The following is a 576,716-nucleotide window of genomic DNA, read 5'->3' on the forward strand; positions in this document are numbered from 1 at the left end:
AAACTATGCTGCTATTCACTAAAATGTTGTTAGATTCAAGGAAAAGCATGACATTAGAGAAAATGATGTGTTCCAGAAGTGTGCCGGGAATGCTGGTTAAAGAAACTGGTTACCTTGTTTTGGAATAGGCAGCATGTCACGGATGTTGGGAGAGATGGAGTAGGGAGATGCAGGGCAACACCGCAAGCAGATTTTAATTTACTCAAACTCGAAATGAAAAAGTCAAAACTCAATTGGCAAACAATAAGACTCCACACTTGCATAGCCGAAACAATGGCCTTATCCTCGCCTACGTCCGTCCTTAGCGGTTCCTAGGCGAAACTCCGGCAAACCTAGCCTGTGACTGCGCGCTAACAAGGAGCGTCCTTACAGCCTTTTGTCGTCACTTGTATATCCGATGTGTGTCAGCGCTTCATCGTGGTCGGTGCTCCTGCCGTCTCCGCAAGCTTTGCTGTCTTGGTGTGGGCCGGCCAGCTCGTCCATCTCGGATGTCGGTATCCCGAACTCTGTCGGTGACGTGGTTCTCCGGGCTCGCTGAACTCCGGGTTCCACCGCTACTTTTCCGAGTGCCGACGAGACGCCCCGGGGACTATCGTCCGTGCTTGTCTGCCTCTGAAGGGGAATCTAATTCCTGGAGTGCCCAGCACCGCCGTGAGCAGCTGCAGCAAGTCCAAGGAGCCTCGCTCGAACGTCGCCGAGATCGATGGCCACGCCCTCGATAGCCAGCGTCACGGACTTGGCCGCACCTCCATGGCTCCCGTCACCAGTGTGATGCTCACGCTCTAACCTTCTTGGCCCAGAACCACGTCGATAATCCCACCTCAGCACCACTTCTCTCCCGATCACAACTCGGGTCACGCGCCTCAAGGGCTCGTGCCGTTCGGACCGATCGGCGCACATCGTCCTCTTCTTTTGTTTTTGTGCCCCATGCATCTTACATATGACATGGGCCCCCTCTTCAGGAGTTTTTTCCAAGAAACGGCCTTCTGTCGGTCTTCATGGTGGCGAATTTGACTCTCCGCTGGGACTTGGGTGCTTTTTCTTGCGTCGTCACGGCCCACAACACGCCACCACAGTTACGCACATTTCACCACATGCGCAGATCACAACGTTTGCGAGTTCATTGTTCTCACCACTTTACATGTGTACACTTAATCGTCCGTGTTACACTCTTGACATTTCATCACTCCAATGCCCTACTCATGAGATCCGCACCACTACTACTATAGCTCACGCCGCCCTGCTTCTGTCCGCCATGGGAGATATGAAAACACTTCTTCGAACTTGTGAATCAACTCCCTTAACTTCTCTACTTGTATTGCCGCTAGGGCTTCGTTCAGCCTAACACTCTCTGTCCCATGATCTTCTTATCGATATAAGTGTGCACCTCCTCGTCGTCCTTCTTTTCGGCAATCACCATGCAAACTCTACTCCTCTCCTGGTTGTTCCCCTTTTCTATCTCCTTTCTTACACATCTATGATAACAGAGCGACCTGACTGAGTTGGCTATCTTGTGCGCATGTCTTCCGTGTTAAACCCGTCGCACGTGTGCCCATAAGCGATACATCGCGCTTACATAAACCCTTGTTTTTTGTGCAATAAAGGAATCTTGCAAAAGCTGCTGCTGCGTCCACATCGGTTGTTACACTGGCGACGACGCATGGTTGTGCCCATGCGGGGAGGGCGTTTCCAGCAAGATGGCCGTGGGCGACCGCATCGGCGAATTTCACTTAAATGGTAACCCTTCATGGGAGGATTACGTCGAGCGTATAGAGCTATGCTGCACTGCAAACAAGTTCAAAGAAGACGCCGACAAGAGGGCAGTATTGCTGAGCTGCTGTAGAGAGGATACATACTCCCTGATAGCTACCCTCGTCAAGCCTCTCCGACCACCGAACGCTGACTACCAGTCGATCGTAAAAGCCGTAAAGAACCCCATCAACCCGAAGCCATCCGAGCTATATTCAAGGTACATGTTCTCGAAGCGTGATCAGCACGACGCCGAATCTGTCGCAGACTACGTTACAGCTTTACGTAAGCTAGCCGAGTACTGCGGGTTCAACGACAACCAGCTTCCTCTTGACGTAATGCTAAGGGACCGGTTGGTTTTTGGAATCTCTGACAGTGAGATTCAGTAAGATTTGTAAATTTGTCGAGTGACAGGTCATTGAGGCGCCAAGATAATGTACGTACAAACAATTCAAAGCTCTCTTAAAATGTGGTGGAAGTTCTAGCCTGGAATGTCGGGAAGTCGGGAATTGCAAGCGTCAGCACGTTAAAACTGTATCGAAAAGGACTTGTTTATAGGACTATGGAGTAGTTGCAAAAATGAGAGCAAGACCTACGAAACCTGTGGATTTAGAGGAAACACTCTTCTGAGGGGAAGCAATATTGCAGATTACACGTTAAATGAGCTCTAAACGCTAAAATTCAGTCATAACATTGAAATTCAGAGTGTCTCCTTCGAGATAAACTGTCGAACGAAATGTTTCTGAGATTCAGTGATCTGGGTAGAAATGGCATACACTGCACATATGCGACGGTAACACTCAGCAGTGACACCACTACATAAGCAAAATCTTTTTGAAGCACCTTCTAGAGATTTTCTTTGTGTCTGTGTTATCCCACATTGGTCATTTCATGATTCAGGGAGCTGGCTTGGCTGGAACAGACTGATGCACCCGCAGGCAATTTAACTTGTTCGTAATGTTGCTTGAGTTCAGATTTGTCACCTGTAATTAGAAGGCAAAACAAGGTAATAAATACAAGTTACAGTAAAACTTCGTTATAACGAAAGCGGACATAGCTATTATTGGATGTAACAAAGTGAAATCCTCCATGAAATCTCCGTAGATATCCACGTTTTAAATCTTGTTTCAACGAAGTAAAAGTATCCTGCTAATAGATTTGCCGAACTTCATTTGTCTCCGAAATACAAACTTGATTTGTCTCCGAAACAAGAAATGCCTGACGTTTGCAGTGTCAATCGCATTTTGTGGAGTTCAGCACACATCCGGTGCCAAAACTTGGATATTTGCTTTGAATGCACCGTCGAACTGTTCCTTCTCACCGCTCCGCGTAGCTAAGCATAAGGAGAGGGTAATTATCTCCACAGCAATTTCTCCGACTGCGGCACCACGCAGGCTAGTGCAGTTTGCGTGGTCTCAGAGATTGTACCGGTGCAATCTGGGAGACCACCCCTCCCTGGGTTGCACGTCTGCTTGAACGCGAGAAACGTTGTTGGCGCCGCAGCGCGCAACCTGTTCAACCGCGTCGCCATTTCGTGATGCTAGAGACAAGCCAACTGAAAGCGGAAACGAAAGACCATCACATTGAAACAGAAGGTAGCAATCGTAAACGCAATCGTGTCAGACGCTAAGGCGTGTGTTGAGAAGGCCGAAACTTCTGCTGTTTTCTGTTGTGCGTCCGTGGCCATGTAGTGGTTCGACTGGTCGCAAGGCCGTCTTCTTTGCAAGTTAAAAATTGTACACATCATTACGCATGCATTACAGTGAAGGGCAGTAATGAATATAATGAATTTCAGCTCCCCTCAACGTCGTTATAGATATATTTGAGCGCATATGACTGATAAGAGCGACACTCATTTCTACGGAAGTGTTCTTTGCAAACAAACAGCACTAGGAATTTGATCAAGGCGTGTGGCGTATGCATACGGAATAATGCCATCACTGCGATTCAGCCTTTTGTGTAGTCTTATAGGAAGCACCCGAGATACTGACATTAAATCCAGATTCTTGGCAATAACGAAAGCTGTATCCAACGCCAGTATCGTGGTTAGAGGCTGCCACGTCCGCCACAAGTATGTCGCAAGCGACATTTTTGGTTTTTGCATCATGCACATGCTGCTTCAAGTGGTTTTTGAGAATGGATCTTTTGTTCAGGTAAACGTAGTGACAGTTCGCGCACGGCGTACCTATACCAGGCCGAAAAAAAATTTTACAGGATGTCCTTCACATGTGCCATTTCATGCTGAAACGTGCACGCAGCTACTACATAATACGCGTCATGTTGACTTTATATGCTTTCAGAGACCTCCATATCACGCGTACGAGCACTCTGCCATTAAGCTATGTGTGCCATAATAACGGGTTGTGCGTAGTTTAAGATGTCCTCGTGGGCCTAGTAGTGTCTGCGGGGTCTATTATTTGTTGGTGGTGCGTCAAACATTCATACTTCGTACTGGCGACGTTGCCTTGGTGGGAGAGTTGTTCGTTAACCGATGACGCGCACATTGCACGTTCAGCATGGCAACTGTATCATAGTGCACTCGGCAAACTGAAACTTCCTAGCTTGTTATCAGCTGCGTTGTTGTGTTGCATGTATCTCTGTGTGCTCGTAACGACGCGGACTTGTAGCTCGGTAATCTTACTAGCCTAACCACATTAGGACGAAAGCGAAATTGCTTCGTTGCATTGCACGCGACTATGCAGTGCTTTTTTGTGCCATTATGTTCCTCGCTTTACCGCTCCGGACGCGCAGTATTTTTTTCCGGGCGCGCTGTTTGACTGAGTGTGGTCGGTTGTAATTTGTTCGTGAGTGGTGGCGTACGTGGACTATCTTTCTCGAGAATAATAGCAATTGTGCGCGCCGGTACTCTACAACCATTTTTCATGCGCACGAATTGTGTCTGATCGATATTCATTTGAAATTATTGTTGACTGCTACAAAATCAGCTACAAATATCATGGCCATTCCCACCAATGCACATAGAAGACAGGTTAGTAACGTAATGGTTTGAAACAGTGATATTACTGGCCCATTGAGCATGTCCACATTTAGTTTCAATTTAATTGAGTGTGCTGTTACCGGCAAGGTAAATCTACCGCTAAGTAGGTGGAGCTTACCATTCCGGTAAGGGTGTCAGGAGAAAGTAAATACGTCATTGTGGCCTCGATAATTGCGGCCTTGATAACGCGTTGTGCGGCATCACACAACCCGTTTTTATGGCATCCAGATCTTAATGGTGGTGCTGTCAATGCGTGACCACGTAGTGGCAAGTGGTACTGGATTAGATTAGCTCAGTTACTCTTCAGCTCATTAATCTTTATGAATGGCAGATGTCACGACACTCATCGCATTAGGCGGCAGCGATGGCCACCTGGCGCCGACCACAACTATCTTCGCCGTGGCCTCAGAGATGGCGCGGCGCGGCTCATCCTTGAGAAGCTTTAACTGAAAGCAGCAGATTCGACTAATTGTAGTGGGAATCCCACCACTGCGTGTGTTGTCATTCTACATGGCATTTATTTACCTGAAGAATTTTTTAAAATATTGTTTGTGGAAGGTAGCACAATCCGAACCCTTGTACTGCAATACTCGTTGAGGCGGCATATTATTCTCGAAATGCCTAATTGAATCATTGACATAAGTACGCTAGTTAACTTTTTATCAATTACTTTACTGCTCATATATCGATCTACAAATTGTAGATAGTGAGTATGCGAGCCATATTGACTTGGAACAAATTCTGATGATGGCACTGGCTTCAAGATAGGCGCTGTCAAACTTGCGGTATCAATGCACTGTTTAACTTGATGTTTAAGGAAACGCTGTTTCATGCACTGAAGCACCAACTGCTTGGAGCGGCAATGCATTTCCTTGGTTACCATGACATTTGTCTCAAATTATCTGGAAAGATTTAGAGTTGTTCTACCGGCCACCGGCAATTCTTATAAATTATGTGCAACTGAAGATAAAACATCATGTATAACGCAACACATAATCCCTTTTGCAACTAAAATGTCACACCGGGTCAACATAAATACGTTGCCTGATGAAATGCAGACACTTGTAAATTACTCTTCGGTATGTTTATGGCACAAGAGTATTAAGAAACTACCTTTTCTGCCTTGCAGACAATTAGTTTTCCGATAAGAATGGCCTATTGTTATGGGAACATAACGCATTTTTTCTGTTTACCAGAGCTTCAGGTTGCTGATCCGACGCTACAAGCTACTTATATTGTTCAACACTTGATGCTACGTGTGAGTAGGCCTATATACCTCAATTTATTTATTATTTAGATACCTCACAGGAACATTGATTGAAGAAGCAATCACCATATGCCGCTCCACCATTGCGCTACCGTCTCAGCAAGTTACCAGCTGCTTTGCATGTATTACCTAAACAGCCATCATGCACCGACCAGACATGTGCCAGCGACCGTCGCGGCAAGGGTACAGAACGCTAAGGTTACTGTTTAAGCATGTTGGTAGGACATGAATGCAGCACTTTGCGCACAAGGCGAGGACAAAGAGGAAGCTGAGACACACGAGCGCAGACTTACAACAGTGGTTTATTTTGAAGAAAGTGACCACATACACAGCAGAATCTCTGACATATCACGTTTGTGCCACCCCCCCCCCCCCCGCAAAAAAAAATATTCCTATCTTTGTGCAAGAATGATAGCGCCCAGCTGGAAAGGGCGATAGACAGTTATGACACGTGCACAGGTGTGACCAAACCTGTCAATCACTTTCGCTTCGACGTTTTCTCGGTTTAACTGATTACGATTTTTGCTGACAATTGAGCATGCACACTATATACCCGTTTACACGTGGTCGTTTTTGTGGCGTCTGCCTGAAAAGGCATACAATTTCTACAGCGGACATCCAAAAACAGCCCTCTCATTTGTGTCCAACTAGGTTGGTCGAAGTACACGATGTCTTAATGACAGGCTACTGGAGAATCGCTACAATGGGACAGAAATGAGAAGGAGGCTTTTGGATGCGCACTGCAGAAACTGTAGGTCTAATCAGGCAAGCGCCACAAACACGGTCACGTTTAAAGCGGCATAAAGTGCATGCTCTATTGTCCGCAAAAATCGTAATCATTTAACCCGACAAATCATCGAAGCGGAATTGATTTACTGCTGCGGCGACTCCTGTGTCAAAACCGTCCGTTGCCCTTTCCAGCATTTCGCTATCCTTCTTGCGTAGATATAGGAATTTTGTGTAGGCGGCGCACACGTGATGTATGACACATTCTGCTATATATGTGATCACCTTCTTCAAAATAAAACACTGTTGTAAGTATGCGCATGTGTGCCTCAGCCACTTCTTTGTCATTGTCTTGTGCGCAAAGTGCTGCATTCAGGTATAGAACGATGCTCAGCGCTATGCTAAACGTTTGTAACAACCTTAAAATTCCAATTTCGGTCCACATCCCGCTAAGAGATTAGGAGGAAACCGCTATAAGAGAGTAGCGCTTCACCGGTGATCCCATGAAGCACTGATAAAATAAAAGGCAAACTAGAAACGGAGCCGCAATTATCAACAGCGTCGAAACGCGGAGCTTGCTTGGTGGGATTTCTTTAACCAGCGAAACCCACACGGGCACAAGGAAGGGCCGTACAAAGGGGCAGAGCTATACGTGCGTATGTGTGCACCTCTTCAAAATTCACCGATCAAAGAAATGCCCGTCCGTAAGATGATGCGGCATGTATCGCAATTTCTACCTGGCGACGACTGAACCGTACAGTATTGCAATGGTTAGGATCGTCACGTTGCAAGGCGTGTGACGCGAGGAAGATGGAGGAGACGTTGCATGATTAGGAAATACACGAAAATTATATTAGACGGCGTGTGCATACGAAGAATATCTTAAACTCGAACCACGCATGCAAGGTTGTTCTTAAACAGTAAAAAAAAATTAGTCTCACGACGTTGCGGTTGAAGTCTGGCCCAGGGTGAGACTCGTAGAGTCTTTGAGGTGGAACACTCGTCGGTATAGTGATGACCGGCGTGGAAATGCAGACGCAGCAGTATGGGGAGGAAAAGGTCGACGGTCCACAACTTCGTAGACGGCAACAGGTCGCACCGAGGTCTCGTGCAAGACGGCGGCGCAAGGCGCAAGGCGTTTCGATGACGGACGCCCAGTCTCCTGAACCTCGCGCGTAGATGCGGGTTCCGAGATGTCAGCAGGCCGATCTGAGGCCTCGTGAAATGCGACGACCCGAGGCGCTCTTCGTCTCGATGACGGACGCCCGCTCTCCTGAACCTCGCAGGTGCGCGTTTGAGGTTGCAGCAGGCAGCTCCGAGATCTCGTGCCGAGCAACGACCCGAAGCGTTCTCTGTCCCGAAGACGGACGCCCGGTCAAGTGAACCTCACACGTAAATGTAGGTTCAGCAGGGCCTGCGACCCTAGTCGTGCCAGCGTTCCAACAAGCTCCCTTGCGCGAGCCCCTTTTTCATTCGCTGGACGAGCCTCCCTTTTCTTTCTTTTCCTCTTGCTGAGGATAGCCGCACTGTCGTCTGCTCTTGCGTTCCTTACTTTGCGAGTACTACTTCACAATCACCCCCCACATAAGAAAGTTTTTTAGCTCAGAGAACTTGAGGGTATTTGATATACCTTGGTCCATCCAGCACCCACCGCATCACAAGAGCATTAACACTGTACCACAGTTCCGAGCACCGTACACTCAGTACCTATGAGTACACGTAAAAATAAGCACAATACTACAGTTCTGAGCACCGCACACTCGGCATAACGACCACATTTACTAGTCACAACACCATGATATAGGTTGAAAACAACACAATCCATAAAACTAAGCTGCCAGGAAATGTTGCTCGACATTAAAGTTACACCGGTTTGAAGTGCATGCTTTTAAAACACCATGTTTCTGCAGACACACTCTTCATGTGCTTGGAAGCCGGCTCACGTAATCTGCGCCTACAATCTCACTGCCTTTAATACACTCAACCGAGAAGCGACACTCTATAAGTATCAGCCTCCAACAAAAAACACGGCTGTTGACTAGGGCTTCTTGCTCAACTGTTGAATATGCAACTTCTCGTGGTTGTAGGCGGCGGCTTGCATATGACACCGGGTGCAGAATTCCTTCATGACGCTGCATAAGTATGGTGCTTATACTTGTTGATGATGCGTCGGCGTGGAGTACGAAAGGTTTGGAAAAATTTGGTGCTCTCAAAAAGGTGGTGTAGGCAGGAAGGTATTGAGTCCATAAAAGGCTTTCTGTTCACGTTCTGCGCAAATTACTTTAATAGGGCCTCGTTTCTTGGTCAGTTCAGTGAGCGGGTAAGACACCTCGGAATAATTGTGGACGAAGTCTCGATAATACCCCGTAGGTTCGAGAAACGGGCATACTTCATTTTTCGTCTTCGGACGCTTCGCAGCCTGTATTTTGTCTATTGTTTCGACCTGCGGTCGGATGATACCGTTTCCAACGAGGTGGTAGAGGAATTTCACTGATGTTTGACCAATTTCACTATTTGTTGGCCGAATTGCCAAGCTAGATTCTCTCACTCGTTGGAGAAATGACGGAAGTTTACCTACGTGTTCGTTCCACGTTTCAGTGGCAATGAGCACGCCATCAAAGTAGTAGTAAATATGTGGCATGTCTGCTACCACTTTTCACATGAGGCGGTTGAAAACAGCTGGGGCGGTTTTAATGCCAAACGTCATGAAGCGGAACTGATACAGGGCCTGATGCCGTAGCAAACGATGTCATTGGTTTCGACTCTTCATGCATGGGTACCTACCAGTAACCCTTACCAAAGTCAAACTGTAAAAAGTACTGTGCGTTCCCCAGTTGTCCAAATATAATATCCACCCGAGGCATAGGCTCGTTGTCGCTGACCAGTGCCTTGTTGAGTTGCCTGAATTCAATGCATAGACGTATTGTCCCGTCTTTTTTCTTCACGACAACTATAGATGACTGGTAGGCTGACTCAGATGGTTCTACGAATACTTGTCCTAGCATTTCCCTAATTGGTTTTTGTACCGCTTCTTGGGTAGCAAATGGTATTGATGCGGCTACATGTTTATGGGTGTATTCGTGGTGAGTTTCAGCTTACACTGGACGAGGTGTGTTTTGCCGTCAACATCGGTGAATACATTCTCGTAGATGCTCAGTAGACCCGTCTGACAAGCAACTGATGGTTCCGGTAATGGCGGTGATACAGGTGGTCGTTCCTCATAATGTTTAAGTAGATTTACGTGGAATAGCGTCGTCATTGCACCGAGGTCAATAACTTAATCGACGTCATTTCTCCCCTCAAGTACAGTGAACAGCCCTTTCCATGTAAGAACCAATTTGTTGTTGCCCGAACGGAGCAGTAGCAGAACCTCGTCTCCAACACCTAAATGACGTGGTCTGGTCTTCCGGTCGTTGTGCTTCTGTACAAGTTTTGCTTTCTGAAGCTCCTCCTTGGCTAAACAACAAGTGTCTTCAAGGCGCTTTCGTAGCTCAACTACATACCCGTATGAGGTTTTTGCATCAACATCAAGATAATCCCCTGTCCATAATTCTTTCAATATCGCCATGGGCCCTCGGACATAACGGCCATAGAAGTCAAAGAGTGCAAAACCCAGGCTTGACTGAGGAACTTCGCGAAAAGGAAAAAGCAATGGTGCCAAGTACTCCTCCCATTTCTTCGGGCTCTCTTGACACATTCCTCTTATCATTTGTTTAAGGGTGCCGTTGAACCCCTACATGAAGCCATTTGCCATCGGATATGGATATGGATATGGGTTGCTCCTTCATCAGGCGCGACGAGAATGATGTGCCTCTCCCTAATTATCTCATGTGGGACTCCTACACGAGAGAACATTTCCAGGAGCGCCTCAGCGACTTTTTCCGTTTCGATGCTTGGCAGTGGCACAGCATCAGGATACCGCGTTGCCGTATCCACCATGGTCAGAACGTACTTATTCCCTTTCTCTGACATCAGAGATAATGGTCTCACAATGTCAATGGTAACTCTCTTAAACGGGGGTGTCAATGACGGGAGCGTTTCGCAATGGTACTCGACCTATTAAATGTTTCGGAAAAGTCCTTTGGCACGTATCACGCGATTTCACAAATCGCGTGATGCCTGATTGGACTCGAGTAGAACTTTTCCCACACATGGTCTGTGGTTCACTTTATTCCTTCGGATTCCTTCGTGAGCCATTTTCATCACAAAATGACGAAGACTTCTGAGCACGACAAGCTGTTCCATTTGTTTCGTTGACCGCAGTGTGTACTTTGTGTAAAGAACTCCATCCTATACAAAGAATTGGACGTCGGCGAACCTAGTCTTTATCTCTTTGTCCACTGCGTCAAAGCATTTACGTAGAATGCCGTCATTCCTTTGCCTGGTTTTTGAGTCGATTGAGGTGATGTCTAGGGTGTTAATAGCTGGTACTGTAGCTGGTAACGTATGCGAAGTTATTCTTGTCTGTATGGTTGTCGCGGCCACGTCCGACTTGTCCTTGGCTTCTCTAGCAACCGATGATAAAGTGTCAGTAGAGATGGACTCATTGGTAGAACAGTTTCCACCTTCTGCTGTATATGATTAATCCGCAGCGTTCAATATATAACGATGTCCTTTCCATTCACTGTCAGGATTTGAGACATTCCGCACACTTTCACATTTCCCTGGACAATGTCATATAAGGTAATGTCCATACATAAGACCCGAGTCTTGCCTGTGAAGATTGGTGACGCGATCTGCACGTTTGCGGCCGCCGTGGCCGGGATTCAATCCCGCGACTTCGTGCTTAGCATCCCAATACCATAGCAGCCTGTAATCATAGACAAGAATACCGGATGTCCCATCATAAATTGCCTATGGCATATGGCCCTAAGTTACTCATTCTGCTGGATTAGCCGAAGAGGCGCACGGTACATACACTGAAAATTAAAATGGATAATTAAGTCAACAAAACTTCCATAATCACCTTTCCAACTAAATATTTTAGCGCTCTTATCGCAATACACGAACTGAAGCGAGTAACTTCACAAGGCACATACACTTCGAGCAAATTTTGGAGCTGGCAGCAGTTCTGAGATACGCCCTGTCACACTTCAGTAAAAATGCACTGTTCTTCAGCTTACCTTTTTAGGAAAACCTATTTTATATATGGAAGAATAATATTTTCCAGAACACCATTGCATTTCATCGCAAGAACTGGTAAGGTATATCTCTAAATTTAAGTCAGCCTCACAACTCGTTTAAAGTGGATATGACATTCAAAGTGAAAAAAAAAGAAGGAATAATTGGGTTTTACGTTCAAAAACCACTGTCAGATTATGAGGCAGGCCGTAGTGAGGCACTCCGGAAATTTTCACCACCTTGGGTTCTTTAACGTGTACCTAGATCTACGTACACGGGTGTTTTCGCCATCATCCAAATGTGGCCGCCGCGGTCCGGATTCGATTCCACAACGTTGTGCTTAGCAGCCCAACATCATAGCCCCTAAGCAACGACGGCGGGTAACATTTAAAGACACCGGCTAGAACCAGTAAATTGCGACATGTGCCGTAAGGTAATTAGTTTAAATGGTAAATAAAATTTTTAATTAGTAATATATTATTATGTATCGTGCAACTAATGTCCGCCATTGAGTACTTGAGCTCAAGAAGTAGAATTGTGCTACATACCACAAGTGATTAAAAAAATAGCAGGCCGTACATTACGCACAAGAGCTCGCACGTCGGCATGGCACGATTAACACCCATTTCGTCGGAAGAAGCCGCTGTACAGAATAGAAGCCCTGCAACTGATCTTACTACAAGCTCGCCTGGAAGACGCGGGATAAAATCCCGACCACGGCCGCCCATTTCTATGGGCGCGAAATGCAAAAAACGTCAGTGTGCTGTGCATTGGGTTCGCGTTAGAGAGTCCCAGGGTAAAAAATTCCCCCACTATCAAGTACCCTAAAATCATATGTTGATCCTGGCACGTAAAACCTCAGATTTTCATTAACTAAGAGTTCGCCTATAGTTTTGTTATCCTGAGCACGCAAGGTAGAGGAGATTTAGATTCATGACTTGGGGCCCTATAACGTAAAACTATTCCAATATGTTTCTATTCCAATCTCCTGACGTCAAATTTGCGTAACCACCGACGCAAGCACCGGGCGGTCACCCGCAGGGTTGTCTGAACAGACCAATCAAACGCTCTCCTCGTTCATAGGAGGTCACTTTTGTTTGCTTGAAAAGCGAATACCATTGCCTACACTGAGCGGCTTGTCGTATCTAATGGGCTGACAAGAGGCGAGGAGAACGCTCAAGTGGAGAGGTATTCACTAGGGCAGAGCCAGTGCACTGAAAATCGATAACCGGATGAAGAGGGTGGTGCCGGCGTCTGCGATTGGTCGGCTTTCCCTTACTTAGCTTGTGGTGGCTGGTCGAAAATCACGGCGGCATGCAACGGAAGCTTAAGAATGACGCTAAAACTAACCCTCAGCAAGGAATAGTTCGCAGAATCAGGTGGTAAACGTGCCGAAAGGGCTCAAAAACGTTGCACGGCCACGCAAGAAGTTTATTATACGCAAATACACCCATGCTCTCCGGCAGGTGCGAGTAGCCAGCGTATCAGCGATTGGCGGCAGCGATCTTTTATTCCTTTCAAAACAGGGCAGCCTGCGGCTATTCCGAAGAAAATTCAGTTTTGTTCGGCATAATAATGCATCTTTATCGCGTACACGTCACTTTGACGCGGTGAGTTTGTGCGGTTTTGTGACGTCTCGTTACAGGCAGGTGAATTGGGTGCAGCCCGAAAACGTTTTACCAATAGCCGAGGACTAATGGTGAAAAGGGGTCAAATCACAGATAACTGTTTTTCTTTTTTTTGCCAAATCATGCATCATCAGTGTGTACACATCATATCAGATAGGGAGGTATTGCAGTTTTCGTGACGTGGCGTGACAGACAGGTGAAGTGGGCGTGGTCGAAAAATGTTTTTGACCAATCGTGGAGGGCTGATAGCAGAATTGGAATAGCAAAGTTTGGAATAGTTTTACGTTATAGCGCCCTTGCTGTACGAACGTCGATGACAAATAACGTAGGCCAACCACAATTAGTGGCTCAAATGGGTGGCGCCAAAGAAAATCATGCGCAAAGTGGCGTGCTCTCATCGCCCTCCCGAGAATGCAGCAATGGGCAGCCAGCCACAACGATCGCAATATTTTAGTAATGCCGACCAGCAGAAGAACGATTCGAAACATCACTGTAGCTTGACCAAATGGCAAGTGCACAGTCAAAATAAAACAGCTGTCACAAGTCACTAGCACAACCTGAAACGAAACACTGCCGTAACAGCACTACTGCGAATAAGCGCGAACTCAAAGGCGAATTAGATTAGAGGCGGGAATGTTTTTGAACGGCACTACTGCGCCCCCCAGATATTGATGAATAATAAACGTGCCAAACAAATTATTTCGGCTTCGCGAGTTTGCCTGATCACGTAGGTGATACTAAAGGCGCGAATAGCGGGCCAGTGGAAGCGGAAACAACACACTTTTATGTCGTCAAATGACCGATACTGGTTGAATCCTTAAAGTTTCGGAATGAGTTCTGCACCCTCTGTGAAAACACTGTGGTGAATAATTAACTCTCCCTAATGGCCCTGTATATACAGGGTTACTAATTCTCCCGTACGAATTCCACGGACCATGGATGGCTGCAATTGATAATTAAAGTTTGTCTTAGCACTACATCTTGCCGACGTGTCAGGATCAGAGAAGAAGACATCAGAACACAGGAAACAGTCACTCCCAATGTGGAAAAAAAGCGCTCATGTATATGTGAAAAAATGTCTTAAGGTTAGATTGAACACCACAGCAAGCTCACAGTATACCTTTCGAGCGCGGCGCGCGAACGTGCCATATCCACGAAAAGAACATTCCGCCGTAACACTTATCACAATAAGACACTTTCATGTGGTACCCACTTTTTTTGTTGGTGAAACGCAGGCATCGACGAGGCTGGATCCTCTTTCCGAGTCAAAGAAGATACACAGGGTACTCCAAGGGTCAACAAGGGTCGTTGGTTAACGCGTCGAAACCCGAAAATAGAGAGCTTGCTGTGCGAGCGTTCTAAATTTAAACAAACAAAAGACGCCTACCAACACAGGCGCCGACCCGAACCAAGTGCCAACGGACTGCTGCAACCGGCTCCGCTTCTCGCGGGAAAGGTGGGGAAGGGTGAAAACATTGGAAGGGAAGGCTCGCAGAGAAAATTTACATGCAGAGCGAGGGCGAGCTAAAGCAACGCGCTCTCTCAAGGCTTTCAGTCACGTGATAGTTCGAGGCGTCGTGTTGCCTCCTGGGCATGAGGGAAAGTACAAAATTCCAAACTTATCCAGGTGTTGCCAGGTTTGGCTATATATAGCCAGTTTGGGCTACAGAAAAATTTTTGGCTTCGACTTGGGCGAGTTGGCTTTGTGGCTATATTTGGGCTACTGAAAATCTGCGGCTTGGCTTTGTTTGGGCTATAAGTGGCGTCCAAATCCACGCTCCAGAGGTGGCTCTCATTGAGTAAAAACAAATCTCGAAGGCCATGTTTCAGCTGGCTAAGCCGGCAGTGCAGCTGTGCGTGTATGCATGCGCGAAAATTCCACCTCCCCTCAATGCGCCGTTCACTGAGCCGATGGCTTGATCTTCGATGCACTTACAATTTGCTAGGTGCTTCACCGTGCTAACATTTGCGCCAGCAGCATCGTCTCATCTTATCCCGATCATCGGGCATCAGTATGAGCCTGGGAGTAGAGGTTGTTTCACAGTACACTCTACTAACGCCTAGCATCATCAAACTAACATCAAGACGGCTCAACCTGGAGCCAACATCCTCATTAGGTAACCAAACAGCTCTAGCCTAGACATTCCTTGCTCGACCAGACGTCGCGTGATCGAAACGCTTGCTTTAGCTTGAGACATACGTCCCCAGTTCGACCACTCTCGTTCAACAATCCGCCAATACAATGGCAACCTATGGTAAGACCATACATTCGAGTTCAAGGAAGGGGAATGTGGTGTGTACCCAGCAAGGTAGCACGAACAGTACGTTGTTGAATGTAATTCAGATTTCCTTTCCCGTTACTTTATTTTTGATTCTTATGTTACATTTGGAAAGCATGGTTTCTCCTTCATGTCGGTTTACACTGTCCTGTCGGCTGCTCAGCCAGCGCTGTCTGCAATTGCATGACAGTGTGTTGATTATGCAGCCAAATACAAAAGAAGAGTTAAGCTTTCTCATCAGAAAGTATGCTGCGGTTTCACAGCAGGATGCAAACAAGTATGTTATATTTGGATGGTGACTACAATGGGATGTCATTTTCAAATAAGAGAGATATGCTATTTGAAGTACAATTAAATGGAAAATCAAATCACCTCAGCACGGGGGACTACAGGATGAGAGCCCAACGTGAAAAGGAGGATTCGATTTCTGAGAACACGAAACATGAACATGAGAAAGTATGACCTATTTCATCTAAAGTTGCTGCTATTGGATATGATCAGGAAGTGTGCTGCTTCTTGTCTCCATTAGCCACATCCTACATTGCTGGTTTGACATTTTGTACTGAGTAGAATGAAAACAGACTGCTTCCATGATATTCGAATAAACATGGCGACCATCCAAAGTGTTGCTTTTGTTCACACCCTCATACACAATGATTACTTCTTAACACAAGACCTCAGTGTGCTGTGCTCACTTGTTAGAATTAACGCTGCTACACTACTGGAAACGGCCAGGCAGGCTTTACTGTACAATACTTATTTGACTGACATGTTGTCCAGCTACACTACATAAAGTATGACCAAAGTTTCGCGGCTAATTGTGTAGGAAGGCACGAGGATTTGATCGGGAAGCTGCAAACATGATTATAATGGTCTGATGATAGCCACCTTAAGGCAAATATTAATTTAAAGAAAGTCTGAGTTGTAGCAGCATCGATTTCAAGGAGCCGTGATAAGTTCTAGTTAAAGACGATTTTTTTTAAAAGCTTTCCTTGTTATGTTAGGCCATGCAGAACACAACTAGTCCACCATTATAAAATACAGAGGACAATAGGGAGGGGACCCTGTTCGGAACTCTCACAAATTTTATCGTGAGAAATAGGTTCAATGATAGCCTTTACGAAAATGCCGTGCAATCACTAAATCAAATTATTTAGCTCATTCGTATGACGAGCCCCTATTTCATAATTTAGTACTCCTGCATTGATCACTGTACTTCTTTTTGCCATTCCATGCCAAATATCACTGATTGGCCTCTTTCACAATCAGCTGTAAATTTTGGGCGGCTTATTCTTTCAAGCACAGCGTACCATACTCTGTTCGATAGTCTGGAATCTTTGTACCAAGCAACTGTTGAAACGTCTCATTCTATTTTTACAGTTCGATATGGGGAAAAATCAGATTTATTAAATAAACATTTATTTCTTTTGCTAATTTTATTGTGTTTGGGCATCTAGAATATTAGTGACTGGCATGTTTACAATTAGGAGTGATTTATTTAAAAATACAGGTTTCTACTTGTACGAGAGATGTATTTTTTACAAGGAAGGTAATATAAACATTTCATTATACTTACATTTAGTGTTTGTAATAAGTGTTTCTATCTTCCAACGTGTCTATATTGTATTTTTTCTTTCAGTAAATTGCAACTGCTCTCGTATGGGCCTGCTGGCCTCGGAGGCAGTGTGGACTCCTTGCATTTTTGCGAGAATGATGGCATGGCAGCAAAATGTTTGCAATGAGGAGTTCAATGATCAGCGAAAAGAAAAGTTGAAGTGCGACGACAGGTTCATTCGCCACTGGACTAGGTGTGCACATGGTTTCGTCAAATTAGCCACGGAGGAACGAAAAAGATACGAGGGAACATTACGTCACGCTGCCAGCCTTGGCAAGTCAACGTTCCGTGAAGAAACAGTGGTGGCTCAACACATCAATTCTTGCGTCGAGATCACGGAGGAAATTCGAGATTTGACAAGACGCTTATTTTGATTTTTGTTAGTTTTTATTTGGTAGTCGCTCGGCCGGCAGCTGCTAGACGCTCAGATGGAGGCCTCCATGGCTCCTCAGCTGCTCTGCCTATGTCTGGACACATTTCTGTCTGGATGCTCATTCCGCTTGGGTCGTTTCCTGCAGGGCATGTGTTCCACACTTTGGACGAGTTGTGAAAAGTTCACAATCCAACTTCAGCGCATTTAGACTACAGGTATACTTCGGCCGAAGTAAGCACACTACTGTGAGCGATGAAAATCTATATCTATTCGTCACATTTTTGACCGAGGCCTTGTCCATGTGTACTTTGCCTAGTTATGCCAGCTTTATTGATATGCGTTGTCGGTGGATCAGGGGCAACTTACGCATGAAGGTTTCCATGCGTGCGATCGATCGCATTGCGGGAGCGGAGTCATTGTTGCAGGCCAAACGCAGTAGAGCCTATTGCCTCACATAACGCTCAAACGCAAGAAACGCAAGAAACGGCGTGTTTCATTTGCTACGTACGTCCTGTGCAATTTTCTTTGGAAGCGCGGTGCGTTGTCAATTTACCTATTCCCAAGAAAAGCCCCGGCAACTGCAAAAAGCGCTTGTTCCAGCTTTGGGAGTTTGATACCCTATACGGTCGGCTCATTCGGTATCCGCTATGTTCCGAAGCAATGAGTCTGCTTCGAACACTGCGTACTACAAACACGAACAAGTGGCAGGTGATCGGATGCATTGGATCTTAGTACCAAAGATTATGGTGTTTTACGTGGCAGAACCACGAACTCATTATGAGGCACGCCCTATTGGAGGACGCCGGAATAATTTGCGCTACGAGTAGTTTCTTAACTTGCACCTAAATGTAAGTACATGGGTGCTTTCTCATTTCGCCCTAGTCTAAATTCGGCCTCCGTAGTCGGATTTCAATCTCGCGATATCGTGCTTAGGAGCTCAACACCATAGCCACTAAACGACCACAGCGACTGAAAAATGAGTATGAGCAAATGAAAGAGAATGGTGCACTCCAACTCTTAAACTAAACTTTGCTTTATCCCTCGCACGAGAACTGACTAGTTTACAAAACAGTTTTAGCCTCCCTTTATAAGTGAAGGATGTGCGTACTTAGCTTCTGAAATGACAAAAGACATTACTGTGCAATTTACTGCAACACTAACCGCAGCACATCCACTAACCACAGACTTACCCCAAAAACAGTCAGCAGTGCAGCACCACCGCGCCCCTTTCGGAGAGGCCTGCAACATTTTCCGTCATCTTCAACATGCTTGAGAGGCTTTCTTTTCTCTCTGATGCGGCTCGCCGAATGGACCCACATAGCGCAACACCGTGATTCGATGCCACAATCCAGCAACTTGATCGCGGCATAAAGTGTAGGTGCCGCGGTGGTAGCCATGGACGCTATAACGTAAAACTATTCCAATATGTTTTTATTCCAATCTCCTGACGTCAAATTTGCGTAACCACCGACCCTAGCATGGGGCGGTCACCCGCAGGGTTGTCTGAACAGACCAATAAAACGCTCTGCTCTTTCATAGGAGGTTACTTTCGCCTGCTTGAAAAACAAATAACATTGCCTGCACGGAGCGGTTTGTTTTATCTAATTGGCTGACAAGTGGCGAGGAGCACGCTCTAGTGGAGAGGGATTCGATGGGGCCGAGCCACTTGGAGTTCAGTGATTTATTTCATCGGCTCGCTGGTCACGTGGCAGCTTTGCGTGGCCTTTAATTGCTGTGAGGGCCTTTTGTTTATGGCGTAACCGCTGCGAGGTAGTTGCCGCGGGACATCGTCGCCGCGCTGTGTTTCCACTTCTGGAGAGGCCCTAGTCTGAGCTATTGTCGTTTCTGTCACAGGAGTTATTCTTCCTTGGAGAGGAGGACTTCCTTCGACAGTAGTCATGAAGTTTCCTGTCGGTGGCTGATGGACGTGTATGGATAATTTTCGGCCAGCGAATACAGGATCATTTTTGTATATATACACCTTATACCATTATTACGAATTTATGTAAAGTGTCTCTGTCAGTTCAGCATTTACATGACGATTGTTTACACTGTATATTCAACATTAATCTATATAGGCGGCAATTATTGTATGTGTAACTATGCCTTTTTGTGGGTCTATGTGGTCATATATTACCTAGTGAGGGCAGCATGTTGAAAACGTGCCGCGTGTACAGTGCTTCGTATTTTGTATATTTGATCGTCCTGGTGGAATTGTGCCGGGAATGTGACTCATTGTTTCTATCATCTCTTGTTGAAATAAGCTTTTCTTAAACACAGTGCTCTGTCTTTCAACGAGCAGTATTTGAGTGGAATGATCTGAACGCTGCATAACCAAACAAAATGAATTAGACAAATTTCAGTACATCTTGGAACGATAAGGTATTTTTCTTGTTTCCCTTGATATTTCTATTGCTTTTCTTGCCGAGAATGGTGTCTTATAATACAAATGACCTCGTCATCATCCTATCATCATCATCAGCCTATTTTATGTCCACTACAAGACGAACGCTTCTCTCTGCTATTTCTTTACCCCTGTCCTGCGCCAACCAATTCCAACTACCGCCTACGATTTACCTAATTTCCTCACCCCACCTAGTCTTGTGCCGTCATCGACTCCATTTCTCTTTTCATGGTACCCATTATGTAACCCTACTGGTCCATCTAACCTGCGCATTGCATGACCTGCTCAGCTTCATTTTTTTTCTCTTAAAGCGATTTAGAATGTCGGCTATCTTCTTTTGCTTTCTGATCGAAACCACTATCTTCTTGTCTCTAGACATTGCTCCTAAAATTATTCGTTTTATCGCACTCTGCGCGGTCTTTAACTTGTTTTAGAGCTTCTTTGTCATCTCTTATATGTTTCAGTATATGCATGTATGTGTATGTATGTGATGAGATGGGCGAAGGCGGTGTGACGGACGGCTGTGCGCCTGCTAAAGTAGCCAGAAAGAAAAGAGCTGCAAAAAAGGTTGAGGAATAAATAACGGGAAAATGATACGTCCACACAGTCGTAGCTAATTGCTATAAACGAAACCTACACTGGTTTCTCGAAAGAAAAGTCTTGCAGTTGAAGAAAAATTAGCCCGAGTCCAGGAATGAAAGCAGGCACCACCGCCTTTCTGCGCAGCCGCTCTACCATCTGAGCTAACGAGGCGGCTTGCAGATGCCAAGGCCAAGTCGAACTTGTCAACAACTTGAAGCAAAGGCAAAGTGACGCAACAGTTCGGTAGAAATGCGCGAGGTGGCGAGCAGTAATTAGTGATGGCGAAATGACATGTTCACCCAATCGTAGCTAATTGCTACAAAGGAAACCCGTGCTGATTTCTCCAAAGATAAGCGTCGCGGTTCAGGAAAAATACACCTTGGTTCGGTACTTTTTCTTCAACTGTGAAAATTTACTTCCCGCGAACAAGTATGGGTTTTCTTTCTAGCAATTAACTGCGATTGAGTGGATGCATCATTTTATATTTACTGATTACTTAACCCCACCTTGGGCATTTTCGCCGGCCTATTGCGGCATTCCTGCCTTTGTATCGAGGTTTGATAAGTCAGACTTCGCCTTGCCATGCAAGCCGCCTGGTCAGCTCAGATGCTACAGCGGCTGCCTCGGAAAGGTGGGGGTCGCGGGTTCGGGCACCGGACCAGGGTGAGTTTTTATTGAACTACAAGGCTTCCTTTCGAGGAATCTCTATAGGCTTCGTTTGTAGCGATTAGCTAGGATTGGTATGACGTGTTGGTATGAGTATCCTTTACCGTTTATTAATTACTTCTCTCCACCGTGTGGTTTTCCGCACAACTTTTACGCCAAGGTTCAGGAATCCTGCACGAGTATGACCCGGGAGCATCGTTTAACACGCACCGTGACCAAGCACTCCCGAGGCGTTAGGAGGACGACGCGGTTATCGAACTCGCAGCGTCGGCTCGAAGGCGACTGGAAGATGGCAACTCTAGAGAAGGGCAAGCACGTTCCCCCAACCCTAGCGGTGCTGCTACCACACGGCAGTCAATGTGATCAGTAAATGTTGCTGACTTTTGGCACCCGCCGGTGAGCACCAGGCTCCCGGAGTCCTTTCACTACCGTTATGGCGGCGTTTACTGCGCGCCTTGTGCGTGCACTCTGAATATCCGTGGATTAGGCACCATGCGCAAACAGTATCAGCTGAAACATTTGGCACGCTTATTTGGCCTTGATGATTATCGATTCAAGAAACAAAAACGGAGAGCTAGAGTCATATTGACAACCTGCTTGAATCCTTTAGAATCTATTATAATGGATATCAGCCATGTGTTTGGCACCTCCTCATGTGGTTGATACCTCCGCAAGATGTTGCCAACTCCTGAAAATTCAATCAGAATTATTCCAGAATATGTGTGCTGTCGTCGAGGAAGGTCTGGGAGCTGTAACTTTAAGAATGGTGAATGTGCTTTGCGTGTGGTGTGTGTTTTTGTCCCGAAGAACCCAAAGGCTCGCTACAGGTCGAAGGTACCTCTTGTTTCTCGGACTGTGGTAGATCAGTCATACTGCTTGGTGATTTCAATTGTGTTTGTCAAACTAGCATCTGTTCTGGTGAGTTATGTGCCAGTGATTCCAGTTCAGCGTGAGTAGCATGGTTGGCAAGCTTCAGATGATTGTTGTGGCCCACATCGCAATCGCTGGAAAACGCTGACACTTCACCAATTTCCAGGGTAGCAGCCAAATACGGATCAACCGAGCTTATGTTACCTTAGAACTGGCTCTACAATGTAAAAACGATGTTGTTAAACACGTGTTGTTTCGTGACCACAGTATGATTATTTTTGGGATAGGATAGAATATGTAATAGAAAACTGAATGGAAACTTTGGAAGTTTAATGCGAGTCTGCTAAAGGATGAGACGTTTCTCTGTAATATGAAGAGTGAAATGAAACGATAGGTTCATAAGCAGAAGCAAGCCAATCTTTATGAATCAGGACACATTAAAAAATATTAACATGAAAGCAGTAGAAACAAGTTGCTAGTTGAAGTTGTAATGCGCTTTGAAGAGAGATCCTTACGGTCTCATCTGGAAAATTTAGTTGAAGAAGAAACAAGTAACCCTAGGTTGTACATAAACGAAGTAAAAGAAACAAAAACAAAATTAGAAGCTATAGAGCTAGAAAACTGCAACGGTGAAATGATTCGTGCTAGGTATGAGAAACTTCTTGAGGGTGACACGCTGACAACACGTGCCCTCTCACACTGGAAGACGTATGCACGAGGCAACGAAGTAGTCGAGAGAGAATATGCCGGCAGTATGGCTCGTGAAGCTAGCCTTTCCACATTACTACAGAAATTTATTTTCATGCATGTCGAAATACCAAGGATCCAAACATTCGCAGAGATTCCTTAGTGGAAATATCACATTGAGACAGCGAACAAACCACCTCATTAGCAAAAGATATCGACGTCAAAGAAGTGGAGATGGCTATTGACGAACTTTATAAGCGAAGGTCCCCTGGTCTAGAAGGCTTAACGGCCACCTTCTTTAATGCTTTTATGTCGAAATTCCAACTGATCCTGCCGCGTGTATTCATTACGGCTTTCCAAGAGAGCGATTACTAACCTCGTTCGCACGAACACACACGGTGGCGATTCCGAAGTCCACTGACGAAGCTCAGCTATAGTCAGTGCAAGTTTACAGGCCAATAACGTTAGCAAATGTGACCTACAAGATACTTATGAAGATTTTAGTTTCTAGGTTGCAAGGTGCCGTTACATGTATATTAGGTCCACATCAGAATAGCGGTACGAAATGCAGGCATATCCTTACAAATATTTAGGTGGCAAGGAACATTCTGGAGTACTGTCGCACTCAATTAGAAAGTGCAGCGATGATGTAGGTGTATTTTTCGAAGGCCTTTGACAAGGTGCGTCGTGACATTCGTTTTAGAGTATTGCAGCATGTTAATTTTGGTTCTATGTTATGCGAAGGAGCTCCGATGGCGTCTTAAACCTTTACGAGAAGTCTGGTTATGAATAGAGAGCTTACACAGTGCATTTACATTCATTCTTCTGTAAGACAGGGATATCCTATTTCACCATTGTTGTTTGTGTTGCTTTAACTACCCCTATGTCGATAAATGTTTCACATTGATAAATTAGGAGGCTTTAGGCTGCTGTCCCGTAAAGTACGAGCTCTGGCCTACATATATAATGCTGCAATCGTATGTACCGAAAGGAAAAGCTTGACAGTGGCACTTTGAGTTCCGCAGAGTTTCAGTATCAAAACTGAAAGCCTGTTGAACAGGCATAAGTGTTTGAAATTATGGAATGGTGCATAATATCACTCGCCAAGGGACTTTCCGAAGAGGCAGTGGATAACAATATACAAAGGTGTCGTCATTACAGGGTGTATTTCATTACATAACGAGGGTCTTGAATCCGACAACATTGATGCCTTCAAGTACCACGTCTGGGTTAATTGACCAGCTGCCCTCACCTAAAAAATGATCACGTACTCATGGCGCCTGCGGCAGAAAGGATGTTCCACATCCGCCACCAACGTTTGTGAGTGGTGGCGCTGGCTGACACTTCCAGAGTTAGTTCTAGTAGTAACGCATATATACGTCGGAAAGTGGATGGGAAGACGAAGCCGCGGTAGCTCAATTGGCAGAGCATTCCACTCGTAACTCGGGATTGAATGACGGATTTTCGGGGGCGTTCAGTGCATGAACGTAACCAGCACATCCAGCAGATGTCCCGTAGTAGTGACAGGGACTAAGGGCGCGAAACTGTGAGTGACCAAATTTGCGTTTTATTGGACAAAGTTTTGCCCTCAAAAACAGGCTACACTCAAAGACGTAGCTGCGAACAGAGTCGCCCGACGTCGAAAATGTGATCAGTGGGTCAATGGCGTCGGCTTCCATAGATAAATCATGGAAGCTAGGTTCCAGAGCAATTTCCGGTGCCCACGTGTCTTCCAGAATGTATTACACAATTCGTGTCGTGCAAGCATGCAACCAGACTATACAAAATTCGGTGACGAGAGACAGCGGATAGAATCAACGTGACGTTCGAGAAATTTCCGAACGTGGAGGCGCGTGCTGCGCTGAGCGATAATATTTGTTAGACGGTAAAAAGCAACCACCCGAGAAAGTTAAACCAGTGCACGTTTGAATGCAGATAAATTACTCTGGCAAAATTAGGAAGCAATGTGCTGAAATGAAACATCACACAGGCACACTTCCAGTGAAAACACGGCGTGAAAGACTAAATATGACTAGGTAGCATGTTTTTATTGACAATTGGGACTCTGCCTTCTATTGTAATGTCCTTTAAAGCACATCAGAAGGACCTTCCAATTGATGCGCATGGCATGATATTTCTCCTTATTCAAGGAAATAGCGTTCCTTATGAGCTATTTACACATCACGGTCCTTCTAGGCTTTGGAGGTCATGTAGAGATGCCCAAAATGCTGATCACCAAGCACCATCAGTTAACGATAATTTTGTTGAGAATGTCACGAAACTCAGAGATGTGCTGAAACACAAAGAAGCTAAAGTTAAAGTGCTTCAAATATTGGATGCCTTTACACAGTTCAAAGTGTATAAATGTATATATGGCAATAACGAAAGAATGTGTCCGTGGCGTAATGGTTTCAATATCGTGCTTCTGTATTAGCTGTCCTGTGTTCGTATATTGCCGTGCGACAATTATAGTAAGGTTCAATTATGTATTACGCACTACATTATTGAAAATTACGAACTAACAAAGTCGTTGAATCATTTCAAGCCAAAATAATCGTACTTTGGGCAAATCCATGCAGTTCCTATAATTTCCATGCTGGCTGAGCCATCCCGATTGCAGACTCCCGTAGGCACTAGCGCCACAGTTCCTTCTTGTAAATATTGTACAAAACTATGGTTATAACGCGTTAGCCTAGACCTAAAGGGTTGTAGATCTGGGGGAAGCACATCAAGAGGCATCTTTTCTAGCAAAGAAACCAGAGGCTTGTGGTCGGTTACGAGGATAGCTTGAATTCTCTTGATGTTTTCGTCTAATCATTGACCAGCCCACGTCAAGGCTAACTCCTCCTTTTCCATTCGCGTGCAGCGCTGCTCAGTTTTCGTGAGCAATAGCGAAGCACGGGTCATCTCTCGGCATTACGATTTATTTGCAAAAGGACAGCCCCAAACGCAAAATATGTCAAATCTGTTGAAAGAACCATTGAAAGTGCAGGGTCATACATTGCCATACATACATTTAGCAGAGCAAACTAGGACCTTCGGGCCCTTAAAGCCGGTGTACTGCGCAAGGCCCCAGACCCAGCGAGTTTCATTTGTCAACAGCGCCATAAGAGGGCGTTACATGTGCTAAATGTGGCAAAAACTGTCCAAGAGGTTGGGCTATGCCCAGAACAATGCGTAGCTATGTGACGTTACCTGGAGGTGTAGTTCGTTTTGGCATCTATCACTGAAGGGTCAGGTCCTACGTCGTCTTTACTCAGGAGATGACATCAAAAGTAGGTTTCGTTTACACCGAAAACACACTTTGGTTTGTTTAATTGTGAAGTTGTGGATTATTCTAGCTAGAATATTTGTCAACCACAAGTCATTCTGCTCTTAAGTGTAACCAAACTCAAGGACGTCGTCCATAAGGTTTGCTACACCAGGACGGCTCTGGAATGTTCCGGTAATGCGTTTTACAGCCACGCTGTCTATGGCTAGGATTGGAAAAGAAACGTGTCCAAGATGTTGACAAAAACAAATCATGTGGGCCGATCCTGATGCTAGTGCAATATGGGTAAAAAATAAAGCTAACCTAAAGGCACTGGATACCGCTGCCTAGGGTAGGCTCCAGACAGGCACCTACACGAACCTACCCATATTACATCGCATACGCCCCACAACTTGCACGGACGAATGCCTGTGGTGCAGGGCCACACTAACCCTACACCACATTAAGTGGAAGTGCATGCTAGACAACATAACACACGACGACACGAACACCTCGAGGGAGCAATGGGAGGCACTACTGTCAAGCTCGGCCCTCGACGACCAGCTCAAGCTAATACAGAGAGCTCGGAAAATGGCAAGAGCCAGCGGAGCCCTGGACTTGGGGCCCCGTCCATTAGCGATTCTTCTGCTAATTCTTGTGATAAGTCTATCTATCTATCTATCTATCTATCTATCTATCTATCTATCTATCTATCTATCTATCTATCTATCTATCTATCTATCTATCTATCTATCTATCTATCTGTCTGTCTGTCTGTCTGTCTGTCTGTCTGTCTGTCTGTCTGTCTGTCTGTCTGTCTGTCTGTCTCTCTGTCTGTCTCTCTGTCTGTCTCTCTGTCTGTCTGTCTGTCTGTCTGTCTCTCTGTCTGTCTGTCTGTCTGTCTGTCTGTCTGTCTGTCTGTCTACGGGTCCAAGATCCACAGACCATACCCGGGTAGGCTCACTAGTATATGACGATGCGTGTCGAAACATTATTGCGTAATAAGTAAAAAAAATCAAATAAATGTAAATAATGAAATCAAAAATAAACATAAATAACGCTGTTGCCCAAACTCCAGTCTATGACGATGCGTGTTGAAACGTCAGTGCATATGTGTAAAGGAAAGAAAAATGAGAACCATAAAAAAATTAAAAAATAACACATGAATAGAAATAAATAAAATAGAAAAATAGAAAATGCAAAAGAACAAAAACGACGAAACAAGGAACTCAATTATGTTTTTGTGCCTTTATTCAACCAATATAGCATAACCACCACATATGAGTTATTATAGCTATTGAGCAATTCAGCTTCGCTGGTCTTCCGTCTTCACATAGTTCCAGGGCTCTATACTTTTTGAAAAAGAATAATCAGGCGCTGATATATAGTTAAAAGGTAGCCTCGTAAAAGAATCGCAGGCAAATGGCGTTAATGTGGTTAACTCTTCCGAGTCCTTGGTGAGTGGAACATGATTAAAGCCTGAACTCGCTTCTAGTTTCAAGAACCACTTTGGGCCAGCTAATGAACCTAGCGCTTCGTCGACCGCAGGAAGCGACAGCCTTTCTCTCGAGACTCATTTCTTTAGCTGCGTCAAGTCAATGCCTACCCTGACGTCTTCTGTAGGTCTTACGAGAGCCGCAATACGGGTCCACCAGTCAGTTGGCCCTTCATCATAGCGAGTGACGCCTAATCTGTCCATTTTCTTTATTTTTTTTTTCACCCGGTCTCTCAATGAAATTAGCATCCAGCGTGGTGCACATCTATCCAAAGGAACGGCTGCCAGCTTAGTTTGATGCGATACGGGCTTGCATTGTGTCGAGGTTGCTGAAAGCTTTTGAGATGAAGGCCTCGTAATCAATTAGCTGACTTAAAGGCTCCGCGAACCTAATTAACCCTAATACTTTGAGACTTAGTGCACTTGGCGACAAATTTTCTCTTCTATTGAACTTCTAACTTGAATTGGCCCAAAACATTCAGATGAGCGCCGCTTGCATTAACCAGCACCTCGTCGGCACTCGTTAGTCTAGTGGGTAAATCTGGAAACGCTGGCGTTGCTACTGAAACGTGTCCATTTTACCAAAGACTGGTACGTCGCTAATTCTTACTTGAACAAATGCCTACTGCGGGCTGGGTGCATTGACATGTCCCAAGAAATATCGTCTGAGTCCGTGTGCACCGAAGAGCGTGTGCACCGTATAGGTGTCGCTGTTCAGCTCTCTTGAGGCACACCTTGCTGAAGTGCCCATTCGTACTGCAGCTGCCGCGCTTCTGAGCCTTCCCTGGGCAGTCAGCCTTCGAGTAGAAGTTTCCGCCAGAGAATTTGCAGCGTTCATCCCGACGTGCTGAACGTTGGCTTACAAAGACTTTCCATTATTGTTTGTTTCGACGCACTACGGCGTTAGCGCCAAACTCGCCGTATTCCGGGGAAGCATGGCTGGCGCCTTTTGATCCGTGAAGGTCTTTTTGCATCTGTACCGTTTCCTACGGCCGCGCTTTCGCTTGAGCTGCTGAAATAGTCAGCTTGATATCCAGTGGAGTGGAAGAAATTCGAAAAGCTCCTCGTCTCGTAGAACAACGAAGAAACAGCTCCTGACGAGGTGTTCCTGGGAGTCATCGAAGTCGCACCTGTCCGCCAGAACGTGTAGCGCTGTCATGAAGTGGTCGACGGATTCTGCGGGTGTTTTCTATCTCTTGTGGAAGTAAGCGTTTTCGTACACCAAGTTGCGCTCCGTTATAATGCACTGGTCGAACGCCGTTTTGAAGATGTTGCACTAATTCGCATCGTCGACCAATAGGTTAAATGCACAAAAAAAAATCATCAGCCCTTGCACTCTGTGCAGAAGGACGAGGAGCGAAGCTGTGGGGTGTTATACCTCAGTCCGTGCATCTATATATATATATAGGTATTATAATTATTATTATTATTATTATTATTATTATTATTATTAATATTATTGAAGTACACAGACAAGGAGCAAATCTTTTGGCTGTCGAGTTATTTACTCTAATTATTTTGTGAAGTAGTGTCGTGTGCAAGTACAAGTGCATTGGAGACGGGAATTCCACAATATTTACAACTTGACTGTGTAGTATGATTTGAAGGAAACTAGATAAAACTCGGCGTAATGGTAGAATCGTCTTAGCGGCCAATTTCAAGCTAGCGATGGCCCGTGCTAACGTTCCACGCTTCTTCCTGGTGCAGTTCCTCGGACTTTGGAGCTTGCAACTTCTGGAGCCTTCCAGCTTTCGTGCCCCATGCCCAGAATCTGTCGCCGGGTTAGGTCCAGGCGCAACACTTCCGGTCTACGGGCGCATTGCGGCGGAGCCAGTGGAGCCGTGCTGGGCTTCAAATCACCGACTCGCCAACAGCACATCGCGGTCCGCGCACTTTGTACACGGCCGCCGACTATATCTGCAAGCATCGTGGCATTCACTCAGTCATCTAAACACCGGAACCACCCCTGTGCATTCTGCGCATGCGTGGAATTTTGTTAGAAAGCTGCACCTGAGCAACGCGCCCTTCAGTGGGCCCGGCAGCAAGCTAGCGATGGCCCGTGCTAACGTTCCACGCTTCTTCCTGGTGCAGGTAACGAACTCCTATTGCCTTTACGCAAAACCTAGTAGCCACCGTGCACTTTTTGTGCTGCCGGGCCCACGGCGCTTTTGTTCCATTGTGTGTGATTGTGCGCATATGCTGTTAAAACTTCTCATGCTAGCTGGTGATATCGAATCTAACCCCGGCCCCGATAAAGAGATTCCTAATGGATTGAAAGAACTGCAATCTGGACAGACGGTAATGCTTGAACAGCTAAAGTCTATTGAAAAAAAACTAGTTGATCATGATAAAACGTTCAGGGAAATCAAAACACGGCTAGACAAAATTGAGACAGCCTGTGCTGGTATCGATGACATGCAAAGTGAATTAGGCAGACTACATGAGATAAGCACTGAAAATACGGCACAGATAGGTGTACTGTCTGCCCGGATAAACGATGCTGAAAATAGATCTAGAAGAAATAACCTTGTTTTTTACAGCATCGCCGATAAACCTAAAGAATCATGGTCTGATTCTGAGAAAATTATTATTGCACATTGTTCACAATATTTAGATGTACAAATAGAACCGCGTGATATTGAACGTGCACATCGCATTGGGTCTTTCCAAACTGGAAAGTGCAGGCCTATAATTGTGAGGTTCACTCACTTTAAAATCAAAAATCTTGTCCTTTCTTCGGCTCATAAGTTCAAAGGTACGTGCTATGCCGTTGCGCAAGATCTCGCCCCAAGCACGCGCCTTGCCCAGAAACGCCTCGTCGAGTTTGGAAGGGCCCGTAAACTGCGGTTCAAGTTGCGACATGAAGAGCTTATAGTAGGCGAAAAAACCTACTACTTCGACCACACTACTAACCAGGTCATTGAGGAACACCTTTAGCCATCATTGAGACCAAAATGTACACCGCAACCACAGAATAGTCAGCCTTTATCATTCCTGCTCGCTAACATTCGAAGTGTTGTTCCCAAGCGTGATGCACTGTGCAGTCTAATAGGCTCATCTTCTTGCGATGTCTTACTACTAACAGAAACATGGCTTAACACATCAATCGATGATACCGAAATTCTCCCTTACCTCTCGCATTTTGACATTTTTCGGAAAGATAGACCTGATAACTCACGCGGTGGGGGTGTATTAATCACCACTAAGCGTAACCTACATTGTTCACTTGTAAACCTCTCTTCACAACTGGAAATGATTTGGATTCGATGCACTGCTACACACCCGCACATTCTGATTGGTATTTGCTATCGGTCTCCTAGTACCGACAGTTCTTTCACGCCTTCACTTCATGAAGCCTTAAATGCGTTGACAAAAACATATCCTAACAGTCCTGTCCTTCTGTTTGGCGATTTTAATTTTCCAACTATTGATTGGTCCGATCCTGCCTCTACATTATCTTAAAGCAGCCCCGCTAGTGACTTCTTAAACACGTGTATAACATTCGGCTTAACGCGGCTCGTCACTGACTCAACACGCGTCACTGCTCACTCGTCCAACGTTTTAGATCTTGTATTAACGACTCACCCTGATAACTTTACCCCTGTCACCTTATTGCGCGGTTTGAGCGACCACCTGACAGTACATACTTCGTTTCGTTGCAACGTACTAAAGAAACAAAAAAATCGGAAAACACTTACACTCTATGATAAAGGGGACTATGTCAACATGAACCGAGAATTATCTGAGTACTTCGATACGTTCGTCGCTAACTTTCAACTAAATTCTCTCGAGTCGAACTGGCTGCTTTTCAAAGCAGAGATGCATCGCCTTATACGTTTTTACATCCCCACCATTACAATAACAGAAAAAACAACATCACCATGGTTTAATGTATCCCTCAAACGACTAAATAATAAGAAAAAACGGTTGTTTCGATCAGCCAAACGATCTAATTCTTCTTGCACATGGCAGAAGTATTACGCAGTCGAGAAAGAATATGACAAGTTAACCTCTCAAACTAAACACAAGTTTCTTTCTACCACTTTACCAGCTATGCTACAAACTTACCCGAAGCGATTTTAGAAAACTATTAATCCTAATCAGCGGAATGAGATATCACTTATCAATAACTCCGGGCTTCCGATCCCTGAGACTGAGGCTGCAGATCTTCTTAACATAACATTTAGTTCAGTTTTTACTAATGAATTACTTGATGGCTTGCCCGATCCACCATACTTCGCATATCCGCTCATGCAAAATATCACATTCGATCCCATCGGCATTGTCAAAGTAATTGAATCATTGAAGAACTCGTCATCTACAGCAGTAGACGGTATCAATGCCAAAGTTCTAAAAAATACTAAACATGTGTGTAGCCTGTTTTTATCACTCATATTCCAGGAATCACTTAACAGCGCTTCAATTCCACATGACTGGCAGGTGGGCAAGGTCATCCCAGTCTTCAAGAAAGGAAGCCGATCATCACCGAGTAACTACCGCCCTATTTCCATAACAAGTGTGTCTTCTAAAATAATGAACATATTTTATATTCGCACATTGCTAACTTCCTAACATCGGTCAATTTTTTTCACCCAAGTCAACACGGTTTCCGCAAAAATTATTCCTGTGACACTCAACTTGCTCTTTTCTTGCACGACTTACATTTAAACCTAGATCGTAACATCCCGACTGACACAATATTTTTAGATTTCGAAAAAGCATTCGATAAGGTCCCTCATGGTCGTCTCTTAATAAAGTTATCGCGTCTTAACATTCATCCTTGTGTTCTAAGCTGGATTCGAGGGTTTTTAACTAATCGTGAGCAATTCGTATGCGCTAACTCACAGTCTTCAACCTTAACACCCGTGCTTTCAGGCATACCTCAATGTACCGTACTTGGTCCTCTCCTTTTCTTAATATACATGAATGACCTACCTTGTAATATTTCTTCTCATATCCGACTCTTCGCTGATGATTGTGTGGTTTACCGAGCAGTTACTAACCCCAGCGACCATTTGGCGTTACAAAATGACCTATCGCGCATACAAAACTAGTGTACCACTTGGCTCATGTCTTTAAATGTAGCTAAAACCGTGTTAATGTCTATTCATCGTCGTCGTAATTACGATATCCCTAATTATAGCATCAATAACACGCAGATTGCAACAACGGATTCATTCAAATATCTTGGTGTGTACATCTCGCGTGACTTAACTTGGACCTGTCATGTTAACCACATAATAAACTCTGCTAATCGTACTCTAGGTTATCTACGCCGTAACCTTTACCTCGCTCCTCCCTCTATTAAACAACTTGCTTTTCTAACCTTTGTGCGGCCCAAGCTTGAGTATGCCGAAGCTATTTTTGACCCCCACCACAATAACCTTATTAAAGCCCTCGAGTCGGTTCAGAATCGCGCGACACGATTTATCCTGTCAACTTATTCATACAATTCAAGTATCTCCGCACTAAAAGCCCAAATAAACCTACCCTCTCTAGCCTCACGCCGTAGAATAGCCCGTCTTAAGCTTTTTCATAAATTCTTTCATTCCTTGCATTTTGACATTTATCCCCCACAAGCCCATACCGTTACTTTTCAGCAATCATTTTTTCTGCGCACAACACGAGACTGGAATGGCCTGCCTGCCGAAGTTGCCACTATCATCGACCCACTTGCATTCAAGCGACTCATCGAAAATATCCCTTTGTAATTTGTAGTACCTATCTTTGTCACTAACTCCCCACTCCCTCATGTAATGTCTCAACAGAGACCTTTGAGGAAATGAATAAATAAATAAATAAATAAATAAATAAATAAATAAATAAATTTGTTTTTTATGACACCTTCAACAGATGGAGGGCTACAGACCATTTACGAGGAACTGGAGACGAATTTTTTTTTGTGTCGACACGACGTGTAAACAGACGGACATCAACCACAGCCGGCTGTATGCAGCTTGTGGACCCATCGCGTAGAGCAAGGCAGGCACTTGTGCCTCCTCCAAGCGATCGTTCAGGCCCGATACGTAGCGATGCTCATCGAATGCATGGATTCACGACCAAGTCTCCGACATGTTGTAGAAATCAAGCTGCAGGGGCTGTTGAAGGCCGTGCATTGTAGAATTCATGGCGCTTCCTGTTTCGCGATGTTTGTTTTCCGTGTGGACGTGTGTGGATAGCTAAATTTCTGACATTTTTTTGTGTCGCCGCCTGCTATGGCAACCCAGCGAGCCAGGTCTGGGCGATGAAAGATTACGCAGGTCATGCCCCGTTCCCGAAGGCACGCAAGAACGACCCTGACGTTTATTCGCAGACGTATGTATAAGCCCCGTGACGTCATGGCCCCGCGGCTTCCGTAGGCACCAATACAAAAGGAGCAATAGCGCAAACTGGAGCTCATGCGCCATTACAGAGCGCATGCACTCCTAGTCACGGAATTGGTACTCATGAGCTCGGGGTCCGGGGCCCGAGCCTCCTACGGAGTTTTCACGGGGGAAGGGAGCTCTGCCGAAGCCCCTCACCTTAAACCTTATAAACCAGACTTTCGAGTCACCTTTACCTGATCACTTAAAATTTTATTGCGGCTAAATGCTTACTGCATCCCTGTTGGCGTGGATATACGTGCACGTCTGTTAATTTGTTTTCGCTTTATTATTGCTAAAAACAATTATCTGAACACTCTAGGAGCTTTTCTGCCGTCGGAGTTGCCGTCGCCGTCGGCGTGAGGTTCCCTGTAAAGTCCAACACAATGAAATGGTCGCCTCGCGAGGGGGCCGTTTTTCTCCGTCGGCTGCTGCTTACGGCACGGCCATGCGGACGCCATATCTTGAACGCGATCTGCGACGTGGCGAAAATGCGCGCCCACACGGGCCTCATCTTCAAAGCGATCTGCGCTGTTTGCAGAGTTCACGTAGTGCCAGTGGTTTCGCATGCTCTGCGTTTCGACGTTTTGTTCGCGTTGAAGCGACAAATGCAGGAAGGTCAATTGGCTCGCTGCTGTTGACGCGCCCATTCACTCCAGCGTTTTGACAGCTTGTTTACCAGGTCATCGGGTGAGATGTGTTTATGTTTACTTGTGCGCCCGTGACACCATGCATGTCAAGTTACTCATTGAATGCCTATGTTTACAAATTTTTACGGCCAATAATACTACTATCCCTACTTAGTATAGCTCTCCACTAATTCGCAATCGCAGTCGATGCTTCGCCTTTCCGGCGAAACTGCAATTTATTGTGAGAGTCAAAGGCTAAGTACTTGCAATGTAATTACACCATTACCTGGCGACACTTCTTCCATACATGTCTTATCAGTCTAACTGCATCACACGCCATAATGTGACAATGTGCGAAGAAAATAAGCAACTCATCATGCGTTCTCACGCGCGTCATTTCCACGCGGGTGGACTAAAATGAACCTGGTTGCGCATCAACCACTGTTCTAATGCTACAAGACAAACATCATTAAGCGTGCCTTCTGCGACGCCTCGTTCGTTCACATGCCTTGCACGGTAAACAGAGTTTTGTCCCTTGCACATGGCTGTATAAGCAATCATGCCTGCAACAATTGCGTGACTGCAGCTGTCGCCGTGCGCCGAGAAAGCGTTGCGACACAGCGGCCGCAAATGACCACTCACGCACGATGGCCGATTTGTGTGCCCTTAGTCTTTCCTTAAGTAAGTGTGATACCCATGGCAGTACCTAAAAGCGCGGAGCACAATATGCAACCTGCATGTACAAGTAATTGCGTCACTTACCCGCCTGACGTCTCCAGACGTCCGTGAAAACGTTTGTACGCGTTTTGGCTTTAACGAGTTTAGTTTTACAACTTGTACCCATGCTTCCTCTGCGCCCGTTCCGGTGCGCTACTTATCCATGTGACTCACGACATGTGTGTTCAGCTGCCCCTATTCCCTGTAACTTCACACATGACAATGTGTGACACACTGCACTAAGAAATACTTCAAACGAAATCTTCACAACACTACGCATCTTTGTTGCATTCACTATAGCGCGTTTACCATGAAATAACGCCGAATATTAGGCCCTACGCACAGTCTCACGCATAATTAATGCCAAGAATCGAAAATCGGCCTTCGTGGTTTGCCACGCCGGAACGTTTCAGGCGGCGGTTAATAGCGGCTTACATGTACCACTCCAACCTTCTGCCTTCAATTTTCCCTTTAAAGAAACTGCACCGCCACGGAACTTATCAAGGTATTACACATTCATCTTTGCAAATTAGATAACCAGCCACGCACCGAAGGTGTCGCAAACAAACGTTCAAAATCGCCCTTCCGGCTGCCTCGCTGACCTTCCAAGAGCCGCCACAGTGCGTTCCGTGGATGAACCACCTTTCATGGCAGCGCCACCGCATCTTCCTCGTCGTCGGTGAAGGTCGTCTATGCAGACACCGCCCGCCTACGCTGGCATTTGACCACTCGTACTTTCCCCTCAACCACACACGTGCAGGTCATAAATACAAGGCTTCTCCAGTTGAGTGTCATCTGTGCGGTTTAACCGAGCTCAGATTGGTCCACCTTGACTGATCAAGGAAGGCACCACTGTAGGTTAAAAGAGGCGTACAACTCCTGCGGTGGCGATAGAGTATCCGCCTCGCTTGCAAGAGGGCCGTGGTTCGAATCCCGGTGTCGCGCAATTTTCCACCGAAAAAAAAAACAATGTGTTGAGAAAATTGCATAAACAGGCCTGGAGTGCGGCCTGATCCCGGTGACCAGAACCGGTAACGCACTCCCTCACCAGAGCAGGATTGGCCGCCGTGGTGCAGTACTTGGCCACAACCTCCTATATGAATACAACAATCAAACCCCGGCCCACAGTCCCCAGCAGCCGCGAAGCAACTGACCACGACGGCGGTCAGATCTGTGACGCAGCAAAGGGTGCTAAGAATCCCTGGCTCCGAACAGGCCGCCATTGGAATATGAACCTGGCAACGTTTAACGTTATCTAGTGAGGCGAGTCTAGCAGTGTTATTGGAGGAATTAGAGGGTAGTAAATGGGATATAATAGGGCTCAGTAAGGTTAGGAGGACACATGAAGCATATAGAGTGCTAAAAAGGGGGCACGTACTGTGCTAGCGGGGCTTAGCGGAGAGACGAGAACTAGGAGTCGGATTCCTGAATAATAAGGATATACAGGAATTCTATAGCATTAACGAGAGGGTGGCAGGTCTTGTTGTGAAACTTATTAGGAGGTACAAATTGAAGGTAGTACAGGTCTACGCCCCTTCATCCAGCCATGATGACCAGGAAGTCGAAAGCTTTTATGAAGACGTGGAATCGGCGATGTGTAAAGTCAAAACAAAATACACTATACTGATTGGCGACTTCAATGCCAAGGTAGGCGAGAAGCAGGCTGGAGACAAGCCAGTGGGGGAATATGGCATAGGCTCTAGGAATCATGGTGTAGATGAGACATATGTAAATATACTGAAAAATATCTATAGCGGCTCCACAGCCACCGTAGTCTTCCATAAAGAAAGCAACAAAATCCCAATAAAGAAGGGCGTCAGACAGGGAGATACGACCTCGCCAATGCTATTCACAGCGTGTTTACAGGAGGTATTCAGAGACCTGGACTGGGAAGAATTGGGGATGAAAGTTGATCCGGAATACCTTAGCAACTTGCGATTCGCTGATGATGTTAGCTTGCTTAGTAACTCAGGAGACCAATTGCAATGCATGCTCACTGACCTGGAGAGGCAAAGCACAAGGGTGGGTCTGAAAATTAATCTGCAGAAAACTAAAGTAATGTTTAACAGTCTCGGAAGAGAACAGCAGTTTACGATAGGTAACGAGGCACTGGAAGGGGTAAGGGAATACATCTACTTGGGGCAGGTAGTGACCACGGATCCGGATCATGAGACTGAAATAACCAGAAGAATAAGAATTGGCTAGTGTGCATTCGGCAGGCATTCTCAAATCAAGAACAGCAGGTTGCCACTATCCCTCAAGAGAACAGTGTATAACAGCTGTGTCATACCAGTACTCACGTATGGGGCAGAAACTTGGAGGCCTACGACAAGGGTTCTGCTTAAATTCAGGACGACGCAACGAGCTATGGAAAGAATGATGGGAGTAACGTTAAGGGGTAAGAAAAGAACAGATTGGGTGAGGGCACAAACGCGGGTAAATGACATCTTAGTTGAAATCAAGAAAATGAAATGGGCATGGGCAGGACATGTAATGAGGAGGGAACATAACCGATGGTCATTAAGGATTACGGACTGGATTCCAAGGGAAGGGAAGCGTAGCAGGGGGCGGCAGAAAGTTAGGTGGGCGGATGGCATTAAGAAGTTTGCACGCACAATATGGCCCAATTAGTAAATGACCGGGGTAGTTGGAGAAGTATGGGAGAGGCCTTTGCCCTGCAGTGGGCATAACCAGGCTGATGATGATGATGATGATGCTGCTGATGATGATGGTGAGTGCCCCCAGCGGTAGCTGCTGAGTGGCCGGTATTTATAGAGCGTAGGAGCCCATCCCTCACATGCTGCTTCACACTGTCATGACCCCGCGTGTCCTCAGGATAGCGACCGAACTCCAAAGAAAGGCTAGCCGCGCTGAAGCAAGGTGTGCTCGCATACGTAGACAGACGCAGAGCTGAAGGTGCTCGAGCGACGCATGCTGTAGCTTAGCTCAGGAGGCGCCAAGGCGCAGCTTTTGGGAACACGAGGGCATATTGTCTAAGGCATAAAATATGTCGACGTCGCAAGCGCGCGACAAGTCAGGAATCGAGTACTGGTTTTTAGAGCGTTTTAGTCTGAAATTTAGCTAAAGATATCAAACCAATTGAAACCAATTATAAATAAAGTAGATAAAGATGGTATTAAGCATGCACAAACTACTCCATTTCATTTTTTTGCGGTAACCACGAAAGAAAAATGAACAAATGTCTGTATCCGACAGTTTGATAATACGCTGTCAAGATGGTACAGTTTGGGAGTATGAAGCGGACGCACATCGAGCTCACCATGAGGATGCCGCAGTGCGGTAACTCGAGGCCAAGCGGAGCCGACAACGCCGTCTAGACGTTGCAGTTCGAGAGTACGAAGTGGACGATCAACGTGCTCGCCCTGAGTTTACCACAATGTGGCAACGCGAGGGCGAGGTGACAACGCCGTCAAAACCCTTCAGTTCAGAAGTGCTAAGCGGATGCGCATCGTGCTCGCTGTGAGTATGCCGCTCAGCAGGAACGCCAAACCAACGAGAGGCGACAACGCCTTCAAGAATCTGCAGTTCAGGAGGACGAGATGGACGCACATCGTGCTCAACGTGAAGATGCCGAAGTGTGGGCACGCGAGCCCGACGATAGGCGGGAACGCCATAAGACCCTGCAGTTCGGGATCACGAAGCGGACCCAGATCGCTTTTTCTGTGAGGATGCCGTAGTGCAGGAACGCGAAACCGTGTAGAGGCGCAACGCCCTCAGGACGCTGCAGTTTGGGAGTACTAAGGGGACGCACATCTTGGTCGCCGTGTGGATGCCGCAGTGTGATAACGCGAGGCCGAGTAGAGGGGGGAACGCCTCAAGACCCTGCAGTTCCGCAGTACGAAGCGGACCCTCATCATGTTTGCCGTGATCATGCCGCAGTTCGGGAACGCGCGGCCGAGTAGAGGCGGAAACGCCGTCAACACGCTGCAGTTAGGGAGCACGAAGCGTACGCACATGATGCTTGCCGTGAGAACGCCGCCGTGCGGGAATGAGAGGCCCATGCGAGGCGAGATCGCCGTCAAGAACCAGCAGTTCGGGAGTACAAAGGAGACGCACATCGTGCTCGCCGTGAGGATGCCGCAGTGCAGGAACGGAAGGCCGAGTCGAGGCCCCAACACCGTCAAGACGCAGCAGTTTCGGAGTACGAATCGGACGCACATAATGCTTGCCGTGATAACGCCGCCGTGCGGGAATGCGAGGCCGCGGCGAGGCGAGAACGCCGTCAAGATCCTGCAGTTCGGGAGCACGAATCCGACGCGCATTGTGCACGCCGTAAGGTTGCCGCAGAACTGAAACGCGAGGCACGGTAGAGGGGACAACGCCGTCAAGACGCTGCAGTTTGGGACTACCAAGGGGATGCACATCGTGCTCGCCCTGCGGATGCCGCAGTGCTAACACCAGAGGAAGAAGAGAGGTGACAACGCCGTCAGGAGCCTGCAGTTGGAAGTACGAAGCGGACGCACACGATGCTCGCCGTGAGGACACCGCAGTGCGAGAATGCGAGACCGAGGCGGAGACGAGAACGCCGTGAAGGTCCTGCAGTTCGGCAGAACGAAGCGGATGCACATGGTGCACGCCGTGAGGATGCCGCAGTGCGGGAACGCGAGGCTGGGTAGAGGGGACAACGCCGTCAAGCAACACCCTCTCAATATTCTTGAGGCCTCTCCTGACCCTAATTTCCACACGCGCTCTGTCACACCATGTGTCCGGCTGTTCGACCGGCATGACCATTCCCGCAAGAGACAGAACAAACTCCAATGCCCACGGCGTCCCTGTTCCCGCGTTCACCACGAACACGCGTGGAGCGCCCGCAGTGAACTTAAGCGCAGCCGGTGTCTCATCCTGTGTCTAGTTCAGTTGGCTCGCTAGCATAGTCAGCGGCGTCAGCCAGTCGCTGCCACCTCTTCGCCGTGCAACGGTGCTAGTTCAATACAAGTTCATGTCATTGTAGACCAGTGTTTCATTGTGTTGACTTGTGTTTACTTAAAGACCACCTCTGTAGCAGCAGCAGCAGTTGCATTCTCAAGCACGCAACTAAGCGAACTTCCTTGGCTTCACAGGCTAGCTGCATCGGCTGTCCCTTGGATAGCTGCGGTGACTGCCTGGCTGGTCATCCTTGCATCGTACACGTGCCTGCGCGGCGCTGACTACCCTGCTGATCTCGGCGCGCACTCCGCTGAAACCACCCCCAAGCTGCACTCTACGCAGTCCGGATTCCTGCCATAAAAGACGTCCCGACGAGAGCATCACTGTTGTAGCAGCAGCAGTTGCATTCTCAAGCACGCAACTAAGCAAACTTCCTTGGTTTCACAGGTCGGTTGCTTTTATCACTCTCGATATTTTTTTTAGAATTTCTCAAGTCCTGCAACTGCTGCTGCTACAGTTGTTACTGCTATTGTTTTTCTCTGCTTCCGTACTCACATTGTGTTCACTATTTAGCCATCCTCGTAATGCCGACAAATGCTGAACTTTGTAAGCGAATGGACGAGCTAGAAGCTATATTCAAACATCGGTTGAATGAATTAGTCGACCGGCTTGTTATTAGCATACAAACTAAGCTTCAGGACACAGGATTAGACATTGGTGCGATGAGAACTGAAGTTGGTCGCATGGATGACAGCCTAAAGCTTCTAAACGAAGTAGTCGAGTCAACCCGATCTCAACAGCTTGAGTTATCTGCGGCAAACCGCGTTCTGAAAGCAGAAAACGAGGCCCTTCAAAGGAAAGTAGCTGACATTGAGCAATACTCAAGATTAAATAACTTAAAAATAAAGGGGGTACCCTGTACCCAGGGAGAGGATTGTACCGCAATCCTGACTACTATCGCCGACAAAATCAACTGCCCAGTCTCAGTCACAGATGTCGACACAGTTCATCGCGTACCAGCAAAGTCTGGCCAAAAGAATATAATCGTGCGGTTTTGCTCTCGATCAAAAAAAACTGAATTCATGAAGAAGGCGCGAAAGGCCCGACTGAATACCCGAAATATAGGGTTTTCAGGAGAGCACTCGCAGGCGATATTCATCAATGAGCATCTATCGCCAGACAATAAGCGTTTGTTCTCCAGGACGCTTGCCTTAAAGAAGGAAAAAGGTTGCCAGTTCATCTGGACAGAAAACTGTCAAATCAAAGTGCGGAAGTCTCCCGATAGTCGGGTATTTCGCATCGCTTCTGATTCTGACCTATCTATCATTACCTAACTTTGCATAAGCCTCCCAACTTTCAATTTTTAAATTCTCTCCAATGGCTATCTACTTTTTACCTGAAGAACTTGAGGCTTATTTTTCATCGCACTGCCGTTCACTAATCCATTTCAATGCGCGAAGTCTGCAAAAAAACATGGATAGCATCACAAATTTTTTATCATCTACCCGTCATAATTTTTCTGTTATCTGCGTTAGTGAAACCTGGCTCTCCGCTGCCCACAATAACTTGTATTGCTTTCCTTCGTACTCAGCCGAATACTGCCACCGTGATAACAGTAATCATGGTGGTGCTGCTATTTTTGTGTCCTCAGAGTTGCGTTTTCACAGGCGATCGGACTTGACACTCAACGTGGCGAACTGTGAATCTGTCTGGGTCGAATTTGATGATACATTCTTTTCACAAGATAAGAAAAACCTAATAGTTGGCTGCATCTATCGTTCACCCTCATCATCTGGAAGCGCGTTTTGCTTAGCCCTAGGTAATTTGCTACATAATTTAACATTCGAACAGAAAAATGGCATTATCATGGGCGATATTAATATTAACCTTTTAGATACATCCAATACACTACTTAATGACTACGTTAGCTGTCTCAATGGGTTCGGATATGAAAACCTAATTACTCTTCCGAGTCGTTGTCCCACGGAAAAACAGGGCACGCTTATCGACCACATCGTATCCAATCTTCTTAGTAACCCTGATTGTGGCGTTGTCGAAGCTTCAATAACTGATCATTACCCAACATTCGTGCGCTTAACTTCTACTGCTCGCATTACCGATGCAAGCTTCACCAGAAAGAAGTTTAATTCGTCAATTTTTATTGAATTAATTGCCGCTTCAGACTGGTCCCCAGTATTGGTATGTGATAACCCTGAAACTGCCTATAATACATTCTCACAAATAATTTCTAAAGCTATTTCAGATTCCACGGTACTAATGAATTGCAAAAAAAACGTTTTCAGCTCCTCGTAACCCATGGTTATCCACCAGTTTGCTAAATTGCTTAAGGAAAAAAGATAACCTTTACAGAAAAACAAAGAAACAGCCATTTAACACAGCACTTCACGAAAGGTATAACAAATATTCTAACTTACTAGGAAAACTGCTCAAACAGGCTAAAACGGCGTATTATGAAAATGAAATTAAGTCTGCAGGTAATGATGTCAGAAAGCAATGGAAAGTATTAAACACTTTTTTAGGTCGGTCGAATCATAATTCCGAAATAACTATGATACAATCGGGGGATCTTCTCTTTGATACTCCCTCGGATATTGCAAACTCCTTCATTAATTCCTTCTGTGCAGATAACGAAGAGTGCGAAGATTCATTGACCGAGACTTACCCCCGTGTGCCCCATAGCTTTTCCCTTCATCCCGCAACACCCGAAGACATAGTCACAGTCATTTCAGGTCTAAAAAATACAGGACCTGGTCTCGATAACTTCAGCCCATCTCTCATAAAAACGATAGCTTACCTAATATCTGAAATATTCTGTCACATAGTGAACCTTATCTTTAAAACAGGAATCTATCCAAGTTCTTTGAAGAAAGCCAAAATAATCCCTGTTTTCAAGAAGGGAGATAAGCGTCTAACATCTAACTACCGCCCTATAGCAATACTTTCATTCTACAGTAAAATTATCGAAAGACTAATCGTAACACGCTTATCAAGCTATTTATCAAAATTTTGCATCCTATCACCAAATCAATTTGGGTTTCGGGAAGGTTACTCAACTGATTTGGCATAATATTTCTAACAGACAAGATTCGGCAGGCAATTGACACTGGAAATTACGCTGGTGCATTATTTATTGACCTCTCTAAAGCATTCGATTCACTTGTTCATAACATCCTTTTTGCTAAATTAGACTCTATTGGTATAACTGGCCCGGCACTGCAATTACTACGTAACTATTTGAAAGATAGAGAATACACTGTATCAATCTCTAGCACTTACTCGCACCCTAAAACAACTAACATTGGTGTACCACAAGGATCTATATTACGACCTCTCTTGTTTTTAATATACATTAATGACCTCCCAAAGTACCTAAAGTCCTCTGACTGTATCCTTTACGCTGACGACACTACCATCTTCTCCTCAGACAAAAGTATTGATTCATTGATGCGTAAGCTTAACCACGACGCGGCAAATATTGTAACCTGGTGCCAACAAAATAAACTACACATTAATACTGCCAAATCTAACTTCGTCATCTGCTCAGCTAAACAAAAGCATATCTCAGTGTATCCATCGCTAACCTTTGCCTCCAGTGTACTTTATCCTACTGATAGTGCACTGTTTCTTGGCGTCATATTAGATAAACACCTAAAATTTGACGAGCATGTTTTATCCTTAACAAAGAAGGCAGCATATGGAATTATAATATTAATTAAAGTTCGCAATTTCTTTAATATGAAGACACTCATCTCCCTCTACTACGCTTTTATTCACACGCATATTAACTATTGCATATGATCATGGGGAAACACGTATTCGACACATTTATCTCCACTACAGCATACCCAAAATCAAGCAATTCGCATCATTACACGTAGCAGCTACACATCGGAAGCCTCTCCATTGCTCAGATCTAACGGCATTTTATCGTTACAGAAACTAAATAAATACTCACTTGGAATACTTGTTTATAAATCTGTCAACGGAAAGCTCCCGTTCCCTATAATTACTACCAGCCAGTATCCATATTCCACGTCTACCCGTTTCGCTTCTACCAACAGCTATTTACTACCAAAACCAAGAACTAATTATGGTAAATTTACTACTAATATTTCAGCCACATTACTTTGGAACTCATTACCGTGTCATATTAAGATATTCTCTCATTTTTACACATTCAAATCAAACCTTCGTAAATTTTTGCACTCAATATAACAATTTCATCGTTATCATTATATTAATAAGTGTTTTGTGTCGTTAAATATTTTACAGCGTAAGCTAGTGACTAACTTAATATGGTGTCTTTGGTGTTTGCATATAGCTGCGTTGTATTTATATATCCTACTCATTTGTAATGGGAGGTCCCTTGTACAGTCTGTTGACTATGGGACCTCCCTCTGTATGTATGTATAATCCCCATTTGTAACCTGATTATTATGCAAGTAAAGAACACACTTGAACGTCTAGATTATGTTTTCCGTGTGGCTGTTTCTTGTGTGGCGTGCACACGTGCACTATCGTAGGAATGGGAATTTCACCCGGAGTTCATCGCTGAATGCCTGCCTTGCTGCGGCGAGTGTAACTTCGTGAAATGTGGGCCGGTGCTGTGTTCGCGGGTGCCGTGGAAACTATGACAATGGCCCAAAAGTGCGTGTTTACTGCTTTCCAAGAGACGAAGCATGCAAGAAAGCATGGCTGCGAGCCACTCCACGAAAGGATTTCACACCTACAGCACTTTCGAAGGTAAGGCACTCAAGCTTGGCTTCAGGGAATTTTTTAGTCATGAGCTGTTGCTATTGTTACGGGCTGTGACTCCAAGAACGTAGGCAGTGACAGCATTTTAAACAAAGTATTGTTTGGACAGCAGACATTTATTTCCCCGGATGAGCACTAGACCGTGCGTACATCTGTACACGAATAATAACATCTTTACGGACGCTCCAACGAACTTTATTCTCACATTATAGTTCGTATACCTTGATTGTCGTAATTAGTAAAAATTGTGCCTGTTCTGCGTGGTACAACTTTCGCCTACTTGCGTGGCAAATGTGGAAGACTCCCACACTCTCAAGATTATTTTTACTTAGCGTTTTAAGCAATAGACCGGTATGACGAATGGCCTTGCCTCATTTCATTTTCTCACGCAGGTATGTGAAATGTACTGCCATGCAGATGACTTCATCATGAAGCTGTCTCATCAAGATGGATAGCAGGAACAATAGAGATGAAGCGTGATAAACTGCAGTTCAAGAAGGATGTTGTGCCTTCTCTGTTCCCAAACTGTCCAAAATACTTTTCCTCAATGCCAGCATGCAGTGAATCATCAGACACCAAAAAAAGCAAGAAGGGAAAAAGCTGTACTGCCGCAGGGTATGAGAAAATCCCTTGAATCTAATGAACGTGAACAGAAAATAAACAAAATTTCATCATACGAGGAAGTGAAAGCTAAGCTGTCTGGAATTTGCAACACAGCATTTTGGATTGTTTCTGTCGATAAACAGTGCGTTAGGCTCCATTTCATTGAGAACGATCCTTCACCTAATGTGAAATGCACCTTGATAGTTCTCTCATATCTATCACTTTTCCTTTTCCTGTACGGAGTGAAGCTTCAGTCGCCTCCTCGGGGCAGGACTGTGAGAATTCAAGTATGTAACACCTCCAGTCTGTCCTTGTTGCTAGTGGAGGTCAAGAAAAACTGCCATGATAAAGCTGGAGTGATAATATAGTCGAAGGAAACTGAAGTATTGCACTTAGTTCACTTCTTGCAGACGTCATTGAGGACAGGAATAAGCCGAAAGAACACTGTGTTGAAATTTCTGGGTGAGCAGATAGAACTTCTTGCGAAGCAGCATGTGTATAGTCTAGAACTATTGGTATTTGCAGCTATTATGAATTCAATTTCTCCTCATGCCTATCACTTCTCAAGAACTGCATCAAGAATGATCTTGCCCCATCTATCCCTGCTCCGGCGTGTTTGCTCAAATTACAAATCTGACCCACTTTTAGAGTTAAACCAAACGCCCTACCTTTCCTACACCCAAGAGCGAGTAAAGTCAATGCAAGACCATGAAAAGACCATCACCCTGATCATTGATGAGGTCGACATAAAACCCTACTTCGACTACAAAGGGGGCACAATAGTAGGGTCATCGGTTCATTCCACAGAACCCGCCGCAGCAACACATGTGCTCATGGTACAGTCGCTCCTTTCTGCAAATAAGGACGTCATTCACATACTACCTGTGAGCAAAATGAGCGCAGAAATTTTGCATGAGCGTGCCAAGAACATAATCCTAAATGTTGAGAAGATGGGCCTTCAAGTTATCGCTGTAGTAATAGACAGCAATGCTCTGAACCGCAAAGTGATATCCTTATTTGCTGCAAGCCTTAAAGTGAGCACTGTCTATCCCCATCCAGCAGACAAAGCTACGTTGTAGATCCTGTGCTTCTGTTGAGGTGCGTCCGGAACAATTGGATCAACCAGAAAAATCCCGGAACAAGTCTCTATTTCCCTGAAATGGACTTTAGTGGAACCATGCCTGAAGGGCCTCCTCGCATGAAAGCTGCTTTTTTTTTTCAGCTGTGCGGCAGCTTTATTCTGCAGAGAAATAATCGATTGTCAAGGCTGGCTACAGATTGAACGCAACAGCCGTGAATCTAACCTCTTTGGAGCGGCAAATTGTTAAACTCTTCCTGGCTGTCATGAATGAGTTCGTGTCAAATGAACTTAGAACACATGGTTCCGCGTTCAACATTGCTCAAGCTGAGTCGACCACTATTTTGATTGCATTATCCTCACATGGTGGCGAATAGTCAATGTTAAAAAGCCTTGCAAAGGCCAGAGGCTTAGGGACAGCATGGGATGTCCTGTAAGGTCTGTTGACGACACACAGTTAATTTTCCTGAGCGCAGTTGTCGACTGGCTGGACGCTTAGACACGAATTGGCGCCAGCAGTGGCTCGCTGACGAAAGAGATGCACAGTGGTTTGCGAGTGACGCGCTATTACCTGGTTTAACTCTCGCGGTGCTGCTAGGAGGAACTTCACTTTAAGTACGTCTTGCTGGGGAAGTTTCAGACGGACGCGCTAGAAGACCGCTTCGGCCGTTACGGCCAACTAGCAGGAGCACAGTACCACATTTCGAAGCGTCAACTCTACGAATGTGAGAAAAAGCTTCGCCTTCAAAAACTATTGATTTTTCCATGATAAGAAACAGAGTGTGAAGGCGTCAGTGAAGATCTTGTGGGATGTAACTTTTCCCTGGCCATCAGTGACGACGATATTGCAGATGCCCATTCCTATATGGTTGCCATTGTTTACATTGCAGAATACGCTGCTCATGCTGCTTTAAAGAAGCTTTCTTCTTCCATTTCCTTCAGCACACTGGTTATTGAATACTGTGAGATTGAAGCGGGAAACACAGCCATGATAGGTAACCTATCAAGAGGAGGGCTGCAATTTCCGCAGCCATGCACAGTGCACATGGTACTGACGACTAAATTAGTTGCAGAGAAATTGTCTTTTGGAGCCAAGGCGAAAGATTTTCTATCCTGTGGTAATCAGCGTGGTTTTTGTGAGTTCACAGACGATTTTTCTCCTGGAAGAACCAGACATTGAAACATGCGAGAATGGTCATACTGTACAAATTATCTTCCGTTTGGTAGTTCGCGTTGCAACCAACGTAGCTTTAAGCAGCTTTTGCAAAGCAAGAAATGAGACGATACAAGACAACGCGCAGCAGAAGGCGGCAGCCCAGATAAAGCAACGCTGAAGAAAAAGTTAACGCAATAAAAGTGGATGCAAGTTCCTTCTAACGCAATAAAAACGCTTTTTCGAACACTTCACTGCCGGCGTCTCATGGTTTCTTAATAGAGTGGTTGGAATAGCTGCACGATCCCTAACTTGTGCCGCAAAGGCTGTTTCTATGGCGTGCTGTAATAGCATTTGCCCCCATTAACACGTATGGTTGAACTCTGACAGCTCAACGTTACTGTGAGTGCAGACCATTACATCTGAATAAAAAAATGTTAACAGCGAAGCAGAAAACTTTTTACAAAATTCCAGAATGCGCAATATAATATCGTCGCAGAGCGTGTGAAAATGTTGAGATTAATAAGGGAAAAAGCTTGATTAGGACCTCCATGCGGGAATATCTTTCAGTATATAAGGTGTCCTGTAATTTTTTTATTTTTTTTATTTATTTTGTACTGCCAGCCTGTTTTAGAGGCCCTAGGCGGGAGTGGGATACACATAAAAGGTTTAACAACCTAATAACATGTGAAACACAAGAAAGTAAATGAAAAAAAAAAAGGTGGAAAAAAGCAAAGCGTCATCTCGTTACAATGCAAAAAAAAAAGAAACAATAAAAAAGGAAGGACGAAAGGAAGGAAGATATCAAAGAATTATGCAATTCAGCACATGTGTGCACAATGGCTTATGCACACAAAAATAAGAGTGCCCTTCACATGATTTAATCTATATCACATAGTATGTGGAATAAGATAGATATTGTGGGAAACGTTTCATGTAGATTTATGAGAGCGTGCACAAAGGATGATAAGGTTGAGCCTTGAAGAAAATTTTTATACAGGGCGTTCCAGTCATGGATGGTTCGGGGGAAAAACGACTGCTTAAATAAAGTGGTATGGTGTGAATACTCGTCTAACCTGAATGCATGTGATGAACGCGTTGGGCACCGGCTATAAGGTGTAATATACAATTTTTTATCTAGTTTTACATGCTCCCGATGAATTAACTATAACATTTTGAGCCTCTCTCGATATCGCCTCACCTCTAGGGTTTCCAGGCTCGCCTCCTGTAAAAGAGCCCTAACTGATGTATGACGGTGGTAGGTATAAAAAATACGCTGACTGATTCCGCTGTATCATTTCAATAATATTTATGTTTGCTTGGGTGTAAGGGTCCCAGACAGGAGTAGCGTACTCTAACAATGGTCTGATGAAAGTCTCGTATGCTAATAATGTTATATTACTTGTAGATTTAGCCAAGGTCCTCCTCAGGTACCCGAGCTTCTTCGCGGCTTTTTTTTAATGTGAGCTACATGGCTATTCCACCTAAGGTGCGGCGTATTTATAAAACCAAGGTATTTATATTCTGTAACAGAGAATACATTATGGTCACTAATGCTGCATACAAAGGGTAACGGCTTCTTTGGCGTGTAACGATCCTCGATATTGTTTTCCTTAGGTTGATACTGGTTTCTTAGGTTTTTCTCACTTGCCACTCTAAGCACCATGTCGCTGTTGCTGATAAAGATGAATTTAGGATCGTCTGATCAGGCTGGCTGTGAATTTCATGATAAAATACGCATTCATCTGAAAACAGCCGAACTTTGACTGGTGTATTATTCACGATATCATTCATAAAAACTAGAAAGAACAGAGGACCCAATACTGATCCCTGTGAGATTCCACATTGCTCATCGGATAAGTCTGATTTCACATCATCAACAACGACTGTCTGTCGCCTGCACGTGAGATAAGCCTCAATGCAGTGCAGTGGTTGATCGTTTTTGAGAATAGGTTTAACTTCGATAAAAATTTTTGCTGGAAAACACAGTCGAATGCTTTCTCGAAATCTAAGAATACCACGTCTATTAGGCTTTGGCCGTCTAGTGCTGCCGTGATTTCATGAACTGTTTCTAATAGTTGTGTTACGGTGGATTTAGCACGACGGAAGCCGTGTTGTCGCGCGTCGCAGAGGCCATTATTTGCAACGAAGAGTGAGACGTGCTTAAATAATATGTGTTCTATCAGTTTTCATGAAGTGCAAAGTAGGGATATAGGACGGTAAGAGCAGAGCAATGAATGGTCGTCTGATTTAGGGATGGGAATTATTTTTGTATGTTTCCAATCACGTGGGAGTTCTGCAGACGAAAGTGATTTATTATAAATAACGCAAAGATATTTGGCACACCATTCGGCGTATCTCACCAAAAAAGCATTAGGTATTTCGTCGACGCCTGGCGATTTCTTTATATCAAGGTCAAGAAGAAAGGACAGTACACCTGCGTCGTTTACGCTGAGATCACCGATGGGTAGAATATAATTTAAAGCAGCTATGTGCGGTGTCTTTCCATCATCGTTCGTAAACACAGAGCAAAAGTACTTGTTCAGTGCATTTGCAATTGCATGTGCATTTGCGATTCCAGTTTGTTTGTCAGTATGAAACCATCTACAAAAATATCGGACACGTGGGTTTTTTTCGGCGATAAGTACCGCAAGAACTGATCCGGGGATGACAGAAGAAAGTTTTTTAAAACAACATTGATAATAGCCTTTAGCTTTCGAAACACCAGTTTTAAGCTGTAAACGCTGGTTGGTTAGCTTCTCGAGGTTGGCCTTTGAGGGTCGGGCTGTATGTTGCTTTCTTATTTGCTTTAGTTTTCATCCAAGTCGTACGAGGTCTCTTGTCATCCAGGGATTCGTTTCACATACAACATACCGCTTTTTGGGCACAAAAGTGTCGATACAGTTGTGAAGAAGCTTTTCGATGAAACACCATAAATTGTCAACTGACACAGCGTGAGATTCTGAAGCAGACGCAAATTCAGAAAATTTATTGTCTAAGGCATCAAATATGTCGACATCGCAAGCGCGCGAGAAGTCAGGAATCGAGTACTGGCTTTCAGAGGGTTTTAATCTGAAATTTAGCAGTAAATATGAAACCAATTGAAATCAACTATAATTACTAATTATTGTAAATATTCTAATGATTATACCTAATGAAACCAATTATAAATAAAGAAGATAAAAACAGTATTAGGCGTGCACAAACTACTCCATTTCATTTTTTTGCGGTAACTACAAAAGAAAAATGAAGAAATCACTGTATCAGACAGTTTGGAACTTCTTGGCAGCTAAATGCGGCAGCACTCAAACTGCACTGCAAACGAGCGCAGCGCTTTGAAATAGCGAAGCGCAGTGCCGGCACGGTCTCTTGGCGTGGCGTCATGGAACCGGTGGAGAGACCTTGACAAATATTGAGAGGGCGTTGCGCGAAGACGCTACAGTTTGGAGTACAAAGCAAAGACACATGGTGAACGCCGTGAGGATACCGCAGTGCGGGAACGCGAGGCCGAGTAGATCTGACAACACCGTCAAAAACTTGAAGGACGCTTAAGCTTAGCCTTCAAGAGTGGAACGCGATAGCGTTATCGTACCCCGTTCGCATCGCCCACTCATTCGCTCGGCTTGCTGTTGAGTCACACAAAGACGAAACGCGCGCCTGAGCAAGCGAAATGAACCAAAGATCTCAGTGACTCGGAGGGAGAAACGATCTACGCGAGCCAAGCGTCGTGATCGGCACGGACAGCCGGGCCGCGACGCGCCATGAAGGCGGACGCGATCATGGGCCTGTCGCCTCGATGGGATCGTCTTCTATAGCCCCGTTTACATGAATGCGACAGTGGCACATCGCATTTCCAAGCGCACTTGGGAAATGCGATACGACGGCGTTTACATGTAGAGCATTAACTCTCGCGCGAACGTAGCGCCACATGGTGTCGTATAAGGGAAGTGCAGCCGATTTCCGGTGTAACTGGTTTCCGGTAGTGGACCGAGTGCCCGTTGGTAGCTGAGTGCCGAGAAATAGACAGTTTAAGTTTAGCGTACGCCACTTATTGCGTATGCTATACGCTATAGTGTAGCGTAGGCTAAACAGCGCACGTTTTTTACTATTTTTTGTTGGCCAGCGAGATCTTCGGATCTCAGAGGCCATATGTCGTCATTGCGGCTATTTCCCGACCCCAGCGATAGGTAGCGCTGGCATCTCGAACGTTTCTTTCGTTAGACTTCGACTCGTTCGAAACGAGAAGCTATCTCGAAAACACCGCAAGGTTATAAATAATACTCTGTCGTCGAAGTGGCCTGAGATTAAGCGAAAGCCGTTTACACAATCATTTGCTGCGAACGACGTGAATTTTACAAAAGCAACGCCAAATTCAATTCGAAGCGTGCAGCCGGGACCACAGCCATGTTGGTGGCTAATTCCTTCCCATAACTCCTAATGCGACGATCCTGCGTTTACATGCTCCACGAGAGTCGACTCGCGCCCGTAAATCTACCCTCGCCTGGCGCATTAATGCGATGCGCCTTCCTAGCGCATTACTGCTGTTTACATGAATGTGATGCGCTAGAAATGCGACGCCATGCGACACTGTTGCATTCATGTAAACGCGTCTTACCTTGCTTGGCAGCACCACGCAGACACACGACTCTTCGTCAGCAGCACAGCACACATCGCAGGGGACGCTTTCCCACCAGATGCGCTAAGGCGCAGCGATCGCGTCAGAGGCGTCCCGCTTCGAACGCTGCACCTAGGAATCGCGCGGTGAGCGGAAAGAGGAGCCGCGTCGCCTAAACACGATGGTACGAGTGACGCACGTTGGAAGTTGGAAGAGGAGAGAGCGAGCAAACTTATTAAACGCAAGGGTATATGTACTCAAACGGGCTCCTAGATCGCCAATAGACTTCGGCCTCGCACGGCCTCTGCGTCGAGCGCCGGCCATCGCCCCTGGATGATGCTGACGTCTGCTGCCTGAAACCTACTCTCCCTTTCCCCCTCTATCCTCTCATCTTTCATTCCCCGCCCCCATCCCCATTACGCTGCGCCGTGCTCCCATATGAGCTGCAGAATTGAGCGTATTTTCCCTCTCCCACATCATGAAGAAGGTATTGGGGCATCCTCGCACCGGTTCCCGCAAGGCCCCAATGCGCACAAACGAGAAGCAGAGAAGCGGGCGAATGGCGCGCCACCTGTATGGGCTGCACCGTACATTGCGAGGAGGGGTCTTCTGTGTTTGCCGCAAGATGGCTCTGCGTGTGCGCCAAGCGCAGAAGAAATGCTGCGGAAACGTACTTCACTAGGCGTTTAATTGCGACTTCTGTAATTTATATGCTCTTAATTACCGATATACACCGCAACATAACTTTCTACGGCACGTTTCTATGGCAACACCGCATTCACTAGAGGCGCTTTTGTCACACTTTGAACCATCGAACTCATGGCTGAGTGGTAGCGTCATTGTCTCACACTCCAGAGACTCTGGTTCAATTCCCACCCAGCCCATCTTGCAAATTGTTTTTATTTATGAATTGCATCGCGCCATTTTTCGCTCACGGCCAACTCTGCCGACACCGACGACACCGGCTTTTCTACAACACGAGCGTGTGTGTGATTATAAGGGTGAAGGGAAGAGAGAAGTGCAGTGCCGTAACTGTCTCTCAAAGGAGGACACCTCAACAGCACTGCACAGGGTAGGGGAAGTGGGAAGGAAAAGATTAAGAGAGAATGAAAGAGAGCGGAGAAAAAAAAGAAGAAGAAAAAAAAAGGCAAGAGGGTTGAAAAAGAACAAGCAATGCGGGGCTTATAGCCGCGCTCTCAGTTGAGTTTCGACAAAAAAGTCGAGAAGGGCAGCAAACGCTCTCTTGGCGATGGAGGCGTGGGCTGCGGGAAATAGTAGTTCTGTCTCCGTGTTGCAGGGTAGACCCACACGACGATAGGATGTACAGAGCGCGGTGCGCTCAGCGTCGAACGATGGGCATCGCAGCAGGAGATGTGCGAGAGTCTCATCCTCGCCGCATTCCGCACATGCGGGGCTGCCAGTTCCGCGCAGTCTGTGCGCTCGGGCGGCGGTGTTGTAGCAGCCGACGCGGAGACGGAGAAGAAAGGAGCGGTCCCAGCGGGAGAGGCCGGCGCGGGGGAGGAGGCGAGGGGGTGTCCCCGCCGCAACACGTAAAGCCCCTCAATTTTCCAAAAGTAGCGCCATTCTTAGATCTTTCCGCCACCCCGCTCACCCTGGCGCGTCCTCCTCCACGCTTCCTGTCGCCCCAGCCTCCTCCGCTCCCCCATTGGCCAATCTGTGTCACGTGAAAGCAAGCGCCGCGCTTTTATATGTTTTTTTCTTTCCAGCGCGGAGAAGGCGCCGCGCTTTTGTATATTTTTTATTTCCAGCGCGCGCCGACCTCCATTGTTGGGCCTGCGCGACGAAAGTACGGCAGGCGGACTGACGGAGTGCGTTAGCGTAATAGAATGTGCAGGGCCGAGAACTTAATTGCGATGCCATGCTGCTGCGCCTTCGGTTGCCTCAACAGACACAGCGAGGGCAAAAAGCTTTTTGCTTTGCCGTCCGGCGGGCGCAACGCAAAAAGTGTGGATTCGCTGGATCGGGTGGGCTGACTTCGAGCAAGTGGCAAAGAACGCACGGCTTAGTGAAGTAAGGGACACGGCTACTCACAACCTCTTATATTGAGCCTAGTTCACGCCTTCCGCTTCGAAAAAGTGTGTGTTCATGCTCTGCATGGTTTTTAGCGCGTTGTTTGACTTTTTTTTCGAATGTGCTCTCTTTGTTTCATGTAGTTTCGTCTGGCGGTGAGATGCACGCATCTGCAGCTGGCCTGTGACATAAAGCGACTTTATTCAGGGTGTGTCTTGAGCTCCACCAGAAGTTAGCACATTATCGACGCTTTTGCAAGGCTCACTATGACTTACGATGCAGTCTTTTAGCTTTGAATGTACGCCCGCATGTATTGATTTGGTTTGTGGTGATAAACGTTTTTAACGTTCCGAAGCGACTAAAGCTAGGATGGAGGTCGTAGTGGATGGCTCCCGATAACATTATCTAGCTCGCCTGGGGATGTTTTACGTGCACTTTGATCGTAGAGTCGTACGTCGGCCGGTAAATTCCTCGTTGGCGTTTCATAATACTCGCGCGCTAGCGCTGCTTCAGAAGTTGGCGTCTCGGCGCGATTGTATTTCTTCAATAAATTTTATTTACTAGTTGTAACAACTTGTCATCATTTCGTATTATTGACGGCGCCTCCAGGGCACCAAAGCTAGAACCAGGGCTGGATGGGGCTCGCCGAAGCCTGTGCATGCCAAGGGGGTATAAGATCGCGGACAGTCAATTTTGTATGCGAACACTCCCTGCGACGCCTGCATTAGCGTAATGTTACGTGCTCTTCAGAGGCCTCCGTTAGCCATTACATGTGCCCGCCTGGAGCAGTACTTGTAAAAAAAAAAAAAAAACAATATATCGTCACGATTACCAAAGCACCCCGCAATGAAAAAAACGGCCCTGTTGACAGGCATTGCTGACCGCACACAGCCGGAATCTCTCACGCGCCGACCAAACAAAAGTGTCCTGCAGGCACATGAATGAACCTACGAATCCACGTACACGTACTTTCACGCTCTCAACACCTGAAACTTTGGTAATTACGCGCGTGTTTGAGTACACTGCGTGCTTGCGTTGTGTTTCAGCAACACGAACTCTCAACGTCGCCCGCTTTACGCCTTATATTCGCCTTGAATTATGGTCATTTTCTCTATTTCTTCCGCAATTCCAATACGAAATTCTAAAGGCCAGTTACCGACTGACGAAGAAAGATCTCGATTGAAAAAACTGCTCCGCAAGGCTCGAACGAACTTTTCTGCGGATTTCCTCCCGTAGCGTGTTAGCCGTTGTCTGCTACGGCAGGCCCACCACTGGCGGCGCCACCATCGAGGCCGCGCCGAGCGGAGGAGGAGGGAAGCGAATGGCGCTACTTTGGGAGATTGAGGGGTTTTAGCAACACGTCGGTCAGGGTGATGCGCGCGGAGGGTGCGCGTGATAGTCGTCCTGGCCACGTCGAAGCGGGAGACAGAGGTGGCGAGAGGGAAGCGAGCTGCGAGAGCTTCCTTCGCGAGGGCGTCAGCTGCTTCATTTCCGGGCAGGCCAATGTGCGCGGGGACCCACTGCAAAACCAACAACACGAGCTCCTTAACGCTATCGCGTTAGAACGCTGCTGTTTGGGAGTACGAAGCGGACGCACATGGTGAAAGCCGTGAGGATGCCGCAGTGCAGGAACGCCATGCCGTGTAGAGGTGACAACGCCGTCAAGGCGCTCCAGTTTCGGAGTGCGAAGCTCGCACGCACATTGTGCTCGCCGTTCTGATGCCGCAGCGCTGGAATGCGAGACCTAGAAAAGGCCGGAACGCCGTAATTTTCCTGCAGTTCGGGAGTATGAAGCGAACGCACGTTGTGCACGCCGTAAGGTTGCTGCACAGCGGGAGCGCGCAAGGCCGTAAATAGGTGACAACGCCGTCAAGACGCTGCAGTTTAGGAGTATTAAGGGGACGGCCGCTTGTGTAACTATCCTTGAAAATGTCTACAGAGATTCCACAGGTACGTTAACTCTACAGAACAAAAGTAGGAACATACCTATAAAGAAATGAGACGCAATCTCTCCGATGTTATTTACTGCATGCTTGGAAGAAGGGTTCAAGCTATTAAACCGGGAACGTTCATGGAAGTGGGATCAACGGCGAATAGCTCAGCCGGTATAGGGATAGCCGGTATTCTAACTAACATTAGAAGAAAAAGATGGAGATTGGCAGGTCATGTAAAGCGTGGGTTACATAACCGGTGGACCATTAGGGTTACGGGATGAGTGCCAAGAAAAGGGAAGTGCAGTCGAGGACGGCAGAAGACTTGGTGGGTGGTCAAATTAAGAAATTCGCAGGCCCTAATTGGAATCGGTTGGCGCCGTACAGAGGTTATCGAGATTCCAGGGAGAGGCCTTCGTCCTGGAGTGAACATAAGATAGGCTGATAATGACGATGGTGAAAGAATAACTTGAAAAGAGAAATTGCTAGGCCACTTGAAGTAATGCGGCGTTGCCTTTATGAAGGGTTGTTTTAAAGGATACGTGAACATAAGGTAAAGACAAGAAGCTATATCGAGACAATTCTTTCAGATGTCTCCTTTCAATTATTACGAAACTAGAAGCATACTCTATGCCCTGTTATATTCTTGCATCCGTCTCACGCTTTCTACTCAAAATTGTCATCAAATGGCTTTGATGACGCTGCCTTCCTGATCCACAGTTATCGTGTAGCAATGGGGACATATAACCTTTGAGTCAGTTGAACAAGCGTGTTTATATTAATATCGAAATGCTTGTTAGAATAAACAACGTGGCTAATTCACCGCACACATAACCATGCTTCCTTCCACAATTCCTGTGCACATTTATACAATAGTTCAGTACATTCATTGAGCTGCAGATTTCTCACTGCAGTGAGAAGTCATTGCGTGCTGAGGACAAGCGAGGACCACACATATGTTACCTGAAATCACGTCATTTTTCCATTCCTTGACATGTGGGCAGAGCGATAATGGAGGAAAACGCTGAACTGTTTCAGTGCTGATGCTGTTGAATTCTTAATTTCCAAGTTCCCGAATGAGTACTCTGTCAGCTTTTTCCTACAAATCTCACTAAAATTGTCACAGTCTGTAATGTGGGAAGAACAGCACACTTATGGTGGCCTTCAGGACTACGAAGAAGAGTTTAGTTTTTTTCGCTGCTTTACGCTTGTTGGCTCCGCCATTAAAAACCATCTGTGAATAGCCGTATGCTTCTTCCTTCCCATAACATAATTGGTGGAGTTGCTGGATAATCACTTGCGCAAGACGGAGCACCGCAGCGGACGTAACCCGGCCGCCATGTCATTCGAAGGAGAGTCTTCAACCACGGCCCCCTCGTCGCCACCGATGGTCATACTGGCCCAGCCTCGCGACCCTGGCATGTTATTCGGGATTGACAACGTTGACGCCGATGACTGGTGGCAGAATTACAAACGGGTCAGCGCACGCAACAGGTGCAATAACACGCTAATGCTGGCAAATATAACATTCTACCGAAAGAAAACAGCGCAGGGTCTGATTCGAGACACGCAAAGAAAAGATTACAAGTTGGGACCAGTGCTACCAAAATTTAGAGATTCGTTTGGGAAGCCCGTCGGCCGGCAACGTGCTGCTAAGGACCTTGGGCCCCGGGACCCGTGCACACACGTCCACTGAATCTTACGTAGCGTACATACAGGACGTCCTCGCTCTTTGCCGCAAGGTGCATAAGAATATGGCAGATGCAAAGTCAGCCACGTGTTAAAAGGCAACGCAGACGATGCGTTTAACCTGCTTATTTGCAAGAATATAACAACAGTCAATGAGATCATTAACGAATGTCGCCACTTTGAAGATACGAATAGCCACCGCATAGTTCAACATTTTAAGCGTCAACCCAATACCGCAGCTTCATCGACGTGCGAAGACATTCGTGTACCGTGGGAGCCCACCTCCTCCGAGAATGTCGTACCGATCGTCCGGCGAGATATCGAAGCAGCGTCTCCTACCAGGCCACATACGGAGTGCTTTGACGATTCTCGGCCGCTTGGCTCTCTCATGCAGTCCGTCATTCGCCAAGAACTTTCTAAGTTTGGTCTTCCATTCATCTGCTCCGCCAACCATCATGACTTTGCTTCGTCTGCTGCCTCTTCGCCTGTTCACCGGAGTCAATATGGCCCATATACGAGCTATTGCAACCCGGCCGAATGGCACTCACATGACGATAGGCCTATCTGATTTTATTGTAGACGTGTGGACCGCATGCCTCGCCACGGCCGAAGTTCCTGGCCAGCCCACTTTCGAACAAGTTTTCCCGCCTACCGCCACCCCCCATTAGATTCTCGCTTACCTGCACTCTCCAGCGAGGTTGAAGACGCACCTGACTACGCTCTGGCCACTGCTACTAGTCGCTAGCCATCACCAGACAGTCACCGTTCCCGGTCGCACCAGCTGTGTCGCTCCCCATCCCCAGCTTAGCGTCGCAGCTTTCTCACAAAAAACTAACTAGGGCAGCTCCTGGAAGTCACGTTGGTCTAGTATCCCGGCCTTAAATTCCTCTGCTGACCCTGCCTAGTGACCGGAACCTTCTGCACGTGGACGTCAGTGGTTTCCCTGTGACTGCACTGACTGACATTGCAGCGCAAATTTCCATCATGGGTGCGGACCGTCGAACGCGCTTGAAGAAAGTACTTACTCCTGCTCCGACTCGACTTCTCCAGGTTACCGACGGCGGAACTCCGGCTGTGGTTGGAATGTGTATGGCACGTGTGAGTGTCGCCGGCCACCACACGTTCATCTTGTTTAGTGTGCTAGAGCGTTTGCCCTCACGATGTGATCCTCGCACTCGACTTTCACCCATTCTGTTCTCATAGACTGTTCAACCGGTGTTGTACAACTTGACCTATCCCTTCCGGATGACCTCTCCGCTTAAGCTCCAATTCAGCTCCGTTCTACAGATTTTAATCACCTCCCGTATCTACCAGCAACATGCATCACTGTTGCAGCCTTCCCACCTGTGCCGGACGGAGACTACGTTCTTAGTCTCGTAACTTCAGTCCTGCTTGCTCACAATGTCTCATTCCCGCACACAATCGTTTATGTAGCGGACAATCATACATGTCTTTCCATCATAAATTTCGGACAGTGGCCACAACTACTTCCTCTAGGCATGTCTCTTGCCACGTTGTGACCACTCTATCTGTGACCCCTCTATCTGTTCTGCCGTCTTCGACCAGTGCCGATTCTGCGCCTTCTGCATCTGCCGCGCCCGACGAATTTACAGAGATGATTGCACCGGACCTCTCAACCCAACAAGCCGCAGAGTTCCGTGGCCTCCTTGAGCCGTACTCCGTCATTTTTGACCCGAGCGACCACCCTTTGAATCAAACTACGGTCGTACAGAATCGTAGAGATACCAGCGATGCCGCACCTGTTCGCCAATGCCCATACCGGGTGCCGACCTCTGAGTGACAAGTCATCCAGAGCGAGGTTGAAAAAATGCTTGCGAAAGGGAATGTTGAAAACTTTTCCAGCTTCCCCTGTTGTTTTCGTCAATTATAAGGATCACAGTTGACGATTGTACGTTGACTATCGCTATCTAAGCACGATCACCAAGAAATATGCATATCTACTTCCCCGCATTGACAATGCTCTGGATTGTGTTCCCGGTGCCACTTATTTTTCATGAATAGGCCTTCGCTCTGGATACTCGCAAATAGTCGCGGAGGAAGTGGACCGTGAAAAGACTGCATTCGTCACACCAGACGGCCTATATCGATTCAGGGTGACGCCTTCTGGCTTGTGCAATGCCAGGCGACCTTCGAACGGATAATGGGCATGCTCTTGCGCGGCTTGAATTTATCCATCTCTTTGTGCTACAGGGATGACATCATCGTATTTTCTTCCACTTTTGCGACCCATCTAGGAAGACTTTCATGTGTCCGTTCTCGCAGCTCAACTCGTCCAAGTGCAACATCGGTCGCCGCCAAATGACCGTGCTCGGACATCTCGTCGATTCGTCAGACATTCACCCCGATCCCGCTAATGTTGATGCTGTGCAGAGTTTCCCCGTACCAACTTGTGCCAAAGATGTTCGAAGCTTTCTTGGCCTTTGCGCTTACTTCCACAAGCTTGTGGAAAATTTTGCCCATGTTGCCCCTCCCGTGACTGCCCTCCTCAAGGAAGACATTCCTTTAAGCAGGCGCTGGGAACAAGCGTCTGCTTTCTCGCACCTCATCACACTGCTCACCGCGCCTCCCGTTCTCGCCTATTTTGACGCCTTCGCTCCGCAGAAATCCGCACTGACGCCAGTGGCTACGGCATCGGCGCAATTTTAGCTCAACGCCAATATGGGCACAACCGCGTTGTCGCCTACGCCAGCCCAGCCTCTCCAGCCGAGCGCAATTACTCGATTACCGAGTGCGAGTGCTTCGTCCTCATTTGGTCGGTGGGCAAGTTCCGACCCTACATATAAGGTCGACCATTTACATGTACAACTGATCAACACGCCCTTTGTTGGCTTTCTTCCCTCAAGCATCCCAGCGGACGCGTCGGTCGCTAGGCAAGACGGCTGCAGAAATACACATACACTGTGGTCTACAAGTAGGGCCGTCTACGTCGGGACGGCGACAGCCTGTCTCGTCATCCTGTCGATGCACCGGACTGTTTAGTGGAAGTTGCACCGATCGGCGTTCCTTCGCTCTCCACCTTGAAATACATTTATTTATTTTAATTTATTTTAGTTATTGAGTACCTGCATCGCCTTAGAAGTCATTACAGCAGGGGGTACATACATATCTACATCAGTTGACACTCATTTCAACAAACAAAGCGCGGTAAAACGTTTCATTACATTGTATACCAACAATATTTGACGGGAGAGCATTCCACTCCCTCGTGGTCCTGTAAAAAAATTCATAACGCAAGGTGTCACCCTTAAAAGGAAATTCATGGAGTTTCAAGGCATGGTCTCTTCTACGGGAAATGTGCGATGGTAATCTAATATATTTGTTCCTGTCAATGCCTATTTTCGAATAGTAAACACTGTAAAAAAATTTTAGTCTGAGGCACTTTCTTCTATCCTTTAGATCTTGCCAATGAAGTCTGCGCTTGCCTTCGGTAATACTGAGGTTTTTGTCGTAATTACCAAGAACGAATCGAACCACCCTATTCTGAATTTTTTCAAGTAAATCGACTAACTGACACGTATAAGGATCCCAGCAGATACAAGCGTACTCAAGTACCGAACGTACGTGAGTGAAATACAGCTATTCTCTCAATTTACTAGGTAATTGGCCAAAATTTCGACGGAGGAAGCCCAACTTTCGTGCCGCCTTCTTTCTTGCCTCCTGCACATGCCTGTTCCCCCTTAAATCAGAGGTAAACCAAACTCCCAAGTATTTACATTCCGTAACCCTGCTTAGAGTAACGCTATTTAATTTGTACTCGTATGTCTTGTATGAATGTTTCCTTGTAAAGGTGATGTTTAAACATTTTGAAACGTTAAGGGACATTTCCCATTTCGCACACCAAGTTGAAAGTTTGTCTAAATCACTCTGAAGTGCATAAAAATCGGAATCACTATCAATAACCTTATATACTACGCAGTCGTCTGCAAACATCCTGAAAGATGACGTAATACCACTAGTGATATCATTTATATATAATAAAATAAGAGGGGCCCCAACACAGAGCTTTGGGGTACTCCAGAAGTCACTGCAGCAAGATCAGAGGAGATGCCATTGAGAACCACAGACTGTTGTCTATGTGAAAGATATTCAGATATCCATGCAATTACCTTTTTGTGCAACTTGTAGGCGTGTAATTTGCTAATAAGTAGGTAGTGAGCCACAACGTCAAATGCTTTACAAAAATCTAGAAAGATGCAATCAATTATCTGCCTTTTGTGTATTGCTTGAGCCAAATCGTGAGTGAATTCTACAAACTGCGTAGTACAAGAAAAACCCTGCCGAAATCCATGTTGGTTTGCATTTATTAGATTATTTTTAACTAGATGTGACATAATACAACTATATATAACGTGCTCCATTATTTTACATGTAATACTAGTCAAAGACACCGCTCTGTAGTTCTCAATGCAGTTGTTAGGCCCACTTTTGTGTACAGGCACAACATTTGCCAATTTCCAGTCGGTAGGTACGGCACCCATGTCGAAACATTTTTGGAAAAGACGGCGTAAATATATGGATAAAGATTCACAACAACTACGAAGCATTGCTGCTGCTATATCATCTGGTCCATTCGCCTTTCTGGGAGAAACATTTTCTAATAGCTTGCGTACACCTTCCAAAGAAAACAACTTCGGGCATTTCTTCATTGCATAGCGAAAAATTGAGACTTAGAACCCTAAACTGGCGATTACTAAACACTGAAGAAAAATAACTACCAAATGCGTCAACTTTGCGCTTGTCACCATCAAGTACCGTGCCTAAGTATTCAAGAGGAGGGACAGAATTGTCGTTGGATCCACTACGCCGAATATACTTCCAAAATTCTTTGGAATCGTCTACCAACCGTTCCCCAAGACGGGCAAAATAAGATTCCTTAGCCTATTTGGCTGAATTCTCAAAATCAAACTTTAGCCTCTTTAGTTTGGATAAGTTTTCCAGGGACCTGTGTTTTTTATACTTTAAGTATACCCTCCACACCCTGCGCAGCAAGATGGGCTGTTCCTGCCGAAACCACGGTTTATCTTTATCACGTTTAGATGAAAGCATCCGAGTTGGAAGGAACTTATCTCGAAGATAGAAGAGCTTTTTTTTAAAGCTTTCCCACAACTGTTCAACGCTCAAATCATCCGCTAATGTGTCAAACGTTGGGAAGTACGAATCTAACGACTGATTTATAGAACAGTAATCAGGCTTACTATACAAGAACACTTTTCTAGGCGGTTTTTACCCATTGGCACATTTGTAACACTAATGTCAGCAATAGGAATATTATGGTCGCTCAATCCTGGTAGTGCATGAACGTTTGATACAATAGCAGACCCATTGCGCAACAGCAAGTCCAAGACATGGCCAGTACCATCATCACGCGACGCACTGAGGACATATTGTTCAAATACATGAGTATCCATTAGATCAAAAAACGAGGAGTACAGACAACCACTAACATAATTCCTGAGAAGTGCAGATGACCAGTCAATTTCAAGTAGGTTAAAGTCCCCTCCGATCAAGACACGGTCATTTTTCAAACACTCCAAAAAGTAAGAAAGTTTGATGAACTGCTCATACGACGCGCTTGGTGGACGGTAGTAGGAGCCGATCACCATGCTTTTTCCATTTACTAGCCGAATCTTACAAAAAACTGCCTCGATATCAAGTAGTGGGCTTGCCACATGAACGCAATGTATTCTACTATTTACATTGCTACTGAACAAGGATGCGACGAATCATTAATTCTCGAATGGCTGCTCACTATCTGTATGACCCTCCCCTTCACATGTACGGGCTACAAAATGTCATCCTGTACCGCCGCAACATGCACCCCTACGGTTGCAGCTCCTAACCATCATTTCGTTTCATCTTCGACAGATTGTGCTCCAGCAACTTAGCGTCACTCAGACCTAGGAGTAAATTCGGTGACGGTTTTTCTGGCCCCATCTCAAGTACTCCATTCGCTGATATGCTGCCGCGCATGAGTCGTGTAAACGCCGGAAAGGCCAGCTGTGCATCCTGCTGGTCTGCTGTAGCCTTTGCATATATGGACCATCCCTTTTTTGGCGTTGGTCTTCTCAGACCATTGCTTATACAAAATGTCGGACATAGGTGCATTGTCTTCGCTACGGACTATATAACGCGCTATGTCATTACTAGAGCCCTACGTACCAGTTCGGCTACAGACGTCGCTGACATTTTGCTTCACGGCGTTATCTTACACCACGGTGCACGTCGTCAACCTCTCACCACTCCCGCAAGATACCTTCTTGTAAAAGTTATAGGCGACTTACTTCGACCATGTGCTACTAAACACAAGCTTACTAACGCTTACCATCCTCAAACTAACGGTCTTACCGAACGCCTGAACCGCACATCAACTTGCACGCTAGCAATGTATATTTCCTCCGATGGTTGCGACTGGAACACTGCTCTACCATTTGCCACGTTCGCTTATTATTCTTCGCGCCACGACACACAGGCTACTCACCCTTCTTTCTCCTGAGCCGACTTTGCCTTTCCATACTCTCATTTCGACCACAATCGACTCGCCGACAGAGTACACTCAGAATGTCATAGCCACAGCGACTCAAGCATGCCAGATTTCCTGCATTCGTCTTTCTGCTTAACAGACACGCAAGAAGTGCCGTTACGACCAGCCCCATCACGACGTGCAGTACGAAGCCGGTGCTCTTGTGTTAGTTTGGTGCGTGTTGGTCTTTCGGAGAAACTCCTCTCGTGACACTACGATGATTACCGCATCCTTTGCCAGGAGACCCCTGACACATATGAAGTGTCTCCACTGGATGCCCCCGTGCCCTCACTTCTCTGTGACATCATCCTCGTCAGCCGTCTCAAACCTTACCTTTCTCTGACCGGTGAGCCGCACCAATAAGGTGTTCTTTTACGACGGGGGTGATGTCACAGTATGCAATGTGGGAAGAAGAGGACGCTGAGAGTGGCCTTGGAGACGATGAAGAAGAGTTTTTTCGCTGCTCTAAGGCTTGTTGGCTCCGCCATTAGAAGACATCTGTGAATAGGCTTAGGCTTCTTCCTTCCCGCAACAATATCTTTTCACAAGCACGCAGGTGCCCATACGCAGGTGCCAAAATGAAGTTTTCAATCCGAGCACAGGGAGCTTGTGCTCATATGTAAAGCTGATGGCCAGAGGTGCAGGAAGGCGCTGACGTAACCGCGAGCAGAAAAACAAACGTCCGAACATGACCAAGGGGGCAGTGCTGCACGCATTGTAGTAGTTCTTTAAGCCAGAAAGGCACAAGCTGTTGGGAAGCCACGCCATTCGTTACTCTAAGGCGGGGCGTGTGTGGGGGGGTTTGTCACCGTTCAGAGCTTGAACATAACAATGAAACGTGGTTCGTTTTGATTTCTGTCGCTGTCACGCTGCATGATTGCCAACGTGGCAGAAGCCAGCATTCCGCGCATTGACACTCGTGTATGAGCCGGACGGGGCACACCAGCCGGCCAACCGAGGAGCGGCCAGCGAAAAAAAATATGAAGAGACAGGCAGCTGAAAAAAGGCCGGACGGCGAAAGAATAGAAGGTTGACGTCCTCACTCCTTCAGTTGTGCTTGTTATCTATTTTGTAGGCTGTCCACAGCCATGGAAAGACCTGGTACTGACTGTGGGCCTCACGTAAATGTGGCGGTGTTTGACACAGCCAATGAGAGGCAGTGTTTACGCTGTCTGTCTCACGTGCAACGCCAAGCCTTCCTATTGTCGTGAATGCGTCGTTCGTGCGAATAAAAAAAAATGTTTTCTTTCGCCATGCGCTACACGTTGTCGGGAGAAGATGCAATCCTTTCTGCATATGTGATAAATAAAAACAAGAACTAAATAAGCAAAAAGTTATTTCATCTGTGTTTCTTTTACCACAAAGTAGTAATGTGGCCTCTAAATTTAATATTTTTTCTGAATATCAAAACATTTACCTGTAAAGAGGAACTTAAGATTCATTCTGGAGTTTGGCTTGAAGAACCTTATTCCAGATCATAACATGCTTCAGACGAGCAAGAAGCTAGCGCAGCTGATTTCAGTGGTACGTGTAATAAAAATGCCGAGAAATATCCACTACCAAAAGTTAAACTTACAAAGAACGGAACTGACGCCCTTGCAGGCACCCGTGAGCTATCAAGACGGCTCACGCCTCATAAACTGTCGAGAATAAAGCGAACAAATTGCGGATTTATAAAAACGCTCCCTTCATGCTCGCCTGACATTGAGGCGAAAGCATCGCATCAGCCATGGGCGCTGCCCAAAAATGTAACAGTTGCGCAATTCTACAGTTTCGCTTTTTTCTTTAGCCAGAATTCATTGCAAAAAAAAAAAGGTATCTTAGTATTGCTGCATTTGGAAACTGTTTATGAAGTTCTGGGGTGGCAAACTTGGAATACTCGAATAGAAAAAATGTTTGGTTCTTTTGGCTAATCAGTTTATTACCCAAGTTTGCCTGTTTAGTTGCATGCCCCCTTGCACCCGTTCTCATAAACTACCTAAGCCATTGCATCATGAGATGGCAACAAACGAAGGCAACAAGGAAAACATAGGGGAAATCACTTGTACTTACTAATTGAAATAAACAAATGCAAAGAACTTGGATGAAAAACAACTTGCCGTAGGTGGGGAACAATCCCACGTCTTCGCATTACGCGTGCGATGCTCTAACCAACTGAGCCACCGCGGCGCGGTTTCCCCGTTCACTTTCTTGGGTATTTATGTGTTACTACAAGAACAAACCTTGGGAGTGTTAGCCAACACCGAAAATATCAAACCTTGGCGGCGGATCTGGAATATCCTTTCTGCTACAAGCCTCACGTGTACGTCATCGGTATTTCAGAGCATCACACGTGTAATGCGAAGACGTGGGATCTTTCCCCATCTCTGGCAAGTTTTTTATCTACATTCATTGCCTATAATTTATCATTTGAGTACACGTCATTCCCCCTATGCTTTTCCTGCCGCCTGTTTGCTGGTTTCTTATGATCTCATTAATAAAAAATCGGGCCCGTCGCTTAACCCACTTTTTACTCGTTCTTACGTAACGAGGATCGCGAATTCGGCAACATGGATGCATTCGGGTAGCATGTGCGGTTTTATTAAGCAGGTTCTTTCACCTAGAAAGGTCACGTACTTGTGACGCCTACGGCAGAAAGGGTGTTCCACATACGCCGCCGAGCTTTGCGAGTGGTGGCGCTGGCTAGCACTCCCCAAGGTTCTAGTAGTAAGTAAGTAAGTGGATGGGGCAACCTCGCCGCGGTAGTTCTTTTGCTTAGAGCATCGCACGCGAATAAGTGGGATTGTTCCCGATTTGCGGCAAGTAGTTTTTTTCATCTACTTTCGTTGCCATTACTTTATCATCTGTTTAACTCAGTTAGTACGTACAAGCACGCAACTTCCCCTAAGTTTTCCTTGGTGTCTCTGTTTGCTGGCTTCTCATGATATTATTAATAAAGATCGGTCCCCTCGGTTACCCCACTTCTACTTGTTTTAAGGCACTGTAGTAAGACCAATCCCAGTGGTATCGCTTATTTGTAGCAAGGTCCCCACGTTTATGCATTTTCGAAAACTTTTTTTAACGCCCTCATTATCCGGGAAGTGCATCCGATAGTCTGGCTAGAGGGCTGATTTAATTTCGAAAGCAACAGGCTCTATGTGTGGCTCTCACCAGATGTGATATTTGTTGAATTGCACCATGGAAAGAAAAACCATGGCTCTTGTCTGCCCGCCAGGGATACAGTCGAGGAGTTGCGAGGGCACGCGGACTACCATGTTGAAGCCATCCTTTTTTGTGTACTTCAGCACATCTTTTGCTTGGTTTACCAGGAAGCCGGTCTTCTTTATGTATTTGTAAGTGAGGTCATTAGCATGTAGACCCATCCAAATGTCTACTCTCTGACCTGCGGGAGAAAACACGAGCTCAATCTAGGTGGCGTTCAGAAACTATAAACGCGCCATGGTTACTTAGTGGCTATGGTGTTGGGCTTCTGAGCGCGATGTCGCGGCATCAGATCCGAGCCACAGCGGCTGCATTTCCATGAGGGCGACATAAGAAATTACCCGTGTACTTAGGTTTACGTGCACGTTAAAGAAAGCCAGGTGGTCCAAATTATTTTGGAGTTTCTCACTGTGGTGTTTCTCACTGTGTCCTGATCAGATCGTTGTCTTGGTATGCAAGACTCCATACTTAAATATATAAAGACTGCGGCATGAGAAAAGATCTATTCCATCCTTATTCTATGTAATTCGCCGGACGCAAAATTGCGTATGCAAGCAAGAAAGGACCCTGAAGTTTTTTTTTTTTTTTTTCTAACAGACCACTTAAGGACTGTCCTCTCTACCGGGAAGTCCCTTTCGTTTTTTGTTCCACGGTCCCCATATAGCAAGTTAATGTTAGACATAAACGCCTAATAAATGAACTATTTCATACCAGTGAAATTTTCACTACGTTTCTACATAAACGCCATCAAGAAAAAGTTTTCTACAAGACCCAGCTTCCTGTTGAAATGTTCCTTGCTGCTAATCGCAATGTAGACGCATGCGCGCTCAACGAGAGGTCGTCCGGAATCCTCTGACAAAATGTTGCTAGCGAGTGGATACTGTGTACAGAAACACAAAAGAGTAGCCACCAGGAAACAATATGGTGGAGTCTGGCCGCGCCTCTACGGTGCATATCAGCAGACGACGGCCGGAACGCAAGCGAGTAAACTGCGTGAATGTTCCTCCTACCGGTGTATTCTCATTTTTTTTTCTTTCTGGCCAGCCTGAAGAATTTTGTGTGTTCTACTTCAGATTGAACATGCTAAACATGTGTTAACTTTGGTCCGGCTTAATACTGTTTCCCTAATGTGCACAACGAGAAATAATGGCAATGAAAGTGGATGAAAAAGAAATTGCTGCAAGTGGGGAATGATCCCACGTCTGGCAAACAAATATACATGGGTGACCGATGACTGGCTGTTTTATAGTTTTGAAGATTTTCAATGGTGTTATTGGCCACATCGCGTTGTTCCTTTGGGCTTTGCGTCCGGCTTACCGAGATGGTAAGTTACCTTCCCTCTCTGAACAGCACAGAGACGGGAGATAACTAGGTCAAAAGTCACTATGGCATGGTCCATTCTCGGATAAGCTGAATGATATTGCAGGAGACGTTAAAACCATTAGGAGTATAGATACGAACACTGAAAGGTGGATTTTAGCAAGGCAAATGAAGTTTGCTAAAACAGTGAGGAAGTCTGCGCGACGAACACGAAGCTGCTGGGGGCACACCGGTTGGATCAAACTCGCCAAGCACGTTGGCACAGGCCCTTTGCAGCTGGTGACAAGAAGACTATAAAAAGCCGAAGACACCTAAGCACTTCGCCTTACTTGCGAGTGCGAAAGTGTTAATGTCAAATTGTACGGCGCTGGGCAGTCCTCTGAGCTGCGCACTAATACACTGTACCATAGCGGTACGCGCTGCCCGTGTCAACAAGCAGCAGCAGCCAGTGGTGCCAACGCCGCAAGCTACCGGCGTGGCCACGCCCACTGGACGCCGTGCCACGGCATTGCCCTCTAACCTCACGCAAGACGTGTCGCACGGCTGCTGCACCGTCGAGGCTCGCGCGTGCGGCGGCGTCGCAGCCAATGGGAATTTAGGCGCTGTTAAGCTGCCTCAGAAACGAGCTTTTTTACTCAACGTGGCATTTGACGCTTTCGCATCAAAGTAAGCTGAAAGCACCCTACACCACAACCTTCAAAGCAAAAGGAAATGCGCAGAAGATGCGCCCTTGAGCAAGAGCTTGGCGAGTATCTCACATGACAGGCAGCGCTTTCCCGGCGTGGGCGCACTGAATGCTACTTCCGTAGGAATGATGCGAAAGCTCATAGGAAAGAGTCATCACACACAAGAAACGTTAAGCAACAACTGAAGTGATAAATAGAAGTTAAGGAAGAACTTGCAGAATTCGTGATTCTCCTGCGCATGCCAGAGCGTCGGGGCCATTGAAATCTACAATAAGTGCGTAAGCAAGTCTGTTTCACTCAACAAACTTTCTAACAATCTTATTAACCGAACTTTCGATGCGCTGCAATAGCAGTAAAATTCTCTCAAACATCCAGTTTAAATCTATAAAAACAGCCACTCACTGCCAGTATGTCAAGAGGCGTTATTTATGGCTGCGCCGCTGATGAAACCCATGATAGCCTCAGGAAAGCCATTGATGTTGAAAGAGTAAAAATACTTTCAACGAAGGCGATGAGCAGAAAAAGTGCAGTGCTGATCACATTTGCTTTCGACACCGCTCCACTCGTCATTAGATACGGGGAGTATCTCAAGTGGGTGGTTGAGTACAAGGCAAAATTGGTTGCATATAGTAAATGTCATGGCATTGACGTCAGCAATACATGTACCCGGAACATGATGCTCGTTGGTCCGTGTGCGGTGGCACGCATACGGAAGAATAAGCACCACGTGTAGAAAATAATTACATACTGCACAGGATGTCAAAAAGGACATCAAATGATGTTGACTGTCTAGCTGGAATCCGATTTGTAGAGAAACAGAGGAAATAGCAATCGTTTGTAGTAAGAATAAAGATCGTCATGGAAATAACAACAACGGGGGAGGGCCTCTCCTGAACCTTTCTTCCGCCTACGAGCTAATAGTCTTGCGAAAAGGCTAATCACGATGAGACCCACAGGTCAGAGCAACACGACAGCATGGCTGGCGCAATTGAAGAAGGAGGAAGGAGATCAAGCATCAAACCTACAGATATATGAGACAATATGGAGCAGCAACTCAGTACAAAATTTTTGGAACGAGTACTGGATTCGTTTCCACTCTTTCAAAAGCCATGAGGGGTGTGAACATCGCCTACACGCTAATAAAGTTTCTTCTCGCCGAGCATAACTTATCGAACACAGAATCGCGAGCTCACGAATAGTAAAGTGTTTGTGGAAGTGCGAGTTTCCATGTTCCTTCATGCAGATCTAATTTGCGCACAAATGTACACAGCAAAATATTGTACATAGAACCAGGAAGTACTGGCTGTCAATCGACGAGGAGAAACCCCTAGTGATTGTTCCGTACACGTGCGCCCCACAATGAGTTGCCGCCGTAGAGGCAAAGACACTGCATTTTGTTGGGATTCGTGACCTATGAAGAATTTACCGTAACGACATGCTGGTTATTCTAGGCGACATTATTTCTGAGAATACTGCATATTGATATTTAAAAAAAGATCCCCGACGATTGCGATTCTCCCTAATGCGAAATTAGAGAGCCGCTCTATTCTTGCTTTCATTTTGCGATTATTGGCTGACGTGGACAATCTGTCTCGAGCCGTACGTTCCAAATGGAGCAAATTTTGGCGCGACTGCCTTGTTAATAGGGAGATCGCGAGAGGCAGCGTTGGCTGACGTGTGGGCGCAATTTACAGCAGCCGCTGTAGGCATACTTCTGCTCATGTAGCGCTTTTTGGGCAGACGCGTGCAGTAACTCGATGCGCGCACCCCGTGAACGGAGCGCAGAGCGAGAGCATCGAGGCACTCTAACGACGGGCGCTATTCTCGCGCAATCTCGTAGCCATCCCTGCCATAGTCCATCTTGCACGGCACTACGCCTTTCTTTACACGCTTTCCCGATACCCTCCTACTCCTTTTTCGCATCATGGTTGCTCTGTATCCTGCGCTATCCTCCAGCGCTCTCTTCGCTGTCTTCTTCTTTCATTGCACAGTGAGCTCGGCAGCAGGGTCTGGCAGCTTTATGAGCAGCGCTTTAAAACAGCAGCCAGAAGAAGTACGTTTGTGGGCGCGATGGGAGGTGACCGGTCTTGAGATTGTCGATGACTTCTGTTCTACCTGCAAGACACTTTGTACCAAACAAAATGATACCCGGGTGGACCACTTTTCGGTGGCACTGGGCCTAGTCAAAGAATGACGCTGTGGTGGCGACCTTATGAGGAGTGACCGCTAAGCAATATGGGTGTACATCACCTACAGATAGTCCCGTACAAGAACTTCTAGTTGGGGCTATCAAGTGGGATGAGTTCAGGCAGCGATTTCTTTTTTGACCTAATAAAGCGTATGCAAAGACAACAAAAATCAACGATTATTTCGTGCTTGTATATATATTTTATTTAGTTACCGGGGGTTCTATGCAGGATGCGCCGAGTTTCTCGTTCCCCCGAGTTTTACCCAAGTTTGCTTCGCGGCAGTCAGTGAACAGAGATCGCGTGGAAAGCGCAAAAGCTACAGGCAAAAAAATATGTAGCCGAAAAGCCGCGTATGACAACCTGAGCGCATTCTGCGCGGCACGCTGCTTCCACGTTTCAAGCGCAGAAGGCTGCACAACGAAACTCGCCAGCGCCGCGTATTGTTAGCAACGGATTATCGCAAGTCGTACCGTGACTGTCCCGCTGTCTGTCTACTCACTTGCCGTGAGCCGCTTGCCACGCCTTTCCCGGGCGCGTCAAGGGCGTGCCTCTTGTTTCGGGCACTATCTTTCTATCCTCCATGGAATGCGTACCCAGTACGTGCGGGGCATTCTTGCACCTACACTTTCACTCAAACGAACACGTTAAAATACAACAAATAAAGTAACAAACAGTTTTAATTCTTTAAGTATCTGATTTTCGTTTTGAGTGCTAGAAATGTTTGATGACAAACGGAGATCGAGCAAATTATTAAATTTTGCACTTTTTGCCGTGACTGGCGACAGTGAGGCGAAAGCTTAGAAGCGGATACATTGAAGAGGGTCGCACGCACGAGGGAGTGCATACGGTGAGAAGTCGCCTAGGGGCGCTGCAGTGCTATTCTCAATAAAGTCAGTCATCACCACTCTTTCTCTCTTAGGGGAATAAAAATGCAGTGCCGCTGAACGGCTGTTCATCGCGGGCGCTTCACTGGGCTACTAAGGCCCCCGCTTCACCAACTAAAAACGACACACTAGTCATAGAGACAGGAGAACCGCTGTCGCTGCGAAATGGCGGTACGTTGTTGTAGGGCATGGAGGAAGGAAACTGAGAAGAGGCCCTACCTCACGGAGGAAGGAAACTAAGGAGAGGCCCTACCCCATCCGCGCGCTAGGAGAAAAGTGTTGCGGAAATGACGTAGTAGGTTCTCATTTTTTTGCTGCTTTTTTATTTTTTCTGTTGTATGGCCACGCCTTTTGGGCCACAATGGCGCCGTTGTTATGGTTTTGAGCGCTCACACGTGTTGCTCTGGTAGGTTTCGGGCCGTGGCAAAGGCGCTGAGTGGGCGGGTTTGCGTTAGTCACCGTGTCTTGTTGCGCTGTGTTACCTGCACCGTGCTCTGCCAGATGTTGCGCGAGCGCGCGACACCACGCGCAGCGCGGCGTGGTTTCGCGAAAGATGTAAACAAGCGAGGAGGGTGGCCCAAAAGGCGGAGCATCGCCATGAGCAACGCCAAATTCCGGCTTCACTTTTGCTTCACAAAGAGTGACGTCAGGGCCTCTCCTTAGTTTCCTTCCTCCGTGGGGTAGGGCCTCTTCTCAGTTTCCTTCCTCCATGCCCAAGCAGAGCGCGTTCGAGGTTCATGCACACCTGCACAGCTGTGTACCTCACTACATGTGCTGATAGAGCGTTATGCCGAATATGTGCATTTTGCTGCCCTCGGCACCGTGCGCCTGCCAGCCGACGCTTCATCCTGGAAAATGGGAAAGAAGCGGCTGCTTTGATTAAGGAACGAATCCTCCCTACGGCAGGCGTATCTTATCTGTGCGCGCGAGAAGCGCAGGGAAGTGAAGGTTAGCGCATGCGCTGCAAGGGTCGGCAAGGCTCCAGAGAACGTTCGCCTCCGAACACATCAAACGGCTGTTCCATGTTCGCACGTCGGCCGGTTCTATAGGCGTACCCATCTGCACCTTGCGCAGGCTATCGCAATACTTTGGTTACGTGATGCTTCACTTACGGTGGTAAGAAGGCACCTCAGACCGCAGTCAATGAATTTAAACACGGAGTCAGAAATGACATTTTGACTCCACGCCGGCGCGCTTTCGTAGGGCGTGAGCGGCCACCCGAACTTTGTTCGATAAATCACGACGGTTTTTCAAGCGAGAATGTGTTTGTGCTCATAAACTCCAAATGGATCGCAAAGGGGTCGGTGTGTCGTACGTACGTGTCTCCAGTGCGTTCTTGCAGTGCAGTGAGAATACGTACATTTTTTTCGTATCGCCAGAGCTCGCAAGAGTGTCTGAGCGCCCCAGGAAGTCCAAGCAGAGAAAAGAAAGAAGTCAGCAATAAAGGTGACCTCTTTTTTTTTTTAAATTGCGCAAGAACTGGGCAGCGGCCGGTACCCACGGTTGATGAGAATAGCTCATTTGGCTAGCCTGATGAAGCATGTATATTTTCATAAAAGCCGGTAAAGGCAGCCGATTCGACCTCACGGCCTAATTCGCGAAGTTCATTACGAATTTCTTTCAACGTGACTTCAGCAACGGTAATGCACTGAGACATCGCGATTACATGATTTTATTTACTATCGCTGCGGAGCGCGCACGTCCGAGCTGCCCGGTTGCGCGCAGCTCGGTGTGGTTTCGCGGAAAACGTAAACACGAAAGGAGAGCTGGCCCGAGAGGCGGAGCAACGCTATGAGGAACGCGAACTTCCGGCTTCGCTTTAACTTCACAAAGACTGACGTCAGGGCCTCTCCTGAGTTTTTTTCCTCCGCGTTGTAGGGCCCGTAGTGACGCAGTTCAGTGAAAATGTACCAGTTTATCTTTCTTCGCGAAGCCTCTGCGATGCATTGCGAAGACGTGCCTGATTCCGAGCGACACAATTCATCTATTGTCATCGGTTTCCCAGTGAAGGTGCCGCTGAGCGCATGTAAGCAGTATTTGACTTTCTTGTGCACTCCAAGGTGCTTGCGGATTACCTCTGCGGGAGCCAGCACCGATCGCAGATGGATATCGTAACGAAACAGCAGCAATCGCATTTTGGCAGCTGATGGCCCTTATGCGTAGTTATGAAATCAGACTTCTAACGGAAGAACGTGTTGGAACTGTTGACTGCGCAGTGCTTGTGATGAAGAAATGCCATTGCACTGGGTCTAAAAAAGCGAGCGATTCTCGGACGCTGATCGTGTTTACGACGCTTGGGTTCCGATACATAGCCGATGACAGAGCAGCCATCTCAAATGACTGCTGCGATACGCACTCCTCAGCATCGTCGTTCGCCTCGGCGCATCGACGCCTTGCAAGCAGCTACAACGACGTGCCGATAATTATTTACTATGTGCTATGTCGCCACAATGCAGGCAATGAAACCGTGTTGTGGGGCCATCTCAGACCGAGAAGATATATGCATAAGCCAGCGACAGTCAACGCTTTGTTTTTGATAATCGTGCTCAGTACATCACCGATGACAGTGCGTTGTGCCTGTTTTATGTCCGCGGTCAAGATTGTTGATGCCTCTCAGCTCGACACCGCGTCGCTGTTGCCACAAAATAAGTTTGGCGTGGCCCAACCGTGGTGGGTGTGCGCACAAGAGTTACATGCCTCGCGCGGAGCGTGACCTCTGGTTTTGATTGACAGGCGAACTCGTGCTAGACTCGTATATCGCGAAACCCCCACCGAGTTCAACTCGGGAACATGGCGGCAACAGCAGCAGCCTGTGCCATTGCATCGAGCGGGAGCAAGCGTCAGTGTGACCGTCTGGACCCGCTCACGTACACGACCGACGTGGAGTTTCAGCTTAATCTTCGCCTGTCGAAGACATCAGTGCGCTGGCTGTGTGACGAGCTAGGCGAAGACTCTCGTCTGTGGAGAGAGCTTGGCGGGCTTCATTCGCGCACTGTCGAAGAGCAAGTCCTCTGCGCCCTCCGTTTCTACGGGACTGGGAGTTTTCAGGGAAGCGTCGGCGCCGAGCGTTACATTGGACGTCATAAAACTACTGTGAGCCACTGTGTCACAGATGTCTCTGACGCGCTTATCGATGCGGCAATGCGTAAGCGGTGGCTGGCTTTCCCGAAAACCGCAGCTGAGCGGGCATATATAAAAAGAACGGTTCCTACTTCGCGGGAACGTTACGAACGTAGTCTGGTTTGTCGACGGAACGTACGTAGGAACTAAGGCGCCTTCAATGTCAGCGTTACTTTGATTAGCATTGAAGCAATGTGTAGACATGCCATATTGCTCCTGAAAAAAAAAATATCTTCACGTTTCTGCAGCGTGCATTTGTCGCACTTGAGTGGTGTGTGCCAGAAATGTGCGGTGGCGTTCGATGTGCTCCCGCCCCAAGTGCTGCAATCACTGCGTGCCAGGAAGTAGATATGACGCGGCTGCTAACGCGCAGTTTTGCTTAGTGTTTCTTCGTTATCTTTGTGATTTACCTGCATATGCGATAGAAACCACAACGCGCGCTTCCATTATATCGCTTTGGTTTTTCTAATTTCGATTAGTGTGATGTTCACCTTCGTCAATGAGCGTCCTTTTACCGATGCTCTTGCTTGATAGGAAAAGCCTCTGAAATGCCTATTAGAAAAACCAGCGTCTCCCAGCGCCTTGCAATGTGAAACCAGCGCGTTTTCCTGGCACTGGATCGCACTGGGTACGCTGGCGCTCGCTGGGACTCACTCGAGACCAGTGAGAACGCTGAATATTTAAGAGCTGGGTCACACTGGAAGAGACGCTGGTTCCACTGCCATGACGCTGGGGTGCACTGGTTGGTGCCGTACAGGCGCTGGTTCGCACTGGAAACTGCGCTGGTTGTGTTTGTGCCGCGCTGGCTCCAGTACGCAAGGACGAGTGCTGCTGAATATTAAATGCTTTGTACAATTTCATCGCTTGATACTAGTCTCTTGTCTTGAATAGCGTTTTATCTTGTGGTCATAAAACTCTATTTCGTGTCGCAGCATGGAGTAAAAGTGCATGAGCTGCCTTGTTCATTCGTGCACATTTGACACTGAATATCACTTTCGGTTTTTGCATTTTCCCTATTCACAGGGCGGATAGCTAAATTCTTGAACGAAACCACGCAAACGCGGAGGACGCCGCGTTTTTTAGTAGTTCGCACGTAACTTATGACTGGGAGTTGTCGCTGTTGTCGCAGTGTTGTGGAGCGGGCATAGAATAAAGAACCAACTTTGAAATCCAGAAGTCGTTCAGACGCGCTCGAACGGACCCCGAGTTCGAAGCCTACCGCTGATTGATATTATCGCGCTGATAACAAAGCTGAGGCGACTCGTGCGCTTACCCTTTCCCTATTGTACTAAAAAGAGTTCTGAGGCTCAAATACACACATTTTAGCTTTCGCCAGCTACCCGCGCTGAGATCGGTCCCCACCGAAGATTATGTCTAGCGTATCCGCCGAGTCCGTCTGCACGCTATCAGCGCGTCTAGGTTCGGGAATCTAACAAGGATAGGAATCTAACAAGAAGTCTAACAAGGATAAATCACTCTATATTTCAGATTTCCCATCCGTGTTTTTTTTTAATAAACCATTTTTTCATGTCTACAGTACCAACACAAGAAGCGAGGAGCACCGGTGTGACGCCGCATAAACGCAGGTATATGGGCTGTCGCCGAAGGCTCCCAGCACTAGCCTGCGCTTCTCTGACGAAGATTTATGACTAGACAGACCTGTAGACCGAAAGGCATCACTGAACTAAGAAAACGTAGCATATCGCTCGCGTGAAGAGCAAGAAACGGCTATCGAAATCGACAACAGCCCATACAGCGTCCCGGATTGGTGGTTCATTTAGGACTTTTGTCGAAGTTAAACTACCAATCGCAAGAAATATCAATGTTATGGCGCTTCTGAGCACACCATTGAATACGGACAGCAACTTTTTCTTTGTGGTATAGGAGTGAGTTTTAGTTGCTGGGCGATAGCGCATCTAGCATGTCTGTGCCAGATGTCTCTTTGTGAAACTAAAACTGCTTCTCGATTTGGGCATGGTAAATTGTCTGCGTATATTCGTCAGCTGGCGTGGCGTAGCAATAATGAGCCGGGCTTGGGATCTGTAGGTGCGACGATGGAATCGTGGTCAGAGCATTTTTATTTTTACTTTTTCTTTTTTTTATTGCACTAGAACGCTCTGTCTTGCTTTCTGCATTGAAAAAAAATATATATACGGTGTCCAGGAACTGCGTATTTAACGCGCTAGAGCTGTTTTTCACACCAGTAGCCAGCTCCTCCCAGTACACCGCGCCTGCCCAGCGCCTCATGCATCCAGCGCGCGGCGCTGGGCCCATAATTCGGCGATGCACTGGATACTGGGTAGTGTTTATAGAGCGAAAATATACAGCCGTTCTTAGACAGGCCACACTTTAGCTTCTTCAATGTGCTATAAACGTTTCTTTAGGGAACTCAGTACATATGTCATATGATGGCACATTTTTGGAACGGGAATGGAGAGCCAGTCTACAGACAGGCCGCGTTAGAAGTTCTGAAAACGTTCTATAAACATTTTTCTATAGAATTTGGTACATAAGATGTCAATACGACCTCTATAGAACTTTTATGGAGGGTGCATGTAGAGCCATTCTATAGACAGGCCGCATTAGAAGTTCTGAAAACGTTCTATAAACATTCTTCTATAGAATGTTGGACATATGATGACAAAAGCCCTCTAAAGAACGCTTATAGAGGGTGAATGGAGAGTCAGTCTATCGACAAGCCGCATTAGAAGTGTTCAAAACTTTCTACAGACATTATCTTATAGGATGGTATACATACGATGACAATAAACCCTCCATAGACCACTTATAGAAGATGAATAGAGAGTCAGTCTATAAAAGAGCCGCAATAGAAATGTTAAATACTTTCTATAGACATTATTTTATAGAATTTAGTATATATGATATCAATACACCCTCTATGGAACATTTATAGAGGGCGAATGGAGAGCCATTCTATAGACAGATTGCGTTAGAAGTGGTAAATACATTTTATTAAAATCCCTTTATAGAAGTCAGTACACAGGACGTCAATACACCCGATATTGCAGATCTATTGCCTGTGAAATGACTTGTTTCTATAGACAGGTTTCTATAGACATCTTATAGAGATTCTATGCAGACGACTCTATAGATCGCGAGTTCCTATATAGTCCCTTTTGACTCCATATGACCTCCTTAGGACTTCTAAAGGAACTATAAACTGAAACGACGCTACTTCAGCGTCGTTTTCATCGCCTGGCACATACACGCCGTGGCCATATAGGATGTGGTATTTGCCCCTATTTGAAGAAAGGGATCGTCCCGATGCACTAACCTCCGAAGGCTGTGCACAGACGGTGCAATTTGGAGGTCATGAGGAAAAGTATGGCTTCATACAAAGCACTTGCACAACCTCGGGCAGATGCCACCGGCGTTTTGAGCAGGTATGGCTGTCGATGAAAACTTCATAATTCACATCGCTGATGCGGCGCAGAACTGTACACGGGCCGAAGTATCTTCGCAGGAGCTTCTCGGACAGCCCCCACCGACGAATCGGAGTCCAGACCCACACCTGGCCACCGACGTTTTATGTGACGGGTCTGTGCCTAAGATTGTGGTGTCGAGCATCCTATTCCTATTGTTCTCGGATTCGGAAACGCGCAAGCTGCATGGCTTCCTCTGTGCGTTGCGTAAACTCCTCGGCACCAGTCTCGTCATCACCGCACTCGTGTGGCAGCAATGCGTTCAGCATTGTTGTGACTTCCCGGTCGTAAGCGAGTTTGAAAGGCATCACGCGTGTTGCCTCTTGGCGAGCCGTGTTATAGGCAAATGTAACATGTGGTAAAATCTCGTCCCAGTTCTTGCGGTCAACGTCGATGTACATACTCATCGTCGATGTACATACTGTCAGCCCATTGGTATGGGGATGATAAGCCGTGGCCTTTCGGTGAGTGGTACCACTTTGTCGCAAAACGGTGTCCAGAAGCGCAGCCGTGAACGCAGATCATCTGTCTGTCATGACCACTGCGGGATCGCCATGCCATAGGACGACCGTTTAGATTAAAATCACGCTGCTTCGGCTGCTGTTCCACACTGGATACCACCTGTTTCGGCGTATCGAGTAAGATAATCTCTGACGACAATTATTCATCTATTTCCGGCAGTAGACAGTGGAAACGGACCTAAAAGGTCTATGCCAATTCATTCGAATGGCGCTTGCGGTATCTGAACAGGATGCAGCAGTCCAGCTGGCTTGTCGGGTAGGACTTGTTGTACTTCTCTGTCAGGGTGCCTTCCAAATGGCTCACTTTCTTGGGAAAGAGGTCAATTAAGTATAAAAAGATAAATGGATATCACAATTTCTGTGAAGTAACCTATGAATGCTAATCTCATAAAGAACTTGGGGTTCTTCATTGGTGAATTTACTTAGTATGCATAATGTTGAATTTTGGTCATGCGTAATCTATCGGCTGCACTATAAAACATCGAGGCATTGCACAATTCGTTACAGCCTGAGACGCGGATGTTGCGCCAAGCCAGTTGTGCCTATGCATTATTGGTAAAATGAAAATGCGTTGAGAATCTTAGTGTACTGGATTGCACAAAAAATACTTCAGTGTTTGCTCTGTTCACTGCTGATGCATGCGCCAGAGGTTCAGTGTATTTTTTTTTGGGGGGGGGAGCGTTGGATGGACAAACATATTTGGATGGACAAATATATTTTCGTCTCATAATGGGGCTTTAATTATTAAACAGTGGAACAATGCTGATCCAATGCTCTTCAGAACTCAGTGTGCGTGCAGATCTCATGAACCACCAATGCAAAATTACACATCGGGCGAAGTGCCAGTAAAAAGTGGGTCTTTAACCCACCATGATAAAAATTGCAGAGCGAATAGATCTCTTGTACAGCTTTAGAGCAATGATTACACAAAACGTGATATGCTCAATCGTGTAAGAGCTTGCCGCAATGCCAAAGTAGGATGAGCGACATTCAGTATATTTTGGCATTGAACATGTCTTGTAATTGCTATTTTTATTGTTTCCCTACGGCACTCCCTTTATTGAAACGTGGCACTGTCTTTCCAATAGTGTCACAATGATGATAGTAAAAGCAGCAGTAAGGCTAGTTAATGCTTGCCTCTTTGATTCCTGTGAATTAACTGGTAAAGAATATGGCAAGTGCATACACCTGTGCTAAAAAATTTAACGCTTTTGGATATTTTTGAGAGCTAATTTGTGTTTGGACATTTCAAAGATGTGCGCCATTGTGGCCTAATAACTAGAATATTGGTGAGGTTGAAGACTGGGTGTATTGGTATAGAAGCTTGAAGTTGAATTGCACAGCAATTCGATGGGACGCAAAGAAGAGAAATTCACACAGCAGAATGCTCTGCTGCGTGTGTTACTCTTCTTTGTGTACCATCGAATTTTCGCGCTATCCGACTTCATATAGAGCATTGTGCTTCTTTGGTGCAGGACTGAGGAAGTGTGTGCTATTCGACAACATGCCAGTGCCTTGCCGCACAATTATGGAAGCCTGAAGGTTTGCAAACAAAGCTTTGCTTTCAAATCCACCTGCTCATGGAATACAAGCACTGAATCAAAGAACCGTCCTACAGAAATAATGGTGAAAATAATGGCTTTTGAAAAGTGTAATTTGTATATTGACACTCTGGACATAATAAGTGCCATACCGGCCTCAAAATTGTACTGGACAGAGTAGTTTGTTTCCTAAGTGAAGCACAAGTTTCCATTACGTCCTGTGCAGATAACCAAGCTCTGTTTGTTTTGATGTGGTACACAACATTATTCACTGTAATCTGTTTTTGATTCTTGAGAAGTGCCAAACACCACCTCTTTTTCAAGGACGTCACGGGAATATTTGGTGAGACCTTTTTACAGTCCCTCATAATGGAAGTGTGGCCAGCCAGCTTTGCTTGAATGTCCTTATAGATTTCTGTTACTGGTCATTGTGTGTTATCAAGTTGCTAAAGTCTATGCAACCGGTGCAAGGCATTAGGTGATTCTGTAGTCGGACGCAAATTTAGGAGGCCGCAGAATTTACACTTCACAGGCAGGTGAACACAAGCCTGCACCAATGGGCACGCACTCATGACTGACGTCGGCCCGCGGGACGCACTAATACCCGCTCGTTGGAGAGGGTCTATTTCTTTAGATGCGGAGGCAATCGGACGCTGCGCTTCGGTCATCTGGGCGGGGTATCTCCTGTCTTCTGAAGTTGTATCCTACTGTACAGGATGCCGCTTTTCATACAACACAAAAGGATAAAGTGTGCAATTATTTGGCCTACGAAACGGATACATCACAAGTGAGCTATGCAAGGGCTTAAGCTGTGTGTAAGTTAGTACGTGCAAATATATGACATTGTTAAAGAATATGTGGTATCCAACATGCATGAAATGGCATGTTTGAATCGAGGAGTGTTGCATTCTTATGCACAGTCTATAGGTGATACCATTATTAGGCTCCTGCTGTTTCCTGTCTTTTCATTGTAAATTACACACACCGTTCATCTTGTGGCTAATCAAGACGCACTGTATTTTTCCACATAGAAAGAACAAACAGAACAATGACGTGTATGCTGCATTAGTGTATTTTTCGTTTACCTGGTACAAGAGTGGCACAGGTTGTCTTACATTTTTGCCCATCTTGAAGACACGAAGTGCGCGTTACATGTGTCCTAATATGCACAGCACATGTTTACTGCAATAATTTTACTTATGCTTTTGAAGAATAGACAAAATAATAAATTGAAAGCTCCGTTATAAGGTGTCTTCTGGGGGCTCGACTGGAGAGCAGTAAGCGCACCGATACTACCATGCAGTTGAGTGCCTCCAGCAGCAGAATGTCTTGCTGCAAAAAAAGAGTGGAATATTGGAATGAATCAACCGCATATAAACCATTATATACAAAGAAAAATGCTCGTTGCACTGTTGCCACTACGTGCCCTTAACTGTGGAAGCCTCTAATGTAGTATGCATAATAAAACAATGTGTTGGGACAACGTTGGTTTATTTTTGATAACTAGGGTTGTCTTTTTCAGAGCCAATTGTCATGTTGATTAGCGTGCCAGCAGCTGAGGTGTCCCCGCACCTTCACGAGTCTCTACTGTCAGCACAACAAACCTATTTTTGTTCACTGCAAAACAAATGCCTCTCCCTACAATCCCGTCTTATGCGAGCTCGTTGCATCCTGTGCCTACAAACATCATATGTTTGTCCCATGTCACGCATATGTAATCACCTGTTAGGAATTGGCATCAAGTGACTGAAGACGTGCATGGCCTGCCCGTCGATTCCATTTTTTTGTTAATCTCAACTAGCATATCAGTTGCCACTGTTTACTACTCCACTGTCTCCCTGCCTTAATGCTATCTCCAAGAATCTTTGTTACTTCCCTTTCTGCGCAGTCCTCGACTTCTCAAGTTTCTTTGTTAACCTCCAGCTTTATGTATAATATTGCATAACCGGTAGAATGCAATGATTCTAAACTTCTTTCAAGGATGTCAGTAACGTGGCGGTCGCGATTCGGTAATGCTTTCCATGTGCTGTTAAACCCAAGAAATTTTTGTATAAGTTTCCTGCTTTATATCAGTACCTGCTCTTGATGCTTCACCTGGATAAGATAGTCTTCCATAGATTCTGCGGGCTGAATGTCACTCATGAATTTCCGTCATCTTACCAAGTTAGTGAAGGTTACCTTTATCTTTTCCATATTTTCGTGGGCCCACGTGCATGTAAAAGCATGAACGCTCAATGGTTCTCAATGCTTTTTTTTTTAACTGCTGGACATTCAGTTGGTTACTACAAAAGTGACTTAATCCGTGCACTATTATTATGCTAAATATGAAACAGTAGGAATATACTTATCTGCAGTTTGTCGATGTCTCCTTCAATGTGTTGGTTGCGAGATCCACCGTCGGCACCACCTCCTTGTCGCATCATAGCTATATAGGCTGCCTTCCTTTTGCACACACTGTGTAATATATGTGACACCTGCAGTCACGCAGAGTGGAGGAACTCAGCACACTCATAGAAGCAGCAGCGGACAAGTTGTTTCTTCAGCATTACGCCGTTAACTGTAGGCGCGCGTTATGATATCTGTAAAATCGCCGAAGCTATTGGCAGTGTTACGGGGTACACGGAAAGATTGCTCACGGAGGAACAGAACTATCCAACAAATAGTGGTCATCTTCGAGCCTGATCACTACGTCGTGCACTGCAAGCTCGTTATACGAGTTTGTTTACACTGGGCCTCTTCGATGTGTAGCCGCCATGCTCGCCCGGTGAATGGATGTGATGACGCCACCACAGCGTTCCCTCGTGGTATAATGCGAAGCATACTAAATTAAAAATGAGTCTAATACACATTCAGTGTACATTTGTAATCTTTAAAACGCTTCTAAACCACGTAATGTAACTAATAATGTACTAAATGCATTTGTTTTATAAGTTGCTTGTGTATGTAATGTAGTCGGTTCAACGACAAACAAGTGAAAGAAGGAACGACCATGCACCGACGGTATGATCACGTGACCCCCAGTTTGTCGGCTGCCCAGAAGACAAAGACCAAGGAATGATAGCCACCCAGAGTGAATCTAGATAAACCAATAAAACTGGAGGCTTGTGGAAAGATAAACTGTGTCTCGGTATTATTTGTGCTTTCATCTTGCGGTGTCGCCAGAGCTACCGCAGATCCCGAGTTTCGCCAAACTCGGCGCATCCTGCATAGCACCCCAGTTTAGCATAGGTAGCGAGGCACTCGAAGTGTTAAGGTGTACATCTACTTAGGGGAGGTAGGGACATCAGGATCATGAGACTGAAATAATCAGTAGAATAAAAATGGGCTGGTGTGCGTTGGGCAGGCATCCTCACATCACGAACAGCAGGTTGCCATTATCCCTCAAGAGAAAAGTGTATAACAGCTGTGTCTTAACAGTGTTCACCTACGGGGCTCAAAGCTGCAGGCTTACGAAAAGGGTTCTACTTAAATTGAAGAAGACGCAACGAGCTATGCAAAGAAGAATGATGGGTGTAGTGTTAAGGGGATAAGAAGAGAGCAGATGGGGTGAGAGAACAAAGGCAAGGTTATGACATCTTAGTTGAAAGCAAGAAAAAGAAATGGGCATGGGCAGGGCATGTAATATGGAGGGAACATAACCGATAGTCATTAAGGGTTAGGGACTGGATTCCAAGAAAAGGGAAGAGTAGCAGGGGGCGGCAAAATGTTAGGTGGGCGGAAGAGATCAAGAAGTTTGTAGGGACTACATGGCCACAATTAGCAGTTGACCGCGGTAGTTGGAGAACTATATATGGGAGAGGCCTTTGCCCTGCAGTGGGCGTAGCCAGGCTGATGATGATAATGATAATGATCATGAAAGCAATTAATAATACAGTCATTAGTATCAACCGAGAAGTGTACCAAGCAGGTCGCGAAGACGATTTTGTTCATTTTAAGATACATTTTAAGGTTAATGCCGCGCATCGGCTGAACGTCGATTCGTGGCACGGGCAGTAATTTTTGATGGGGGGCCTCAGGCAGTAAGGAAGGAAGGTTAAGTGTTAAATTTAGCAACATATCAGCAAGATGCAAAATTAGACCACAAAAAGAAAAGAAGGCACGAAAAGAATAAGTATAGAGACGGTAAATGTGTTACGTAAACATACAGAGTGATCGCAAGTAGCAAATCTGGCTGCAATTTGAAGCGCAGCTAAGTGACGAAGCTATTATCATGTACGCTTTGACCGCAACGTATCTACGATATTTGGAGCAGTCAGATATTACTCAAAATTTTGTATGAGGGATGCGGCAGAATGCCTCTCTTATATATATCTATTCTACATACAAATACGTTAAGGGTATTTCAATAGTGATTGATTGAACATGCATAGAATGGAAACAAATGCAAACATAGCACGAATTTACACACTATGTGAACGGAACACAAACTGTGAAGTACACCACGTGGTGCCAGCATGACATAGGCCTAAGCAAGTATCACTATTTCTAATGAAACAACACCAATTCATATCTGGAGACCACCTACCCTGTGGTATAAAGGACTAGGCGCTCGGCCAATACTTCAACCCCTGGCTGCACCGGACAGGCTACATTACCTTTAGATATCTGAATTGCATATTGATGTCTCCTGAAGTGAAGTCCCATCTAGTCTAAGAACAGAAACTCGCCCTGAACAGCAAAAATACCAGCAATCTGTGCAAATTGTGGGTCGTCTCCCTTGGCCAATAATTACAAGCACATCTCCCACATGGCATGCCATATGCTGCATACTGTCACGAGTGGTGCAACCCACCCGTAATTAGAGATGAGCGTGCAGCAAGACATACACTCATTCAGGCATACTTGTGCCCTGCATAACTAAAAGTGACTAGCCAGGTAGCAGCAACATGTGCGAGCACGGATGACGATCGATCGAAACCGAGCATCACCTATGTGCGGCCAGTATTTAGAGGCTCTGAAGGAACGTGCGTAGAGCTGTCGTGAGAGATAGCGCGAGCTGGCCTGCTTGATATGATAGGCCCATCATATACGTAAGAAGCAATGGCGGTAGGTTTGCGCGAGTGCTTACACGCGTTAACACCCCTCATTAGAAATCCACCGGCACAGACGCAAAGCACTATAGGCACGTGGCATCCAAAAAAACAAATCGTCCCGGTGTTGGAAATAAACATTTGAGTAAATAAACAAACAGCACTGGAATTTGTGGAGAACAAAAAGTTTGTAAAAACAAAAATACTACGCAAGAAGTTTTCTAACGTGCGTAATGCGGCTTCATGAGCATACCATGCACAATTTCAGGCCGTGCTCGCCGTCACTGAGAATTCGGCCCATCAGGAATGAACTCAGAATTCAGTGCACCCACTCAGTGGACAATCATGGTGGGCAAAAATAACGTCGAAGTAGCTTCTTACTGAGGCTTCGTCGGCTAAATGGTGCCCATACCCAAACTTGCTCGCCGGGCCTCTATTCTTGGTGGCGGTGTCGAAGGTAGTAGTGCCGGCCGTCAATCGCTTGTTTTCCTACGGTTCAGACTCGAGAGAGCTGCCAGGCCTCTTTGGCGCACTGTTGAAACGTCACCTCGTCAGGGTAAGGGTCGCCTTCATTCACGCGTGGCAGCATGGCGTCGATTGTTGTTGTCACTTCCCGGCTGTAAACAGGGGCAAACGGTGTCAGCCCAGTTGTCTGCTGAATGACCTTGTTACAGGCGAAACTTCAATAAAGGAGTACTTCATCCCACGTTTTATATTCAACCGAAACGTACATTGACATCATGTCCGCCAGAGTTTTTTGGGCCGTTCTGTGAGACCATGACTTTGCGGATGGAATGCAGTAGCTCTGCGGTGAGTGGTTAGGCTGTACCGCAACATTGCATACAAAATTCTGTCCCCCTGTCAGTCTTAATGGCCTTTGGCGCACCATGATGCAGGATGATCTGAAAAATAAAAAAAATCTTGCGGCTTCCTCACCGGTGGCTCTTCAGAGTTCGCGCGCTTCTGCGTAGCGCATCAATTAATCGGTCACAGCAATAATTTTGTTCCCAGTGGTGGACGTCGGGAAATGCCCGAAAAAAGTCTAATCCAACTTGCTGGAATGGTCTTGTGGGAGCTGTTGCAGGAGCTAGGCAGGCTTCCTTGGGGGGAGTGTTGCGGCGTTGACACTGCGCACGAATGGACGTAGCGCTTGATTTCTTCGGCAATATGGGGCCAGTAATAACATTCTCGAATTCGCGCGAGTGTTCGTGCACAGCAAAGGTATCCGGATGTGCCATCATCATGAGACGCCATCAAAATTTCTGGACGTAACAATGATGACACATTAAGAAGGGAGGCCTTCTTCGTAGGATTGAAGTTCTTTTTGGCTAGAACACAATTTATCAAACAGACTGCGGACGCACTACGCTTCAATATTTGTGGGACGCTGTCATTTCCTCCTCCTAGGTACTCTATGAGGACACTCAGTTCAGGGTCCACCCGCTATTGCATGGTGAAATCGGAGGCGGTGACCACGGCCAGAAAAAGTTGGGTCGTCGTCTGTTACGACGATAGTTGCTCGACGGGGGGTCGGAACAGTCTGCGTCTGAATGCTTTCTTCCGTTTTTCTAAACTGCGGAGATGTCGAACTCCTGCAGCCACAAAATCCATCTTGCGAGGCGTCCGGATGGTTCCTTCAGGTTTTCTAGCCAGCAGAAAGTTTGGTGATCGGAAACAACAGTAAAAGATCACCCGTATACTTATGGGCGAAACTTTGATGTTGCCCACAGTACTGCCAGATATTCTTTTTTCCGTTGTGGAATAGTTTGACTGCCTTCGATAAAGAACGACTGGAACGACTGGAATGACCTGTTCTAGTCCGTTGTGTCCCTGAACTAGAACGACACCGGTGCCGACACTGCTGGCGTCCATGTGGATTTAAATTTCCGCGTTAACGTCAAAGTACGCCAAAATGGGCGGCAATTGGAGACGGCACTGGAGCTCTCGTGGTGCATGCCATACAATCGGGACGTCCTCTTTTGTAAGGTGTGTCAGAGGCTCTGCGGTCCGCGAGAAATCTTTGACGAAGCATCTGTAGTAGCCGCGAAGTCCGAGAAACCTTCTGACGCTTTTGACGGGGCTGTGGGAAATGTCGCATGCCAACTGTCTTCTCTGGGTCTTGTAAGACGCCTGTAGAGTTGACAACGTGGCACAAGAATTTAAGCTGTTCGTAGGCGAAACAACAGTCTTCAGGCGTATGCGTAAGTCCGGAAGACTTGATTGCACGCTGTACCACTTCTAGCCTGCTAAGGTGTTCCTCGAAGACAGAATCGAATACTATCACATCATCAAGATACACTAGACAAGAGTGCCGTTTCAGGCCAGCCAACATGGTGTCCATTAGTCCTTGTAAGTTTGTATGAGCAGTACAGAGCCCAAATGGCATGACGTTGAACTGGTATAAGCCATCTGGTATGATGAACGCAGTCTTCTCGCGATCCCTTTAGTCGACCTCTACCTGCCAGTTGGTGCTCTTTAAGTCCATGAACGAGAGGTATCTTGCACTGCAAAATTAGCCAAGGCGTCGTCAATTTGAGGGAGCGGGTAGACGTCCTGTCTCGTGACCTTGTTGAGTCGGCGGTAGTGGACACAAAATCTTAGGGTGTTGTCTCCTTTTTTCACGATCACGAGGGGGGAAGCCCACGTAGTTTGAGAGGGTTCGATGACGTCCTTGTGCAACATTTTTTGTGTATTTCTTGATTGTTTCGCGTTATTTCACGGACACGCGGTACTGTGACTGGTGAATAGGCCGTGCACATACATCGGGTATTATTCGATGCTTCGTAAGGGTCGTCTGGTGAATCTTCGAGAATGTAGCGAAGCATTCCTGGTATTTACGAAGCAGTTTCTGCAGCCGTTCTTGTCTCGCTTGAAGCAAAGCAGGTTATATTCCGTAATAAATGTCAGCAGGTCGAGGTGCAAGTTCGTTTTCGAGCACGAGTATGTTGCCTCTGGCGAAAATAGTGTCGAAGAGCACCATCGTTGTGCCTTTAGCGAGAAGACGATATTCCGAGCAGAAATTCGTTTATCAGTATATTGACTGTTCCTTCGTCCATGCGGATGATCCCTCTTGCTACAGACAAGCCCCGCTCAAAGAGCAAACTTGAGTAGGTGGAAATGAATCCCTCGATGCAGCTTCCGTTGTTGGTACCCACTGCGATCACAGTACTCGAACGGGAGGTTAACGTGATATCGTGCTTACGCGCACGTGAACGCCGAGATCCACCTGAGGAGCTTCATTTCTTGTCATCGAAAGAACTTTTGGATGCGACCGAGATGGTTGCTTTTCGCATGGGAGGGGGGGGGGGGGGCAATTGACACAATGTTGTGGGGCTCCCGCACAGCGGGACGGCGCGCGCAATGGTCGGCGCCATGAAAGACGATGAAGCGCGTGAGCTGCACGTTCTTCTCCTGGCCCGCAAATAAACAGAAGCCTATGTTTTGTAAGACTCCGTCTTCAATCTACGTTACAATATGCTCACCGAGAATCGCGAGTGAAGCAGACAACGCAGGACGTGCTTCATGCGCGATGGCGTTGTATGTTCAAACACTTATGGTCTGTGAGTGTTGCTTAATGACCGCGCTGTTCGCCGAAAGGAAGTCTACGCCCAGATGGGCGTCACGGGAGCACTGTTCTAAGACGATGAAAATGGTAGGGCAAGTGTGTCCTTGCACCACTACACGAGCCATAGAACTTCCCTTTGGTGGTACCACGTTACAACCTGCTGTTCATATCTGCGGGCCGCTCCGAGCAGTAAGAAATTTCCTTAGTTGAGTACCTAACCCTACGTTCACGACGGAGAAATCAGCACCGGTATCAACCAGTGCGAACAAATCCCGGTTGCCTATCTTCACTGCTAGGTCTATGGACTTTTTTCTGATATTGTACATAGGTTAGGGTGCGGTGCCGTGGCTTTGTCGGGATTTGCTACGGACGAATTGCTTGGTCTTGTCAGCGGCATGAATATTGTGCTTTCCCGTCGTTGACAAAATTTGTTGGCACGGTGCAGGCGTAGTTACACAAGAGGAATGTTCTTGCGGGGCAGGGTCTTCAGTGGTGCGACGAGCTGCAACCATGCTCCCCCGGTTGCCGTCCTCACTTTCTTAAGCTAGGGCTGGGGGACCTTTCCCGCGCTGCTCCCGCGTAGCTAGGGCAAGGGGAAAGAGAACGGTGGGACGATGGTGATGGTGACCTGTAGCGGCTTGTTTACAAATTATGCCTTTGTATGTAGTGTTCGATCTCAAGTGCCTTCTGTCGAGGTTGCGAACGTGGAACCCCGGTAGGAAATTCGCGGATGCCGAGGCTCGTATAGAAGCAGCGACGGTATACATGAAGGGCTCGCCGCAGTGGAAACAGAGGACGCTGGTCGGGAGTCTTCCTGACGTCGGACTTTCTCGGGGCTTCCTGTTCGACTATAGACGGGCGCGCATTTGGTCGCGAGCGTTGCAGTGGTGAGTACGTCGATCTGGTCGGCAGAACTGGGTTTTGCAGAGCGGAGGCATATGACATAACCTGAGGTGGTCGTGAGGCGCATCCCGGTGCTTCGTGCGGCTGAACTGGTTTTCCTGTTCCTAGCGGCTGCTGGACTTCTTGTGCGATAACTCGCGCATGCTGCGACTTGAAGACCGAACTAGGGAATATTTTACGATCTTCCTTTTGCATTACAACCCTCATTGTGTCTCGAAGGTGGCTCATGCTCATGGCATCGAATTCCGTGGGAGACTTGCCATGCACCAGAGCAGGGCGTCCGTATTGTTTTATTCGAACGTCGAGTGTTTATTCAAAGGCGCTGTCTCCAGTTAAAAATTCAACGACTATTTTTGGTGGGGTCCGCCTTAGTCCAGCGCAAAGCTCTTCCTTCAATCCTCTGATGAGAACACCAAGCTTCTTTTCTTCCGGCATTTATTGGTCTGGTCACATAAAACGATTCTTCATTTCTTCCGCCAAGACGGCCACGCTTTATTTAGGCAGCTGGAGAAGTGGTTGAAGTTGTCGTTGAGCTCTTTCCTTGTGAAGGACACTTGTAAATGTCAGGAGAAGGCTTCACTTGAAGTTTTGCCGTGTCCTTAGCTGGGACTCTTGGCTGATGAACGATGTACATGCAGACTCCTCCGGTGCGAAGTAAACATGCTGCTACTTCGAGTCCTCGTCCCACTTGTTGTAGCTCGCCACACGCTAGAATTGTTCGAGGCAGTCCTCAGGATCATAGCAGGGGGTTTCACGGTATGTCGGTGGCGCCCATGGCTGCTGCTACACGAAGGCTGTAGGAGTGGTGGGATCGGTCATTTTGGCTGTCGTGGCCTCTTCTGCTGGGTGTATCTTTTATAGTAGGGGGCCATACTCAGGGGCGAGCCCAAGATTCGGGCGGCTTCTTCTTTGGCTGTTCTCTTCCGGCTTATGCAGACTGCTGTCGCGAGTGCCCGAGCGAGTGCTGGACACACCTCGCACGAGTTGTCACGAGTGGTGCTACACATCCGGTAATTAAAGGAGACGAGCGTGCTGTAAGACGAACATTTATTGAGGCGAACTTGTGCCCCGCATAACCAAGAGCAACCAGCCCAGTAGCTGCAACATGTGCGAGCATGTACGGCAATCGACAAAATGCCGACCATCACCTATGTGTGGGCAGTATTTAAAGGATGCGAAGAACCGTGCCTAGAACTATCGTGAGAGATAGCACGAGTTGTCCTTCCTGATACGATGGGCCCATCGTATACGTACGAAGCTATCACGTTATGTTCGCGCGACTGCTTACACGCGTTAACGCCCCTCATTCGAAGTCCACCGGCACAGATGTGAAGTCCGAAAGCCACGTGGCAATAGTGACTGACTTCGCATGCCATACATTGCCTGTAGGCAGACGCTCCTCAATGCAGTATCTAAAAAAATGTTGCGCAGGTTTCAGGCCTGACATGGTGTGGCATTGGTTGAAAACAATCTCAGTAAATTCATAGCTTTGGGAAAGTTCGTGACGCTCTACATGTTATTTACACTTGTTTTTGAAGATTTTTGTCTTTGATGCCAGCTTCCAAAAGTACTGGTGCTCAGCACCGAACCTCATGCACCGCAGTTCCTTGAGTGGTACGAAAAGAGAGATCATATGTGGGTAGTGCACAAGGTAATGTAACTTTGAGCTTATGCGGGCATCTGCGTAGCCGGCAACGAATGAATGAAGAAATTCCAGAAGCTTCATCTCTATATAAACAAGAGATTCTGAGGGAAGCTCATCAGACTAAAGAAAATCTACAACTTATCTCAGTAATCTCCCAGTCTCCGTTTCCCTCTGTAATTTTAGAACCGAGGATCGGAGGCAAAAGTGGGAAGAGGCACCACTTCTGTGAAGCAGTCGCCTTTAGTGGGGCATTGTCGCGTACGATGGCTTCTGTGTATTGTTGTGGTATGTTTGTACGATCATTGCGGCCATAGTGGAATATTAAGCTTCGTGTAAGTCCGAGTATTCAAGAACGCTGCAGCAGCTCTTTGACTACAGGCTGCATGACAAATGGGAATGGACCTTCAAAAATGTCATGCATAATATCAGATGGAAGCAGCGATGTGACGTCAAACTTCGGAAGCCAGTCCATGGCTGGTTTACGCCGTACAGTTTTTTGTGCAGAAGTGAATTTACTTTAATGACCGAGAGGTGGCTTTCATAGAGCTGCTTTGCTCGTGTTTCACACAATCCTTCCCTCGTAAGAAATACAAGAATTCTCATTTGTGCCATGCAAAAGCGACAAACTGCACCTCGTGAAAAGGAGAATGTAAAGCCCCGAAGCTTGTTCATGGAAAGGTTATCTCACAGCATGCTAGGAGTAAAGTCCTAAAGCACACTTCACTTTTCCCTATTGAACCATTATGCCCCTTGATTTCAGCGCCTTCAGTTCATGAAGCAATCATCGAAAAACTGTCTCCGAGCCTTATTTCTCTATATCAGCATACTTCACAAGAATGCCAAGCTGCATAAATTTCAATTGAGAACGGTATTTTGGATGTACAGTCAGAACTGTATCGTACACAGCCAGGAGCTTGTGCACTCCTCTGGCAGAGCCGATTTGGTTAGCTTTTTACTCTTCATCCATGTACAGAAGAATGTGAAATATTTTAGAATTTGTGCCGGGGAGTACAGCGTTCAGCTGCTCTTTATAAGCTGAACCATCCCGAAAAAGTGCGATGTGCAGCACTGCCATCAACTTCAGTTCTCATTAGGTGTTCACAAACATGTTCACACTGTAGAAACTGACGCATGACACTGCCAACATAAATGTACTGATATCAGGTTCGGATACCACCTGCTTAGGCGCGCTGCTGTGCCTCTGTGTATGGAAAGTTGGCTTTCGCATTGCGGAATTTTCGGTACTGAGTCGAATCTCATCAAATAAGCCAAGAAAGTTGCAGTACATGAAATCTGTCAAACTTTCTGGCAAACGCAGCTACATTCAATGAGTACCGGTTTTATGTAGAGGGCAAAATGTAAGAGTGAGTCCACCAGAGATTGTACTTCCTGAAACAAGCTGTCATATAGTGAATATGGTATTTTTCGGCTCTCGAAAATTTTAAACATCATATTTGCCAGACTTGGCAGAACAGGTCCTACCTCACTTCCAGAGTGCTTAATTGGATAGACCCGAACTTCCCACAGTCGTGCTCCAAATGCGGTCACGCATGCTGCTCCTTCGACCACATGCTCTGGCTGTGCCCGTACAACGCGGGCTCCGACCTTCAATACAAGTTCCAGGGGGACGCCTTGCTGACGAGCTCGGATTTCACTAACCAACTACAGGCCGTTCAGAGGGCCCGCGACGTTGCGGAGACTCACCACCTCCTTGTCCAATCGTGGGTAGAGCCACCAACTTGATTTCGGAGCCTTCGGTTCCCCCCAATCACGTTCCTCTGGACACTCTAATAAAGTTCTTGTCACTGTCACTTGACAGTAAAGCCGTAACAAAGCAATGCAATGTTGGCGGATTCAACGGTTCTTGGTCAGAGGTCCCAGCTTGTGGAGGTGGCTCACTTTGCAAACCAGGGGAAGAGGGGCCGTCACAATTTGCGTCGAAGGGACGATCTAGATCACCTAAATCAGAGGCATCATTCATCATCATCATCATCATCATCATCAGCCTGGTTACGCCCACTGCAGGGCAAAGGCCTCTCCCATACTTCTCCAACAACCCCGGTCATGTACTAATTGCGGCCATGCCGTCCCTGCAAACTTCTTAATCTCATCCGCCCACCTAACTTTCTGCCGCCCCCTGCTACGCTTCCCTTCCCTTGGGATCCAGTCCGTAACCCTTAATGACCATCGGTTATCTTCCCTCCTCATTACATGTCCTGCCCATGCCCATTTCTTTTTCTTGATTTCAACTAAGATGTCATTAACTCGCGTTTGTTCCCTCACCCAATCTGCTCTTTTCTTATCCCTTAACGTTACACCTATCATTCTTCTTTCCATAGCTCGTTGCGTCGTCCTCAATTTGAGTAGAACCCTTTTCGTAAGCCTCGAGGTTTCTGCCCCGTAGGTGAGTACTGGTAAGACACAGCTATTATACACTTTTCTCTTGAGGGATAATGGCAACCTGCTGTTCATGATCTGAGAATGCCTGCCAAACGCACCCCAGCCCATTCTTATTCTTCTGATTATTTCCGTCTCATGATCCGGATCCGCCGTCACTACCTGCCCTAAGTAGATGTATTCCCTTACGACTTCCAGTGCCTCGCTGCCTATTGTAAATTGCTGTTCTCTTCCGAGACTGTTAAACATTACTTTAGTTTTCTGCAGATTAATTTTTAGACCCACTCTTCTGCTTTGCCTCTCCAGGTCAGTGAGCATGCATTGCAATTGGTCCCCTGAGTTACTAAGCAAGGCAATATCATCAGCGAATCGCAAGTTACTAAGGTATTCTCCATTAATTTTTATCCCCAATTCTTCCCAATCCAGGTCTCTGAATACCTCCTGTAAACACGCTGTGAATAGCATTGGAGAGATCGTATCTCCCTGCCTGACGCCTTTCTTTATTGGGATTTTGTTGCTTTCTTTATGGAGGACTACGGTGGCTGTGGAGCCGCTATAGATATTTTTCAGTATTTTTACATACGGCTCGTCTACACCCTGATTCCTTAATGACTCCATGACTGCTGAGGTTTCGACAGAATCAAACGCTTTCTCATAATCAATGAAAGCTATATATAAGGGTTGGTTATATTCCGCACATTTCTCTATCACCTGATTGATAGTGTGAATATGATCTATTGTTGAGTAGCCTTTACGGAATCCTGCCTGGTCCTTTGCTTGACAGAAGTCTAAGGTGTTCCTGATTCTATTTGCGATTACCTTAGTAAATATTTTGTAGGCAACGGACAGTAAGCTGATCGGTCTATAATTTTTCAAGTCTTTGGCGTCCCCTTTCTTATGGATTAGGATTATGTTAGCGTTCTTCCAAGATTCCGGTACGCTCGACGTCATGAGGCATTGCGTATACAGGGTGGCCAGTTTCTCTAGAACAATCTGCCCACCATCCTTCAACAAATCTGCTGTTACCTGATCCTCCCCAGCTGCCTTTCCCCTTTGCATTTCTCCCAAGGATTTCTTTACTTCTTCCTGCGTTACCTTTGGGACTTCGAATTCCTCTAGACTATTTTCTCTTCCATTATCGTCGTGGGTGCCACTGGTACTGTATAAATCTCTATAGAACTCCTCAGCCACTTGAACTATCTCATCCATATTAGTAATGATATTGCCGGCTTTGTCTCTTAACGCATACATCTGATTCTTGCCAATTCCTAGTTTCTTCTTCACTGTTTTTAGGCTTCCGCCGTTCCTGAGAGCATGTTCAATTCTATCCATATTATACTTCCTTATGTCAGCTGTCTTACGCTTGTTGATTAACTTCGAGAGTTCTGCCAGTTCTATTCTAGCTGTAGGGTTAGAGGCTTTCATACATTGGCGTTTCTTGAGCAGATCTTTCGTCGCCTGCGATAGTTTACTGGTATCCTGCCTAATCGAGTTACCACCGACTTCCATGGCATCATTGGCATCATTGGGATCACACAATTCTTCTGAAGCTTCCATTGCTGAATCACTGTCACATGTTGCAAGACTTTGCTGGTGTTGGCAGTAGAGGTGCATCCGAAAGCTTCCAACGATTTTAACGCCAATGCATTACGGAACCGGTGTCGCAGAAAATCCAGTGTCGGGCATCGTTTCGGCAAAAATATGCAAGCCGCACATACCCAGGCCTTCCATGTGACGTAAGGAATTGACTGAAGCAATAGAATTTTGAAGTTGAAATACGTGAAAGAATCGTAAACTACGACTTACACACAACATGCAGACATCATATCTCTGGTATTGTAATTTGAATACGCGGAAAAGCTCAGTGCTCTTCCACTCTGGGAAGAAGGATGGCCAGAGAAGCTGTGTATGTGGGCTCCTCAATGGCCAACAGCACCTCGCCCGTGGAACGGCCCAACATTACACTATCTTCCCGATCGGCCCTGCCGATCCGGAAGATCCATGGCGGAATTGCGATAGAAGACCCATGTCGGAATTGCCTGCAGCAATTCCGCCATGGGTGCGGGCCGGTATTGCACTATCTTTGGGATCAGCCCACGTAAGGGGAGTGCTTAACGTCTGCTTCACCTCCGCCGTGGGTCAAGCCGGTATCACGCTATCTTCGGGATCGGCCCACGTATGGGGAGTGCTTAACGTCTGTTTCACCTCCGCCGTGGGCCGAGCCGGTATTGCACTGTCTTCGGAATTGGCCCACGTATGGGTAATGCTTAACGCTTGCTTCACCTCGGCCGTGCGTCGGGCCAGTATTGCACTATCTTCGAGATCAGTCCACGTATGGGGAGTCCTAACACCTGCTTTACCTCCGCCGTGGATCGGGCCCGTATTGCACTATCTTCGGGATCAGCCCACGTATGGGGAATGCTTAACGCCTGCTTCACCTCAACCGCGGGTTGGGCCGGTATTGCACTATCTTCGATATCTGCCCGCGTATCGGGAGTGCTTAAAACCTGCTTTACCTTTGCTGTGGTTCAGCCTGGCTTTGCAATATCTCCGGGATCGGACCACGTGTGGGCAGTTTTTCGCTTACCATATTAAACCGAAAGTTTCCTTGGACGGTAGAGGTATACAGCTTCACTGTAAACTGTTATTCTGTTATGCGAAAACTCAAGCGAATCCATTTTGCAGCGTTTCTACAAGGCATAGACCGGAAGCGCCATCCACCATGTGCGCAATCCGGCGCGGAAATTTCTGAGTGCGTGGAGCGGCACGCCCGCTTCCTTGAAACTCTTCCAGTTGGCGCCAGCCTCTGCCGCATCGTGGCCTACGGAATCAGTTGCGTCTCCACCAGAAAGCCCGCATTCGTGCATAGCGTTCGCCTCGAGCGTTTCTCGGTAAATTTTATGGTTATGTGGGCTGCAGTATTCGGGAAGTGTGTGATGCAGTCAGCGGTCCTTGAATTCTATCGCATTGCTCTCTTAAAGGCGAAGCTTTAGGGTTCTCGAAATTGGTTTCAATGTCTTGGCAGCCTTCAATGCAGCAAGTTATCGTGGGCCTTACGAGTGCACTTCTCCTAGGTGCCAAATCACACCTTTGAATTTCTGTGCGAATCATGGGCATCGGGGCACCTAAAGTTGCAGGTGGAACTCAAGATTCAGTGAAGCTGATCAAGCATGCCGGAATAGAAGTGGACAGCCGGTTGCGTCTTCTGATAGTCATCACGACTGATTCGGACCGTAGTTTAAACTATTGTCAATAATACCTGCATGGGTACGAGTGAGCATTGTAAGCAAAAATAATAATAAATAGCTAGTGAAACTTGTTTCTTTAATAATATTTCGAACACATGTTTATTTATTTTTATTTAGTGTTCTAAGCAAAAAATATATATATAAAACACAGCCACATGCAGAGTGGCATTCACAACCCACCCTAGCCTGCGAAAGCATAGCCTCTGAGAATCATTTTAAACACAGCGCCAATCAAGTAATTGAAAGGAGCTTTCAATACACAAAAACACATCTCTCGCAGTGTTGTTTTTAGCTTCGTAGAGCTAATGCTCGTAGCATAGGGTCCTCAGTATATCGACGTGCGTGTTTGAAAAAAAATTCCCACTCACTGCTTCACTGTTGTTGCTCAAATGTTGCAGAACAATCGCATTTTGGCGTCTAATCTGTTTAGGATAACATTTTGCGCAAATAATTGCGTTGTGTGTACGAAAAAAAAATGCTAATGTGCCTGCGTTTATGGTGATACAAGCTGTTGCCGGCGACAGCGCCACCATAAACATATGATGTCGCCTGGCGCATCTGCATCAAACAAAGTCACAGGGCGGGTACTTGCCTTTTCTAGGAGCGGGCAACACGCAGCCGCCCTCCCTGAAACACTGCTTTCTGTAGCTGACGGCAAGCTGTGACAGAAGTTCATGCTTGCACCGTCGCTGCAGCAGATCGCATTCGAACGCCCGCAGGCAAATTTGATTTTTTTTTCTTAAAACAAGGCAATTAACTTCGCCAAGAGTTATAATTGTACCTGGACGTTTTAAAGAAATTACAGGGTGTCTGGACGAATACGACGAAGAGACGGGGGTGGAGAATAAAGAAGATGGCTGACACCACAGCCTAGCCCTACTGTGTATTATTACAAACTGGCGCAGCCGAATTTTTACCTGTGGATATTCAAGTCAGATGCGGATGAACTTCATCATTGGAGCAAATCAATGCGGTGGTATCCGAATCTTGGCTGCAACGCCTCATGATGTAGAGGAGCAAGTTCTTCCAGAAGCAGCGAGCACTAACGCATTTGTCTTCTACATAAGCGCTAGGGCGAAGCTCACTTACGATAATTTAGTTGCGAAAGAAAAAGTGAAGCTGCATATGAAACCTCAAAATAATGAGAAGTTTGTGCTGACTCCCATTAAAAACTGCGCGAAGCCTGCTACCGTTGCTTCGTCTGACAGTAGCATCAACCTGCCCACTAAGGTTCTTAAAATGCAACAAGAACAGAACAGACAGCAAAATGAATTAATGCGTTCGCTTGTAAACGTGACTTAAAAAGCAATGAACAGGCCTAGTCTCAAATTCGTGAAACCCGACATCTTTGATGGAGATTCCAGTAGTACCGAGTCCTGGCTAAAATTTTATGGATATTAATGCAATGAAACCTACTGACACACTGAAGATAAAGTGAAAAACATGCGACTGTTCCTATCAGGAATAGCCAAGACTTGGTACAAATTGCCTGTCAGCGCTAACAGCAACAAGCCTTGTACGGAGTCGAAGGAGAATTTGCTCCGTTCTTTTGGAGATAACAAGCCATTAGTATGGGATAAAGCTATCGCATTCAAGTACAGGTCTGGGTCTGCACTAAGCTATTTTTATGACAAAAGGAGGCTACTCCAGCTGGCTGACTCAGCCTTGCCCGTGACGTCTGTGTTTCCGCTTATCATTCATGGCTTGAGTCCGGACCTTCAGAAGCGAATACAAGTGAGAGGGCCCAAAACGCTTGAAGAACTTCTGCAGGGGATGCAAAACCTCTACCTACAACACTCGGGACCCCAGCGGCAGCCCATGATGCCTGGTGCGAGGTGCCCAACTGCCACACGAGCTGATGAAAGACGCCCACTTACAAGCTGAAAGTCTACCGCTTCCCCTGTGTCCTTTCTGACTGACCGGGAGGCTCAAGCCAACAAGAAGAGTCAGATGCTGTGTCAAAAAACTAAATAAAGATGGCGTCGGCTTCCGCCTGAAGACACCAAGAGAAGCTGTTTTTTTTTTTTTGTCGCATGCAAACCTCTTGCATATATCTGTTTTTTTTTTTTGATGGAAAGGAAATAAGCGCGTTAGTTGACAGTGGAGCAAGCATAACAATTATAAATGCCCGTATTGTTGAGACTGAGAATGTACAACAGGGACGGCCTGTAGAAGTACATGGATACGACATGAAGGCAAGATATTCATGATAAATAGAAATGTTTAACCATATCCGTTCTCGGCAGCAGTATTGCTACGCAGGCGCTAGTACTCGACGGAGTACCCTATGAAATATCCTTTTCACGTCCAGCTATCAGTGCAGTTCGCCTTAATATCTACTGGACTGGAGAAGCAACTACGGATGAAAAACGGCTCAATCTCAGGGTTTCTTCAACTTCTTCGAGAAGCCTGCGGCAACCATCGTCATGTTAAGATGTTAAGACACCCTCGCATCCACGTACACTATGAAAATTAACAATATATTTGGGCCATTTATGAAAATAAGGCGGGTATTTGTCAGATTTCATACAATTACACTGTTCTTAAAGAAACAAATTGTGATGGAAGTCACGATCATCAGAACAAATAGACACCATGCATGTAGGAGATGTTTATGATAAGACAACGGAAAGCAAGCTTGGCGTAAGTCGCACTAACACAGTGGATGTTGGATATAGCCACTTCTTTTAGAGAGGAACAGCTGTCAAAACTGAAAAACTGACACCTTAGTCTACGAATAAGCGAGTTTCGGTCTAACAAAACACCAAAACACAAGAGCTGTTCGATATGCTATTACAGTTGTTAGCACTTTGCATCTAGTTCATCGTTTCGCGTCTCATTACACGTCTCATTACCCCCCTCTTAAAAAGCATCGACCTGATGCCGCTAACAAACGAAATAAAGAAAAGCACTCGTTCCAAAGAAAGCAACAAAATAAGGAAGTTCGTCACCGTCCGTAACATGGTTTAAGGCGCACCACGTGGACCACTTCAGATCGTGCGCGGCGCCGCTGTGAATGCGAAATGCCGTCTGGCACGACCTCATAGTCGAGAGCACCAATACGTCGGATGACCTTGTAAGGTCCGAATAGCGTCGGAGTAGTTTCTCACTGAGTCCTCGTCGGCGTATCGGGGTCCATACTCAAACACGGTCACCGGGCTAGTACTCGATGAAGCGTCGTCGGAGGTTGTAGTGTCGGCTGTCCGTCCTCTGCTGGTTCTTGATCCGCAGGTGGGCGAGCTGTCGCGCTTCTTCGGCGCACTGGAGATAAGTAGCGACGCGAAGCTTTTCCTCGTCAGTGACGTGCGGCAGCATGGCGTCGAGCGTCGTCGTCGGGTTCCTGCCGTAAACCAGCTTAAATGGGGTGATCTGTGTTGTTTCTTGCACCGCCGCGTCGTAAGCCAAGGTTACATACGGCAGGACCACGTCCCCCGTTTTGTGCTCAACGTTGACGTACATCGCTAGCATGTCGGCGAGGGTCTTGTTCAGGCGCTCCGTGAGACCATTCGTTTGCGGATGGTAGGCAGTTGTGCTCCTGTGGCTTGTCTGGCTATATTGCAGAATGGCTTGGGTGAGCTCTGCTGTAAAAGCCGTTCTTCTGTCGGTGATGAGGACTTCTGGGGCACCATGTCGCAGCAGGATATTCTAGACGAAAAATTTCGCCACTTCGGCTGCGCTGCCTTTTGGTAGAGCTTTAGTTTCAGAGAAGCGGGTGAGATATTCCGTCGCCACAACGATCCACTTATTCCCGGATGTTGACGTCGGAAACGGCCCCAATAAATCCATCCCAATCTGCTCGAATGGTCGACGAGGAGGTTCGATCGGCTGTAGTAACCCTGCTGGCCTTGTCGGTGGTGTCTTGCGTCGTTGACAGTCTCGGCATGTCTTGACGTAAAGGGCGACGTCGGCGGTGAGACGCGGCCAGTAATACCTTTCCTGTATCCTCGACAGCGTCCGGGAGAATCCGAGGTGCCCAGCGGTTGGATCGTCGTGTAAGGCGCGCAGTACTTCTGGACGCAGCGCCGACGGAACAACAAGAAGGTAGTTGGCGCGGACTGGTGAGAAGTTCTTCTTCACGAGTAGGTTTTGAAGCGTGAACGAAGATATTCCACGCTTAAATGTTCTAGGGACAACGTCGGTGTGCCCTTCCAAATACTCGACTGGGGGTTTTAGCTCCGGGTCCCCTCGTTGTTGATCGGCGAAGTGTTCCGCGCTTATTATTCCAAGGAAGGCGTCGTCATCCTCGTCACCTTGCTGCGGCGGGTCAATGGGGGCGCGTACTAGGCAATCGGCATCTGAGTGTTTTCGTCCGGACTTGTATGTTACAGTGATGTCGTATTCTTGTAGTCTGAGGCTCTACCGTGCCAGGCGTCCTGAAGGGTCTTTATGTTAGCTAGCCAACACAACGCGTGATGGTCGCCGACCACTTTGAATGGCCTGCCATAGAGGTAAGGGCGAAATTTCGCTGTAGCCCAAACGATGCCGAGGCAATCCTTTTCGGTTGTAGAATAATTGCATTCCGCTTTTGACAACGAGCGGCTAGCGTAAGCTATCACGTGTTCATCTCCACCTTTTCTCTCGACTAGGACGGCACCGAGGCCTAGGCTACTGGCCTCAGTGTGGATTTCGGTATCGGCATGCTCATTGAAGTGCGCAAGTATGGGTGGCGACTGCATGCGTCGTTTGAGTTCTTGAAATGCGTCGCCCTGCGGCATTTCCCAGTGGAATGCGACGTCACATTTAGTTAGCTTTGTCAGCGGCTCAGCGATGCGTGAAAAGTCCTTGACAAATCGCCTGTAGTAGGCACACATGCCAAGAAATCTACGCACTTCCTTCTTGTCGATGGGCTGCGGGAACTTTGCAATGGCAGCTGTCTTCTGCGGGTCGGGGCGGACTCCAGACTTGCTGATGACGTCATCTAGGAACAGAAGCTCATCGTCAGCGAAGCGGCACTTTTCTGGCTTCAGAGTGAGCCCTGATGACTTCATGGCCTCTAGTACTGTTGCAAGCCGCCGAAGGTGATCGTCGAAACTTCCGGCGAAGACAACGTCATCATCCAAGTAAACGAGACAGGTCTGCCACTTCAATCCTGCTAAAACCGTGTCCATCACGCGCTCGAACGTGGCAGGCGCCGAGCACAGTCTAAATGGCATAACCTCGAACTCGTAGAGGCCGTCTGGGGTGATGAAGGCGGTCTTTTCGCGATCTCTTTCGTCGACTTCTATTTGCCAATAGCCAGACTTGAGGTCCATCGACGAGAAGTATTTAGCGGTGCAGAGCCGATCCAATGCGTCGTCTATCCGTGGTAGGGGGTATACGTCCTTCTTCGTGATCTTGTTCAGACGACGATAATCGACGCAGAAACGTAGGGTTCCGTCCTTTTTTTCACCTGGACAACAGGAGATGCCCACTGTCTTTTCGTCGGCTGGATGATGTCGTCGCGCAGCATTTCGTCGACTTGTTCGCTTATAGCTTCACGTTCTCGCAGCGAAACTCGGTAAGGACTTTGGCGAAGTCGTCGAGCGCACTCCTCGGTGATTATGCGATGCTTGGCGACTGGTGTTTGTCGAATCCTCGATAACGTCAAAAATCAGCCTTTGTATCGTCGGAGCAGACTTCTGAGCTGCTGTTGCTTAATCACGGGGAGACTTGGATTAATGTCGTAGTCGGGTTCGGGAACCATGGTCTTCGGGGTAGATGCGGCGGAATCCGAGAGGACAAACACGTTACTGGTTTCCAGAATTTCCTCGATGTACGCAATCGTCGTGCCCTTGTTGATGTGCTTGAACTCCCGGCTGAAGTGTGTTAGCAACACTTCAGTTTTCCCTCCATGCAGTCGAGCGATCCCGCTTGCGATGCAAATTTCACGGTCTAGCAGTAGACGATGGTAGCCTTCGATGACGCCTTCTACGTCAGCGGGTGTTTCGGTGCTGACCGAAATAACAACGCTGGAGCGAGGCGGGATGCTCACTTTATCTTCCGACAGCGTTATTGACCTTGACTTCAGGTTGATGATCGCGCTGTGTTGGTCCAGGAAGTCCATACCGAGAATGACGTCTCGTGAACACTGTTGGAGGATAACGAACGTGGCAGGGTAAGTCCGGTCATGAATGGTTATTCTTGCCGTGCAGATTCCAGTCGGCGTAATGAGGTGTCCTCCAGCGGTCCGGATTTGAGGGCCTTCCCATGCGGTCTTAACTTTCTTCAACTGGGCTGTGATATGTCCACTCATTACGGAGTAATCAGCCCCTGTGTCCACTAAGGCAGTAACTGCGCGGGCGTCAAGAAGCACGTCGAGGTCGGTGGTTCTTTGTTTGGCATTGCAGTTAGGCCTTGGCGTCGGATCACGGCTGCGTCGAGTTGAACTGAAGTTGCAACGCCGCGTCGTCAAGTCGTCTTTCGTCGGTGTAGTCTTGGCTTCCTGACTTCGTCGGGACGGCGGCGTGTCGTTATTATGTCGTCGAGATGGTCTCTTCGTCGTCTTCGTCGGCGGCGGAGGATCTTCGTCAGTTCGACGAACTGCAACCGCACCTCCATCGGTTGTTGCTTTTAGTTTTCCGAATATGGGCTCGCAGAGCAGCCCCGGGCTGGGCCGGTGTATGGTCGGCGCTGCGGCGACAGGTAGCGGCCTGGTGACGGCGAACGGGACGGTCGTCGAGGGCTCCACTGAGTGGCGACGTGGTAGTCGGCGATGTCACGAGGGCGTTCACCTTCTCGAGGGCGCGGTGCATTGACGGCGAACCCTCGCAATCTCAGGCCGCAGTATGGGCATCGGTGGTACACATGGCCGGCTTCGCCGCAGTGGTAGCAGAGCGGGCGGTGGTCGGAGGCTCGCCAAATATCCGTCTTCCTCGCGTAGCTGCGCTGCGCGACGGGTGGGCGTGCTGGCGGCTGCTGCGGTGGACGACGGAATTGCGGCGTTACAGGGCCCTGGCGCGGTCGCGGATGGGGGCCTTGACGGTGTGCGACGGCGGCGTAGGTCATCGCTCCTGGCTGGGGCTGCGGTAACTGACGTTGAACCTCAGGAACTCTAAGCGATCGCCGAAGCTCATCTTTCACGATGTCGGCGATCGAGGCCACTTGAGGTTGCGACGAAGGCAAGACCTTGCGCTGTTCTTCGCACACAATGGCCCTGATGGTCTCTTGAAGGTCGTCGGAACCCAGACCTTGGATGGCGTTCTGCAGCGTGAGCACGTGGCGGTTATATTGCCGGGTGCGCATTTCCAGAGTTTTCTCGATCGTCGATGCCTCTACAAAAAACTCAGCTACGGTCTTCGGCGGGTTACGAATGAGTCCGGCGAAAAGTTCTTGCTTGACGCCCCGCATCAGGAAGCGGACTTTTTTCTCCTCCGACATTTCCGTGTCGGCGTGCCGGAACAAACGGCTCATTTCTTCCGTAAAGATGGCAACGTTCTCGTTTGGTAGCTGCACTCGGGCGTCCAGCATAGCTTCGGCCCTTTCCTTGCGCATGACGCTTGTAAAGGTGCTCAGGAAGCCGCTACGGAACAGGTCCCACGTTGTCAAGGTCGACTCCCTGTTCTCGAACCACGTTCTGGCGGGGTCTTCTAAGGCGAAGTAGACATGCAGCAGCTTGTCGTCGGAGTCCCAGTTGAATGTCGCGATTTGTTCGTAGGTCTCCAGCCATGATTCCGGGTCTTCAGTCGCTGCTCCATGGAAGGTTGGTGGGTCCCGATGTTGTTGTAGGATAACGGGGGACGCTGGGGCAGCAATTGGGGTTGTCTTGACCACGATCTTCTTTGTCGTCTTAGGTAGAAGTCCTTGCTCTGGGAGCACATCCTAGCAGTCTGCGGCTAGCACGCTGGTCTTGGGCGATGTTGGTTCCACCAACACTTCCACCAAGCACTTCCACCAGATGTCACGTGGTAGTGACGGTGAAGAAAGCAGCAATACGGTGAACTACAAAACTAACTTTTATTGGGCGAACCTGTGCCCACAATAACAGGTTACACTTATAGCACAACGATAGCGGCGAACACGGTCGGCAATCGTCGGAAATCTGATCAGCGGGCCAAGCGCGTCGGCTTTTTACTGCAGTCGTCGAATGTTCCAGACTAATTGTTGGGACCCGCGTGCCTTCCACAAAGTTCTACGCCATTCGCGTCACGCGATGAAATCTGATAACACAAGGATCGGCGATAAGAGACAGCCGGATAGAAGCATCGATATCTTTCCAGAAACTTCGGATACATGCAGGTGCGTCCCACGCTGTGCGATAACATTTGTTAGGCGGCGAAACGTGGTCGCCCGATAGAGATAAGTACACGTGTCAATATGGCTCTCCAGCCGAGCAAGCGCAGGCGCCATAGTTCCAAGTCCAGGGACGCCGCAGAGTCAGCCTGCTGAGCGTGTGCAGTACGCTCGGCTAGGCAGGTGGCAGGATGAGGCCGTCTGCTTTTTTCCAAATGACGAAAGCATTTATTGTAATTCTTATTCTAAATTCTGTTCAAGTAAGATGGAGATTCAGCAGGAAGATAGAAACTTGAAGTCATCAACAGCGGTGTGAATATAAACAGCACTCAACTTTCCGAAATAATGCAACTAGATATTTTTCCGCATTCATATATGTCAGAGGCTGTTCTGTGCTATTTCACGATTGTGCCCAATTTAATTTCCCTGTCTTTATTTTTGAATATTTGGTCACTATGGTTTTCTTCCTCGCCTTTCAAGAGAATGTGTATCCATAAGGTGCTTTCATTTGCCATTTCCACTGATCTTACCCAGACACATCTTGATAGAAAGTTCATTTTTCTTATTTATTCACTGCTTTTTTTCCAAATGTCCAAAGAATTTACTGTAGTTCTTATTCTGATTTCTGGAAGACTATATGTAGTGGAATAAAGATTGCTCACATGTATAGATTGGTTTCTGTTTTGGTCAGTCCTACTCTTTGCAAAAACAAAAGCACACCTTTTCTTCCTGTATTTTACCGCTTAATCTTCCCTTGACCTACCATAAATACTAGCTTCTTCTCCCCCAATGAGGGTAGGGGCCAGTGAGCTATGCACACACAAACGTTGCTAAGGAGAACAGGTGTTGCCCCGATTACAAGTACCTTTGTGGAAATGTGGGCTACAGCAACATTCTAGGTTCCAGCAATGTTAATCTAACTTCATATTTTTACAACACATAAGTTATCGTTTTGTTGTGTTGTGTGATTATGCTTTTTTGCTGCCTTCCTTAGGATAGAAATTCACCAATACTATGATTCTCCTAGCAGCAGCTTGTTTATTCTTGCAAGACGTTTGGGGTCAAGAACAACTTTCACCGGCAAATAGTGCAAGACAAATTGCTGAACAAAATAAAGTTTCTTCTGTGATCCAGGAAACCTGACTGAAATTTTGGACGTATTTGTATATATGTTATACAGTTCATTCGTGTCACAAAGTGCCATGTGTTTTCTATATTTAGGTATGTAAATGTATCGGCACGACAATTTTCGTAATGACAACCTGCTGCTTCTACTATATGAGTTGCCTTCATGACATTGCCATAAGGATATGTATTATTCGAGAGACAAGTGTCCACGAAGGGCGAGCGTCGACGAAATTGCACACATGAGCTATCACCCACGCTATCCCTATTGAAAAAAAAATGTAAACGAGAATGCACGAGAAATTTGGAGGCTATTGTTGCTGCGTAGACTGCACGATTTCTCATGGACTGAACTAGTTCTCGTTCAATACACAATTTATCGTACTACAAGTGTGTTTGAGATTGCGTTCTTCCCAATGAACGAGATTCTCGTACACCATGAACCAGCTTGTTTGTACGAGCTGAGTGCATACAAGATGTACGAGTTGTACGATCTGCAAGAATATGAACCCTAATAATATTGGCACTTCCTTTAGTGAATTTACTATAATAATGCAAATACAACTCTTGTAAGAGATACTACATGCATGATCACCTGTGCTGACCTTACTGTAGTGTTGTCTTGCTGTAATGGTTTTTTCACAATTCTACGGCAAAAAGTAATTAGGAGGAAAAAATTTCAGATGAAGTAATGCCTTGTAGTTGTAAATAAAAGGGTATACTTTACGCAGGTCCCTTTCCACAGCCATTAAAGTTTTCATTAATAGGGAATTTTGGCAACGTCATGTCATACATATTACAAGCGTTGTTTTCGAACCTTCTAATGGTACTTCCATATACCCCGTCTACTGAAAGATGACCATTGGAATGTGTTGCTTGAGTGATAACTTGCAGGACATCCTGAGAAAGTAAATAAAAGCTAACAATTTCTTTTATTGCCTACATTCATACAGGTAATAATGTTCCAGCGTTCAGAACATATGAGAGACTGAACGAAGTTTATTAAAAATAAGTGGTTTCTCGCCATGCTTATGACTCTTAAAGGAACATGGATTACTGTGGTAGAATAACCTTTCTCATTAGCAGGCAACTGAAACAAGTGTTATCACAATAAGAACGGAAAGACAAACACGCTGTTTGATCAACAATAATTACTAGTATTGAAGCAACAGAAGTAACAAGCCTAAATGGAATTTAAGAAAGCAGCTCAAAATGATCGAGCGAACTATATTACTTGGAATCTACCCCTGTGCCAGCAAGATAAGAACCATGGTGGCGTAGTGGCTTTGACATTGCACTGCTAAGCCAAACGGCGCCGGAGAATCCCGGCCACAGCGCCAGTATTTCTATGGTGGCAAAATGCAAGAACATAACGTGCGTTCGGCGCATATTAAGGAACTACGAGTTTATTTAATTAATGTGCAGTCCCCCACTAAAGCGTCCCTTATAATCGTATTGTGGCTTTGGCAGATAAAACCCCAGAATTTAATTTACTTTGGCAAAAAGTAAATGCATAAGGACAAATGCTTATACAGAATCATCTCACAGCAGCTACATTAAAAAAATCCTACTTTCTTAAATATGAAATAGATAATTTGAGCAAAAATCTTCTTGTTCCAAAATTATTGCCATTAGTTTTATGGCCCATCCTGCATTAATTTCTCTTTGACTAAATTATATGTACACTACAGGTATTCACTCGGCGAGAGCCAGTCCTGCGTCGCAGAATCCAGACGAGCACCCTCCTTACTCCTCACTTGTTGAACCGTTTCCACAAGAGTGGCACACCACCACCTGTAAGTGGGTTCTGTTCCATGTGCACATGTCGTGCTGATCTAAACCACCTTTGTTGGGAGTGCCCCCTCTACATCCCACCAAGGCTTCGTACCCTGGCCACCATACAGCAGGGACGCTGGCCTTCTTCTCTCCGGACTTGGGCTTGCCCAGATACCACGTCTCCGGACCATGCCATCGAGCTCTGGCGAGCACTGCTGCTGTTCCTTCAGGACCCTGCAGCACCAGCCGTCGGCGATCGGCTCCGCGACAGCCACAAGCGTTATGCGATCCCCACTTAGCTGCCTCCAGGCCGTTCATTAATAAAACGGAGGCAGCCTTACCCTTCCCTTTTTGAAATAACACCCCTCCTCTTTCCACCGCAGCGTATTCGGCGCATTTTAATGTGGAATAAACGTGGTTTCATTCATTCATTCTAAAACTACAAAAATTGGTACCACTCCTTATAGTGCATGGTATTGTTTCAAGCGACAGCACAAGTTTGCTTTACGATTGGTAACCCACCCAGTAGATTTTCACACTTCTTGACATCACGGTTTCCTGGACAGGATCACTACTCACACTGCGCTCGCTTTCATCTGTTGTGGGCCACAAGACGATGCCGATGGAGACATTAACGTGAGTTTGTCATTGCTAATGCACCTTGTTTCATAATGATGAATTCAGGGTCAATGACACAAGTCAAACCAACAGAGCTCCTGTTCTAATAAGTTAAGTTCGTGGTCTTGCCTCAGAAAGAGCTTACTGTTGGCACGTTCTATGGTGCAGGTCACTCTCGTCAGGGTTCGGTCAAATGCCACAGTGTTGATTCCTTTGGCCAGAATGGCATTTGGAGGTTTAGTGGGCTTGAGCATGGCGTGCATAAAACACTTTTGTTCATTGAGAAAACATTTTCTGGTGCCCTTTCGGGCAGCAGCTTATAGGCTGCTCGCCCAAAGTGTACCCGAAGATGCGAATGATGCATACTGCGTTATTCACAGCAAAAGTCTTCTTTCTCTGAGAATTCCAAATTGACCATTTTAAAATGCATGCAAAGTACAGCATGGCTATGAGGTTACCACAAACTGCGGAAATTCACATCAGCCAAGTTCAGCAGTCAACACTATATTCAAGCCTCTAGAAGTTGTGCATATTAGCAAGTTCACAGAATAATAAGAAGGAGAAGGTGAGAGAGATGGTGCAGCTGTAAGAAAAGCAATAACACAGTTCGAGCTATGTCCCACATTACGTGCAGAAGGGCAAAGCATTCCCAGCTTTCGGTTACACTCTCACCTGCGACCACTGCACCAGGCTGACTGACATGTGTTACAAGAAGTTTCTGATACCCGGTTATTGCAACCTGCAATTCATGTCACATCAGAGATCAGCTTCAAGCTTGATGCCAAGCTGTACTTTAGGAGCATTATGAATTGGTCACATTAAAAGGTAATGTGTTGTACATGTTTGCGCCAAACCTGCCAGCCTGTGCACTATATATTTTGCAAAAATCCTAGACAGAAATTCTGTGTTGGAAACACAGCACGCGCTTTCCTAAAGCTTTCCCTCAGCACCCACATTTTTCTATGCAAAGATTATTAGCCTATCTATACCTTGACACGCAGAAGACAAGCAACACACTTGGAAGAGCAGGAAATGAGAATGTTTTCTTTAGATCTGTGAGTTTTTCTCAGTGCTTTTGTTTCTGCCAATTTTGCCTGCTTCAGGAATATATCTTAATAGTCATGCCTAAAGGAAGTGCCCCTCTGCTATTTTCATAAAGAATATTTGATTGCTAATAAATAAGAAAGCAGCACAAGTGCCATGACAATTTTTTACATGCAGTTTCACAATTCTATGCCACCCCTTCTCTGAAATGCTTTAAAACATCACAATAGAACTTCATTCTCATCATTTAATGGAAAATTACTAAAATTGTAGAATGAGTAAGAATTTGTAAATTGCATTAGAGATTCAGGAAAGTTGGCAGGCACAAATTACACGAACAGACCCTAGAACTCATAACTGGTAGGGTCCCTTGCTAAAGCAAGCAGATCCGAAGCGTTGTGGTGCTGTTCAGGCTGCATTAGCTCCGCAGGCTCCTATGTTGTGGAGAGATGCCTCCATCTCAGGAAACAGTGACCGCCCGAAACAAGAAGAAATGTTCATTTCATTGTAATCACTGCTGAAACTACAAACTTGTCATCTAACAACATCGGGTTAAACTGTGAAAAGCTCTAGTTCAGCCAGCTACATGAAGCGGCATCCGCTTGGACAAATTTCCTATTATTTCATCACAAACGGTCCTTGAACGTGTCAGACGAACAGAAACACACATAACACTAAACACAAGAAGTACAGGTTGCCTTGACGACAATATATAAGGAGAAAAATTTGATTACAAGCTAAAATCTTCTCACGAGCCAGACCAGTACCTCCTCTACACTTCAGTGCCCGGCAGACGAGTGCTACAACAATGGACCGCCGCTGCCGTCGCGAGTACAGCGCGCCCCCACCTGGCGCCGCCATCTAGACAGAGTTCCACAACTGGGTTGGACTGGCGAAGCCGGCCAGTGTTTCCCCTCCACCGTGGCTCAACGCGCGTTTCTATTTCTTTATTTACTAATTTCGCAGCTCAGAGGTATACACATAACATATATATGTAGTTTGTTTCTTATCGTACGATTTGCGAAATGAAAACAGTAACTATTGCTGTCACGCGACGCCGCCCTGCAGCGTACGTCCTCGCTTTCGGTTTGAAGGAAAAACCAGAAGACGCGTTTCTGGGGTAGCCCGCGCAGTAATGGTGTGTGCGAGAAATGACAGCAGCAGTTATTATTCGCGATTTTCTCAAAGCTTAAGGGGACATCCTTGAAAGGGGCTTTCTTGCGAAGGACCTATAGGCATCGTGCCTGTCAGTCACAAAGAAGGCGTAGTTCGAAAGGAGAGGTCGCAGGAACCGTACAGAAATCAGTTCCATGAGTTTCAGCCGGTGTGGCTCGCCCCTGCCGTGTATTTTAACAGTGTGAAGTCACAGAGAGCAGCAACTCCACCTTCTTCAAGACTAGTGACGGGTTTCTAAAGAGCACGAGTTTCCTTCAGTGCCTGTTGAGCAAAGGTCGGCAGGGTATCAAGGACAAATAGGAGCTGGTACGAAGGATACTGCAGGGCACCTCTACCTCGGCTGCGTGTGAATGTCAGGAGTGACTGATTTGTTGCTGGCTATGTGCAAAGAGCTACACAGTTTACGCAGTTCATTTGCTGTGTTATAACGCTAGCAATGTAGCCTCTAATGTACAGTGTCGCGGAAATTTGAAGGGAAAGAACGCGTAGAAACAGGAGCGTAGTGTTCAGTTGTTCTAGAACAGACATAGTCGTTCTTGAAATTTGCGACCGCGGCTGCACTTTTTATGCCGATGTGCCTGGAAACAGTGCAGTGGGCATTCCTGTAGGCTCGCTGTGAACAACGTTCAAAAGTGCATTTGAGGCAGCAATTTCTGTTTAAGCAGTTTCTGAAATCCTGAAAGGGCTGCACGAACATCCAACGTGTCGTTGCAAACGGAAGACATCCGCAATGTTCCAAAGAGAGATTCGACGGGGTCAATGTTAAATTTGTTTGTAAGCACGAATGAGAACGTTTCAACACTTTGTAGGTGCTTTATGAATCCCACAGTTGAATACCTTGTGATGACAAATGCTTCATCTGTTTCCTTGGTCAAAAACTCCGTCACATGACTACATCTCTTTTTCAACTCCTCCAAGTACGTCGTCATAGCAGCTTCAAGCCACTGGCGGGTCATCATAACCATCAACATAATTCCGCGCTTCTGTAAGCTTCTGGCGAAGGTGCTGTGTTGTGTTGCTTGTGTCATGAACAAACCAGCGGTAATGGTACTTTATGAATGTAATACTAGGGCCTGCGCTTGCAAATACGCTGCAATATGACCTGCTTGGTCTTACAGGTGCTCCAAAGCAGCCGTTACTGCAGGAGATAACACCTGCACGGCCCTTCCGGCGTTCATATTTTCAATATTGCTTGGATAGACATGCTTGCGACTGAGGTAGCGCAGTGGTCTTACTGGCATGTCTTTCTGAAGCTCGTAGACAGCTTTGAGATGCGAAGATATTTCTCCCTTTGGCCCAACGTCATCTGCCAAGAACTGGGAGCGCACATTTTTCACATGGCACGGATGAAAATTCGGAAAAAGGGGTTGCTCAGGGTCACATGGATGTTGGATCTGATACATCCGACAGCCATATCCCAGGAGCTTAAACGCATACACATTTACTTCGTGGTTGTCAATCACCAGCCTTGTGATGCGAAACCCACAAGTTTCTCCTTTCTTCATAATGAAGAGAACAAGCTCATGTAGTTAACCACCAGCCAGCGCTTTGGCAAAAAGTAGCCTACCGGGACTCTGTAAGACGTAGACAATCCATTGGTAACAAAACTGAAGAGCGTGTTTCCTAAAGCACTATCCTTATTGTCTCCCGAGCCAAGGTATGCGTGGCGAATAAAACAGTATTATTGCTTGTGGTACTGTTTTTTCACTTTCACCCGCCTCTCATCAAGAATGAGAGATCGCACCCCAGACTGGGGTGCCTGCAAATTCTGGAATTCTGTTTGGAGCCGTGTTTCCAACAGTTTTGTGAAGCCTGTCTCTCCCTTCTCTATACCCACATATGCAGATAGAGCGTTCCGGCAAGGCAATTTCAAGTGTTCCTATGCTCACAAACCCTATATGCTCATAAACCCTTGTTTACAAGTACCTGAGAACAACACAATGGCGACTTGTTTCCTCAGACCAAGTTAGTCTTTTCTTCAGGAAGTTTCCTATCAGGTCGAGCAGAAACAATGCAGCAGGTTGCTTCTCCCAGGCAGCCTTTCTTAATATAGCAAATGTCATCAGCAAGACTGTCCTCTTTGAGGTGATTCAGCTCCAGCCTAAATTTGAAGTTTCAAGGTTATTTGAAGTTTGAAATTGATTTGTCGTGCCTGCTTACAGGAATAGGAGCAGAGACTAAAAGCTACGTAGCCTGGCAAAAGGCCTCTGCTCCTATTAAACTTCGGCATATATGTGACAAAATATGGTACCTCAAATCATTTTGAGCAAATATATCTTTCACAGCAGAGAAAAAAGGTCTGTAAAGACAGAAAAAAAACAAAAGAAGTATTGCCTAAGTCTTACATATTCACACAACTAAGTTAACACAGACGTGTGCATAAGACGAAGAAAACAAATACATTTAAATCGCACAATGCGAAATGACAAAGTATGACAACAGAAAACATTTCGTTATTTAAGAAAACTCAATATCTTTACATGATGGACTTGGCCATGGTACTAGAATGCACGTGATCATAACGCATGAGACCATGTAAGCGATTTAGCAATGCCGGTACTTCGTATTCTATGTGTTGTTTACCATAGTTTGTCCTGAGTGTTGGTGTATTTTTGTTGTTGACGCACGTTTACATTGTACCCGCTGATGTACTCTAAAAACAACCAGGCTTCTTTTGCATAACGCTTTCTAAAACGTTGAAATAATATAGTTGCGTAGCTTTTCGCATTGAATATTTTCGAATGATGAAAGAACTTTTTTCTGCAAAATTATTAGCTTTTGATAATGAGTTCTTGTAGTTCTACCCCATACGAAAATACAGTATGTTTCTGTAGAAAAGAATAGAGCGTTATACAATTAATTTTGTAACGGTTTTCTAAAGATTTGGCTTAGCTTGTACAAGCATCGAACAGTTCTACTAAGTTCTATTGTTAGTTTTTCTACATGTGTGTTCCACGTTAAACCTTCAGTAAACCGAACTCCTAAGAACTTCTGGCTCTTGTGAACTCTTCGTCGAAGTTTCTGAATATGGATATTCAGGTCTCTTTCCTTCTACTGCCATTTTGTTTTTTCCACAATCAGCAAGCTTGTTGGCGCCCTGCTATCCACTTGGACGCTTTGATGACCTTGCGCCTTATTTCCACAGTACCGCCCGTCCCACTGGCCCGCCGGCTATATGCGCGGAGTGATAAGTCCACGGAAGCGTCTCCTTCATCAGCGAAAAATTCAAGATGGCAGCAAGATCTACGGGGACGCGACAGCGTGAGAAGCATCCGTATGTAGCACACCAGCAGCACGTGGTCACTTGTTTACACTGGCTAAGTTTCTTTCTTGTACAGCTTTTTCCGGCAGATGACGGGGGTAATCATCGAATCGGGCGGCACGGTACCTTTCCTGAGCCTTCGTCTTTTGCCTTCGAAAAAATCTTCCTTGAAGTGTCGGCTGCAAATCTTAGTGTAGCACGATGAGTCCTTTGGGGTCGATCCGTCCCGCCGGACTGCAGCAAGCCATTTTTGCCTCAACTCCAAGTCCGACGGCACCTCTTGAAACGATATTCCATCGGTCTCTTCTTCTCATCAGACTTGCACAGAGGCACACAATAGTATGCCATTTCAGCTCAAATTTGTTCATACAGAAAAAAGCGCACAGTGAGGACGCGCTCAAACAAAACAGCACACACGCGAATGCAACGCATAATAAAAAAGTGGAAGGATAACGCCAGCCACGGAACCTGGATGGATGTATGGATGGATGGATGGAAGCATGTTTTGAGCGTCCCCTTTGGAACGGCGTGGTGGGTGGCGCCACCAAGCTCTTGTTATTGTACTGCCTAATCTCCAACCTAGGTTCAATAAAAAGAACAAAAGATCCACGATTGATTCCTACAAGCAAGTTTTCTGACCCCCTATTGTGATCTTTGTTTTTGTATGTCTCCGCTTTTTGTCGTTTCCCTACTGTTCGTCCCCCAGTCTTCCAATCGCCTCTTACTGCACTCTATTTCGGACATGTTTAATTTCCCCCAGCTCTTGCTATAACCACGGGCGTCAATGAGGCCAGTGGTATCTAAATGGACTTCTGGGCAGATATCTTCACATTCTAGTAAAACATGCTCCGTCGTTTCCATAGCTTTACCGCAGCAAGCACGTGCTTCTTCCTTCATATATCTCGCTTTATAGGTGCCTGCTCTAGGGCATCCTGATCTCGCTTCGAAAAGTAATGAGCTTCCTTCTGAGTTATCATAAATTTCTTTATCATAGTTTCTTTGCTGATTTTGTTTCTTCCTCTGAAGTAGTTAATCATGGCAGGTTTCTTTTCCATTGCCGCCACCCATGAGATTATTTCAGCCTGTCTGACTTTCGGCTGTGCGTTCTCTGTTGTTATGTTGCTATGTTGCTCGCCCTACAGGCTGCGTACTTGCTGGTAAGCTTCCTAGTTCTTTTCTTCTACTGTGAATCAATATTTTTCCTGCACAAATACCTCAACACTCTTCCAGCCCATTTACGTTCTTCCATATTCCCAGTCGTTCTCCATAATCAATTTTACTGTGAGCTTCGCTCCCTTCCAAACTTGTCCAGCCCATATCACATGCACAGCTTCATTTGTAGTCTTTCCATGAGCGCCCAATGTGAGTCGTCCCACTGACCTTTGGTCGCCATCGAGTCCTGATTGTACCCTTTATTTCGAGAAAACAACCGCATTTCCAAAAGTAAGACCTGGAACCTTTACCTCTTTCCACATAGCCCGGAGCCCCTCATTTCCATTGCATTCCTATAGCGCTCTCTCATTCACTGTGGCTGCATTTCTCTTCCTCTTTACTGTTATTGGTTTTTCTCTCAGTTACGTATATCTGTTGCCTTCGTTTATCCATACACCAAGGTATTTATATTCCTTTATCTGACGTACTTACTGGCCCTGTATAGCCACTGTCTGTTCACTGTTTCACTGAAAACCATAACGCCTGATACTCTAACGCTAAATTTCAAACCTAATTACTCGCCTTCCTGTCCATAGGCGTTAGCCAGATGTTGAAATGACCTTGCTTGCTAGCTAGGAACACAATGTCATCCACAAAAAATAAAGCTGGAAGCTGCTGCTCTAGTACTGTACCCGCCGGTTTGTATGATAGATTAAACCAGATATTACTTTTTTCTAGCGCCCTCTCCATCTTCATCATGTTTTGTTTGCTTATTTCTTTATTGACACAACAGTGCTCAAGAGCGGTTTGTCTTGGGGCCAAGGCAAAAGGCGTACACTAAAAAGCCACCAGACAGCACCCGCAGCAGGCAACATGAGCGCAACATGCTTTCAAAAACACTGTAAAATATACAAAAATGCACGCACAAAATATCAATCACGATAAAGCAATATAAGGAAGAATGACAGAATTAGTCGTCAACACATTTATCATCAACATGACACATAACTCTTAAGGCCAATGGACTACAATTGCATTGAAGAGAAGAAAACAAATGTGCACCAAAATTACAACTGTTGGAGGAAATGGATTTTAGTTAGTTTTCTGATAGCAAGCTACGTGGGAGAATTCTTCGTTGTATCTAAAACGATGGATAATAATTCAGAAGGCTCGGAATTTGCCATTTTAATAATTGCGTACCGTATCTAGTTCTCTTTTTAACCTTTACGAGGTTTTTGTTTCTGAAATGGTATGGTGTCTCAATATTTGTATATGTATGAAAAAACAGCTCACAATTAGCTTTCAATTCGACAAAAATTCGTTCCAACAAAGCTGTTTATACAACACTTCTATATGAAGTATCCGGTTCTCGGCAAAGTATGGAGATGTGTGATCACGACTATATAAATATATATTATGAATGAATCGTATACTTTTCTTCTTTATTATGTATAGTCTTTCCAAATTATACCTTGATGTAACCCCCCAAATTAGTAGAAAATATTGCATACGGCAAAGTACTGCACTAAATAAACTTACCGTTTTCATCTTATGCGCAACAACGTCCAAAATGTATTTACCATTCCAGTTGATTTCGCAATGCTACCTTTTATAAAATCCACGTGACTTGTTCATCGAAGACATTCATGAAATAGTACCCCTAAAAACTTGTATTCTGAAATTTGCTCCAATAGACACGATTTAAACGTTATAGAGCCATAAAGGTTAACTGTTTTATTAACGGATGACGAGACAATGCATTTTATTTGTAGTCTTCTCATGAGCGCCCAATATGAGGCGTCCCACTGACCATATTAGTCAGTTCATAAACAGCAGTGTTGATAGAAGACACCCTTGCCTCAGTCCCTTGTTTACATCAACTTCATCCTCGCTCTTCACCACTTGCCATTCAACGAAAGCAGTATTTTCTAGGCAAATCTCTCTCAAAAGCTGTAGACAACCGTCGCTCAGCTTCCCTTTCCAGAACATCCCACATTCTGTTAGTCTACGTTGTCATACGCTCCTATAATGTCCAAAAAGGCTACATATAACCGCGTGCTTTCTACACTAAGTACAAGTAAGTTACCATCCAAACGCCTACCAATTTTGAATTCATTCTGAAGTTCTCCCGAAATGCCATTATTCTCCGCCCATGCTTGCAGCTCAGGACGGTATGGAATGAGCGCGTCGACGGTGTACGTAGGCTCGTGGTGACACAGGAGGAAGAACGGCAAAAAGAAAATCCCGTAGTGGCCTGGATTGCGGCGTTGTACTCGAACGTAACGAATGGAAGGATGCGGTCCCAGTGACCATGATGAGATGTCACGCACATCGAGAGCATATCACCAAGTGTGCGGTTAAATCGCCCTGTGAGCCCGTTATTCTGGGGATGGTATGCCGTCCTTGTAGGATGAATAATGTGGGAGCCAGAAAGCAAACTTTCGATGACTTTGGAGAGGAAGACGTGACCTCGATTGCTGAGGAGTTCTCGAGGCACGCCGTGTTGAAAGACGAAGCGATCTAGTACGAACGAGGCCATATCCCGTGCTGTAGCACTTGGTAAAGCTGGAGTTTCGGCGTAGCATGTCAAGTGGTCAGCACCAACTACGATCCACTGATTGCCGTTTGGTGTCATAGGAAGCGGGCCGTATAGGTCGATGCCGACGCAATCGAAGGGTGTGGCAGGGCACGAGAGCGGCTGCAAGGCCCCAGACGGGCGTAAAGGCGGCAATTTGCGGCATTGACATTCAAAACAGCATCAAACGAACTTTTGCACCAAATTGTACAAGCCGCGCAAGCAGTAGCGGTGGCGAATTCGTTCGTACGTCTTCAAAACTCCGGCGTGGCCACACTGCGGATCGTTGTGGAAAGAGGCACAGATTTGTGACCTTAAGCTGCGGGGGATCACCAGAAGCCACCGACGGCCTTCAGGAGCGTAATTGCGTCGGCAGAGCAGCTGGTCACGAATGGGGAAATTAACTCCTTGGCGTCGGAGAGTTCGGGATACAGGGATGGTCGATGATCCAGATAGATAGTCGAAAAGAGAAGCGATCTACGCGTCACGTAGTTGTACGATGGCAAAGGAATCTATGTCGAGAGATGACACGGAGTAAGCGGAAGTTGTTCCACAGGCCGAGTCTGGAGGTAAAGGTGAACGAGACAGGGCGTATGCGCTTAGTATGTGCGCCCGCTGCGGTATACGACACCAATATTGTACTCCTGGATGCGTAATGATCAATGGTCTAGGTGGCCAGTGGGATTGTTCAAGTTGGCGAGCCAACAAAGCGCCTGGTGATCTGTCACTCAGTTCAATGGGCGCCCGTTCAGGTATGATCGGAACTTGCCAAGTGCCCATGCTAAAGCCAAGCACTCTTTTTCGGTTACGCTGTAGTTGGCCTCAGGCGTCGTGAGCCTGCGACTCGCATAGGCGATTACGTATTCGGGGTAGCCGGCTTTTCGTTGGGCGAGGGTGGTGCCGAGATCGACCCCACTCGCGTCTGTATGTACCTCAGTTGCAGCTGATGGGTCGAGAAGGCGAAAAATAAGTGGGGAGGTGAGAAGACGATGCAGCCATGCAGAGGCCGAGTCACATGTAGGGGATCAGGAGGAGAGGGTGGCGTCACCGCGTAGAAGCTGAGTCAATCGTGCCATGATCGATGCGAAATTACGAAGAAAGTGCCGCAAATATCAGCATAGGCCCACAAAGCTTCGAAGTTCTTTAATGGTTTTAGGCTTCGGAGACTCAGCCACTGCTCAAAGTTTTGCAGGATCGGGTAGAACGCCGTGCTTGGACACAACGTGGTCTAAAATGGTGAGCTTGAGTTGGAGGCCAGCGTTCGTTAGACAGCTCAGCACATGTCTGAAGCAAAGCAGGTGAGTCGGAAAATCAAGTGAGAAAACCGCGACATGGTCGATGTAACACAGATATATAGACAACTTGAGGCCATGCAGCGTGTTGTCCATGAGTCGTTCAAGCGTGGCAGAGGCGTTACAACGCCTGAAAGGCATCATGGTAAATTCATATAAGCCATCAGGCGTAATGAATGTGTTTTTCTAGCGATCGGCCGCAGCCATCGGGACCTGCCAGTACCGTGAACGCAAGTCGAGGGACGAGAATTCTGCTCCCTGAAGACTGTCGAGGGCGTCTTTGATGCGCGGCAAAAGATAGACGTCTTTGCGCTTTACCTTATTTAACCTACGGTAGTCGACGCAAAAGCGAATAGACCCGTCCTTCTTGCGAACGAGAACGACAGGCGATGCCCAGGGACTGTGCGAAGGTTGAATAACGTCACGGCGCAGCATATCTTCGACTTGGGTGGTAATGACACGACGCTCTTCGGCCGAGACGCGGTAGGGTCGTTGACGTAACGGCTGATGTGAAACGGTGCCAATGTAGTGCTGCACTTCCGACGTGCGGCCGAAGTGAGGTTGTGAAACGTCGAATGAACTTCTAAAGTGGTGCAGGAGATCAAGAAGGTCGGCGCGTTCGGCAGGTGTGAGGGTATCGGCGATGGCATTCGAGAATGCATCCTTGGACGTCTCTTCAAGTGCGGAAATCGAAGACGACTGGCCGGAGTCGACATCAAAAGAGTCTCCGGGGACGTTAACCAAAGACGAAGAGTCGAGGAGTTCCACGATGCCAAGGCATTCACCAAAGAGCAATGTAATAGGCGCACAGAGGGGATTGCAGAAGTATATATTGCTACAGCCGCCAGCCATGTCAAGTGTTGCGAAGGGTAGTCGGAGAGATTTACGGCTCATGAAGACGTCGGCAGGTGTGAAGAGGACCGTTGAATCAGTGATGTCATCGCAAGAGACAGGTAAGAGGGCGAAGGAGCGTGGCAGAATGTATGTGTCCTCGCGCACGGTAAGTTTAGAAGGGCGATCACAATCTCCGCGCAATGGTGCGTCACAGAGTTAGGAAAGTTCAACTTCGGGACGTGCCCAGTCGATCACGGCTTTATGACGGGATAAGAAGCCCCATCCGAGGATGACATCATGCGAGCAGGTGGGAAGAACAATAGACTCGACGAGATAAACAATGCCGTGAGTAATTTTGCGTACAGGACAGGCTGCGCACGGAGTGCAGTGCTGCGCACTTGCCGTACCAAGCGACAGTCCAAAAAGTGGCATGGTCAGCTTGTGCAGTGAACGGCACAGTTTGGCAGCTATCACAGAAACGGCTGCGGCGGTATCCACAAGAGCGAATGCAGGAACACCTTCTACAAATGTTTGGACCAGGTTGGCAGTACAGGCGCGACGTCCTCGACAGTTCGATTGGGGCCCAGTACTTGCCTCTTGAACAGCAATGTTCAGTTTTCCTTGTCAAATGCTGCGGGTCGCTGACGCATTGGAGAAAGCAAGCGTCGGCGAGGGGATGGCGAGCGACGCGACGGAAACAATGGGAGGTCAGCATGAGCATACCGTTGGGGGGAAGGAGCGGGGTATTGGCGAAAGGGCTGGCTGCCGTACTGGGACGGTCGAGATGTGTCACCGAACGCTTGAGGGCGATGTGTCCGTTAGTGCAGCAAGAATGACAGGTGGGACGACTGTCGGGCATCCTCCAAGGATTAGCCCTCGGTGCGGTCCAACATGCAGCATGAGTTTCCGATTGCACCGGTTGGGACTGGGTCGAAAAAGACGCCTGCGGAGGCCTGCGTACTGCCTGCGCGTACGTAAGAGGTGCAGCCACAGGCAGGACTGGCTGCGCGTAGGTGAGAGGCGTGGCCAGAGGCTGTACTGCCAGCGCAGAGTTGAGATTCGCGGCTGCAGGCGGCTGAGGGTGTGCGGAAGGGCAAGTTGAGCGACCTCTTCAGAAATGAGTGTGCGGAGCGTACTTCCAAGACGGGACGTGGGCTCCTGTGTGAAGGGGACTAAAGAAAGTTGGCAGGCAACTTCCTCATGCATGAAGTCCTGGACCCGCTGAAAGGATGACGATGGGTTGTACATGATGTCAAGGCTCGCCAACGAGTCGTCGCTTCCAGGAGCACGCCGAGTCCAAGCACCTACACCAATTGGGAAGAGGTTTATTTCTAACTGCTTATCCAAACGCACAGTGACCGCGAACGGCGAGGCAGCCTGAAGCACTGTCCAAGAAGCACGATCAACAGCGCGAGCAAATCAACAAATCAAGATCGCGAGCCGAGCTGAGACGCGCGTTGGCGATGCGGCGGTGCCGCGAGACACGTCTTCTTCACACATCTTTCTCCCCCTTACCTTTATAAATTAAACTCGTTCTACTTTGTCACCCACTATCTGGTATTCGTCTATCTTTTAAAGTTTTTAGCGCTGCTTTCAACAGAGCTTCCTTACTTCTTGTTAATAGTTAATTTATCAGCCTAACGGGAAACTTCATCTAGCCATGTGGCTGTGCTTTTAGCAATTTTCTTTTTGGATTTCTTCCAGTTGAACTTTGTCAGCACCAGCTCCTTCTTCATCTCGCTCTCTTTCAAGCTCTGCTTTTAGTGAAATAGAACTTCGTCTTTGCCTTGGAAATATTCGCCTGTTGTATTTCAGATGCAATTTAATGCCGCTTCCCCTTCCATTTAGTTTCCATCTTCGTCTAGAATATGTTGTTGTACTGTTGTTGACTTCCTGCCTAATTATTTTATATTGTTCTAAATTATTCTAGGTGCGGCCTTCTCTGTCTCACTCATTTGTGACAACCAACGTTCACTTTCACCTTTTATCTTTGCTTGAACTTGTATTTGGATAATATACTTTTTCTGGCTACTGTATTCTGCGCCAACTGCGCCTTCTTGCTTGCCTGTGCATTCTGGATGTTTTCTGTCGTTCGGAAATCGCTTCTCTTACCTTCCTGTTCCGCCAGATTTTCGTTTCTTTTTTCATTTCCAACGTACATGTTCTTTCTATTTGCGGAATTCCGTCGTTATGACACTTAGATGCTCACTATATTCCCAAACTTGACCATTTGCCAAGCTCTTCCTCGAGTTCTTAGAGCGTTCAAATTCGGACTGACCATTTTGCACTGATTGTTCTCTCCCACTACTTATCACAGCTTCGAAATGATGCATTTAAGGTTACTCCCTACGTTATTGTACCCTACCTCGTCAATGACCATTTTTCTCAACTTACCCTGAATTTTACTCTCATGAGACGGTAATCAATGGTTGATTTCCGGTTTCTCAATTCTCACGTGATCTGCCCTTCAAACTTACTCATTTTATTCACGATAACGATGTTATGTTGCTCACAAAGATCTCGCATTGACTTCCCGTTGTTGTCGCTATAGCCTTCTAGATCCTTGATGCGAGCATTAACGTCACCTTATAGGATAATTTCGGCATGAGTCTAGAAACCCCTAATATCAGGACTTCTGCATTCCGGCAACTCTTGATTCTTCTGTGTGCAATTTTTTCACGTCCACAAATACGTTACACCCAGCCAAGCTTTCTTCCGCTCATTGTACCTGATAACCAAAGATGATCTCGACAATTTGACTTTACTGTCTTCCATTTGCTCCCTTATGGATCAGCATTCCGATTCTCCTCGCATTATTTCAGACTTAGTTCTGTTGCATCCTTCCGAAAATCATTCCCAATCACTGGCGGCTCTTCCTTTTCTCAAAGGTACGTTTCCATGGCTGCCTATACGCCTATTTGTTCTCTGTTTAACTGCTCCTCTATCTCTGCCAATTTTTCATTTCTTCAGCTGCCCAGCATGTTGATTTAGCCTATTGCCATGGCGAGCTCTCGTTCTTGGTTTTCTCCTTTTTGTCTGTTATTGACGGCGATGCTCTTCTGAGGTTCCCCTACGGGACCATATTCATTACTACCTACTCTGGCCTCCTGAGCGCCCGTGCGTCCCCTAAAAGAGTAACAGCGCGATCCGCGACCAAAAGTCGCCAGCCCACTTCTCGTCCGAGTCTGCAATTGAAGTGGATCCAGTCTCGTACAAAACCACCACACCTACCTACCCACTTACCTGTTTATTTTGAAATCGTTGAAACCTTTCTCTCGGCTCATTTTCCATATCGCGTCATTAGCAGCCATTACGGCTCTTTGTACGTGACTGTCACGTAGAGGCACCTTCGGCAACGTGCACACCACGATCTGCTCCTGAGGGCACAGCTCACGCAAGTCGTCCATCGCCTTCGCAAAGCGCTGTGCTAGCCCTGTCCGTTTCCTGTTTAGGACATCATTTAGCCCTCCTTCTATTATCCCAAAGTTGCTCCCGTGTGTATTTTCCGGGAGGTTTGCTTTTACTCGCTCCATGACAGAACCCAGCGTCCGCCCTTAAAAATGTCCCTACCGCCACTCTTTTATAGCCTTTCACCTTCTCTACACTTGCTTCTGAGCACCTAGCCAGGTTTGAGTTGCCTGTGATTATCGCCATTTCACTCTGTCCTATCTCTCCCTGGTATCATTTCAACTTTTTCGCGTGATTCGGACTTGACCGCAGTGCTCCTGCTTTTATGTGCCGCGGCCTCAAGGTAGGCGCCACTTTTTCTAGCTATCCCCTCCCCAAGTTGCATGCATTCCACGCACTTTGCTGACACTCGCTCTCCTGTTATGTCAGGGGACTGTGTTCATGACCATTCTCGTTCCCAATAGCGGCCCTGTTCAGCTTTTCCTCGGCTGCTTGAAGCCCCTTTCCACTTCTTTCCATGCATCGCGCTCCATGGTTAGCTGACTTTTCGAGCTCTTCGACATGTTTGACAAGCCCCTCGTGGAATGGCTGCATTTTCTTCAACCTAGCATCAACATCACAGTGTGTGCTGATTGACCTGATTCCCTCTACTTTCCCATCCGTCTCCTTCGCTGTCTTGAGGGATCCCCCGCACGCTGCACGCTTTACCGGCTTTCTTGCCATGTACTGCACAGCTTCTTTCTAATTAAAATACTTTAATAACATAACAGTATACAAACGCAGAGCACGTGCCTTTTAAAAAAAATTGCTACACACAGAACCTAAATCCTGAAAATGCTGCAAAGTGATTCTCAGCAATGTTTTAAAAGCACTCAATGCCGCACAGAATTGAAATATGGCACGTTTGCGTACGTGTTCAACCACATGGCCATGCTCTCACTTTTCTACCGAAGCAATATTTGCTACACCAAAACACACACAATACAGCCACTAATAGCTATTAGTCTTGCCACTTCCAAGCTACTATTTAAATGCTATAAAGACTTAACTTCCCAGCCGCTTGCACGTGCAAAAGCACGTGGCGCGAAAGTATGCTCTGGCTATCCTGCGCGACCAAACATACACGAAACACACCCGCGCACACGAAAATATAGAGAAAAAAAGAAAATTACTCAATTATCAAATAAAGGCGAGAATCAGCAAATCAAATACAGAAGGAAGCTCACAGTATGCACAAAAAAACATGATTTCGCGGCCGCCACAGAGCCCTGAAAAAACACGTCCATTCGCCACAAAATCTCACGCTATCTCGATACCCTGTGTGTGCAGCGCCTCCGCGCGACCCCCCAGCGGCAGTGGCAGTGCGATGGCTGTAGGAGAGGCAATGGTGAGACAGAGCAATCGGGCGCCGTCGCGTGTCGACTTTAGCTGTGAAAACAACACATCCACGTATGTCTAGAAATGTCTTTCTTACGTTCTACCGGCCAAAGGCCGGCAGCTACGCGATGCAATCCAGGCCGATTCGCAGAGCAAAAAGACGGCGCTGTATATCCAGCTCGAAAATATATATAGAAAAGAGAGAAAGAAGGAAAGAGGGATCATCGACGCATGCGCGCAGAGGCGCACGCGGCTCCGAATAGGTTTTCTGCAGCATTCCTTTCCCCTAGTAGCCGTGTTGCTCCACTGGTATTCTGGTTCTTGTGGACCGACGTAGGTCAGGAACAGGCCCTTCGGGAAGGTCTTTAGCCTCGTATCTCGGTGCCGCAAAGGTCGCCGGAGGCGATCCCTCGGGACTTGATATTTTTATGCTTCCGTCTGTGTCTGATGAACGTTTCCGGATCTGGTCGACATGGCGTAGAACGACACCGTCCTTGGTAGCCACAATGACTAAACGGGCACCACTCGTCGATTTTACTTTGCCTGGTGTCCACTTTTCTCCTATGCCGTAGTTGCGCACATAGACGGCATCTCCAGGGGCGAAGTACCAACTGGCGGAATCAGCCGCTGGATTCTTGGGCTTTTCACGGCTCCTGGGAGGAAGACACATATCTAGTCTTGTACGCAAACGGTAACCAAGAAGAAGTTCAGACTGTGAAAACCCTGAAGCCTGTCGCGAATTTCTGTAGTTACAAGGAATTCTAGCCAAAGCAGTCTCCAAATCCACACCAGGCATTCTTGTCAAGCCCTCCTTGATAGTTTTCACGGCCCGTTCGGCGATACCATTGCTTTGAGGGTGATAAGGCGGGGTGCGATTATGCTAGATTCCATTTTTCTGCACAAATACAGCAAACTCTGAACCGGTAAAGGGCTTACCGTTATCCGTAAATATGGTGCGGGGAACCCAAACCTGCTAAACAGCTTTCGCATGCAATCGGCAGTTGCATTAGCGGTTGCTCGAGATACGTGAATGGCTTCTATCCAATAGCTGTGTGCGTCGACAATTCTCCAACATCTTGTTTGCAATGGGCCCTGCGTAGTAGGCAATGGGCCCTGGGTGCAGGTGGCATGGGCAGAGCCTGCACGCAGCTTCGACAGCCTGAGAACATTCTGCAAATGTCTCGATCTAGACCTGGCCACCAAAATCTAGCCCTCGCCCTTGTTTTCATGGTAGACGCCCCCTGATGACACTCGTGCAGCATCTTCAACAGTTCCTCACGCGCCTCACTTGGTATCAGCACCTGATGGCCCCAGTACAACAGCCCCTTTTATACAGACAACTAGTCTCGCCTTTTCCAGAATTCCACCATTTCGCTGCAGTCATATTCTACGACGGAGGGCCACCCTTCAGTCACCTACCTGCATATCGTTTGCAAAACATCGTCAGCTGCTGCATGTGCTTGAATATCTTGGTGGGAAACCGCCCAGATGAGCTTGTACTGGTATGCCGCGAGCAAAAGCGCCCAGCGTTGAATTCGGACGGCAACCATGACAGAAGTTTGACGATCCTGTCTGAGAAGGCCCAACAAGGGGTGGTGGTTTGTTACAAGCGGGAACTCCCGTCCCAACAGGTAATCGCGGAACCGTGTCACGCCAAATACCAGGGCTAAAGCCTCGCGCTCAATTTGGGAGTATTTTCTCTCTACTGAGGTGAACGTTCGTGATCGGAAACCAATTGGCCTGTCTACACCATTTATTCGATTGAAACGGGCAGCACCGACACCGTACGGCGACGCGTCGCATTCCAACATCAACTCCAGCTGCGGATTAAAGTACGTTAGCACTGGGGCTGAACACAAAGCATCCTTGGTCTTCTGAAATGCCGCGTCTTCTTTTTCGTGTCGAACCCATTTTGCACCTTTTTCAAGAAGGCTGTACAAGGGTGCAAGTATAGTGGAAAGATTTGGCAAAAACTTATTGTAAAATGTAACCATTTCCACAAAGGATCGCAACTCAGCAACATTTCGCGGTGAAGGGGCTAGCCTGATTGCATCCACGCGCTTCTAGAGTGGGTGTAGCCCTTCAATATCGATACGATGGCCAGGATATATAAGTAATTGTTCACCAAACGTTCACTTGTCGGAACGAAGCTTGATACCGTTCTCACGGAAACGCTGTAGCACAGCTTGCAGGTTTACGTTTTCAGCATCGCTGCTCTCGGCTATTAGGACGTCCTTTAGATAAGCCTGGGTGCCTTTTAGTCCTTGCAGCACAGATTCAATTTTCCGTTGGAATATCGCTGTAGCTGACGCGATGCCAAACGGTAACTTGTAGCAAAAGAGCCCCTTTTGTGTGTCTATCACTGCTAGTTTCCGCGAGTCTTCATCTAGCTCGACCTGATTGCAAGCATCGCGAAGGTCTAAAATACTGAATTTTTTTTCTCCACACAGGTTTGCAAAACTATCGTCTACGACAGGCAAGGGGTACTGCTTAACATCGCACAAAGGGTTTAGTGTAACCTTGAATTCCCCGCAAATGCGCACTGTTCCGTCCTTCTTCAAAACTGGCACGATAAGCGTTGCCCATTCGGAATGAGGGACTGGAGATATTATACCACCTGAGACTAATATGTCAAGCTCCTTAGACACTTTATCACGTAGCGCAAAACGAATTTTCCATGCCTTGGGGTTTGCTCAGGCCTTGATGTGCAGTCGGGCTGGCGGGCCTTTCATGAGACCAGCGCCTTCAGTGAAAAGTTCGGAGCGTTGCTGGAGCAGCGTCGGCACGTCCTCCAAGGCTTGTTTTGGCACAGGAGCTGTCGAATACACGCTCAGCACCTGAATGCGATCGTCTGTTAATTTTTTCAGCAGGTCCCGACCGCATAGACTGGGGTCATTGCCGTCTAAAACTGTCAGGCTGCACTGCACTGTTGTACCTTCATAAGAAACTGGCATTGTCAGTGTACCCAGAAGCGGCAACTTTCCGAGATAGCATAAAAGCTGTACTTCCGCCTTTTGTAGCTGCGGCCAACGGTGAGAGTGCAATTTGTAAATGCTCTTGGGGATGACACAGACAGGGGAGCTCAGTATCGATGTCCATCATTATTTCAATACCATTCCACGCAAACGATTTCCTGATGGGCGGTATGAGAGAGCGCGTGGTGGTCAAGGACCATACTTGTGACGTGCTGCTATCACTCTCTTCGGTTTCCGTCTCCTGAGCAGTTACTGCTAGCATTTTGTTTTTTTTTTTCATTTGCCGCACACATTCTCGCTAAATGCCCTGGCCGTGCACACTTGTAACATTTGCGCTTGATTAGTCAACAAGGATTGGTCTTGTGACCACGTTTACCGCAGCATTTGCATTGTTGCACGCCTTGCGACTTCGCGAGCGATTCGTATTCACCAGAGAGCTTTAGCAATCTTGCTTGATCTTCGTCCGTAACAATACCTCGCGAACCGCGTTCAGCGCTCTCTGCGGCAAGGGCAAGCGCCTCGGCTTCTTCAAGATTCAGATCCTTCTTCGCTAGCAGCTGCTTCTGCACATTCTTGGATCTGACGCCGCACACAATAGGGTCCCTTATGATTCTGTCCAGCATAGTTCCAAAATTGCAGTTGTGTGCCATCTGCCGTATTGCCACTATGGCAGCGACGAAAGAACTTGAAACTTTGAAAAATTTCATTCGGTACCGGGTCGTAGTAGCTGTTTAACGTCTGCACAACTTTTTTGTAGGTCAGGGCGTTAGGCTTTCGCGGGGCTACCTTTCCGTTGGAAATTTCTATTGTCCTTGTTCGAAGCGCAGCTACCAGCAGGGCTCTTTACTTAGCATCGTCCTTCACAACATTCGCTTCGAAATAGGCTTCAACCTTGACTAGGTACGCCTGCCACTTATCGTTTTCGTCTTCAAATTCGGGTAGCCTGTGTGCCATGGTCGCTGGTGGGCTCCTTCTGCTTGGCTTCCTTGCTGCAGCAGAATCCTCGTCGCCACTTTTACGTTCTACCGGCCAAAGGCCGGCAGCTACGCGATGAAATCCAGGCCGATTCCCAGAGCAAAAAGACGCTTTATTTCCAGCTCGGAAATATATATAGAAAATAAAGGAGAGAAAGAAGGAAAAAGAGACCACCGACGCATGCACGGAGAGGCGCACGTGGCTCCGAATAGGTTATCTCCAGGAGCCTATATGATCTCTTGCTGAGAAATTGCGTACAAGAGCAGTGACATTCCCTGCTCGAATTTTTGTGCACGTTTAGACCAAGCGCTTCCCGGCACTAGCATACTTGATAATAGAAAGCAAATAAACAATAGGCGAAGCTACTGGCAACATCAATACGTCCCAGGGTCATTTTCGTGAAACTATTCGCTAATGTGCACTACGTCATGAACAACGAAAATTAGGAAATCCCATTTATTTATTTTTTTTTGCAGCTGTACTAATCATCTTCTGCGCCGCATGACAAGGCACGCTACACAAATGATAAGAATGCGCCGGGCGCCGGGCTTGCCTATTGAGGCGTACTCGGCAAACGCTCCTTCGTGTCAGGCATGCCGCATCGACGGCACCAACGGTCCTTCGGGCGTAAGCACGGTTGAATTGCGGATGAACTACCGCACGCGATAGTACAGCAGGCACAGCTTTTAACGCAATCTTCCGTGTACTGCGATCCGATGCGAGAGCGACAAGAGTACCAAAGTTTCCCATGAACCGGGAACAAAGAAAACGTGAATAGACCTAACTACGATGATCGACAACGCCGCACCGCACGAAACATACAGCGATCTAATAGCGTTCCACAGGCCTAGGGGCTTCGTGATCGTTAATGCACACAAACAAGGAGCACATTTTCTATGGGCACAACGTAAATATGATCAAACTCTGTTTATCACATCGGCCGCCCGGGCCGTCCCAACAACGTTTATAGATAATTTTTTCAATACCCGACTCCCCGCTTCGTCTAGCGCACCAAGCGGCCCGCTGCCGTTCCCGTCGCCGCAGCGCTGCCGTCGACGTGGGCGCCAAGCGTACGAGCGTCGTCTGCCATAACCTGGCACGGTTAGGGTTGTTCGTCGCGGCACTAGGCATATACACGGTGGTGCTCGCTGAATAAAGAAGCCATTATTTTTTCCTGCTGTTGTTTAGGCTTAAGTACAATGTTCTATAGACACCATAGCTGAAGGCGCACGTCCGAAGGAAGGGATGATTCTTGCGGATATTTTGCGAGCAGGTCAAAACGTGATTCCACTACTCGCTCATGTGCGAGTTCCCTTTGTCTTTACGGCCTGCGATGTTTCAGGTGGAAGGAAAAGCGTTTGGGTAACAAGCAAGCAACTGTGCACTTTGCGCATTTCCATGCACGCGCTCACTTCCGACGACCTCGCGGCTAATGCCACGAGACGCGTAACATGTGAATTGAGCATTTAACCATCTTTAAACTGCAGATAGTATACCTTGTAACAATTTCCCCGAACGGCGGGAAGAAATTTGCCGTTTCTAGGAGCTTTTATGCACCTGCTTGTGGAAACAGACATGAAGCACGTCGGCATGTTGTGCAATTCCGTAACATCCAGGGAAAACAAGGGGAATGCGGGAGATGGAAATTCAAGACGATGAGCAAAACGAGAACAAGGCGAGAGCAGGAGCCACCGTTTCGACAAGTGGACTTGCCTTGAAGAAGACAAGTACATGTGTCACAACGTTAGCGCCTGCTTTCAACTTGTTCTCGTTTTGCTCAATTCCGTAACATGACATAAAATGTGGCTCCATGGGCAAGGCTTATCTTTGGATAGCAAAAGCTTACATTGCCTCCGAACCAAAGTGCGCGCGCAATATCAACACTTGGTAACTCACACGTCGCAAGTAGTCCTGTCTGCGTAAGCGCAGAACTTCGACCGGACGCAAAATGCCTTGACCGCCAGTCACGTTCACGATGACAGTGACAAGGCACACACAGTGAGAAATTGAAACCGGCTAGAGCCCAAGAACAAGTGCAAGCACCGCAACCAGCGTGCACATGTCAGCAGAGCAGCGCTAGAACTTGGCACAAAGCTCGACCATAGTACTCTCACAGCCCCTAGAAACAAGTAGCGCTCAGATTGAAAGGAAGAGTTGCAAGGCTGAAAGAGTATTTATAAACCTTGGCCCGCAATGTAGCTCTCAAAGACTGACAACCAAAGAAGGCAAATGACGTTATTTCCTCATGATAGAGGTATGCTATGTTGCTCAGATCGGCGTCATCTGGTTCCGACAACCATGATCACATGGGTAGTAGCGGTGCTGTATTTCCCTGTTGTGCGAATTACTCGGCTTGTTTCAAAAACGTTACTGACATTGCTTTCAGCAGCGAGGACAGCAACCCGCGGAGTAGCCGTATCAACCTGTCAGGGCCGTAAAATCTGTTCCAAATGCGCAGCAAATCGTCGTTTGATTTGTGACTGCTAGAAGGTGTCCGTGTTTCTCAGCGGCGTAATCCACGATGGATATGGTTACGAGTGGTGTCATCTACACACTTTGTTCCTGCTTTTAGTGCACCTTTCTACGGATGTGCACTGCGCATGGGTGGTGCCGTTTGTGGATCGGGCAATACTGCCACGCCGGCTGGATTTCCTTTCTTGTAAAGCGGAGACCACACGTAGGCTTGCGGACGCGCACAATGTCCCGTCGGCGCGCGTAGTGCTTGCCGCGCCTCGCGAGGAATGGCGCCTTCTCTCCACAAAGACGGGCACCAGCGTGCTCACTTGGCTCACTCACAGACGCCTTGGCAGACAGCGCTTCGTACTTTATTATGGGCGGTATGTCAAAATGCTTCGATATCAAAGAAATATAACGTAATTGTTATATTTTTATAGCTGTTAGATCGGCACAAAAAAGGAAAGAAGCACTTTCTTGCATGATATAAATGTGCTTCACTGCGAGTTCAATATACGGCGCCTTAGCTGCGTAGCCAGGTGCGGCAACGCGAAGAAGCCCACCGTGCGATAACAGAGAGGAGCTGTTCCCCGAGGTCGCGCCGCGTTTCGACGTGTACGAGCAATGCCACACAATCTGCGCTTGCGTGGCGCGCGGACGCGAGCTTGCGCGCGTCTGCAAGCGTAGGTCTGGGCCGAAATCTTATAACGGTTCGGAATACGAATAGTTCGCTTCGCCACTTACGTCACTAAATGGGCCACGCCCAAGGTGGAGCTGGAAGAAGGGGAGGACGTGACCATTAGACGGGAAGGTGCCGCCTCTGAAGTGTGCGTCATCACATGACGAACTAATCGAGGAACTGCAGAATGTTTCTGCTTGCTCAATAAATGTGAGCTATCATTTAAATATTGTGGTAAATGTTTTCAGGTATTATCGCGCGTCGACATATTTTTTATTGCACATTTGGAAATATAATACTACCGTTTGTGAAACTGTTCGTCGCAAGGTGGCAATCCACGCGCTAAAAATCGTAACGACTCGATTCACAAAAAATAGCCACACCATCATCACTATCAGTCGCGCCAATTTTGAATATTTGTTGATACGGCCATTACCTTAAAGTTCCAAGATGCCTTCGCACTGAGATGTTGTCCTCGGGCCACACGTCTCTCACCGACAAAGGGAGCTGCTCGTCTCCTTCATGCAGGAGCACCCCTACTTGGTGAAGGCGTCGTGCATGCTGGGGCCTTCGCTTAGCGTGGCGCGGAGAAGCGAGCTATGGAACGAGCTGGCAGCTATGCTCGACATGGAAGGCCCGGCTGTTAAGACAGCGGCCCAGTGGTGGCAGTACTGGAAGAAAGAAACCTACAGTTCCCGTCACGACGCCGCTGTCTTATCAGCCGAGCAACATTAAGTACTGGAGTTCCGCTCATTGAGACGAAACACTGATATTATGCACTTCATGTGCGCGCTCATTGCAGGGGAACTGGTGGAGGGCGCGCAAGGGCTTCGCGGCCGCATTCTAGCATTGGTGGGCCGAAGTAGCGCGACCGGCGTGTGTGCGCCATTTTGCGTTCCACCAGAGCAGGTGAGAATCGAAACCCCAGCCTACGTATTGCCCTCGAGCAGGCAGGTTCGTGTTAAGCTAGGCGTCCATTGTTTTCGCGCCATTTGTAGCTTTTATAACTTCCGCCTGCGCCAATTCAATAAAATGAGCCACCGCGCCCGTTCGTGCGATATAACAGTCGATATTTTGGGGACAGCTTGTATTTTGAAATGTCTTTAACGCAGGCGCCGCATTCTACTATCGGTGTGCCGCGCGTAGCTCGCATGTCCGTCGGCACCAGACTTGGAACAAGTGGTGTCGCACGTAAGCAACATTTGCGCACTCTGGCTGCCCCCTTTGTTCATTCGCATTGCGCACTATAGATATGTTATCCCTTCCCTGTTGAATGCACTTAATGTGGCTCTAATGGCTCTTGTGGCCCTAATGCCACAAGAACATGCCGCCAACGACACCCCTAAAATCTTCCTAACCTCTCGCATCCGCAATAGGCTCCCAGGCCCGCTCCTTTCTTAAAAAATTAGTTTTTCTGTGTCTTGTGCTTTCTGCCTTTTTTTCTCTCTTGGTGTCGCCCTGGCTTCCCCCCCTTTTTCTTCCTTTTTTTTTCTGCCTCTTTTTTTTCTTTTCACTCCGCTCCCCCACTCTGCAGCTCTTGTCCCCTCGTCTTGGGAAAGAAGCTCACAGACGTCGGACGACAGCGCTCGTTTCCTCCGAAGTCTCTCTCTTTAAAACCAGCCGCCAGCGACAAAACCCGCACGTGACGTCACTGCACTAACCCTTTAAAACTACCATGCCCAGGATGACGAGGCCACCTTTGACGAAGATAGTTCCTCCTATCGAAACGTTGGCCAGCCTATCTGAGGCAGTTTATCCCTGTTTACAAACTTTATACCACTGTGTTATTATCACAGTTATTACTAGTCATTGCTCACGAAATGTAATTATTATTTTGCTCATGAATTATGCACCTTTGCACGTGAAGGTGAACTGCACAGTATGATGTCGCATAGTGGTACTTCCGTGGAATGCGCCTTGTGTGATCCTTAGTATCGAGCCACTTTTATTTTTCTTAGCTTGTAGGTGCAGCCAGTATCACCCAGCCACTATGCAGAAAAAGTAGGTGTGAAGGAAAACGACAGGAAAACCTTTTTGCATCTCGTGTGATCCCTTTATTAGTACTAAAAATGCGGTTAATATCTTTTCCTTCAACAGACATAACTGTTAAAATATAAGGCAGTCGTACAGCGTTTTGTGAAGTACACACTGCTATGCAAAGTAAGAATGGAAGAAGCATACTTGAAGAAAATATTGCACAGAAACCTTCAATGTGTGCTATTACTATGTATCAGTTATTGTTTACTGTTGATTAATAGTTGCTATTTTTTTCTAAACTGTGCTAATGCATTTATAAAGGAGTTGTGGATGCATGTCTTACATGGAGTTACCATTCATGCTGTTTTGACCAAAAAGCTTCTTTTACAAAAATGTGCAGTAAAACAGTGTCCCTTTTCCCTTCTATAGTGACTTCTGTCTACATTGCACACACCTAAGATATCTTACATATTGATGTAAAGCCCTGCATGCAGTGATGATCAGTCGAACTGTGAAGCATCATGCATGGCAGCATAAGTCACTCTGCCACAATGAATAGGTTGAGGCTGCTCCATTTTTATCTGGCATTAGCAAGCTCATAAGGAATCTGTTCAGCTTAAGCCAGGCTAGGCACAGGTGTGTAGGTGAGCTATGTGTTCAGGAGCAGGAATTTTGACAAATCAAATAGGACAAAGTGGTGGTAGATGTCTGCTTCTACACTGCATTGTTACCTGCGTTGCTAAATACATAAAATGTTCCTCTTTTACGATGATTTGTCTGGAGACGTTTTCTAAATAGTACATTGTTTGGTGCAGTAAATATCCATCCACAATTTCCTACGCTGCCAGGTTTTTCCTAATTGTGCTTGCTTTAAGTCAGCGTATTTGCCTAAAGGTTTTGTAGAGTGTTCTAGAAAGTGCCATTTCCATGTTCACAGCACCTACACGCCAGGCACAACGTCTCGTGTGATGGTCGAGGAGGTGATGGGTGAGGTCGTAGACAACTACGTGCAGTCGTGCAGTGCAGGTTTTTTTTTCTTTTATAGTTTCTGGTCGGCGGCCATTTTGCCCTTGACTGTTGTACGAATTCCCTTTCGCAAAGAACTTCTAAAGCATGGAGTTGTTTTTTATATTTTGTAAAGTCGAGCAACTCTACGATAAATTGACCTGTGTAGCGAAAGAATTAATCTGTCCTACTTCTATTGTGAGCTGTGTGTTGTGTGACTTTTACAACGAAGTGATCTGTATAATAAATTATTCTGGAGGCCCCAGACATTTTATTATAAACACGTTCGAGTGTAGTAAGTTCACCTAAGAAAACTGCTTTGTCTTAATATATGAAAAATTAGATGCACCTGGAGTATCCATATATTGGCTATCACAGTAAAATGAAGAGGCCATCGATGTTTTGCCAAAGTTTTTTTTCTAGAAGGCGTCTACTCGTGGGCATGCTGCCAATCTAATCCAGAAGAAATCTTGATTGGTTTTACAACAGAAAAACTGTCCTGATGGATGAACGCGATGCAAAGTGTTGCAATGCACATTTTTATTTCATGCCATGGAAGGCCATGACAATACCTCTCTCTACTATGAGAGCTCAATTATTTTGTATACTTTGTTGCTATCTGGCCACCTGGCCATCATTGATAGTCAGATGATGAAAAATTTCATATTTTTGGACTTCCAGAGTGTGTTCATTTTCATAGGTGAATTTACCTTGAAATGCTGCATCAAACAGTCATATTTCATGTGATATGAATTGTGATGTGATATGTTGACTTATGAATGTGATATATGTTGTTTCATGAACAGTGCATTATTTATGTTATGGGTACTTTGAATGTTTACTTATTCTTTGTAATTTGGTTCGATCTTAGCACCTGTTGGTTGCTCTAGTCATGTGATGAATATGTTTTTTGAAAGTTTGTTTTTAACTTCTTGTGTGAGCCTAATATTTATGGCTTAATTTAATATAAATTGTCACACACACCAATGTTACACGAATTCGTTACAGTCCTCATGATGTGTGGTTTTCTTATGAATGCGTATGTTGTTCACGTTATGGCTGCTCTAAAATTTCATTCATTTTTTTTGTTATGTGAGCAACTAGTGGTTGCTCCCACTCGGTTGATAAGTACATTTCTTCTTTACATTTCTTCCTCGTTTATGCGTTCACGAAGGTATATTAGGTGAGGACATTTTCTTTGTCAACCACGACCAGTGTGCCTATGGAATTACCATGACCCCTCATTTACAAGGCACTGCCATATCTTATAGTGGTGTAATGTGATCCCGTGAGCCTCTAATGTTTCACTGGAAATTAGTGCTATAGTTTGTTTTTGGTACCTAGCTAGCAACAGCTAATGAGCCACCACTTCATTCTGCCCATTGAAAACGTAGTTTCATAAGAGCTTTACGTCTTCAGAACCATGAAAATCATACTGCTTCTTAAAGAATTCCCAACATTTCAGGGAGTTTTCTCAAGTTTATAAAACACTCCACACAGGAACTGCCTGCTGGAAAGACAGATACTAGAGCATCAAATGCATCATGTCTTCAATATTTGGAAAGCGCCCATCCACTCACAGGGAATGTTTGTACGAAGCCTGAACACTCGGCTACCTACTGTCAAAATGTTCTGCTACAACGCAGTGCTGCACAACTGTTTTCATAGTTCAGCAACACGTCTGCACTTTTCGCAGCTGTTCCCCTTTGCCTGTATTATCTGGCTTGCACTGTTTCGTACGATCTATTGCGGCTGTGGTGAATCTTATTTGTTCGCTTTGAATAATTACCACATTTTCTTGCTTTCTCCAGTTTTGTTTTGTTTTGCTTCTGACCTAATCTTGTATGAGCCTGTAAAGGCTTATAGTATTGCTAAAAAAATCGCATTACTAAAGCGAATGGCACATTTTAACCAAACCTGTAGCACTCGTATTATCACAATCGTTTCAAAGCGTTTGTGATGTTCTAAATACAATTATAGCCTTTGGTATTGTCTTGACATGCACAAATGAGCACACAGTGTCAAAATGGATGTTAATTACATACTACTGAAGCAATTTCAAGCTGGAAGACATACAGCAATTACGCGCGATATACAAAAGAAGAAACGACAAGGTGTTGTGACATACTCATAAATGCAAACACATTCCTTGAAAGTTGCAATATGACACTGCAGATTGCTTTACTTAAACCAATAATGTCACATACGTTTACGCAGTTGTACTTCGGTACGTTACCTACTCAACCCATACACTGCCAAGTTATCTAGCCAAATGTCCATGTATACATTTAAAAAATTAAATTACGGGGTTTCATGTGCAAAAACCACTTTCTGATTATGAGGCATGCAGTAGTGGAGGGCTCCGGAAATTTCGGCCACCTAGGGTTCTTTAACGTGCACCTAAAGGTAAGTACACGAGTGTTATTGCATTTCGCCCCCATCGAAATACAGCCGCTGTGGCAGGGATTTGATCCCTCGACCTCATGCTCAGCAGCCCAACACCATAACCACTGAGCAACCGCGGCGGGTAAATATACATTTTAAAAGTGCTCTCTGGGACACCTCTTTACATGTATATTTTGTTGTTCACAGATACCCGAACATAAAAGCTCAAAAGAAAGAAGTTTTGAAATGCTTTGTAACATGAAATTACTTTGCAATGAAAGCATAACACACATTGAAATGAATGTACTTATCTAATTATGCATATTTTGCACCGCCTGTACAGCCATCTTACATATGTTTGTTGTACCACATTGTTGCCACTCTCATACCCACATTCGTACGAGAGAGCACAATATCTGATGGGCACCTGCACAAATCTCGCATTCTCATGTACACTCCTATTTACAGCATGCCTTTGTCAGTTGTTTAAGATATGCACTATTATTGCGAACATGTGAAGGATATCGTCATGAAGGACAAACGCTGTTATTCAACATTGAACATGCAAATGCAGCTGGAAGGTACGTGAATCAGGTGTTGGGTGTGGAGCATGTAAAATCTTTACAATGCAGACACAAAGCCCATTTCCATGGAGCACAGAGACTTGTGGTTTCTGTCACTGTATGCGCGTTGGTGAGTCAGTGCAAACGTCATACCTCGTTTTGGCCTTTGTCATTGGCAGCAACATGGCTGTAATGTATGTTCGCTTGCAGCGTTTTCGCTGTAATGTGGCTTTATGCAAGGCAATGCATTTACCCCAGCCAATTGTTCAACGTAAGCTGCTTGCTTGGAGCACAGTATAACATAGCAAAGCAAATGCACCTACAATAGTTGCTTTCTCCTGCACGTAGTGTACTACATCCATCCCTAGCGTTTACCATCTTAGTGTCCAAAATGCTTCATTGGACAAGACAGGCTAACGTCATTTCTACAGATGCCACTGCATTGCTACATCACTAACATATGAAATGACTGACATGACCTTTGAAAAGAAGCGCAATAGTTTTGCCTGTATTCACTGCAAAAGCAAACACGAACTTCTGTATACCTCATAAAGCACACATCTGTGAAGACTTTAAGCATTTCTATCCATATTGTGCAATTTCCTTTTACCGCACCATGATTGCCTGACAACAAAACAAACAAAATTTGTGGAAGAGCACAATTGGAGCCTTTGTAAATAAAGCACAGATCCACATACATAACACGGATGAATATTCACAAGAGGTATTTGCAGGCGAAATACATAGAACAACACAAGACTGGAACAAGGATAATATCGGTCCAAGTAATGTCTTTGCATCCTGGCACAAATCACTGTGGAATAGTACAAATGTTTCTGCGCGAATTACAGATCAACCACACATTAACGGTAAGGCCTCAGCGCATCACAATTGCTTGCTACTTGCAAGCACAAAAATATATAAAATAGGCAACTGTGCAGGCGCCTTACGCAGCACTGCACGTGAAATTTGATTGCACCTATGTACAGGTGTCACACATCCACAGAATGCTAGGCCGGGCTGCTGAGGTGCTGTGGGAGCTCTGCAGCACGAGTGCACTTGCCGGCTTCGCTTGTGCAGGAAGGAATAACTGCATGATGACTAAGGAAGCACCAGCTATCACTAAGTGCAGCTTTGCAATGCGCCATGTTTAATTTTTCTATCAACTCATTTCAATATCTTAGCCTCAATGGCTTTGGTTTTGTCATACTTTACTAGTGAGGTTGCCTCAGCTAGCTTGTTGTCGCCACTAAGTTGTGATGCACCAGCGAGCATACGTAGTACTTCACTGGACAGCAGTTGCTAAGAGGTAAGATGAAATGGTGTAAATGACATAGGGGTAGAATGCATAACAATTTCAAAGGGTACACAGCACTCCAATCACAGTCCACTATCAAATAAATGTTGCTTTCCTGTTTGAGCTTCCAAAGCCATGTACATAGGATGTAACTTTGCCACAAGTTATTCATGGCTGCGCTGCAAACTTGTTATTTGAAACTAAACATCACTTAACATTCATCATGCCCTTCTCTGTTTTTCATTTAATGCTAGCGTTTAAACCTGCAGTCATTGTCTGTATTGTACATTGTCCGCTTTATAAATGACAGTCTATTCGCTAAACATTATGCACTTGGGGCCATTATGATTTTAACAGTATCAGTAAAATTACTTAAATCCCTTTTTGCTGCATTGGTCCTGCCAAATTTGCTTTTCATTGTGTGCTTACTGGGCAAGAATGCTAATTGTTATAAAGGCCGCCAAAATATCAATACACCTTTTCAGGGTATAAATGATTCTGTAGTGCAAATCAGCCGTTATGACCACATGAAATCTACTAATGGAGACGTTCGCCGCGATGTGGTCCTTATGCATTTCTGGGGTAGTCTTGTTATCAACTAGGCAAAACTTAAAGGAGGGGCTGTTTTCACACTTGTTACAATGAATCAATTGAGCAAGACAGTTCACCTGGCAAGCACATGACAGGTGTGCTTCATGGAAGAGTATGTGTCTCCAGCTCCTAGTGGTGGCCACTTGATTGGTGCAGGCGCCGCCGTACCATTTCCAGGTAGGCAATGTGTGGTGCTTGTCGTCCTCTGAAAAGGTTTACCACAAGGTTTCGTTGTAGTCATCCTCTCAAGAGCAAGTCGTGTGGTGGTGGTGGCCGCCTTGCTTCCGGTGGCAACTCTTCACTCGTGCTCTGGTGGGGTTGCAGTACGACTTGTACAACATCGTCATCGTCATCATCATTAACAACAACACATGGCTCCCCTGCCTCCAACGGAATTTTATGCAGAGCTGCACAGGCTGCCACTATCACAGCTGCTTTCTCAGGGCTGTAGAGTAGGGTCCGGTACCCTTGAAGGCATCGAAACATGCTCTTGAGAAGTCCAATACACCTTTCTACAACATTCCGTATGGAGGCATGCGCCCTGTTGTACCGCCCCTCTGGTGTGTCTGTAGCTGGGTGTCCTGGGACAGGCGTTAGAATCCAGGGCTCCAGGGGATAGCCCGAGTCTGCTGCAAGATGAAAATGTGTCAGGTGCTAATGTCATTTACTACCAGAAACTAACTTCTTATAACAATACTGTGTGTGGGACAAATAGAGTCGTCGGGCACAAATGTTTTTACATCATGCCATGGTCATACCAAAAATATTTTATGTAGACTTTGCAGTGACAACACATCACTGGTGCTCCCTCCAAGACAGTTCATTTTCCAGTTTCTTTTTTAGAGAAGTAACTGTCCCAGTATGCTTAAATTATATTGTGAACCTATCATGTACACAGCTATTTGCAGCATGCATTGTATACACACTGACACAACCTGCCTCAAAACTTCAACTTACTTCAATGTGTCACTTGTGCCTGACAGGGGGCATAGGGAAAGGAGAAACAAACTGCACTTCCACGTGTACACTAAGTGTGCACACAATGTATATGATCTATGTGAGACATTGCATCTACCATGCAGTGTCTACCGGGAACGTAATATTCATTTTTGGAAACTCTAAAAACCACTGATACATGCATATGAGGAATGCATCCAACATGTGCTCTTAGGTCCTCACACACATGAAAGATGTCCGTTTTGTCTCCTACCTGACACCACGTACATACACTTCACTTTCTGAAACAAGATCAGCGCTGCAAGCCAAACGTTCTCTCTCAAGACGCCAGTACTACATTTACATGCTAGCATTACACATCCTACAAATATTTGATCTTGTTCAAAGAGAACGCCACTCAATTACCTTCAATTGAGTACTTTGTCACTGTGGCTTGGCCGGCAATAAGCTATATGATGTGCAAGCAAGAACTCTAAAGCTGTCGACATAAAGATTCCATACTGTCAAAGCAATGCAAGTCATCGTTGGCGGTGCTCATGTGAGTGTACAGCACAATAATATTGTCAAATAATGCTTTTAAATGGGCCTAAATAAAATGAAATGAAATGAAATAGGCTCGACCAGATTATCGGTCGGTACAGGCACCTGCGGGAAATACTCTGGCGGGACTTTTCGTTTGGGCGCCGCCTTCCCTCAATGCTGCGCACAGTTGATCGGCGGTGTAGAAAGCCCAAACTGTGAACGCTGCCAAGCGCCTCAGACAAGATCTATCTTGCGATTTTGTGCTCTATGCATCACAGCAGAAGACACTGGCAGGCCAACATTGTCTAAAAGTACTACTTTGTCCGCAATGTGTGATCATAGAGAAGCATCAATAGCTGCAAGGGCTGCTCTGGTCTGTTTGAAGATCGGTGGACTATACGCAAGGCGTTAAGAAAGCCCTGTGTTAGTGCATGTATGCACTCCTTCTTCCTGCAGTCATCATCTTTCATCACTCTTTTCTGTCCCCTTTCGTTTTTTTCCCTGTGCACAGCATCAGGCTAGAGCATGCTAGCTCAGGCCGACCTCTATGCCTTTCTAATGAATTACATATCTCTCTCATACACATGCAAGACAAGCCTGCAGGATTGACAACAGTTGCATGTTGCGTTGTTGTTGGTGTCCAAATATCTGATTCTCTAGATTGGCAGTACTCACCAAGCACGATTTCCCCAGGTGTCAGGACAGTTTCAAGGCGGCTGTGCAGTGGGGTGTGCCGCCAGACAAAGGAGTCGTGGCATGACCCCGCGAAACAGGGGTCGATGTCTAAGATCTTCATGTCGCCATCACACACATTCAGTGCCATATGTGAAGCAAAGTGGTGAAAAAGAAAGAACTCTGAGTAAGTATAGCAAATCACGGAAAACTACATGAATCTACCTGCGCCGCGATACTAACTGAAAAACCTAAGTGAAATAAATTGTTGCTGCAGTGCGTTATAATGTAACTTGCCCATCTAGAGTATGCAATCAGCAGCCTCAATCAAAGCTACTCACAACGGAAAAAAAGGAAAACTTGAACTTAACCTTGCCAAAACACAAACAACAGAAAACATACATTTTGAAACGTAGCGCACATCACGTGACGCGTTCAATAAAAATTGCACTGAGAACACAAATGGACACTGGCAAAAAACAGCACAGTTTTCTAGACTGCACACTGACATGTTGGTAGCTGTGTACATACATAAATAGCCGTGCTAGATGCCAAGGCAGGCCGGTTTGAGAAATTAAACGAGCAAGAAAAGGTAAATACAATGAGTACTTACGACCATGGTGTTGAGCGCATAGTACCCTTTCCGCCTCACGAAGCTCTGGGTCTCCCCTCGGTTGAGCCCTTTAGGTTGCTGGATCGCGATCAGTGTGCCATCCACGCAGGCGACAACACCCGGAATTCGCCCTCTGCTTGCGAACGTCGCCTTGGCACTGGCTTTGGCTGCCAAGGTCAGAGGAAAACTGACCGAGCCTTTCTGCTGACCAACGACAGTGACAGCAAGAGCTACTTCGTGAGTCATCTTGCTTACAGTGCACTGGGCCATTCCGATGAAAACTTCGGCACCCACACACTTCTGGAAGCTGCCGGTGGCAAGAAAACGGAGCGCACAGAGGACTTTCCTCTCTGTGGAGAAGCCACCAGATCGGTGGCACCCTACAGTCGCCTCCAGTTCGCCGCACAGCCATCGGACGGTTCGCTTCGGAAGACGATAGTGACGCCCAAACTCCTCTTCTGTGAGCTCTGAAAACGCGTCTCGCACCTCCAGTCATTGGCGGGACCGGGCGAGCAACCCGAGGCAAAGGACGAGAGGCGCCGCCATGTTTGACGTACCTTGGAGATAACCAACGCACGCGCGCGCACCACCCGCGAGTCCCCAAGGCGGCATGGCCGGCGCGCGCGGCCAGAGTCGCAAGCCAACAGCCAACCCACACTAACGAAGCCCAAAGCGGACTACCCTTTCGCCGGTTCCTACGACCGGTTCGCTTTGAAGATGATTGACAGATGCGTGACGTATTCATAAATTGCGGTACCGCCCCATTGCCTCTGACGACCTGTGACGTAACCAAAATTTTGACCAATCATTTGAGGCCAAAGGAACGGTTCTCCAACCGAATCGTTATAAGATTCGGCCTCTGGTCTGGGCTTAAGAACGTCCGCACAGCTTTTCGCGAGTGCTTTCGGAAACTGCTCGTGCTCTTTCTGTCTGTGCGCGCGCGTCTGACATGCTTCGTTATTGTACCAGCGCTTTGCAAACCTGTTTTTCATTTGCTGCACATGCGCGAATGCCAAGATGTGCTCCATGTTCGTAATTTCAAGACTTGGCTTCATTCTAGTGACACGGCCATTTTGATAGTTTCGAGGTCAGCTTTATATGCACGGCAAGGCATTTCCCTTGCGCTGTACCATCATTTGCACAATAGCTACTTTATTGTTTCTCTTTTAATTTCAAATTCAGTTTGTGTAGTATGTATGCGCATTCACCAAGTTGCTTCGCTAAGCACTTTTTTTGCCACTGCTGTGCAGCTATGAGGATGCTTGACTAGGTCAAGCTCTCTCAGGACGTTATGAAAGACTTACTGCAAATAATTTTTATAGCAGTAATTTGGCATTGATAGTATGAAATTGTTATTGATTCATGGTTATATAATTTATCTCTTATTTATTTGTGACAAATTGCAATGGATTTTGACTGCTCTTCTGCCTATTTATTCACTGACTTATTTACACTGCGTTTTGTGTTTCCGCTTTTCATTGTTTACATGAGGGCATGAATGGCCAATGTCCTGCCTGCCTGCTACGGTTCGACATAAACAATACTAAGATCATCTAAACATGGCTAATGAAAAGACACGGTATAATGAAAAGCGGATTTGAATTTGACAGTTTATTATTGACACGTTTAGCTGTTTGGAAAATATGCAGCTTCAACTTGCCCAATTACTACTTTGACATCTCTGATGCAAGTAATAATATTAGGATGTGACAAAGATCATGCACCTTCTGTGACTGATCAAACTGCATTCAATAAACTATTCAATAAACTCTGTTGCCAACTCGCCCTTGTTCGAAGTGTTTCCAATGCGCTATAATCACATTGCCAAGTTCTTTTATGATGCGCACAAACATGCGTATAGCACTTTATTGTGAAACTTTGAAGGTACCCTACTCATATGTTGCATTAAAATCTTATGCTCATATACTCTGAACAAGGGATTCTCCCACGATAGCTGTCGACAAGATCATTGTGCCATCCAGTGCTTATTGATTGGTCGAGGAATGCGTCATGCAAAGGTAGTAGTATCGCCGTAATATTATTCCGAGAATATGCCCCCAGGTGAAAATCATTGCATCAATAGCACCGACACCAGCATGAGATTCGAGAAGTTGAACTCGAGACCTCTTCCTTGCTTTGTGATTTATGCTGGTATACGTGTCTCAACAGTTCAATGCCATCATACAGCACACTGATAATGTTCTACAAGCAACTCATCATAAATCTTACTGTCATTAATGAGCTTTTGTACGCACTATGAATTAAGTTTCATACGTTGCACGCAGTTCATAGTCATCCTCAAAGAGCCATCTCACAGATATTATACATAATTTTGTTAGGTCCACGCAGCACATGGCACATATCTCATACATGCTCTACGCATTTTCATAGCACATCGCATCAATCTCACGCACTTCGTAACATCTGCGTAGCACATCATACAGATCTGGCACGTTTTGTACGAGATCTCGTTCAATATCCGTAGTATATCCTTCACTTTTTGTCAGATCTGTGCGATATGGATACGACTCGTTCATTTCTCGTAGAATTCCCATACGTATTTTTCAATAGGGCATCTGCCTTCAAGACCAGCGGAAGCAGAGGTCACTTATGCATATTCCGAACTCCGATGTTAGCCTTGCTGATCCCGTCAGCTAGCGCGCTAATATTATTAGGTCGACGCTTGCAAGTCCGGCGCACTTTTGTCCCCGATAGCAAATTTTGCAAACAGTGAGTGTGCTCTGTAAGACATAAGACGGTAAGCACCTGTATCTACAGCACCGTATAGTACAGATTCAGCATACAGTCATTCGTTTCTGAATACGGAAACACTTGTACTCCAGGGGTGAATCTCCGCATGTCTGCCATTGGCTGTTTTAATGCAGATGCTCTTTCGATGCTAGCGCCGAGGTCCCCTTCAGTTACGACCCTACCAGGCGGGAGATACTTTAGCAAAACGGTGGCGCATACAATTGGTTACGTTGTCATGGCAACAGGAACAGCAGCCACGCGGCGCTTATCCCTGGGAAGGGGTATACGTCCTTCTTCGTGATCTTGTTCAGTCCATGGTAATCGACACAGAAACGTAGGGTACCGTTCTTTTTCTTCACCAACACTAGACGAGATGCCCACGGGCTTTACGACCACTAGATGACGTCATCGCGCAGAATTTCGTCGACACGTTGCCTATTAGCTCAGTGAGGGCTCTGGCGTAGTGGTAGAGTGCACTTTTCGGTTATTATGCGATGCATTGCAAATTGTGTTTGTCGAATCCTCGATGACGTCCAAAAGCAGTCATTGCATCGTTGTAGGAGAGGTCTTAGCTGTGGCGGCTTACTCATGGGGTGGCATTAATTTATGTCAAAGTCTGGTTCGGGAAGCATGGTCGTCGGGCTAGATGAGGCAGAATGTGAGAGACAAACGCATTGCTGGTTTGCACAATTTCTTCGATGTACGCGATTGTCGTGTCTTTGTCGATGTGCTTGAATTCCTGGCTGAAGATGGTTAGTATCACTTCGGCTTTCCCTCAGTAGAATCGAGCGATCACTCTTTCGACGCAAATTTCTCGGTCGAGCAGTACACGTCGGTCGCCCTCGAGATACGCCGTCTACGTCAGCGGGCGTCTCGGTGCCGACAGAAATAACAATGCTGGAGTGAGGTGGCATGCTCACTTGGTCTTCCAGCGCAGTAAAGGCGTGGTGACTACGAGATCTCTCCGGCGGTATCGCTTGATCTTCGCACAGCGTTATCGACTTCGACTTCAGGTGGATGATTGCACCGTGTTGGTTCAGGAAGTCCATGCCGAGAATGACGCCTCGTGAAAACTTTTGGAGGACAACGAAGGTGGCACGGTATTTGCGGTCAATAACGGTATTTCTGGCCGTGCAGATTCCAGTTGGTGTTATCAGGTGTCCCCCAGCTGTCGTGATTTGAGGGCCTTCCCATATAGTTTTAACTTTGTTCAACTGAGCGGCAAGCGTTCTACTCATTACGGAGTAGTCGGCTCCTTTGTCCAACCAAGTGTGACTGCATGGCAATGGAGAAGCACATTGAGGTCGAAATAGGTCGTTCTTTGTCTTGTGATGCGGTTAGGTCTTGCTGTCTGGCCACGGCTGCGACGTGTTGACGTGTCGCTGGAATGGAGCTTCGACGGGTCTTCTTTTGCTTGCGTATTCTTTGCTTCTAGGCTTCACTCGGATGGCGGCATCTCCTTTACATATCGTCGAGAAAGGCTTTTCGGCGTCTTCGTCGGCGACGGAGGATCTTCGTCAGTTCGACTAACAGCAACCGCACCTCCATCGTTTGCTGGTTTTAGATTTGCGGGCTCGCAGACCGGCCCCGGGCCGGGCCAGTGTATGGTTGGCGCTGCGGCGTAAGGTGGAGGCCTGGTGACGGCCAACGGGACGATCGTCGAGGGCTTCACTGAGTGGCGGCGAGATAGTCGGCGATATCACGTGGCCGCTCCCCAAGCTGTGGACGCGGCGCGTTGAACGGGAACCCTAGCCGTCGCATCTCTCGATATGGGCATCGGCGGTAGTCGTGACCGGCGTCTCCGAAATCAAATTAAAGCGGACGGTGGCTGGTGGTGCGCCGAACGCCAGTCTTCCTTGGAGTGCTGCGCGGAGCGATGGGTTGGCGTGCTGGCAGCGGTGGTGGTGAACGACGGAACTGTAGCGTAATCGGGCCCTCCCACGGGTGCGGAGGGGGAGCGTGACGGCAGGCTATGGCGGCGTACGTTAGCGCTTCAGGCTGGGCATTTGACGATTGCGGCTGCCCTTCGGGAAGTTCTAGTAACCGCTCGATTTCTCGCACCACGGCAGCGATCAAGGCAACGTGAGGCTGGGATCTTGGGAACATGCTGTGAAGTTCCTCTCGAACGGCCGCTATGATGGTCTGGCGTAGTTCATCAGAGCTCAATGCCTTTACTTCGGCGTAATTTGCTGGGCTTGCGTGGCGGTTAAATAGCCGGTTCCGCATTTCCAGAGCTTTCGCGACGCTGGTGGCTTCGCGGAAAAACTCTTCGACAGTGTTCGGTAGATTTCGTATCATTCCGCCAAAAAGTTCTTGCTGGACACCACGCATAATTAGGCACAGCTTCTCCTGGGACATTTCGGGGTCGGCATGGCGGAACGGGCTGTGAAGATTGCTATGTTCTCGTCGCCTAATTGCACTCGGGCAGGTTTCCAGCATAGCCTCGGTCATTTCCTTGCGCACGACGCCCGTAAATGTGCGCAGGAAGCCGCTACGGAACCGGTCCGTTGTTACCAGGGTCGACTCCCGGTTCTCAAACCACCTTCTGACGGCGTCTTCTAAGGCGAAGTATACATGCTGCAGCTTGTCGTCAGAGTCCCAGTTGTTGAAAGTAACGATGCTTTCTTATGTTTCCAGTCAGTTTTCCAGGTCCTCAAACGATGATCCGGGGAAGGTCGGCGGCTGCCTGGGCTGTTGCAGAACGATGGGGGATGTTACGGCTGCGACTGGGGCTGTCTTCGCCACAATTTTTCTTGGCCGTTTATGCCCCGGGGGCAGCTGGTGTAGCCGGCGGCTTGCTCGATGGACCGGGACTGCGCTGGTGTCCTCTTTGTGGTCCGGGCTTAGATCACAGCTTTTCGGGGGCATCCGGAATATGAGCGAAAAGCACCTCTACCAAATGTCACGTGGTAGTGATGGTGAAGAAAGCAGCGAAACTGTGAGAAACGAAACTAGCGTTTTATTGGCCTAACGATTGCCTTAAAATATAGGCTAAACTCAAGGAACAATGACAGCAGCAAACACATTCGGCGATCGTCGAAAATATTGACACGTGTACTTGTTTGTCTTTATCGGGCGACACGTTTCACCACCCAACAAATGTTATCGCACAGCGGAGGACGCGCCTGCATGTATTGGAAGTTTCTGGAATGTTATCGATGCTTCCATCCGCTGTCTGTGACCGAACCTTGTGTAGTCTGATCGCATGTGTGCGCTACGCGAATAGTGTAGAACATTGTGGAAGGCGCGCAGGTCCCAGCGATTACTCTGGAACATTCGACGACTGATGTATAAAAGCCGACGCGCTTGACCCGCTGATCAGATTTAGCGATCGCCAACTGTGCTCACCGTTGTCACCGTTCTCTAAGTGTAGCCTGTTTTTGTGGGCACAGGTTCGCCCAATAAAAGTTAGTTTCGCCTTTCACAGTATTGATACTGTGTTGTTCATACGACACTCCACGTGACAATATGATCACCAGGTCAGGGGTGGTGGCTTTTATACCTCCCTCATCGTAGGTTCCAGAGTAATCACTGGGACCAGCGTGTCTTCCAGATTGTTCTACACCATTCGCATCGTCCGATGAAATAAGATTACGCAACGTTCGGTGACAACACACGTCGGAGAGAACCATCGATAACTGTCGAGAAAATTTCGATACATACAGGCGCGTCCTGCGCTGTGCGATAACATTTGTTAGGCGGTAAAACGCGGCCATCCGGTAAAGATGAAAAAGTACATGTGTCAATATATTACAGATTCACCATACAGAGCATTCCGTTTTGTAGATACGAAAGCACTCGCGTTTGTATAATGGTCTCTATTTTATGGCTGTCTGTTTTACGGAAACGACCTCCCTGTATTTACGTAAAAGTGCTCGGTTACCCATTACCAGCAGATTAGTTGCCAAACCAGGTGAATATTGTGCAGTATGCGATACGGCAGCGCTCAAGACAAAGAAAGCATATATCAACCGGTACTGCTAGTATCCTGCGTAGCGATTTCTCGTTGCGTTGTAGGTATAGTTCAACTATGATAGGACACTGGCCTCCGCTCCAACAGTTCACACCGAGTGGTTGACATATCTGTTGCAGCAGAAGTAACAGGCACCGATGACCAGGCTTCTTTCAAGAGTCGTAGGCAGTGTCGGCTGGCGCACACGCAAGCAAGGGCGCTATAACGTAAAACTATTTAAGACTTTTCTATTCTAATTCTGCAATCAGCCCAACGCGATTGGTCAAAAATTTTTTGGACCACCACCCGTCCCCTGTCTGTCACCCGACGTCACGAAAATCGCGATAGCTCCCGATCTGATATGATGTGTACACACTGAATATGCATAATCTGACTGAACAAAACAAATAGTTATTTCTGATTGTACGCCTTTTTCCCATTCGCCCTCTCCTATTGGCCAAAAGTTTTCGGGCTGCACCCACTCCACGTGCCTCTCACGCGACTTCACAAAACCGCAAAAGCTTACCGCACCAAAGTGCCGCGTACGCGTTAAAGATGCATTAATATGCCGAACAAATCTGAATTTTCTTCTGAATAGCCGCAGGCTGCCCCGTTCCAAAAGGAATAAAAGATGGCTGCCGCCAATCGCTCCGGCACTGGCTACCCGCCTTTGCCAGAGAGCATGAGTTTATTTGCGTATAATAAAACTTTTTTCGTGGCCGTGTAACGCTTTCGAGAAATTTCGGCACCTTTACAACCTCGTTCTGCCAACTCATCTTTGCTGAGGATCCGTTTTAGCGTAATTCTTAAGCTTCCGTACCATGCCGCCGCGATTGTCGATGAGCCACCGCAAGCTAAGTAAGAGAAAACGGACCCATCGCCGACGCCATCACCACTTTCTTCATCCAGTTATCAATATTCAGTGCAGTGGCTCGGCCGCATCGCGTCCACCTCCCCTTGAGCATGCCCCTCGCCTCTTGTGAGCCAATAAGATAGGACAAGCCACTCAGTACAGCCAATGTTATTCATTTTTCAAGCAAACGAAAGTGACCTCCTATGAACGAGGGGAGCATTTAATTGATTTGTTCACACAACCCTGCGGGTGAATGCCTGTTGCGTGCGTCAGCGGTTACGCAAATTTGACGTCAGGAGATTCGAATAAAAACATATTGGAATAGTTTCGCATTATAGCCCCAAGTCATCTACAACATTAGCGATGTCGCAAGGCGACATGGGGACTGCATCGCGTTCATTTGGTGCCTGCGAAATGATGCGCAGGGTCTGAAAACGGCTAACGGTTTCGCAAAGATGACTCGGGCATTCTTGCACCAAGCGTTACGCAAAGTCAGCGGCGTTGACAGGAGGCGCAGTTGTGACCTGCCATGTAAGTGCGAACAGTTTACTCGACATTCGGAATGGCTAGTGCTCTAAAAAATGGCGGCAGAACCATTATAACGAACACTGTCGACAGTACTGCGTTTAGCGTTGAATCATAAGAGTGACTAAACATACTGCAACCTTCAAAACGAGTTATCTATATGGCGTTTACTGCATCGGGATTTCTTTTTCGCGCTCCCAAGAATAGGCAGCGCTATCTATCGCGGCGTAACCTACGCGTTACCTTGGAAATGGAAGGTACGCCGGTGCGTCCGAACGCCGAGAAACGCGTGATGCTGGCAGCCTGGCTCCTCTCTCGCGTTTCTTGCTGGACACACTGCGCCTAATGGCCTACGAGAATGCTGAGAATGCTTTGCTAGCTTGCCTCCCAATAATTAACGCACGCTTAGTAATCCAAGTAGGCGACAGCGTCATTAAATAGTGGCGCGCACCATGTGCATTCTTGCGGAGCTCGCTAAAGCGTGTGCGAAGGCGCTGCCTCGCAATCCACGGCAGCAGGCCCCAGTCCTGGCCGGCCGCACCCAGGAGCACCCGGACGAGCAGACGCCACGCTAGCCCACACCACTTGGAAAGAAAAATCCACTTACTCGACAATAAAAGTTTTCTCTCTCTTTCTCTCTCTCGAACTACCGCTCGCGTTCGCAAATCACTTTGTCCTCTATGTCTTCTAGAGTTGGCTGCAATGCCGGAGTTCCGACGATGCTGGTGGCTCCGATGATGATGATGGCGGAGTTCCCATACTGCCCCTCTCTCTGCGAAGGCGATGATGGCGCTGGCCCACGGTGGCTTGCAGCGAAGGCACCACACTCCCGGCAGTAGGCAAACCTTGCAAACTGCTGTCCCGAAGGATCGGTGGAGCTGGCAACGTCTGAGTCACCTAGGTCTTCCATGACCCCCCAGATACTAAACATGGCTGGCTTCCCGGACGTACGTTTCGCGGACATGCGTTAGACCAGGTGATGGAACCTCCAAGCTGTCGTCTTGCAGAAACCGGCAGGCCATAAACCCCTAAACCACTCCAGGAGGAACACCTGGTGCAGTCTTCCTACGTTGTTCTTACGAGTGCACGCAGCATGTCGCCTAATGCAGCTGCCGCCCGCTAACGTCCTCTCCACCGCATGGCACCGCACCACGCCGTTAACAATAGGGGAAGATTGCTAGATAATCATGATCGTTGCTCGAACCATCCCGCTTACACTACCGTTAACTGATCTGACGCGCCCATGAGGTTCTAGTAGCTGCTGTTGAACTCCTCTTCAGAATCATCGTGATGGTCGTCTTCGCTTCCGCTGCCGTCGGCCGGCGGTGAGGAAGTACCGCCAGAGTCCGAGACTTCGCTCTCTTCGGGCTCGGACCAGAATGACCTGCTGCTCTTGTTCTTGGCTTCGTTACACGACGAGCGGCTTTTCCGAGCAGTTTTCTTGGATTTCTTGCTTCTGCGTGCGTTGGCGGCTCCCTTGCCGTCAAAGATCCAGTCATCGTTGGCCTCGAACGTCTGATTTGCTGGACTGGGCCGCGCCGCCGATTCTGGTGCCCGCGTGTTCTCCGTGCTTCAACTTCTGGCGTTGATACAATACTGCATTGGGTTGATGCAGGACCTGCACCGGCAGGTCCCATCTCCAATGGTGGCGCTGGGAGCTTCAGCAGCGCGTATGAGAGCCCTGCGCCCCCATGCCCCATGGTAAACCCGATGACGGCGACAGGGGGGGGGGGGGGGTGCCGGCGGAAACGCTCCTCATCGAACGCCAGAGCTCCAGCTCGCACCACCGAGATGATCATGCAACAGGCCAGACAGGCCCGTGGAACGGGCACCGTCCGCCTCCCCGCGATCATGGTCCGTCCCAGAACTCAGCCGGGGCCCCACGTTGGGCGCCAGTGTGGGAACGGTGCGGCCCCGCAATCAGCGGCAGCAGGCCCCAGTCCTGGCTGGCCACACCCAAAAGCATCCAGCCGAGCCTCAAACCACCTTGTCTTATCTTGTCTTGTGTCCTCAACAGGGGCGCGGACCCACTATGGGGGATTGGCCAAGAAGCAGGCGGTTTTCCATATGGTTAGAAGTAGAGAGAAACTAGATTTGAATAGTGGGGGGTGAGACGATAGGACTGTAATTTAGAAGCGCAATGAAAATATTGTTAAGAATTTTGGTAAAATAAGTTAACGTAAGCAAATGAAATAAGGGAAACTATGGATAATTTTAGAAATTCAGCAAGGTACTCTTTTTGTCTCTCGAATAAAATTGTAAACAGCAAGAAAAGCATCCCTGTGGCTGGATACCAGCGAAGTCGCCGCAGAAGAAAGAATGCTTGGCGAGCTTAGGGATAGGCCAAGTTTGGTAAATGAGTATTGTGATAGTGTTCTATGCCTTAGAAAGCCGCGGCACGAGAGAAAATATTGTTCGATAGTTTTAGGTGCACTGCAGAAAGAACATAGAGGGGACAATGCTAGACCAGACCTGTGTAAATAAATATTATAGCAGGTATAAGACATCTCAATTTTGTAAAATAAACTTCAAGTTACCTTGAAGGATACCAATTAATATTCCATGTCAAGCCAAGATGGTGGAATTCAGAAGACGGTGTTAGCATGGAGAGTTTTGAGATATAGCTAAATTTCTGTACCTAGCCGCGGTAACATAAGCTGATGTCGGCAAAACAGATATGATAGGGACGTTCAGGGATGCTAGTGTGAGTGAATCAGCCATTTCATTCAAGTGCAATCCATAATGTCCCGGTACCCAAAGCAAACATACTTTTCGTAAGTACGGAGGTACCATCGAACAAAATGTTCTTTGAATTGCTGAATTTAAAGATGCTGTTAGTGCTGTGCATACAGATAGCAAGTCAGTCACAATAACAGCCTTTTGGAGGGAGTTTGCGTAATGCTAATATAATCGCTAATAATTCTTCCTGAAGTATAGGTGTGAAGTCGGGAAGGCGAAGGGAGTAAGACCATTGAAGAGATTCAGAGAAGATCCCCACTTCTGCCTTCTCATTGCACACAGAAGCGTCAGTAGCTATGACATTGTCAGGGGTTAGCTGGTGTAGGCGGTCGTGTCGGATACTAATTAAATCTCGCCTTGGTAATAGTTCAGCATGATTTGAAAGAAGGTACTCGAACTCAATGTTGGCATATGTTAAGGCATCATTTGAATGGTAAACTTGGCCCATGGACACATCCAATTTTTCTAGTTGTGCTTGTACAAATATTATCTGAGGACTGTGGAATCTCGACCACGATACTTGAAAAAACTCAGAAGGTTCAGTGATAAAAGCATATTGCGTACGTCTTTTTTAAATAATCAAACTTAAAAAAAATGTCTGAACCGTAAGTATGCGGAATCTGCAATCTAGGGTGGGTACATGAGCTTCGTGATATAAAACAGCGTTGGCAACAAATCTAGGTAGCCCAAGGCATGACCGTAGAGCTTCTCTTTCTAAAAGCATTGGATGTTTATTTTTGTAGGTGGGGCCACCGGAAAATATTACGCAGCCGAGTTCTAATATGGGCCGAACATACATTATATAGATCATCAGTAAGGTATGCCTGCGTAGTCCGGAGCGACCGTGGTTGAGCCGGCGAAGCATAGCTACGGCTCGTCCTGCTTTTGTTTAAATATCTTCAATGTGACTGCACCAAGTGAGTTTGCCATCGTAAATACCAAGGTACTTGACTTCAACTTCAGGAATGATTTCCTGTTGGTATGGTAAAGATATGTGCACCTGTGCAGTTAAAGGGAATGCTAATACCGCACTTTTGCGAATATTTAACGACATACATAACCCCTATAGCCATGTCTCCAGCATTCCTAAGTAATTATGCAACCACTGTTGCAGTGAATGTATAATATTTGCGGGCGTAAAAATGCGATATCATCCGCGTAAACATAAACATGTACTTCCGGACAGAAAGGAATTGTGCTTAGCAAAATGTTAAATAATACAGCGGAAAGAACGGAACCCTGTCGTACACCTCTTGTCTGCTTGTTATTCGACGCCGAAATAACGCGTTGGTAACAATAAAACTCTCTATATATTCATACAGCCAAGCGGATATATATTTTGGGAAAGTCGTAGACTGAACTTTATCCAATAGAATACGATGTTCTACAGAGTCGTATGCGTTTGATACATCTAGCATCAGCAAACTGTTTACTCTCGTTTGCGGCGAGCAAGTTTAATGCGGCTCTTTAAATCTACATGGGCGCACCATATGGAGTGGCCGGGACGAAATCCAATCTGGCAAGGACTGACAGGGGTATCATCCTGCATAAAATTTGTTATACGGCCGCGAAAAATCTTTTCTTTAATTTGACGACATTAGAAGTAAGCGAAATTGGTCTTATGTTGTCTAAGTCATATCCAGATGATTTTTTTCTTTAATAGTAGAATAATTTAAGCTACTCTCCACTTTCTTGGAACCCATGCATTCTTGAGAGAGAAAATTATGTTTAGGTGGGCCTGAGGCGCATAATCAAATAAAACTTTTAGCATTCCTGTTGTAATACCATGTGGACCGAGGCTGACGCCGGTAACGAACTAATTATTCTTTCAATCTCTGTCGCTGTTACAGTTTCAAAGTCATCTCCCAACAGAGGGTTTTTTAGGCCTAACGGCAACTTATGTTTGAAACGTCGCGCAAGTCTTTGAACAATTTTCTCAAGTGATTCCGATATTTCTTTTGTTGATAGAACGACCGATCGACATTAACGGGCGCCGGAAAAACTTTACGAGATTGAAGAAATTTAAAAAGGGCCTTTTTATTGCAATACTTCGAAATGTATGTGTAGTGCTTCGAATCATAATCCTCCTTAGATTTTGAGACTTCGTATAAATGTAGTAGCTATATATGTACAATCAGCCCAATGAACTGGACTTTGGTTGTATAAAAGTTTTTTCCACGCAGCTTTTCAACGTTTAAGATCTCGCTCGCAGTCGAAATTCCAACACGGACAGCATGCTCCACCCTTAGAACATTGCACAACAAACTGAGGTTTTTTGATGACTGTTTTAAAATTGAACATGGGCTCATTGCTTTAATTTCCCTCTCCATTCCCTCCTGAGCGTGTAAAGCAGATTTTAACGCATTTTTTAAATTTTTCGTAATTAAGAAAATTGCGCACATCACTCTCTAAACTAGTTAACGGAGTAAGCCGTTCAAAAATTATGGGGAGGTGATCACTGTTAGTTCCGGAGTCTACAGTCTTTCAGGAGGTGACAGACATGCTCGAGGTAGCAAACGTAAGGTCAAGGGCAGATCGCGACTGACCCGGAAGGAAAGTATGTTCTCTCGAATTTAAGCAATAGACCTGATTCGTTAAGACCTAATCCCACAAGCATTTGCACAAGTGTCCATTCGGAAACACCACGATACATGATGAGAATTAAAATCTCCCACCATTAGGATGTTCCTCTGACTGCGAGAAATAGAGGTATCCAGATAGCGGGTATCTTGCACTACAGCGTGGAAGTACGTGTTAATTATAGAAAAAGGTGCGCAGCCAGGAAATATTATATCCAGCGCTAAGATTTCACAGTCTGGGGACATTATCTGCTATGTTATAGTAGCTCTATGGCAGATTTTTGATGAGACAAACAAAACTAAACAACCACCTCGGTATAAGCAATCCAATCGAAAACATCAGAAATTTTTGAGATAAAAAGTCTGACCAGCAACAAACCAAGTTTCCTGTAAAATAATAATATCTGGAGAATATTTAGAAATGAGATATAACAAATCGGTTGCAGTGGGAAGTATGGAACGACAGTTCCACTGAATTATTGTTAATGTTCCTATGGTGAATAAATCCGAGCAGTAGAGACTGCTTGGCCTAAACCCCTCTTTTAAGAAGATCTTCTTAGTCGGAATCTCTCTAAGGTATTTTTTTGCCTTGGAGTTGGTGGGAGAGCTAGGTTTTTTCCTCTGTCGGTGACCTTGTTCGTTTAAGAGATCGAGGGTCCACACCTACATCTTGATTTTCCATCCCATCTGTGTTGGAGAGCTAGATTTGGTCGACTTTCTGAGAAGTTGCTGGCTTTGATTAATCGTTATTTGTGAATGCCTGCTCGGTCGATATTTCAATTGGTGAACTCCGCAGCAGACCGGACACCGGATCCTCAATATTGGCTTTATTAGTTAGTTGAAGCCACGGAGTTAGTTGTGAGGACAGCACCTGAACAAAGGAGTCAGTGAGATTTCTCATAATGCGCTGCATTGGTTTCTCCAGCGCCTTTTCTACGGAAGCTGCCACAGCCTCAGAGATTGAGTTTTCCATACACAGCGTTTGACGGGCCGTTATACCAGCATACTGCTGAGTCCTGCTCCGAATTTCTCCAATGGTCTCACGACGAGAGCATCGACGTCTATCAGTTATTTCAAGGATTTGTACTTCTTTTGACCTTGGCGAGCAATTAGGCTTACCTTCGGGGTGGGGACCACTGCAAAGGCAGCAGGACTCATTTCGGGAAGAACAGTCATTTTAATGATGGCCTTATCCACAAATTCGGCATCGTGTGTTGGACCTGCAGCCTTTTATGGGGTGCCGGAATCACTAGCACTTAAGACACTGAAGGACACGAGGTCATAGAGGCTCAACTCGGTATATAAGTGGCCATGCCTTGATTTCCGATGGGCGGTTCTTTCCAGCAAAAGTAGCAATGGCTGTTCTTGTGGGTATGCGCTTATTATCAACGACACGGCTGCAACGATACACAGAAATCACGCCTGCCGCTGAAAACATTTCCAAAATTTCTGCCGGACATAGGCTTATGTCGACACCGCGGACTTGGCCTTTGGTACATGCAAGGTGATGATGAATGAAACTGCTCACCGGATGTGTTGCGAAAACAGCGCACTTCAGTAAATCTTGAACACAAGCCTGCTTTGACGAGCAGCAAAGAATGCCCCCTCGGCCAAACTGTCGAACCTCGGTGATTTGTTGAAAATTGGCCAAGGTCATCCGGAGTTCGGTTTGAATTGCTTTGGGATTCTTCACGCGAATCACTATGCTATCACTCGGAACTAAAGCCACATGTACGCTGCTCGTCCCACTGCGTAAGAAAAGCTCCACCGGTATATCAGCTGACCAGGAGGAAGCCTCCTGGCCTGGCGGTGAGAGTGACATGGCAAAGAAGCAGGAAATTACTCTGGAAAGTTAACAGATATTGAAACAAAAGGTAAAACACAATTACGTGAAAGACACACATTAAAAGAAAACCGCCAGCTACTTGAACAGAACCAGTGTTTGGGAGCTCAGGCGCCAGGCCCCGTTAGCGCGCTGCAGGTGCAGGTGGCTTAAGAACCACCTATCGCGCTGAGGAATCACTTTGTCCTCTATTTCTTCGACTGCTGGCTCCGATACCGGACTTATGATGATGCCGGTGGCACCGATGATGATGGTGGAGTTCCCATAGCCGTTAGCGTGAAAGTAATTTGTCGAAAAGCAGCACCTGAAAAGCTCAGCCTGCTAAAGCACCAAATCGTTTGACTAGCTTTGTTTCTCTCGAGAATTGGATCACTTTAAAGGATCTTTTTTTGTGATTTTGCAGCGGAAAAATCTCAGTGGCAGATACCAAGTTACCAAAGTTGGTGCCAGCGGCGTTCATTGAAGAGAGACAGACACCTGCTGGCCCATACCAGATAGCATAAATTGGCTTCAAATACGTTTATGGAAGGCTAGACCCGGTGGGAAACACATAGAAATCCAAGTTGGCGTCCAAGTGTTTCTTCAAACAGTGGTATCAACCTACTCCCGTGTCTAAGTGACCCATCATGCCGGCGTAACAGAGCCTAGGTGAGGACGCGCACATACGGACACATTGCTACACGCTTAGTGAGACAAGTGGGTTACGATGGCTGGATTCGAACCTAGCTATCTCAGCAAGGAAGCCCGATGTGCTACCCATTTGCGCACTGGCTACCAAGTGACCAAGGTAGGCGGGAAAAGAGTTATATAGAAATGTAAACACAGAAACATTTATAGCTATATAAATTCATAGCCCCCCAAAATGCATGAGGCACCCAAGAAAGGCAAACGCCTTAAGAATAGTTAACTTTGTGAATCTACTTCATGCAGTTTCGGGGTCCTATTTATGCTTGTATGTATGTTTTCATCCATTCATACATATAGGTTCGTATCTAACTTTTTTCCTGCCTACCTTGGTCACGAGGTAGTGCGTGGTCGGGTCTGGGTGGCGCATCAGGCTTCTGTGCTTTGTGTGACTTGAAACCCAATCATCAGAGCAATTTATGTCACTGAGCATTTGACAATGTCTACATATCTGCAGATCTACAACGAACCGCTTTCAAGCTTGAATGGCTAACTGTACTTGCGGGAATGGGTAGGTACTAGGAATCTAGAAGGTAGGTTCTAGGAATCTATTTGACGCCGGTGTGAAGCACTGGGCATCTGCTACTCGCTGTATGCTGGTCTCCATGAACCTCTTTGATAGCAGCTTGCATAACCCGGCATGCGCCAGTGTGTGCCGCTCTTCAATGAACGTCGTTGAGTCTAGCCGGGGTAACTAGGTACGTGGCACTTGAATTGCGATTATGCACTATGACGAAAAAGATTCATGAAATAAATCCACTAGCCAGCACAACCAAGACTGCGTCACAGGGGTTCCTCATGCACACCAGTCCGACGCGTTGGCAGGCTGCGCACAAATATACTGGGCATGTACTGATGAACACGCCTACACTTTAGCTAGCAGCACTACAAATGCACTGGGTATGTGCCGCTCTCTAATCAACCTCTCATCAAGATGGGTCACTCAGTGTCACACTACGTGTGCGGCAAGCGAGGAAACTGTGCTGAGCATTCGCATGCACATGCTCGCACGCCTTTCGTCTCAGAGACGACGCACAAACTTCTACGCAGTGCCGCTAGATGGCGCAGCGTGCCTAGAAAGGAGCGTGAGAGAGGAGCCCGGCTCCAGACATGACGCGTTTTCAGCATTCGCATACATGGCACGTCATGTGTTTCAGGGGTCTTCCACAGACTTCACAGCGGCAGGATACGTGGCGGTGAATGTTCGTAGTAAAGGCATTGCAGTGCACGCCTCATACAAAACTAGTTTCAATGGGAGCAGTAAGCCGCACTGCAATATTTATTCAATGCGAACGCATTACCTTCGACAATCATCCAGAGATGCATTCTGCGGTATTTTTTGCATTGTGTTCCTCGAGGGGTTTCGTCTCTTCCAGAAGTAGTCACGTATATTTTTCCGAATATTCGCCGCATACTTTTTTCTTGGGACCATACCCTTGTAGGTTTTGCTGTTCTGCTGAGTGTGCCACTAGGTTCTCTGCAGCAATTTGTCTCAATAACATATTTTACCATACGCATAAGTTTGTCCAAGGAATGGGGTGGAATTAGTTTTTTCTCACGATTTCCAACAGTGCTCTAACACAGGCTGAGTCCGAAAGATTTCGCTTTGCTGGCTGAAGTAGGCAACACTTTCTAAAAAGATAATAGGAATGGTTTCTGCTTAAAGTTTCTCGCCTTATCCCAGAGATCAAGCGCATTTTATTGAAAGCTAGTGTGAAGACTTTTTGGCATTCACACGAAGGTTAATTCTTTACGGTCTACAATGAGGAGGTAACGCCATTATCTGGCAGTGCCACTGTGGTATTTCGCATGTTGTGCATTTTCATCCACCAATGATTTCTCTCGCAAGCGCAGATGTAATTGCAGCCTTTATCCAGTCTACTGGAGCTGTCGTCACTTAGTTAGGGCAGTGCATGTGTTCTTTGGTAGAACAGGGTGAGAGACGATGCGTATGAAAATCTATCCATTAAAGCAAAAGCATTTGCAGCGATGTTGGTGTTGTGAAAAAGACCGTGCTTAACTAAGAACCTCAACTTCTTCAGATCCGTATTCAGCACTGCGGTGCTTTTAGCAAAGACTTCATCTAGTGTCGCCTTGGCCATTGACAGCTCATCTTACTTCTAGCAGAGACAGGGTTGTCGCCTCCTCTTGTGCTGATGTGGAGCCTTCTTCATCGAATCTATGCAAGTGGCGATAGGCCAGCTGTCTTGCTGCACCATGTCACCCACATTTGGTTCAGTACTTGACTCTGAAAAATCTAAAAATCTTAAAAAAGCAGTATGCATTCGGTATTTTATTGAGGCTACATTGTCGGTGTCTATCACTTTTCCTTCCTTGTATATTTTCTCTTCTAGACTCTTTCGCTGTCATCTTCATCACATCGGTTTGAGCTCGGTCTTGTACGTGGATTTCTGCATAGTATCGCTTGAGCGTCTCCTCCCAACTGTGTCGGCACAGGCGTGTCAAGAATATGAAACAAAATGTAAAAGAAGTAAAAGCAATGGAAACTGAGCTAAAGAAATAAATTCTGCTTTCGTGCTACTAAGTTGGAGTCATCCTTATCATTATGGGACATTGTAATCCGGAAGAGATACGAAAGAAATGTGAATACAGATCTTGGCCTCCATTTCCTCCACCAGATTTCCGTGTTGTGCTGGGCTTTAACAGCATCCTACTTTAGCTATTTTCTTGAAGTTGCGAAGTGAGTTTCGAAAAACATTTAAGTTAATTTTTTGCAGTAATGACGAACAGTCATGCCAAATGACGGAAAACAGTTTTAAGAGTGCCTTACCAGACCAAAAGGAATTGGCATTTCTCTTTCATGTCACTGTGAAACAGGCTCTCGTCCAGTATATATCGTTTTCTGTAGATGTCATATAAATTCTAAGCCAATAGAATCACTTGTGCTCACGTGGTGCGATCCATCCTTGTGCGGGATATACCTGTTTTAAACATTCTGGTTGGGGCATTTCTGCTTGAACTGAACGGTATTGCGAAGTTTGTTACCTCCGCTGTGGAGGCTCAGCGGCTATGTCACCAAAGAGCTCAACACGATGTCGTGGGTTCGATTCCCATTCGCAGCGGCAGCACTTCAATCAGCACGGAACAAAATAAGTGCTCTCTTAATATTTAAGGGCAAATCGAAGAATCCGTAGCGGCTGAAATAATCTGGAGCTACCCATCCACTATGAAGTATCTGATAATGTAGGAATCAGTATATATTACGCTACGATATTCACCTTAGCGTGCGCTTTCCTCGACCCCTTGTATGGGTGGAAGTTACAGCACAACTTTTTCAGCTGATCATAAGGAATTTATTACGCACCTTTTTCTCATACACCGGGAAAGTCACGACGACGGTTATGTATAATCGATATACAAAGGATTGCACACCCTTCAAAGGCTCATGACTTTGGTTTCGGTAAGAAACTAGCACTGTAACATCAAAAAGACCCTCTCCACCAAATATATTCCATATGCCGCTATAGATGCCATCACCTCTGATATCGTCGATTCCTGAAAAATACAAGAACATTGCTTGAAATGTATTTTTATTTTGTGCTCTGGGAAAGCCACATGTGACAAAGTTTGTGTTTTAATTGCACCATTTCCAGAAGAACCAAATCATGCTTCGACATATCAATGTTACCACTACAACAACGTGTTATAAGAAGGCAACAAACACTGACACCAAGGAGAACATAGGGGAAAAAACTTGTGCTTAATAAATGAAATAAAGAAATGATAAATTATTGGAAATTAACGCGGATGAAAAAACAACTTACCGCAGGTGGGAACCGAGCACACAACCTTCGCATTTCGCGTGCGATGCTCTACCAGTTGAGCTACCGCGGCACTGTTTCCCCATCCACTTTCTTGGGTATTTAGGTGTCCAAGTAGAACCCTGGGAGTGTTAGCTAGCGCCACCACTCACAAACCTAGGCGGCGGACGCGGAACGTGCTTTCTGCCGCAGGCGCCACGAGAACGTGATCTTTTTGGGTGAAGGCAACTGGTGAATAGACCCACACATGCTACCTGAAGGCATCAATGTTGCCGGATTCGAGACCCTCGTTATGTAATAAACTAGGAGAGGGGGTTAACCGAGGGCCCCGACTTTTATTAGTCGTATTACAAGAAGCCAACAAACACTGACACCAAGGACAACATAGGGGAAATTACTTGTGCTTAATAAATGAAATGAAGAAACGATAAATCAATGGAAATTAAAGTGGATGAAAAAACAAGTTGCAGCAGGGGGGAACCGAACCCACAATATTCGCATTTCGCGTGCGATGCTCTACCAATGCTCTAACAGCACAAGTAATTTCCACTATGTTGTCCTTGGTGTCAGTGTTTCTTGGCTTCTTATATTACGACTAATAAAAATCAGGACCCTTGGTTAACCCCCTCTCCTCGATCACTATAACAACGTGTGATTCAAGAATTCAAACATATGTTGAGTAAATTTCTCCCCATATCCCAAGTTACCCAAAGTTCCACTCTCATTTACTTTTATTTTGCATTTTCGTAGTGCCTCTGGTAAGACACCCACGCGCCTAGTACCCGTTATCGCTGGGAAAAGCCATTAGGCACGTCGCGTGATCAAAAATTAGAAAAACTATATGAATGCAGGTACAAACGAAGCAGTCAAATGACCCAATAGGGAATTTCTGTTAGATGCCAACGAAAACTGACACCATGGACCGCGTAGCTGAAATCAGTTGTAGTTCTGAACTAAATGAAAGAAAATCTTCAATAAATGAAAGTCAGAGTGGATGACAAACGTGCTACAGCTGGGATCCCATATGCAACCACTTCTTTTTTTTTTGTTATCCACATTAACATTTATATATTCATCATTTTGCTTAAGTTGAATAAACTACAAGTATTCTCACCTATGCTGTCCTTGCTGTCATTGCTTGTTGGCCTCCTAACGTGTGACTAATAAAAATCGGGCACCTTGGTTTTCTTTCTTGGTGTCCATCCAGAAATTACGGCATTAGCCCTACAGCCTTCTCTGCTACATTATGGTAACACACCAGTGCAACTCAATTGGCAGCTTTAAAAATCACTGTTGATTTAGCGGCCAATGTAGAAAATGCACTAGTATTTATGCATTGTGAGCGCAACACTTGTCTGACTTGCATCTTCATCATCTCTACATACGATCATCCGCTGTACATCTCTTCTGTCCATATCAACGGCTGCACAGCTTGATCCTCGCGGTAGAACGTGAGCTCGACTGGAATAAAGCGGTTCCTGACAATATATATATATATATATATATATATATATATATATATATATATATATATATATATATATATATATTGTTGCGATATTATCGAGCGATGCTCAAGAGAGCCGCCGCGAGAACGACGATGAAGTGGGTCTTTGCCCTTGGCGCGAGCGAATGTCGGCCTGGTGCTCTGGCTCCAGTTTAGTGTACATTAGTGTAAAAAGCCTGTAAATAGCCTCTTCCGTCTGTGTCTTTCTACACGTAACATTCTGGTGGAGGTCAGCGATCGCCGTCCAAACCACGGAACTCCGAAGTGGTCGGCACACCAAGGTTGTCACCATGCGTCCCGGTGACGAGCCCGCCTCTGCAACGGCTTCGCCTTGTCCGACTGCTCCAATCGTCACGGTTGCCCCACACCATGACCCAGGTGTGTTCTGTGGCCTGGAGGGACAGGATGACGACTGGATCAAGCTCTATGAACACGCCAGTACTAATAACAGGGGGGACCCAGCGATAATGCTCCCCAATGTCATCTTTTAGCTCGGCGGCACCCCACGCTTGTGGCACCAAACGCACGATGACGAAATAACAAGTTGGGACAGTTTCAAAGAAAAGCTTTGGGAACTGTTCGGCGACCCCATTGGGCGAAAGGCTGCCGCGAGAAAGGCTCTTGCGTCTCGTGTTCAGTCATCTGCATACTTGTACGTTTCCTACATCATCGACGTCTTGGCTCTATGCCGCAAAGCTGACGATAATATGTCCGAAGCACATAAAGTGGTAAATGTGCTAAAAGGCATCGCCGACGATGCTTTCAATTTGCTTCTTTTTGGCAACGTCTCGACTATCGACGCCATTATAAAAGAATGCCGTCGCCTTGAACAAGCTAAGATCCGCCGTATCTCACACCACATCGCGCGGCTACACAACACTGCTGCTACGTCGAAATGTGATTGTCGACCGCGTCAGACCGCCACCTGTGAGGACGTCATCCATATTGTTCGCCACGAACTCGAAGCCGCCTGTTCGCCAGCTTTCCCCACGACGCCTCCCGATCCGCCAGCAACCACGATTGCGATGATTCAGGCCGTCGTCAGACAGGAATTTCAGAACATGGGTCTGAACTCCGTGTGTTCCACGTCTCGACCCAGCGTTTCTCAGTTCTCTAGCGGCCCTCCTAGTCCCCGGCAGTCCTTTTCGGCCACATCTCGCCACAACCCGTCCGAATTGCGTACCCCTGATGACAGGCCGATCTGCTTTCACTGCTGTCACATCGGCCACGTCGCCCATCACTGCCGCAACGGATGGCCACCACCTCCTCGGACATACGCCGCCACTTATTCCCGCACCTTTGGACCTTCTGTTCCCTATGCCACCCGCCATGAACCCACTGCCGCTGATGTCCCTGCTTCGAACATTCGCTACAGCCGGTCGCCCTCACCTCGACGCCATCAGTCTTGTTCGCCCCTGCCCCGCCGCTTCTCTTCGCCGCCTATCGTCTCCCGGAACCGGCCGGAAAACTAGACATTGCAGCTTCTGGAGGTGAAGCTGCGTTGTCGACCCTACCCTCAAATCCTCTGCTCACGTTACCTACTAACCGAAACCTTCTTGATGTTGACGTTGACGGCTATCCTGTCACGGCATTCATCGATACAGGAGCACATCTTTCTATTATGAGTGCAGCTTTCCGGCCACGACTGAACAAGCTCCTCATCCCTGCGTCGGCACGCGTCGTCCGCCTTACGGATGGCGGTACTGTGCCTATCATCCGCATGTGTACGGCACGTGTCAGCATCGCCGGCCGCCACACTCCTGTCCTCTTCACCGTGATTGCTCATTGCCCCCATGACCTCATCCTCGGCCTCAATTTTCTCTCCGCGTATTCTGCTCTTATTGACTGCTCTTCCAGTACCCTTCGCCTTGAGTTGCCGATTCTCGCACAACCTTCTGACACACCCCAGTGCCGCCTACACCCAACCGGCTTTATTCGCCTGCCGCCAAAATCAATATCCTATATTGAACTCTTGCCTTCCCCACCAGTCCCTGATGGCGAGTACCTCATCACTCCTCTGCCCGACATTCCACTACAATATGACGTTACCGGGCCTCACAGTATACTTAATATTACTGCGAATCGCACTTTCATGCCTACCTTTAACTTTGGATTGGCAAAGCAAATTCTACCGCAAGGTATTTGCCTTGCCAACGTTGATTGTCTCAGCGACTATCACGTGGCAACCTTGTTGACCGATGCTTCTTGCGAGCTTATTAGGCCCATCGTGCCAGCCTCAGGTGCCGATCCCAACATAAAGAAAATTGTTGCGACGGACCTGTCCTCTGCGCAGGGTGAAGACCTTTGCCAAGTATTATCGTCCTACCCAGATATTTTCGACTTGGAGGATCGCCCTTTAGGCCGGACGCTCGCAGTCAAGCATCGGATTCTTACTGGCGATGCTACGCCTATTCACCGACAACCGTATTGAGCTTCTGCGTCGGAACGCCGAGTAATTCACAAAATGCTCGATAAAAACATCATTGAGCCTTCGAGTCCCTGGGCATCACCTGTGGTGTTGGTTAAGAGGAAGGACGGCACGTGGCGCTTCTATGTAGACTACCGTCATCTGAACAACATCAGTTAGAAGGATGTCTACCCGCTCCCACGTATAGACGACGCCCTTGACTGCCTGCAGGGTTTCAGCTATTTCTCGTCTATTGATCTTCGTTCGGGATACTGGCAGATTGCTGTTGACGATATGAACAGACAAAAAACCGTGTTCATCGCACCTGATAGCCGATACCAATTTAAAGTAATGCCGTTTGGATTATGCAACGCCCCTGCCACTTTTGAACGTATCATGGACTCCTTGCTCCAAGGTTTCAAATGGTCCACATGCCTCTGCCACCTCGACGACGTCATCGTCCTTCTCGCCAACGTTCGACACTCACCTTGAGCGTCTCATGACTGTACTTGATATCAGAAGAAGCCAACAAACACTGACACCAAGGACAACATAGGGGAAATTACTTGTGTTTCTAATAAATGAAATAAAGAAACGATAAATAAATGGAAATTAAGGTGGATGAAAAAAACTTGCCGCAGGTAGGAACCGAACCCACAACATTCGCATTTGATGACTTTCGAAATACTTGATGTATTTCGAAAGGCGAAGCTGCAACTTAATTCGTCCAAATGTCGTTTTGGCCACCGACAAATTACTCTTCTGGGCCATCTCGCTGACGCTTCCGGAGTACAGCCTGAGCCCGACAAAACTCGCGCTGTCCGAGAGTTTCCGGTTCCGTAGACAGCAGCAGACGTTCGAAGTTTTGTAGGGCTGTGCTTGTAGTTTCGTCGTTTTGTTCCAGATTTTGCAACAATTGCTAGGCCCCTGACAAATCTTTTGAAGGCCTATATATATATATATATATATATATATATATATTGTCACGTGGTCGTGACTTCAAAGAACACTGTAGCAATACTGTGAACGACAAAACTAACTTTTATTGTGCGAACCTGTGCCCACAAAGCAGGCTACACTTAAGCACAACGATAGCGGCGAACACGGTCGGCGATCGTCGAAAATCTGATCAGCGGGTCCAGCGCGTCAGCTTTTATACAGCAGTCATCAAATGTTCCAGACTAATAGTTCGGACCCGCGTGCCTTCCACAAAGTTCTACACCATTCGCGTCACGCGATGAAATCAGATAACACAAGGTTCGGCGACAACATACAGCGGATAGAAGCATCGATAACTTTCCAGAAACTTCGGATACATGCAGGCGCGTCCCGCGCTGTGTGATAGCGTTTGTTAGGCAGCAAAGCGTGGTCGCCCGATAAAGATAAGTACACGTGTCGATATCTTAAACCCCAATGATGTTCAATTGTATGAACTTACACCTGCAGTGATCTCCAATCGCGAGAAATTGGGTGCCATTGAAAACTCCAATTGGACTCAATGCTTTCTTTTATTCAGCCTTTTCGGCAACCCAATATCACTACACCGACACAGTACTGTTCGTGTAGCAGCTTACCTGCCATGTGGAGTACTTTGGCATTATAGTATATACCGGAGACACTCGTCACCGGTCCACCATGCTTCGTAAGATTTGCCGCCGTCAAAATTGGCAACGCTTGTTGGATTAATAAAGTCTCTTTACGGCACCGGGTAGACAAACCTCAGTTGTCGAGTCGACCTCTTACTGCACGCACCAGCCTTTTGTCGGGGAAAGTACACTACAAGAGAGTGACGAATGAATGAATACAGTGAATAGAAGCATCGATAACTTTCCAGAAACTTCGGGTACATGCAGGTGCGTCCCGCGCTGTGCGATAAGATTTGTTAGGCGGCGAAACGTAGTCGCCAGATAAATATAAGTGCACGTGTCAATATATATATATATATATATATATATATATATAAGCTCATCTGCGGCCTAGCTTTCAAACGTAAAGAACATCAGCGACGCTAGTACGTAAACACAACAAGTAAGTCATTTGAAAAGTTTCTACCGGTGCAGGCCTGCATCAGGGGTTACAAAAAATGGCACTTCGCCACCAATTGAAGACAGCATACCAAGTTCCTGATCGTTCGCACATACATCGAAAGAAAAGGAACAGTCTGGACAGTGAATTGGCTCTTTCTAGGTGCTTTGACAGATTTGCCGCAGCCTTTTTGGTAACGATGCAGGGTAAGAGGAAGGCTGAGTCCCATATATGTAGGGTAACGAAGCCAGTGAGGAAAAAAAGAAAGCAGGTAGACATTAGTCGTAGGAGGGCAAATTGGCGGAGAGTAGCAGTACAGAGGGTGCCGTTGACACGAGGTAGAGAGGGAGAAAACAGTCCCTGCGGAGCACCTGCGCGCGTGCCGCGGTTGTTGCGGGGGAGGGTTCTGACGTCGCACAATACACCCATACAAGGCAGGGCCCGTTCCGTCGACATTTGTGGCCCAGTTAAGGTGTGGGAAAAGATAAAACAAAGGCGCTCATATATATATATATATATATATATATATATATATATATATATATATATATATATATATATATATATATATATATATATATATTCATATTCAATATATAATAATAAATTCATATTTATATATATATATATATATATATATATATATATATATAAAGAGAGGGAGAATATAGTTCATGATGTTGGCTTGTAGCGCGAACTGAACACGGTCACAGAAAGGAGCAGACAGGACGAGTGCAAAGCGAGTGCGTTCCCGGACTTCAGTTTTAGGGAGCCATTTTGGGAGATTCCGAGCGGTGCAGTTTTCGAATGTTTACCGGAAGAACAGACACCTCACCAGCTCGTGCGGATTCCTAGATGGGTCAATAACTCACTCACGCTGACTACTTGAGCCGCAGGGTGGAGAACATTGAAGTTATTAATTTGCTGCAGCGTGGAAACAGCACTACTTGCTGTTTCCACGCGTCCGCGTGCGAACAGCAAGTAGTGGCCAAGGTATCAATTTTCCAGTAGAGCACATGCATCTGTGCTCCCAACTGTCACTGCATACCCTGGGGCCACTGGGACACCCCGGACTCTTAATTCCGCTACCATACGCTCCAAATTTGTGGATGAAAAATATTATCTCTGCTCGCGTGCTCGGGTGTTTTGGAAGCCAGCCTACGAGAACACGACGCTCACGCATTGAAATGAGTGATCTTGCAGTCGAACGTGGCTGGAGAAGGGTAAATTCGGGACACTTTTTACATGCGCGCCATGGTTATTGAACCACAGGCGTAAAGGACGCCCTCACCACTCTGCGCAAGTCAGAGAATACAATGGATGTGAGATTCAATGCCTCGATGCACCGGTCATTTCTACTTAGTACCGAAAATTCACAAAATGAACGATCCCGGCATGCCTGTCGTTCCAGTAATCGAACAGTGACTCAGGAAATATTGAGCTTCATTGACATTATCAATAAGGATATTCCATCTTCGTTCCTCTCCTCCATCGAAGTCACAAATCACTTCCGTCGGGAGGTATTAAACCTGACTCTACCGGTGGGCAGTTAGTTGGTCACTACGGATGTCGCACCTTTGTACACCAACATACCCCGCGCCGATGACATAGCTTCCACAGCTTCCGCCTACACTGGTTCGAGCAAACCTAGCCATCTTGAGTAACATTCAATTGAAAATAATTGAAAATATTGACTATAAGTCCAGGAGTGTTGTGAACCAAACTCGATGCAAGGTTCTAAGCAGGAATATGTCGGAAAAAGAACGACAACTTTTCGCCGGCAGTTCCGCCGCCACATGCATGTGAAACGACTCCCGAGGTTGCCCTTCTCCAGAAAATTTCGAGTGCCAGATCACTTCTTTGAGCACCTGAGTGTCGTACGCTTGCAGTGAAGTTTCCAGCACAGCCATGCACGCGACCAGAGCCATTTTTCTTTATCCTTAAGTTTGGCACCTACTGTAAAGAAACTTACAAAACTACGGGTCGGTTGAGGAGCTTCCGGGATGTACAGTGAGTAGAGAGCACGGATACTGTACTCTACTCTATAATTCAGACGCGGACGACCACTACCTCTTTCCTCCGCGTGTGACGTATCGGGCGAGCGGAAAAATATTAAATTCAATTTCCTCCACATTGCTACTGAAGTAGTCATTCTGAGTGACTAATCGCTTTCTCTAGGAGTACGCACGAGCTGACGTGGTGTCAGTTCTCGAGTAAACGCTCGAAAGGTGCCCCACACGGGGGCTCCTTAACTAGGCTCCCTAAGGCTTCACGTCCGAGGACAGACTCACTGTGGGAGCCCCGAGTAAATATTCCTTCCATACATTTTTTCCCGCACCTCAGCACCTTCTTTCCCGCAACGGGCTGTGTCTCGTATATCTATATTGCGGCACTCTGTTACTTTGCACAAGTCGCTGCTTTTCCGTCTCTCTTCCGGTGTCCTCCATTGTGCCACCTCCCGCCCTAGTCAACTTGCTTTCCAGGCCGTTAAAGGCGACACGCCCACTGCTGCAGCGCAGCGACCGTTTTCTCCCTCCCTGCCTAATGTCGTGGCAAAGCTAGCTGCCGCTGCTCTCCACCTCTCTGCCCTTCTCTAAATTATAGCTCCCTGCTTTTTTTTCTCTCTTTGGCCTTGATCTACATGCATGGTGATCCACCTTCCTCATGCCCTGCATTGTGGCCAATAAGGCTGGTTTAAGCCTGTCGAAATGCATAAGGGGCATCGATCACTGTCACCACTGTGTCTTTCGGTTTGATATACGGGACAACGACGGAGCATGCAGTCTCTTGCTTTCGCTATTAGTGCCGAATTTCCCTTTGTTTTTCAGGTGAAGCTTGTATTTCCTCATTCGTGCCGGTGTCGGTGTATGAAAACACTCAAACCGCGCGAAAATAAAAATAACTTGCCGGGCTGCGGATTCTAAGCACACACCTCAAAGTTGCGAGACCACCACGCTACCGATTCAGCTACTGTCGGTTCATGATACGCGCCCTTTTAAGCGGGGTTTTCTGTGCATGAGGAAGTAGACGCAGTGCAAGGCGCCAGCCAATCTCAGGCATCTCCTCCCTCTAGAAGAAGAAAGGGTACGATCGCTCGTTCACTCGCCTCATGCCCGCTGTTCCCTCTTACAAAAAATATTTGAAATGTTATTGAAATGTCATTCATCAATATCATAATGGCATTGAGGTACATTGTGTAAATTTGGAAGCATTATTGAGGAAGTTGCTAACAAGCGTTGGTAATTGGCCCACCACATTTTGTCGAAACATCATTTGGGCTGTTGTAAAGTGACTTGTCCTCCCTCGCCCTCGCTATTTCGTGTATATATGCTCCGAGACAGAAGCAATACACTTTCATGTTCGAACCTTCTAACTATGTGCTGTCCTATTCAGCAGAGACGTCACGTGATTGCTCATCATCAGCTACCGGAGTATTATGACCAGTGTGATAACTGGAAGGCCTACATCAGAAGGCGGAAGCTTATTTCAAAGCAGCTGGCGTCAGCAACTCGGAAAAGAAGGCTTGCTCATAGCAGCATTAAGTACGTACGCCGTGCAAGTGCTTTCAGGAGGATAGTTTGCACTGAAGAAGCCGAACTCGCTGACGTACGAGGATGCAGTAAACAATTTGGATGAGTGCTTCGACCCCCAGCATCATTAGATAATGGAGAGCCACCTGTTCTTCAATCGTGGCAACTTGGAAGGTAAGCTCAATCAACAGTTCATCGTTGAAGTTGCCTAATCGCAGATCACTGTAATTTCGGTAGCATGCTAGAGCGGATGCATCGCGCAAGATCGTCTGTGGAATGACGTCAAGCGCTCTGCAGAACCATCTAGTAGCGAAAACAGACATGACGTTGAGCGAACCCGAACCAATAGCCATATCAGCAGAAGTAGCTGAAAAAGATACAAAGTGACCTTGCACCCATGCTCAAGTTCAGCGCCCAACGAGCTTAGGCTGATGAACCGGTGTCAGAATGTGGGCGTTGCGGAAGTAAGAAACACAATAGAAACGCTTGCGGTTGGGCGAAAGCGAGGTGGTACCGCTGCGGTAGATACGGCCATCTGGCGAGGATGTGCCAAAGCGACGTGCCGAAAGTACGCCAGAAAGCACGTTCACAATGCAGGGAAGCAGACACTTTGCAGTAAGAGCGAATGTCCATGAGGAAAATGGAGACGATTCGCACATTTGGACTTTAACCGCACCCTCGAAAGGTCAGATATCACCAGCTATTCTTCGTACTTTCACATGGTGGGGCATTGACGTGCCTGTGATTGTGGACACCGGTTAACCCGTTTGTATTGTGCGCGATGGGGATAATGAGAAAAACCGTGAACAGTGGCGGCGATTAGAACAGTCATGCATCAAACTATCCTGTTATCTTGGAGAACTGTCAGTATTTGAGAAATTCAGTACGTCAGTGTCCTTCAAGGACAAGGAGGTCAAGAGTTCTTTGACCTTTTCTAAAAATATTCCTCAGGTATGCTGTGTTGTATAGACTTATCTTTGATGTCACGTTGATATGCCAGCTATGAGAGGACAAGGGCGAATTTAGATACATGCACTTCTGTATTGTAGGCCTGGGTCAGCTTGGGCTTGAAAGCATGCAAGTACGCAAGCAAGTTTTTCAATTGGCAAAGTCAATGGTCCTTCGCGAAATGAACAGTGCAGAACTGATGCAGAAAAAAACATTTTTTAGCTGAAGTGTTTATTCGTGGCCATACGTCTGTGTAACTGTAAGAATATTGCAATGTGCAAACTTCCTGCAGCCTAATGCCATATTAAAAATTAATACTGACAGATAAATCTGTGTGGCCCTCGAGTTAAACAAATTGCCCAAAAGAAAGAAACCGTAAAAATAAATACGTATATCAATAAATGTACAGACAGACCGACAAGACGGTAAATAAGAACATTCAAAAAACGTACCTGCTTTCTTTCTTAGGTATTACTCTAACCATGGCACGATTCGCTAGAGCGCGTAGCAGACACTGGAATACTGATATACAGGGTGGTTATTTAAGTTTTATGTAATTTTCTAAGACTGGCTGTTACAGCTAGCGTAATTCTAGATCGAGCTGGACTATACAGAAGGCCACACATTACTTGCATGAGAAATCAATACACGTTCGGCTAATTTTAAAAATTTATTTAACTTCCTAATTGTTGTTTTACTAACTACACCCAGTGATTTTGCAAGATATATGCTCTCAGAATGAATTTCCAGAATGACACTAGTGACAAGATACATGCCATCAATCTGCCCGTAAAAGTGCACTGTGGTACCACTTGCTTTTTTAAGCATAACGCGCTGTTCATTGAAGCACAAAACTTGAATGCCTATGCATTTCGTCTCGAGACTGGTATCGTCCTTCAAAAGGATTTCAAATGAATACGTCTTTCAAGCTCACTAGCTACAATTTGTACACTGCAATGTGTGCCGTAATGTTAAATGTGAATTGGTAACTTTGTGAGAATCAGTTTAATATGTTTCCATTTATTGTGCTAGAATGTCCGCCTCTGAATAATATAGGTCAAGTACAAGAATTATGCTACCTGGGTAGGCAATTAAAAAAAAACATGTAAAACTGATAAAAGGATCTCTGTAGAAACCTTATGTGTCGGTTGAATGGTGCGTGCCAATTTCATTAAACATTATCTATTGCTCGATTTTGGCAACTAGAACAAGTGATGTCACGGGAGAAGTTTACTGTTCTGCACTGCTTGTTGCGTGATCCAGTTGTGTTTTTGTCATGAGAACATTTCTGCGCAGGTCATTATATATTAAGCGACTTATTCATATTGATCACTTCAGTTCCTTATATCAATAAAACAGCACTTAGTGATCTGCTGAAAAATTAAAAAAATGACATGAGTTCCATTTCGATTTTGTTCAGTACCACAAAAATAACAAGAGAATTCACAAAATTGTGATTTCATGCATACATGAAAGCGACATCATTGCAATTATCGGAGACCTTTTGCTGCGCTTTAGGTCTGAGCCAACTTATACCTATTGTTGTTTGCTGATATATTTTAGAAAGCAAAATAGACTGTTTTGCGAAGTAATATGCTGTTGTTAGTGGGTCCCTTTGCAGTGGGTCCCACTGTAACAATAGCACAGATGCACTTGTAGGTGGGTCGTTCCATGGCTAATGTTTCTTTTCTGCACCGCAGATTTAGCTGAAAACATTCATACATGTTTATTGGAGTTCTAAACTTCTCCGCACTTTTATTTATTTTTGCCATAAATTTTGTAGCATATTGGCGAACTCTATTTTTCCTGCCCAGCTGAGCTAGAAGACGTGAATGAAAATTTTTTTGGAAGGCAATTTTTATGAATCGAGGCGTTAAAATGGCATGGACGGAAACATGGTGAAGTGGTGTGACTTCCAATGCAGCCATTTTCAAATACTTGAATACTTCGGGAGCTTTTCGCGCCCCCATGTGAGTAAAATTGCAATGTGGTAATCTTTTCGTAAAGCAGCAAAACTCAGAAGGCATAAATTAAATACAGAATGGTAGCCTAGGTGAATAGTATAGCAGGAAAATATTTGAAGCATTGAAGGTTCAGCCGATGGCCTGTAAAAAAACTGTAAAGTTCTAATCTTTTGCAAGAAGCTTCATATTCAAGGTAAAAAAGTAGCCTTGGTAATTGGCGTAAAAATATATATCATACATTATTTCCTATCAATTAGATAATATATTAGAGGTTATATTTTTAAATTATAAGTAGCGTTTTATTGCCAAGAGAGGCACGCTCTAACGCAACGAGGCTTGTGCTTAGTGTGGGCTGGACAAACCATATAGCCATTTTACTTAAACCTTCCATATGCGTTAAATTCCTTAGGGAGTCCTGAAGTGTTAAAGGATACGTTTCATGGAGCTTACAGAAAAAAGGTTTGCTTTATGTAACCAGTTAATTCAGAACGAGCACCGATATTGTTCATGCGAAGCACTTTAAAGGACATGTCGCACTGCATTGCAATGCTATATATCAACATGCAATGTGACATACAGGGAGCAGTACACTTAGTACCTTGGTCCATGTAACCCAATGAAGATGCATGTAGAAAACATCTTCTTAATTAAAACTGAAAACCTTCATGTGTATGAGTGAATTCTTGTGATGTTGCGAGTTACCACTGTTTGACAGCCTGAAAATGCTCACCTCGTAAAGTAATGTGTGCCGTGTTCCGTGTGATGTGGTTGGCGACCAGTTTTCGCTTTCATGTTAAAAAAAGTATGAGTGGAACCTAGGGTGGTTCACGTCGCTTCCCTTTGTATTAATTAAAAGGCAATCACAGCTTGGTGACTATACTTCATGGCTGATTATATTAACAGTATCCTTGCTAGACGTCAAGGCTTCAAATATTTCTGCTGTATGCGCAATCCACAAAGGAGCATGAGAAAAATAATTTATCGCATTTAAAAAACAATGCCTTTTCGTAACTAGTCACATGCATAGCATATAACAAAGGGCTATGTAATGACGGATGGCATATACTTTTGCGCCGGCAACCAAACCTATTTTTTTTTTACCTTCAGCACGACTGCTTTTCCGCAACATTCGAACTTTACCGTTATTTTGAGCGATCGACTGTACCGCCAAGATTTCAGACATTTTGCAGCAGTGACAATACAACCAGGCCATCATTCCGTGTTTATTATGTGCCTTTTGCATATCCCTGCGTTTGTAAAAAAAACATCAAACTGTCATTTCTGCAGTTGCAGCACTTCATTGTCTTGATATGAACACCATCTGTATATCTGCATCATACAATTCCCCTTTGAAAAGAAACGTTGATCAGTGCCTTCTAGCTTAGTCAGGAAATAACAATAAATTTTCCCAAAAATTGTAGAAAATCCTTGCGGAGAACGATAAATAGGAAGAAAAGGCGTGGAACTTCAACAGACACATTGAAATTTTTTCAAGTATATTCGTGATGGTAAATTAACACTGGTTGATTTGAATATAATGGCTTAGGTGTATGTACGAAACCAAAATTTTTCGAACCATTTTTTCATCTTACCTTCTTTTTGCATATCAAGCAAACTTGAAATGGTTTGCCCTAAATGAACTGTTATTTTCCAAACTGGATGGTTTGGCAAAAAATCACTGAAGATGTTAAAAAACATTAACTAAACAGAATTTTTTCTCGAACTATCAAAAATTTACATAAAAATCTGAAGAATGTCAATGCACCACACCTGCGTCCTGGTTTGAGCCATCCCACATTGACTATTCAGGTAACCAGCATAATTATCAAAATTAAATAAACATAAAAATGTCAAGGCATACAAAGGCACAACGTTTGTACACTCGTTGGAGCGACCGGAATCTGGATCTTCAGGAGAGTACTAAGACTACCATAAACACAAACTAATATAAAGATGTCGAGAGTTGCAAAAGCACAAGGCGTGTTTTAGTTTGAGCTGTCTAACTTAGGCTCTTGAAAGGGTTTCGGTCCTATGCAAGAAGCAAGGCCAGAGTGGTTTTTACATGGGGCACTTTGGTATCAGGAATTTGCAACATGTGATGCCTGTAAAGAAAACTAAAAGACAGAACAAGATTTAAATAGCCAATTCCGCATGAAAGAGTGTGGCATACCATGTGGCCTCGTTATAATGAAATTTATATGTGTATTTGCCTGCTTTATTCCAACTTTTCGCGGGTACAGCTTCACGGATGACAACTTAAATTTAATAAACATGTCACAGGACTTCGGTAAGTGTCTCGTGCAGCAAACGGAAAAGTGGAACAACAAACTGTAGCAAAAAAACTTTATGAATATCCTTCATGTCAACGATGTGACCTTTGCTTGCTCAGAAACAACATGGCGAAAAACTCTTAATGCCGTTCATAAAGAAACCTAAACTACTGAAAACATAAATTATTGCTTCTAACTTTCATATTAAAAATGCACAGCCCTTCACTTTGCCTTCCCATGGTCCAAATACAATATTGTCATTTTACTAGAATTGAGTATGACTCCATTTGAAGTTAGGTTTCACAAGATAACATGCAATTGGAGTGCACTTCGCGTATTTAGATGGCTTTCTTAGGACTCTCTACCTTAAAGAAAATACTGCCTAATGCGAAAGTCTTTTCAGCCTTAATGACTGGTATAATGAGGATTCTATGTAGTCATGAACTAAGTTGGTTACTCTTACAAGTGCAGTATATGTGACAAATACAAAGAAATGTTCAGGTATACAAGAGCCATACACCAGTGGACTGACTTCTTGAACCCTGCGAGGTTCACTGCCGTACATCTGTGGCTGCGTCGCAACATTTGAAAAAATTCGCCTTTTCAGAACAAAGCGTTGCCTTGAATAACACTGGAGGTGCTGCAACCATCTAGGACTTCTTGAAAAAATTTGTATTTTGCTGTTGCTCTTTTGTGGCTGTGATTGCAGTAGTTTGGGTGTGTTGCCACTTCACCTAGTTTACCATAAATCAAGTTTTTGTGGCTCTCATTACATAAAAAATATGCTATTTTACCCTACATAGAATAGTAAACCTTTAGGACTTTCGAACTGACTCTAACCAGATAAGTGAATTTATTATAGCCCATTCGAGCTCCTTCTTCAGGGGTTGTTCCAATTCTGTCGAAATGTTTAGCTTCAAATAGTAAAACAAGCGTAAAACTACAAATACAAAACGGTTTTCTCCCTTCTTACCCGTTCATTTCTCGAAAAGTCAGTCAGAAGAACTTGAATCTGCAATAAAATTATTAAGGATGTGCAAATACCGGTTTTCTAGACGGAACCGAATATTCTCAGTAGCAAATACGATATTGCATATCTTCTGAATAACGAACACCTGATATCACAATTATTGTGAAATGTTCACATCCAATTATTGGTATAGTTACAAAGCGTCTGTCATTGCATACTACATTGTGAAGGTATTTATAAAAAGCAGCACTGGAGCAGCATAAAAGGAGTTGTTCACATGCACAGGACTCTCCAGTAAGGTGAATGACTGCTGTACAGTCTCTAAAGTACAGCTACATAGGTGATGTAGCCTGCTCTACTACTTGTACGAGGTCTCAGATTTTATGTTTATAGAATTCTCTTGGAGGTGAAAATTTACCACATTTCATCTCAGATTTTATATTTTATTGGTGTTTTGAAATATTCGAAGAATAGTCTCATTTACAAATAATGACTGTTCGATTGAAAGACTGAATAGAATAGGAGAGTATTCAATTCGTTATTCGAAAGTTTAGAGAATTTGTACGCCCTTGAAAAATATATAACTCTTAAAACTGTTATAACTCTTATTCCCCCCAGATTCTGATCCTCAGAGGGTTAAAGAAGAGCAACTGGAAAGGCCATTCATTTTTTCGATAAATTTAAGCCCATAGGATACTTAGAAATAGTTGATAATAGCCCTGACAAAAGGCGAGTGAAGTAAAGAAGCAGGAGACACTTCTAAGAATTTCATAATGGGAGTTGTGGACATGTCCAATGGTCTGTAAGAAGGTTTTGAAAGTACTCGCCAAGGGCCTATTCAGCGCTGCTAAATTTAAGCATATGGGGAAAGTCCAAATAAATGTTTTTTTTTCATATCTTAGAATACGAAGTAATAAAGTGCATGTTAATAAAAGAGTTAGGTTCTTACAACTAATAAGCATTCACTGAACATATTATTGTTGACAGTGATGCTGGAAACTCTATCCCTGTTTCGTTGAAACAGCCAAAGAAAAATTCTACACAGCTCAGATTTCGTCTCCTGAAATGCTGCTGTCGCGCATCACATTGCCCTCCTTTAATATAGGAGCAACTTCAATTCAATTTGGTCTGCTAAAAACGGTGAAGCTTCTGTTTTGCATTAGGGAATAAGGAGAACAGCTTTATTCGCTGAAATTCGGTGGAAGTGCTGTTTCTCGAGCTGACCAGTAAGCATACTTAAGCATAGCTTCTCTGCAATTCGTTTATTAGAATGACACTTTCAGGCTGCTTAAACACGTCCTCAATGCCACTAGATTTGGAGCATGCTACACAGAACTATTCTTTGCAACTACAGCCAAGCAGCATTAAAAATGCGCAAATGCACCTCATTTCATCTGGTAGAGCCGCCAAAAACATCTGGCACTGAAGGCAGCTTTTGATTTTTCGAATTATATGAGTATAAAGGCATTAGGTATTTAAAATATGAACAGACATTCGAACTGGCAGGCTATTGTAGAACACAATTGCAGACATGGCCTACTGGAAAATAATTAGTTATACTAATGGCAAGTTGCTAGTTTTAGATACAAAATGTGAATATAAAGGTGGAGCGGGAAATGATGTATGCTACTTGACTATAACAGCGTCTATCCTGGCGGGGTCAAGAGCCTGTTTTTCCCCTTGATGTTATTTCCAAGGAGTAAATGGCCCTTGAGCTCCTCCTCTGTATAAAGTGAAGCAAGGGCCTTGCAAACCTTCCTGGTCCACCATGGCAGGCCATTTAGGCGCACGTTAAAGAAGCCCAGGTGGTCGAAATTTCCGGAGTCCTCCACTACGGCGTGCCTCATAATCAGAAAGTGGTTTTGGTATGTAAATCCCCATAATTTTTTTATGGCAGGCCATATTAAGCTGTGTGAGGATAACCTCCTCTATGCGCACTCCTCCAAGCGATGTGAACCTGCATGTTTAGGTAAATGTTAGCAAGGCATTTTTAAGTATGTTAAACATATTTACACAACAGCCCTACTGCATATAAATAAGAACACTGTCTGTTTCAGATTTAGATTGCTAAACTTACTTGACTTCTTACTAGCTTTTATGGTGCCTAGGTGCCACTTGCTTCAGAAAAAAAGAATTTATCCAGCATAAAGAAGAAAAATACTTGGTAAACCAATGTATCGAAAAGATCTAGTATTATTTAATGCGATTACCATTATTAGAATATTTCGTATTGTTGCGAGGAGGAAACAAGCACGAATGTTGTTTATGCAAGGCGAATGCTGAAGGCACCAGCTAACACAGGAACATGGCAGCCGAAGCGCCAAAGCAACACTTTTTCGTCACCGTCTCTTGGCTGCACGTCCTGTTCCGCATCGCGACACGATGCCTCCGGTGTTGGAGCGCCAACCCGGCGCAAAGGATCGGGGCCTAGAAAAGGTACGCATGTAGGGCTTTAAACAGGAGACATGAACAACATCGATTCTTCGATGGCCTGACGACGGGCCTCGCTCTTCGGGAGCAATCTCGTACGTTACATCCGAAAGCTGTCAGAGGATTCGGTAGGGACCTGAATATCGCGACAAATGTTTTTCCGATAGGCCTACACGACCAGATGGTGACCATAGGAGCACGAGGGAGCTAGGTAAACACTACACGCCCCTATGGCGCGTATCGTAAAGAGAAGCCTGGGAATCAATGAGGCGAGCGCGGCAAATATGACGGGCATGTGCTGCCATAGAAGCGCATCGCGGGCATAAGCGGTGTGCGAATGTGACTTGTTGAAGCACAGTATCCAAGGGCAAAACGGGATCACAGCCAAACAGTAGATAAAACCGTAACTTAGCGGGACGACCCGTACACGAAGGAAATCCGCGACATCAGTGGCACAATCTGTAGGTCCAGCTTCAGTATATCGAAGCGCGTGGCGTAATTCGTTGCAACGGCAAATCCATTTTTTGCTGTTAGTTGAGGAAGAGGAAGAGCCAAGTAGGTCGAGTCCCACGCGAAAGAAAGGTTGTGTGGAAATATGAATGGGTTCTCAAAGCCCAGCGGGAGCAATGCGAGTAGGTTTCCGGCTTTGGCACAGGTAGCAAGCAGTCACATACCGGCACACAGAGCAGTAGAGTTCGGTTCTGAAAAAACAGCGCCTGACTCGGTGGTTGCGTCGTGGAAGCACCGTGCGTTGAAAGTGCCCGGTGCGGCCAGGGGTAGGTAAGCACCATCAGGGCGCAAGTTGCGTTGGTACAGGACTCCATCGGAAATACAGAAGAGACGCAGAGAAGGATCAGGAGTTGGCGAGCTTAACCGCCCTAGGATGGTTCGCTGAAAAGCATCACGGCGCTCTTCATCGCCAATGTTAAAGAAGCCTGAGTAGTACATAGCGCTGGCGTTGGATTCGAGGTGCGTGGCTTCCGGACGGTCAACGGGGTAGCGGGACAAGCAGTCGGCGTCCTAATGTAAATGGCCGGATTTGCACACTACAGAGAAACTGTACTCGTGCAAGCTGAATGCCCAACGCTCAAGGCGCCCTGTAGAGTCCTTCAACGAGGAGCGCCACCAGAGCGCGTAGTGGGCGGTAACTACGCGGAAATGTCTAACTAGGTATGCGAGAAACTTCGCTATCCCCCAAACCCGCGCTAGGCACTCTCGCTCCGTGATAGAATAGTTGCGCTTGGCCGTGGACAGCAGAGGGCTTGACCAGGCCCTCTGCTGTCCACAAAACAACTTCACAAAACTTCACAAAACAGAGCCGACATGTTTTAAAAGAAGAAATATTCGGAAAGTTAAAATCACCTAGTAAAAACAAGGAAGCCAAAGGAAATCTGGTGTGTATTATGTTACGTTCGTTACGAAGGTCGTTAATAAACGAGCGTAGAGAACTAGGAGTACGATAGCACACGCCGAATATTATTTTCTGATGGTCGAGAGTAATTGATGCTAAGATAGTTTTCAAGACGCTATTAGTGTAGGTGCAAGATGACGGTATGTCTTTCGAAATAGTAAGGAGTACGCCGCCTCCCCGCTGATTAGTTCGGTCATTGCGATATACTGCGAAGCGGTGCGCGTTGTGAAAGAGTTCGTTATCGTGAATTTTAGTTTATAGTCAAGTTTCAGTAAGTGCGATCATATGCGCAGAACAGGTGTCGATTGCCGATGAAAGAGAAGTTTTGTTATTCAAGATACTTCTGATGTTAGTATACAGAATCATAACATCAGATGGTGATGAATGACCACTGTCCCTCTCGTGCCTCTAGAACGCCCCATGTGGAGAAGCATCTGATCCTTGGGGCGCGCGTTCGGATGGCTGCTAGATTTCATCGATTGTCTCGTTAGATGGATTGCAGATGAATCATTTGGCGCGTATGTAGAGCTTATTGTAGCGCAGGCGAAATTTGGGTGATCCCGGATGGCCGATTCGAAACTCGGTAAGCTTCCGTCTCGCAATTCGAGTGGCGGGCGAAAATTATTCGCTTACTGAAATTTTGTGTTCCTTGAAATTATTGCAGTGTCATAGGATTAACTCTTTTATTTCGTAGTTGGTAAACTTGGCAATGATGGGTCTGCATTTATTAGCGGAGAATATCCCTAAACGGTGAACATGCTGAAATGGGTCGTTTGGTAGTGAGTCAACAATCTCCGTTAGTGCATTGGTCAGTGTGCTTTCAGTTTGTTGCCAAGTTTCAGATGAATCTGTCAGCCCATGAAAAATCAAATTATCGCGGCATGACTTGTCCTCCATATCATCTAGGCACTTTTGTAAAAAGTTATTTTGTGAAGATAGGCATTTAATAGATTCTTGCATGCCTGCAAACTCATTGCTGAAGGTGTCAAGAACTTTTCCTTTGTCTTCTAGTTCATCCAAACGCTTCTCAACGTTAGTTATTTTTGTTTCGATGCTTTTCTGCCCAGCCTTAATGGATTTGATATCTGCGGTCGGCTCATGTTGTGCCTTTGAACTTTGCTATGAGCGGCAGTGAACGTCTTTGAGAAGTTGAAAAATTACGGTCATGTGCTCTGCAGGGTCTTCAGGGAGCGATTCAATTTCTGATAGGGATCCGGATGGAGTGGTGGGGCTGGGGTTCGTTTCTATGTCGCCGGAGCACCAGAGGAGGAAAGCCATAGAAAAGCGATCATACACAATTTCACACAGCACCCCTCGGGATGGGAACAGCAGCAAGCAGATATCAACGTCCTTTTTAGCGTACAAGAAAAACGTACACACCTGCATCGGAGCAAGCGGAAATCAGGACCCATGCTTCTTGCAATGTTCCCGTGCCCACTGAATCCGAGGACGGAGAGGCCACAGCTTAAATTCCTTGGGGGTGATGATGCAGGTGTCGATGGGGTTGAACGGACGAAGGCCGGCGATTTCATCGGGTGCGCAGGGATGAAATATATGTTGAAGGGGCCACAGTCAGGCAGTGGCCGTGGTAGCATCTGAGCTGATGGGCATCAGGGAGATAGCGATTCCAGTGTCAGCAAGAAGAAGAGCGTCAACGTAACCTGCATCGGAGCAAAGCGGAAATCAGAAGCCATGCTTCTTGCAATGTTCCCGTGCCCTCTGAATCCGAGGACGGAGAGGCCACAGCTTAAATTCCTTGCGGGAGATGATGCAGTTGTCGATGGGGTTGAATGGCCGAAGGCGAGCGATTCCATCGGGTGCGCAGGGACGAAAATTATGTTGAAGGGGCCACAGTCAGGCAGTGGCCGTGGTAGCATCTGAGCTGATGGGCATCAGATAGATGGCGATTCCGGTATCAGCCAGAAGAAGAGCGTCAGCGTAACCTGCAAGGGAGCAAAGCGGAAATCAGGAGCCATGCTTCTTGCAATGTTCCCGTGCCCACTCATATGCATTAAAAACAAAGTAGATATCAGAAGGAATGTCCAGCTGCCCGAAACCTGTAGCGCAGTGTGCTAGGGCAGAATAGGCCTAAAGAATGTTCAGCCCCAAAAGCTGGTCATGCGGACAGCGCTCTCACACAATAAATAGGACGGTGGTTTCATGACGGGCACTCTTAGTTCGTGCTGTACCCATGCCAACAATCGGTGGCGTACTGCCGTCGGTAACGCGTACTGTGCACGGTATGGCAGGGGTGAGGATCCTTCTGAGTCTTTTGCGTAGGGCGGTATTCATTACGGACATCTGCGCACCGGTGTCAGCGAGGGACTTGAATGGAACTCCATCTACCTCAACGTCTAATATACTTCCAAAGTTGGGCAATGTAGTCAGATGACTTGCAGGCCGGGTCGTTGAAGCAGCGTCACCTCCGGAAGCTGCGTCGACAATTTTTTTTCTGTAGCGGCAGGCCTGCGGCGAATGAGACCGACGACTTTGGGGCGATGATGACCGGCTGGTTCGCAAGGTCGTAGGTACGTTGTTGGTATTCGTAGATGAATAACGCACAGACAAACGTGGAGCACGTTGGTCTGGACAGTCGAACGGGAAGCTCCACCTGTGGGGCGATGACCAACGACTGTGGCAGCAATGAGAAATATGTTCAACACGCGAGGAATTGAATCAAATAGGCATAGCGTTCGGTGTTGTCCATTCGGCCGGGTTGCGACGGCGGCTTGGAACCGCTGGAAATTGGGAAGCACTGGTTGGGCGGGGCCGGTCCAGGCTCAGCGCGGCATCACGAATTCGGCAGAGAGAGGGGAAGCCTAAGTTTGCTATCTCTGCTATAAGCGATACAGACATGCGTTGTTTGGGCAATTCTGACTAAGAATGGTGAGAGACATGGCTTCGAGCTCGCGATGGATTACCCGCGTCAAATTTTCTTCTCGAGAAAGAGGAGGTCCACGTAGTTGTTTCTCACGCGAACATGTCGAAGCTGTATTTGGTAGCCTGTTGAACTACTGCGTAATGCGGCGACTGCTTATCAGCTCAAAATTGCGACACACTTCGATGATCGCGCCCACAAAGTCATAGTCCTTGCAGATAAGCAGGTTGAATGCATCATCTGCTATGCAATTCAGGATGTGGCCACTCTTGTCGGTCTCGCTCATGTCTTTGTCAGCTTTACGACAGAGCGCGAAGACATCAGGATTGTATGCCACGGAAGATTCTGTTGACATTTGAGGCCGGGTCAATAGCTCCTTCGCTGTCAGCTAATGGGCAAAGGGCTTTTCAAAGAGATCTAGAAGTTCCTGCTTGCAGACGTCCCAACTCGTTATGTAGTGTTAGTGGGTCTCGGATGTAGAATATCACATTTGCTTTCATTAGCGTTGGGTCCCACCAATTATTTTCGCTTACACGCTAATACCAGGAAATCATGTCTTCAACGTCCGTACATCGATGCCATTGAAGGTCCCTGGGTCTGGCGGCTAAGACAAGACGATGGAGGTGAGTGTCTACGGCCCCGGAGGTGGGGGGTCGGTCATTGTGGCGTTTGGCTGGTCATCATCGTGTCAGGGCTCACGCGGCGACCGCTGGGGAGCTACGTGTTGGTACCCCGCACGTCCACCAAACTGTTGCGAGGCAGAGATAGACACGCATGTTCTTTATGCAAGGCGAATGCTGAAGGCACTAGCTGACACTAGAACATGGCGGCCGGAGCGCCCCAGCAACAACACTTCTTCGTCATCGTCTTTTGCCGGCATGTCCTGTGCTGGATCGCGACAATATTTTCGGGTATTTGTCTCTATTTTCCCACCTCTTTGTGTCAGTAGGTAGTCCATGGTCTAATAGGTAGGGATCGGGCGGATATGTTGAGGGAAGCACGTTCACAATCAATCACCGCACCAGCTTGGGTGACTGGGTATGTCAGCCTCGGCATGTGACACTGTTCGATGAATCTCTTTCGAGCCATTTTGGGCAACTACTGCTGCTTCTGTTGGCAAGCAGCAGTAGGAGCTCGTAGAGGAACATGACTGTTCATGTTACAAAGATTACCGCTACCCATCAGGTTCGCTTGCTGTCCACCAGAAGTAATATGCGAGAATCTACTCTGCTGTATAATATGTACATAAGCCACACAGACAGCGTATCCCAACAGCCACCACATCAATTATTCCACTTGCAAAGCACAGGCTGCACAAGGTCACGGAGCGTACTCAGAAGTTGGTGGACAGCCAGTTCACTTCCATGTCAGGGACTTCGAAGAGACTCGGTCCTTTCCTCAAGGCCACCATCCTAAGAATGGTTCTCACATATTACCACTAATTAAAATATAAGGAGACACCTATCTGCTGTTTAGTAAGCATTATAGAGAATGCCTTGAGCATGAGGTTTTGCAGAGATTATGAACGCCATAGCTTGAAGCAGCACTAAAGAAAAAATAAGTGATTTTCATTCTGGGGTTTTATGTGCCACAGCGAGAATCTGACTTTGAGGCAGATAATAGTGGGAAACTCGGAACTAATAGTGGCCACCTAGGGTGGCACGGTACAAGGGTACTTTGCGCTTCACCTGCGTCAAAATACGTTTGCTTGATGCTATGACGTCGTGCGTAGCGGTGCTGTGTCAATGCCACTAAGCAACAAGGGGAAGAAAGCGCTACAGAGAAAAGTTTCGGACACATCTGTAAATGACCTCCCTAGAATTCAAGAGATTCACTCGTACCAACGAGACAACAGGCTGAGTAAAGTGTAAAAGGCACAAGAGGAAAGATTGGTGGCTGAACGCCCCTTTCTGAACGCCCCTTATATCAGCTATATACTCTGAAAAGGCACATTCTACGAATAATATGTTCACTTGTGACACTGCAATTTACTCCAACTTCCCGTGCAGTTCCACAGACTCTCAGCTGAGTGCTTAAAATCATCGTCTACTACTCAAGACACAGTGCACCAATTCCTCACTGAAGGAAATGGTTGCGGTTGCATTAGCAATGGCTTTTTTTATGCTCCCTGCAACACATGCTCATGCCAACACTGCATTCCATCATGGTTACGCTAGAGAATGAATGGCCAATAAATCCTCCTTTCGCGTTCCGTCTGTGGTGTCTCCCAGCCTATATTGAATCTGAGAACAGATCTGAGTATTAAAATGTGAAGCCGCGATGCGCTAAGAGCAGGACTAAATAAAAAGCTACATGGACCATTGGGCAGCCATAAATGGACGGATATAAATGACGTATTCAAAACTGTGGCGGCTTAGGGTGGCGTTAGGGCAAGGGATCCACCAAGCTCATCGACGGTGTCGTCAGGTGGCAGAAGATGAAGAAAAACAGTTTATTAGCTTGGTTACACGGCTCCAGTTACGGAAGCTCACTCTAGGCAGGAGCAAGTTAAACGTTCGATTCACATCAGGACCCTCTGTCCTGCTCGAAAAGTCTCCGCTTTTAATACCGTCATCTTCCCTAGGTGAGTGACTAAGGTATCTGATGTCTGTCCATCAGCAAATCCCGATCATCGACTCCCATTGCGATACCACGGCTATGATCGCAACACTCCGCAGCAACTCCACCTCCAAAGCCGGCCGGTTTGGAATATGTGGCGAGAAATCAAATTGCGAACGCAAGGTCTCCGTTATTGTTTGGTACCCTTGTATGGGGCCCCCCTTTTCATCCTTAGCTCAGGCTTCCAGGTTACGCTGGGTTGATGGCCTCTTCTCGGACCCGCCCAGAGTTGGTGTCCACGCTGGGTTGACGTCTGGATAGGTGCCGATGGATGGGCGGATCCAATCAACGCCGGGTGAATTAACGTCTGTCGGGTCAGTTTTGTCCTATTACCGCCTTTGTAGTGTTGAGGTGTAAGAAAACATTAAAGTGTGGCTGCTCTTGGCATAGACAGTGTAAGGTAGGCAAATAATTTATTTCTAATTCCCTTCCTTATTTGAAAAATTATTTCTTTAGTTAACTATTGTGGTCACATCTTAAATGGAGCTCCTTCATATTGCCACGTGGTGTTTTGAGCCAGCGTTGCATGCCCAGCAAAAACGGCGATTGAAGACGACGAAGTCAAAGATCTTGCGCCAGCTGGAGAACCGTCCTTCTTGTGTCTGACATTTTCGTGTCTGGCTATACTGCTGCTTCATCTTGCCTTAGCGCGTGACAAACTGGTGGAGGTGCTGGGTAATCTAATCTATGCACCAAACCCCTCCGGGCAGCAGGAGCTCCAGCCCCGTACCGGTGGTTACGCCTGTATACCGCGCCAGCAGATGGATTCGTGGACAAGCCCCTGAGTTCGGACTGCTCCCAGAGAAAATGGCAGCTCCGACCACGCCACCCGGCATGGAAGGCCCAACGACGATTCATTGTACGCTACTCAATCCGCGAACGCCGAATCCCTTCCACGGCGCCATACATGAGGACGTTGAAGTTTGGCTGGTGCACTATGAACGTGTTGCCGCGTTCAACAAGTGGGGATGACGCAGACAAACTGAAAAACCTATATTTCAGCCTTAACGATGGCGCACGTGTTTGGTATGAGAACCGTGCAGATGCCCTAACTTCATGGGCAGAATTCAAACGCCGGATTCTTGAGAGGTATGTGAGCCCTGACCACCGAGAGCGAGCTGAGCGTGATCTCCAGTCCCGTATACAAATGCCGAACGAGGGTGTCGCAATGTACATCGAGGACATGACGCGTCTCTTTCGATGAGCCGACCCCAGCATGTCGCAAGAAAAGAAGGTGCGGTACCTGATGCGCGGAGTGAAAGAGCAGCTGTTCGGCGGTCTCGTGCGCAGTCCTCCCAAGACTGTGTCAGAATTTCTTTCCGAGGCCATCACCATGGAGCAGACTCTTCGCCAGCGGATACCATCATACGAACGCCAAGTGAGCATTGCCTCACCTATGGACTCCTTCGGAGCTCTCGGGGGTCACGTAGATTTCTTTCGAGAGCTCATTCGTTCCGTGATCCGCGAAGAACTCCAGAAACTGTCGGTACCTTCACAGCCGACGCTCAGTTCCTTCTCCAGCGTTCTCCGTGACGAAGTCCAGCATGCGCTAAGAGAACCACCCTTCAACACAGAAGCTCGACCGCTAAGAAATGACAGCCCACCTCATAAATTTTGGCGCTATCTCAAATCTAGGGTTCCGAAGAAGAGTAACTTATTGCCAACAGAAGCCTTAACCAAGGCTACCCAATTTAATCAATTTTTCCAATCAGTTTTCACAGTAGACAATAACACTATCCCAGACAAGATCGCACAGAGAAGTGACATAGGTGAAGTACCATGTGAGCTAAATATAACGGAAGCGGGAATTCTTTCTTTATTACTTAATCTTGATATAAAAACTTCCAGCGGCCCAGATAACATTCCAAATACATTTCTCAGAAGGTACGCTGAATGGGTTTCCAAATACTTATTGCTAATTTTTACAAAATCATTGAAAACTTCTGAGGTTCCTCAAGAATGGAAAATTGCAAAAATTATTCCGATACATAAATCAGGTGACGCTACAAATCCCTCCAACTTCCGTCCTATTTCACTCACTTGTACAGCAGGGAAAATTTTTGAGCATTTAATATTAAAACACGTCGTAACTTTTGTTGAAAGTCATTCTCTAATTAACCCTAACCAACATGGATTTAGGAGTGGTTTGTCTACAACAACTCAATTAATAGAGACTATTCATGACCTAGCATTAACAATCGACAAGCAAGGCCAGGTAGACATAATTTTTCTAGACCTATCAAAAGCTTTTGATCGGGTATCGCATCCAAAACTAATCCACAAGCTGCAAGGAATTCTGGGACACGGTATTCTTACAAAATGGTTAAAAGAATATTTGTCAGGACGTCAACAATTCGTTCATTTCGAAGGCCAATCCTCAGACTACGTTGAAGTTTTATCCGGTGTGCCCCAGGGCACAGTTTTAGCTCCCATTCTCTTCCTTCTTTTTATTAACGACATCGCAAATGGCATTGACGCAACGGTACGCATGTTCGCAGATGACTGCATTATTTATAAACAAATACAGACCAAGAATGATCAGGTTGTTCTGAATGACGCACTTAAAAATATAACAAAATGGTGTCAAGACTGGCAGATGACTCTAAATGCAGAAAAAACTGTCTGCATGACAGTAACGAGAAAGAAAGAACCACTAACCTTTCCATACGAAATTCAACAAAGAGAACTAAATAGGGTAGAAGAATACAAGCATTTAGGTATAATTATTTCTTCTGATCTAAAATGGAACAAACACGTGTCATACGTGGCAACAAAATCTCTCTCAGCGCTTTTTTCCCTCAAACGGTCCCTCAGATATGCTTCACCCAACACCAAACTACTTGCGTACACGTCACTCATTCGCTCCGTTATAGAATACGGCGCCATATGCTGGTTTCCATACACTAAATGTGCCATAGCGAAGTTAGAGAACGTACAAAGAAAAGCACTAAGATTCATTTATAATAAATACCGTCGTCAAGATTCCCCAACTGAACTTCTACGCTTAGCCGGACTCCCAACAATTAGCGATCGTGCTAGATATCTCCGACTAAAATTCCTGTTTATTCTCCAGAGCAATGCCCTAAAAATAGACAAAAATAAGTTTTTAGTACACTCTAACACCAGAATTACAAGAACGAAACACAATAAACAATTATCTGAGTATAGGTTTCACAATGACACTTTCAGGTATTCATACTTCCCGCAAGCTATCAGAGAATGGAATATGTTACCACAAGAAGTTGTCGATTGTACAACCCTCGATTCTTTCTTGTCCAAGCTGTCTAACCATATCTTTGTTGCTACATGATGAAATGTGGTTTTTACATTATGTTCTATTATCACCATGAATGTGCATTGTCTATATCGCTGTACGTGAGTATGTATAAGCTTGTTTTCAAACCAAAGCCAAGGCCTCTTGTAAAGGATTATCATTGAACCCTGTGTGAATGATGTATTTTCCCTTTTATGAATGTACCCTTTCCTGCCAAAGCCTTCTTTAAGGCTAGCAGTATGTACCAAATAAATAAATATCATATTCGCAAGCCTTGAGGCAACCTGCCCCACCTCGCTCACCGCTTCGCGCCGCGCGCCCGGCCATGCTAGAGCCCGTCCAAGCTGCATCGTATTACCAGGACCACCGACAGGCCCCAAGGAAATCAGACGTATGGCGGGCACCTGATCACCGTCCCCTTTGCTTTCACTGTGGCGAAGCTCGGCATGTCTACCGACAGTGCTCCTACCGAGAGCTCGGACTACGCGGATTCTCAGCGAACTCACCGCGACCTAGGTTCGGCCAGCGTCCTCCTGAAATTGCAGAATACGTTGCACAGCTGTGCGGATCTCCATCAGCTCGACATCAGTCACGCTCCCCTTCGCCGCGGCGGTTTTCTCCGACTCGCCGTACGTATTCAAGCGTGGTGCAGAGTCGGTCGCCCAGCCCACGACAGGAAAACTAACCACAGCGACCTTTGGGGGCGAGGCCGCTCAGTCTGGACGTGCTCAAGGACCCCTACTAACGCGTACGCGGACCGACGATACATCGACGACGACAGTACCTGCTGATTACGGAATTTCTTTGGACATTCCTGCACTGCTTGACGGTCATGAATTGACTGCTTTAGTGGACACTGGAGCGGATTATTCTATAATCAGCGAAAATCTGGCCACCCTTCAGAAGAAAGTGACTACGCCTTGGAATCAAATGCCAGTTCGTACAGCTGGCGGGCACATCGTCACACCACTCGACATGTGCACGGCACGAATACAGATTCGCGGCTCTGCGTTTGTTGCCAGTTTGAGCATCCTCCCTCAGTGTTCTCGAGACGTAATCATCGGCATGGACTTTCTCAGGTAGCACGGAGCTGTCATCAACATTCGACAACGCCTCGTCACTTCCAACCCCGAGCGTCTCTTTGCGTCATCGATGACGCTGTCACGTTACCACAGTGTGCAAGTGTGGTGGTTCAAGTGGCATGTGACAGGCTCATACACGTTGAAGCGGTCGCAGAAAACAATCGCTCTCTCCTGCTTTCTCATGGTGTTTGCGTAGCAAGAAGCCTTGTCGATCTCCACGATGGCCACTGTGAGGTTCTTGTCACCAACTTCAGCTACGAACACCGGCACCTTTTCCCCGGTACTGTCATCGCCTACGCGGACCCGATCGCCGATGTCACTGAGTGTTTTGTTTCCGAGGAAATCGGCACTGCTGAAGCACATCTACACAACTTCGACATTAGTCCAACGCTTCCTGAAGAGAACAGACAACCCCTGCGCGAGCTGTTGCTTAAGTTCCACTCTTGCTTTGCACGGTCGTCGAAGATACGTCAAACATCGATTACGAAACACCGTATCATCACCTATGACGACGTGCCCCCCATACGGCAACAGCCTTATCGTGTTTCCCCGACCAAACGACATGCGATTCAAACGCACGTGAAGGAAGTGCTTCAAGACGGCGTAATCCAGCCTTCATGCAGTCCCTGATCACCGCCAGTCGTTCTTATTAAAAAGAAAGATGGCACGCTTCGATGTTGTGTTGACTCCCGGAAGCTAAACAACGTCACAAAGAAAGACGTGTACCCGTTGCCTCGTGTCGAAGATTCTCTGCACAGGCTGAGGCACGCGAAGAATTTCTCCTCTATCGATCTGAAAAGTGGCTACTGGCAAATTGAAGTAGATCTAAGACGTAACTTTGCATCCGCTCCGACCTCACTAAAGCTTACCATGTTCTAAACGCTCGTCCGTCCAAAATTAGAATATGCGTGTGCCATATGGGACCCTGCTCATTCCAATCTCATTAATTCACTTGAAAGCATTCAGAACCGTGCAGCGCGCTTTATCCTCTCTAATTATTCACGTCATTCTAGCGTAACATCCATGAAAAAGCATTAGATCTACCTGACCTTTCACTACGTCGCAAGCATTCTCGCCTTTGTCTTTTTCATAAAATATACTTCCTCAATCCTTTCCTGAAAGAAAATCTCTTCACCAGACCCAGTTACATCTCATCTCGCATCGATCATCAACACAAAGTTGAAGTGCCATCTTCCCGCACTAATTTATACCATTCTTCATTTTTGCCAAGAACCGCCACTGCATGGAACCGCCTTCCCGCCTCCTTAGTCACCATTTGTGACAGCACCAATTTCAAGCTTGCCGTTCAAAGTGCCTTATAGTTCCTTCATTATTTTTTTTTCTCGTTCTGCAAATAATGTACTCTACCACTCCTTTCTGTTGTGCCTGCCGGCCTTGAAAGTATGTACAATAAATAAATAAATAAATAAATAGATAAGCGTGAGCGCGAGAAAACTGCTTTCGTAACTCCGGACGTCCTTTACGAATTTAGTGTACTCCCTTTCGGCCTCTGTTCCGCTCCAGCCACATTCCAGCGAATGATGGATACCGTTCTCGCTGACCTCAAATTGAAAAGCTGCCTCGTCTATCTCGATGATGTCGTTGTCTTTTCGGATACTTTTGACGAGCACCTCAGAAGCCTTCGGAATGTACTCGAAGCCATTCGATCCGCTGACCTTACACTCAAGCCAGAGAAACGCCATTTCGGTTGCGAGGAACTGAAGTTCCTTGGTCACGTCGTAAGCGCGGAAGCTGTTTGGCCCAATCCCGAGAAGACTGCTGCTGTAGCAGCTTTTCCCGCTCCAACCGATAAGAAAAGTGTGCGACGATTTTTGGGCTTGTGTGCATATTATCGACGCTTCATTGAAAGATTTCGAAGATTCCAGATCCGCTATATTACCTTACGCGTGATGACACGCGATTCCTCTGGACTGATGAACAGACCGCCTTTGCGGAGCTACAACGTCAATTGTCTTCTCCTCCTGTGCTCGGTCATCTTGATGAGGATGCTGACAGAGAAGTATGCACTGACGCCAGCAATATCGGTCTCGGAGCTATCCTGGTGCAACGGCAAGACGTAACTGATCGAGTTATCGCCTACGTGAGCCGCACTCTATCACGCGCAGAGTCCAATTATTCCACCACACAGAAGAAGTGCCTCGTGGTTATTTGGGCTACCACAATGTTTAGGCCGTATCTCTAAGGGCGGCCATTTAAAGTTGTGACCGACCATCACGCTTTGTGCAGCTTGACTAACTTCCGAGACCCTTCTGGACGATTGGCCCGTTGGAGTCTGCGACTCCAGGAATTTAACATCACCATCGTATACAAGTCAGGCAGAAAAGATGAAGATGCTGACACGTTATCCCGAGCACCTGTTGAATCTCAACATTCTGACGAGGAAGACGACAGAGCCTTTCTGGGAGCCCTCAGCGGGCCGGATCTGCTCGCTAAAGAGCCATCGGACGCTGAGTTAAGACCAGTCATCGACCACTTAGAAGGTGGCATCGCTTCCATTTTTCGCCCTTTTTCGCAACGGTAGTCGTCATTTTGCCTACGAGGGGGCATCTTATACAAAAGAAACACACGTGCCGGTGACAAACCACATCTTCTGGTAGCACCTCAAGCCCTTCGCGGCGACATCCTATTAGCCTGCCACGACGAGCCGACATCTGGTCACTTGGGCTACTCAAGGACTCTGGACAGGGTACGGCAACTGTACTACTGGCCTAGACTGACTGCTTGCGTCAAACGCTGCGTGAAAGGATGCCAGGAATGCCAGCGCCGCAAGTCACTACCCTTCAAGTCTGCAGCCCTTCTACAACCCATCGACCCTCCGCGTACGCCGTTTGATGAAGTTGGAATTGACCTTCTTAGACCATTTCCCTTGTCTTCCTTCGGCAATAAGTGGATCATTGTCGCAACTGACTAGTTGACGCGTTACGCTGAGACGAAGGCACTACCACGCAGGACAGCATCTGAAGTTGCCCAGTTTTTTATGCATCACATTGTGCTTCGGCATGGCGCACCATCATTCATCATCAGTGACGGAGGGACGGCGAAGCTTCTGGACCACATCTTCAAGCTGAGTTACACGAGTCATCGAAAGGCCACTGCATACCACGCTTAGACTAACGGCTTGACAGAAAGACTACACAAAACACTGGCAGACATGATCGCTATGTACGTGGATGTGCAGCACAAAACGTGGGACGAAATCCTACCGTACTTAACGTTTGCGTACAACACTGCCACGCAGGAAACTACACGCTTCACGCCATTCCGCCTCGTTTATGGTCGACATGTCCAAACTATGCTAGACGCCATGATTCCATGTGAAGATACCGACCAGCTCGACCAGTTAGCTCCTGACGTCGAGAAGTACACTCAGCGCGCCGAGGAAGCGCGTCAACTGCCCGTGTGCACATAAGACAGCAGTAGTGTACAGATGCAATAAGGTACTATCTCCACCATCGATAAGTTACCTATAAACCTGGTGACCAAGTTTCGGTTTGGACACCCATTAGACGGCAAGGCGTCAGCGAGAAACTCCTCAGCAAGTACTTCGGACCATACACAGTACTAAGGCGTGTAAGCGTCGTGGACTATGAAGTCATTCCAGACGGAGACCTGTCATCGGCCAAGCGCTGTTTACCACGCCCAGAAACTGTACATGTCGTCCGCGTCAAGCCGTATTTTACACGGTGAAGTGTACTAGTGAAACAACTTATTTTTTTTGCTGTCGTCACGTCTTCCTCCAATGAACTGCGAAGCGTTTTTTTTTGTTCCTGACCACAGAACACATTTTTTCTTGTGCATTTCTGCATGTGTGCTAGCGCGTTTACCCTTTTGTTTTGTCTTACCTAATTTGTGTAGTTTCCATGTACGTTTTGTGCTTGAGCATGGAGTCGATGCTCCACTGGGAGGGGGAATAATGCCGCCTGGTGCTTTGAGCGAGCATTGCGTGCCCAGCAAAAAACGGCGATTGAAGACGACGAAGTCAGATCTTGCGCCAGCTGGAGAACCGTCCTTCTTGTGTCTGACATTTTCGTGTCTGGCTGCTGATACTGCTCCTTACTCTTGCCTTAGCGCGTGGCAATATAAAACTACAGTGTTGTATTTTTCAAGTCCCCATCTACCTGAAGCTACCGATGTTTTGCTTACTCTCAGAGAGTATTTCATACAACTGCTCCCCCGTCCTTCCATGCTTGGAAGCATTCTTCCAAGCTTGTGGCAACACCTCATTTAGTTCTCAAGGATGCGCTCCCCTTTGACCGTTCTCGTTATTTGCACGAATTCAAAGGAAACTAGCTTTTTGACATAACTAGTTACTCAATGGTCACCAGTAACTTTGCTAATTATTTACGTTTATGCTGTCGATAACGCATACATGCCACCTCAAAACGCAGTGAGACCACAAGCAAATATGCCCAGGCATCTTGTTCCTTTACTGATTTTAGGACTTTGTTAAATCAATCTGTTACTGAAGTGGCAAAAAGCGAAAATGTCGCGCGATAAGATCATTTTTAACGTTCTATCCCACTAAAGGACCTAGAGGGCCATGGAATCTGCCTTTCCTGTGAGTGCAAAGTGCGCCTATGCGAAGCCGTTTGCGCAAAGCACTCAATGGCGTTGAACGCAGAACTTGAAAAAATAAAGTGGAATGTGAACAAACTGGTAGAAAAAAAAACAGACGTGGTTGGGCAGGCGCGTAACTCGATGATTTCGCAGCATTCGGTGGCATCAGCCGTATTTCCTCTGACCTGTCCCATAGAATCGCATGTATACTCATGAATTTTTTTATTATTATCACGCCTTATCCTCCTATATGTTTGATCACGCGATCGTCGCCCGCACGGCTTGTCAGCGATCTTCCAGCAACATGGCGCATCTCGATCCTGAAGCGAACAGCGCAGCAGAATACATTTTCGCTGATCCCACCGCCACTTGCTGCTACAAGCCCGCTCACATGCCATGTACACCACGGCATTGGCGCAAACGAAATGTCTTCGGTTACAGTACAGTTTGGATGGTTTCATCTCGCATTCTTTTGCGCTCATTAATAAGGCTAACTGAATCGGTGCTTGACCACAGTACTAGAAATCGTGGAGTAGAACATTCCCAGTTTTAGCTAGCACCGCATAGTTGTTTTACGTCACCACAAGCGCATTGTGACGTTAAACAAAGACAAAAGTCTATGTTCGATACTGCAAATATAGTTCTGTGCAATCAATTCTCCCAACGGAACGATAGAACTAGGAATGAAGACTAGAAGAAAGGCGCACGGAAGACACACGTAGGCGCTGTACGCATTTTCGCGCTTTTGTCCTTGGCATCGCAATAGACGAAAAAGGGAAATTCGAAACACTCCATCACCTTTGATGTGGCTGAGCTGGAGGAGATCATGGTGATTTTCGAGACAAGCAGCCCATAAAAGCGAGCAACACACAGGAATATTCCAAAGAATTCACAGGGAAGCACACAAAGAGTGCATAAAACGCAGGTAGCTCCCATGCAACCCGCGCGCAAGAACTCCAGGAATGAGCCAAAGCGTCAAGAGCGCAAATGCGCCTTCATACAAGTAAGTACAGGCATACCAATAAACGCTTATATCAACATGAGTTGTAGTAGCTGTTAAACATTTTTGCAATATAATTTGACTCCTTAACAGTTGTGCGATTTGCAAGTGTATGAAAGTTTTCTGCTTGACTTCTTCGATGAACAACTCTCTTTATCGCAGTAATGCCGTGCACCGGCCGGAACTAACGGAGTCCGCGGGAAATGGTGCAAAATTGAAACTTTGCAAACGCCATGCCATGTGTGCGCGCATAGTGTTAATCGTTTGTATTATAAAAAATACGTAATGCATGCAGCAAACCCGTGAGCCGTACCATCCCGTACAAAAGCGACTGGTGATTTACCATTAATATATTGTTGGGCAATTTTTGAAACAACGGACTTCAACAATATTTCGAAAGTAAGCGAGTTCGCTCAACACTTGCACAACAACATTACGGTTGAGTGTTCTCAATAAATAATTTATTGGATAATTTGTGTTAACTTTTGCAGTTTTTTTTGTTGTGTAGCAGCTGAGTCCAACATATAATAATTAGGGCTCACATACGGAGACATCCCAAACATCTATTGCGAAGCGTTCCAGCCTCATTTTTGTCACTTTGCGGCAGGTAGGTTCTTCTTTTGCGTCGCCTTCATAAATAGAAAATAATATGTGAGCGATGCTGTGGCATCGAACGTAGACCGTCGAGTCAAGCCTGGTGTTCTAACCATTAGGCCACGAGCGCACGCATGCTACTCGGGTTCGAAAGCCGGTAAGCTCTGAAATGCTTGGCGCGTGCCACTTTCTCGTGCTGATGCTAAATCTGGCGTTTTGAAGCGCCTATCTCCGGGACGATCGCCCCACTTTCGTAGCTGTTTTCGCTAGGTAGAAACTGCAACGTTCCACTAGCTTCATGGCCGCCCAAGTTCATAACGATTTAACATTTCTTCGTCGGTTGCATGTGTCATCGTCTTTTTAACATAGACTACACTCTAAATATTTTAACACCCTTAAGGGTGTAAATGACTTGCCCCATGGGTGAAACTCTTTTTGGGTGTATTGCTACACCCAGAGCAGAGGGCTGTAGATTAACACCCCACAAAGGAAAAGGTGTTAATATGACGTCACCTTGCCTATGGGTGTAAAGCAAACAACACCCTTCCTATATGGGTGTAGCATGGACAACACCCTTCCAAAAGGGTGCTATCCCTGCATTTTAGCGTTCACTACAGCCATGTAGTTAATGGACAGACTGGCTGTTGCGAATGCTGCCTAGCCTTAGCTATGATAATACCTTGTTCAGTATGAGCCAGAATGTGTGAAGCGTCGTCCTATCGCGCTTCTGGTCTGTCATGTTGTAGCATATATAACGTGTGACCCTTTCAGGAAAAAAAAATTAAGTTTCAAGACCGCAGCAACGCACGCACCCTATGCTTTTCGTCATCTTCCTCTGCAGTGACATTACACTGCCGGCAGGATTCAGAGCGCAATAACAACGCACGCTACACTAAGGACACAGGATCTCCCGCACCTTGGTGCACCAGGACTTATCACTCCATGGAAACAGCACACAACCAAAAGCATGATGTTACATGCATTTCTGAAATAATTAAAACCTCGGCTTTTCTTGGTCAAAAATTTTCGCAGCAACACCAGCTTGACCAGGAGGGAAAGACACCACAGCTCGTTGTTGTAGCTCATATTCATGGAATAGACCGCAAGCAATTCATGGATTGGCGACGGTAACCAGTGCAGTACTACAGAAGCATACGTTTGCCTGTCAAGCAGTTTTTTGCCGTTTTAAGCACATATTTGATACCTCTATTCAACAAAGTTGTCATTTATCTTTACGAGATGCATCTACTAGTACCTTCACATATATAATGACCTAAAGGTAGCACTGAAAGCCAAAGAACAAAGTGAAACAAAGCGTTTCCACTTAGAATAATGTTTCATTATTTGCAAACAAAACTGCATGGGTAGCTGCGCGTGCTGTTTAATATATAAGCATGCACTAATTCAGAAAATTATGCATGCTCCAGTGACCTGCTTATACCCAATAATTTAGTTTATTTTTCACCATATGCTTGCACTGAATATCCCACAGGCATTGTAAGTTCAGCTACCACAATAGCAATCACCTAGTCTAAGGTTACCTAATTGAACAAAATAATCGTAAAATTTGTGACGAAATGTCAGAAGAAAATCATTTATTATTTCATTAAAGAGAAATGGTTACATAATAATGTTTCCACAATTTGAAAGTAAAAAGGAAGATAAGGAGTAAAACCATACCAACACAAAGACATAAGCACTGAATAATAGCACAGGCTTGTTCAATTAAATTTTAAGCAGAAAAGTTTTTTTAAATAACCTGACTACGAACTATCACATGTTTTCATACGAAAAGCACTGCATCTTATCATAAAGTACGAAAATAACCGGCCGCATAAGAAAGAACAAGTCTGAGTGTGTCTATGTGAACAAAAGGATAGAAAGTTGGGCGAGTTCGTACGGTAACATGATCTTGGATTGTAGCGCAAAGTGACACGGACACAGACTAGAAGCAGGCAGGACGAGCGCTAACTCTCAACTAAATTTTTATTGAAACGCAGTACATATATATGTGTGTTTGTAAAAAACCGCAGCGTAAGAACATGACAAGGTATGAAGACATCAGTTAAACATATCAGGAAGTAGGGAAGTCAAAAAGGAAACAACGAAAAGACTACTTCAGACGTGTTGTGAAGATACCGAAATTCGCATTTGAACAGAGACAAAGATGCATGGCTAACGCAAGTCTCCCCTAATTTTTTATGTGGAATGCGTCGATTATTTCCTGTGTGGTTTGGCATTTGTGTCTTGAAGCAATTTTTGTGTCTTCAATTAAAGGTTGACAACCGCAACTGAAAATATGTGACGCTAGATGTGAAGCATTAGGGTTGTCAAGTGAATGTTTGTGTTCTTTTAGTCTTATATTAATACACCTGCCGCTCTGTCCAATGTAAGTCTTCCCGCACTTGAGAGTAATCTGATAAGCCATACCAGTGTTTCAAGGCACAAAAGGGGACACGTGTCTAACGCCGCAATCATCTTTTCTTTTTTGCCACCCTGCTCAGGTTTCTTATTTATCATAGGGCACGATAGACAACTTGTGGGGGGCCGAGAATACTGTACGGACGTAATATTTATTGGCTACGTTCCGTAAACCAAGGGATAATCTATGTACATAGGGCACCACAGCTAACCTTCTTTCTTTTTTGTTGTTGTTTCTTAGCGGGGCTTTTTACCCATTTTAAAAGCTTTTCGCAGGTTAGTGATAATAAATGCACAGGATAACTAGCCTTCTCGAGCCTATCTAGTTGTTGTGAAAAACTGTCTCACATTGTGTAGACATGACTAGCTTACTCAGCTCTTAAGTCTGCCATTACCAAGTCCTGTGCACACAATATGAAACAAACTTTTTCACAACAAATACATACAGTTTTCATGCCCCCCCCCCCCCCCCCACAAGTTTTCTGTCATGTACCCTATTATAAATAGGAAACTTGAACAGGGTGGCAAAAAGAAAAGACTGCGGCGTTAGACACGTGTCCCCTTTTGTGCCTTGAAACATTGGTAGAGCTTATCAGATTACTCTCAAGTGCGGGAAGACTTACATTGCACAAAGCGGCAGGTGTATTAAATTAGACTAAAAGAACACAAACATTACCTTAACTCTAATGCTTCGTATCTAGCGTCACAATGTTTCAGTTGCGGTTGTAAACCTGTTTGAAGACAAAAATTCTTTCAAGACACAAATGCCAAACCACACGGAAAATAATGAGGCATTCCACATTAAAAGATTAGGAGAGACTCAGGTTAGCCATGCATCTTTGTCACTGTTAGAATACGAATTTCAGTATCTTCACAACACGTGTGTTAATCTGAAGTAGTCTTTTTGTTGTTTCCTTTCATGACTTCCCTACTTCCTGATATGTTTAACTGATGTCTTCATACCGTGTCATGTTCTTATGCTGCAGTTTTTTGCAATCACCTATATATATACATATGCTCTTGGTTTAAATAAAAATTTAGTTGTGAGTTAGCGCGCGTCCTGTCTGCTTCTAGTCTGTGTCCATGTCACTTCGTGCAACAATCCAAGAGCATATGTGAACAAAACATGGCTAGTAATAACTAGTGAGCACTGCACAAAAGTTGAACATGAAAACTAGTAATAGTAAAGACATATACTTCGCTCAGCTGAACTGCAAAATATTGCAAATATCACAAAGACAGCATAGAAACTGGGCAGGATAGAGCACTGACGGTTAGTTACAGTTGCAATATGCACACCAAATATAGACATAAAAAGTAAAAACTAAACTGCCGGAAATGGTCATGTCTCTCCATGAGACCACTGAGGAACAAAAGGTATACTTTATATAATTCCATCGCATAAATTACTGATCTAATTAAACTTTAGACACATGACCCCTTGTGTGTCACAAATACCCTGTTCTCATTACCTATGCATGATTACCAGCCTTGGTGAAAGAATGACTTGCACTAATGTTTCGAAGAAACACCGGTAAAAATGCTGCTTGTTCTCAACTTTCTGCTGTGACAGCACACTTGTGTGCGGTTGTGAACGCAGTTGCCTATAGGGCTCAAACAATGTTTTGGCTGCACAGGTACCGTCTATCCAACACCTGGTTCAAGATAACTTGCATCTCGGAGTGTGCAGCCACACTGGTGGCACAGCATTTTTTTTTCACCTTGCCAGTTGATAAAACCTCAACAGCTGCAATCACCTCCGACTACTCGTAAAGGTGCCATAAGGTCAGGCAGGAAACATACCACCTAGCAAAACTTTCAGAGTACATTGTGTGAGTTGAGGTGTGTAATTTGTGCTTTAGTTCGGCAGCATTACCACCGTCAGAACTACTCATTGCAGCTTCTAAATTTCAACCACATCAACAAAATAAGTTACGAGACACTTCCTTCAGTACGGTGGCAGATGCTCAGCTGCAGGCTTTCTAGAACCATGCATTATCTTCAGACAGTGCCAGTACGGCCCGTAGCACATCTTTCAAGCACTCCAGGCAAGTACACCGATCACATTGCACACAGAGCATCTGGTGTCCATTTACCTTTAGAGGCAAGGTAGCCCCTAGAACACGTTTTGTGACAGGCATGCTGGACAGTTTGTCCCCTGAAATTCAAGTGCCATTTGGTACTTCAGTGCCTGGAGTGTCCTTTACATCTAAATGAATATTGAATACATAGTAATAACATGAAGATAACAAAAAAAAGCCATCAACCATCAACTGTGTGGCAAATCTGGGTGCAAGCTATTCTCTTATTAAGTATACCTGTAGGCATTGCAACCACTGTGCTCCCAAGATGTTTGAGGCATTAGTCATTGCAGAGCTCTAAAGACATGGCAATCCTAGGATGATTATGTTCTTCAGGCTTTTTTTCCCCACTTTTCATCTTTTGAAACGTGTATACTGTAGTCATGAAAACGACAATGCTACAACTGGCGTGTGGTAAGTTTTGCGTCTTATTTCCAAGCAGCTCATTGAAACGAGCCACCATGACAAATTGGAATGCTGTTACCTCATCAGACATTCAAATTTCTTAAACACTAACAAAACCAGATAGGCATTACAGTGAGCATCACTTAAATACATTACACTGGTTTAAAGTTATAGCACTGCTTTGTGCCAGGTAAAAAAGTTAGAATCATCAAAATTGTTCAGATTCTATGGCCAACTGTGATAATTAAATAAAGCCATCATTAAGCTTTCTTAAAGGGGTTCAGAAGCTTTACAACGGGCAGTCTTGATGATGGACACGCTGATAGATGAGCAGCCATTCCACTGAGACGAGAATGTTGAGGGCTTCGCATGGAAGTCTGCGAGACACTGAAGAGTAATTCTTGGTCCACATGAAGGAGGTCGCTTGCATACACGTCGGGGCCACCAAACTGAATGCATGGCGTTACTGGAACTTTTTCTCCCTGCGTTGTTGTAAAGAAAGCATGGTTAAATTTAGACGATATTTAATATGCATAAAAAGAGGTGAGGCGTGCAGACAGGACACAAAAGTACAGAAGTGGACAACACGAACGCAAAAAACACGAAAAATTTCATGAAATTGTTTTATTGCATAAAATTTTTCTACTATGTGTCATTCATTATGAGGGTTCATAACCACAAAATATTTCATATATAAGCAGGTAGAATTACCAGCTTGGTCAGTTTGTACAAGCTCGTTTGAGGCAACAAATCGAGTTTCACAAAGACAACCTCACCATTCTTTATTGAAAAAGGAACACCTCAGATGACATGCATTCCTGTGGGTAGGAATTGCACAGTTCAAGAAAAACAAATTAAGACTGGCGCACCGATCCTGAAAAAAGAATAAGCACCTGCTACTGCAAAAAGCTGATTAACTGATAGGTTTTAATAGCACAAGGGCATCTTTGGCCAAAGAGCGCGAAATCTATACTGCAAAAGATAAACTTAGCGCATCTTTACAAAGCAAATATATAAAGATGACTGATGCCTCTCTGCACTACAGTTGCTTTGCTCTAGCATGAAGTCATTTTAATGCATGCACACTTACATACGCACGTGTAACACCTGCAGAATTAAACTTGGGCAGCAATGAAGTCGCAACCTTTAACCCTTGATCCCGAGCTGTACTAGTGACTGGAGGTGGTACCAATATCGCCAATGACGAGTCGCACTCTTTCTGCCCGATGTTATGCTTCTTTTATTGTCAAAGATGAATTACAGTATGCATTGAGGGAAATCTGCCCTCAAGAGCAGCTTTTATTTTTGTGTTATTTCTAACCAGAGACCAATGAAGTAATATATTTTTAGAATGAGAATGTCACCGAAAAAAATGAGGACATAAAAAACTTTGGAAGATCTCGTACATTTTTCCGGAATTAACTTGGCGGTTAACGGGTAAAGCGGCAATCGAGAAAATAGAACATGTTTGCTACCAGTGAATGCTAGAAAATATGTTGGCACTCGGTAGTTTTGTCCAACAATGCAAAAGGGATTCTTAATAACTAAAGAAATTAATGGAAAGGTATCATTAAGGCCATTTCGTGAATGTAATGCAGAATCACTCAACTTGTGTTACTATATGATCTCCACTCGATTAACCTGCACTTTCTGAACTAGTTCAGGAGGTGCTACATTTCACTACTCGTTCCACCAGTTCAACATGGCAGCAACTGCACGTTGTGATTTGTTTTACTTAGTGCAATATTTTGCACAGGGCGAGTCCACAGCATTCCCTGCAGTTGGTCAAAAGGTAGTGAATGTTTACGCAGCAGGTGGGGTGCCGCTTCTGCACGAGCGAGGTGCAGAAATCATAGAGTTTCATACAATAATTACTAGACGGAACTCTGACGCTACTGTCTACAAGAGATGAAACAAGAACGGTTGTACCAGCAAGGGAGTTACGGGGAGTACATGGATTTCCCTAAACTTCATCTGTTTGGCTTAAAACGGCTTTCTGACTTTGTAAACTAGCCATTTTCAATAATATACTGTGTAATAAATAAATAAACATCATTAAAATCGTCCGACGACAGGATTCGAACACAGGAACTCTAGAACAGAAGTCTGATATTGAAACCATTAGGCCGCAGAGGCTTGTAACGACAAGCGAGTGCAACGCCCTGATGAATTTATCGCGGGCATACCAGTGCCTTGAGACGGTTGGCGCATTTCGATTTGGTCACCTGGACAAGCTCAATCATTGCAATTATTAGCAATTATGCGTGTTGGCGGCATCTTCAGCACTTCGAAGAGTATAGACTGAGCTGAAATTCACGACAGTAAGATTGATATAGCGAATAATATACAAAGCCACAAGAACGTCTGAATTCACAAGCACGAAGATCAGACAAATCCATGTGCTTCCCATCATTCCCATGGTGGTACCACGGCAGCGCCTGAGTTCCCTCTAGTAATTACTGTAAGAAACTCTATGGCAGATATAAGCGAAGTGCCTGGCATTTTGTTTTGGAGTAATAAACTAACTTTTGCTCTCCCATAAATCTTACTGGTCATTAATTCCAAGTTTTAGTGCAGTCACATGTCTAGTAGGCAATTGTGGTATTTTGCATAAACATTGCAAAGCTAACTGTGATGAAAGTTCACTCTGGCAAATTGGTTATGATCGAGTAGCATAGACTACTGATGCAATGTCAGCAATCTCTGGAAGGCTAGTGAAGTAATTTTCTTATTAGCAGCATTTAAACAGCATTCGAGCATATGACACATGCACCTCAGATATGCAGATATTTCCTTGAGTCAGCAAGAAGCGATGCTTCATGTTCGACAAGGCTACTTCAACGAACGCAGTATTGGTGCTCTCTAAAAACAATGCCAATGCAGACGATCCAAATATTTTTCAGGGGCGACAGTTATGCCTGAAATCATGTTAGATTACAGTTTTTTTAAACACATTATCAGACCATGTTGGAAGTGCTTCTTAAAATCCTCCTATTTATTAGACTAGTCATATCTCTGTACAGAAAGGCTACTAATTAGGTCCCATGCTATATCATCATCTTAACAAAGACTTCACTTAGTAATACACATGCTGTGATAAGATTTCTTTGAGATGCTGTACAGGGTGAATTCATTATTTTTAAAATGAAGCTCCTGTTCTTCTAAACGAGAAGAAAGGGAACTGAGGGTCAAAATTTTTCATAATCACAGCTGGGAGATGCCAGAAAAGGCACGTGGAAACCTATTTGTAATTGTCTATTTAAATGTAGAAATGATAAAGGCAAATCAAAATGGTAAAAAAAACGACCAGCCATGGGTGAAGAAAAAACCTACAACCTTTGCATTAGGCATGCGATGCACTAACCACTGTGCTACCAAGGCAGCATTCAACCGTCCACAATGGCCCCTCAGATTGTCGACGCTCGAACGCGGCCGTAGTACCACAGTGGTTAGTATATCACATGCGTAATGTGAACATTATGGGTCTGTTCCCCACCCACAGGTGGATGTGCTTTCATCCACTTTCATTGCCCTTGAATTTATCATTTCCATACTTCATATAAAAACTTAAATCATGTTCCTGTATGCTTTCCTTGGCCTCATTATCTGCTGGCTTCTTCCAGTTCTGTTACTTCCAACACTTATACATATTCTCATCTGGTAAGTAAACAGCTTTTGTACGATGCAGGAATGCAATATAAAACATTATTGCAGGGCCGTGTTACGTAGAAAGCCTTATATTGCCCAGGCTAGGTGTGTTAATGTAAGTATGAAAAAAAAATTCCCACTCTAGACAGCAATGCTGTGTACTGCTGCGTAACAGGGTTTAAAGAAAACAACTTGTTCTGAAATACAGCCACCAAACAACGAGGAAATCTGAAAACTAGATGAAAATTTGTGCAGTTGCATTTTAAAAATTTAGCACAGCAACAGATGAAGACATAATGAAGGAAGCGCGAGGATGGTTTATGTTGGTAACACGAGGCAATACACTTGAAAGATGCATATGAGCTTACATGTGGAGAAATATTGTTTATGTAGCAGCTAAACTACGAACAGCCCTAGAACTCACTGATACAAGGTGTCAAGCATGTAAATCTCACCCTGCCCTTAAGTCAAAGAAACATGGCTTTCTCATGATTCGCTACACATGGCTGGCTCACACAACTTAGCCGCTTGCATATATGCCTTGTAAGTACCAGGTGGTCTGTGCGACTTGTGCAAGCTTTAAATATGTACAAGTGCCGCGTAGCTGGACAGAACCAAGGTAATGTCGTTTGTGTGATAACAAAGTGACGTGACTGAGTTGGCTATCTTGTGCGCATGTCTTCCGTGTTAATCCCGTCGCACGTGTGCCGATAAGCGATACTTCGCGCTTACATAAACCCTTGTTTTTTGTGCAATAAAGGAATATTGCAAAAGCTGCTGCTGCGTCCACATCGGTTATTACACTGGCGACGAGGCACGGTTGTGCCCATGCGGGGAGGGCGTTTCCAGCAAGATGGCCTTCAGCGTCCGTATCGGCGAATTTCACCCTAATGGTAACTCTTCCTGGGAGGATTACGTCGAGCGTATAGAGCTATGCTGCACTGCAAACAAGCTCAAGGAAGACGCCGACAAGAGGGCAGTATTGCTGAGCTGCTGTGGGGAGGATACATACTCCCTGATAGCTACCCTCGTCAAGCCTCTCCGACCACCGAACGCTGACTACCAGTCCATCGTAAATGCCGTGAAAAACCACATCAACCCGAAGCCATCCGAGTTATATTCAAGGTACGTGTTCTCGAAGCGAGATCAGCAAGACGCCGAATCTGTCGCAGACTATGTTACAGCTTTACGTAAGCTAGCCGAGAACTGCGGGTTCAACGACAACCAGCTTCCTCTTGACGTAATGCTAAGGGACCGGTTGGTTTTTGGAATCTCTGTCAGCACTGTGCAGCAACGTTTGTTGGCCGAGAAAGACTTAACCTTTAAGACTGCCTACGATCTAGCAGTGACGGCAGAGGCTGCTGCAAAACATCAAAGGGTTATGGGTGGCCTACGTCAGGACGTCCCAGATTTCACAGCTAAAGTAGACAGGCAAACCATGAAGTAGCATAAGAATGGGCAAGATGCCGAAACTTCAACCGAGCAGTTGAAACGGCAGTGTTTCCGGTGTTTCGGCAACCACGCTGCATACCGATGCAGGTTTAAAACCGCCGTATGCTTCAACTGTTCCGTGAAAGGGCACTTGGCCAAAGCGTGTCGCAAGAAACAAAGAGGTCAGGTTAACCACCAGTTAGAAGATATGCCAAACTCGGAGCAAACTGAGTATGATGACATGCTAAATATTAGTCAAGTGACTAGCGGTTGTCCCAAGTTTATGGTGGCCGTAAGTATAGGCGGTGAAATAGTGTCCGTGGAAGTCGACTCGGGAGCAGCTAGGTCGATTATCAGTGAAAACACGTTCAGCAAACTGAAAGTGGCAAGGCGCATAAAGCTTGAAGAATCGGACACCAAGCTCGTAACTTGGACTAAGGAAGGATTGGACGTCGTCGGAAAAGCCACGCGTCCGGTCAACATCAAGGAACAAGACTTCGAGCTGCCGATAGTCGTAAGAAACGAAGGTAGCATGCTTTTGGGTCGCGATTGGTTCAAGGTATTGAACATTAATGTCACTGGGCTTCACAGCATCGAACAAAACGCAGCAGCCCCTATCAAAAGGTTTCCGGATGTTTCTGACGAAACATTTCTAGGCGCTGCTCTGCCACCCCTACACATCGAGCTGAAGGAAGACGCCCGGCCCAAGTTTCTAAAATGCCGCAGCATTCCGTTCGCACTGAAGGATGACGTCATCACAGAACTGGAAAAACTGGCACGTCAAGGTGTTCTGCAACCGACGCAGTACTCAGAATGGGCCACCCCTGTGGTCATCGTCCGTAAAAAGGATTGGTCATTAAGTATATGCGGCGATTATCGAAGTACAGTAAAACAAGCGGTAAGGAACAACGTTTATCCTTTACCTACTAGCAAGGAACTTTTCACAAAGTTGGGGAAAGGCCGTATTTTTTCTAAAGCTGAATTGACGCAAGCGTACCAGCAACTTGCAGTTGATGATGCCACAGCAGAAGTGCTCACAATAAATACAGTAAAAGGCCTGCACAAAGTGCGACGTTTGCCGTTTGGTGTCTCGGTAGAAGCCGGATTATTTCAAAGAGCAATTGATACAGTGCTTGCAGGTCTATGCCAGGTGGCGGCATACCTCGACGACATCCTTGTGGCCAGCGAAACAGCAGAGGAGCACCATGAAATCCTCATGGAGGTTCTCAACCGACTGTCAAAAGCGGGACTGCGTATACAAGGCGCCAAGTGTCAGTTCTTGAAAGAGCCTGGAGTATTTGGGACACCGGATAGACGCCACCGGCATCTACCCGTCAAAGGCTAAAGTCGAGGAGATTCACAAAGCACCTGTACCAAAGAACAAGAAGGAGCTCCAAGCTTTTCTAGGTATGGTTAATTTCTACAATCGTTTCCTAAAGGGTCGGTCCGGAGTTGCAGAAGTGCTCTACCGCCTACTGGACAGCGACAGTACGTGGAACTGGGGTGAAGAGCAGCAACTAGCTTTCGAAAGACTAAAGACTTTGCTGACGTCCGAGTCACCTTTAGTGCATTTTAACCCTGATGCACCCTTAATTCTGTCTTGTGACGCATCACCCGTGGGTGTGGGAGCTGTATTAGCTCACCGGGATGCTCAAGGACGCGAGCAACCTGTTGCTTATGCGTCAAGAACACTCACTAAGGCAGAACGTAATTACGCCCAGATTGACCGCGAGGCTCTAGCTATTGTCTATGGCGTCCGTCAATTTCATCAGTACCTATGTGGGCGAGAATTCCGCCTCTTTACAGATCGTAAGCCCATACTCGGTATCTTTCAACGAGACAAGCAGATTCCCGTTGTTTTGTCACCGCGAATGTTGTGATGGTCTTTGTTGTTATCTGCTTACGAATACAAACTGGAGTATAGAAGGACGCAAGATCACGCAAACGCTGACTGTAAGCAGGCTACCGATACCCGGTGACAGGAGGGACATCGAGCCTCCTGGCGACGTGCTTTTGTTGGAAGCAGTGGAGTACCCTCCTGTGAGCGCAGCAGACGTCTAATCAGCCACTATGCGTGATCCTTGCCTGTCGCGGGTGAAGAAATGGGTTACAACTGGCTGGCCAGAACAAGGTGTGCCCCCAGAATATGCTGCCTATCAGGTGAGGCGCGGAGAGCTGTCTTTTCACCGTGACTGCCTTCTGTGGGGTAACAGGGTCATACTGCCGGAAGAGCTGAGAGAAAAAGTCCTCTCCATTCTGCATGCAACTCACCCTGGCATAACGGCCATGAAGGCTCTGGCAAGGTCATATGTGTGGTGGCCGAAGATCGATGCCCAGATTGAAGATTTCGTGCGTCATTGCAAACTCTGTCAAGATAACAGGCAAAGCGAACCTAAAACGCCTGTGCGTTTTTGGACGAAACCCGAAAGCCCGTGGAACAGAATTCACATAGATTTTGCAGGGCCGGTTAACGGCGTTTTCTTTCTTGTTGTCGTGGACGTGCTATCAAACTGGGCCGAGATCGAGATAATGCCATCGCTTCATTCCTCAGCTGTGATCGAAAAACTGCGAAGAATGTTTGCTTCATACGGATTGCCGGAGTTGGTTGTTTCTGATAACGGCACAGCCTTCTCGAGCAGCGAAATGCAATCTTTCTTGAAGAAAAATTGCGTGCGCTACATGTATACCGCTCCCTACCATCCCGCAAGCAACGGAAGGGCTGAACACATGGTTCCCGAGCTAAAGTGTGCGCTTCGAAAGCAGAGCCAGGGCACAGTGGCATGTAAAGTTTCTCGTTTTTTATTCAAGCAGCACTCCACGCCCCACTCGGAAATCGGAAGGACGCCAGCAGAACTCGTGCTGGGCAGGAGCTTCCGCTCTGTCTTGTCGAGTCTTCACCCTGGCGCAAAAGGCCCCGGATGTACGAAGCCGCCATCCTCGAGGTAGTTTCTGCAAGGTGACCCCGTGTATATGCGGAACTTTTCTCGTGGTCCGAAGTGGCTGGCCGCAGCGGATACTGCGTCGCTTGGGCCGCGTCATGTACAAAGTACAGACTTCTGATGGCTTAGTACACCGACGTCATCGCAACCACGTGCGGAGAGCATGGGATGCTATACCGATAGTCTCTCACGCTAACCCCAGCTTCAAACTTCCAGCGACTGAAAAAACAGTGCAGAGATCGCCTATCCTTCCAGCGACGCCAACTGCAGTGCAGAGATCGCCTAGTCCAGAAGATCCGCAAGCATGCCGTAGGTCTACTCGTGTACGTCACCCAGTGCTTCGTTATGGCATTGAATACTAGGTGGGAAGGGATGTGATAACAGAGCGACGTGACTGAGTTGGCTATCTTGTGCGCATGTCTTCCGTGTTAAACCCGTCGCACGTGTGCCGATAAGCGATACATCGCGCTTACATAAACCCTTGTTTTTTGTGCAATAAAGGAATCTTGCAAAAGCTGCTGCTGCGTCCACATCGGTTATTACAGTTTGCCATCGTTTTGAGCAAGTGAAACCAATTCTTGCATTTTTCCTAATTAGGGAATTAGTTAACAATTATCTTATATTCAAACTAAAAGTGTCAGTGCGAAAATTGTAGAGCATGCTGAAAAATTCCCAGTCCAGCTTTCTACTGCACAATAGGTGCAATAAATTTTTTTTTTCAAGCTTGAAAGACGCCTGTGAATACATGCAAGAAGTGCTGTGCAACTAACAACTCATGCACCTGAACACCATTTGGCTCCTAGAAAAAAAATCACTTTTTGAGAAGAATATTTTAGAAATTGAATAATTATTATTGACTATCTTTAAGGCGAAATGCGTGAAATAGTGTGACTGCCACCTCCATTTTCGGTGACATCAATTGACTCCCTTTTCATGCCCGAATCTAGCTATACATGGTGCGTGTTTTGAGCTGGTTTTGTAGTTTAGGCTGGTTTTGACTATTGAAGCTTTGCACCCTAATGATGGAGTCTACAGCCTAAAAAGGAATTGGTACATAAACGGTCACTAAGTACTCCATACTCCTTTAAGTTAGTGCAAAGTGCTTGTGAGCCAAGAAGTTGGTAATTCTAAGCAGTATTTCTCATTCTGACCTGGTGTTATATACAGCCCAGTTACTATGATGCCATGCTGCTCAGTCATGTTGGTCACAGCTTCAATCTAGGCCATGGCAGCTACGCTCCAATGGGGGTAAAATGCAATAACGCTTATGCACTTAGATTGAGGTGTACATTAAAGAAGGTCAGGTTCCCAAAACTTTAGGTTGACTTTGGAATGTAAAAGCCCTTAATTTAATTTTAAAATCTAAAGGTGCTTTATTAGGAGCAGGACATCGTCTTGAGCTCTTGCTACTGCCATGGTACGAAGAAGCTCCGAGTAAATAAAAACAATTTCTTAGACAATCTCCATCTCTTGCAAGCATTTACAAACACTTCTCTGCATGCAACTCTTTTGGTGTTATATTTAGTTCCGTATGCCAAGGTGGGTTAGGATGTTAGAACAACTTTCAAGCCTGTTTTTTTTTTTTACCGCTTTAAAGTTGTTCGTTATTTTGCATCTCTGTGTGTGCCGAATGCTCATTTCAGTGCATCAATTTCTTCAGAAAGCGCACTCTTTATTTATATGTGCATGCAAAAAGGGTTCAGATGAACTGCTTTCTGAAGATCTGTGTAACAAGCAAAAACAATTCTATGTAGGCTGCACAAAAAGAAAGGATTGTTTTGTAAATATGGTATTTAGTTCTTTAAAAAACGGCAGTTGTAAGTATTCTGTTCCAAAGTGAAAATTGCCCCTACCTGGCATTTTCCGATGTTGATGGTCCATTCGGGGGCACTCAACTGACAGGCTGCACTTTGGCCTGTCCAGTGTGCAGTCACCAGGCCCAAGGTCGATTGACATCCTCACCAAAAGTCGAGTCCGAACTCTAGAAAAGAAACATCTCATCATTTCGCTATCAGTTTTGTCATCTTGTGTGTTTCACACACGGCGGTCAGTGAAATATTCCGTCACTTGGGTACTAAAAAAAAGTCAAGCATTTTCTGGCAGCCAAGCTGAATACACAATAAATGGAGAATATTAAAGAGCAAATACAGTTGTCACATTAGATTGATCAAGTACAACATAAATGGAAATAAATCAGTGATACTGTGTCTGTTGGCTTTGAATGCAAGAAACGTAAAAAACAGGAACTTGCAGCCACGCCACTTTGAATTTCCCGCCTTTGCTACACCCCACAATAAGTTTGGCATCGTCCGGTACTCGGGGATAGCAATCGCTTAAAATTAAGATGAACGAGCGTCGGCATAAATTAACAGGATACTTAACCGGGCAATATTTGCGCATAAAACAACTCACGTAGCGAAGCCACTGTCAGATACCCAATGACGCATCTGCGGGCGGTGCGGTGTGGGCGAACAATTCAAAAAGGAATCCGAGTTTCACTTGTTTCACACCTACTAAGCTAAGATAGAACTTGAGTTTCCTGCTTAACTATACTGGATATTTACGCTCCGAATAAAACACTGGAAATTTTGTTACGTCACATTGCATACGTATGAAAGTGAGAAAATTGATTTTATTGTATTCTGCCCAGGGGGCATGTAGCAGCTACCACTCTCATGCAACAAAAGCATGAAAATGGTACTCGCGGCACGGAAAACAAACACATACAGCTCCACGTTACGCCTCTTGGAGTTAGAACTAAGCACGCTCAAGCCAGTTTTCGAGCCTTCATAACGCCAAGATAACAACCAAACATCGAGCGAAACAACTGTCTGCTCTCGAAAATTATTACAGCTTCCATTTACATACCTATCGCAGCCACAAGCAAAAGTCAATGGGCTAGCTGTCCACAAGCCGCAGGTTAGACTGACAGCAACATATTATGGTAACGAAAAACAATTTCCACGCTGACTTAGCAGCCGCGGTGTGCGCTAAGAGCCGCAGTTCTCGTTTGCCGCTCGAAATTCACATCATGATGACGGGCACTGCATCTTTCACATCAAATATTGCACGCTTTGCTCCGGAGCTCAATAGAAGGGCGAAGCGCATTTGCACGTACCTGAAATACACATGCCGGAAATCGGTCGACGCTTCCGAAGCCCGTACGGCCGCTTCACTTGGACGGGAGGCATTTCTATCAAACATTTCACATGCGACATGTCTCACACCGATTATGCGAACACGAGAAAATGACGCAGGCCGCATTGCGACGCCGTGCAGTCGTGCATCCACTGATGAGCTGCGTGCGCAGACTTGCAGAGATCAAAACCGTACAAAAAGTTAGGCGCGAGAAGATGGCGGATCTCGTTGCGCAGACGAAACAGCGGCGCAGTGGTGAACCAATGTTGCCAACTGTTGGTGCCGACGTTGTGCCGCCGGTGGTGGCTTTAGTGGCGTGCGTTGCGGCTGTCTAATTTTTCAGTTCTTTTCCCCAAGCAGTATGGTTAAGATCAGTTCTTTGTTTACATTTTTTTACTGTCACTTGGCAATATTTTTTGTCTTTTATGCGATTAAGTGGTCAATTATGCCTCCTAGATTCGCGTGCGCCAGCTTCGCATTCAAATCTCGGAGGCCATGGGACAACGCGTAAGGATACGGCGTTCTTGTCGTTGTTAACGTTTCATCATCGTTACTTCAACCTAGATAGAGGCGTAGTGTCCCTTTTCCCGGGGGTGGGAAGGGAGCGACCAAGGCGGCATCGCTCAGCGGGGGGCGGGGGAGTAGGTTGGGGTTGGTTGTTATGCGATTTTTGTATAACATAAGCATTTCTATACTTACCCAACAAGAAAAAACCATCCGTCCGTCAGTCCGTACCACACGATATCTTTCGAAATAGAACCCGCAGCAGCGAGTGAATTCACCTTCGTGCTGGCTCTCGCTTTAAAGCGACCGAAGCGGTGAGAATATAGCGCTCACGAAGCTCTCAGCTCATGCCGCACTATGCGCTTTTCGCAGATCACTTTCAACATAGGTGTACGCGCGTCTGTTTTCAAAGCGAAGTAAACGGTGAGAACACAGCGCGTGAAGTTTTCAGAAGTGGGCACACTCTGTCCGCATTGCAGTTCGCTTTCAAGATACGGTTCGCGCGGCCGTGCCACAAGCAGCCGCCGCCGGAGAACGGTTGATAATGGTTCGACGCGGATGAGAAGGGCTAAAGAGAGATAATGGCTCAAAATGAACGGATCGTCACTAACGCACCTGGCCCCGCCACTTGCAGTACTTTGCTTGCGCCATTCACTTGGCGCCGTCGACCACAGCAGCTCGTGTCGCCGCAGCGCTATCGCTTATACTCGTCGGATCAAGTCTCATAACATTGATAACGACATGGACTGCGTGTAGATGAGGAAGAGTCACAATGCTTACGCATACTCAGACAAATCCCAGAGGAGTTCCTGTGTGATTTTTTTTTACCGGAAATGTGCAGTCGGCGGTGACCCAGAGTTGACAATGCATGTAAGAGGGGTACGAAGCTTTTCATTTTATGAGAGTCTTGCCTAGCTCCCAAATATCTGCTCAAGTTAAGACTTGTTGATGGCTGTATGTGTTTTTTTTTTATTGTCGCATGCCCTCGAACCGCCATGAATCCTACTGTGTAATGACATTAGAGCAGTATTCACGTCCAAAAGGTAATTGGGCTGCCTAAGGTTTGCGGCCTGGCGGCAGCTCCCCTCCCCCGTTTCCGTTGACAAGTTAGGGGGAGGGGCCTAGAGCAATCGTACACCCCCCTCCCCACAGTGGCGTAGCGAGAAAATTTTTCGTGTGAAGGGGGGGGGGGAGGGGTCCCAATTGACCATGGAGGGGGAATGAGCGGGGCCATTGCCATAGTAGCAAAAAATTTACTGTTCGTGAGCGTTGCAAGTGCCCGGCGTGGCCCCCTTGGCTACGCCGCTACTCGCCCCCCCCCCCCCCCCCCCGGCAATTGACGCAAATCGAGCTATCATAACGTGCATGACCGGCATGACATCATCGTGTCGTGACATCATCTACATCATCAGCCTATCTTGATGTGCATCGCAGGACGAAAGCTGCTCCAGCAATCTCCAATACCCGTCTTGTGCTAACTGGTTCCACGTGTCTTGAAGTCTGCGAATTCCATCACGTCCACCTTATTCTCTGCCGTCCTCGACTGTGCTTCCCTTCCCTTAGCACCCATTCTGCAACTCCAATAGACCAGCACTTATCTCCCTTATGCATTGCAATGTCTGCCCAGCACGACTTCTTCCTCTTGATGTCAACCAGAATATCAGCTATACCCGTTGGCTCTCTAATCCACATCGCTGTCTTACAGTCTATTATCGCCATGCCTAATATTTTTAATGCCATCGCTCGTTGCGCGGTCCTCAACGTCTTCCCAAGCTTTTTTGGTAGCTTCCAAGTTTTGGCCCCATACGTTAGTAACGGTAAAAAGCAATGATTAGCAGTAAGCTCCATGGTCATGATTTAGTAATGCCTGCCGTAAGCTCTCCAACTAATTTTTTATTTTTGTTAGTTTCCTTGATCAGAAACTCCTGCGAGTAGTGAACCTCAATAAACGTATTTATGCGCAAGTTCTAGAGGCTGACTGCCGACCATGACATTTCGTTCTCTCGCCAGGCTGCGGAACATTACTTTTCTCTTGTACGTACTAACTTTCAATCAGACTTTTGCACTTTCTGCGCTCAGGTCCTCGAACGTTTGTTGCGAATAGTCTGCAGCGTTGCTGAGTATGCCAATGTCATCTACAAACCGTAAGCTGGTGAGCTATCTACCGTTAGCCCTCACTCCTAACCATTCCCAGCCTAACTGGTTGCACACCTTTAACTATTCAGTGATAGCATTGTAAATATTTTGCCAATGATCATGCGAAGCCTTTTGCAGATATCTGGCTATGGAAAGTCGGTGCGTTAGTGTCATCCGTTCGATATCAACATTCGTGGGAAACTTCATTTTTGACCGCTTTTCGGAGTCAGTGCGCTGCTGCCTAGATGCCCCGATCTAATTATTCTAGCTACCTGATTGAAGCGTAGGTAGCGCGCGTTTCATGTATCCAATATCAACGCGTTAACTGCCAATGTTGATTTATCATATACTGTAAGCTTGTTCACTTACTCCCTTATAATTAGGGTGCAAATGAGAAAGACTGGGGTGTTCCAAGGGTGTTTTCTTCTTGAACACCCTTTTCCGATAAATAAGGGTGCTTCAAGGGTGTTTACAAGGGTGAAAAGATAAGTACACCCGCTTTACACCCATAAGGGTGTGAAAAATTTAAGAGTGTAGATGACATAGCCATGGCTACGATCTAAAATGAGCACGTTTCTGGGAGCACAAGAATGTGAAATTCACTTGCAAACACGGTGACTATGCACATGTGGAGTTCCCCAAAAGTAGACAAGGTGGCAGCGCAGCCGGCGATAAGACAGGCGCCGACACGCGACGACGCTACCTTTGAGCACCGGACGCGCTGTGGGAACCGTACGATGCAAGCGCGCACACGCTGCAAACATAGACGTGCGAGGTCTTCGAATTTCCTGCGACGCCCCCTTCAACGGTCAACGGCCCTGGTACTAGAGATCAAACAACGAACGCGCTTTGAGATCGCAGCGTGCAGCCGCTATATAACCACTGACTTCAAAGAGCTTCGAATTCAGCAACAGCCGCAACAAATCAGCGCTTAACAAAACACTATCAGTCATAGCGCTCTTTGGCCATCCCTGGCCCTTGCGCCACTAAACAATACACATTCATTCATTCAAAAGCCGCAACAGTATCACGGCTAATCGCTTTATCTGCGACAGCTCCCGGCTCCCACCTTGCAAGATGCATGCGGTTTACTTGAGCCTCGCTGAACTGTCGTCCTGTCGTCTCCCAAGCCTGCAGGTCTCGTTGTTCAGTTAAATGAAACAAGACAAAACGGAAATGAAAGAATTACATGTAACGGATTCTTATCATACCTTAATTGTCACCTCATAATCTAAAAAGGCGTTGTAAACTATTTTAGTAATGTTATTTTGTAAAAATGACGAAATTTGTGATAATTCCTATTTCTAGGTACCGCTACAAACGTCAAGATTGTGTTCGGGTGTGTGTGTGTGTGTGTGTGTGTGTGTGTGTGTGTGTGTGCACGTGGTTGTAACCGCTGTCACTACGTTTTGAGCAGATTTTTGCAACAGTACACATGGTCACCGCGAGTTTCGTAGTCGCATTTTTTGGTCATAGTATTCATCGTTTACGCTACAAATTAGGTTGTTATTAAAAATTTATAAATTTTAGTAGATGAAAAATTATTACTAACTAGCGATTTTTCAGAGCGGTTATATTGTGTTTTAGAGGTTTTATAACTCAATACGATAGTGAAGTTGTGAACGGCTTTCGGCCTCAGTTACTTGGTTGCAGTTGTGCGGTGGTTCACGCCTCGCGCGTTTCGATGAAAGTATTTTTTTCTGTTAGGACATCATGACGCACATTTTAATGAAATGTTTTAAAGACGATAAGTGGGACGTTTATCCGTTGAAGTCGTTGGATGAACCACCTACTAGTCTTCTACTGGTGTGCGAGCATGGCTGCTTTGATGAGTTGCGCGGCAGAGGTCATGGTACCTATAGGAGGTAAGGCACCCCGAAACAGTAGCAACCGAACTTCTGCACATAGGTAAGTAATCTCGTTTTCTTGAGCACGTAGCCTTTTTTTTTCTATTTTGACATTGACAGGCGTGAGATGTTAGGCACACGGTTCACTTTCTTCTGGCAAACCGCATGCCTCGAAGCGAAAGCGCGTGATACTAACGCGAGCTGCCGCCGCCGCTTCGTTTGAAACAATGGTAGGCGAAGAGGCAGCGGCGCCCCACGTGCGTAAAATTGCATTGCTTCATTTGTACCTGTCTAATACCTTTTCCTTACCTAGCCTTAATTTGTATGAGAGAACACAATTCGAACATAAGGATCAGCTACTCTGCGCAGTGAAAATTTTGTACAGTGGCCACGCCATCTTTCAGAGGGGCTCACGTGGGCCGTCAGAGCGCTTGTTATAGCATTTCGATAGGTGAGAGACGCGCTGCTTTTCAAAGTATTTAGGCAGGCGTTGCAGGCTTAGGAGAACCGCGACAAATAATTGTACAAGCAGGTGTGCAGCTGTGCTGCGCTTGTACCACACTCGTACCGGAAGGCAGTGTTGCACTTCACGCTTACTCATTTTGTAACTATGGCGGCCGCCATGGCAATTTCGGCCCGTTGGTAGCACTCCGTCTTTTTGGTATTCTCACGCACTTGCGATATTGAAAAGCTTTACCATAGCGGCCGCGTGACTGATTTTTGTTCTACATGCCCAGGGTAAGTGAGTTGCGGGTTTAGTTGTTAAGTGGCCTCAAAATCGTGTCGGGCGTCGAGCCGCTTTCGTTTTAACGCGACAGCGTTAAGGAGCTCGTGTCGCAGAAAAGCCGGTCTCGTCGGCGTCAGCGGCGTTGGCCATGAGCGATAAATCCCAGAAGTCACTTCATAAATAAAAAACACCTTGCAAGATGGGCTCTGGGAATCGAAGCAGGGTCTCCGGAGTGTGAGGAGGAGACGCTACCACTCAGCCACGAGTTCGTTCCTTCAAAGCGCGACAAAATCGCCTCTAGTGAATGCGGTGTTGCCTTAGAAACGCACCGTAGAAAGTTAAACTGCGGTGTATGTCAGTAATTATGACCATGTAACTTACAGAAGTCGCAGTTTCACGAGTAGCGAAGTACGTTTCCGCTACATTTCTTCTGCGCTCTGCGCACACGCAGAGCCATCTTGCGGCAAACACAGAAGACCCCCTCCCCCTCGCAATGTACGGCGCTGCCCCGACACGCGGCGCCCCACTCATCCCATGATCGCGTCCGCCTTCATGGCGCGCCGCGGCCCGGTTATCTGTGCCGATCGCGACGTTTGGGTGGCGTAGATCGTTTGAGTAGGCGGTGCGAACGGGGTGCGATAACGCTATCGCGTTCCACTCTTGAAGGCGAAGCTTAAGCGTCCTCCAATATTTATGTGGATTGAGAGGATCTTGTGAAGTGGTGAAAGGATGTGGTGAGAGGATCTTGTGAAATGGCGACCCTATATCAAACCGGCACACACGTCGTCTTCGTCCTCCTCAGTGCAGCCACACTGTGACGGCTGTTCCGTAGCATCACCCCCGGCTGTAGAAGCACCGTCCCGGTGCTTAATCTACACATCCGCGGTGAAAGGTGTGTGGTAGGGTTTTAGTCTTGCCACGTGAACGATGTCACTTGCAGCTGATGATGACGCTGAGAGATCGGCGGGGATGATTTCATACGTGACATCGGTCACTAGGCGTACCACACGGTAAGGGCCTGTGTAGCGCGACAGCAGCTTTTCGGAAAGGCCCACACGGCGAACGGGTGACCAGAGAAGCACCAGAGAACCCGGAGAAAAGTGCACATCACGATGGTGGCAATCATAGAGGCATCTCTGATGCTCCTGTGAGCCCTCGAGACGGGTGCGGGCGAGCTGGCGCGCGTGGTCGGCGCGTGCGATCGCGTCGCGGCCGTATTCAGTGGCGGAACATGTGGCCGAGGGCAGCAAAGTGTCCAAGGGCAACACGGTTTCTCGGCCATTGAGGAGATAGAACGGTGAATAGCCGGCGGTGTCGTGACGCGATGAATTATACGCGAACGTCCCATATGGAAAGGGAAGATCCCAGTCGTGGTGGTCGGTCGCAACGTACTTGGAAAGCATGTCGGTGATGGTTCGATTGAGGCGCTCCGTGAAGCCGTTGGTCTGGGGTGGTAGGACGTGCTGAACTTGTGCTTTGTCAAGCAGTAGCGGAGTATGTCCTCGACGACTGCCGACATAAAGCTGCGGCCACGGTCAGTGGGTAATTGGCGCGGAGCACCCTGCACTAAAATGATGTCATAGAGCAGAAAGTCAGCAACGTCAGTAGCGCAACTTGTCGGGAGGGCTCTGGTGATTGCGTACCGCATAGCATAATTGGTAGCGACGGCGACCCATTTATTTCCGGAGCCCGAGAGAGGAAACGGTCCAAGCAGGTCTAGACCAACACGGAAAAAGGGTTCCGGTGGGATGTCGATCGGCTGGAGATATCCAGCTGGAGGTGTGGAGGGCTTCTTCCGGCGCTGACAGGGCTCACAAGCGGCAACGTAGCGCCGCATGGAGCGGGCGATACCCGGCCAAAAGAATCGACGGCGTACACGGCCGTATGTGCGTGAGACGCCCAAGTGCCCAGCTAAGGGAGCATCGTGAAGTTGCTGGAGGACAGTCGAACGCAGGTACGATGGAATGACGAGCAGAAGGTCAAGGCCGTGTGGATCGAGATTACGGCAACATAATGTCCCCTCCTTAAGGAGAAACATCCGGAGAGAGGCGTCGCCAGGAGTTGACTCCAGACGGTCGATGAGGGCGCGTAACGAAGGATGGCGCCGTTGCTCGTTGCCGATTTGAAGCAACTGGGACACAGAGAAAACGCAAGCGATGGCGTCCGCATTAGCCGGTTTCTCGACGGGGTAGCGGGACAAACAATCGGCATCCTGGTGCAAGCGTCCCGTCTTATATACCACGGAGAAGGTATATTCTTGCAGGCGTAACGCCTAGCGAGCGAGTCGTCCCGTGGGGTCCTTGAGCGAGGATAGCCAGCAGAGAGCGTGGTGATCAGTGATGACACAGAAGGGGCGTCCGTACAAGTATGGACGAAATTTCGCAACAGCCCACACAAGAGCGAGGCACTCGCGCTCTGTGATTGAATAATTGTGCTCGGCGGGTGATAGAAGTCGGCTGGCGTAGGCTATAACGCGATCATGTCCACGCTTGCGCTGTGCTAACACTGCTCCTATGCCGTGACCACTGGCATCAGTTCGAACTTCCGTTGAGGCAGACGAGTCAAAGTGGGCCAAAATTGGAGGCGTGGTAGGGAGAGTAGTCAGCTGCGAGAAAGATGATGCATGGTCAGGACCCCAAGAAAAAGGGGCGTCTTTCTTCAAGAGGTCGGTAAGGGGACGTGCGATGGTCGCAAAATCCTTCACAAAGCGTCGGAAATATGAGCACAGCCCTACGAAACTACGAACGTCCTTGGTAGACTTCGGAACAGGAAAATTCGTAACGGCGCGAATTTCGTCCGGATCGGGTCGCACGCCTCTGGCGTCTAAGAGGTGTCCAAGGACGGCGATTGGACGGCGAGCAAAATGACATTTTGACGAGTTCAACTGGAGGCCGGCTCGGCGGAACACGTCAAGAATCGCTGAAAGACGGTCTAGATGCGTGTCGAATGTGGGCGAATAAACTATAATGTCGTCCAGATAGCACAAACAGGTGGACCACTTGAACCCCTGAGTCCATCATTTATTGAGTCCATCATTCGTTCGAAGGTGGCGGGCGCGTTACAGAGACCGAAAGGCATCACCTTGAACTGATAAAGGCCGTCAGGGGTAACAAATGCAGTCTTCTCTCGGTCCATGTCATCGACGGATATGTGCTAGTAGCCGGACCGTAAGTCGATAGAAGAAAAATAGGTGGCACCGTACAGGCAGTCTAGAGCGTCATCAATACGTGGCAAAGGGTACGCGTCCTTTTTTGTGATTTTGTTCAGGTGGCGATAATCTACACAAAAGCGCCACGTTCCATCCTTCTTTTTGACAAGTACGACGGGAGAAGTCCAGGGACTACAGGAAGGCTCGATAAGGTCCTTTGCAAGCATCTTTGTGACTTCCTGTTGGATAACAGCTCGTTCTGACGCAGAAACACGGTATGGACGTCGGTGAATAGAGTTCGCATCGCCAGTATTTATGCCATGGGTCACGACGGACGTTTGACCTAAAGGTCTGTTGTCGAAGTCAAAAATGTCGCGATAGCCTTCAAGAACGCGGCAAAGAGCTTCAGCTTGAGCAGGTGTAAGGTCAGAGGAGACCATCTTCTTAATGTCGACATCAGTACCATGCGATGACGTCATGGTATGGGCTGAGCTGTAAAGATCTTCCACTGTGAATGGCTCGACCTCATCATCCTGCAAAGCGCGAATTATAGCCAAGGAGATCCCCTGAAGCAGAACTTCCGCGGTTAGCGCGAAATTGACAAGTGGAAGGCAGGTGCGGTTGCCAGTTATTTTCAGCACAGTGTGCGGCACGGTAACACCATGTGTAAGCATAACGGCCGGAATTGGTGCAGCCACGTAATTGCCGTCAGGTACAGCTGGAGAGGACAATAAGTCGACGTGGGTCACAGAGTGAGGTGGTAGGCGGATAAAATCTATGCAGCTCAGATGGCTTGGAGGCGGGTCCACAGGGTCGGCAAGGAGAGGCAAGTCAAGGCGAAGTGAGCCCGTGGAACAGTCAATGAGGGCAGAATGATGGGCAAGAAAATCCAGATCGAGAATGAGTTCGTGAGGGCAATGCTCGATGACGGTGAAGAGAACGACGGTGTGTCTCTCAGCAATGGTGAGTCTGGAAGAACACATGCCAACAATAGCGACAGTCCCTCCGTCGGCGACTTGTACAACTCGGTTCGGGGCAGGCGTCAGAACTTTCTTGAGCCGACGGCGAAGAGCAGCACTCATAATGGACACATGCGCCCCGGTGTCAATCATCGCGCACACTGGAACATTGTCGACGAGAACGTCCAAAAGATTATTGCGCGTGGGTAAGGTGCAGCGAGAATTTTGTGCCAATGTCGTCAATGCAGCTTCACCTCCAGAAGCTGCCCTGTCTAGTTTTCCGGTCGGGGGTGCGGCGAGTAGGTCGGAGAAGGAGCACGGCGTGACGGGGGCGAGCGAGATTGGCGGCGGGAGGGAGACGGCGAGCGGGAGTAGCGGGGTCGTGTCAAAGGTGTCGCAGGGTCAGATGATGGAGCGGGCATAGAAGGGGCGAAGGAAAAGGATGTGGTATAGGGGCGAGGGGGGTAATCAGGATAATAGCGCGTCGGAGAAGTCCAGCGGCTGCGGCAGTAGCGAGCGACATGTCCCATGCGTCGGCAGTTAAAACAAATCGGCTTGTCGTCCACGAGTCGCCATTCCGAGGGGTTGCGCTGTCCATAAGAGGAGTAAGAAGAGCGCGGTGGGGACGTGCGTGGAGACAAAGGTTCCGAGCGTACGGGACGAATGGATTGCACGCCGACGTTGGACAACTCTTGACGGACGACGGCCTGGATGTTCAGGGACGACGGAGAATGTTCAGGTAACGGGAATGAAGGGGCTGCCGGTTGTGCCGCTTCGACCTAACGACAAATGATACGGGTCAAGTTGTCACATCGCGACGGCTGGTGGAAGAGGTCGTCACAGGAAGACGTACCAGCTGTGTTGGGAAGTCGCCTGATGTGCTGGGATACCCGGCGGCTTTAACATGCTCGAGATGGCGGCACTCCTTGAGGATGGTATCGATGCTGGTGACGTTCGTAAACACCAGTAAATTGAAGGCGTCGTCAGCAATGCCTCTCAGGAAGTGATTAACCTTATCCTCCTCAGTCATGTTCGGGTCAGCCTTGGCATAAAGGGCCAACACGTCGAGAATGTACGACACGTAGGACTCGGTCGACGTCTGCACACGTGTGGCAAGGGCTTTCTTGGTGTTGACTTGTCGACCGAACGGATTGCCAAAAAGGTCGCGTAGCTTGTCTTTGAAGAGATCCCAGCACGAGATCTCCTCTTCGTGAGTCTGGAACCACGCCAATGGAGCTCCGTCGAGGTAGAAAAGTACGTTGGCAAGCATAACAGTCGGATCCCACCTGTGACTGGTGCTGACACGTTCGTATAAGCGGAGCCAGTCGTCAACATCAGGCCTGCCGACTCCGTTGAAAACACCAGGATCCCGAGGTGGGGAAACGGCGACGTAGGTCGGGGCTGCAGGCGGAGACGCTTGCGCAGATAAAGTGCTGCCAGCAGGAGCCGAAGTTGCATTGTCGCCGTTGCGACCGCTGCGAAGCTCCATGACGGGTACGGGGAACGTCCACCTCCACCAAATTAATGTTACCTGAAGCTGAAGCCGAATACTATCTACAATTTATTTACAGGTAAGCTCACGGAGGCCAAAATGGCGACGCTATATCAAACCGGCACACACGTCGTCTTCGTCCTCCTCAGTGCAGCCACACTGTGGCGGCTGTTACGTAGCAATATTGCTTCTGTAACTCCTCAGGTGTTGCGGTATAAGGCAGAAATAGCGATTGTTTAATCACAATGAGCATAACACAAGAGGAATTGTGGAAGCATTATTCATTGATCACTAAGAAAAATGCATAAGGAACACTTCTGTGAACCTTAGTGGGAAAGAGTTACTGCAGTACTTCTGGTTAAGTTATATCCGTTACAGTACAAACCTTTCAGTTTTCATGTGTTTGTGTTAGTTTTTGACGCGCAGATTTATTCTATAGGACATGTCTTTCGTTCCATTTTTGTAGTGCCGGGCTGTTGCTGCTGCGCATCCATGGCTTTTTAATTATGAAGTTGGCCAGTGTGTTTAAATTCTTTGTCTTCTCAAGTAAACTTCTAGTTGAGTCTGCGTTCATGTGTGGTGTTCCTGCGTTAATTCATCCTTCTCGTCTCTGTTTGAGTGGTTGTCAAATATGTATGTACACAGTATTGCCGAAGCGTCCATAGAATTGATACCTGAAGTTATCTGCGTTTTTTTTTATTTCTGCAAGAACGATATAAGATCTCATCTCACTGTTTTTAACGCTGATGTACATTTTTCTAGTTGAACTTCAAGGAGTCCCCTCAGGAAGCCAATAAGAGTGAGTAAGAATGTGAATAAGAGTGTGTAAGATTTATGAATTTCATCCATTCAAGGCATCACATTTAAGTTGCCTGTTTGTAGGTATGCAATCATTCATAGTTTTTTAACATACTAAGCTCTACTTTTAGGTTCTCATGACGCTGCTTTGTACTGTTCTGCATTCTGCAGACGCAGGAACCTTCTTATGCCGTAAGTGCATGTGTTCTTTTTCTATATATTGGGGACAAGATTGTCGTGAGCCTAAATATCCTTGTATATCACTTTCCTTGTAATTCTTTTTTCAGCACGGGTGCTGTATCTCCCTCCGTCTTTGTTAATGCATTGTCCCCATTTCTATGCAAGGTTTATCTATGTTATGCAATAAAATTCTGGTGGCATTTTAGTAACTTTTTACCCGCGCAATTGAGGTAATTGGTGTTTCGTATATGGATTTATTTGCGTTTTTCACTCTCTCACCAATCCGGCTGTCCAGTGACTGGAACATTTTCTCATCCTTGATATGGCCATTGCTGGGCTACTTGATACTGCAAGTGCAGGTGACGATATTTTTGGCAGTTTGGAATTGTGTTAGCTTTGTGTTACTACCAATTTCCTGTGCTAAATAATAATTTTTTCTCTTATAATTCAAGGTATTAGCCTTGCCTTATCTCTTTATTGACAGCTCTATTAAAAAAACCAGCGTCTTCCAGTGTGAAACCAGCGCGTTTTTTTTGCACTGCATCGCAGTGGGTACGCTGGCGCTCGCTGGGACTCACTGGGACACCAGTGAGAATGCTAGATAAGAGCTGGTTCACACTGGAAGAGACGCTGGTTCCACTGCCATGGCGCTGGAGCGCACTGGTTTTCGTTGTAAATGCGCTGGCTCTCGCTGCATTTCGCTGGTTCGCACTGGAAACTGCGCTGGTTGTGTTTGTGCCGCGCTGGTTCTGGTACGCAAGCAGGAGCGCTGCTGAATATTAAATGCTTCATACAATTTCATCGCTTGAGACTAGTCTCTTGTCTTAAATAACGCTATATTTTGGGGTCGTAAAACCCTATTTCGTGTCGCAGATTGGAATAAAGGTGCGTGAGCTGCCCTGTTTATTCGTGGACATTTGACACGGAAGATCACTTTAGTTTCTTTTTTTTCATTTTCCCTTTTGACTGGGCGGATAGGCAACTTCTTGAGCGAAACCACGCAAACGCAGAGGATGCCACGTTGTTTAGTAGTTCGCACGTAGCATATGACTGGGAGTTGTTGCCGTTGTCGCAGTGTTGTGGAGTGGGCATGAAATGCAGAAGTCGTTCAGACGCGCGCGAACGGACCCCGAGTTCGAAGCCTATCGGTGACTGATATTATCGCACCGATAACAAAGCTGAGATGATTCGTGTGGTTCCACTTTCCCTATCGTACTAAAAAAGTTCTGAGGCTGAAATACACGCATTTTAGGTTTCGCCAGCTACCCGCGCCGAGATCGGTCCCCAGCGAAGCTTAGGCCTAGCATATCCGCCGAGACCCTCTTCACGCTATCGGCGCGTCTAGGCTCAGGAATCAATAAGTCTAACAAGGATGAATCACTCTATATTTCAGCTTTCGCATCGGTGTTCTTAAATAAATAATTTTTTCATGTCTACAGTGCCAGCACAAGAAGCGATGACCGCCGATGTGACGCATCATAAACACACGGTATATGTGCTATCGCAGAAGGCTCCTAGCACTAGCCTGCGCCTCTCTGATGTAGTTAAATAACTAGACAGACGTGTTGACTGAAAGGCATCACTGAACTAAGAAAACGTTGCATATGCATCGCGTTAAGAACAAGAAACAACTATCGAAATTGGCGGTAACAGCCCACACAGCGTCCCGGTTCAGCGGTTCATTTAGGGCTTTTTTCGAAGTTAAAATACCAATCGCAAGTTAAAATCGATATTGTGGCACTTGCGAGCGTGCTACTGAATACGGATAGCAAATTTTTCTTTGCAGTACAGGCGTGGGTTTTAGTTGCTGGGCGATAGCGCGTCTATTATGTTTGTGCGAGGCCTAGCTCTGCGAAACTAAAACTGCTTCTTGATTTCGGCATGGCAAATTATCCATTTACGTTCGCCTGCTGGCGCGGCGTACGTTAATGTGCCGGGCATGGAAGCTGTAGGTCGGAGTTTTATGTTTCTTAATTTTTTGTTGCGCTAAAACGCTCCTTGTTTGGTTTCTGTATTCAAAAAATTATATACGGTGTCCAGGAACCGCCTGTTTAATGTGCTAGAGCAGGTTTTTGCACGAGTAGCCAGCGCCTCCCAGTACGCCGCACATGCCTAGGGCCCCAGCATCCAGCGCGCGGCACTGTGCCCAGTGCCCGGCACTGGGCACAGTGCCACAGGGTTTTGCAATAGGGAGATGTGCCGCTTAGTTGTTGGTTACAGTTATAAAGGCCCCAAATAGTGCTTTAATTAGCTTTGTGCTAGTGCAGAAAAATTAACTGAAAATGAGATCACTAAATTGAGGAAATGCCACCAACAAACACTTCTATATCCCAAATTAACATAACTAAATGGTGTACAGTTAGTTCCTGACTTGTGCCAGGGAGATAAGCTGCATTCAGTACACAAAAGCTTTACAAGCTTTTTTTTTTCTGGAGAAAGAAAGCCTGGCTCTTTAGAAACACATGATTCAGGTGTTCATCATGATGCCCGACAACTTTCTAAATTATGTCTCCTCAATTATTAGCTAAGTTGAGGGATGTTATTTTTTTAAATCATTGGGCAAGATGAAAATATATACATCTCGAAGACAGAAAGCTCAAACAGACAAGTCTACTCTGGTACTTCAATAAATTTTGATTGTAGTGAAAGACGTGTGCTAAACCTTGTATATATTTACGTGAAGGCATTTGTTCCCAGTCTATTTGTTATTTTGTCTTCTCACAGGCAGCCGTAACACTTCCTGTGATGTGTTGGTGTGCGAATCATTTTGTTGCAACGTATTCAGATGTAGTTTCTGCATTCAAACATGTAAGCCAGCTTCAAGAGTTCATGTGTTCAAAGTTGGTTTTTGCAAGGGTATGCTTAAGCCCTGCCTTTTGAGTCGCTTTGCCTTCTAGTCTTAACCTAAGTCACAAGTGAAGACCACAATGATTGTTCTGATTGAATTGAAATGTACAGCGTATTTTTTTCAGATGTATTTACAGTGTTAAGAGTGCTGTAGGTACTAGCCTATGTCTCCAGGTTCCATGTAGTTGTGCCTTATGCACTGTATCAATGTTTCGTGTGCACACATCTTTAGGGTAAATAAAGGTACTTCAAATTGATCAGTCTCTCCTTTGATTTTCTTTGTGTTAGGGAAAGTTATGAGCAGGCACCAGTGCATGCAAGTGTGAATAGCGATGCAATTTAAAGGACGCTTAAGCTTCGCCTTCAAGAGTTGGACGCGATAGCGTTATCGCACCCCGTTCGCACCGCCCACTCATTCGCTCGGCATACTCTTGAGTCACACAAAGACGAAACGTGCGCCTGAACAAGCGGAACGAACCAAAGAAGTCGGTGTCTCGGAGGGAGAAACGATCTACGCCAGCCAAACGTCGTGATCGGCACGGAAAGCCGGGCCGCGACGCGCCATGAAGGCGGACGCGATCATGGGGCTAAAACCTCAATGGATCGTCCTCTATCGCTCTTGGGAGCACCGCGCAGATGCATGACTCCTCGGAAGCAGCAAAAAATAAACGTCCCTCGAGCGTCGCTTCTCCGAACGTCGTTCTCCTCTTTGTCGCCTATTGTCGCATGCCAATCGTCCGATTCTCGCGAACGAGCCGCCGGTCTGTCACTACCAGCCCAGCGTTGCCTTTCGGTGCTTTGCTTGACGCTCGCGTTGTGGCGGCTCTTTGAAAAGCCGTTGGGATGTGTCGGTCGTTTTTTTTTGTTCTCGCAATGCTGGTGGCATAAGCCCCCTCCGAAGAACCATCGTCCTGATGTGTAGAAAAGGCCTAGAGATGCCAACTGCTTTAAAAGGACAGTGGTCAGAGGATGGCCGTTGCCAGGCTTGATCGTATGTCCACTTCTGTTAATCAGTGCCTTTCATGGTATGGCTTCATTCACACTACGTGTATGACCTCTGGGCCTGTCCTGTATCGTCTGGAGCAGACTTAAAGTCCAGCAGTTACCTCGTAATTTAATGAATTTAAGCGGCGAAGCACTCTGTAGGGGCCAAAGTAACGGCGCAGTAACTTCTCCGAAAGACGGGGCGTACGTATACGCGTCCATACCCACACTTTGTCTCCGGGCTTGTACTGTACCTCTCTTAGCCCTAGGTTGCGCGGGATTGCGTCGACGCTTTGCTGTTGTAGCCGTATGTAAAAATACTGCAAGATATCTATGGCGGCTCCACAGCCACCGTAGTCCGCCATAAAGAATGCAACGAAATCCAAAAAAAGAACGGCGTCAGTCAGGGAGATACGATCTCTCCAATGCTATTCACAGCGTGTTTACAGGAGGTATTCAGAGACCTGGATTTGGAAGAATTGGGCATAAAAGTTAATGGAGAATACCTTAGTAACTAGCGATCCGCTGATGATATTGCCTTGCTTAGTAACTCAGGGGACCAAATGCAATGCATGCTCACTGACCTGGAGAGGCAAAGCAGAAGGGTGGGTCTAAATATTTATCTGCAGAAAACTAAAGTAACGTTTAACAGTCTCGAAGAGAACAGCTGTTTACGATAGGTAGCGAGGCACTGGAAGTGGTAAGGGATTACATCTACTTAGGACAGGTAGTGAATGCAGATCCGGATCATCAGACGGAAATTATCAGAAGAATAAGAATGGGCTGGGGTGCGTTTGGCAGGCATTCTCAGATCATGAACCACAGGTTGCCATTATCCCTCAAGAGAAAAGTGTATAACAGCTGTGTGTTACCAGTACCCACGTACGGGGCGGAAACCTGGAGGCTTACGAAAAGAGTTCTACTTAAATTGAGGACGACGCAACGAGTTATGGAAGGAAAAATGATAGGTGTAACGTTAAGGGATACGAAAAGAGCAGATTGGGTGAGGGAACTAACGCGAGTAAATGACATTTTAGTTGAAATCAAGAAAAAGAAATGGGCATGGGCAGGACATGCAATGAGAAGGGAAGATAACCGATGGTCATTAAGGGTTACGAACTGGATTCCAAGGGAAGGGAAGCGTAGCAGGCGGCGGCATCAAGTTAGGTGGGCGGATTAAATTAAGAAGTTTGCAGGGACAACATGGCCACAATTAGTACGTGACCGGGGTAGTTGGAGATGTATGGGAGAGGCCTTTGCCCTTCAGTGGGTGTAACCAGGCTGCTGCTGATGATGATTGCTGTTGTATGATACGGTGCCTTGCAAACAGCCGTGCTTCTTCTGCCCTTTCTATGTATTCACTAACGTTAGGGTCGTCTTCGGTGCTGTTGTTTACAGGTAATATCGCGTCTCGTGTCGTTGTTACTGTCCGAGCGTAAACAAGTTCAAATGGCCTAAAATGTGTCTTGTACTGCAGTATTATACGCAAAGGTAGCATATGGTAGAATACTGTCCCATGTCCAATGCTCGATGTCCACTTACACTGAGATCATATCAGCGAGCGTTCTATTGAGCCGTTCAGTAAGGCCGTTTGTTGGCGGATGGTACGCTGTGGTTTTTTATGGGCAGTATGTGTTACTTTCATAACAGACGGCACCAAACGGGCCACAAAAGCTGTTCCTTTGTCTGTTATGAGTAACTTAGGTGCGCCATGTCGTAGCACTATGGGTGTGACAAAAAAGTGAGACACTTCAATGGCGCTTCCTTTTGTAAGAGATGAGGTCTCAGCTTACCGGGTCAGATAATCGGTTGCTACCACCATCCACCGTTTTCCTGAGGTTGAAATGGGAAACGTTCCAAATAAATCCACTCCTTTTTTTAGTGGCGCTGCTGGTGTCTGTATCGGTCGCAGAAAACCTGCTGGTTTGAGTGGCGGTGTTTTCCGTTTTTGACAATCTCGGCACGATTTCAAATAGTGCTGCACTGAATTAATCAACTTCGGCCAGTATTATTTCCGGCGGATTCTCGCCAGAGTCCTACTAACGCCTAAGTGGCCAGCTGCAGGGTCATCATTGCAAGCTTCTAAGATCTCAGCTCGCAGCGATGATGGTACGAGAAGTAGAAACGTGTCACCAATGTGTTCAAAGTTTCGTTTGTAGAGGACGTTGTTCTGGAGGGCACACGAACACAATCCGCGGAAGAAAACTCGAGGCACTTTCACTTGTCCACCCTCCAGGTACTCGATGAGCACAAAGAATTCCGGATCAGTGCACTGATGATGAGCCATTTCCGTCGTATTCACAGCCCCAAGAAATGGGAAATCTTGCTCGTATTCAGGTGACGCAGCTTCGATCGGTGCGCGTGATAAGCAATCAGCATTATTGTGCTTGTGACCGGACGTGACCGGACGCGAGTCTTTCAGAAGGGTCCTTGAGGTTCACCAAGCAGCACAATGAGTGGTGGTCGCTGATAGCTCGAAACGGTCTGCAATATAAGTTTGGCCGGAACTTACTGATGCCCCATATAACCGCCAGGCACTCCTTTTCTGTAGCTGAGTAATTTGTCTCGGCTTTCGATAAGGTACAGCTTGCGTACGCAATGACTTTTTCTACTACATTCGGCCACTGAATAAGTATGACACCGAGACCAACATTACTCGCGTCGGTGTGGATGTCCGTTTCGGCGTTTTAATCAAAATGGGCAAGTGTAAGAGAACTCTGCAAACGCCGTCGTAGCTCAGAGAATCCGTCTTCTTGTTCTTTCTCCCTCACAAAAGGGACATCTTGTGTCAGTCGCGTGAGTGGTTCGGCAATTTTAGAAAAATTTTCTACGAAACGCCTGTAGTAGCCACACAGTCCTAGGCAGCGTCTAATAGCTTTTTTTGTCTCTTGGCTTCGGAAACGTTTCTACTGCAGTGATCTTCTCAGGATCGGGGCGGACGCCTTCAGCACTGACAATGTGTCTGAGAAAGCGGAGCTCGCGGAAGCAGAAGTGGCATTTTTCGGGTTTTATGGTCAATCCCACCGTGCGAATAGCATCCTGAACTGCTCCCAGTCGCTGCAAGCGCTACTTGAATGTGGTGGAGAAGACCACCACATCATCGAGGTACACAAGGCACGACTGCCATTTCAGTCCGGACAAAACAGTGTCCATAATCAGCTGGAATGTGGCGGGCGCAGAACACAGCCCAAATTGAAGCACCTTAAACTAGTATAGACCATGCGGTGTCACAAATGCCGTTTTTTTTTCGCGATCCCACTCGTCCACTTCTATCTGCCAGTCCCCGCTTTTGAGATCCAAATAGGAGGAGGAAGCATTGCGTAGTTTGTCCAAGGTGTTGTCAATGCGTGGGAGTGGATAAACAGCCCGTTTCGGCACGAGGTGGAGTTCCCTGTAATCAACACAATATCGTAGGGTGTTATTCTTCTTCTTGACCAGGACTACCGGAGATGCCCACGGGCTATTGGATGGCTGTATTACATTTGAACTGCAGACGTATCTACTGCGTCGAAAAGGGGCGGCCAGTAGCTAGTTAAGTAGAGAGGGCACTTCCCCCAATTCTCAGAAGTGGGGAAAGGGCACGTCACGTAACATGGCAGTGGCGACGACCCCACTGTACATCGCCTTACGCCTGCTAATTACCCGCCGTGGTTGCTCAGTGGCTCTGGTGTTGGGCTGCTGAGCACGAGGTCGCGGGATCGAATCCCGGCCACGGCGGCCGCATTTCGGTGGGGGCGAAATGCAAAAACACCCGTGTGCTTAGATTTAGGTGCACGTTCAAGAACCCCAGGTGGTCAAAATTTCCGGAGTCCTCCACTACGGCGTGCCTCATAATCAGAAAGTGGTTTTGGCACGTAAAATCCCATAATAAAAAAAACATTACGCCTGCTATTTCCTTTGGTGCAGATTGTCTCTGCGCGGCAGTAATTGTGCGCCACGTCAGCATCGGCCGAGACCACGTGACCTGACACGCTACTCGGCACGTATCGACAACAGGAGGCGAGGCACTCTTCGGCGGCGCTGATATGTGCAGCAAAGGCCTGACGTCACCCATTCCAGAGCTACAACAGGAGCCCTCTTGCGCTTACCGCATTCACTTGGCAGTGGCGACGACCTCGAAATGCATCGTCTTACGCCTGCTATTTCCTTTGGTGCAGATTAGTTAGGTTTTCTCTCCTTTTTTTCGTCACTTCTGCCAAGTGTATGCCTCGCCTTGCTTGTGTGGCGATGTCAAAAGAGTTTGCGAAAGCGAAAGACGAAATCCTTCAGAAACTAAAAGATGAACTCAAGATAGTATTGAAATTGTCACGCGAAGCGTACGAGAGAGACCTGCGCAATGAAATTCGTGATCTGAAGAATGAGCAGCAAAACATGATACAGAGCATCGAATTCGGGCATAGAGAAATAGACGACTTAAAGAAGAGATTTGAAGTTGAAGTAGCAAAAAACACTAAACTTTTGAAAGAGAACCAGGCAGTCAATGCAAAGTACGTTTCCTTGTAAAGAAAGAACGGCGAACTTGAGAACCAGATAGTTAATCTTCAACAGTATTCTAGAAATGCCATTATAGAAATTCAGGGAGTCGTTAAGACAGAAAATGAAAGTGTTGTTGCCGTATTGTCCACACGGAGATGCTATTGAAGAACCAATCAGTGAGTGCGATATCGAGAGTTTCCATCGCGTCCCCACGCGTAATCCGGATAAAACTAACATTATCGTGCAATTAAAGTTCCGGTCGAAGCACGACGTGAGATTAAAGAAAACGAGAAAATCCCGGCTTACTAATGACAGCGTAGGACTTGCGAACTCAAGTTCCACCTATGTAAATGAGCATCTTTGTCCTACAACAAAGAGACTTCTCAGTATGGCTATGAGGCGTTAGAATGACTGCCAGTGGCGATCCGTGTGGACCCATAATGGCATGATTTTTGCGAGGCAGTCAGAGACTTCTAGTGCCATATCCATAACTTGTGAAGACGAGCTCAATAAGATAACATGGATGTAATTAGCCCCCTGTTCCGGCGTACCGTTCAAGCTTTCAAAACGCGCTACCACGATTTTGCGTTGCCCAATGAAATTCTTCTAGGCTCTTCTATGTACGGTTCTGTTTCGCATATTACAACACGCTCTGCTCTCGCTAAGCATGACCAGATTGCCTATTTCCTAGAAGAATTCTCTATTCAGTATAGTATTTTAGTGCTTACTGAAACATGGTATTACGATGGGTGTGGAATGCTCTCTTCTCTATCTTAATCGATACAAAAACCTTTTTATCAGTCGGAGCGGTCGTAGGGGCAGTGGCGTCGCTATTTATGTTAAACTCCTAAGAATATCAAGTAATATCAGGTTATACATGTATTAGAAACAAATAACATTGAAACGAAACGCTGACATAATTACTGTCGTTTATCGCCCACCAAATGAGAATTTTGGACATTTTATGAATATTTTTGTTAACTTCTTGCTATTTGTTTCCCTAAACAGTCTGAACCTCGTTTGTGGTGGAGACTTTCATATAAGTACCCTTGAAGTTAGCACCTGCGTTCAAGATTTACACAACACCATTTCTTCCACAGGCTTTCTGAATATAATCACTACGCCGACACGCATCACTGTACTAACTTTATCGACACTTGATTTGTTTATTACCAACGTGGAAACTAGAGTCGCTGATGCAGGAACCATAGCCTCCCACATAAGTGACCACTGCCTTATCTTCATGATTTTCTTTCCCCCCCAAAGTTCATAAAAATAGTCGAAGGGACGCAATTACAGTGCAGTGTGTATCAGACGATGCTTTACTTTTATTTATACGTGACATCAGTGCCCAGAATTGGTATTTTATATTCGGAATAAAAAAGGGGAATGTTGCATATTCTACGTTCACTGAAATTTTTCAGCGAATATACGCTATACATTTTCATTTTACAACTTTCAAGCCATCAAAAAGAATAAGAAAACCTTGGGTCACTCCTGCCCACAGGAACACTATAAATAACATAAATCGATTGTTTCACACCTTTTTACATGCAAGAGCAATGTCTGACTTGAAATCATTTGCAACTCTCAGAAATAAACTGAACGCCGAGCTTAGGTCCGCAAAGTTGGGACATTATCAGCGCTTGTTTTCTTATATAAGGAAACAGCAACCTGACGCCGCATGCACAGTGCTAAATAGGGTTCTCGGTCGCAAAAGTAAAACGGAGATGCCCTCAAAGTTAACGCACAATAAACGTGAAATAGTTGGTCAGGCGCCTGTTGATCATTTTAGCCAAGCGTTTCTAAAACATGCTCTTCCAGATTGTAACTTACAGATTATTAGACCGTCAAGGGGGAATTGCCCTGCTGAGAGCTTTTATCTGCATGATATAAGTGAAGCTGAAGTTTATCGAACATTTCTAGGTCTAAAGAACAGCAAGGCTTTAGATATAAATAACATACAGATAAAGCCCATAAAATATGTTATCGAATCTATAACACCTTCGCTCACTGACATATTCAATCTCGTAATCCAATCAGGCCAAATGCCTGACGCAGTGAAGCGATCCAAGGTAACGGTTATTTAGAAAGGGGGCAATAAAAATGAGGAAAAAATTATAGGCGAATATCTGCGATACCAAATTTTTCCAAAGGCTTAGAAAAATATTGTTTTCTCGACTGACTAACTTCTTTCACCAAATGAATCTTCTATCCGATTCGCAGTTCGGTTTAAAAATGGACGCTCTACTGAAACAGCTTCATTACCTCTTAATGAGAGTGTTCTACAAAATAAACATATAACTCTCGGTCTTTTCGTAGAATACAGTAGGGCATTCGATACACTTACCGATAACATACTTATGCTAAAATTCTAGGACAACGGGGTTCGTGGTAAGCAGCTCGAACAATTCCGTTCGTACTTAGCCAGCAGGACTCAGTGTGTCTACATTGGCAATTACCATTCATCTCCCCTCCATAAAATTTGGCGTACCCCAAGGTAGTATTTTAGGTCCTCTTTTGTTTAACTTATATATTGCCACATCCAGTACGCGGCACGTAGAGGAATAGGAAGATTTCGCGCATTGCAGATGATAAGAAGAGGTCCCTGCGCGATCGTTCTTTCAGTTTACCTGCAATTAAAGTGTCCTGCCCTTTTTTATCAGTGCCTGCTGCTTGTGAATTCTGGCACTAGTAAATGTTTGGGGCGCCTGTCAAGAGCCCCATATCAAGGCCAGGACATTTTCAGCGTGTCGAAACACCCACTCACCGCGCCAACCGAAGCCTACTAGGCCTAAGCCCAGAATTTCGTGCTCTTTCAGGAAGATTGCCTGCTAGCACGAGCACCCAAGACATGGCAGACCCAGGCCCTGCACAGGTGACTCTTTTGTCTGCTCAGGCTGCAGCGGTGGCGTAGAGGTAGAACACCCGCCTCGCGTGCAAGGGGTCCGTGGTTCAAATTCGCTGCCGCGCAATTTTCCACCGGATTAAAAAAAAATCCGCGTGTTGGTAAAATTGCATAAACAGGCCTGGAGTGTGGCCTGATCGCGGTGACCAGAAACGGTAACGCACTCCCTCACCAGAGCAGGATTGGCCACCCTGGTGCAGTACTTGGCCACGACCTGCTATATGAACACAACAGTCAAACCCCGGCCCCTCAGTCCCCAGCAGCTGCGAAGCAACTGACCACGGCAGCGGTCAGACCTGCGACGCCGCAGAGGGTGCTAAGAATCGCTTTCTCCGGACAGCCCGGCATTGGAATATGAGCCTGGCATCATTTAACGCTAGAACGTTATCTAGAGAGGCGAGTCTAGCAGTGCTATTGGAGGAATTAGAGGGCAGTAATTAGGATATAATAGGGCTAAAGCCAAAGAAGCCAAAAAAAGCGGGCACGTCCGTGGCTACCGGGGTTTAGCGCAGAGACGAGAACTAGGAGTCGGATTCGAGATTAATAGGAATATAGCTGGTAAAATACAGGAATTCTATAGCATTAACGAGAGGGTGGCAGGTTTTGTTGTGAAACTTGTTAAGAGGTACAAAATGAAGGTTGTACAGATCTACGCCCCTACATCCAGTCATGATAACCAGGAAGTCGAAAGCTTCTATGAAGACGTGGAATCGGCGATGGCTAGAATGAAAACAAAATACACTATACTGATTGGTGACCTCATTGCCAAAGTCGGCAAGAAGCAAGCTGGAGAGAAGTCAGTGGGGGAATATGGCAAAGGCACTAGGAATAGCAGGGGAGAGTTATTAGTAGAGTTTGCGGAACAGAATAATAGGCGGATAATGAATACTTCTTTCCGCAAGCGGGATAGCCGAAAGTGGACGTGGAGGAGCCAAACGGCGAGACTAGAAATGAAACAGACTTCACACCACAGACCCTGGCATCATACAATATGTCGACGTGCTCGGCAAGGTGCGCTGCAGTAACCATAGGATGGTAAGAACTCGAATTAGCCTAGACCTGAGGAGGGAACAGAAGAAACTGGTATATAAGAAGCCGATCAATGAGTTAGCGGTAAGAGGGAAAATAGAGGAATTCCAGATCAAGCTACAGAACAGGTATTCGGTTTTAACTCAGGAAGATGACCTTAGTGTTGAAGCAATGAACGACAATCTTGTGGGCATCATTAAGGAGTGTGCAATGGAAGTCGGTGGTAACTCCGTTAGACAGGATACCAGTAAGCTATCGCAGGAGATGAAAGATCTCAACAAGAAACGCCAATGTATGAAAGCCTCTAACCCTACAGCTAGAATAGAACTGGCAGAATGCTCTAAATTCGTCAACAAGCGTAAGACAGATGACATAAGGAAGTATAATATGGATAGAATTGAACATGCTCTCAGGAATGGAGGAAACCTAAAGGCAGTGAAGAAGAAATTAGGAATTGGCGAGAATCAGATGTATGCGTTAAGAGACAAAGCCGGCAATATCATTACTAATATGGATGAGATAGTTCAAGTGGCTGAGGAGTTCTATAGAGATTTATACATTACCAGTGGCACCCACGACGATAATGGAAGAGAGAATAGTCTAGAGGAGTTCGATATCCCACAAATAACGCCGGAAGAAATAAAGAAAGCCGTGGGAGCTGTGCAAAGGGGGAGGCAGCTGGGGAGCATCAGGTAACAGCAGATTTGTTGAAGGATGGTGGGCAGATTCTTCTAGAGAAACTGGCCACCCTGTATACGAAATGTCTCATGACCTCGAGCGTACCGGAATCTTGGAAGAACGCTAACATAATCCTAATCCATAAGAAAGGGGACGCCACAGACTTGAAAAATTATAGACCGATCAGCTTGCTGTCAGTTGCCTACAAACTATTTACTAAGGTAATCGCAAATATAATCGTGAACACCTTAGACTTCTGTCAAGCAAAGGGGCCAGGCAGGATTACTTAAAGGCTACTCAACAATAGACCATATTCATACTATCAATCAGGTGATAGAGAAATGTGCGGAATATAACCAACCCTTATATATAGCTTTCATTGATTACGAGAAAGCATTTGATTCTGTCGAAACCTCGGCAGTCATGGAGCATTACGGTATCAGGATGTAGACCAGCCGTATGTAAAAATACTGAAAGACATCGATAGCGGCTCCACAGCCACCATAGTCCTCCATAAAGAAAGGAACAAAATCACAATAAAGAACGGCGTCACGCCGGCAGAGACGATCTCTCCAATGCTATTCACAGCGTGTTTACAGGAGGTATTCAGAGACCTGGATTGCAAAGAATTTGGGATAAAAGTTAATGGAGAATACCTGAGTAACTTGCGATTCGCTGATGATATTGCCTTGCTTAGTAACTCAGGGGACCAATTGCAATGCATGCTCATTGACCTGGAGAGGCAAAGCAGAAGGGTAGGTCTAAAAATTAATCTGCAGAAAACTGAAGTAATGTTTAACAGTCTCGGAAGAGAACAGCAGTTTAGGACAGGTAGCGAGGCACTGGAAGTGCTATGGGAATACATCTACTTAGGGCAGGTAGTGACGGCGGACCCGGATCATGAGACGGAAATAATCAGAAGAGTAAGAATGAGCTGGGGTGCGTTTGTCAGGCATTCTCAGATCATGAACAGCAGGTTGCCATTATCCCTCAAGAGAGAAGTGTATAATAGCTGTGTCTTACCAGTACTCACCTACGGGGCAGAAACCTGGAGGCTTACGAAAAGGGTTCTACTTAAATTGAAGACGACGCAACGAGCTATGGAATGAAGGATGATGGGTGTAACGTTAAGGGATAGGAAAATAGCAGATTGGGTGAGGGAACAAATGCGAGGTAATGACATCTTATTTGAAATCAAGAAAAAGAAATGGGCATGGGCAGGAAATGTAATGAGGATGGAAGATAATCGATGGCCATTAAGGGATACGGACTGGGTTCCAAGTGAAGGGAAGTGTTGCAGGGGGCGGCAGAAAGTTAGGTTGGCGGATGAGATTAAGAAGTTTGCAGGGACGACACGGCCACAATTAGTGCATAACCGGGGTTATTGGAGAAGAATGGGAGAGGCCTTTGCCCTCAGCGGGCGTATACAGGCTGATGATGATTATGATGGTGATGACGAGCACGCAAGACATGGCAGACCCAGGCCCTGCACAGGTGACTCTTTTGTCTTCTCGATCTCTTGTGAGCTTCCACGGCAATGCCTACGAGGATTCAGAAGACTGGCTTGAGGAATACGAGCGCGTAGCCAAGTATAATGAGTGGCATGCTGGACACAAGCTATCCCATGTGTATTTCTCTCTTGAAGACGGAGCCCGCACATCGTTCGTAAATCGCGAGAGAATCTTGCCATGCTGGGAGGAGTTCCGCCGCCAGTTCCTCCATATGTACTGGAGCACTGAAAAGCTATACCACGCGCAGCGTCTTCTGGAATCACGGATACAAAAGCCGAACGACACTGTTGCTATGTTCGCTGACCACATGGGTTGTCTTTGTCGTCGCGCAGATTCCGATATGCCCGAAGCAAAAAAACCCGGCTACCTCATGCGTGGCGTAATAGAGCAGCTGTTTTCCAGTCTTGTGCGGAACCCGCAGACAAGCGTCGATGAATTTATTAAAGAATCGTCAGCCATGGAGCGCGCGTTACACCTACGCAGCTGCCAGTATGATCACCTGACCAGCAGTGGACCGGCAAGCGCCGCAGCAGTGATGGTCACAGACGAGGGTTTCTTGCGCCGACTGATACGCGGAATTGTTCAGGAAGAAATTAACAAGCTAACTGCGACGCCAAATGAATACACAGCTGCATCGGTGGCTGAAGTTCTGCGCCAAGGAATACAGCAAGCGTTTGCGGCTCCCGGGCGAAATCCGCAGACGTGGCAGCCCAACTACGCAGATGTTGTCCGTCAACCGCCACCTCCGATGCCCTGACCGCACTCACATTCCCAGACATGGCAGCCCAGCTACGTAGATGTGGTCCGTCGACCGCCACCTCCAATGCCGACGCCGCAGTATTACCAGCAGTCAGCACCGGCATCACATTGTTACCATAGGGAACAACCGTCACGGCCACCGCTTCGCAGAACCGAGATTTGTCGCAGAGGTGACTACAAGCCCCTGTGCTTCCCGTGTGGGGAAGCGGGACACATCTGCCGTCATTGCCCTTACCACGTCGAAGGGTGCCAAGTGTTACCATCCACTGCTTTTCGTAGTGCTTTTGACGGAAGCCGAGCGAACAACGACGCGAATTCAACGAGCTGGCGAACCGATTCTCCCGGTTACTGGTCGCGCTCCCCTTCGGGACATCGTTTTCCGCTGCAAGACGCACTTCAACCGACGTGGTCTGAGGGCGATCTCCCAGCCCACGCCGGGGAAACTGAAGGCCGCGACCTCAGGGGGGAAGGTTGCCACACATTGAACTGCCCAATATCCCCCATTGCCATCGACCGAGAAGCCGATACAGCCGGATGATTTGACGACAGACGATATTGTTAGCGCCGAAGTTACTGTATCAATTTACGGCCACGACGGGACGGCGCTAGTAGATTCTTGCACGGACTTTTCAATCGTAACAGAAAAACTTGCAGACAGACTTCGCAAAGTGAAAATGAAATGGTGAGGGCCGCACATTAGAGGTACTGGAGGCCAGCTACTGACACCGACTGGCAAGTGTACGGCAAGGGTCAACATAGAGGATTCTTCATTCGTCACTAATTTTGTCATCCTCCCCGACAGCTGGAAAGATGTAAGCTTAGGTATGGACTACTTACGCGATTACGGCGCCGTTATCAACATACCAGAGGGTACACTAACTTCTTATAGGGACGAAAGTGCAGAACTACAACGCAAGTCTTTGCACATCATAGACGACGTGACCGTACCACCGTTATCTTGCCGTCTTGTTTTCGTCAGGTGCGACACAGAGTACGATGGGGAAGTTATTGCGGAGCAGATAATTACGCTTTTGCTCACTCGAGGTATTGCCCCGCCCTGAAGTCTCGTCAAAGTAATGCATGGGGAAACAGAACTACTGCTTACGAACTTCAGCAAGCAAGGACGACACATTGCAAAAGGCGCAGCCGTTGCTTACCTCGACGAGATTTCGGAATTCGGCGAATGCTTTGCATTACAACAAGCAGAGCAATACGCTTCTGGACCTTTACCTGTTCTTGACGTGTTTGTGAGCTTATCACCAATGGAAAGGAAGCGCCTTGTGGATCTGCTTCACCAGTTTGGTGATTTCTTCTCGTCGACATCCAGAGTTGGTCAGACGCCACTGACGAAGCACGGCATTATCACGGAGGCGACAGCGAGACAAATCCGACAAAACGCGTACCGTGTAGCACCAAAAGGCCGTGAAGCGATCTGAGAGCAAGGGAAGAAAATGCTCCGCGACGACGTTATCCAACCATCAAAAAGCCCGTGGGCATCGCAGGTAATGATGGTCAAAAAAAAAAAGACGGCAGTCTACGTTTTTGTGTCGACTACCGTAAGCTGAGCCGGGTGATAAAGAAAGACGTATACCCATTACTGCGTGTCTATAATTTTCTCGACAGGCTGAGGCATGGCGGCTACTTCTCATCGATGGACCTAAAAATTGGCTATTCGCAAATCGAGGTTGACGAAAGAGACAGAGAGAAGACTGCTTGTGTAATGCCTGATGGACTTTACGAATTCAAGGCCCTGTCTTTCGGTTTATGTTCAGCTTCAGCAACTTTTCAGCGACTCATGCTTAAGGTTCTGTCAGACATGAAGTGGCAGACATGCCTAGTATACCTCGACGACGTCATAGTTTTTCGGAAACGTTCGGGGAACCCCTGACATGGCTGCTGGCGGTTCTACAAACGATCCGGTCCGCCGACTTAACACTGAAAGCATAAAAGTGTTACTTTGGTTTCGAGAAACTACAGTTCATAGGTCGTGTTGTGAGTCAAGGCGTCTGCCCTGACCCCGACAAGATCACGGCCGTCGCAAAGTTTCCAACGCCCATGGATAAGAAGGCAGTGGGGCGTTTCCTAGGTATCTGCTCGTATTACCGAAGATATATAGCCAATTTTTCACACATAGCTTCACCGTTAACGCGCCTTGCAAGATGAGACCTTGCCTTCGTATGGGGCGAAGAAGAACAAGCATCTTTAAATGATATCCGACAGCGCCTGCAAACACCTCCTGTACTGGCTCACTTTGACGACGACGCTCCTACCATGATCCATACGGACGCTAGCAACATAGGCCGTTGCTGTGCTCGTGCAGTGGCAAGACTCAGCCGAGAGAGTCATTGCATACGCAAGCAAGACGCTCTCACGTGCTGAGTCTAATTAGCCAACCACAGAAAAGAATGCCTTGTGGGGTTATGGGCAGTTATGAAGTTTCGCCCGTATCTCTACGGCAGTTCCTTCAGTGTCGTCAGCGATCATCACTCACTTCGCTGGCTGATGAACTTGAAGGATCCGTCCGGTCGACTAGCGCGTTGGAGCCTAAGGCTTTAAGAATTCAATATGACCGTGGTCTAAAAGTCCGGACAACAGCACTCCGACGCAGACTGCCTTTCCAGGTCACCGATCGAGCAGGAAGTCACATAAGATGACGAAGACATGGCTTTTATAGGTGTTCTAGACACGGCCACGATCGCTCGTCAGCAGCGGGAAGACAGCGAACTGATCCCGCTTATTCAGTTTTTAGAAGGCCGGATTACAAGCGCGACCAAAACATTTTCAAAGAGCTTGCCATCATTCTGCTTCCGTAATGATGTTCTTTAGTAGAAGGACTTCTCTGCAGGCGCAAGCAGCCGCCTACTTGTCGTCCCAACGTGCCTCCGTCATGAGGTCTTTCAAGCCTGCCACGATGAACCGTCATCTGGCCACCTCGACTACACGCGAACACTGGCCCGAGTCAAAGAGAAATATTACTGGCCAAGGCTTGCAACCTTTGTGAAACGTTACGTGCACACGTGCCTTGATTGTCAGCGACGCAAACCACCATATATGAAACCAGCTGGGCTACTACAACCAGTCCAAGTGCCCACGACACCATTTGCCCAAATCGGGACAGACCTTCTCGGACCATTCCTGACTTCCAATATTGGCAATAAGTGGGTGATAGTTGCCACCGATTATCTGACACGCTATGCAGAAACCAGGGCCCTTCCAAGTGGCACCGCAGTCGAAACAGCGCGATTCCTTATTGAAAAAGTGGTTCTGAGGCGTGGTGCATCAGCGGTGGTAATAACGGACAAAGGGACTGCTTTACCGCTACACTACTAAAGACAGTGTTAGCCTCAGCGGCACGGCTCACCGAAAGACCACAGCCTATCACCCGCAAATGAACGGCCTAACAAAACGCTTGAACAAGACTATCGCCGACATGCTTAGCATGTACGTAGACGTGGAGTACAAATATTGGGAATAACATTCTACCGCACATCACATTCGCTTACAACACTGCTCTACAGGAAACAATGCGAAAGCCATCATTTAACCTTCTTCATGGCCGTGAAGTGATTACGATGCTCGATGCGATGTTGCTACATGACTGCGGTGGTATAGGCACGGACGCTGAAGCTTTCACTCAATGTGCTGAAGGAGTGGGACAACTCGCCCGCGTCAGATTCGCCCGACAACAGGACTACGACGCTCGACGCTACAATCTACGGCGCCCCTACATCACATTGTGGTTTTGAAGACCCATCCGTCGGCAAGGGCTTTCAGAAAAGCTACTCAGGTGGTACTTTGGTCCGTTAAAGGTTTTACGGCGCCTCAGCGACCTGAACTATGAGGTTATGTCTGACACTCCTGCTTCCTCCAGGGTGAGGCCGCGTCCACCAGATGTGCACATTGTGCGCATGAAGCCCCATTGTTCCGAATGAAGTGTCCACACCTCGTCTGACACATCTTCCTGCCGCTAGGTCAGCATTGGGACGATGCTTTTTTTTGGGGGGGAGGCAAATGTCACATCCAATACGCATCCCACATCCACTTAAATCTAAGAACACGGGCGTTTTCGCATTTCGCCCCCATCGAAATGCGGCCGCCATGGCCGGGATTCGATCCCGCGACTTCGTGCTCAGCATCCTAACACCGTAGCCACTGAGCAACCAGGGCGGGTAATTAAGCTTTTCAATACACATTATATGCCTCTGGAACACGCGGTCTTTCAGCAACCCCCAGAGGACAAATCGAATACACTGAGGTCGGGCGACGGAGCTGGCCAAGCGATTTCGCCGGAACGAGAGATGTGCATGCCTGCTTTGAGCTGGAGCGATCTTTACCTTGACATACAGTGGCGAAGCTCATCAAGAAATCGCATCCCCCCCTCCTCTGCCATTTTTCCCGGCGCGAACCACTTAAAACTATCGCGGCGGCGGACTAGTCACATTTGAAATGTGTAAGTAGGCTCTGCGTCACCTTCCATATATATAGTTACGAAGTAGTCACCCTGAAGAAAGCAACAAAACAGGTTCTTTTAATGCGCCAACTTGTGGCCTCAAAAACAGGCTACACATAAAGAATGGTGAAAGCGGCGAACACGGTCGGCGATCGCCGAAAATCTGATCAGCGAATCAAGCGCGTCGGCTTTCATACATCAGTGTTCGACGTTTTCCGGGTAGTCGCTGGCGCCCGCATGTCTTCCCGAAAGTTGTACGCCATTAGCGTTGCGCATAGGCGAACTCAGATTACGCAAGTTTCGGTGACAACAGACCGGAAAAACAAACACCGATAACGTTCGAGAAACTTCCGATACGGGCGGGCTCGTCCGGCGCTCAGCGATAACACTTGCTAGACGGTGAAAAGCGGTCACACGAAAAAGACGAACAAGTACACTTGTCACCGCCTCCTCTCAAAACACATCGTCCCGATGCATGAAACCGAAGAGGAGAGCTAAAAACAAAAATGACACTTACTAAACAACACCTAAAATAAAGAACAAGTCCAAAGTCCAAAACAAGTCCAAAGTTCACCTATGTAAAGCCCCAGAGTTCGTTAGCGGCCTGGTGTGGGTGATGGGATGGTCGTCGAGAACTCCACTGATTGGCGGCGAGGTAGTCGGCGATGTTACGAGGGCGCTCTCAAAGCTCTAGACGAGGCGCGCTGACGGCGAACCCTCTCAATGTGAAGTCGCGTTATGAGCACCGGCGGTACACATGGCCGGCTTCTCCGCAGTCATCGCAGAGCGGGCGGCGGTCGGGGGCTCGCTAAATATCCGTGTTCCTCGCGTAGCTGCACTGGGAGACGGGTGGGCGTGCTCGCGGTGGCGTTGGTGGCCGCCGGAATTGCGCTGTTACAGGGCTTAATGAGAGAAGCATTCGGGGAAAGTTGGCGATCTGTTAGTCATGTATTATTGCGCAATAAAAAGACACGGACGCAAGAGAAGGAGAATACACATCGAGTGCAAGCTTTCAACTAAACTTGTTGTGCCACTGAATGGGTTTATATATTTGCGCATGCGCTTATGTGAAGAAAACAAAGTGCGCATTCGTGTAACAGCTATGAATAATGCAATGCCGCCTCCAAGAAACTCAGTTCTTTTTCTGTGAGAGCCAGTGTTTGTCCTTGGCTGGATATGCTAAGGTGGTGCAGGTGTCTGTCGCGGAACGCCTTTTAAGAGAAGCCAGTCGGCGATGTCCCTCCCGGCTAATGCCCTAAAGTAGGTTTTGTACCCAAATGCACGAGATATCCCATAACTTGAAATAGATGGCCCAAAGGGCAAATGCAAGAGTTGTTTTTTTCTGTCCCAACAAGCTCGGCAAGCTTTTCAATGTGATGGATCCAAATGCCGTCCTATCCGATAAGTGCACTGAGCATCACAAAAAAAAAAAAATTTGTCGAGTGTGTTCACCGTGTGGTTTAGAACCTTCCTTTTTTATGTGGGAAGCAACATATCGCGCAAACTGGGCGTTTCCTCAATGATCGGCTCCGCGAACACCGCAACAACGTAAAACAAATGCACCGGTGGGTTATTGGCAATTCAATGTCGCGATCATGGCTGCAAACCTATTGATGGTGACTGCACGATAGTGTCCCCTGGCAGGAAGCAGCTCATCCGTGGAATAACGGAAGCGCAGCTGATTGCAAAATGGGGTGATGTGTGTTAGTTTCCCTTCACTGGTTCTCACTGAAAAAGAACTAAATTACTTGGAGGAGGCATCACATGGCTCAAAACTGTGCTACACGAATGCGCAGTTTGTTTTCTTTATGTAAGTGCGCGCGCAGTCTATATAGCTTCACACATACAAACCAATTCAGTGCGACAATAAATTTTGTTGAAAGTTGGTGCTTCGTGTGTGTTCTTCTCTTACGTCCGTGCCTTTTTTGTTGCGCAATAGTACTTCAGTTACCGTGCTCTGGCGAGAGCGCAGAGGAGCACTTTAACGGCGAGCGATGGCGGCGTGGATCATCGCTTCCGGCACGGGAGGCGGTGAATCGCGCTGCAACTTGTAAATGCCCAGTGACCGTCGAAGTTCCTCCTTGACCATGTCAGTGACCGAGAACACCTGAGGTTGCGACGAAGGTAACATATTGACACATGTACTTATCTTTATCGGGCGACCACGTTTGGCCGCCTAACAAAGGTTATCGCGCAGCGCAGGACGCGCCTGCATGTAAAAGACGTTTCTGGAATGTTATCGATGGTTCCGTCCACTGTCTTTCACCGCAACTTGTGTAATCTGATTGCATGTATGCGCGACGCGAATAGTGTAGAACTTTGTGGAAGACACGCGGGTCCCATCGGTTAATCTGGAACATTCGACGACTGATCTATAAAAGCCGACGCGCTTGACCCGCTGATCAGATTTTCGACGATCGCCGACCGTGTTCGCTGCTATCGTTGTGCTATAAGTGTAGCCTGTTTTTGTGGGCACAGGTTCACCCAATAAAACTTAGTTTTGTCTTACACAGTATTGCTACTGTGTTCTTTGACGTCACGACCACGTGACATCTGGTGGAGGTGCTTTGCGTTCATGTACCGGACGCCGCCACAAAGCCGTGACCCAAGCCCTCACGCGGAAGACATCAACGTCGCCAAGAATCAGCGAGGTAGCGGCAGGCTGCAAGGACTGCCCCCGGAGCACGGACTTTTGCCTGATACGACTAGGAAGATCGCCATCAAGTCCACGCCAATCGCAGCCCCAGCGTCCCCTGTCGTGCTGCAGCAGCCCAGGGAGCCTCCGACGTTCCGCGGTTCAACTTTCGAGGACCCGGAAAGCTGGCTTGAGACGTATGAGAGAGTCGCTGCGTTTAACAACTGGAACAGCGACGACAAACTGCGACATGGCGTCTTCGCATTGGAAGAAGCGGCCAGGACGTGGTTCGAGAACAGAGAAACCACCTTAACGACCTGGGAACTTTTCCGTAGCGGCTTCCTGCAGACATTCGCAAGCGTCGTGCGCCGAGAACAAGCCCAAGCGCTATTAGAAACGCGGATGCAGTTACCTAATGACACAACCGCAATCTTCACGGAGGAAATGAGCCGTCTCTTCCGCCACGCCGACCCTGAAATGTCCGAGGAGAAGAAAGTCCGCCTTCTCATGCGTGGTGTGAAGGAGGAACTTTTTACCGGAATGGTGAAGCCCACCGAAGACCGTCGACTAGTTTCTTCGCGAGGCCACCAGCATCGAGAAGACACTCGAGATGCGAAACCGGCAATTCGACCGCCGCACGAACTCGACAAACTACGCCAGAGTTCAGTCACTGGCCACCGACGACCTACGCGAGACTATCCGAGCTGTCGTGCGGGAGGAGCTACAGAAGCTGTTCCCATCATCACAGCCTCAAGTGGATTCGATTGCCGACGCCGTACGTGAGCAGCTCCAACAACAACTCGGAGTAGCCCCTGAATCGCCGTAGCCTCAGCCGCAAGTGATGACCTACGCCGCCGTCGCCCACCGTCAGGGTCTCCCTCCACGACCGCGCCAGGGCCCCGTAACGCCGCAATTCCGTCGACCAGCATCGCCGCCGCCAGCACGCCCACCCGTCGCCCAGCGCCGCAACCCGAGGAAGACAAACGTTTGGCGCGCTCCTGACCACCGCCCGCTCTGCTACCACTGCGGAGAAGCGGGTCACATCTACCGACGACGCCCATACCGGCAGATGGGACTGCGAGTTTTCGCCGTCAACGCTCCGCGCCCGCACCAAGATGAACGCCCTCGCGATATCGCCGACTACCTCGCCGCTACTTAGTGGAGCTCTCGACGACCGTCGCGTTCGCCATCACCAGGCCGCTACATGTCGCCGCAGCGCCGACCATACACTGGCCCAGCCCGGGGCCGGTCAGCAAGCCCGTATCCGGAAAACTAAAAGCTGCAACCGATAGAGGTGCGGTTGCTGTTCGTCGAACTGACGAACATCCTCCGCCGCCGACGAAGACACCGAAGAAACTACCTCGACGACACAATGACACACCGCCGTCCCGATGAAGTCTGGAAGCAAAGAATACGACGACGAAAGACGACCTGACGACGCGACGTTCCAGCTTCAGTTCAACACGACGCAGCCGTGATCCGACGCCGAGACCTAACTGCGACGCCAGACAAAGAACCAACGACCTCGACGTGCTTCTCGACGGCCACGCAGTTACCGCCTTAGTGGACACAGGGGCCGATTACTCCGTAATGAGTGGACACATTGCCGCCCAGCTGAAGAAAGCTAAAACTGCATGGGAAGGCCTTCAAATTCGAACGGCTGGAGGACACCTCATCACGCCGACTGGAATCTGCACAGCAAGAATAACCATTCATGACAGGGCTTACCCTGCCACCTTCGTTATCCTCCAACAGTGTTCACAAGACGTCATTCTCCGTCTAGACTTCCTGAACCAACACGACGCAATCATCGACCTGGTGCCGAAGTCAATAACGCGGTCGGAAGATAAAGCGATACTGCCGGAGAGCCCTCGTAGTCACCACGCCTTGAGTGTGCTCGAAGATCAAGGGAGCATCCCGCCTCGCTCCAGCATTGTTATTTCGGTCGGCACCGAAACACCCACTGACGTAGAAGGCGTCATCGAAGGCGACCAACGTCTACTGCTAGACCGTGAAATTTGCGTCGCAAGAGGGATCGCTCGATTGCATGTAGTGTTGCTGACAAACTTCAGCCACGAGTTCAAGCACATCGACAAGGGCACGACGATCGCGTACATCAAGGAAATTCTGGAAACCAGTAATGCGTTTATCCTCTCGGATTCTGTCGCATCTACCCCGACGACCGTAGTTCCCGAGCCAGACTTCGACATAAATCCAAGTCTCCCCGTGATTAAGCAGCAATAGCTCAGAAGTCTGCTTCGACGATACAAAGACTGCTTTTCCACGTCATCGAGGATTCGAGAAACACCAGTCGCCAAGCATCGCATCATCACCGAGGAGTGCGCTTGACCACTCCGCCAGAGCCCTTACCGAGTTTCGCCGCGAGAACGTGCAGCTATAAGAGAACAAGTCGACGAAATGCTGCGCAACGACATCATCCAGCTGTCGAAAAGCCCGTGGGCATCCCCTGTTGTCCTAGTAAAGAGAAAGGACGGAACCTTACGTTTCTGCGTCGATTATCGTCGTCTGAACAAGATCACGAAGAAGGACGTATACCCCCTCCCACGAATAGACGACGCATTGGATCGGCTCTGCAACGCTAAATACTTCTCGTCGATGGACCTCAAGTCTGGTTATTGGCAAATAGAAGTCGACGAAAGAGATTGCGAAAAGACAGCCTTCATCACCCCAGACGGCCTCTATGAATTCAAGGTTATGCTATTCGGACTGTGCTCGGCGCCTGCAATGTTCCAGCGCGTCATGGATACGGTGTTAGCAGGATTGAAGTGACAGACCTGTCTCGTTTACTTGGATGACGTCGTCGTCTTCGCCGGAAATGTCGGCGATCACCTCAAGTGTCTTGCGACAGTACTAGAGGCCATCAAGCCGGAAAAATGCCGCTTCGCTTACGATGAGCTTTTGTTCCTAGACCACGTAATCAGCAAATCTCGTGTCCGTCCAGACCCACGAACGACAGCTGCAATCGCACAGTTCCCGCAACCCATCATGAAGGCAGTGCATAGATTCCTTGGCATGTGTGCCTACTACAGGCGCTTTGTCAATGTCTTTTCACGCATCGCCGAGCCGTTGACACGTCTAGCTAAATGCGATGTTGAGTTCAAGTGGGAAACGCCGGAGGCCGACGCATTTGAAGAACTCAAACAAGGCATGCAGTCGCCGCCGGTACTTGCGCACTTCGACGAGTACGCCGATACAGAAAGCCATACTGACGCCAGTAGCCCAGGCATCGGTGCCGTTCTAGTCCAGAGGAGAAACGGAGTCGCACAGGTGATAGCTTACGGTAGCCGGTCGCTGTCAAAAGCGGAAGGCAACTATTCTACGATCGAAAAGGAATGCCTCGCCATCGTTTGGGCTACAGCTAAATTTCGCCCTGATCTTTATGGCAGGCCATGCAAGGTCGTCAGTGACCATCATGCGTTGTGTTGGCTAGCGAATATAAAGGATCCTTCCGGACGACTGGCGCGGTGGGGCCTCATGCTACAAGAATACGACTACGACATCGCTGTAACCTACAAGTCCGGACGAAAACACTACGATGCCGATTGCCTATCACGCGCCCCCATTGACCCGCCGCCGCAAGACGACGAGAATGACGACGCCTTCCTTGGAATGATAAGCGCGGAAGACTTCGCTGAACAGCAACGGGCAGACCCGGAGCTAAAAGGCCTCGTCGAATATTTGGAAGGGCACACCGGCGTTGTCCCCAGGGCATTTAAGCGCGGATTATCTTCCTTCACGCTTCAAAACAATCTACTCGTGAAGAAGAACTTCTCACCAGTCCGCGCCAACTACCTTCTTGTGGTCCCGTCAGGACTTCGTCCAGAAGTATTGCACGCCCTACATGACGATCCGACCGCTGGACACCTCGGATTTTCCCGGACACTATCGAGGATACAAGAAAAGTATTATTGGCCGCGCCTGACCGCCGACGTCGCCCGTTATGTCAGAACATGCCGAGACTGTCAGCGACGCAAGACACCGCCGACAAGGCCAGCCGGATTACTACATCCAATCAAGCCTCCTTGCCGACCATTCCAGCAGATCGGGATGGACTTGCTGGGACCCTTTCCGACGTCCACGACCGGAAATAAGGGGATCGTCATGGCGACGGACTACCTCACCCGCTTCGCTGAAACTAAAGCACTGCCGCAAGGTAGCGCAGCCGTAGTGGCGGAATTCTTTGTCGAAAACATCCTGCTGCGACATGGCGCCTCAGAAGTCCTCATCACCGATAGACGAACGGCCTTTAAAGCGGAGCTCACCCAAGCCATTCTGAAATACAGTCAGACAAGGCACAGGAGGACAACGGCCTACCATCCGCAGACGAATGGTCTTACGGAGCGGCGGAATAAGACCCTCACCGACATGCTAGCGATGTACGTTGACGTCGAACACAAGACCTGTGATGCGGTCCTGCCGTACGTAACATTCGCTTATTCGCTTCGACTTTGGATTGCGGCTTTGCGAGAGAGTTCGGTACATGAACGCACTAGCACCTCTACCAGATGTCACGTAGTAGTGACGGTGAAGAAAGGAGCATAACTGATAATGACGAAACCAGCGTTTTATTTGGCCGACTTCTGCCCTCAAAAATAGGCTACACTCAAAGAACGGCGATAGGGACGAACACAGTCAGCGATCGTCGAAAATATGATCAGCGGGTCAAGCGTGTCCACTTTTAGACGTCAGTCATCGAAGGTTCCCGAATAATCGCCGGTGCCCGCGTGTCTTCCAGAAAGTTCTACACGACTCACGTCGCGCATACACGAAATCAGATTAAACAAGGTTCGGTGACAACAGACAGCAAGAAGAACCATCGACAACGTTCGAGAAACTTCCGATACGTGAGGGCGCGTCCGCCGCTGGGCGATAACATTTGTCAGACGGGGACAATATATATATACTATATATATATATATATATATATATATATATATATATATATATATGTGTGTGTGTGTGTGTGTGTGTGTGAGTGTGTGTGTGTGTGTGTGTGTGTGTGTGTGTGTGTGTGTGTGTGTGTGTGTGTGTGCCGCCAGCAGTAGGGTAAGAGAGAAGAGAAGACGTTCGCCTAGCGATAACGGAACCTCGGCTCGTGCTCAGGACGGTCTGTTGCGTCCCAATAAACTCTCTCTACATAGAGAGTAGCCAGCAACAGACTGGCGGAGGTACGGCGTACACGACGTCGTCCTGCACGGAGTCGCAACCGCTTGAACTTCGCCGGAGCCGCCATCTACCCGTCTCTCACCGACAATAGTCGTCATGCCACAGAACAGAGGACCAGACCCGGAGCCAGTTGCAACCACGAGAATGTCAACGCCAGTTGCTGCCGCACACCATTTCAAGGAACTACGCTCGTTCGCGGGAAGAACGGGAGAAGACGTGGACGAGTGGCTTATGCACTACAATCGGGTGAGCCGATATAACCACTGGAACTCAGTCAGTAAGCTTGACAACGTCATATTATTTTTGAGAGAAACCGTACTGATGGGGTTAGAGAATTATGAAGAGTCCTTAACAACATGGCAACTCTTTGTTGAGGAAATGTGAAAATGTTTTGGCTACCCTGATGCCAGAAAAACGTGCAGAGAGAACGCTTGCCCAGAGAGTTCAAACTCCGACAGCGACATGCACTACCTATATAGATTCCAGCCAAAAATTCCTACAATCTATCGGTCTGTTGGCTGTGCAGAAATCTGGCATATCGGCTTGTCGGCCTGTTGACTTATGGGCCTCCTGTCCTATCCGCCTGTTGACGCGTCGGCCTGTTGGCTTATCGGCCGGTTGGCTCATCGGCCTGTTGGAGCTCATGGCGTAAGCCACTTAGGCCTGCACATACGCAGCCTTGTGTTATTTGGCAGAAAGTAAGTCTTTCTCTGAATATCTGAAATCATTTTTACTCACCGAAAGTACCACAGACGACAAAAAGTTTGCGGCACAATCACTTTCGTCGCACGTCGCCCGGCTTCTGTTCAAGGTGCTTTTGAACATTCTTTATCCTTTTTTCATGTATTCGTCGCGCACATCGCTGCCCATGTATGTATACCCAAGAGAGCTGCAAGTAAAAAGCAAGGAGCAAATTCAAGAACATGTTTATAAATACAGTTCAAATGTACATGCATAGAGTGCCGCGTTCCATAAATATGCATAAGGCGCGGGTGCTATAACACGTGTTTTTACTATTTTAGTCAATATGAGTGCAAAGTGAATTTAGGTGACATGTCGGCAAAGAACGCAATACACCTGTGCATACAACCAGCGTTATAGGGGCTGAAAGACGCAAGCTGGCTTTCTGCACTATTTGTTTGGGGGCACCCAACCACTCCTAAGAGGCACACATGTGAACTTCCACATGGTTGCGCCGTCCCACAGACAAGTATGAACCATTCAGCGAAAACGCACAAGCAGCAGTCATCGTTGGCAAGAGAGGTGCAAGCATGTTCACTAAGAAAGCTTCACTTTAAAGAATTATGTGGATCTCATATAACACATCTGTCGCAGTCAATGTAACTGTTCATTTGTGTTAAAGAGCAATACACTCTTCGTTATTTTCTTTTTATGTGGTTACAATCAGTGATCAAGCAGCTCTATATGGTGCTGACTCTGCCCTTAAATGTCTACACTGGAGCACGAAAAGAGGCTGGCAATGACTCTTGCAAACTGATCCATGGTCACTGAAGTGTGTAAGAGAAGTCTATCTCTGTTCATGGTGCCAGATAATGTGGATTTTTTGCATGCATTTATCTACAGCAATGCCTGGACATGAACAAAATACCGGTTGGCCAGGTAGCACGCAAATGTATGTGCATGCAACAATATATTGACAAGCCTTTTTGGCTACTTCTGGAATATAACTTCCTGGCAAATTCACTACTTGAGATTTGTGAATATTGGGACGATTTTGCACCGGCCATCGTGAGCTCCCGACCCTACGCTGAACAGCAGCAAATGTAGTAACTGCGCCATAAACTGCTTCACTGTTGTTTTACTTGAGTGATAAACAGCACAGCTAAACTAAACACACAGAAAGTTCCTTTTTTGACAAAGCACAGCCAACATAGCCAACCTTACACATGCTAGAGGTTTCGTGGTCCAATACTTCACCATACTGAGTTCCTATGATTTATGAACATTATGAGGTTCAATAATCTGAATAAGTGAACTTCGCAGTGGTTGGCCACGTCAGATGAAGGAGTAGTTCACTAAACTGAAAGAGTTCACTGCATGCAACAATATAAGATCTAAATGGACTATGTTGCAAACCTTTCAGGGAGGCCACCTTCTCGGGGATTAAAGCGGGCCTCGAATCCATCTGTCCCTTTGCTTGGCAGTTATTTGGCAGTGCTCCTGTCCCGTTACCGCTCTTCAGTTGATCTGGCGTCCAATAGACAGTGGTTGCCATGCGGCAAAACAGGGAATCCATTGAGGTCCGAAACAACGTGTTCCAGCGTCCTTTTCGAGCCACTGGTTGTTCCCGGCCTAGATCTGTAATATAAAGTATTGCATCAGGAAGTATATTGCAATACGCACAATAAACACCATCTAAAATATATCCTGAAACAGCATGAGCTGCATATGCCTGTGTTTGTGAACATTACATCTTGCATATGAGAGTTTGGCCAATTCGCCCTTCCGCATTTTCTTAAATGAAAGCCTACCACGGAAGTAAAACAAACAATGAATCATTATATAAAATTATCTCTATGACATTAAGGCCAAGTGAAAAAAATTTCGACAGTGCAAGAAGCCTAGTTTAAAGCAGCATAGCCAGGCAATATTTCACACTCGAAATAAAAGCGAAAAAAAAAGCTGACAAAGAAATACGGTTGATCGCTCTATCATAGAAATTGGTGGAACACGAAATGAAACATGTCTCAGAATCTGCTGCATGTTTATTGTACATGAAAGAATAAGTTGCAAGTACTCATCAACAGCACCCTCACACTACACAGGGATCCTCGACAATTGCCACAAGCGAATGTTGTGGAATGACTCGTCACCGGGAAACATCCCCTAAATACACTGCACTGCACACGCTGGAGCACTGTGCACATCCGCCCTAAACCACAGGCGTTCGCAAGCTGTACAAAGGAAACTAAACGTGTTTTTAGTAACTCGCTTCGTGAACTTGCCGTCCACTGCAGCGTCCTGTTGGCAATTGGCGTGCTGCTGCCGAGTTGCTTCAGCGAAGGTAGGAGCGTTCTGGTCTCATTCCTCAGTGTCTTGGGCTGCCACTTGACTTGTGATGCGCTGAGCTTCAGGAATGCTAGTGGCAGAGTTCGCAGCATGCACCGCATACGTGCAAAGACGTACTGCTTCACATTGGCGTGTCTCTCGCCGGTCTAAAGTGAGTATAACCCATCAACGTCGTTGCCTTTCCGAGCCGCTTAGTTCATCAGTGTTCCTAGTTGGCGTCATCATGAGCGAAGCAGCAGGCAGCCCGTAACCACTGCTTATGCATATTAAAGCTGCACTCCATAGGCGGCGAGAAGTCACAGGCTAATTTGACAGGAAAGACAATGTGTGGAAACTGTTTGAGAAAGAAATTGTTTTATGCCGGAGTACGCCATCAAAATTGTGTAACTGATGTCACGTCGGCGTGAACACGTCAAATATGCTCTGTGATGCCATGGTGGAGCGGTGAAGCGAAGTACTGTACCATGACACTAACTAGCACCGACAGTGAATGTTTCAGTAATCTCAGAGCAGCGGAGGCTTCAACACCGTGCAGCCTAATGTAGGCAGTGTAGGCCTTCGGCTGAAGCGACTACACAGCTTCCGCAGATCGTTTCTGTTTTCTAACCGATTAGCCTGGGACACCTTTTTGCCTGCGGAGTGGAGCTTCAATATGCATCATCAGTGCTTACACACCGGCTACTGCTTCGCTCATGCTGGCGCTAACTAGGAAAACTGCTGCACTAAGCGGCTCGGAAAGGCAACGACGTTGACGGGTGAATCTCGCTTTATTCCGGCTAGAGTCACGCCAGAATGAAACCGAAGGCCTTCGCGCGTTTGTGGCGCTAGCGGCGAACTTTGCCACTTGCATTCCTGATGCTGAGTGTCTTGCAACTGGCGGTCCTAGGCACTACAGAGTGGGGCCAAAATGTTCATACCTTCGCCAAAGCTACTCGGCAGCAGGACTCCTCTCACTAACAGGACGTCTCTACCAAGCAAGCCTGCAACATGGTTGCCAACCTGCACGCAGTGGATCATGAGTTGACGAGGCAAACATGGAAGAGCTTCTTTGAAGACACACTTAACTTTCGTGTAGTTCCTATTCCTACGAAAGGGGGATCAACCATATTTTTTATGCTAAACCTGAGAATGCTGTTCCGGACAGGCCGCCATTGGAATATAAACCTGACAACGTTTAACGCTAGAACGTTATCTAGTGAGGCGAGTCTAGCAGTGCTATTGGAAGAATTAGAGGGCAGTAAATGGGATATAATAGGGCTCAGTGAAGTTAGGAGGCCAAAAGAAGCATATACAGTGCTCAGAAGCGGGCACGTCCTGTGCTACCGGGGCTTAGCGGAGAGACGAGAACTAGGAGTCGGATTCCTGATCAATAAGAATATAGCTGGTAACATACAGGAATTCTATAGCATTAACGAGAGGGTGGCATGTCTTGTTCTGAAACTTAATAAGAGGTACAAAATGAAGGTTGTACAGGTCTACGCTACTACATCCAGTCATGATGACCAGGAAGTCGAAAGCTTCCATGAAGACATGGAATCGGCGATGGGTAGAGTGAAAACAAAATACACTATACTGATTGGTGACCTCATTGCCAAAGTCGGCAAGAAGCAAGCTGGAGAGAAGTCAGTGGGGGAATATGGCAAAGGCACTAGGAATAGCAGGGGAGAGTTATTAGTAGAGTTTGCGGAACAGAATAATAGCCGGATAATGAATACCTTTTTCCGCAAGCGGGATAGCCGAAAGTGGACGTGGAGGAGCCCGAACGGCGAGAGTAGAAATGAAATAGATTTCATACTTAGCGCTAACCCTGGCATCATACAAGATGTGGACGTGCTCGGTAAGGTGCGCTGCAGTGACCACAGGATGGTAAGAACTCGAATTAGCCTAGACTTGAGGAGGCAACGGAAGAAACAGGTACATAAGAAGCCGATCAATGAGTTAGCGGTAAGAGGGGCAATAGAGGAATTCGAGATCAAGCTACAGAACAGGTATTCGGCTTTAACTCAGGAAGAGGACCTTAGTGTTGAAGCAATGAACGACAATCTCGTGGGCATCATTAAGGAGTATGCAATAGAAGTCGGCGGTAGCTCTGTTAGACAGGATACCAGTAAGCTATCGCAGGAGACGAAAGATCTGATCAAGAAACGCCAATGTATGAAAGCCTCTAACCCTACAGCGAGAATAGAACTGGCAGAACTTTCGAAGTTAATCAACAAGCGTAAGACAGCTGACATAAGGAAGTATAATATGGATAGAATTGAACAAGCTCTCAGGAACGGAGGAAGCATAAAAGCAGAGAAGAAACTAGGAATTGGCAAGAATCAGATGTATGCGTTAAGAGACAAAGCCGGCAATATCATTACTAATATGGATGAGATAGTTCAAGTGGCTGAGGATTTCTATAGAGTTTTATACAGTACGAGTGGAACCCACGATGATAATGGAATAGAGAATAGTCTAGAGGAATTCGAAATCCCACAAGTAACGCCGGCAGAAGTAAGGAAAGCCTTGGGAGCTATGCAAAGGGGGAAGGCAGCTGGGGAGGATCAGGTAACAGCAGATTTGTTGAAGGACGGTAGGCAGATTGTTCTAGAAAAACTGGCCACCCTGTATACACAATGCCTCATGACTTCGAGCGTACCGGAATCTTGGAAGAAGGCTAAAATAATCCTAATCCATAAGAAAGGGGACGCCAAAGACTTGAAAAATTATAGACCGATCAGCTTACTGTCCGTTTCCTACAAAGTATTTACTAAGGTAAGTGCAAATAGAATCAGGAACACCTTAGACTTCCGTCAACCAAAGGACCAGGCAGGATTCCGTAAAGGCTGCTCAACAATAGATCATATTCACACTATCAATCAGGTAAAAGAGAAATGTGTGGAATATAACCAACCATTATATATAGCTTTCATCGATTATGAGAAAGCGTTTGATTCAGTCGAAACCTCAGCAGTCATGGAGGCATTGCGGAATCAGGGTGTTGACGAGCCGTATGTAAATATACTGAAAGGTATCTATAGCGGCTCCACAGCCACTGTAGTCCTCCATAAAGAAAGCAACAAAATCCCTATAAAGAAAGGCGTCAGGCAGGGAGATACGATCTCTCCAATGGTATTCACAGTATGTTTACAGGAGGTATTCAGAGACCTGGATTGGGAAGAATTGGGGATAAGAGTACATGGAGAATACCTTAGTAACTTGCGCTTCGCTGATGATATTGCCTTGCTTAGTAACTCAGGGGACCAACTGCAATGCATGCTCACTGACCTGGAGAGGCAGAGCAGAAGTGTGGGACTAAAGATTAATCTGCAGAAAACTAAAGTAATGTTTAACAGTCTCGGAAGGGAACAGCAGTTTACGATAGGTAGCGAGGCACTGGAAGTGGTAAGGGAATACATCTACTTAGGACAGGTAGTGACTGCTGATCCGGATCATGAGAGTGAAATAATCAGAAGAATAAGAATGGGCTGGGGTGCGTTTGGCGGGCATTCTGAGATCATGAACAGCAGGTTGCCATTATCCCTCAAGAGAAAAGTTTATAACAGCTGTGTCTTACCAGTACTCACGTACGGGGCAGAAACCTGGAGGCTAACGAAAAGGGTTCTACTTAAATTGAGGACGACGCAACGAGCTATGGAAAGAAGAATGATAGGTGTAACATTAAGGGATAAGAAAAGAGCAGATTGGGTGAGGGAACAAACGCGCGTTAATGACATCTTAGTTGAAATCAAGAAAAAGAAATGGGCATGGGCCGGACATGTAATGAGGAGGGAAGATAACCGATGGTCATTAAGGGTTACGGACTGGATTCTGAGGGAAGGGAAGCGTAGCAGGGGGCGAGAGAAAGTTAGGTGAGCAGATGAGATTAGGAAGTTTGGAGGGTCAACATGGCCACAATTAGTACATGACCGGGGCAGTTGGAGAAGTATGGGGGAGGCCTTTGCCCTGCAGTGGGCGTAACCAGGCTGATGATGATGATGATGATGATGATGATGAGAATGCTGCCATTACCCCTTGTCCAGCATGACCCCGAGATTAGGCAGTGCCCGCGATATGGTATATTATCTTGAAGGGCCTGTGCAAGGACTTGTGTCATGGCCGTTAACCCCCACGTGCATGCGTCATCTGCTTAGGTGCGCCTTAATACACAAATTATATAATCACCAGAGCTGTTGTTTTGTCAATTGAGCAGACACAAGAGATGACTGCAATGCAACGGTTTAAAAAAATGTAAGCATACCTCCAATTACCACGCTGCATGGCCGAGTACACAAATTCAGGCTTTCATGCATCATAACGTCTCTTGCCATGAAGGAACTTGCCGCCTCAAAGGGGCAAGTTATACTCACCATGTGACCGCATCTGTTGCAGGAACCTAACGTTGTAAGCCCGGGTCGAGCAGGCTCTTCTGAAACCAGGTGTGCTATCGTTCCCTATCTTCACGGCATATCTCACAATCAGCAAAAAGTAGGTAAACGAGCTGGTGTTCGGGTTTTATTTTGCGCTCCGAAACGTCTTGATTTGATGTGTGCCAGCAGGACATGGGGAAAATAAACAGGCGTGCGCAAAAAAAAAAACATGGGCAGAAACATGTCGGATGTATAAAGAAAGTAGTTTATTCGGTTCCCTTGTCGTTTGGTTCATCATATGTAGGCTAAATGGGCAGATGTCTGAATGACCGATTGCATGAGCATCGATATACGACGGAAAACCCGCTCTCCGGTCATATAAGTGCGCATTGTAAGGCTCACAAGTTCATTACAGATTTTGATAGAACCTGTGTTTTGAAGAGAGCTGTTGATCAACTGACAAGGGAGATATTCGAAGCGCTTGAGATGAAGAAGCGTGGTAATGGTTGTGTCAGTGAAGTCTCAGTTTTTCTTTCGACAGAGGAACTGGCGTATCTTGGGAGCGACACTTAGAAGTTATTCTGTATCGTGGCTTCCTTGTGCGATGCAGATGACACCTTCTTTCTTCTAGTTGTTTTGATCCTTGACAGCAGCTCTATATTCCTATGTCAAGAAATAAAGCACTCAGTTATTAGTACGCCTCGTGGTTGTCTCATGTCTCCTTCCTTCGTCTGTTGTTTTATTTGGCGCGTTCTTTGTAATCATGTATAACCAACTAGCCCTGCAGCACGTGCTCAAATGAACAATTAGGCTTGGATAGCTTTAGTGAGGCATGTTTAGAGCTTCAAATTATAACCGATGATTACGAGGAAGAGTACAAATGTCTGCTGGCCTCACTAGCTTGAATGTGGCTCAGTTAGGATGATGTGCTGCTGGCACCTCTGTGGTTTCCTATATTCACAGTGCCAGAAATAATGTGTCGTATGTGAGCTCTGCTCTAGAAATGTCAAGCTTGCGATAGACAGTTTCTGTGAGAATTTCTATCTGCAACTTAGAAACACTGAAAGACAACCGAAACTATCAAATGAACTGCGAATTTTGCAGTCACGAAAGCTATCCATAAAAATTACGCATAAAAAAGGAGAATAGTGAAGCTTTCCTGAGAAAGAAAGGGTTGGCTGGAAAATAGTCAAGGCACGTCAGGATAAAACTGTGCTTATCTGAAAGTTTTCTACGTAGAGGGGTGTGAACATTATAAATGTGTTAGCAAGTGCTTCGAAAAGTGCTATAGGTATTTAGGCGAGTATTGGTGAAAGTGACTCGATAAGTATAAGCGAGTGCACACATAAAATGTTGGTTAGCCAGAGCACCTCTCTCAATCTGTTCATAACTAAGCAATCGTGTCAGAGAAATCTTACCAAGCTGGTCTGGCAAGAACACTGTGGGGCTGTCAAAGAACGCAGCAGCAGTGCTGCACCCTGAAGAAAATGCACAAGCAATGTTATTGCACATCAGTTCTGCAAAAATTCACGAACTAGATGAAGCTTCATGAAAGTGAAAAAATGTCATGTACCGCACAGTAGCATGAAGTACCAGAGGAAATTTGTAGATTTGTGGTGCTGTAGGGTGGAAGAAAACATTTATTTTCAAAAATAATTAAGGCTGAACAACAGCGAAACATGAGGATGGCAAACGAGAAAAAAACTGGCCCTGTCCATGAAATATAATCTTACTCGGAGGCTGTAAAGCTTTTGACCCACTTACACTAGATGGCCTGTTAACAGGTTCTGCAATGACAACACACCAACAAGTCTTTGTATATTGCTTTCATATATAACAAAGTAAACGCGTCAATGCAGCAACTTGCAATGACATGGCTGATTAACTTCTTTCGGACTTTGAACAAGTAACCCACTCCAAATCAAAATTTCTCATTGCCGTGAACAGCATTCACAACGTTCTTCCCCTGCGTTGTCCCATAATGGAGCGAAGAGCCCATGATACGTTAATGTTAGAAGCTCCGCCACCTTTTTCTTCCCTTTCTTCTGCATGGAATATTTCCAAATTTGCTCGTTTGCATTTCACAGAAAACCCGCGGTGTTCAGCCAACTTGTGCACTATGGACAAACCCATGGTAAGCAAGAGCTCTGATGACTGCTAAGTGGGTGTAATGCAAACTTTTGCTTGAATTTTCACTTGTTTTAGGAACATGCATATGTACTGTTTTCGAGACATGATCATCACGTGTACACATTTGTTCGTAATGTCTAAACCTGGAGCCCCTTGTGAGCCATTTACTGACAGGAAAATGTATTTATCAGCAAATAGGTACTCCTGACGCGAGTTCGCAGGCCACTGCATCCGCCAGTGCCTGACGCAAGCAGATAGCATCTAAGGTCATGTTGACGCATTCAACATGACCTTCTTCCGATGGGTTGGTTCATGGGGTTCAACATCTCAAAGCAACACTACAGCTATGACAGATGCCATAGTGGAGGACTCTGGATTATTTTGGCCACATGGGTTCTTGAATGTGCACCTAAATATAAATACATGGGTGTGCTTGCAATTCGGCCCTTCAAAATGAAGCTGCCATGGCCAGGGATCGAACTATCAACCACGTGCCTAACAGCAAAATGCCAAATCCAACAAGCCACCACGGTGGGCATCGTGTTAACTGCACACTTTTTGGACACTGCTGGACACATTGCAGCACCAATTTACGGCCCGAGGTACCTTATCATCCAGTAAAAGGGAATAGCGCAAACCAGGATGACCACAAAATGAGAGGGACACATACAGAAGCGCTACTAACAACTGCTTTTATACTCCCGCCACAAGGCACATATATGCAACATAGCCACACATGCACAACTGTAATCAAAATGAACACATCACTTACGCCAGGCAGTTAACAAATATGTTAACTCGCAAACTGACACTCTGCAACGTAAAGAGATAAGGATGTGTCATTGACACAGTCATCTGCTTTTTTCTTTATTTGATAAGTTTCTAGTACTTATCGCGCTTGCTCGCTTTTGCTTCACCCCACAATCAAGGTCTCATCAAAGCACAGTGCGCAATTGCGCCAAATATTCAAATGGGAGCCAAGATGCGTCCCTCTGTCAGCATTACTGTTTGCTTTTCTGGCATGTTCCCTCAGTCGCTCGTTCTTTCATCACCCAGTATGACCAATGTACGTTTTTCCACGTGATAAAGGTGGGGCATAAACCACTCCGATTGCATAGGGAACGTACGATATCCCATGCCTAATTTGGCAGCCTCGCCTGTTATCAGTGATGTGCAGGCAAAGCTTTGCGAGCTTATTCGGAGCAGAAAAATCAAGAGGGATGCTGTGCCTACCTGCGCCCTTCTTAAGAATGTGGGAAACCTTGTGTGCATAAGGCACCACCACAGGTCTGAACGCTTCACGTTCTGTCGTCGACCTCGTACTCGGCTTTCTTTTTTTGAACCTTTGTAACAGACTTTCGGCTATAGCTGTCAGAAGTGTCATAGGGAACCCTGCTGCTGAAAGCCGGCGAACCTGGTTATCAAAACGTGCCTGCATTTTATGGACACACGATTTATTGAGACCGAATTCCATGCATTGGGATACTATGGACCTTTGACAATTCTTGAATGCCCCGACTTGAAAGACAAAAGTTCCTTTTGTGCCTGAAGAAGGTAAAACCAACAAATATAATGTTCACAGAACTCTAGGTTAACATCAAGGAACTGCAAAGGATTACCGTGAGGTAGTTCATGGGTAAATTTTGGTTATTGACCACATTGAATAAAAACACCTAAAACCTCGTTAATAGTATCCAGGTAAGAGGAGTCACAAGCTAAAAACACTAAAAAGTCGTCGACATATCTAAAACCTTTACAACCTTTCCTTGTTCAATTGTGCACCACGCTTTCATGAGACCTTGATTCTGGGGCGAAGCAAAAGCCAGCAAGCGCGATTAGTACTAAAACTTATCACATAAAGAAAAAAGCAGATGATTGTGTCAGTGACACATCCTTATCTCTTTACGCTGAAGAGTGTCGGTCTTTAAGCTCACATTTCCGTTAATTGCCTGGCGTAAGTGATGTGTTGATTTTGATTACGTTTCCACATATGTGGCCATGGTGTATGCAGGGTGACCCACATAAGTTGAGCCAAGAATTTAAAAATAAAGGCACGTCGAAAACGCATTCAGCTGAATGCATACCATTCGCAATAGCCTATAGTAACTCAGACAATATTCTTTTCCCCATAAATCACTAATTCATGAAGTTTAGTTACCCAACCTTTTGTTAATTGGCCGAGGACCCCAAGTAAGACACGCCGATTCGTAGAGCACCTTCAGAAACCACCGATTGAGTTGTTTCCTTTAGGATACGTCTCACGTAGTCGTTTTTTTCCGGGCTGCAAAGAAAGCCCGCGACATATGAGAAAAATCCACGTGATGGACGGCATGCGCAGTGGTATCGTTCTGCTCTGAAGCGTGCGTTCGGTGAACAACGTCGGCTCCCGTCAGGTGACGGCGAAAATGCATGCTGCTGTTTGAACGCTGCCGATGAGATAAAGAACTCCCTGCCGCTCCCTCGTCACCAATTACGATGCAGCCAGCCTTGTTCACCAAATGCATGCTAAAGGGCAGCACAATACCTCTGCGCAAGCGCTCCATCACCTGGCGTATTTCATATTTCAATGCCCTTTTCATGTTTCACGTCATAAGACGAATCGTAATGTAAACAACTCGATCGGTGGTTTTTGAAGGTGCTCTACAAATCTGCGTATTATACTTGGGGTTAATAAAGGGAAAAGCAGACATCCACCCATTCGTTGCGATTGCTAGAAAGGAAAGCCATGCGGGTTCCTCGAAAGAAAAAGCCTCTCAGTTAAAGGAAAATTCGTCCTGGTCCGGGACTCAAACCCGGAACCACCGCAGCAGGCAAACAGATGGCATCTGCTAGCCGCCTGGTTAGCTCAGACGGTAGAGCGGCTGCTCCAGTAAGGCGGTGGTCCCCGCTTCGAGTCCCGGACCAGGACGAATTTTTTTTCAACTACGAGACGTTTTCTTTCAAGGAACCCGTATGGGTTCCTGTGTATGTGTGCTGTGGCAGTGAATAAAAGTGTGTCCCTCTCATTTTGTGGTCGTCTTGGTTTTCCCTATTCCCTTTTACTGGACATGTACCAATTCGCCATACAGAAGCTTTACTGAAGTTTTACCTTATTATGATGGAATAAATTTAAACTCCTGTAAATATTTCCATGCCTCCGGCTCCACATGCAAAATGTCTAAAAGCAAATGACAAGTAGTCGATAAATAGAACTATGCAAGCAGTGGCATATAGAAAATTTCTTATCAAGTTTTTGTTACACACAGTCCTCCACAGCGTCATCTGAAGCCACAGCTGCAATGATTCGGGAAGACCACACAAACAATAAGTTATTCCAATGTGGATGGAATATACTAGCACTGATATAGTTACAAAAGTTAACTTGAATCTGCTAGTAAATTTTAAACCACATATGCGCACGAAGTATACAAAATATTTCCTCACTCACAATTTGTGGTTTCCTCTCAGAGATCGTGTGAGAATATTGACTGCTGCGAGAGTGCAGGCCTGAGTCTGCAATGATAATGTGCCAACAACAGCGTTTCTACTACCTTCAACATAATATCAAGCAAATTGACATTAAATGTAGTGCCTTGCAAGCAACATGACAAATTGCTTTTGGCTGTCAAAGTGAAAATTCCAATTCTGGACATGTTGTAGACCGTACACTAGCGGACAACTTTCTGTGGGAATGAAGAGAAAGCTGCGGGCACGAGGCTGCTGCACATGTGTTACGGTGCCAAATAGTCCGCCAGCGTTTGACAGTGTTTCTGGTTGCTCGGAACTGACGCTGAATCGACGCAGCTTCATGAGCGAATGTGTCGCGATTGCCCAGGTGCGGAAGGGACAAGCCGCAATAAAAGTAAACTTTTACATTTATAGGTGCGTTTTACCTCATTTAACTGTTGCTAATAATATGTTTATGTTTTCTCTTCCCCAGCTTAAACTAATGTGGCTGAAAGCGTGGGTCTCTTTTCAGAAGTGCACTCACCTGTGCATACTTTTTCTCGATAGCTTTCCTTTGATGTCACAGAAAGCTGCCCGTGATTATAGCTCATAGAACTCTACAGCATAATTCTGGCGCCCTGAGTTCTTAATTATAAAATGCAGAAAAACAGAAATAGCTTGTGACGACAATGAAGTGGGGCGATTATCTGCTCCGCTGCAGGTCAGTGAGCTACCGCCTCTCTGAAAGAGAGAATAACAGAAGCTTCTCTTATTCTCTATTTCAGAGAGACAATAACTCACTGACCTCCAGCAGAGCAGTTTATTCTCCCCCCTGCCATGTCATCCAGGCCGCTACCACACAAAAACACACGGTGGGCTGACACACGGCGCTGCCGCACATTCCCTCAGTAACGTTCAATGGCATCCCATTATTTTCAATTCCGTAGAGGCCGCCATTGGAATCTGAACCTGGCAACGTTTAACGTTAGAACCTTATCTAGTGAGTCGAGTCTACCCTTATGAAAATGACTGTTGAAATGTTGTTGGCATATTGTTGACGAATTGTTGACTCAATAGCCTTTCAACAATACCTCAACACTTATTGAAACCACAGAGTAATATTCAACAGTAAAGTTGTTGGGCAGTTCACAACAAAAAAGTCGTTGACTAAATTCTGTTGGTATATTGTTGAATACTATTGAGTAATATTGAGCCATTGTTGAGTAGTTTTCAACAATAAAGTCGTTGACTAAATTCTCTTGATATATTGTTGAATAGTATTGAGTATTATTGAGCCATTGTTGAGTAGTTTCCAACAATAAAGTCGTTGACTAAATTTTGTTGATATATTGTTGAATAGTATTGAGTATTATTGAGCCAATGTTGAGTAGTTTCCAACAATAAAGTCGTTGAGTAAATTCTCTTGACATGTTGTTGAATAGTATTGAGTATTGAACCATTGTTGAGTAGATTCCAACAATAAAGTCGTTGACTAAATGCTGTTAACTTATTGTTGAATAAAACTGAGTCACGAGCAATATTGAGTTTCGAAGTATATGTGAAAAACACGCACATATGTATGTGTGCGTCTTTTGCACATATATGTTGCTTTACTGATCACTTGATCACCATTGCATATATACAGGGTGTTGTTCCACGTTACTTGAACCATAGACGTATATACACATGTTTCAGCTAACTTTACTCAGAGCTTAAAAATATGCCGATGCTCCAAAAGACGATGCGACAAAATGCATGTTGCTCACTCTTCTATGCGTCACGCTATTCTTGTATTTTCCTAAGTAGTTAATTAGTCAAGAAAATTAGCCATTCTGAAGGAACAAAGTTAGGCGAAAAATTGCAATTAGAAAAATCTAGAGCACTTTGTAAAACGTCAGATTAGGCCATTTCTAACTTTCTATCTATTAAGTGTTAGTGTTTTTCAGCTTACTGCGGATGCCCGCGAAATAAAAAAAATCACTTTACATACCCGCTTGTGCGCCGTGCTTGCAGCGCTCCCAACCGAGCATACCATCGAGCAGGGTGTGTTGCCGCTTAAAAGGCGACAGGGCAGTGACGAAGGCGTTGGCTGTGGTATTGACGCCAGCAACGTGCTTCCCTCGCTGCGGTTCATGATGGCCAGAAGCAGACGGGTGTTCACACTGGTTAAATGGTATGTTTTCGTTTGTGCGCAGAAGGCTTAGCAGCAGTGCAATCACGACTCGCAGGCGGGCATGTCACGTGGTGCTTTTTGTATTTCGCGAGCATTCGCAGTAATCTGAAAAACACTAATACTTAACAGATAGAAAGACAGAAACTGTTTATGCGGACGTGTTGCCAACTGCTCTGCAACTTTCTAATTGGAATTTATTTCCTAACTTCCTTGCTTCAGAAGTTGGTTAATTATCCTTGACTAATTAGCTAATTAAGCAAAATACAGAAATAGCGCGACACGCTACGTACCAAAGGGAGCAACATGCATTTGGTGCCGTCTCATAGAAGGCATAGAGTTTACACTCGGCCTAAAGTTAGCAGAAACACCCCGCATATATATATATATATATATATATATATATATATATATATATATATATATATAAATATATATATATGTATAGATGCAGTTTGAGAAGGCAAACGTCCGTACAAGCAGTGACAAAGAACCGATGATTGGACGCATCCTGCATTTCCATCGGCGTCCATTATAAGGCGCCAGTGCCCTGGCTGTGTGTTAGGAAACGGCATTGCATGACTCCATGTTAAATATGGTCAAGGTGGGGAAGAACGTTAACAAAATTCAAGTCTGGGGTTTGACGTGCCAAAACCACGCTTTGATTATGAGCCGCACCGTAGTAAGAAACTCCATATTTATTTTGACCATCTGGGGTCCTTTAACCTGCACGAAACGCACAGTACACGGACGTTATTGCATTTCAGCCCCATCGAAATGCAGCCGCCGCGGCCGGCATTAGATCCCAAGCACTCAGGTTAGTAGCGCAACACCTCAGCCACTATGCCACCACGGCGGGTGCGGCGGAGAAAGGAGTGAACAGCGTTTTTACAGAGTGCGTTTCGCTTAGATGTTACCCGTAGCGCGCTACAGAACGAAACGAAAAGCTTGGCCGATATGTACGACATGGTGCTCATATTTCACATGGAAGCCAAATTATTTTCTGTGACCTAGACGGGATGCTGGCGAATGTGTTGGGAATCTGCTCAGCCACCAAGCACAATCTGCGCTGCTATACGTTCTCGGTGACAAATCGCACAGCGCAGAAGCACACGCACAAATGTTTAAAGAATGGGACGACAGACCGCCTGCAGTTTGCCATGACGTCGAAATAAGAAGCACAAGCAGCGACGTTTCTGTACTTTTCTAGTCAATAGTTCAGGTCGCATGGTTGCGGCACGCATTACTTTTTTTTTTAAATCCGAACGACGAAAACTGTGCGCGCACAAATCAGCACGGCGTTTGCGACGTTTGAATTTGGCGCCCTTTCCCGCGCATCCCATTAGCTCCGGCCGGTGCATTGCGTTACTGCGCTAAAGAAAGTAGTTCATCAAAGAAGCGAAGCAAATAACTTTTATACACTTGTAAATTGCAACAATTGTTCAGTAATAACATGAAAATACAAATTTATTATCAAATCGTACAATTTACGATAATATAAGCGTGTATTTGTATGAGTGTACACGTATGATTGCGCGTTTGCGCTGTTGATGCTTGGCACATTCCGGCGAGTTCGTGCACGCTGTTTGCTTGAGAGCTTCCTGCGTTTTCTGCGTTCTTTGTGTGCTTCGCTGTGACATCTTCGGAATATTCCTGCGTGTTGCTCGCTTTTTATGGGCTTGTTGCCTCGAAGATCGCCATGATCGCCTCCGACTCAGCGACATCAAGGGTGAGTGAGTGTTTCGAATTCCCCTTGTTCGTCCATTGTGACGCGGTGAACGGAAGCGCTGAAATGATTTCAGCGCTTGTGTGTGCCTTCCGCACGCCCCTTTTCTAGTTTTCATTCCTAGTACTACCCTTCCGTTGTGAGAATTGGTTGTGCAGCACTAGATTTGTGGTATATAACATGGAGCTTTGTCCTAGTTTAACTTTACACTCCGCTTGTGGTGACGTAAGGCAGCTATGTGGTGCCAGTTAAAACAGGACATGTTGTATGTACGCCATGATTTCTGATACGGTGTTCGAGCACCGATTGAGTTAGCCTTATTAATGAGCGCAAAACAATGCGACGTAAACCATCCGATCTGTACTGTAATCGAAAATATTTCGTTTGCGCCACGTAGTACAAGGAGTGGGAGCGAGCTTGTAGCAACTTAGGGCGGTGGGATCGGCGAAAGTGTATTATGTTGCGCTGTTCCCTTCCGGATCGAGTGACTACGCGGTGCTTCAACGCCACTATCTGACACGCCGTGCGGCCGATGTTCGCGCAATCGGAAAACACAGAGGAGGCTGTCGCGCAATAATAATAAAGAATTTCAAGGGTGTACCTGCGATTCTATGCGATACGTGAGATACAATAGGGGTGATGCCACAGAGTGCTGCGAAATCATCGAGTTATACGCCTTGCCAACCGCGTGTGTTTTGTTTTCCAACAGTTCGCGCGCATTCAACTTTCTTTTTTCATCTTCTCCGTTCGACGCCATCGAGTGCTTCGCCCAAACGGCTTCGCGTAGGCGCTCTTTGTATTCACGGAAAGGCGGATTTTATGGCACTCCAGCTCCTATAACATTCAAAATAATGTAATTTCGTGAAATTGCAGCTTTTCGCACTTCAGTAACTGATTGATTTAACGAAGTTTTAAAATCAGTAAAGGAACGAGATGCCTGGCATATCTGCCTTGTTGTCCCACTGTGTTTCGAGGCGGCATGTATACGTTATCGGCAACATTAACACCAATAATTAGCATTGTTTCTTGTGACCATAGAAGTAGCTAGTTATGTCGAAAAGCTATTTTTGCGTTGAATCCGAGCACTATAGAGGGAACAGATTGAAAGGGGAGCGCACCGTTGTGAACTAAATGACGACGCTTTGCCACAAGCTTGGAATAATGCTTTGCCGAAAGAGCAGTTCTGTGAAATTCTTTCTTTGAGAGTAAGCAAAACTTCAGTAGCATCAGGTAGACGGGGAGTAAAATAATGTAACACTGTGGTTTTATATGAAAGAGCTGCCTTTAATATGTGGCCATAACAGTTCAGTAGATACGTGGAAATAATTCTTTAAATAAGTAGAGGAAGGTGAAATAAATTATTTGACAAGCTCACACTGCCATTGGCAAGAGCGGCCACACTTTAGTGTATTCAATGACTAGTCATTTGTATCCGTCCATTTATGTCAGCCTAATGGTCCATTGTCGCTTTTGCTGCATCGTGGCTTCACGTTTTAATACTGACATCTTTTTTCAGGTTCAAAATGAGCTGGGAGACACCCAAGCTGGAATGCTAAGGTGAATTCTTTGGCCATCCAGTCTGTAGCGGCAACATGATCAAATACAGTGATTCTGTGAAATTGTATTGCAGGAAGCAGGAAAAAAACAACATTGCTGATGCAACTGCAAGGCATTTCCTCCAGTGATCAATTGGTGCAGAGTACCTTCATTAGCAGACATGGTGCCTTTAAGCACTCAGCTGAAAGACTTTGCAACTGCACCGGGACTGGGGGTGAATTTCAGTGTCACTTGTGAATATATTAAACATAGAATGTGCCTTCTTCAGGGTATATGCCTGATATAAGAGGCGCTTTCAGGAACTTCCTGTGCACATTAGTGGTCTACATAAGTGCACATCTTTCTAGTTCTACCAGAATGAAGGTATTATGACCTATGTCATACAGCAGTGCGCTGTTAGCGGTATCAAACCAAAACAGCAACACTCATTGAGAAAGTTGGCTGAAGAACGAGCAGTGATGGGGCTTTCTCATTTCAAGGGCCAAATACCAAAAAGATTGATGCCGAGCTGGACGGTGTGCAGTGCCGGTCGCCACATACTGTAGCCAGCATGGCATGAATCTCCTTGGTATTATGTCTCTAAGATACAGAAATTGCATCACTGCTCATAAAACAATTGGAAATTGAAATGTTGAAGGGAGGTGGCAGGGCTGCCCGCTGGAGCAGCCAGTGCATGCCCTCTGCTATACTGACAATCCTACCTTAATGAGAACCAGTGGTGCATGTTATCCTATTACGCCACCAAGTGCATTCGTTGTTTTGTGTTAAGATGGCACTAATGACACCCCGAATCAATTTAGAATAAAAAAGCATCGTTTTCAGTATCTGATTCCGTTAACTCCTTGGTAGTTGGTTAATTATTAGAGAAAATAAAGCTCGAAGTTCAATTTTCTGAGTATCGCCCCAAAATCTTCCCGCCGACATCTCATTGTCACATCGTGGATTTCAAGTATTTTTACAAACTTGGGTTGTATTGGTTCAGTAAAAGTTCCTGACGGTTTTTATTTTGGGTTTTTGGCTATTTGGAATACAATGAACATCTTTATTTGTAAAAAAAAAATTGCTGCACCTGAACAGACATCAAAATAAATGACGTCACAGCAAGCTGGTGTGGCGACTTCAAGGCAGCACTGCCACCAATCTTTCCTCTTGCTCCCTTTACACTTAACTCAGCCTCTTGTCACGGTACGAGTGAATCTCGCGAATTCTAGTAAAGTCATTTACAGATACATCTAAAATAATTTTTCTCTTTCGTGCTTTCATGCAGTATTTGCTTAGGGGCATCGGCACAGCGCCGCTAAGCACGAGGTCACAGGATAAAACTGCATTTTGATGGAGGTGAAATGCAAAACTACCCATTGACCGTGCAGCCTGAGGTGGTCAAAATTAATCCGGGGTTGCCCACTAGGGTGAACCTCAAGATCAGATTGTCATTTTGGCACGTAAAATGCCAGAATTTAATTAAATTTTTCTTTAGTGCTCCTTTAAGCTGTAGCATTCATTATCTGCAAAAGCTCATACTCGAAGTATTCTCCATAAAGATTTAATAAACAGTAGATATAAGTGTCTGCTTATATTTTAATTAGTGTCGATACGTGATGACTATTAGAACGGTGGCACAACGAGACAGACAGAATTGTAATACAATGTGTGAGGGCACGATGACGGACACCAAGGAAATGATAGTCTCCCTAGAGGTCCCCGACATGGAGATGAACTGACTGTCCGCAAACTTCTGAGTTCACTCCGTGATCTTGTGCAGCCTGTACTTTGCGAGTCAATTAATTTAATTGATGTGGTGGTGGTTGGCACATACTGTCTTTGCAGCTTATGTACATTTCATACAGTGGAGCGAAATCTCGCATTTTACTTCTGGAGCACAGCAAGCGAACCTGATGTGTAGTGATAATCTTGGTAACAATGGACAGTCATATCCCTCTTCGAGCTTCTAATGCGGCTTGCCAACACAAGCAGCAGCAGTTGCCCAAGATAGCGTGAAAGAGATTCATTAGAAAGTGGCATATGCCCAAGGTCACATACCGAGTCACCCAAGCTGTTCTGACGGTTGGTTGTGAACCCACTGCCCTCAACATAGCAGCCCAATCTCTTCCCATTAGACCATGGGCTACCCGTTGACACAAATGGGTGGGAAAATAGAGACAAACACCCAAAAATAGGAAGTATCCTAAGAATGGTAATCACATTAAATAATACTAGATCTTTCGGATACTTTGGTTTACTTATTATTTTTCTTGTTTGTGCTGGATTGTTTTTCTGAAACATGTGACATCCAGACAGCATAAGAAGCTTGTAAGAAGTCAAGTTTAGCATTCTAGATTTGCAACAGGTACTTTTGTAATTTATTTGCAGTAGGGCTGTTGTGTGAATGTGCTTGAAAGGCTTAAAACTGTTTTGCTAACATTTACTTAAACATACAGGTTCACATAGGTTGGAGGAGTGCACATTGAGAAGGTTATCCTGGCACAGCTTACCATGGCCTGCCATGGTGGACCAGGAAAGTTTGCAAGGGCCTTGCTTCACCATGTGTTCACAGAGGAGGAGCTCATGGGCCATTTGGGCTTTGGAAATAACATCAAGGGGCAAAAGAGGCTCTTGACCCCAACAGGGTCAGTGCTGTTATAGGCAAGTACCATATATCCTTTCCGGTTGCATTTTTACATTCACATTTTTTTTTCTAAAATTAGCAACTTGCCATTGGCTAACAAACTACGTTCAAGTAGCCCGTGTGTGCAGTTGTGTGTTACAATAGCCTACCATTTGGAATGACTGTTCATATGATCTTAAGTGCCTAATGCCGCCATACTCAAATGCTTTTAAAATTTAAAGGCTGCCTTCACTGCCGGAAGTTTTTAGCGGCTCCACCACATAAAATGAGCTGCATTTGCGCATTAGCAGTGCTACTTGGCTGTCATTGCAAGGAATAGTCTGTGAAGCACGCTCCAAATCTATTGGCATGGAGGGCATGTTTAAGTAGCCTGAAAGTGTTATTCTAATACACGAATTGCGGAGAAGCTATGCTCAAGTGTGGTTACTGCTCAGCTCGAGCAGGAGCACGTTCACCAAATTGCAGAAATCAAAACAGCTCTCTAGGTTCTGAGAAGTGAAACAGTAGTTTCACCAATTTTAACAGAGCACATCGAATCAAAGTTGCTCCTATCTTGAAGGAGGTCCATGTGATGCGAGACAGCAGCCTTTCAGCAGAGGGAACCTGTTTGGTGTGGCAATTTTCTTTTGGTTGTTTCAATCAAAGAAACAACAGGGACAGAGTTGCCAGCTTCACTGTCAACTGTACTATGTTCAGTGGATGCTTACTCATTCTAAGCACCTAACCTATGACTCGTATTTATTAACATGCACTTTGTCACTTTGTATTCTAAGATATGAAGAAAATATTTATGTGGCTTTTCCCCATATACTTCAATAAATTGAGAATAGGCGTAATGTATAAAGCTTCTTACAGACCATCGGACATGTCCACTACTCCCATGCTGAAATTGTTATAATTGTTTCCTGCTTCCTTACTTCACCTACCTGTTAGCAGGGTTATGAACCATTGCCAAGTGGATTATGGGCTTAAATTTATCAAAGATGAATGGGCTTTTCTGTCGCTGTTGTTTAGCCCGTTGAGGATCACATTTTGGGGTGAAATATGCCTCTCTAATTTAGGAGTTATATATCTTTTGTGATGTGCAAATACTCAAAACTTTCGAATCGAATTAATTTAGTCTTTGAATGGTCACCATTTGTAAATGCGAGTATTCTAATATTTCGAAACACCAATAAAACATGAAATTTGAGCCAAAGTACGGTAAATTTTTACCTCCAATAACATAGTATAGACATAAAACGTAAGAACTTGTAAGAATAGCAGACCAGGCTGTTACTTAAGTACCTGTACTTTAGAGGCTGTACAGCAATCATTTATGCTACTGAAGAGTCCTGTGCATGGGAAGAAACTTTTTGCTGCTCCATTTGTGCTTTTAATAAACAGCTCTTCATAACATAATGACAGAAACTTGCTAACTTTAAGAATATAGGATGTGAACCTCATCTTACATTAATTGTGTTATCAGCTGTTCATTGTTCAGAAGCTTTCCAATATTTGATTGGCTTCTGGCATTATGCGGTTCAGTCTCAAAAATCACTTTTCGTGCATCCTTAATATTTTTATTGCAGATTTAAGTTCTTCAGGGTGACTTTCCGAGAAAATAAGCTGGTAAATAATTTTTTTAAATAACAATAAAGTGGCAATACCCTTTCAGTATTTGCAGTTTTACATGTTTTATTTTTTTATGCAGGATAAAGCAGCATAATTTTTTTGTGTAATGAAACTTACAAAAACTTGTGACAACACTCCCAAATTACTGCAATGACAGACACCAAGAAGCTAAGTGAAAAATCAGTTTTGGAGAAACCCAAGGAGCGACAGCACTATAAGAATATTTTCTTGAAGTCTCAGAAGGTTGCAGCACCTCGAGTGGGATGCTAGGCAACACTTTGTTCTGAAAAGGCAAATTTTTTCAGAACGTTCCATCACAGCCACAGATGTATGGCAGTGAACCCTAAAAGGGTTAAAGAAGTGAGTCCTATGGCATATGGCTCTTAAAAGACAGCATTTCTTCGTATCTGTCACATTCTGCATGTGTCATGCTAAGCAGCTTAGTGCACAACTACACGGAATCCTCATTATAACAGTAATTCAGTCGTTGAGGCAGAAAACATGCTTCACTGTAAGCAGTGTCTTCTTTAACATAGAAAGTCGTAAGGCGAGAAGTACATTCCGATTGCATGTGAACTCAGGAAACCTAACTTCAAATGAAGCTACACTCAATTGTAGTGACATGACAGTATTGTATTTGCGGCATGGAAAAGCACAGTGAAGTGCTGCACATTTTAATTATGAAAGTTACAAGAAATAATTTTAGTTGTCAGTTCAGGTTTATTTATGGACGGCATGAATTTTTTTCACCATTTTGTTTCTCAGCAAGCAAAGTTCACATCTTTGACATTGAGGATATTCATGAAGCTATTTTGCTACAGTGTTTTGTTCCTCTTTGCCCTTTCCTGCAGTCCTGTGCCACACTGAATAAATTTAAATGGTCATGCTGTAAAGCTGTACCCATGGAAAGTTAGAATAAAGCAACACAAATACATAAATCAATTTCATTATAACAAGGGCATATTACATGCCGTTCTTTTGCATGTGGAAGTTGCTTTTTAAAACTTGTTCTGGCTTGTTTTTGCAGGCTTCACATGTCGCAAATTTCGTGGTACCAACATTCCCTATGTAAAGAACTCTGGCCTCGCTTCTCGCATGGGACCAATAGCCTCTGAAGAGCCCAAGTTGGACAGCTCAAACCAAAACACAAGTGTTGTGCTTTTGTAACTCTCGACATCTTTATGTTTTATGTTAGTCTCCTGAAGGGCCCAATTTCGATTTCTCAAATGAGCACACAAATGTGCCTTTCTATGCCTTGACATTTTTATGTTAATTTTATTTATGGTAATTATGCTAGTCTCCTGAGAAGCCCACATTGGATTGCTCAATCCAGAATACAAGTGCTGTGCTTTGTTATAGTTCACTACATCTTTATGTTAGTTTTTGATATGGTTCTAGTAAGGATAGTGTTTCCTTATTCATATATTTTTTAAGTATCTTAAGTCATTTCATGCCAAACGATCCAATTTCGTCAAGAACTGTTCCATTATGGCAAACCATTTCAAGTTTGCTTGATTTTGAGTAGGTACAATGAGAAAATTTTCGAGAAAGTTTGCTTTCATACATACACTTGAGTCATTCCAGGGCAACCAACCAGCGTTTTTTCGACCATCACAGATATAGTTGAAGCTTCAAACTCTTGCTCCCCATTTATTTTCCTTCGCAAAAATTTTTTTGAATTTTGGCAAAAATTTATTGTTCTTGCCGAGCTAAGCTAGAAGGCACTGATACACGTTTCTTTTGAAAGGGAAATTGTATGATCCAGATATTCAGATGATGTTCATGTCAAGAGACTGAAGTGGTGTGACTGCCAAAATTTGCAAAGTTTGAATTTTCTTCTAACGTAGGGAAATACAGAAGGCACAATATAAATATAAAATCAGACTGGTTGACTTGGGATAGCTGCAAAATATTTCAAGCTTTGGAGGTTCAGTTGATCAGTTAAAAAACTGAGAAGTTCAAATTTTTTTGCAAGCTTTGTGTTGAAGGTAAAAAATTAGCTTTGGTGGTTGGCACAGAAGTATGTCACCCATTACACAGCCCTACATGTCTGCTATGCATGTGGCAAGTAACAAAAGGTATTATTCTTTAAGTGCGATAAATTATTTTTTATAATGTTCATTTGTGGGTCATACATATAGCACAAATATGTGAAGCCATGTCATCTAGCAAGGAAAGATTGTTAATATAATTAGCCACAAGAACTACTCAACAAACTGACTGCCTTTTTTATCATTACGAAGGCAGGTGACGTCAAGCGCAGCAGTCTCAACTTGTATTTTTTTAACATGAATGCAATAAGTGGTCGCCAATGGTGTCTGACCACATCAGACTGAACATGGCACATATGACTTTTATAGATGAGCATGTTCGGTCTCTGAAACAGTGGTAGCAAACAACACCACAAGAATTTGTTCGTACTCATGTAGGTTTTCAGTCTTATTTATGAAGGTGTTTTCTTCTTGCATCATTGGGCTCCAGGGCGCAGGGCACAAAGTGTCCTGCTCCCTCTATGTTGCATTGCAATGTGACATGCCCTTTAAAATGCTTTGTATGAACAATATCAGCGCTCTTTCTGGATTTACTGTCTACATAATAGCCGACATTTCTTTTTGTAAACTGCATGAAACATATCTTTTAGCACTCCAAGATTCCCTCACGTATTTAATACGTACGAGGGTTGTTAGAAAAGTATTTGACCTTTTTTGCGAACGCCTCATGAATATGAAACAAGCGCATTTTCATCAGCAGCCCTTGAACCTTTGTGCGCATGCACAAATTTTTTCCTGCCTGCGAATAGCGTGAATTGCTGGGACGCAGCGTTTGAATGAGGTAGTACATAGTGCTCTCGGTTTTTTATGCAAGGAAAATAGCGGAGTGACTGGAGCAGTGCTACTGCATCAAATTTTGCCAGAAACTGGGCGACAGCCTAGTGGAAACGGAAACTATTCGGAAGATTCAGACTGCTTTCGGTGACTATGCTATGAGCAGCACACAGATTAAGGAGTGGTACAACCAGTTTAAAGACGGCCACACATCGATGGAGGACGAGCCACGCTCCAGTCGGCCATCAACATGCCGAAATGACCAGGCCATTGCCGAAGTGAACCTCGTGGTGATGCGGGACCGTCGTGTGACTATCCAAAGAATTGCGGAAGAGGTGGGCATCAGCACATTTTATCCACATTCCATTATCACCGAAGATTTGGTCATGAAGAGAGTTGCGCCGAAATTCGTTCCCAAGCTGCTCATGGTGGAGCAAAAGCAACTCGTGTTGAAGTCTCACAGACATGCTGGATTCCACAAACAGTGACCCCAACTTCATGAACACCATAATCACTGGTGACAAGTCTTCGTTGTATGTTTACGACCCGGAAACCAAATCGCAGTCGTTACAGTGGAAGCATTCCACGTCACCAACCAAAGACCGCTAAGTGCACAGCAACGTCAAAGTGTTGCTGACTGCTTTATTTGACTCCCGCAGTGTAGTACACCACGGGTACGCACCACAGGGTCAAACAATCACTAAAGACTACTACAGGGATGTCCTCCATGGCCTATATGATGCTGTGTGGCGCAAGATACTGAAGTAGTCAACAGAAAATTGGTGCATCCATCACGACAATGTTTTTCTCGCACTTGATTCAGACTTTTTTGGCGAGAAATCAGACTACTGTAGCTCGACAGGCGCCTTACTCTCCTGATATGGCCGCCTGCGACTTCTGGCTGTTTCCCAAAATCAAGAGGCCACTGAAAAAAGCGCGGTTTCAGACAAGAGAAGATATTATGGCTGCAACGACAGCTGAGCTAAACTCCATTCGGAAAGAGGCCTTCTCGGAATGCTTCTAACGATGGCAGCACCACTGGGAGAAATGGCTGGATTCCCAAGGAGACTACTTTGAGGGTGATTAGGTTTCCAACGCTCCAGTTATGCCAGTTTTTTTTTTCTTCAGCCAAAGGTTGGATACTTTTCTAAACGGCCTCGTATTGATATTTTATGTGCAATGGCTGTATGGCTTACCTGGCCCACACCAAACACAAGCCTCGTTGCGTTAGAGCATGTGTCCCTTGGCAATAAAATGCAGACCCTAACACCGCTTCTCTGTCATCTGTGTTGCAGCCGAAGCCAGCTTTGTCGTCTGCATTCCCAGCCGGCAAGCTGTGCGCCCATCCGAGAAAAGTCTGTGCTGACAAAATTTCAAAAAAGAATTTCTCGCATTTAAAAATAATGCCTTTTTTAACTTCACACATGCATAGCAGACATGTAGAGCTATCTAATAATGTATCACATATTTTTTGGCCAACTACGAAAGCTGTTTTTTCCTTGAACATGAAGCTTCTTGCAAAAGATTAGAATTTGTTTTTTTTTACAGGCAATCAGCTGAACCTTGAGAGCTTCATATATTTTTCTGCAATACTATGTCACCTGGGCTACCATTCTGTATTTAATTTCTGTCCTGTGAATTTTTCCTTACGAAAAAAAATAATGGATTGAAACTTGACTAATTTTTGCTGGTGCCAAAAGCAACTGAAGTATTCAAATATTTGAAAAAATGGCTATTTTGGCAGTTGCATCACTTCACCGTATTTCCACGCACACCATTTGAAGTCCTCGATCAATAGGATGTGCATTTGAAAAAGAATGTTGATTGATGTCCTCGAGCTCAGCTGAGCAGGAAAACTATACTGTCACCAAAATGCTACAAAATATCTGGCAAAAATAAATAAAAGTGGGTAACGAGTTTTGAACTCTAGTAAACACATGGCAATGTTTCAGCTATAGGTGTGGTGTCAAAAAAACGCTGGTCGATTCGGCATGGAATCGCACACCTGCAAGTGCATCTGTGCCATTGTCAGAGTTCAGTAAAAACTGCATTTTCCATAACTGTAAAAATGGTTTATTGCTATGTAAAATACATGAGTAAAAATTAATAGGTATAAGTCGGCTTAAATTTAAAATGCAACAAAAGATCTCCGGTAATGGCAATGATATGCCTTTCATGTTTGCATGAAACCATATCTTTTTTCTGAATTCTTCCGTTATTTTTTGTGGCAGTGAATAAAATTGAAATGGAACTCACACAAGGAGTAACTTAGCTGTATTCCAGCACATCACTAATAGCTGCCTTTTTTTCATATAAAAATCTGAAGCAGCTAATATGAATAAGTCGCTTGATATGAAATGACCTGCGCAGGAACGTTATCATGGCAGAAAACAACTGGATCATGCAACAGCAATGCAGCGTAATAAACTGCTCCCATAAGCGTCACTTATTGTGATTGCCATGTTTCAAAAGCATGTAAGGTTTACTGAAATTGGCACACACCATCCAACCAACAAATAATGATTGTACAGTGATCCTTTTTCAGTTTTACAGACTTTTTTTAAGTTATCTGTGGCAGGTAGCATAATTGTTCTTGAGCTGGATTATTCAGAGGTGGACATTACTAGCATAAGAAATGGAAACATTAAACTGATTCTCATAAATTTATTATTTCACTTATAACATCATGGCACATATTTCAGTTTGCAAATTGTAGCCAGTGAGTTTGAAAGACATATTCACTAGAAATTAATTTCCAGGATTACACCAGTTTCGAGATTTTTCCATTTATGTGAGAGAAATACATGGGCATTCTGGTTACTTTTGTGCTTCAATGCATAACAGTGCGTTTTGTTAAAAAAATAAGTGCTACAGCAGTGCATTTCTACAGCCAGTTTGATGACATGTGTCTCGTTACTGGTGTCATTCTGGAAATTCATTCTAAGTGCATACACCTTGTAAAATTACCGGCTACAATTCGTAAAAACTTTATTAGGGACTGAGTTTTTGTTAATCAGCTGACTATGGTGTCTTGATTTCTCATGCAAGTAATGTTTGGCACTCTGTATCTAGAATTATGTTAGCTGTAACAGTCAGTCTTTAATAAATTCTATGAAACTTAAAAGATAACCACCCTGCATATCAGGTCTCAGTTGAGTGCTGTGGGCTCAAGCAAATCGTGCCATGGTTATAGTACCACTGGCTACCTAAGAGAGAAAGCAAGTACCTTTTTTGAGTGTTCTTACTTAGTCATGTCGGTCTGCTTGTACATTGATTTATTTAGGTATTTATTTTTTTACATTTATTTCTTTTGGGAAATGTGTTTTACTTGAGGGCCACACAGACTACATCTTCAGTATTCAATTTTGTTATGGTGTCAAGCTGCAGGAAGTTTGTACTGTGCAATAGTTTTTAAGAAGTTTCTGATGTTCTCAAACTACAAATGGTTGTACATTTACATAGATGTTTGGTTACAAATGAACAGTTCACCTAGAAAAATGGTTTTTGTCTGCATCAGTTCAGCACTCTTAATTTTTTGGAGGACCATTCACTCTGACAATTGCAAAAAGTGGCATAACAGTACTGCTAGCAGTTTTACAATGTGGTTTATTACAGGGAATCTAGGAGCATGCTTTTAAGCCCAGGGTGACAGAGGCCTGCGTGACAAAATGCCTGTATTTAAATTTTATCCCTATCTTCTCACAGCAAACACACCACCCGGACATCAAAGGTAATTATATGCAACATAGCTCAGCAGTATTTTAAGGAAAGTGCAGGTTTAAACTGCCAAATACCCAGTGGGGCATAAAGGGCTTTCAACATAATTTGTGTTGATGTTCAACAGATCTGCAACAATTCTTCCATGGGCTTTCAATATTGACGAACAACACATTTCAACAATACCTCAATGGGCTTTCAATTTCGAGCTTCAACAATGCTTCAATGGGCTCTCAATCTCAACATCGACAAACAACACATTTCAACAATACCTCAATGGGCTTTCAGTTTTGAGCTTCAACAATGCTTCAATGGGTTTTCAACATTGACAAACAACACATTTCAACAATACCTCAATGGGCTTTCAACATTGACAAACAACACATCTTCAACAATGCTTCAATGGGCTTTCAACAGTGAAATACACCATAGTTTCAACGATATGCCAATGATCTTTCAAATTGAGAGGCCACAATGATGTTTCGACAAAATGTCGCGGGCCAATTATCAACACTTGTCAACAATTTCCTCAATGATGTTTCAACATTCCCCAATGTTCTTTCAAGGTCATTTGTTGACGTTGAACAATGATATTTCAATACCCTTTCAACAATTTTTTTTGTAAGGGTAGCAGTGCTATTTGAGGAATTCGAGGGCAGTAAATGGGATATAATAGGGTTCCGTGAAGTTAGGAGGAGAAATGAAGCATATACAGTGCTAAAAAGTGGGCGCGTCCTGTGCCACCGGGGCTTAGCGGAAAGGCCTGAACTAGGAGTCGGATTCATGATTAATAACAATATAGCTAGTAACGTAGAGGAATTCTGTGGTATTAACGAGACGGTGCCAGGTCTTGTTGTGAACGTTAATAAGCGCAAAAATTGAAGGTCGTACAGGTGTACGTCCCTACATCCAGTCATAATGACGAGGAAGTCGAAAGTTTCTATGAAGACGTGGAATCGGCGATGGGTATGGCCAAAACAAAATTCACTGCACTGATGGGCGACTTTAATGCCAAGGTAGGCGAGAAGCAGGCTGGAGACAAGGCAGTGGGGACATATGGCATAGGCTCTAGGAATAGCAGGGGAGAGTTATTAGTAGTCTACAGAACAGAATAAGGTGCGGATAATGACTACCTTCTTCCGCAAGCGGGATAGCCGAAAGTGGACGTGGAGGAGCCCGAATAACGAGACTAAAAATCAGACTCTATACTCTGCGCTCATCCTGGCATCTTACAAGATGTGGACGTGCTCGGCAAGGTACGCTGCAGTGACCATAGGATGGTAAGAACTCGAAATAGCCTAGACTTGAGGAGGGAGCGGAAGAAACTTGTACATAAGAAGCCGATCAATGAGTTAGCGGTAAGAGGTAAAATAGATTGAATTCCGGATCAGGCTACAGAACAGGTATTCGGCTTTAACTCAGGAAGATGACCCTAGTGTTGAAGCAATGAACGACAATCTTATGGGCATCATTAAGGAGTGTGCAATAGAAGTCGATGACAACTTCGCTAGACAGGACACCAGTAAGCCACCGTAGGAGACGAAAGATCTGATCAAGAAACGCCAATGTATGAAAGCCTCTAACCCTACAGCGAGAATAGAACTGTCAGAGCTTTCCAAGTTAATCAACAAGCGTAAGACAGCTGACATAAGGAAGTATGATATGGATAGAATTGAACATGCTCTCAGGAACGGAGGAAGCCTAAAAGCAGTGAAGAAGAATCTAGGAATAGGCAAAAATCAGATGTATCCGTTTAGAGACAAAGCCGGCAATATCATTACTAATATGTATGAGATCGTTCAAGTGGCTAAGGAGTTCTATAGAGATTTATACAGTACCAGTGGCACCCACAACGACCATGGAAGAGAGAATAGTCCAGAGGAAACTGAAATCCCACAAGTAACGCCGGAAGAAGTAAAGAAAGCCTTGGAAGCTATGCTAAGGAGGAAGGCAGCTGGGGAGGATCAGATAACAGCAGATTTGTTGATAGATGGTGGGCAGATTGTTCTAGACAAACTGGCCACCCTGTATACGCAATGCCTCGTGACTTCGAGCGTACCGGAATCTTGGTAAAACGCTAACATAATCCTAATCCATAAGAAAGGGGACGCCAAAGACTTGAAAAATTATACACCGATCAGCTTACTGTGCGTTGCTATCAAGTATTCACTAAGATAATTGCAAATAGAATCAGGAACACCTTAGACTTCCGTCAACCAAAGAATCAGGCAGGATTCCGTAAGGGCTACCCAGCAATAGATGATATTCACACTATCAATCAGGTAATAGAGAAATGTGCGGAATATAACCAACCCTTATATATAGATTTCATTGATTACGGGAAAGCGTTTGATTCAGTCGAAACCTCAGCAGTCATGGAGGCATTGCGGAATCAGGGTGTATACGAGCCTTGTGTAAAAATACTGAAAGATATCTGTAGCGGCTCCACAGCCACCGTAGTCCTCCATAAGGAAAGCAACAAAATCCCAATTATGAAAGGCGTCTGGCAGGGAGATACGATCTCTCCAATGCTATTCACAGCGTGTTAAAAGGGGGTATTGAGTGACCTGGATTGGGAAGAATTGGGGATAAGAGTTAATGGAGAATACCTTAGTAACTAGAGACTCGCTGATATTGTCTTGCTTAGTAACTCAGGGGACCAACTGCAATGCATGCTCACTGACCTGGAGAGGCAGAGCAGAAGTGTGGCACTAAAGATTAATCTGCAGAAAACTAAAGTAATGTTTAACAGTCTTGGAAGGGAACAGCAGTTTACGATAGGTAGCGAGGCACTGGAAGTGGTAAGGGAATACATCTACTTAGGACAGTTAGTGACTGCGGATCCAAATCATGAGACTGAAATAATCAGAAGAATAAGAAAGGGCTGGGGTGCGTTTGTCAGGCATTCTCCGATCATGAACAAAAGGTTGCCATTATCACTCAAGAGAAAAGTATACAACAGTTGTGTCTTACCAGTACTCACGTATGGGGCAGAAACCTGGAGGCTTACAAAAAGCGTTCTACTTAAATTGAGGACGACGCAATGATATATGGAATGAAGAATGATAGGTGTAACGTTAAGGGAAAAGAAACGAGCAGATTGGGTGGGGGAACAAACGCGAGGTGATGATATCTTAGTTGAAATCAAGAAAATGACATGGACATGGGCAGGACATGCATTGAGGAGGGAAGATAAGCGATGGTCATTAAGGGTTACGGAATGGATTCCAAGGGAAGAGAAGCGTAGCAGGGGGCGGCTGAAAGTTAGGTGGGCGAATGAGATTAAGAAGTTTGCAGGGACAACATGGCCACAATTAGTACAGGACCGGGGTATTTGGACAAGTATGGGAGAGGCATTTGCCCTGCAGTGGGCGTAACCAAGCTGATGATGATGATTTTCAATTCTATACTGCCGCCGCTAACACACCCTCGGTCATTGCCTTGCCTACCCACCTTAACCCCTACCCCCTTTAGAAGAACCCTGTTCTCGTTGCGGTCATCATCTTGAATTTCCATCTCCCACCTTTGCTGTGTTTTTCATGATTAGACACTCTGATTAGTAAGCTTTCCGTTGCACTAAAGAAAATAGGCACCATGAAAATTGTTTTTTATTCTCTTTAGCAGGCGTTAAACACTTCGTGATTTCGTAATGGGAGCTCACACATTTTATCAAGACTGAAAGCAGGTAAACTGGCTTTTTGGTTTTCTTGACTAACTTCTAACATTACATTGCGCTTTTCAATTTCAAGGTAGTATTCATAATTCAGAGCTAGCATTCATACTGTTCCCAGAACACTGGAGCGGCATGTGCAAGAAAAATTGACACAGGCCGGCAATATTTCACTCGGGCACTCTGTAAGCTATAAGCAGACAAAACGGCTCTGCTCAAACGAAGAGTTGTTGTAGTAGCTTTCATTCTACACTTTGCTCTCTCAACAATGGTTTTCTGTACAGCAAATTGCACATTGCATTACATGTGCAATGAAAGTTGGCACATCATGGTCAAATGTGTTCAATGCACAGACTCAATTGGCAGAAGTTATATGCTTTCATCGAGCTGACCAAACAGTATGTGTCCCAGTGTAGTCCGATACATAAGTACCAAAATGAAGTGTTTGGTAATCATACCTTCCCTTTTGTACTCTTCTTCCTTTTCCCCTCATTGAGGTTCATTGTTTTTCTAGGCCTTTTGGTTAGGAACAATTCTATTTCCACCTATGTTTCTGCACGGCGCCAGAAGGCAGTGATATGAAATAACCGAAATGAAATAATATTGCATGATGCATACACAATACTGACAATATAGGTGACAACTTTTTCTCTTTTTGGTGTCTTGCACCACAAATGTAACAATACAATAAAGGTTGCCCTTAATTCTTCAGCATTCTTGTTAGGCATGACATCCAACTATTGACAAGCATTGGAATAATATACAATGGCAAAATTTGCAGGCGATTCAATTTTTATCTCCTAGAACTGCCTAAGGGAATATTAGCATAAATAGCATTGCGCGTGTGTCAGACATACTTGTGTAATGGCATACCAACTTTAAATAAATGTCCGCAAAGTTATACGAGGTCTCGTCCTCAACTAAGGTATTGGTGTTTTGTAGTGTCTTTGTTTCATTCCAGTGGGAGTGCCAGATTCTAAATGCATTTCTACAAATCATAACAGCTCCTCTGAGAGCACCGCGTCAACATTCGCACTCTCAGAGCCCATGAATAGACATTTAAGCCATTTTTTGCTAATCAAAAAGTAAATAATTATTATGACTTGAAATTGGCCCAGTTGCGTGGTTTTTTTTTTATACAACGTATTTTTTGATCGATCAATTAACCTCGCATTGAACTCGTTGGGACCAACATGAAAGAAAAAGAAGCCCTAGATGGATGTTACCTTGACATCCTGCAGGTACGCTTGCAACTCCATTCGAAACGCATAGTCATGCATGAATACGCTATGGCAATTATCTTCGATGACATATCCACCATTCACTGGTTCAATATGTCAGATGCTATGCATCCAAGGAAAATTTGGTTGACCGAGTGATGCCAGTAATTGAAAGACGAGGGTAAAGTTGCAAGGCCGATTTTTACCTTCCCAAGAGGCCAAATGCTGCTCTCCAATGTTCAAGGCTCACATTTTAATCATGCTTTTGTCATTATCAAATCTTGTTGTTTCACGGAATTGCTCATCCAGTGACTTCAAATTTGGTCAAATTGATATTGTCACGTGGTAGTGACGTTAAAGAAACAGTAGCAGTACTGTGACAGACAAAACTAGCTTTTATTGGGCGAACATGTGCCCACAAAACAGGCTACACTTAAAGCACAACGATAGCGGCGAACACAGTCGGCGATCGTCGAAAATCTGATCTGCGGGTCAAGCGCGTCGGCTTTTATAGAGCAGTCATCGAATGTTCCAGACTAATCGTTGGGACCCGCGTGCCTTCCACAGAGTTCTACACCATTCGCGTCAGGCGATGAAATCAGATAACACAAGGTTCGGCGACAATAGACCGCGGATAGAAGCATCGATAACTTTCCAGAAACTTCGGATACATGCAGGCGCGTCCCGCGCTGTGTGATAGCGTTTGTTAGGCAGCAAAGCGTGGTCGCCCGATAAAGATAAGTACACGTGTCAATATCTTAAACCCCAATGATGTTCAATTGTATGAACTTACACCTGCAGTGATCTCCAATCGCGAGAAATTGGGTGCCATTGAAAACTCCAATTGGACTCAATGCTTTCTTTTATTCAGCCTTTTCGGCAACCCAATATCACTACACCGACACAGTACTGTTCGTGTAGCATCTTACCTGCCATGTGGAGTACTTTGGCATTATAGTATATACCGGAGACACTCGTCACCGGTCCACCATGCTTCGTAAGATTTGCCGCCGTCAAAATTGGCAACGCTTGTTGGATTAATAAAGTCTCTTTACGGCACCGGGTAGACAAACCTCAGTTGTCGAGTCGACCTCTTACTGCACGCACCAGCCTTTTGTCGGGGAAAGTACACTACAAGAGAGTGACGAATGTGCTTTGAGGCGCTCGCACAGAGGAGGGGAATTCAAACAAAACACAAATGCATACGGTGCACACCCCGCAAAGCCAGCATAGACAGCGTCGAGCTATAGATGCGACTTCAGGCACGCGATCCAATCCCAACGATTACAATCGCGCGCCTAATGGTCGTTGATCTGTATAAACAAAACCTGAAACACAAAAAAGATCAGTATTCTAAAAGCAGTATTCATACACCACTGCAAGCCATATAGCACTTTATTTTTTAAATATATACACTGGATTTAGTTCTCTGCATCGCAGAGGCCGTGCAGGCAGAGTGTTGCAGTAAGGCAGAATGTTGGGCTAGCTGGAATATATGGAACGCAGTGCAAAGCACTGTAAATTATATAATGTGTTTTTGTGTGAGCTTGGCGGTATCCGCCGCGACCCCCACTCCCTATCCACTGAACAAGTTAAAGGTTTTCACCACTGAAATAAATTCGAGCGAGTTGGTATGGATTCGCGTCCCTGAAAGGCAGGCATGCAAACACAGGCGTGAGTAACGAAAAGGGCAAGACAGATAGGGGCGTTTATTTGTCTCCTACTTTTCATTCTTCTGGCCATTTTTAACCCCTCTTTTCGTGTTTGCATGTCTGCCCTACGTTGTCATAAAACTCTTTTCTTTCCTCCATGCAACTAGTCCGGCAACACATCCTCATGAAACGAGGGATCCAGCTGGCATTACATGGCGACACTACATTTACTTGTGGCTTGTATCCCGGCAGTAAATTGTCAGCATACCACCGTAAATGCGTCAGCATACCCAAAACTAGATCATCCAGAGTCTGCCGTTCAGCACCTTATCGCAAAAGCTTGCATCATGCGCGGCCCGGGAGGAACATGACGTTTATTGCGAGAATTTTCGTTTCTGTGCGATTGAAGTGGATGGATACGTTTTTAAAGAAACGATTAAAAGCAAGCGTGTGCCGATGGCTTGTATGAGAAACTACAGCTGCGAACAAAATTGTCATGTGATGTTTTTTTTTTTTTTAAATATGACCTCCTAATGTTGTCAATACTTGGCACGCACACGCCCATGGAATCCAAAGCTACGATAGAGTTAGTTATGATAACCTAAACGACAGGAGCTATATCTGGACGTACATGAAGAAAATTTGCCGATAGGTAGCGTGCACAGATAGCGCAGAACCTATTAGTGATATTTTGCATCCATATTCATGCATCATCGAGGATTTATCCCATTTTTTTTGTAGTATACCAGTAAAATGTTGTCAGTGCAAAGAGCATATGAATGCCGTTTGTAGCATACACATTTAAATCCAGAATAAAGCCCACGTTTCTTTGAAGGCTTTCGTTCACCTTCTGTATGAGGGCGCGTGCCTGTTTGTTCCTTCCTCATCTTGAAACGCTTGTGTTCAGCGAGAGCAAGGGGAAGGCAAACATGTCCGCAGTAGTGATTAGTAAGAGGTGACTCGAAGATTGGCGCAAGAAAATTAGGCAAACGACCAGCAAAGGCGGTGCAGAAAAACGAATTTCTCCATAGGGGTTCAGATAGTTTGGTACAAGAGCTTGGTGGTGCAACCCATTAACCCGTTACAAAGCGGACGCTCATAGCGTTCATCCACCTATCCTTCCTCGACGTAGGAAACATAGAAAATGTCATCTATCTGCGCGTCCAGCGAGAAACGACCCCACCGCTGCGTTACTGACGCACGTCCGGCAGCTAAGCCGAAATACAGTAGGGTATGAATTGTCGTAAATAATGCCGAAACGTTAGCGGCAGTATCTGCAGCCGGGATCGAGCAGCCAAGTCACAAGGCAAACTCAGAAGTACGCGTCAAAAAGAACACACTTGCCGCCGCTATTACTAAGATACTTATGTATGCATTGGAAGCTTCATCAACGTTATTAGAATTCATTGGAGTACAAACACCAAATTAAGAGCGGATAACAAGCAGCGTAGCTATGTTATATGTTACGAAAAGGACACACCAAGCGCCGTCTTTACAGCCGGCATGACTATCGGAAAATTACGTGTGGCCCATGTAACATTTCCTGTTTTGGGCCACTGCTGCCATCGATTATTTAAAGCCCGTTTAGTGGCCTGTGTAGCACGCAAGAGCGCGGCACCGGCACCCACAGCGGTAGACAATGGCGTGGCACTGCTGAGCTCGAGGTTGGATCCCGGCCACGGCGGCCGCATTTCGATGTAAGCGGAACGCAAAAATTATCGGGTACCTAAGTTTAACTGCACGTTACTCGCCCACTGTGGCGTGCCTCATAATGAGATCTTAGGTTTTGCGCGTGAAACACCAGGATTTATTTTGTTTAACGTTGCCGGAACGCACTGAGCCCGTACGTTGAAGGTGCAGAAGGTATTCACCATTAACCACGGGACATCCTGTAGCTGAGGACGTAAGGCATTTCTTTGAATGCGCAGCTAATTACTGCCCGTTTCCGGAATGGAATATAAAGAAGAATTAAAAAATTGGAGGCAGCCGACTTCGCATGTAATTCATGCTGCAATACATACGCTCTACCTTGCACAATTTAGCTAGTGTGCGTCAACATTCCTCAAAGCTTTACTGCAAGGCACATTTCCATATAGAAAACGTGAGTTTCGAATGATTTCCGTGTGATAATATTCTATTTTTCATTTGGTCCAAGTTGTTTCTGAACACGCCAGCCAACCTGCACAGCCCTCTGATGGAAGCCACTTGTGGCATTTTTACTCAAGAGCACAGTGATGATTCAAGGCAAAACAGCTTCAGCCTTACAGGAGTATGTGCTCGTGCGAATACGAGTTAACTGCCACTTCTGTATAAGAAGAGGAAACTAGCCCAGCTACAAGCGAAACAGGTGTTCATTGTGTTGAAGGTGCAACAAGCTTCAGTGAGTTGAGCTCCGGTGGTGATGCTGTTCAAGAAACAGATCAAATGGGCAGCAATGATGAAGGAAGTGCACAGATGCGTGGTGCCGAAGGAAGTGGGAGTGAAGCTGCAGGAGATGATTTCATTAAGTATTTTGAAAAACGCGGACAGGAAAGCCTACCTAACCAGGCAACAACAAAAGCACAAGCTTTCCTGCTTGCGGTTACATACATTGTCCCTGCAGGACTGAAATGGGCACAAGTTCGAGCACTTCTAACTTTGATCATGTCCTGTTTGGAGAGGGAGTTATGCTATGCACTACCTACTCCCTGAAAAAGCTGTGGAAGAGCAACAAAGAAGCGTTGAGGGTGCACTTATATTGTCAAGCCATCCTTAAATGCCTCAGACTATCTTTCAACAAGTGGACTTGTCTTCTGTCAGCAAGTGACCTTGCTGATAATGCCGTCCGGTCACTCCATAAAGAAAACGTAACACTTCCTATACCCTTATCAAGATCAGACACTGCTCAGGGGTCGTTTACTTGCTCAAACCAAGACTGAAACTTCGTTTAACTTTGTTATCTTTGTTATCCTTGCTATAAACTTTGTTATCTATGTTATCTCCAACTGCCGTCTCCACTGGCTGCATCCTACATTGAGGCTGCAGATTCCATCGAGCTTCTTCCGAGTGATTGAAGTTTACTGTGCGGCCTCTGGTTAGGGGTGGCACTTACGAGAGCATACTCATTCACATGGCAAGCTGGGTGAGTTGGTGATTGAACATGTTCCTATCGGTGGGCAGCACAACCTGGACGAGAGACAAGAGGAAGTAGACGATACGAGCGCAGACTAACTGGCTTATTTTTTCAACAAAGGGACTAAATTATGCTGAAAATGTAAGCCCGTGTAAAGTGACGCTTACAAGAGTGAAAGGGTGGAGCCTATCTTGCCATTCAAAAACGCAGTTTCTTTATCCTGCAGAGTGATACAAGTCTGTCTGACGCATGCGCCTGAGTTTACATGCATGACGTAGGCTTGCACAATCTCGCGGTTCATTTGATTCATATTTTTTATACAATATTTCCGTTTGTCCAAACATAGGTTTGCGTAAGCGTGTTTACATTTTCTGTATATTTTTGTCCCTTGTTTGAAAAAATAAACCAGTTGTTAGTCTGCGCTCGCATCGTGTACTTCCTCTGGTCTTTCGTCCGGGTTGCGTTGCCCACCGATAGGATGATGTCCTACTCATTCCTTAATGGAATGACCGACACACCGATTTGTTACTCGTGCACATGTGTAGAGACAGTCAAGCACGTGTTGCATTTATGCAATCTTTACGAGATGGAATGCGACATCCGTTGGATGTTGTTAAACCGATTAGATAGCAGACCATTTTCAGAGACTAAGATTCTTGGACCATGGCACCTTGCGTCGCTGGCTTACAAAGCGATGCGGGCACTGCTACGTTTCATGAAATCGACTGGCTTCAGTGACTGATTCTAGGCGCGAACTGATGGACATAGCACATATTCAAACTGATTGTACCTTCTTCCGTGCTCCTTTTTTTCTTCTCTTAAACACCTTTGCCTGTCTATAGTAGCAAACTGGACGTGCGCCTGGTTCACCTTCCTTCCTTCTTTTTTTTCCTCCTCTACCTCTTTCTGTTGTTGTTATTCTTGTGTGACTTCATGTCCCATATACAGTGTCCTGTTTTTCAACGGATAGGTGAAATTTGTGAGGATATCTCCAGGTGTTCTATCAAGGTATGTGTCATTGTGACCACAAGGAACTCGGTATCGTTCAAAATACGGCACATAATTAATGAAGCTATCTTAAATATCTGCTTAAATAGCAATTATAAAGGAAACATTGTAATTTGGGTACTGAGGACCAAAATTCATATCACGAAATTAAGAAAATCTCTCAACAAAAGCATCTTGGATACTTCAGCATGCAGTACTTTGGCACTGTTCGCGGCCGAATATGGCAGTACCGAAAGAACTATGAAATAGTGCACCAGTAGCGTCGATCTCTCTGTCCTCTCCATTGCAAGTACAGGCCAAGAATAGCACAAGCTTTTTCTGGCATGGCCATCATGGTGGCCTTCTAGTTTTTTCGCATGCTAACGCCAGGAATCTGTGCGGAGCATGCTCTATTCGGTTTTCAATCTTGTGGCTGCACTGTAGCTCGGATGATCACGTTTGCCATTAGCAGCAAATAAACAAAGGTTTTATGGTTTAGAATGAAGAGAACTCTTGATTTTCTTAGCATTGACACCTGCTCAGTAAAGGAAGTAGGTGGCGTTTTCCGATAGGGTGCGGAGATCGGCGTCACTGACACACTATTTAACTTTCGTTTGGTTCAGGGCTGGTGATAGCCAAAATGCTGCACGCCTTAGTATACCTACGATGATTTTTGTGAAGTTCTTGATGGGCAACATATGATTGCCGCGCTTCAGTTTCGCATATGCAATACCACCTCTAAAATCACCAATTAAAACTTTATCTGTATTGGCTGCAAAGCCTCACAGTCTGATAGCAGATGCGCAAATGCACCTATCAAAAATTATCAGTGCAGTACCCTGTGCTATTCGGTGCGGAAAAGAAAACAGCCTGTATAACTGCTACATTAGTGATTTCTGCGAACGAAGGCGAAAAAGGGTGGGTCCAAGGCAACTGTACTAGTGCTGAAACACACCCCCCCGCCCTACTCCTTCGAAATTTTCGATGTTCTTGCCTTCCTGAGTACACAGGGGGGGGGGGGGGAGCAGTGACAGAGGACCTAGCTACGCCACTGCCATGTTGTTAATCGTAATACGGCATTTTCATGCTTCGCAGGCTGCAGTGCGGACGTATATATATATATATATATATATATATATATATCTACGACATAAATTTCGAGAACGGTTTATTTGAGGAATAGATACCGCAAAGGTACTATTATCGCGGTAATCTTTCGGGCAGTGCGCCCAGGGAATGGCACAGATACCACGCACATTTGGCGCCCACTGCGATCGTGAACTACACTGCACATCAGCAGCGTTACGTAATCGGCAAGTGCAAGCAAATGCGTGAATAAAACAAGCTCGCTCACGTGAGTTTCTTGCGCGATAACGTGAGAGAAACGTCAAAACGATGCCATTTATAGTAGCTCTGCATCGTCGAAGTGCGTGCTCGATCGAAGCAAAATTTAACATTCAGATCGAAGTGGTTTTCACGAGTGGAGTTATTTTGGCTGAGCGAGGCTGCTGTATCAAATGGCTGTCGCTTGCTGACTGTTTGCCGTATAATAAAAAGCAACCACAAACCAAAAGCTAAGCGTGTCAGTATAACATTGCGCACAAATACAGCCGTGTACACAGCCATATTTCATTCAACCAAGCGCCGCGGCGATCGAGTGCGACGTGCCGGCAGATTTCGCTGATACAGCGGCATCGGCACTGCGCCGTGTCGCCGCTTCACGCTTGCACCGTGCGAACGAAAATGTGGTCTATTTCTAATCGCTATGAACGCAAACTGAATCGTAAAAGCAGTTGTCAGTTCAAATCCGCTAGTGGCGTGTGCGTACGAACTCGTTGACTGCGCTACATATCTATCCTTCGCTGAACGTAAAAAGCCTGATCGAAGTTTGTCCATTCCAACTCTCGAGGAATGATTCCATTCTTTCGGAGCATGATAAAGCAAAAATATACACGGAGGCATTGTAGATATCGCGCTGTGAATAAACGGTTGGTATCTGGTACGGCGGTCGATCTGCAGTTTCGTCGGCATTGCAAGGAATTCCGCGGCAGCCCGCACACTGCGAGGACTCGCATTCGCCAGTCACGTCGTTGTAGGCCTATTATGTCAACATTAAGCGGTCTGCCTACTACTTTGTTTGTGAAACGTATTTAAGAAGGCCAAGCGTTTTCACCATATACGAGGCACATATATGATTCCGCAATTGTATTGCTGTTGGAAGGGGTCGTCAAGCGACATGTTCAAAAATCGTATTTCTGTTGGAGGGTCACCTATAAGCTTGAGGGATCTTCAGGAATCTTATTGGTATGGGAAGCGCGCCCAAAGAAAGCCTGAGGGAATATCCAACAAGCATATTGCTGTCGGAGACTCGCCTACAGCAGGTTTGAGGGACCTTCCAGGACCCTATTGGTGTGGGTAGCTTACCCATAGAGCGTCTTGAGGGGTCTTCAAGAATTTTGTTGGTGTGAGAAGGGTTCCCACAGGCTGTCCTGAGGGACCATCAGGGTTCTTATAGGTGTTGAAAGGGCTCCAACGAGAAATCCTGTCGGATCGTCAAGAACTCTGTCGGTCCAACAAGATCGCTCTGTCGGATTTTTTGACTGGGGAACAAGTAAAGTTGTGCAAAATCATAAAACCGCGGATGTCTGAGGAAGAACGAGTCAGAAATCTTCTGAAAGGCAACCTTCTGATAGGTAGAAAAGACCTCACGTTTGTCTCAGATGTCTTGCGTCACTGCCGTACACTTGCGATGTTGAAGAGACGTCGTATTGCGCCCAAATTTGGACGACTGCCAACGTGACAACTGTCGCCAGCGTCGATATACGAGTCCGTCCACTGACCTTGCCTCTACTATTCGTGAAATATTACGCGAAAAACTGCGGCGACACAATGAACCAGTGTGCATCACTGTTTAACCGCCGGCTGTTTAACCCAGTATATCACTCAGTGCCTATAGCACCATGCGCTAATTTGCCACTGTCTGTTCAGGCCACGGACGTTGATGTGGTGGGAACGACGTGGCATCATCTAGAGATGTATACGTCAGAACAGCAATATGGGCAACGCTTTCCCCCCCCGCCGAGATGCAAAGAGGCGGACAGCTCCTGTTTAGCGTAATGAGGTGCCGTACCAAGTTCGACGACCTCTGCCGGCTGAGCACTTTGAGCGGCATTTTGTCGAGTGTCCTCTGCCCTTGTACTACAACTGTGGTATCGGGGGTCACTTGGCGAGATACTGCAACATGGCCGCGCAGTGTTGCCAGAAGCTGATGTACGGCCGATCAACAATATCTGGCCAGCAAGGCGTTGACTCTGCGTACTCATATTCATGCCGTATGTCCAATGAGACCCTGGGAACGCTGTGAAACCGTTCACCGGCCTCTATCGGAGCTTGACGCCACCGCCTACCCCTTGCGTAAGCCGGTCACCATCTACCTGGGGCCGCTACCTATCGCCTTCGCCGGAAAACTAGTCAGCGCGGCCTTTGGGGGTGAGGCCGCTGGAAAGTTTTCGATTATGATAGAAATACCTCCGCCAATTTGCATGTTTAAAAGTAAAGTTTGTGTACTTGTAGACGGCGTCGCAACAATCGTCTTAGTGGACACTGCAGCGACTGCTTCCGTAATGAGTTACGCATTCACACGCCACCTAGGTCGAAAAGTTCTCTTTTCATGGAACCGTGCCGTTGTGTTTCTTTCTTTTTTTATTGTTTGTTTCACAGATTCTGTCCGTGTAGAGGGCAGAGGTAAAGGCAGAATGCCTGACAGAGCCTCTGCGCCCCTACAGTTCAAGGCAGCATGACACATCATTCACATGCGTATTTGCCAAAGAAATCTTTAACACACAGCACACAGCAACGAAAAATTCAATTATTCAGAACACATGTCTCCAAAGCGTTACTTTTGCTTCAACGTTATAAATTTCGAAAAAGCAGAAGACACATAAGCAATAAGTATTATATAACAATGAAATTGCCTTAAATCAGAAGCCAACAAAGAAAAGAAAACCATAGAATCACTGGCCCGAAAATAAACAGCATCTACAGTAATTACATCAGTACGTAGACACATTTAAGAAAAGAGTGAAGGTTTAGACTGATGCACAATGTAAATGCCGAAACAATGGCAAATATAATTTACAAGCGCTGAGAAAAATCCAACATAACCGAGGTGACATATGTTATCAGGGATGAGCACAGGTTACTCAAAATGAAAATGCAATGTCACTGCCCACTAATACGTTTTACAGCCATTTTTGAAGTTGTGGAAGGATTGCGTGTATTGTACGTTAAAGTGATCACTGTTCAATGTATTAATCGTTTGATAGTTCAGTGTTTGCCTTCGTAATTAGTTCTTGTGGCGGGCTTTCGATGGCGTGGTCTACGCATTGGGTACGAGGTGCAACTGTCAACAGGTATTGTAGGCAGCCTATCTTTATATATCCCCTGCAGTAGTTTGAAATATTAGACTTGATCAGCTTTAAGCACGCCATATTTAAAGAAGGGTTTTGTTCGGAGTCCTCGTTTGTCACCCATATATTTTTCACACATTCTCAATATTTTCTTTTGTACAATGATTAGTTTGTTGTAGTTTGAAGCTGTCGTAGTTCCCCAGACTAAACTGCCGTAACTGAGTTTTGAATAGAGACGTGAGTAGCATAATGTTTGTTTGAACCAGGTGGGTAGTATATTTTGTATTTTATACATGCAGCCAGTAACTCGCGATTGCTCACTTTTTAATTTGTTAACGTGCCCTCTGTAAACCATACGCCCAAGATCTTTTGCTCTGTAACTTGTTCCAGTAACGTGTCCTCAACGTTGAGATGAACACAGTAGGGGTCTCTCTTATTTGCTGGCTCAAAAATTATATATTTGGTTTTGCGTGTGTTTAAACTCAGCCGGTTGCTTTTAAGCCACCTGGAGAGGTGCAAGAGGTAACTGTTAGCTGATGATTAGATGACCAGTTTTGTAGTGCCAGTAAAGAAGATATTAGTGTCGTCAGCAGACATTATTATTTCAGGGGAGTTTGCTATTGTCATCATATCATTTATGTATACAAGAAATAAGAGGGGTCCTAATATTGATCCTTGAGGGACACCATGTTCAACTTTCAATTTTTGTGATACCAGATTGTCGACGCATACATACTAATACCGATTTGAGAGATATGATGTAATTAAATTCTGTGCTACTCCTCGAACACCATGCGCAGCAAGCTTAAGAAGGACATCGTGCTGCACAGTGTCGAATGCCTTTTTTAAATCCAAGAAAATCCCCAGAGTGAGCAGTTTGTTCTCAATATTTTCAATTACATTCTTCTTTATGTTTAATAAAGCTAGTTCTGCAGACTTATTCTTTTGAAAGCCATACAGCGACTTGGTAATTATTTCGTGTTATGAAAAAAAAAAAAAGACGTAAGCCTATCATTAATAACACGCTCAAATATCTCGGGAAACACCGGCAAAACAGATATCGGCCTGTAGTTGGTAAGCTTTTTCTCATCGCCACCCTTGTAAACAGGGGTGACCTTAGCTATTGTTAATTTATCTGGGCACTCACCCCGTGTAAGCATCTCGTTTATTATATGGGTTATTACAGGACTAATAAGATGAGCGACATACTTGACAGGTCAGGCCTTTATTTCGTCTTCCCCGCCTGCAGCTTGGTTTTCTAGGATCATGACTATTGTTTCAATTTCAGTAGGAGTCGCTGGTGTAACCATAATGGAATCAACTTGCCCTGTAGTCATAAAACTATGCACTTCTGAGTCTTGTCCGCTATATACCCCTGTGCTAACAAAGCGTCGATTCACTTCGTCAACAATCTCTTTCCAGACTACACTGGCAATATCGATTACAATTTCATTCCCAATATGCGCTTTTTGCTCTCATCCACTTTATACGTTCACACTATTCGACAGTCTACGTTGATCGTTTCGAATTTTGTAAAATTTTCTTTCGTAATAATAATCCCTTGCCTTTTTCAAATCCGGGGCTTCCTTGTGAATGCGCTGTTCCGCCACTCAAAGCTTATAATGCTTGCAGTTATCCACTGACGGCCGCTGATAGCACCGGACCAGCGACGAAGCAATGCCTTGCACGGTAGATGGGCACGTGCCGAAAGGTGCAGAAGATACAGAAATTAGTTGTTGCTCTGTGGTGTACCGCTGCCGAACTGCCGCTGCCGTGCAGTGAGTGGAGAACTATTGTACCCTGTAGATGTGTGTGGTGTAGCAGTTAGCTTGGGTTGTGCAACGTTTAACGCGGAGTTCGTAGTTTGGTTTGGCAAATATTCTACGAAAACACTTCACAGTGTTCGACTTTTAGCAGCAAGGGGTTCCACCATCCTCTCCCTCTTCTCGTGAGCAGCAACGCATAGACAAAGGATCTCATCAGCCCCTGCGACAAAAGACATACCGGGTGACACCTTCGGAGCGCAAGGTGATCAGTTACCAAGTCCGTGACATGTTAAAGGAAAACGTTATCCAAGAGTCGAGTAGTACGTGGGCAGCCCCAGTAATTTTAGTCAAACGGAAAGATGTCACATTGCGATTTTGTGTTGATTACCGCCGCCTCAACGCCGTTAACAAAAAAGACGTATACCCTTTGCCACGGATTAATGATGCTATAGATTGCATTTCCTCGGCCTCATATTTTTCGAGTGTAGACTTGTGGTTAGGATACTGGCATATTTCGATGCACAAGGCAGACAAGGACAAAACGGCATTCCTTACGCCAGGCGGAGGTTTCGAATTTAATGTGATGCCCTTCGGGTTGTTCACCGCGCCTGTAACTTTTGAGCGCTTCATGGACAACATTCTGCGTGCTTTGAAGTGGGAAGCCTGCATGTGTTATCTGGATGATGCCGTGGTTTTCAGACACGCTTAGTGAACACAGCGCACACCTCAGTCTTGTACTATAGTGCATGGCAAAGCACGCTGGGTACTAAGCTCCAAGAAATGTCGCTTTGGAACGAACCAAACTCTCGTTATAGGCCGTCTAGTGGACAAAGAGGGCATAAGACCTTATTCAGTTAAAACGGCTGCGGTCGGAGCCTTTCCGCAACCTGGCTCAATAAAAGAGCTACGAAGCTTCTTGATCGTTTGCTCATCCTTCCGAAGGTTTAATACTGGATTTGCCGACATCACGCATCCGCTGACGTGTATGTTTCAGAACGGCGTTCGCGTTGACTGGACCCAAGAATGTGCATGTGCTTTTCGTGAACTGAAGGTCCGCTCACGTCCCACCTAGTTCTCAAAACTTCGAACCCCTGGCTCCCACAGAATAGCAAACGGATGCTAGCGGTATTGGTGTCGGCGTTGTTCTTATTCAACGCTCCGACACCAACGAACACGTCGAAGCGCACACGAGTCGCTATCTAATCAAGCCGGAGCGCAACGACATCATGCAGTATTCGCACTCCTATCATGCAGGGTATGCATGACGAACCAACCTCCAATCACTTGGGAGCAGCTAGAACGTGCTGCCGTCTTCAACAACAATTTCTGGCCTAATATGCGTCAGACGACGCGGCAGTACGTGTCTAGCTGCAACGAATGCCAATGTCGCAAACGCCCAACAAGCACCACTCCTGGTAGACTACACCCTGTGCCACCCTCAAGGTTTCCATTCGAGCAAGTCGGCATCGACCAGCTCGGCCCCTCTCCATGGTTTTTTAACGGAACTCTTTGGGTCGTAGTGTGCACTGACCGCCTGACACGCTATTGCGAGACGGCTGCAATACAAGCGGCTACTGCAGCCGACGTGTGCCTTTTCTTGCTATGTTTTATCATTCTCCGACATGGGCCTCCTGAAGTCATGATTAGCGATCGTGGCCGATAGTTTACTGCAGATGTGGTTGAAGAGATGCTTCGTCTATGTTGATCATGATTTTGACACTCTACGCCATACCATCCACAAACAAATGGCCTTACGGAACGCACCTACACAACTCTGACGAAGATGTTGTCCATGTATTTCTCGATTGTTCACAAGAACTGGAACAGCGTTCTACCTATTGTTACTTATGCATTGAACACCGCCCATCACGAAACTACCGGCTGCAGCCCCTTCTTTCTACTTTACGCTCGGCCGCGACGTTATGCCATTGATACAATCTTCCCATTTATGAACCAAAATAGTGCCTGCATATCGGAGATCATCTGGGGCGCAGCCCACCGTCTTGCTTATTTACACACTCTTGCTTCACAAGACCGGTCGAAGGCACGTTACTACCGCGGACACCGACACATCACATATCATCTAGGTGACTTAGTGTGGCTGTGAACGCCTATCAGAAAATGTGGATTGTGCGAAAAGCTACGGGCGTACTATGTTGAACCTCACGTTGCGTTCGACGGTACAAGCGCATTGACATACCGCATAGCGCGTCTCGTTTCCAGTGGTCGACGCTCTTCAAAGACTGACGTGACTCATGTTGCCCGCTTGAAGCCCTTCACTGCTCGAAATGCCCTCTGACTTGCCCGGTGGGCTTCGTCGGCGCGCAAGAATGCGTTACAAGCGTGAAAGCCATGTATGATTTGGGTATGCGCCGCCAGCAATAGTGCGACAGGAGGTAAGAGAGGAAAGAAGAAATCGTTCACCTAGCGATAACGGAACCTCGGCTGCTGCTCAGAACCTTCGGTTGCGCTCCAATAAACTCGCTACACTGAGAGTAGCCCGTAAATATATATATATATTATAATACCGAGACCGATCAAGTTGTCCAGCGCTGTTTATTCCACCAAAGGCAACGCCCCCAGCTCACGCGCGAAGAAGTCGAAGAACAGTGAAGATGATGATGGCTATGTACAAATGAAAACGACGAAGTACGTTAATAGTGCTTACACTAACTTCCCCCCGTCATGAAAGCGGCCAGCCTGGCCGCAGATTAGAGATTATCTAAACGGGGAGTGAAGGGCTTCATCCGCGAGGCGTGAACAATTTCAGCGTTCCGGCGGCGCCGGTCAGTGACGGAGTGAACTGGGCGAACGAGATAGTTCACTGCAGATGTTTGCTGCACAACGGTGTATGGGCCAATGTAGCGTGGAAGGAACTTCTCACAGAGGCCTGGGGTGCGGACTGGAGTCCAAAGCAGGACTTGGTCTCCAGGGTGAAAACGTAGGTCACGGCGTTTGTTGTCGCAGTAACGCTTGCGCTCAGCTTGGGTAGCTTCTGTGCTTTGCCGGGCGATTTGACGGCAATGTGCAACTCGGGCAGCGAAATCTTCTGGAAGCGACGCGTTAGGCGAAGAAGGTGCGAAAAATAGTTCTCTGTCGAATATGGTGGAAGGAGATCGTCCATACACAAGGAAGAAAGGGCTGTAGCCGGTAGTTCGTTGAATAGCAGTGTTATATGCGAATGTCACAAAAGGAAGAATTTTATCCCAGTCAGTGTGGTCAGGACGGATGTACATGGAAATCATGTCAGACAGCGTACGGTGGAAGCGCTCAGTAAGGCCATTGGTTTGCGGATGATAAGTGGACGTAGATTTGTGGACGGTATTAGTGGCTCGAAGAACTTCCTCGAGGACTTGTGAAATGAACGCCTTGCCACGGTCACTGAGAAGAACGCGAGGAGCCCCATGGCGCAAGACGATGGCGCGCAAGAAAAAGTCGGCGACCTCAGAAGCGGTGCCGGATCGCAGAGGGGCAGTCTCGGCATATCTTGTTAAATGGTCGACCGAAGTGACAATCCAACGGTGACCGGAGGGTGTCAACGGCAAGGGACCATATAAATCAATGCCAACAAATTCAAAAGGTGCGTCCGGGCAAGGGAGAGGTTGTAGTGAACCGGCAGGAGGGGATGTCGAGCGTTTGCGGTGCTGACATGACGCACAAGAGGCAATGTATTTGGCCACCGTTGAGGATAGGCCAGGCCAGAAGCAGCGGGTCTTTATGCGGTCGTAAGTCTTGTGGAAGCCTAAGTGGCCAGCCGATACATCGTCGTGAAGTGCCTCTAATACCCGCAAACGAAGGCAGCGAGGTAGAACTGGGACCCACCGGTGACCTGTTGGGTGGTAAATGTAGCGGTGTAGCACGCCACCTTGAAGGCGGAATTGTCGAAGTTGGCGTCGCAAGCGGCTGTTGGGCGGTTCGGTGAACCCACTAAGGCGATCCATGAGAGCTCGACAGTAGGAGTCGGCCCGCTGAAGCGAGACGAAATCAGAGCGTGATGAAAGCGTAACTTGGTCCAGGGATGTTATCGAGAGTTGGTGAGAGGCAGGCGTAGCATCGGAACGACGTGGTTGGGAAGACGACGGCGCGTTACCTGGAGAGAGTGAGAGTGGGCAGCGAGACAGTGCGTCTGCATCATGATGGTGTTTTCCAGACTTGTACGTTATAGTGAAGTCATATTCCTGCAAGCGGAGTATCCAGCGTCCTAAGCGTCCTGACATGTTTTTCATTGATGACAGCCAACACAGAGCATGATGGTCGGTGACGATGGTGAAGTGGCGGCCGTAAAGGTATGGGCGAAATTTCTGAATCGACCAAACGATAGCCAGGCACTCTTGCTCTGTAATGGTGTAGTTCCGCTCAGCTGGAGAAAGTGTTCGGCTGGCATATGCTATGACTTGCTCTTTAGATGCTGTATTACGTTGCAGAAGTACTGCGCCAATACCTTGTGCGCTTGCTTCAGTATGGAGCATGGTGGGGGCACGATTATCGAAGTGGCGAAGCACTGGTCCGGTAGTAAGATGCCGCTTAAGAGCTTGAAAAGCCGACTCGCAGTCGCTAGTCCACGTGAAAGAGGCACCGGTAACCAGTAGCTTGTGTAGAGGAGCTGCTATTGCTGCGAAGTTGCGTATAAACCTACGAAAATATGACGCCAAGCCGAGGAAACTACGTAGATCTTTCTGTTGCTGGGGGCGAGGAAACTGAAGAACGGCACTAATCTTGTCGGGGTCAGGCTGGATGCCATCTTTTGAGACGACGTGACCCAATACTTTTATTGTTTTGGTTGCAAATTTGCATTTTTTTGTATTGATCTGGAGACCAGCATTCGCAAGGCACTTGAGAACTTCGTCTAATCGTTGAAGATGTTGGCTGAAGTCAGACGAAAAGATGACAATATCGTCCAGATAACAGAGGCATGTCTTCCATTTTAGACCACGAAGTACGTTGTCTATCATGCGCTCAAATGTGGCAGGAGCATTGCAAAGGCCAAAAGGCATCACGTTAAATTCATAAAGGCCATCCGGTGTAGCGAATGCGGTCTTTTCTTTGTCAGTCTCGTTCATCGGAATTTGCCAATATCCTGATCGAAGATCAATGCTGGAGAAATACTCCGCCCCTTGTAGTGTGTCCAAAGCGTCGTCAATTCGAGGTATTGGATATACGTCCTTGCGTGTGATCTTATTGAGCGCTCGATAATCCACGCAAAAGCGAACTGAGCCATCTTTCTTCTTTACCAGGACCACGGGAGACGCCCATGGGCTAGATGAAGGTCGTATTATCTTCCGCGCAAGCATGTCAGCGACCTGTTGTTCAATGACCTTTCGTTCGGACGGCGATACACGATAGGGGCGTCGTCGTATTATAGCGGAACCTTCGGTTTCGATACGGTGTGTAGCCGCAGGAGTTTGGCTCAACACAGAGGAACAGCTATCGAAACAGGCTTTGTGTTTTGCCAAGACCACCATTAAGGCTTCGGACTGCGCGGCTGTTAGGTCAGAACCAAGAACGGCTGGAGGAGGGAAAGAATCATCCAAACCTGAGGTTGGTGCTGGCGATGAAGAAGGGCAAAGCGTGACTAGAGAGATTGGTTGAGTGTCGGCGAGGGTTGCCACAGTCATCCCTTTGGGCAGCATCACAGGATCTGGGGTCGTGTTGCAAGCAGACAGAAGGGCGCGGCCGCGTGAAAACCGGACGAGACAGGTGGCAATGAGAATTCCGCGAGAAGTACAGCGGGAAGAAGGGGCGACTAGGGCGTCTCCGTCGGCGATCTGACTGGACGTTACGGCTACAACGTCTTCGTGACCAGGACGCAGGACGTAGTCTGAAGCGAGGACCAAGTTCACGCATGAAAGTGAAGAGTCCGCAACAGGTTCAAGCTCTGTATCTGTGATGTGGACAACTTCTTCTCTACATGAAATGACGGCTGAAGCAGAATGTAGGAAGTCCTAACCAAGTATAAGTTCATGGATACACGTTGGAAGGATGATAAACTCGATGTGGTGGCGTATGCCGTCGATGAGAACACGAGCAGTACACTGTCCGTCAGGGTGAATGAATGCATTATTAGCGCCACGCAAAATAGGTCCAAGATAAGGCGTTTTTACTTTACGGAGCCGGGAACACAGATCACTCCGAAGAACAGAAACGGCGGCACCGGTATCGATGAGAGCTGATGCGGGAACACCTTCGACAGTCACAGAAAGCATGTTGGCCGGGCGAACAGGAGGAATTTTTGAAGACCGATAAGAAGCAGTTTCCCCTCCAAAAACTGCAACAGTTAGTTTTCCGAGTGCTGGTCGACAAAATGGGAAGTGGGACGAAGTGGTGATGTAGAGCGCCGGTAAGGGGATGGAGAACGACGTCTGGCCGAACGGGAACTATGAGGCAGATTGGGAGCAGCTGGTGGAGACGGAGAACGCTGTTGAGGGAATGAGTGCGGTCCGGGATAGTAGTCGTCTGATCGGCGAGTGCGGTCTCTTTCGTGCTCAGCATAGCCTCGCCTTTCATCCTGCTGGCGCCGGCGGCAGAAGCGAGATATATGGCCGCGTATGCCACAGTAAAAACAAACCGGACGAGGTGGACGCCACTGAGGGTACGATGGCGCAGCAAGTGCTCTGGTTCCCATCGAAGCCAAATGGTCATAGGAAACGCCAGTAGGCACGGAAGTCACGGTAGGGGTGGGTAGCGAAACAACATCCGCGTAGGTAGGGGTGGAGCGCGCTACCGGAGCAAGATGCGTCGTGGGTGTAGTCATCGCTGTCAACTCCTGCTTTACGACCTCGCGCAAGTCGAAGGTGGGGGTTGGTGCGCAGGCAGCAGGGGGACGCTTTAGGTCTTGTAGTTGAAGCTCCTCGCGGATGATGGTGCGGATAAGAGCACGTAGATCTGGAGAATGAGCAACCTGAGGATCGCTGCTGTCATGTGGAAGACGAATAGACTGCAGCTCGTCGAGGCGTTGACACGTTGAAGTGATGTCTTGGACAGAAGCCGGATTTTGCACGATTAAGGCGTTGAACGCGACAGGCCCAATGCCTTTTAAGATGTGGCGAACGCGTTCGGCTTCCGTCATGCTAGGATTCGCACGGCGGCACAGAGCCAAGACATCCTCTATGTATGAGGTGTAAGACTCGTGGGGAAGTTGGCGGCGCGTTCCCAGCTTCTGTTTGGCGACTTCTGCACGGCCAGACGAGGAAGCGAAGATTTGCCGCAGCTTCGAGGTAAACGTGGACCAATCCGCGATGTCGGATTCGTGGTTGAAATACCACGTCTTTGCAACACCGGTCAAGTAGAAGGCGACGTGCCTCAATTTCTGGGTGTCGTTCCACTTGTTACAAGAACTCACGTGGTCGTAGTGGTCGATCCAATCGTCTACGTCATCACCGCGGAGTCCCGCAAAGACAGGGGGATCGCGCTGAGGGCTCGTCACAGTCCAAGAGGGCGCCGCAGGTGGGGTCGTCTGTGTGGTAGGGTTTGAGGCGCCGGAAGGGCCGGGGTCGGAAGTGTCCATTGTTGGAGGGGTAGCTGGGTGCAGGCGGCGACCGGAACGGAGCTCCAGGGAGGACGGGAACGCGAGAGGACGTCGGGATCTTGACGCACCTCCACCACTTTATAATACCGAGACCGATCAAGTTGTCCAGCGCTGTTTATTCCACCAAAGGCAACGCCCCCAGCTCACGCGCGAAGAAGTCGAAGAACAGTGAAGATGATGATGGCTATGTACAAATGAAAACGACGAAGTACGTTAATAGTGCTTACAATATATATATATATATATATATATATATATATATACGTGTTACGACTGGAAAGACACAGACGAAAGACAGAGACGGCGTTCGTCGGCGAAATGAAGCAGCTGAGATACAGAGAATACGCAAAAAGCACTGGCAATATTGTAGGAGTCATAGTCGTCAACAGGGTAACGCGACAAACTGTCAGCGTCTTGGTGCAGGCGGCCAGACTTGTACACCACGGAATATGAAAATTTCTGTAGCCTCAAAGCCCATCGACCAAGCCGGCCTGTAGGATCCTTTAGCGATGAGAGCCAGCAGAGAGCATGATGGTCAGTGACTACGGAAAAAAGGCGACCGTAAAAGGTAAGGGCGGAACTTCGCAACCACCCTGACAACAGCAAGGCATTTGCGTTCCGCAATGGAATAGTTGCGCCCCGATGGTGCTAGGAGGCGGCTCGCATAAGCAATAACGCGATCCTTGCCACGCTGGCGCTGGGCTAAGACGGCACCTATGCCATAACCGCTGGTATCTGTACGTAATTCTGTAGGGGCATCAGGGTCGAAGTGGGCGAGAAGGGGAGGTTAGAAGACTGACGAGACGAGAGAAGGCGGCGGCTTCTGCAGTACCCCACGAGAATTGTACGCCTTTCTTCAAAAGATTAGTTAGGGGCCTAGCAATTGTCGCAAAATCTGGAGCAAAACGACGAAAGTACGAGCACAGCCCTACAAAACTTCGAACGTCTACGGCTGTCTTCGAAACCGGAAACTCTCGGACAGCGCGAGTTTTGTCGGGATCAGGCTGTACTCCGGAAGCGTCGACGAGATGGCCCAGAAGAGTAATTTCTCGGTGGCCAAAACGACATTCGGATGAGTTAAGTTGCAGCTTCGCCTTTCAAAATACATCAAGTATAGTTGTGAGACGCTCAAGGTGAGTGTCGAACGTCGGTGAGAAGGACGATGACGTCGTCGAGGTAGCAGAGGCGTGTGGACCATTTGAAACCTTGGAGTAACGAGTCCATCATACGCTCAAAGGTGGCAGGGGCGTTGCATAATCCAAACGGCTTTACTTTAAATTGGTATATGCTATCAGGTGTGATGAACGCGGTTTTTTCTCTGTCCATATCATAAACAGCAATCTGCCAGTATCCCGAACGAAGATCAATAGACGAGAAATAGCTGGAACCGTGCAGGCAGTCAAGGGCGTCGTCTATACGTGGAAGCGGGTAGACGTCCTTTTTTGTAATTCTGTTCAGGTGACGGTAGACTACACAGAAGCGCCACGTGCCGTCCTTCTCTTAACTAACACCACAGGTGACGCCCAGGGACAAGATGAAGGCTTAATTATTTTTTTATCGTGCATATTGTTCACTTCATCTTGAATTACTCCGCGTTCCGACACAGAAACTCGATACGCTCGTTGGCGAATAGGCGCAGAATCGCGAGTAAGAATGCGATGCTTGACCGCGAGCGTCTGGCCTAAAGGGCGATCGTCGAAGTCGAAAATATCGTGGTAGGACGATAATACTTCGCAAAGGTCTTCAGCCTGCGTAGAGGACAGGTCCGTCGCAACCATTTTCTTTATGTTGGTATCGACGCCCGAGGCTGGTGCGAGCGGCATACTTAGCTCGCGAGAAGCATCGGTCGATAACGCTGCCACGTGTTGGTCGCCGAGAAAATCAATGGTGGCAAGGCAAATACCTTGCGGTAGAATTTGCTTTGCCAATCCAAAGTTACAGACAGGCATGCGAGTGTGGTTCGCAGTCATAGTAAGTATACTGTGAGGCACGGTGACGTCATACTGCATTGGGATGTCGGGCAGAGGAGTGACGAGGTACTCGCCATCAGGAACTGGTGGGAAAGACAACAGTTCAATGTAGGCTATGGACTGGCGACAGCCGAAGAACGCCGGTGGAGCGTAAGTGGCAGTGGGTTGCGTCAGAAGGTTCTGCGAGCATCGGCAACTGAAGGCGAAGGGTACTGGAGGAGCAGTCAATAAGAGCAGAATGAGCGGAGAGGAAATCGAGGCCGAGAATAAGGTCGTGGGGGCAATGAGCAATTACGGTGAAGAGGACAGGAGTGTGGTGGCCGGCGAGTGTGGTGGCCGGGACAGGATGTGGTGGCCGGTGACACGTGCCGGACACATGCCGATGATAGGCACAGTACCGCCATCTGCAACGCGGACGACGGATGCCGACGCTGGGGTGAGGAGCTTGTTCTGTCGTCGTCGGAAGGCAGCACTCATAATAGAAAGATGTGCTCCTGTATCGATGAGTGCCGTGACAGGATAGCCGTCAACATCAACGTCAAGAAGGTTTCGGTTCGTGGGTAACGTGAGCAGAGGGTTTGAGAACAGGGTCGTCAACGCAGCTTCACGTCCAGAAGCTGCAGTGCCTAGTATTCCGGCTGGGTCCGGGAGGCGATAGGCGGCGAAGAAAAGCGGCGGGGTTGGGGCGAACGAGACTGGTGGCGTCGAGGTGAGGGCGAGCGGCTGTAGCGAAGGTTCGGAGCAGGGGCATCAGCGGTAGTGGGTTCATGGCGGGTGGCATAGGGTACAGAAGGTGCAAAGGTGCGGGAATAAGTAGCGGCGTAAGTGCGAGGTGGTGGTGGCCATCGGTTGCGGCAGTGACGGGCGACGTGGCCGATGCGACAGCAGTGGAAGCAGATCGGCCTGTCGTCAGGGGTACGTCATTCCAACGGGTTGCGGCGAGATGTGGCAGAAAAGGACTGCCGGGGACGAGGAGGGCCGCTAGATAACTGGGGAACGCTGGGTCGAGACGTGACACACGCGGTGTTCAGACCCATGTTTTTGAATTCCTGTCTGACGACGGCCTGAATCACCGCAATGGTGGTTGCTGGCGGATCGGGAGGCGTCGTGGGGAAGGCTAGTGAACAGGCGGCCTGGAGTTCGCGGCGAACAACACGGGTGACGTCGTCATAGGTGGTGGTCTGACGCGGTCGACCCTCACATGTCGACGTAGCAGCAGTGTTGCGTAGCCGCGCAATGTGGTGTGATATACGGCGGATCTTAGCTTGTTCAAGGCGACGGCATTCTTTTATAATGGCGACGATAGTCGAGACGTTGCGAAAACAAGCAAATTGAAAACGTCGTCGGCGATGCCTTTTAGCACATGTGGCACTTTATCTGCTTCGGACATATTATCGTTAGCTTTACGACATAGATCCAAGACGTCGAGGATGTAGGAAGCGTATGGCGCTATAGTTGACCGAACACGAGACGCAAGAGCCTTTCTCGCGGCAGCATTGCGCCCAATGGGGTCGCCGAACAGTTCCCGTAGCTTTTCTTTGAAACTGTCCCAACTGGTTATTTCGTCATCGTGCGTTTGGTGCCACAAGCGTGGGGTGCCGCCGAGATAAACGATGACATTGGCGAGCGTAATCATTGGGTGCCACGTGTTATTATAGCCGGCATGTTCATAGAGCTTGTTCCAGTCGTCGACATCCTGTCCCTCCAGGCCAGAGAACACACCTGGGTGACGATGTGGGGCAACAGTGACGGTTGGAGCAGTCGGACAAGCCGAGGCCGTTGCAGAGGCGGGCTTGTCACCGGGAGGCATGGTCACAAGCTCGGTGTGCCGACCACTTCGGAGTTCCGTGGTGAGTACGGGGATCGCTCACTTCCACCAGAAATGTTACGTGTGGAAAGACACAGACGAAAGATGCTATTTACAGGCTATTTACACTGGAGCCAGGCAGCCATGCTGACACTCGCTCGTGCCAAGGGCACCGACCGACTTTTTCGTTGTTCTCACGGTGGCTCGTCTCTTGAGCATCGCTCAATAATATATATATATATATATATATATATATATATATATATATATATATATATATATATATATATATATATATATCGACTAATCGTTTGGACCCGCGTGCCTTCCACAAAGTTCTACACCATTTGCGTCACGCGATGAAATCAGATAACACAGGGTTCGGCGGCAACAGACAGCCGGATAGAAGCATCGATAACTTTCCAGAAACTTCGGATACATGTAGGCGCATCCCGCGCTGTGCGATTACATTTGTTAAGCGGCGAAACGTGGTCGCCCGATAAAGATAACTACACGCGTCAATACCCACCTCTTAAAAAGCATCGCCCCGATGCTACAAATATAAGAGAGCGAAACACAAAAGGACACTTATTAAACATAAGTAACAAAGCAGCGAAAAGAAACAAAGTCCAAAGGTCAGTTACGCGAAGTCCCAAAGTTCATTATCGCTGGTACTACGGCTTGAGTCGCACAACGTGGACTATTTCAGGTCGTGAGCGGCGCCGCTGTGATAGCGAAATGTCGTCTGGCACGACCTCATAGTCCAGTGCCCCAACACGTCGGATGATCTTGTACTGTCCGAAATAGCGACGCAAAAGCTTCTCGCTCAGTCCTCGTCGGCGTATAGGGGTCCAGACCCAAACACGGTCTCCGGGCTGGTACTCGACGAAGCGTCGTCGGAGGTTGTAGTGTCGGCTGTCGGTACGCTGCTGGTTCTTGATACGTAGGCGGGCGAGTGGTCGGGCTTCTTCGGCGCGCTGGATAAAGGTCGCGACGTCAAGATTCTCTTCGTCGGTGACGTGCGGCAGCATGGCGTCGAGCGTCGTCATGGGGTTCCTGCCGTAAACGAGCTTAAACGGAGTGATCTGTGTTGTTTCTTGCACCGCCGTCTTGTAAGCAAAGGTTACGTACGGCAGGACCGCATCCCACGTCTTGTGCTCGACGTCGACGTATATTCCTGGCATGTCGGCGAGGGTCCTGTTCAGGCGCTCTGTGAGACCATTCGTCTGCGGGTGATAGGCAGTTGTCCTCCTGTGGCTTGTATGGCTGTACTGCAGAATTGCTTGGGCGAGCTCTGCTGTAAACGCTGTTCCTCTGTCGGTGATGAGGACTTCTGAGGCACCATGTCGCAGCAGATTGTTCTCGACGAAAAATTTCACCACTTCGGCTCCGCTGCCCTTCGGTAGAGCTTTAGTTTCAGCCAAGCGGGTGAGATAGTCCGTCGGCACGACGATCCACTTATTTCCGGATGTTGACGCTGGAAACGCTCCCAACAAATCCATCCCGATCTGCTGAAATGGTCGGTAAGGAGGTTTGATCGGCTGTAGTAATCCTGCTCTCCTTGTCGGTGGTGTCTTGCGTCGCTGACAGTCTCGACATGTCTTGACGTAACGAGCGACGTCGGCGGTCAGACGCGGCCAGTAATACCTTTCCTGTATCCTCGACAGCGTTCGGGAGAATCCGAGGTGCCCAGCGGTTGGATCATCACGTAGAGCGTACAGTACTTCTGGACGCAGCGCTGACGGAACAACAAGAAGGTAGCTGGCGCGGACTGGTGAGAAGTTCTTGTTTACGAGCAGGTTGTTTTGTAATGTGAACGAAGACAATCCGCGCTTAAATGCCCTAGGTACTACGTCGGTGTTCCCTTCCAAATACTCGACGAGGCCTTTTAGCTCCGGGTCTGCTCGTTGCTGTTTAGTGAAGTCTTCTGCGCTTATTATTCCGAGGAAGGCGTCGTCATCCTCGTCCTCTTCTGGCGGGGGATCGATGGGGGCGCGTGATAGGCAGTCGGCGTCTGAGTGTTTTCGTCCGGACTTGTAGATCACCGTGTTGTCATATTCTTGCAGTCTGAGGCACCACGTCGCCAGCCGTCCTGAAAGGTCCTTTAAGTTAGCTAGCCAACACAGCGCGAGATGGTCGCTGACGACTTTGAATGGCCTGCCATATAGGTAAGGGCGGAATTTTGCTGTAGCCCAAATGATGGCGAGGCATTCCTTTTCAGTCGTAGAATAATTGCCTTCCGCTTTTGACAGCGACCGGCTAGCATAAGATATCACCCGTTCATGTCCGTCTTTCTTCTGGACTAGGACGGCACCGAGGCCTAGGCTACTGGCGTCAGTGTGGATTTCGGTATCGGCGTCTTCGTCGAAATGTGCGAGTAGCGGCGGTGACTGCATGCGTCGTTTTAGTTCTTGAAATGCGTCGGCCTGCGGCGTTTGCCATTTGAACTCGACATCAGATTTGGTTAGATGCATTAGCGGCTCAGCGATGCGTGAAAAGTCCTTGACAAAGCGCCCGTAGTAGGCACACATGCCAAGGAATCTACGCACTGCCTTCTTGTCGATGGGCTGCGGGAACTTTGCGATGGCAGCTGTTTTCTGCTGGTCAGGGCGTACTCAGAATTTGCTGATGACATGGCCTAGGAACAGAAGCTCGTCGTAAGCGAAGCGGCACTTTTCTGGCTTCAGAGTGAGCCCTGATGACTTCATGGCCTCTAGTACTGTAGCAAGCCGCCGAAGGTGATCGTCGAAACTTCCGGCGAAGACAACGTCGTCATCCAAGTAAACGAGACAGGTCTGCCACTTCAATCCTGCTAAAACCGTGTCCATGACGCGCTGGAACGTTGCAGGCGCCGAGCACTGTCCGAATGGCATAACCTTGAACTCCTAGAGGCCATCTGGGGTTATGAAGGCGGTCTTTTCGGTATCTCTTTCGTGAACTTCTATTTGCCAGTGGCCAGACTTGAGGTCCATCGACGAGAAGTATTTAGCCTGTCAGAGCCGATCCAATGCGTCGTCTATTCGTGGGAGGGGTGTACGTCCTTCTTCGTGATCTTGTTCAGACGACGATAATCGACGCAGAAACGTAAGGTTCCGTCCTTTTTCTTCACCGTGACAACAAGAGATGCCCACGGGCTTTTCGAAGGCTGGATTATGTCGTCGCGGAGCATTTCGTCGACTTGTTGCATAATAGCTTCACGTTCTCGCGTCGAAACTCGGTAAGGGCTCTGGCGGAGTGGTTGAGCGCACTCTTCGGTTATTATGCGATCCTTTGCAACTGGTGATTGTCGAATCTTCGATGAAGTCGAAAAGCAGTCCTTGTATAGTCGGAGAAGACTTCTGAGCTCTTGGTGCTTGCTTATGGGGAGACTTCGATTTACGTCGAAGTCTGGTTCGGGGACTATGGTCAGCGGGGTAGATGCGGAAGAATCTGAGAGGACTAAGGCATTGCTCGTTTCCACAATTTCCTCGATGTACGCGATTGTCGTGCCCTTGCTGATGTGCTTGAACTCTTGGCTGAAGTTGGTTAGCATCACTTCCGTTTTCCCTCTGTGGAGTCGAGCGATCCCTCTTGCGACGCAAATTTCACGGTCTAGCAGTAGACGTTGGTCACCCTCGATGACGCCTTCTATGTCGGCAGGTGTTTTTGTGCCGACGGAAATGACAATACTGGAGCGAGGCGGGATGCTGACTTGACTTTCGAGCACGCTTAAGGCATGATGCCTACGAGAGCTCTCCGGCGGTATCGCTTGATCTTCAGACAGGGTTATCGACTTCGACTTCAGGCCGATGACTGCGCCGTGTTGGTTTAGGAAGTCCATGCCGAGAATGACGTCGCGTGAATACTGTTGGAGGTTAACGAAGGTGGCAGGGTAAGTCCGGTCATGAATGGTAATTCTTGCCGTGCTGATTCCAGTCGGCGTAATCAGGTGTCCTCCAGCGGTTCGAATTTGAGGGCCTTCCCATGCAGTCTTAACCTTCTTTAACTGGGCGGCGATGTGTCCACTCATGACGGAAGCACGTCGAGGTCGGTGGTTCTTTGTCTTGCGTTACAGTTAGGTCATGGCGTCGGATCACGGCTGTGTCACGTTGACCTGTGGCTGGTATGGGACGTCGTCAGGTCGTCTTTCGTCGTCGTATTCTTTGCTTTCACACTTCGTCGGGACGGCGGCGTGTCGGTATGTCGTCGAGGTAGTTTCTTCGGCGTCTTCGTCGGCGGCGGAGGATCTTCGTCAGTTGGACGAACAGCAACCGCACCTCCATCGGTTGCTGCTTTTAGTTTTCCGGATATGGACTCACGGACCGGCCCGGGGCTGGGCGAGTGTATGCTCGGCGCTGCGGCGACAGGTAGCGGCCTGGTGATGGTGAACGCGACGGTCATCGAGAGCTCCACTGAGTAGCGGCGAGGTAGTCGGCGATATCGCGAGGGCGTTCACCTTGCTGCGGGCGCGGAGCGTTGACGGCGAAACCTCGCAGTCCCATCTCCCGGTATGGGCATCGTCGGTAGACGTGGCTGGCTTCGCCGCAGTGGTAGCAGAGCGGCCTGTGGTCGGGGGTGCGCCAAATGTTCGTCTTCCTCGCCTAGGTGCGCTGGGCGACGGGTGGTCGTGGTCGTGCTGGCGGCGGAGGCGGCGGGCGACGGAACTGCGTCGTGACAGGGCCCTGGCGCGGTCGCGGCGGGGGACCTTGACGGCGTGCGACGGCGGCGTAGGTCATCGCTTCTGGCTGAGGCTGCGGTAATTGAGCTTGCACCTCAGGAGCTCCCAGCGATCGCTGAACCTCATCTTTCAAGATGTCAGCGATCGAGGCTACTTGAGGTTGCGACGAATTCAAGACCTTGCGGAGTTCTTCGCGCACAATGGCCCTTATGGTCTCTTGGAGATCAACGGAGCACAGCGCTTGGATGGCGCACTGAGGCGTGAGCACTTGGCGGTTATATTGCCTAGTGCGCATTTCTAACGTTTTCTCAATCGTCGTAGCCTCTGTCAGGAACTCAGCTACGGTCTTCGGTGGGTTTCGGATTAGTCCTGCGAAAAGTTCTTGCTTTATGCCTCGCATCAAGAAACGCACTTTTTTCGCTTCGGACATTTCGGGGTCGGCGTGCCGGAAAAGACGGGTCATCTCTTCTGTGAAGATAGCGATGGTCTCATTGGGTAGTTGGCCTCGGGTTTCCAGCAGAACTTCAGCCCTTTCTTTTCGGACAACGCTCGTGAACGTCCTCAGGAAGCTACTGCGGAACAGGTCCCATGTTGCTAGGGTGGACTCCCGGTTCTCGAACAAATTCCTTGTGGCATCTTCCAAGGAGAAGTACACGTGTCGTAGCTTATCTTCAGAGGTCCAGTTATTGAAGGTCGAGATCCTTTCGAAGGTTTCGAGCCAGGTTTCGGGATCCTCCGACGTAGCTCCACGGAAGGTAGGGGGCTCTCTGGGTTGTTGAAGTACGATGGGTGAGACTGGGCAGCCATTGTGGTTGTCTTGGCCACAATCTTCTTGGTCTTCTCAGGTAGAAGTCCGTGCTCCGGGGGCAGCTGTTGTAGACGACGGCTTACTCGATGGTCCGTGACTACGTTGGTGCTCTCTTTACGATCCGGGCTTGGACCACGGCTTGTCGGGGGCGTTCGGTACATGGACCAAAAGCACCTCCACCTGATGTCACGTGGTAGTGACGTTAAAGAACACAGTAGCAGTACTGTGAAAGACAAAACTAGCTTTTATTGGGCGAACCTGTGCCCACAAAACAGGCTACACTTAAAGCACAACGATAGCGGCGAACACAGTCGGCGATCGGCGAAAATCTGATCAGCGGGTCAAGCGCGTCGGCTTTTATACTGCAGTCGTCGAATGTTCCAGACTAATTGTTTGGACCCGCGTGCCTTCCACAAAGTTCTACACCATTCGCGTCACGCGATGAAATCAGATAACACGGGGTTCGGCGACAACAGCCAGCCGGGTAGAAGCATCGATAACTTTCCAGAAACTTCGGATACATGCAGGCGCATCCCGCGCTGTGCGATTACATTTGTTAGGCGGCGAAACGTGGTCGCCCGATACATATAACTACACGCGTCAATATGTATGTATAACAGGCAATGCTTACGGCTTACCTTCGAGCTAACATTTCGGGTGGCGGACCGGCCTTCGACAGACAGAATACAAGTGTAGTCGCGTTACAGATATCAGACATTCAACCCTTGTAACACAAGACATGCGTATAATATACGAAATCAAACAAAATGCATAACCAGTGCATGGTAAAAGAATGTCCAAATAGACGGGCCGTTCTAAAAATCACAGCATATAGAAAACATCATGTCATCGCATAATCACGTGGTGCTACAAAAGATTAAGCTTCACATGAGTAAGAAATGAACGCGAGCGCTGTCTTCTGCACTGCAGCAGAAAGCAGAATTTGTATACGTAAGCGTGGACAAAAACCTGTATATTATGTGCTACAACAAGAAAGATTTCCTGTCGTTCCAAATTGCAACAGTCACATTCGTAGCACCAGTCACCTGAACCCTGCAGCGTATGCCCTAGCAGTTATATATAGCAGACATATATGTATATATAAATATGTATATATATATATATATATATATATATATATGCACATATGTACATTCATATATGCAGAGTGCACCAGGGTCATGTGCAATATTATATATATTGTAAGGAACATAACGAACGTGCGCACTGGGTCAGCAGCATCGGCAGCATCAAGCGCGCAGCAGAAGCTCGAGCGCGGGAACTGCTCGGTGCATCGTAGAACCGGCGGTCGCTACGAACCCTAATAAATCTCCTTTACAAGTGGTGGAGCCGTGCGGGGTAACGTTCCACTCTACCATCCTGGAACTCCGTTCTCGGACGCTACCCTCTGCCATGCCGGACGCCGACCAGCAGACTCTTGCACCGCCACTCGTCCCTTGCCCTGGTACTGTTCGCCAACGGGAGCCTCCCATCTTCAGCGGAACCGACGACAACGACGTTGAAGAGTGGCTGTCGTCCTACGAACGGGTGAGCGTTCATAACAAATGGAATGACTCAGATAAACTGGCTTACGTATCATTCTATCTCGTGGGCGTGGCCAGTCTCTGGTTCAGAAATCATGAGAGGGATATCCGAACGTGGTCGGTGTTCAAGACTTCGATTACCGAAGTATTTGACCGACCCGCCGTCAGGAAACTCCGAGCCGAGCAGCGTTTGCGTACACGCGCACAGGACCCGGGTGAGACATTCACCAGCTATATAGAAGACGTTCTAGATTTGTGCAGGCGCGTGAACGCTGCCATGACGGAAGCGGAAAAGATAAAGCACGTCATGAAGGGAATCGATGATGACGCGTTCCAGATGCTTCTGGCCAAGGACCCACGCACTGTTGGCGACGTCATCAGCTTGTGCCAGAGCTATGATGAGTTGCGTAAGCAGCGAGCTCTGACAAGGAGACATCCCACACCAAATGCGACGTCACTCTGCAGCCTGACCACCGGCCCAGAACAAGCCTCCCTGATAACCCAAATCAAGGATTTCGTCCGCGAAGAATTTGCACGACAGCTATCTCTGGTGTCCGTTACTCAGGAGTCTGCCAGCACTTTGCTGTCTCATCTCCGTAACGTGATCCATGAAGCGCTGTCGGCTGTTCACCAGCAAGATGTCGTGACTACACCACTCACTTATGCTACGGTTGCTGCAATGACCCCTAGCACTGTGCCCGTGCGTCGCTTCCAGCAGCCTATGCACCGCCCTCCCCCTCCCGTCCCCTGGACCACCACTGCCGTCACTAACCCGTGGCGTACGCAGGACAATCGCCCTATATGCTTCGCCTGTAGGTATCCCGGTCACGTCGCAAGGTTCTTCCGCCGCCGATCGCAGGCGTTCGATGGCGATCGCCGCGCGCCCTATGTGCCGCCTGATCCACCTGCGCCTTACGGATCCTTCGACCCATCACCAGCTCGCTCCCAGACTGATCGCCGTCCTCGCTTCGAACGCCTCCGGTCGCCCTCCCCACGTCGCCGATCGCTTTCCCCTATGCGTCGACGGCCCGTCTCTAACGAAGAGGGAAACTAGACGACGCAGTTCCTGAGGCAAGAACTGCGCAAGTGTCGACATGCCGAAGTCCTCCTCCTTTACCTGCTAATGTCATTGATGTGTTTATCGAAGATGTCGCTACAGTCGCCCTCGTCGATACCGGTGCCGCTATTTCAGTTACGGATGCAAGATTTTGCCGTTCGCTTCGTAAAGTGACGACGTCTCTGTCTGGATTGTCGCTCCGAACGGCGAGTGCTCAACCCATTCACCCTACCGCTGCTTGTACTGCCCGTGTGACCATACAGGACGTTTTGTACACGATTGAATTCATAGTTCTTTCATCGTGCTCCCACGTCGTTATTCTAGGATGGGATTTTCTCTCACGCCACAACGCCATCATCAATTGCGCTCGGGCTGAGATTGAATTTTTCCACCTTGGTGACCTGGCCTCCGTCGATGCTCATCCTGCCGCTAAAATTGTCGTGAAAAAAGACACCTGTATTCCTCCGCGCTCTTCAGCATTCGTACCAGTCTTCTGTAGTATCATATCCGACGGGACGGTCTTCTTCATGCCCTCTCATCACTTTGTTACCCGAAAAGCGCTTCCTTTGCCCTTTGCAGCACTTTACCTTGCCGCCGGTGTCGGCACGATGCCCATTTACAATCATCTTTCATCGCCGCTATCACTGCTCCGCCGCGAATGCCTTGGTTACGTCGAGTCGGCCGATTCAACACGAATTGTCTCCGTCCTCGACGAAGCGCCTGCTACTGTCGTCAATGAACTGCGTGCCCTCTCCGTACCCGACTCAACATGAACTGGTGTGTTCAGCCCATTCATCGCTGAAGATCTACCGCATTCGCAGCGATCTCAACTTCTCGCACTGCTTCAGCACTTCCGCCGTTCTTTCGACGTTGCGCAACCATCTCTTGGCCGCGCATCGACGGTCGAGCATTACATCGACACTGGCTCTCACTCACCGCTGCGACAAAGACCATATCGCGTGTCCGCTACAGAGCGTCACGTCATTGTAGACCAGATCGATGACATGCTCCGTCGAGGCGTCATTCAACCTTCCCAAAGCCCATGGGCCTCTCCCGTGGTCCTCGTCGCAAAAAAAGACGGTTCCATCCGTTTCTGTGTTGATTTTCGACGCTTGAACAAGATCACGCTGAAGGATGTCTACCCATTACCACGCATCGATGATGCTCTGGACTGTTTACAGGGAGCCGAGTTCTTTTCTTCGCTGGATTTGCGGTCAGGCTACTGGCATGTTCCGATGGCAGAGGCCGATCGCCCGAAAACTGCCTTTGTTACACCAGACGGCTTGTATGAATTCACCGTCATGCCTTTCGGACTTTGCAAGGCTCCTGCTACGTTCGAAAGGATGATGGATAATGTTCTACGTGGCCTCAAATGGAAAATCTGTCTTTCCTATCTTGATGATATTGTGGTGTTCGCCCCTGATTTCGCAACGCATCTGCTCCGTCTCCAGCACGTACTCACTTGCTTGACCAACGCCGGATTGCAACTTAACCTGAAGAAGTGCAGATTTGCTGTTCGTCAGCTCACAATTTTAGGCCATGTCGTGTCAAAGGAGGGCATTCGCCCGGATCCCGAGAAGCTACGTGCTGTTACTGCGTTCCCAAAACCTACCACTATGAAAGAGCTACGCAGTTTTATCGGCCTCTGCTCTTACTTCCGACGATTCGTTCGAAACTTTGCGTCAATTATATCGCCTCTCACGCAGATCCTTGGTGGCGCTAGATATCTCTAATCATGGTCTCCAGAGTGTGACGACGCCTTCGCAACCTTGCGCCGTCTTCTCACGACGCCACCCATTCTTCGCCATTTTGACCCTCAAGCGACAACCGAAATCCATACCGATGCAAGCGGTGTAGGCCTTGGCGCTGTGTTGGCACAGCGTCAACCTGGCCACATAGAATACGTCGTCGCATACGCGAGTCGCACGTTAACCAAGGCGGAAACCAATTACAGCGTTACAGAAAAGGAGTGCTCGGCCATTGTGTGGGCGCTTGGCAAGTTTCGCCCATATTTATACGGCCGATCCTTTGACGTAGTGACCGACCACCACGCACTATGTTGGCTGTCGACGCTCAAAGATCCGTCCGGCCGCCTTGCCCGCTGGCCATTGCGAATCCAAGAATATGACATCCGCGTGGTTTACCGTTCCGGGTGAAAGCACTCCGATGCTGACGCGCTATCCCGATCGCCGCTTCCCCCGAAGGCCCGTGACGACTCCGCCTGCGAGTGTACATTATCCTCTCCGGACGTTGACACTATCGCTGCTGCACAGCGTAATGATCCTTGGACTGCATCTCTGCTCGACCTTCTCTCGGATACGTCGAAAGTTCCAGCGTCACGTACGCTTCGGCGCCAAGTTCCTCATTTTGCGGTTCGAGACCAGCTACTATATCGACGCAACTATGCCCCAGAGGGACGCACCTGGTTACTCGTCATTCCGAGAACCTTGCGATCAGAGCTCTGCTCCTCGTTCCACGTCGACCCTCAGTATGGCCACGCGGGAGTCTTCAAAACCTACGAAAGACTTCGACACCGCTATTACTGGCGGGGAATGTATAATTTCGTTCGAACGTTCGTCCGCTCTTGTCGTGAGTGCCAACGCCGTAAAGCGCCACCACACAACTCCGCCGGTGAACTCCAGCCTCTGCAATGCCCATCCCGACCCTTTGATCGCGTGGGCATAGATCTCTATGGGCCACTTCCGTTGACTCCTACCGGCAACAGGTGGATAATCGTTGCGGTAGACCACTTAACCCGTTATGCGGAGACCGCTGCTCTACCAAATACTACAGCGCAAGAGGTCGCCAATTTCATACTTCACCGTTTTCTCCTTCGTCATGGAGGTCCACGTGAACTTTTAAGCGACAGTGGTCGCGCCTTCTTATCTGAAGTCATCGAACAACTGCTTGCTGAATGCGCTATTGTTCATCGTAAATGCACTGCTTATCACCCACAGACTAACGGTACCACGGAACGCTTTATTCGAACTCTTGGTGACATGCTCGCCATGTATGTTTAACCTAATCACTCTAATTGGGACCTCGTTCTTCCGTTTGTCACCTATGCCTCCAACACCGCGACTCAGGCCACTACCGGATTCTCACCCTTTTACCTTCTTTACGGCCGTCATCCTTCGCACACAATCGACATCATTCTGCCCTACCGGCCAGACCCATCCGAATGCCTGCCGATCTCGGAAGCGGCCAGACACGCCGAGGAATGTCGCCAGCTGGCCCGCCGATTCACCTCGGACGACCAGAACCGTGAAAAAGCCGTTCACGATGCCCAGAACTCGACTCCCACTTTTCTCCCGGTGCTCTCGTCTGGTTGTTAGTGCCACACCGCACGCCTGGGCTCGCTTCAAAACTCCTTCCGAAGTACGACGGGCCATACCGCATTCTCGAGAGAACATCACCCGTGAATTGCCTGATTGAGTCGCTAACGCCGCCGTCCGACATGCGACGTCGTAACCGCGAAGTTGTTCACCTTCAGCGTCTGAAGCCGTATCACGATTCTACCGTCCTTCCAGAAACCTAAGTCGCCAGGATGGGTCCTTTATTTCCGCGGGGCCATTGTAAGGAAGATAACGAACGTGCGCACTGGGTCAGGAGCATCGGCAGCATCAAGCGCGCAGCAGAAGCTCGAGCTCGGGAACTGCTCGGTGCATCGTAGAGCCGGCGGTATATATATATATATATATATATATATGTATTTGTGTGTGTGTGTGTGTGTGCATTGTAGCGGTCCCACCTAGAACGGCATGCGAAAAGGCATAATCTCCGTGAGATGGGTGTCGTCCACCATATAATTCTGATTTCTTAATCCCTTCTTCTCCCCTAGCCGACTTCGTCTTCTTTCATGCATCCAGCGAAGATCGCTGCTCTCTTCGCGACTTCTTTTGATCACACCTCGGGGGTAATACTTGAATATGTCTACAGTAGAGGCGCACTCCGTTTTACCCGAAGCTCCGGTGTGCCAGACGTTCATTAATATTCTATGCTGAGATGCAGTCTTAGTTAATTGAAATGGCTCATAGAATTAATAATTTGGAGGTACACCTTCCTTCCTTACAATGACGTAGTCTCCAGGTTGTATGACCGGTATCTCGCTACTGTGCCTTTTATTAAAGTCTTTTCTTGCGGCGCTTGTAGACCGCCTCTTCTTTGACAGTTTTCCTTACTTTAGCGAGTTAGAGGTTCTCTAAGAGGCCAAGCTCACGATCTGCAAGAAGTAGGGCACTGTACCCGAAGTGGCAAAATGAGGATTCCAGCCTAAACCTGTTTTTTACGATATGTTGTGATGTTTCACAGTGGCCTCGAGACTGCACTTCCAACCACCAGCAAAGTCTGGATATATCTTCAGATACTGTTTGAAGTCTCGCATGGCACGTTCCCCTAGACCATATTCTGCCGGGTGGTATGGAGAAGAACACTTGATCATTATCCCGTGCTCCTATGCCCACTTTGATAACGTGGCACTCCGCAAAGCCGGCCAATTGTAGCAGACTAGCGCCTTTGTGTTTAAAATGTTCAACCTTGAGGAGATGTATAACGCTGTTAGCGTCTTCTTTGCCCGGGGAGGTATTCTGTGAGAGTCCACCTAGTCGACATGTCCTTTGGTCTGCTGTTAAATTTCTTATGGGCTGGGCTGTGCTGCGCTTCCGCACCAGCGAGGCGCCACAGCCAATCTGCACTTCAGGAGCAGACCAAATGAACATGTCCACTAGGTGGCCTCGTACAGAATAAGTCGCAAGCTTTAGCGTCAATACTACTTGTGCACTCATATATGGAGATCAAGAAAGTTTGAGCTCGCTTGACACTTTCCCCCATCTTTTTGAGCTCCGCGAAGTCCAAATCAAATAATTTGAAGGGGACGCTTGAATATTCCGGGATTGTCATAACGTCCGTCAATTGCTTGAATTAAACTTTGTTCACTTGGCAGAGGTGGCATGTGTGGATGTAATGGCTGAAGTCGTTTTTCATACCCGGTCATGTGAATCTCTGGAGCCCTTTCTTATAAGGGTGCCAGAAGCCATCATGTTCGCCCGATGCAGGAGTGTTGTTTTACAGATGAAGAGTCCTTGGAACCATAGGCGGTGGTACGTGATAATTTCCATTGATAAACGAGAGCTATTCTGTACCTTCCCACAGCTTAATATGATTGACTGCTTCTAGATTTTTGCTTGATTCGTATACAAGTAATCTAGATAGTGTATCAGCATCAGTAAGGAGCGGGCCAGGACGGCGTGAAATTACGAAATCAAATTGTTGCAAAGTTCACCCATTTAGCAATGCGGCCTCTTGTGTGAGCCATGCTCAGATGTTTAGTCAGTGCTTGATGGTCAGTGCAAAGTGTGAATTTGGCACCCTCCAGGTAAGTAGGAAAGTATTACACAGCTTTTAAGGCCCCCAGATCTTCTTTTTCTGTGGTAGTGTAATTGATTTCAGCGTGTCGCACGGTGTAGCTATAATGCTCCACAAAGCGGTGTTTGGTTTGATCAGCTCTTTTGGACGGTTTCTGGGATAGAATTGCACCTGTAGCATAGTGTGATGCGTGCGTGTTCAGCACGAAAGGCAGAGAAAAACCTGGTATTTGCCAGATGCCGTCCGACGATATTAGCTTTACAAGCTTCGCACTGCTCGTCCCATTGAAAAAGCACGTCTTTCTGAGTTAAACGCGTGAGGCACCTTGTTCTCACTACATAATCTTTGATAAACAGCCTCAAGTGCCCTGCTGGGCCAAGAAAAACACCCAGGAAATGCATGTCATGGGCTTTACCAGCGTGGACATTCTCCTTACTTATTCGTGCGTAGTGCTTTTAGAGTGTCCATGAAGCACTCTGCGAAGTAATACTACTGTATCTTGAAAGAACGCAATTTTTTTGAAGTTAACTTTAATTTGGACAAAACTGAGAACGTGAACAACTTCTTAACGATGACTACGGTGCTCTTCCTTTGTCTTTGAGTTGATGATTATGTTGTCGATGTACAGGCGCTCCCAGAATAATTCGGACCGCCACACACGCGGCCGCTCGCCGCCGGAGCGCACCCGTGGAAGAAGTAGTACCATGGTCTGCGCGTGCGCAGTCTCCCTAGCAAGCAAGGTTGGCTCCCTAGTGCATCTAGTTTGTGTTGCCTTGCTCCAGAACGGTAGCCCTAGGTGCCTCTTAACGTTTTGTCCAGGGGGGCTGGGCCGGTGGTGTCTGTGACAAGCTGTGTCTGCGCATGCACTCGAGTTGGAGCGTGAGCGCTCGTGTCTGCATGTTCGCGCGCTTGGCCCTCTTTTTTTCATTTTTCGTGTGGGATGTATTTATCATTTGCTAAAAATATTTATGGTAGGTTACCGTGACTGGCGCTGGCAAAGGGCGGCGCTTTCGTCTGATGCAACCGTGATGATATCGGCGGCTCGATTGATAAAGGGATACGAACATATTTAAACAACGACAGTTACGCGAATTATGCCCTATTCCATTGGAGGCAACATGCCGAAAAGAGTGCCGATGAATGTGCGGAGAAATATAGTTAAGCTCAGTTCCCAAGGTATACCTCAACGTGAGATATGCCGCCTCACAGGAAAGTCTATCAGTGCGGTCAACCGAATAATCCAAACCTACAGGGATGAAGATGGCCGACTCAAAGATGCAGCACGATCGGGACGTCACCGATGCGCATCGGAAGAGTCCGATCTTCTTATTGTTGCTGCAGCCGTTGCTGATCCTTTCCAGAGCGCCCGCCAGATCAAGACAGCCCTCAACCTGCAAGCTAGTGAGGAAACAATTAGAAGGCGCTTGCGAGAGGCTGGTCTTCGTGGATTTGTCGCGGCACAAAAGCCACACCTTACGGAGCACCAAAAACACCGGCGCCTTGAGTTTTGCAGGGCATATGAGCGCTGGACGACTGAAGAATGGAAGGAAGTAATATTTTCAGATGAATCGACATTTTCATCTAGATGCGACCAAGAGCGCCGCGTATGGAGACCATATAACTGCAGGTATTTTCATTTTCTTTCTGATCTTTTAAGCACACATTCCTCGGACGCGCAAAAGGTATTTCATCTGAAAAGACCATTATCTATTCCCTTCTTTTCGTGCAGATACGAGCCTGGGTATGTTTCGGAGATCCACAGCAGCGGCCGCTGTATGTCAACGTTTGGGGAGCAATTAGCAAAGAGGGCCTCGGTCCGCTAATCCGACTGTCCCGATCGTTCACAGCTGAAGCTTACTGTGACATTCTGGACTACCACCTATTGCCATACGCGCTGGACGGGCCATTTAAAGATGGCTGCTACTTCTTCCAGCAAGACCTGAGCCCGGTGCACACCGCCAGAGCTGTGGCAAAACTTCTTCAAGAACGTGGGGTTCGCCTTCTTGACTGGCCTCCGAAAGGTGCAGACTTCAATGTTATGGAGAACGTATGGGGCATGATAAAAGAAAGCTTATCCAAGCTGAATCTGGGAGGGGCCAGTGCCGACGAGCTCTGGCTCGCCATAACGCGCGAGTGGAAGCGCCTTGGTGAGAGAAGGGACTTCGTCGATGCGCTCTACGAGTCAATTCCACGCCGCGTACAAGCTGCGCTTCGCGTGGACGGCGCATTCGGGAGATATTGATAGCCGAACACGCCAATCGCTTTAGACGAAACAGTTACGTTTCGATTCTTTTTTTTTTACTGTGGAAAAATAAACCCCGTGTTCTTCCTATTATTTAGATTTACTATGTTCTCCTTACTACTTTTCTGCATTCAGCTCACACAGCCTACCCTGGATTATCATTGTATATTTCCTCTGAGCAAAAAAAAAAAATCTGTATCTTCGCCAACAAACGCCGACTCGCGATCAATACGTAAGGATACTCGCTACCAGTGGTCCAGATTCCGTGATTGATTGGCGCACAATATATACGAACCACGTAACGGGGTGCGTCAATAAATGAGTAGAGTCGTGAAGAGTTCATTAGAGTGACCTTTGCATGAAGTGACTAAATTGGCCTTGATTGACATAAATTGGCCTTGATGAATGTGCCGCGTTATATCATTTTGTGAACTCTTTTATTGCCACTATCGCAGACACACCCGTTAAGAGGGGTCATGTAACAGTGGAAATTGTCCTCGTACTGCGAAGCTAGTAGTAACACGGGTAGGGAGATATTTTACTAAGAGCTAATACTTCGCAGGACAGGCTAACACGGTGGCAAAATAAGGCAGCGTTGCCGTTGTAGCCAAGCCGCCCTACTAGCACGTAATCACGCAAAGCATTGCTATCTCCCAGACGGGATGCAGACCATGGCGAGAATGCGCTGCAAAGAATGCAGGAGCCTTTATTTGTAGATAACGGTGCATGCATGCTGTGCTACAGGCATTCATTCGCCCAGCCCCCATTGCACAACGCTAAAGGGCACCTAGCGCTACCTTCTTGGAGCAAGGCAACGCCAATCTAGATGCACTAGGGAGCGAAACTTGCTCACTAGGGAGACCGCGCATGCGCAAATCTTGCCTGTATTTATCCGCCGGCGCGCTCCGCCGACGAGCAGCTGCGCGTTTAGCGTTCCGAATTATTCTGGGAGCACCTGTACACATTGCAAAATGAGCCCAAGTAAGATTTCTGAATGTCGATAATAATCTGCTGAAACCACGCAGGCGAGTTTATCCCACCAAATGGTAGGCATTTGGACTCAAGCACGTCAAATGCGGTTATGAACGTGGTGTACTTTTTTGTTTCTTCACTTAGTGCAATCTTCCAAAAGCCCTTGCAGAGATCTATTCGTGAAAAACAATGGCAACAGGCAGTTTTGTCAATGATGTCGATTCTCGACATGGGATAAGGTGTCCATTCAGTTTGGCGATTGAGAGCCCGGTAACCTGTGCAGAGGCGGAATGTCGCGTGTCCTTTTGGTGCAATAGATATGGGAGAAGCAAATGGGGATACGGAAGATCGGATGATACCTGCGTCCAACATTTCTTGCAACTACTTTTTCGGCAGCACCTTTTTTGTCTCTGGGCATATTATAAGGGGCTCTGCGAACCACTGTTTTATCTGCGAGCTCTAAAAGAATGACATGCGATTTCATCGCTTGAGGATAGCTCCCCATGCTTGTAGGCTCTGGGAGCTTTGTCGTGATGTCTTCCTGATGAAAAATTCACCTTGGCGGCAGCAGTTGCGGCGGCACGTCCTCCTTCTAAGAAAATTCTTCTTGCCAACAGATTGATCAGTGGCCTGTGTTCCTGCTCGTCCTTCGTTCCTGCGTCGTCTGTGGCCACCGTGGTTTCATTTCCACGTGCGCTTGCCCTCGCCGCGAGTGCTTTCAAGTGTCCGAGCCCTGTACTGCCTGCTACGTCTGCGCGGACTGCACGTGACTTCAACGAGAACCATATGAGGACGCACACAACGGCACTGATTGAATTTGGCGGCAGTAGTTGTGGCGGCATGTCCTCCTTCTAAAAAAATTCTTCTTGCCAACAGGTTGATCAGTGGCCTGTGTTCCTGCTCGTCCTCGGTTCCTGCGTCGTCTGTGGCCACCGTGGTTTCATTTCCACGTGCGCTTGCACTCGCCGCGAGTGCTTTCAAGCGTCCGAGCCCTGTACTGCCTGCTACGTCTGCGCGGACTGCACGTGACTTCAACGAGAACCATATAAGGACGCACACAACGGCACTGATTCAATTTGGCGGCAGTAGTTGTGGCGGCATGTCCTCCTTTTAAGAAAAATCTTCTTGCCAACAGGTTGATCAGTGGCCTGTGTTCCTGCTCGTCCTTGGTTCCAGCGTCGTCTGTGGCCACCGTGGTTTCATTTCCACGTGCGCTTGCACTCGCCGCGAGTGCTTTCAGGCGTCCGAGCCCTGTACTGCCTGCTACGTCTGCGCGGACTGCACGTGACTTCAACGAGAACCATATGAGGACGCACACAACGGCACTGATTCAATTTGGCGGCAGTAGTTGTGGCGGCATGTCCTCCTTCTAAAAAAATTCTTCTTGCCAACAGGTTGATCAGTGGCCTGTGTTCCTGCTCGTCCTCGGTTCCTGCGTCGTCTGTGGCCACCGTGGTTTCATTTCCACGTGCGCTTGCACTCGCCGCGAGTGCTTTCAGGCGTCCGAGCCCTGTACTGCCTGCTACGTCTGCGCGGACTGCACGTGACTTCAACGAGAACCATATGAGGACGCACACAACGGCACTGATTCAATTTGGCGGCAGTAGTTGTGGCGGCATGTCCTCCTTCTCAGAAAATTCTTCTTGCCAACAGGTTGATCAGTGGCCTGTGTTCCTGCTCATCCTTGGTTCCTGCGTCGTCTGTGGCCACCGTGGTTTCATTTCCACGTGCGCTTGCACTCGCCGCGAGTGCTTTCAAGCGTCCGAGCCCTGTACAGCCTGCTACGTCTGCGCGGACTGCACGTGACTTCAACGAGGACCATATAAGGACGCACAGAACGGCACTGATTCAATTTGGCGGTAGCAGTTGCGGCGGCATGTCCTCCTTCTCAGAAAATTCTTCTTGCCAACAGGTTGATCAATGGCCTGTGTTCCTGCTCGTCCTTGGTTCCTGCGTCGTCTGTGGCCACTGTGGTTTCATTTCCACGTGCGCTGGCACTCGCCGCGAGTGCTTGCAAGCGTCCGACCCCTGTACTGCCTGCTGCGTCTGCGCGGACTGCACGTGACTTCAACGAGAACCATATAAGTACGCACACAACGGCACTGATTCAATTTGGCGGTAGCAGTTGCGGCGGCATGTCCTCCTTCTCGAGAAATTCTTCTTGCCAACAGGTTGGTTTATTACTTCTGTACACTATCTAAAAATGAATTCTGCCCCAACCGCTGCCCAAACTTCTTGTTTCACTATTCGTAGTGTATATGCTTCTCTATGCCTACCACAGCGGAACTGGCGAAAAAAATTGCATCTCTTGAAGCAGTGCTGAACGAGAAGTTGGATACACTGATCGATGATTTAGTGTCACGAATTAACATCAAGCTACAGAATGTAGGACTAGGTGAGCACGCTTCCCTCTGTGAAAGTGTTCAGTTCATGAACAAGGAACTAGACACGATAAAACTAAAACAGGAAGAACTCGTAACCTCAAACAAGGCGCTCTTGTCGCGTAGCGAAGCACTCACAAGAAAAGTGGCTGATTTAGAGCAATATTCGAGAATGAATAATGTTGAAATTAACGGAATCCCTACGTCGCAGGGTGAAGACTGCGGAGTCATTCTGAAGCGAATTGGCGATGCTATCGAGTACCCTCTCTTACCCGCTGATATCGACACGGCTCACCGTGTTGCCTCTAAGTCATATGAGAAACGCATCATTGCTCGCTTCTGCTCCCGCGATAAGAAAAACGAGTTCATCAGGGAGGCAAGAGCAGCTAGGCTTCGCACTGACCACATTGGTTTCACAGGTGGCGCTAGCACGCCTGTCTATGTAAATGACCACTTGACCATTGATAACAAGATGTTCTGGAAGGCGCTGGCAGTCAAAAAATAAAATAAGTGGAAATACTTATGAACAGAGAACTGCCAGATAAAAGCCCGCAACACTGATGATAGCAGGGTCTATCGCATTTTTGCTGAGTCCGACCTTCGAATCTTCACGTGATTCACTGTAAATATATATATATTTTTTTATTTTTCCCCTTTTTTCCATGGCCTTGCTCTACCCCGTTGACGTAAAATCTTGTCTTACCGCAAACAAACGATCACTCATTCACTTCAATGCTCGTAGCGTTCGTAAGAACATAGATGGAATTAATAACTTCATTGCCTCACTTCACCATGTCTTCACTTTTATCTGCATATCGGAGGCCTGGCTTTCTGATTCCGACAACAACATGAGGGGTTTTCCATCTTATCAACCCGAGTATTGTCATCGTCCAACGAACAGTCATGTTGGCGCCGCCATTTTTGTTTCACAAGCTGTCACCTACGCTCGCAGATTTGATCTGGCAGTTAACGTGCATCATTGTGACTCAGTATGGATAGAAGTCGACCTGTCATTCCTTAATAACAATAAGAACGTGATCCTTGGTTGCATTTATCGCTCACCGTCATCTTCCCTTAACGATTTCTTGCTCTCTTTTGATGCAGTATTGTCCAAGCTAGCTTTTGAAAAAAGGATGTGGTGATTGTAGGTGATATTAATATTAACTTTCTTGACACTGAAGCTACCTCGTACACAACTTACACAGATTGTTTTGCTGTATTCGGTTTTGAATCGCTCATTGACTGTCCAACTAGGGTTGCCTCTCGTGGGAGCAGTACGCTTATTGATCACGTGTTATCTAACATATCACCATCGCCTTGCTCCGGGGTTATTAATACTGACATAACCGATCATTTTCCTGTTTTTCTTCCATTTAACAATGAAATACATGAGAACGATAATAGCTACTTTACTTCCGTATTTAGTGCACATACCTTTATTGAAGCCATCAGTGAAACTGATTGGTCGCCAATTAATTCTATGTCTGATCCCGAAGAAGCACTAAACAAATTCTGCACTTTATTTTTATTGGCCGTTTCGACTAACACACGCACTGTAAAAGGTGGGAAAAAGTATAAATATCCGCGCAACCCTTGGATGACGGACGGTCTTCTAGAAAGCTTAAGAAAGAAGGAAAACATGTACAAGAAAACTAAACGTCAGCCCTTTAATACTAGACTAGCTAGGCGCTATAGTAGGTACTGTAAATTACTGAATGTTGTACTTAAACAGGCGAAAAAAAAGTACTACGAAAATAAATTTTATCAGAATAAGGATAACCCCAAAAAGCAATGGCAGTTATTGAAATCTTTTCTTAAGAAATCGTCTGTTGATGCCTCTATAACCAAAATAAATTACAATGGTCTCACTCTTTCTGAGCCCAACGAAATCGCTAATGCTTTTTCGGACTAGTTTTCTTCTGTTTACACTAATAGCAACACACATGCGCTGTTGCATAATACATTGAGCCGTACGACACAATCATTCTTCTTGTTACCAGCTACACCAAATGAAGTGTGCTCCACGATTGCTAACCTTAAAAATACAGGGCCTGGCTTAGACAATATTTGTGTCAGGCATTTAAAACTGTTTGCACATTTAGTTTGCGACACGCTCTGTAATATTATCAACCTTATGTTCAAAGAAGGTGCATTCCCTTCATTTTAAAAAAAATGACAAGATTATTCCTGTTTTTAAAAAAGGCGACAAACACACAGTTAATAATTACCGACCAATTGCAATTCTTTCCTGCCTTAGTAAACTCATTGAGAAATTATTTGTTAAACGTCTTAATAACTACTTAACAAAGTTTAAATTGCTAAAGAACAATCAATTTGGTTTCCGCCCGAGAAGTTCCACGAATCTAGCTGTTCTATCTCGAACTGACTAGATAAAAAAAATGTATTGATTCGGGAAACTTAGTCGGATCTGTATTTTTAGACTTCAGTAAAGCTTATGACACGGTTAACCACCAAGTCCTGTTTAATAATCTTGACTCTTATGGTATAACCGGTCCTGCGCTAACATTCTTAAAAAACTATTTATTTACTTGACCGGCCATACACAGTACATGCAGCAAATACTTTCGCAGTAACAAAAGGTATTAACCAAGGTGTACCACAGGGATCAGTTCTGGGCCCTTTGCTTTTCCTTTTATATAATAATGATCTTCTGGATTCTCTTAACTTCACCAACTACGTTCATTGCATTTTATACGCAGATGACACAACCATATCTTCATCTGACAAATCTGTTACTACTCTTACTTCTTAGTTAAATATTGCATTAAGTATCATTATAAAATGGTGTAGCAACAATTACTTAGTTCTTAATCCTTTAAAAACTAAATTTATGTTATTCAAAAGTACTCAAAGGGCCTTAACTTCTATTCCTGAAGTAAAGCTTGGAATTCATTCAATTCCCGTTGGCACCGATGTCACTTTTCTGGGCATACATCTTCACCCTAACCTTACATTTCGCTCTCACTTCCAACATCTTAAGCACAAGACTGCGTTTGGTATACGTGCATTAATCAAAGCTCGCCCTTTTTTTCTCGTGAGGCTCTGCGAGCGTTGTATTATGCATTCATTCATAGTCACATTAATTACGGCATTGTTTCATGGGACAACACGTACGCTTGTCACTTATCATCAATTCAACATATCCAAAATCAGTCAATACGCATTGACTTCTAGCTCCATGCAATCCAATGCCTCTTTGTTACTTCGCGCGTATATTATCTTGCCTATTAATAATTTGTTCCAGTTTAACACACTCGTCTTACTCCACAAGTTGCTTCATAATAACCTTACGTTTCCCTTCATTGCAACTGACCTTTTGCAGAATAAAAATATGACCAGATTTGCGGCTAACAACAATTTCTTGTTACCCATGGTTCATACGAATTACGGCAAAAAAACATCTTCCTTCGCTGCAATTTCTCTTTGGAATGAATTACCATCAACCATAAGATCCTGTACTTCTCTTGCAATTTTTAAAAATCACCTTAAGCATCATTTCCTGCAATAACGTAACTACGATCTGGCGGTGTACCTTCGACTTTTATATCACAAGTCATTTCTTGTATTTCATCCATGCTTTCTTCCCACTTTCTTGTATAACGTGCTTTTCGTGTTTGATTGTAAATCTTCTGCTTAATTGTAAGCCTCTGATCGGACATACGCACATGGGCACCGTTACTTGCCGGATTTTCCTCGCCGTCATCGGTTACGTCAGAGTTTTGGCAGCATAAAGGTCCGGCCACTTCGCGGATTCCGGCCAGTGGGCGCGGCAGGGGCACAGCGACAATGCCGCTCACGAATCCTTTCCTGTTTTTCGTTCAGGCCGTGCTCTTCATCTGCCCGACGCCCCCAGCCATCGAGACAGGCTTCGGCCTTTCTGCGGCTGAGACGACGGAATACTGTATCTTCAGGCCTACCAGTCAAGAGAGATGCGATATCAGTGACATGCTCCCGGACATGCGCACATGGGCACCGGTACTTGCCGGATTTTCCTCGCCGTCATCGGTTACGTCAGAGTTTTGGCAGCATAAAGGTCCGGCCACTTCGCGGATTCCGGCCAGTGGGCTCGGCAGGGGCACAGCGACAATGCTGCTCGCGAATGCTTTCCTGTTTTTCGTTCAGGTGAGAGACTATCGCCTAACGTATACCTATCGCAGTGACAGTGTTTGCCTCTTGCTTCTGCCATGCCCACGGTCTTTGAGTGATATGCTTACTGCGATTTGCCATTGCTTTGTGAACCTACTGCCTACCTGTGGTGACGTAGAGACTAACCCGGGACCGTCTACTGCAGAGATGCTTCAGACCCTAATTGATGATGTTCGTGAACTTAAACACACTGTGCAAGCTACTAACAGCAAGATTAACGAAACAAGTATTAAGCAGTTTTCAATTGACAAGAAGCTTGACGATATTTCTGCTACGGTGACTAATTACACGAGCAAGGTTGACGAGCTTCAGTCAGAAGTCGAAAAACTGGCTTTGAAAGTAGACGACTTGGAGAATAGGAGTAGAAGAGAGAACTTGATTGTATATGGCATAAAAGAATCGACCGAAGAAAATTGGCAATCCCTCGAACAAGTCGTGACTAAAAACATTCTGACTGACACTCTAAAGGTTCCAAACGTGGCAATCGAGCGTATTCACAGAATTGGCCGCCCAGCCGAGGGTAGATGCCGACCTGTCATATTTAAACTCGTGGATGGCTGAGATAAGGCCAATATTTTGAAGAATTGTAACAAACTGAGAGGCACAGCCTATAGCATATCGGAAGATTTCTCCCCGCGCGTACAATCAATCCGAAAGAAGCTCTGGGCTTCTGCTGCTGAACAGAGGAAGAAAGGTGCCAAGGTCGTGCTGTCATTCGACAAAATCAAAACTAATGGTAAACTGTTCCAATGGGACGACACTCAAGATAATATAGTCCCACTAGCTTCACAATGACGGCCTAACGGTAACTTCGGAAATGAGTCCGCTTAAGAGCCGCAATTTAGGCCATAGAGACACAGTTCAAAGCGAGTTCTCTGTTCTGAACATAAATGCCCGCAGCATCCGGAATAAAATAGTAGACTTCGAAGGTCTTCTTTTAACGTATGAGCCTGATGTTGCAGTGCTCACCGAAACGTGGCTCCATGATAACATATCCGATAAGGATGTTATACCTCATTCGCACGAAATTATCCGCCATGACCGCAGTTCTAGAGGGGTGGGGTAGCCATTGTGATAAAGAAAGGAACAGATTACACGCTTGTACCACACCATACTAGCATAGAAATGGTCTGGATCCGACTTCATACTTGCAAACACAGCATCTTTATTGGCGCCGTTTACAGGCCACCAAATTCAGATCTAGGTATGCTCGAGACGCTGTATGACTTTTTGAATGAGCATAAAAAGCGATATTCACATGTCATTTTGTGTGGTGATTTTAACTTGCCAAAAATCAACTGGGAATCCTTGAGCGTCTCATCTTCATGCCGGCAGTCTGATTTGCTACTCGATATTGCCTTTTCTTTTAATTTGAAACAGGTTGTGGCTGAACCATCGCGAGTTACTGCTACCACGGGCTCACTTCTAGACCTTGTATTTGTGTCTGATGCTATTGAAAGGCTGGGTTTCACGGTTAATATTATGCCTGGTATATCCGACCACGATTTAGTGCTTTTCAAAACCAATATGGCACGACCAATTACACGCCAATCAACAAAACAATTTTACGATTTCGATAACGCTGAAGACGAGAGTATTTTATACCTTCTTGAACAAGAATACGACAATTTTTTTTGCCAGGTACAGTGAAGGCCACACAAGTCCGAATGAATTGTGGTTGAACTTTAAACGTACGGTACATATGTGTATTCATCGGTACGTCCCGCTGAAGAAAAGGAAAATTCATAGCCACAGCCCATGGATGACACGAGAAATAATTCACCTAAAACGTCGCGTAAGCAGACTTTCCCGTAACAGTTCGAAGGCTGCACACAGTACTGTGGCGTTACTTCGTAGAGAGCTAAGAAATCAAATAAGACAATCAAAATTCCAATTCAATAATGTAAAACTGCACAACTTCCTCATTAATGACCCGCGAAAATTCTGGACTTATCTAGCTCAAAAAAGGACCCCATACACAAATTGACAATAAATGACGTGGACGTTAGTGGCGGACAACAAATAGCGGCAACGTGCAACGACTATTTTTCTTCTGTGTTCCTGCGTGGTGGTGGTCCGTCTACCAATTTCAGATCAACCAGCTTCCAGGTACCCGAGCTTAGCATAGGCGAAGAAGGCATTTTTCCGCCCTTCTACTCCTGAATACAAAGAAATCATCTGGACCAGATGATATTCCGAACACGTTTCTTTCCAGATACGCGGAATGGTGTTCAAAATTCCTCTTTATTATATTCCGTACTAGTCTACGAGAGGGTGACGTTCCCAGGGATTGGAAGCTGGCTAAGGTTATTCCTGTGCACAAATCTGGCACCAAGATCCATGTCGCTAATTACAGGCCAATTAGCTTGTTGTGCATCGCAGGTAAAGTGATGGAACACTTTGTTTTCAAACACATCGCCTCATTCTTGGAAGACAATAATTTTTTTTTTCTGAAGCTCAACATGGATTTCGTCGCGGGTTATCTACTGTGACACAGTTAATTCACACTACCAATGATTTCTGTAAAACCCTTGACAAAGCAGGACAAATAGATGCCATTTTTCTGGACTTTGCTATGCAGTACGCGGTCGAAGGCTTTTTCAAACTTCTGCTAAAACTTAGACACATCTTACAGAATCAACAAATTTTACAGTGGCTTGATTCATACCTATCTCACCGGCAACAGTACGTCCAGATATCCAGTTGAAGCTCACCCATCGTTCCAGTATTTTCAGGAGTGCCACAGGGCTCAGTCCTTGGGCCGCTTCTTTTTCTTATATATTTAAATGACCTAGAACTTGACTATCCTGTGCGGGCCCGTTTTTTCGCAGATGACTGCGTAATTTATCACACAATTCTCACCGAACGTGACCAGCTCGTTCTAAATAACTACATGTGTGCTGTTAGTGGTGCCAAAACTGGTCGATGACATTAAATGTCACGAAATGCAAACAAATGACCTTAACCCGAAAGAAAGGTCCACTGAAGTATTCGTACAAAATTAATAGCGCTCCTCTAGAACCAGTAGAACAATTTAAGTATCTTGGCGTAACGATCAGCTCGAACCTCAGTTGGAGCCCCTGCATTAAAAACATGGTTTCAGTGACATCCAAAAGACTATGGCTAATAAGACACCGGTTAAAACATGCAACCACTAAAACAAAACTGGTAGCTTATACTTCGCTCGTGCGTCCCCTACTGGAATATGCTGACGTCATCTGGGATCCGCACACTAAAACGAATGTAAAAAGTATCGAGGGGGTTCAGAGAAAGGCACTGCGATTTATTCACCACGCCTACGGAAGACAGGTATCGATATCTGATCTTCTTAGCCGCTCCGGTCTTCCCACCTTGGAATCTCGTCGAAAAATGCACCGTCTGAAGATGCTATTTGCAATCATTAATAATGTTAGACTTCCACACTTACATGCAGTACAACAGAACCCGACAGACTCGACACAAACACGACAAATCAATCATAATGCCTCAGTGCAGAACCAACACATACAAGCTGTCGTTCTTTCCAAGAACGATAGCAGACTGGAACAAGTTGCCCTACGATGTGGCCACCTTATCATCACCCGTTGCATTTTTTTCAGCAGTCAGTGCTAGCCAATAACCTTTGTGAGCTCGTTTTTTTTTCGGATTTGAATGTAACGCGTTTGCATCTTGTTTTGTTTGCTTTGCTTCGTAGTAATCTTCTGTGTGCCTATGTGGTTCTCTGTCGTAACTGTTACTGTTGTTTTCTTGGTGGACCGTTAATATGAAAAGCGTTATGTACCCACTCCTGCCCTGGCTACCAAAAGGCGGCCGGCAGTATTGAATAAATAAATAAATAAATAAATAAATAAATAAATAAAATAAATGACATGTCTAATGATGTATTTAATCTGTAGATGTTGTTTATAATACGCTAATTTGCTGATTATTTATATCACCATCAAATGTTGTTATTATTAACCGAGGGTGCCACTACAGTTCTATCACTTTGGGACCCTCGTCTGTATATTTGTCATGTAATTACTTTTTATTTTGGAACCAATAAATCTGAATCTGATAAACTAGGTTCTGCACCAGGATCTTCTGTTCTTACAGTGTCTTGGCCTCTGCATTGTCTTCACAATAGGGGTTTATCTTAAGGTTTTTAATGTCTGCGTGGTACGAAAAAAATTATACGTAACATTGGAAATTGGCAAAATCTCAGTGGTAATAGAATGTCCTTGAAATTCAATAGCGATGTTTCCTATTCACTATGCATGGTCACTCACCCATCGTAGGCTTGGACATGAGATGTTCCACCAGCGTACAGGCGACCGGGCATTCATTCACTCGAGTCCTGTTAATTATTGATACCGAAGCCCCGCTGTCAACGAGAGCCTTCACTTTAATGCCATCTACCTCATTGTAGGTATAGAATAAGCTTGACGACACGAAATACACTGTCTCATTGAAACTCTTTTTCTGGGGCTTGTGATCCACGGTAGCCAGATTATGTAAAAGTATGTTGTCGTGAACAGCGTTAATTGGTTCGTCTCCGTCCTCACACTCACGATTCAAGCTGTTCAGGGGTTTGGTTATGAAGCTAACTTCACATTAGAATGATGGTAACGACTCAAGATGTTCACTCAGGTTCCGAAAATCAAGTTGCTCTGTTCTACCGGGCTGTTTTCTCTATGTAATTCTTCCCACTGAGGTATCTAGAAAGGTAAGGTCATCACATGTTCTTGGACCTTTGAGCTGGACATGACTACGGATCTCGATACACAACCCTTGGGTTATGAAAGCAAGGTTATAACAGCTGGAGATGCGAGTTTCGGTTCTGCAGAATACAGTAAGCGACCCTTCTCAAGACAATTCCCAAGCAGAAAGCCACCTGTATATCTAAACCGTAGCGCAGCAAATTTCTACTGCATTGCCTTCGAAACCACTAAAAAGTGGCATTTCCACAGTTCCCAACATGTTGGTGAATGATCCATGAGTTGAACATCATACCATTTTCGGGCTATAGCGCCGAAACCGCGGCGCATATTGAAAATGTTTATGTCGTCGGAATGCCACGTATTCTTGTCACAAGCGTACTCGAAAAACCACAGCCACTCGTGTTCACTTTGTGAGTTTCCAACAAACATATCCGGTTCAACAATATCTCGTGCTGATTTCTCTCTATTAGGCGCTTGAACTAAAGTTCTGCTCATTTTATTCTGTTGTATATTGTGCCGTTGCAGTCCTATAAAAGTCAGCTCTAGGCTCACCTTCCCGTGAAGCCTTTCCCCATTTAGGGTGCCACGTCGTATGGCTTCCAGAACGAGTTCGCTCAGTGTCTGGAGCTGCAGATTCCCTGTCACTAATACTGTCTGGACTAATGCTTGGCGGCTCATTGCAACTCCTTGCAGCACCACGTTGATCAGTGCGATGGAACTGCAATAGGAAGGTCCGCCGCCAGCTCACCGTGCGCTTAATATCGGGTGACGCAAGCGACACCGGTGGCGCCTGGTCGACGAAAAACGTCACCCGCATGTCTGGTCTTCGAAAACTGTCGAGTGCGCCAAAATGTAGGGTTGCTAACTAGAACGACAATAGGAAAGACAATCACAGAGAGGCGGGTATCGTCCGACATTTTATTCTAATTTCTTCGTCCTCAATTCTCCCCTAGCCCGCATCGTCTTGTTTCATCCATTCAGAGCAGTCGGATTCATATATATATATATATATATATATATATATATATATATATATATATATATATATACGTTGTCACGTGGTAATAACGTTAAGGAACACAGTAGCACTACTGTGACCGGCGAAAGTAACTTTTCTTGGGCGAAGCTGTGCCCACAAAAACAGGCTACACTTAAAGCACAACAATAGCGGCGAACACAGCTGGCGATCATCGAAATATAGTCTACCGGTCAAGCGCGTCGGTTGTTATACACGAGCCATCGAACCTTCCAGAGTAATTTCTGGTGCCCGCATGTCTACCAAAAAGTTTTGCACGATTCGCGTCTCACATACATGCATTGAGATTACACAAAGTTCAGTGACAACAGACAGCGGATTGAACAATCGATAACATTGCAACAACTTCCGATACATGCAGGAGCCTCCCGTGCTGAGCAATAACATTGTTAGCGCTCACCCGAAAAAGATAAACTAGCCCACGTGTCAATGCCGCCTCTCAAAAAGCATCGTCCCGATGCTGCAAACATAAAAGCAGAGACAAACGCAAACGGACACATATCAAAGAAAGAAAGTCCAAAGTAACACACCAAAAAAAAGCCCGAAGGTCTGCTACGCGATGTCCCAAAGTTTATTAACGCTGGTAGAATGGCCTACATCTCGCAATGTGGTCTATTTGAGGTCGTGAGCGGCGCCGCTGTAACAGCGAAGTGCCGTATGGTACAAGCTCATAGTTTAGTGCGCCTATGCGTCGGATGATCTTGTAGGGTATCAAATAGTGTCGTAAAACCTTCTCGGTGATTCCTCGTCGGCATATTGGGGTCGAAATCCAAAGGCGGTCGCCGGCCTGGTACTCGACGTACCGTCGTCGCAGGTTGTAGTGTAGGCTGCCGGTCCTCTGATGGTTCGCGATCCGCAGGCGGACGAGCTGTCGGGCTCCTTCGGCGTGCTGAAGTGGCGACGTCAAGATTCTCTTCATCGGTGACGTGCGGCATCATGGCGTTGAGAGTCGTCGTCGGGTTCCTGCCGTAAACTAGCTTGAGTGGTGGGATCTGTGTAGGTTATTGTACCGGCGTGTTGTAAGCGAAGGTTATGTACGACAGCACGGCATCCCATGTCTTACGTTCGACGTCGACGTACATTGCTAGAATGACAGCGAGGGTCTTATTCAGGCGCTCCGTAAGACCATTCGTCTGCGGATGGTCGGCAGTTGTTCTGTGGCTTGTCTTGCTGTATTGGAGAATGACTTCAGTGAGCTCCACTGTAAAGGCCGTTCCTCTGTCGGCGATGAAGACTTCTGAGGTACTTTGCCGCCGCAGGATGTTCTCCACGAAGAATTTCGCCACTTCGGCTGCGCTACCTTTCGGCAGAGCTTTCGTTTCAGCGAAGCGGCTGAGGTGTTTCGTCGCCAGGACGATCCACTGTTTCTGAATGTGGACATCGAAAAGGGTCCCAACAAGTCCATCCGGATACGCTGAAATGGTCGGCGAGAAGACATGATCGGCTGTGGTATTCCGCTGGCCTTGTCGGTGGTGTCTTGCATCACTGACAGTCTCAGCATACATTGACGTAACGGGCGACGGCGCCGATCGAGCGCGCCCAGTTAGACTTTTTCTGCATCCGGGTTAATCCAAGGTGCCCAGTGGTGATATCGTCATGCAGGATGTCCATTATTTCTGGACACAGCGCTGAGGAAGCCACAAGCAGGTAGTTGGCGCGGACTAGTGAGAAGCTATTTACGTGTGCGTTGTTCCGAAGCGTGAACGAAGTCGATCCGCGCCTAAAGAACCCTGGGACTAAGTCGATATTCGCTTCTAAATACTCGACAAGGCCTTTTAGCTCCAGGTCTGTTCGTTGTTGTTCAACGAAATCTTCCCTGTTTAATATTCGAAAGAAGGCGTAGTCATCCTCGTCGTCTTGCGGCGGCGGCTCCTTGGGAGCACGTGATAGGCAATAGGCATCAGAGTGTTTTCGTCCAGACTTGTAGATTACAGTGATGTCATATTCTTGCAGTCTAACGCTCCACCGCGCCAACCATCCTGAAGGGTCCTTTTAATGCGCTACCCAACAAAACGCGTGATGCTCGCTGACAACATTGAATGACCTGCCATAGATGTAAGGGCGGAATTTCGCTGCAGCCCAAATGATGGCGAGCCATTCCTTTTCAGTCGTAGAATAATTGCCTTCCGCTTTTGACAGCGACCAGCAAGCGTAAGCTATCACCCGTTCAAGTGCGTCTTCCCTTTCGACTAGGACGGCACCGAGACCTAGGCTAGTGGCGTCAGCATGGATTTGGGTATCAGTGTCCTCATCGATGTGCGCAAGTACCGGCGGCGACTGCATGCGCCGTTTGAGTTCTTGAAATGCGTCTTGAAATTTTCCACTTGTACTCGACTTCACATTTAGTTAGAAGTGTCAGCGGCTTAGCATTGCGTGAAAAGTCCTTGATAAAGCGCCTGTAGTAGGCACACATGCCAAGGAATCTACGCACTGCCTTCTTGTCGATTGGCTGCGTGAACTTTGCGATGGCACCTGTCTTTTGGGAGTCGGGGCATGCACAAGATTTACTGATGGCGTAGCCTAGGAAGAGCAGCTAATCGTAACCGAAGCGGCACTTTTCTGTCTTGAGAGCCCTCATTTGATGGCCTCTAGTACTGTCGTAAGCCGTCTAAGGTGGTCGCCGAAATTTCTGGCGAAGACGACGATGTCATCCAATAAAACAAGACATGTCTGCCAAAACGGCGTCCATCACGCGCTGGAACGTTGCAGGCGCCGAGCACAGTCCAAATGGCATAACCTTGAACTCCTAGAGACCGCATGACGTAATGAAGGTGGTCTTTTCACGATCTCTCTGGTCGAATTCTCTTTGCCGGTAGCCAGACTTGAGCTCCGTTTACGACATATGTTTAGTGCTGCGGAGCCGATCCAACACGTCGTCTATCCCTGGGAGTGGATGTAGACCCTTCGTGATCTTGTTCAGTCGACAATTGAAGCAGAATTGTAGGGTTCCGTCCTTTTTCTTCACCTAGAATACAGGAGGCGCCCACGGGCTTTTCGATGGGTTCATGATGTCGTCGAGCAGCATTTCGTCTACTTGTTGTCTAATAGCTTCACGTTCTCGTGTCGAAACTCGATAAGGGTTTTTTCGGGATGGTCGAGTGCACTCTTCCGTTATTATGCGGTTATTTGCAACTGTCGTTTCTCGAATCTTCGATGACGTCGAAAATCAGTCTTTATATCGTCGCAAAAGACTTCTCAGCTGTTACTGTTTACTCAGGTGGAGACTTGCATTTATGTTCCAGTCTGTTTCGAGAGCTATTGTCGTCGGGGTAGATGTGGGAGAATACGGGAGGAAAAATGGCTGCTGGTTTCTACACTTTCCTCGATGTACGCGATCGACATTCCCTTGTTGGTGTGTTAAACTCCTGGCTGAAGTTTGTCATTATCATTTTCGGTTTCGCTCCAGGCGGTTGAGCCATCCCTCTTGCGACGAAAGCAGTAGGCTATGGTCGCTTTCGACGACGCCTTCTATTTCTGGGGGTGTTTCGCTGCCGACGAAAATGACGATGCTGAAGCGAGGCGAGATTCTAACTTGCTCCTCAAGTACACTGAAGGCAAGCTCACTAGAAGGCCTCTCAATCTGTATCGCTTGGTTTGTGGACAGCGTTATTGACTTCAACCTCAGGTCAGCGACGGCGCCGTGCTGGTTCAGGAAGTGCATGCCGAGAATTACGTCTCGCGAGCACTGTTGAAGGACATCGAGCGATGCAGGGTAGGTCCGGTCATGTACTGTATTTCTTGTAATTCTGTAATGCTGTAATTCTAATGCCTCAACAAGACTCTCGCAGACATGCTGTGCATGTCTGTCGATGTGGAAAACAAGGAATAGGACCAAATCTTATCCTACGTAACGTTTGCTTATAATACGGCTCGGCAAGAAACAAGAATGACGCCATTCGGTCTCCTCCACGGTCGAGAAGTCAGGCCAGAGAGTCTGGGTTTGGTCTTCAGTACGCCGCCAAGGGCTCGCGGAGAAACTTCTGCGCCGATACTTCGGACCATACCAGGTCCTACGAAGCCTTAGCGACGTCAACTATGAAGTCGTTCCTGACAGCCCATCCTGCTCTAGGCGCCGGCAGGACCTGCCTGAGACTGTGCACGTGGTGCGTATGAAACCTTATTTTTTCTGAATGACATGGACGCTCTCTGGTTGACTGGACACTAGGTCCTACCCTCCAAGCATCGGGACGATGCTCCTTCTGGAGGGCGGCAAATGCCGCGACGCCATCTGTGCCCAACCACGCTGATGACGAAGACGACGACGACGACGACGATGATGATGATAATGATGTTCCTCAGCACTGCGGCGGTAATAGGTGGGCTGTGAAGCTTGTTCATGTTTATTTTAATTTTCTCTTACCATTCTCTTCATTAGCTTCAGAAGATGTTCAGCAATAGACTTGACTGTGTGCTCAGCGTATACCTGTATGATTCCTACATGTGCTGTCATGCTGGCAGTTGCAAAAGTTCTATGTATATATACACAATGATTAATGGCTGCTGAGTGTAAAAATTGATGTCTCCACGAGTGTTCTTTTTCGCATAAACTTTGGTGCGCATTGAAAGAGATACCTTTGTATGAGAATAAACGATAACAATGACAAATGTGAAATGCTTGTTGTTTAGCAGTTATTATTGACTTGCTGTTTTAGATACTGCTGGTTGGAGCTTTACAGCGGCGTCATCAAGAAAAACCTTTGAAATTCGCTGTTTCATATACGTATGTATATATATGCAGAGTGCTGGGGTAAAGGAGGAAGGAAAGAACAGGAGAGGCCCCAAACTTCTATATGCTTAAGGAAGCGTGTGGAGGAAGCCAAGTGGCATTTTAGGCTTCCCTGCTTTTGTTTATGGACCAAACAGCAGCAGTAGGCTAAGGGATCTAGCCATCCTCTCTGACATCTCCTTGGAGCAGAGCAATGTGTGGGGCAGCAGATGTTAGCTCCGAGATGAGAAAAGGTGGGTAGATAGGAAGAGGTACTGCAAAAGTGGAAGGTGCCGGTCCTAGGATTAGCTGAGACTTGCAACCGCCTTTTAGCTTTTTAATGCAAAGCTTTCTATGCCTCTTCCTTTGACTTTCCCACAACTGCTGCTGCTGTCTGGCGTATGGGCGGGTGGTTCAGATCGTGTACATACATAGAAGAAGCGTGGCAGAGAAGAGAGAATCGATGCAGTAGTGAAATGAGTGAATAACAGATTTTTTTAGGGAAAAGGTAACGTGAGAAAGCTAGGAAACACTGCTGTTGTAGACATTAAAATGGTTGTAGGCCAACGGAATAAATTTAGGTTGAAGGTACGGTATGCTAGGTTTTCTACTTGTAAAAAATACACATCATGCAAATTTGTCATGCAAACTTGCGCCGGGCGGGCTGAAGCAGAGCCACATTAAAGTGAACCTTTAGGGTAAAGGCGACCCTACGAAAGTTGTCACACGTCAAATCAACACTTCAGTGCCCGCCCCGGTAGCTTTGTGGCTATGGCAGTGCTTGAGGTCACGGGTTTGATTCTGACCATGGCAGCTGTAATTTGACCGGGCCAAATGAGATATGCTCGTGCACTTAGATTTAGAGATACGTTATAGAATACCACGGTGTCAACATTTATCCATAGTGCGACACTACAGCGTGCCTCATAATCCGATTGCAATTTTGGCATGTACAGCCCTATAATTCATTTGAAGTTTACTACATGTGCTACGATGCGATGCGCCCTCTGAGGTAATGAATATATTCAATTCTATGTCTCAGAGATCATGGAGTACGGTGCAAAACACTGTCTCAACAAACACCTCCCCCAGTGTGTTTTGTCTACTACGCAGACAAACAGCAGTGGCAAGCGCAAGGTAACGTTTAACATCAGCTCGCCACTCTCATGTTAAAGTAAATATTTAAATTAAACGTTCGCCTTCAATATCACTGCTAATTATTCTCGATCAAAGCAAACTGCTCAGAAAGGTTCACTTATATCGATTCCCACATTGCATGGGTTCTGCATTATTTTTGCGACTGTATGCGTCAAGCTTAAAACTCATGTAAAACTGATTTTGCATAATGAACTCTTCGAGACAGCTGGCCTAGTTCTGAACGTCGGGTTGGTTTTCAGGCATTTCACAGCGATCGAAATCTACAGCTGGAAGATGGCAATTCTTCAGTTAGCTGGTAGCTGAGCAGCTTGAAGAATGTGCCAGCTTAGCACTAGAATAGCACTCTAAAGAGCAATATAAACCATTTGAGCAGTAAGATATAAATGATAATTTTCTTGATTTTTCTGCTGCTAAGATCTCTAAGACTACAAACAGTTGTGAAACTTTTGCCACGGTCCATGGTTCCATAGTCTGTTGCTTGGATGCTTGTTACTCGCTGCTAGAAAAACAGCTGAAAAATGTGTGCTGCTTTAATGTTTCATTGTGTCGTAGTGTGTTATGCAAAGAAGATGTATACTACAAAGATCTTAACTTGTTAGTAACACTGTTGGCTAGTCTTTCTACCACTACCACGACGTACGTATTCGCATGCCTAGTGATAAGGCATAAGTATCTCTACAGCATGAAAAACACTGAGGTGAACAGGCATCAGTTATGAGACGCAGCACTAATATACATTTATTTGGTAAAATATACTAGAGAGATCCCCTAAGCAAACTATCACGCTGATACCTAAGAAATAATAATTCTTCTAATAAAGCAATTGACACTGTGCTGACAGGGACATCTCATGAACGGGATATATTTTTGGCAGTCTGAATTCTCACATTAGGAAATCCCCCTGTTTGCCCTGAATAGGGGATTCCTTTACGAAATGCAGGCACACACGTGCTCCAACGTGCTTACAATCTGCCTCCGCGCATACATTGGATTGCGTAGTTCTTTTACTCGATCATGAAGACATTGGCCAAGTCTTTCTGACAGAGTTTGCTACGTGTAATGTGTATGAAGTATAAATATCTGCAAACTCAAAAAATTATTTTCTTAAGATTGCTGGTTCAAGATGGGTTTTATGGCGAAGGCCTGGAAAGGCCTTGTTGCTACAGTAGATGAATGGGTTGCATGGTTACTACACATAAACAAGTAACACGAAAACACGAGGCAAGCTAAAGAGTGCATGAGCACTGAATGGCATCAACAAAGCAGTTTAGTAGGTAAAGGCTCATTATGAAGCTAAAGGGTGTACTCATTCTCGCACGATAAGTAGCTGCTGGCTGACCATGAGAAATTGGAGTTAATGATACATATTTGAGCAGTGACATTATGTCACATACAAATCCCAAAATTCATTTATCTGCGTACTTTAGCGTGTCTTTAAAGCACGTTTTGCATCAAAGATTTATAGAACATTGTGCTTGACAATTGTTATCGCGGAGAGGGTTTGTGCAGATCCGCTCTATCGAGATATTGTGGGAATTTGAGTTATCAAGAGTATGCCGCATCCATTACTGAAAATATGCAAACCAAATTTGCTCTTCCAGTGGTAGCCTACTCTTCTTTCGACGCGCATTTCAGCAGTGTGTAAAGAGAACCAGCATGCAATACTTATGCAGAACTAACAGTGGCTTTGTATTTGTAAATGTTTATTGTATAATAGATGCATATCTATTATGTGTACACAACCTGGTAGTTTGTGTATTAAACTACGTGCTATATGACTCAATTGATTTGGCGCAGTGCAAGGAGCATACTGGTCATCTAAAATCGCCTTTGTTTCAAATTACTAGGCAAATATATAATGTCTAGGTGCACTGACAAGGCTTATCCAATTATTAAAATACAAAGTTGCAGTGGCGTAGTAACAAGTATCAGGTGGAGGGGGCTGTCATATGTGTCTGTCAAATACGCCGGCTTGACTGGGCGTAAATGGTGGCGGAAAGGGTTATGTGCGGGGCGCTGATGCAGTACGTTGATGTCCCACCATGGTTTGTTTGTCGCCAATATGTATACAGTGTTTCATTTATCACTTTTGTATCGTTTGTATGAGTTCTGTATCAGTTTCGCCGTATTGAATAAGAACAGTGTCTCCTAGTCATAGCTAACCATCTCTTTGTCATTTTGTTGTTGTCACGGTGGCGTCCCACAGGGCGGAGTATTGAACCCGATTCTCTTTAAACTAAGTATGGTTGGCTTTGCTGAAATAATACTCAAGCCAATTCACCAATGTACGCTAATACCAATGTACCAATACCATTGTACGCTAATGATATTTGTCTTTGGTCTTCTGCGGTGACTCATCTTCAAGTAACGCAAGAATTCAGTGGGCAGCCACCCGAACTTGTTCGTATCTGCACAAACGAGGCCTTAGTCTGTCCATCGAAAAATGCACGTTAATCGCGTGTTTGGGCAAACCCATCGCACCGTACCCTGTTTCTCTCAATGGCCAGGGTATCCAATACCAGAAGTATCACCGCTTCTTAGGTGTGATTATTGACCGGGATTTTCATGGAGCGCCCTCTGCATCGTCTTGACGCGGAGACGAATTTCGATTGTACTTATAATGAGGCTCCTGTGCGGAAAAACCAGGGGCACGTCACTACGGTCAATATACAGCGGTACAGACCACTGTTTCTGGGCTCTTTACTGTACAGCTTGCCTGATTTGAGCGAACACCTGTAAAATAAACATTCCTGCCCTGAAAATTTTGCAAGGGCAGGCTCTATGGACATGTCGTGGACTACCACAATGTGCCTCGACTCGCGCAACACTCATGCTTAGTAGAGACTACTTGGTTGCAACATATATAACGACTGACAACCTTAAAGCACACATTAGCCAGTCACTATATGGCTGCTTTTCCAGTACAAAGAGCTCAAGCCACGTTTTCCAAACTTTTTGCGACAGATGAACGCTACCTTCCGTCCGACTTTAACATGCAGCAAGACCACTGTTACCACTCTGGTGCCTACGATAGCACAAGTACACCTCACGATTCAGGGAATTAGGAAGAAGACCCGTTAATCAACAGTGGCTCTAAGTCAGTTCACGCCGTCATTACTGAACTCCATATACGAACATAGAACGCCGATATACACTGGATGATCTGTCTCAGCCACCAGCTCCAAAGGCGCTGCTATCATTCCGGCCTTACAAGTTACAATTACGTTTAAAGTATCCCATATAACGACATGTAAGGCAACAGAACTTACAAATTAAAAATTAAATTATATGGTTTGGCGTGCCAAAAGCACTTTCTGATTATGAGGCACGCCGTAGTGGAGGACTCCGAAAAATTCGACCTCCTGGGATTATTTAACGTGCCCCTAAATCTATGTACACCGCAAAAGAACTTGCCAGCATACGGGCCGCTGTTAATTGCATAACCCAAGCCAGACCTGGAAAGTGGGTCTTCTTTTGTTACTCCAAGGCAGCCCTTCAGATTCTGCAGTAAGACTTACAATGCAAGACCCATAAACAAGTGGTGTTTTAGCACAGAGAGGTTCTCCATCAAGCCATCATCATGTTCCAATGCGTTCCGGGGTACTGTGGTTTCGTCGGAATCAACCTTCCTGATGGTGCCGTCCGGTCAGTCTATAAATAAACCGTGACACTTCCTATACCCTTATCAAGCACAGACGCTTCGACGGCTCGTTTACTTGCTCAAACCAAGACTAAAGCTTTGTGAAACACCCGATTATCTCCAACTGCCGTCACCACCGGCTGGAACCTACATTGAGACTACAGATTCTATCAAACGCCTTCCACCGTGAGGTAACATTACTGTGCCGCCTCTGGTAAGGGGTGGCTTTTGCGGAAGCCTACTGATTCCTTATTGGAATGACCAACACATGTATTTGTTACCCGAGCAAATGTGAAGAGGCAGTCACGCACGCGTTGCGTTTTTCCAATCTCTATGAGATTGAAAGCGACCTTTTTCGGACGATGTTAAACCGTTTAGAAAGCTGATCATTTTCAGAGACTAATATTCTTGGTCCATGACACCACGCATCGCAGACTCACAAAGCGACGCGGGCTCTGCTACGTTTCATAAAGTCGACTGGCCTCAGTGACATATTACAGGCGGAAGTTATGGACATCCACACGTATTTACACTGATAGTACCTTCTTCCCTCCTTCTCCTTTCTTCTCTTAAAAACCTTAACCTGTTTTAGGTAGCCAACTGGACGTGCGTCTTGCTGCCTTCCATCCTACGTTTGCTCCCTTCTTTTCTTCTTTCTCCACCTCCTCCTGTTGTTGTTCTTGTTGCGTGACTTCATGTCACAAATACAGTGTCCTGTTTCAGCTACACGGAAATTTACATAAAAAGGTGAATTTTGCGAGGAGATCTTCCGGTATTCTTTCAGTTATATGCCTTTGTGACAACTAGGAACTCGGTATCGGGCAAAATATGGCAAATAGGTAATGAGGATATCTTAAATAACTGCTTATTTAGCAACTATAAAGGAAACATTGCAATTTAGGAATTGTGGTCCCTAATTCCTATCATAAACTCAACAAAAGATCTTTTCTAAACAACATCCTCCTGGGTGCTAGAGCATGTAGTACTTTGGCACTGTGGGCGGCGCAGTATGGCCGTATCAAAAGAAATATGAAATAGTGCACCAATGACGTCGATCTCTCTATCCTCTCAACTGCGATTATGGAGCAACAATAGCACAATGGTTTGCTGGTGGCCTGCTCGTTTTTTTTTTTTTTTTTTTTCGTGGGGACGCCAGCAATTGATTTGGAGCGTGCTCCATTCTGTTTGCAATCTTGTGGCAGTACCGCAGCTCGGGTTATCACGTTTCTCAATAGCAGAAAATAATGAAAGGCATTTTATTTTAGAATTAACGGAACTTGTGACTTTCATATCATCGGAACCTGCTCAACAAGAAAGCATGTGGCGTTTTCTGATAGGGTGGGCAGATCAGCGTCACTGACATGCTATTTAAATTTAGTTTGGTTACAGAGCTGGTGAAAGCTAAACTACGATACGCCGTAGTACCTACAACGATTTTTGTGTTGTTCCAGGGTAACATATGATTGTCGGGCTTCCATTTTGAAAATGCATTACCGCCTCTAAAATTGCTAATTAAATCTCTATCTGTATTGGCTGCCAAGTCTTACAGTCTGGCAGCAGATGTGCAAACGCACCTGTCGCAAGTTATCAGTGCGGCACCCTGTGATATTGGTGCGGAAAATAAAACAGGCTCTATAACTGCTACACTAGCGTTCTCTGGGAATTAAAGCAAAAGGGGGAGGGTCCAAGGCGGCTGTGCTGGTGCTGAGAAGCCACCAAGCACTCTCCTGAAACGTTCGACATCCTCGCCTTCCTCACTACGCCGGGGAAGTGGATGACTGAGGACCTACGGGACCCGGGTGCCAGACGACCTAGCAGCGCCACTGCCAAGTTGTTAGGCATAATAAGGTATTTTCTTACTTCGCAGGCTGCAGTTCGGACGTAGGTACCGTACAATATATTGTCACGTGGTGGTGACGTTAAGAACGCAGTAGCAATATTGTGAAAGGCATAACTAGATTTTATTGGGCGAAGCTGTGCCCACAAAACAGGCTACACATATAGCACAACGAGAGCGGCGAACGCAGTCGGCGATCTCCGAAAAATCTGATCAGTGGGTCAGGCGCGTCGGCTTTCATAGATCAGTCGTCGAATGTTCCAGATTAACCGATGGGACCCGGGTGTCTTCCACAAAGTTCTACACTATTCGCGTCGCGCATACATACAATCAGATTACACAAGTTGCGGTGAAGGACAGTGTACAGAACCATCGATAACATTCCAGAAACTTCTTTTACATGCAGGCGCGTCCTGCGCTGCGCAATAACATTTGTTAGGCGGCCAAACGTGGTCGCCCGATAAAGATAAGTACACGTGTCATTACCCCCCTCCTAAAAAGCATCGACCCGATGCTGTAAACAAACGAAAGTAATAAGAAAAGAAGCACTCGTAGCAAAGAAAACAACAAGATAAGAAAGTTCATCAGCGTCCATAAAAGGGTTTAAGGCGCACCACGTGGACAACTTCAGATCGTGCGTGGTGCCGCTATGAATGCGAAATGCCGTCTGGCACGACCTCATAGTCCAGTGCGCCAATACGTCGAATGACCTTGTAGGGTCCGAAATAGCGTCGCAGTAGTTTCTCACTGTGTCCTCGTCGGTGTATCGGGGTCCATACCCAAACACGGTCGCCGCGCTGGTACTCGATCAAGCGTCGTCGGAGGTTGTAGTGTCGGCTGTCGGTCCTCTGCTGGTTCTTGATCCGCAGGCGGGCAAGCTGTCGGGCTTCTTCGGCGCGCTGGAGGTAGGTAGCGATGTCAAGGTTCTTCTCGTCAGTGACGTGCGGCAGCATGGTGTCGAGCGTCGTCATCGGGTTCCTGCCGTAGACCAGCTTGAACGGCGTGATCTGTGTTGTTTCTTGCACCGCCGTGTTGTAAGCGAATGTTACGTACGGCAGGACGGCATCCCAGGTCTTGTGTCCGACGTCGACGTACATCGCTAGCATGTCGGCGAGGGTCTTATTCAGCCACTCCGTAAGACCATTCGTCTGCGGGTGGTAGGCCGTTGTCCTGCTGTGCTTTGTCTGACTGTTTTTCAGAGTGGCTTGGATGAGCTCCGCTGTAAAGGCCGTTCCTCTGTCGGCGATGAGGACGTCTGGGGCGCCATGTCGCAGCACGATGTTTTCGACAAAGAATTTCGCCACTTCGGCTTCGCTACCTTTCGGGAGTGCTTTAGTTTCAGCGAAGCGGCTGAGGTAGTCTGTCGCCACGACGATCCATTTATTTCCGGTTATTGACGTCGGAAAGGGTCCCACGAAGTCCATCCCGATCTGCTGGAATGGTCGGCTAGGAGGCTCGATTGGCTGTAGTAATCCGGCTGGCCTTGTCGGCGGTGTCTTGCGTCGCTGACAGTCTCGGCATATTCTGACATAACGGGCGACGTCCGCGGTCAGGCGCGGCCAATAATACTTTTCTTGTATCCTCGATAGTGTTCTGGAAAAATCAGGTTTCCAGCGGTCGGATCGTCATGTATGGCGGGAAATACTTCTGGACAAAGTCCTGACGGGACAACAAGAAGGTAGTTGGCGCGGACTGGTGAGAAGTTCTTCTTCACGAGTAGAATGTTTTGAAGCGTGAAGGAAGATAATCCGCGCTTAAATGCCTTGGGGACAACGTCGGTGTGCGCTTCCAAATATTCGACGAGGCCTTTTAGCTCCGGGTCTGCCCGTTGCTGTTCCGCAAAGTCTCACGCGCTTATCATTCCAAGGAAGGCGTCGTCATTCGCGTGATCTTGCGGCGGCGGGTCAATGGGCGCGCATGTCAGGCAATCGGCATCGGAGTGTTTTCGTCCGGACTTGTAGGTTACAGTGATGTCGTATTTTTGTAGCCTGAGGCTCCACCGCGCCAGTCGTCCTGAAGGATTGTTTATATTCGCTAGCCAACACAACGCGTGATGGTCACTGACGACTTTGAATAGCCTGCCATAAAGATAAGGGCGAAATTTAGCTGTAGCCCAAACGATGGCGAGGCATTCCTTTTCGGTCACAGAATAGTTGCCTTCCGCTTTTGACAGTGACCGGCTAGCGTAAGCTATCACCTGTTCGACTCCGTTTCTCGTCTGGACTAGAACGGCACTGAGGCCTAGGCTACTGGCGTCAGTATGGATTTCTGTATCGCCGTACTCGTCGAAGTGCGCATGTACCGGCGGTGACTGCACGCGTCGTTTGAGTTCTTCAAATGCGTCGGCCTGTGGCGTTTCCCACTTGAACTCAACATCACATTTACTTAGACGTGTCAACGGCTCGGCGATGCGTGAAAAGTCCTTGACAAAGCGCCTGTAGTAGGCACACATGCCGAGGAATCTACGCACTGCCTTCTTGTTGATGGGTTGCGGGAACTGTGCGAAGGCAGCTGTCTTTTGCGGGTCTGGATGGACACCAGATTTGCTGATTACGTGGCCTAGGAACAGAAGCTCATCGTAAGCGAAGCGGCATTTTTCCGGCTTCTGAGTCAGCCCTGACGACTTGATGGTCTCTAGTACTGTCGCAAGCTGCCTGAGGTGATCGTCGAAATTTCCGGCGAAGACTACGACGTCATCTAAAGAAACGAGACACGTCTGCCACTTAAATCCTGCTAACACCGTGTCCATGACGCGCTGGAACGTTGCAGGCGCCAAGCACAGTCCGAATGGCATAACCTTGAACTCGTAGAGGCCATCTGGGCTGATGAAGGCCGTCTTTTCGCGATCTCTTTCGTCGACTTCTATTTGCCAATAGCCAGACTTGAGGTCCATCGACGAGAAGTATTTAGCGTTGCAGAGCCGATCAATTGCGTCGTCTATTCGTGGGAGGGAGTATACGTCCTTCTTCGTGATCTTGTTCAGACGACAATATTCGACGCAGAAACGTAGGGTTCCGTCCTTTTTCTTTACCAGGACAACAGGGGATGCCCACGGGCTTTTGACTCCTGGATGATGTCGTTGCGCAGCATTTCGTCGACTTGTTCTCTTATAGCTGCGCGTTCTCGCGGCGAAACTCGGTAAGCGCTCTGGCGGAGTGGTCGAGCGCACTCCTCGGTGATTATGCGATGCTTGGCGACTGGTGTTTCTCGAATCCTCGATGACGTCGAAAAGCAGCCTTTGTATCGTCGGAGCAGACTTCTGAGCTGCTGTTGCTTAACCACGGGGAGACTTGGATTAATGTCGTAGTCTGGTTCGGGAACCATCGTCGTCGGGGTAGATGCGGCGGAATCCGAGAGGGCAAACGCATTACTGGTTTCCTCGATGTACGCGATCGTCGTGCCCTTGTTGACGTGCTTGAACTCTTGGCTGATGTTTGTCAGCAACACTTCAGTTTTACCTGCATGCAGTCGAGCCATCCCTCTTGCGACGCAAATTTCACGGTCTAGCAGTAGACGCTCGTCGCCTTCGATGACGCCTTCTACGTCAGCGGGTGTTTCGGCGCCGATCGAAATAACAATGCTCGAGTGAGGCGGGATGCTCACTTGATCTTCGAGAACACTCAAGGCGTGGTGACTACGAAAACTCTCAGGCGGTATGGCTTGATCTTCCGGCAGCGTTATCGATTTTGACTTCAGGTCTATGATTGCGCCATGTTGCTTCATAAGTCCATGCCGAGAATGACGTCTCGTGAACACTGTTGGAGGATAACGAAGATGGCAGGGTAAGTCCGGTCATGAACGATTATTCTTGCTGTGCAGATTCCAGTCGGCGTAATGAGGTGTTCTCCAGCGGTCCGAATTTGGGGGCCCTCCCATGCAGTCTTAACGTTCTTCAACTGGGCGCGATGTGTCCACTTATTACGGAGTAATCGGCCCCTGTGTCGACTAATGCAGTGACTGCGTCGCCGTCGAGAAGTACGTCGAGGTCGGTGGTTCTTTGTCTGGCGTTGCAGTTGGGTCTTGGAGTCGGATCACGACTGCGTCGTGTTGAACTGGAGCTGGAACGTCGCGTCGTCTTTCGTCGGTGTAGTCTTGGCTTCCTGACTTCGTCGGGACGGCGGCGTGTCGTCATTAGGTCGTCGAGATGGTTTCTTCGTCGTTTTCGTCGGTGGCGGAGGATCTTCGTCAGTTCCACGAACAGCAACCGCACCTCCATCGGTTGCTGCTTTTAGTTTTCCGGATATGGGCTCGCTGACCGGCCCCGGGCTGGGTCAGTGTATGGTCGGCGGGGATGGTGAACGCGACAGTCGTCGAGAGCTCCACTGAGTAGCGGCGAGGTAGTCGGCGATATCGCGAGGGTATTCGCCTTGCTGCGGGCGCGGAGCGTTGACGGCAAAATCTCGCAGTCCCATCTCCCGGTATGGGCATCGGCGATACACATGGCCGGCTTCTCCGCAGTGATAGCAGAGCGGGGGGTGGTCGGGGGCTCGCCAATTTCCGTCTTCCTCGCGTAGGAGCGCTGGGCGACGGGTGGGCGTGGTGGCAGCGGCGGCGGCGGACGACGGAATTGCGTCGTTGCTGGGCCCTGGCGTGGTCGTGGAGGGGGACCTTGACGGCGTGCGACGGCAGCGTATGTCATCGCTTTTGGCTGGAGCTGCGGTAATTGTGGTTGCAGGTCGGGAACTCCATGCGATCGGTGCACCTCCGCTTTCACGATGTCGGCGATCGAAGCCACTTGGGGCTGCGACGAAGGCAGGACCTTGCGCAGTTCTTCGCGCACAAAGGCCCTGATGGTCCCCAGAAGGTCGTCGGAATCCATTCCTTGGATGGCGTATTGCGGTGTAAGCCCCTGGCGGTTATATTGCCGGGTACGCATCTCCAGAGTTTTCTCGATCGTCGATGCCTCTGCAGAAAACTCAGCTATGGTCTTCGGCGGGTTACGAATAAGTCCGGCGAAAAGTTCTTGCTTGACGCCCCGCATCAGGAAGCGGACTTTTTTCTCCTCTGACATTACCGGGTCGGCGTGCCGGAAAAGACGGGCCATCTCTTCCGTGAAGATCGCGATCGTCTCGTTTGGCAGCTGCACTCTAGTTTCTAGTAATGCTTGGGCTCGCTCTTTTCGCACGACGCTTGTAAACGTTTGCAAGAAGCCGCTTCGGAACAGGTCCCACGTCGTTAAGGTGGCTTCTCGATTCTCGAACCAGGTCCTGGCCGCGTCTTCCAGTGCGAAATAGACATTCCGCAGCTTGTCGTCGCTGTGCCAACGGTTAAACGTAGCGACCATCTCATACGTCTCCAGCCAGCTTTCCGGGTACTCAAATGTGGAACCGCGGAATGTCGGTGGCTCCCTGGGCTGCTGCAGAACTATTGGGGCTGCTCCTGTTGCCATTGGGGCTGTCTTCTTGGTCGTCTCTGGACGAACTTCTCTGACGATGTTCTTGGTCGTCTCTGGTAGAATTCCGTGTTCCGTGGACAGCTGCTGTAGCCGGTGGCTTGCTCGATGTTCCGGCACGGCGCTGGTGTTGTCTTTGCAGTCCGCGATTGGATTACGGCTTGTCGGGGGCGTCCGGTACATGAACGCAAAGCACCTCCACCAGATGTCACATGGTGGTGACGTTAGGAACACAGTAGCAATACTGTGAAAGGCAAAACTAGATTTTATTGGGCGAACCTGTGCCCACAAAACAGGCTACACTTATAGCACAACGCGAGCGGCGAACACAGTCGGTGATCGTCGAAAATCTGATCAGCGGGTCAAGCGCGTTGGCTTTTATAGATCAGTCGTCGAATGTTCCAGATTAACCGATGGGACCCGCGTGTCTTCCACAAAGTTCTACACTATTCGCGTCGCGCATACATGCAATCAGATTACACAAGTTGCGGGGAAGGATAGTGTACGGAACCATCGATAACATTCCAGAAGCTCCTTTTACATGCAGGCGTGTCCTGCGCTGCGCGATAACATTTGTTAGGCTGCCAAACGTGGTCGCCCGATAAAGATAATTACACGTGTCAATATGTACACGACGTGAGTTTTGAGAGCACTTCATGTCAAAAATCGATACCGCAAAGGTACGATTATTGTAGTAGTCTTTCCAGCAGTGCGCCCCGGGAATGGCATTGCTACCTCGTGCATTTGGCCCCCACTGAGATCGTAAACGAAGCTGCGCATCACCAGCGTTACGCAATCGGAAAGTGCAAGCAAATGTGCAAATAAAACAAGTTTGTTCACGTCAGTTTCTTGCGCGATAACTTGAAAGAAACATCAAGCCAATGCAATCCATAGTAGCTCTGCGTCGTAGAAGTGCGTGCTTGATCGGGTAGAAATTTAACATGCAAATCGTAGTGATTTACGCGAACGTACTCATTTTGGTCGAGCGAGGCTGCTGTGTCAAATGACCATCGGTTGCTGACTGTTTAACGTACAATAAAAAGCAGCCACTGTATCTGAAAAGCTTAGTGTGTCAGCATAACAATGCGCACAAATACAGGCATCTACACAGCCACATTTCACTCAGCGAAGCGCCGCGGCAATTGAGTGTGACGTGCCAGCAGCATTCGCTGAAACAGCGCCATAGGCTCCGCATCGTGTCGTTGATTCCCGCTTCCACAGTGCGAAAAAAATGTAGTTGATTTCAAATCACTATGGCTGCAAACTGAATCAATAAAGCAGTTGTCAGCTCAAATCTACCAGTGGCTTGCGCGTGTGACTTCATTGACTGCACTACATATATATCCTTCGCTGAACTTAATGAGCCTCATCGAAGTTTGTCCATTCTAACTCTCGAGGAATGGTTCGAATCTTTCACGGCAAGAGAACGTATATAAATAAGCGGAGGAGTTGTGTAAATCGTCCTGTCGATGAACGGTGGATATCTGGCACGGCAGTCAATCGCCAGTTTCCTCGGCATTGCACGGAAGTTTGCTGATGCCCGACCACTGCGAGGACTCGCGTTCATTGGTCACGTCGTTGTCGGCCTATTATGACAAGATTATGTGGTCTGCCTACTAGTTGGTTTGTGAAACATATTTAAGAACCCCAAGAGTTCTCAGCAAATACGAGGTCATATATATATATGATTCGGCAATCGTATTGCTATTGCAAGGCGTCTTGAATCGGCGCATTCAAGTATGGTATTTCCATTGGAGGGCCACCTATAGAGGGACCTTCAGGAATCCTAGTGGTGTGGGAGACCATCCCATAGAAGGCCTTGAGGGAAATCCAACAAGCATATCACTGTCGGAGGTTCGCCTAAACCAGGTTTGAGGGACCTTTAAGAATCTTATTGTTCTGGGAAGCGTGCCCATAGAGCGTTCTGAGGGACATCCACGAATCTTATTGGCATGGGCAGCGTGCCCACAGGCTGTCCTGAGAGACGTTCAGGAATCTTAACTGTGTTGCAAGGGCACCCAAAAAAACCTTGAAGGACCGTCAAAAACTCTGTGGGTCCAATAACATCGCACCGGTGGATTTTTTGTCTGGGCAGTGTTCGCGCAGTTACACTCGTGAACACTGGAGCCACGTGGGTGTTACGGATGCCAAGTTTTGCCGCTGACTTCGTATAGTCACGACACCCCTTTTCGAACAGTCCTTCTGCACAGCCAGTGCTCATCATGCGCATCCCTTGGCGGCTCCCACTGCTCGTGCAGTCATTGTCCATGTTCTATACGCCGTAAAATTCATCATCTTTTTCTCGTGCTCTAATGATGTTACCCTCGGCTGGGATTTTATAATGCGTCACAGTGGCGTTATTCATTGTGCATGGGCCGAAATGACACACTTGCCGCTGGTATAGTTTTCTCTCATAATTCTTCGCTTTCGAGGCAACTTCTTATCCAAGCCGACACGCGCATTCCTGCGAACGCCTCAACTGTCATGGCCATTTCCTGCAGCAGATTCTCAGACGCTCTTGCACTACTGTGTCGATGGGACCGCTTTCTCAATCAGAAAGGTCCGCTGTTGCCTTTTCTGACAGTGGACATCCCACAGGGCTAGAGCATCACTTTCGTTTGCCACCTATTTTTATAGTCTGCGTTGATGCTCCGAGGAGAATGTCTTGGCAATGTAAAAGGGACAGAAGGCGCGCAAGGTATGGACATGCCCAATGACAATTACTGTGCTGTTTACCTTGCGTTCAGCGCTGTTTCAACGTGTCACCTATCGCCCAGTGGTATGTTCCGTTCTTCTATTGCCGATGCACTTACACTACTCCATGGGTCTCTGCTTTCGTGGCTTCTAGAAGAATTTGGTTCTTTCAATGTAGGGCAATCTTCCCTGGGCTGCTACACGTCGCAAGAACACTGCCGCACAACCGCCATTGCGGCGACGTCTGTATTGTGTCTCCTGCAGAACGTCACGTAACCAACGAACAAGGCGACGACTTGCTTGGCTGCGAGGTTGTAGAACCTTCCACCTTCCCATGGGCATCCAACGTCGCGCTAGTTACGAAGGAAAGTTGTACTGTGCGGTTTTGGTGGACTACCGCCGCCTGAAAAAGATCATTGGCGAGGACGTCTACCCTCCCCAGCGCAGTCAACGCGATTGACAGTTTACAAAACGCATAGTTCTTTTCATTTCTATATTTGCGCTCATGTTATTGGAGAGTTCCCATGGTAGATGCGGATCGTCCGAAGACAGCTTTTGTCAGACCTGACACCTTATACGAATTAAACGTAATTCCTTTTGGAACTTGTGATGAGCCCGCACCGTTTGAGTGCATTATGGGCACAGTTCTACGTGGTTGGAATGGCAGACATGCTTGTGCTTTCTTAACAATGTTGTTCTTATTGCTCTTTACTTCGCCACGCACCTTCGACGGCTGCGCTCGGTTTTAACGTGCTTAACAAACGCAGCGCTAAACTAAACCCCAAGAAGTGCCGATTTGCTGCTCGGGATCTGACAGTTCTACGTTATGTTATCTCCAATGATGGAATTCTCCCCGATCCAGCCAATGTTCGGGCGGTCGTCGAATTCCCTAAGTCTACATCCGCCAAAGACCTACGCACTTTTGTAGGCCTGTGTTCATAGATTAGATGGTTCATGTAAAACTTCGCCACCATCAGGTCGCCCCTGACGAAGCTCCTTGGGAGCAGCAGTACGCCTCACTATGTGATAGTCTAAGTAAAAAAAAATATGGGCTTTAACATGCCAAAACAACTTTCTGATTATGAGGCACGCCGTAGAGAGGACTCCGGAAATTTTGACCACCTGCGGTTCTTTAGCGTGCACCGAAATCTAAGTACACGGGTGTTTTCGCATTTCAGCCACATCAAAATGCGGCCGCCATGGCCGGGATTCGATCCCGCGACCTATTGCTCAGCAGCCCAAGACCATAGCCACTGAGCAACCACGGCGGGTGATAGTCTAAGTACGACGAGGTGTTCGCGATCCCGAGCCGTTTGCTGACATCACTCCCAATGTTGCGTCACTACGACGACCTGGCGGACCCTAAAGAGGTGCACACGGATGCAAGTAGACTCGGCCGCAGCGCTGTCCATGGGCAGCCCTAACATGGGTTTTCTGAATATGTTGTGCGTTTTGCAAGTCGCAGGCTTAGGAAAGCCGAAAGTAATTACACCGTGACGGAAAAAGCATATTTGGCGATCATGTGGGCTCTTAGTATTTTACGGGGATATTGGGAGCATAGAAGATTATATCTACAATATATATACAAAATGAGTCCGAGCAGTTAACGTTGCTGACCACCAACAACCCGCAGCAGCTAGCGTCACGCGATCTTATTCCTCTCCTTGTTCATCCTTCCAGTAGAGGGCTCCCAGGTGCTGAAGCACCGTCTCGGCGCACTGAAGGCGAACAATTGCTAGCGAAATATGGCTTCAGCCGCGAACCATGGACGACGTCAACAGGCGTCGGACTTGAGGGTGCATTCAACTGTGGCGACGAAATCTCGTAATTATCACCATTAGCCTGACGTAGGACTCCATAAGGACCTGTGTAGTGAGAGAGAAGCTTCTGGGAGAGGCCGACCCTATTGCTTGTGACAAAAGGAGCATTCAAGCACCTGGTGCGAGCTTAATATTGTGATTGCACTGGTCATAACGCTCTTTTTGTAAATTCTGCGAGGCTAGCAAACGAGATAGGGCGACTTGACGTGCCGTGTGAGCACGATGGGTGACTTAACGAGCGTCATCATCATCATCATCAGCCTGGTTACGCCCACTGCAGGGCCAAGGCCTCTACCATACTCATCCAACTACTCCGCTCATGTACTAATTGTGGCGATGTTGTCCCTGCAAACTTCTTAATCTCATCCGCCAACCTAACTTTCTGCCGCCCCTACTACGCTTCCCTTCCCTTGGAATCCAGTCCGTAACCCTTAATGACCATCAGTTATCTTCCCTCCTCATTACATGTCCTGCCCATGCCCATTTCTTTTTCTTGATTTCAACTCAGATGTCCTTAACTCATGTTTGTTCCCTCACCTAATCTGCTCTTTTCTTATCCCTTAACGTTACAGTTCAGTTCAGTTCAGTTCAGTTTATTACCTTAAAGGTCCCCCGTAGGGGCATTACATAAGGGGTGCGTTTTTATAAGTAAGCAAAACATCGTCAGAAATAATTATTTAAAAAAATGGTCGGTTACAAGTTCGGTGAATGAAGATGGACAAGTCGTATTAGCGATGTTGGCGGGAAGGCCATTCCAGTCTGTGGCGGTACGGAAGAAAAAGGAGGCTGCGAAGGTGGTTGTCCGTGCACGTGGGCGTGCCACTTGAAGTGGATGGCTGGTGCGATGAGATATGCGTGCTGCTGCTGTGATGTAAGGCTCTTGATTAAGGGATCATTCTTCTTTTCATAGCTCGTTGCGCCGTCCTCAACTTGAGTAGAACCTTTCTCGTAAGCCTCCAGGTTTCTGCCCCGTAGGTGAGTACTGGTAAGACACAGCTATTATGCACTTTTATCTTGAGGGATAATCGCAACCTGCTGTTCATGATCTGAGAATGCCTGCCAAACGCACCCCAGCCCATTCTTATTCTGATTATTTCCGTCTCATGATCCGGATCCGCCGTAACTGCCTGCCCTAAGTATATGTATTCCCTTCCCACTTCTAGTGCCTCGCTACCTATTGTAAATTGCTGTTCTCTTCCGAGACTGTTAAACTTTACACCAGTTTTCTGCAGATTAATTTTTAGACCTACTCTACCGCTTAAGGAAGGGAACTGCGCTAAAAAAGACACGGCCTTACATTGCGGCGCATGCCCTTTGGCTACGCCTGATAAAGCATGCCAGCCTTTGCTGGCTAGAACCAAAATCTTAAGGCGCAGTCGTAACCAGGTAGCACGCGAACTCGCAGAGGTTTTTTACATTGATAAGTCAGGTGATGAATGCGTAAGCGATTCTAGTATCAATTTGTATAAGAAAGAGGAAACGTTCTTGGCATGTGCGCTTAGGCAATGATTGAATAAGAATCTAGGTATGTATATATTTATGTTCTTTCTGAATAAAATCAGTCGCGAGTTTGCGCCCGTCCATGTCATTACTCCTCCGTGTCTTTTCTAGCACAGTTCCCTTCCTTAAGTATGTACGACCGCCTCGCCCAACAACGTGCTCTACTCTACCGCTTTGCCTTTCCAGGTCAGTGAGCACGCATTGCAATTGGTCCTCTGAGTTACTAAGCAAGGCAATATCATCAGCGAATTGCGAGTTACTAAACGATTCTCCATTAACTTTTATCCCAACTCTTACCAATCCAGGTCTCTGAATACCTCCTGTAAACACGCTGTGAATAGCATTGGAGAGATCGTATCTCCCTGCCTGACGCCTTTCTGTATTGGGATTTTGTTGCTTTCTTTATGGAGGTCTACGGTGGCTGTGGAGCCGCTATAGATATCTTTCAGTATTTTTACATACGGCTCGTCTACACCCTGATTATGTAATGCCTCCACGACTGCTGACGTTTCGACAGAATCAAACGCTTTCTCGTAATGAATGAAAGCTATATATAAGGGTTGGTTATATACCGCACATTTCTGTATCACCTGATTGATAGTGTGAATATAGTCTAGTGTTGAGTAGCCTTTACGGAATCCTGCCTGGTACTTTGGTTGACAGAAGCCTAAGACTTTTCTTATTCTACTTGCGATTACCTTAGTAAATACTTTGTAGGTAACGGACAGTAAGCTGATCGGTCTGTAATTTATCCCGTCCTTGGCGTCCCCAACTTATGGATTAGGATTATGTTAGCGTCCTTCCAAGATACCGGTACGCTCGTAGTCATGAGGCATTGCGTATACAGAGCGGCCAGTTTTTATAGAACAATCTGCCCACATCCTTCAACAAATCTACTGTTACCTGATCTTCCCCACCTGCCTTCCCTCTTTGCATAGCTCCCTGAGTTTTCTTTACTTCTTCGGGCGTTACTTGTGGGATTTCAAATTCCCCTAGAATATTCTCTCTTCTATTGTCGTCATGGGTGCTACTGGTACTGTATAAATCTCTATAGAACTCCTCAGCCACTTGAACTATCTCATCCATATTAGTAATGATATTGCCGGCTTTGGTTGTTAACGCATACATCCGATTCTTGCCTATTCCTAGTTTCTTCTTCACTGCTTTTAGGCTTCCTCCATTCCTGACAGCATGTTCAATTCTATACATATTATACTTCCTTATGTCAGCTATCTTACGCTTGTTGATGAACTTAGAACGTTCTGCCAGTTCTATTCTAGCTGTAGGGTTAGAGGCTTTCATACATTGGCGTATCTTGTTGAGATCTTTCGTCTCCCGCGATAGCTTACTGGCATCGTGTCTAACGGAGTTACCACGGACTCCTATTGCACACTGCCTAATGATGCCCATAAGATTGTAGTTCATGTCTTCAACACTAACGTCCTCAGCCTGAGTTAAGGCCAAATAGCTGTTCTGTAGATTGATCTAGAATTCCTCTAGCTTGATCTGGAATTCCTCTATTTTTCCTCTTACCGCTAACTCATTGATCAGCTTCTTATGCACAAGTTTCTTCCGTTCCCTCTTTAGGTCTAGCCTAATTCGAGTTCTTACCATCCTATGGTCACTGCAGTGCACCTTGCCGAGCACGTTCACAGCTTGTATGATGCCAGGGTCAGCGCAGAGTATAATATTGTTACGCTTAATGCTAAACCGGCTTTATTTAAGGGCCGAGATTGATGGTGAAGTCAAGATGGCGTCCCAACACACGCTAACGTCTTCTTCCTCTTCTGCTTGCCCAGCTCATGCCGTAGCAATCCCCGGTTGCCAGACGAAACCCGCTGGGCAAGTCAAAATCACGGGGAAAGCGTAAGGTGAAACCGCTTAAGACGGGCAGCATGTACTAACTGGGTCCGGCTTGACCGACGACCAGCGGACGTCAAGCGTGGCGCCACGTACGCCAAGTCACTCAAGCGATCTACAATGACGAATGGGCCCCTGTACTGGGGTAAAAACTTTTCGCATAAGCCACGTTTACGTTCCGGAGTCCACAACCACACAAAGTCTCCTTTAGATTGACTGGTGTCGGCTGTCATAGCCCTCTTTCGATCGGTGTTGCGATGCTACAGTACGAAGGCGAGCGATACGCCGGGCTTCTTCGGCAAGACAAAGCGTCTTGGCAATAGAGTACTCGCTGTGAAAGTCAAACGGTAGTATAGTGTCAATGCAGCTTAGCGGTGAACGTGCGTAAAGGAGATAAAAAGGACTGTAATTGGTCGTCTCTAGCTTTGCAGTATTATAAGCATAGGTGATGAAGGGGAGTACGTCATCCCAGTCCTTGTGATCCGAAGATACGTACATGGCCAGCATGTTAGTTAGACTTTTGGTCATACGTTCTACAAGCCCATTTGTCTGAGGGTGATAAAGCGTCGAATGACAGAACTGCGAACTGCAGAGACGAAGAAGTTCTTCTACGGCGTCCGCAACGAACTGACGACCGCAATCGCTAATGATGTCACTGGGGAGGGGGGGGGGGGGGTGGCCATGTGGAAGAATAATGATTCGAAGCAAAAACGGCGCAATGGACGCAGCTGTTGAAGATGGTACGGCCGCCGTTTCCCCGTAAGGGGTCCGATGGTCGACACATACGATCACCCATCGGTTGTCGTTAGATGATTGGGGAAATGGGCCCAGAAGATCGATACCCACTTGTTGAAATGGCAGGCGAGGCGGCGGCAGAGGTTGGAGAAGACCTGGCGGAGCGGTCGTGGGGCGCTTGTAGCATGGACATTGTTCGCAACTGGCGACGTAGTGCTTGACTGTGTCCGGTTCAAAGTTCTGATGAATCCTAGATGGCCAGAGGTTACATCGTTGTGCATGGCTCTCAGTATGTCCGTTCGCAGACGCTGCTGCACCACCAGAAGGAAGCGTGCGCCTTTAGCCGAATAATTGGTCTTGTAAAGCAGGCCGTCGCGGACACAAAATCGACCGGTGGCTCCAGGACGCGATGCGGCTACATATAGAGGTTCCAAACTAATATCATTTTCCTGCTCTGCTTTGAAAGTCGTTGAGTCTGGGAATGTAGAAGAAATGGGAGCAGAACAGTCATTAAAATTGTCTTCGTCACACTCCGTCGTCGTCAGAGGAAGGCGGGAGAGACAGTCCGCATCTGCGTGGCGATGCCCGGACTTGTAGGAAATAACGAAGTCGTACTCCTGCAGTCGAAGAGCCCAACGTGCCAGCCATCCAGTCGGATCACGGAGATTCACCAACAAGCATAACGCGTGGTGGTCAGTAACGATAGTGAACGGTCGTCCGTAGATAGAGGGCCCAAATTTGTGGACAGCGAAAACAGCTGCGAAGCATTCTTGCTCGGTCACAGTATAATTGCGTTCCGCCTTAGTCAAACAGCGACTAGCATAAGCCACAACGTGTTCAGCTCCGTCAAGTGCACGCTGATGCCACTGGCATCAGCGTGCACTTCCTTAGGTGCGGATGCATCAAAGTGGCGCAGTATGGGCCCTGACGTTAGCAGAAATTTTAGCTGGCGGAACGCATCGTCGCAAGCCGATGTCCAGTTGAAAGGGACGGCTTTTTGGAGAAGACATGTTAGGGGGTACACCACGTCAGCGAATCTTGGGACGAAGCGCCGAAAATACGAGCACAGGCCCAAGAAACTCCTCAACTCCCGCATTGACTTCGGTGCTTCGAAGGAGCTGACTGCCTCAATCTTCCGTGGATCTGCCCTCACACCGTTTTTCTCGACCAGATTCCCAAGTACTAACGTCTCCGTTTCCCCGAAACGACATTTCTCGGAATTTAGGATCAAGCCGGCTTGTTTGACACAATCCAGAACAAGACTGAGACGGCTGTTATGCTCACTCAATGTGGTGCCAAAAATCACCGCATCATCGAGGTAGCACAAACAAATTTCCCATTTAAGTCCTCGGAGGAGAGTATCCATGAATCGTTCGAATGTCGCTGGCGCGTTACAAAGGCCGAACGGCATAACGTTAAATTCATAAAGACCATACGGTGTCACGAAGGCCGTTTTCTCCTTATCGTCTGGGTGCATGGGTATCTGCGAATACCCTGATCGCAAATCCAGTGATGAAAAGTAGGCAGCGGAATGTAAACAATCGATGACATCATCAATTCTAGGAAGTGGATACACATCCTTTTTGGTGAGTACATTCAGTTTCCTGTAATCAACGCAAAACCACCACAATCCATCCTTCTTTTTTACTAAGATTACTGATACTGCCCACGGACTAGAGGACTCTTGAACAACACTTTTCGGCAGCATGTCTTTCACCTGTTCAGCAATAACTGTCGTCTCTGTTGAAGAAACGCGGTAAGGCTTTTGCCGAATGGGGTGCGCAGATCCGGTGTCAATTCTGTAGCCAGGACGAGAACGAGAGAGTGAAGCCTGCTCGTCGCCTTGTGTGAAATCGAATACAGAAAGATGTGCCCACAAAACTTGTGCGATAGCATGGCACTCATGTGAGGGCAGAGCCTTGTTGATCATCAGCAGGATCTGCTCTTCAGAAGTGCTTCAGTGGGTATCGCTTGTATGAGACTGCACCTCCTCGCTTAGAACTGTAATGGAGCTGTAAGTAATCTCGTCAAATTCAGCGAGCTTCATATCACGCGGAATAGCAGGGACGCAAGAACAATTGAAAGCCCACAAATTTGAGGCGCCATTCACTACTCTCACGACAGAGCGTGGTACAGGTACATCTTTGCGCAGCTCGACGTAAGTGGCTGGACTTGCGCGTCAAACGATGAAAGGTCGGCAGCAGCGAAGTTGACAGGGATACGTGACAGCGACCAAGGCGGTAGCAGCAAATCCTTCGAAACAACACAATAGTTTTTCACTGGTAAGGATGTGTCGGCAAGGGTGGCGAGAAGCGCGCTATTCAAAGTAATTTCACCTGTGCCAAAGTTAACGGATGCACCACATTCCTGGAGAAAGTCAATCCCGAGAATCACATCATGAGTGCACCGCGGTTGTACGAGAAATTCTGTTTTAAGATCTTCTCCTCCGAACAAAACACTTGCAACAGAAATACCAAGGGAAACTAGGCACTCTCCACTGACACCACGAAACGTCACATCACCATTCCACGGGAACATAACTTTCCGACCCAGCCTCTCTTGAGGAAGAAGAAGAAGCCGTGGAGTGCGGATGCACATCGTGTCAGCTCCGCTTTTTCTTATGATTCTCGGCAGAAAATCGCATTTCGTGGAGAAATCCATTGATCTTCACAAGAACAGGTGCCAAGGAGTCCAAGGAGACCATTCTCTACCAGGTGGGCCCGTCTTTCGGCCGTCAATCTTTCGTTTCTCTCGCTACGCGTGGCGGGAGATCTACACCTAACTAGAACGCCTCGACACCTCGAACGGCTCCGCCGCAGCGGTGGCTGAGAGAGCTCGGCCTACCGTCGGAGATACCCAGGCCCTGCTCCATTATGGAAGTCGTGAGCGTGGAAGGCGAAGAAATGCAACCGGAGGAGTTCGAAAAAGAATCAGGTTGGTGCGAAGTTAGAAGAGGCACAAAGAAGCGATGCAGCGGTGGGGCTGGATTGGCGGGACACGAGCAGCAGGGAAGAGCCTTCGTCGGGGAAGCAAAAAATAGAAACAAATGGAAGAACGAACGCAAGGTGCGACAAATCATCAAAGCAAGTAGGCTGCCTAACCTGCCAAAAGAAGACTACAGGGTTATCGTGCGTCCACGTGGCGGACTTAAGGTATCAGACTACAAGCCGGATCGCATTTACTACTGTCTGCGCAACGCTGCCGGGGTCGGCCGAGAGACAGCGGAGGAAGACAGCATATGCATAAACAGCAAACAAAATATAGTGGTGCTCAGCACACCTTCCGAGGAGCGGGCCAGGAAATATGGGGCTATGATTAAGCTACGCCTTGGAGAACAAGAATTTGAAGCAAGTGCTTACAGAGCAGCTCCTGATAATACATCCAAGGGTCTCATCAGAGGAATATCCCAGGAGGAGAGTCCGGAGGACATAGTGACCAGTCTGGTCATGCCACGCAATCCTGGAGTCTTGCACGCCAAGAGAAAGGGTAAGACAGACAACGTGATCATTTTATTTGAAGGTTTTCACGTCCCCAGATATGTGAGGTATGGAGCGATGCTTATCCAATGCTCCTTGTATAAAAAACACATCGACATATGCTGTGGATGCGGAAGAACAGGGCACAGGGCTGACGCGTGGCCCAACCCTGAAGACAAGATTTGCCGGGGGTGTGGGTGCAAGAATCCTCAGCAGGATCACAACTGCGACGCGGAGAGCCAACTGTGCGGCAAAGACCACCTCACGGGAGACAAGAAGTGCCAAGCAAGATACAAGATACCGTACCTGGTCAGGAGACGCCGCTGGGAGCGACGGAGGAGGGAAGAAGAAGAGGCCGAAGAGGAAGAGTACTCCTACCACAACTACAAAGAAACCAGAGGGAGCAACAACAATAATCATAAGACTGTAGCGAGCAAGCAGCCCTCAACCGACAGAGAAGAAACAAGCAGGAAAAACTATGGAAGACACCGCTCTGGTTCCTTCCCGAGACTGCCAGGGGAAGCCGGTCGCGAACGCTCCAGGTCCAGGTCCAGGACCAGATCGTGGACGAGATCAAGGTCGAGGTCCGGTTCGAGAACTAATCGAGGGGGAGACGGCAGCAAAGCACAGGTGAGCTGGGCAAGCGCGGTCTCCGGCACTGCTACTCAATCGCCTAAAGTTGAAGGGTCCGCCCTAGAACAGGAAATGACATAGATTAGAAACATGTTAGAACAGATTACCCGAGAGAATGCAACGCTTAAAGATGATATCAAGCAGCTTAGGGCAGAAAACGCGAAGCTTCAACAACAAAAGAATGTCAACGCACCCTCCGCCAGTACGACGTCGACGCGTAGTCGGGCTCCAACGCCCGTTCCCACGCAAGCGAACGGAGAAGCACCACCACACAAAAGGAGGGCGCAAGAAACGGCTGAAGAAAAGAGTGTATTTGCAATCAGCGAGGTTATGGGAACGTTTAAAGGAATGTTCGATGGGTTACAGCAACAAATCACAAACATGTATGTAGAGATTAAACAACAATTCGATGGATTAGAGAATAGAGTAGCGGCACTAGAAAGCACACCAAAGGATATTAGGCCGGCAGGCGCAGGACCGGTTAAAAGCAAACCGTATAGCAGGCCGAATGCGGTACAAAATAGCAAGGCCACCGGGGAAGAACAGATAAATCAACATGGCGCCGCGTAACCAATACGCGATTTGGCAATGGAACTGCCGCGGGTATCGTCGCAAGCGAGGAAACCTGCAGCAGTTCGTAACAAGTAAGGAGGCGCCAGATGTCATTGCCCTGCAGGAAACCGGGGGGATCGCAAAATTATCGGGGTATAAATCGTACAGTGCTTCCGGCGAGAAGGCAACCGTCACGACGCTGATACACAGAAACCTCTCAGCTGTCGAGCACGATACCGGTGTGCGCGGCATAGACCACGTCCTGATTGAAATAATCCCCTCCCGTAAAGAAGAGGGAAGTCTATTTATTCTGAACATATATAGTCCACCCCGGCACAAGCCCAAATTCGGCCCACTCTTCCGCAAAGTGTTGAGCGTAGCGCAGAAGCAGGCACTAGTCGTGGTCGGCGATTTTAACGCGCCACACGCGGCTTGGGGATACAGGATAGAGAACATTAAGGGCCGAAGCCTATGGGCAGACGCTCAGCACGAAGGACTAACGCTCATAACTGACCCTCAGACACCAACCAGAATAGGAAACAGCGTAACCAACGACACGACTCCACATCTAACATTTACGAAGAATCTAGCAGTTTCTCAATGGACAAACATGCAGGAAAGCTTAGGTAGTGACCACTACATCGTCGTCACAACGGTACAAGCAGGCCCAAGGAAAAAGAGGAGGAGAGAACTCAAGCTAGTAGAATGGGACTCTTTCCGCAAAATCCGACAAGATGATGTGGAAGACACTATAACGGACATTGAGAAATGGGCAGAGAAACTGCAAAAAAACATTAAACGAGCTACCAAAACTGTTCCAGAGGAGGCAGGTATAGAGGAGATGGATAGCAGATTATTGCAGATGTGGGAAGCGAAAGGTAGCATGCTGAAAAGATGGAAAAAGCAAAAACATAATCGCAAATTAAGGAAGAGAATTGTGGAAATAAACAAGGAAATCGAGATATATGCAAATAGGTTAACCCAACAGAAGTGGGAAGCCACGTGCGACTTGATGGAAAGGCAGATAGGAATGTCCAAGACCTGGAACATTCTCCGATGTCTCTTGGACCCCGGAAGTACAAAAACCATACAAAGACACAATCTACAGAAGGTTATACACAGCTACAATGGTACAGAAGAAGAGCTCTTTCGAGAGCTCCAAAAGATGTACGTTGGAGATGCGGATAGAGAACTACTTCCGGATTACCTAGATAACGAGAATCCTGATCTTGATACCCCTATTACGGAGGCAGAAGTCAGATATGAACTCACCAGGCTTAACTCGAAATCTGCACCAGGACCTGATGGGATAAGCAACAAAACACTCAGGAACCTCGACGATGTATCCATCCGAGCTCTCACGGACTACATGAATAACTGCTGGGAGCAAGGCAGCATTCCAAGTCAATGGAAATCAGCTCAAATCATTTTTATACCAAAGCCTGGCAAGAAACCACATCTGACGAACTTAAGGCCGATATCACTGACATCCTGCGTCGGTAAACTCATGGAACATGTGGTTCTCACACGTATCACGAGATACATGGATGATGAAGGACTTTACCCACATACCATGGTTGGATTTCGACCAAAGTTATCGACGCAGGATGTTATGCTCAAACTAAAACATCAGATCATAGATGCGGGTGAGAAAAGTCTAGACGCTAAGGCAATACTAGGTCTCGATCTAACTAAGGCCTTTGACACCGTCACGCACAAGGCCATACTACAAAATCTCCAAAAGCTGGATGTAGGACGTAAAACATACGCGTACATCAAAGACGTCTTGACAGATCGTACCGCAAAGATTTCAATTGGAGAATCCAAATCAGACCCGCTCAAGCTATGTAATAGGGGTACCCCGCAGGGTTCAGTCCTATCTCCCTTTCTATTCAACGTGGCAATGATCGGTCTTCCTGCGAGACTTGACAAGATAGAAGGACTCGGACACAGCCTCTACGCGGACGACATCACCCTTTGGGTGGCGGGTGGAAGCGATGGGCATGTGGAAGAGATCCTTCAAACAGCAGTAAACACGGCGGAAGACTACATCAAAGACAAGGGACTGAGATGCTCCTCACAAAAATCAGAACTTCTGCTCTATAGGCCCACATGCCGGGGTCGAAAAAGCATTAGGGAAAGGCCGGGCATTGTGGTCACAGTAGAAGGCACCACGATACCGATAGTGGAGAGCCTGAAAATACTGGGACTTCGCATATCCGAAAACGGCCATAACGGAGAAACCATTAGACTACTTGACAATAGTGTTCAACAAACAATCAGACTGATAAAGCGGATATCCAACAGGCACTATGGCATGAAAGAGCACAATCTCATCCGATTAATAGAAACATTCGTAATCAGTCGCATTGTATATGTGGTTCCTTACCTCAAGCTCTACGCTGCGGAGAAAACCAAGACAGACTGCATTATTAGAAGGGCGTATAAGCAAGCCTTGGGACTTCCGGCAAATACGTCAAACGAGAAATTCTTGGCGCTCGGCGTGCAAAACACATTAGACGAACTTATTGAGGCCCAGAGAGTAGCGCAGTATGAAAGGCTTACACACACAGAGTTTGACGGGGAGACACATCTTAGATGACATCGGAATAACCTACGAAGTACAGCACGGAGTGCGGAAAGACATCCCAAGGAAAATAAGGGAACATCTATCAATACCCCCACTCCACGGAAACATGCACCCGGAGTTTCGCCAAGATCAAAGAAACGCACGAGCGAGAGCTCTCTACAAAAGATTCCGTAGTGCCAGGGACGTGGTCTATGTGGACGCGGCGGAGTACGCAAATGGACATAGTATGTCCATAGTTGCTACGAGTCTAGAGGGTGACTGCAGAGTTAGTGGGACGGTAAAAACATGGAAGGCAGAGGTGGCGGAGGAAGCTGCCTTAGCACTGGCAATAGCCTCCACGGAAGCTAACATCGTAGTAAGCGACTGCAAGACAGCCGTCAAGAACTATGCAAAGGGAAGAATCTCGCCGGAAGCCCTGAGAATTTTAAACAACTTTCGTGAAGATCGCGACATCCACATTATTTGGGCACCCGCACACTCCTCCCTTCCCGGGAACGAAATAGCGCACAACCTGGCTCGAGAACTGACAGGCCGAGCAGGTGACGCGCAACAAATACTGGGAACGGAGAGAGACCGGATGACCAGCTTTAACGAGATCACCAAACACTATAAATTGGGAAGGGCCCATTTCCCCCCGGCACACTCCTCGTTAAATAGACGGCAAGCGACGGCATGGCGCCTCTTACAAACAGATACATATCCGAACCCGGTGGCCTACCACCGCTACTACCCGGACCTTTACACGGATAGATGTAGATTCTGTGAAGAAAGGGCGGACCTACAACATATTGTTTGGGCTTGTCCTCGTACACCCACACAGAATAAAATAATTAAGACAAGAGAGCAGTGGGAGACCGCGTTGCTCAGCTGTGCACCAGAAGACCAACTCAAGGCAATCCAGCAGGCCGAAGATGCCGCCAGGGCCCAAGGGCTCGAGGCCGTCATTTAGGTAGAGGCCTAGGTCTCAAATCTGCTGTGCACAAATAAAGTTTATTCCTCCTCCTCCAGCCTCTCTTTGAATGTCACACACATGACGGAAACGGTAGCACCGGTATCCACTAATGCTTTTGCAGGTATACTATCAATTAACACACGCACTTTGTTCTTCACCATCATAATAGGCAGAGGAGTATTTCGCAGCGACGCAGACTGTCCGGCGACCTTACCTCCATCGGCTGCGCCGGCTAGTTTCCCGACGGCGGTGGTGACGCAGCACGTCGCCGTGGTGACGGTGAACGGCGTTGGTGACTGGTTGGGGGCGTCAGGCTGCGGTCTGAAGCTGGCGAGCCACTCCTTCTACTATATTGACGGAAGGTATTCCGGCTTGGCACGCATGTGGTGTTTGCACTATCAGGGTCTGTCGGCCAACGATCGTCATAACTGTCTCGTTCAAAACTAGGCCAAGTTGGTGGTGGGCCATATCTTGTTATCTGTCGGCGCCGGCGACAAAAACGAGCAATGTGTCCTGAGGCGCCACAGCTGTAACACACAGGCGATGCGCGACCGACGTTGTAAACCTCGGGGTCAACCCGGGACGCTGCGAAAAATAAACGCGATCTTCCGAATTCCGATTCGTGGCAGTAGCTCGACGAGTTCGTTGATCGTGCGTCACGTCGCCGGGAAAGGTACGTCGGTGCTGTTGCAGCTGATCGACTCGACACTCTGCAACGCCTGGCATGGCAGACAATGCGGACACAGCAGATGAATGTTCTTGAGGTTTCTTGGAAGCCCAGCCAAGCTGTTCGACATCCGCCCCTTTGGTGTGTCTTTCAAGTTCTTCGCGAACAATTTGCCTTACAGTTGCCGCAAGGTCAAATTGAAAACTGCAGTTGTTATTGTCTTCAACGCTTGCCACCGTTGTGACATTTGCTAACCTGCCGAACTTGGGCGTGATACGGCGCAGCTTGAAAGCCTCAAATGTGCGGCAATGCTTGATGAGGTCGGCGACCGAGGTGAGACTCTCCTTTCCGATTAAATAATTGTACATATCCTCGGCTATGCCTTTGAGAAGGTGTCCAACCTTGTCCTCTTCGGACATTCGAGGATTGACCGTTCTGCAAAGCTTCAGGATTGCCTCAATGTATGTAGTACAGGTCTCACCTGGGACTTGAGCGCGCTGAAGCAATGTCTGCTCCGCCCGCTTCCTTTTCGTGGTGGAGTCGCCGAAGCGCTCGGTAAGGTGAGTAACGAAGCTGTCCCACGTTGTGCAGATATCTTCATGGTTCTCGAACCACACTAGCGCAGTGTCTGTGAGGAACAGAACCACATTGTCGAGCTGAGCCGTGGAGTTCCAGCCGTTGTACTTGCTCACACGCTTGTAGTGGGTGAGCCATTCCTCCACGCCCTCGCCGAAGTTTCCTGAGAAAGGGCGGGGCTCCATCTGATGCATCCAGGCGCGGTTGTTCCCACTGGAGCTTCCAGAGAAGCCTGTTGGTCACCGCTGTGGGACATCGGGATCTCAAATGGTGTTGGGGGCAGTCGAGCGAGGCGTCGGCTCCGGCGTGGTACTTGCTGCAGCAGCTCCGTCGTCTTGGTCGACGTACCCAGCCCCTCCACCACAAAACTGTTACGGTTAATGTTAAACCGGCTTTATTTAAGGGAGGAGATTGATGGTGAAGTCAAGATGGTGTCCCGAGGCAGCACACGCTAACGTCTTCTTCTTCTTCTGCTCGCCCGGCTCGTGCCGTAGCAATATCTATGTCATTTCTAGTCTCGCCATTCGGGCTCCTCCACGTCCAGTTTTCGCTGTCCCGCTTGCGCAAGAAGGTATTCATTATCCGCATATTATTCTGTTCTGCAAACTCTACTAATAACTCCCCCCTGCTATTCCTAGAGCGTATGCCATATTCCCCCACTGACATGTCTCCAGCCTGCTGCTTGCCTACTTTGGCATTGAGGTCGCCAATCAGTATAGTGTACTTTGTTTTGACTTTACCCTTCGCCAATTCCACGTCTTCATAGAAGCTTTCGACTTCCTGGTCATCATGACTAGACGTAGGGGCGTAAACCTGTAAGACCTTCAATTTGTACCTGTTATTAAGTTTCACAAGAAGACATGCCACCCTCTCGTTAATGCTTCAGAATTTCTGTATGTTACCAGCTATATCCTTATTCTTTATTAATCAGGAATCCGACTCCTAGTTCTCGTCTCTCCGCTAAACCCCGGTAGCACAGGACGTGCCCGCTCTTTAGCACTGTATATGCTTCTTTCGTCCTACTAATTTCACTGAGCCCTATTATATCCCATTTACTGCCCTAAAATTCCTCCAATAGCACTGCTAGACTCGCCTCACTAGATAATGTTCTAGCGTTAAACGTTGCCAGGTTCAGATTCCAATGGCGGCCTGTCCGGAGCCAGGGATTTTTAGCACCCTCTGCTGCGTCGCAGGTCTGACCACCACCGTAGTTAGTTGCTGCGAAGCTGCTGGGAATTGAGGGGCCAGGGTTGGATTGTTGTGTTCATATAGGAGGTTGTGGCCAAGTACTGCACCAGGGTGGTGAATCCTGCTCAGGTGAGGGAGTGCGTTAGCGGTTCTGGTCACCGGGACCAGGCCACACTCCACGCTTGTTCATGCAATTTTGTCAAAATGTGGATTTTTGTTTAATCCGGTCGAAAATTGCGCGGCATCGTGATTCGAACCACGGTCCTCTTGGACGCGAGGCGAATGTTCTACCTCTACGCCACCGCTGTACCGATCATACTCAGTTGCAATACGTGGCCCAGAAGCGAGGATGGAGTCAAACGGTAATGTGGGGTCTCGACCATAAAAGAGATAAAAGGGAGAATATCCTGTGGTGTCATGTCGGGACGAGTTATATGCGAACGTCACCTAAGCTAGCGTGACGTGGCAGTCGCGATGATCGTTGGAGACGTACATGGGCAGCATCTCTGTGAGTGTTCGGCTGACACGTTCCGTAAGAACGTGCGTTTGTTGGTGTTAGGCGGTGGACAGCTTGTGCTCAGTGGCACAACATCGGAGGAGGTCGTCGACAAATCGAGATAAGAACGAGCGGCCGCGGTCTTTAAGTAACTGTCGAGGCGCACCGTGGTGGAAAATGATGTCGTGGAGAGAAAATGGGCGCCGTCTGTTGCGCAACTAGTCGGCAACGGCTTTGTTAACACGCAGCATGTCGCGTAATAAGTAGCGACGGCGATTCACTTATTCCCTGTGGCCATCGTCGGAAAGGAGCCAAGCAGGTCAAGGCCTACGACACAGTTCAGAGGGAACTTCAATTGGATGGAGTCGTCCGATAGGTGGTGGGGGACGCTTTTTCCGGCGCTGACACAATTCGACAGTTGCGACATAACGATGCACGGAGCGGTAGGGACCCGGCCAGAAGAAACGGCGTCGTACGCGGTCGTATGTACGAAAAACGCCAAGGTGTCCCGCCGTCGGTGCACCTTGATGTTTTCGAGAGCGACGGATCGCCGAAGACGAGGAAAGACAAGGAGCAACTCAGGGCTGACAGGGTTCATAATGCTGCGGCAGAGGATGCCGTGGCTCAGAACGATGATGTGGCACGTTGCGTCAGTGCTGCCAGATTGCACTCCGGTGATGATGGACACTAAGGATTGGTCACGACGTTTCTCTGCGCGCATATCGGTCATGTCGGCAAAAGCCATCACGCAGATCACCGGATCATGCGCAGCAGGATCAGGGGGATCCACGGGGTGACGAGAGATGCAGTCAGCTTCCTTGTACAGACGTCCAGACCTCTAGATGACAACAAACAAACATTCTTGGAGCCGCAACGCCCAGCGACCAAGCCATCCTATCGGGTCCCGAAGGGCAGACAGCCAGCCGAGTGCGTGATGTGGCCGTAGAAATACAAACGTGCGGCCGTACAAATAGGGCATGAACTTGACGACAGCCTAAACTAAAGCCAAGCACTCCCGATCAGTGATGGGGTAATTGCTCTCGGCAGGTGACAGCAGGCGGGTGGCGTAAGCTATCTCACACTTGTTACCATTCCGTTTTTGGTCGAGAATAGCGTCGATGCCATGGCTGCTTCCATCATTGTGGACTTCGGTCCTACAGATGGATCAAATTGGTCAGGTATTGGAGGGGTGGTCGGAAATCCGATGTGTGCGGCGAACGCGGAAGCCTGCACCGCGCCCCATGAGAATGGCGTGTTCTTGTTTAGATGTGTCAAGGGCCAAGCAACGTCGCCGAAGTTTTTGAAGAAATGGTGAAAGTTAGAACACAGGCCGACGAAGCATCGCACACCAGAAGCAGAACGTGGCGCAGAGAAACGGCGTACGGCGCGAACCTTTTCCGGATCTGGTTAGACATCGGATGCGTCAGCAAGGTGTCCCGAAACGGTAATGTGACTGCGCCTGAATTTACAATTCGTGGATCTCAGTTGGAGGCCGGCTTTCCGGAAGACCACGAGAATGGCAGCGAGTCGTGTAAGGTGGCTGCGGAACGTGGGGAAAAACAATAACGTCGTCAAGGTAACTGAGACAGGTGTACAATTTGTAGCCTAGCATCATACGTTCATATTTCGCAGTAGCATCGCATTGGCCAAAGGGCATTACTTTGACCTTATATAAGCTATCCAGCTTCAGGAAGGTCGTCTTCTGGCGGTCCATTTCATCAACTGAAACCTGCCAGTAGCCGAATCAAAGATCGATGGATGAGAATTATTTGCCTCGGTGCAACCAGTCCAAGACGTCATCGATGCGTGGTAGTGGGTAGGTGTCTTTTCGCGTGATCTTATTTAAGTGGCGATAATCGACGCAAAAACGCCATGTACCATCGTTCTTTTTTACAAAGGCGAAAGTTGAAGTCAAAGGACTGGCTGATAACTCGATGACCCCTTGTCGCAGCATTTTGTCCACTTCTTATTGTATGACCCGACATTCAGCATGCAATATACGATAGGGACGCCGACGAATAGGATTCGTGTCCCCAGTGTTTATACGATGGTGAACAACAGATGTTTGGCCTAAGTCCTGTCACCGAAATCAAAGATGTCACTGTACGATTCAAGCAGGAGATGTATACGCATGGTCTGTGCAGAAATGAGGTCAGGTGCAATAATTTTCGCGAAGTCATCGTTAAGGAACCGTAGCTGTGAGCTGCATTTCGCGCTAATAAAGCACTCTTGGCATTCAGACCCTCAATGTCAAATTCGGAACCACTAGAAACACTGTCAAAGAACATGCCGGCCGGAATCACTTGAGAGCCCAGGCTGAAATTCAGAAGCGGTAGAACGACGTCGTTATTAGTGACCGTGAGCAGCGTATGCGGAACAGCAACGCTCTGGTTCAAAAGCACGTCGATGTTGGGGCGAAGCACATATTCACCGTCAGGAACCTGTGGCTGGGAGGTGAAAGTGACGTAAGTAACTACCTCGGCTGACAGGCGCACATCGTGAAGCGAGCACAAGTGCGGTGGGGCTGTGCTCGGAGCATCGGCGAGTTGAGGCAGTTCTAACTGAAGGACACAGGTAGCGCAGTTGATAAGAGCAGAATGAATGGATAAAAAGTCTAGTCCAAGGATAACGTCGTGAGGGCAGCTGTCGACGACCGCAGGGAGAAGAAAAGTAGGGCGGCCGGCTATACTTAAACGCGCAGTACACATTATAATAACAAGCAGCACGCCGCTGCCCGCCAGACGAAGTACTCGGGCAGCTGCTGGGGTGAAAACCTTTTTTAAACGGCTGTGTTGGCTAGCACTCATCACAGATACATGGGCTTTAGTGTCGACGAGTGCTTGGACAGGTACGCCGTCTATTTTATTGCAATTACACTTCTCCTTAGGGACACACACAGAGGATTTGCTGCAGTAGTCGGCAATGCAGCATCACCTCCGACAGCTGCATTTCCTAGTTTTCCGAAAGGGTGGGGCGAAAACGCACATGGGACGATAGGCGACATGGCTACGGCGAACGAGATTGGTGTCCGTGCGGCAATGGTGAGCGGCTGTACCACGTGTTCCTAGCAGAGTTGTCGGCACTGTTAGACTCGGCGGTGGGCGAAACATTGAGAGCAGTTCCATCAAAACGGCTCAGGTCAATCGGTGTGCGAAGTGTTAAGGACCACGAGCTGCGACAGTACTGGTGACATGAAATATATGAAAAGAACAGGTGAAACATTTCGGTTAGTCGTCCACAGTTCTCCACTCAGCCGGGTTGTGATTACACGAAGAGAAGCGTCGGGACACAGGCAGAATCGAAACCAATGTTTTCAAGTTCCTGGCGAAAGATGGCCTCTAGGAGGGGGACAGAAAATATGGTAGCATCAGGGATATGCGAACAGAAATCTGCGTGCGCCATCGCATCCAGTTCGCATCTAACGATTCAAACCACGTCCTTTTGTGGCAACGCATGCTACTGGACGTGTTGATGTTCACACGTTGACGTTGCGGAAGTATTGGGCAGTCTGGCGAATGGTTGCAAGACGCGTCGGCTTTTGGCCTGCTCGAATTGTCGGCAATCTTTAATGATTGCATCAACCGTAGAGCAACTTTTGCACATGAGCAGAATAAACGCGTCGTCCGCAATGCCCCTAAGCACGTGTCCGACCTTCTCAACTTTTGTTATGTCTTGATCGGCCTTGCGACAAAGTGCCAGCACGTCCTGGATGTACGAGACATAGCATTCCGTGGGGGATTGGGCACGGGAGGCCACTTCCTGGTTTGCGGCGATTTTACGACGGTGGGTGTGCCAAACAATTCTGTCAATTTCTTTTTGCACTAGTTCCAGCTATTTAGCTCGTCTTCATGGTTTTCGTACGACACCTTTGCCGTGCCTCTTACGTAGAATGACAGCTTAGCTAGCATAAGCGTAGGGTGCCATCTGTTGATTCCACTCACGCGTTCGTACATGGCCACTCACTGTTCAACGTCGGGGCCATCGGTCCCACAGAAAGTTCCAGGATTCTTGGCTTGCACAACGACACCCGAAGGTGACAGCGACGTAGCAGGCGACGGTGACGCACCGTCATTCATGGTGCGGCTGGTCATGCAACGTACACTGCGGAGCTCCATTTGCAGCCATGGTCCCCCCACCTCCACCACTATGTTACGGGGATGTTGGGACTATAGAAGATTATATCTACAATATATACACAAAATGATTCTGACAAGTTTTGATGGCTGACCAACAACAACCAACAGCAGCCAGCGTCTCGCGATCTTATTGTACCTCTCTTCGTTCATTCTTCTGTAACAATATATTCCGGGCTTACTAATGGCCGCGCATCTGACGTCGTCACGTACCACCAGGCACATTGTTGGTTTTCGTCACTGAAGGACCCCTCAAAAAGGACTACGATACTCAACTGCTCTACCATGGCGGCCTTCAGCACTCTGACGCCAAAGCCCTGTCGCGTTCTCCCTTACGCGATGACAATGGCTGCTTCTCCTTATCCCAGCTTGCCGTTTCTTCCAATCGACCTTCGCACCGTCGCTTCTAAACAGCACTAGGATCACTGAATTGCCACGCTGAAAGTCTTGCTCGCTGATTCATCGGCACAACCAACCACTTGTGCGTTAGATCAAGCCCACTATTTCACGAATCGCGACAACCTACTCCACCGACGCAGTTACACCGCCAATCACCGCCAGGGGTTGCTAGTATTTTGTCGCAGTCTGTGTTCTGAAATATGCGCGTCACTCCACTTTGACAAACAGTGTGCAGATTCGGAAGTATTCAAAAGGCACCAGCGCATTCAATAGCAGTACTACTCATGCGGGATGCAAAGCTACGTTTAGAATTTCATTCGCTTGTGTCCACGTTGCGAGTGCTGATACGTTCAGTGTGTCTCTCGCCAGCCTCTCTGCAACAATTACCTTGCCCTACCCGACCGTTTGGGAGTGTTGGAATTGATTTGTATGGGCAATTTCCTCTGACATCTGCTGGTAACCACTGGGTTATCGTGGATGTTGACCACCATGCGTGATACGCCGCAACTTCCACTCTGCTACCAGCGATAGCGCACGATGTTGCCTCTTTCCTGCTTCGCCGATTCATACTGAGTCATGGTCCACCACAGGAGTCACTCAGCAGTCTTTTTGGAAGTCGTCGAAATCATCCTGAAAGGGTGCCACGTTGTGTGCACCACCACTACTGCTTACCATCCGCAGACCAATGGTCTCACGGGACGTTTTTACCGTAAGTTTGACGACATGCTCGCAAATTACGTACCCTCCGACTGCACAAATTGGGATGCTGCTCTGGCCTTCGCGGCCTACACCTGCAATACTGCTAATCAGAGCACCACTGGATTTTCACCCTTTTCATTGCTGCACGGCCGGCACCCGCCGTATACAATCGCCACAATCTTTACCTACAAGCTGGATGCATCTGAATATGTGCCCATTTCAGCCTCAGCAACACACGCTGAAGAGTGTTGTGATCTCGCGCGGGCCTTCACTTCAAATAATCAAGAGAGGGAGGAAAGCATTCGTGGTGACACCGCAACTGCGTCCACGTTGCTGACAAGCTGTTATGTCGCACGATAACTCCCTTTTTGTTCCCAGGGATAAGTGTAGAGAAGTATTGAAGCTATTTAGTGGGTAGTCCTCTCCAGTGCTTTTGCTCGTGAATGCCGCTCATGCTGAGAGCCCGTGTCCTGCGCCAACGGCGGGACCGAAACACCGGTGAATAATAAACAACCTTGCCATATATATATTATTCGGGTCGTAGAAAAGCAGCGCCCAACGCGGCAACAGCAATTAGGGCACAGCCAGTGAACGAACTGGGTATGAGCCACACGATGGCAATGGGGCTTTTTAGCCTGCCGATCTTCTTCGTCACAATCACCCCTGGAATTGAAGAGTAGCCATCCTGGCGATCTAGGAAGAGGTGAACGGATCGTAATACGGCTTCAGCCGGTCAATGTGCACAGTCTCTCGTCCCCAGCGACGCCGATCGGGAGATGGTGACACGGGCTCAACCACGTAATTAACAGGTGATGGTTGCGCAACCATGCGGTAGGGCCCGTGGTACTTCGGGAGGAGCTTGGACGAAAGGCCAGGAGCACCAACAGGCGGTACCCAAAGCCACACGAGTGAGTCGATAGGGAAGGGCTGAGGGGGTGGGCTGAGGTGATGGCGCCCTTTTTGGCGGCACTGTTGAGCAGACGTCAAAAAACTGGCCAGTTGTCGGCATTTCTCGGCGTACTGAGTGATCGTTGAAACAGGTTAGCATTCAGCAGGGTCCGGCCGGTACGGGAGAACCGTATCAATGGTGCTGGAGGGATGGCAGCCGTAAAGCAGAAAGAATGGTGAGAATCCGGTAGTGGCTTGAGAGGCAGTGTTATAGGCGGATGTCACGAATGGAAGTACAAGATCCCAGTTGGAGTGGTCAGACGCAACATACATTGATAACGTGTCACCAAGGGTTCTGTTGAATCGTTCTGTTAAGCCATTGGTTTGTGGATGATAAGCAGTAGTAGTGGGGTGAATATTTTGGCATTCAGATAGGATTGACTACAGGACGTCCGCGAGAATACGCGATCGCTGAGAAGTTCTCGGGGTGCGCCATGGCGGAGAACAAAGTTGTTCAAAATGAATGAGGCGACGTCTTTTCCTGATGCGGCAGGCAAGGCGGCGGTTGCAGCATATCGTGTCAAATGATCTACGGCGACAACAATCCATTGGTTGCCAGCGCCAGTAGATGGAAGAGGCCCGTATAAATTAATGCCGACAAGGCCGAATGGCTGACCTGGGCAGGGAAGCGGCTGGAGAGGTGCGGTGGAGAAATGCGGCACACATTTGCGGTGTTGGAAGGCAATTCAGGAGCTTACGTAGTTGTGGACGAAGTTCTACATCCCTCGCCAATAATATCGTAGGCGAAGCCGTGTGTAGGTTTTCGACACTCCGCCGTGACCACACTGCGGGTCAGAGTGAAAAGCGGAGCATAAATCTTGTCGAAGGAGGTGGAGCACTACTAAGAGCCATGTGCGGCCGTCATTGTGGTAGTTGCGGGGGTACAAAAGTCCGTCGCGGATGGTAAAATGCTGCACCTGTCGGTGTAACGCTCGAGGTGCCGATGCTGCCGAAGGATTTGACAAAAAGTCGGATATTATGACGATCCATGGGTCTTTACATTGCTCCGAGGCCATGTCCAGGATGACAAGTGGTGAGATATCATGTCTGCAGGTAGAAGTACTGCTGTCGGAAGCTACTGGGAAGCGCGAGAGGGCATCGGCATCAGAGTGTCAGCGTTCAGAGCAATTGACGACACGCATATCATATTCCTTAATTCGGAGGACCCACCTAGCGAGGTGGCCTGACAGGTCTTTGAGGTTAGACAAACAGCAAAGAGCGTGATGATCCGTCACCACGCCAAAGGGTCGAGCATAGAGATATGGCAGAAATTTTTGAAGAGCCCATACGATAGCCAGGTACTCTTTTTCTGTTACAGAGTAATTGGCCTCAGGTTTTGTGAGGGTACGACTGGCATAAGCGACAACGTATTCAGAATTATTGTTCTGACGCTGTGCGAGCACGGCGCCAAGGCCGACACCACTGGCGTCAGTGTGTAGTTCTGTAGGTGCACTTGGATCAAAATGGCGCAATATCGGCGGAGACGTGAGTAGGCGATGAAGAGTCATAAAGGCATCATTGGAGGCTTCCGACCAAGCAGAGAGTTCATTGTCGCCTTGTAGGATTTGGTTTAGTGGTGCGATCACAGTAGCGAGATTGCGAACGAAACGTCGAAAATAGGAGCATAGGCCAATGAAGCTGCGTAGTGCTTTTAAGTTAGTCGGCTTCGGAAATTCGGATATGGCGCGAAGTTTAGCAGGATCAGGAAGGATGCCTTCTTTGGAGAAAACATGGCCTAATATAGTCAATTTTCGAGGTGCCAATAGACACTTTAAGTTAAGCTGGATCCCAGCGTTCCGGAGACAGGTCAAAATTTGATGTAAACGGTGAAGATGGGTCGGAAAATCATAGAGAAAGACGACAACGTCGTCGAGGTAGCAGAGACAGGTGTGCCACTTCAGGCCGCGCAGAATGCCGTCCATCATGCGTTCAAAAGTGGTGGGCGCGTTGCACAGACCGAACAGCATTACAGTGAATTCATACAAGCCGTCTGGTGTTACAAACGCAGTTTTAGAACCGTCAGCCTCAGCCATGGGCACCTGCCAGAGCGGAGATCTAAGGAGGAAAAAACTCTGCTCCTTGCAAACAGTCAAGGGCGTCGTCGTTACTTGGCAACGGGTATGCATCCTTTCGGGTAATCTTGTTAAGCCTTCGATTATCCACCCAAAATCGTATGGTGCCATCTTTTTTTCAAACTAGGATGACTGGTGATGGCCACGGACTACTACAAGGCTCGATGACATCACGTTTCAGCATGTTGTTCGCCTGGTCATTGATAACACGCGTTTTGGTAGCCGATACTCGGTAGGGACGCTGCCGAAATGGTGCATGGCTGTCAGTGTCGATAGTGTGCGAAACAGTCGTTGTGCGGCCGAGTAATGTTGCTTGGCAATCAAAAGAGGAAGAGAAGCCTTGGAGCATGCGAAGAAGTTCGTCGCACTGCGTCGTCGTAAGGTCACTGGCAATAGCTGGCGTAAAAGAACGCGGCACTGACTGAGGAGGCCATGCCTCGAGAGCGGCAAGATAAATGGAGCCGTCCGTCGTGTCAAATATTGAAGATGAGGCCAGGGGTTCTGCTCTGCCAAAGCTTTCATGGCGGCGTGAAGTAATTGGTTCGGCCGATGGGTTTGACACGCACATGAGAGAGGCGCCAGTTTTGAACTCGAGGACGGCGAACGGCAGTGGTATTGAACGGCGGCGAACTAAAAGTTCCGACGGAGCGAAGAGTACTGTTCCGTCATCTACAGAGTCACAAGAGGTACTGACAAGGGTGGAAGGCCGGGCAGGTATAACGGTGTCTTCAGAAACGGCAACTTTGTGACAAGGGTCCCTCTGATCAGTTATAATTTCGTCCGAAAACAGAAACAGCTCGATTTCGGCGCCGGTGCAATTATTGATCGCATGATGTGTGGAGAAAAAGTCCCAACCTAATATGACGTGATGTGAACAAGATGGCAACACGATGAACTCTATGATATAGAGGACCTCCTGAATGATGACACGTGGTGAAGGCGCCGGATGGCTCGACGTGCTGCACGTTGCAGTCCAAAAAGCGGCGTCGTCACTTTTCCTATCTTGCGGCAAATACGGGCATCTATCACTGAAAGTGCAGCGCCGGTGTCGACAACTGCTAGCGTCAATGTTCCTTCTATTGCGACTTCAATAACGTTTTTCGGGGATCTGTGAGGCCTTATACATTTCGCCGACACCGCACTTCTCGCCTCCTGAACTGCGATTTTTAGTTTTCCTGGAGCAGAAGGCTCCGCCGATGGTGCATGGGGGAAAGGGAGCGGCCGCGAGGAGAAGGTGAACTGCGAGCGGAGAATGTGGTCTCAACGGCGGGAGATTCAAAGGTGTCCGAATAGTTGTGGTGTTGACGGAAACGTGGTGCATATGGACGTACATTATTGAGGACGTTCGGTGTAAGGAGGCGACAATGACGTGCTACGTGTCCAGCACGGCCACAATAAAACAAATCGGGCGATTGTCTTCCGTGCGCCAATGATCTTGATGTCATGCATACTGCACCAGTGGCCGGACTGGAGCGGATACGGGCGGGCGCAAAGGCGGGCGAAGGGGGCCGTAGGTCCGTGGTGCAGCCCTCGAAGCGACTTCGGCTTACGTTAGGGGAGCGGCAACTGGAGCCTGCTGGAGAGAAGGTGGATTGCGGTCGGCTACCTGCTCCTTGATGACAGATTGGAGAACGGGCGCCAACGGAGAATTCGGCTGGCTGGCTGTGTGTAAGGGGAATCAGAGAAAGCTGACGAGCCACCTCTTCCCGGACGAACTCCTTGATTTGTAGCAGTAGTGACGTGTTATCCGGGGAAATAGCCAAGCTCGACATTCAAGTCGCCTGAGGAGGAGATTGGCGGGTGGCTATGCGTTGTTTGTGGAGATCGTCGAAGCTTTGGCAGAGACTGACGAGTTCAGAGACTGTCGCGGGATTTTTCGCCAACAGCATCTGGATGGCGTCGTCTTCAATGCCTTTTAAGATATGGCGGATCTTCTCGGCATCAGCCATTGTGACGTCAACGCGTTTGAAGAGGTGGTCAACATCTTATATATAACTTGTAAATGTCTCCCCGCACTGTTGCGCACTACTACACAAACGTTGCTCGGGGCGAAGCTTGCGAACGGCGGGGCGCCCGAATACCTCCGTTACATTAGTTTGGAAGGCTGTCCACGTCATGAGATCACGTTCATGGTTGCGGTGCCACACGCTGGCGACACCGCACAAATAAAACGATACGTATTTCAGTTTTTTGGTGTCGTCCCAGTGGTAGTGGATGCTCACGCGGTCGTAGTCAGCGAGCCAGTCTTCTACGTCATGGTCTTCGGTACCGCAGAAGATGGGTGGGTCGCGTTGACGCAACGGGCCAGGGCAGACCACCGTAGCCACCGGGGCAGCGGGTTGTGGCTGCGGTGGTCCTTCTTCCGGCATAATGAAGACAGGCTGCAGTGTTCCGTTGCGAAGTTCCAGAATTATGGTTGTACCCGCACTTCGACCAATCGTAAACAGGGTTTATTCGGGTCGTAGAGAAGCACCCACCAACGTGGCAACAGCAGCTAGGGCGCAGCCAGCGAACGAACTGGGTATGAGCCACACGATGGCGATGGGGCTTCTTAACCTGCCGATCTTCTTAGTCACAATATATATATATATTCATACACATAAAAATATCCCATTTTGTTATCCAGGACGTAAGCATGTCATTTATGAAATAGGTCTATTTATGTATTCTGCTTCAGGGAAGTCATGAAACAGAAACAACTGCAGCATTTCTGCAAAATAAAAATCCTAACAAAACTTCGAACTATCTAATTGCGACATGTGTTTCAATTTGAAAAGAAAATGTGAATAAACTTGATTGTTTTTCATACAAGGACAATCATGAATTTGCTAACCGCATTTGCAAAGTGTCACAGCAGTTAACAGTAGACTGCAACTGATTCACCTTGTTCAACTGACCAAAGTGTATTTTATTGTGCTATAATATACAGGGTGTTTTGAGCGCTGATAGCACAATTCTACTATATGTGGTGGTCTGCTCGAAGACGTGGACATTCATTGGACAAAAAAATTAAAATACGTAATCTGATAATTAACAAAAATTAATAATGTAGGTTTCCAAGTAATAACATGGTGGGCACACATTGCAATTTAAACATTCTAGCGTCTGAGACTGCAAAGCATATTCACTTCAACATAATTGTTTGGGTGACACCATTTACGAGATATGTGCCCTGAAACTTGCGGTAAAAATGCACTGTCATTCAACTTACTTTCTTAAGAAACAGCCGTTTTATGGGTTGAAGCATAAGCTAACTGGAACGGCAATGCATTTGTAGGCCAGGTACAGGAATTTCGAAACTGGTGTCATCTTGAGAATTTATTGCAAGTCGACTGTACTGGTGTTTCAAGTTTTGGGTCCATATACTTTGTTGAACACAAATAATGCACTTGATTGCGACGACACCTTCATCTGCATGTTTCAGATTGTGGCCAGAATGCGTAAAACAGCTTAAGTGGAATCCTCTTGTCCTGCAATGACAACGAAGAATGCTAATTGTTCACGAAGTCCATTCATGCCATTATGGGACCAGAATAGAAAGCGGTCGCTATGCTTAACCTCTTCACTACTGACCTCAGAAAGAATTGAAAACAACTGAATTTTTTTGCCATTTTTATTCATAATCCTCTCAACAATGCATAGAAAAAAATAGTCCAGAAATAGGATTGGTTTTAGCTGAAACAAGTATGTACACAAACGTGGACATAAGTTGTGTACACAATGGACGGGTCGACCACAAATGTGGGAATCAGTGCCCAGCGTTATGAAATTCAGCGAAGCAATTTTGCTTCTGAAGGCACAGAAAAATATTGGATTTCATGCACCTCACCCTTGTTCTTCACTTACTGTTCTTCCTGCACCGCATTGCATTTTTGAGCTGGCACTATTCTGGAAAGTAATCAAAGTGGTCGCTACTGGTATCATGGTTGGGGAGTTGCACAGGCCTGTTTTGGTTGATTATGGGATCATTGCTTGCTCTTTCAGTCCTGCTGCTTTTTGTTGAATTGACCTTGATCAATGTTTCTGCTATGTCTTGCTCGAACTGAAGCAAGGGAAGGATTTCTTTCTTCGGAATGCTCAGTTCTTGGGCGTCCCGCCGGTACTCAATCCAGGCATTGGACACAGCAAGGTCAAGGAAGTGCGTAAAGAATCGAATTGTCCATTTTCTTGTTTTTATCCTAATTCTGTAGTACGACACATACCAGTCAGCTAAGTCCACACCACCCATGCGCCTTTTGTAGAGTGAGACAATAGCTGGCTGAGGAACAGGTACTTTCTTTTTGTCTTCCTTTGACCGCCGCATGCACATACCAATTGGGTCACACCCAACCGCGCTCGACAAGAAAAGAACTCCTTTGTTATCTTTCCATTTCACTAGACAGACTTTTCCGTCGTCGCGCACGAGGCAAGCATTTTCACCACGGTTCATTGACCTGTCTCTCGGCAAATTTCCGATGGCCCCTTGCGTGCGGTAAGCGTTCACAGTGCCAGTCAAAAACATTTCATTTTCAATGAGGTAGTCTATAACCGACAGCCCCGTGAAAAATGTGTCAGTAAACAGATGTGCCTTCTGGTGGCTTACGGTTGTTGAAAGATGCTTCACGACTGCGCCACCCAGGTCATATAATTTTATGTCTTCAGGAGTCACTGTAATTTTGCCACTGTAAACCAGGAGGTCTAAAACAAGGCCATCGGGGGAAGCCAAGACAAATTTTTTTAAACCAAGTGGATTTGGCTTAGAAGGAAAATATGGCCTAAATGCACACTTTCCCGAAAATGGTAGCATCTGCTCATCTATTGAGCATTCTTTTGTGTGCGGCAATGAGCGGCAAGCACTTTGAAAGCTGCTAACTATTGGCAGCCTAAGGTGTAACCTGTCGTCTTTCTGCAGTGATGTAACTGCGGAGAGGTCCACAAAGTGCAGGTTATTACGCAGCTCGTAGAATCTGTTGCGGGTCTTGTGGTCAGCAACAAAATGGGTATGTGTTGCCCGTGACCAGTACAGCTGGACTTGAGGAAGGCTCATAATTCCCATCACTAGGTGTATGCCAGCGAGCTTCCTCACCTCAAGTACGTCTGTTCTCACTGATCGGTGATTCCGGTTCTGAACGGAATAAAAATTCGTTTGTTCAGCGAGTTCCCTCCAAAAATTCATTGGAAAATATTTGGTGAAGTACTGATGTGGGGACAGAAGCTGCCGAAAACCGGCATCTGCTTGACCGTGACTGTCTCTCACGTCAGGGTTTGTGAATCTGGAAAACCAAATATTATCTAGGGTGAGCATACATCAAACTAGAAATATTTTAGCAGAAAGGTGCTGTGAATAGACGCGCGAAAAAATTTTGCGCTACAATGTGCAAGAACTTACGTTCCTGGCTTCGAGCAGCTTTTTTTTTTCTGCTTTTTGGGCAGGTTGACGATGTCCGGTTCAGGTTCATCCTCATCTTCGGATGTGTCATGACCACTTGCCGGAGGCGGCGAAGCACGATTATCCTCATTATCAGACTGAAACGTCCGCGTCGCTCTCTTCCAGCATGGCAGCGACCTCTTCATCGGTCAGGAATCTGGCTGTTGAGAACAAGCCAGGGAGAGTAGCGGCCATGTTCTCAACTTTTGTCCACAAATGTGACACATTGTAAAAAGATAAACTTGAAATTAACCGTTGTGTTTTTTGTTCTAGAAATAATTCATGGCGCCTTAGGCAGTTATACACTTCACTACCAAGTGACTCTTTTCGCAAGGAGTAAAAAAAAGGGAAACGGTAGGTCAAAACTTACCTCTCGGTCGCTGTCCGACTCTGGAGCTGGATGGCGCCATTTTAACATTTCCTGACGGCGCTCTGACTGGCCTGGTTGTGCGGCCTCTTTGGCATAGTGGCAACCACAAGCACCTCTTTTAAACGCGCCGAATTTGAATTCCGCCAAACATATTTTCTTGAAGTAGAGTGCATAAATGTGGATGTCCATGAACGTATACACTGGTAGCGAAGAGGTTAAGCAAGCGAGTATAATATATTCATGCAGCCTAAGCTGCAACCATCTTGAACAGCAAAGAAACTGAACGCAACCCAGCATTATTGCAATAGCCAGTATAATAAAATCAAAGCCATCTTCGCTGCATAAAAACAAATGTCTCCACAATGAGTGCAAGAGCAGTGCATGAGAAAGACTGCCTAAACTAAGTAGGACCTATATTCACAGCAAAAAGCGTCCTTTCATGTTACATAGCTGGAAAATTCTTTCGAAATTTTAGGTAAATTGAGGAATTCGTGAACTGCTTAAGACAAATTTAATTAATAAATCTTCTAATAAACTTACGTACTGCAAGAATAGTGATGACATAGTTGTTTGTTCCATCACTTGAAAGACAGTATCGTCAGAGTTGCAACCGTAGATAAGCGTAAACGATTGCAATTTCTGTTAGCTTGAATGTCCAGCGGCGAGAAACGCAATTGCACAAAATCGTTATATTCTTTCTTGCTAGCTAAAAAGCCGACCAACAGCCGCAACCAAATAGTTCTATACTTAGCTTTGATCCAACAATATTTTTATTCGCTTTCTAAACCCCACATAGCAAAATGTATCATTTCTGAAACACTCAATCTGAAAGATTCAAGTATTTAACCACGGGTAAGTTATTGTAAAGCCAAGAGTGCAATTGTTTATGTGCTCAAGCCACCTTTAGTTGTACATAGTCAAGGAAAGCAATTACTAAAACTTATTCACTGTATTCTTTTGCTGTCGACAGTTGAGTTCAAACGAACACCTGCCCGCGTTCTTTTTTCTATTTTACTCTCTGCCGCCGACTGCACCACAATGCCTGATTCTACCATTTATGCTGATCCACTGCCGCGAGAAAATAAGTTTGGGACGTGCTCTCTTTGCAATGAAGCTTTTCGCCTAGGTAAAAACTGCTCTACGGTTGCTGAATCAACTTTTTACGAAAATGTCGGTAGCAAAACGGGGATATTCGGTGTGCCCGGCACGCAAGACGCAAGCCGTCAAGCAACCTGCAATGGGTAATAAATCGGATGATGGAGCACTAGAACAACAACTTTTGACTGTAAACGATAAACTGGACCGGCTGACGACTACAGTCGGAATGTTGGCTAGTCGAGTGGAAGAACTACTGACCTTCAAAGCTATCGGAGGAAAAACTGCACAAACTGTTCTGCAGATACAGGGGTCGCTCGATTCCTTTGCTGGTCAATATGAATCGCTGTCGTCCACTGTAACTGCGAACCCGATACCAGTCGGTGAGCTTGGCACGCAAGTAGATACACTCTCCTCTAAGATTGTTGCCCAGGCTTAGCTGCTTGAGAAGGTTGGCTCTGAACTTAGCGAATTAGAACAATACAGCCGACGCTGCACCTTGGAGATTTGCCTTCCTTCTTGTCAGTACTGGCGGCGAAGCTAAGCATTTCCGAATTGAAACCGACCGATGTTTCTGCCGTTCACCGATTTCCCGCACGGAGCAATACCATTCCTGTAATCCTTGTGCAAATGTGCACTCTCTCGGCCAAACAGCAATGGCTCACTGCACGAGGAATCCTACGTGTACTTGCTCAAGATAGCACCTTTCTGCGGCTTTACTTCAACAATAAGCTTTCGCGTGCGCAACGGGAGCTGTATCGGCTGGCAAGGCAGAAAGGCAAAGAAATAAAATTTAAATTCATTTGGACCAAAAACAGCAGGATACTGGCTAAGAGGGATGAAGATGCGCCTATTCTGTATATCAATAAGGCATCTGATCTCGAGAGTATTGCATGAGCATGAACAAAGATGCCTTCAAGACATGTACTAATCTGAACAAGATCTGGAGTTTCTTTCAAAATCCTAATGGTTGTGCCTTCCGTGCTGTTCACGTGAACATTCGCAGTATTAGAAAACATTGGGACTATTTTCAGGCCTTAATTACTCCTTCGAAATCCTATTTCGGTGTGATCGTGGTAACCCAGATTAACATTCCGTCCGCCTGCATCAATCAGAATCATATAATTGGATACCAAGTTTTTTCATACACTAGGCCAAATAAAAGGGGAGGAGGCGTGGCAGATTTCATCCGAGACACATGGGCGACGACTGAACTGACTTTCCCGTTTTTCCAAGCTGAAATTGTGGCAGTGCGTCTTTGCGCACCTTCGTTGTCGCTAATTGTGCTTGCGGTTTATCGCCCGACATGTTGCAACGATCGTATATTCCTGAATGAACTAGATGTCTCTTTGGCTTCGATGTCGTCAATGGGCCATGTTTGCCTGATTGGGGATGTCAACATAGATACTTTACGTCCTTCAGCGACGGCAGTTAGTAATTATTTGGACGTCATTTCCAGATGGGCCTTGCAAAACACGATCTGTGAACCTACGCGCGAAAAATTCCTTGCTGGTCATCTTGTCACATCTTGCATAGATCATATAGATATATGTGCGCATAACTTGAGTGTCAAATCTGCCGTTATTACAACGAAGCTTGCTGATCATTACATGGTCGGCTGCTCTATAACAGATGACACTACTCACTTGGTCGCTCCAAACGAAGTTAAACAAATCTCAATTGTTGACCCCTTGGCTTTCGACAAATTTGTAATGAATCATGACTGGTATAACTTTTTGATGACTGTTTCTCCAGGCGACGCCTATGACAACTTTGTAACTCTGTTCACCGATTTCCGGCTTGCAGCTACACGGGTCTGTAACTTCAAACAACGTATCTCGGACCAAAAATGGATGTCGATAGAAATACTTGTGGCAATAAAAGCAAAAGACTTGTTATGGGTTCAAACAAAGAGAAGTCCTCATTGTACTCCTTTGCGGCTTCGGTTCAAAGAGCTTCGAAATAAGGTCAATGCTATGATGTGTCCAGCGAAACGTAATAACATACGAGCAAAATCCACGGACGCTCGTTGTGACAGTAGGAAAACATGGTCCCTAATTAACAGTCTTAGAGGTGGTGATGTAAACGCTAATCGCCATATTGATCTGACGTCTCGTTTTTCTTCAAATGGTAATGCCATCGCTAATGATTATAACTAATTTTTTCAAAATAGTCTGGTGTAGCAAGACCTCATCCAGATATTTGCACATTGCAAACTATTATTTCAGAATCCGCCTTTCTTCCCATGTTTTTGGAACATGATCTGAAATCAATCTTTTTCAGTCTAAGACCAAATAAGTCTCCAGGAATTGATGGTATTTCAATATTAGAGCTGCGCAGAAATTTCGAAGCAATAAGGTATATGCTACTACTCATTTAAAGCAATATTATTACCACTGGTATCATTCCCGATAATGTGAAAAATGCTCAGTCATTCCTCTTTTTAAAGTGGCGCATGCAACAATATCGAAAGCTACCGGCCTATTTCATTCCTTTCATGCATTGGGCAGATATTTGAAAAACATCTAGTCAAGACATTGAGCAGCTTTTTAAACAATCATGGCGTGTTATCTCCTAGCCAGTATGGCCTTGTGCCGAATCGGGGTACGCAGTTGCTGCTTGAAGATTTTTCCCATACACCAAACTCTGCGTTTTAACAGAATCAGATTGCTTGTGCACTATTTCTCGACGTCCGCAAAGCGCTTGGCAGCGTCTGTCATAACATACTACTAACCAAACTTTCTTTGCTAGGCTTTCGGGGTGCGTTTTTGAAGCTTCTGAAAAACTTCGTATCTCACAGGCACCAACTTGTGTCTATTGGAAAATTTCGTAGCAACCTGACCGAAATTAAAGCTGGTTTCCCCCAAGGTTCAATTTCAAATATAAATTATTAAAATACAAAATATATAAAAATATACAATTATAATTATAATTATAATTTCAAATATATAATTATAAATATAAATTATTAAATTGATATTTTAACGGTTTATCAATTGTTGTGAACGTCAAATTATATCAGTATGCTGATGACACTGTCCTTGTTTCACGCGCTCGAAGTTACAGTGACGCCATCTCTTCTTCACAAATGGCAACAACAAAAATGATGGACTGGTTTCGGAATAGTGTAGTCTATATCAATGCGTCCAATACTCAACTGATCTGTTTCCACAACCCTGTCAAGCAAATTACCCTATCATCCCCATTATATTTGCACACATCACACTGCAATTCCTGTTTCTGTTACCCTGTGCAATACGCTTATACAATTAAATACTTTGCTGTTTTTTGACAGTGATTTATCCTGGAACTCTTATTTCGTATATATTTGTCAAAAACATCGCGCAGTGTTTTGTATAATATTAAATTTTACATGCCATTGTCGTTCCGAAAGCTTGTAGTACATGCCTTACGCTACAGTGTGATCCGATATGGGATATCTCTATATGGTCATGGCGCTCAACATTTGGTAAACTTAGTCAACTCCGTCCTTCATGGCATTCTGAAGCATGTTGCTTATGATTTCCCCACCAAATCAGAGGTGTTCCAAACTTCATCTTTACCTGCTTTCAATTCTTTGGTGCTAGAAACCGTTATCTTAAAGCATTCTTGGATAAGCCAGAAAAGAATTTCTTATGTGCCTGTTCGTTGCCTGAGAACAAAGAATCCTTATGTTACACTCCGCTGTGAGACGAGATATGGTCGAAGACTACGTAACTGTTATGCCCCAGCAATGTTTAATTTACTTCCCGAAAGCATACAAGATGTGAAGACGAAATATGGTCTTAGAAAGGCTCTTAGACACATTAATGTGGGAGCGGAAGCCTGGCATGTGTGTGTGTGTGTTTTTTCTCACTGTTGTCTACAAACTAATAACGTGTTACTGTTGGCTCTGTCGCTGTCTGCCAGGCACTGCCGTTCAAGCCCACTGCGGGTTTTCCAGGCCCGATTTTTCTTTGTATGATATTCAAGTCATCAATAAAGTAATATTAATATTATTATTATTATTATTATTTACTCAGAAACGTTTCACTGTTATGTTTTGCACAAGTCGACTCTCTACGACTTCAAATGAATGTTCCAATTTGCTTTGATCAGGAATTAAACTTGGGGTTTCGGGAGTAATTACTGTAAATCAGACGATGTGGCACCAGAGAGTGTGACATGAAAGAACCGCGATAGGAACGGCCAATGGGCTAAGTAAAATAAAATATTCAGCTTGCAGTAGCATCCTAAAGCAAGAAATAGAACGCTATTCCTAAGGGGCCCAAGGCTTTGTAAATTTCGATTGGGACTTCCTGCAACTCGTTAAAGTGTACTGGGCATGGTAGCTCTGCTCGCACGATGAGCTCAAACCCGTTTGTTTTTGCCATACAGATCGCCGCCCTACTGCTAACACCAGCCGGGTACGAAGGAAAAAGCAAGGATGTGAAAACGAACTCGACCTATCTTCCAGGGTATCTTGGATCCCAAGTGCCTACCGCGCCATTCTATCTGGATAAGCCCGATCTACAGCACCATTACAGTACAACAACAACGCTGGTTGACGTAACAGACTTCAGCGCCACGACATTGAGGCTATGGGCACCACCGACCATAAAAGGAGGGGACAGACTGCGACGGACCACTGGGCATGGTAGCTCTGCTGGTACGATGAGCTCAAACCCATTTGTTTTTGCTATACAGGTGAGCAAACGTTTCGGGAAATGCCTAAAATCCAATGAATTGTGCCTAATTGTGCTGCCATGCCCAAGGCTACTTTCAAATGTGTTATGTGACCTCTGCGTGCAGGTTTCCAAATTGCTGCTTATAGCAGGGAATGTGGAAAGTAACCCTGGGTCTGATTATGATCAGTTTTCGAAGCGGCTAAAACAAATTGCAGACGACCTTCTTGTTAAGGAAGAACGTCTAACATCCATCGACTCAAAACTTGACAGCCTAAGCAATCTCGATACCAAGGTTTCTACATGCATGGAACAAATTATTAGCCTTCAGAAATCACTAATCTCGCTTGAACTAAAAGTGGACGATATTGAAAATCACTCAAGAAGATCAAATCTAATTGTTTACGGTCTTCCTCAGGAAGCTAAGGAAAACGAGGGCTCACTTGAACACAAAGTGCACAAAATTCTTAAAAGTGTCCTCGAAGTCGAAGATGTAACGATTGAAAGGATTCACAGATTGGGCGAACCAGCAGCTAAAAAAAACCAGACCGGTTATTTTGAAGCTCCTGGACTACCGCGACAAAACACAAATCCTAAGCAACTGTTATAAGGTGAAGGGGAGCAGTTTTTGAATCCGCGAAGATTTTTCATGGCGTGTAAGAAACATCCGGAAAAAACTGTGGAACTACGCGAAAGCTAGAAAAGAATCTGGGGACAAGGTATCGCTGTCCTACGATAAACTGCGTGTCAATGATGACCTCTACCGATGGGATGACGAAACAAATGATGCGGCCCTAATCCAACCGCATTCAGCTACCTCGAGCAAAAAAAAGCAGGAAGCAGAAAGGCAAACACGCACTCGGCGCAACGCGCTACGTCCCAAATAACTTTCTGCAATATTAATGTGCGTAGCATACTAAAGAAAACTAACTTCCTTGAGGCATTACTTCTTGGTATCGAACCAGATTTTGTTGCTTTAACTGAGACTTGTCTAACAATCGATATCAGGGATGCTGAAATCACACCACCAAACTACGTAATCGTACGGAAAGACCGATTAACACGTGGTGGCGGCGTCGCCTTATTGATTAAAAAGGACATCCCTTATATCGTATTACGTGATGTCACAGGAGTGGAAGGAATTTTTTGTAAACTAACATTTTCTACATGCAATATTGTCGTCGGCTGTATTTATCGTAGTCCCTCATGTGAGGTGAAAGTGATGGAAAGACTGTGTTTGTATGCGTAAAATAACGTTTTGGGGGCCAGACTAATACTTCTAAGGGATTTTAACTTGCCTGATGTGAACTGGCAGACATTTGAACACCACTCACCAAATGCTGATAGGCTTTTCGAACTCATGCTTTCATTGAATCTCAGCCAAATCGTAACAGAGCCCACACGTGTTCAAGGACCTACTTCCAACACACTTGATTTAGTTTTTTTTGAGCCATCATTTTCCCCTAGAGCAAACGCACCTTGAATTCATTAATGGCATGTCTGATCATAAGATTACCTTATGTGTTGTACCTGCTCAGAATACATTTTCTTCCCAACCACGCATCACTTACCCGGACTTCAGTAGAGCAGACGATACGAGTATTATTGACTACTTATCTAACGAATTTACCGCCTTTGAAGAACTTTCAATACGTTCCACTACAAACATCGAAACATTGTGGCATGGCTTGAAAAAAATCATGTTTCATTGTATTTCTAAGTATGTAGGTTCTAAAGTTAAAAAAACGAGAAAGCACAATCCCTGGATCTCACGTGACATCATTCATGCCAAACGTAAAGTCAAACGTCTGAAACAATCAATGAAAATAGCACCTAAACCTTCATCTCGAAGTAATCTTACTCTAGCTATCGAAGACATGAAATCTAAAACAAAGACAGCGAAGTCAAACTTTCACGCAAACACGCTTCAAAGATTTCTAAGAAATTCACCGAGCAAATTCTGGAACTACCTTAATCCTAAGGCATCAAGTGATCCCCAAGTGTCGCCCGAAACTAGCAAACAAAGCGCTAATTCAATAAATAACTACTTTTCTTCTATCTTCACATCTGACGAGGGGAAACTACCCCAAATTGACATCACCGTTAACAGCACACTAAGCCCCCTCACCGTCACGGAGGCCGGAGTACTGAACCTTCTCCTAAACCTGGACACAAAAAAAGGGCCATGCCCGGATAAAATAACCAACGCTTTCTTGAAACGATACGCAGAATGGATGACGAAGTACCTTTGTATAATATTTAAAAAATCATTATCATCATCTGTTCTTCCACAGGATTGGAAATCTGCAAAAATTGTCCCAATACATAAGTCAGGCTGCAAAGACGACCCGTCCAACTTTCGGCCGATTTCGCTTACGAGTACCGTGTGGAAACTTCTAGAACACATCTAGAACACATCATACGAAAACATATAACCGTTTTCGTAGAAAAGGAGAGTATCATATCACCATATCAACAAGGCTTTCGCAGAGGACTTTCTACAATCACTCAACTACTGGAACTAACCCACGACATATAATTTAATATCGACCAACACAGACAAACAGACCTCATCCTACTCGATTTTTCGAAGGCATTTGATCGGGTATCACACAAAAAACTCATAAGGAAACTTGAAACTACATTAGGTACAGGCCCCATAATTGACTGGATTTGCGACTATCTTACTAACCGCACCCAGTTTGTGGAAGTGAATGGACAGATTTCCAAGACAGCCCGGGTAACATCGGGAGTCCCCCAAGGAAGCGTTCTGGCTCCCCTTTTATTTCTAATTTTTATTAATGACCTACCCGCAAAAATCACAGGAAACGTTAGGCTATTTGCAGACGACTGCATTCTTTATCGAAATATTAACTCGTATGATGACCATATAACATTGAACAACGACTTCAAAGCTGTGTCTAACTGGTGTGCCCACTGGCAGATGACCATCAATACTAAGAAATCTGCTGTTCTTTCAATCACCAAAAAAAAAAGTAACTCGAGCTTTATGTATACCGTTAACAACGTGCCACTAATACGAGTTCATGAACACAAGTACCTCGGATTAACGTTAACACATGACTTCAGATGGAACTCCCATATAAATAATGTCACAGCAACTGCAACGAAACGCCTTTTCTTTCTTGGAAGACACCTCCGACTAGCACCACCCGATAAAAAACTTCTGGCTTACAACACTTTCGTCAGGTCAGTCCTTGAGTACGCAAATGTTATCTGGTTTCCACACACTAAACAACTAATTAAAAAACTAGAAGGTGTACAAAGGAAAGCTCTACGGTATATATACGATAAACATAAATTAACAGACTCGCCCACCGAACTACTTAACAAAGCCGGAATCCTAACAGTACAAAACTGAGCTGTACTAGCCCGTTCTAAACTTATGTACCAGCTCTTACACAACAAGCCTAATATTGATACCTCTAGATACATCTCCAGAAATGAAACACGGCCAACGCGGCATAAAAACACACAAACACTCCATGAGCATTCTTTTCGTACCAATTGATTTAAAAATTCATTCTTTCCTTTAGCAATAAGAGAGTGGAATAAACTGAGTGAATCCATTAGTAACAGCCCCTGATTAGATACATTTGCTAACTCAGTCGAAGAACACCTCCTTGCCTTACAGCTCTGAGTTACATAGTCAGGTTGGTTACCGATCTTCATATCCTAACACTTCAATCTATGAGTGTTCCTTTTGTATGATGCATCATACGCATGAATGCATCCTGTTTGTCATGTTCATTAGATATTTTATATTACATGTGTCTTCAGGTGTATTTTCTTTTTCTCTTTTTCTTGTTTGGTTTCTTGTTTTCTCAGATTCTTCCTTGTTATAGTATATTGTACCCAAATATGGCATTTGTGACGAACTATTTAATTCTTTTGTTTAGTGAAACCAAAACGTTTGCGATAAGACACTTATGGTTATATAATCTATTTATATTCTTTGTTCGCAAATACTACCATATGTACTTGCCCTTCCTGTTATAATCCCATGAGGGATTGACAGTATGTGAAAATAAATAAATAATAAATAAATAAATTTCGATTGCGACATCCTGCAACTCGTTAAAGTGATACTGACGCAAAACAATAAATCCGTTTAGAATGGTAAAGTAGCGTTTCAAAACTATGTTGCTGGTATGCAAATAAGGGAGGTGAGGCGTGCAGACAGGCATAACAGCAGAGAAGTGGACAACACGAACACGACGCTCGTGTTGTCCACTTCTCCACCAGGACGCCAGGACGACCCACTAAATCGCTTCAATACTTCTCTACACTTACCCCTGGGAACGAAAAGGGAGCTATCGGGCAACCTAACAGCTTGTCACTATGAGCGGGTTATAGTAGGTCTTGAGGCGATTGACGAAGACAATATTTCGTCTACGATGGCGCATGTACGAAGATTCGAAGATGTACGAAGATGGCGCATGTACGAAGATGAGCGTATGTACGAAGATGTACGAAGATTCAACGACACGGTAGGGCCTTTCATACTTGGGCAGCACATTTGACGAGAGCCCAGGTGCAGCCGAAGGGACCGAGAGCCCCACAAGCGTTCGGGGGAGCAACGTGTGCGCAGATGCGGTGTCACCACGAATGCTCTTCTGGCGCTCTCGATTATGTGAAGTGAAGTACCGCGCGAGATCGCAACACTCTTCACCATGTGTCGCTGTGACTGAAATAGACACACACTGAGATGCATCCAGCTTGTACGGAAATATTGTGGCGATTGTATACGGCGGGTGCCGGCCATGCAGTAATGAAAAGGGGGAAAATCCAGTGGTGCTCTGATTGCCAGTATTGCTGGTCTAGGTGGCGAAGGGCAGAACAGCATCCCAATTTGTGCACTCGGAGGGTACGTACTATGCGAGCATGTCGTCAAGCGTACGGTAAAAAAAGTCCTGTGATACCATTGGTCTGCCGATGGTAAGCAGTAGTGGTGCTGTACACAACGTGGCACCCTTTCAGGATGATTTCGACGACTTCCAACAAGACTGATGATTGACTCCTGTGGTGGACCATGACGCAGTATGAATCGGTAAAGCAGTAAGGAGGTAACGCCGCGCGCTGTAGTCGCTAGAAGTGTGGCCATTTCGGCGTATTACAAAAGGTTGTGAACAGCCGAAATAACCCAGTGGTTACCAGCAGATCTCAGAGGAAATGGTCCATAGAAATCAATTCCGACACGCCCAAACGGTCGGGTAGGCCACGGTAATGGTTGCAGAGCGGCTGGTGAGAGACACGGTGAAGATTTCCGGCACTCGCAATCGGGACACAATCGAATGAATTTCTAAACGTAGTGTTTCATCCCGCGTGAGTAGTACCGCTATTGAATGCGCTGGTACCTTTTGGATACTTCCGAATCTGCACACTGTGGGTCAGAGTGGAGTGACGCGCATAATTCATAACGCAACTCCTGGCGGTCATCGGTGGTGTAACTGGGTCGGTGGAGTAGGTTATCGCCAATGTTGTATTGGTGCGCTTGATGTAACGCGCAAGTGGTTGGTTGTGCCAATGAATCACAGAGCAAGACTTTCATCGGGGCGATCCAGTGATCCCAGCGCTATTCGGAAGCGATGGTGCGCAGGTCGATGGAAGAAACGGCAAGCTCGGATACGGAGCAGCGGCCATTGTCGTCGGGCAAGGGAGAACGCGAGAGGGCGTTGGCTTCAGAGTGCTGGAGGCCGCCACGGTAGAGCACTTGAGTATGGTAGTCCTTTTTTAGGTGTACTTCAGTGACGAAAACCAACAATTTGCGTGGTGGTGCGTGACGACGTCAGATGCGCGGCCATCAATATGCCCGGAATATATTGTTGCGGAAGTATGAAAGAAGAGAGGAAGAACGCGAGACGCTGGCTGCGGCGGGTTGTGGTTGGTCAGCCATATTAACTTGTCAGACCTATTTCGTATATATATAGTAAATATAATCTTCTATATTCCCAAGATCCCCGTAACATAAGGGAGGAGGTGCGGGGTACCGCGGCTTGAAACGGAGCTCCGCACTGTACATTGCATCACCATCCGCACCATGAATGACGCTGAGAACTCGGGATTAACGACATTCCTGCCACGTACGTCACCGTCGCATGCTACACCGCTGTCCCATTCGGTTGTCGTGCAAGCCAAGGATCCATGAACTTTCTGCGGGACCGATGGTTCCGACATTGAACAGTGGGTGGCCATGTACGAGCGCGTGAGTGGAATCAACAGTTAGGACCCTACGCGTATGCTAGCTAAGTCGTGGTTCTACTTAAGAGGCACGGCAAAGGTATCGTACGAAAACCATGAAGAGGAGCTAACCAGCTGGAACCAGTACAAAGAGAAATTGACAAAGTTTGGCAAACGCGTCGTCCTAACATTGCCGCAAACCAGGAACTGGCCTCCCGTGCCCAATCCCCCACGAAGTCCTATGTCTCGTAGATCCAGGATGTGCTGGGAGTTTGTCGTTAGGCCAATCACGACATGACAGAAGTTGAGAAGGTCGGAGAGATGCTTAGGGGCATTGCTGACAACGCGTTTAATCTGCTCATGTGCAAAAGCTGCTCTACAGTTGATGCAATCATTAAATGGTGCCGACAATTCGAGAAGGTCAAAAGCCGACGCGTCTAGCAACCATTCCCCAGAGTTGCCAATGCGGCCACAACGTCTGCATGTGAAGATCAACCCGCAAAGCAGCATGCGCCACCATCAGAGGACGTGGTGCGAATGGTTAAACGTGAACTGGATGCGATGGCGCACGCAGATTTCTGTTCCCGTAGCCCTGATGCTACCATATTTTCAGTGCGCTTCGTATAAGCCATCGTTCGCCAGGAACTTGAAAACATTGATTTCGATTCTGCCTATGTCCCGACGCTTCTCTCCGCGTAATCACAACCCGACTGAGTGAAGGACTGTGGAAGACTAGCCGAAATGTTTCACCTGTTCTTTTCACATTTTTCACGTCACCCAATACTGTCGCAACTCGTGGTCCTTAAAGGGAAGCTGAAGAGTCTGTCGAATTCAATAAGACGCTCATATACGGATTCGGGAACCTTATAAACCATGTAGGTAAAATGTGGGTATTTTTTTTCAATTAGGAGCGACGTAATGGTCGGTTGAAATTGCGCTGTAGCTCCGCCCCCCGTCGAATGCCGCGCGCTGCTGCACACCCTGACGATGCGAGCGGAGACCGGAAACCGCGGTGTTGTGACGTCAACTCTAGTGTTTCGGTCCTTCGCAGCGTCCGCGACCGTGCCTGACCGCGCTTGTTTCTGCGTGCGTGCCATCGTAGTCTGCTTCGATCGACCCTGCATTCCTTTGTTGGTGCGTCTGCGTGTATGTAGAGTGGTAGTCAACGTGCGCGGTAGTCAACGTGAGTGGTAATCAACGTGAGTGGTAGTCAACGTGGTAGTCAACAGATGAAGGTCACTACACGTACTGCATGAACCGGGAAGCTTTTCACGCGTTTAAACCGTCTTTGTAGATTGCCGACAGCTTTGGACAGCGCACAAATGCCGACGATCGCATCCCCGCTTACGTTCCATGAGGAGGCATGCAGGAACACAACACTACAGTTGTTTGACCGGAAACGAGCTCACTAGATCGGCGAAAGATCGGCGAGATCACTAGATCGCTTTGCAAAAAAACATACTCACCAAAAGCATTTCCAATACGAGGAGATCCCAAGACTTTGCTTTCGTTCGCGTCGAAAGCAGTGCTCGCACCAGCATCGTTTGCTTCTTCGAGAGGCCGGCTCTTCGCAATCGGCTCGTACATGTAGGGAGTAACGCCGAACTCCTCAGAAAAACGCAGTCTCTCTAAATTTTCCATTACCGTCTCAGAAAAACTGCACGAAACTACCTGGCACCGCGCTTCATGTGTAGCGGCAGCGGTCGGTTACTAGAGTTGACGTCACGAGGCGCCCGACCAATCACAGGCGGAAACGAGACGCGCGAGCTGGGCGTGTCCGCTGCTGCACTTTTCGTCGAAATAAAATATATTTGTGCTTTCTTTTACTCAAATTCGATACGATATTCGAATTCGGAGGGTTGAAAACCATTGTGTACAGATGTTCACTCATTTTTTCTGGAACACCTTTCAGCTTCCCTTTAAGACTTCGCACACCGACCAACCTGAGCCGTTTTAATGGAACTGCCCTCAATGTTTCGCCCACCGCCGAGTCTAACAGTGCCGAAAACTCTGCTAGGAACACGTGGTACAGCCGCTCACCATCGCCGCATGGACAACAATCTCGTTCGCCGTAGCCATGCCGCCTATCGTCCCCTGTGCCTTTTGGCCGCACCGTTTCGGAAAACTAGGAAATGCAGCCCTTGGAGGTGATGCTGCATTGCCGACTACTGCAGCAAATCCTCTGTCTGTGCCCCTAAGGAGAAGTGTAATTGATGTTATAATAGACGGCGTACCTTTCTAAAAACTCGTCGACACTAAAGTCCACGTATCCGTGATGAGTGGTAGCCAACGTAGACGTTTAAAAAAGGTCCTGACCCCAGCAGCTGCCCGAGGGCTTCGCCTGGCGAACGGCGGCGTACTGGGAGGCCTTGGAATGTGTACTGCGCGTTTAATTCTAGCCAGCCGCCCTACTTCTGTCCTCTTTGCTGTGGTCGACAACTGCCCTCACGACGTTATCCTTGGACTAGACTTTTTATCCATTCATTCTGCTCTTATCAACTGCGCTACCTATGTTCTTCAGTTAGAACTGCCTCAACTCGCCGATGCTCTGAGCACAGCCCCACCGCACTTGTGCTCGCTTCGCGATGTGCGCCTGTCTGCCGAGGTAGTTACTTACGTCACTTTCACCTCCCAGCCACAGGTTCCTAACGGTGAGTATGTTCTTCGCCCTATCATCGACGTGCTTTTGAACCGGAACGTTCCTGTTCCGCATGCGCTGCTCATGGTTACTAATAACGATGTCGTTCTTCTGCTTCTGGATTTCAGCCTGTGCTCTCAAGTTAATCCGGCCGGCATGTTCTTCGCCAGTGTGTCTACTGGTTCCGAATTTGACATTGAGGGTCTGAATGCCGAGAGTGCCATAGTAGCGCCAAATGCAGCTCACAGCTCTGGTTCCTTAAAGATGGCTTCGCGAAAATCATCGCACCTGACCTCAGCTCTGCACAGGCCATGGGCATACGTGTCCTGCTTTTTTTGTACAGTGACATCCTTCATTTCGGTGACAGGACTTAGGCCAAACATCTGTTTTTCACCACCGTGTAAACACTGGAGACACGAATCCTATTCGTCGGCGCCCCTAGCATATATCGCATGCTGAAGGTCGAGTCATTCAATAAGAAGGGGACAAAATGCTCCGCAAAGAGGTCATCGAGCCATAAGCAACTCCATGGGCTTCGCCTTTCGTCCCTGTGAAAAAGAACAATTGTGCCTGTCATTGTTGCGTCGATTATCGCCACACAAACAAGATCACGCGAAAAGACGCCCACCCACTACCACGCATCGATGACCTCTTGGACTGCTTGCACGGAGCTAATTCTCATCGATCGATCTTCGATTCAGCTAAGGGTAGATTTCGGTTGATAAAATGGACAGCCAGAAGACGACCTTCATGACGCTGGATGGCTTATATCAGTTCAAAGTCATCCTCTTTGGCCAATGCAATGCTCCTGCGACATATGAGCATATAATGCCAGGCTACAAATTGACCACCTGTCTCAGTTACCTTGATGAGGTTATTGTTTTTTCTCCCAGGAAGACGACGACGAAGTGGGTCTGTGCGGACGCACTTCACATGCGCTACGCAGTTTTTGGGCTTCTTGACCCATCGAAATTGACGGGACCACCGAATTTTGGTTCGAATCGACGCCGACAGCGAAGCGGACCATGCGGAATCCACTTCAAGCCGGTGGGTCCAGTATTTTTGGATTTTTTTTTTCGGACTTGAAGTTTTCCCAAGTGGCCGACCAGAGCTAGGACTATTAGACCTAACACGGCAGCGGGGCTCTGCGGCCCTCCCGGCCTTGGCCAACGGCAGAGGAGCCTGGAGCGATAGCCCGAGTACTCAACCCCAGCTTAGGACAAACACCGCTACGAGATCCGACGAATCTCATGGCCGAAAACCACGAAATCATGGACGAAGACTACCAAGACGCGGCCGGGGAGACCCGTGACCACGGACCAGTGGCAGCCACTCAAGGCCTGATAAGCAGCACCCCAGCGACCACAACGTCACAAGTAAGTCAAAATCTCGACGAGGACGCGGACTGGCAGATAGCCATTTCCAAGCGGCAGAAGAAACGCCAAAGCGGCAGCCAAGCAGAATTTTTGGCGGGAACAGGGCTAGGGAACGGAAATTCCCTAGGCTCGGCGAAGAGCACAGGTGGCACGCCAGCCGCACCGAATCAAAGAGAGGGGGGAGGAGCGCCGAGGAGGAGACTGCCTCCGCTGCCCAAGGACGACTTAAAAATAGTCCTGAGGCCCAAGGGACTAGCAGTGAAGAACCTGAAGACGCACCAAGTGGCGCGGGCGGTGGTTGCAGCCGCCGGACATGGATGCAAGGCAGAAGACCTTATTATCCGACTCCGCACAGGTTCCAACATCATTATTGTAAGCACCGACAACGAAAGCGCTGCTCAACAAATTAGACGCATTACGCAGCTGAAGTTTGGAGAGCACAGCTACGACATCAACGCACACGTGGCGGCGCCGGAAGGAACGCTGCGCGGTGTAATCCACGGGGTGGACCCGGGAACCCCTGCCAAAGAACTCGAGACAAACCTACGAACCCGAACGCAGGGTGTGAAGATTTTGGCGGCAAGAATGCTAGGCCGGTCGAGCACTGCCGTCATCACCTTCGACGGCCCCACCCTCCCCAAGCAAGTTCTGTACTATGGGGGAGAAATGTGGTGCTATCCCTACAGACCAACGAGACAGATCTGCTACATCTGCTGTCAGCAGGGACACCGGTCAGACGTCTGCCCAACTCCCGGGATCAAGACCTGCAGACAGTGTGGCCAAAAGGATCCAGAGGAACACCATCAATGCACACCCAAGTGCCTGCTGTGTGGGGAGCCCCACGCAGCCGGCACAAAGGACTGCAAGCAACGTTTAAAGACAACAAGCGAACTACGATGGGGACCCCAGGGTCAGCAACGACGCGGCCTCAGCCGAAGCAGAGGTGGAGCGCGGCGCCCACGCTGGTTCCGGAACGAAGACCACGAGAAGCGAGGCGACTACCGGAGCGAGTCGAGGAGCCGCAGCCGGGGCCACAGTGGCAGCCGAAACCAGGACCAGAGCCGGGAGCGGGACGAGTCCTACCCACCCCTGGGCGGTCAGCAGATCTGGGCGAAGCCGAAGCAACTACAGAAGAAGAGCGGCGGAGTTAAGGTGAGCTGGGGAGCCGGCCCTCCCAAGACGCTTTTTGCTCCGCACAACAGTAACAACACAAACACATAAACAGAAAACGAAAAAAGGCTTACTGCCGAAATTAATAATCTTAAGAGGGAACAGGAACAGACCCGTGAGGAAAACAGGCAACTCAAAAAACAAATAAGTGAACTAATAGCAGAAATACAAGAGACGCGAAAAGCAGGTTTTCCGCCTGTCAGGCCATCCTCACCCCCGCAGCAGAGCGTAGGAAGCTTACAGACTAACGAAGGGGGAACCTCCCTAATAGACGATTTGAAAACAATGATACAGCAAATGCAACAGCAAATGCAGCAGCTAAATCAAAAGATAGCCATGCAAGATCAGAGCTTTCCAAATTATGTAAAGGATCAAAACACACAGAAAACTGTAAACGACGCCAGAGACCGGCTCTACAATGAGCGCAGGTTCGGATCAGAATCCCAGGGAACGAACGCGAACTCTAATACATCAACATGGCAGGACAAAACCAACTAGAGATATGGCAATGGAACTGCAGGAGCTACAAGCGCAAACAAGGGCTCCTACAGCAGTTCATTAACACTAGAGGAACCCCACCAGATCTAATACTTTTACAAGAGACAAACTGTATTCCAGCCCTGAGAGGATATACTTGCCAGGAGAACGGACGAACAGCTACTCTAATTAGCAACAAAATCACCACCATTGCACACAAAGAATTCGAGAATACACAGCTTGAACACATAGTAACCGAGATAATCCCCAAGAGGAAGCGGAAAGCTAAAAGTACCTTCATAGTTAATCTATACAGCCCACCTAAAAATAGGGGAGACTTCATTAAACTCTTTACAGAAGCAAAAAAGCAAGCGGGACAGAACACCCTGATAATAGCCGGGGATTTTAACGCAAAAAGCCCGCAATGGGGCAGCAGAATTGAAGACAAAAAGGGACGCAGTATCTGTGCAGCAGCAGAAAACATAGGCTGCGAACTACTCACAGATGAGGGCCAACCTACTAGACAGGGGAATAGCGCCAGTGTGGACACATGTCCCGACCTAACTTTTTTCAGGGGCGCCAAGCAAGCGACATGGGAAAACTTGCAAGAAAATCTGGGAAGCGATCACTACATCATTAGGATCAGTACGGAAGCAGAAAGCATCAAGAGGAAAATTGGTAAGGCAACCCTAACAGACTGGGACGCCTTCCGAATCCACTGCAAACAGCTAAAAGGGGATATAACTTCAGTAGAAGAATGGAGCCAACAACTCCAGCAAATCAGGGACCTCTACACCAAAGAGGTACATCGAACAGAACAAGCGCCGGAAGTGGACAAGCGACTCCTCAGACTATGGGAGGCACGACGGGGCCTAACCAAGCGCTGGAAGCGCCAAAAACTAAATCGGAAACTAAAGAAGAAAATTGCTGAAATAACACAGCAAGCGGAGGAATATGCAAAGCAGCTAGCGAGACAGGGGTGGCAACAGTTTAGTACCTCCCTGAATGGCACCCTCGGCACAGCTAGAACGTGGCAGATCCTCAGAACACTAATGGACCCAAGCAAAAGCAAAACAGAAAGCAGCAAATCTATTCAGAGACTAATTCACCAATATGAAGGGACCGAAGACCAGCTACTCCAAGCAGTACGAGAAAAATGCTATGGGAAAGACTCGGTGGAATGCTAGCAAGGCGACTACCAAGGAGAGGAGAACCCCACAACAGACCGGCCCATCACAAGGGAAGAAGTTGTCGAAGCCATACGAGCAACCACGAAGAACACGGCGGCAGGGGCCGACAAGATTCGCAACTCGCTAATACGAAACCTAAGTGAAGAAGCAGTAGACCAACTCACCATCTACCTCAACAAATTATGGGAAGACGGAACAGTCCCAGCGGAGTGGAAACACGCCGTGGTGGTCATGATTCCCAAGCCCGGCAAGAAACTACAAATTGAAAACCTCAGACCAATCTCGCTCACATCGTGCCTCGGCAAGCTGTTTGAGAAAATTGTGACCCGACGAATCCAAATGCACCTAGAAGACGGAGGGTGGTACCCCAACACCATGTTCGGCTTCCGGGCAAACCTATCCACCCAAGACATCCTGCTACAACTAAAAGAAGAGGTACTCGAACCAATGCCGAAAAACGGGGAGAACGTCGACATGGCCATTGATATCAAAGGGGCCTTTGATAACGTATCCCACGCCGCCATTATGGAAGGACTCAACACTACCAACTGCGGGAAGAAAGTACACGCCTATGTCAGAAGCTTCCTGACAGATAGAACAGCGACTGTAGGCCTCGGAGACCTGCAGAGCGGCACCTTTCAAACGCCATGCAAGGGCACTCCGCAGGGCTCGGTAATTTCGCCGATACTTTTTAACATCGCCATGGTCAACCTTGCGAAGAAGCTCAATGAAGTCCAGGGCATCAGTCATGCCATATATGCAGACGACATAACCATCTGGGCCACCGAAGGATCACTGGGGAACAAGCAAGAAGCGCTACAGAAAGCCGCCGCTTGCATCGAGGAATATACGCAGCAAAGAGGCCTCAGATGCTCCACGGAGAAGTCTGAGCTCCTCAGAGTGGGAAGGCACCCAACCGATGCCCCACTCGAAGTAAAAATCGAAGGCCAGAACATTCCGGAACAGAAAATGATCAGGATCCTCGGCATGTGGCTGCAGGGCAGCCGGAGGTGCAGCCACACCCTCTGCCTGCTGAGTAGAGCAGCTGGACAAGTGGGCCGCATGATCAGCAGAGTTGCGCACAAGAGATACGGCATGAGAGAGGAAGATACCCTCAGGCTGGTCAACAGCCTGGTGGTCAGCCGGGTCACATACTCCCTGCCGTGCCATGTAACCATCAAAGCCGAAAGAGAACAAGCCGAAGCAATCCTTCGGAAGGCATACAAAACAGCCCTTGATCTCCCAAGAAACACATCCAATGACAAGCTGATGCAACTGGGAATCAGCAATACGTTTGAAGAACTAAAAGAATGCCAGCTCAAGGCACAAGCGCGAAGGCTCAGTAACACAACAACAGGAAGGGCGCTCCTGACAAAGTTGGGTTGGGAAATAGAAAAACCGCAAAGTAGTAGGGCAATAATACCGGACCTGCTAAGGAAGAAACTACGTATACAACCTGCCCCCCGCAATATGGACCCCAATCTCCATACCAGCAGGCGACAGGCTAGGGCAGAATTCTACGAAAGAACGATGGGGCAGAGAGACAACACATTCTACACAGATGCTTCCCTCTATCCAAAAGAACACAGGAAACACGCAGTAGCGGTAGTAGCTAATAATAAAAGCAAACTAATCACTAGTCTCACGGCAGCGGTATCAGACATAACCGAAGCAGAGGAAATAGCTGTTGCACTGGCAGCAGAGGAAGGACACAGGATAGGAAAATCCCTCAACATCCTAACAGACTCACAAGAGGCGTGCCGAAACTATATCAGGGGTAAAATAAGCAGCACGGCAGTCAAGATCCTTAGTAGAGCACCGCTCTATGAAGGACAACCTACACACAACATAATCTGGATACCAAGCCACGCAGGGATTCAGGGCAATGAAGGGGCGGACAGCTTAGCTCGAGGCTTCACCATCCGAGCGGGCACCTCAGTCCCCCCGGGAGAGCCTCAGATTACTTGCGGGGACAGTTAATGAGAGCTGCTAAACCTATATAGGGGGCGAAGATTCCAATACCCCCCACCACACAAAGCGTTGACGAAGGAGAAAGCCGCAGGATGGCGTAGACTGCAGACGGGTTCCTTTCCAAATCTTTACGTACTAAGCAGGATGTTTCCCACAGAATATTGCGGCGTATGCCCGTGTTGCGGAGCAAGGCCAACACTATATCACATCACATGGGAATGCGAGAGAAACAAGACATTCCACAAACATACAACACCAAGTGCGGAGCAATGGGAGAGCCGGCTCACCAGCTGCGAGCTAGGGGTCCAAAGGGCCCTCATAGCACACGCAAGCGAGGTGGCCCGACTCAGTGGTGCCCTGGACTAGGGGCCCACCCAAGGCTGAAGAGGACCCAAAGTTTTCAAGAATGAAGACTTCGTCCTCAACTCGCTAATATCTTAAAGAACCAATAAAGTTTTCCATTCCATTCCATTTCTCCCACGTTCGGCAGCCACCTTACACGACTTTCCGACATTCTCGCGGTCTTCCGAAAAGCCGGCCTCCAACTGAGCTTCACGAAGTGTGAATTCAGGCGCGGTAATTTTACAGTTTTGGGACACGTTGTTGACGCATCCGATGTCTAAGCAGTTTCCCTCTGCCACGTTCTGCTTCTTACGTGCGATGCTTCGTCGGCCTGTGTTCTTACTTTCGCCATTTCGTCAAAAATTTCGCCGACGTTGCTTGGCCCTTGATAGATCTTCTAAACAAGAACACGCCATTCTCATGGGGCCCCTGTGCAGGCTTCCGCGTTCGCCGCTCACATCGAATTTCTGTCCACCCCTCCCATACTTGCCCACTTTGATCCATCTGTAGGACCGAAGTCCGCAATGACGAAGCGGCCATGGCATCGACGCTGTTCTCGCCCAACAACGGGATGGTAACAAGTCCGTGATAGCTTACGACAGCCGCCTACTGTCACCTGCCGAGAGAAATTACCCCATCACCGAGCGGAAGTGCTTGGCTTTAGTTTTGGCTGTCGCTAAGTTTCGGCGCTATTTTTACGGCCGTACGTTTTCGATCGTTACAGACTACCGCTGCTCTGCTGGCTGTCTTCCCTTGGGGACCCGACAGGACGGCTTGATCGCTGGGTGTTGCGGCTCCAAGAATTTTTGTTTGTTGTCATCTAGAGGTCTGGACGTCTGGACAAGGAAGTTGACTGCGTCTCTTGTCACCCCCTGGATCCCCCTGATCCTGCTGCGCATGATCCGGTGACCTGCGTGATGGCTTTGACTGACATGACCGATATGCGCGCTGAACAACAACGCGATCAATCCTTAGAGTCCATCATCACCGGAGTGCAAATCTGGCAGCACTGGCGCAACGTGCCGCATAATCGTTCTGCACGACGGCATCCTCTACCACTGCAATATCAACCCAGACAGACCTGAGTTGCTCCTCGTCCTTCGTCGTTAAATGCGATCTGTCGCTCTAAAAAAATTCGAGGTGCACCGGCGGCGGGATACCTTGGCGATTTTCGTACATACGAACGCGCACGACACTGATTCTTCTGGGCGGGGCCCTACCGTTCCATGCATCGTTATGTCGCAACTTTCGAATTGTGTAAGCGCAGGAAGAAACCTCTACCACCACCTGTCGGACGACTCCATCCAATTGAAGTTCCCTCTGAACTGTCACGTAGGCCTTGACCTGCTTGGTCCCTTTCCGACAACGGCTAGAGGGAATAAGTGGATCGCCGTCACTTCTGATTACGTGACACGCTGCGCGATAACAAAGGTGTGGCCGACTAGTTGCGCAGCAGACAGCGCCTATTTTCTCCTCCACTACATTATTCTCCACCATGGTGCACCTCGACAGTTACTTACGGTCTTACGGAACGCACGGTCTTACGGAGCGTCTCAACCAAACACTCTCGGAGATGCTGCCGAAGTACGTCTCCAACGATCATCGCGACTGGCACACCACGCTAGCTTAGGTGACGTTCGCGTATAACTCGTCCCGACATGGCACCACAGTATATCCTCTCTTTTATCTCTTCTATGGTTGCAACCCCACATTGCCGTTTGACACTATCCTCACTTCTGGGCCACGTGTTGCAACTGAGTACGCTCGTTAAGTCATCGATCGTGCTCATATGGCAAGTCAAATCGCCCGATCTCGCTTGTTAGCCTCGCAACATTTACAAAAAGAGCGTTATGAGCGGAGCCATCGCAATGTTAAGCTAGCGCGAAGTGCTTGAGTGCTCCTTTGGTCACAAGTAATAGGGTCGGTCTCTCCCAGAAGCTTCTCTCTCGCTACACAGGGCCTTATGGAGTCCTACGTCAAGTTAATGGCGTAAATTGCGAGAATGCGGCGCCACAGTTTAATGCATCTTCAAGCCCGATGCCTGTAGAGGTCGTCCACGGTTCGCGGCTGAAGCCATATTTCGCTAGCAATGTTTCGCCTTCAATGCGCCGAGATGGTGCTTCACAACCTGGGGGCCCTGTTATGGAAGGATGAACAAAGACAGAAAGAGGATCGCGTGACGCTAGCTCCTGCTGGCTGTTGGTAGTCAGCCATGTTAACTGCTCGGACTCATTTTGTATATATATTGTAGATATAATCTTCAATACTCCCAACATCCGCGTAACATATTAAGATCGCACATGATCGCCAAATATTCTTTTTGCGTCACGGTGTAGTTACTTTCGGCTTTCCTAAGCCTGCCACATGCATAATCCACAACATATTCAGAAAACCCATGTTTGCGCTGCGCATGGACTGCGGAGAAGCCAAGACTGCTTCCATCAGTGTGCACCTCTTTGGTGACGCAAAATTGGGAGTGATGTCAGCAAACGGCGCGGGATTGCGAACGCCTCGTCGGACTCAGACTATCACGTAGTGAGGGGTACCGCTGCTTCCAAGGCGCTTCATTAGGGGCAACCAGATTGTGGCGAAGTTTTAGATCAAGCACCTAATCTAGCAACACAGACTTACAAAACTACGTAGGTCTTTGGCGGATGTAGATTTAGGGAATTCGACGACTGCCCGAAGTTTGGCTGGGTCGGGAAGAATTTGATCCTTGGAGACGACGTAGCGTAGAATTGTCAGCTACTGCAGCAAATCGGCCCTTGGGGTTTAGTTTCGCACTGCGTTTGTTAAACATGTTAAAACCGACCGGAGCCGTCGAAGGTGAGTGGCGAAGTAAAGAGCAAAAAGAACCACGTTGTTAAGAAAGCACTAGTACGTCTGCCACTCCAAGCCACGTAGAACTGTGTCCATAATGCGCTCAAACGGTGCGGGCTCATCGCAAATTCCAAAAGGCATTACGTTTAATTGGTATAAGGTGTCTGGTAGGACAAAAGCTGTCTTCGGCCGATCAGCGTCTACCATGGTTACTCTCCAATAATATGAGCGCAAATCTAGAGGTGAGAAGAATTCTGTGCTTTGTAGACAGTCAATCGCGTTGACTGCGCTGGAGAGAGTAGACCTCCTCGCCAATTATCTTTTTCAGGCGGCGTTAGTCCACGAAAACCGCACAGTACCATCTTCCTTCGTAACTAGCGCGACGGTGGATGCCCATGGACAGGTGGGAAGTCCGATAACCTCGCCGCAAAGCAGGTCGTCGCCTTGTTCGTTGGTTACACGACGTTCTGCAGGAGATACTGCAGACGCTGCCGAAATGGCGTTTGTGCGCCAGTATTCTTGCGACGTGTAACAGCCCAGAAAATATTGCCCTACATCGAAAGAACCAAATTCTTCTAGAAGTCACGAAAGCTGAGACCACTGGAGTAGTGTAAGTGCATCGGCAATAGAAGAACGGAACACACCACTGGGCGATGGGTCACACGTTGAAACAGCGCTGAACGCATGTGAAGAAGTACAGAAATTGTCATTGGGCATGTCCATAACTTGCACGTCTTCTGTCGCTTCTACATTGCCAAGACATTCTCCTCGGAGCACAGCGCAGACTATGAAAACGGGTGGCAAACGAAAGCGGTGCTAAGGCCCTGTGGTATGTCCACTGTCGGAAAAGGCAGCAGCAGACCTTTCTCAGTGAGAAAGCGGTCCCATTCACACAGTAGTGCAAGAGCGTCTGACATTCCGCTGCAGGATATCGCCATGGGAGTTGAGGCGTTCGCAGGAATGCGCGTGTGGGCTTGGATAAGAAGTTGCCTCGAAAGCGAAGAATTATGAGTGAGAGGAAAATATAACAGCGGCAAGGGTTTTATTTCGACCCGCGCGCAATGAATAACGGCACTGTTGCGCGAGATAAAGTCCCAGCCGAGGGTAACGTGATTAGAGCACGAGGAAAAGATGATGAATTCTACGGCGTATAGAACATGGACAATGTCTCCACGAGCAGTGGAACCTGCCAAGGGATGCAGATGATGAGCACTGGCTCTGCAGAAGGACTGTTCAAAAAGGGGTGTCGTAACTTCACGAAGTAAGCCGCAAAACTTAGCGTCCATGACACACACGGTGGCTCCAGTGTCCACGAGTGTAAACGCGCGAACACTGCCCCGACCAAAAATCTGATTGGGTGATGTTATTGGACCCACAGAGTTTTTGATGGTCCTACAACATTTCTTTTCGGCGCCCTTGTAATACCGTTAAGATTCCTGAAGGTCTGTCAGGACAGCCTGTGGGCACGCTTCCCATACCAATACGATTATTGAATGTCCCTCAGGACGCTCCATGGGCACGCTTCCCAGAACAATAGGATTCTGAATGGTCCCTGAAACCTGGTTTAGGTGAGCCTCCAACAGTGATATGCTTGCTGGATTTCCCTCAAGTCCTTCTGTGGGGTGGCTTCCCACACCAATACAATTCTTGAAGATCCCTCAAGCTTACAGGAAACACTCTAACGGATATAATGTAACCTATTTGTACAGGGACATATGTTGTTGCCTTACAATCATAGAAAAATATGGTTTGACTGTTAGCGCTGCTCTGCAGTCAATAAAATTTAGCAGAAAGAGTGAATCTAATGTTCCCGATCGTTCGCTCTAAAACTTGGAACATTTCCTTGCCTAGTGTTCAAGCAACAATACTGCGAATGAAGCTGCTCCCAAGCCAGTGCAAGCACAAGCTTAGTTCGCCACCTATCGGCAGCTGCCGAAGCAGCGGTTCTGGGAGGGTTGACACTTCTTTCTCACTGCTCTGGAATACGCGACGGCTCTACCAGCAAGGCTATTTCCGCAGTGGCCGAAAGGCGGCGAAGCAAGTTTAACGCAGCCTCGTCTCCGTAGGGGTTTGCTTTTCGCCTTAAAGGCAACTTCGACATTTTTCTTAGAAGCAAGCAAATTAACTGTGTCATTAAACAAACATAAAGGCGGGCTGTAATAAGTGATCGTTATGCAAAATAAATTAGGAAAAGGTGAGCAGAAGAAGCAAAATAATTTTCATGTGGTTTTCAGAGAAAGAGTATGAAGGAACTCCATTCGAGTCATCTAAGTATGCGTAAGCATATTCCGAAATTTCAGTTCGCCCATGAACAAATTTCTGTCAGCCAACCCGCAAATTTAAGTTGGCCTACCCATAAATTTCAAGTGGGCCAACCCCCAAATGTTAAGTTGACCAACTCTCAAATTTTAGTCGGCCCTCCCCAAAACTTAAGTTGACTCACCTAATTTCTGTTGTAGCCCCGCTACTATAAGCTTTCCCAAGCAATGTTATAGAGCCCTTTGTATACCAATGGGTTTCCTGGTATGCTTTACTATGGCGCAAAACATATTTCCTCAAAAGGGACAGAAAAAGAAGACAGTGAAGCGTCAAGCCACCAAATGTTTATTGACAGCCTAGAACAATGCCCAATATTATCCCAATGGGAATTGCACTTTCTTCGGGATCTTCCCGCGCATGGGGAGTGCCTAACACCTGCTTAAGCTCCGCCGCAGAACATATGCACCCCCACACAAGTAAATATCTAGAGAGCAGGAGCGATTCCTCTGAGCTTTACAGGCTGATACATTCCCCACCCAACCAGAAATCACCTCATAGCCCCTACTAAATTCTCTCCGCAATGCCACTTCTATGCAGAGCCCGCGTCCCTCAGGCACATAGTAGGGGGCTGCAGAGCAGCACCATTAAATCCTCCTAATCCTTACCCAACTAACGAGCTTTGGTAGAGAGCCATGGTCAGGTCCGACCTCGAGGATCCGCAACGGCTGATTGCAGGCCCCAGGACGCGGCCCGAGCTCAAGGCATTCTGGAATGAGGACGACTCTCCAAAGCTGCATTCACCCGATAAAAATGTTTATTTTCTCTCTGTCTCTCCCGCGCCTCGGCCCGCTATTGCACTATCTTCGGGATCTCTCACGTGTGGGGAGTGCTTAACGCCTGCTTCGCCTGCGCCATGGCTAGACCCGGTATTGCACTATACTCGGGATCTGCCCTTGTATGGCGAGCGCTTAACGCGTGCTACACCTCGACCACCGGTACGCACGGATTTGCACAATCTTCAGGATCTGCCAACCTGTGGGTTGCCTAACTTAGCACGTGCGGGTGGGCGAGTTGGTAATAGATGATTACGACGAAGGCACCAAATAAAACGACGGACGAAGGAAGACAACATGGGACAACCACGGAGGCGCCCTAACAACAGAGCGTTTTATTTCATGACACAGGAATAAATAGCTGCTGCCAAGAGTGAAGCTACTGCCATGTCCTGGATTCCGTACCCAGCGTGCTCATCTACGGGACCAAGTTCACCATACAGCCAGACACGTTTCCTGGAGAGCCACTTGCAATGGTCGAGCAAGTTTCCATGCGAGTCACAATGGAAGAATAGCAAATGTCCTCTTCAGAAGGCGCGGGTTTGCTCGTACGCTGTAAAACGTCTGTTCGAAAGATTTCTGTCGGTAAAACAGTTTCTTATTTGAAAGGAAAATCCGTCTTTTCTAACGTCCGATGAGGAAGGCGGCCTCGGCGCATTGCCGAAAGAAGTGTTTGAATAAAAAGCTTTATAAGCCCTTACATGGGTGTTTAAGCAATGCGAAAAAGCATCTTGCAAAACTAAGAAGCAAAGGCAAGGAGACTTGTAAGAACCTGAACCTAACGGAACCTATGACCCCAATAGAATCGGAAATAAAGTTGAGCCTTGATGTGTTCTTCATAGAGAAAACCCATAAATCTAATTTCCCCTTGCGGGTCATAGTCTCAGAAAACGGGTCATGGCAAAAACAGGTTTCCTTGTTTCTCCATCAAAATTTCAGTAAGCTACCCATTGACGACCCGTTTCGCATGAACACTTCTGAAGAGGTTGTAAAATAATTTGCACAGAATAAAAACAAAATGTCATCCGCCCTTTCAGTAGAAATAAAAGGCTTGTATTGCTCAATACCACAAAGGTAATTGATGGAATGCGGCACTGAGCGCATCGCCAAATTTCGAGCAGTTGCGTGCCAGAACGCTTCTGGCACAGCTGTACGTTCTTTTTTGTAACTGTTGTCCATGCACATAAAATGGAATGACGACATCTTTCTACAGAAAGAGAGTGCATGTATAGGTTTGTGTATAGCGCCTGTTTTAGGCGACATCATTTTAGCTTCAAAAGACAAGCTGTTAAAGCTGCGCTTAATCAGCTACAAATGTGATGCAGACCATTAGATTTGTGGATGATTTTCTATGGTTCTTAAATAGTGACAGTCTAGAAATGGAAACTCTGCCATCATTATTATAGTCATTGTTTAAGACAGCCTTGCATCCTCTAACGCTGACTCACAAGATTCCAGCCGATAACTGTTTGAGGGTTTTAGATTTGAAAATGTCTTTCTCACCATGTCATGTTTGCTGGCAGTTCATTGCAAGGGCAAGCAAACCTATCCTCTCCTTCAAATCAGCTCAGACGAAGTTATTGAGGTATCGTTTATCCATGTCCAACAAAGGCACTTAGGAAGTGACGTGAGCATTGGCTACAAAACAGTTTTAAGTAGCAGGTCAGCCGCCTCAAAGGGACATATTATTCTCACTATGTGATCATATATACGTTTCACAAAATATGCTTAACAAGCCCAAGGAACCTAAACATCACAAACCAGTGTCGAGCAGGCCCTTCTAAAACCAGGTTTGCTATCACCCCATACATTCACGGCATTCCTCACAGTCTGAAAAAAAGAAAGGAAACGAGGAGTTGTTCGGGATTGATTACTCGTTTCAAAACATCTTGGTTTGATGTGTACCAAGGTAATTGCAGGGCATCAGGCAAATTAACAGGTCTACGCATAGACACATGGGCAGAAGCATGTCGGCTGCGTAGGGAAAGTTGTTTGTTTTGTTCCCTTGTTGTGTGGTTCATCATGTGTTGGCGAAACGGGCCGATATAAGAATGACAGATTGTATGAGCATCGATATAAGATGGAAAACCACATCTCAGGTCACACTGGTGCTCAATGTAAGGCTCGCAAGTGCACTCCAGATTTTTTTTAGAACCGGTGTTTTGAACAGAGCCGATGATAAACTGACAAAAGAGATATTGGAAGCGCTTTCAATAAAAAAGCGTGGTGATTTTTGTATAAGTGAACCCTCAGATTCTTCATCGGCAAAAAATCTGGCGTATGTTGCGAGAGCGCTTACGAAGCTATCCTCTATCGCGTTTTCGTTGCGTGATGCACATGACGTCACTGTATTTTTCTCGATGTGCTTAACTCTTCGCAGTAGCTTTTTATCCCTATGTAAAGAAATGAAACGCTCCGTTGTTAGTGCGCCTAAGTGCTTGAGCCGCGTCGTCTTCCTTCGTCCGTCGTTTTATTGGCGCCTTCGTCATAATGAAGTGCTTAACTTCTGCGTCATCTCCATCTCGGGGCGCCCAGGTATTGTACTATTTTCGGGATGGAGCCACGTAAGGAGACCGCTTAATGCCTGCATCAACTCCGCCGCTGGTCGGCCCGGTATTTCACTATCTTCGGGATCAAGCCGCGTAAGGAGAGTGCTTAAGGACGGCTTCACCTACACCGCGGGTCGCACCGGTATTTCCGTTTTTTTGGAATCGAGCCAAATAAGGAGAGTGCTTAATGCCAGCTTCACCTCCACCAGGGGTCGGCCTAGTATTGCACTATCTTCGAGATGGAGCCACGTAAGGAAAGTGCGTAACGCCTGCTTCTGCTCCACCGCGGGGCAGCACAATATTGCTCTATAGTCGGGATTAAGTCACGTAAGGAGAGTGCTTCACGCCTGCTTAATCTCCGTCATGGGTCACCCCAGTATTGTATTGTTTCAGGATCAAGGAACGTAAGGAGATATTTAACCCCTGCGTCACCTGCGTCGCGGATCGCCCCGTAATGCGGTATCGTCTTGATCGAGCCACATAAGGAGAGTGCTTAACGCCTGTTTCACCTCTGTCGCGGGTCGCCCCGGTATTGCACTGTCGTCGGCATCGACGCGCGTAAGGAGAGTGCTTAACACCTGCTTTACCTCCACCGCAGGTCGGCCCGGTATTCCACTATCTTCGGGATCGAGCCAATTAAGGAGAGTGCTTAACACCTGCTTCACATCCAACGCGGGTCGGCCCGGCATTTTAATAACTTCGGGATGGAGCCACGTACGGATAGTGGGTAACGCCTGCTTCGACTCCACTTCGGGGCGGCCTAGTATTACACTATATTTCGGATTGAGGCACGTAAGGAGAGTGCTTAACGCCTGCTTCACCTCTGCCGTGGTTCGCCCCAGTTTTGCACTATCTTCGTGATCGAGCTACGTAAGGATAGTGCTTAACGCCTGCTTTAGCTCCGTTGCGGCGCTCCCCGGTATTTCACTATCTTCGGGATCGAGCAAGGCAAGGAGAGTGCTTCACCCCTCCTTCACCTCTACCGTGGAGCGTTCTGGTATTGCACTATCTTCGGGATCGAGGCACGTAAGGACACTTCTTAACACCTGTTTCACCTCCGTCGCGGCTAGCACTGGTACTGCATTGTCTTCGGGATTGAGGCACGTAAGGAGTGTGCTTAACGCCTGCTTCCCCACCGTCGCGCATCCCCCCGGTGTTGAACTGTCTTCGGGATCGAACCACGTAAGGAGAGTGCTTAACACCTGCTTCACCTCCGCCGTGGGTCACCCCGGTTTCGCACTGTCTTCGGCATCGAGTCATGTAAGACAGTGCTTAACGCCTCCTTCACCTCCAATGTGGGTCGGTCTGGTATTGCACTAAGTTCGGGATCGAGGCAAGTAAGCAGAGTGCTTAACGCCTGCTTCACCTCCGTCGTGGGTCGCTCCACTATTGCAGAATCTTCGGGGTCGAGGCACGCAAGGAGAGTATTTAACGCCTGCTTCACCTCCGTCGCTTGCCGGCCCGGTATTCGCAGTCGTCAGGATCGAGCCACCGCAGGAGAGTGCCGCAGGAGAATGCCTGCTTCACCTCCACCGTGGGGCGGCCCAGTATTGCACTATATTCGGAATTGAGTCACGTAAGGAGAGTGCTTCACGCCTGCTTCACCTCCAATATGGCTTAGCCCAGTAATGTACTAGCTTCGGGATCGAGTCACACAAGAAGAGTGCTTAACACCTGCTTCACTTCTATCGCGGGTAGCCCCGGTATTGCAATCTCTTCAGGATCGAGGCACATAAGGAGAATGCTTAACGCATACTTCACCTCCGTCGCGGGTCGCCCCGGTATTCCGCAATCTTCGGGTACGAGCCACCTAAGGAGGGTGCTTGACGCCTGCTTCACCACCGCCGGGGGTCGCCCCGGTATTGCACAATCTTCGGGATCGAGGCACGTAATAAAAATGCTTAACGCCTGCTTCACCTCCAACGCAGGTCACCCTGGCATTGCACAATCTCAGGGATCGACCCACCAAAGAGAGTGTTTACCACCTCCTTCAACTCCGTCACAGTTCCACGCGGTATTGCTCAATCTTCGGGATCGAGCAATGTAAGGAGAGTGATTAACGCCTCCTTCACCTCCGCGGTGGGTCGTCCTTGTATTGCACTATCTTCGGGATCGAAGCACGTAAGGAGAGTTCTTAACACCTGCTTCAACTCTGTCACGGCGGGCCTAGCTACTTTACTGTCTTCGGAATCGACACACGTAAGGAGAATGCTTAACGCCTGCTTCACCTCCGTTGTGGGTCGACCCGGTATTGCACTATCCTCGGGAACGAGCCACGTAAAGATAGTGCTTAACGCCTGTTTTACCTCCGTCGCGGGTTGCCCCGCTATACCGCTATTTTAGGGATCGAGCCAGGTAAGGAGAGTGCTTAACGCTTGCTTCAGCTCCGCCGCGGGTGTTCCCGGTATTGCAGAATCCTCGGGATCCAGCCACGTAAGGAGAGCGCCTAACGGCTGCTTCACCTCCGTCATGGGTCGCCTAGGTATTGCACAATCTTCAGGATCTAGCCGCCTAAGGAGAGTGCTTAACGCCTGCTTCACCACCGTCGTGGATCGCCCCGGTATTGCACAACCTTCGGGATCAATCCACCTGAGGAGAGTGCCTAACGCCTGCTTCACCTCCATAGCGGGTCGCCACGGTATTCTACTCTCTTCGGAATCGAAACACGTAAGGAGAATGCTTATCACCTGCTTCACCTTCGTCGCGGGTCGAACCGCTATTGCACTATCTTCGGGATCAAGCCACGTAAGGAGAGTGCTTAACGCCTGCTTCACCTTCGTTGCTGTTCGACCCGGTATTGCACAAAAACGTCAGGATCGAGCACCATAAGGAGAATACTTAACGCCTCCTTGACCTCCGTCGCGGGTGGCCTCAGTATTCCACAACCTTCGGGATCCATGCACATAAGCGGAGTGCTTAGCACCTTCTTCACCTCAGTGGCGGGTCGCCCCAGTATTGCAATCTCTTTGGGATCGAGGCACGTAAGGAGAATTGTTAACGCCTGCTTCACCTCCGTCGCAGGTCGACCTCGTATTGCACAATCTTCGGGATCGAGCCACCAAAGAAGAGTGTGTAACATCTGCGTCACTTCGGCCGTGGGTCACCCCGGTATTGCCTTAACTTCGGGAACGAGCCAAGTAAGGAGAGTGCTTAAAACCTGCTCCACCTCTGTCGCCGGTCCCTCTGGTATTGCACAATCTTCCGGATCGAGCCACCTAAGGAGAGTGCTTAGCGCCTGCTTCACGTCCGTCGCGGCTCGCCCCGCTTTTTCACTATCTTCGGGATCGAGCCAGGTATGGAGAGTACTTACCGCCTTCTTCACCTCCATCGCGGGTGGCCCCGGTATTGCACTCTCTTCGTGATCGAGACAGGCAACGAGAATGCTTAATGCCTGCTTCACTTCCGTCGCGGGTCGCCCCGGTATTGGACAATCTTCGGGATCGAGGCACCTAAGGAGATTGCTTAACGCCTGCTTCACCTCATGTCGCGGGTCGCCCCGTTATTGCACTGTCTTCAGGATCGAGGCACGTAATAGAAATGCTTAACGCCTGCTTCACCTTCTTCGTGGGTCGCCCCGGCATTGCATTGGTTGGGGATCAAGGAACGTAAGAAGAGGGCTTAACGCCTGCTTCACCTCAGTCGCGGGTCGCCCCGGTATTGCATTTTTTCGGGATCGAAGCACGTAAGAAGAGAGCTTAACGCCTGGTTCACCTCCGTCGCGGTTCTACCGCGTATTGCAATGTCTTCGGGATCGAGGTACGTAAGGACAGCATTTAACGCCTGCTTCACCTGGGTCGCGGGTCGCCCCGCTATTTCACAACTTCTGGATTGAGCCAGGTAAGGTGTGCGCTTAACGCCTAGTCCCTTCACTTCCGTCGCGGGTCGCCGCGGTATTGAACTATATTCGGGATCGAGGCACGTAAGGATACTGCTCAACGGCAGCTTCACATACTTCGCGGGTCGCCCCGGTATTTCAATGTTTCGCGATCGAGGCACGTAAGAAGACTGCTTAACGCCTGCTTCACCTCTGTCGCAGGTCGCCCTGGTATTGCATTGTTTCGGGATTAAGGCACGTAAGAAGAGAGCTTAACGGCTGCTTCTCCTCCGTCGCGGGTCGCCGTGTATTGCACTGTATTCGGGATCGAGGCACATAATAGAAATGCTTAACGTCTGCTTCACCTCCTTTGCGTGACGCCCCGGTATTGCACAATCTTCGGGATCGACCCACCTAAGAGTGTGTTTACCGTCTGCTGCACCTCCGTCGCGTGTCGTCCTGGTATTGCAATATTTTCGTAATTGAAGCGCTTAAGGAGAGTGCTTAACGCCTGCTTCACCTCCATCGTGGGTTACCCCGGTATTGCCTTAACTGCAGGAACGAGCCACGCAAGGAGAGTGCTTAAAGCCTGCTTCACCTCAGTCACGGGTCGCCCGGTATTGCACTCTCTTGGGGATCGAGGCACGTAACGAGAGTGCTTAACGCTTCTTCATCTCCGTCGCGGGTAGTCCCGCTATAGCGCAATCATCGGGATCGAAGCACATGAGTAGAGTTTTTAACACTTGCATCACATCCGTCGCGGGTCGCTCCGGTATCATGGTTTCAGGATCAAGGCACGTAAGGAGAGTGCTTAATGCCTGCTTCATCTTCGTTCCGAGTAGCCCCGGTATTGCACTGTCTTCGGCATTGAGGCACGTAAGGATACTGCTTAACGCCTGCGTAAACTCCGTCGCGGGTCGCCCCGGAATTGCATTGTTTCGCGATCGAGGCACGTAAGAAGAATGCTTAACGCCTGTTTCACATCTGTCGCAGGTCGCCCCGGTATTGCGTTGTTTCGGGATATAGGCACGTAAGCAGAGTGCTTAACGCCTGCTGACCTCATGTCGCTGGACATCCCGGTATTGCAATCTTTCCGGAATCAAGTCACATAATAAAAAAGCTTAACCCCTGCTTCACTTCCATATCAGGAGGCCCCGGTATTGCACAATCTTCGCGATCGACCCACCTAAGAGATTGTTTACCGTCTGCTTCACCTCCGTCGTGGTTCAACCTGGTATTGCACAATCTTTGGGATCGAGCAAGGTAAGGAGAGTGATTAACGCCTCCTTCTCCTCTGCCATGTTTCGTCCTGGTATTGCAATATTTTCTGTGTCGAAGCCCGTAAGGAGAGTGGTTAACACCTGCGTCACCTCATGTCGCGGGTCACCCCGGTATTGCGCTCTCTTAGGGATCGAAGCACGTAATAGAAATGCTTAACGCCTTCTTCACCTCCGTCGTTGGTCGCCCCGGTATTGCACTCAGTTCGAGATCGAGGCACGTAAGGAGAATGCTTAACGCCTGCTTCACTTCCGTCGCGTTTCACCCAGGTATTGCAGTGTCTTCGGGAGCGATCGAGTCATGTAAGGAGAATAATTAACGCCTGCTTCACATTCATCGTGGGTCGCCCCATAATTTCACCATCTTCGGCATTGAGCCAGGTAAGCTGAGTGCTTAACGCCTGCTTCACCTCCGTCCCGGGTCGCCGTGGTATTGCACAATCATCGGGATCAAGCCAACCAAAGAGAGTGCTTAACGCCTGCTCCATGTCCGTCGCGGGTGGCTCGGGTGCTGCAGAATGTTCGGGATCGAGGCACATAAGGAGAGTGCTTAACACCTGCTTCACCTCAGTCGCGGGTCACCCCGGTATTGTACTCTCTTCGGGATCGAGGCACGTAACGAGAATGCTGAACGCCTGCTTCACCTCGTCGCGGGTGGCCCCAGTATTGGACAATCTGCGGGATCGAGCCACATAGGGGGAGTGCTTAATGCCAGTTTGATCTCCGTTGCGAGTAGCCGCGGTACTCCACTGACATGGGGATGGAGGCACGTAGCGAGAATGCTTAACGCCGTCTTCACCTCCGTCGCGGGTCGCCCCGGTATTGCATTGCTTCGAGATCGAGGCACCTAAGAAGGGTGCTTAACGCCTGCTTCACCTCCGTCGCGGGTCGCCCGCGTATTGCACTGTCTTCGGGATCGAGGCACATAATAGAAATGCTTAACGCCTCCTTCACCTACATCGCGTGACGCCCCAGTATTGCACAATCTTCGGGATCGACCCGCCTGAAACAGTGTTTACCGTCTCCTTCACCTCCCTCGCGGTTCGACGCGGTACTGCACAATGTTCGGGATCGAGCAAGGTAAGGAGAGTGATTAACGCCTCCTCCCCTCCACCGTGTGTCGTCCTGGTATTGCAATATTTTCAGGATCGAAGCGCTTAAGGAGAGTGCTTAACGCCGGCTTCACCTGCGCCGCGGGTCGCCCCGGTATTGCCTTAAGTTCCGGATAGAGCCACGTTAAGAGAGTGCTTAACGCCTGCTTCACCTCCGTCGCGAGTCGCCCCGCTGTTTCACTAACTTCGGGATCGAGCCAGGTAAGGAGAGTGCTTAATGCCTGCTTCACCTCCGTCGCGGGTCACCCCGGTATTGCCTTAACTTCGGGAACGAGCCACGTAAGGAGAGCGCTTAACGCCTGCTGCACCACCGTCCCGGGTCGCCGTGGTATTGCACAATCATCGGGATCAAGCCAACCAAAGAGAGTGCTTAACGCCTGCTTCACGGCCGTCGCGGGTGGCTCCGGTGTTGCAGAATGTTCGGGATCGAGGCACATAAGGAGAGTGCTTAACACCTGCTTCACCTCAGTCGCGGGTCACCCCGGTATTGTACTCTCTTCGGGATCGAGGCACGTAACGAGAATGCTGAACGCCTGCTTCACCTCCGTCGCGGGTCGCCCCAGTATTGGACAATCTGCGGGATCGAGCCACATAGGGAGAGTGCTTAATGCCAGTTTGATCTCCGTTGCGAGTAGCCGCGGTACTGCACTGACATGGGGATGGAGGCACGTAGCGAGAATGCTTAACGCCGTCTTCACCTGCATTGCTTCGAGATCGAGGCACCTAAGAAGGGTGCTTAACGCCTGCTTCACCTCAGTCGCGGGTCACCCCGGTATTGCATTGCTCCTAGATTGAGGCACGTAAGAAAAGTGCTTAACGCCTGCTTCACCTCTGTCGCGGTTCACCCGTGTACTGCACTGTTTTCGGGATCGAGTCATGTAAGGAGAATAATCAAAGCCTGCTTCACCTCCGTCGCGGGTCGCCTCGCTATTTGACCATCTTGGGCATCGAGCCAGGTAAGGAGAGTGCTCGCCGCCTGCATCACCTTTGTCGCGGGTCGACCCGGTATTGCACAATCTTCGGAATGGAGCCACCTAAGGAGAGGCCTTAACGCCTGCTTCACCTCATGTCGCGGGACGCCGCAGCATTGCACTCTTTTCGGGATCGAGGCACGTGATAGAAATGCTAAGCGCCTTTTTCACCACGGTCGCGTGTCACCCCGGTATTGCACTCTCTTCGACATCGAGGCACGTAAGGAGAATGCTTAACGCCTGCTTCAACTCCGTCGCAGGTCGCCCAGGTATTGCACACTCTTCGGGATCGAGCCACCAAACAAGAGTGTTTAACATCTGCGTCACCTCAGCCGTGGGTCACCACGGTATTGCTTTAACTTGGGGAACGAGCCACGCAAGGAGAGTGCTTAACGCCTGCTTCACCCTGTCACGGGTCGCCCCAGTGTTGCACAATCTTCGAGATCGAGCCTTCTAAGGAGAGTGCTTAACGATTGCTTCACCACCGTCCCGGGTCGCCAAGGTGTTGCGCAATCTTCGGGATCGAGCCACCTAAGGAGAGTTCTTAACGCCTGCTTCACCTCCGTCGCGGGTGGTCCCGGTGTTGCACAATCTTCGGGAACGAGCCCCGCAGGGAGAGTGCTTAACGCCTGCTTCACCTCCATCGCGGGTCGCCCCGCGATTGCATGATTTCGGGATCGAGGCACGTAAGGAGAATGCCTAACGCCTGCTTCACCTCATGTCGCGGGGCGCCCCGGTTTTGCACAACCTTCGGGATCGAGCAAGGTAAGGACAGTGGTTAACGCCTGTGTCACCTCAGTCGCTGGTCACCCCGGTATTGCACTCTCTTCGGGATCAAGGCACGTAATGGAAATGCTTAACGCCTTCTTCACCTCCGTGATGGGTCGCCCCGGTATGGTACTCAGTTCGAGGCACGTAAGGAGAATGCTTAACGCCTGCTTCACCTGCGTCGTGGGTCTCCCCGGTATTGCTTTAACTTCGGTATCGAGATCGAATAAGAAACTTCTGAATAAGAAACTCTGTGGATGATGAAGGCGAAGGCGCGGGAAATGCACTACGAGTTCGCATGGCAAAAGGATGGAAAGCTTTTCATGCGTAGGGCATCTGGCCAGCGGGCAGTGCGCATCAATTGCGAAGCTGATCTTGATAAGATTCGTTGAACGGCCACAAGATTGCACCGCTTATAATTTTCCTTGTTATGATTTCTGCTTTCGATGGCTGACTTCACTAAAGTTATGTATCACGATGTATCTTCTTTTAAATCCCTAGTACATACCCTGCGCAGAAAATATGATAACATGTCAGTTTTCCACGCAAACATAAGAAGCTTGAGGAACAAGCAACTTGAAACAGAGGCATTTTTTGAATCCCTTGACTACAATTTTAACTTCATAGCATTTACGGAAACTTGGTTTCAGAATGTTCAAGATGTTGTACACTTTTCCGGCTATAGGTCTGAGGGTGTTTATAGATCAGGTCGTAGAGGTGGAGGAACTTCATTGTATATTAAAGATGATATTGCCTATGATGTCCTGTCGCAGTTTTCTGGTATTACTGCGCATTATGAATCAATCGTTGTTCCTCTGCAATGCTTCCCATTGTCCTGGTTGGCGATTTTAACATTGACTTACTAACAGACACTCCACAGTCTGGACAATTTTTAGACATAATTGAGTCATTCTCTTGTACAAATGTTATACGCTCGCCGACAAGAATAACAGGATTAAGTGAAACTCTGATTGATCTGTGTAATTAGTCATGATGAAAGTGATGTTATACCTGGCATTTTTTCAGTCGATCTGAGTGATCACTTACCTGTATTCTGTATCTTTCCTGTTCCAAAAAACAAAATACATCCCGCTCGCATTCCCCCAGTACCTTATCGTAGTTTTAATCAAATGAGTCTCTCCACTTTTCACTCGTTGACTGGTCGAATGTTTATGAGGAAGAAAACGCAAGCATTTCATACGACATCTTTCTACAAAAAGTTAAAGGTTGCTATGAAGAAGCTTTTCCTTTGCGTTATGCGAAAAAAGCACATAAAAAATGTAGAAAACCATGGGTAACAAAAGAGTTATTTCAGAGAATAAAAGCCCGTGATATTATGTACCGTCAATTTATTAATCTAAAAGATATCTCTCTTCTAATTGAATATAAGAAAATTCGAAACAAGTTAAACTCTGATCTCAAGAAAGCTCGATGTGAATATTACAAGAATAGGTTTATTGCTGTTTCTCATGACCCAAAAAAATTTGGAACACATTACGATTGCTTATTGGTCAACCACAGAACAGCATCCCTGGTACACTAATTACTGATGGTGTCGAATACAGTAAAGAGACTTTGTCAGATAAATTCAATTCCCACTTTTTATCTTCAGGCGGATATTCATCTTGCAGCACTCAGCTAGATGCACAGAAATATATATCCTCTTCCATTACGAATTCCATATTTATGTCTCCTTGTAGTGAATTAGAGATAAACTCTTTTCTTAAGAAGCTAAATAAAAATACTGCTGCCGGTAATGATGACATCAAAGCTACTCCAATTATTTTCGTTGCTAACCTTTTATCAGCACCTTTGCAACATATTTGCAACAGAGCATTATCAACAGGCATTTTTCCAGTTAATATGAAAATAGCTAGGGTTTCGGTCTTGCACAAAGGTGGTCCTTTCAATAATCTTAACAATTATAGACCGATCTCGGTGTTACCTTTATTCTCAAAGGTTTTAGAGCACATAATAAAAACAAGACTAACCAGGTTTCTAGATGAACATGAATTGCTTATCAAGGAACAATTCGGCTTTCGCGAAAAAAAATCTACTGAAACAGCTTTACTTAATATCAAAGAAAAATTAGCGAAGAATATTGATAGCAAGGTGTTCACCCTGGGAATTTTTTTAGACTTCCGAAAAGCATTTGACTCGGTCAAGCATAATATACTGTTTGAAAAATTACCCCATTACGGCATTCGAGGGGTAGCTCTACAATTATTACGCAGTTACTTAACAGACAGGCTACAGTATACGTTTCTTCACGGATATAAATCTCAGCTGCAGCCTTTGAAATTCGGTGTACCACAAGGTTCTATACTCGGTCCACTATTTTTTATTATCTACATAAATGATATCGTGCCGGTACCACAAACTTCCTCAATAGTTCTGTATGCTGATGATACCAGCTTGTTTTTCTCTGGCAGCCGTTTAAGAGATTTAGAAATCGCGGCGAACGATTGGTTGATATCGCTTTCATACTGGCTTGAGTGTAACCAGCTAGAATTAAACGTTAATAAAACTAAATATATTTTATTCAAAGGCAGAAATAAACGCGAAGATTACACCATTTCTGTTAGATTTAAAAATAATGACATCGAGCGTGTCCCGTTGTTTAAATTCCTAGGTGTACTTTTTCATGAAAACCTCAGTTGGACACCGCAAATCAACAAAGTACATGCCAGTATGTCTAGATCAATTTCTGTCTTATATAAACTTAGGTCTCTGGTACCAAACTGGCTAAAGCTCCAGTTATATTATGCACTAGTTCATTCTCATCTCACTTACTGTCTCTTAATATGGGGTACGACTTCAGGAACGAACCTTGAAAGGCTAAAAATTGTACAGAAGAGAGCTGTTCGCTGCATAGAAAATCTGGAACCAACTGAACACACTGCGCCATTTTTTAACAAGCTTAAATTGCTTACAGTTAACCAAGTGTTTAATCTGAAGCTCGCCTTGTATATTCGCAAGGAAATTCGAAATGAATTAAGTAGTTATATGGCTCAGTGCTACCCTACTAACGTTCCCTATGATCTCCGACACGAGCGATTTAGAATACCGGTATTCAGAACCATTTACGGTAATCAAACATCGATCTACCTTATACCTAATCTTCTCCGCAACAACAGTTATATCCACGAACTTATTGAAAAATGTACTTCTATCCACAGTTTCAAGAAAAATGTTACAATGTACTTACTATATGGTACTCTGTCCTCAATAAGTTCTGGAGCTTAAAAAAAAAAAAAACTTTTTATTGTTCTATAACCTCTGTGTTCTGCTGCATTTTCTAACAGTAATACATTGCTAGGAATGGTTACGTTACATTTTGTATAACGCTTGCACAAACTTTGTACTTTTTAATATGTTGCCATTTATGTACGCGTTTGTTCTTGTTATGGTTTATTGCTGATGCATTATTGTGTGATTCCGTTACTCAATTTAAGATGCCTGATCGCGATGTTACTTCTGTGCATGAAAATCTTTTTGTGGCGCTTTCATGTACAAAGCCATTGTTTTTCTTTTTTTTTTATTCTCACTGCTTCTGAGCAAATGTATGGGTGGAGGGACCTTAGTCAGGCAGAGTTCATCTGCCTTTAGTCCTTTCAACCCAGGCAATGTGTGTCTGAATAAACAAACAAACTGAAACTGAAACTGAACTGAGCCACGTAAGGAGAGTGCTTAACGCCTGCTTCGCCTCCGTCGCGGGTCGCCCCTATATTTCACTATCTTCACGATCCAGCCAGGTAAGAAGAGTGCTTAACGCGTGCTTCACCTCCGTCACAGGTCGCCCCTGTATTTCACTATCTTCGGCATTGAGGCACGTCAGGAGACTGCTTAATGCCTGCTTCACATCCGTCGAAAGTCACCCCGGTATTGCATCGTTTGCGATCCAGGCACCGGAGAAGCATGCTTAACGCCTGCTTCACCTCTGTCGCGAGTCGCCCCGGTATTGCACTGTCTTCGGGATCCAGTCATGTAAGGAGAGTGCTTAACCCCTACATCCCCTCAGTCGTGGGTCGCCCTGCTATTGCGCAATCTTTTGGATCGAGGCAGGTAAGGCGAGTGCTTAACGCCTGCTTCACCTCAGTCGCGGGTCGCCCCGGTAGTGCATTTGTTCGAGATTGAGGCACGTAAGAAGAGTGCTTAATGCCTGCTCCACCTCCATCGCGGGTTTCCCGGGTATTGTACTGTCTTCGGGATCGGGTCATGTAAGGAGACTGCGTAACGCGTACTTTACCTCCGTCGCGTGTCGCCCGGGTATTGCACTCTCGTCGGGATCGAGGCACGTAACGAGAATGCTTAATGCCTGCTTCCCCTCCGTCGCAGGTCGCACCGGTATCGCACAATCTTCGGGATCGAGCCACCTAGGGAGAGTGCTTAACACCTGCTTCACCTCCATCGCGGTTCGCCCTGGCATTGCATGGTTTCGGGATCAAGGCACGTAATGAGAGCGCTTAATGCATGCTTCATCTCCGTTGCGAGTAGCCCCGGTATTGCACTGTCATCGGGATTGAGTCACGTAAGGACACGGCTTAACGCCTGCTTCGCCTTCGTCGTGGGTCGCTCCGGTATTGCATTGCTTCAGGATCGAGGCACGTGAGAAGAGTGCTTAACGCCTTCTTCACCTCAGTCGCGGGTCGCCCCGGTATTGCATTGTTTCGAGATTGAGGCACGTAAGAAGAGTGCTTAACGCCTGCTCCACTTCCGTCACGGTTCGCCCGGGTATTGCGCAATTTTCGGAATCGAGGCACGTAAGGAGAGTGTTTAACGTCTGGTCTACCTCCTTCGCGGGTCGGCCCGGTATCGCATTGCCTCGGGATCGAGGCACGTAATAGAAATCCTGAATGCCTTGTTCACCTCCGTCGTGGGTCGCCCCGGTATAGCACTCCTTTCGACATCGTGGCACGTAAAGAGAATGCGTAACGCCTGCTTCACCTCCGTCGCGGGTCACCCCGGTATTCCTTTAACTTAGGGATCGAGCCACGTAAGGAGAGTGCTTAACGCCTGCTTCACCTCCGTCACAGGTCGCCCCGATATTTGACTATCTTCGGGATCGAGCCAGGTAAGGAGTGCGCTTAACGCCTGCTTAGCTTCCTTCGCGGGTCACCCAAGTATTGCACTATGTTCGGGATCGAGGCACATAAGGAGAGTGCTTAACACCTGCTTCACCTCATCTCGCGGCGCGCCCCCGTATTGCACTCTCTTCGGTATCGATGCGCATAATAGAAATGCTTGACGCCTGCTTCACCTCCAACGCGGGTCGCCCCGGTATTGCACAATCTTCGGGATCGACACACCTAAGAGAGTGTTTACCGTCTGCATCACCTCTGTCGCGGTTCGACCCGGTATTGCACAATCTTTGGCATCGAGCAAGGTAAGGAGAGTGATTAACGCCTGCGTCACCTCATGTCGCGAGTCACCCCGGTATTGCACTCTCTTCGGGATCGAGGCATGTAATAGAAATGCTTAAGGCCTTCTTCCCCTCCGTCGTGGGTCGCCCCGGTATTGCACTCAGTTCGAGATCGAGGCACGTAAGGAGAGTGATTAACGCCTGCTTCACCTCCATCGCAGTTCGCCCTGGTATTGCATGGTTTCAGGATCGAGGCACGTAAAGAGAGTGCTTAATGCCTGCTTCATCTCCGTTGCGAGTAGCCCCGGTATTGCATTGTCATCGGGATTGAGGCACGTAAGGAAACTGCTTAACGCCTGCTTCACTTCCGTCGCGGATCGCCCCTGTATTGCGCAATCTTCTGGATCGACGAACGTAAGGAGAGTGTTTAACGTCTGGTTTACCTGCTTCGTGGTTCGAAGCACGTAATAGAAATCCTTAACGCCTTGTTCACCTCCGTCGTGGGTCGCCCCGCTATAGCACTCTGTTCGACATCGTGGCACGTAAAGAGAAAGCGTAACGCCTGCTTCACCTCCATCGTGCGTCTCCGCGGTATTGCTTTAACTTCGGTATCGAGCCACGTAAGGAGAGTGATTAACGCATGCTTCACTTCCGTTGCGGGTCGCCCCTATATTTCACTATATTAGGGATCGAGCCAGGTAAGTAGAGTGCTTAACGCGTGCTTCACCTATGTCACAGGTCCCCCTGTATTTCACTATCTTCGGCATTGAGGCACGTAAGGAGACTGCTTACCACCTGCTTCACATCCGTCGCAAGTCTCCCCAGTATTGCATTGTGTCCCGATCGAGGCACGTGAGAAGCGGGCTTAACGCCTGCTTCACCTCTGTCGCGGGTCTCCCCTGTATTGCACTGTCTTCGAGATCGAGTCTTGTAAGGAGAGTGCTTAACGCTTACTTCACCTCCGTCGCGGGTCGCCCGGCTGTTGCGCAATCTTTGGGATCGAGGCACGTAGGAGAGTCCTTAACGCCTGCTTCACCTGTGTCCCGGGTCGCTCCGCTATTTCACTGTCTTCGGGATCGAGCCACCTAAGGAGAGTGCTTAACGCCCGCTTCACCACCATCCCGGGTCACCGCGGTATTGCACAATCTTCGGGGTCGAGGCACATAAGGACAGTGCTTAACATCTGGTTCACCTCCGTCTCGGGTCGCCCCAGTATTGCATGATTTCGGTATCGAGGCACGTAAGGAGACGGCTTAACGCCTGCTTCACCTCAGTCGCGGGTCGCCGCAGTAGTGCATTTGTTCGAGATTGAGGCACGTAAGAAGAGTGCTTAACCGCTGCTTCACCTCCGTCGCGGTTCACCCGGGTATTGCAATGTCTTCGCGATCGAGTGATGTAAGGAAAGTAATTAACGCCTTCATCACCTCTCTCGCGGGTCACCCCGGTATTCCGCTGTCTTCGGGGTCGAAGCAAGTAAGGAGAGTGTTAAACGCCTGCTTCACCTCCGTCGCGGTTTGCCCCAGTATTACACAATCTTCGGGATCGAGGCACATAAGGAGAGTGCTTAACACCTGCTTCACCTCCGTCGCAGGTCGCCCTGGTATTGCACAATCTTCTGGATCGAGCAACCTAAGGAGAGTGCTTAACGCCTGCTTCACCTGATGTCGCGGGGCGCCCCGGTATTGCACTCTCTTCGGAATCGATGCACATAATGGAAATGGTTGACGCCTGCTTCACCTCCATCGCGGGTCGCCCCGGTATTGCATGATTTCGGGATCGAGGCACGTAAGGAGAGTGCCTAATGCCAGCTTCATCTCCGTTGCGAGTAGCTCCAGTATTTCAACAACTTCGGGACCGAGCCAGGTAAGGAGAGTGCTTAACGCTTGCTTCACCTCCGTCGAGGGTAGCCCCGGTGTGACACAATCTTCGGGATCGAGGCAAGTAACAAGAATACTTAATGCCGGTTTGACCTCCGTCGCAAGTCGCCCCGGTATCACACAATCTTCGGATCGAGCCACCTAGGGAGAATGCTTAACGCCTGCTTCACCTCCATCGTGGTTCGCCCTGGTATTCCATGGTTTCGGGATCGAGGCTCGTAAGGAGAGTGCTTAATGCCTGCTTCATCTCTGTTGCGAGTAGCCCCGGTATTGCATTGTTATCGGGATTGAGGAACGTAAGGAGGCTGCTTAACACCTGCATGACCTCCATCGCGGTTCGCCCCGGTAGTGCGCAATCTTCGGGATCGAGGCACGTAAGGAGAGTGTTTAACATGTGGTTTACCTCCTACGCGGGTCGGCCCGGTATTGCATTCTTTCGGGATCGAGGCACGTAATAGAAATGCTTAACGCCTTGTTAACCTCCGTCGTGGGTCGCCCCGGTATAGCACAATCATCGAAATCGAGGCACGTAAGTAGAGTGCTTAACGCCTGCTTCACCTCTATCGGGGGTCGCCCGGTAAAGCAGAATTTTCGGGATCCAGCCAGGTAAAGAAAGTGCTTAACGCTTGCTTCACCTCTGTCGTGGGTTGCCCCGGTATTGCACCATCATCCGGATCGACGCACACAAGGAGACAGTTTAACGCCTGCTTCACCTCCGCCGCGGGTCACCTTGCATTTCACAATCTTCAGGATCGAGGCACTTAAAGAGAATGCTTGACGGCTGCTTCACCTCTGTCGCGGAATGCCCTGTTATAGCATTGTCTCGGAATCGAGGCGCGTAAGCAGAGTGCTTAGCAGCTGCTTCACCTTCGTCGCGGGCCACCCCGGTATTGCAATGTTTCAGAATCGCGGCTCGTGAGGAGATTGCTTAACGCCTCATTCACTCCATCGCGGGCCACCCTGGCATTGCACTGTCTTCGGGATCAAGGCAACGAATGAGTGTGCTTAACGCCTCCTACATCTCCGTCGCGTGTTGCCCCGGTATTGCAGAAGCTTCGTGATCGACCCACGTAACGAGAGTGTATAACGCCTGCTTCACCTCCGTCGTCGATCGCCCCTGTATTGTACAATCTTCAGGATAGGAATACCCAAGGAGAGTGCTTAACGGCTGCTTGCAGTCCGTAGCGGGATGCCCCAGTAAAGCATTGTTTCGGGATCGAGGCACCTAAGGAGAGTTCCTAAAGCCTGCGTCACCTCCGTCGCGCGTCGCCCGGTAACCCACAAGCTTCGGGATCGAGTGACCTAAAGAAAGAGCTTAACGCCTCCTTCACCTCCGTCGCGGATCGCCCCTGTATTGCACAATCTTTAGGATCGAGCCACCCAAGGACAGTACTTAACGGCTGCTTCACCTCCGTCGCGGAAGGCCCGGTATAGCACTGTTTCGGGATCGAGGCACGTAACGAGAGTGCTTAACAGCTGCTTCGCCTTCGTCGCGGGTCACGCCGGTATTGCATTGTTTAGGGATCGAGGCACGCAAGGAGATTGCTTAATGCAGGATGCATCTCCGTCGACGCCTCGCCCCGGCTTTGCCGTGTCTTAGGGATCGAGGCAAGCAAGGAGTGTGCTTAACGACATCTACATCTGCGCCGCGGGTCGCCCCGTTATTGCACAATTTTCGTGATCGAGCTATCCAAGAGAATACTTAACGCCTGCTTCACCTCCGTCGCAGCTCGCCCCGCTATTGGACAGTCTTCGAGATCGAGGTACGTAAGGAGAGTGCCTAAGGCCTGCTTCACCTCCATCGCGGGTCTCCCGGTAACGCACAGTCTTCGGGATCGAGCCGCTGAAAGAGAGTGCTTAATGCCTCCTTTACCTCCGTCACGGATCGGCCCGGTATTGCACCATCTTCCGGATCGACGCACGTAAAGAGAGTGCTTAACGCCTGCTTCACGCCGTCGCCGGTCGCCTTGTATTGCGCAATCTTCAGGATCGAGGCACTTAAGGAGAATGCTTATTGGTACTTCACCTCCGTCGCGGTGTGCCCCATTATAGCATTGCTTCGGAATCGAGGCACGTAAGCAGAGTGCTTAACAGCTGCTTCACCTTCGTCGCGGGTCACCCCGGTATTGCATTGTTTCGAAATCGAGACATGTAAGGAGATTGCTTAACAACTGCACCACCTCCGTCGCAGGTCGCTCCGGTATTGCACAATCTTCGGGATAGATAGATAGATAGATAGATAGATAGATAGATAGTACTTTTATTCGTATCAATTTTCATACACAAAAATCAGGCCTACCAAAGCCTCACAAGGGCTTGAGTGGCAGCGCCTGGCAGACAGCGAACATTAGCAAAACAAAGGAAGAATAGAGGTATTGCAACAAACTCGACAAGCAAAAAGAAAAAGAAAATTTAACAACTCAGAGAGACAGATATGGAGACATAACTATTACAACATCAAAAGGGACGACAGCAATATGAAATTAAGATAGTAACACTCGATTAAATAATTATGGGGTAGGAAGCAACGCAGAGACATACCGCAAAATTTTTTTCAGGGTGTATTTTGTTCTCATGCGGAATACACTAGGTGGCATACTATTGAAACAGGCAGGTACATAGTATTGACGCGTGCGCTTTCCGTACCGGGTTGAGGAGCGAGGAATGCAGTAACGGTATTTTGGTCTTAAATCACGTGCAGGAACATATGGAATGGTGAACTGACTGCACCAAAAATGTTTAAGCACAATGGTTTCTGTTAATAAAGCGTTAAAATTTGGAAACTTTAATCTTCTGAAAATATCAATGTTATTACCGATGGGCAGGTCGTAGGCAATATTCTTTAAAAGTAAACGCAGAAGCGAATTCACCCTGCGCTGCCAGCGAACAGTGCAGTGACCATAAACAGTGATTCCGTATCTTAGTACACTATAGGCTAGAGCGTGTGTAACACATTTACGGACAGAAAAAGGCATAAAATATCTAATATTATACAGGACACAAGATACAGCACGAAGTCTTTGACAAACGAAAGAAAGGTGCGAGTTCCAAGAGAGATCACTGTCGAAGATCAGGCCAAGATATTTGACCGAATGCGCATATTTTACTGGAACACAGTTACAATGAGAACAGGAGGAAGTATGCAAATAAACAGGATGACTCAAGTCAAATTTTTTTAAAGGGTTATGAAAACATATAAGTTGTGTTTTAGAAGTATTAACATTAATAAGGTTAGACTTAAACCAGTCCATAGCTTTAACAGCTGCCGTCTGTAACACTGTTACAGCATCAGTGTATTTCTTTGCGCGCGCAAAAATGACAGTGTCGTCAGCATATTGGAACAATGAAACAGGCACATTGTTAGCAAGATCATTAACGTATAGATTGAATAACAAAGGACTCAATATAGAACCTTGCGGGACTCCAGAATTAATTGCCGTGAAATCGCTATGGAATCTTGAAATCGACACATATTGGCGCCTATCTTGTAAAAAATTAGTAAGTAAATGTAAAAACGAACCTCGAAATCCCAATGTAGAAAGTTTATCAAGCAGAAGAACGTGGCAGATGCTATCAAAGGCCTTGCTTACGTCAAGAAAAAGAGAGCATACGACTTCATTCTTATCAAAAGCTGAATTTAGTATGTCAGAGAATTCTTCAAGAAGATCTGTTGTTCCTTTTCCTGGTATGAAGCCATACTGACAGGGTGATAGAACATTGTGCGTATTCAAAAAATTCGTCATGGTAAGTAGTAGATGCTTTTCAAAAATTTGGCCAATGCATGGCAAAATAGAGATAGGTCGGTAATTACTCATCATGTTTCTGGAGCCACCCTTATACAAAGGTATAACTTTAGCAGTTTTCATTGAAGTCGGTATTATACCCCTGGAAATGATACTATTAAGGATAACCAGTAGGACACCCTTAATCGCTTCAAAATTTCTGCACAATTCAGAAACAGTGAGGCCGTCATGACCAGGAGATTTGCTGCGTTTAAGACTGAAAAGTATACACCTTAAATCACTTTCTGTAATGTCAGGAAGGAAAGCAGATTCCATCACACTGGGAGGCATAGGACAGTCGTTAGGCGGGGTACCAGATGCACCAGAAACCAAAGAAAATAGTTTGTTAAAGTCATTCGCAATGCTCTGTCCATCTTTCTGGAAATGAGATATGAAATATGCATCATTATAAATAGCAGCGCTCGCTCCTTTCAGGTTATTTACCAATAACCATGTTTTCTTGCTGTTAAAACGTGCGTCTTCAAACTGAGACCTAAAGTGGTTGCGCTTGGCCAGACGGATCATGGCATTAACTCGGTTTCGTTCATGTTTAAACTGCAGTCGTAGTTCAGAGCAGTTTGGAGCACGTCTCGTTCGAGCCCAGAGCAGATCTTTTTCTTTAATGGCTTCCAGTATTACGGGCGACATCCACTTATTGTCTAAATTTCGTTGCTTAACGATCACCATGCGTGAAGATTCGGCTTTCTGTGAACGAAAAACCTCGACGAAACTGTCATATAAGTCTGCAGGGGACACATTGTAAATAAAAGAATCCCAATCATACTTTGCTATTCTTTCATCGAAACGTTTATAATCAAGTACTGATACGCTTTGCTGGCTGCGCAAAGGTGCAGATTGGCTGGAGCCATCCGTTAAGGAGCAGCAGACGAAATAGTGGTCTGCAAGCTTGACTTCAACCACAGCAGACCGCACCAACCGGTTTTGAGAACGCACATTTATGTGGTCGATGCAAGAAGAGACCAGCTGCCCAGATAAGTATTCCTCACGTGTAGGGCTGTGGATTTTAGTCTCTAGTCCCCACTTTGATAAAGTGTCAAGATAATCTGCGACTGTTGGCACAGTTGGGCGTAGAATATCGATATTCATATCCCCGATAATGCACACGTGTTCTTCACTGGAAAATGATGATATTGCAGAATCCAGCTCAGCTAAAAAGATTCGACCGTTACAACACGGAGGGCGGTAAATTGCAAGTAGAATCAACGACAACCAAGGTGTACTTAGGCGGAGCGCGACTACTTCTGCTTGAGTAAAAGGAATACTAATTTCAGAAACGGACCAAGAATCTTTAACAAAAACTGCGATTCCTCCTCCTGTTCGTTGTTGACGAGTATAAGAATGTAACTGGCATCCTGGCAGCGAGAAATGTGATAACACGTCTGACGAAACGTTCACTTCCGTGAGAGCAACAACGTCATAAGTTGAATGAAAAGGGTTAATCAGCGCACGAAAATGGTCCCAATGCTTCCGTATACTGCGAATATTAACGTGAGTAAACTGAAATGAATTGCCTGTGTGATGCTGAAAGAACTTCTGGACTTCAGAAAAATCGGAACACTTCACGAAACCAATGTCAGACATGGTTATGTTAGTTTTTCAAGATCCGAAAGCTTGTTGATACGAATGAGAGGTGCGCCTTCGGACTGTTTTGCAAGGACCTTCCCATTTTTGGTCCAGACGAACTGAAAACCCTTTTCTTTGCCACGAGACCTTGCTAGACGGAACAACTCGCGATTAGCCCGAGATAGGTTATCGTTGAAAAACAGCCGAGGAGACTGATCGTCATGCACCAAATCACGAAGGCCCTTCCGGGCCCCGAGCCATTTCTGCTTAACAGAAACTGAGCGAGTTTGCACTAGAATCGGTGGAATATAGTCGCCTCTGGATGGCAGCCGATGCACTGCCGAGATATCTGCTTGTTCAAAATCGGTTATGTTTAGCTTGCCTGCCAAAGTACTTAAGAAAGAGTGTAAGTTTTCATCAGATTTGACAGGAAGGCCGTGAATCTCGAAGTTACATCTTCTGCTGTATTGTTCGAGGTCATTAATTTCCCCACTCATCCTGTCAATCACTTGTGTCTGGGAAACTGCTGTTGAAGCAAGCGATTGAACTTGTGATCGAAGGTCTGCAAGCTCATTCTGATTAGCGGTCACTGTAGCAAGCACCGAGTCATACTTTGACGAAAGGAAATCGATAGCGGAGCGTATGTCGTCGACTGCCGAAGCAACCTTTTCACTAGCTTCCCTGACCAACAACAGTTCCTCAATTTTCACCATCAATGTTGAAACAGTTGTAGTCAAAGAATCTAGTTTCATATTCAGAGCAGACAGTTGCTGTGAGAATGAACCATCACCTGGGTTGGATACTTCGTCTGGTTGCTTAACCGAATCAACCTTGCATGAAGGACACTTCCACGTTTCGCGTGTTACTGTACTCATCTTTTTGTAGGCGTTATCAGAAACTGACGAGCAGTTTTTCCCCAGGTGGAATTCGCCCTCACAGGTAGAACAACTCATAAATCTTCCATCTTTCGGTATGGCTTTTGAGCAAGAAGTACACAAAGAAGACATGGTGCAGTCAGCGGCAAAACCCAAAAAGTGATGAACTACAACAGGTGTAATCAACACTCACCTGCCAAAAATGAAGCAAACGTTCAGTCTAGGACAAAGGTTTGCCGCTGACTGCAACGATCCACAAAGTTGACGGCCTTTAAATAATCGGTGATCGACGCCAGGGGGACATTATTGGCAGGTCCAGAGCCAATGAAGTCAAGGATGGCTTGCTACGTAGAAACTGCAGCTTCACCGAGATCCGCATGCGTAGATCAGTCGCCAGGAACAGTTGCGAAGATGACAGCCGGTGAAGATACGAGCGGTTTTCCAGCTGATACTGTCCCACAGCTTGCAGAGCCTGCCAAAAATGAAGCAAACGTTCAGTCTAGGACAAAGGTTTGCCGCTGACTGCAACGATCCACAAAGTTGACGGCCTTTAAATAATCGGTGATCGACGCCAGGGGGACATTATTGGCAGGTCCAGAGCCAATGAAGTCAAGGATGGCTTGCTACGTAGAAACTGCAGCTTCACCGAGATCCGCATGCGTAGATCAGTCGCCAGGAACAGTTGCGAAGATGACAGCCGGTGAAGATACGAGCGGTTTTCCAGCTGATACTGTCCCACAGCTTGCAGAGCCTGCCAAAAATGAAGCAAACGTTCAGTCTAGGACAAAGGTTTGCCGCTGACTGCCGACGCACGTAAGGAGTGTGCTCAACTCCTGCTTCACCCCCATCGTGGCTTACGCCGGTATTGCACAGTCTTCGGGATCGAGGCACGTAAGGAGAGTGCTAACCCCTAATTGAACTCCGTCGTGGGGCGGCCGGTATTGCAATCACTTCGGGATCGAGGCACGTGAGCAGAGTGCTGAGCGCTTACTTCACCTCCGGTGCGGGTAGCCCCGATATTGCACTGTCTTTGAGATCAAGAAACTCAAGGAGAGTGCGCATCTCCTGCGTCACCTCCGTCCCGGATCACCCATTTATTGCATTGTTTCGGCATCGAGGCAAATAAGGAGAGTGCTTAACGCCTGCTTCACCTCCTTCGCGGGTCGTCCCGGTATTGAATTGCTTCTGGATCGAGGCACAAAAGCAGAGTGCTTAACACCTGCTTCACCTCCGTCGCAGGTCGCCTCGGTATTGCACAATCTTCGAGATCGAGGCACGTAAGCATAGTGCTTAATGCCTGCTTCACCTGCATCACGGGTCGCCCGGTAACGCACAATCTTCGAGATCGAGCAACCTAAAGAGAGTGCTTATCATCTGGTTCACCTCCGTCTCGGGTCGCCCCAGTAATGTATGATTTCGGGATCGAGGCACGTAAGGAGACTGCTTAACACCTGCTTCTCCTCCATCCCGGGTCGCCCCGGTATTGCATTGCTTCGGGGTCGAGAAACGTAGAGTGCTTAACGCCTGCTTCACCTCAGTCGCGGGTCGCCCCAGTAGTGCCTTTGTTCGAGATTGAGGCACGTAAGAAGAATGCTTAACCGCTTCTTCACCTCCGTCGCTGTTCGCCCGGGTATTGCAATGTCGTCGCGACCGAGTGATGTAAGGCGAGTAATTAACGCCTTCATCATCACTCTCGCGGGTCACCCCGGTATTCCACTCTCTTCGGGGTCGAAGCAAGTAAGGAGAGTGTTAAACGCCTCCTTCACCTCCGTCGCGGTTTGCCCCGGTATTGCACAATCTTCGGGATCGTGGCACATAAGGAGAGTACTTAACACCTGCTTCACCTCCGTCGCAGGTCGCCCTGGTATTGCATAATCTTCTGTATCGAGCCACCTAAGGAGAGTGCTTAACGCCTGCTTCACCTGATGTCGCGGGGCGCCCCGGTATTGCACTCTCTTCGGAATCGATGCACATAATAGAAATGCTTGACGCCTGCTTCACCTCCATCGCAGGTCGCCCCGGTATTGCATGATTCCGGGATCGAGGCACGTAAGGAGAGTGCCCAATGCCAGCTTCATGTCCGTTGCGAGTAGCCGCAGTATTTCAACATCTTCGGGGTCGAGCCAGAGAAGGAGAGTGCTTAGCGCCTGCTTCACCTCCGTCGAGGGTGGCCCCGGTGTTGCACAATCTTCGGGATCGAGGCAAGTAACGAGAATGCTTAATGCCTGTTTCACCTCCGTCGCGTGTCGCCTCGGTATCACACAATCTTCGGGATCGAGCCAACTAGGGCGAATGCTTAATGCCTCCTTCACCGACATCGCGGTTCGCCCTGGTATTCCACGGTTTCGGGATCGAGGCACGTAAGGAGAGTGCTTAATGCCTGCTTCATCTCCGTTGCGAGTAGCCTCGGTATTGCATTGTCATCGGGATTGAGGCACGTAAGGAGACTGCTTAACGCCTGCTTCACATCCATCGCCGATCGCCCCGGTAATGCGCAAGCTTCGGGATCGAGGCACGTAAGGACAGTGTTTAACGTCTGGTTTCCGCCCTTCGCGGGTCGACCCGGTATTGCATTGTTTCGCGATCGAGGCACGTAATAGAAATGCTTAACGCCTTGTTAACCTCCGTCTTGGGTCGCCTCGGTATAGCACAATCATCTAAATCGAGGCACGTAAGTAGAGTGCTTAACGCCTGCTTCACCTCTATCGGGGGTCGCCCGGTAAAGCACAATTTTCAGGATCGAGCCAGGTAAAGAAAGTGCTTAACGCCTGCTTCACCTCCGTCGTGGGTCGCCCCGGTACTGCGCCATCTTCCGGATCGACGCACACAAGGAGAGAGTTTAACGCCTGCTTCACCTCCGCCGCGGGTCACTTTGCATTCCACAATCTTCAGGATCGAGGCACTTAAAGAGAATGCTTGACGGCTGCTTCACCTCAGTCGCGGAATGCCCTGGTATAGCATTGTCTCGGAATCGAGGCGCGTAAGCAGAGTGCTTAGCAGCTGCTTCACCTTCGTCGCGGGTCACCCCGGTATTGCAATGTTTCAGAATCGAGGCACGTGAGGAGATTGCTTAACGCCTCATTCACTCCATCGCGGGCCACCTTGGCATTGCACTGTCTTCGGGATCAAGGCAAGGAATGAGTGTGCTTAACGCCTCCTACATCTCCGTCGCGTGTCGCCCCGGTATTGCAGAAGCTTCGTGATCGACCCACGTAACGAGCGTGCATAACACCTGCGTCACCTCCGTCGCGCATCGCACGGTAACCCACAACCTTCGGGATCGAGTGACCTAAAGAGAGTGCTTAACGCCTGCTTCACCTCCGTCGCGGATCGCCCCTGTATTGCACAATCTTTAGGATCGAGCCACCCAAGGACAGTACTTAACGGCTGCTTCACCTCCGTCGCGGAAGGCCCCGGTATAGCACAGTTTCGGGATCGAGGCACGTAACGAGACTGCTTAACAGCTGCTTCACCTTCGTCGCGGGTCGCGCCGGTATTGCATTGTTTAGGGATCGAGGCACGTAAGGACATTGCTTAAAGCAGGATGCATCTCCGTCGACGCCTCGCCCCGGCTTTGCCCTGTCTTCGGGATCGAGGCAAGCAAGGAGTGTGCTTAACGACACCTACATCTCCGCCGCGGGTCGCCCCGGTGTTGCACAATTTTCGTGATCGAGCTACCCAAGGACAGTACTTAACGGCTGCTTCACCTCTGTCGCGGAAGGCCCCGGTATAGCATTGTTTCGGGATCGAGGCACGTAACGAGGGTGCTTAAACTCCTTCACCTTCGTCGCGGTTCGCGCCGGTATTGCATGGTTTAGGAATACAGGCACGTAAGGAGATTGCTTAAAGCAGGATCCATCTCCGTTGACGCCTCGCCGCGGCTTTGCCCTGTCTTCGGGATCGAGGCAAGCAAAGAGTGTGCTTAACGCCTCCTACATCTGTGTCGCGAGTCGCCCCGGTATTGCAGAACATTCGTGATCAAGGCAAGGAAGGAGTGTGCTTAATGCCTCTTACATCTCCGCCGCGGGTCGCCCCGGTATTGCATACATTTCGTGATCGAGCTACCCAAGAGAATACTTAACGCCTGCTTCACCTCCGTCGCAGGTCGCCCCGGTATTGGACAATCTTCGAGATCGAGGCACGTAAGGAGAGTGCCTAATGCCTGCTTCACCTCCATCGCGGGTCGCCCGGTACCGCACAATCTTTGGGATCGGACCACCTAAAGAGAGTGCTTAACGCCTGCTTCACCTGCGTCGCGCGTCACCCCTGTATTGCACAATCGTCAGCATCGAGCCACACTAGGAGAGTGCTTAACAACTGCTTCACCTTCGTCGCGGGTCGCCCCGGTATTGCATTGTTTCGCGATCGAGAGACGTGAGGAGATTGCTTAACGCCTGGTTCACCTCCCTTGCGGTTCGCCCCTGTATTGCATTATTGGGGGATCGAGGCACGTAAGGAGAGTGCTTCACACCTAATTCACCCCCGTCGTAGGTTGCCCCGATATTGCACTGCCTTCGGAATCGAGCCACTTAAAGAGAGCGTTTAACGCTTGCTTCACCTCCGTCGCGGTCACCTCGGTATTGCACCATCTTCGGGATCGACGTACATAAGGAGAGTGCTTAACAGCTGCTTCACCTCCCTCGCGGGTCACCCCGTTATTGCACAATCTTCGGGATCGAGCATCCCAAGGAAAGTGCTTAACGCCTGCTTCAACTCCATCGCAGGTCACCCACGTATTGCTTTGTATCGGTTTCGAAGCACAAAACTACAATGCTCAACGCCTAATTCAACTTCGTTGCTGGTCGTCACGGTATTGCAATATCTTCAGGATCGAGGCACGCAAGCAGAGTGCTGAATGCTTAGTTCACCTCCGTTGCGGGTAGCCCTGGTGTTGCACTGCCTTCGGGGTCGAGCCACGCAAGGAGAGTGCTTAACTCCTGCGTAACGGCCGCGGGATGCCTCGGTATTGCACTGCCTTCGGTATCGAGCCACGTAAGCAGAGTGCTTAACGCTACCTCCGTCGCGGGTCGCCCCGTTATTGCACTGACTTCGGGATCGAGCCATGTAAGGAGAGTGCTTAACGCCTGCTTCCCATCCGTCGCGGGTCGCCCCAGTATTGCACAATTTTCCGGATCGAGCACATAAGGAGAGTGCTTAACAGCTACTTCACCTTCGTCATGGGTCGCCCCGGTATTACAATGTTTCGGGATTGAGGCACGGAAGGAGGTTGCTTAACGTCTTATTCACCTCATGTCGCGGGTCGCCCCGGTATAGAATTGCATCGAGATCGAGGCACAAAAGGACAGTGCTTAACACCTGCTTCACCTGCGTCCCGGGTAACCTCGGTATTGCACATTCTTCGAGATCGAGGCACGTAAGGAGAGTGCTTAAAACCTGCTTCACCTCCGTCGCGGGTCACCCGGTAACGCTCAATGTTCGAGATCGAGCCACCTAGAGAGAGTGCTTAACGCCTGCTTCTCCTCCGTCGCGGGTCGCACCTGTATTGCACAATCTGCCGGGTCGAGGCACAAAAGCAGAGTGCTTAACAGCTGCTTCACCTTCGTCGCGGGTCGTCCCGGTATTACATTGTTTCGGAATTGAGGCACGTAAGGAGATTGCTTAACGCCTGGTTCACCTCCGTCGCGGGTCGCTCCAGTATTGCAGAAACTTCGGGGTCGATGAACGTAAGGAGAGTGCATAACGCCTGCTTCACCTCTGTCGCCGGTCGTCCCGATAATGCACTCTCTCTGAGATCGACAAGCGACAAGCGCAACTCCTGCGCCACCTCCGTCGCATGTCGCGCATTTATTGCATTGTTTCAGAATCAAGGCAAGTAAGGAGTGTGCTTGACGCCTGCTTGACCTCCGTCGCGGCTCGCCCCAGTATTGAATTGCTTCGGGATCGAGGCAGAAAAGGAGAGTGCTTAACACCTGCTTCACCTCTATCGCTGGTCGCCCGGTAAAGCACAAACCTTGAGATCGAGCAACCTAGAGAGAGTGCTTTACGCCTGCTGCACCTCCGTCGCGGGTCGCCCCGGTATTGAGCCATCTGCGGGATCGACGCACGTAAGGACAGTGCTTAACGCCTGCTGCACCTCCGTCGCGGGTCGCCCCTGTATTTCAGTCTTCACGATCGAGCCACTTAAGGAGAATGCTTAACGGCTGCTTCACCTTCGTCGCGGGGCGCCCCGATACTGCATAGTTTCGGTATAGATGCACGTAAGGAGGCTGCATAACGCCTAATACACCTCCGTCGCGGGTTACCGCGGTATTGCACAATCTTCGGGATCTAGCCACCCTGGAGAGCGCTTAACGCCTGCTTCACTACCATCGCGGGTCGCCCCGGTATTTCACTCTCTTCGGAATGCAGGCACGTAAAGAGAGTGCATAACGCCTTATTCAACTCCGTCGTGGCTCGCCCGGTATTGCAATGTCTTCGGGATCGAAGCACGTAAGCAGAGTGCTGAACCCTTACTTCACCCCCGTTGCGTGTAGCCCCGATTTTGCACTGTCTTTGAGATCGAGCAACGCAAGGAGTCTGCTTATCTCCCGCGTCACCTCCATCTCGGGTTGGTCATGTATTGCATTGTTGCGGGATCGAGGCAAGTAAGGAGAGTGCTAAACGCGTGCTTCACCTCCCTTGCGGGTCGCCCCTGTTTTGCATTATTGGGGGATCGAGGCACGTAAGGAGAGTGCTTCACACCTAATTCACCCCCGTCGTAGGTTGGCCCGATATTGCACTGTCTTCGGAATCGAGCCACTTAATGAGAGCGTTTAACGCTTGCTTCACCTCCGTCGCGGTCACCCCGGTATTGCACCATCTTCGGGATCGACGTACATAAGGAGAGTGCTTAACAGCCGCTTCACCTCCGTCGCGGTTCGCCCCGGCATTGCACAATCATCGGGATCGAGCCACTGAAAGAGAGTGCTTAACGCCTGCTTCACCTCCGTCGTGGGTAACGCCGGTATTGCACAATCTTGAGGATCAAGCCACACAAGGAGAGTGCTTAACAGCTGCCTCACCTTCATCGCGGTTGGCCCCGGTATTGCATTGTTTCGGGATCGAGGAACGTGAGGAGATTGCTTAACGCCTGATTCACCCCCGTCGCGGGTCGCCCGGCATTGCACTGTCTTCGGGATCGAGGCAAGCAAAGAGTGTGCTTAACGCATCCTACGTCTCCGTCGCAGATCGCCCCGGTATTGCAAAATCTTCGTGATGGAGCCACCTAGCGAGAGTGCTTAACGACTGCTTCACCTTCGTCGCGTGTTACACCTGTATTGCACAATCTTCAGGATAGCGCCACCCAAGGAGAGTGCTTAACGGCTGCTTCACCTTCGTCGCGGGTCGCCCCGATATTGCATTGTATCGAGATTGAGGCACGTAAGGAGGGTGCTTAACGCCTGCTTCACCTCCGTAGCGCGTCGCCGCCGTATTGCAAAATCTTCGGGATCGAGGCACGTAAGGAGAATGCTTAACGCCTGCTTCACATCCGTCGCGGGTCGCCCCAGCATTGCACACTCTTCGAGATCGAGCCACGAAATGAGAGGGCTTAACTCCTGCGTCACCTCCGCCACGGTTCGTCCCGGTGATACACTGTTTCGGGATCGAGGCACGTAAGGAGAGTGTTTAATGCCTACTTCCCCTCCGTCACGGGTCATCAATGTATTGCATCTTTTCGGGATTGAGACAAGTAAGAAGAGTTCTGAACGCCTTCTTCACCGCCGTCGCGTTTAGCCCCGGTATGGCATTGTTTGGGGATGGATGCACGTAAGGAGAGTGCTTAACGCCTGCTTCTCCTCCGTCGCAGGTTGCCCCAATATTGCACTGCCTTAGGGATCAAGCCACGTAAGGAGAGTGCTTAACGCCTGCTTCACATCCATCGCGGGTCGCCCCGGTATTGCACAATCTTCGGGATCGATGCACGTAAGGAGAGTGCATAACGCCTGCTTCACCTGTGTTGCGGGTCGCCCCGATATTGCGCTGTCTTTGAGATTGACCAACGCAAAGACAGTGCTTAACTCGTGCGTCACATCCGTCGGAGGTCGCGTATATATTGCATTGTTTCGAAATCGAGGCAACTAAGGAAAGTGCTTAACGCCTGCTTCGCCTCTGTCGCCGTTCGCGCCGGCATCGAATTGCTTCGGCATCGCGGCACAAAAGGAGAGCGCTTAACACCTGCTTCACCTATGTAGCAGGTCGCCTCGTTATAGCATTGTTTCGCATTCGAGGCGCATCAGGAGAGTGCTTAACAGCAGCTTCACCTTCGTCGCGGGTCGCACCGATATTGCATTGTTTCAGGATCGAGGCATGTAGGGAGATTGCTTAACGCCTGATTCACCTCCGTCGCGGTTCGCCCCCGTATTGCATTGTTGGGGGATCGAAGAACGTAAGGAGAGTACTTAATGCCTGCTTCACCTCCGTCGCAGGTTGCACCCGATATTTTTTTAATTTTTTTTATTTATTTAGAAATACTGCAAGCCTTAGAATGCCCAGGCAGGAGGGGAAAGGTACATACAAAAAGTGAAATACAATAGATTGACGAAAAAAAAGCTCCGGAAAAAATGTCATAGATAGTACAATTGCATAATGAGTAAAGCACCTGTAATTAATGAATAGAGAGTGGCAGATACAAACTGAAACACTGTTTCACAAGCACAATTTCAAAGCACAGGAAATGTAACGGAAAAAAAAGGAGGATTGCATAATTCAAAATTACTACAACGCCCAATAAATAAATATTGTACAACGATACAAATTGAAACGAGATTTCGTAAGAACAAGCACTAATATTAGATAGTAATAGACGCTATTGAGTCAGTGCTGAGAAGTTTGTTATAGGGTAGGCTGTTCCATTCCGTTACTGTTCGAGGGAAAAAGGAAGACATAAAGACATTGGTTCTACCATTACAAGGTGTTAATGATGCAGCGTGGCGATGTCTTGTTCGGCGGGCAGTCAGGGGTGTTATGTAAGGTTCGGGAGAAAGAGATAGCTTATTGTTACTCAGCAAGAAGAGAAATTTAAGGCTGTGAATTTTTCTTCTTAGTTGCAAAGACTGAATATTGTGGTCAGCCATTAACTGAGTTGGGGAATCACTTGAGCGATATTTAGAGCTGATGAACCTTACTGCTTTACGTTGTATCATTTCTAGCGTATCGATGTTTGTTTTAGTATAGGGATCCCTTACAATAGCTGCATACTCGAGTTTAGGACGGGCAAGAGAGGTGTAGGCGATAAGACGGGTTTCAGAAGGATCGTGTTTTAATTTATGCCTGAGGTAGCAAAGTTTCTTAAAAGCCGAGTTGCAAAGATGGGAGATTTGTGAGTTTCAACTAATGTTACTGGCTATGGTAACACCGAGGTACTTATATTCATTCAACTCCGTAAGAGGTTTGGATGCTAGGCTATTGGCAAACGACCATTTATTAATTTTTCTAGTGATCTTCATAAATACTGTTTTATCAATGTTAAGCTGCATATCCCAGCGCGCACACCAAGCTAGTATGTCTTGTAGATTAGAGTTTAGAATAACTTGATCTTGTCGGCAAGTGATCTCATTAAAGAGGAGGCAGTCATCAGCAAACAGTTTTGTTTGTACGGGTTGAGTGACAGTGTCTACAATGTCATTATTATATATATATTAAAAAATAATGGTCCAAGAACACTACCCTGGGGAACACCAGAAGTGCCAGGAAGGGTGCTGGAAGAGCAATTATCAACTACTACGAATTGCGTACGGTTAGAAATATAAGCACGAATCCAATTTACGAGATATGAAGGAATGTTGAAATGTTCAAGTTTTTCTATTAGCTTTGAGTGCGATACAAGATCAAATGCTTTCCTGATGTCCAAGAATATGATGTGAGTTTGCCCTGATTTGTCGATAGTGCTAGCGAGACTGTGATCTACAGTGGTTAATTGGGTTACAGTCGAGAGGCCCTTTCGAAAATCATGCTGCATAGGCGATAGAATTGCTCTATCATCGAGAAATTTATTGATTTCAGAAGCAATAATATGTTCTAAAAGTTTGCAACAAGATGAGGCTAGTGAAATGGGACGATAGTTTGCCACTAGTGATGGATCGCCTGTTTTTAGTATCGGAACAATACGAGCAGAAAGCCAGTCGTTAGGAAGCACCACCGATGAAAGGGATGCACGAAAGATAATTACGAGATAGCGAGATACCATTTCAGCGTACCTGTGAAGAAACACGTTTGGTAGGTTATCAGGCCCAGAGATGATTTTGTTTTAATATTCAGAAGCATAGAAAAGACGCCAGACAAAGAAATAAAACTAAAATCATTGTTGTGTGCTACGCCATTCACACGAGGGGAAACGGGCGAGTTCGAAAAGACACTGTTAAAATAAGCATTGAAGTGAACAGCGATATCTTGTTTAGCGACGACAGGATTGCCCTCATTCATAATACGGTCAACTGATTTACTTTTTTTACTAAGATAACCCCAAAACTTGGAAGGAGCAGTTCTGATGAAGTTAGGAAGGGTGAACTGGTAATAGCGAAGTTTAGCAACATTGATTGCCTCATTTACTTTTGCTTGGTAGGGTTCTACTATGTAACGAGAAATACCCTGTCGTTTTAGTCGCTTGAGCTTTCTCTTTATGTGCACTATGTCACGCGTCATCCAGGGATTAGCTCTATATGTTTTCTTGGTTTTATTTGGAAAAAGGTTGTCAATACAGTGCGTACAAATATTCTTCAATTCATTCGAAAGTTGAACGGTGTCATGTCTTCCAAAACCGCTAAGACGAAAGTCAAAATAATCCAGTATGCTCTCATCCCTGGCGCGTGAAAAATCTTTTACAGTAATAGTTTTACAATGAGTAGATCTGAGAGGATCAGGGTAGCAAGAAAAAGCCACAAGTTCATGATCAGAAATGCCATGTTCAAAAGAGACAGAATAATTATCTAAAGTCCGGCTAATAAACACAAGGTCAAGTATTGAGGCAGAAGTAGTGCTAATTCGTGTTGGCTCAGTAACCACTTGCTGCAAGTTGTGCATCAACATTATGTTACGCAACTGCAGTGCCTTCGGGATCGAGCCACGTAAGGAGAGTGCTTAACGCCCGCTTGACCTCCGTCACGGGTCACCCAGGTATTGCACAATCTTCGTGATCGAGCCATCTAAGGAGAGTGCTTACCGCTTCCTTCACCTCCGTCGCGGGTCGCCCCATATATTGCAAAATCTTGAGGATCGAGCCACCCAAGCAGAGTGCTTAACAGCTGCTTTACCTCCATCGCGGGCCACCTTGGTATTGCCTTGTTTCGGGTTCGAGGCACGTAAGGAGAGTGCTTAACGCCTGCTTGACCTCCGTCGCGGGTCGCCCCGGTATTGCACATTCTACGGGATCGAGCCACCTAACGAGAGTGCTTTACGCCTGCTTCACCTCCGTTACGGGTCGCGCCTGTATATCACTGTCTTCGGGATCGACGTACGTAAGGCGAGTGCTTAACGCCTGCTTCACCTCCGTAGCGGGTCGCCCCGGTATTGCACTGGCTGCTGGATCGAGCCATGTAAAAAGTGCTTAACGCCTGCTTCACATACCTCGCGGGTCGCCCCGGTATTGCACAATCTTCGGGATCAATGCACGTATGGTGAGTGCTTAACGCCTGTTTCACCTCCGTCGGGGGTCGACCCACGACGGAGGTGAGGAGAGGGCTTAACTCCTTCGCCACCTCCGCCACGGGTCCTGCGGGTATTGCAATAATTCGGGATCGAGGCACGTAAGAAAAGTGTCTAACACCTGCTTCACCTCCGCGCGGGTCGCCCCCGTATTGCAGCATCTTAGAGATCGAGGCACGTAAGAAGAGTGCTTAACGTCTGTACCACCTTCGTTGCGGGTCGCCCCTGTATTGCACGATCTTCAGGATCGAGCCACACAAGGGGAGTCCTTAAGAGCTGCTTCACCTTCGTTGCGGGTCGCCCCAGTATTACAGCAACTTCGCGGTCGAGGCGCGTAAGGAGAGTGCTTAAGGCCTAATTCGCCTCCGTCGTGGATCGCCCCTGTACTGCACAATCTTCAGGAAAGAGCCGCCTAAGGAGAGTGCTTAACGGCTGCATCCCCTACGTCGCGGGTGCCCCAGTAAAGCAGTGTTTAGCGATCGAGGAACGTAAGGACAGTGCTTAACGCCTGCTTCACCTCCGTTGAGGGTCGCCGCCATATTGCGAAATTTTCGGGATCCAGCCACTGAAAGAGAGTGCTTAACGCCTGCATCACCTCCCTCGCAGGGCGCCCCGGTATTGCACAATCTTCGAAATCGAGCCACCTAAGGATACTGCTGAACAGCTGAATCACCTTCATCGTGGGTAAGGAGAGTGCATAATGCCTGCTTCACCTCCGCCGCGGGACGTCCCGGTATTGCACTCTTTCGGGATCGAGGCACGTAAGGAGAGTGTTTAACGCCTACTTCACCTGCGTCGCGGGTCGCCAACGTATTGTATTGTTTCGGGATCGAGGCAACTAAGGAAGGGCTTAACGCCTGCTTCACCTTCGTCGCGGGTCGCCCCGGTATTGAATTGCTTCGGGGTGGAGGCACAAAAGGAGAGTGTTTCAAACCTGCTTCACCTCCCTCGCAGGTCGCCTCGGTATTGCACATTCTTCGAGATCGAGGCACGTAAAGAGAGTCCTTAAGGCCAGCTTCACCTCCATCGCGGGTTGCCCGGTAACGCACAGTCTTCGGGATCGAGCCACCTAAAGAGAGTGCTTAATGCCTGCTTCACCTCCCTCGCTGATCGCCCCGGTATTGCACCAGCTTCGGAATCGAGGCACGTAAGCACAGTGCCTAACGCCTGCTTCACCTCCGTCGCGGTTCACCCCTGTATTGCACAATCATCAGGATCGAACCACCCAAGGAGAGTGCTTAACGGCTGCTTCCCCTCCGTCGCAGGGTTAACCAGTAAAGCATGGTTTCCGGATGGAGGCATGTAAGGAGAGTAATTAACGCCTGCTCCACCTCCGTCGCGCGTCACCGCGGTATTGCACACTCTTCAGCATCGAGCCACTGATACAGAGTGCTTAAAGCCTGCATCGCCTCCGTCGCAGGTTGCCCCGGTATTGCACAATCTTTGCGATCGAGGCACGTAAAGAGTGTGCTTAAGGCCTGCTTCACCTCCATCGTGGGTCACGCCGGTATTGCACGATCTTCGGGATCGAGCCACCTAAGGAGACTGCTTAACAGCTGATTCACCTTCTTCGGGGGTCGCCCAGGTATTGCTTTGTTTCGGGATCGAGGCACGTAAGGAGATTGCTTAACGTCTGCTTGACCTACGTAGCGGGTCGCCCCTGTATTGCACATTCTTCGTGTTCGAGCCACCTAAGGCGAGTGCTTAATGCCTATTTCACCTCCATCGCGGGTCGCCTCGGTATTGCACTGCCTTCGGGATTGAGCCATGTAAGGAGAGTGCTTAACGCCTGCTTCACCTCCGTCGTGGGTACCCCCGATATCGCACTGTGTTCGAGATCGAGCCACGCAAGGAGAGGGCTTAACTCCTTCGAAACCTCCGCCACGGGTCGACCCGGTACTGCACTAATTCGCAATCGAGGCACGTAAGGAGAGTGTTTAACGCCTACTTCACCTCTGTCGCGGGTCGCCAATGTATTGCGTTGTTTTGTATCAAGACAAGTAAGGAGAGTGCTTGACGCCTGCTTCACCTCCGTCGCGGTTAGCCCCGGTATGGCATTGTTTGGGGATCGAGGCACGTAAGGAGAGTGGTTAACGCCTGCTTCCCCTCCGTCGCGGGTCGCCAGTGTATTGCATTGTTTAGGGATCGAGGCACGTAAGCAGGGTGCTTAACGCCTGCTTCACCGCCGTCGCGTTCCGCACCACATTGCGTTGTTGGGGGATCAAGGCACGTAAGGAGATTGCTTAACGCCTGCTTCCCCTCCGTCGCGGGTCGCCAGTGTATTGCATTGTTTAGGGATCGAGGCACGTAAGCAGGGTGCTTAACGCCTGCTTCACCGCCGTCGCGTTCCGCACCACATTGCGTTGTTGGGGGATCAAGGCACGTAAGGAGATTGCTTAACGCCTGCTTCCCCTCCGTAACTGGTTGCCCCCATATTGCACTGCCTTCGGTATCGAGACATGTAAGGAGTGTGCTTAACGCCTGCTTCACATTCATCGCGGGTCGCCCCGGCATTGCACTTTCTTAGAGATCGAGCCACGCAAGGAGAGGGCATAACTCCTTCGTCACCTCCGCTACGGGTCGTCCCGGTATTGCACTGATTCGGGATCGAGGCACGTACGGAGAGTGTTTAACGCCAACTTCACCTCCGTCGGGGGTCGTCAGTGTATTGAATTGTTTTGGGATCGAGGCAAGTAAGGAGAGAGCTTAACGGCTGCTTCACCTCCGTCGCAGGTGGCCCCGATATTGCACTGCCTTCCGGATAGAGCCACGTAAAGAGAGTGCTTAACGCCTGTTTCTCTTCCGTAGCGGGTCGACCAGGCAGTGCACTGTCTTCGGGATCGAGGCAAGTAAGGATAGTGCTTAACGCCTGCTTGACCGTCGCGGGTCGCCCCGGTATTGCACAATCTTCGTGAACGAGCCACATAAGTGCAGTGCTTGACGCTTGCTTCACCTACCTCGAGGGTCACCCCTGTATAGCATTGTTTTGGGATCGAGGCACATAAGGTGAGTTCTTAACGGCTGTTTCCCCTCCGCCGCGGGGTACCCCAGTAAAGCATTTTTCGGTATCGATGCACGTAAGGAGAGTGCTTAACGTCTGCTTTACCTCCGTCGCGCGTCGCCGCAGTATTGCATAAACTTCGGGATCGAGCAACCTACCGAGAGTGCTTAACGCCTGCTTCACCTCCGTCGCGTGTCACCGATGTATTGCACAATCTTCTGGATAGAGCCACCCAAGGAGAGTGCTTAACGGCGGCTTCCCCTCCGTCACGGGGTGCCCCAGTAAAGCATTGTTTCGGGATCGAGGCACGTAAGGAGAGTGCTTGACGCGTGCTTCACCTCGGTCGCGGGTTGCCCCGCTACTGCAGATTCTTCGGGATCGAGCCACCTAAGGAGAGTGCTTTACACCTGCTTCACCTCCGTTACGGGTCGCGCCTGTATAATACTGTCTTCGGCATCGCGGTACGTAAGGCGAGTGCTTAACGCCTGCATCACCTCCGTCGCAGGTCGCCCTGGTATTGCACAATGTTCGGGATCGAGGCACGTAAGGAGAGTGCTTAACGCCTCCTTCAGCTCCGTCGTGGGTCGCCCCGGTATTGCACAATCTTTGGGATCGAGGCACGAAAGGAGAGTGCTTAACGCCTGCTTGACCTCCGTCGCGGGTCACCCTGTATTGCACAATCTTCCGGATCGAGCCACCCAAACAGAGTGCTTAACGGCTGCTTTATCTCCGTCGCGGGGTACCCAGGTGTAGCATTGTATCGGGATCGAGGCACGTAAGGTGAGTGCTAACGCCTGCTTCACCTCCGTAGCGGGTCGGCACGGCAGTACACTGTCTTCGGGATCGAGGCAAGTAAGGAGAGTGCTTAAGTCCTGCATGACCTTCGTCGCGTGTCACGCCTGTATTTCACAATGTTCAGGATAGAGCCACCCGAGGAGAGTGCTCAACGGCTGCTTCCCCTCCGTCACGGGGTGCCCCAGTAAAGCATTGTTTCGGGATTTAGGCATGTAAGGAGAGTAATTAACGCCTGCTTCACCTCCGTCGCAGGTCGCCTCGGTATAGCATTGTTTCGGGATCGAGGCACATCATCAGATTCTTAACAGCTGCTTCATCTTCGTCGAGGGTCGCCCTGGTACTGCATTGTTTCGCAATCGAGGCATGTAAGGAGATTGCTTAACGGCTGATTCACCTCCGTCGCGGTTCGCCCCGGTATTGCATTGTAGGGGGATCGAGGCACGTAAGGAGAATGCTTAACGCCTGCTTGACCTCCGTCGCGGGTCACCACGGTATTGCACAATCTTCGTTATCGAGCCACCTAAGGACAGTGCTTAACGCTTGCTTCACCTCCGTCGTGGGTCACCCTTGTATAGCATTGTTTCGGGATCGAAGCACGTAAGGAGAGTGCTTACCGCCTGCTTCACCTCCGTCGCGGGTCGCCCCTGTATTGCACAATCTTCAGGGTCGAGCCATCCAAACAGAGTGCTTAACGGCTGCTTTACCTCCGTCGCGGGGTGCCCCGGTGTAGCATTTTATCGGGATCAAGGCAGGTAAGGAGAGTGCTAATGCCTGTTTCACCTCCGTAGCGGGTAGGCCCGGCAGTGCACTGTCTTCGGGATCGAGGCAAGTAAGGAGAGTGCTTAACGCCTCCTTCGTCTCCATCGCGGGTCGCCCCGGTATTGCACAATCTTTGTGATCGAGCCACATAAGGAGAGTACTTAACGCTTGCTTCGCCTACATCCTGGGTATCCACTGCATAGCATTGTTTCGGGATCGAGGCACGTAAGGAGAGTGCTTAACGCCTGCTTCACCTCCATCGCGGGTCACTACGGTATTACACAATCTTCGTGATCGAGCTACCATGGAAAGTGCTGAACGCTTGCTTCACCTCCGTCGCAGGTCGCCCTGGTATTGCACAATGTTCGGGATGGAGGCACGTAAGGAGAGTGCTTAACGCCTGCTTCAGCTCTGTCGTGGGTTGCCCCGGTATTGCACAATCTTCGGGATCGAGGCACGTAAGGAGAGTGCTTAACGCCTGCTTGACCTCCGTCGCGGGTCGCCCCTGTATTGCACAATCTTCCGGATCGAGCCACCCAAGCAGAGTGCTTAACGGCTGCTTTATCTCCATCGCGGGGTACCCCGGTGTAGCATTGTATCGGGATCGAGGCACGTAAGGTGAGTGCTTAAAGCCTGCTTCACCTCCGTAGCGGGTCGGCCCGGCAGTACACTGCCTTCGGGATCGAGGCAAGTAAGGAGAGTGCTTAAGTCCTGCTTGAGCTACGTCGCGTGTCACGCCTGTATTGCAGAATCTTCAGGATAGAGCCACCCGAGGAGAGTGCTTAACGGCTGCTTCCCCTCCGTCGCGGGGTGCCCCAGTAAAGCATTGTTTCGGGATTGAGGCATGCAAGGAGAGTAATTAACGCCGGCTTCACCTCCGTCGCACGTCGCCCCGGTATTGCAAGATCTTCAGGATCGAGCCACTGAAATAGTGTGATTAACGCCTCCATCACCTCCGTCGCAGGTCGCCCCGGTAATGTACAACCTTCGGGATCGAGGCACGTAAGGAGTGCGCTTAACGCCTTCTTCAGCTCCGTCGTGGGTCACGCCGCTACTGCACAATCTTCGGGATAGAGCGACCTAAAGAGACTACTTAACAGCTGATTGACCTTCATCGCGGGTCGCCCAGGTATTCCATTGTTTCGGGATCGAAGCACGTAATGAGATTGCTTAACGCCTGCTTGACCTCCATAGCAGGTCGCCCCGGTATTGCACAATCTTCGGGAAAGATGCACGTAAGGAGAGTGCATAACGCCTGCTTAACCTCTGTTTCGTGTCGCCCCGATATTGCATTGTCTTTGAGATTGACCAACGCAAGGAGAGTGCTTAACTCCTGCGTCACCTCCGTCGCATGTCGCGCATGTCATCATCATCATCATCAGCCTGGTTATGCCCACTGCTGGGCAAAGGGCTCTCCCATACTTTACCAGCTACCCCGGTCAAGTACTAATTGTGGCCATGTTGTCGCTGCAAACTTCTTAATCTCGTCCGCCCACCTAACTTTCTGCCGCCCTCTGCTACGCTTTCCTTCCCTAGGAATCGATTTCGTCACTCTTAATGGCCATCGGTTATCTTCCCTCCTCATTACGTGTCCTACCCATGCCCATTTCTTTTTCTTGATTTCAACTAAGATTTCATTAACTCGCGTTTGTTCCCTCACCCAATCTGCTCTTTTCTTATCCCTTAACGTTACACCTATCATTCTTCTTTCCATAGCTCGTTGCGTCGTCCTCAATTTCAGTAGAACCCTTTTCGTAAGCCTCCGGGTTTCCGCCCCGTACGTGAGTACTGGTAAGACACAGCTGCTTTAAACTTTTCTCTTGAGGGATAATGGCCAGCTGCTGTTCATGATCTGAGACATTCTGCCAAACGCACCCCAGCCCATTCTTGTTTTTCTGATTATTTCAGTCTCATGATCCGGATTCGCAGTCACTACCTGTCCTAAGTAGATGTATTCCCTTACCACTTCCAGTGCCTCACTACCTATTGTAAACTGCTGTTCCCTTCCGAGACTGGTAAACATTACTTTAGTTTTCTGCAGAATAATTTTTAGACCCACCCTTCGGCTTTGCCTCTCCATGTCAGTGAGCATGCATTGCAGTTGGTCCCCTAAGTTACTAAGCAAGGCAATATCATCAGCAAATCGCAAGTTACTAAGGCATTCTCCATAAACTCTTATCCCCAATTCTTCCCAATCCGGGTCTCTGAATACCTCCTGTAAACACGCTGTGAATAGCATTGGAGAGATCGTATCTCCCTGCCTGACGCCTTTCTTTATTGGAATGTTGTTGCCTTCTTTATGGAGGACTACGGTGGCTGTGGAGCCGCTATAGATATCGTTCAGTATTTTTACATACGGCTCGTCTACACCCTGATTCCGCAATTTCGACTGAATCAAAGGCTTTCTCGTAATCAATGAAAGCTATATATAAAGGTTGGTTATATTCCGCACATTTTTCTATCACCTGATTGATAGTGTGAATATGGTCTGTTGTTGAGTAGCCTTTACGGAATCCTGCCTGGTCCTTTGGTTGACGGAAGTCTAAGGTGTTCCTGATTCTATTTGCAATTACCTTAGTAAATACTTTGTAGGCAATGGACAGTAAGCTGATCGGTCTATAATTTTTCAAGTCTTTGGCGTCCCCTTTCTTTTGGATTAGGATTATGTTAGCGTTTTTCCAAGATTCTGGTACGCTCGAAGTCATGAGGCATATGGAGACTGCTTAACAACTGCTTCATCTTCGTAGCGGGTCGCCCCTGTACTGCATGGTTTCGGGAACCATGCATTTAAGGAGATTGCTTAACGCCTGATTCACCTCCGTCGCGGTTCGCCCCGGTATTACATTGCTGGGGGATCGAGGCACGTAAGGAGAGTGCTTAACGCCTGATTGACCTCCGTCGCGGGTTACCCCGGCATTGAAGAATATTCGTGATCGAGCCACTTAAGGAGAGTGCTTAACGCTTGCTTCAACTCCCTCGTGGGTCACCCCTGTATAGCATTGTATCGGGATCGAGGCACGCAATGGGAGTGCTTAATGGCTGCTTCCCCTCCGTCGCGGGGTGCCCCAGTAAAGCATTGCTTCGGAATCGTGGCCCGTAAGGAGAGTGCGTAAACCTGCTTCACCTCTGTCGCGGGTCGCCCCTGTATTGCACAATCTTCAGGATCGAACCACCCAAGCAGAGTGCTTAACGGCTGCTTTACCTCCGTCGCAGGGTGCCCGAGTGTAGCATTGTTTCGATATTGAGGCAAGTAAGGAGAGTGTTTAACGCCTGCTTCACCTCCGTCGCGCGTCGCCGCGGTATTGCATAATCTTCGGGATCGAGCCATGTAACGAGAGTGCTTAACGCCTGCTTCACCTCCGTCGCGTGTCACCCGTGTATTGCCCAATATTCAGGATAGAGCCACCCAAGGAGAGTGCTTAACGGCTGCTTCCCCTCCGTCATGGGGTGCCCCAGTAAAGCATTGTTTCGGGATTAAGGCACATCAGGAGAGGGCTTAACGCGCGATTCAGCTCCGTCGCGGGTAGCAGCGGTATTTCAGAATCTTCGTGTTCGACCCACCTAGCGAGAGTGCTTAATGCCTGCTTCACTTCTGTCGCGGATCACCCCTGTATTGCACAATCTTCAGAATAGAGCCACCCAAGGAGAATGCTGAACGGCTGCTTCCCCTCCGTCGCAGGGTGCCCAAGTAATGCATTCTTTCGGGATCGAGTGGTGCTAGGAGAGTGCTTAACGCCTGCTTCACCTCCGTCGCACGTCGCCGCGGTATGGCACAAACTTCGGGATCGAGTCACTGAAAGAGAGTGCTTAAGGTCTGGATTACCTCCGTCGCAGGTCGCCCCGGTAGCGCATTTACATTCGCTCGCCTGTGCAGCCTGTCGACTGCAGCGCCGCTCCCGCGGCACCAACGGGAAATATATATCTAGGTTACTTTTCGCCCTAGGGCAGCCTAGGTCCCTAGTTGTGTAAAAAACGCGCCTATCTCATGAAACGCCCTAGTCTCCATGTGCGCGCACGCCGGGCCCATAGCGCAGGGTTTGTGCCAACTCGCCGGAGCAACAGGGTGGGCGGTTCATTTCGATTCCACGCAAGGAGTACGACCACGAACGAAGCGATACAAGGTGGAACAGCGGGCTTTACGGCAATCGAAGTTGTGTGTGTGTCACGCGCTTGTTGTCTGCAAAGAGCAATTTAGTTGCGTGTGTGACGAATGTGTATGCGCAAATAGCACGACCACGAGGGAAGGTGGAACATCGTGTTTTGGCGTTTGGTGTGCGCAAACAGCAATCGAGTTGCCTTTGTGACGCGTTTGTTCGCGGAAACAGCACGACCACGAACGAAGTGATGCAAGGTGGAACAGCGCGTTTTGTGCAATCTAGTTGTGTTTGTGTGTGAGGTGCGAACTTGTGATGTGCAAAGAGCACGACGACGATCATCTTCTAACTGCGCCAAAGCAAACCGATTGTTGGATTCTACATAGGTATTGAACAGGCGTTAAAGCTAGAGAAACACGGGATTGCGACGCGACCAGCCTGGACGTATAGCACTGTACGTACGTAAGTTTACAGCACCGACTTTTAATTCGGAGTGAATGAGGGACACACCACGAGTGATTTGTATGCGGAGGTTAACACACGTGTATTAATTAGCGGTGGTATAGAAAATGAAAGGGGGGGGGGGGGAGGGCGGCGGGGATTGCTGAGACAGGTGCTCGAAAGCATTTCCACGCATGTTTTGTTGGTGTACTCGATGAACTAAATGCCGCGTTAAAGACATTGTGACGAAATGTTGGCATGTGCGTAGTGGCGCACTTTAAAATGTGTCAGAGAATAAATCCGAAAAGAACTGAATTGTACCTTGTGTAAAAAATGTGTGAAAACTACAGCTGCAAGCTTATGTTATGCAGCATTGTCAAATGTCGAGATATTGTTCTTATGAATGTAGCACCCATCGCCCTTGTACACATATGTTCTGGCTTCGGCGCACTATCATCGAGGCATTTATCGAGGTTAATAAAACTGTACCCGCAACGAGTGCGTCGCCCTTGTTTCGGTTTCGGTTTTCGCTGCCGTTCGTGATAATAAACCATTTGTAAATTGTACTTTTTGTTGGCAATTCATTGGACATGGGACAAAAACGAAAACTGGCAATTAAAATAAGCAATACGTAAAATGTGTTAAACGAAAAACTGTTTCAACATTCTTTAAAGTAACTCTAACATTCTAGGGCTCTAAGCGCCATCTGTTTCCGGTAGTCAAAATGTGTCGTGATGGCTTCCTCTCAATAGGATGTGAGCGTAGCACGGGAGCTTCAATGGTATATCTAAGCTTTCTTGGTTATCCCAAACTGTTCCTTATCCTTCCGCGTAATAACTCTTTCTTGTACACAATAGAATACAGAATAGAGATCGTATAGAACCTCAGGCTGCGCCTGTCATTCACATAGACAGGTAAGGTAGCTGTTCGCGACCACTTTCAACTCGTCTGGCGCGTACATAATCTTTTTTTTTTATTTATGCATGATAAGGCATCATTTTTCACGCCGCCTGAAGTCCTCGCTGAAAGTACGCTTTAAATGCACTGCACGCCTTAAATTGACACCCATCTGTAACGTGTTTGAGCCGTTACCTGTAACGTGTTTGACGCCCATATTTCGCGGACTACGATTTTAAACTCATGCGCACTACCGCCCCTTTGTTCTGTTGCGCTCGTGATATCAATGATTCTAGATCCAGAAGGCTGCTTCCGAATGAAAAAAGAGACTCGCCGTGTTAGATTGTACACATGGAGAGCGAACGCTGTGACACGCTCTTTAAATTGGCCGACTGTTGCAAGCGCTGGCATCATTGCCGTCGCTGAAGTGTATATCCAGGCACGCTATAATAGAGACATACGTATTTACAATGCCAAATTAACAATTTGGTGTTTCGTCCCTTGGCGCTCTCCTGCTCGGCCTGACAGGCAGGTGGCACGCAGTGCGTTGCACTGAAAGCGCATGAGCATACAGCGAAAGCTACGCGAACGTTTTTATAGACAAATGCTCGAAGATTTCTATCACAAGCTGACACTTGAAAGTGCGTTTAGCTAGCAAGCCAGCACTAGTGTCTCCGCTTTCAAGCATACACTTGATAAATACGAAGATAATGAGAGAAAGTGTACACATATGAATGACAGATTCAATATTTCTTGACACTCGTAAATCCTCAAACCTGCCAGTTCTTGGTTAGTGCGTGAAAAAGTGGAATTTTTTGTTGTTTGAAAGCAGACATTGGTTCATCCAAACGTGGCTTTGCGTAGGCCGTCGCGTTGTATGAATGAATTGTCAAATGCATGGGCATTGGGGCAATGAGGCGATGTAGCTGAAAAATGCACCTTTGTTCTCTTTTCAGTTTCCCTCATGCTATTCTGTCTCAAGTTTAGCCATTGTCAAAGCAGCAATTTTGACTGGCACAGCAACGCTCATCTGAATGCCATCTGTCAATGTCGTAATTTGTCATTGTTCCTTTCAGCACATATGTTATATGCCCTTTGACATCTTCATCATCATCATCAGCATCGTTACGCCCACTGCAGGGCAAAGGCCTCTCCCATACTTCTCCAACTACCCCGGTCATGTACTAACTGTGGCCATGTTGTCCCTGCAAACTACTTAATCTCATCCGCCCACCTAACTTTCTGCCGCCGTCTGCTACGCTTTCCTTCCCTTGGAATCCATTCCGTCACTCTTAATGACCATCGGTTATCTTCCCTCCTCATTACGTGTCCTGCCCATGCCCATTTCTTTTTATTGATTTCAACTAAGATATCATTAACTCGCGTTTGTTCCCCCACCTAATCTGCTCTTTTGTTATCCCTTAACGTTACGCATATCATTCTTCTTTCCATACCTCGTTTCGTCGTCCTCAACTTAAGTAAAACCCTTTTCGTAAGCCTCCAGGTTTCTGCCCCGTACGTGAGTACTGGTAAGACACAGCTGTTATACACTTTTCTCTTGAGGGATAATGGCAACCTGCTGTTCATGATCTCAGAATGCCTGCCAAACGCACCCCAGCCCATTCTTATTCTTCTGATTACTTCAGTCTCATGATCCGGATCCGCGAACACTACCTGCCCTAAGTAGATGTATTCCCTTACCACTTCCAGTACCTCGCAACCTATCGTAAACTGCTGTTCTCTACCGAGACTGTTAAACAATAGTTTTCTGCAGATTAATTTTTAGATCCACCCTTCTGCTTTGCCTCTCCAGATCACTGAGCATGCATTGCAATTGCTAAGCAAGGCTGTATCATCAGCGAATCGCAAGTTACTAAAATATTCTCCATTAACTCTTATCCCCGATTCTTCCCAATCCAGGTCTTTGAATACCTCCTGTAAACACGCTGTGAATAGCATTGGAACGATTGTATCTCCCTGCCTGAATCCTTTCCTTATTGGGATTTTGTTGCTTTCTTTATGGAGGACCATGGTGGCTGTGAAGCCGCTATAGATATCTTTCAGTATTTTTACATACAGCTCGTCTACACCCCGATTCCGTAATGCCTCCATGACTGCTGAGGTTACGACTGAATAAAACGCTTTCTCGTAATCAATGAAAGCTATATATAACGGTTGGTTATATTCCGCACATTTCTCTATTTCCTGATTGATAGTGTGAATATGGTCTATCGTTGAGTAGCCTTTACGGAATCCTGCCTGGTCCTTTGGTTGATGGAAGTCTAGTCTAAGGTGTCCCTGATTCTATTTGGAATTACCTTAGTAAATACTTTGTAGGTCTGTAATTTTTCACGTCCTTGGCGTCCCCAACCTATGGATTAGGATTATGTTAGCGTCCTTCCAAGTTTCCGGTACGCTGGAGGTCAGGGGGCATTGCGTATACAGGTTGGCCAGTTTTTCTAGAACAATCTGCCCACCATCCTTCAACAAATCTGCTGTTACGTGATCCACCCCAGCTGCCTTCCCCCTTTGCTTAGCTCCCAAGGCTTTCTTTACTTCTTCCAGCGTTACTTGCGGGATTTCAAATTCTTCTAGACTACTCTCTTCCATTATCGTCATGGGTGCCACTAGTACTGTATAGATGTCTATAGAACTCCTCTGCCACTTCAACTCTCTCATCCATATTAGTAATGATATTGCCGGATTTGTCTCTTAACGCATACATCTGATTTTTGCCAATTCCTAGTTTCTTCACTGCTTTTAGGCTTCCTCCGTTCCTGAGAGCATGTTCAATTCGATCCATAATACACTTCCTTATGTCAGCTGTCTTACGCTTGTTGATTAACATCGAAAGTTCTGCCAGTTCTATTGTAGCTGTAGGGTTAGAGGCTTTCATACATTGACGTTTCTTGATGAGGTCTTTAGTCGCCTGCGATAGCTTACTGGCATCCTGTCTGACGGAGTTACTACCGACTTCAATTGCACACTCCTTAATGATGCCCGTAAGGTTGTCGTTCATTGTTTCAACACTAAACTCCTCTTCCCGAGTTAAAGCCGAATGCCTGTTCTGTAGCTTGATCCGGATTTCCTCGATTTTCCCTCTTATCGCTAACTCATTGGTCGGCTTCTTATGTACCAGCTTCCGTTCCCTCCTCAAGTCTAGGCTAATTCGAGCTCTTACCATCATATGGTCACTGCAGCGCACCTTGCCGAGCACGTCCACATCTTGTTGGATGCCAGGGTTTGCGCAGAGTATAAAGTCTATTTCATTTCTAGTCTCATCATTCGGGCTTCTCCACGTGCACTTTCGGCCGTCCCGCTTGCAAAAGAAGGTATTCATTATCCGCATATTATTCTGTCCTGCAAAGTCTACTAATAACCCTCCCCTGCTATTCCTAGTGTCTATGCCACATTCCCGCACTGACTTGTCTTCAGCCTGCTTCTTGTCTACCTTGGCATTAAAGTCCCCCATCAGTATAGTGTATTTTGTTTTGACTTTACCCATCGCCGATTCCACGTCTTCATAGAAGCTTTCAACTTCCTGGTCATCATGACTGGATATAGGGGCGTAGACCTGTACGGCCTTCAATTTGTACCTCTTATTGTCACGAGACCTGCCACCCTCTCGTTAATGCTATAGAAGTCCTCTACGTTACCAGCTATGTTCTTATTAATCTTGAATCCGAACACATCTTCAGTACGACCTAAATGTGTTTCACAGCTGTGATTGCCTCAGTGCATATAGAAGCAACGAAGTGATGCCAAATACTTTTGCAGAATAACTGAAATGTGGGCAGGTTCATTCGGATTCATGATTATGGCAGATTTGTACCCAACACTGTGTAACACTATTACACAGACTTGCGTTTCGGGTAGTCGAGGCAAGATGATTATTAAAACTTCGTTGAGATTTGGCAAACTGTTAGCTAGGTGGGATAAAGTAATTGTGATTGAGAATGGTAGCCTCAACATTGAGCACAACGCAAGAGGTTAGTTCTTTATTGTGATCATTTTCTACAAGCATGCACATTAGCCTTACAGTAGTACGAGCATCCTTGTAGCACATCCTTCCCTGTATAATACGGGTCATGTTGCTTACTGCTTAGTTGGTGTTATGCATTGTCCACTTCTGTGGTGTTGATTCCCAGGATCTCTACAAAACGACACCTCTTTGGCACAGTCTTGTGGCTGCTTGTGTTCTCCCTTAGCTAGAGGCATGAATGGGAGTTCACGGTCACTGACGAAGTCTGATGTGTAACCCGACGTTCCGGAACTGCATACGGGTTCCTTGTTCACTGAGTTGGACAGGGAATCGTCGTCACTTATGTAGCCAGCACGTGACGTAACGAACATGCGTAAATGGCAGGCATAGTTCCTGGTGTCTGGTTCATCGTAGCTGCCGTCAATTGAATGATTAGCGATTCTAGCAGCCGCCGGGATGACATGTTCTTTTCTTTGGCAACAACAGTGGCATTGTCCCAGTCAATCTTGTGACTATGTTCCTGCGCATGCTCGGCAAATAATAGTCGTGTGACTATTATTTCTTAGATCACTTTTTTTTTCGTTTCCATGCCTGACCAGACAAACTTCCATCGAACCCTTGAGCCAGAGGCAGTGGCACTGGTTGTGTCCTGTTTGAGATGAATGGTCCTTTTGTCCGTGTCTATCCACGATGACCTAGGCTTACCTCCTGGCTGCTGAAGTGTGCCTGCATTTTCCAGGTCAACTACTCGGACATTAATGTCTGGATACAAATTGCGTAGATCTTGCATGCCATGCCCAACATAAGCGTAAGTTTTCAGTTTCTGCCAGCACTTTTGCTCATGCACTTTCATTTTCCTCCGGTCCGGGAGTTGTGGAAAGAGGCTGTTTGCAGTAGCTGGAAGTGTAGTCCTAAGCCTTCGGCTCGTAAACATTTGCACTAGCGAGGAGCTATTTCTCAGAAGGCTCAGTCTATAATCGTGTGTCTTGTAGGCATCACTTGACGTCTCATGGGAGTTCTTGGATAAGTTTCAGTGGCTTCTGTGAGATCATTGCGCTGTTGGTAGTGTGGACTGCACGCCATTTGCTGGAATTCTTATGAATTCTGCGAACAGCGAGCTGCGCCCTTTTGCAAGCTACAGTTTGTGGCGGTTCACGACCGCTACACTATTGCACGCCTTGTGAAAACAATAAGGCATTGAGTCGGAACCACAGGTCCTGTAAAACTCGCCAGTACTAGCTCAGGATACCCTTACTAGTATTTTGTGATGATGAGCCACCGCACCCCTCCAATATAAAATATGTCCATGGTGAACTTCTGTAACAGCTTTTCTCAGAATCCCAGTTACAGGAGTGTCACCCTTCTCTTAGCCCTGTGGTGCTAGTACGTATGACATGACTTGAAGACGTTTGCTGTATGTATGTATTTATGATGCAGTGCTTTGTCGTCTTGCTAGGCATTTATTAATTCCAAAGTGGCCTTCAAGTGAGAAGCGCTGGGTGGGTATGCTCCTGTAACTTCTTGGGCGCGATGGTTTTGTTGCCAAAATATCAACATGTCTTGGACTACATCGTGCTTGCGAAGCCAGAATTCTTTCAGACTTTGCAACACCTTGTCCAGCTCTTTCGAATGAAGATGCGAAGTTGGCAGCAGCATTAATGTAGCACTTGTTCTTTCTTCAGTTCTTGTAAAGAAGATGGGGAGAGGCAGCATGCATAGCCTTCAATCTTGGTAGGCCCTTTTGGTGCCTGTTATTCTCCTTCACATGAGAACTTGACAGCGTATCAGCTGCGGGAAAGCCTTTGCCTAAGATGTACATTATGCCTCGTAATGTATCAATCATGTATGCATTTTGTGATTTGGGAAACAGATTTTTGCCCCATTTATAGAATTTATCTCAAGCTTGCATGAAAGAAAGCACTTCTTTTTATATCTAGGCATAGCCAGGCATTCTGTCTCTGCAAAATATCTTGAGGCGTATCTAGTAACACGTTGCCCATCGTCTTGCTTTTGGCTGAGCACTGCAACTACATCACAGCACAAAGCATCAGCTGTGATTAGCAGCTGGTTTCTCATTTTGTGGAGCACCAGCCAAGCAGTGGATCTGAAGAAAGTATTTCTTTCAATTTTGAGAATTCTTGAACCTGTGTGGATTCCAGATAAAGCGTGCTTTGAAAACAGCACGCTGGACAATGGGTGTAGTGTTTGTCACGTTAGGAGCGAATAAACCAAGATAGGTAGTCATGCCCATTAGCAGCTGTAGTTTTGGAGGATAGTCTTGGCATGTCTGTGACAGCTTTGAGCTTGTTTTCGTTGATGCCAAGCTTACATTTCTCTTTGTTGATGCCAGCTCTTGCACAGTGGGTGCCCTCAAATGTACTGCAGAGTTCATTGTATTGCTGTTTAGTTGAGCACCAACTGATAACCTCGGCCATATGACAAGCAACCCATATAAGTTCTGGATGAATATCATTCATATACCATTGTATTTGATCTCGGGCACGCCAGATACCAAATCGCATGAGCAGTTGAAGCGAAACCAACGGAATGGTGCTGTAAAGGTGGTCAAGAACTTTCCGTCATTTCTCAGGGATTTGCCCAAATCCTGAATTTGGGCATACATTTTTCATACACCAAGCTGTGCCTCGTAGTATCTGAAGGGTATGCTCTACTGCAGGAATTGGATATGATGCTTATAGAACTTGCTTGTTCAGTTTTTGTGTAATCCATAAAAGTGTGGAGTGCTCCTGATGGCTTCGTCACCACTACCATAAGCGTGCCCCAAGGAGTTGGCTCTGTCATAGCTGTCGTAAAACCAATCTTAAACCTGGAGAAGTTTGGCTTTCTTCTTATATAAAAGTAGCCATACAAAACAGTGAAATATTAGTCCAAAGGACACAGGCTTGAGTTTCAACATTGTCATGCAAGCTGCGCAAAGTATTTGAGGATGCGGCTTTGAATCTCCTCAACCATTAACATTCTCAATCTGTAAGCGCTCGACTTCCACCTTCACAATCACCTCTGTGACCTAGTTAGCAAATTTATTTGGAAATAGCAGCATTCTGCCTGATGCACGAGATGGAACTTGATGTTGTGCTAGTCGCCTTACACAGTGACCACAGTAACTTGAAGGTCACCATCTTCTTGAAATGTCATGAACCAGATTGTTTTCAGGGTGAGACAAGAAATCGTGTCTAATAATCATCTGTGACAAAAAAGAAATAACTGATGCCCGTGGCAAGGTGCCATTCAAGTGGTTGAGTTCCTCCGAGAGGTAGGGGGTGATACGAGTGAGAACCCTCAAAAGCTGATTATGGCCTTAGCCAAGCAGCCCCAGGTGACATAGTAAAGCTTTTTGTGCACAATGTCATTAGGCACCACCCTATATAATTTATTTGCTTCCACAACACCTGCATGGCTCACGAGTGTCCGGTGGTAAATTTTTGAAGCCACATCAACCTCGATGTAGCATCCCTAGTTCCAGATACTTCAATCTGCATGCCACTATGTATGGCGGGGGTTACTGGGAAGGAGACTAACGAACAGCTACACATAGATAAAAACTCCCTAAAGGCTGTTATTGTGGAAGCACTGCCGAACATCAACACATGCTATATGATACCAGAATGTTGCTACTATTAAAGATGAATTCAGTCAGTAATTGAAGATGAAGATGGTTTTACTTAATAGCCTTATAAAAATGGTAAAAGAAAGCTAATAAATTTGGAACTCATGTATCGAATCTTCTCTGGAAAAAAAATCATTATGTCTTCAAGTATCTCACGCAGCCGGTAATCCTGTTGCGCTTCTTCATCACCTTCAGTTATGCTGGAGAAGTGTTTCTCGTCATTGGGCTCCAAAATGTAGTTGACCAAAAGGAGTAGACCTAGGTGGCTGCCAGGATGGCTCTTCTTTAAGTGCGGTGCATAGAAGAAAAAAGCATGCAAACACCTTGAACACTGTAATGAGCATTAACTGTTGGGGATGAAACATGAAAAACTCTAAGGAAAATATTTAGGTTTCGTGGAAATGTAGAAAATACACAGAGACTAAAGACAGTGAAGGAAAATGAACAATGTTTGTGTAAGCTTCTTCAGCAGTGCGTTTGTTGCTTGTAGACAACACCAGGTAGAACTTAGAAAGCGACCTTCACCCCGAGTCGACGTCAATTCTGCGTGAAATTTGTGCATATTGACATAAAGATGTGGGGCTCCTGCACTGCAGAACGGCGCGCGCAATGGTTGGCGCCACGAAAGGCGAAGTGCGTAAGCTGCACGCTCTTGTTCTGGCCCCCTATTAAAGAGAAGCGTATATTTTGCAAGACTCCGTCTCCAATCTACGTTACATTTTTCTGGTGGAGGTGCGGGGTACATGCTACCACTCCCAGATCGAACACCGTCTACAAGCCCAGTACGAAGTCCGGTCAAGTTGACTACTGTGCAGGTACGGACAAGTTGCCGACTTCAAGGACTGCCGCCTGAGCACGAGCCTCTACGCAATCAAGTCAGAAGATTGAATACATCGGTTCCATCTTCCTCGACCGCGCCGACCCACGTCATCCTCATCCAGCCACGAATCCCCACGTCCTTCCATGGGGACACCTTTGAGGATGTAGAGGACTGGCTCGATCCCTATGAGCATGTTGCAGAATTGTACGGCTGTACTCCAGAGCGCAAGCTATGCAGCGCCTACTTTTCCCCCGAGAACTATGCGCGAACATGGTTTGAGAACCGTGAGGCGGCGTTATCGACATGGGATGAATTCCGACGCCAGCTAATCAGCACATACGCCAGCCTTAATCGCAAGGAGTGAGCTGAATCTGCAATCCAGGCGATAGTACAGCGGGCAGACGAAAGCGTCGCATTGTTTTTCGACGATATGTGCCGACTTTTCTGACGCGCGGATCCATCCATGCCGCAAGAAAAGAAGCTCAGGAACTTGATGCGCAGTGTAAAGCAAGAGTTATTCGGTGCCCTAATATGCAACCCACCAAAGATTGTCGCAGAGTTTCTCGCGGAAGCCGTATCAATGGAAAAGGCACTGCAGCAGCGAACAAGGCAGAACCGCGACGTGTCGACACTATCGCGTGACTCTCGCGCTATACCGCTGGACAATACCGACGCCTTGCGGGAGCTCATTAGGCTTATCGTTCGAGAGTAGCTTCAAAATCTTCAGGTGGCTCCAGCATCGGTACAGTGGCTCGCTCTGGCTGAGGTCGTCTAGAAGGAAATCAGGCAGGCAGTCCAAGTCCCAGAGTGAAGCGAGACACCACATCACGCGGTACGGCAGCCACAACCTTGCATGTTGTATGCGTGAGCTGCGCGAAGTTTGTTGTCCCCGATTTTTCGCGATGTGAGCGACGTCCTGGACTTTCATGGTGTGCGCGCCATTGAACGAGCCACTGGCGATTTCAGGCCTCACCGCACGCCATTCATGGCTGATACACAACCACCCCCAAGAGCGACGTATGGCGCACCGCAGACCGGAGGCCCTTGTGTTTTCATTGCGGTGCAGCCGGTCACCTCTACCGGGCGTGTCCCTACCGTCGAGCTGGGCTCCGTGAATTTTCACTGAATGCAGCATGCCCACGCAATGGTGAACGTGCCCTGGAGATTGAAGCATACCTCGCGGACGCCAGGATCTCGTTTGCCCCACGATTCCGTGAACCCCGGTCACCGTGACCTGCCCGAAGCAGGTCTTCCAGCCCCCTATTCACGCCGAGAGCAACGAGGCGTCGCTCAATCAGCCCAGCCTCCAGGGAAAACTGAGTCCAGCGACCTGCGGAGGTGGGGTCGCTGACGTTGTGAACGCTGAAGATCCTCTACTACGACGACCGCGATATGACGTAATTGAGACGCACAGAAAGCAGTGTAGTTCCGTGTCAGTATCCTGCGACGTACCAGTTACCATAGATGACCACGAAGTCACGGCGGGTGCGGACACATCTGTTATGAGCTAGAATCTCGCGCGTGTACTGAACAAAGTTTCGACGCAATGAACCTGAACTCAGATTCGTACTGCAGGAGGGCATCTCATAGCTCCAATTGGCCGTACACGGCGCGAGTCAACATTCGGGGCTTCAAGTACATCGGCGACTTCGGCATTCTTCCTGAATGTTCAAAGGACCTTATACTCGGCATGGATTTCCTTCAGGCGAACGGTGCCATCATCGACCTGCAAGAGTCTAGAGTCAGCTTCACTACTACGCAAGCCATAGAGAACAGTAATGACAGCGACCATGACATCGCGCTTCGCGTAACTGACGATCACATGACGTTGCCACCCAAGAGCAGCGTGCTTACCCTTGTCCAATGCGGCATGTAGGACGCCGCCGAAGGAATTGCTGAGGAAAACATGCCCCTGCTTCTTGAGCGCCACATTTGTATAGCCAGAGGGCTTCTTCAGGTGCAAAACAAATGTTCAGTCGTTTTGGTAAGAAACTTTAGCAACGAGCATCGGCATGTACCGCGAGGAACAACATGGCTGAACTGAGCTCATTTCTTCACGAAATCACTGACGTTACTGACATCGCCACATTGGAAACCGCATCGTCTCAGCAATCTGGGTTCCCCAGCCTGAAAGAACGGATTCACGTTAACGCCGCTCTGCCAGACCATCAGAAAGACCGTCTACTTAGCCTCGCGAATGAATTTGCGGACTGTTTTTCAGCGTCATCCAAAGTGCGGCGCAAGTCCATCACAAAGCACCGCATTATTACAGAAGAGTCTGCACGTCCTGTCCGTCAGCATCCTTACAGAGGGTCTCCAGTGGAAAAGGAAGCAATCAAGCATCAGGTGAAAGAGATGCTCCAAGACGACGTGATCCAGCCATCCACCAGTCTTTTGGCCTCCCCTGTAGTGTTACTCAGAAAGAAAGACAACACACTATGCTTCTCTGTAGATTACAGAAAGTTGAACCGTGTCACCAAGCGTGATGTTTATTCATTGCCACGCATCGACGACGCATTGGATCGTCTACAACATGCCAAGTTTTTTTCTTCGTTAGATCTTAAATCAGGATATTGGCAAATCGAAGTTGATGAACATGATCGCGAAAAAACAGCATTTGTGACACATGACGGGCTTTATGAGTTCAAAGTTCTCCCCTTCGGTCTCTGTTCCGCACCTGCCACCTTTCAGCGGACGATGGATACCGTGCTTGCTGAACTCAAATTGCAAACCTGCCTCGTATACTTGGACGATGTCGTTGTGTTCTCGAGCACGTTTGACGAACATCTCGCATGACTCGAGAGTGACCTCACTGCGATCCATACTGCCGGCCTCACCATCAAGCCCGAAAAATGCTACATCGGGTTCCAAGAGCTCAAAATTTTTGGCCATGTCGTTGGCCCTCAAGGCGTCCGACCAGACTCCGACAAGTTAGCTGCCGTCGCTGAGTTTTCACCACCCAGAGACAAGAAGGCTGTCCAACGCTTCCTTAGTTTGTGCGCATATTATGGGCGCTTCGTCAAGGGCTTCTCGAGAATGGCTGAGCCTCTGACAGGGCTTACATGCGATGATGCGCCTTTCATTTGGGCGGACGAGCAGCAGCATTCCTTCAATGAATTGCGCAAGTGTTTGCAAGAGGCCCCGATACTTGCTCATTTCGACGAAGACGCTGACACTAAAATCCATACTGATGCCAGCAATGCGAGTCTCGGCGCTTGTGCAGTGGCAAGCTGGTGCGGAACGCTCCGTTGCTTAGGCAAGCCGCAGTCTCACCAAGGCTGAGAAAAACTACACAACCACTGAAAAAGAATGCTTAGCGGTTGTGTGGGCTTGGGCAATTGGTAAATTCCGACCCTACTTGTACGGTAGACCCTTTAACGCTGTCAGCGATTAACCACGCCCTGTGCTGCCTTGCCAACCTCAAGGATCCTTCACGCAGACTACCCCATTGGAGCCTTCGCTTACATTCGCTTACTAACATTGGAGCTTCCCCTTCGAACAGAACACTGGCTGATATGCTCTCCATGTATGCTGACGTAGAGCACAAGACGTGGGACGCGATCTTACCCTATGTAACTTTCGGGTATAACGCTGCTGTACAGGAGACTACGCAGTTTACGCCGTTCGAACTTGTATACGGGCGCCACGTCAGGTCAACACTTGACACCATGCTACCTCTGGCTGATAATAGCCCGACCAGCGAACACGTAGAAGAGTTCGTACAAAGAGCCGAAGAGGCACGCCAGCTTGCTCGGCATCGTATCCGGAGCGAACAGCATACCGCCACCCTTCGATACAACTAGGGTCGACGCGACATCCATTACAATACCGGCGGCTGCGTGTCGGTCCGGATGCCCGTCTGCCACTGTGGACCCTCAAAAAAGTTTATCCGCCGGTATTTTGGTCCATACAAGGTTACATGCCGCCTCAGTGACGTGACCTATGAAGTGGTCCCTTGCAGTTCTGACCCCAGTTCACTCCGTCGTCGTCCTCCCGCTGAAGTTGTTCATGTAGTGTGCATGAAACCATACTATGCGCGTACGTGAATGCTGAGATGCACCTGAGGAGCTCCATTTCTTATGTCGCTGAAAGAACGTTTTGACGCAACCGAGACGGTCGCTTTTCTCATGGGAGGCAATTGACACAAAGATGTGGGGCTCCCGCACCGCAGGACGGCGCGCGCAAAGGTCGGTACCACTAAAGACGATGAAGTGCGTAAGCTGCACGCTCTTGTTCTGGCCCGCCATTAAAGAGAAGCGTATATTTTGCAAGACTCTGTCTCCAATCTACGTTACAATAAAGTCCTTGTCGGGTGTGCAATTAAGCTTTATATTGCATGTTTTACACCTTACTCATCTGATGCCTTAGAAGCGAAGCTTTTTCCTCTGCCTTTCGTGTAAAAAAATGTTTCGGAAGTGCCCAAGTGCATCTACTTTTATTTATTTTTCTGTGCATGGCACATGCGCTGTTGACCTGGAACTGATTCACAATATTAACAGCCGTAGCGTTCAGGGCCCCGTGTCACTGAAAATCCAGCAGTGGTGTTGGCGACCTTTTCCATATGAGAAAATTAATCCCGAACCATGCATCCCGATTCATGCAGGCCCTCCACGTGGCATATAGGCGTTACTGAACTAATTAATATTCTCAAAGTAGAATGTGTCAAAAATTCATAAAGTATGACTTGCACACAACCTCGAGACATGATAGCGTTGGATCGTAATTTGACTATGCGAGAAAACATAATTCTGTTGCGCGGCAACTCAAACACAAACCCCCTTTCCAGCTGCCATTTCAGGTCTGTCTTAGGAGTGGCACGCCCCAGAAAGCTCGCCTTCGTGCATAACGTTTGCCACCAGCATTTCCAGAGAAACATTACAGAAGCATAAGCTGCAGCTGCCCAGAAGCGTGAGAAGCAGCCAGGGATCTTTTAATGATATCGTGTTCCACTCTTAAAGGCGCAGCTTAAGTGTCCTCCAACCTTTTTTTTCGCTGTTTGGGGACTGCCTTCTTGAAGGTGTTGCTTTGTTTCCTTTCTGCTGTAGGGCGAATGCAATATCTGCTTTGAACAACAGCAAAGCCACGTTTTGATTGCACTTGATGCTGGCTGCACTAGCGCGGCATCTCTCCTGAACACTATCCAACAGTTCACTATGATATTATCACTGAAATAGAATACACAGGACACCTTCGTGTACCACTTCATCTACCTCGAAATAATATGCCGTAGCTCTATGATCATATCCTTAACATCCACTACTTTCTTGGATTCATTTCAGATAGCTAGAATGTACAGACTAAAAAAGCTCGGAAGCGCTTGCACTCTTTGGATAATTTTGTATGAGCATTTTCAGGCTGTTCTGGTGACACTGAAAAATACTGGCTCTCCTGTAATCGAGAGTAGATGTAAGCATGAAATGGCTGCCGACAAAGCAGATTGATTGTAGATGGTACTAGCCACAATCTTAAAATGGGTGTAGCGCACATTTGCAACGGCACACCCCACCCCACCGCACCACGAAACTGTACACTGGTCCATATGGAAGCAAGTGTCCTGTCAAAGACAGAACCGCGTTGCAAGTCTCGTCTCGGTCCACCAGATGCGCCGTGAACCTCGAGGACTGCTGGTATTGAAAAGAGCACAAGCAACTGTGTCTCAGTGCCAAAAAATGACAATCAAGTGTACAGTGCCTTCTATCTGCCGCTGAACATCGCTATTAGAAGTGACAAAGAAAACTTCAGCGTACTAGAAGTTACAACTTGAGTGATATTGTGAGCAAATATTTAGAACTCAGAAGCAATATTTTTTGTAACATATTTGGGAAGTAACTAGCGTATGTATTGCAGTCTTGACTGTTTGCCCGGAGGAGCTGGTTTGAGTGCCAGGATAATGGCTCTGACTTTTGGTTCATTGAAAGTGGCTGACAACAGGAGTTAAAAGCATTTCATGCTTAAAATGTCTGCAGCAGCGGCACTCTTCGGTTAGTCAAGGACCTCATTTCATGGCCCTCATTCTGACACCTTCGAACACTGTTTCTGCCTTTGTAACGCTTCCTAGAACTTATCCTTCAAATTCTTACGTGAAAGAACCATGCATCAATTTGGCGTATTTCTCAAACTGTACGAGCAGAATTGCCGCTGATTTCATAAATACAACCTGCAAATCAATACAGCAGAATTGTTAGTTGAAATATGTAATCCAAATCAAGGAGCCATTCTCAAGACGATGTTCCCGCTGGCACTGATGCGTGGCATTCCTGGCGTTGGTGAAATCTTTATTCTACATTATAAAGCATGAAACATTCACACGAGCTCTTCTTTCCTTCATTTTTGAGCTTTGCTGTTTCAAGGAGCTTTGCCCTTTGAGTGGCAGCAGCCTGATTGACATAACTTCTGACTCACGTATTTAACATTTTTGCACAGATTGGTCAAGGAGTAGCCATATTTTGAGAAGTACATCTTTAGCAGAGTCTATAGGTGCGAGCTTTTGGTGTGGAGAGACAAGCAGCTTCATAGCTTCCCTCCTGTCTCTTGTCATTGTGTCAGCAAACTGAAATGAAAGCTATCGAAACAGTATAGGATAGGATAGGGATAACTTTAATAAAGTGCCGGCAAACGACGGCTTAACAAGTCGTGACGCTGCCAAGCGTCAACCCGTGCTTATACCCTACTCTGCACTAGCCCCGTTGGGCCCGTTTGTAGTTGGTCATGAGGCTTGTGCTTTTCCAGCGCACCCCGGGCCTGCTGGACGGCCCTTAGTTGTGAGTCCTTGTCTGCAGACTGCAGTGCACCTTGAAGTTCGGGTGGGTAAGTCTTGGAGGTAGCTGCTGTCGGGAACCTAGCATAGCCCCACATGATGTGCCATTCGTCCGCCGGACCCGCTGCACAAACACCGCACAGCCCACTCGGATAGAGCTCTGCGTGAAGCACGTGCAGCATTGCGGGGGCGAGGAGTGACGCGGTCTGTATTTGTCTTAGGATTACGGCCTCCTCCCGACTGAGTGCCGGGTGGGGAGGCGGCATTGTCCGTCGAGCTAAGCGGTAACACTTGGTTACTTCGCCCTGACTAGTTAATCTGTCCTTTGTTTCGAACCACCACACGGAACGCTCACTCTCGGGGGCACGGAAAGTAAGCGCTCGGGCCGCCGAAGGGGCCGTCTCGTTGTGCTTCGGTGAGGATGCACACTCGCCGGCGTGCGCCGGGAACCACTTGATACGGACGGTGCTGCCGCGGTCTTGAAGTTGGAGCTTGCCGATGATGGCGGCCACCGGCGCGCATATTCGCCCCTTGGCAAAGTTGTGCCTGGCATTCCTCGAGTCGCTTAGCACGGTGCGACACTCGGCCTCGGAGATCGCCTGGGCGATGGCCACCTCCTCAGCGTCTGTGGCGTTCGTGCACCGCACGCTCTCTGCCGTTGTCTTGGTGCCGGTAGCCGCCGCAACGACCACTGCCGCGAAGCCTTCCCGCTTGTATTCCGCGGCGTCAACGTACCGGGCGTGCGGGTCTTGGGCGTGTTGTTCAGTGAGGGTCTTGGCCCGCGCATGCCGCCGTTCTTGGTTGTATTCTGGGTGCATGTTCTTCGGGATGCTCGAAACAGTATATTTGTTAATGAGGAATCTTTGCAAGGCTCATTGTGAAGCACATGCCGATGAATTGCTTCAACCTTTTACATTAAACAAATTATGCCATGTGCTGTCGAGAGGCAAATAAAGCTGTTCGCTTTAAAAATTAACAATAATCTCCACAGTTTGTGAAGTGATTGAGATATTGTTACCCAGTATCTTCAACAAAGATCTTATGGGAAACAGTGCAAGAAACTAGCATACTTACCCTAATTGCAGGTATTTGGCGGAGCTGTATGGGAGACAAGATAGCCAACCAATTTTCCTCTAATGCATGTGAGCTTTGTCATCTTCATGGTGTAATGTAATCTTTTCAGGTTGCGGATAAAGAATGTGTGGCAACATGAAATGGCCTTTGACGACACAGGCGAGTAGTGGATACCCCACTTCAGTTCTAATTAAAGTTACATCAGCACAGAGCATGTATGCTACGACCAAGTTGGGTCCATACTTTGGATTACCGTGTACAGTGTCACTCTCTTCTGCATTGCAGAAGATGGAAGCCAGTGTTTCTTTGTTGTTGACATTTGAATTTAGTATATTTTCATGTTTTCATGCTCCGCAAAATACAACCAGAGGTTGCACGGTCTTGAAACGAAGACTACTTTCTGTGTTTTCAAGATACAATTTTAGCTATATTAAACGGAATTTCCAAAAAACAAGTTTTATGTTTGGCCTGCCTTCTTTTGGGTGATCAGACATGGGAGCCATTGAGGCATCATGGCTCATACGTGCTCCGTTTATGCTTGAGAGGTGTGTGCACAATGCTCCTTGCATGTTGAAAAAAAAATGGGGACCACCTATAATTGGTCTTAGTTTGCTTTCTTAGCCACAAGTGTTATCTGAAAATATAGCTGCTTTTTGTTACTCTTTCTGGCGGTGCGTTTTAGACAGATAAAAATTATGATGGACGTGCATGTTCAGTGTGATTGCAGGAACGAGAAACTTTACTGGAAGATCCTTTGCAGGAGATACAAGTGCTTGCCCATTTCATGAAAAAAAAAGGCTTCGTTTTCATTGTATACAATAAGCTAAAGGTCAGGCGGACTTGATCGCAAAAGCGAACAGAGAAATTGGTTGACAGAGAAATGCAAAGCCTGCTGACCACATCGTAACTGTCTAGCGCATAGCCGATACCTGCACGTTGGCCAACAGCATGGGAAAGGAGAAGGGATGGATGGAAAGATGAAAGAGATTGCCATGAAGCACATGTGGTGAAAAGGAGAATGGAGCGAAAATCGGTAGCATTCAGAAAGAGCTAGATATTCTTGATGAGAAAACTGAAACATTGGACAAATAATTATTAGCAACCTATATCAACTCTTACCGCCGTATTCAGCAATACATATTGAAGCTCATGCTTGACTTGATATAAATGACGCATGGTATGAACGCGCCCAAGATGCTCATTGCGTTTCTTTTGGTGTGTTCGCGACAGGCGTCATTTAAATTGGGTCAAGCATGGGCTTCAAGTTAAGATGGATTTCTGAATGCGAGGGTTAGTGTTATGGCACGGTGATGCTCTCTGGAATGAAGACTTCATGAACTAGAGAATAGATGTGCCCGTGAGAACCTACTTTTACTTATTATCGTAGACATCTGAATCACAGGAGCAGTCTGAAGCATGTGGCAGGTTTGTGAAGACTTTCCAAGGAACCTGCATGGGTTTTCTCTGTAACAGTTTGCTACAATCGGGTGTATGACTTATTTTACATTTCCTGATCACCTTGCGAATTTCCGCACAATGCTTTCGTCATTACTGTTCAGATTCATTACTGTTCTTGCTTAACAAAATGGAGCCATGAGAAAAGAAGGAAAAAGGAATTTTAGGCACTGAAAAGGCAATACAGGCATGAATGTCAAAAGAGGCACTTGTAGGAAGGATAAATGCAAGATTACCTTGTTTACATGGCCATAGTTTGTGCTTAGAAAGAAGGCAGAAGAAGGATGCCAGGAAACAATAAGCATTTCATCTGAGGTTCCTCTCATTATGAAGCTGTTTACAATGATGAGAGCTAAATACAAAAAGTGTGGTCCTAATGAACGGACACGTTCTCCCAGTTGCACTTCACAGTTTAAGATTTTGAGGGACTTCAATCGCACCTCAAAAAGAAGTCCATGATGAATAAACAGTGCAGGAAGCCAGTATAACAGTTTTCGTTGACAGTGAGTTGGCCCTAGGATATGATCCAGTTTGCATCTTCAATAAAATCGCTATTGATTGGCCACTACTGATCTGTACAATAAGCGCAGCACGCAGTCCCATTTATGCCTTGGGCCTCACTTATACCATGTTAAAATTGTGGAAATACAACAGATTCATAAAACCAGCTCTCTTTATCACCTTATCTTAGGGAGGGACTTGTCGATGTTACAGTGCAGAGCACGAACATTTCCTTAGGAGAAGGCTTCCAGTTATTTATGTATATGGTAGAGGTTCATTACCTCTTGAAAACTGTTGTGCATAACACTCGTGCTTCTTCACACATCTGTCATGATCAGTCAAATACGGGATAGGTTGGGTGCTGCAGATAAATGGTTCCTGCAGAGCCTAAAGCTACAGCATCAATAGGTAGCTAAATCTTCATTCTTGATGTTTGGTCCAGTTCTCTGAAACATACACATAGAACTGAAACTGTTCAATCTGAGTACCAATATTAAATGTGTTATTTTGGGGCTTCAATGATTTGCTGAAGTTGATGGAAAGCGAAGGACTGTAGAGAAAAAATGGCTGTAAGGTCAACTATCATCTTCTGCGCATAGCCTTTCAGATACTGCACTAAATATAATCTAAAACACGTGAAACGTTTTTTTGGAACAAAGTACAGCCACACTGGATCACGCTGGCATCATTATCATATGTCACTGGTGTGGCACTTCAACACAATATGGGAACTACCATGACTCGTACAATGCTCCGAAGGATACATTGCAATAGCGCTACTATGCTCAATGGCATTTGAACTGTTTCTTGCAATTTACAACATCTAGTCATGCACTTATTCATTTATGACTTGGATGGTCGTGAAGCCTAAGTGCTTTTCTACCTAGCAATACTGCAAGCTTGTCTGCTGACACTAACTGCACAAAAGAGCAACAGCAGCTTGTGCTCCAGCAGAACTTGAGGGCGGATTACAAGTTCTTGCCACACTATAGATGAGAAATATGAACATACTCCCAAGCTTCAATATCTTAGCAGGTGTAAAGCTGCAATACAGGTACTGCACTCCCTTAATTGCACTGCTTACAGCTGTCAAACTATACTTCTGGTGCTATGCACATTTTGGGAATGGCAGGAAGTTCCACTAGACATGGTATCAACCACACAGGCATCAAAACATTAAGTTAAGGGTGTTTAGGACTAACTAAACACAATTTGCCGCTTGCCTTGTATCTCGATTCCTTTCCCCTCTAGTGTCATTGACTGAAGATCCACAACAGGAGTAGAGTAGCAGTGCTTTCTTGTCTTGCCTGTTTACTAATAGCAAGAAACTACGCTCTAGCACTGTAGCATAATCAAAGAACAAAAGGTCAAGTTTGTTGAGCAAGCTTGATCAATCAGCTCTCCAGTAGTCTGGGCCCCACGTCAGAGGGTATCTTCGTATGGTGTCATGACTACAAAAGTGCATGAAGACTACTAGAGGCTGCAGTTTGAGTAAAAGGTAGGGGATAATCCCTAATTAAGGGTAAGTCTTTGCTTTGACAATGACCGGCCTGTTGCTCCGGCGAGTTGGCATCAACCCTGCGCTATGGTACATTTCTATGGGCCCCGCACGCTCGCGCATGGGGACTACGGCGTTTCAGGAGCTAGGCGAGTTTTTTCCACGACAACTAGGGACGTAGGCTTCCCTAGGGCGAAAAGTTACCTAGATATATAGGGCCCTTTGATGCCACGGGGGTGGCACTGCAGTCGACAGGCTGCACAGGCAAGCGAATGTAAATGCGCGCCAAGGTATTGCACCAGCTTCGCGATCGAGGCACGTAAGGAGAGTGCTTAACGCCTGCTTCACCGCCATCGCGGGTCGCACCGGTATTGTTTTGTTTCGGGTTCGAGGCATGAAAGCACATTGCTTAACACCTGTTTCACCTCCGTCGTGAGTCGCCCGGTGTTGCAATATCTTCGGGATCGAGGCACGTAAGCAGTGAGCTGAACGCTTACTTCAACACCGTGGCGTGTAGCCCCAGTATTACACTGCCTTCGGGATAGAGCCACGCAAGGAGAGTGCTCTACTCCTGCGTAAGTGCCGCGGGACGCTTCGGTTTTGCACACTCTTTGGGATCGAGCCACGTAAGGAGAGCGTTTAACGCCTGCTTCAACTCCGTCGCGTGTCGCCCCGGTATGGCACTGCCTTCGGAATCGAGCCATGTAAGCAGAGTGCTTAACGCCTGCTACACATCCGTCGCGGGTCGCCCCTGTATTGCACAATCTCCGGCATCGATACACGTAAGGAGAATGCTTAACGCCAGCTTCACCTCCGTCGCGGGTCGCCCCGATATGGTACTGTATTCGAGATTGAGCCACCCAAGGAGAGGGTTTAACTCCTGCGTCACCTCCGCCGCGGGTCGTCAAGGTATTGCATTGTTGGGGGATCGAGGAACGTAAGGAGAGCGCTTAACACCTGCTTCACCTCTGTCGCGCGTCACCCCCATATTGCGCACTCTTTGAGATCGACAAACGCAAGGAGACTGCTTAACTCCTGCGTCACATCCGTCGCAGGTCGCGCATGTATTGCATTTTTTCGGAACAATGCATGTAAGGAGAGTGCTTAACGCCTGCTTCACCTCCCTTCGCGGGTCGCCGCGGTATTGAATTGCTTCGGGATCGAGGCACAAAAGGAAGGTGCTTAACACCTGCTTCACCTCCGTCGCAGGTCGCCTCGGTGTAGCATTGTATCGGGATCGAGGCGCATAAGGAGAGTGCTTAACAGCTGCTTCATCTTCGTCGCTGGTCGCCCCGGTAGTGCATTGTTTCGGAATCGAGGCATGTAAGGAGATTGCTTAACGCCTGATTCACCTCCGTCGCGGTTAGCCCCGGTATTGCACTGCTGGGGGATCGAGGCACGTAAGGAGAGTGTTTAACGCCTACACACCTCCATCGCGGGTCGCCAATGTATTGCATTGTTTTGGGATCGAGGCAAGTAAGGAGAGTGCTTAACGCCTGCTTCACCTCCGTCGCAGGTTGCCCCAATATTGCACTGCCTTCGGGATGGAGCCACGTAAGGAGATTGGTTAACGCCTGCTTCACATCCATCGCGGGTCGCCCCGGTGTTGCGCAATCTTCAGGATCGAGCCGCCCAAGGAGAGTGCTTAACGCCTGCTTCACCTCCATCCCACGTCGCCGTTGTATTGCACAATCTTCACTATCGAGCCACTGAAAGAAAGTGCTTAAGCCTCCTTCACCTCCGTCGCAGGTCGCCCCGGTATTGCACAAACTTCGTAATCGAGCGACCTAAGGAGAGTGCTTATCGTTTGCTTCACCTCCGTCGTGGGTCATCCCAGTAAAGGATTGTTTCGGGATCGAGGCACGTAATGAGAGTGCCTAACGCCTGCTTCACCTCCGTCGCACGTCGCCGCTGTATTGCAGAATCTTCGAGATCGAGCCACTGAAAGAGGGTGCTTCACGCCTGCTACACATCCGTCGCGGGTCACCCCTGTATTGCACAATCTTCAGAATCGAGCCACCCAAGCAGAGTGCTTGATGGCTGCTGTACCTCCGTCGCGTTGGGCCCCGGTGTAGCATTGTTTCGGGATCGAGGCACCTAAGGAGAGTGCTTAACGCCTGCTTCACCTCCGTCGCGGGTCGTACCGGCAGTGCACTATTTTCCGTATCGAGGATAGCAAGGAGAGTGCTTAACGCCTGCTGGACCTCCATCGCGGGTCGCCCCAGTATTGCACAAACTTCGTAATCGAGCCACCTAAGGAGAGTGCTTATCGTTTGCTTCACCTCCGTTGTGGGTCATCCCTGTATAGCATTGTATCGAGATGGAGGCACGTATGGGGAGTGCCTAACGCTTGCTTCACCTCCGTCGTGGTTGACCCCGCTATCGCATTGTTTCGGGATCGAGGCACGTAAGGAGAGCGCTTAACGCCTCTTACACCTCCGCCTCAGGTCGCCCCGCTATATCACTATATTCGCAATCGAGCCACGTAAGGAGAGTGCCTAACGCTTGCTTTACCTGCGTCGCGGGTCACCCCGCTCTTTCACTATCTTCGGCATCGTGCCGCATAAGGAGAGTGCTTAACACCTGTTTCACCTCCGTCGCGGGTCGCCCCGGTATTCCATTGTTTCGGGATCGAGCCACCCAAAGAGAGTGCATAACGCGTGCTTCACCTCCGTCGCGGGTCGCCCCGGTATTGCACAATATTCGGGATGGAGTCACCAAAGGAGGGTGCTTAACGCCTGCATCACCTCCGTCGCGGGGCGCCCCTGTATTGCACAATCTTCAGGATCGAGCCATGCAAGCAGAGTGCTTGACGGCTGCAGTACCTCCGTCGCGGGGTGTCCCGGTATTGCACAAACTTCTTCACCGAACCACCTAAGGAGAGTGCTCAACGTTTGCTTCACCTCTGTCGTGGGTCACCCCTGTATAGCATTGTATCGGGATCGGGGCACGTATGGGGAGTACCTAGCGCCTTCTCCACCTCCGTCGCCGTTGACCCCGCTATCGCATTGTTTCGGGATCGAGGCACTTAAGGAGAGTGCTTAATGCCTCTTTCACCTCCGCCTAAGGTCGCCCCGCTATTTCACTGTCTTCGGGATCGAGCCACGTAGGGAAAGTGCCTAACGCTTGCTTCACCTCCGTCCCGGGTCACCCCCCTATTTCACTATCTTCGTGATCGTGCCACATAAGGAGAGTGCTTAACGCCTGCTTCATCTCCGTCACGCGTCGGACCCGGTATTGCAGAATCTTCGGGATCCAGACACCCAAAGAGAGTGATTATTAACACATGCTTCACCTGCGTCGCTGGTTGCCCCGGTATTGCACCATCTTTGAGACCGAGGCACGTAAGGAGAGGTCTTAACACCTGCATCACTTCCATCGCGGGTCGCCCCGGTATTGCCTTGTTTCGGGTTCGAGGCACAAAGTGCAGCGCTTAATGCCTGCTTCACCTCCGTCGTGGGTCACCCGGTATTGCAATATCTTTGGGATCGAGACACGTAAGCAGTATGCTGAACGCTTACTTCACCTCCGTCGCGGGTTGCCCCGGTATTGCACATCTTCGGGATCGATGCACGTAACGAGAGTGCTTAACGCCGGCTTCACTTTTTTGCGGGTCGCCCCGATATTGCACTGTCTTTGAGATCGACCAACGCAAGGAAAGTTCTTAACTCCTGCGTCACCTCCGTCGCAGGTCGCGCATGTATTGCGTTGGTTCGGGATCGAGGCACGTAAGGTGAGTGCCTAACCCCTGCTTCACCTCGGTCGCGGGCCGCCCCGGTATCGAATTGCTCCGGGATCGAGGCACACAAGGAGAGTGCTTAACTCCTGCGTCCCATCCACCGCGGGTCGTCCTGGTATTGATTGCACTGTCTTCGGGATGAAGGCACTTAAGGAGAGTGCCTAACGCCTACTTTACGTCCATCGAGGGTCGCCCATGTATTCCATTGTTTCGGTATCGAGGCACGAAAGGAGAGTGCCTAACACCTGCTTCACCTCCGCCGTGGGTCGCCCGGTAACGCCCAATCTTCGGGATCAAGGCACATAAGGAGAGTGCTCAACGCCTGCTTCTCCTTCGTCGCGTGTCGCCCCTGTATCGCACAATCTTCGTGATAGAGCTACCCAAAGAGAATGCTTAACGCCTGCTTCACCTTAGTCGTGGGTCGCCCCGGTATTGCTTTGTTTCAGGATCGAGGCAGTTAATGAGATTGCTTAACGCATGCTTGACCTCCGTCGCGGGTCACCCCCGTATTCCACAATCTTCGGGATAGAGCCACCTAAGGAGAGTGCTTTACGCCCGCTTCACCTCCGTTGCGGGCCGCGCCGGTATATTACTGTCTTCGGGATCGAGGTACGTAAGGAGAGCGCTTAGGGACCGTACATGGTCAGTCCGCCCGTCCGTTCCCCCCTAGCCCGCCCGCTTGCGGAACCCGAAACGGCGGATGGTGCCGCAAAATTCGATGCACGCGCACTTTTTTAGGCGACGCGGCCTGTTGACAGCTGGCAACCGTTCGATAGAGCAAAGGTGTTCAAGCTTGGCAACGACTTTTGACAGCAGACGACACTGGCATATTTTTGCAGATGTGGCAGAGGGGTTTCAAGTTTCCGCGTCCTGGTGAAAATGCGTCTCTAGGCTGCCTCATTCTCTTCTGCAGCCATATATGTTGCATTGGCACCGTCATCCTTCTTCGAAACATTGCACAGCCGTCTTATCTGCGCCACCGTTTACAGATGTATTGCAATCGCATCACGTCGCAGCACGCTACGTATTCTCGGATAATTATTTTCAGTGCGCGCTGCCTATGCTGGTTGAACAAAAGCTCTTTAATTATCCAACGTGCAGCGTTGTGCGTGCCGCGAAACTGATAGTGCCGCCGGAAGCGTGGTGGCGCGGTTTGTGTTGTGCTAGGGACAGCTTGCAAGAATACGGGAGACACGCACATCTGTCGCGGAATGCATTTGCGTAGGTCGCCGAGACACCCCTTTTGACCCCTGAGCACGCGTGTGAGGCTCCGAGTACAGGATACGCGTGCTCGTGCTTTTTTTTTTCACTCTGCCAATTTTGTGAGAGTGCTTAATGCAGTTGGATGCATAGAATGCCTTTTCCATTTTTACAGATATAAAGGCACCAAAGATGAGGCATGAAACATTCACCTTAGAAATTTAATACCTGCTGCTTGTAAACTTTCTAAACAAAATATAACCTTAAATGATAGGCTCAGCGATGAATGAAGTTCTCACCGTGTGCAAGAAGGTTGTGCATAAGTGGTTAACTTCATGCAGCAAGGAATTGAAGGTTAAGGAGTGAGTATACAATTCACTATGACTGGCTTAAAGCAATATGTATGTATATCAGTGACCTTATGCAGATATATGTATACTCATGAGATGTTTCCAAGGGGAGTATTTAATTGAAAGCATATAATTTACATTGCTGATATGAAAACTTATTTTGAGTGAAATCGAACAATTACATTCTTTCTTACCAGCCTGGGTGGCCAATATGTTGCCACCTTACTACTTAACATACCTAATTTAGCATTTCAACAATGTACAAACATTTCCAAAGCGCACAAAATCAAGCAGTACCTTGACAGGCATGCTCCCTCTCTCACCCATGGCACCAAGCAAGGATGTTCGACTTGAGACTGTTTGATACTGTCAGCACCATACGTGCGTGTTCTATTTTTATTGCTCTACATATAAAAAATAAGCTCTACTCTGGTTATATGAATTAGTTGGGCATGGGCTGTATGTTGTTTAAGTATTTATGCAGTAAAAACCTAGCTAGCTCATGCACAGTCATATTTTAGGAAAATGAAAAATGCATAGCATAACATAAACAGCTGGCCAGTGCCTGTATTTATTTGAAAGCAACCGACATTATCAGGTGTAGCTTAGCAGTGAGTTCAGTGACTTCTTGTGGTGTGAAAAGGTTGATATAGTTACTAGTACTGCGTTTGTCTATCTTCATTAGGTGCTGTTTTAACATGCACATGACAATGAAATGAAGGCACGTAGGGCAGAAGACGGGGCCACACAACAAGTGAGGAAACATTCATTGCCATTTTTTTTTTATTTCCATAACAAACCAGTGAATAGTTCCTTGGGTTCAGTTTTGTGAATAATGCACAAGGTGTTCTGCGTAAAACTGAAAGATTTTAGTGCTCTATTACCTATTCACTATTCGGGTAGCCAAATGAATGACACTCCCATTAGCAATGTGAGAGCACAGAAATTTGCAGTCAAGAGGCCGTAGTGGCTCAGCCTCTGTGCCAAATGTAAAATTGTTCCAAAAGAAAAGATGCATACTCGTGAATTGGGTATGCATTCACATCTACTATTCAAATCCACAGATCACAAGTAATCTTTCATTCCTTGGCGCATTTCTCACCATTGTACAGACTTTGTTTCAGCGCTGCGCGTGTGCAGCAATATAACTTCGTAAATCAAAGCTGTGGTTATTCAGTACAATGAAAGCAACTTTGCGTGTGGGTTAGATGATGTTGCCGCGAATCTATGCAGTGCTTGCTCACTCTTCAAGTCTGCCGCCGCGCGACGCAACGCAAGACGCGCTGCCGCCATGCGATGCAAGACGCGCCCAGTTCAGACGCGCCAAGACGCGCTTTAAATTGAGCGCAGACGACAGCGGCGGGCATTCTGTTCGACGACCGCCGAGCACGCTGGTCGCCTCGCCGCCGCCGGGTAACTCAGGGCACTGAGGGCGCAAGTCAGCCCAATAAACAGTCTTCTTTCGACGAACTTTTGGCCGTCCTCATCGTCCCTGCGACTGCCGTCACTTCTACGTGACAATATAATGCTCCTACATATGGGTCAGCTTAGTATTATCAGCCGCTTTGTTTACTAGTTCACTGTTACGCCTGAACTATACGGTGCCACTGGACAATGCTGTATCCCTGTAGGTACGCTAGAACAGCTTGGCTATGCACAAACAACCCTTTACATTTAACCTAAATTAAGGTGGCGTAGATTTGCTGTCACAATGTGCTTGTAAGCATAACTGCCGATCATTCAAAAAAGTGTCTGAAATGTAAGGGTGGATGCTCAGGTTTGCAGGCGTGACGTTTAACATTTATAGTGCAAGGACACACCGATGAACAGGAAGGATACCACACAAATCCTCGTGTTGTGACCTCGCAGTCACAATGCAAGTAGTTTTCTGTGGTTTTTAGCTCTAAACATGTGAAGCAATCTGTTAATTCAAAACTGTACTAAGTAAACTGAGACAACATGAACAGCAACATAACACTAAGGTGTACACATTTTTTTTTGTCACATCAGCTCTTTGTGGTGCAGGTCAAATATGTATACATGCTATTTGTAGCTGAAAATAGCATGCATCACATTTAGAGCTCGGAATGTTCAATGCAAAAGATTTTTAATGTGTCAGACATACATATGATACCTTCTCCAATGCTTTGCACACAGATAGCTATGCTTGGCACAACTTGAGTAGCACATTCATAAGGGACTACTACATGCAAAATCCGTTTCGCACCTCTCCTTTGATATTCTACCCTCCGACACAGAAGTACAGAATGGAATTTTTCTTTATGTAAATATTTAAAAGGCAAACAGGTCTCAATCTCCCACACAGGGCACTTACTGCATGTTCTGAATGTGCATTAATTGCCGATGGTATATCTTCTAATGTGAAAATGGTTTGTTCGACATAGTTTTACCTGTTTATTTTTGAACTTACCCATAAGTTTCTGCCCTACAGGTATATACCTCCTTCAGTACTGGTATATGTGCTGTGCCTTCATTAGCGCAGTAAATGTTGTGAAAGCTGTTAATTCATAAAGTTGGAAGTCTATCCAATATAAACAAAAAACTTGCACGCAAGGTAATCACGACAAACCAGCTGAGACGGTGGTACTATTATACTTGTTTTCGCTTGTGATAGCACAAGTGTTCCCACTTGTGCTGTAGGATGGTTGTGGCTGATATACTCGCGAAGGTTTGGGTCATTCACATTTCAAGGGATGAGTAACTGTTACATACGTGCATCATCTTCCTCTGCCTATATCAATGACTTAACTATATGTGGCAGGTTTAGCTGTGTGATTATTGGTGTAGCTGAAGTGATGTATCACACATAGTTTCCGCACACTACCCAATTGGCGAAAAGCATGCAGGAATTGGTCTTTGAGCTATTGGTTCAGTGGTGGCTTTCCACTAAACTGACTGTTCAAGAGGCAGATTTCACTTCACCGAGAGGCCTATGTGAAAATTAGCCTAGAACTCATGACGCCAAATGCTGTCACCATGTGTGACTGAAGAACAACACGTTACAGAACAATGAGCAGTGGAAATAATCTCACTAGCATACAAATTATTTCAGCTGCATTCAGTATTTCACTGCTGGTATACTAAACACAAACCTTTATATGAGTTATTTGGATGGCATAATCAACAAGATCCCTCTAATAAGCTGAGGCAAAAGCTAAGAAGCTGCTACCCCCGGTACTGCATTGGCCTGAAATATGCAGTCTCACATGCAGTGGATACAGTTCTTAAATTGGTTTACATACAGGTATGAAATGTAGTAACTGCACCATGTGACAAAATTTCAATAAGATAAACTGAATACCACATAGGACATCTTTAATGGCTATAGTTGGTACAACGTGCCTTGATATTACAAGTTTCGCTGTTTTATTCACACATACATGCATATAAATGCAAGGTACACAGACATTTGCGTTCACGTGTTACTGTGTGCATCAAATGAACAGCACCACTTATATTACAAGCCATGAAGACAAATAATTTTTTCGTACCAGATTTTTTTTCTCAAATGCAGCAACTCAACTCCGTTCAAAAGTTAAGCTGCCGTTGCTAGTCTAAGCTAGAGATGGGTGTCATGTCCAGAATATCATAAAATAAAGAAGTGACCATGTGTACGGGCCTAAAATTGAAGGTTTGGCAATATCTTGTCTGGCTGGGTAGTAAATTTTTATCAAAAATGAACAATTCAGCACACTGACAAAGCAGTATCGGTAACATAATATAGGGAGCAGACACTCTGCCTGCAGAGTCACTTGAAAATTTTGCCAGCAGTTCGTGCTCATTGGCTGGCTTCGGTCACATAAATAATGCTTACATAACTATGAAAATTCGTGTTCAGGATAAACTCATAGCAGCCAATAGGCACGTTTTATAATGTGATAGCAGCTGACTTCACAGGGACAACGCACTGTGGCCATGAACATGCTAAAGAATGACAAGAGGCGAGGTCCCCCTTTCTATAGCCTGGCAGCGCAGCTGAAAACGGTTCAGTTATTGAGTGGAACCGTGGCCTATTCAAAATAAAGATCAGTCAGATAGCCACTTATCGCGTCCAACATCCCACACCCACGAATGAAAGGTAGCAGTAAACTTACTGGCAGATGAGTGCACTGGAAAAACATTTATTGGACATACTCTACAGGCCCAAGTCAGTTTAAGGCACATTATTTGCTAATGGCTGTTGGCAGAATGAACACGAGGAAAGAAAATAAAGCTCTAATCAGGCATATAATGCTGGTACTTGTGCTATTGCTCGCTTTAAACTGAAGGCTCGTGCCAAAACAGGCGACACGAACCAGATAATCAAATAGGGTAGATAAACAAAGTAACCACAACCTTTCACTTACCCGATTCTGCCTGCATTAGTAACGTGACTATGGGTGGCCAGCGAGGAAGAACTATGGGCAAAATTTATTTCACGCAGTTCTGCTGGCTGCTAGCAGAATATTATATAACACCATACCTGTGACACTTACTTACTTGTTACTACTCGTCCTACGTGTTCATTTTTACGTTCATATTGATTTTTGTCAGCAAGTGTACAATATTTATTTAATAAGAAGGTAGTATCCAGTTCTTACAACATATTCATCTACCATGCCACTTGTGTCTTCACAAACAGACTCTGTGCTTAGTCACTAGTCAAAAACAAGCAGCTCAGATTTTTGGCTATGTAAGCCGCTTGCATCACAAGATATAAAGCAATTTACTTCGTGAAATCTAGAAATTCTTGATCTTCACAATAGTGTCCACATTATGAAAATCAAGGCGTCCTGAAATTCGCATTCATGACACTAGTGCTCTCAGGCACGTCCACATTTCACGACAGCGCTGAACGACTTGACGTATGCAATCAATATGATGTTCCCTAATTTCCCCCCATCGATAAAAGCATCTTCAATCGTGCAGTAACAACTTTTGAAAGAAACGATAGATGTACGAAGCAGAAAAGGCCAGTGTGATAGGGCTTATCTGCAAAGGTACTAAATACGAAATCGCGATCGACAACACTTCTGCACAGTTCACTTCTGACCAAACGCACATCGCGTAGAACGAGCACTTCTACACCCAGCAACGCTGCGACACATCGCACATACATATCACGTTTTGAAGCTTCCGAACACATTTCGTAACAGCAAGAACACAGCTCCAACGTCGCGGTCACCTCGGCGCGTCAAAGCCGGCAAAGGGCTGCCGTTCACCACTTCGCGGCAACGATCCGCATACACAGAGCGGAAACAAAACGTGTACGGTGGGTGCGCCAATCGGACGCTACTTACTTCGCCACGCACTGAACATATGTCCTGCTGCTCAGAATGCACGTGTATGTGATGGACTTCTCGTTTGCGACACGCACGCGAAGCCTGGAACAAAAAATCACGAAGTCGACGGCTTCAAATATTTCTTCCGACGCTATCGTAAACACAACACACTTCCTGCGCTCCATCTTTCTTTCGGCGATCGCACGCACTGACGATGCCTGGAAGAGTGCACCGCCTTGCTGCCTTCGGTGACTATCTCCGTGGGCGCCAGATAACTCGAGTAAAAATCATAAGAAGGTGAAAAATAGACTTTTTCTGACGCGGCTGTAGCTTACGCTACGCGTCCCCCGCTTCGCTTCGCTTCGAGCAAGCGCCATGTTTGCTGTGACGACACCCGACACCGTCCGCCCTCCTCTGACCAGCCATGCTCCATCCGCACGAGCGGATCGCAGGCGCACTCCTATTGGACGACGCGGCCTATTCACAGCTGGGAATCATTCGGCGGAGCAAACGCGTTCAAGGTTGGCAACGAATTTTGACAGCAGACGACACTGGCGTATTTTTGTGGATGCAAGTTCAAGTTTAACGTAATTGTTCTGCGTAATTTCCCCCCTTTATTAAGTTCAAGTTCAATCTAAAATTAATTTCTCTATGCATCTATTTATGTATTTAGAGAACGAAATACGAATACCCGTGGCTGAGACATCAATGCGTGTCTTCTGCTATGAATCCGAACATACACTGCCTAGTTGCACCGAGCATTCGCGCTACAATCCAATGGGAGGCGCAACTATGAGGCATAACTGACATGTTTATGAAACAAAAAGAAAATGCAGACTAAACCACTAATGTACCAATATACTTCCTTCCTGTCAGACACTGTAATTTCTTTCTCACAAATAATGAGTGCTCGAAGAAAAAGATTGCATTATGGGGTTTTATGTGCGAAAGCCAGGATATGAATATGAGGCACACTTTAGTGGGGGACTGAAAATTGGGGCCACCTGGGGTTTAACATGCATCTAAATGTAAGTACGCGGGTGTTTTCGCATTTCGCCCCATCAAAATGCAGCCACCACGGCTGGCAGTCGATCCCGTAACCTCGTGCTTAGGAGCCCAACACCACAACTACTAAGCAATCACGGCGGGTAACTTCTCCTCAGGTTGTGCAATCTGTGTGGCTGTATCAAAGCACCGATGTAGCACGTGTGTTTCAGAGGGGTCTAACTACCACACAGAAGTTGTGGTGCAGCACTTCCTAATGGCAACGTGTGTTGCAGCTAGGATAGAAAGAGTTGAGCCTTTGTATGCGATGAGCATACGGTAAGTGAAAACTTTCTTTCATTTGTAAAAATTTTTGAGTATGTTCTAAATGACATGAGACAATGTTGTAACGCTATTTTAATTTTAAAAATAGCTATACACGTTTGTGTACATCAAGTACACCATTAAATAACAGTCATCGGGGTATGCTTGAAAGGCACCTTTAGTATCTGTAATTCAAACCGCAGCCATGTCGTTGTCATTGTAGGTGAAACAGCAGTAGTCAAGGTGAAATTGACCGCCACTTTTAGCAGTTTGCATGCAAATAGAGATTCATGTGGTGGCATTGTTTAGTTTGGTTACCTGGCCCAGGCAAGTAATTTGAATAAGAGAACAATTATCAAACATCATTAGCTTAGTGAGGCCCAAAATACTAATTCGGGTAACTATTTATAGCGGTAGTCGAGGGAACGCTTGAAAGGCACTATTAGCAGTCTGCACGTCAAAGCGCAGTCAAGTCGTCGCCACTGTTGGTGAAACGGCAGCTGTCAACGTGAAAATGACAGCCACTGCTGGCAGCTTGCATGCAAACACACATTCATGTGGTGGCATTGTTTATCTTGGTTACCTGGCCCAGGCAAGTAATGTGAATAAGAGAACAATTATCAAACATCATTAGCTTAGTGAGGCCCAAAATACTCAGTCGGGTAACTAATAATAGCAGTAGTCGAGGGCACGCTTGAAAGGCACCATTAGCAGTCTGCACGTCAAAGCGCAGTCAAGTCGTCGCCACTGTTGGTGAAACGGCAGCAGTCAACGTGAAAATGACAGCCACTGCTGGCAGCTTGCACGCTAACACACATTCATGTGGTGGCATTGTTTATCTTGGTTACCTGGCCCAGGCAAGTAATGTGAATAAGAGAACAATTATCAAACATCATTAGCTTAGTTAGGCCCAAAATACTCAGTCGGGTAGCCATCAATAGCAGTAGTCGAGGGCACGTTTAAAAGGCTCCATTAGCATTCTTCACATCAAATCACAGTCATGTCGTAGCCATTGTCGTATTTGTTTATCTGACTGGGCAAGTAACACCAATGTAAGCACAATTATTCACCCTGAAGAGCATTGCTAGCATTGTTTGTACAAAAAAATGCTGAGTGAAGTTGAATGTATTTTATTGAGGCAATTATTTAATTCACAAGCCATCGGCATAATGATCGACGGCCAGGGTCAGACAATGACATTTGTGAAGTAATAAGTAGTGAAATTTGCAAAAATATATCACTGCACTGCTTTGCTGGGCTCCATTCACTTAAACATGTCTCTGCAACGACGAAAGCATTGGTCAGGAAGTGACACCCCACTGCACAATGTTATTTGCGTTGACAATTTTTACCATCATATGTGATGGGCAGCCAAACCATTGGTTTACTAAGGCTGAATGCATGAAAAATGCAACAGCATAGCAAGGTGTTGTTTCACAATATGGCACCCTTTCATGTGCACTTCTGGCGAGCTGCCACATGGACTGATGCATAAACATGAACAGAATTCCCCCCCCCCCCCCCCCGTGACGCTATTAAGAAAATCTGTCTCTGCAGATTTCTGTTTCCATAGGCGATCAAAATCTGTTTTGAGCAAGTTGGTTAATCACATTGCAGCAACAACACAAGAATCAAGGACAGAAAACACAGTGAGTAGGCAGATTGAGACGACCAGGTAGACGATTGAGACAGGTTTTAATGAGATGGAAGAGGCCAGCCCTGCCGTGTACATGAGTTAGTGCTTTGAATGAGATTGGTTAATGAAAATGTGCAAAGACATTGCTGAAAGAAAACTAGCAAAAGCAAATGCTAATATAATATAAAAGGACAGAAATAAGGGTAAGCGCAAACACGCATGGTGGCAGGCACGATTCACACACAGACGCGAAAAACTCCAATATAAAGAAATGTGGGAAATAGAAAAAAAATTGACAAACGCAAGAAAACACATTTACAAACAGACGCCGGTAGAGGCATTATAGGAGCGGGTTCACAAGCTGCTCTGCCTACCTTCTCATAAGTTTTCTTTTTTAATCGTTCTCTTAACACTGTCTTGGGAATATTTAATTGCATTCATGACATTAATGCTCTCAGGCGTGTCCACATTTCACGACAGCTCTGAACGTCTTGACGTATGCACTTTTAATGATGTTCCCTAATTTCCCCCCACCGATAGAAGCATCTTCAACCGTGCAGTAACAATTTTTGAAAAAAAAAAAAAAACGATAGATGTACGAAGCAGAAAAGGCCAGTCTGATGGGGCTTCTTTATCGGGCTACCACATAAGAAAACGCAATCGGCAACACTTATGCTCAGATCACTTCTGAGCACACGAACATCGCGTAGTACGACCACTTCTACATCCAGTAACGCTGCAAGACATCGCACATATATATCACGATTTGTAGGTTGCAAATGCACTTCATAACCACAAGAGCACAGCTCGAACGTCGCGGTCACCACGGCGCATCGCAGCCGGCAAAACGGCTCAAACGCAGTATAGCACGCGCAGAATGGCAGCGATAACGAGGCGATAAAAACTTATCGCTACTGATCGTATCGTTACTTCTGAAAGTTGCGAAGGGCTGGCGTTCACCACTTCGCGTCAACGATCCGCATACACAGAACAGAAACCAAACGTGTACGGTGGGTGCGCCAATCGGACGCTACTTATTTCGCCACGCCTTGAACATGTGCGCTGCTCAGAATGCACGTGTTTGTGATGGAGTTCTCATCTGCGACGCACATGCGAAGCATGGCGCAAGAAATCACGAAGTCGATGGCTTAAAATATTTCTTCCGACGCTGTCGTAAACACAACACACACTTCCTGCGCTCCGTCTGTTTCTGTTGGCAATTGCACGCAGTGATGAGGTCTGGAAGGGTACACCGGCTTGCTGCTTTCGATGACTATCTCCGTGGGTGCCAGATAACTTTAATAAAAATCAATAAAGCAGACAAAAATTGCCAGGCTTAGCTTGGTTAAGCTAAGAATGCGTTGCATATTGCGCGGCCGCGCGCGACCGCGCGAGTTGGGGCCCAGCTTGTCCTCCGTGACGACGCGCCGGCGCAGCGCCCCTAGCGGGAGGAGCGGGAGTCAGGTGGTGGCTGCGGCCGCGCGCGACCGTGCGAGTTAGGGCCCAGCTTTTCCTCCGGCTGTCGTGACGTCACGTCACGTGGTTGTGCTAAAGGTCAATGGTGGCTGCCCGGCCGCGCCCAAGGGCTGAACTGAGTGATTGCAATATGCAACGCATAATAGACTGTTCCGGACGCGGCTGTAGCTTAGGCCTTACGTCCCCGCTTCGCTTCGCTTCGAGCACGCGCCATGTTTGCTGTGACGACAGCCGAACCGTCCGCCTCAGACCAGATAATGAGAAACGAGCAGGCGTGCGGACGGCAAAGTTGCGACCACTGCTCTCGTTTACCAGTAGAGAGCCATCAGCACGCGGGCGGAACGGACGAGCGGACTGACCATGTACGGGCCCGTCACCTCCGTCGCCTGTCGCCGCGGTATTGCACAACCTTCGGGATCAAGCAACTGAAAGAGAGTGCTTAACGCCTGCTGCACCTCCGTCGCATGTCGCCCCGGTATTGCACCATCTTCGGGATTGAGACACGTAAGGAGAGTGCTTAACGCCTGCTTCCCCTCCGTCATGGGTCACGCCGGTATTGCACAATCTTCGGGATCGAGCCACCTAAGGAGACTGCTTAGCACCTGCTTCACCTTCGTCGCGGGTCGCCCCGGTATTGCATTGTTCCGGGATAGCGGCACGTAAGGAGATTGCTTAACGCCTGCTTGACCTCTGTCGCGGGCGACTCCACTATTGCACAATCTTCGGAATCGAGCCACCAAAGGAGAGTGCTTTATGCCTGCTTCACCTCCGTTGCAGGTCGCGCCCGTATATTACTGTCTTCGGGATCGAGGTACGTAAGGAGAGCGCTTAACGCCTGCTTCACCTCCATCGCGGGTCGCCCCGGAATTGCCTTCTTTCTGTTTCGAGGCACGAAAATACAGTGCTTAACGCCTGCTTCACCTCCGTCGCGGGTCACCCCGGTATTGATATCTTCGGCATCGAGGCACGTAAGCAGAGTGCTGAATGCTCACTTCAGCTCCGTTGCGGGTAGCCCCGGTATTGCACTGCCTTCGGGATCGAGCCACGCAAGGCGAGTGCTTAACTCCTGCGTCACCTCCGCCGCGGGACGTTCCGGTATTGCACTGTTTTCGGGATCGAGGAACGTAACAAGAGTGTTTAACGCCTACTTCACCTCCGTTGCGGGTCACCAATGTATTGCATTGTTTCGGCATTGAGGCAAATAAGGAGAGTTTTTAACGCCTTCTTCAACTCCGTTGCGGTTCGCCCCGGTATTGCATTGTTGGGGGACCGAGGCACGTAAGGAGAGTGATTAACGCCTGCTTCACGTCCGTCACGGTTCGCCCATGCATTGCTTTGTTTCAGGATCGAGGCAAGTAACGAGAGTGCTTAACGCCTGCTTCACTCTGTCGCGGGTCGACACGGTATTGGATTGTTTCAGGATCGAGGCACGAAAGCAGAGAGCTTAACACCTGATTCACGTCCGCCGCAGACTGCTCCGGTATTGCACAATATTCGAGATCGAGGCACGGAAGGAGAGTGCTTAACGCCTACTTCACCTCCGGCGCGGCTCGCCCAGGATTGCAACATCTTTGGTATCGAGCACGTAAGGAGAGTGCTCAACGCCTGCTTCACCTCCATGGCGGTTCACCCCTGTATTGCACAATCTTCAGGATCGAGGCACCCAAGGAGAGTGCTTAACCTGCGTCGCGTGGTGCCCTGGTATAGCATTGTTTCCGGATAGAGGCATATAAGGTGAGTGCTTACCAGCTTCTTCACCTTTGTCGCGGGGCTCACCGGTATTGCAAAATCTTCGGGATCGAGCAACCTAAGGAGAGTGAGAATTCTTAACGCCTGCTTCACCTCCGCCGGGGGTCGGCCCGGTATTGCATTATTTTGGGCATCGAGCCACGTAAGGAGGGTCCTTAACCCCTCCTTCACCTCCGTCGTGGGTAGCCCTGGTGTTTCACAGTCTTCGAGATTGACCCATGGAAGGAGAGTGCTTAACGCCTCCATCACCTCCCCGTGGGTTGTTCTGGAATAGCAATATCTTCGGGATCGAACCACGTAAGCAGAGTGCTTAACGCCTGCTTCACCTCCGTCGCGGGTCGCCCATGTATTGCACAATCTTCAGGATGGAGACACCCAAGCAGAGTGTTTAACGGCTGGTTTAGCTCCGTCGCGGCGTGCCCCGGTGTAGCATTGTTTCGGGATCGAGGCACGTAAGGAGAGTGAATAACGCCTGCTTGACCTCCGTCGCGGCTTGCCCCGGTATTGCACAATCTTCGGGATCAGGCACGTAAGAAAAGTGCGTAACGCCTGCTTCACCTCCGTCGCGCGTCGCCGCGGTATTGCACAGCTTCGGGATCGAGCCACTGAAAGAGATTGCTTAAGGCCTGCTTCACCTCCTTAGCAGGTCGACCCGGTTTTGCATTCTTTAAGGATCGAGGCACGTAATGAGATTGCTTAACACCTTATTGACCTCCGTCGCTGCTCACCGCAGTATTGCACCATCTTTGAGATCGAGCCACTGAAAGAGAGTGCTTAACGCCTGCTTCATCTCCGTCGCTTGTCGCCTTCGGTATTCGACAATCCTCGGGATCGAGCGAACTAACGAGAGTACTCTACGCTTGCTTTATCTCTATTGCGCGTCGCGCCGTTATATTATTGTCTTCGGGATCGAGGAACGTAAGGAGAAAGCTTAACGCCTGCTTGACCTCCATCGCGGGTCCCCCGGCATTGCCTTGTTTTGGGTTCGAGGCACGAAAGTACAGTGCTTAATGCGTGCTTCACCTCCGTCGCGGGTCGCCCCGGTCCCGGTATTGCACTGACTTCGGGATGGAGGCACGTAAGGAGAGTGCCTTACGCCTACTTCAACTCTGTCGAGGGTTACCCCGGTATTGCACAATCTTCGGGATCGATGCACGTAAGCAGAGTACTGAACGCCTACTTCACCTTCGTTGTGGGTAGCCCCGGTATTGCACTGCCTTCGGGATCGAGCCACGTAAGGAGAGTGCCTGACGCCTGTTTCCCCTCCGTCGCGGGGTGCCCCAGTAAAGTATTGTTTCGGGATCGAGGTACGTAAGGAAAGTGCATAACGCCTGCTTCACCTCCGTCGCGCGTCGCCGCGGTATTGCACATCTTCGGGATCGAGCCACTGAAAGAGAGTGCTTAACGCCTGCTTCACCTCCTTCGCAGGTCGACTCGCGACGAATGCTTCACATTCCTCGCGGGTAGCCCCAATATTGCAATGTCTTCGAGATCCAGCCAGGCGAGGAGAGTGCTTAACTCCTGAGTCACCTCCACCATGGGTCGTCCCAATATTGCATTGTTTCGGGTTTGAGGCAAATAAGGAGAGTGCATAACGCCCTCCTCACCTCCGTCGCGGTTCGCTCCGGTATTGCATTGTTGGGGGATCCAGGTGCGTAAGCAGAGTGCTGAACTCTTACTTCACGTTCGTTGCGGGTAGCCTCGCTATTGCACTGCCTTCGGAATCGAGCCACGGAAGGAGTGTGCTGAACGGCTGCTTCACCTCCGTCGCGGGTCACCCGTGGATTCCACTATCTTTGAGAGCGAGCAACGTAAGAAGAGTGCTTAACTCCTGCGTCATCTCCGACGCAGGTCGCCCAAGTGTTGCATTGTTTCGGGATCGAGGCAAGTATCGAGAGTCCTTAACGCCTGCTTCACCTCCGTTGCGGGTCGCCTTGGTATTGAATTGTTTCGGGATCGAGGCACAAATGAGAGTGCTAAACACTTGCTTCACATCCGCCGCAGGTCGCCTCAGTATTGCACAATCTTCGAGATCGAGCCACGTTAGGAGAGTGCTTAACGCCTTCTTCACCACCATCGCGGGTCGCCCTGTAACGCACAATCTTCGTGATCGAGTCAACTAAAGTTTGTGCTTAACGCCTGCTTCACCTGCGTCGCGGATCGCCACGGTATTGCACAATCTTCGTCATCGAGCTACATAAAGGGAATGCTTAACGCCTGCTTCACCTCCGTCGCGGGTCGCCCCGGTATTGCACCACTTCGGGATCGATGCGCGTAAAGAGAGTGTTTAACGCCTGCTTCACCTCCGTCGCGGTTCGCCTCTGTATCGCACAATCTTCAGGTTCGAGCCACACAAGGGGAGTGCTTAAAAGCTGCTGCACCTTCATTTCGGGTCATCTCTGTATTGCATTGTTTCGGGATCGAGACACGTAAGGAGAGTACATAACACCTGCTTCACCTACGTCGCGCGTCGCTCCATTATTGCGAAATCTTCGGATTCGATGCACGTAAGGAGAGTGCTTAACGCCTGCTTCACCTCCGTTGTGTGTAACGCCGGTAATGCACAAGCTTCGGGATCGAGCAACCTAACGAGAGCGCTTAACGCCTGCTTCACCTCCGTTGCGGGTCACCCCGGTATTGCATTGTTCTCGGATCGAGGCATGCAAGGAGAGTGCTTAACGCCTGCTTCACCTCCGCTGTGGGTCGCCCCGGTATTACACTACCTTCGGGATCGGGCCACGTAGGGAGAGTCCTTAACCCCTGCTTCACCTCCGTCGTGGGTCGCCATGGTATTTCAGTCTTCGGTATCGACCCAGGTAAGGAGAGTGCTTGACGCGCCTCCATCGCTGCCTTGGGTCGTTCTGCTATAGCGCTATCTTCGGGATCGAGCCACGTAAGCAGAGTGCTTAGCGCCTTCTTCACCTCTGTCGCGCGTCGCTCCGGTGTTGCACAATCTGCGGGATGGAGCTACCCAAAGAGAGCGCATAACGCCTGCTCCACCTCTGTCGCGGGTCGCCCCTGTATTGCACCATCTTCAGGATGGAGCAGCCCAAGCACAGTGCTTAACGGCCGCTGCACCTCAGTTGCGGGGTGCCCCGGTGTAGCATTGTTTCGTGGTCGAGGCACGTAAGGAGAGTGCTTAAAGCCTGCTTCACCTCCGTCGCGGGTCGCCCCGTAATTGCACAATCTTCGTGATCGAGCCTCCTAAGTAGAGTGCTTAACGCTTGATTCACCTCCGTCGTGGGTCACCCCTGTATAGCATTGTTTCGGGATCGAGGCACTCAAGGAGATTGCTTAACGCCTCTTTCACGTCCGTCTCAGGTCGCCCCGCTATTTCAGTATCTTCGGGATCGAGCCACGTAAGGAGAGTGCCTAACGCTTGCTTCACCTCCGTCGCGGATGGTCCCGCTATTTCACAATCTTCGGGATCCATCCACCCAAATAGAGTGCTTAACGGCTGCTTCACCTCCGTCGCGTGTCGCCGCGGTATTGCACAATCTTCGGGATAGAGCCACCGTAACAGAGTACTTAAGGCCTGCTTCACCTCCGTTGCAGGTCGCCCCGGTATTGCACGATCTTTGGGATCGAGGTACGTAAGGAGAGTGCTTAACGCCTGCCTCACCTCCCTCGTGGGTCACGCCGGTATTGCAGTCTTCGGGATCGAGCCACCTAAGGAGACTGCTATGCAGCTGCTTCAGCTTCGTCGCGGTTCGCGCCTTTATTCCATTCTTTCGGGTTAGAGGCATGTAAGGAGATTGCTTAACGCCTGCTACACCACCGTCGCGGCTCGCACCGGTATTGCACAATCTTCGGGTTCGAGCCACCTAACTAGAGTGCTTAACGCCTGCTTCACCTCCGCCGTGGGTCGCCCCGGTATTGCACAAACTTCAGGATGGAGCCGCCCAAGCACAGTGCTCAACGGCCGCTGTACCTCAGTTGCGGGGTGCCCCGGTGTAGCATTGTTTCGGGATCGAGGCACGTAAGGAGAGTGCTTAACGCCTGCTTCACCTCCGTCACGGGTCGTCCCGGCCGTGCACTGTTTTTGGGATCGAGGCAAATAAGGAGAGTGTTTAACGCCTGCTTCACCTCCGTCGCGGGTCACCCCGTAATTGCACTCTTCGTGATCCAGCCACCTAAGTAGAGTGCTTAACGCTTGATTCACCTCCGTCGTGGGTGACCCCTGTATAGCATTGTTTCGGGATCGAGGCACTCAAGGAGAGTGCTTAACGCCTGTTTCATGTCCGTCTCAGGTCGCCCCGCTCTTTCACTATCTTCGGGATCGAGCCACCTAAGGAGAGTGCCTAACGCTTGCTTCACCTCCATCGTGGTTCGACTCTCTATTTCACAATCTTCGGGATCCATCCACGTAAATAGAGTGCTTAACGGCTGCTTCAGCTCCATCGCGCGTCGCCCCGGTACTGCACAATTGTCGGGATAGAGCCACCGAAACAGAGTACTGAACGCCTACTTCACCTCCGTTGCGGGTAGCCCCGGTATTGCACTTCCTTTGGGATCGAGCCATGCAAGGAGAGTGCTTAACGCCTGCTTCACCTCCTTCGCTGGTCGCCCCGGCATTGCACTGCCTTCGGCGTCGAGCCAAGTAAGAAGAGTACTTAACTCCTGCGTCACTTCCGCGCAAGTCGCCCAAGTATTGCATTGTTTCGGTATCGAGGCAAATAAGGAGAGTGCTTAACGCCTGCATCACCTCCGTCGCTGGTCACCCCGGTATATCATAGTTTCGGGATCGAGGCAAGTAAGGAGAGTGCTTAACAGCTGCTTCACCTTCGTCGCGGGTTGCCCCGGTATTGCATTGTGTCTTGATCAAGGCACGTAAGGAGATTGCTTAACGCCTGATTCACCTCCGTCGCGGGTGGCCCTGGCATTGCACTGTCTTCGGAAGCGAGGCAAGCAAGGAGTGTGCTTAACGCCTCCCCCATCTCCACCGCGGGTCGACTCGGTATTGCACAATATTCGTGATCGTGCCACACAACGAGAGTGCTTAACTCCTCCTTCTCCTCCGTCGCGGGTCGCCCCCGGTATTGCATTGTTTTGGGATCGAGGCACGCAAAGAGAGTGCTCAACGCCTGCTTCCCTTCCGCCGTGGGTCGCTCCAGTATTCCAGAATCTTCGGGATCGAGCAACCTAAGGAGAGTTCTTTACGCCTGCTTCACCTCCGCCGTGGGTTGCCCAAGTATTGCACTATGTTCGAGATCGAGCCTCGTAGGGAGAGTCCTAAACGCCCCCTTCAGCTCCGTCACAGGTCGCCCTGGTATCTCACTATCTTCGGGCTCGACCCATGTAAGGAGAGTGCTTAACGCCTCCATCAGATCCGCCATCGGTCGGTCTGCTATAGCACTAGTTTCAGGATTGAGCCACGTAAGCAGAGTGCTTAACGCCTGCTTCACATCCGTCGCGGTTCACCCTGCTATCGCATTGTTTCGCGATCGAGGCACTCAAGTAGATTGCTTAACGGCTCTTTCAGCTCCGTCTCTGGTCGCCCCCTATTTCACTATTTTCGGGACCGAGCCACGTAAGGAGAGTGCCTAACGCTTGCTTCACCTCCATCGCGGGTCGCCCCGTCATTTCATTTCTTCGGGATCGAGTCATGTAAGGAGAGTGCTCAATGCCTCCTTGACATCCGCCATGGGCCGTCCTGATATTGCGCTACCTTCGGGATCGTGCCACGTAAGGAGAGGGCTCAACGCCTGCTTCATCTACGTCGCGCGTCACCCCGGTATTGCGCAATGTTCGGGATCCATCCACCCAAAGATAATGATTGACGCCTGCTTTACCTGCGTCGTGGGTCGCCCCTGTATAACACAATCTTCAGAATCGAGCCTCCCAAGGAGTGTGCTTAACGGCTGCTTCACCTCCGTCGCGGGGTGCCCCGGTATATCCTTGTTTCGAGATCGAGTCAAATAAAGAGAGTGCCTAACGCCTGTTTCACCTCCGTCGCACGTCGCCGCGGTATTGCTCAATCTTCGGCTTCGAGCCACTGAAAGAAAGTGCTTATCGCCTCCTTTACCTCCATCGCAGGTAGCCCCGGTATTGCACAATCCTCGGGATCGAGCGGCCTAAGCAGAGTGCTCTACGCTTGCTTTACCTCCATTGCGGGTCGCGCCGGTATATTACTGTCTTCGGGATTGAGGCACGTAAGGAGAGTGCTTAACGCCTGCTTCACTGCAATCGCGGGTCGCCCCGGTATTGCCTTGCTTCGGTTTCGAAGCACGAAAATACAGTGCCTAATGCCTGCTTCACCTCCGTAGCGGGTCGCCCCGGTAGTGCACTGTCTTCGGGATCGAGTCATGTAAGGAGAGTTCCTTACGCCTACTTCAACTCCGTCGAGGGTCACCCCGGTATTGCACAATCTTCGAGATCGATGCACGTATCCAGAGTGCTGAGCGCTTTCTTCACCTCCGTTGCGGGTAACCCCGGTATCACTGCCTTCGGGATCGAGACACGTAAGGAGAGTGCTTAACGCCTGCTTCACATCCGTCGCGGATCGCCCCGCTATTGCACAATCTTCGGGATCGATGCACCTAAAGAGAGTGCTTAACGCGGGCTTTACCTCCATCGCGGGTCGCCCCAATATTGCAATGTCTTCGAGATCGAGCCACGCACGGAGAGTGCTAAACTCCTCCGTCCGCTCCAACGCGGGTCTTCCCAATATTGCATTGTTTCGGGATCGAGGCAAGTAAGGAGATTGCTGAACGCAGTCTTCGCCTCCGTCGCGGTTCGCCCCGGTATTGCATCGTTGCGGGATAAAGCCACGTAAGGAAAGAGCGTAACGCCTCCTTCACCTACATCGTGGGTCGCCCAGGTATGGCACTCCCTAGGCACGTAAGGAGATTGCTTAACGCCTGCTTCTCCTCCTTCGCGGGTCGCCCCGGCGGTGCATTATTTTGGGATCGAGCCACGTAGGGAGAGTCCTTAACCCCTGCTTCACCTCCGTCGCGGGTCGCCCTGGTACTTCACTGTCGTCAGTATCGACCCATGTAAGCAGAGTGCTTAACAGCTCTACCCTCTCCGCCGTGGGTCGTTCTGCTATAGCACTGGCTTCGAGATCGAGGCACGTAAGCAGAGTACTTAACGCTTGCTTCACATCCATTGCGCGTCGCTGCGGTTTTGCACAAGCATCGGGATCGAGCCGCAAAAGAGAGTGCATAACGGCTGCTTCACCTCCGTCGTGAGTCGCCCCGGTATTGCACAATCTTCGGGATCGAGGCACGTAAGGAGAGTGCTTAACTCCTGGTTCACCTCCGCCGCGGGTCGCCCCGGAGTAGCATTTCTTCGGGATCGATGCAAGTAAAGCTAGTGCTTAACATCTGATTCACCTTCGTCGCCGGTCACCCCGGGATTGCATTGTTTTGGGATCAAGGCACGTAGGGAGATTGCTTAACGCCTGATACACTTTCGTCGCGGGTCACCCCGGCATTGCACAATCTTCGGGATCGAGGCAAGCAAGGAGTGTGCTTAACGCCTCCCACTTCTCCGCCGCGCGTCGCCTCGGTCTTGCACAATACTCGTGACCGTGCCACCTAACGAGAGTGCTTAATGCCGATTCTCCTCCGTCGCGGGTCGCCCCAGCATTGCATTGTTTTGGGTTCGAGGCACGCAAGGAGATTGCGTAACGCCTGCTTCTCCTCCTTCTTGGGTCGCTCCAGTATTGCAGAATCTTCTGGATCGAGCAACCTAAGGAGAGTTCTTAACGTCTGCTTCACCTCCGCCGTGGGTCATCCAGGTATTGCACTATCCACTGGATCGAGCCAGGTAGAGAGAGTCCTTAACCCTTGCTTCACCTCCGTCGTGGGTCGCCCTTGTAATTCACTGTCTTCAGGATCGACCCATGTAAGGTGAGTGCTTAAGACATCCGTCACCTCCGCCGTGGGTAGTTGTGCTATAGCACTAGCTTCGGGATCGAGGCACGTAAGGAGAGTGCTTAATGCCAGGTTGCCTCCATCGCGCGTCGCTTTGGTATCGCCGCTCCTCTATTGCGCGTCACTCCGGACTCAGGGGGTACACATCCAGGCTTATGCAGACGATACCATTATACTCGTTTCCGGTTCGTCGCGCTTGCAGTTGCAGGCTCTTGCCGAATACCCTTCGGGGTAGCCGAGTACCTAAGGCGCTAGAATACTCGGCTCGAAATTGCGGACTAATCCCCGGCTCCAGAGATTGCAGTTTGAATGGAGGCACACTGCGAAGACGCCCGTGTGCATCGTAGCGCACGTTAAAGATCCCCAGTTGGGCAAAATTCTTCATCGGCGCTACGCCGTGGTATACTTCGTTCCTGCCCGACCTCAGTCCGGTCGGACAAAAAGACTCTCCTTACGGCTTCATTACAGCAGTGGCACTTGTACTGGCAGCGCGAGGGACAAGGTACCAGTCTTTATCGATGGGTCGGAAGTGTCTATGCCATCCCCTCTTGGTTCCCCCCGCCTCATCTGTTTACGCATTTTTTCACCGGCCACGGTCATTTTCCCTACTACCTCCATCGTTTCCGCCTTATTGCCTCTGATCGGTGCGCGTGTGGTACCTCTCCTGTCGATGACCTTCATTACATGAACTCCTGCCCGCGCACTGCATTTGTTGCTTCGCGGTTGCGCCGACTTCATCATGTCGATGCCCTTTCTCCCGACCTGTACCCCGCACTCATAAAAACCCCACAATCCCGCGCCCTGCTTCTGCAACTAATCCGGCTTATAAACCTCTCCGTTCCTTCTCCTCCTGTTCCTGTGCCTCCTCTACATACTATAACATATAACATATAACTCCTCTACATATAACAACATAATTGAACTTCATATAAGTACATTGGTGTTCACTTACAGTCTGATCTAACGTGGCATCATCACATCCGTCTGACGTTGGCATCAGCTAACCGCTCCTTAGGTCTCTTCAAACCCAACCTTAAGCATGCTCCAGCTAAACTACGCAGACTAGCATACATCACATTAACACGCCCCAAAATCGAGTATGCATAAGCTATCTGGGATCCTTGTCAAACATATATCACCCAAGAAATCGAATCACTGCAAAACCGCGTGGCCCGTTTCATTTTTTCTGGTTATTCACCCTATACTAGCATTTGAGCACTAAAAGCATGCGCTCAGCTTGACGACTTATCTCATCGCCGCAGAATTGCCAGCCTCTCGCTACAGCACTAACTTTACCATCATCCGCACCTTCACCGTATCTTCGAACCAGCGACAGCCTTCTTTCCACGCTTAGATCGTATCTGCAAGATAAAACGCATCAGTTGTCGCTCAGCTAGCTATGCTAACTCCTTCGTTCTCCGAACAATTGTTGCATGGAATAACCTACCATCACACATTGCTACTCAAAGCGATTTCGCAACCTTTCAGGAACATTTACGCAATAGTTAAGTGTAAATATCCATCATGTACTGTTTCTTCATACGTTGTTCAGTGTATATATTGTTTTGATCATTTGTCTTACCATTCTGCGTGCACATTGTACAAGTTTATTCATGTCTCATCAGTTTGTTAAGCTGACAACTGACGCAGTTTCGAGCAAAACCTCGTTTTACTTCTTTTTCATCGTGCATATTTAGTTCCCTTACTCTGTTGTCTCAGATAGTTTTGTATTTCCTATCTAAGTTTCAATTGGCTAATGTATTTTGTATATTGTTTTACTTGTGTATTTTGCTAGACACCGTACTTTTGCACAACTTTTGTGTTCTTTTTTGAAAAATTTTGTGTAACTTTCGTGTACTTTAGTTTTTCTCCGTAACGCACAAAGCTCGCATTTTTTTTTCATCTATCGGTCCCCCCTATGTAATACCCCTTCGGGGCCTTTAGGGGTATTATGAAATAAATAAATAAATAAATAAATATTCAGCCACCGTTATATGTTATGATAAACTGCAATACCATACACTAACAAAAAAACATTGGGCACATAGCACTTTAGTGAGTGAAACACCAAAAGCAGAAATTTCACTATCACTTTATTAACCTCTAATGCATCAATGCACTATACCTGGCAAAAACAGAAGACAGCAGTTTAATTTGATAAATTGGAATCAATGGCCAACCTTGAAAAACACTATGCTTCAATTTACAAGGCATACTAAACCGCTGCAATATGTCCAAGCTTATCAGGTAATGTAGCATTTCCGTCATTTGAACAAGGATATAATCCTTTGCCACAACAAAGGGCTCAGCTATTTCAGTATGCCATGGAGGCATACATGGACAGACGAATTAATTGATATTAAACGACAAATTTACAATCTCACCAAATCAAAGCAATCATACAGCATCGGTGCTAATAGAAGAAAAGAAATGTGCCTAAAGACCAGATAAATGCAAAACAGGGCATTATAAATAGCGCCAGTTCAATGTCCCAGTGCTGCCTGCATAGTAAGTACATCCCATAATGTTTCAGAAGTGCAACTTCTTGGCCATCCTTTCATCCAATTTGTCAAAAAGGACCGTTGTCACAACTCCTAAATGTTTCCGTTAGCACTGCCTCCATGCTTGCGTCAAATTCTGCCTGCTCCGGTTAAGATCTGCAAGAACAGCACAACTCTTAAAACTTTGTGAAAATTTGATTCGATAAAGATATGAACACCTCACAGTAACCTTTAGCAATAGTACATATAGTGGTCACAGGGAAGACATACTTCTTATAAGCAGAGCATCGAGCTTACAGCAAGAAGAGTCTGAGAATAGATATACTACATTCGTTGATGTTCTCTTGGAACGAAGCACAAATGGCCTTGCCATCAGGGTATATCGCAAGCCCACACATGTGGATACACAATAGGCAGAACTCCTGTAAATAAGTATAAGTATACAAGTATAAGTATATTTTCCAAGTTCAGCTGGAGGGTTTTCTGGCAGAAAGCTGCCTGCGCAGCTTGACTGTGTCCAGAAAACCCCTACAAGCAGTAGCACACGAGTGGTACAGGAAATCTTCAACAGACACACATAGAATAGCCACATTAAGTAAAGACAAACATTCACCATTTATGCATATAGTCTAATAATAGCCTTTGCACAAAATTTGAACAATAAAATCGAAAGTCGAAACGCTTGATATGGTCGTACACATGTTCAGAAATAATAATAGTAATAACGAAGCAAACATGCGGCATCTACTAGCGAAGACATAAAATCTCATTTCAACAAAATATTTCCGCAGCTCAACTTTGGTAGGTCCTATTGTATGTTTATACTTGTTTAGAACATAGGGCAGGTTATAAGACAACATTTGTAATTTATAAGTAGCACGAAAACAAGGTGTATTCCATGTATTAATAGTTCTGGTGTGTATGTTAGCACGACGCATGTCCAAAGATGCCAGAGAAGGTTAAAAATCGGCAGTGGATACCGTCGAAAAATAAATTTTTTGTACAAACTTAAAGTTATCAAAATTATTGACGCGGACAATGTTATGTGTTTCAGAAGCATACTTGGAGGTATTATCAACATTGGCGATTATTCAAACAATTTTCTTTTGCAATACGGGAACATTATTTATGTTTGTTTTGGTCATTGTGGCCCATACTAAACTGCAGTAGTTAAAGTGAGAATGCACATGGCTTCACTTTGCAGTAAGTGATTTGAGACGGCAGCTGTCTCCCAATAATAGGGCTCACTGCAGTGAACTTATAGCATAATGCCCTGCAACGTCACATTTTCATGAAATCTGCGGAATATTTCGATTATACATGAACGAAATGCAAGTTGCGATTCTTTGGGGGAATGGCACTGAGCTAATGCCTACTAAACAATCTGCGTAAATGTAAATGACAGCATCATTAACAGGACTACCCTTCTGCTTTGCAAGGAGTCACTTCATCTCAGTAACATCAAAAGCGCGTTGCGCGCATCACAGAGATGAGACAAAGTTCCAAATAAGGGCCAGAATTATGTCGTATTGTTTATTGATCAAATAATTCCCACTATGTTCTGTCAAGTTAACAACGTCACACAATACTGCGAATTATAATGACCGCGAGCAACTCAGTGCTGTGACATACCACGTCTAGCGACTGCCTCACAACACATGATCCTTATGTAATACTCTACTGGCACTTTCCTTTTGCAGCAAGCAGGTAAAGTATTAAAGTACTCCGATGAACTTGCAAAGAAGAGTTATTTTGCCATAGTTGGATCAAGACCACATAATAGAAAGGACACCACAGGTACAGCGTCGATGAAGTGTATTCTGCAGTACTGTATAAGTGCTGAAGCTTCCTTCTTGGTACTGCTGAGTGGTTTTCAAGCTACCTAGTAGCTGTTTTGTGGACTCACAAAGATTGTGCAATGATCAAGACATTGCGACAAGAGTCGCTAAAGCTAATTAATTTTAACCACTTTATTTGTTTAACCCTTTAATGACCGCACATATAAATACAAAGCAAACTATTTCATACCTAAATGTGCAAAAGATATTGAGAATTAGCATAATCAACGAAAAGAAACAATATTTTGCAGAAACTCCTGCAGTAATATGGGGGAATAAAACTGGAAGTGGGCTTCTCCCCAAGCCCCATGTGGCTGCATTTGGAATTTGTACAGAGAGCTATTTGCATATGTGTAGTATAGGTGTACATTTCTTCGCATTGTGTGTCTGAGGTCACTACAGCAGGAGATCTCGCAGCAGTCTGTCTCCTCTGACCGTGCTTTCAAAGGAAAGCGAGTCCCATGTCTAACTTTTTTTCTGCCTGTATCCTGTTCTAAACCAACAAATGACACCTGCTGCCTGTCATTCAGAGTTGGCTCAAGAGATTTAACCAGAAACTTCTCACTCAATGCCTGAAATCAGCAGGAAAAATAAATATTTTTGTTATGCTGTATGCAGAACTCACCAATAAAGGGTTAAAACAACTAAAGTGTCAGAGTAGTATAGCCACCCACCTTTCACTATATCTTAACATATATATCAATATACATTACAGTAAGAATGCCGTATTACTAGCCCAGAAATGCATCTACTACTACATCTTGAACTAATGTTTCACTCTAGGTTCAAGGTGGCGATACGATATCATATTTTGCTCCTTTGATCACGTACAATATCTTTGATGACAGCATTGCAGATATAATTGCTATAACCTGATTGCTTATTTGCATTTGTTAAAAAAATATGCAAATGAAACGAACAAGTGCATCAAGAGAAGCGACTAAATGTTTCAACTAAGCCACATAACAAAGAAAGGACAGTGAGTTTATCTAATGAAATATGCATGCAAACTAGCAGCTGATCAGCTGTCTTCAAAAATAGATTTTGCGCACGTGTCAGAACTTTCGCTTGCCTTTCTTGCTTTTACTTCTGCCTTTTCAGCATCGACTTCAGAGCATCCTGGTGGCATTCGCTTTCGCATATTTTCGTACTTGTTTCTTAGGCACCTATACCATGTGAACTGGAATGAAATGAAATCAATTGAGTTTACGTGCATAAATAACAGTTCAATGACTTGCAGTTTTCAGGTTGTGAAAGAAACTGCAAATACAGTACACAGTTAGGCACGGAGTTGCCCTAACCTTAGCTTGCTTTTTGTACTGTTATCTTCACTTTCCGAAATTTACCGACTGAGCTATTTTAGCACACCTTTCAATACAATAGCTGAGAATGTCTTTCAGTATTGGTGTTGGTCAAAACCTTAATGCATGGAAGCGGCTACAGGTAAAAAAATATATTGTTTAACGAAATATATATTTAGCTGAGCATGCAATTTGCTTACCAGATGCAGAGGTGCTGTCGGCATCTTCCTATTTAGCTAAGCTGCAAAGATTTAAAACCACCACATCTCTACTCAATCACAAGCACGCAGACCTGAACAGCTGCAAGCAAGGAAGGTCATAAACTTTACAAAGTACTAAGAAAGACTTTGACAGCATGCTCAACGTAAAAAAGGGTGGTCTCATGCGCCACAACCACAATCTGATTAAGAGGCATGATGTAATGGGGCACTCCGGAAATTCGCATCACGTGGCGTTTTTAACGAACACCTAAATCTAAGCACACGGGTGTTTTTGCATTGTGCCTCCGTCGAAATGCGGCCGCCTTGACCAGGATATGCTTAACATATAAAAGTGCAAAAGAAATCAAAACAAAGCAAAGGTATGCGAAAATGCTGTTACATGGCCTGGCTCCGATGCGTCCCTCAGTGCTAGGTAGTGTTTTACGAGGCTCCTTGGAGCAATATTGCGCAATTTATTTAGGTACCTTATGTTTGGAAAAGCATGTATCAACCTCCTTGATAAAACAATACGCAAAAAACAATATACAACAGCACTGTAGCGCAACCATTTCCATTAAATAATATCAAACAGTTGAACTGTGATTCATCAGATGGGAGAACTTAAGTGAACTGCACCATGAAAGCATTAGGTGTGTGACGAGACAGAAGTTAAAAAATTGATCGGATGGATTTGACACAAGACAGGGGTAACATTTAATCCTTTTGTCCTGCAATAGCCAAGATAAAGGGATAATCATGACCAGAGTTCACGAACTCTTAAAATACTTTCACCAAACAAGATGTTCTAAAAGATCTTAATTGACATTTCAAATGAGCTTATTACTAAAATATGCACACAAGGGAAAATTATTCATGAATACAAACTTGAAAGAGCATCTCCTATAAGAATTTAACAGGGCATCTTATTAAGCTAGTTGTCGATCCATTATCGCGAGTGTACAGCGCAACGGTTAGACGATGACTTAGGCACAAGTACTGACTACCAATGGAGGTTTTATTTCCGAATTCACACAATAGTGACATAGCTATCTGAAAAATAATAACTACTAAAATTGAACAAATAGACCATCAGGAGACACACGAAGACATGTAGAGTTGCGTAAAAAAACGCTAGCCGAAGGTTTGACTTCCCAGAAATTTGGGCTCTCTTTCTGATGAGGCAATGGACGGTTTGCTGATGCAAGCACTCTGTTCCCACGCCAATTGTGCTGCTTCAAGTGATACCCGCCGCTAACTAAAGCACGATTACATTGACTGAAGCTGTTACTACTTCAACTTCTCCCATCAAATAGGGCAGCGATTGCACACCTGACCTCAATATCAGTAGTAAACCAACCGCACAAGTTTTCAGAGGATGGAAGCCCTGAAAAGGCTGGTTTCCTTGCGGCTTCTCGACACGGCAATAATTATAGTTGAGCAACCTTGTGTTCATACGGGCAAGTATGCGTTACACTTCTCAATTTAAGGACAAGTGCATTGGCTGCCACGAAACAAAAATATTAGCACAGTGAAGTGACACAGGGCAATTTCGTAACACTCGATCTGTGTGTTCAACGCGCGGCGACCGAGCAGGTATTAATCGTGCTCGACATTTCCGCTACGCATACTGCTGATACTTTGCGCATGTGAAAAAAAACAGTGACCAAATCCTCTTTGCGCTCCATAACGCGCAGTACGTTTACGTATTAGAAGATCGTTGCCTGTCATCAGGTGCGCGAATCGTCCCATCAGCAGGCTTTCGTGGAGGTCGGCGAGTTTCCGGGCGCCTGTGAGCTTCACGATTTTCTTTGATGGACCGTGCGAAACGAGGCAAGCCGCTCCTTCCGCATCAGTCGCCGAGCGTTCAGTTGAAGCCGGATCGGACGGCATGCTGCCACCAATGTCAGGTTTCACAGGCACAACGCAAGCAAGACAAAAATTCCACTCGCGTTTAGATACTCGTTTGCCGCCGTGGTTTCACATTTCAAGGAGCCGCCAGACCCGTTGCCACGCTTCTCATAGTTGCGAATCCATTCGAAGTAAATACGAAAGCCATAAATAAGCCACTGTGCAGTGTCCTGATTAATTAGCTGCGCGCGTTCGCAAAAACATTTTCCGCTCACCACTGCACTATCCATCCATTCTCAAATTTAGCAGAACGATCACATTTTGTCGTCTACTTCGTTCAGTATAACACTTAGCACAGTGAATTGCCTCATTTTTTAATGCAAATTTACTGGCACTTATGAGAATGCGAGCTGCTGCCGCGACGGTGCGAGCATAAACTTGTATCGCCGCTTGCCGTCAGCTGCAGAAAGCAGCATTTCAGGGAGCGCTGCCCCTTGGCAACCGATGGTTACCGCAGCGGCCGTAGAGTACAGCGTAGCCCCACAGTCGAGGATGACAACACGCCCTCCGCTCCGCGCTATGACCAACGCGCTCAGCGCACGCCTTCTCGAAGCCCGATGTATCGTGGTGACTCACGCCACGTACCAGCCCACTACATGCGGGAAAATTATAATATCCGCTTCATGGACGAACAACCGAGGTTTAGACCTTTCCCGGTGTGTTATTCCTGCGGTGTCCCGGGTCATATATCGCGGTTTCGTAACCAGCGCATGACCACGTGGTATGGCCAGCCCTCAGAGTTTTCTCTGCCCTCCGAACGGCCACACGGGGCCCCGCGGCCAGGACACGTATCATCTGGCGACGAGTATTGGCGGAGAAGCTCCCGGAATCGCTCCCCGGCATCTGACAGGAGTTTGATACCCTTCCCCCCCCCCCCACCCGCAACGTCGTGCTCCCCGTTCTCCCTCACTGCTGCGTCGTACCACGTCCCCTTCGTCACCGGAAAACTAGCTAGCACGGCCGATGGAGGTGAGGTCGCTGGAGACGTGCTACTGACAGAAATACCTCCTGTGTTGATGCTGAAAAACAAAGTGCGCGTTGTTGTAGATAATGTCCCTGTGATTGCTCTGGTGAACACAGGCGCAACAATTTCGGTCATGAGTATGTCTTTTAAACAAGCGTTAGGGCGAAAGGGTTTGTTTAAATGGGACGAAGATTCAAATTTCTGTGGAGTGAGTGGCGAGCCGTTGCGACCTATTGGTGTGTTGTGCTGACGTGTTTATGGGAGGCCATGTTATTACGACAGAGTTTGTAATTATTCCTCGGTCGACCCATGATGTTATTCTCGGCATGGACTTCTTGCGGAAGTGTGGTGCTACTGTCGACTGCCGCACAGGGAAGGTATTCATAAGTGGTAGGATTCCATCAGGACTCCTGGAGAACCCTCTAGATCGCGAAGCTACACTGTGTGTTTGTGGTGATACGGTCATACCTGCATCATCTACCGTTTGCGTTCCCGTTGTCTGTTGCGGCGCCGATTCCGACAGCTTCTAAGCTACCGTAGAACCGATGCACTTTAACTGTGTGAAGAATGTGTTGGTGCCACATTGTGTGGTGTCGATCAAAAGCGGACGCACTGGATTATGGACCGTAAACTGTTCTAAGGAGCCTGTTATACTACCAGACGGCATGAAATTAGCCTTCGCCAAGAAACACGCGTCCTTATCAGTGGCTGAACTTAGAGATGTACCGGAAGAACCTGATGGCCGCAGTTCGAAAACGGCGCTTTTGTCGATGGTAAACAAATCGCTCAGCACGAGTGAACGCCGAACGTGAGTGGGTGTGCTTTCGAAGCACATTTCGGTTTTTGACTTTGCGCAGAAGGACAAAATACCTGCAATCTCTGCGTCTCGAACGCGCCATACCATCAACACGGGTTCGGCAAATCCGATTAGACAAAAGCCATATTGTGTTTCACCATCAGAGCGCCAGATTATCAACGAACAAGTGCACGAAATTATGAAAAAGGGAGTCGTACAAGAGTCAGCGAGTCCGTGGGCAGCTCCAGCGATTCTTGTTTAAAAAAAAAAGATGGATCTTGGAGATTTTGCGTCGACTATCGCCGTTTGAATGCTGTAACAAAAAAAGGACGTGTACCCACTCCCACGTATTGATGACGCAATAGACTGCCTTCATTCCGCCTCTTACTTTTCAGTAGACTTACGATCCGGCTATTGGCAAATTCCGATGCATCCTGACGAAAAGAAGACTGCCTTTGTAACCCCTGACGGGTTCTTCGAATTTAATGTGATGCCATTTGGATTGTGCAACGCTCCGGCAACTTTCGAGATATTTATGGACACTGTTCTCCGCGGCTTGAAGTGGAACATCTGCATGTGCTACCTCGACGACGTCGTCATCTTGGGCCGCACCTTCAGCGAACACAACTCGCGTCTGGATATTGTCCTGAACTGCATCAGAAACCCTTGTGCTTGGGCACCTCGTCGACAAGGATGGCATCCGCCCTGAACCCCAGAAAACAGCAGCCGTTGAAGCGTTCAGTGCACCGCGCTCTGTCACGGAGCTCCGTAGTTTTCTGGGGCTTTGTTCCTATTTCCGCCGATTTATTCCCAAATTCGCCGACGTCGCGTATCCGCGCTGACGTGCCTGCTACGAAAGGACACCCCCTTTGAGTAGACTCCGGAGTGCGACTCTTCGTCAGTTGAAGTTCCTGCTGACGTCACGACCGGTTCTTCAACACTTCAGTCCTTCAGCTCCGACGGAACTCCATACGGATGCCAGTGGCATAGGTATTGGTGTTGTCCTAGTTCAACGCTACGGTGACCGCGAACACGTGATCGCATATTGTAGGAGTTGACGAGGACTTCGGATGAAATACATGGGAGGTTTCTTTTCACATTATGTACAGTGAACGTCAATTAACAATTTTAGAGTCATTACGGACCGGCAGCAACTCGGACGCTGCGGCCCGCGGCAAGAAGTTCTAGAGAGATGAATCAAGGGAATGCTCTGGGAATGCTCCTTTGCTGCTGCCGGTCTGCGTCTTTTAAGCCCTTCGGTGTCTCGGCTTAAAACGACGTTCAGCCAGCAGGCGAGCCCGCTCAGATGACGCCATTTTCGGTCAATGGTAGGCGCCCGTGCGATGGTGTCATACCCGGCGAAGAGAGTCGCCGCTTGGTCCCCCTGCGGTCTTGCCTTGCTGACTTAATTACGCGCCGTCACAATAACCAGGTCGGGCGACGGCGGACCAAGGCGGGCAGAATTTCACGCTGCCTTACTTCTCCCTGCGGTCTTGCCTCGCTGGCTTGCAACGCGTCGGCACAATGGGCGTATGGGGGCTACGCTGCCAGGCCTTCCCGGTACATCACAGCCGTCTTGCTTCGGGACCCACTTTACTTGCAACAGTGCCGGGCTATCCCTTCGTTTTCTGGAAGAGTCAAGCATTGAATAGCTTCACCGGCGGCGTACGAAGTGGGGGCTTTCAACTTGTTTGCACTTGCGCGCCTCTGGAATGTGGCATCCGCGCTTCTGCGCTTCTCAATTAGCTGTGGTGCGATTCGATGTGGTCTGGGGAACGCGAAGGGGGCTCAGAAAAAGGTCCCGTATCTAACAATATGCAAGCCGCTCATTAAGTAGGCCCGAGCAGAATTACACTGTCACGGAACAAGAATGCCTCGCGGTAATATTTGCTGTTCAGCGGTTTCGTTCTTACCTGTATGGACGCCCCTTTGCAGTGATCACCGACCACCACTCATTGTCTTGGCTTGTGAATCTTCGTGACCCTTGTCGCCGCCTTGCGCGCTGGGCGCTCCGACTGCAAGAATACAGCTTCACCGTCTATTATAAGAGCGGTCGACGACACGCTGATGCGGACTGCCTCTCGCGTATGCCACTTAGCACTACGGACTGTGACACCGACGACTTCGATCACCTCGTGGCTTCTGTGTCGCCCCGTTTTCCAGACTTCGACTCCTTCAAAGCCGAACAGGGAAAAGACGATAAATTAACACCGCTGTTCACCGCTACTACCGCCTCGACGACAGCAAACCATTTCTGTGTACGTGATGGACTCCTGTATAAGAACTTTTCCGGCACTGGCGCACGTTTTCTCCTAGTGGTACCGTGGAGCCTTCGCACAGCGATTCTGAGTGCTATGCACGACGACCCTACGTCTGGCCATTTAGGTTCAGCGAGGACGCTCTACCGGATTCAGCAACGCTTTTATTGGCCTGGAATGCGACAGTCTGTTGAGACGTATGTGGCCAGCTGCATGCAGTGTCAGCGCCACAAACGGCCATCTACTGCTCCAACTGGTCTCCTGCAGCCGAGCCCGCCTCCAAGCACGCCTTTCCAACAAGTGGGGATTGACTTCGTAGGCCCATTTCCAAATCAGCCAAGGGAAACCGTTGGATAATTGTTGGCGTCGACTACCTCACACGCTACTGTCAGACGGCGGCCGTGCCCTCCGCAACTGCTACTGACGTTTCAACACCCCTGCTGCAATATGTGATCCTGCGACATGGTCCGCCTCGCGTGATCATCAGCGACCGTGGACGACAATTCACAGTGGATGTTGTAGAGGAGCTGCTTCGTTTGTGTGAATCAAACTTGCGTCACTCGACACCATACCATCCACAAACGAATGGGCTTACGGAGTGCACCAACCAGACACAAGACCGCAAGAATTGGGATGACGTACTGCCTTTTATCACAATCGCGTTCAACACCGCAAGAGGACGCCCGGCCACCCCGGTACACATTTGACACTGTTTTCCTCCTGTAGTCACGAAAATCTGACTGTCACCGAGACTCTCTGCCTCGCCGAAGAAGCTCGTCGTATTGCTCGTTTGCGCACTTTGGCATCGCAGGACAGATCAAAAGCATGCTACAACATTCGCCACCGTCCTGTAACCTATCGCCCTGGTGATTTAGTCTGGCTGTGGACTCCAGTACGGAAACGCGGGTTATGCCGAAAGCTTTTGGCCACCTACGATAGACCGTTTGTTATTATTAACAGACTTACGGAAGTCACGTATAACATAGCTCGCCTCACGGCGAGTGGTAGAAGAGCTGCCAAGACACAAGTGGTCTATGTCGCCCGCTTGAAATTATTCATGTCAAGACAAATGGATTGACTCGCCCGGCGGGCTTCGTCTGCGACGAGAGGAATGTTACGCATGAAGAAAACGAAGACCAATGAACGTGCTTGCGGTCCCGAGTGGGGAAAAGAAGAGTAGAACGACGCTGAGTTGATCAACCAGCTGGCCGCTCTGTGAACTCAGTGCACGCTACACGGTGCTCCCTTTCGGAGGGCGTCTGGTAACGGACTTGCCAATTGCGAGTAATTCGGAATGTACCGTTGATAGTACCCCACAAGTCCCAAAAATGAACGAAGGTCCGTTTTTGTGCGCGGCTGAGAAAATTCTCCAATCGTACCTATTTTCAGCTCAGCCGGCCGTCTCATGCCCTGGCCGACAACATGGCCCATATAAGTAACCTTCGAACAACCAAACCTACACCTTTCCGCTTTAAACGTTAAGCCGGCTTCCCTCAACCGTGAGAACAACTGTTTGAGGTGCGATACGTGTTGTTCCCAGCTGCCCGAAAAAAATGCTACATCATCAAGATAGGGCAATGCGAACTCCTGCAAGTCTTTTAGGACAATATCCATTAACTTAGAGAAGCTAAACGGCGCGTTCTTCAGCCCGAATCTGAGTGCGAGAGGGCGAAAAGTGCCTACAGGCGAGATGAATGCGGCATAGCGGCTGGCACTTTCTGAAAGGGGAACTTGCCAGTACCCTCGCACGAGATCTATAGTTGAAATGTATTTAGCAGCGCTAACTCTTTCAATTCGTTCCTCAATGTTGTGTATCGGGTACTTCTGATCCCTAGTGATGGCATTTAACTTCCTGTAGTCAACACACGGACGAGGGTCCTTGTTAGGGGTTTCTACGAGTATTAGCGGTGACGTGTAGTCACTCTCAGCGGGCTCAATAACTCCCAACTCTAGCATGCGAGGTATCTCTGCCTCCATAATCTCTCTCTGTCTTGGAGACACCCTGTAAGGCTTTGATCTTACTGGTTCGGTTGATGTCAGCTTAATTTCAGGCGTTATTAGTTCGGTTCTACCCGGCGGATCGCTGAATCTGTCGAGATATTTCCCTAACACCTCTTGTAGCTCATCTAGCTGCTCGGGTCTTAGAGCGTGCGAGCGTATATACCGAGTGTTCTACTACTTCTAGGCCGATTTCAGAGTTGGAGGTCGCCCTATACTCCTTAAACTTGGTACTAGTGCCATCCTGTTCTTTGATGGTATAGTTAACGACTCCGCTCCGCTCTATATACGGTATCATCAAATTGCAGTGATATATCCTCACCTCCTTCCTGCGACCAAGCATTTTCAGAGCATAGTTAGTATCTGAAAGTTGGTGCAACACTTTAACGGGCCCGTCCCAGTGAACTTCAATCTTCTTCTTTCTTGAAGGTTTGAGGATCATTACCTGGTCTCCGGCGTTAAACGTACGAAGCCTCGCATTCTTGTCGTAATAGAATTTGGCGTTCTTTTGAGCTACTCCCATGTTCTTTCCGACTAGTTCTTGGGTTGTGCTTAGCCCTTCCAGCAATTTTAGCAAGTATTCAACCACTGTTGGACTCTCCCCTCTTTCCTCCCACATCTCTCTTAACATTCTTAGTGGAGAACGGAGTGTCCTCCCTTACACTAGTTCTGCTGGTGAGAACCCTGTTCCTTAATGTGGAACCGTTCGCAAAGCGAACAAAGTTGCCGGCAGACAGTTCTCCCAGTCATCCTTGTGCTCGTAACAGAGCGCACGCAAAACTCGCTTAAGCACCGAATGCCACCTCTACACTGTTTGACTGAGGGTGATAGAAAGAACTGTGTATTAACTTTACCCCGCACTTCTGCAAGAATGTGGAAGTCAATGCGCTCGTGAATACTGACCCTTGATCTGCCTGAATTTTGGCTGGAAACCCAACTCGTGCAAACACTGTCAAAAGCGCGTCTACTACTTCGGTGGAACTGAGCTCTTTCAAAGGGATTGCTTCTGGAAACTTGGTAGCCGGACACAGCATGGTAAACAAGTACCTGTAGCCCGATTTTGTTTTTGGAAGAGGCCCTACCATGTCTATTACAAGTCGTCTGAAAGGCTCTGTTATTAAGGGCACTACCTTCAGTGGAGCTTTCCATGTCTCTCCTGGTTTACCAGAACGCTGGCAGGTCTCGCATGATCGTACAAAGTTGTCTACGTCCTTGAAACAGCCAGGCCAGTAGTATTCCATAAACAATCTTTCCTTTTATTTGTCTATGCCTAGGTGGCCGGACCACCCATTTCCATGACAGAGACTCAAAAGGTCCTCCCTATACTTAGTAGGTACGACTAACTGATCTAAAATCCTACCCTTTCGATCTCTGTAGTGCCGATACAACAATCCTACCCTCTCATGTATCGTCACGTTGCGCCTAGCAATGCCTTCTTTAGCTGTGTCATGTAATTTAGCTAAGCTCTCTTCATACATTTGCTCGGCTGCCAGTGACTCTCTATCCATACGTAGGAGCTGATCAAAGTTCTTTGAGGCCGGTGATAATAACGACCCTGTCTCGGTTGTGAGTGCGTCAGCTTGCTCTTCCTGCAGGCTAGAACTTTGACACTCTAGTGCTACGCCCTCATTGAGCTAGTCAGCTGGCAGGCTCTCCTCAACTGTTCTTTTGTCCCTCGGTTCTAGCTCGGATTCGGGTATTGAAGTTATCCCCTTTTCTGCTTCCGCTGGAGAAGCTTGTGCATTTTCAGCCGAAAGCGCCGCGATCTTACGAGCTTGGCCTCGGGTCAATGCTTGTACTATGCCCTCTCGCAGTTTGAGCCCTTTGTCACGCAGTAACTGATTCGAACGATTCGAAAAGACGTAAGGATACTGCAGTGACAAAAATTTGGAAACTGCAGCCTCAGTCTGTAGCTCCCCGAATGGTCCATTGATTTTGACTTTGGCCATGGGCAGACACACGCTGTGTTCTTCTACAACCTGTTTTATCCATGCTACTTCTCCGGTGAAGTCATCTACCGTCACGTAAGATGGATGGACAATGTCCATCGTGGCGGCACTGTCTCTTAACACTCGGCATGGTTTTCCATTAACTTGCAGGTCGTGAAGTTATGGACTTGAAAGTTCCATATTCTCATCTTTTTCCTCCACGTAGGAGAAAACTACGCTAGGCTTCCCGCAGTTTACAGCTGTATGTTCCAGTTTGTCGCATTTGTAACAGCGAATTGGTCTAAAAGATTCGATTTTTTTTTCTGTTCTTTCTGTGCGGTTTCTCCGTTGAGTTTCTCCTCGCTCTTTTCTGCGGGCGTTTCCGCCATGTCTACAGGCTCCGATCGTCTAGTCTGCGCACCCCTTTTGAACGGAAATGGTTTCCGCGGTCCATTTCGACCATCCAAGTTTCTGCCCTCGGTGTTCAACTTTCTACGGGTTACGTACTCTTCGGCTAATTCGGCCGCCCTTTCCACAGTGTTTACATTCCCTCTGTCTTGCACCCATAGTTTCAAAGCTTGGGGGACGGTTTTGTAAAACTGCTCTAGACACATGCATTCTATGATCATGTCTCTGCTGTCGTACGCTTCGGCGCTTTTAAGCCACTCGACTAGGTTGGCCTTTAAGCTATATGGAAACTCTGGATATCCCTCGCTATCTTTCTTGCCTGTGTTCCTAAACCTCTGCCGTAAAGCTTCGGCTGAAAGGCGGTATTTCTTCAGGAGACTAGCCTTAACTTTTGCATAATCCTTTGTATCCTGTGCACTCAATCTGGCGATTACTTCCGCCGCCTCACACGGCAACATAGACAGCAACCGCTGTGGCCATGTACTCGGGCAGAAGTTCATCTTTTCGCAAGTCCTTTCAAAATTGCTTAGGAACAAGCCTATGTCGGTCCCGACCACAAATGGCTTTAATAGCTTGTCCATGCGGTACCATTCTGCCTCACTTGATCGTCCCAGAGCGCCTTCACTTCCTTGAGACAACTCCAAACGTTTGCTTTCAAGTTCAAGTTGCATTTTTCTTAACTCGCGATCTTTATCGCGTTCCTCTCTCTCTCGTTTTTCTCTGTCCCGTTCTTTTCTTTCTCTTTCCCGTTTCTCTCTCTTTTTGAGAAGTTCCAATCCCATTTCAATATCTTCCTCACTGGCCTGATTGGAAATTAGCTCCAATTATTCCGATTTTAGCATTTCCTTGCGCACATCTAGGCCAAGTTCCTCACCAACATTCAACAATTCGTCTCTCAGCAGTGTCCTTAACTCCATGATTGCTGCTTTACTGCCTTGATCCTGCTCTCTAAATCTAGCTAGGAAAACACAACCTAGCTAACACTCAACATTCTAGCTTCCCTACTGTTCTAAACAGAACAACCACAAAATGAAGCCTAGAGAGTCAAAGCAAGAACCATGCACTGACCGCAGTCGCAGCACCACGTCGCAAAGCCCATCTCACCGCTGTCAGCCAGTTGTCAGGATTGGGGGCTCAATCCCGTCGCTCGTGATCGGTTGTCAAGATTGGAGCCCGGCATGAATTAGAAGGTAGCTGGCCCATGCCGTCGTCCAACTTATCCACGCTGAGGATGTTGATGAAGGGAAGGACTGCTTCTCATCGAGAACGAGGAATATGGGTTTATTTACAATATTTATATCGTCTAACATGACTGTTTGAGAAAGTACATCAGTCTAACATGACTGCTTCAGAGAGAGTGTCAGCCCAACATGACTGCTCAAGAGAAGTGTGTCGAGCATCCGCACAACAGCAGTTTTTAAACACTCGGTACGCCGGCGATACAAGGCGGCGAACGTTCGTTTCGTCATCGCAAAACAAGCCGCCTTCCGCTGGACGGCTTACGCACACAAAGGCACACACGTTCCAATGTCCGGAGCCGACGTCGGAGGGGCCCCGTAGAACTCGGGAGCCGTTCCGGGTAGCGCGTTGGGGAGTTTGGGAACAATAGTTGGCCCGCCGAACTCATTCCGTCACATAGTCGATTTACTCACGCTGTGGCTAGAAGTTGGCGGCGAAGCTCCCGGTATGTTGGCCGTCATAGTCGTAAGCGGGTGGCAATCTTGCACTGCAGCTGGACATTCTGAACAGCGCCGGGAGGTTGCCGTCATTGTCGTAAGTGGCTGGCAATCCTGCACGGCAGCTGGCCATTCTTAACAGCATTAATATGCCGAACAAAGCCGAATTTTCTTTTGAATAGCCGCAGGTTGCCCCGTTCCGAAAGGAATAAAAGATGGCTGCCGCCGATCGCTCAGGCACTGGCTACTCGCCCTTGCCGGAGAGCATGAGTGGTGCATGATAAATCATTTTGCGTGGCTGTGTAACGTTTTGGAGCACTTTCGGCACGTTTGCGACCTCACTTTGCCAACTCTTCTTTGCTGAGGATCCGTTTTAGCGGCATTCTTAACCTTCCGTTGCATACCGCCACGATTCTCGACAAGCCACCGCAAGCTAAGTAAGGCAAAGCGGACCAATCGCAGACGCCGGCGCCACCATCTTCATCCGGTTATCCATTTTCAGTACAGTGGCTCGGCCTCATCGAATCGCTCTCCACTTGAGCGTGCTCCTCGTCTCTTGTCAGTCAATTACATAAGACAAGCCGTTCAGTGTAGGCGATGTTATTCGTTTTTCAAGCAAACAAAAGTGACCTCCTATGAACGGGGAGAACGTTTGATTCGTCTGTTCAGGCAACCCTGCGGATGACCGGCCGATGCTTGCGTCGGCCGCTACGCAAATTTGACGTCAGGAGACTGGAATAAAAAACATGTTGGAATAATTTTACGTTACAGGGCCCCTGGTCTCCGAGAACCCTGTATCAATGGACATCGCGTAAACTTTATAAGGTACGAGCTAAAACATCCCGAAATAGTTCTGCAGCACGCGATAGCAATCCTTTCAAGCAGCGCCGCGCCGGATCGCACAAGCCAGACAGGAGGGACAGCTTGACGCGCGCCCTTTCCTTCTCTCCCAAAGAAAAGGTCTATATATAGCGCCGCTCCTCGTGGCTCTGCCAGTCGGAGCGGCGTTAGTGTTGGCGTCGGGCACCACGTGCCGAAAGGAATTTCAACCGACCATCTCACCCTGCCTCGTCGAAATCAGGCGTGACTTCACCTGCTATTGTTGGCGTCCCGCACCTCGTGCAGAAAGAACTTTCTCTCACCCGTCCTTCTTCCACCAGGCATCGTCGAAATGAAGCGTGACTTTCTCATTCGCCATGACCATTCCGAGTGCCTACCGGAAACCCCGCAGTGTACAGGCCTCTTTTGTGTGTGTATGTGTGCGAATTTAGAGAGCTTTTCCTCGAATTGGACCTAGAGGATAACTTCCACGAACGCGCAAAATAGACGGACAGGCGTCTACAATTACAGGAGGTGGGACGACCTCTTCCTTGCAGCAGACTCGGTGGAACCAAAAGCTCGATATGACCAGAGGAGCAGGGGCGATCTTTCTGTGGCGGTCACGTGACGTCGACAGACCCAAGATCCCTCCCATGATTGTAGAGAGCCTATTTAAGGGGCTCAGAAATGTACTTTTGATCACTTCATTCTGTTCTCTTCATATTTCGTCAACCTTTGAATAAACCGTGCAAGTTTCGCACTTGAATTCGTCTCGCCCTTGCTTGGTTGCCATGGTCTGCCGGATGCCTGCAGCCCGCCGACAACGCCACGCTACCCAATAAGTAACGTCGGTCGAGCTTCGATAGGCAGGCGCCGCTACAACTCGACAGCAGTACGATACGCTACCCTGGAGTACGCAACAGCGGTGATCGGTGCGATGCCGGAATATGTCGGGAAATAAAAACACGTATATAGGTGCGATAAAATTTCACATTTCAGAGTGTCATAATCTTGGGTGATTTTTTTTTCAAGCTAAAGAAAGAAAATATGTTCGAACACGCATTCTTTCTACTGGCTTTCCACTCACGAGTGCGGTGACCACGACGCCACGCCCGACAATCGGAAGGTGGAGTTTATTCTGACGCATTTCCCGCGCTTGCGTAACGCAGCTGCCTTGGAACAAACGGGTGACAACGCGTCCGCATCTTTGTAGCACCTAGACGCTGCCCCCACGTTATTCGCTCGCCACCCACATACGCGCACGCGCGTGAGATAGCGTGGCGTATCTATTGCGTGTCTGCGATACTGACAAAACGGAAACACGCCCTCCGCGCTTGCACGCTTCAAAGGCTCATGCGACTAAGAAGCGTTCGCAGAGACCGCAAAAACAAATTTCGATATGGCGACCCCAGCCGAGACCTCCGATGCATCGACCGTTCGCGAGGCCGGGCACGCGTCTCCGGCAGCCGCGGCGCCTGACCTCGGACTCAGTAAAATGCAAGGAAATTCTCGCTGTCATACCCATTTATTCGTCGCGAACAACCTCAGATGGCACTAAGTTGCTTTCAGTATCGCATGAACCTATATGATTAATGCAAGTTTCACGAGTGCAATGCCAGTGCGCAGCTGCATCCGAAGCGCAAGTCGACAGCACGCGAGAATGAGCTGTTCTCCCTGCTTATAGCTATGCTCTTAGGTGGTACACAACCTCGTCACGGCAAACATCGTTGGGGACCGTACAATTCTGCGTGGAGTGGGGTACGGTCTTCCAGAACGTATACCGAAAGAGCAATTACTTGAAACTGAGAAACTAGTTGTGCAAGACACCTCGGTATATCGCAAGCTATTCTGCTCACGATAGGAGGGCGGGGTATACCACGTCGAGCCTTCCTCAATGTCGTGGCCGCCAACGCACGGCCGTGTGGGTACTTGCAACGAGCATCATCCTCATAGCTGTATGGACGGGTGTTTACTGCTAAGTAATAAAATCTGGTTCGCGAGTTTCCTATCTGACTTACCGTTAGAGCTTTTCTTGTGGCAGATGTCGCAACAGTTCCATCCCATTGACACGATATTATTTAGCAAACATTGGTAAAGTTAATTGTTAAAGTTGATTGCTTGTTGCCTTGCTCGACACGTTAAACACCAGATTCTTGTAAGGATGGCTTTGAGCGTCGGGCTCTGGATGCAAACTATATTTCCTGTGTAATTTTGCAGCTGTTGTATATTTCTAATAGCTGTTCTTGCAGGTTAACGAGTAGGCTATCCCTCGGGCATGAAAACACGGCTCATACGAATAAGACGAGGAGAGCGGGGCCCTGCGCCTGCTTTTTCATAAGACATACGGTATTGCTCTCACGAAGACCTACACAACGCCAAGTGCTGTAGCACTTAGTCGAATTATAGAGAGCTTGTTTAAAAATTAAAAATTAAATTAGGGGGTGTTACGTGCCAAAACCACTTTCTGATTATGAGACACGCCGTAGTGGAGGACTCCGGAAATTTCGGCCACCTGGGGTTCCTTAACGTGCACCCAAATCTAAGCGCCGGGTGTTTTGCATTTGGCACCCATCGAAATGCGGCCGCCGTGGCCGGGATTCGATCACGCGACCTCGTGCTCAGCAGCCCAACACCATAGCCACTGAGCAACAACGGCGGGTAGAGCTTGTTTTAACCCCCTGCGCAAAGAGGAGCTAACTTGGTTAGCAAAATTTAACTGTTCGCAGGAAACCTGTGGCTAGACTGCTATCACTCTACCCGTTACACAGTTCCTACAAGTAGGAATTGACGCGCACTTTTCTATGTCAAGCGAGACAACAGTGCGCACAAGAATAGGGAACAGAAGGGACCAGAACACCAATCGGGATGTTGCTTGGACCCCCATAACAATAAAGAGAACCTGGCGTAGCGTAGATGAAACAATTGGCAGAAACCGATGCCCATGACAAGTTATTATTGCCACCCCGATCGTAGGACCAAGCCGCGCATGAAATATCGGTGCCCTTACAAATCTCGAGGACTACCCTATTTTCATCATAGATACTACCATAGACTACCGTAGACTGCTATTTCTATGGAGATACCCCTCGAACAAAACACAAACGCTTGCTAAAAATAGTGCTTAGTTCGTTTCTAAAGGCCACAGAACCAACAAGATATTGGATATAGCAAACGTAAATAAGTTTTCCTGTTAACGCAGGTAATGAGATAAATACACATGACTTTTGTTTTAGTTTAATAATTTATTTATTATGAGTTCTTTATTTGCAATGACTATTCATCATTACTAATACTACTTCATTGAATAATCTATAACTCGGTGAAATGGAACCCTATACACTTAAAGTAAGCTGTCGTTTAAACTACATAACCGCAGGAAAATAAGAAACACAAATACACAAGTCAAGCTTCGACACGTGAGCCGCGCACAAGCAGCACAACTGAGAACAGCAGAAACCAGCTAGGCATATTGGCTGTGGCATTTCTGTTGGATTGGCTGGCGCGTGCGTCTCCTAGTGCCAAAGCTTTCCAAGCTTGTCGACTCGCAGCAATATGATTGGCGCCGCCGCACCTGGACACACTTCGCCCTTCTGTAACACAGTATTGATAGCAGACTGAACCGCATGTACCTGTCAATGTTTATTCAAACTGATACTGCATAAAGGAGTGCAGAACGCACTGCGAATGCTATTGCGTCGGCGACCATGCTTCACATCAGAGAGCATGCGCCTGGTTAATTATGAAGGCCTCACGCTCTATGATTCTCTGATGTGCTAATATTGGGCATTTTTAATGTAAAGAATTCTTACTTCATACGAAGCACTTTGCGGTAGGGAACTTTACGTCCCGGCTCGTTTCCGTCTCCTGCATTGAAAATAAAAATGTATGACAGTGAGCCTGAACCTGTTTTCTAGCAAAAAAAACCCGACGCTTAACGACTTGGCCACTGTCGTGCACGTACTTCTCCCTCGCCAATCCATAGCTGGGTATATGGGATAGTTGCACGTATATTACGGTGCATAATATGTGTCGGACCATGTGCGCATATACAAGTTGCTTATCAAAGTGAGAGCATGTTTGTCTCTCCCATTCTTCCTTTGTGGCAGGTGCTTTGTTAAAATGCAACATCTTTGGGATTCGCTCAACAGTCCCCTCACTGTGGGAGCTAGAACAACATGGACACTGTACATTGTACTACATTTGCGCTATCATGTTTCTTCACTGGAGTACAAAAGGGAATCGTGTAGATCCAACGTACATGTTAAAATCAACGTAAAGCGTTTAATCAGAATCTATAAAACATGCATATCTAATGCATTGTTGCAATCGAAATGATGGAAAGCGTATTTGACTTGGCGAGCTAGCAGTAGCAGATATCACAAGCATGTTATGTAGGGAAGCCACCTCATCGCCTGTAGCTGTTATCCGTGCGGTGAAGATAAAGGTGATATGGGCTTGTTGAGTGGAGAACGTTGACAAGAGATGTGTGCACAGAGACCTGTGACACTTATCTTAATACTGCATATCAAGATTGGATACTTGTTGTGTCGCAGCGACACATACCCGTTCTAGGAGATGGGCGAAGAATAAGCACATGCCCATTTGCGCATGCCGCATAAGCCAGGTCTTCCACTCGGCAAAACAGCAGCCACCACAAAGTGGTAGGAAAGAGGCAAAGAAACCCTGGCTTTGCCTTCGTATTCTCCTCACAAAGCTTGTCATACATGTAATCACTCTCCATACACACATTGGTCAACATTGCAATGTCTGGCAGAACTAATGCTACACATCTATTTACCTGCAATATGCTTCCTGTAAAATAAATCGCAACAGTATTTGGGATGTACATATCGTCTTGTTTAATTTCTCAGGCATTTGGTGGTGGAGGCCAGTGCATTAGACAGAAATCCTGCTACATTGCAGCAATGTTCAGAATGGGGTAGGATGTACTCTCTGTGGCTGGAAGTTGGAGATAGCAATTATATTAGTCATTAAAATATAGTAGACAGTATTGAAACTACAGATGAACTCAATGCAGAGCCACATCATGAGAACACGGAAGAGCAGACTCACACAGCTGGCATTTTGTGTACCTTCACCAACAATCCCAGCTGTACACTGAAGTAAGGCATGTTTTTGGGCCAGTCAGTTCACACATTCAGCAAAATATCAACTACGCAAGGAAGACAGGACGCGAAGAGAAACACAGACGCACGCAAAGTCCAGATTTTCAACTGGCTTTAATTGGTGAAGACAGAGAATTTATACGGTTCTTCAAGATAGTAAAACAAGCAACAATCCCAAAGAAATCATGCAGGACGCAGCGACAAAAATATCAAGGCCACGTGTGCATTAAGAGCACAATAGAATGCAAATGTGCCCATCTAAAAATTCTAGTTCTTTCCTTGATAGGGATAATGGTGAGCTAACGCAGTTGTCACCGCTTTTAGCGATGTGGGATGCCTTGATGACTTCTCTTTTTGATTTTGAATTTGCCTTCGAAAGGAATTTAGTCTGTCTCAGATAAGGCAAGCAGCTTTTGCTCTATCAGCGCTTGCACTGCAAAAGAAGGTTCTCAAGGAAAGAAATAAAATTCTTAGAAAGGCCCATTGTGACTCTCCTGCACTCTTAATTCAAATATGACCTGCCTATTTGTCATCGCTGCCTCGTACACGGATTCTTTAGGATCGCTTTTTGTTTTGCTATTTTGAAGTACCTTATCAATTCCCTGCCTTCATGAAATAAAACCAGTTGGAAGTCTCCACTTTGTGTCTGCGTCTGTTTCAATTCACATCTTGTCTTCTTCGTGCAGTTTACGATTTTGCGTAACTAGCTGTATAGCTTGTGTATACGATGAGCAAATATTATTGTAACGTAGATTGAAGACGCAGTCTTACAAAATAGATGTTTCTCTTTTAATGGCGGGCCAGAAGAAGAACGTGCAGCTTACGCGCTATATCGTATTTCGTCGTGGCGCCGACCATTGCGCGCGCCGCCCGGCGGTGCGTTAGCCCCGCATCTTTGTGTCAATTGCCCCCCATGCGAAAAGCGACCGTCTCGGTCGTGTCAAAAAGTTCTTTCAGCGACATAACAAGTCGAGCTCCTCAGGTGCATCTCGGCGTTTACGTATGCGCATAGTATGGTTTCATGCGCACTACATGAACTTCAGCGCGAGGACGAAGCCTGAGTGAACCGGGGTCCAAACTGCAGGGGCGACTTCGTAGGTCACGTCACTGAGGCGGCGTGCAACCTTGTAGGCACCAAGATATCGGCGGATCAACTTTTCTGAGAGTCCACGGCGATGGACGGGCGTATAGACCCACACGCAGGCGCCGGTATTGTAATGGACGTCGCGTCGACCCTGGTTGTATCGAAGGTTGTCGGTATGCTGTTGGCTCCGGATACGATGCCGAGCAAGCTGGCGTGCCTCTTCCGCTCTTTGCACGAACTCTTCCACGTGTTCGCTGGTCGGGCTATTATCAGCCAGAGGTAGCATGGCGTCAAGTGTTTATGCGACGTGGCGCTCGTATACAAGTTCGAACGGCGTAAACTGTGTAGGCTCCTGTACAGCACTGTTATATGCGAAAGTCACATACAGTAAGATCTCGTCCCATGTCTTGTGCTCTACGTCGACATACGTGGAGAGCATATCAGCCAGCGTTCTATTCAGACGTTCCGTTAGTCCATTGGTTTGAGGGTGATATGCAGCGCTCTTGCGGTGAGAGCTGTGCGTCAGCTGGAGAACGTCCTGCATAAGTTCCGCTGTAAATGCTGTACCGCGGTCGGTGATGAGAAGAGACGGTGCACCATGTCGTAGGACAATGTGGCGTACAAAGAACTTGGCCACTTCATACGAATTTGCTTGCAGAATAGCTTCGGTTTCGGCGTACCGGGTTAAGTAGTCGGTAGCGACGACTATCCATCTGTTGCGCGAAGAGGTCACTGGGAATGGCCCAAGTAGATCCATTCCTATTTGTTGGAACGGTGCTTGAGGAGGGTCCACAGGATGGAGAAAGCCAGATGGTGGTTTCTTGCGGCGCTGACATTCGTGGCATGTCTTCGCCTACCGTTGCACAGAGGAATAAAGCCGGGGCCAGTAATACTTCTGTCGTATCCTTGATAATGTCTTAGCGAATCCCAGGTGTCCCGCGCATGGCTTATCATGGCAGGCTTGCGAAATGTCTCGGCGTAGCGCCGACGGCACGACAAGCACGTACGTATTGAGACCGCTTCCACAGCTTTTCCTGTAAAGGACGTTGTTGTGCAAGTAGTATGACGATAAGCCGCGCACGAGCGAGCGGGGTAAAACACCTTCAACTCCTTGGAGGTGCTCTATCAGCGGCAGCATCTCAGCGTCAGCGCACTGGTGCTCAGCCATCTTTATGGCGTCAATAACGTCGACAAAGGGCAAATCAGTCAGGGTCCGATGACGTCGTAGGGAGTGATGCGCGTGACGAACAGTCAGCGTCACTGTGCTTCCTTTCAGATCGGTAGACAACTGTAATATTGTACTATTATAAGCGCAGGCTCCAACGGGCTAGTCTGCCTGAAGGATCCTTGAGGTTGGTAAGCCAGCACAATATTATGATGACTGCAGCACAGCAGTGGTCTAGTGGCATAGTGTTGACCCTCGTATAGTGGAGGTACTAAGTTAAAAACCTTTATATGGCATAAATTACGCAATCTACCTTGATTCCTCGGTTTCCTGCAGCTGCAGAGCACTTCACCACAACAGCGGTCAGACATGCTGTATATTGGAGACTGCCAGAAATTGCAAGATCGAGACAGGCTGCCAGTGAAAGTTTGTTGTGACAGGTGATACCTCAAATGGGTCCAAATATTTCTAGATTTTACTATATAAAGCTTTCTACAATGAGAAACTTTTAAAGAGTCAAGTTGTTCCCTCCCAAAAAAACTATCACTAAGTAAGTAATACTTGTTGGAGGGCTAGTTGGTGCATGTTTCCAGAAGAGGGTTATAGCGCCGAAATAACACAACACACAGCAAGCGAGACGGGACAGGCGGTAGTGGCCAGTTTCTTTTGTTTTGTAAGCCAAACAGATTGCATGTGTTTGACGTTGCTTACTAACTCTTAGTTTAGCTCTGCGATACAAGCACATGCATTCACATATGTTTTCAAACAAAACTATTCTGTGGAACCATGTTTGTGGTAATGCAACGCAAGGTTAATGCTATGTTACATGACTCTTTGGTAATATCGGTAAGTTCCAGTGAGTTGTGACCAATCTTAACGTTTGGCTGTTTTTTATCTGGTTCCTGGCGAGTTCATGGAAATTCAGAGCAACAGGTGCCTTTTCCCAGTCATATGAAGATACTCGAAGTTTTTCTGTGAAGTTCTGTTTAAAACCCTAGCAGCTAGACATGATGCTAGCATGTGAATTGAGAGTAAATGTACATGATACAAAGTAGCTCCTGCCCTCTTTGTTTTGTAGCTGGATTCCTTGTTAAAAAGGTAGCACTGAACAGTTCCACAGCTTGCTGCTCACAGGTAAGGAGATGGGCAGCAGCTGCGTCGGCGATGATTGATATCTCCATTTTTGTGAAAGACAATGTAAGCATTCCAAGCATTTGCAAGCATTGTGTAAATGCGGTTCACTTTTAAGCACCCAACCTTTTATGTTTAACAAAACACAAAGAAACGTCTAGTGTTAACTTTTAGTACCCTTATCATCTAGCTCAGTGTTAACGTACAATGTTAAAATGCAGGTGAGGTTACAGAAAGGAAGAATTGATAGCAAGCACTGCCTGGATTGTGACAAACTTGTGAATTGTATCATTTTATTTTTGTCACATGTTTTATTTTTGTGGGCATAGGACGCTAAGCAAATGGTGATGTAGCAACACTTTAAAGAGTGAATAAGATGGATGGCTGCCTCTGCAACAGAACATCTGTGGATGTTGTGCGAACAACTTTTTCCATGTTTTCTCACTATCTGAGCAAGACTACAAGTAGTGATGCACCATAGGTAACTTTCCTTATGCTTCATCATATGATTTCTACACTCAACTTCCGTTAATTCTCCGCTCATAGACCGACAGGTTGAATTAAGATAGAAAAGCCTGCCGGAACACAGTTGATTCACGCCTCCAACAACAGCAACACGCCTCCAAAATTAACGCTCGCCAACTTTCTACTTGTCTAAAGTACAAAACTAAAGTAGAAATGACTAAAAACTTCGAACCTAAGTATAAACGTAACGTGTAGCTGATTTTTTAAAGTGGCAGCTCAGCTTCTAAAATTAGCTTCGCCGGATTACAGCCAAGCTATGCAGTAAAGCATATGAATGCCGCAACCGCTCTTTGTTTCGCAATCGATTGCGCAGCTAGAGAATTTTCGGCTTAATTTTTTTCGAAAAAAAGTGCCCTTAAGAATAGGATACATACCACAACCGGACATTGTCAGCTACCGTTATTGCTTGAAAATGTTCCTGAGGTGGGTGAAAAATAAAAATAGGCATTAAGACAGGGGATGGTGTTTGTCTAACGCATTCACTGTCCCCTAAGCCCTGCTCAGACACACTGCCACTAAAAGCGGTCGTTAATGTTGTCTGGTCAAGTTCGCATTATCCGGCCAATGCGAATTTTAGGATCGAACTAATGAATGTTTAGGCCCACAGAAATGAGTGGGCGCTGGCCAGGACCTTCGACCAGGATGGAATTAACTGAAAAATTAAATTAACCAAAGTTCGAATAAGTGAAGTTTACTGTACACCTTTTTCTGTTTAATAGAGAGTCGGCGTTTTAATGTGCAGTTTTCTTCTATAAGTGTGGCAATGGTGCTAACTGTAGCATTTGTTCAAATAATCCATTGTTCAAGTTAAAAGGAGAAGTAACAAATTAGGGGCACACATTGAGGCTTCAAAAATTTGCACATATAAAGGCAGGTAAACAGCTGTCTAATTAACGTAAGTTAGCTGTATTATCCGCATTGCATGTGGTTGCTTTTTTGGAATGTGGTTGCTCTGTAAAACAAAGCTGCATTTGTTTCAAATTAATTCCTGAACTATTGCTTGTGTTTTCTTGTGCTATCTGTTGTGATTGCGCTTTTGAAAGTGCACTGTGTGACTATAGACTGAAATGCACAACGCTTCACTCTATCATGCCAGGAAGCATTTTGGCTTGATAAAGACAGCCTTAACCCCTTCCACGCACACACACTTTTATGTAAAACGAATGAAATGAGAGAGGCTGACCTCTTCTCATGGATTTTAAAACCTGGCAGTGTTAAAAAACAGTGAAGTTGCACAAATACAATTTACTGCAAATATTGCTGCTAAAACCTCATTCGAGTGCATAGTATGCGCATGTAGTGCTGGCTATGCCTTGGTAGAGCTCTGAAACAGCTTTCACCGCATTGCTTGCTACAGCGTTGCTGTGTTCAGCTACCCGTGGGCAAAACTACAAGTCTCTAGAAGCTCACTAGCGCAATTTGCAGCTATTTCCGTATGTTTGACGCACTCCTGGCCAGGGACTTCACGTCTTGTAGGAAAAATAGATGTCCACCTCGGACGCCATTTGGGGAAGAGCGCAGCTTACCTCGAAAGCCCCCTCGCAGTGCTTTACCAGCAGGTTTTACCAGCGACAGTGGAGAGGGGCATAATCATTGGACTTTGCATGGTGCCGCACAGTACCTTAATATGCTGCTGCTTCGGGCTCTCATTTACAATGAAATGCTGTTTCTGCACCTCAACATCGAGCAACCCCATTTTCCCTGAAATTCTGAATTATTCTACCCACATGGTTTGGTGTGGCTATCTAGGATCACTATGAAACCAGGGCAAACAAAGTACGTCTGAAAAGTAAGGAGCTGGTGTAACTGTAATTAGTGACCTGAAGTATTCGGAAAGGTAAAATGGGAAGAATTCGCCAAGCTCATTTAAGCACTGTAGAATTAAGTAGATCTGGCACATTTTTTTTATTATGCTTGTGTCGATGTGATTGCACTGCGTCACAAACTGAAACTTCATGTTCGTTCTATGCGCAACAAATCCATCCTTAAGAGGAAGCTTTAGCTCGGGTGCTGCTATCTAAATGCATGTAAAAGGAGAATTCGTTTTTCTCGGCAACCACTGAACCAAGTTTAACGAGGTTTGTTGAATATAAATGAAAAAATCAAAATCTAGTGACTGTTGGTTTCGAATTTTTTAGTTAGATCGTCAATGTTTTATTAAAACTTCGAAAATATCGAAAATTTTCAGAAAACGAAACTATCACGTTTAGAATTCTAACATAACAAGAAAAAATGATAATACAATTCTGTTGATTGCATCTATCTAAAGTGGAGAAGCTTGATATGTTACATATGACTATAAAAATTTAGTAATATGGAAATACAGCCTTTGCAAAAACCTTGTAACCAACGTAACAAATTCACGTAAGCCTCTCTCCTGTCCAATTTGTCCGTTTTAAATGAAGTGGATGTCGTTTACAGAACCGCGATATCTATACTTGAATAGCTATGAATCTGTAAACTTCGTGCTTCTCTTTTTCTCAAGCTTTCAAATGTCTGAAAATCTTTTTAACAAAACTCACGACGTAAATCGAGATTCCGCTACCAACAGTCACTAGAATTTACGTTTCTCTCTCAAATGCAAGAAATTTCATTAAAATCGGTTCAGGGGTTATTTCAGAAAAAAACGTTTTTGAGTTTTACATGTATTTTGATAGGCCGCGTTGGAGTTGCGCCTGAGCTAAAGCTTCCTTTTAGCGCAAACATTTAAACACGTGCCAAAGGCAGTGTGGCTCCATGATATGGTGACATTGCGTGGTAGGACACAAACAAATGATGCATGCTGCAGTTCATGAGTAAGTCATGCCATTATTAGGTCATTGAAAGTTGAGCATGTTAGCAACTCTCTGCACCCCAACATTGGTTATTTCCTTTTTTGTCTAGGTGCATATTTGACCTGTGATGGAGGAGCCACTTCGAATGTGAGGGTGATGCTCTATGTTCTCTGAGAAGTGGAAGTAGAAAAGCTTCTAATGTAGATTGATTTTGTCCTGAATGTATAGAAATGTCTGAGAAGCAATGTGCTGCTGGGCTCATGGGTTCGACCTTGGCCGTGGCGATTGCATTCGGATGGGGGCGAAATACAAGAATGCTTGTGTGCTGTGGAGTGGGTGCACATTAAAAAACCTTAGGCCATGAAGGTTAATCCAGAGTGCGCAACTATGGCATACGTCGTAATCGTATCGTGATTGTGACATGGAACACCAGAATTAAAATAATTTTAATTTAAATGGTTGAGAAGAGTCAAAAGAAATTTTATTTAGTGAATCAGGTATTGGCAAACATTAAGAATCGCTCATATCACACCGAGCTTCCAGTGGCATGGTGCGGTCATAAAATCTGCCATCTGGAACAAGATTAATATAAAAAGATCCAGTACAAAGTTTGCCAGTGCTCTTTCACATGTAAGCATGAGGCAGACATCTTTAAAGGCATCATCTAAATCTGTGGAAGTATTTATTGGTGAACATCAAATGGCCCTACATTTAAGGCAGTTATAGGGTGTTAAGACAACAGGAAACTACAAGATTTGTGTTGTGCACTCTTCCTGTAGAGACAATATAAGCCAGCAACAAAATATTTGAGCTGAATAATTCATCTAAGGCTCTTGTCAATTTGGCATGTTCCGTATTGCTACATTATGTAGGCCAACAACCTTGAAATGTATGCCTAAAGCTCATCGGCATAGCATAACTTATTTCAAGTAACTTTGGTCGCTTTGCCAGATTAAAAGTTCTCAAAAACCTGCTCGGCTGGCTTCGAGAAGTTTTCGAGATTGTTTGCTTCCATTCAAATGCAGCATAGTCAATCTGTAGTGAAATAGACTCATTTTCTGACATGGAATCGAGTAGGTCAAACCAGATGCTGTGGAAGGGAATGAGACAGTGTGTTCGGAGTGGGAAGACCTGGGTGATATTGCCAAGACGGCAGTTGTGATCTCAATGCACACAGCAGCTATAGCGTATGAAAACCAACATTTATTATTTTTTACATACCGCAGACCTTTATGACCAGCATTAGCTGAAGCCTTGCTAAAGGTCTGCGGTATGAGGACCACTAAGCCCTTGGGGGCGACATTCAGGTTCGCAGCCGCGCTCGCTCGTCTCGCTGCTGTGTATTACGTGATTAGGCGAGTTTTTAAAAGGGCCTAGTCCGACGTATTGTGAGTAGGCGTACACGTTACGTCACGTAGTTCGACCAATACTGGACACCCTGGTGCAGCCAACGTTACCGGACGTTGCCAAAGCGCGTCCCGACGCACCCGCTCTTGAGCGACACTTGCGCGCACGCCGATAACAGGGCTATATAAACGCAACTCAATAGCTGCTTCGGCTGGGCTTGGTCGCTCATTTTCGTTTTGGATGAAGTACGCGCCATTGCGGGCGCATCAACTCCTTGCCGCAGGCGTCAGGCTCTGTCTGAGCACCCTGCCTGTATAGCTCACCGGTAAGAAGCACTAAAGAAGCGTGTCTAACCAAGCTTATGTAACTAGGTTCAAGCCGCGTTGAACCGCAGCCACATTATTATGCAGCGTTTGAACTAATTTCGAATTAGGTCACAGTACTCACTGTGCGACAGCTGCGACGGGTACAGCGTCCATGCATCAATGACAGGTAAATTGTGCGCACACGTACGTTACGTGCGCACGCACGTGTGTGGAAGTGCAGCGCACATCCATTCTCCTAGGCCCTCCACCAAGTGCAGGTGCGCTATGGAGCTAACTAAATTTCATCAAGCTTCCGTAAAAAAATTCGTACTACATCACACAAGCTGCAGACATGATGGCTTTGAATTTTATTTAAAATACGCGTAAATAACGGCATCGTCACGTGACGATATTGCCTGATGGAGTATTCTGATGACGTCATCACCTGACGTCAGGCGACGACGCCTTCGTCTGGTGATGTCATCTGATGACGTTATGTGATGACTTTTCGTGAAGCCCCAACGTGCTGTGCATCTCCCGCTTCTTTGCACCGTTTCCGGAATCGGCTCACATTCTTGTGCGAGCGAGAGTCGCGCACGCGTACACGAGAAATGCCAACCAACTGGAGGCTAGGAGCTTTGCTGTAAGGCAGCTCGGTGTGCCCGCTTCACCGCTTGTGACGCCATATACATAAAGCACCAGTACGACATCCATGGGGCCCTACTGCAACCATAGGACGGGCTCGAACAATCGTTTGGCGTATGGCGTCTTGCTTGCAATGTTAAAGCGCTTGAGCCCACTTACACTTCGTAAGGGGCATGTTTTGCGGAAAACAGCATTCGAGCAGCACCATGTTTATGCTAGAAGGGTGAGCTAATGATGTTCTAATACGTGTACATCAACTGCAAAGATCTTAAGTATAGCGCAAAAAACAAGGTGTTTTCACCATCCAATCCACCCTTGAGCTGTTATTTTGCTTAGCATGAGATCGACTCTGAAATACAAAAAGAATAAAGGCCTGAGATGAAGTTCATCGAATGCCATGCTCTTTCTAAATAAAAGAAGTTCGGACTCCTAAGACCGTGTATCATACATGAGTGTGACCACGGGGCGAGTGAAACGGTTTACGCTCCAAAGAATGCGATTGTGTGAACCAGATTGATGCGCAGCCACACAGATGTAACAGTGCCCATCGAAGCTGTTCAGTCACCGTGAAGTGTGACAGCCACTACGTACTTTGCTTGGAAATGACAGGTCCAGCCTTGAAATGATTTTACTTCGGGGCCATTGGAAAGCCGTGCATGCCCAGAAATACTTTTCTAGCCGCCGGATTTAGTAACACGATATCGCCGCTGAAACTTGTTGGTTTGCTGTGCAGGGACAACATGTACAAAGCCACGCTGAAAATTGCTCAAGCGTTGCACCTTATCCGAACAACGGTGGAGTTCACAGCGGTTAGTACCTCTTTTGATCATGCCGATTACGGAATGCGAGGGAAGTTTTATATCGACACCTGTGATACAGGTATAAATGGTGACCATATTCGTACATAGGAAAGAGCGAGAAACTTTTAAAAACAAGCTTTATTAAACGACATAGCTTCCCCAACAGTTGCTTAAGGTAAGATGGGTGTTTCATATACGGATTACACTTATGCGGGTTTGTTTTTGATTGAAATGGGGTTTGGACATTATAGTTTCTGCACTAGAGAGATGTCCAAAATTAGTAAAATTTGAGAATTTCTCGGAATTAACGCTGTAATGTTGAATTCTCCAAACACCGCGAGTTAACATTTTCTTTAATTTAAGCTGATGGTGTGTGCAAAAGAACAGAAAGTTTATAGGGGCCATTTATAGCTACTGCTCACTGGAGTGGAGAAAATGGTTTTTTGAGCGTTGTAGGCTCGCACCTGCAACGTTCATCTTCAGTGATGGTTTCAGCAGTAACAAGGACAACAACCTTGAAATGCATGCCTAAACCTCATCAGCATAGCAGAGCATAGTTGTTCTGTGGGCACAAAACCTTTGGTCTAAGGGACTCGGTTGACTGTTTACATGAGAGCCGGGGATGCCCTAAAATGTCTTCTGTGTACTGTCTGTCGCATTCTCTATTGCACCTTGTCTTCATTTCTCCTTGCCCCTCCTCGCTCGCTCTTTGCAAGCCATAAAAGAAGCAACTGGCAAAACAATACGTTTTCAACCTGTTTGTCGCTGCTACGGCCACGCGTATGTATGTTTTTAACGATAGAGATTCTTTTCACTACGATACCTTGGGCGCCGCCATATTAGAACCCGGGGTGAGCGTCGGTAGTTGGCCTCAGCTGTGTGCACGTTTAGTTAGAATCGATGTGCGTGACTCTGTTGCGGCTGAGCCAACCTGTTTCGGCGGATATCGTTGAAGGTGCCCGGGTGGATGACGGGAAGCTTTGGCCACAAATTTAGAGACTATGGAAGCGCGTTCGGAGCTCATTACACCTTCTTAGAACAGGGCCAGCAGCTTAAACGGTACCCGCACTAAAATCGGGGCTAGAAATCAGTTACTGCCTGACGGACGTTCCGCATTATGAATTAAAACCTAAATAATGTGCTTTTCTCTGCGTTCTTTATTTGGCAAGCAGCTCGAACCGGAGGCTTGCCATATTTCTGAATCCCGGTTCCTATCAGATTATATCGTGCCTAGTGGCTTGCGGGTTTACTCTTTTGCGATAAAATTGTTCTTGCAGCGCGCAAGGCTTGGAACGCAGGTGTTCCACACTTTCTGTTAGCCTGTAGCAAACACAGATTACGCTAGTTGCTCGACTATTTTGTGAGCTGTCATGAATGTTCAATGGATGGTGTAGGCGCCGTTACCCATGCCTCGGTGCACTTATTTTAAAAGCACGCTTATTCCATTGTTTTTATACGGTGGCGATAGAGTGGGCCTAACTTCGCACGTGAGTTGGGACGGTTGGGTGCAAGTAGCAGGCGAGAAACTCACTGTGCGAGGAGGCACCACTACTCCCTTTGTTACTCTGTGTGATAAGCGGTACTCACTTCCGAGGTTCAAGTCCTTTCTTCGGTGGCTAGCCATGGAATGCTGGTGATAATGAATTTTTTTATCCTCAAGGAAGGCCCATGTAACGGAGGGCCGATAACACACTCAGCCTAGTCCTCATGGCCACACAAATATATTCCATTCTTAAACAGGGAATTGACTAACTTTTCAGCCCACTACTGCACATGTTATCACTTCGTCGCACATCTTGCAGTATGAATGGAGCAGAGCGCGTTAGCAAACTTCCAGTCGCATTCCCAACAGTAGATCGCACACCAGCAAGGCAGGAAAGACAATGGTTTCGTATTAGCGCGCTGTCGCGGAGGCAACATGCGATGATGATGATGATGATGATGATGCTGATGATGATGCTGAAATGTGGCAGGGCTCTTTGCATCGGGTGGGCAAATCGAATATGCCCTAGCCAAACTAAACATGCACAAAAAAGAAGATATAACAATTCCACGTACGCAGTAGTACACTGCAAGTCCGCCGTTAGTGTAAGCGTCCTTGCAGTTCCATCGCGCAGTCGAATCACTGCGTCGCGCGCCCCCAATGTCCAAGCCTCGCGTTGGCGATGCGCATCACTAAAATCTGCGGCGCGCGCACTCTGACGTGCGATCAGGTGTTGGGCCGATACGTTCTCGCTGCAATCGCGTTGCGCGATCCTCGCAAATTTTTTTCTTCTTCCGTGAGCCCCATCTTCACCAATAAAAAAAAAATTACCCAGACCCGGAGAGGAAGGAAGGAAGGAAATCAACCCGGAAGTATAAAGCGGAAGTAATGACGTGGCTAAGGACCTCAGTGGTATATTAAACCGGCTGCTACTGCATAGAAGAGCGGATGTGACGTCATCACCCGGCCAGACGCTGCCAAAGATGACGTTATTGTCACGTTATGCCAGCTGTCTTAAATCTGCATTATTTCTTGTTTACCAGGCCTCTTCTCACGGTAAGAGTGCCTTTCAAGGTATTGCAGAACTTTAGCCTGTCCGTAAACGTATTGGTGTTGGCAGATTAACGGTGATTTATTTATTGGCATCCCCTTTGCAACGGGGTGGTGACCTGGCCTAGTTACTCAGGTACGCTATGCTACACGTGTTCTTATGCTAGCATATTTGTATAAATGTCCCGAATGTTATTGTTTTATTGAAACTTGTACCGTTAGCTATGCTGCAACGGATCTGGTCGTATCAATTTGTTCCCGATATCTTTTTTTTTTTTTTTGGGGGGGGGGCGTCGCCGAGAGCGCCATCCCGTTGATTTAGAGTAAAATGCTCCGCGAAAATGCTCGGTAAACAGCGAACGTAGAGAGTATCAATGGCGAGAGGCTAAATTCTGGATAAGTTGCGTTTTTGTTTAATAGCGTAGGCTTGTATTGCACGTGCACTCTTCGTTTACTCTTAACTACCAAACATGCAGTAGCCGTGTTTGGTGGGCAAAACACGACTAAATACGTAAATAACATGGTTTGGCTAAATGTAAGTTCAAGATTAGGGGAGTTTCCGTATGCCGATATTTTGAAGGTGCCCTAATGGGCGTTTGTACAAGATTTCCACTGCAATAAACGATAGTTGTGCAGCGATTAGCAGAGCTAGCACACCCTATTCAATAAGGAAAGAACAGAAAGAAGACCTAATAATTGATGCACGGAACGTATTTTCCATCGCTGCTCGTTCTACTGGCGTATGGATGCAAGTCATCGCTCCGCCAGTAAAGCGCTCTGATAACGCGTTCACTGCAATGCATCAACAGTCGAAATCTGCGCTATCGTTTGCAAGCATGTGTTGTGAAGGCCTATCCTTTGCGTCACCTCCATTACTGCAATTCACGTAGACTGTGGAAGAAGCAGTCCAGAAACTTAAGCTGCTATATTACCGCATCTGTGACTCCCATGTTCAAAGGCACATGCTGATCTGGTAAAACAAGAAACAAAAAGTTTGATATGCTGTATTCCAGCAGTTTATACGTAACTCTGCGCCAGGTCACCTATACGGATAGGAATCAAGATACATGGGTGCGTAAATATTGCTACACTTGCGTCCTGTTCTCCTAAGCTGGGCCCATTGTATTGTATTTCTACAGGTCAAAGAGGCAGCGAAAGCTACCCCATGCCTGGCCGACATAAGGTTCCATGGCATTGAAGATATGCTCGTCCCGGATGACGCGCCGCTCCACGATTGGATCGGAAATTGACCAGCCGATACCTTGGGGGCCAGTAAAAAAAGATTGCTTGCCGCCTATTTTGCGTGTTCGACTCGTACCTTCAATATATAGTCGTGGCCCCTACTCGCTGTTAACTAATGCTCTTAACCAGTAATTAAAAAAAAAGACATCCTAGTGATCACCTCGATCTTAATCTGATGTGAAGTTTAGGAACCGCCATGTGAGAACGACTTAGGCAAAATTCCTAGAAACCCGGAAGTATAAAGCGGAAGTAATGACGTGGCTAAGGACGTCAGTGGTATGTTTAACCGGCTGCTACTGCCTAGAAGAGCAGATGTTACGTCATGCTCTCCTCTCTCGCTTCTCTGCCCGCGCTCACCTGATAGCTCGCTCGCCACAGCTGCGCACGCGCGCTCGTTACATGACCTCACGTCTGCACCGGAGAATGAGACGGTCATTTGGGGAATCGCCAGTCCACAGGATTGGCCAGTCGTTTCAGCGGGTGCGAGAGAGAAAATCTGGGGGTGTTTTGCGCCTGAAATTTCTCCCTTTGCCTAGGTACCACGGAGGAGCAGTTTCTTTGCTCGTTCTATGTGCGTTTGCCATCTTGCCATGTGTCGGCTGGCGATCCTTCACCTCAATGTCTCCTTCCTTGACTAAGCTGTGCGGGCCGTGCGTCGTCTACAAGTTTTCCTCGTGCGTCTCCTTGGGTGTTGCTGGCGCAGTGCACTGGCGCGAACAATTGTTGTCGTTTGGTCAGTGGTCTCCCGTGAAGGCGAGTATGATGTGGCGTTGCCCTGTCGCTACCAGTGTCACACGTATACTTCTGATCGCGATCGGCACCGATCCGGATTGAAATTCTCGACTGCGATTGGGTCTCTCGCTCATTTTGTCCAAAGGAGGCAATCACGACCGCGAAATTCGATCAGGATCGGGCGTGATCGCGATGAGCAGTGCGCCGGAACACAAGATACACACACAGCGCACACTGTCAACAATTTCATTGCGAAAGCATTGCGACCTTTGAAGATTAGTGCATGGCACTAGTCACTTGATAGATATAGCATATATTACATATATAGCAAAATATATAGCATCTTCACAGTTTGCCCTGTGTGTGCGTTTTCGTGCCCCTGTCACACTGGTATCCTACCGCCCTCGCGAATTTTTCCATGCGTGGAACGCTTGGAGAAGGCTCAGTTGCGCGTTATTCAATTGCCATAATTTAAACTTTAAAATACTACTAACCTGTAGCGTGGGGTCTCTTTTTCACGTTTCTGTGTCTTCGTGAGCTTCCGCTGCTGCCTTAGTATGTCAAACGGCAAACTTCTGACTGCTGCTGCAGAAGTCTTAGCGTCACAAGTTGGCGGCTGGACGTAATAATATTTATTTTAAGTCCAGCACGCTTAGGCCTCCGCCACTCCAATCTGCGGGCCACCCTGCTTCCAGCTTTGATCTCCCCACTACCCTTTGGGTGCCCTGGGGATCCTGCGCCGCCTGCTTTATTATAACCTCAGGTCCTCTCCTGAGGGCCCCGGTTGCATGTGCCCTCCTGGAGCAGTGCTTATAAAAAATCCAATCTATCGTCGCGACTTAAACAGCGACCCGCGACTTATACAACACCAGTCAGAACTTTGCCTGTCGAACCAAGTCATTCTCACCTAATTATTTAAACGATTAAGCGACTTCTGTAGGTGTCGGTCAATGTCATATTAAAGGGCCCCTGAAACGGTTCGGACAAATTTTGTAAACGCGCAGGGTACAGTTTAAGTAGAACATTCGCACCACAATTTAAGTGAATCGTTACGTATTAATGGAGCTACAAGCGATTACAAGTTACTCTCCTCCCTAGCCATGCTTTTCCTCAACTCGTTCGCCGAGCGATCGGGGCTAAGCTCCGCCTTCGCTGGCTCTGCGTCACGATGCGACGTCACATCGTCCACTTCCGGTTGTTTTGGAGCCTGCCCTCGACCGCGAGAAACCTCTCCGTTTGCCGCTTGGCCGTCGACCCCAAGCGAAAGCTATCAAAGCAGCGTGCATTGCAAGCATTCTGTCGTGGCGCCGAACGTGTCTGGTATTTCGGTAATCACACATTACCTGAATATTTCGACGGAACGGTGGAGGCATAAACTCAAGCTGATGAAGGAACTTAAGCGTAGACGTACGGGACCTGCCTGATACGGGTGTCTGCCTCCACGGTCCAGCCACCCGTTGGCGCAGAGCTTAACCAGCGAAAGAAAGAGCTAATATTGCTCTAACCAAGTGTAAAATATTTTAAACATTTACAAAAACAACGTGTTAACGATTACACTCCTGCGAAAAATTTACACCAGCAGCAAAGAAGAATACATTTTGTTACTGCTACTGTGTGTGGTTGAGCTCTATACCACCAGGTGGCTGCACCGTGCAGACCATTCACATTTGCGCGTCTGTTCATCACCTCAAACGACACGCAATGGGACACTGCCAGGCCCTGTCCCCTTGCGCTTGCGTTTACCCTAATACCGGACTTGCGAAACCCTATTGCGTTAGTAATCTTCCGTTGTAAAGTGATATCCGCAATCGCACAAATCCTGGCGCCGATCGAATAGTGGCAATCTGATGCGCTGCAGCCAGTCAACTCATGTACTGGCTTGCAGAGGGACACGATGTCGCAGCTTGACATATTGCCAGTCCCTACGTCTGCAGTCCACAACGCAACAAAGTCGAATCAAAGCGCTCGCGAAAAGACAAACCGATACTGACGGCGGAGCTCTCGTCAAAGACGGAGCACGTTGTAACACAAGCAGACGATACTTGCTGTGTGCCGGAAGTGCTAAGTGTACTGAAATATTGTTCTTGTGAGTGAGTGAAGAAACTTTGTTGTGAACGCCTGCAGAACGGTTAGCCTTCCCCTGTGCATTCTCTTTATGTTACTTTCTCTTTATAAAAACAAATTAACTAACATTCCAACTATTACGAACATCATTTGTTTACCATAAAGTTGGAAAAATTATTGATCACGCGCCCTGGTCAGCCAATCGGATAGCTCGCCCCACTGACGTCATATGGGTGATTTCGGTCATATAGGTAGGGGCGGCTTAAAATTCTGCCGAGCAGTGTGCTGAGATCGGCGGCGATGTGCATTTTTAAAACCTTATAATAAATTACACGCTTTACGCAGAGCACTTAGATGTGTCAATTAATGATCAGAATGACCTACTCTAACGACTCAGTACGTTTGTAAAAAATCGTCAAAATCGTTTTAGGGTCCCTTTAAGCGACTGGAAAATTTGTTCCCTTTACTGGACGGATCCTGCATCTCGGCATGCATTTTATAGCTGTGTATTCGTATAGCTGTAGGAGCTTGGTCGGACATGTGTTAGTGCAGGCAGCATGCGCTAACACCATGTGGCAGATACTGCTTGATGATTTCTAGAATACCATACCTGCGCGCAGCTATCGTGTGCGCTACGGCCCAGTTACTTGGCTCAGCCATAAGTTCCAGCTTTGCTCCGACACCACTTAAGTGCTGGTTTCCCATGTCTGTCTCTCCACCCAGTTCTTTAAGCTGACAACGACCGCTGTCATCATCGATTTTTATTTTTCGTTGCCAGGATCGTGATCCACATCTTCACATTGCATTAGTACAAATAATAAGAAAACTTTGACTACTATTGTCACCACTTTGATTTAAGTTCAGGTCCCTGCAATAATGTGCATTTCACTGTTCAGCTACCCACAGCACTAGCTATTAAGCAGTTTTGTTCCATTGTGTATCTATCATGAAAAAGTAGCATCAACATACATAATTACGGACACTATGATTCATTTATGCACTCAGCATCTCTGTAAACTTTCAACATTCACTCTCTCAGGCATAAAGCGCACTCTCAAGGGCCATCATAAAACAATGCGTATACATTTTTCTTGGGAGTTCTTCGAAAGTATATTTTTTTCACTAGAAGGTTGGTAACAATGAGCACCTCACCGTCATGGGCTACCAGTTTGGTGCAATGTCCCACTCATTATAAAACAAACGGTCCATTCTGTGTTATGGTTCAACGTACCTGTCTTCTACAAGCTGTGCATTCACATAAGAAAGAACTGTATATAATGATAGTGATGAAGCGGTGCATCTGAAATAACCTTTGACATCATCACAGGAACTTGGAAACAGGTACCACATAGTGATAACTTTGATAATCATTAATCATGTCTTATACATGGCTGGACATGTTTTCGTTCGCTTCTGGCCTTCCTTGGGTCACATGATATTTTCTGTACCTCACAATGGGTCCTTGAAGCATAGGCATCTAAGGCTCTCACCTTAAAATAGAAGGACACAAAATTGATTGCTTCAATGTTGCTTACCATGAAAATGAACTACTTGTACTTTGTTTAATTTATTCACTTGAGAAATGTACATATAATACCATTCATGTTAACATAGCAGCATAGGTGGCGACTATGTGGGTGGCTCCGGGGCTTGAGTCCCCCACCCCAGGCGAAGCCGAAGCCTCCCTCCCCCTTCCCCCCCCACACACACCTAAAGTGCCAATACCAGTGCTTTGTCACCCACATCATTTGAGGTTTCTTTTCACTTTCCTCGACATTTTTCCCTTGAAATTTTACTGAGGCTAATAGCTTACTGCATCCTTGTTGGCGCAGACTTGAACGACTTTTAATTCATATTTGCAATTATTCCTGCAAAAAAAAATTAAATTATGCGGTTTTATGTGCCGAAACCAGGATCTCATTGTGAGGCACCCCTTAGTGGGGGACTCCGAAAACTTGGACCACGGGGGGCTCTTTAACATGTAGCTAAATCTAAGTACATAGGTGTTTTCACATTTCGCCCCCATCGAAATGCAGCCGCCGTGGCCGGGATTAGATGTGGCGAGCTCGAGCTTAGCAGCCCAACATCATAGCCACAAAGCAACCACGGCGGGTCACTTTATTTCTTCAAGTCGTGACAATAGCGGGACGCGCCCATCAGAAGCACTCGCGCTGGCTGCCTCATCCGTACTTTCTTACTTTAACATTATTTTAAATTTCCACTGTAAACATCATGCACATATACAATATATTTAAATATACACACAGGGCAAAGTTTATAATATTTTTGAAAGAGATGTAGGTAGCCAATTAAGAATTATTTCTAACGGTATGGATAGCCTGTACCTAGAGAATGAATATGTTGTATGCTCACGACACTTCAAATTGTTTCGAGTGGTTTTTTGATCGCGAATAAAACCTATAGACTTCAGTGACCCCTTCAGCAGACTCTTTTATCAACGGCGTGTGAAATGCACATGAATGTTGTGTGTCTCGGTATTGCTTCTCTTTACAGTAAGCAATGTCAGCAACTCATGAAAAAAAGAACATTTCTAATAATTTACAACATTTAATATGGATGGGAACATCGTCACTTACATTCAAACGTAAATATATACAGAGTGTCCCAATTAGTCATAATGCACCAAGATTTAAAAAGAGCAATGCGTTACTCGAAGAAAACCTAGTGCATATTGTTTACAGCACATTGCAGTAGCTGCCAGCAATTTTTTCTTTATAGAGATTTAATTTGATCATTGTAATTTTCTGAGTCAACATGCACTATCCTAATTATCAAATTATCAATGAGGCATCTGAAGGCACAGCCAAGGGACTGCGATATCTTCAGCGACGTACTAATTGCGTACTAATTTTTTATGATAGATAAATAAACCCTGCGAAATATGGAGAATACCACGTGACTGTGCTCCCACCCGCATCATAAAGCAGCGTGCTCGAACATGCTCCCTCTGAGTTATCCAGGATGAAATAAAGGAAATAAAAGAAAAACATTGTGATCGACCTTATGCCTTATCTGCCGCATCCCTGCCGAAGTAACAAGTCTCGTTTGGTGTTACCTGGAAAAAAGTTTGGATAGCTGTTGTCATAGCGTAGATAAAGTGCACGAATGTTTTTTTTTCTTTGCTACAGAGCCTGTCACCACAAAAGTGAATTGACGTCAGTGCAAAGATTTAAAGGTGCGTTTCGTTCCATCCCATTTGCAATGTGTTTCTCTAATGAGCACCCGGTAAGCATGATTCTTGCCTTGGCATCTGCAAATGGTAACAAGAGGAAGACCGCAAATATGTATATCACTCATGGAAGTGTGGCGGTAGACCAAATGCATCGACTATCATCAGAAATTGTAAGAATCAGACAAACCGGCAGCTTCAACAAACCGGCATTTATGGTTCTAGCATTTATGGCCTCAAACCCTCATGCTAGCATGCGGGACATGGCCGCCCAGGTACCAATTTCCAAGTCGTCAGTTTGGAGAATTCTAAATGACGGCCTTTCACCCGTCCCACCTTAACCAGCAACAATCCTTGGAAGATAGGGACCCGTAGAATCGTTTATATTTCTCACAAAAGCCCATGAGTCACCGTACTTTTTGAGCAACATCATGTGCACAGATGAAGCCAATTTTCGCCGAAACGCCTAGGTACGTTTGCATAATGCACACTAGTGGAGGGACTCCAATCCATGATGTGTGAAGTGCAATAGGCACCAGTACCAGTAGTCGCCCAAATTGTGGTTCAGAATTTATGCTGGTGCTATAATCGGTCCCATTTTCTTCGATCACATACTCACTGGACAATGTTACATCAACAAAATCCTTGAAGGAGTGGTGGATAAGTTTCTCTGTGAAGTCCCGCTGTCACCTCTTCCGCTTCTGTGGTACCAGCAAGATGGGGCACCCGCACACAGCAGCAGCCAAGCACGAAACTGGCTGGATGCGACTTTCAGTGCGCAATAGATTGGAAGGCACGGGCCTGTGAATTGGTCCGCTAGGTCATCTGACCACTCTCCACTCGATTTCTTTCTTTGGGGTTATTTATGTGAATGATCGTCCTTACGTAATTGAGATGGAGGTCAGATTAGTTCAAGGCAAGGATAACGGATGTCTGCCATAGAATTCCGGCGTTGGTCATGAAGAAAGCCACTGAAGATGTTTCACATTTAAAAGAGCGCCAAAACATTGAAAGGCAGGACACCTTTACTGAAGCATGCACAAATACACCAACACAGGGAATACACAGGGAAGGCGAGTCATCGTCGTTCAACTCCTGCTGCGCATGCGTCAATAACACTAAACTTGAGCAATGTTAGTGACATGTTAGTCGCACATTCAGCCACACAAACTATAAATAAAAATAGTGACCTATTTCACTAAGTGTCCCTTAATTCATAGAATAAGGGTTCTCTCTTCTTTAACATGTCCAGCCTGCTCAATTGTTAGCGGCGGTGTGGTGTACAATCTTTACAACGAAGTGACCAGTATTACGAACTATTTTGGAGGTCCCAGGCATTTTCTTATGTCTTTGACTGTACATGTCAATGCCTATCTATCTGTCACCCTGAAGGTCCAAGCCAAGTAGGTCCACTTGCTAAGTTCCTGTTACTGAGTAAGATGCATGTCAATCCCATTTTTTGTAAGACTTGCACGCCAATAAACCAGCAATAAGTGCAAATTTTTTTTTCTCATAGTATAAATCAGAAGTCACTTCTTGAAGCAAACCAGCTTGGTGCCTTTATACAAATGCTGCTTAGTCACTAAAAGTCGTACCATAACGTGTTTGAGGAAAATCAATTAGAACATTGATGCTTTAATGCAGTGCTGCTGTCGTGCTTAACACTGCACTGTAAGTCAATTATAACGCAGTATTTTCTCATTCCAGTTACAGTGGAATCTTGTTAATCCCAGTGGTTCTGAGGAACCACAATGCATTATTGCTATAAAAATTTCGCAAAGCCTTTCCCAATAGGCAGTGAGCTGTCATGCTCATTTCAAAATGCCTTTGTCTTCTTCACAACCTTGTGTTATACTGTGAGATGTGGATCCTTCAAATATTACAGGAACTTGCATGGCTTGTGTACAGGATACATTTCCTGTGAGTGTTCTCAGCCTAGGTTTTGAAAGACTGCTTTAAATTCATGCGGACAACTGCGAGTGACAAGAAGCATTATTTTGCTGAGGTAAGCAATCCTTAAGCTAAAACAAGAGGCAGTATGCATGATTGGAACTGAACTTTCATATTGAGTGGGCAATCCTCTAGCAGCACTGGCACGATGCTTAGATCTCTGTGCTTCGTGCAGTTCTTTTTCTTTGCCTTGTTGCCACAGTGTCTCACTTCCCTTCATTCGTGTCATTCACTCCTTCTAAGCTTGTGCAATTTTTCCTCCATGCAAGCATGGACTGATTTATCTTCTGTTTGAGAGACAGTCATAGTTTGTCCAGTCACCCACTGGGCTGTGTGAATAATGTACACAATGATGCCATTTCAGACTTTTCTATCATCATGATGTCGATGGCACTGTCTACAAGACTATCACCACTGTATTGCCCCTCTTCAGCGGGCAAGGCAGCAGCAGCACTAATAGGTGTGGTACCATGATAAAGCTTACTGCCTATGTTATGACCATCCCTCCATAGCTTCATTGCCCACATAGTCAGTGCCTTAATTTTATTCCTACATATGCCCAGGTGCTGTCCCAATCCTGTAGCCCTCTGGTGAATGGGGATATTGAGATGAACCATCGCCCTATTAGACCAACTAAAAGTTCATCATCATCATCATCATCATCATCATCATCAGCCTGGTTACGCCCACTGCAGGGCAAAGGCCTCTCCCATACTTCTCCAACTGCCCCGGTCATGTGCTAATTGTGGCCATGTTGACCCTCCAAACTTCCTAATCTCATCTGCCCACCTAACTTTCTGTCGCCCCCTGCTACGCTTCCCTTCCCTCGGAATCCTGTCCGTAACCCTTAATGACCATCGGTTATCTTCCCTCCTCATTACATGTCCTGCCCATGCCCATTTCTTTTTCTTGATTTCAACTAAGATGTCATTAACGCGCGTTTGTTCCCTCACCCAATCTGCTCTTTTCTTATCCCTTAATGTTACACCTATCATTCTTCTTTCCATAGCCCGTTGCGTCGTCCTCAATTTAAGTAGAACCCTTTTCGTAAGCCTCCAGGTTTCTGCCCCGTACGTGAGTACTGGTAAGACACAGCTGTTATAAACTTTTCTCTTGAGGGATAATGGCAACCTGCTGTTCATGATCTCAGAATGCCTGCCAAACGCACCCCAGCCCATTCTTATTCTTCTGATTATTTCACTCTCATGATCCGGATCAGCAGTCACTACCTGTCCTAAGTAGATGTATTCCCTTACCACTTCCAGTGCCTCGCTACCTATCGTAAACTGCTGTTCCCTTCCGAGACTGTTAAACATTACTTTAGTTTTCTGCAGATTAATTTTTAGTCCCACCCTTCTGCTCTGCCTCTCCAGGTCAGTGAGCATGCATTGCAGTTGGTCCCCTGAGTTACTAAGCAAGGCAATATCATCAGCGAAGCGCAAGTTACTAAGGTATTCTCCATTTACTCTTATCCCCAATTCTTCCCAATCCAGGTCTCTGAATACCTCCTGTAAAGATGCTGTGAATAGCATTGGAGAGATCGTATCTCCCTGCCTGACGCCTTTCTTTATAGGGATTTTGTTGCTTTCTTTATGGAGGACTACAGTGGCTGTGGAGCCGCTATAGATATCTTTCAGTATTTTTACGTACGGCTCGTCTACACCCTGATTCCGCAATGCCTCCATGACTGCTGAGGTTTCGACTGAATCAAACGCTTTCTCATAATCAATGAAAGCTACATATAGTGGTTGGTTATATTCCGCACATTTCTCTATCACCTGATTGATAGTGTGAATATGATCTATTGTTGAGTAGCCTTTACGGAATCCTGCCTGGTCCTTTGGTTGACGGAAGTCTAAGGTGTTCCTGATTCTATTTGCGATTACCTTAGTAAATACTTTGTAGGCAACGGACAGTAAGCTGATCGGTCTATAATTTTTCAAGTCTTTGGCGTCCCCTTTCTTATGGATTAGGATTATGTTAGCGTTCTTCCAAGATTCCGGTACGCTCGAGGTCATGAGGCATTGTGTATACAGGGTGGCCAGTTTTTCTAGAACAATCTGCCCACCGTCCTTCAACAAATCTGCTGTTACCTGATCCTCCCCAGCTGCCTTCCCCCTTTGCATAGCTCCCAAGGCTTTCCTTGCTTCTTCCGGCGTTACTTGTGGGATTTCGAATTCCTCTAGACTATTCTCTCTGCTATTATCATCGTGGGTTCCACTCGTACTGTATAAATCTCTATAGAACTCCTCAGCCACCTGAACTATCTCATCCATATTAGTAATGATTAGTAATTTTAGTGAACTAAAAGTTCACAGGATAAAAATTGTAATCTTGGTCCCCCACTTGATGAATGGCTAACGTCATGAACTATTGTAGTGTTGATAGCTCAGATATGTTGAGATAATTTTTGCTCTTCAAAACGAAAAACAACACATGACATTGCTGAACTGTGGCCGTTCGTCAACTCTTGATATTAAACAATAGAAGATCTTCTTACTGCCCTCAAATAGTTTGTGCGCGGTTTACAAGCTGGAACATACATTCAACAAAATTTCTCCTAAAAACTTAATAACCGCTTCTCATTGAAAATTGTTCATGGCAGAACAGCTCTTTTTGCATCATTTTGTAGAGTCTTGATAATAGCGATCCCTTGCTATTGAAAGTTGTAACATTCTTTTCATTAACAATGAAGTTCGAAAGCTTTCAAGTCCTCTTAAATAAAAAAAAAATAGGAGGCTTGGGACATATTGTGATATAGGGCCTATCCAGACATTTTTAAGCTGCTGGAATAAGAAGTGAACATTCACGAATGTTTGTACTGAGGAAAAGGTACCGAGTTCCATTTATCAAAGCAGTGGTTCATACACACCATTAACACCACCCCAGGAGGAGCCAGGCATTGCCAAATGTTTTCCAATATACCCCCCCCCCCCCCCACTCCTTACTTTCTCCCGCATGCAAGAGATATTCGCCAAATGCCAGTTAGGTCGGAAGAGACAAAATAGAAAGGCGTCTTTCTGCGCGTCTTGTTCATCGAGCAATGTTTCAGAAAAAATGAGGACATACAAGGCACTGTTTCCAACTAAATTTTTTATCCAAGAAAACCAATATACAGTAAACTACCACTTGAACGTCACAAATTATTCAGCTGTACGAACTTTTTTATATCCCCCATCGAAACACCATTCAACCCAATTCAAATGCCTTTCAGTTTAACAAAATTCAGTACAGTGGCCATTTCAGTTCTGTGACCATATTCTACTACATCATCATCATGATGATTTTTATTTCACCACTGGATACAAGGTGAAAAAGGGAGAGCCGGAAAAAAAGCCGGAATCTCTTCGGCTTGACAAAGCTCCGGTCTCCCAGACATGCACGGAAGCGGCTGGTGTAGCAATACAATCACGCATAAAGTGTGGATATAAAAGTATATTTAAACACAAATACATATAGAAATTTTCATGTTATTAGATAGAAACTAGTTATAATACAGTTGTGTTAAATGACTCCCAGTATACATTTATAATCTGTTATCTTGCATATTATTATGTAACACAGACTCAGTCTCATATATCAAAAGAATGCAAAAGCAATGTATGCATACATATATATACATATATACATACTTGAACAAAAAAACCAGTCAAAAACACAAAGGACAAGAGGAGAGGTTCACACCGCAACGACTGGCTAATAACTGAGGTTTATTAGAATCGGTGTAGTCCCAGCAAGGCCAGCAGAGCATGCGCAACTGCATCATCGTTAATCACATAGCATGAAAAGACAAGACCCCTCTTGTCCTTTGTGTTTTTGACTTGTTTTTTCGTTCAAGTATGTACCAACTGGCCCAGATTCCAACCCTTCTATATACATACGCACACATACATATATAAATATAACAAATTTCACAGAACTGTAGAATAAACACAAGTTACCATCAGGAAATGTTCTTTTCGTTAGAAATTATTTTACATACTTGCAAATATATATGTGCATCTATGTTAAAAAACAAAAAAAAAACAAAATCTGCATATAGGCTGCTTCTTTCACAACAGACATCTCGCCAGGATAGCCCAGGGCGTCGTCACATCCTTGAATTTTAACAAACGTGAAGAAGCCCTTTGCAGCATCCAGTTTACAACGCAAAACCCTGCCACGTGGTCCGGGCATAATCACTGCAGCGGAAACCTGGATTCTAGGAATAATAGTTACAAGTGTGAACGTATAAACGCAACGAGAGTATATGATAAGTTCTGCGGAACTGTTAGAGCAGTTAACAATACATATATATAAGAACAAATCCAATATTTTAGTTTTGTTTAGAGATAACACATCATGTTGTTGGTTAAAATAGTTAAGTAAGGAAAGTAGTGTATGTTTAAGGCATTGGCAGCCATAATTAGTATGTGTGTGGTGCCTGGTGACGATATGAATATGCACTTCTAGTTTGTTGTAGAGTTGCCAGGGCTAGGAATGAATCGAGCTTTCGCAGCATAGCATTTCTATAGCTTAGTAATGTTTTGAATTTATGTATGTCACGGGCTCTAATTATTCTGTTTTGTTGGAAAAGCTCTTGCGTATGCTCGAAAAAAGAAAGGTTCGCTATCGCCCGAATCGCTTTCTTTTGAAGTATTTCCAGCATTTGAATATTTTGCACTGTAGTGTTACCCCATATAAGTGAACAGTAACTGAGGTGTGAATGGAAAAGAGCATGATAAATGAGACGCTTAACTTAAAAAGGTAATGCGCTTCGATTGCAAATTAACAGACCAACAACTTTTGGTACCTTTGAGCAAACATGACTAACGTGTTCATTCCAAGACATATGCACTGTGAATATTACGCCTATGGTTTTTATGGATGACGTAATGGTAATTTTATACATACCCCACACAATGTTATCTGGCAATGTAGTAGAACTTCCTGGAGCATGAAAAATAACACATTTTGTTTTGGTTTCATTGAGGATGAGGCCGTTTGCTTAGACCATGCTCGAAGTCCATAACAAACGGAGCTTGCTATAGGCGTTATTTCTTTTAAATCTTTACCTGTAAAGAAAACAGAGCAACCATCTGCATACGTGACAAATTTACACATATCGCTCACTTGTACAATATCATTAATGTAATACAGGAAAAGTACCGGGCCAAGAATGCTACCTTGGAGCACACCTGCTGTAAAAGGTTTTATCTGCGATCTGTTCTCATTAATTTCAACAAACTGATGTCAGCTTTCTAAATAAGATCAGATAAGTTCAATTGTTATTCCTTGGAAGCCATATTTTTCCAGCTTTATCAGCAGCAATTTCTGGTTCACCCTATCAAAGGCTTTGCTGAAGTCTAAGTATAACCCTAAAGTCAGAATTTTTTTTTCACTGTTCTCTAGAATAACCTCCTTCTGTATTCTTCATGCAGTTTCCGTAGACCGCTTTTTCTTAAACCCGTGTTGACAGTCGGTTAGCAAGCTATGTTTTTGCGAAAAATTATCAATACGAAAGTTAACAATTTTTTCGAGTCCCTTTGATAGCACAGGAAGTATAGATACTGGCCGATAATTGCCCATATTATTTTTGCCACCTCCTTTGTGAACTATTACTCTCGCTACCTGCATATTACGCGGGAAAAGTCCGGTTGCCATGGAAATATTAAAGATTTGCATTACTGCAGGTGCAAGTAAGTCTCTGGTGTACTTAATTGGCCTAATTTCTAAATCATGTCGGTCTCGACTGTGGCTATTTTTCAAGGATGAAAATGTTGTAATCACCTCAGGGATGCTAGTATGCTTTAGGAATAAAGATTCTTTTAATGAAGCGGCATGCATTGTATCTTGAATATTGTGATCTATGCATCCTACTTTAACAAAAAGTTGTTAAAACGGTCCGCAAGTTCTGTAGCATCTACAAAAGTGCCATCAATGTTCAACGTATCTGTTTGTGTATCGACTGACTTCCGATTTAGTGTTTTGTTTATTTTTTTTTCATACTTTTTCACGTCTGCTATTACCTCCATGGGGTTGTTAGTCGAGTTTTCTTCTCTATTAGTTGCAGGTGTGCCTAATACAGTGTTTTCACTTTAACCTCCTTATTTGCCTTTCTTCACTCTCATTTCCACTTGATAATTTTGAACTTTAGGTGCCTACAACCCATATTAGGAAGTAGCCGCTAGCAACACTTTGGAAGCAATGTTATTTTCATTTTAAGCTTGAATGACATTGTCATTCACTGTATTTTGTGTGTAGTGCACCAAGCATCACATGACAATAATTCCTTTGGTAAAAGAACTGTAAAAGACAGAATGGCAAAAATTACTGCATATTTCATTTGGGATAGGTAAGTTGAAAACCCTGTATTTTTTTTTAGAATGCTTTTCTTCCCAATTAGATGTTTTAGTGGAAAACATTTTGCAGCATAAATTATGTTCCTGTGTCGTTCTTCCAAAAGACATAGTGAAACTTGTGAGCCCACTTAGTGTCTGCAAAACTGAATGAATTGGTTTTATGTGCAAGATTAGATTGCCCAAATTATAAAGAAATTTTTATGTTAACTATTAAGCTCAAGTGTGTAATTAATGCTTTGAAACATTCGTTCTATGCTTCCATATATGTAAATGTAAGCTTTCACACAGCGAACACACTAAATTAGAAATATGCCTGCTATCCATGCTTTTTGCGCGTTAAAGGAACTTGCATGGTTTTGCATGTTTAGGAAATTGCCTTTTATTCTATTTATACGACATAATTTTCTCATCTATACTAGTAGCTACAGTGTACTGAGGTTGAGTGCCAAGGCAAGGGACCCGGAAGTTTTACGGGAATAACTACCCAAAATTACTGTGGATGGATCTGGCAGAGGGAGTGGTTCAGGAAGCGGACTGAAACTGGAAAATTAATGTTCAGTGTGACCGCAGCATTCTGGAGTGAGGGTCTGTGCTGGAAGGAAACTATGAAATATGTTAGCAACTAGTCAAACATTGTTTTAACCCCAATGAGTCCTTTTAATGGTGCATAATGGGAAAGGACAACCTGTGACATCGATGCGAGCCTTCCGACTCTAAAGTTTGCTCTATGCATTCCTCTGCGTCATTTCATCAATGGCAACAGAGCAGGCGTGTACCCAGTAATTTTTTTCAGGGGGGGGGGGGGGAACCATAGGTGTCTTTCCTATGAAAATTAGGGGGGGGTTCCTTTATTATACAAATATGAATAATGCCCACCATTCACCATAAAGACGCATAAACCCGAAAAGAGAAATGAAATTAAGGTGCATCTTACAGGTAGGCCTGTGAAATGCACTTCTTTACATGGCAAACAAGGAACCACATCAAATGGACTCACGCTGGAAAGAACCACAGGAAGAACACTGCCAAGAACAAGTAAACAAGTGAAAATGTAAATTAAAGATTTCTATAGTAGAATACATAGCAACCATTGCACATGAACCACGCGGGGTTGTGTTACTTAGCCAGCCAATCACAAAAGCAAACAAAATCATCGTCATGTGGCCTTTTCAACAATGCGTCGTGCTTGATAGATCCGGAGAGCCTGCTGTTCTTGAGCCTTTTCATTGGCGGAAGCAATGAGGTGTGCAAGAGACATGAACAAAGTGTATGGAGTCTGAGCATTTCACTCTTCAAAAGTCTGCGGTACAGTTCATTTCACATCTGAACCCGTTTTACTGATGAAACTTCACTGCCAACAGCACTGAAACTTGAAAACAAATAGTTGCAGCAAAGCAAGCATTTTATAATTTTCAGTTCAATAAAGAATTCGACTTTCGCCATTATACTTTAATAGGCGAGGGAAAATGTAGAAAATTACGCGCTAATAATTTTATTTTTGTGGTTACCGCCTGATTTGCCTAAGAGGAAAAGTTTGAAGTATGAATTATTTGCAGCCTCACAGAGGAACAGTGGCTGGCGGTTATGAGGCCATGGGCGGAACTTCGCTGCATACTTAAGTTGCATCCAACTATAGTTGCGTTTTTTGAATTACCTCCAGAAGAATTATAGAGAAATATATATTTGAGGAACAATCACATGTCTTTTAGATCCCTCGTTTACTGCTCTACCAAGTGCCAAAACTGACTCTTATTGTTATTTGGGAAGTTGTGTAACGATGCGTGGCCGCCAGTCCCGTGCAACCGCATAGAGCGCAGGACACTGGGGTTCTAGACATGCTGCGCCCACCGTGAAAGGTTAGAAAAAAGCCCACATAAGCACATCAAAGAAGTGGCAACATCAGGCGGTTTGACTGGTAACTGTAGAAGCGTCATTCAAGACACACGGAATCGTTCCCTACTTCTGGTGGCGTTTACTCTACTTCCATAATTATCTTCATAAACAACGGTTAAATTTGTTCATTTTCGCTTTATTTTCCTCTTTGGCTGTTGCCTTGGCTCTCCCCCTTGGTAGATTGCTTAATTTCTCAGCTCCTCGTGACTCTTGTTTCCAGTTGCCAATTTTGCACGAAAGGTGCTGTACAATTAGGGAAAAACCAGATGACGTTACGCATGACACTCATATTGCTTATGGGTTTAAGGGTTATTGCAGGGTTTCATGATTGACGCTGTTTCGCATTATTTTATTTTCCACTTTATCTAACCCATATCGCGGGTATATTGTTTCAGCTCGCCAGCGTTGCGGCGAGCCGCCACGCGAGGAAATAATTAAGCAAAGGGAAAAGTTAAATGAAATTGGTGTTTTCTCTGAGTGCAACTCGTTCCACGAGCATACAGACCAGCTGACTAAGAAACAAATCCCTTTCCTGGTCCATGTATCAGTCTAAACAAAGAAGGTTGAACTAACGAAGCAACAGCGATGCGTGTGACTGTTGAATAGATGGTGAAAACTAAAGGCATCTCGAATTCATTGCGCAGGCACCGAATCTATGAGAAAACTGGCCTTCACACCCCAAGAAATGCCGATAACTACCATCATCCAAAAGGAGTGAAAAAGGCAGCAAAATGGCTGCTCAATAGCTGTCAAATATTAAAATTCGTTTGGCGCTGCTTTAGGAATGTGTGAGGAGTGGTGGCGGGCAGGGGGCGGGTAGGGCTTCCACCACCTGGGTTCGTGCCTGCAAGAGAGGAATACTTAATGTGTTGGAACAAGCTTAAATAGAACCTGGCCTTTAAACAAGCAAAATAGTCTTGCAAATCACCAGATGCTAACTGCGAAGGCCTGCAGTTACCATGCTGATGGTGCAAAACAAGCTGACAAGAATTAAAATCAGAAGGAGACAAGGTAGCTATGCATCTTGAGAATTTTTAGCTCTATTCATGTTTTTTGTAAGCACTGCAGGCATTTCAATTTTTTTTCTCTGGACCCATGTTATTGCATTTCCTTTATATACCAACAAGCATATGAGCAAATCTTTTTGCAATATTTTCGCTTAAACTTTCTACAGTTATTCTTAACATAGTTGGTTATTCAATGAACTGCCAAGATTGTATGACTTTTTATAAGACTCCATTTTATAGAAAGGCATATTTATTGGAAGAGCACATCTTTATGATGCTGGATGGTGACATGCTTAACGGACGCAGGAGAACAGTTCATTAGAAATGCGGTGGAGTATGAAATAGCCTTGACAGTCAAGCACTGTTATTGTAGATGTCTATAAACTAGGTTTTACTGTATTTCTTTTTCTTTCTTTTTTGCACAAAATGCCTAATGACAATTCACTATTTCAGTGGACTCCGTTTCTATGCTGGAGTGCATTTTGACCCCGAACAATAATCATCTGTGTCGCCCGTATTTCCTTTCTTTAACACTGCGAGCCCGGTACTTCTTAGTCACGAACAACTTGCGCCTTATAAGCTTGACAAAGCATTCTCGACACGAAACCGCAGCGTTTTCAAGGGAGGAAGCGCAAGCAAGGCAGACGACGATTATCGTTATGGGACAAGATAAGCCTCAAAGGGTTTAAACTTTTTTAAGAGAGTAGACCTGTGTCACACGGCCGCTTTCGACCTCGATCAAGTCCCATCCGCATCGAAATTCACAACCCCGGTGGCTTCCTTCCCGCAGATACCGCAAAGGAGCCATTCACGACCGAGTAATTCTATCCCGATAGAAAGTGTGTCGTACACTCCAAAGGGTGTAACTTTGCCTGAGAGTGTACACTCTAAGAAAAGTTTACACCCTTTGGAGTGTATATTTGCCACACAACAATAATCATCATCTGTCTCGCCCGCATTTCCTTGAAAACGCTGCGCTTGTTACTTTCCTGTTGGGAATGCTATGTCATGCTGATAACGTGCATGCCGTTCGTTACTGGAAAGTACAGGGCTCGCCGCGTTAAAGGAAAGAAATGCGTACGAGACAGATGACGATTATCGTTGTGTGGTAAATATACACCCCAAAGGGTGCGACTGTTTTTAGAGTGTAAGAGTGACGATTATTGTTGTGTGGCGGAGATAACGCTTTGGAGTGTACCTCTGCCGCACAACTATAATCGTCATCTGCCTTGCTTGCGTTTCCTTTCTTCAAAGCGCCGCGCCCGCTACTTTCCTTTCGTGAATGCCATGTCATTCTGATAACGCGCATGCCGTTCGTTACTGGAAAGTACCGGGCTCGCCGCGTTAAAGAAAGGAAATGCGGACAAGACAGATGACGATTATCGTTTTGACAAAAGGGTGTAATTATGCTTAAGAGTGCATGCTAGCCACCATACCTTTACGATAAACATATCTTCTCTGTAAAAAAAAAAATAACGCAGTGATTTTTAGTAAAAAAAGTTAAGTTCGTCTGGCAACGACAACAAAAAAGTCGCTTCCAAAGATTGTGCGCATCTATAGCCAAGCCGATCCATGCCTAAAACTTCCCAAAATGGCCGACTGCATCGTCAACATCGTTAATACACACTAATCGTTCACTTGATTTTTCGCTGCATTAGAAATGCAAGCGGTTAATTTCGCCGAATGAACTGTCTCGACGCTTTTCAGCGCCCGTCTCGTGCTTCTGAAAAGAGCTTGCGGTATTGGCGTGAACAGACAGGCAAGTGGACGTCTTTATTCTACAGTTATTGAACCGTTACTTATCGATACATATTGCAGTTAGCATACAAGCTGTCGTTAAAAGTTCCGTCTTTCAGTAAACCTTGTGCAGCGTACTCTCAGCTCAATACGAAATTCTTGACTGCGTTCTCGAGTTTTGTTTAACGGTAATGCGAAGGAGTTAGATAATGCACAGAGGCGAGGTTTTGTCTGGTCTTGCAGAAGTCCCAGGTGCTTTTTTCCGCCGCGTACACTGTCGCAATCGTTACACGTCTGAGGAACCAGACTGGCGGCGCATAGGTAAAGCCGGCTGCCAGTTTAAGCCACAGTCGCCTACCTTGTCGCTATAAAGAGGAAATTTGCGCGTTTACTAAGTGTACGCAACGTTTGTTTGTTTAGTATAATTTGGTGGTGCCTCCAGCAGACAAAATGTGGATCCCGTAATGCTCCGTCGGTTTGGGCTCGGCAATGCCTCCGCGTTATGGTGTCAAGATAGGCTTCTGGACACCATATCCGCGTGGCGGGCGCGTTTAAGAGGAAGCTTTAGCTCGGGTGTTCCGATCTAAATACATGTAAACGGAGTATTCGTTTTTCTCGGCAACCACTGCACCAAATTTGACGAGGTTCGTTACATTTAAAACAAAAGCTTAGAATCTAGAAATTTGCGTGGTACACAAAAGCAAAGTGGGGCATGGTGCTTCCAGTGCCAATTTTTTATCAAACATGTAGTTTTCCATTATAAAGGGGACTGTAATGCGATGTCTTGAAGTAAGGGGTTGTCTTATATTCAGAGTCGACTTATGTTTCAATATGAACGAAATTTCTTTTAAGGAAATTTACCCCTGCTGTTTAGTTCCATATTGTGCGTAGAAGCAACAGTGCGTGCACTTTCAGCTGCTCAGTTTCTTTTCAATGCTGCTCTCATTTTGTAGAGTTCATCACATGTGCATTTGCAACACATTGGCGGAGGCAATACGAACTGCATTTCTCGCTAGCTGCACAAGTCGGAATGGCAATGCATCTTGGAGAACAAGACTCGAATTGTGAAAGTCTGGTGGTAAGTCTGAAGTATTACATTTTCATTTATATTTGGTGTTAACTTTCCATCGCAAACTTTCTATCCTATTGAAGAAACATTTAGCCTCCTGTTTGGCCTGTTTCTTTAGAGCCTTTCATCAGGCCCCCTAGCAAGTTTTAGTTTACACTGCAATTTAGAGCTTCTTGAGACCCGAATACAGCCATGGGACATAATTACTTTTCAAGGTGATTATTGCCTCCTGGCATGTTACGAACATGAAAGACGTTATTTTTTTAATAACAACATCGTTTTAAATAACTGGCATCCTTTTTAAATATCACAGTCATACGTAGGCAGGCTAAGAGCTCCATCTCCAACAAGTAAACATCGCATGTTCGCTATGGTAAAAACTGCATTTCATTGCCTGAACGCAGAGGTGAAGATGGAGAGATGGAGTTATGTGTAGTAGACTGTTACTTTGCTGCTGCATCCTGGATTTTCATGCATTAATGAGGAATTCAACAGACTTCAAGGTTGCTTCCTGCTGTCTGTGACAATGCGGAGGTCTAGGTCAATTTAGTGTGAAATTTCTGGAAAGTAGATGAGAAGAATATGAGTGAACCACTTCTGACAGTTCGACATGCATTGGACTTCATATCCACAATGAATGTTTTGAGTAATGACTTCAGACTTCTCGCATTGCTTTACCGAAATAATCTTTTAAACTGGTTTATTATTGGAGGAGACAGAAGAAATTGAATGCCCTCTTACCACACCACCATGAGGTGAGCATGACTGCCAACAGAGACACTCTCTCCCTCTTCCTGGAGTAGCATCCGCAAGCGAGGTTCCTTCCTTGCCTTGTCACATACTTGAGCCAAAGAACCACATCGGGTTCACGTGACTAGCACCACCCATTTTTTTTCTTATCCAGTTTTGTTGCGTGGCACATTTTCCACCGTGGCATTGCGCATTCTGAATTGGGCGATTTACCGAAGTAATGCGTCATGGCGAGCGACACTTTTAAGACTGTGTTTGGCGTCGCACTGTTTGTTTGTGTTGCCTTGACTCTGGCTCGGTGTGGCACTTTCTCGAGAGCGAGCAAAGTGGTGTTTCATTTGAAATTTCTGCTGTCTGTATGACATGCACAGATTTGTCATGAATACCTGTGTCATGTGCTGTAAGGCTGTTAACTTAAGAATAGCATTAAATACATTCTCTTAGTGGTGAATGCAACGCATACTTATCTTTTGCGCTCAAAGAAAATGTGAACAGTGTACAGTGCTCCCACTTCTGCGTCAGTCTGATAAAAAGGCCAACAAAGAGTGATACTGCACTAAATCAAGTATCTGGAAATTTGTAGACATACTAGGGATGCTTCTGCAGCAGACATGATTGACCAGAGAGGTTAATAACGTACAGCTGCTTGCGGTGACCAAATGCACAGCACCATCAGCTTTGTGCCATGCTATAATTCTATCAAAACTGCCTAAAATTCTTGCAGCTTTTTAGGAAAGGATTAGTGGCACATAACAGTGTGCCTTTTTTCCCTGTTTTTTTTAATGTACATTTTGCTCCCACGTAGCTGATGCGACTCAAAGGTTTATAGTCCTGAAAGCTTGTTTGCTTTGTTATGAATGTTACCAAAAACTTACGTGTTCAAGCTTAGCCCTGCCCACACCGAACGCAGACCCAGTGAGTTTATTTAGTATAGAAAGCTAAAACAATGTAGTGGCAGCCCTATTGTTATGAATCTGTCGTGATGATAGATGTTACTGATTTTATGTACTGCTTGTTTTCATCACTCAGGATATCACCCAAAATGCTAGGAGGTGAAAAAAAAAGATGTATATAATGTTCACAAGATATGGTTATGTGATGAGTAGGGACTGGGTGGTGGCAGCCGATTGAGGGAACGAGCTCGCCTGCGGATCTTGCAACCACAAGAGAGAGGTTCAAGAAGATTTTATCGCATTAAAGTGCAACAAGTGACTAGAAAAAAAAACCCTGAGCATGTCATCAAAAGATACCGTTGCGAACAAAAGTCTGTGGATCTACACGCACCATGAAATACCCAATTTTTTTTCTTACATGCCATGTTGGCATACACTGGTCCACAGTAAAGTTGCAGAATGGGGCAGGGCCCTCCATTTCATCCCTACTTGACAGATTTGAGATCTCTTAATTCCACTCTTTTTAACTCCCCAGAATGCCAAGAGTTGTACCATTCCTCCAACTTTAAATCAAATTCTTACTATAGTTGTTTACTAGTTGTGCCTTACAACAAAAAACTTGTTCTTGAAGTTCTAACAACATTACAAATAATGTTATACTTTTTTCACGAGAACAAATTCGCTTTGTGACCTTTTACTTGTGCAGTACGTTGCTAGCTGTATAATCTCTCTAAAATCTGCTCTTTTGGACGGTACATACATGTTACCTGCGCAAGTTTAATTCATGAATAAATATTGTGATTGCAGAATATATTCAGTAATGTCAATCTATAATGGCATCAGTTGGGCAGATGTTGTTAGAATGAAACGGGCACACAGTCCTGTAGCGCTAAACCTTCACTTAGAATAATACTGCAAAAACAGGTCTCTTTGCCAATTACTGTAAACTAGACTAGGCCAAATTTGTTTACATCTATAAGTTTTTACTGAATACTGGCTCTTTCAGTATCTACCTATAGGTCACTACTGTAGTACAGTGTCGCCCCCTGCCAGATCTCTGTGTTATCATACATTTATGTTTCATAGTAGCCTAGCTAGATGGCGCACCCCCCTTCTGTCATGTGACAAGCTTGGACCAATCAGGAGGTGTCATCTGGCGTGTGAAGTCCCTTTTTAGTAATGAACGGCCGCGAGCCGGCTCAGTCCTAGTCCGGTTTTCATCAGCAGCAGTTGGCTCCGCGTCTCCCTCTCTGCGTCGGCGCTCGTCGTGCGTTCGCTGGTCGGGGGCCCCCGCTTGCCTGCCGCTGCCGACACATCGTATGGCGACGAGGATGGGATTCCCGCTGCGGTTCCGACCGAAGCCCCGGCAAACCAACTAGCTTTGTAAGTGAAGCGTCCCTTACGTGTCTGCACGGCCTGCAAACGCCGCCGACGCACTTGGCGTCGCGAGGCTTCCGAGCCTAGGCCTTCTCGCCCCCCTTGTTCTTTCTTACCCCATTCCTGCTGCGAGCTCCGGCTTGTTTTCTGCACTGTCTCCTGCACACTACCGGGCATGGCTTCCTTTTCGGCAAACCTTCCCGTTTTTCTTGAATTGCCCGGGCCATCGTTAATTCCATGGTATCGATGGAGAGAGAGAGAGAAACAACTTTATTCGGTCCACTATAGACGTAAGCAAGCTCCACGTCACCTGGCTAGGCCCACTCGGGGACCATCAGGTGAAACCTGACGGCCCTCTCGCGAGCCCTCTGGACTGCCAGGATTTGAGAGGTCTGATCCTGGGCCTTAATTAACTTCATCATTTCCTCTTGAGTGAAAGGGCGACCGGCAGAGGCGCAGCCCCACAGGACATGTTCGAAGTCCGCATAATCACCACACAGAGGGCAGTCCGGGCTTGGGAACCGTTCGGGGTACATTGTGTGCATCGCCGCGGGGCTCGGGTAAGTGGTTGTTTGCAGTAGCCTTAGAGTGACTGCCTGGGCCCTGCACAGCGAGGAGTGCGGCGAAGGTAGGAGTCTTCTTGACAGATAATTATATTTGCAGATTTCGTTGTACGAGCAGAGAGGCTCGGGTCGCCCAGGAGAGGACGCATTGCCCAGCGCACGGTCAGTCAAACCTCGTGCAGCCGAGTGCGCCTCCTCGTTGGGGTTGATCGAGGCACCCTCAATGGTTCCAAGGTGCGCAGGGAACCACGCCAAAGAGTGATGTTTCATGTCTTTGGCACTTTGGATGATACGTAGGGCCTGGGGAGCCACCATTCCCATCTGAAAGGCCCTGACAGCGGCCTTGGAATCAGAATAAATCGTGTCATGTACACTGTCCGTTTATGCAAGAGCATTAACGGACAAAATTTTTCAGGCCCACCTCAAAGCGGCCGGCGGTGGCGACTGGACGGACGCGCGACGAGCGTCCGCGCTCTCGGGCGTGAGGGACAACGAAAGTACTTTGCTGACGAGGAGCAGGAAGCAGCAAGGCAGTTAACCAGCGCAGCGTCAGCGTCAAGCGAAGCAACAAGCCAGTCGACCGGCGCAGCGTCAACGTCAAGTGATGCGGTCCCGCCAGCGTTAGAGTTCCAGAAACTCTTGCAGCGGCTTGACTGGCTGTTTGCCGCGTCAACAAATGTTCGGGCGGAGAGGCACGAATTCACTAGTCGAAGGCAGTTCGAGGGAGAAGGATTCCTGGAATTCGTGACCGGAATTCACTGAAGGAGAAGGCGGTACAGTGCAACTTCGGCACAACCTACAATGAGCGCGTCCGAGACCAAATAATACATGGGGTAGCGAACGCCAGCGTTCGCGAAAAGTTATTAGCTCATGGCGAAACCCTGTCCCTGAACAAGGCAGAAGAAATTGGATGCTCTTTAGAAGCCTTGCATCGAGCGAACCGCGCGTTCGGCTCCGAAAATGTACGAAGAATCGAGGCATCTCAGCTTGGCGTTGCGTCGACGGGCCAAGATGACGGACTTCTTCCGGGAAGATGCCAAGATGGCCGACTTCTTCCGGGAAGATGCCAAGATGGCCGACTTCTTCCGAGAAGACGCCAAGATGACCGACTTCTTCCGAGAGGCCGCCAAGATGACCGACTTCTTCCGAGAGGCCGCCAAGAGCGCCGACTTCTTCCGAGGCCGCCAAGGGGGCCGACTTCTTCCGAGAGGCCGCCAAGAGGGCCGACTTCTTCCGAGAAGCCGCCAAGAGGGCCGACTTTTTCCGAGAAGCCGCCAAGATGGTCGACATTTCGCACATGGCTCCTCCGGGGATCGTGGTGCATGCGATCGGTGTGGCAGCAAGAACCATATCGCGTCTTACAAGAATTGTCCAGCAAGAAATCGGCGATGCAACGCCTGTCACACGTTGGGCCATTTCGCTTTGGTATGTCGAAAGACCCAAACAGCGGTGCAACACGTCTCTTCCGCAGAGACGCTGTCTTCGACAAACAGCGGTGCAACACGTCTCTACCGCAGAGACGCCGTCTTTGTCAACTTCCGCAGGGCAGCCATCCGCGTCTGTCTTCACGGTAAGCGCTTTTGCAACTAAAAAATATTTGGAAGTTCCGGTCGTAGTTAACGGCGTCTCCATGCGACTGCTGGTAGATACGGGAGCATCTGTGTCATTCATGACGGCCGAAGTTAATCTAAGTTAATATTTAAGTTAATCTGGAAATGCTACACATTTTCGATTGCCGACCCTGTTTTGCCCTTCTATGGTGGCATGCCACTATGGAAGTGGCAATAACTTATGCTATGGAATGTAATTGGAAAATGAAGTTTTAACTGAAGAATAGAATTGTAAATAATGGCAATATTTAGCAAAGGAAATAAAAGTTGGAAGACATTTTTGCCCTGGGTAGGATCTGAACCACAATCTTCACATGTCCAGTCCAGTGCAATGCTTTCACAATGGTTCAGTAATGTCTTTTGTTCGAACAAGGTTACCAACAGTGAAGGATGAAATTGGCAGCCTAGCTGTAAACTTGGTGCACACAATAAATTTCTTTGCTTACGTACCTGATAACACTGGTGCAGATGATCCCTATGACCATTTATCAATGACACCAAACATTGAAACACTTAAATATGTAATCTTGCCTCTTCAGCAGCTGAAGGCTGCATAGCACCATGTCCTTGTAAATAGCTGACCTAAAAAGAACGAAAATTGCGACAGCTTGAACTATTTAACACACACCATTGCAAAAGGTATTTGTAAGTCAATGTAACTCATTATTCAAAAAAAGGAATTCTAAATAATGATATTAAAAATGTCCATCAGTGCCCATTTCACTTCCTTGCGTGCTCAGTAATTTTTACTTATGCTTCAACTAATATACACTTTCTCTTTACTCTCTCAAGATAAGCTGCGAGAAGGCGTGTCCATGGATGCAGTACTGGATAATGTGCGGTCCAACGTGGATGAGACGTTCCACTGCATTAACCTGTTAAGCAAGCAGGATCTCCGCAATATAATGAGGGATGGCAGAGTCTCAAAGACCGAGCGGCTGCATGATAATGACTACGTCAGCGTGCAACTAATGACTATGTCAGCAGCAACAGAGATTTTATGCTAGTCATCATGACCACACCACAACAGGAGCTTTTCAAGAGGCTTGGAACTGATTGTGTATGTGTCGATGGCACACATGGAACAGCAGGTGAGCATTACTATATAAATGCATTAATAATAAAAGCAAAAAAGAGGGAATGCTGTTTGAGAATAATTGCAATAGATATGATGAGTAGTATTCCTTCACACTTATGATTTTTCTCTTAATTTTTCTCGTATTTTTTATTTCATGCAGTTCTCAGTTATCAGTAAACTGAGCAAGAATGAATTCAGCGCTCTGTACACTGGTGATATCATTCCATTGCTACTGTCCTCATCGCTGCATGCCCTGCATATCCTGTCTGTATTGTCACCACGCAGTTATAGTAGGCCACATAATACAGCTCTTATGAAAGTTGTCCAGAGTGCAGAAACAGTGCATTGCACTGTGTATTAGTGCCTTCTATCAGAGGTATAGCTGTCTCGAGGCTGTTTGGCATCCTGAACTGTTTGCCAATTAGGCAAACCACTGATTACTGCTACAGCCAAAGGTGCTTTTTTTTGGGGGTGGTTCCCGGAGGACTGCGAAAACAAAACATTTAAAAAATCACGCAGTCCAAAAAAACAATTTATGCATGCCTTTTACTGCGATTTAAAGGGAGGTGCTAGTCGAAAACATAAGAATCTAGAACTATGAAACCCCAGCTGTTTACCTACTTTTTTATGGTAATTTCAAATACTATATAAATCAGTTTTATAGCAAGTTGCATAGGTTTTGTTCTGTACAACGACAATGTGTAAAACGTAGGCATTCTTGCCCCCAATTTTTTATTTCTACACTTCCATAATTGCAGACCAGTGATGGCGCATAATCCTCCAAATGAACTGTAGAATACTGAAATATGTTACCGAAATTGATACTGAAATCGTTATGCACTGTTATGTTTTAAAAAGTGCATATAAGAAGTGTTAAATTAGTACCTGTGAAACCATTTCAAAATGTTTAGACAACCAGTAAGTGTTACTCAAGATTTTATCTTAAGTATATAAGTGATGTTTAAGATCAACCCCTCAGTGGTGGTCAAGACAGTTCAGGATTTCAAGCAGAAAGTTGTCATTCTGGAGCAGTCTAGGAGCAGAAATTTTTTTTCTACTTCGTGTTCGAAAAGTCTTATTGGAAAACTTGGAGTAGTACAGAAGTAATCTGTAGCCATTTGGTGGAGCTTGTTATTACTGTGCAGTCAGTAAGTGCTGCTCAAGAGTGAAGCAAGACACAAAGCCAACAGCAACCAATTAAGCTTGTCTTCCCAAGGAGGGTATACCATGCACATCATGTTGCAAACATCTTTATTTGGGTAGGCAAGGAACTTAATTTTGTACCCGCCCTAGTTACTTAGTGGCTGTGGTGTTGGGCTGCTAAGCACGAGGTCGCAGGATCGAATCTCGGCCACGGCCGCTGCATTTCGATGGGGGCAAAATGCGAAAACACCCATGTACTTAGATTTAGGTGCACGTTAAAGAACCCCAGTTGGTCGAAAGTTCCGGAGTCCCACACTACTGCATGCCTCGTAATCAGAAAGTGGTTTTGGCACGTAAGACCCCATAATTGAATTTTTCTTAATTTTGTAAACAAACCACAACACTTATTAGGCTTCTTGGCGCTTGTGCTGTAACAGGAGAGAGTATGTATGTGTGTAAATAAAGAAATGCCTATCATGCCATGTTACAGTGGCCCCTTTCCACTGCTGGTATGCTTCACCACAATACATTGCATAAGCTTCTTCCCGTAGCAAGCTATATTGCTGCAAAGTTGACGCTTGAAAACCGGCATTATACAACATTTTTGAGAATGGTCGTGCCTTCCACACTTTAAAGGCAAAGCATTTCAGCATGCGAAATTTCAGCTGTCATTATAATTAATTGCCTCTATGGGGTACGTGGCGGTGTTGCAAAGATACCCGAATTCTCATGCATGCCCGAAAAATAGTTTGTTGGTTGTATTTCTGCTTGGTAATGAAGACGGCTAGGACAGTGCACACTAGTGACACAACAGTGGCCATATGCTCAGATTCTTTTAAGTAGAGTGCTGTGTGCTTTTATGATTTTGGTGAAGTTAGCTTTTCAATTTGCCATACACGCACCTGCAAATTATCTATTTATTAAACTCACGCACACAAAATAGCACTATAATGAGAAATGCATAGTGTTTTAGCTGTTCCCTGCAGAATGTTTTCTGACAACTGCTATGATAATGGATGGATGGATAACTTTCTTGAGGTCCGTTGGTACGCGCGATTACTACGCAGCGGGCCGCTCCCACGTCGGGACAGAGAGGCCATGCCTCTCTGTCACCTTGCGGGCCCGATGGACAGCCCAGAGCTGTGCTTCAAGGTCCGAGCTGTGTAGAGCTCGGTCCCACTCACCCCTGGTGGTCCCGACGCCAGGGGGCAAGCCCAGAGCATGTGATCAAGCCTAGCTATATCGTTACAGTAGCTACATGCATTATGAGGGTGCACATCCGGAAAGATTTTGTACAGGAAGGCCAGGTATGGGTAAGTGCCCGTCTGAAGCCACCTGTACGTGACTTCTTGTGCTTTATTGAGTGCTTTGTGCGGTAGCGGCATGGTTCTCTTGACTAACTTATAATGCTGGATGAGATCGTTTGTTGGCGAGTGGCGAAGGGAGTGACGAGGGGATCGCGCTCGCCTGCCCATCCTGCCGAGAGGGAGTCCGGGCTCGCACGGTGAGTTAGATCTCGTGCATGGCCACGATGTACATGAAGTGGCTGATTACAAAGGCAAGTCTAAGCAGGCTGTCCTCCTTGAGCCCGTGATGCCGGTTGGCTACTCGTCTCAGAAGGCGTGTGGCGTTCTCAGCCTTCGTAGTGAGCTTAGCGACTGCGATGGTGTTCGAGCCGTTCACCTCTATTGTCATGCCCAACGTCTTGATGTGACCGACCACCGGAATGGGAAATCACAAAATATGCTGCTGGCGTAAAGGCTGTCCAGTAAAAACCACAAAAGCATGCAAACATGCACATGCTGCTTCTTACCATTTTACAGGCAGCCATGAGAAGGTAGAAGCGGGTGACTAGATCATGTAACCGTCTCCTTGATAAAAATGGTGTATCTAGACAGTGAGACATATATCTCCCACTTTTTTAATTCATACAAAATGCTTGCTTGCTTTCAAAGTTCACTTTTTAAGAACAATATCTGATCACGAATATACTCTTAATGCTTCACACACAAAACAATTTGTTACCCTGCTGTGTCCATGAAAGGGTTGTATTAAGAATAATTTCTTGACAGCCTTGTTGACAGTTTGACATCATCATTCAGTGAATCCTTAACAGGCACTCTTCAACACTTTTTCAAGAAGGGAAAACCGAACCTACTGAGTCCAACACATGCGATTTTACATTTTCATCGTCATCATCATCATCATCATCATCAGCCTGGTTACGCCCACTGCAGGGCAAAGGCCTCTCCCATACTTCTCCAACTGCCCCGGTCATGTATTAATTGTGACCATGTTGACCCTCCAAACTTCCTAATCTCATCTGCCCACCTAACTTTCTGTCGCCCCCTGCTACGCTTCTTTTCCCTCGGAATCCAGTCCGTAACCCTTAATGACCATCGGTTATCTTCCCTCCTCATTATATGTCCTGCCCATGCCCATTTCTTTTTCTTGATTTCAACTAAGATGTCATTAACGCGCGTTTGTTCCCTCACCCAATCTGCTCTTTTCTTATCCCTTAATGTTACACCTATCATTTTTCTTTCCATAGCTCGTTGCGTCGTCCTCAATTTAAGTAGAACCCTTTTCGTAAGCCTCCAGGTTTCTGCCCCGTACGTGAGTACTGGTAAGACACAGCTGTTATAAACTTTTCTCTTGAGGGATAATGGCAACCTGCTGTTCATGATCTCAGAATGCCTGCCAAACGCACCCCAGCCCATTCTTATTCTTCTGATTATTTTACTCTCATGATCCGGATCAGCAGTCACTACCTGTCCTAAGTAGATGTATTCCCTTACCACTTCCAGTGCCTCGCTACTTATCGTAAACTGCTGTTCGCTTCCGAGACTGTTAAACATTACTTTAGTTTTCTGCAAATTAATTTTTAGTCCCACCCTTCTGCTCTGCCTCTCCACGTCAGTGAGCATGCATTGCAGTTGGTCCCCTGAGTTACTAAGCAAGGTAATATCATCAGCGAAGCGCAAGTTACTAAGGTATTCTCCATTTACTCTTATCCCCAATTCTTCCCAATCCAGCTCTCTGAATACTTCCTGTAAACATGCTGTGAATAGCATTGGAGAGATCGTATCTCCCTGCCTGACGCATTTCTTTATAGGGATTTTGTTGCTTTCTTTATGGAGGACTACAGTGGCTGTGGAGCCGCTATAGATATCTTTCAGTATTTTTACGTACAGCTCGTCTACACCCTGATTCCGCAATGCCTCCATGACTGCTGAGGTTTCGACTGAATCAAACGCTTTCTCATAATCAATGAAAGCTATATATAATGGTTGGTTATATTTCGCACATTTTTCTATCACCTGATTGATAGTGTGAATATGGTCTATTGTTGAGTAGCCTTTACGGAATGCTGCCTGGTCCTTTGGTTGACGGAAGTCTAAGGTGTTCCTGATTCTATTTGCAATTACCTTAGTAAATACTTTGCAGGCAACGGACAGTAAGCTGATCGGTATATAGTTTTTTAAGTCTTTGGCGTCCCCTTTCTTATGCATTAGGATTATGTTAGCGTTCTTCCAAGATTCCAGTACGCTCGAGGTCATGAGGCATTGTGTATACAGGGTGGCCAGTTTTTCTAGAACAATCTGCCCACCGTGCTTCAACAAATCTGCTGTTACCTGATCCTCCCCAGCTGTCTTCCCCCTTTGCGTAGCTCCCAAGGCTTTCCTTACTTCTTGCGGCGTTACTTGTGGGATTTCGAATTCCTCTAGACTATTCTCTCTTCCATTATCATCGTGGGTTCCAGTCGTACTGTATAAATCTCTATAGAACTCCTCAGCCACTTGAACTATCTCATTCATATTAGTAATGATATTGCCGGCTTTGTCTCTTAACGCATACATCTGATTCTTGCCAATTCGTAGTTTCTTCTTCTCTAATTTTAGGCTTCCTCCGTTCCTGAGAGC

At 47.1% G+C, this 576,716-nt stretch overlaps 1 long non-coding RNA gene and 1 pseudogene across 1 annotated transcript; one reads left to right on the top strand and one right to left on the bottom strand.

The window, feature by feature from the left end:
* Positions 1-389,120: 389,120 nt before the first annotated feature.
* On the bottom strand, positions 389,121-391,198 carry LOC140219996 (piggyBac transposable element-derived protein 2-like; annotated as a pseudogene).
* Positions 391,199-553,673: 162,475 nt separating this feature from the next.
* LOC140219997 (uncharacterized) lies at positions 553,674-565,358 on the top strand. The gene is made up of 3 exons (XR_011896239.1): positions 553,674-553,792; positions 564,281-564,332; positions 565,264-565,358. It is a non-coding gene; the product is annotated as an uncharacterized lncRNA (long non-coding RNA).
* The last annotated feature ends 11,358 nt before the right edge of the window (positions 565,359-576,716 follow it).

This window comes from Dermacentor andersoni, chromosome 8 (assembly GCF_023375885.2).
Source record: "Dermacentor andersoni chromosome 8, qqDerAnde1_hic_scaffold, whole genome shotgun sequence".
NCBI classification, from domain to species: domain Eukaryota; kingdom Metazoa; phylum Arthropoda; class Arachnida; order Ixodida; family Ixodidae; genus Dermacentor; species Dermacentor andersoni.